This window comes from Esox lucius, chromosome 19, assembly GCF_011004845.1.
Source record: "Esox lucius isolate fEsoLuc1 chromosome 19, fEsoLuc1.pri, whole genome shotgun sequence".
Lineage (NCBI taxonomy): Eukaryota > Metazoa > Chordata > Actinopteri > Esociformes > Esocidae > Esox > Esox lucius.
In genome coordinates, this window is record NC_047587.1 from 21728885 (window position 1) to 22301773 (window position 572889).

At 41.4% G+C, this 572889-nt stretch overlaps 16 protein-coding genes and 3 long non-coding RNA genes across 61 annotated transcripts; 9 read left to right on the forward strand and 10 right to left on the reverse strand.

The window, feature by feature from the left end:
• Window positions 1-21800: 21800 nt before the first annotated feature.
• Window positions 21801-130040, forward strand: frmd4a (FERM domain containing 4A). 17 transcript variants are annotated; one of them, XM_029114899.2, is made up of 25 exons: window positions 57481-58059; window positions 86315-86380; window positions 100044-100138; window positions 101264-101356; window positions 105182-105266; window positions 106289-106345; window positions 106678-106700; window positions 108913-108996; window positions 109080-109145; window positions 109350-109407; window positions 109699-109785; window positions 114667-114743; window positions 115278-115416; window positions 116178-116319; window positions 119221-119354; window positions 119443-119565; window positions 120846-121077; window positions 121328-121384; window positions 121756-121993; window positions 122126-122278; window positions 122800-123138; window positions 123224-123795; window positions 124082-124184; window positions 124697-124768; window positions 125906-126015. In XM_029114899.2, exons 1-24 carry the CDS (start codon window positions 57928-57930, stop codon window positions 124764-124766), a joined length of 3225 nt encoding a protein of 1074 aa, XP_028970732.1. In that variant the 5' UTR covers window positions 57481-57927; the 3' UTR covers window positions 124767-124768; window positions 125906-126015. The 17 variants fall into 17 exon arrangements, 15 of the variants coding, with proteins under 15 accessions (XP_028970728.2, XP_034144038.1, XP_028970727.2 ...); XR_004574778.1 differs by lacking the exon at window positions 124697-124768 and adding an exon at window positions 128130-130040 and having other exon boundaries at window positions 57490-58059; window positions 115275-115416; window positions 120846-121137; window positions 125906-128098; XR_003777444.2 differs by lacking the exon at window positions 124697-124768 and adding an exon at window positions 127913-130040 and having other exon boundaries at window positions 57490-58059; window positions 115275-115416; window positions 120846-121137; window positions 125906-127850.
• A 4211-nt stretch (window positions 130041-134251) lies between these two features.
• Window positions 134252-138406, reverse strand: si:dkey-30c15.13 (uncharacterized protein LOC558731 homolog). 5 transcript variants are annotated; one of them, XM_020056666.2, is made up of 8 exons: window positions 138273-138406; window positions 138020-138058; window positions 137467-137628; window positions 137135-137245; window positions 135943-135999; window positions 135654-135767; window positions 134669-134815; window positions 134252-134504 (listed from the first exon to the last, which is right to left on the reverse strand). In XM_020056666.2, the coding sequence occupies exons 3-8, from the start codon at window positions 137626-137628 to the stop codon at window positions 134451-134453; spliced, it is 645 nt and encodes a 214-aa protein (XP_019912225.1). In that variant the 5' UTR covers window positions 138020-138058; window positions 138273-138406; the 3' UTR covers window positions 134252-134450. The 5 variants fall into 5 exon arrangements, with proteins under 5 accessions (XP_019912225.1, XP_019912224.1, XP_019912223.1 ...); XM_020056665.2 differs by having other exon boundaries at window positions 138020-138101; XM_020056664.2 differs by lacking the exon at window positions 138020-138058 and having other exon boundaries at window positions 137467-137668.
• A 1283-nt stretch (window positions 138407-139689) lies between these two features.
• Window positions 139690-141717, reverse strand: LOC117593428. The gene is made up of 3 exons (XR_004574826.1): window positions 141659-141717; window positions 141369-141571; window positions 139690-139869 (listed from the first exon to the last, which is right to left on the reverse strand). It is a non-coding gene; the product is annotated as an uncharacterized LOC117593428 (long non-coding RNA).
• A 1345-nt stretch (window positions 141718-143062) lies between these two features.
• LOC109616947 lies at window positions 143063-143914 on the reverse strand. Its single transcript, XR_002198238.3, has 3 exons — window positions 143779-143914; window positions 143491-143578; window positions 143063-143283 (listed from the first exon to the last, which is right to left on the reverse strand). It is a non-coding gene; the product is annotated as an uncharacterized LOC109616947 (long non-coding RNA).
• A 515-nt stretch (window positions 143915-144429) lies between these two features.
• terb1 (telomere repeat binding bouquet formation protein 1) lies at window positions 144430-156289 on the reverse strand. Of its 7 annotated transcripts, none has more exons than XM_010901633.4 (22): window positions 156028-156289; window positions 155271-155334; window positions 155086-155196; window positions 154869-154997; window positions 153820-153951; window positions 153558-153618; window positions 152058-152176; window positions 151792-151920; window positions 151260-151412; window positions 151033-151164; window positions 150799-150924; window positions 150579-150703; window positions 149762-150136; window positions 149169-149527; window positions 148926-149002; window positions 148701-148796; window positions 147143-147394; window positions 146786-146893; window positions 145715-145794; window positions 145157-145210; window positions 144899-145054; window positions 144430-144658 (listed from the first exon to the last, which is right to left on the reverse strand). In XM_010901633.4, exons 2-22 carry the CDS (start codon window positions 155314-155316, stop codon window positions 144647-144649), a joined length of 2832 nt encoding a protein of 943 aa, XP_010899935.2. In that variant the 5' UTR covers window positions 155317-155334; window positions 156028-156289; the 3' UTR covers window positions 144430-144646. The 7 variants fall into 7 exon arrangements, 6 of the variants coding, with proteins under 6 accessions (XP_010899935.2, XP_019912206.2, XP_010899936.2 ...); XM_020056647.2 differs by lacking the exon at window positions 156028-156289 and adding an exon at window positions 155565-156002; XM_010901634.4 differs by lacking the exon at window positions 156028-156289 and adding an exon at window positions 155553-156002.
• A 1205-nt stretch (window positions 156290-157494) lies between these two features.
• Window positions 157495-167353, forward strand: pdp2 (putative pyruvate dehydrogenase phosphatase isoenzyme 2). Of its 7 annotated transcripts, none has more exons than XM_013138950.3 (10): window positions 157495-157585; window positions 158716-158873; window positions 158995-159150; window positions 159350-159469; window positions 159796-160082; window positions 160321-160426; window positions 163718-163787; window positions 164590-164756; window positions 165797-166096; window positions 167032-167353. In XM_013138950.3, exons 2-10 carry the CDS (start codon window positions 158805-158807, stop codon window positions 167302-167304), a joined length of 1548 nt encoding a protein of 515 aa, XP_012994404.1. In that variant the 5' UTR covers window positions 157495-157585; window positions 158716-158804; the 3' UTR covers window positions 167305-167353. The 7 variants fall into 7 exon arrangements, with proteins under 7 accessions (XP_012994404.1, XP_012994405.1, XP_012994402.1 ...); XM_013138951.3 differs by lacking the exon at window positions 157495-157585 and adding an exon at window positions 157592-157741; XM_013138948.3 differs by lacking the exon at window positions 157495-157585 and adding an exon at window positions 157592-157720.
• Window positions 167354-172062: 4709 nt separating this feature from the next.
• Window positions 172063-186545, forward strand: neto2b (neuropilin (NRP) and tolloid (TLL)-like 2b). Its single transcript, XM_010901632.3, has 12 exons — window positions 172063-172739; window positions 175258-175314; window positions 175459-175599; window positions 175812-176060; window positions 179223-179270; window positions 179541-179668; window positions 179774-179875; window positions 180111-180237; window positions 181346-181459; window positions 184113-184243; window positions 185252-185344; window positions 185495-186545. Exons 1-12 carry the CDS (start codon window positions 172727-172729, stop codon window positions 185945-185947), a joined length of 1656 nt encoding a protein of 551 aa, XP_010899934.1. The 5' UTR covers window positions 172063-172726; the 3' UTR covers window positions 185948-186545.
• Window positions 186546-191263: 4718 nt separating this feature from the next.
• On the reverse strand, window positions 191264-201649 carry si:dkey-30c15.2 (uncharacterized protein LOC558938 homolog). 5 transcript variants are annotated; one of them, XM_013138891.4, is made up of 12 exons: window positions 201467-201647; window positions 201256-201299; window positions 199781-199844; window positions 199027-199164; window positions 196005-196100; window positions 195864-195913; window positions 195621-195740; window positions 195420-195465; window positions 193648-193719; window positions 192802-192955; window positions 192264-192337; window positions 191264-192084 (listed from the first exon to the last, which is right to left on the reverse strand). In XM_013138891.4, exons 1-12 carry the CDS (start codon window positions 201500-201502, stop codon window positions 191908-191910), a joined length of 1071 nt encoding a protein of 356 aa, XP_012994345.1. In that variant the 5' UTR covers window positions 201503-201647; the 3' UTR covers window positions 191264-191907. The 5 variants fall into 5 exon arrangements, with proteins under 5 accessions (XP_012994345.1, XP_010899933.1, XP_019896133.1 ...); XM_010901631.4 differs by having other exon boundaries at window positions 199027-199161; window positions 201467-201646; XM_020040572.1 differs by having other exon boundaries at window positions 191995-192084; window positions 192214-192337; window positions 201467-201649.
• A 4005-nt stretch (window positions 201650-205654) lies between these two features.
• LOC105028709 (ADP-ribosylation factor 4) lies at window positions 205655-212684 on the forward strand. The gene is made up of 6 exons (XM_010901630.3): window positions 205655-205861; window positions 207280-207360; window positions 209230-209339; window positions 209442-209513; window positions 211151-211276; window positions 211411-212684. Exons 1-6 carry the CDS (start codon window positions 205795-205797, stop codon window positions 211495-211497), a joined length of 543 nt encoding a protein of 180 aa, XP_010899932.1. The 5' UTR covers window positions 205655-205794; the 3' UTR covers window positions 211498-212684.
• A 2118-nt stretch (window positions 212685-214802) lies between these two features.
• LOC105028708 lies at window positions 214803-215914 on the forward strand. The gene is made up of 3 exons (XR_829414.3): window positions 214803-214876; window positions 215110-215156; window positions 215478-215914. It is a non-coding gene; the product is annotated as an uncharacterized LOC105028708 (long non-coding RNA).
• Window positions 215915-218547: 2633 nt separating this feature from the next.
• On the forward strand, window positions 218548-267220 carry pex11a (peroxisomal biogenesis factor 11 alpha). 2 transcript variants are annotated; one of them, XM_034288234.1, is made up of 4 exons: window positions 218548-218659; window positions 218980-219095; window positions 251824-251870; window positions 266657-267220. In XM_034288234.1, the coding sequence occupies exons 1-4, from the start codon at window positions 218604-218606 to the stop codon at window positions 266765-266767; spliced, it is 330 nt and encodes a 109-aa protein (XP_034144125.1). In that variant the 5' UTR covers window positions 218548-218603; the 3' UTR covers window positions 266768-267220. The 2 variants fall into 2 exon arrangements, with proteins under 2 accessions (XP_034144125.1, XP_010899930.2); XM_010901628.3 differs by lacking the exons at window positions 251824-251870; window positions 266657-267220 and adding an exon at window positions 221134-222163.
• On the reverse strand, window positions 228107-277649 carry LOC105028706 (RNA polymerase II elongation factor ELL2). The gene is made up of 12 exons (XM_010901627.3): window positions 277475-277649; window positions 272633-272680; window positions 255146-255273; window positions 252526-252686; window positions 239855-240099; window positions 236483-236607; window positions 235027-235144; window positions 234191-234647; window positions 232414-232477; window positions 231678-231849; window positions 231517-231561; window positions 228107-231302 (listed from the first exon to the last, which is right to left on the reverse strand). The coding sequence occupies exons 1-12, from the start codon at window positions 277610-277612 to the stop codon at window positions 231192-231194; spliced, it is 1812 nt and encodes a 603-aa protein (XP_010899929.2). The 5' UTR covers window positions 277613-277649; the 3' UTR covers window positions 228107-231191.
• A 2039-nt stretch (window positions 277650-279688) lies between these two features.
• Window positions 279689-328486, forward strand: fkbp16 (FKBP prolyl isomerase 16). Its single transcript, XM_010901626.3, has 8 exons — window positions 279689-280550; window positions 281280-281449; window positions 281779-281867; window positions 323325-323542; window positions 325654-325835; window positions 326044-326121; window positions 327934-328068; window positions 328152-328486. The coding sequence occupies exons 1-8, from the start codon at window positions 280121-280123 to the stop codon at window positions 328236-328238; spliced, it is 1389 nt and encodes a 462-aa protein (XP_010899928.2). The 5' UTR covers window positions 279689-280120; the 3' UTR covers window positions 328239-328486.
• Window positions 328487-329141: 655 nt separating this feature from the next.
• On the forward strand, window positions 329142-337687 carry si:ch211-39k3.2 (uncharacterized protein LOC100149345 homolog). The gene is made up of 3 exons (XM_029115276.2): window positions 329142-329247; window positions 333349-333454; window positions 337127-337687. The coding sequence occupies exons 1-3, from the start codon at window positions 329241-329243 to the stop codon at window positions 337197-337199; spliced, it is 186 nt and encodes a 61-aa protein (XP_028971109.1). The 5' UTR covers window positions 329142-329240; the 3' UTR covers window positions 337200-337687.
• Window positions 337688-337755: 68 nt separating this feature from the next.
• Window positions 337756-343951, reverse strand: zgc:162879 (ras and EF-hand domain-containing protein). Of its 2 annotated transcripts, none has more exons than XM_010901624.4 (17): window positions 343312-343941; window positions 343006-343161; window positions 341935-342025; window positions 341518-341613; window positions 341260-341337; window positions 341051-341166; window positions 340858-340926; window positions 340620-340701; window positions 340429-340493; window positions 340152-340347; window positions 339962-340072; window positions 339687-339831; window positions 339519-339600; window positions 339173-339287; window positions 338875-338988; window positions 338717-338793; window positions 337756-338031 (listed from the first exon to the last, which is right to left on the reverse strand). In XM_010901624.4, exons 1-17 carry the CDS (start codon window positions 343617-343619, stop codon window positions 337929-337931), a joined length of 2004 nt encoding a protein of 667 aa, XP_010899926.2. In that variant the 5' UTR covers window positions 343620-343941; the 3' UTR covers window positions 337756-337928. The 2 variants fall into 2 exon arrangements, with proteins under 2 accessions (XP_010899926.2, XP_010899927.2); XM_010901625.4 differs by having other exon boundaries at window positions 337921-338031; window positions 338717-338764; window positions 343312-343951.
• A 3673-nt stretch (window positions 343952-347624) lies between these two features.
• On the reverse strand, window positions 347625-419890 carry sema4ba (sema domain, immunoglobulin domain (Ig), transmembrane domain (TM) and short cytoplasmic domain, (semaphorin) 4Ba). 4 transcript variants are annotated; one of them, XM_010901623.4, is made up of 16 exons: window positions 419745-419890; window positions 414224-414341; window positions 379890-380311; window positions 365114-365274; window positions 363407-363469; window positions 362752-362850; window positions 361848-361959; window positions 359394-359510; window positions 358254-358411; window positions 353795-353976; window positions 353505-353655; window positions 352936-353146; window positions 352718-352833; window positions 352031-352188; window positions 350999-351090; window positions 347625-350276 (listed from the first exon to the last, which is right to left on the reverse strand). In XM_010901623.4, exons 3-16 carry the CDS (start codon window positions 380074-380076, stop codon window positions 349501-349503), a joined length of 2583 nt encoding a protein of 860 aa, XP_010899925.2. In that variant the 5' UTR covers window positions 380077-380311; window positions 414224-414341; window positions 419745-419890; the 3' UTR covers window positions 347625-349500. The 4 variants fall into 4 exon arrangements, with proteins under 4 accessions (XP_010899925.2, XP_019896176.2, XP_010899924.2 ...); XM_020040617.3 differs by lacking the exon at window positions 414224-414341; XM_010901622.4 differs by lacking the exons at window positions 414224-414341; window positions 419745-419890 and adding an exon at window positions 409495-409694.
• A 55281-nt stretch (window positions 419891-475171) lies between these two features.
• Window positions 475172-482922, forward strand: znf710a (zinc finger protein 710a). Of its 2 annotated transcripts, none has more exons than XM_010896514.4 (5): window positions 475172-475278; window positions 477543-478958; window positions 480193-480384; window positions 480470-480644; window positions 481126-482922. In XM_010896514.4, the coding sequence occupies exons 1-5, from the start codon at window positions 475234-475236 to the stop codon at window positions 481290-481292; spliced, it is 1995 nt and encodes a 664-aa protein (XP_010894816.3). In that variant the 5' UTR covers window positions 475172-475233; the 3' UTR covers window positions 481293-482922. The 2 variants fall into 2 exon arrangements, with proteins under 2 accessions (XP_010894816.3, XP_010894815.3); XM_010896513.4 differs by having other exon boundaries at window positions 475174-475278; window positions 477543-479039.
• A 61-nt stretch (window positions 482923-482983) lies between these two features.
• idh2 (isocitrate dehydrogenase (NADP(+)) 2) lies at window positions 482984-497939 on the reverse strand. The gene is given in 11 exon segments (NM_001303972.1): window positions 482984-483358; window positions 483511-483603; window positions 483866-483963; window positions 484266-484378; window positions 484507-484658; window positions 484783-484919; window positions 485385-485528; window positions 485627-485787; window positions 485935-486100; window positions 486967-487058; window positions 497782-497939. Coding segments are annotated over 11 exon segments (1356 nt in total). The 5' UTR covers window positions 497897-497939; the 3' UTR covers window positions 482984-483273.
• Window positions 497940-516663: 18724 nt separating this feature from the next.
• ankrd34c (ankyrin repeat domain 34C) lies at window positions 516664-521518 on the reverse strand. The gene is made up of 2 exons (XM_010896516.5): window positions 521293-521518; window positions 516664-520171 (listed from the first exon to the last, which is right to left on the reverse strand). Exon 2 carries the CDS (start codon window positions 520107-520109, stop codon window positions 518550-518552), a length of 1560 nt encoding a protein of 519 aa, XP_010894818.2. The 5' UTR covers window positions 520110-520171; window positions 521293-521518; the 3' UTR covers window positions 516664-518549.
• Between the last annotated feature and the right edge of the window lie 51371 nt (window positions 521519-572889).

A 572889-nucleotide genomic window follows, 5' to 3' on the forward strand; every position in this document is an offset into this window, starting at 1 on the left:
TTCCCAAGGCTCTGTATCTAGGCCAAGTTGTGAAGACTTTTTCTGACAGTTGACTCATGCACTTGGACATTGATTGTGGCCATTTTTAGTCCCCACCCGGTTAGTAAAACATGAACATACACGGACATACTCTCTCTATCTCTCTCTCTCACACACACACACATATATACACACACACACATATACACACACTCACAAAGGGGGCTAAGCGGATTACAGGCACACAGCTTCATGGCTGTTGGCAGTATACTGAAATACAACAGGAGAAACAGCAACACCCACTCTGACTGACCGATATATCTCAGAAACAAGCTCCTGCTGCATGTTATATGAACTCTGTCTACCCTCCACATAGAGAGATTCATGGTTTCCTTTTCAACACCAGACACACAGTATTAAAACAGTATATTAGGTTATAAAACAGGGCTGATTCAGATGATGATGAGCAGATGTCTCCATCTGATGGAGCTACTGTAAGCTCTTTTCGCTACAAATCAATTTACCCTCCATGACATGATGCATGTTTTGTGTGTTCTACATCTATGAGTGCATTGAGACACCTGAAGTCCCTATAACAATAGTCAAATCTGAAATATAGGTATGCAGAAGATTTATTGGCTGGTACCCTCTAGGAAAAATGCAATTTGAGAGTTTTTTTAAGGCTAGGTTAAGTGTAGGCCCTGAAGTTAGGATATTGATGTTATATTTAGAGGTTAGGGTAAACCCATAATAGCATAACTGACCCAACTCCTAATAAGCAGGCAGCCATTGACTTCAGAACAGCCACAATCATTCTTGGAATGTTGTCACACAAGTCCTGAAGTGTGTAGGGGGATATTGCACCATTCTTCAAGAAGAAAAGCCTCCAGGTCATTGAGGAATGAGGAAGGTGGAAAGAACGTCCTTAAAAAGTTCAATTATGTTTACATCTGGTGATTGGGGAGGCCAGGGAAGGGGTTTGATGTTCAACTTGATGTTGTTCATAAAACCACTCATGAATAAGTTTAGCAGTCAGTATGGGGGCATTTTCATTCTGGAACATCTTGTGGGAAGTGTTGGCATCATATCCTGCACCTGTAGGATTCAGTGGCTGTAACACAAACATGCAGACCAATCATCGGACCTAATGACTACCACGAGACGGCTGCCTAAACTGCTTTTATAGCTGACACATACTGCTAATTGGTACTCAACCTAATGTTGCCCCCTGCAGCTACTTTTGTGATTATGAAATTGTTGCTCCGAAGTAAAAAAAATTTCCATGTGTTATTTCCTTTATTTTGTCCATATATAATAGTAATGGGAAAGAGCAGAGGCAGAGCAGGTGTGTGGAGGTAGGAGGATTTATTAACTGAAAACAAACAGAGATAGGGGAAACACTGGTAATGAGTTCAGGAGCCTCTACCAGTGGCAGGCAGCTCCAGTAGGGAAGAGAGCTGCTCTCCATGGTCCTGAAACTCCAGATGACACGCTGTCTTGTGATGGGGTCTAGAAAACCAAGGAAGGATTGCCCTTCTGGTAACCTCATCTCCAGGCTGTTCTACACTGCTGGACAGGAAGAAAATGGTTCTCTGTACTGGACCTGAGGAGTGGAAGCTAGTAGATAGCCATGGTGGAAGTAGATAAGGAAAAATTCATTATTATCTCCCCTTGAAAGAATGCCACAAGGAAAAACCAGAGCTCCTACGATGTTTCAGAGACTTGGATGAAGCATATCATCTTGAGTTTCTTGCACTCAAATGGGCTGTGGTAGAAAAGTTTCACAATGACGTGCATTGAATTTGATTTACAGTGAGAAAAAACAACAATCCCCTCTCTGACATATTAATCATTACAAAGCTCAAGGACTGTCTCACTGCTCTTTTCATAGTCAACGTCAGAATTCAGAACTGGACAAACAAAACTGATGCTGAGTCTGTCGCATAACCTGTTCTTGAAAGATGAGACAGATTAATGGAAAGCTGTGCCTCCACCTTCTTCCAAAGGCATTCCAGAATGTTTTGCTTTTCCAATACATATGGAGGACCAGAAAGGGAGACAAAAACAGAACGCAATGATATGTAAATAATTTAAACCATAAATTCAATAGAAAATAGTACAAAGACAAAATATAAAACATTGAGAAGTGTTATGGTTTCTTGATAAATATATGCCTGTTTTGAATTTAATGCCAGTAACATGTTTCAAAAAAGCTTGGACAGGGGCAAGAAAGGACTGGGAAAGTTGCGTAATGCAAAAAAAAACGTGTGGAACATCTCATAACTAATGAGGGTTAATTGGCAACAGCTTAGTAACATGATAGGGTATAAAAAGAGCATCCCAAGAGTTTTTCAGAAATAAAGGTGGGGAGGAGTTCACCAATCTGTGAAAGACAAATATATTGTAACAATTTAAGAATGATGTTTCTCTACGTAAAATTGCAAAGACTTTGGGGATCTCATCATCTAAATTGTATCCTATCACTAAAGGATTCAGAGAATCCGGAGAAATCTCTGCACACAAAAGACGAGGACGAAAACCAATATTGGATGGCCGTGATCTTCGGGCCCTCAGTCAGCACTGCATTAAAAACCTCCACTATTCTGTAGTGGAAATCATTGTATGGGCTCAGGAACATTTCCGAAAAACAGTGTCTGTGAACACAGTATGTCGCTACATCCACAAATGCAAGTAAAAACTCTACCACAAGATCCAGAAACGTCACTTTCTCTGGGCCCAAGCTCATTTAATGAGGGTTAATTGCCAAAATTGGAAACTGTCCTGTGGTCTGATTAATCACATTTTTAAATTATTTTTGGGAATCATGAACGCCACGTCCTCCGGACTAAAGATGAGAGGGACCATCCAGCTTGTTATGAGCTCAATGTTCAAAAGCCAGCATCAGTGATGGTATGGGGGTGCATTAGTGCACATCTACGAAGGCACCATTAATTCTGAAAAATTTATACAGGTTGTGGAGCAACATATCCAGCCATCTAGATTGTCTTTTTCAGATTATGTATTACAACAGCATGGCTCCATAGTAAAAGAGTCCAGGTGCTAAACTGGCCTGTCTGTAGTCCAGACCTGTCATCCATTGAAAACATTTGGCACACTTTCAGAACTACAGCAATTGGTCTCCTCAGTTCCCAAATGCTTACAGAGTATTGTTAATAGAAGACATGATGCAACATAATGGTAAACATGCCCCTTTCCCAACTTTTTTGAACGTGTTGCAGGCACAAATTATAAATGTATTTTTCTAAAAACAGTAGAATTTCTCAGTTTCAACATTTGATATGTTGTCTTTATACTATATTCTTTTATATATGGGGATAAATGATTTGCACAACATTGCATTCTGTTTTTATTTGCATTTTATGCAGTGTCCCAACTGTTTTGGAAACAGAGTTGTAAAACAAGACAAACTTAAACAAAATACAGAGCTCATCCACGATTTCAGACAAGAATCAGATAACCAGTAGTGGGCCATCAAAGATTATATTCACTTCCTTTCTCCGGAAAGGTTTTCTGGAATAGCCAATTTATTAATCACTAACAGTCTCTAAACCACATATCAAGTTCTGTCTCCTCACCCTCGAGTCCAACCCCGTTCTTTCAGAAACCATACCTGATGAAGAGCTTGTAAAACTAACAAATCGCTTCCACCTACAGTATGGATCAAGCCATCTCTTTAGGTTCACATTTAGAATCTCCTGACTATACTATTCTATGTTTTTGGCTTGTCTGTGACCTTGATACAGTTTCAGAGACACTGTAGGTTCTTCTGTGTATGTACATAGTACCCATAGGCAACAGATGGTTACAGTGTATTGTCTTTACAACTCCCATCTCTCTCTCTGGCTTCACTCTACAGACGGAAAAGTTTTGCATTTTATTCACCACTATGTAAATTAGGATTTTCCAATTGTTTTCCAATTTGTGTTTTCTAGTGAGTCCCAGATTTCAAAGTAGTACTGTTTCCTTCCTCTAGTATCTGCTTCTTCATTCTCTTGTCATCAGATTTCTTGTTTCTCTCATGAATTCTGAAAGTAGCATCAAACACTAACTGATAGACTTTCACTATTAGTCAGACCTCAACTTGGCAATGTACTGCTAAAACTCTTGATTCTCCTTCCACATCAAGGGACACACCAAAACAGTCCACAGGGAGTCTGACCTTATGCCTGAACATGAGATCCCCAAAATCTTCAGGAAATGCCTGATCCCCAAAATCTTCAGGAGATCTTCAGGAGATCTTTGATCAACCAATTTTCAAAATCATGTCCTCGATCCTAGTGTATTTGTGCAGGAAGTCTGTAGTGGACAATGTCTTTTTCACACTGAACTTCAGTCACTGTGAGTGCTTTTTGGTCCATAGTTGGAAAGCCTCGCACAAAGTGAGTAAAGTGATCAGTTGGCTATTAACTGCAGTGATGTCAGTAGGTTGTGAAAAAGAAATGAGGAAAGAAGATTTCACCAGCAGATTAAGCTTGGGATCACCAGTACCGCTGCCACACCGCTGCCTTAAGACCACACAGGCCTGCAACAAGTGGTTCAGGGTGTTTCTGGGAGCATGTGCCCACTTTAGATATTTCATAGTTTAGCCTTTTTTGTGCGGTGAGCAGTGTGTTTTTGTTGTTATTTGGTTCAGAGCTTATATATGATAATAAGTAGACTCATGCCAAAACAAATTCAGAGTATTGTGACCTTGGATTGTGATTTTATTGCATTCTCTCTAATTCTGTTTTATTTCTTATACGTTGGGCTCTAAACTCTTTCAAATACATAAATATTTTACATTTTTCTGCAACTGTGATTACACTTTGAGAAGATAGACAAAAACATATTTTTCTTTATTATAAACCCTCTAGTCATCCCATTGCTTTCAGTTAGTGTTGTCAGACAATATACTGTATTTAGCACATAGTTCCAACTTACTCATTTACTCATGATCCAGCCTTTTCACTTTAAAATGGAAATATTTTAGGTATTACAGTAATAAACAATATTACTATAGGGCTGGGGTGTTACAGTTAAATATATACTTTTTGCCATTAACCTAAATGCAATACCCTAGAATGACATGAAGTGAAAACATACATTTTTAGAAATGTGTGCCAAATTTACTGTATCTCATTTAGAAAACTACTCAGACCCTTTGCGATGACACTCCAAACTGCATCCTGTGCCATTAAATCATCCGTGAGTTGTATCTAAAACTTGACTGGAGTCCATCTTTATCAAACTAAACTGATTGGACAGTGGGACATGTTTTCTCTGTAAGTAGGGTCAAGATTTAGCATGTTCACCAAGTTGGTCAGTGATAAAGAACAGTGAATATTCTTTTTACGTTTCGGACACCCCTGCAGATTTTGGCTCAGAAAGATAGTCACTTAGCAGATGCTAATCCAGAGAAATTTACAGCAGCAAGGGCATACATTTTCATACCTCTATATTTTTGTCTTTCATTTAACTCAGACCCCAGACACACAGAGCTTCATATTACTTCCAGTAAGTACGAGTGCTCCTACAATACCTAGAAGTATCTGGCTTGGATTACCCTGCAGTGCGGGGCAGCCACTGGCAGAACATTGACAGGGAGGTTACATTCAACCCAATGGCTTTCTCTCTCTGTTCCATTATCTGTTTGTTCATCTCTTTTCTTTTTCTCATCTTTCTCATAATTCTCTCTTTTTGCATGCGATCAACCTTTTTTCTTTTGTTTTCTCCCTGTCTCTGTCTTCATCTGTGTGTGTTTGTTTACAGTAGCTATGTGATGACAAATTGCAGCATTCATACACAAAGAACTAAATAAACCAACCAAATCAAGCAATGAGAATTCAAAAAAGGAAACTGCAGGCTGACACAATTCTCTGGAGTGTTCAACAGAGCGGAGTCCCAGGAGATGCCAGTCTTTGTCTGTCTCTTGGTGATGATATGTAGAATATGGTGCTGTAGACGGGCTTGGGTTTTATTACTGCCGATGTCAGCAATACAGAGCTTTCACTTCCTGCATAATCAATTTCAAAGGAAGCATCTCTGTTTTTAATACTATCCATTACAGCACTTCTCCTAACAAAGAGTTTTTTTGTTTTCTCCATATTAACAGATGTTCATAAAATATTAGAATTGGATAGTGACAGTTCACCATGCAGGCCTTTTTCATGGGGGTGCTTGGCATTGCCTGCACTTTTCGGCATGGCTTAGAATGTCTTAGTATGGCCTGATTCGGCATATCTAGACTGGAGGCGTGGTGAGGAGAGGCTGGGATCATTTCAATACTAAGCAGCTTAGCTCTGTAGCTATTCCTTAAGGGAGAAGAAAGTACCCATAAACACTACTGGTTTAAAATCCTGGTGAAACATAACCGAATCATTAATGCATGTGGTCTGGAAGATTAACGTTATCCTCCTGTCTTTATTGCTGCTTACTTCTATGTGCTTTCAGTTCCCCACTCCTCTATCCAGAAGATTGAGTAGGAAAAGAGGGATATTCTGCTTGTAGTGAATGCTTGACAACGCATTAAGACAATTGTGTGATTTCTCAGAGAGGCGCAACCTACTGTGAGAGGCGTGCAATGTGATGGAGGAACTGATTACAAGCCAGTAATGAGGTCGATGTAATCATGTGGCTGACAGATGTGGTGTCACACAACAAAAACTTCTTACACAGATGTTGTTTGGACTGCAAAGTTCAGATGTCTGGGCTCATATGTCATAGAAATCATTTTATTAGTCGGATGGCTGCTCCACTTTCAAAGGGAATGCACATACTTGTATATCTGCATACAGTCTCTCTCAGAGACAGAGACGAGGCCTACCTACACTCATGATCAGACACGTGAGTGACTCATCCTGGTTGTCATAGCAACTGCTATCTAACAGTGTTCTATTATATTGTTCTATTTTCTGGTCCTACCACCCCCTCCGTCACAGACATTACTTGTAATGGCGTAGCATCCACTAGAGGGAGTCTGAGTTCAACATCTCATGCTAAATTAAGATTTCTTTTCACATTCCTTGGATTTGAAAGGGTGTATTACTGAAAGAAATATGGTGCAAACTCCCATTACATATGGTGTGTACCAATCTACTTCTTTTAGATTTCTAAGAAGTAGGCCAAGTGAACAAATGCACTTTTCTGGAGACAGGAGATATTACTGCAGTGCACTTTTCACTTTTCAGATGGTCTTCATTGTAAAGTCTTCACAGAGGACTTTAAGCTGAAACAGACTCTGTATTAGGTGCCAAATTAATAAGTACTATTAAGGCCTTTGTATTTAGCTAAAGTGAGCTCTAGAAATTATATAATTAACATTTGCAAGTGAATGCGTCGCATTCTTTCAGACTTACCATAAGGCAAAAGAGGCAGAAGATGCTTCAGGTCTCACATCATCAGGGAACTAATAATCAGAATAATCATGTTTTTAATTGTTGTGTACCCACCATTTTAATAAAGTCTGGCTGTTTCTGAATGATTTTAGTTTTTAGACATTTTTCAGCCTTGGATTCCATTACTGTCATTGACGCCGTTTTGGCCATCGTGTACCAATACCAGGCTCCAAAGGCTAAATCAAAGCCTGGAATCATGACAACCCATTGACAGTTATTTTATGCCTAAACAAATTATGTGACGAAACATACTTGACTAACCTAAAACACCTGTCAAGTCAGTTTAACTAAGGCTCACATGTAAAGCAGGAATTTAAAGCAAAACATGTGACGCACAGCATTGCTACTAACTGTAATATTTGCCTAGAAAATTTTAATTCATCTTATTTAGTAGCACTCTCATGCCCCAAGCATCCTCACCAGTTTGCAACACCATAGATTTTGGAAGTGTATTGTGACAGTTTCTTGGAGTGATGCTTTCATAAAAAACATTCTATTCAAAATGTGGATATCCAACGAGCGGAAGACACCACTTGATGAATGTGAGTGCATCCCCTTCTTTATCAATGCCTCTTACCTTTTCCAGACTCTGAAGTCTTGAGGACTTTGAGTCAGGTGTCAGCCAGGCAAGGCCATTTAGATAGGGAATATCAATCTTAGTTTATTTTTTCAACCAATTATTGGTTTGCAAGTTGAGTCTTTTAAGATAAGAGATTTCAGATGGGTGATCATGTGACTACCAGGGCTGCCTCAAATTAGGACTTTAGATTATGTTGTATGGACATATGGATATTTCCCCCGCCTCCCATCTGAGCACAAGCAATCTGATAGAAGACAAGTAAATAACCAACCGAGGTATAACAGTTTGGGAACGTGGCTTTAGCTGGGTGAAATTGGCAACGAACGTCTTGGACATTAACGACGCTAAAAAACGGGTCCTGTTTTACATGCTTTTCAGCAGTAGAGGGCAGTGTCTGGTTATTGCTGAGAGGCAGAGGGATTATACAGTACATACGTGTGTGAGTGTGTGTGAGTGCACAAGATAGAGAAAATCAGTGCAGAAATGGGTCATGCACGCGTAGGTAACTTTAGGCTCTGTGAACCAGTATTCTATGTGTGCCAAGCCAATGCCCTGCATATGACAACATGCTGTACTGACATACGGGGAAGGATACAGGCAACATGATTACTGTGCACAAACACGCATGCACGAAAAGACACACACAACAGATGACTGCTGCTGTTGCAGAGCACAGTGTGTCGTCTGCATAGGCCGGGGGTTGCCCCTGACGACTGTTGCTAGGAGACCAAGCCAAAGTGACTTCATGAAGGAGCACTCAGTCTTTGTATCCCCCCCTCTGTCTGCAACAAAGAGATAAGACAGTGGTCTCTCAGAGCTGTGGTTGGGTTTAGATGTTGAAAGGGCTTTCCCTTCAAGTACCTCCAACCCCAAAGGCCAGTTTTAGAGACCTGTCTATTTGTGTGTGTGTGTGTGTGTGTGTGTTGGGGGGGGGGGGGTTGTTGAGCATTGCTTGCTAATGACCTTTAGATTGGATTTCAGTGCCAGACCCTCTGCTAAGATCTGCCCTGTTGTTTTACTCAGGGCCTAGCAATGGTTACAGGTCTTTAACTCTCAGCCAAGATCCTCAAATATATTCACATGCTTCACTAAACTATGTACGCAGTTTTATTCACACTCATTTCTACATCTATTAATGTATCGCTAGCGGACTCAACTTCCCAGCTCATTTAGTCAGTAAATAACCTGTAAAGTCATGCGTACCACTGTCATCCCTCAGATAAATATTGCTCAGGTTTGTCTTTACAGGCTCTGAAAAGATTACCTAGTTCTCCTCTATCCAACTACCCACGGGGCTCATGCCAGTCATCCTCTGCTTTGCAACTAGTGCTGGGCGATAAAACGAAAATAAATGGTGTATGATAAAAATGCCCAATATTGATGATACATTTTTGGACATAAAGTCCAGTTTTTAAGTAGTTTTGTCCATTTCCCTCAAATAGCTTTCTATATACAACAAGTATAAAATGCAACTTGATTGCAACCTAGGACGAAGAAATTACCTAAGAGATGAAGCACATCTTTGCAAATGCCCCGCATAGTACAAGCTGTCAACAAGTGGCTTTTGGGTACTGGCTGTGGTAGGCCAATAGGAAAGTGATCATTTTGGAGGGGGGAGGGGTGTCAACATGTTATCACTGGTTAGATTATTGAGATACAGTATAATCATAAAACAATGCATGTAAAATTAACATTATCTAATGTTCCATTAAGAATATATATATATATATATATATATATATATATATATATATATATATTTTTTTTTTTTAAATACAAACAGTTACATTGCCATACTGCACCATTAGCGTGTACACCAGCTGTTCTCAATCTAGTTTCTCACACATCATCCTCTATGCATAAATTACAACACAACTGAGGGTAAACGACAGACCCAAGTGGTCCAAATATATTTCTAAAACGGTATACCATGATTTAGGAATGAAATAGTAAAGTTTCTAGTCATGTGGAACTAATCACCATTTAAACCGACGATGTAGCAAATATTTCAGCAAGGTGCAGTACTTTTCCCTTGAATAAATTGCTTTTAATAAGCATAAATTGTGTAAAGTGAACTGAAACATTGCAGGACACCACATTCCCACTTATCGTTAGTGACATGTACCAAACTGAAAATGCTGACCAACACACGTTGTTCACAATCTGTTGCGCTTTTCCGACATACCTCATTAATCCTAAATTATGTTTCCATGCAAGTAGATAGACACGGAGGCGCAATATATGGATTGAGGAAGGAGAAGGGAATTACATTTTAGTCGGCATTCTAAAATGTTTACCTGTCATTTATAATTTGCCTGTCTGTTTTTCATGATTGTCTGTTATCCAACTGCATTGAAATACAGTATATTTCAATACACTACAGTTTGAGTATTGAATTACTGGAAATGTCCATTCCATGTGTATATCGTGATATTAATCAACATATTGTGATAACTTTCATGTCGTATCGACCAGCCCTATTTCGAACACAAATTAACACTCCCCCTCCAGCTTTTGATGGTGGTGCTTTTCAGCATGCCTTATGAGTAAACTACTGGCATTTGTAACCAGAGAACCTGACCAAATAGCTGTTCTATGTGATGGGAGATTTATTTAGCTGTAACAATGTGACAGGGTCACACATATTGACTTGCTGGAACTCCTTTCTTCATATCCTGCCTTACAAAATGACACCACCAATGTAAAAGTAATGTGACTTCTTCCCTCTAATTTCAATTAGCCAACAAGCCATGTGGATAGTGTAAAATGTGTTCTTAACATTGACCTACTGATAGCTACATATTAGCCTAAGTAATACACATGAACATGGCGTCAACATTCTTATAAAGCAATGAAATTGTTCCCTGGACTATTAGTAACTTCAGGGCACCTTCCAACTTCATTAGCCCTACACACAGTGAAAATCAGCTTGTAGTGCAATCTGAATTTTATACAGACAAACATGAAAATATAGATTTAAAGATCAATAACAGTAAAGTTGTTTTTGATGTGAGACATCAATCTATTATGCGTGGTCATAGCTTTAGAGTGAATAGCAATAGTTTTTATGTCCTGAAAAGATATGATTAAACATTCAAACGAAGCAATGCCACAACCTTGTGTAATTGTGCAGATGGATCACCACTAACACATTAAAGAATAGCACATCAGTATACGCTGGACGCAAACCTTCCTGATGTCCCTGCTAGAAACCAAAGCTTGGTAAAAGATTACCACTGTGGGAGAGAAAAGTGTCTATCGCCCAACAGCAGCCTGTTTCTCAGTGACTGAATGTAAGCAGAAAATCCTTTACCCGAACAAAGAAAGATAATTTGCACAGCGTGATGAGTATGTTCAGATCAAAGGCAACCTTCCTTCTCTTGTGCATTTCCACAACTTTATCTCATAGATCTTTTGCAAGTACCTTTCTGCCCATAGTGGATTCTTTGCTTTGAATTGTACTACTAAGCAGTGGAGACATCTGACCAACTGCTTTTATTCTGAACTAATCAAAGCCACTACAACTGATAACAGATGGAAGACAATAGCTTGATTTGTGATATTAACGTAGCTTGGTTATTCCTCAGCAAATTATAATAAGCAAGGTTATCCTAAAAGGGGATTTAACTTTTTTTTAGTTAATTTTCAGACTTTTATATATATTTTTCTTTTCACTTTGATATTGTGGGTCACTGTCTGTAAATAAAGCTGGGAAAAGTTTCAATTTCCGGCTGTACTTACATGTCTTTTCATTTCAGGCTGTAATGTAACAAAAGGTGAACATTTCAAAAGGAGGTGGTGACTTTCTATACCCCCTGTATATTTGTAAACCAGCCCACCTGCATTTGTTAACCTGCTGATCATAAGAACATGCGCAAACATCGATGTTGCCCAAAAAGGTCATGAACTGTTATAATCCTCCCCCAGGGCAGATGGAAGAGAACTGACCACCCCTCAGTCCATCTCCTATCTAGGTGTCTTCATAGGTTCTGACCTTACTAGTGAGTTTTTCCCAGCCACTCTGCACTATCCTCCTAAGACCTGAGCTTTGACAATGTATGCATTTTTATTTTCTCTTAACTATTTGGGATTAGTAGGACCTGATAAGTATAATATCTAAGCACGGCGCAGACAACAGTCCTCTAATAAGGACAGTAGGTTTAAGTTAAGCAGAATGAAGTACATGGTGCAGGAAGCCTAAAACATAGTGTCCTCGTATGCCACTGGTGCTCTCAAGCTTAATTGTTTGCCATGACATCCACCAATATTTGTTCCTGACCTTTCAACCCGGGCGTCCTGTCTTTGGGGTGCACCCGGACCACTTCTCCAAATTCCTATCCCTTCGATTCCAATCTGGTACTCATCATTATAGTAGCCAAAAACATAATTGGTGGCTAATTTATTGGCATTATTTGTGTCAGTGAAAACTCAATTTGTGCCAGTGAGAATTTTTGTGAGTGAAACAAAGTGGTACAAGCTGCAGGTTCCTGGCAGAGTTCTTCATATGTCTTCTTTCGTGTACTTGTTATACTCAGAAAAACACTTCATATGATTTAATCTGTGCAAAATTCTTCTACTTGACAGTAAGAATTGTTTTGATTACCCACAATTATTACGTCTTCTAGAGCTGCTTGATCCTCCAGCACCAACATCTTCCTTGCTACATTAAATACTGTATAGAGTGTTACTCCCTGAGAACACACAGGCCTTAACAACAAAACCTTTAGTTGCATTCATAGATTTTACATTGATATTTTATGATAATGTCATAAACAACAACAACAAAAAATATATAAATAAAATGTATTTAAATTTGTCTTGTGCAAATGTGCATACTCTTCTTATTGAATTATTGAAATCAAAATAGTTTTTGAACAAAACAACATCGCAGGCATGCTTGTCATGTATGTTTCTTACTAAAGAAATGAATTCAGAAGTAAGTGAAATGGTGGATGTTGAAATGTTCTTTTGCTTTTTGAAATGGGACTGCACATAAATCACCTTCTGTCAGACCATGTCAATGACAAGACAGAAACATTGTTTAGAAGGGAAGAAATGCACTTAAACAGGAATTTTCCTTCTCTGACGTCTTCAAAATGATAATCACTGCTATTCATTCCTGTGCACTGTAACTTGTTTAGAAGCAGCTAACTTGGAATCCATTAACATGTCTTCTGTAAAGTGTAATTGCAGTCATTAGTTGAAACAGAAAATTACTATTTTATCACATTTGTCTGTGCTGTGGCTTTTATTCAAGTAGGTGTCTGCACATTCAAGCGCACACATACACAGCTTTGTGATTTATAACAGATATGAAACCAGTGTAGATCACTGCACTTGGGTCAGCATATGCCATTGGTTCCCAGAGAAAAGGAAATGACAGCAGGGGACAGTGAGACTGTAAGAGGTTAAACAACTTACATATCAAATCATAGGCGCCGATTTATGTTTTCCTCCGTGGGTGCTCATAGGCGCACGCCATTTATATATATATTTTTTTTTGTGGGTGCTCGCTATTTTCCGTGGGTGCTCGAGCCCCGGAGCACCCACGGTATCGGCGCCTATGTATCAAATCAATGTGTGCAAAAGTTTGCACCAGTGATAAAACACAAAGTTGAATGAAAGAGTGCATGTACAGGTCTCTGTATTGATGCTGACCAGTATTGCTGTAATAATGGCTGTGCTGTATACTGACACGTGTATTGTTGTACTAATAACTACACTGTGTACTGACACGTGTATTGTTGTACTAATAACTACACTGTATACTGACACGTGTATTGTTGTACTAATAACTACACTGTATACTGACACGTGTATTGTTGTACTAATAACTACACTGTATACTGACACGTGTATTGGTGTACTAATAACTACACTGTATACTGACGCGTGTATTGTTGTACTAATAACTACACTGAATACTGACACGTGTATTGTTATACTAATAACTACACTGTATACTGACACGTGTATTGTTGTACTAATAACTACACTGTATACTGACACGTGTATTGTTGTACTAATAACTACACTGAATACTGACACGTGTATTGTTATACTAATAACTACACTGTATACTGACACGTGTATTGTTGTACTAATAACTACACTGTATACTGACACGTGTATTGTTGTACTAATAACTACACTGTATACTGACACGTGTATTGTTGTACTAATAACTACACTGTATACTGACACGTGTATTGGTGTACTAATAACTACACTGTATACTGACGCGTGTATTGTTGTACTAATAACTACACTGTATATTGACATGTTTATTGTTGTACTAATAACTACACTGTATACTGACACGTTTATTGTTGTACTAATAACTACACTGTATACTGACATGTGTATTGTTGTACTAATAACTACACTGTATACTGACACGTGTATTGTTGTACTAATAACTACACTGTATACTGACACGTGTATTGTTGTACTAATAACTACACTGTATACTGACACGTGTATTGTTGTACTAATAACTACACTGTATACTGACATGTGTATTGTTGTACTAATAACTACACTGTATATTGACATGTTTATTGTTGTACTAATAACTACACTGTATATTGACACGTTTATTGTTGTACTAATAACTACACTGTATATTGACATGTTTATTGTTGTACTAATAACTACACTGTATATTGACACGTTTATTGTTGTACTAATAACTACACTGTATACTGACACGTGTATTGTTGTACTAATAACTACACTGTGTACTGACACGTTTATTGTTGTACTAATAACTACACTGTATATTGACATGTTTATTGTTGTACTAATAACTACACTGTATATTGACACGTTTATTGTTGTACTAATAACTACACTGTATATTGACATGTTTATTGTTGTACTAATAACTACACTGTATATTGACACGTTTATTGTTGTACTAATAACTACACTGTATACTGACACGTGTATTGTTGTACTAATAACTACACTGTATACTGACATGTGTATTGTTGTACTAATAACTACACTGTATATTGACATGTTTATTGTTGTACTAATAACTACACTGTATATTGACACGTTTATTGTTGTACTAATAACTACACTGTATATTGACATGTTTATTGTTGTACTAATAACTACACTGTATATTGACACGTTTATTGTTGTACTAATAACTACACTGTATACTGACACGTGTATTGTTGTACTAATAACTACACTGTGTACTGACACGTTTATTGTTGTACTAATAACTACACTGTATACTGACACGTTTATTGTTGTACTAATAACTACACTGTATACTGACACGTTTATTGTTGTACTAATAACTACACTGTATACTGACACGTGTATTGGTGTACTAATAACTACACTGTATACTGACGCGTGTATTGTTGTACTAATAACTACACTGAATACTGACACGTGTATTGTTATACTAATAACTACACTGTATACTGACACGTGTATTGTTGTACTAATAACTACACTGTATACTGACACGTGTATTGTTGTACTAATAACTACACTGAATACTGACACGTGTATTGTTATACTAATAACTACACTGTATACTGACACGTGTATTGTTGTACTAATAACTACACTGTATACTGACACGTGTATTGTTGTACTAATAACTACACTGTATACTGACACGTGTATTGTTGTACTAATAACTACACTGTATACTGACACGTGTATTGGTGTACTAATAACTACAATGTATACTGACGCGTGTATTGTTGTACTAATAACTACACTGTATATTGACATGTTTATTGTTGTACTAATAACTACACTGTATACTGACACGTTTATTGTTGTACTAATAACTACACTGTATACTGACATGTGTATTGTTGTACTAATAACTACACTGTATACTGACACGTGTATTGTTGTACTAATAACTACACTGTATACTGACACGTGTATTGTTGTACTAATAACTACACTGTATACTGACACGTGTATTGTTGTACTAATAACTACACTGTATACTGACATGTGTATTGTTGTACTAATAACTACACTGTATATTGACATGTTTATTGTTGTACTAATAACTACACTGTATATTGACACGTTTATTGTTGTACTAATAACTACACTGTATATTGACATGTTTATTGTTGTACTAATAACTACACTGTATATTGACACGTTTATTGTTGTACTAATAACTACACTGTATACTGACACGTGTATTGTTGTACTAATAACTACACTGTGTACTGACACGTTTATTGTTGTACTAATAACTACACTGTATACTGACACGTTTATTGTTGTACTAATAACTACACTGTATACTGACACGTTTATTGTTGTACTAATAACTACACTGTATACTGACATGTGTATTGTTGTACTAATAACTACACTGTATATTGACACGTTTATTGTTGTACTAATAACTACACTGTGTACTGACACGCGTATTGTTGTACTAATAACTACACTGTATACTGACACACGTATTGTTGTAATAATAACTACACTGTGTACTGACACCTGCTTCCAGTGTTGCTTTTCTATGAAAACATTATGCTGCATTCAAAATCTAATTTATATTAAAACCACATTACTATGCTCAGAGAGATTTGACATATCATTGTGTGTATGTAATTTTGCACAGCTTAAGTTACGCAATGTGATGGAGTACAGCTGTCAGTCATACTTTGCTAAATAAAATTAAAAAACAGTTAAGGTTAGGATTAGGATAGTGATAGACCAGAAACAATTAGGTAGTTAAGTTTAGATAAGGCAGGGTCAGAGGTCAGAAGTTTAATGAGTAATTTGTTGCAGGTTATGGGGGATTCTCCTCCTCCACAAAGGATCTACTGCTGATGAAAATACATCCAATTAAACTCACACTACCGATATGCGTGTGGGGAATGGAATGGCATGAAAGTGTATGTGTGTGCGCCAGGGGATTGTTATAATAATCTCATGGTCTAATGGACTAGGTTAGTTGGGTGAATTAGCTAGTCTCTACTGGTGAATATGCTGTGGACCGTGTAGTAATTATACTCCATGGTGTAATAATATTTTCCAATTGGCTTTCCCCTGACATCATGTTATGAATATTAACGCGGATTAAAATGGGTCTGCATAATGATATGGTAATTAGCTTTATGATAAAGATGTGTTTACATTCTAGAAATCAGTATGTGTGCATGTGTGAGAGGGTGTATTCACATGTGGGGGTATGTGTGTGTGTGTGAGAGGGTGTATTCACATGTGTGTGTATGTGTGCATGTGTGAGAGGGTGTATTCACATGTGTGTGTATGTGTGCATGTGTGAGAGGGTGTATTCACATGTGTGTGTATGTGTGCATGTGTGAGAGGGTGTATTCACATGTGTGTGTATGTGTGCATGTGTGAGAGGGTGTATTCACATGTGTGTGTATGTGTGCATGTGTGAGAGGGTGTATTCACATGTGTGTGTATGTGTGCATGTGTGAGAGGGTGTATTCACATGTGTGTGTATGTGTGCATGTGTGAGAGGGTGTATTCACATGTGTGTGTATGTGTGCATGTGTGAGAGGGTGTATTCACATGTGAGTGTATGTGTGTGTGTGTGTGTGTGTGTGAGAGGGTGTATTCACATGTGTGTGTATGTGTGTGTGTGTGTGTAGACCACCAATCAAGCCTTGAAAATATACAGTATGTAGATATTTTGCAACTTAATTCCTTCCCGATGGAGTCATGAACATGTGAAAAAGACATAAATGGCATCAAGATCTACAGTAACCCTTAAAGATAAACCCTGCCACATCAACAGAGCTTGTGGAGTAATATATATATATGCATATGGACATGTGTTATTGGCCACGTTTAGATGAGTGTTGCTGCTGAATTGCGGTGGTTTTTGTATTGATTGTCTGGTTATTGTGCAGTGATGTGTGTGTGGTCCCGTGATAAATCCCCGCTGTATCGGCACCCCAGTCGACGGCCTGGTTGTCAGCATGAATCCATTACTGGTCCCACTGCCACTGTACAGACTTGTAGGGATGGAGATGCACACACACACGACAAGCCACTCACGGAAATGGGACACGAATACCAAGATCCAACATTACCTACAATTGTAAACTGGGTTTTTTGAATCCTAAATGCCAATTGGCTGATACCCATGATATGTGTAAGCAATAAGCCACGGGGAGGTGTTAATATACCACGGCTAAGAGCTGTTCTTAGGTATGACGCATTGTGAATTTCCTAAACACAGCACTTAATGCTTTTATAAACCAGTTGCCAACACAATTAGAGCAGTAAGAAGTGATGTGATATCATACCCATGGTATACGGTCTGATCCCATAGCTATTGGCCAATCAGCATTTGGGATTCAAACCACCCGGTTTATAAGTAAGAAATACGGCACCAGGGGGTGTGATTTAGGGCCAATATACCATGGCTAAGAGCTGTTCTTAGGCACAGCACATTGTGAAGTTCCTAAGAACTTAGTCGTGGTATATTGGCCATATATCACCAACACCCGAGATCGAGATGCCTTGTTGGTCTTATAAACTGAATACCAAAACAATTAAAGCAGTAACAATGAATCTGATTTCATATCCATGGTTTACGATCTGTGGTGGTTTAATTCCTGAGTGTCTATTGGCTGATAGCCATGGAATATAAGCTTGTATTGCACATATATGATATCACATCGCTTTTAACTGCTCTATATGTGTTGGTAACCAGTTTATAATAGTTATATTCAGTTTCTTAATATATAAATACAAGAGATAGAGAATATATATGTATTTATATATTAAGAAACTGATCATAACTATTATGAACTGGTAACCAATCACAGCAGGTTATCACGTTTCAGTTCTCTTTTAAGGTTCAATATGGTACAGGTGGTTCATTTGACGTTAATTTCAGATTACCATGTTTTATTAGTTTATATCTAGGTTGTTAAAGGACATTGTTTGACCTTGAGTTAAATGGCACAGGGTGATACTAATGACTAGACCCTCTGTGATAATTCCTCTGGTGTGTGTTAATAAGAGGATCCTCTATGGTAATTCCGGTGGGTTTAATTGAATTCCTAGTGCTGTAAGTGTAACTAGGTCAGTGAGAATCCAGGCTAAACACCCTGCTAATTCATCTCCTTATAGTCTCCGGTACTATAGGGCTGTCTGTCTCTCATCTCAAACCTTAGACTTAACCTTACACAGCTGGAAATCATGTCTACACCTAACTGTCAAAACTCAATGTTTGCCTTAGCAAATAAGAGTTCTAAGTTGTCCTGATTAAGTCCTTCTTTTCAGCCCCCTCTCTCCCTCACTCATTTTCTCGATCTCTCTCTTCAATGAGGAATGTTGTTGCCATGGTACCACTGATATACTACTCAGAGCACTGAGGTGAGGCTGAACCCTGTTGCCCCACTCTACAGACATTTAGAACCACAGACACACATACAGACATTTAGAACCACAGACACACATACAGACATTTAGAACCACAGACACACATACAGACATTTAGAACCACAGACAAACATACAGACATTTAGAACCACAGACACACATACAGACATTTAGAACCACAGACACACATACAGACATTTAGAACCACAGACACACATACAGACATTTAGAACCACAGACACACATACAGACATTTAGAACCACAGACAAACATACAGACATTTAGAACCACAGACACACATACAGACATTTAGAACCACAGACACACATACAGACATTTAGAACCACAGACACACATACAGACATTTAGAACCACAGACAAACATACAGACATTTAGAACCACAGACACACATACAGACATTTAGAACCACAGACACACATACAGACATTTAGAACCACAGACAAACATACAGACATTTTGAACCACAGACACACATACATTTAGAACCGCAGACAAACATAAAGACATTTAGAACCACTGACAAACATACAGACATGCAGAAACACAGACACACATACAGACATGCAGAAACGTAGACAAACATACAGACATATTCTTGTACTTGAATGTTTTTTCTGCACTCCTCTATTTGCACTTCTGGTTACATGCAAACTACATTTCGTTGTACTTTACTTGTACTGTCCAATGGCAAAGTTGAATCTAAACCAAAATCAAAATATATATATATATATATATATATATATATATTGGCAGAGAACAGAGGGGGATCAGGTTGCTGGGCATTTAAGAGCTTCTATTGTCTGGGGGAACAATCAAACTCTGGAGAAGACACCCCCTGCCCAACCCACCACACACACAAACACTATGACCCCAGCCAAGGGTTAGAGCAAAGGGAGGGGGGAGGGGAGGGGGGGAGGGACCAAAGCAAGGACAGTGCACTAATGTGAGAGATATGGACAGAGAGAAGAGAGCAGAGGAGAGAGGGAGAGACAGAAAAGGGGGAGGTAAAGAGGGAGAGATAGATAGAGAGAGAGTGAAAGAGAGAGAGAGAGAGTGGTTGGATAGCTTTACTGTGAGAAAAATACATGTGATCATTTGTCACAGTGAAGGGTACACATGTAGCTGGAGGCAAAGAGAGAGATAGAGAATATATACAGTACAGAAAGAGATAGAGAATATATACAGTACAGAAAGAGAGATAGAGAATATATACAGTACAGAAAGAGAGATAGAGAATATATACAGTACAGAAAGAGAGATAGAGAATATATACAGTACAGAAAGAGATAGAGAATATATACAGTACGGAAAGAGATAGAGAATATATACAGTACAGAAAGAGATAGAGAATATATACAGTACAGAAAGAGATAGAGAATGTATACAGTACAGAAAGAGATAGAGAATATATACAGTACAGAAAGAGATAGAGAATATATACAGTACAGAAAGAGATAGAGAATATATACAGTACAGAAAGAGAGATAGAGAATATATACAGTACAGAAAGAGAGATAGAGAATATTTACAGTACAGAAAGAGATAGAGAATATATACAGTACAGAGAGAGATAGAGAATATATACAGTACAGAAAGAGATGGAGAATATATACAGTACAGAAAGAGATAGAGAATATATACAGTACAGAGAGAGATAGAGAAAATATATGCAATGCAGAGAGATAAAATATATATACAACAGATAGAGAGAATATTTACAGTATATATAGAGTAAATAAATATACTACTGATAGACGGACAATATATACAGCATATATAGAGAAAATAAATATACTACAGATAGAGGGACAATATATAAAGTATATATAGAGAAAATAAATATAATGCAGATGGAGGGACAATATATACAGTATATAGAGAGAAAATAAATATACAACAGATTGAGGGACAATATATACAGTATATATAGAGAAAATAAATATACAACAGATAGAGGGACAATATATAGAGTATATATAGAGAAAATAAATATAATACAGATAGAGGGACAATCTATACAGTATAGAGAGAGTGCCCAGTAGAGAGAGAGAAAATAAATATACAACAGATAGAGGGACAATATATAGAGTATATATAGAGAAAATAAATATAATACAGATAGAGGGACAATATATACAGTATATATAGAGAAAATAAATATACTACAGATAGAGGGACAACATATACAGTATATATAGAGAAAATAAATATACTACAGATAGAGGGACAACATATACAGTATATATAGAGAAAATAAATATACAACAGATAGAGGGACAACATATACAGTACAGAGAGAGAGAGAGATCTTCCACGTCACTGCACACTGAAGCCGCTGTGGAGAGCGACACAGCGAGTTTGTCCTTTCCTTCTATGTACCACTATGTGTGGGTGTGTGTGTGCACCCAAATGAGAGAGGACTCACACACACATTTTCCTTTCAGTCTCCGCTGGTCTCTGGGTGGATTGGGAGCATTGTGGTGGAGATAATGGGAATGATGAGGATGAGACAGCGTTAACACAGCATTAACTAACACAATCCTAACAGGATCTATTTATCCACTTCTGGAATATAATACTCTAACTGACCGGATCACTTCCTGGTCTAACATGGAAGGACTGCTCTCTCCTATGAGAACCAGGGTAGGTGTGTGTGTGTTGTGATTGTTTTGTGCTAGTGTGTGGTTGTATATGTGTGTTAGATGCTCAGGATTATGTTACCATGGTGATGATGAACTTGGAAAATGAGTTTACAGGGTTTGTGTTTCCAAGGCAATTTGGGTTCTCATGCTGCTGTTTCCGTGGTGATGATAGAAGACGGAGGGAAAGTTAATGGTTGTCTGCGTTGCTAGGGGCGATGGGCAGAATGTTGGAGGGAGAAGTCATACTGCTGTGAGAAATCAGAATTACACTGTGTGTGTGTGTCAGTGTGTGTGTGTGTGTGTGTGTGTGTGTGTGTGAAAGTGTGTGTGTGTGTGTGTGTGTGCGTGTGTGTGTACGCACGCGCAAGCTTAGCTTAACAAGGGGAACCTTTGATAGCATGACTCAGTGGCCGTTCACAGCAGTGCCCATCGCTCTACTGTTCCATTTGTTCCACAGAAAAAGATGAAGATAGAGGATTCGTGTGTTAGTATGGGAGTTTGGGTTCTGTGATTTATTATCAATGAACATATCCCCTTGGAATTAGCTCATCAACAAGATCTTATGGTTTCATATTGAACTTTTACATATTGACATTTACTGGTTCACATTAGTTCATTTTTTTTGCTGAGGGAATTAAAGGTCATTGTTGGTCTTTTATTGGGACCTGGTCCCAATGTGTGATGTTGATGTCTACATGACATAGTATATATCCTTGAAGGCACAGGGCAGAGCACTGGGTCATTAGGCAGTAGCAGAGGTTTCTATGCCAGGGAACCATTAAGGTGAAATGTGCTGAGCCGTTAGTCAGCTAGTGGTGGAGGTTTGTATGCTAGGACCCTGAAGATGCAGGGCTGAGTACTGGGCCATTAGTATTAGATGTTTGTTAACTACCCTGAAGGTAGTACTGAGACGTTAGCCCGCTACTCATGCCTGTCATCAGACTCTTGGTAACTGCTTTGTTGTATCTATAATGTCCTGTCCCATCTAAAAGATGTGCCCAAAGTAAACAGTCTGTAGTACAGGTGGTACAGGATAAACATATGCATGTTTGCAGGTGAAACAGTACAAGACAGTAATGGAATTCCACAGAAACAACTCTCATGCACATCAAAGTGTTATTGTATAGAATAGGACTTTTACAGCTGAATTAAAAATAAAAAATAAAAAATGCAACTACATTTGTACAGCGTATGTACTGTACCATTTGTTTTATCAGTTGTGTGGTAAACTGTGTGGCAAACCCGTCATTAAGCAGAACAATAACTCTCTGCATTTGAATGAGGAAAAGGCCTTTACAAACTGCTATTGCGCCTTCTTCACCAAAGTTGTTGTTCTTCAGCGCGCCCGGCAAGTCATTTTAAAGTGAGCTTTTGCAGCACATCACACCACCACCAAAGACTAGCAGTAGCAGTAGTGAGTAAATTACTTCTATATGACAAAACCTCTAGAGTTTTCACCTTTGACTTTCACATCTGGATAAAACATTACATGTCATTTATCATTTTGGTAATATTAATGAAAACCCTTTGTAATACTTCAGTAGCCTGGCAACATAATTTGGCATGCATTTGAAGCTTAGTGAATGAAACATTTTGCAAATAAATATCAGAGAACACATCCACATCCAAATTAAACCAACCAGTTGGATATTTTAACAATCGCCAAGTGGCAATGCATGTACGACCTGCATAACAATATGGCAACTTGAGTTTGGCCAATGCTAATTGATGCTTATTGGAGTTTGGCAAACGCTAAGTTGATTAATTGTTTTGTTACCAGATACAATAACTTCAACCTCATTTATTTGTCTAAGAAAGTAATAGTCATTTGTGTTCTGCCACATCTCAAACTGAAAATTTCCTGTGCTTCAGCCATTTTGATGTAGATTTGCTTGTGTGTTTTGGATGATTGTCTTGCTGGATGACCTTGCTGCACTCCAGCTTTGTCTTGTCTGCATGGTTCGGGTCATTGCTGTGCTTGAACTTGAACATCTGCACCAGTCTGATGTCGTGTGCAAGGACTCTCCTTCTTGGTTTTGCCGGACAGCCAGTTCTAGGAAGAGTCTGGGGGGTTTCAAACCGTTTCACCACGATGGAGCCCAGTGTCATCCTGGAAACCTCCAGTGTTTTTTTGGGGGGTTTTTAGAAACTTCCCCATATCTATGTCTCATCGCATTTCATTGAGGTTTATAGAGTTTCTTGGACTTCATGGCATAGTTTTTGTGGGACCTTATAGTTTATATCGTTTTTAAATCATGTCCAAATAGTATAATGGATAGTAAAGGCTTACCAATGGGTGAAATACTTATTCGTAAAAGAGGGATCTAATTACATCAAATAACATTTGACCTATATCATTATTTTAAAAGGAAAAATATTTGAGAAATGCAAGCATTCCCATACCCTCCTGCTCAGTGATTTACTGCGAGCAGCTGAACAAAAATGAAGGAAAACTACATTTCCGAATGATCTATCATCCTTTCACTCCCTCCCCTTCATCTCTATCTGCTGCTAAAACACGTTCTATTACTCCAAATGTCAGCCTCTTCCTCTAGCAGCAGGTAACTCCGTGCTACCGTCTGTATTCTGAACCATCCACCTCCTTCCCCTTCATTTTCCCTCTCTGCAGAGTACTTTGTCAACCACATTAATAAGAGGGTCCATGACATCAGCACTTCAGCCTATTGAGTCCAGTGGTCTCCTCTATGCGTTACCTTCTTTACCCAAGCTCTGTTTAGATTAAATCCTGAGACAGTGACGTCTGGCCACCCAACAGCCTGACCCCTTGACCCCAGCCCCTCCTAGACCCCTCTAGACCGTCTCTGGAGACCTTCTCCCATTCCCCATTTCCACTCTTTCTGCCACTCAGGTGGTCTGTGTGCCTGGAGGCCACACTGCTTACTACTGCTGGGAAGACGTAAAAACCCTTAGGATCTGTGCTATATGGCCAATGCCAGGGCTAAAGGCTCTGTCCAGGCATTCATTGTCAGCCATATACCATAGCACTCCGGGGTTTATTACTTCAGTTTACAATGGGGATGGGGAAGAGCAGTGCTGCTCTAATGTATAATGCTGCAATAAATATGTATATGGTTATGACCAACGTGCTGACGCTGCTATTGACCAGATAAAACAGTGTTTTCATATTATTTGAGGGGGGGAGGGGCAAAGGAGAAGAGTTGCAGAAGAAGGGGACGAGTGAAGGGGATAGGAAAGCAGGTTTCTGTTCTTTTTCAGTGTACTGGTGATTAATGTTCTTTGTGCAGTAACATACAGTATGTCCTCTCCCTTTCACTCACACACACATGCATACACACACACACATTTCATTAATCTCTGTTGTGCAGGGGCTGTGCAACTTTGATAAATCCTGGGAGCGGAGAGCGGATCATTTAGACCAAATCGCCAGTTCCTCTTCCACCCTCCTTATGCCTCCCTTCAGTGTCCTCACCTCTTCCACCTCCTTATACCTCCCTTCAGTGTCCTCACCTCTTCCACCTCCTTATGCCTCCCTTCGGTGTCTTCACCTCTTCCACCTCCTTATGCCTCCCTTCAGTGTCCTCACCTCTTCCACCTCCTTATGCCTCCCTTCAGTGTCCTCACCTCTTCCACCTCCTTATGCCTCCCTTCAGTGTCCTCACCTCTTCCACCTCCTTATGCCTCCCTTCAGTGTCCACACCTCTTCCACCTCCTTATGCCTCCCTTCAGTGTCCACACCTCTTCCACCTCCTTATGCCTCCCTTCAGTGTCCTCACCTCTTCCACCTCCTTATGCCTCCCTTCAGTGTCCTCACCTCTTCCACCTCCTTATGCCTCCCTTCAGTGTCCTCACCTCTTCCACCTCCTTATGCCTCCCTTCAGTGTCCTCACCTCTTCCACCTCCTTATACCTCCCTTCAGTGTCCTCACCTCTTCCACCTCCTTATGCCTCCCTTCAGTGTCTTCACCTCTTCCACCTCCTTATGCCTCCCTTCTGTGTCCTCACCTCTTCCACCTCCTTATGCCTCCCTTCAGTGTCCTCACCTCTTCCATCCATAGCGTCCCTCCCCCTCTACCGTCCAGTCTATTGCCGCTGGTCTCCAGCCCACTGAGTTGTACAGGTTAGGCTCCAAGCTGTTGGTTATGCTCTGCTAGATGTATATTGAGGGTGTACCCATGTGTACACAACGTATGTGTGTGTGTGTGTGTGTGTGTGTGTCAGGGACTAATCCTGTCTCCTCAAAAGTTTGACCTCTAACCTCTCAATCAGAACAGCGAGCCCAGGTGTGTCTGTGTGAGTTCATGATCAGTTCTGAAAGGGTGATTCCAATCAGATGACCTGATGGTGTGGTCACACTCAGCTGCACTTGTCCCTCTGTCCTCTCCCTTTACTCTTGTTCATCTCTTAAATCAAACCCTCCTCCAACCATCCTTCAAGATTGCCTCTCTCTCTCTCTCTCTCTCTCTCTCTGTCACCCTGCTTTGTTAATATGCGTCTGCAGTCTTTTTATTCTCTAACTGTATCATATGTAAGATGGCTGAGACTGTCCAACGTGTATTTTCTGTATGTGCTTGGTTGATGCTGTTGATGTTATTGTTGCTATATGTTATTGTTGGTGAGATTGTGTGAGGTTGGGGGAGTGTTTTTGTTTAGAGATGTTTGTGATGGGACCTCCGTATTTGAGGGAGGAGAAAAGTTTTGTTGAAATCTTTATTTGCCCAAGCTTAGGAGGAACCGGGTCAGCGGGTTAGGTGTTACAGACGCGGTGTTGTTATTTATGGGGATGGTCTCTGCGCGCCTCAGTGTTGAACTACTTGAGTATGTTTGGGGACTTGGGGGGGCTGTCTGTGTGGTTGGACAAGGGGGCTTTGAGGTCCAATTGTGATTTGGGTTTAAAGTATGTATTTGAATGTGGTGTAAGATGTTTGTGTAGGAGATGTAGCAGCACACCATGTGTTTTTTATGGGGGTTGGGTTGTGTGTTTGCTGTGGGTGGGTGGGGATTTCTTACAAAAATCTAAATCTCTCTCTCTCTCACTCTATCTCTCTCTCTCTCACTCTCTCTCTTTCTTGGCTGTGCATCCTGGTCTTGTAATTTGTAGACGTAGATTTTTGGTGGACCATCTGATGCAATAGATTATTCCAGATCTTTCAGGGATCGGAGCCAAGTGGGGTGGCAGTGGGGGGTTGGTTTGGTAATGGGGGGTTTTGTGGATAACATTGTCCACATAGTCCACCCTAGCCACATCTCCAGGTATCATCCACCAAGCCCTCACGTGTCCATGACATCTCCATCCTAATCAAGCAGACAGTTCCATGGAATCCTTTGACTGGGGTGTCATGGTGACTAATAGAGGTTCTGTGTTTGACGGCGTTCTGCATGTCTGTGGGTTTCTGACAGACTCTTCTCATTTCTGATGGTTATACTTAAACATGTGAGTTCTATGATGTGAGGACATATCACTATAAACACAGAGTCCTTTTAAAGAAAGGCTAGTAGCCATTCCCAAATCTCTGAGAAGAAATCTGCCCGAGACAGCTTTCTTCTTTCTCTGTTTCCTTCTTAGTTTCTGCTTTTTCTTTTGCGGAGACTTTCTCTCACTCATTCTTTCCCTCATGCCCAATCACTAGCCACGGCAGTAATGCTGGCTAGTCAAGCATAACATTGGAATAGAATAAGCATCATTAGACTGTACTTGAATATTTCTGTCTAGTTATGTAGCTTTGCAGAAATCAGAACAACACACACACTTTTTACTCTCTCCCTCACACACACACACACACACAGACGCACACGCGCGCACACGCACACACACATACACACATACAATGTCTGTCCCTTGTGGCACTCTCTGTAGTGTGTAATGTATGCATGTAGGTCAATAGAGCACCAAGAAACACTCAACAGCTTCTGACAGTACTTACACACTGTCTGTATGTGTGGGTGTCTGTGTATGTGTGAGTGTGTGTGTCTGTCTGTCTGTCTGTGTGTCCAGCTGTGTGGTAATTCATACAGATTGAGCTATTACAGGAATGGCCAGATACTGTAAGAATCGCATGTCCACTCCAGCAGCACAGCAGGAACACACATAAAGCCTCCAGCAGTGACAATTGTTCCCCTCAGTGGCTACTACACCTCCCTTCATACTACACCCAGCCAGGAGCCACATGTTTATTACACCTCCCTTCATACTACACCCAGCCAGGAGAAACATGTTTATTACACCTCCCTTCATACTACACCCAGCCAGGAGCCACATGTTTATTACACCTTCCTTCATACTACACCCAGCCAGGAGCCACATGTTTATTACACCTCCCTTCATACTACACCCAGCCAGGAGAAACATGTTTATTATACCTCCCTTCATACTACACCCAGCCAGGAGCCACATGTTTATTACACCTCCCTTCATACTACACCCAGCCAGGAGAAACATGTTTATTACACCTCCCTTCATACTACACCCAGCCAGGAGCCACATGTTTATTACACCTCCCTTCATACTACACCCAGCCAGGAGAAACATGTTTATTACACCTCCCTTCATACTACACCCAGCCAGGAGAAACATGTTTATTATACCTCCCTTCATACTACACCCAGCCAGGAGCCACATGTTTATTACACCTCCCTTCATACTACACCCAGCCAGGAGAAACATGTTTATTACACCTCCCTTCATACTACACCCAGCCAGGAGCCACATGTTTATTGCACCTCCCTTCATACTACACCCAGCCAGGAGCCACATGTTTATTACACCTCCCTTCATACTACACCCAGCCAGGAGAAACATGTTTATTACACCTCCCTTCATACTACACCCAGCCAGGAGAAACATGTTTATTACACCTCCCTTCATACTACACCCAGCCAGGAGAAACATGTTTATTACACCTCCCTTCATACTACACCCAGCCAGGAGCCACATGTTTATTACACCTCCCTTCATACTACACCCAGCCAGGAGAAACATGTTTATTACACCTCCCTTCATACTACACCCAGCCAGGAGAAACATGTTTATTACACCTCCCTTCATACTACACCCAGCCAGGAGAAACATGTTTATTACACCTCCCTTCATACTACACCCAGCCAGGAACAACGTGATGGTTAGTACGCACACTCTTCCTGCTCCATCCTCTCACAGGTTCAGTCTGTCCCTCCCTCCTGTCCCCCAACCCTCCACCTGGGTCATTAGGTGGCAGACAGCAGTCAGGATTGTTCAGGTCAGAGGCAAAGAGACCAGGACCCCCTAGTGCTGCCTGCCTCGCTGCCTGTTGGACTATAATGAGGAGTGAAAGGCAGAGCTAGAGAGGTCTGGCCTTTACAAGATGTGGAGCATCCCTGGAGACATTCACACAAAATGCAGGTAGAGGCAAGAGCACACAGACAGGGCAGACGGCTAGCAGCCATATTGGAAGCAGAGCCAGGAGACTCCATCTCCCAGCTGTCACTGCTGCTGTCAAAGACACCAAGGGCTCGGTAGGTGGGGGCGGTCATCTTTGGCAGGTGGGGGCGGTCATCTATGATATCATTTGTTTTGTTTAAGGGTCAGCCACTCTAGTCCTTAAGCGTCTCTGTGTCTATTGGTTTGTTGTTTGTTCTTTTAAACCAGATTCTGATTGATCTTAGGGAACCAAGTTGCAGGCAACAGAGGTCAGCCTTTGCTTTTATAGCCACTAAGTAATAAACCTGTCTATTTGAGCAATCTGCCTTCTGAAAGTATGATTTTAAACCTAACCCAAATCCCAGTGCCTGTGGGTTCTGACTTTATGGCTATGATTTATAGAATCAAGTGGAAATGGTCAGAGAGAGAGATGAGACAGTGAAGTGTTAGTAGTGTTGATACAAGCTGTGTATCAGTAGGAGGCCATGTAGTCCGACTGATCCTCAGTCTGGTTCTGTTTGATCCTGTCGCTGTGTGTCTCTGACCAGCAGCGCCATCCAGCTTCAAAAGGGCCCAGTAGAGATCAGAGACACATGGCGGTAGCATCAAACAGGAACAGGCTGAGGATGAGCGTGTGCACGCGCATGTGTGTGCGTGTGTGCGTTTGGGACACAAATCGACAAGACAAGTTAACCAATGATGCACTGAATGTTTGAGGTTGGCATCGAATTAGATGTCGGCCAAATGTTGTTTTCACTGGCTGCCATCGTTTCTCAGTTATCTGCATTTGGGGAGGGGCTGGCTGTTGAAGAGGACGTACACACATGTTGGAGGAACAAGAAGTGGGTTTATGTTGTCACCCTGGGTCACAAACCTAAATAGTTGGTAAAGGAAATTACAAACCCATCGTCAGGAAGACATTTATACCTTTCACCGGAAAGCAGCTTCTCCATCTCATCTCATGTCCAATTAATCTCATGTCCAGTTCATCTCATGTCCATCTCATCTCATGTCCAGTTCATCTCATGTCCAGTTCATCTCATGTCCAGTTCATCTCATGTCCAGTTCATCTCATGTCCAGTTCATCTCATGTCCAGTTCATCTCATGTCCAGTTCATCTCATGTCCAGTTCATCTCTTTGCTCCTTCCTTCAACACATATTAAACAGGACCCTGCCCTCGCTTCCTTCCAAGGCCTCTGGACACTACTCCCTCTTCTTAACCGTCCACACTTCCACCAGTTACCCGTTCTCATCTTCCTTCTCTTTATCCTTTTGTCATCAAATCTTCTCTTCCTGTCTCACCCTCTCATCAGTCTCTTCACCATTTCCATCATTGTCTTCCTCAGGGATACGATTGATCCATTTATTCCATAGGACTCCTGGCCAAATGTTATTGGTCTGGTGGAGTGTCAGGGTCAGATAGAACTGTCGGTATGAAAATGGGTGGTCACGCCTATTCCCCCAGTGGTGACATCACATGGTCTCTTCTATCCTCTACTGCAATAATTACTATGCACTGCATTTACAGCAGCTGTTTATATTAAGTGCACACATTATTAATGAATGGTTTACCTGCGCTTATGCCCAAGGAAACAGGAAATCACACTGCAACAATTCATTAATCAGAGTTTATATAGGTATTCATAATTTACACTGTGTTCAGAATGGAGCACACTCTAATTCCTCAAGCATTTCTGATGTGAAGGGTTCTATACATTTAATTGAGATTCAGGTATGTCCCCATAGCTCTGATTGATGTTTTAATAAATGTTAAGCTGCTGTTGCCAGATTGGTGTCTCATTATGTTTCCTCTTCCCATCTGTGGTGCATTTCACTGTATTAGTCGTCAGTACTTCAAAATGACATGAGGGTTGCCAGATTGATGCATATTCCCCCCTCAGAGGAGCAGTTAGGCTGCATGCCTGCAAGTGTCTCTGTGACCCTCTATGCTCTTATTACTGCCACTTAGAACAATTAAATATGACACGTATCGAATGAATGAGTGTGCATTTGCATGTTTAGGCCAGATGTGACATTAGCTGCTGCGTTAACTGCAATACAGAGAAACACAGCAACACATCCACAAAACAAGCACATCGCTGTACACTCAGCCACATTCAATAATTTGTGTGAACACACACTGCAATTGTCAGTTGTCTCCAGATTGTACAATTGTCTCCACATCAGGGCCCAAAGGTTCTTGCATAATTATGTAGCAGTCTGCTGTAATGATGTCACCAGGAACCATTTCTGGAAAGAGAACAAAATGTATCTCTATGTCGTCAGTGAGTTATTTATATGACAAGTATATTTATGATGTGATCTTTCAAATAGTGTATTAATGGGTCCATATGCGCTGCTTTGTCTTTTCCCTTTAGTTATCTTTGCAAGAGCCTACCGCTCCTCAGCAGCAGTTCTGGAGATGACCAATAGAGTGTGCTGTTTGTTGAGAATCCACAGCTCTCTGTATAGTTAGCTCCCACTCTTATGAGCTGTGGCCCTATTGCTCGAGTTTGGCCCAGATGAATACACACACAAACACACACACACACACACACACACACACAGAGACTATCAACTGTCCACATCCTGTCCCTATCCACTAAAAGGATGACCAAGTATATATATATATATATATATATATATATATATATATATATATATATATATATATATATATATATATATATATATATATATATGTGTATATTTGCGTGCATGCACATGTGTCTATGTAACAAGATGGTTCTATTGAATGTTTAATTGATGACCTCCGGCTGTCCCTACAGCTGTCAAATGAAAGCATGTGTTATACACCAGGGAAAGAAGGGGGAGGAGGAGCATATGTTCCGAACAGGTAATATGGGGAATTATAATGAGCTGGTGTGTTAGTGGCAGATTGACAGGCCTCTAACCCCATTTGTCTACTTGTCACCCCATGCCTCCCTACCTCCTCTTTCTCCCTGTTCCTCCTAGCTCTTCCTTACACTTTCAGGGCCTTTAGACCAGCCCCCCATCCCTCTTCCCATGTCCCCCTGTCCTCCATACCCCATGGCGTGGGGAATCCGCCGCCCAGGTTCTGCAGATGAGACAAGACTGGGCCTGGGGTGTGGAGGGTTGCTAGTGTTTTGTTTCACTTGAAAGAGCGATGGAGGCCCCTGCTCGATGGTGGATCAAAGCAAAACCCCAGGTAACGTACAGGTGGCGTTAGGACAACAGTTTTATTCCAGCTGGGTAATATTAGTGGACCTATCTGGACCATAATAACATAGCCAGGGGTTGGGGGAGGGCTCAGCCAGTCAGCAGGGTTGGGGTTCTGTTACCACTGGAGACAAGGGGAGAAGGTAAATGGATAGTTGTAAGGTGAAACAAAGAGATCGCGATGATTCATTTCTGGTCTGAGGAGGGATTCGGGGTGAATCACAGGTGAGTCAGGTACATCAATGAGCATCAGTGAGGCCGGGGCTCGGGTTACACGCATGTCAGTGGTATTCTTTGCATTGCGAGTGGGACTGTTAGATCATAGGGGATTCAAATCCAGGTGTGGGCCGTGTTGTGGAGGGATTCGTAGGCCCAGATGAATTCGATTCTACTGAGCTTAGGGGGATTCTGAGCATCAGCAGCAGGATGTGCTTTAGAAGAGTCATAATGGGTGTAATCGCATTAGGCACAGCCAACAGATTCATAGACAAAGTAGAACGTGTGGAGGAGTGACTGGAATATGGGACCTCTATAAGCGTTAAGCCGAGTGCTCCTGTGTTTCTCTGTAGCAGCAGAAGTTAGCATCATGTTTAGTCCATTTCCTTCAATGATTCTGCCTGTCTACATAAAATATGGATTAAATATCCAATGTTCATCAAACATTTAAACACTGAACATGTTTAAACACACACACACAGCCCAAGTTGGGTTTGGGGGGGCCCCAGGTGTGGGGAGGCAGAGTGTTGTGTTGGTATTATTTGTTCTCTACAGATTTTCAGAGCTGTTACGTTCGTGTTGCACAAATTGGCGTTGTTATGGACATGCAGCCAGTCACCCATAGGCAGAGGGCAAATGACTGGAACTGAATTAGCACTGGAGAAGCAGCCGTGGACTTATTTCACCCAGAAAGTCTGTGTGTATTTGTGAGAGAGTGTATTTGTAAGGAGAAAGTGGGCTAAGTTTACTAGGGCAGAAAATGCAGGAGCGTGACTCACTCTGGTGCCTTTCTACCAGCCTGAGACATATGCCTTCATTGCACTGTTAACTGCCTTACACCCACGTACATACATTTGTCTTTCTATCCTTGTGGGGACCTGAGTTCTAACCCTGAACCACAAATCCATGTTCCTTTTCCCAGGCCCTAAACTTAACCTTTAGCCTAACCCTAACCTTAAACTAACCTCCATAACTTAACTTTTATGCCAATACTAAGGCTCTAAGCTAGAAACTGCACTTTCCTTAGTAGGGACCTGCCCGAAAAACCTTGTAGAGAGAGGCTTTTCAGGTTTTATTATCTTTTGTCAGGTCACCACATGTAAACTTACACACCCAAACAAACAAGAGGATTTGTGCAAAAGAGTCAATTCTGAAAAGCTCTCAGTTATCATTAGAGCAACTACATGTCCGAGTCGATGAATCCTCTGCTGTACACTTGTCTCTGTCTCCATCACAATACCTCCTGCCTTTCTCCTTAACATTTTAGTCTCCCAGTGGTGGCTTCGGTGGCAGAGCGTGGGCAAAGTCCCTGGGGAAGCCAAACCAGGAAATAAGCCATATTACAGCCCCCATAAGCTGTTTTTCACCACCAAAGTATGCCACTGTAAGACAAGAACACAACAGTGTTTGAATAAAGCATTCAAACGTTTGTCACAACAGCACTAGAGAGAAAATATCTGTGGTGAAGCATGTAACAAACTAGCATGTAACAAACTAGCATGTAACAAACTAGCATGTAACAAACTGTTCCATGGGACTTCACCTACACATCATGGACTAGTCCTTTTGGGTCCACTTAACATCTATGCTAATGTTTAAAATTACATAGAGTTATGTAAGTCTTAAAGAAAACTAGGGTCCCTCTGTTATTTCAGCACACCTCACACCTATTAAAAACAATTTGGTTCAAACACCATACTGCTAAGCTATACTATATAACAAAACAGTCTGACTCAAACAGCAGACAGTATCTGATTTCATTTGTGTTGTCCTACCAGATGAGGCTTACCAGCCTAAACGCTCAAGCTAACCGAACCTCCCAAACCAGCCTGCTTTTCTCAGAAGCTATATCTTCATAAAATGTAGTTGATTAGCCTTTTCAGTTTTTATCCAATGCCCCGCCAGGCTCTCGTTTGGACCATAGTTGCCAAGACTCAGCCCAGCAGGACCTGGGCAAAATGAATCCATGACCTTTAGACCCTGAGACACTAACAGGTGCTTAAGAGGCTTTAGACCAAAGACAAGAATAGATCAGGTTCCCTTCCAAACAGTGCCTCCGTACTCTAGGTGCAGAGGAGTAGACATGTATGCTGACACCGATACTGACAACAGCACTCCCACACAGGTCTCCTGGTTTGATTGACAAATCCTCCCTTATTATAGTATTGAAGCTATGGGACACACACTTCTCTCCAGATCTCAGTCAGTTGTTCAGATTTGACTAAACAGTCACTGATCAGACCAGATCAGATTGTTACTGGGCATTACTGACTGGTACAGACCGGTGCTGACTCGTCATTAACATGGCATGATGGAGGCTTTGTGTTGCCTGCCAGAACTGATTAATTCTGAACCAAAGCTTTTAGCTAGTCTGTTGGTGGTGGTCACTGGATTCCTGAAACAGTGGCACTAACAGAGTATTCAGAGACCAGAAATCCACATGTCCACAGAGACCCGGTGGACTGGAGTCTGGTTGACAGTGGTGCTGTCAGGGTCGAGGCTGGATTACTGGTTCCCTCTGGTAGCATGACCCCAACAGTGATTCCTGAATGGGAGGAGAATGGGAAACAGAGACCAATCCGGTAGACTGGCCACATGTTGCTACAACATGTTTCTAATCAAGGTAAGATTTGGAAGCAAATAGATTGGTTTAGTTCTGATGTGGTAACGTTTTAAATCCTGAAGTACTAAGACTCAGCAAGAACAGATATATTTTCTAGCCTGAACACACCGGGAGCAATATAATTGATGACATTGGGTGGTATACATGACATGGCAGTTAACTTTAGACTAGAAGTGATTGGATAACTGATCATCTTGGGTGTCTGCAAGTTCTTCTGGTATAAATGCATTTTCACATTGGGTGTGTGTGTATGTGTTGTTTATGTCTGGTGTGTCTATGTGTTGTTTATGTCTGGTGTGTCTATGTGTTGTTTATGTCTGGTGTGTCTATGTGTTGTTTATGTCTGGTGTGTCTATGTGTTGTTTATGTCTGGTCTGTCTATGTGTTGTTTATGTCTGGTGTGTCTATGTGTTGTTTATGTCTGGTCTGTCTATGTGTTGTTTATGTCTGGTCTGTCTATGTGTTGTTTATGTCTGGTGTGTCTATGTGTTGTTTATGTCCTGTGTGTCTATGTGTTGTTTATGTCCGGTCTGTCTATGTGTTGTTTATGTCCGGTCTGTCTATGTGTTGTTTATGTCCGGTGTGTCTATGTGTTGTTTATGTCTGGTGTGTCTATGTGTTGTTTATGTCCGGTGTGTCTATGTGTTGTGTATTTCTACTGTGTGTCTGTTGTGTCTATGTGTTGTGTATGTCTAGTGTATCTGTGCAATATATTTGTGCAATACAGGTCTGAAGAACATGCTGTGCTCTCTCTTTCTCTCTCGGTACTGTCAGTCCCATTCAGTGGATTACACACAGACCAGACTTAAACCAATCACCAGTCTACGTTGCTGGTCTAAATAGTGTGTTTACGTGTATGTATGTTGGGTTGTGTTTGTGTATGTACACGGCACGACAGGTCGTGTTGTCATGTGTTTGTGCTGCAATAAGGGGCTAAAGCTCTAATCTCTCTGAACTGGCTACCACTTGATAAACCATTAACTGCTTCAGTACAACTATATATGCTGGATGCATGTACAATAAAGACTGGATGTCTCTCTTCTTGTGTTGTTATGAACACTAGTTAGCGAAAAGGAAGTTTCCTGAGATGTTTACACGTCTGGAGAAATGCAAATAACTTGTCTGGGTTGGCCTAAGTAGTTCAGCATCCAGCAGCTTTTCTCCATTAGTCTCATAAGGAGAAACTGTTATACAACATACTAGCGTTGTAATCTGAATCACATCTGTTTGTGGTCGCATCATTAAGAGCACAGTCATGTGTTAGGGTTCTAAAAGAGGTTTGTACCTCTGACCACATGAACCACAACCAACCATAGTATAACAAACTATGTCTGGATGCAGGTCCCTTATTTTATTTTAAGACCTTTCCCTTTTCTCCCTTTGGATATCCACTTACTAAATCCAAATGCGCCATTCACTTCTCGTCCCCCTTTATCTCCGCTTCAATCCTCCTGAGATGTAATGACAATGACCCCTGACCCTAGGTCAGTAGAGCATCAGACTGGGGTCAGTAGCACTGGGGCTTTAAAAAAATCTGTCAGCAGCCGCCTGTCTAGGCCATCGCACACACCTACAAAACACCCACACATTCAAACAAACCAAAATAGGTCTGTCATGTCTTTGTTATATTTCAGGTGTTCATCTCTCAGTTCACTGCTACTCCACTCCAATACCTCTAACTCCACTTCACTGGCCACCATTAATAACTAGGTTTATTTACAACAACCTTTCCAAGAAAAATGACCGTGCAAAGACCATGAACCCAACTATCTGGCAACATTTGTAGCAGGAAGAGATGCAAGGAACAGACAAATAATGCCAGTGTTCTGGGCCCTGGGGGACATTTATTATTAACAGAAGGTGGTAGGTTAAACGTAATCCCAGCACAGCGGGGTACTGCATCCCACTGTATCCACGCTTCTTTGGCCGCTGCCCAGAGATGCATTTCGGGGGTCCCTTTTATCCTCCCCCCTGGTGCGACCCGATTAAGAGCACATGTTCCTCGTCAGAGGGTGGCAGCCAAGTTGCGTTCAAGGGTAGCAGCTGGACTGCAGCTCGGTGCCAGGTGTTTCCTCCTGGGACGCTGGCCTGGGTGCGTTCACACCACACATTTCACTTAAAACTAGCCAGCTAACATTAGCTAGCTTGTTATCTTTGGATGTGTATGAGTGACATAGTTCAGTTAATAATTCAATTTACTTGACAAAACAAACATTGTAATTGTAAATGATGTACTGTATCATGTATTGCATTGTCAATATTGTAAGGCGCAACACATTTGCACGCAGCGTTACAGTATAAGAAAACAGTCAACTGATCGTATTCTCATACAGATGACTTTGGGAATAGATAGATTAATTACCTTTGACAATTGTGTATTATATATTAGCATTGTCCGCATTTTGCAATGTTTCGATTCCATCTTTGTCCAACATTCAACATGCACATGCTCGGCCCCCCCCCCCAACATAAACCTTGTTGGGGGTCGGTCGGTGACCGTAGGACTTAGGGGTTACACGTCATCACGTCTGTTAAGGACTAGCAGTTTTATCATGTGGGCGTATTGCTAAAGTGGGCGTATTGCTGAAGCACATCGTTCTTCCGCAGTGGTGTGCCCTATCCCTGGTAAAGCCTCTGGGTTTAGGGCTGTCTCAGTGTGACTCACATCCTGCTGTTTATCACAGCATCCCCCTATTTATGTCCCTTTAACCCACATACACCCAACCCACACACACACACACACACACCTCCCTCTCTCTCTCTCTCTCTCTCTCTCTCTCTCTCTCTCTCGGTTTTAGATAAGTCAGTGCTGGTTAAAGGCAAATAAACATTTGGGTTTATGACATTCCAGTGACATTCCAGAGATTGCCACCAAACAACGACTTATGCTGAAACCACCACTTTCACCCCCTCTCTGTCATCTTGTTGGGTCCTAGTCCTCCCTCACACACCCTTCACATTCTCCTCCCAGCTCTGGCATCCCTGGCTTATCTCCCCGCATCCCCTCCACCACCGTCTCCCGTCACCCACGTTACATAAGCCTCATGTTACAGACCCAGGACACACACAGAGAAAGCCTCCAGCCATCCCTGTTTGTCTGGGAGTGGTGGTGTCCAGGCCTTAATGAGGGGCCACAAAGGCCCATTGATAGATGTCCAGTGTTAAGGGTGCCCCAGCCAAGAGCGCCCCGGACGGGCATCAACTGCCCCGGGCTCACCCTACACACAAAGACCTGCAGTGTGGATCGTGACCCTGAAAGGAAAGGCACAGATAGAGAGAGAGAGAGAGACAGAGAAAGAAGGAGAGGAACTTTGAGCAAAGAGGGAGGAGAGAGAGAAAAAAGGATAGGCTCATTAAAAGGCTATGAGATGATGTGTGTTTCGTACAGCCTCATTCGTCCTCATCTTCTCTCCTCCCTCTCTTCTTCATCTTCCTCTCCATCTGCTATCTGCAGTGCTGAGTCCCAGTCTGACCCGTGCTCAGTTCTCAGAGGATCCGTAGTGTTGATCAGAGAAGAACATTTAGATGGTACATATCTTTTCTGCCGAGACACAGTCGGGCTGATATGGAGACACTTCTTCATTGGAGAAAGAGCTATTTGTTGAATATCGTTCTCGAGAGTTGAGCTTCTTGTGGACTTGTTCTTTGGATGTAGATGTCTTTGGTATTGCTGCTGAACATTAGGTCTGTATGCTGTATTGAGACATTCTGTGCTGGACATGTATGACATTGAATTAAAATGACTATTATTGATTTGTTTTAAATCTGGTCTCAAAAGTTCCTGTGTTCTATATGAACAGAAACACAAACCCTCTGTATGCCACACGAGCGGTCAAAGTTCTATCAAAAGTTGTTGTGAACGGGTTCTAAAGATTGTAGATCGGAAGAATAATGACCCTGGCAGTCTGTCTGGAGGACCTTGAAGTCACCCTGGAACACATGCTGATGGACGTATTTGTAAGTGGACTCTTCCTTTATCAAACGCCCTCTGCAGTCCCTCTTTTCTCCTCTCTCTTGAATTTGATAATGCTCTTCGCCATCCAGTGGTTTGAATGAATAACTTTTAAAAGTAAAAGCCTGTCACGATCCATCCTTCTCTCTATTACATTTTATCTCTCCTCCGTTCCCTTTTTCCTCTATCTATTCTACTCCTGTACTCTCCAGTGTAACTGTGGTTTGGGGCCAGAGGCCGGCATATGTTCTTGTCCCTGCCAGATGTTTGAACTAATCATCACAGAAAAGAGTGAGGTGATTAAACTAGTGTGCTGAAGTGGTACGGACTGTACAGCATGCACAGAGTTTGGGTTAGGTTCCAGTTCTATAATCCAACATGTACTGTTAGATAAGTTATTAGGGGAACTCAATACAGTTACATTAGTGTTTATTAGAGTTTTTTCATCTCATTACACCGTCCTTCTCCCATCATGGAGAGGATGAAAAATGCAAAAAAAAAAGAATTGCATGTTAGTTATCGGCATGTTGACTGTGTTAGCTAATAATTCAAACAAACTAATTGCATAGACAGGCTACCTTTTGATAAAACATCAACTTTCTTTTTTCACTATTTAGTTGTATATTGTACATGTACACTTTACAGCCTGTTTTCTATCATTCAGTTCTTCAGTGATTTCCAAACCAGTTCTCTTATGGTTCCCTCTTTTACCTCTAAATCATACTTATCTATTCATTCTTCATAGTTTTGTAGTACAGGTAGATAACAGCAGCCCTAGAATACATTAAGATTAGAACGATGATAAACCGTGTTCAGCAAATACACAGAACACAAACAACCAGGGTGATGTAATATGACTGTTCCTGGTAGCTTTGACAGTCTTCAAAATGAGTCGTAAGATTCAATCTCTCCTCCACATGTAGGCTGTAGGCATCTGTAGCAGAATAATAATTTCATATTGCATCAGAACTGTAACAGTTGGTTTTCAGTACAACTTTGAAGTACCTGCAACACTGATGCAAGTAAAACAGGGACATTAGCGCAACATTTATATCGGTATGTTTTTCATGAAATTTGAGGTCAGCTATAATGGAATCTTCTGGATATAATGCAGTCTATCGAGTGTTGGGTTCAATGCTGGCAACAACATTTATGTTAAGGTTGGAAGAAGGAGAGGGAGAGTTAGGAGTGAGACTATTATTCATTCCCTGTATGTGAGGTGGAACTGTGAGACAGGTAGAAAACCCTTTCCTCTACACCCCCACACAGCCTCTTTATTTGAATTGATATTTATGTATTTATTCATCTAATTGCTGCAGGATGCCGGAATGTACAGGTTTATATGGCGGTTGGGCATTTTTAAATTAGAAATATTCACACTGCTCTGAGCCATCTGCACCACAACGACACATCGCCATACACGTTCATACTATGGACCTGCACACACACAAACAAGCATGCGCACATGGTTGTATACACACGCAGGCAGTCAAACCTTCACGGCACTCCCACACACTCACACAAACAGCTGTAAGCACTTTAAGGATAGGAATGTTTTATTCCAACTAGTGGGCCATATCGTATAGAAATCCCTATTATTCTCTCATGCAAGTGGTTGTTTGACTTGTTTCATAGCATGCCATTTATTCTGTTTCAGCCATTGCTATAAGCCTGTCCTTTCTAATTGAGGTATCACCTGCTGCCTTGTGAATTTCCTTATTACTTAAGAGGATAATTTACCATTGGATCTTACAGAGCCCAATATAAACATTGACATACAGGAGATTTTGTTAATATTCCCCTTTGGAATATTAAACAAGAGAAGGCATACGTACCTTGGTTTCAATGACTAGTATAAACAGCTGTGCTCCAACAACACCCTAAGACTTATTATATATATATATATGTGTGTATTTATATACAAATTGTAATGGAGAAAGACTAAGGGGAACAGACACAGAGTGTTCAGAACCCTGACATCTCATTTACTAAACCAGAGGGAGAAGGAGAAGCCTAACAATGAAAACATGGCTGGGGCTAGGTGAGGTGGCGTTGCACAGGCCGGCCTCATGCTGGCCATTTCGGAGGGTTGGGTGTGGGCGCTCGAATACTGTTTCCCCTCTGGGCTTTCTTCCTCCCCGGGACAGAGGGTGGCAGACGGTGAAGAGGTGATGGGCAACGTGGCTGGGGGGTCGCCTTCTGCAGCCTCGGCCCACGAGCTGCTCCTTGGGGTGCACTTAAATACCTCCCCCTGACGAGGGCCTGATATGAGACAGCAGTGTAGGGGCGGGGCTGTCCCTGCTGGCTGCCCCCGGAAGGTTCCGGAACCCACCAGCTTTCTTTGGGGGCGTTCATGTAACGCATATGCAGTAGGCTGGCAGATTATATACAGTATGTGTTGACAGACAGAAGTGTAACTGTCATGTTGAGAGTTAATTGACAGATTTCCCCATAAAGGAATGTCAATAAGCTAGGTGAAACTTTTTCGAAACATTGTGCTTGGTTCACCCCAGTGAGCATTCTGCCCCAGGACCTCGGTCACATTAGAGCGTACTGTAGAAGGTAAAAAGAAAAATGCCCACATCGGATTACTGTTCCATTTCTTCGAAGCCAGACCCCCAACTTTGTGTTGCTCATCTCTAGGTTTGAGGCCAAAAACAAATGCATTGGCTTGGTCGCCACCTTTCCTTTCTGGTACCTTTCATATAGACGTCTTATACCTTTCTTATAGAAGTCTTAATTATTCATCCTTCAGTAAAAGTCTTAAAACACACCCCAGAAGAACACACAATGGGTTTCAGGCTTCTGAAACCAAGATATGATATTATTATTATCATTTCCACAACCTTAATGGATGCTATGTATATCAGAATGCAGAACAAATGAAAGAGAAACCTCGGAGATCAGGTCATCTTGTCATTTATGAAGGCTGCCAGTCACATCAGGCAGGAGATAATGGCAATATTAAAAATGCATTCAACCTTCCTGTAGTCTAAGGTTGTTCCCTCCCCTTGTCTTCTCTCCTAACCCTCCCTCTTCCTCATCTCTCTATTCATGCCCAGAGCCAAACTCCATCTCTCCCCTCCTCTCCCCTCCACTCCCTCCTCTCCCCCCTCTGCCACTGCCTTTGAAACCTATACAATTGTTTTTCAACTTGAATATGGCTACAGGATTTTTGTTATTAAGACATGGGGGGATTGTGTGTGTGTGTGTGTGTGTGCTTGCGGATGTACGTGCTTCATCTCTGCTCTCTTCATCACCTTTCTGTGATGAATAGCAAATTCACATATAAGAACATACACACAGCCAGAGACAGACACACACACACACACACACACACACACACACACGGAGAGGAAGAGAGCAGAGCAATGGTCTCCCTGTCCCCTGTGGTGTGGTGAAGTCATTATGAGAGGTTTAGCCCTTGATTTGGGTTCCTCCTCGCTCCCTCAGCTCATCACCCTCTCTCTTGCATACAGGTTGGTTCGTCATTGACTTAAGACAGTGTGAATTGAGAGAATTATGACAACCATGATTTCCACCCCGTTATAATATTTGTAATTATAATATAAAGGGTATTAGAGAAAGATGTTATTTGAAATAGAGCACAAAATATTTTTTTTATTGTCAGTGCATTCATGCTCATAGAATCTGTGTCTTGTTTCTCTTGTTTATTTTTGTCTGGTGTTTTGTGTTGCCAGTCCCAAAGAAATTAATATAAAGCACTGGATTCAATTCAAATATTGACATAGTTTTCAAGCGATGGGGTCCCTATATAACTATACAAAAAGCATTTGTTCACTCGGATATGGTTACACCATGGTCAGGCCATAAAAAGAGGAATTCAGAACAACACGTTGTTAAACCTTATAATGCCAAGCTACCTAGCTGTTATCATCTTAGCCCCTGAAGGCTAAATACAGGAAGCTCTGTCTGCCCTGCACCACAACCCAAGGACACCTTACAATACAAAAAGTGTTTGTTTACTCGATCATAATTATACAACAGACAGGATATTCTATAAATAATAACGCTAATTCCAAAACAAATGTTATAGGTAGATAGATGTTTCATAGTTAGCTGCTAAGGCTATCTAGAGTTGTAAACACATTGATTATGTTATTCTCCTTGTATACTCTTGATTATTTGCTATAATTGTACCTCTGGCTGAAGATCCATGCATATTGGCCAAGCATTGCCCAGAGTGGGGTTGGCATCGTCAGCAGCTCTTTCCTTGTCTCAACATACTCTAGGGGTGCCTACAAAAGTTAACGGAGGTTGTCAGTCACATGAGCATGTTCTCAGAGGCATTGATGACTTTCCGGTTGGACATGCAGTGTGGAAAAAAAACAGAACGACTTTGCACCATTCCTTACAGTAGAAGGAAGACATGATGTGATCTTTAACTCCCCTGAGCTGGTTGGGATTTATTTGACTGGACAGGGTCGTAGGTACAATTATACCACATTATTTTGTGAGACTGATCTGTGTGGGTGTGCGTCATATTATTCATTTGTGTGTATGTATTTATGGTGCAGAATCTCTTATTCTGGATAGTGTAAGGAACCTTAACTGCAACTCACCGAGTCAGCAGGCTCCTCTTTGTCTGGCAAGAGCAGGGAGTCTGGCTAGAGGATATTTCCATAAACATACATACACAACCACACACATACGCAACACACACACCCCAAATAAGCAACCATGGGGATGAATCAGAGAGCCAGCCGTAGGCATTACTGGCTGGGCTGTCAGTAAATTAAAACAAAATAATGCCAAGACTTTACCTTAGGGAATCATCTCTACAACTCAGATCACCAATTCAATCAAACAAAACACAAACATGCATGCACACCAAATCCATTGTTTTTAAGAAGAAATCTGGTGTAATTAGTAGTAATTACTGTGCTGCTTGTTACATAATTTCTCTCTCTCTCTCTCTCTCTCTCTCTCTCAAACACACACACTTTATCTCACACAATCACACGCATTCAGTTCTTTGTGTCTGGAGCTCACCAGGCTGGTTTTGTGGTGATTAGGTTGTTGGGGGGTTGGGGGGTATCAGGGGAGAGTGGGGGTAAATGTACGTTCAGAGAGAACATTTTTGCAGCACTACCTTCTGTGAATGTATAATATGTGCCTCTTGTGATTGTGTGGATTGTTGTCTCTTATGCATGTTTAACTGAAATAGGTCATTGTGCATCTTGCCTGAGGTATTAAGTGTTGTCTTCTATTAAAGCCCCCATGCAGTCTTTATAGGTACATTTTGAATCTTCACTTTACATCTATGTCTATTTATGTCCTATTTTTTCATAAACCGGGTTGTTTAAATACTGATTGGCTGAAGAAAGCCATGTATACCAGGGCTATCAGCCAATCGGCATTCAAACCACCCGGTCTAGAGACAAGCAATGAGGCCCAGTGGGTGTGATATATAGCTTTGGTCAAAGGCACCCAAACAGAGTAAATATCCCTGCATCGCTTTCCAAGGACCTAATTCATTAAAAGGCGTGTGGTTGTATTGAACAGTTCCCTCCATAGAATGACCACATCTTCTGAACAGTAAACCATTTAGGAGCGCCTATTTCATTATTTACTGGTTAATTATGGACACACTTTTCATTTGTTTTCTTCTTGATAAATGAAAAAAATAATAATGACAAAGTGATTTAATTAATCTTGATTCCCAACGTGAGGGACAGTGAATATGGATCTGTGGCTCCCTAATCTTTCTTCTCTTTTAGTTGGTGTCTTGTGGATGCTGCCAGCACTCAATGGCAGCACACACCAGGGTTATATATAGCCCTGTGATAATTCTCATAAAAGCCACATATACACACACACACACACACTCCTGATGTAGGCCAAAGCATTGAATAAATGATGCTTAGTGGGGGTTACTCGTGCAGATGACTTTCTCCAGTGTGGCTGGCACTCAGTTTAAACCAGGATGTGTGTGTGTGATTATATACCATGTCCAGCAAAGCTGCTATTCAGACACCGCTAATAGCTTGGATTTGGGAGATAATAAAAGTCTTCATCTGACATTTTAGTAATATAGCAGACTCTCTATTCCAAAATGGCTTATAGTTGTGAGGGCATATATTTTCATAGTTTTTTTATAAGCACCCTGTGTGGTAATCAAACCCACAACCCTGACATTGCAAGCCCCCTGCTTTACCAGATGAGCTACTGGTCAGCGGAGCCACTTCATCCAGTCCTGGGAGTTCATCCCCCCTAGCTAATCATCTGCCGGCACAGCATTGACCAGCTGATTGAGTGAAGCTGAGCTGTGCAGAGTGATTATGTCAGTATGTCACAGGGACCAGCTGTGACTCCGCCCGGGCCGAGCCCAGGGCCATCCCCTTCAGCCAGAGGGGACCTCCCACTCCAGGGCTTAGTGCTGCCCTCCTCTCCATCAGGACAGGTGGCCTTTATTTCATCGTTTACCACATGGTGCTGTGGACCATTGATTAGTATGATGACTGTGTTTCACCCATGCTGTCTGTAGACCATGGCCCTTGGTAATCTCATTGGCTAAGTATTCAAGCGTGTGTGCGTGTGGTTGTTTGGGTGTGTGCATGTGGTTGTGCAGTTGTCCAGGTGTGTGTGTGGGTGTGTTTTTGGGGTATCCCTGTCAGAGCCCCATTCCAGACGGAATGGTGAAAGCTGGATGTGGGATTTAAAGATAATCTCATCACCAGATGGCAAAACATCACGTCGTCCTTTTGAGGTTACCATGTGACACATTGTACCATAGTGTGTGTGTGTCAGTGGGGGTGTGTGTGTGTGTGTGTGTGTGAACCCCACCCCCACACTCACACACACATTCACTACTCCTTTGAGGTCACGTGACAAGCATGCGTATGCTAATAACAGTGGTAGCGTCACATTAAACCAGTGACCTGGTTAAGCCCCCTGACTAAAGACGGAGAGACCCCATAGGCTACATTAAGAGAAGGCGGGAGAGAGACTCACAGACTGGAGTGGGAGGGAGAGAGCAGAAACAAAGCACACTTTCCCTCACTCACACATAAACACTGTGTGCCAGAACGGCAGAGTGGAGCGTCGCTACCGTAAGCCGAGGAGAATGAACAGTTCGCCGAGACAGAGAGAGAGAGAGGCAGGGACACACACACTATCCTCAGAGGAATAACAGAGAGAGAGAGAGAGAGAGAGAAGACGGGATTGGAACTACTGACATACCCTCTATTTTTCACAGACACACGCTAGCTCGTGTGAGCTGCTTCCAGGCTGGACGGGACCAGACGCAACACACACTCACACACACACACACACACACAGACCGAGGTCGTTGCCATGGTAGTGCAGGGGGCTGTAACGCCAGGTAGAACCCGGAGACTCATGTTGAAACTACCGGTGGGAACGTTACGGAGGAACAGTGGAGAGAGGGTAAGATACTCTGGAATTATTTCTCTCTCTCTCTCTCTCTCTTTCTCTTTCTCTCTCTCTCTCTCTCTTAACCTCTCTCCTTTTCTCTGGCTCCCCGCATGTCTGTTTTAATCCTTTTCTGCTTCTCTTTCTTTTTCTCTGGCTCTCTCTACAGCTCTGTCTGCCTCTGTCCCTCTGTGCTGTTCTGTGTGGTTGGGATTACAATACGTCTTTGGCTAATCCAGAGAGAGTTGGAAGGCAAAAATAATTTCAAATGAGACTTCACACTTAGTGGACTATGAATTTGTGTGGCCCTCTTGCTGCTTGTTGTCCGTCCATCCTCAATTCATAACCAGTTTGAACGTCACTGAGGACATTTTTCTGCAGTTTGTTTGTGTCCTGTTGGGATGCAAATGTGTTAGCCATTCTGTATAGTGCTGTATATAGCCTAGCATAGCATAGCTAATCACTACCCTCAGTGTCCTATCCCGTTTATTGACATACCCAGAACTCGTTTGAGACAGCTGTGACTGTCACTGGACTTCAAGTCTGTTCCTTTCAGTTTGATGCCGATGTGTTTGTTTTTGGTTCAAGTGGAATGTTTGTCTGTCAGATATCAGAACAGGTTCTGACCTGTCATTCACTAACAGTTCAACCTAGATGTTAACCACAGAAGTGAGTGCTTGTGTGTGTGTGTGTGTGTGTGTGTGTGTGTATGTGTGTGCGTGTGTGTATGTGTGCATGTGTTTGAGCGAATTATAATAACAGTTGAAGTCACTCCAGTTGGGCTCTGGTAAAGATAGGGTAGTCCTGACTCCATGATGGGACAGTGATAATAATGAATCATGTGCGTCCTGTGTGTGAACGTGCTCAAATATGTGACACACCTTTAGAGTGACTCCTTTTTATGCCAGAGAATCTGTTCTTAGCCTGTGGTTCCATGGTAGTGGGCCAACCAGAACTTTGCACTGTGTCCCAAATGGCAGGCCCTCCTGTGGCAGTGACACTGTGCTGTTCCTAGGCCACATTAAACATTTAAAGACTGCATTTGGGTCATAAATGTTAGGAACTGCTTGTGTAATCCAATAGAAGAGGATGTATATGAAATAAAGATAGAAAATCTCCCCCTGTTCAATCCATCACATACTGTATGCTGTCACATGTGGGCAGGGTATACCAGGATGAAATGTCCACTATGGACAACCAGCATCTTTTCCTGGGGTGACCTCCAAAAGAGCCCCCAAGGGAGCCCTGAGATGACAAGGGAAAATCATAAAAGCTATAACTCTTAACTAAATAAATAATCGACATAGCACTTAAAATACAGTGCCATGGAATTGTATTTTGACACCTGACCAATTCTCACATATTACTGAATTACAATAAGTACACTTAAATATTATTCTGTGAGATATTTCATTTTTAAATACTGAAAGTCAAACTCATATATTGTAGGACGACTTTGGTTTTATGTTGGAACTAGTGCTGTCAGACAATTAAAACAAGAATGTGTTAAAATGTGCCCCTAAATAAGCCATTTTCTGTTTAAAAACCAGTGCATTTTGTTAAAGATGTACTATGTTACATTATGAACTATGGACAGTACCTGAAATTAAATAAGTAAAGGAACTGTCTTTTCTAAAGTTGGACCATTAGACCAGGGTGTGTCACAGCCTTTACATTTCTTCCCTCAAATTACCACAATAACAGGCAGCTTCTATTTGTAGCCCGTGATCCAACACTGAATTACACCTAAGCTTTTAAGGGTATCGTCTCATTGATGTTTAGGGTAAAATGTGGTTAGAATGGAGTTCAGGTGGGGGCCGGAAAACATTAGCTTTCCTGATTGATGGTTGGCCACAACCAAAAATTACATCCCACTGAACTTCCAACTTTCCAAACATGTTTGTAGATTTTATTTTTGGACTTTTTTGCGTTGATCACTGACAAAAACTCCAGATTAAATCTTGATTTCACATTGTAACACAACAAAGTCAAAGGGGGTGAATACCCTGAGCAACCACTCTATGAACGTCCTGGGGATGAATAAATAGCCATGATGATACTGGAAATGTAACCAGGACAGCAGAGTTAACAACCCTACTCTTATGATGTGTGGCACTATCTGTTCTCCCATCAAGGCTGAACCTGTTTCACTTTAGGGGCAAAGCAGGAGTGGGGTGTTGGCTGGCACATTTTGTTCCAAACTTCTAAGCATAACTTTAACTTAAATGTAACCCTAAACTTAAACCCAAACCTTAAAACTAACTCAATAGCCTATAAAAGCATTTTGAAAAGACCAGTAGGTCTTTTCAAAAAAGGACCAGGGAGAAAGAGAAAGGAGAAAAGGGTAGAGAGGCAGAGTGAGAAAGAGAGAGAGGAATGTTGTATTATACCCTTGACATGAAAACACAGGAAACATGACCTTGTTGACAGGTCTCATTCCTTCAGGATTATAGAGGGCAGCTCAAACAAGGTATGATCTTTACAATCAACCGTCCAAAAGTCCTTCAGTACAGGGTTAATGATATCAGTTAGCATGCCACTTCTGTCTGTTTTATTACTTCACCAAAAATATGATAAGCTTTACTTACAGTTTCATTGCTAGAATGTGCTTTGTTGTATGGTTCTATCTGAATGGCCTGTGTCAGGAGGTTTAAACAGAGTAATCATTGGCACACAAAGGTAAATTTATATTATCATGCTGTTTTGAAGTACACATGCACACACATACATACATACACACACACACACAAACACACACATACACACACTCCTCCACAGAAGAATAATGTCATCCACATCTTCATTAGATTTAGCAGATTACCCGAAACACATCACATGCAAAGGGCGTCTCTTTCAGATTGTATTCTCAATCAAAATCTATCTTTCCTCAGTAGACAGCTGCATGGAGTCACACCCACACAACACACACACGCATGCCCTGAAACCCAAACACACGCAGAAATTAGGGTTGAGCTTCCATCATTTTGGTTTACTTCTGGTGAAGGCTACTGCTGTCTGCTTTCACCATATAAGGCAGTATGTGTGTGTGTATGTATGTATGTGTGTGCGTAAGGTATTTAAGATATTTTTGTGTGAAAAGCTTTTGCCAAGCTTTTAACTGTAAATCTCAGCTGACACTTTTAGAGGGAATTAAAATATAAGCCTACTGCTGTGTTCTGTTTGAAGACTGTCCTGTTCCCTGACAACAGATCCATCGCCCCAATATTCAATATTCAACAAATCGATATTCCACGGGTGGTGTTGTTGACTCTACTACTTGCGACCACCTCACTACCTGGTCGACTAGAGCTTCAGCCTGGCTTCGTTCACTCTACTCCGTCTGTCAGCTCTCCTGTGCCGACATGTCCTATTGGATAGCTTCCGTAGGCACCCACCTGTCCATTATTTATTATATAATGTCAAGGAGAATCAGTGTAATGACTCCTTAGATCAGACTACTGTAGGTCTTCTATGCAGCTATAATCTGGATGAAATGATTGTGTGTTAGTGTTGCACTGAGAGTTTTAACGTTTTTGTTTGAATGGATAGATCGTTTGGAGGATTGTTAGTTCTAAGCAAAAGTGTCCTGATCACATTGGATCCTGTTCTGCTAATGTTACATGCAGCGTGAGGTTGAGGACTAGTCATATATCCTGTCTTTATGTGGTCACATTCTTATCCCTCTAATAACAGCCAGGTTAAAGAAAAGACGACAGGACGAAACTTGTGAAATCGATTACACCTTGAAAGGTTTGCCTTGTGTCTCATTGTCCATCCAGTGCATCTCTTCCCTTCTCCAGATTTCTAGTTCTGTCAGAGAAAACTAGTGGTGAGGGATGATGGTCATTCTGAGTGACGGTTAATTATGTCTAATGTTACATGGAGAACATGGCCAGTTCACGGTCAATGGTTATATCACAGCCAAACATGCCATGCCTCATTTACCACACAACAATGGGGAGATTTTTCTCGGTATCTCTAGACTCCCTTTCTCCTCTACAATCTGTTGTATTTTCTTTCAGATGGACTATATTTCATCAGCCTCTTCTTTCATCATTTACACTTAAATCTATTTTTGTCTGCCCTTGTCTGCTTTTTCTGTCTTTCTTCTTCTGTTCTTACAGCCACTTTCCAATCACATTTCAACCAAAAATGTAATATATCTCAGGTCGTGATTCAGAATATTGCTTCCTATGTTTGTTACTTCACTACCATGACAAGCTCCTCCGTTAATCCACCTCTACAAAACTGAGAAAAAAGAGAGAGAGGAAAACTGGGGGATATGTGGAATAGAGTCAGTCTCTTAGGAGGGGGGAAAACTGCTACATTTCTAACTGGATAGCGCTTCTCTCCTAGGAGACGTCTCTGTGTCATGAGGGTTCTCACAGGTCCATGGGAGGAGGAGGGCCTGAAACACACAGCATGAGGGGGTAGAATTGCTTGTGTCACACACACTCACACACCCTCACATACTCGCACACACACATAAAAAGACGCGCGCCCACAGTACATCTCGAACAATGCTATCGCTGTCAAAAGTAACCGGTCTCATGGTGAGACACGAATACTAATCACTACTCATTACCTTTAACCCCTACTGTCTCAACCAATCACTGCCTTTAATCATTCTGCCTCCTCCAATCAGAGGGAAGGTGAATGAGGAGCAGGGCAGTCATTCAGCCCGTCCAGGTAATCTCCAGCTAATCTCCGCTGGTGTGTCATTTTGATGAAACTTGAATGGATTGTAGAGTGTGTAGGCTCTTGTGAAAATAGTCACTCTCGCATTTGCCAGTTCTCTTGTCAATGGAAGGATTCATTAGGACCTACAAGAGAATGTACCATTTCAACAGACACCTTCTTGGTGCATTTCTAAATCCAGACACTTTTCTGGCAGACTGAAAGTTAGCTGGCGGTAATGTGGTGGCTGTTGGGCCTGGTTTTCTTTTCCTCCACAGATTCCCAGGGATCCCCTCTCTGGCCCTGGGGGTGCTGGCTTTGAATTAGAGGGAGGCGGGAAGTGGGGTGGGTGGTGGGGGGTGTTACCAAGAATGTTTTTGAGGGAATAGCCCCTCCTTACTCTTCCCCTCTTCTGTTTGTCCCACTTTGATCAGAATAACTGAGTTGCCATGGCCGATCCATGAGAACAGGATTTTGCATCGGCCCAGCTACATTGTATAACGAATACAGATACAAATACATGTCTGCTAACTTTGTGTTGGATTCATAGAAAGAGGTATCAGAGCGGTGATGGTTAAAGGGTCCAGACCCGTTCCCTGTGTATCCACTTCCCCACTCCCACTGTGTCCCAGTCCAGCCCTGTGATCTGCCCTGAGTCAAACCGGCCCAGACTTTATATGCTCAAACTATCATGCTCTGTTTTCAGACATGACTATATGGAACCCTGTCACACACACACACACACACCACACACACCCACACACACACCACACACACCCACACCATTGTCTGTGAGGGTTCAGTATGGGTGCTGGGGACTGGGGAAGTTATATAGCTTCACAACAGGATATGAGACCTCTAAATATCTCCAGATATATGAGGTCTTTGTGAGTAAGAGATAACAGGACTCAATGCGCCTCTTCACTGTGAAACTGGAACAAACTGACTCATGCACATCAAGGGCCTATTCATAGACAGCAAGAAAAAGACTGAAAAACACATAGAAAGAGACAGGGAGAGAGACAGGGAGAGAGAGAGACAGGGAGAGAGACAGGGAGAGAGAGAGAGAGACAGGGAGAGAGAGAGAGAGAGACAGGGAGAGAGAGAGAGACAGGGAGAGAGAGAGAGACAGGGAGAGAGAGAGACAGGGAGAGAGAGAGACAGGGAGAGAGACAGGGAGAGAGAGAGAGAGACAGGGAGAGAGACAGGGAGAGAGAGAGAGAGACAGGGAGAGAGAGAGAGAGACAGGGAGAGAGAGACAGGGAGAGAGAGACAGGGAGAGAGAGAGAGACAGGGAGAGAGAGAGAGACAGGGAGAGAGAGAGGGGGAGAGAGAGAGGGAGAGAGAGAGAGAGAGAGAGAGAGAGAGAGAGAGAGAGGGGGAGAGACAGGAGGTGGGAGCGGATGGTACACGTTCTGCTCTAGTAATTCCTTGACCATGTGTCAAGCCATTAAATCTCGCAGTTTTTGATAATTTTCATTGTGTGAATGTGTTTTTGTGCACACGCACGTACGTGTGTGTGTCTGACTTTAGTGTATAATAGGACAAATCACCCTCTGTTCATCCCCTCCCTCTCCATCAAATTTACTCTTCATCGTTGTTGATAATTTCTCTTCATCACTTCAGTACGATCACCTACATGGTACTGAAGTGTATTCTCTACTGTGTCCACGGGGTATGGGTAATATCAGATATTTTTAGGGGAGGTTTGAAACTTCATTGTACCAATGCCCATTGGTTCTGTGACTCGTATGTTGTCAGTGGATGGTCCTCTGAGCTCGTGGTATAATCACACCAGGGGTGGTCTCCATCAAAGTAAGAATGGGAGTCAACTGGGCTCTAGATAAAACCACAGCAATAACAAAAAAACACTAAAGCATAAATGATCTAGGGACCCACTCCAAGAATGCTTCCAGAGTCAGACATTGGCCATACCTGATTTGATAAATAAAGAAAGGATCTATATATTCTATTTCAAAGGGGGTGTTATGAGCTATCGCCCTAATGTACTCCCACCTAGTGGAAGTTACCTGAATTGCAGTACACCAGTTCACATTAAAACCAACTCTCCCATTAAAGGAAAATGGGGCTCATTTTCTCACTTGACCTGAATGTAACTGAATGCATTCTTGCAAACACAAGCAAAAGTTGCACTCTGTGATATTTCATAGCTTTCAAATCATGACAGGAAGTTATGATTTAGGGTTAGGTTTAGGTTAAGGCATTAGGGAACAAGAAACATTGAAAAGTGAAAATGCAGCTCGTGTTGATGTAACAACTTGCATCAAGACAAATCATATCAGACCTTCATCTACATTTAATAAGATCTTGTAACCAACAGTTTTAAAGTGGAAAACTAATAGGTAAATAATCAATAAACATAAATGATTGATGTCTTGGTGGCATAAGTCAGCCTGAATAGGTGTTTCTGAAGCTGAGTCAAAGGGGATCTCCTGTGCACAGCTCTCTTCATGGCAGTCCACAGATTTTCTATAGGATTGAGGTCCTGCTCTGACTGGCTATTCAAAAGACATTGATCCCCCCCCCATCCATTCCTGGGTTGATTTATTTTGTTGAAAGGTCTTCTTCCTGGCAGAGGGAATCAGGATTGACACCAAAAAAAGCTATACATTTTCCCTTCTATCCTGTCCACTGTCCCCGCTGAAGAAAAGCAACACCAAAGCTCTATACCTTCACCACTTTTCTTTAGTACTTTAGGCGATGGCTTTTCGCCAAACATATTTTGGAATGAAACTTTCTACCCTGTCCTCATCAGACTATAACACATTAGTCCACATGGTTTTTGGGAGATGCTCTTACAAAATGTTTGCAAAATATATAATCGGTTGTTCCTTTTGGTGGGTAATGGCGTCCAGGAATACGCACAAAAATTGTACTACGCAGGGAGTGCCCAGTTCCTGACAGAAATGACTGCAGCTCCTTTAAGGTCACCGTTGGTGCCATCTTGGCTCCACGCCATAATGATGGTGATTGGTTAAATGTAAACACAGTTAAAACCCAATTATAAAGGGTGTACACACTTACACATCCAAGGCATTGACAATATTTTTTCCAGGAAATAATTTATTTGTTTTTCATGATTGGTCTTGATTACATCTGTCACATAAATAAAGCTGCATTTAGACTTTTTATATCCACTGTGGGTTTGAATGGTTAAAAGTGTCTGCATTTGTGTTGGTGGCAGGCCTTGTGTAGCTTTCGTTGAAAGGTATCATCTACTGTATCAATCTGGGGATCAGATGTTTATTTTAGTGCTTGTCTCACTGTCCCGGTTAATGACCAGTAGTAGACAGATGTACAGAACTCACTTTGACACCACTCTGCAAGCAGGAAGAAGAGGGCACTAGTGGAAAGGAATAGTAAAGTCTAAGTGGTTTTATGGTCACCAGACACACACAACAGTCAGGAGTCTACAGGAAGGAGTGTCCATGGGTGGAGATCTGTGTTAGGGTTTCTATATAACTTCAGGCTAGACCCATGTCACATGATGGTTCAGGAGTCTGTTGCCCCTAGCAACAGAGGTGTGATTTTTCCTCTGCATCAAGACAAAGGGGTCAGGCTGAGGTCAGGGGATGGCAGTCTCTGCTTGGATGGATTGTTTCCTCTGTGTCCTTGGGCCACAAAAAGAGTTTGAGAGAGAGCACTTTGAGGAAGTTTTACACATTATGTATCCAATACAATCCAAAGGCTGACAACTAAAGAACATGCATTGCAGTGATTTTCAGAGAACACAGTGTTAATGTCTACATATTCAATGAAAGAATGTTTGAAATGTTGGACTCAGAAGTCCAACATTTCAGCTCACATTTCAAATTATTATTCGAATTTTTCTAGCTCCATGCATAGATATTTGGGATTATCGGGAAAGCTGCCCGAACTGACAGAAGGACCCTTATCTATTTCTCCTCACTCGACACTCAAATGTGCTACCTCATCATCTTCTTTATTCAGGGGCCATGCTAATCTTCTCATCCTTTTGTTAAACTACAGCCATGCTTTCCTTTCAACAAATGTAAAACTCTTTACAAAAGACTGTGAGATGTTGTTGACCTGCCTGTCCATTCCTCCTGGCTCTTATAGGGTCTAGCAAAGTTAGATATGTCAAACTAGTGTCTCTGTTCTATCACTATAGTTACTGTCCTGTGACACTCCGCTGCTCATTATTTACAAGATGAGTATTCCATGACCTTTCCCAGGATTCAACAGGACACAGTGCACACAACGTCCTGGGAACGTGCGCACACACACACACCCACACCCACCCACATACACACACAATCACACACACACACACTACAAATATTTACACCATTCCTAAATTACAGTTAGTGAGAGCTGGCCCTCGGTAGACCTCTGAAACAGTTAGACTCGGCTGTGGAAAAAGTAGAACACCCGCACGTCTGGAATGTTAAACATTCCTGAGAAAAGTTGAGTTCTCAAGACCATTTGACATGAGTTGTCCCGGCTCGAGATTCAAGCTTCTACAGCAGTTTATTCTGCCTCCACACATTTCCACCATTAAAAAAAGTTCTATAACCCAAATTAATAACCCCGAAAAAACTACATTTATGATTTTGGATTAAGACCAGCACCATCTGTGGTAGTGAGTGGGAGAAAGTATCGAGGGACAGAGAGTGACAGAGAGTGACAGAGAGGGACAGAGAGTGACAGAGAGTGACAGAGAGGGACAGAGAGTGACAGAGAGTGACAGAGAGGGACAGAGAGGGACAGAGAGTGACAGAGAGGGACAGAGAGTGACAGAGAGTGACAGAGAGGGACAGAGAGTGACAGAGAGTGACAGAGAGGGACAGAGAGTGACAGAGAGTGACAGAGAGGGACAGAGAGTGACAGAGAGTGACAGAGAGGGACAGAGAGTGACAGAGAGGGACAGAGAGTGACAGAGAGTGACAGAGAGGGACAGAGAGTGACAGAGAGTGACAGAGAGGGACAGAGAGTGACAGAGAGGGACAGAGAGTGAAAGAGAGTGACAGAGAGGGACAGAGAGTGACAGAGAGTGACAGAGAGTGACAGAGAGGGACAGAGAGTGACAGAGAGTTACAGAGAGTGACAGAGAGGGACAGAGAGTGACAGAGAGTGACAGAGAGTGACAGAGAGGGACAGAGAGTGACAGAGAGTTACAGAGATGGGCCGAATGTGTACCATGTGCCCTTCTAAGATGAGTACGATGATCTAACAACAGGGAAAAGGATGGCAGAAAACACATTGACAGAGTTCAGATGTAGATTTATTTTGAATTGTAATTTCTTCTAAATAATAGTATTAGTGTCTGAGAAATACAGCCATTATATAACACCACACACACACACACACACACACACATAGCTGCTGCACTCTTAAAAAGTCACCACTCAGCAGTACAAGGGGTGACCCATTGAGTCCCTGACATTGAACCCTCTACCCCACACTATGACTCAGTGAGTCCAGCCCATTCACTAGGCCCCTACAGTTTGGTGATGAAGTCACACTGCCATATTGATTAGGGCTGAGGATGAGAGTAATCCAATCCACCGACCGTTTTGCCTCCGTGTTTGAGTGCCTAAAAGTTTACAGCAATTATCCCAAAAAGGAAATCCAAAGGAGGACTGTAACACGGTGTGTGTTACATGGAAAACATGTGTTGTTGTGTAAGGAAGGTTTCATGGGTACAGATGAATGGATCGTCTAGTTGTAGAGGTCGCATCAGGTCACACAATTTCCTGGGAATCTAGCCTGACCCCAGAGATGACAGAAACATCATCCCTCTGGAGACAAGACTGCAGTCAGACTCTGCTTGCTTTGTGTGTGTGTGTGTGTGTGTGTGTGTGTGTGTGTGTGTGTGTGTGTGTGTGTGCACTGGCCTTGGCTAAGGTGAGATGAGAGTTGTGGTTTCTGATCTGACCGGTGGCTGAGTGGAGGAGAGCAGCATGTAACCACGTACTCCAGAGAGTCTCACCCTCTGCCTCCATTTCTCCATCTGTCTGTCTGTCTGCCAGCGTCAGACTGGAATGCAACTGAGTGCTGCTTTAAAAACAACAAACAGACTACAAAAAAGAGAGACACAGAGGGAGAGAGAGAGGGAGAGAGAGAGGGGGAGAGTAAAGTAAAGTGAGAAAGGAATCGTCAGTGGGAATGTTTGTGTTTGTGGCAGCCGGACTTCAGCTGCCAAGGTTTCATCGGTTACAGGAGAGGAGAGGAGAGAGGAGAGGAGAAAAGAGAGGAGAAGAGAGGAGAGAGAAGGAGAGAGAGGAGAAGAGAGGAGAGAGAAGGAGAGAGAGAAGAAGGAGAGAGGGGCAGAGCCACATTAGAATCGTCTAGCTGTGCTGGGTACTGCCTCCGTTACTACTCTGTACGGAGTGAGAAGATCCCCGCAAAACAGAGAGCAGATAAGGCATTTTAGCCTGTCGTCTGAAAGGCACCTGTGGAGATGTATCTCTGAGTTGACCAGCAGCGTTGTGGACCTGTGTGTTTCCCTGATGGAGGCGGTCCTACTGGGTCTGGGGGATGTGGTGGAGTCACGTCAGGCTCTGCTGTGGAGCTTTACCTGCTCAGCTCTCAGACACCTCCGTACACGGCACCTTTCTCACACACACAGGCCAGTGTACCAGGTAGGATACACCTCTCTCTCACACACACACACACATACAGAGACACACACACACACATATGATCAGGGTGTGGTCCTGGGATATTTTCGTGGTGAGTGTTTGTTTCTTGCCCATAATAGGGCAGGCAACAACATGCACCCCCGGGAGGCCCCAGGAGCGAGTTTGGGAAACCCTAAAGTAAAGTGTGTCTCAAAGAGTTTATCGGAGGGCAGGTCACAGGTGTAGGCTGAACGCACAAGGGAACGGATAACATTCGGTGTATAACCGGATTTATCGAGGGTATGCGCGCACTCAGAGGAATAAAACGGAGATACGAGCGATGGGTGAGAACGTTGAGTTGTGGTGTGAAGCAGAATAAGCCACATATATGGCTGATCAGCCAGATTATACACAGCTACCCTCATACTGTCACGTCACATAACCTACAGCAGTGCAGATGTCTTTCAGAGTGTGTGCGTGTTTGTCATAGAGAGATAGTCCATGTGGTGTGTTAGAAGGACATCCAGTCTTCTCCATAAAAAAAAAAAGAGAGTGTTTTGCCCAGTTTTGCCTAATGCAGAGACAAAAGCATCTTTTGTAGTCATTGTTCCTGTTTCAGGACATAACGCACACACACACACACACACACACACACACTTTTGTAAACCCCAAATACTCAAGGATTCACAATGTCAGCAGGACATGTTTTTGTGTTTTTCCCAAACTTTCAGTTGCTAGGACCATTTCTAAAAGCTTAACCTGAGGGTTGTGAGAGACTCAAAAGTGGTAGTTTCTTTATACACACACACACACAGACAAGCATTTTTAAGGAAATAAAAGAGGGTGTTTGGTCAAAGCCTGGAAAACACAGATTTACAACCAGGTCACCTTTTCATTCCATCAGTTGTTGGAGAGAGAAAAGCAGAAGAACTACTAAAGCGGCTGTCATAGCAACAGGCAGGAGAGAGACTTACATTCTCACACACACACACACACACTTTCCTTCTTTCTGTCTTAGTGGATTGGCTAGTCTGTTAAAAACTGTTACCGGGGAAGACATTTTACCATCCTAAAGATGTCAAGTTTAAAAGGAGTTATTGACACAACGAGAGCACAAGCCTAGAACACCTCTCGTCTGGCCCTTCCTCTGAAAACACTCCTTAACAAGGCCATCCCCAAAAACACCCCTCAAGAGAACAGCCGATCCCCTGCCCTTGGTAGATTTCTCCTTAGAACCACTTGATCAAGGCCATACCCGCCCTCCCTGGAATGATGATGTCGTTTGATCCGCTGTGGGGCATTCTGAGCGCTGTTCTCAGGTCACGGTCAAACCACGTTGGAGGGAAGGGGGGTCAGTATGTCAGACTGCAGGACAGGGAACATGCACCTACGCAGGCTGGAGGATGGGGATATCCTGCATCCTTAGTAATGATCCAGAGTCTCAGAACTGGCACACTGACTGTAATAACATTCAGCTCATAGACACATGGAAGTATCTCTCCTTCTAATAGTAGACCTGAAATATTATGTCTGGCACAGCACTACTTGTCGTTGGCAAATGGACAGCGAATATGAGAGAGAGAGAAACAGAGAGAGTAGCAGAGAGAGAAAGGAACAGAGAGAGGTAGAGAGGAAAAGAGATAGGGAGAGAGGAACAGAGAGAAGGAGAGAGGAATAGAGATAGGGAGAGAGGAACAGAGAGAAGGAGAGAGGAATAGAGAGAAGGAGAGAGGAATAGAGAGGGAGAGAGGAATAGAGAGAGGGAGAGAGGAATAGAGAGAGGGAGAGAGGGAGAGAGGAATAGAGAGAGGGAGAGAGGGAGAGAGGAATAGAGAGAGGGAGAGAGGAACAGAGAGAGGGAGAGAGGAACAGAGAGAGGGAGAGAGGAATAGAGAGAGGGAGAGAGGAATTGAGAGAGGGAGAGAGGAACAGAGAGAGGGAGAGAGGAACAGAGAGAGGGAGAGAGGAATAGAGAGAAGGAGAGAGGAATAGAGAGAGGGAGAGAGGAATAGAGAGAGGGAGAGAGGAATTGAGAGAGGGAGAGAGGAACATAGAGAGGGAGAGAGGAACAGAGAGAGGGAGAGAGGAATAGAGAGAAGGAGAGAGGAATAGAGAGAGGGAGAGAGGAATAGAGAGAGGGAGAGAGGAATAGAGATAGGGAGAGAGGAACAGAGAGAGGGAGAGAGGAATAGAGAGAGGGAGAGAGGAATAGAGAGAGGGAGAGAGGAACAGAGAGAGGGAGAGAGGAATAGAGAGAGAGGAACAGAGAGAGGGAGAGAGGAATAGAGAGAAGGAGAGAGGAATAGAGAGAGTAGCAGAGGGATGAGCAGAATACCTGACCATTGTGACAGACCCAAAATAAAGAAAAACCTTGACTACACAATCAACCTGAATAAGTTAGGGGATCTCAAAACTAAACAAATGAAGGCAATCAGTTACCTTAATTTTTTCATTTCATAAAATGAAAAAGTAATATGTTTGCAAAACTTCAAGGTTAGTTAAATATATATATTTTAATTGCATTTTTCCTTAATTGTTCAGTAAGCATATACAAATATTTTAGTATTAGCTTAAAATAATTATGCAATATACTACTCCACAACAATATAATTTCCCAGTATGCATTACTCTACCAGCCAGGTATTGCAAAGGGATGGGTCATTCCTACTGGAATGCAGCTTTAGATTTGACAGCATGGAATTTGAATTTAATTGTAACAATCATTTAGTAACGAGTGCATAAACAGATAGTAAATTTAATATAAAATGGTTTAAATTGTACGTGACAAGATGAGATGAATCAATCAAGTCTATTTACACGCAAACCAGTGGATAATAAAAACTATTTAAAAATACCATCTTGCAGTAGAGCATATTGGGAAAATCTTTTAAAAGACTGAGTGAAAGTCAGTGTCACATGAACATTATATGTCGTTAGTAACATTTCACTAACTTTGAGTTAAACTTACCAGAAATATTTAAGTCAAAACTCGAGAGGCGAGAGGCCGCCATTGTGCAAACCTGGCTCTCCAGAGAAGACAATGTGCACATTGCTCACAACATATCAGTGGAAACAGCTGCACTTCCTAACCTCCTGCCAAATGTATGACAGCATTAGAGACACATATTTCTCCTAAAGAATTTCAAATCAAATCCACCATTGAGAAACTGTCCCATTTGTTTAGCGAAATGCTGCAATGTGCAAATCCCAGCAGCAAGATGTGAGACCCATTGCCATTAGGAAAGGGCAATCTAACCCACATTAATGTCTCTATATTCCCTTGTCATTTTCACTTGTAACTATTGCATATTTTTACATCACTGTGCCTATAATATTACATTCAAAATGCCTCTGTTCTTTTTAAAATTCTGTGTCTACTCGGAAAAACTATATTAATTTTGTTTTTTGTAATACATTTTAGCAATTTTGTTTTTCACTTGTCTTGACAATGTTATCAAATGTTTCCCAAGTCAAAAAGTCCTTATAACTAAAATGTCATTGAGAGGAGCACAAATACTGTCAGCTATAAGAATGGAGCGAAGAGAGAGAACAAAGAGAGAAAGAAGAGCAGAGAGGAACAGCAGAGAGTAGAGAGAGATAGAAGAGCAGAGAGGAACAGCAGAGTGTAGAGAAAGATAGAAGAACATAGTAGAGCAGAAAGGAGCAGAGGTATATTTTCCTCAACAATACAAGCCACAACTTCTTTGGAGCTTATTTTCACACTGTAACTTTCCCCATACCCCAATTCTCCTCTTTTCCTCCTCTCCTCTGTCTGCAGCTGCCTCTTGGTTTTGATGCAGAAGGTATTTCCTGAGTAGACACCTCCCTCCCTCGGCTCTGACCCTGTCTGCTCTCTTTTTCCAAGGGAAACACCTTCCATCTCTGCCTCCCACACTCACTCCACAACTATTCTCACCTTCCCACTTTAATAACAATTCATTATCATTATGTAGATGTGTATGTGTGTGTGTGTGTGTGTGTGTGTGTAAGACAGTGAGAGAGAGTCATGATGACACTAGATTTATGTATGTGTAATAATTTCACTGACAAAGACTCCCACAGACACTCACTCACACCAGTGATGAGAAGACACCCATGAGTTCACACAGTCCTGTATCAGGATGGGAATAAAGTCACCTCAACAATATTCAGTCATATATTCTCTCTCTCTCTTAAAGCTACAGGCTGTTCTAGGGCCTGCTGTTGTATAGGCTTGTCTTGCTCTCTTCCTCCCCCTTCCTCCTCCTCCTTCTGCCTGGCACACCTCTGGACAGGTAGGGAGGATAAAACAGTTTGTCTTCTCTTCCCAACTACAACTCCAGTTGACAATCCATACATACCTAACCATGTATATACATGTACAAACATAAATGCATAAATACATTCCACGTAAGTACTACATACAGACATACTACATACTAAACTAGGTACTGAGTCAGACCTATTACATCCTAACACTACACCCGCCCTTAACTGATCCATACCATTCTCCTCTCCATCTTGCTCCAGCTGCCAGTTTTGTTTTCCAGCCAACTCTGTTTTATGAGAGCAAATATTTTCCCAGAACCCAACTGTGAAAGGTTGTCTGCAGGATGATGACAGAGAAAAAACGTGGAATCCATCTGGCCCTTTCATTTTTGGGTTTTCGGATTTGTTTATCACCAGCCAGTGGTGTGTTTTTGTTTTATTTTCAAAGAATGCATTAATGCCAGCTGGGGACTAATGGTTTAAACAATTTACTGTGTGTTCATGTGACATACTGGAGACTACTGGATAAAACCGTTTCCAGTGTGTTCCTATGTTATACATTGGAGACTACTGGATAAAACTGTTCACCGTGTGTTCCTATGTGATACACTGGAGACTACTGGATAAAACCGTTTCCAGTGTGTTCCTATGTGATACACTGGAGACTACTGAATAAAACCGTTTCCAGTGTGTTCCTATGTGATACACTGGAGACTACTGGATAAAACCGTTTCCAGTGTGTTCCTGTGTGATACACTGGAGACTACTGGATAAAACCGTTTCCAGTGTGTTCCTATGTGATACACTGGAGACTACTGGATAAAACCGTTTCCAGTGTCTTCCTATGTGATACACTGGAGACTACTGGGTCAAACTGTTTACCATGTGTTCCTATGTGATACACTGGAGACTACTGGATAAAACCGTTTCCAGTGTGTTCCTATGTGATACACTGGAGACTACTGGATAAAACCGTTTCCAGTGTGTTCCTATGTGATACACTGGAGACTACTGGGTCAAACTGTTCACCGTGTGTTCCTATGTGATACACTGGAGACTACTGGATAAAACCGTTTCCAGTGTGTTCCTATGTGATACACTGGAGACTATTGGATAAAACCGTTTCCAGTGTGTTCCTATGTGATACACTGGAGACTACTGGATAAAACCGTTTCCAGTGTGTTCCTATGTGATACACTGGAGACTACTGGATAAAACCGTTTCCAGTGTGTTCCTATGTGATACACTGGAGACTATTGGATAAAACCGTTTCCAGTGTGTTCCTATGTGATACACTGGAGACTACTGGATAAAACCGTTTCCAGTGTGTTCCTATGTGATACACTGGAGACTATTGGATAAAACCGTTTCCAGTGTGTTCCTATGTGATACACTGGAGACTACTGGATAAAACCGTTTCCAGTGTGTTCCTATGTGATACACTGGAGACTAATGGGTCAAACTGTTCACCGTGTGTTCCCATATGATGTAGTGGAGAGTAATGGGTTGAATCGTTTAGGAGGAAGGGAGCACAACTTGTTTGCATAATGTGCCTGGAAAACATTTACTGCCTATTACCGGGTCTCGTCTGTCTGTGTGTGTGTGTGTGTGTGTGTGTGATCCAGGGTTAGAGTGAAGTAATTTTAGTAATTGTTAGAATTGGTGTGACTTTTAGGTTTGGACACTACAGGTTAGTTTTATGGTTAGGCTTTAGGCTAGGTTAAGTGCAGACGATTCTTAACGATTCCTGACTGTTCTCCACCTGGTCATGCAGTTGACTTGGATTCTTTTCATAGACTCTGGACACAGCCCATATTAATTCATTATAGATATTGTGAATTAATTAATTATTATAATCTTTAATCAGTACACCCCTCAGAATCTGGTTCCTCTCTAGGTTTCTTCTTAATTTCCAACCTGCTAGGGAGTTTTTCCTAGCCATTGTGCTCAGTTGTTGCTTGCTCTTTGGGGATTTCAGGCTGGGTATCTATGAAAGCACTTTGTGACAACTGCTGATGTAAACAGGCTTTTGGAGTTATGAATAGGTTTAAGAGATAGAGAACATGGATTTCAGTTTCCTAGACTCCACAAGAATAGAAAAACAAATGTGAGTGTGTGAATATGTGCGTGAGTCAGAGAATGATACAGGGAGAGAAGAAGAGAAATTGTATGTTTCTATGTGTGGACCTGAGGAAAACATAATGGTTGTACACATTGAGATAAACAGATTGGACAGTTACTGATATGAGACATTCATGTACAGTAGATAAGCACCTTTTAAAGTTCTACTCAGGGGACATTACCTACTACCAGTAATTACACACGCTCACAAAATGGTGTGCTTCAAGAGAGCAAATGTATAAGGTTCAGGTAAAGCTGTTTTTGAATTGGTGCTTTTCCACTGGTCTAAATGATAAAGACAAACAGGCGGTTGGTGTAACCATGGAAGTTTTGATTACTTGTGTTCTTGATGTTGTTTTATAATACAGATAAACTACATGCTGTCACTTCTTCCTGGAATACATTCATGGGCGGCAAGTTCTGCACAATATTCTTTAGGAAGTTTGGATTAATGAGTCCAGAGCTATATGTATGTCTCTAGCCAAGTCTGTTAGGTCTGAAATAATACACATGGTTTGATAAGTGCGATGGTATGAGCCAACAAATATGTTACCAAGGCTGTCCTGAACACAGTAGTAGATCTGTGTGGCCATTTCTGTTTCATATGTTCTAATAGTATAGCGTTGCCAAGTGGTGGTAACAGACATGGGTTGCCAAGTGTGTCTTGTTTAAATCCTGTCTGAGCTGTAAATCATGTTACTCAATCCAGATATTATAGGGTTTGGGTTTCTCCCTGCAGTATAGACTATCTGAATTAGGGCAGAGGTGAGTTTAAATGTAGAATGGTAATTGAAATAAATAATATGACCTATGTATTTAACATGTATGGGGGCTGCAGGCTTCAGATATTGATTACCCATTGGTTGCTTTTGTGGTAGAGTCATGGCAGGGAGGATCATCCTGTGCCATGTTATGACTCATCAATGTCAGTGCACGATGGGAAGCGGAGGGGCTTCTAAGATGTGACCTCATAGTGTCACATCATCATTCCCTGAGACACTGAGCTGCTGGACCACGGGATGTTGTGGAGCTAGTTGGCCCACCAGGCAGCACTCAGTACAGTGACTATATTATCAGTCTGTCCTACAGGGAACGTGATGAGTGAGGGAGTGAGGGAGGGTGGGAGTGAGGGAGGGTGGGAGTGAAGGAGGCTGGGAGTGAGGGAGGGTGGGAGTAAAGGAGGGTGGGAGTGAGGGAGGGTGGGAGTGAAGGAGGCTGGGAGTGAGGGAGGGTGGGAGTGAAGGAGGCTGGGAGTGAGGGAGGGTGGGAGTAAAGGAGGGTGGGAGTGAGGGAGGGTGGGAGTGAAGGAAGGTGGGAGTGAGGGAGGGTGGGAGTGAAGGAAGGTGGGAGTGAGGGAGGGTGGGAGTGAAGGAAGATGGGAGTGAGGGATGGTGGGAGTGAAGGAAGGTGGGAGTGAGGGAGGGTGGGAGTGAAGGAAGGTGGGAGTGAGGGAGGGTGGGAGTGAAGGAAGGTGGGAGTGAGGGAGGGTGGGAGTGAGGGAGGGTGGGAGTGAAGGAGGCTGGGAGTGAGGGAGGGTGGGAGTGAGGGAGGGTGTGAGTGAAGGAGGCTGGGAGTGAGGGGAGGTGGGAGTGAGGGGAGGTGGGAGTGAAAAGAGGAACTGGATGAGATGAGGCGAGGTGAAGGATTGAGTTCAGGGGTGAAACTAAGCCGTTGCATTCCGGCACAGTGTCCCAGGCTAAATAAATAGTGGGAGAAAACTGTGCTGGAAAAATATCAATCATAATAAAAAATATTATATCATCATAAACTCCATCAATGCCATGTCCACCATTGTTGAACATCATTGCATGTCAGGTGCACGAAAAACAGTGAACAGTCTATTGAGTGGAAAACTGGCAGTATACCATCCAAAACGCACTGTGGTTCGATGAAAACTCTGCCAAAGAGGGAGATTATTGGCCGAGACAGAGACGTGTAGACAGCAGTGAATACATCAATTCAGCCCACTGTACGTCATACTTCTAGAGTACATTTTCAGCCAATGTCTGGAGTACAGTGTACTATTTTGGATTCAGGAACTGTTCTGTAGGGTATACAAATATGTGAGGATAGCCAACAAGAACACCAACTGAAATTACTTTCTGACAATCAGATGAAAACATAATGAACATTGTGTTTATGCCTCACTACAAGATAATGATAAAACAAATGACAAATTGGACATGGGCCCACAGAGATCATAGGCTACTAAAGACAGTAGATAACCAGAAAAGCTTGGCCAGCCCGCAATTAGAATTGATGAATGTAGTTGCCCTGACTGGATTTGAACCTGGGTCTCCCACATGAGAGGCTGTGTTTCTTTTTACCACTAGACCACAGAGCTAAACGTTTGCCAGGTGTTGGTATTGTGTCTCGATATTACATATTTTTGTCACAAATTGACTTCACACCAAGACTGAATATTTCGCTAGACACCATTAAGCATTGTGTTTCGTATTAGGTTTACCTCCACCACAAATAGCATCTATGAAATGTATGGCTTTTGCCACTGACATTTTAACAGCTTATTAGCCAGTAATAGGTCTACTAGTATCTACTAACTTACTAATTGGAATAGTCTGAAGAACTGAGAATTACTAGCGAGACTGAAGATGAACTTTACACAGCCAAAGCTATGCCTTTTTCATTTCATGGCACAACAACATTTGTTTTTCTTACATTCGTGAATGACAATAATTATTAATATAGGTGACGATGACTGACTTTTTTGTCAAGTGAAAAGATGAGAGAATCGTGGAAACCCCTACTCTTTTACTGCCCAAGAGGTTGCAATCTAGCCTATATTACCCCACAAATCATGCACAGATGCGTACTTTGAAAATCCACCAGAAATAGTCGCAATATAACCAGAAACAGTTATACTTTAGGCTTACTATAATGTAGTTACTGAAGATTTCAGCCAGCAAAGATTTTGTCTATCCTAACCAAATCCTAATGCATAATTTATTTTGACTGTGGCGAGGCTCAGACATCGGCTCCCTGCTTGGCAGTCTGCATCTCTAACCACTACGCTATTTAACAAGGCTGAGTCAATCAGCCCGTCACTCACTCACTCAGTGAAGAGACATTCGCTCTTCTTGGCCGGCAAAAAGAGAGGGCAGGGAAGATGGATGAGAGATGGAAGATAGTCGGTTGAAAAATCTAATCTAGAAAAGAGAAAGGGAATGTTATAGAAAGGAAGAAGAGGAACATGGGAGGAAGCACACATCTACAGTACAAAGCAATCTCTGGCAGTTATCAGAGGCCATTCTTATTCTCTTTCTTCAATACAATATTTTACATCTTTATGAATGCACATCTGCGAGGAGATGCTTTTGAGGAATATACATAATAAACAGGAAGAAGAAGCCATAGAAATGAGGCCAAGCCTGACCTGGAGTGTATTTTGTATGATGTTTGACTGAAGATGTGTATTTTATTATTGCCCTATTTCTTTCTAGTCCCTACCTACAGTGTCTGGCTCTCTCCCTCAAGCCAGACTGCCAAATGGAAGAGATTCAATATCTTTGTGCTGATGGGATTCCCTCTGGAAGAATGAACACACCCGCCCACACACACACACACACACACACACACACAGACACACACACAATGCAAACATACACATGTGTGCGCACCTATACAAACAACGCACAAACACACACGCTCACTCACTCAAGGACACACACACTTGGCAAGGGCTTTCCCAGTAGATGAGTGGGTTCATTTTTCACTAGCGTGGCTGGGAGGGACAGAGAGGGTAGTAATGGAGAGGACTAGAAGGGAGCCAAAGAGATGATGTACCTCTGCTCTCTGTCTCCCCCACCTGACTGAATCTACTATTGTACAGTATATTACTGACTTAAAGTACTACTCTACAGTACATTACTGTTTGATACTACTACTATACAGTATATTACTGTCTGATACTACTACTATACAGTATATTACTGTCTTATAGTACTACTCTACAGTATATTACTGTTTGATACTACTACTATACAGTATATTACTGTCGGATACTACTACTATACAGTATATTACTGTCGACTAGTAGTACTCTACAGTATATTATTGCCTGATACTACTACTATACAGTATATAACTGTTTGATACTACTACTATAAAGTATATTACTGTCTTATAGTACTACTCTACAGTATATTACTGTTTGATACTACTACTATACAGTACATTACTGTCTGATACTACTACTCTACAATATATTACTGTTGACTAGTTGTACTCTACATTATATTAATGTCTGATACTACTACTATACAGTATATTACTGTCTGATACTACTACTATATAGTATATTACTGTCTGATACTACTACTATACAGTATATTACTGTCTGATATTACTATGCTACAGTATATTAACATCTGATACTACTACTGTGCACTATATTACTGCCAGATACTACTACTATACAGTATATGACTGTCTGATAGTACTACTCTACATTATATTACTGTCTGATACTACTACTATATAGTAAATTAATGTCTGATACTACTACTGCACAGTATATTACTGCATGATGCTACTACTATACAGTATATTACTCTCTGATAGTACTATTATACATCATATGCATGTCTGATACTATTATTATTCAGAATATGACTACCGTCTGAGACTTTTACTATACCATATATTCATCAGAGCAGAAGCGCTGAAACAAGCACAGTAAATTTTCAACTCACCTTTTACCTGTCATGTCTTTGATGAAAGTATGTGTGTGTGTTTCACAGTATAAAACCATTAACACATGCCAGAGTATTGTTAAAGGCACAGATACCACACGCTAACCACTCCCAAACTCTAGGGCAGGGCTGGGATTGCAATATTCTTCCTTCCCAAAAGGCACCACTGTCCTGGTTTGAGAATTCTGGATTTTATGTTTATTCTACATTCATTTTGGATCTTTTCCACCCAGGATTTCTGGAAACCCAGACGATTTTGTAACCTGGGTACCAGTTTTTTTTGTTTTGTGTACCCCGTGTCATCAAGTGCTCCCATGCCCATAATGCATTTCTACAGATTAGATGGGGTGTGATCCCTTAGGTGTTGCCATGGCTACTTTTGTATGTTAGATAGGAAAGTGAAATGGTTGATATTGTGTCTGTTCACGCTCGACACTGTTGGTACTCTTGCCATTATAGGGGCTTATAACTAGGGGATACAGATAATGGAATTCTGGGATAGGGTTAGATTTCAGGTCCCCAGAAAGATAGAAAAACAAACGTGTGCGTGTGTGTGTGTGTGTTTTTGCACATACTGCTATCTAGCTTAGGGGTATGTTTAAGGTAAAACATACCATTTGGCTTAGTGTTACAATTGGATTGAGTTTGTTGGTTTAGGCATTTGGGGTTAGGTTTAGGGTTAAGCATTTTATCTTAAAGGTTATTGAGGTTAAGGTTATGGTTAGGTTTAAGTTAGGGTAAAGGTTAGGGAATAGGAAATGGATGGATAGATTTTCACGATCCATGTTGGATGAAAATGGAAATGTGAGCATTTACATCAATGACTCTTACCCAGTGACTTAGAGTAGCGATTGTAATCAGTGCATAGGTTGACACTGTACAGACTGGCATGAAGTGGGGATCAAATCCACTACACGGGCATCACAAGTACAATGTTCTGTGTCGGTCTCATTGTTCTTTGGCGTGTCTCTCTCTCTGTTACACACACATTGCTGGCAGTATCAGTGAGAAGGGTCTAAACAGATTTATATCAGCTTAAATAATAGATGACAAGAGGATGTGAAGGGAAACTGATATCTTCCCTGTGACACACAGAATCACAAGCAAACACACACATATAAACAGACACACACACAAATGACACACACACCCACCCTCTGATGTTTATGCCATTTGTGGTTCTTTGGGATTGAGACAGTTGTCTATAACCTATTTACTAGGTAATTACATTTGAACTCTGCATTAACACACTCATTTAACACAATTGGTCTATGAAGTTTATAAATCTGAAGAAATGGCGGGACTACCTCCATACATCTGTGTACCACAGTCAATTGAGGTTCCCTAATTTTTTGTTTTAGCTGTGACAGAACATTCTTTTTTCACGTAGATAATTGTTATTTCACAAAGTTCTATGAAACAGCAATATTACCAGATGACCCTGCACTTTCCCTAGCTTGACTGAGGGAGTTGTGTGCCAAGAGAGACAGTCAAACAACTACCTAAAGTGATTTCATGAACTTAGACAAATTGTATATATTCGTTTTTTTTTATTCCCACATCAAGTTATAGTTTACAATACATGGACTTAAAACACCAAGATTGTAGGTACTGCCCCCAACAGACACAGTGTTGGGTGAGTGTTGGAATGTGAACCACGAAGCAAGTGTTACGGTACGATACAAGTAAAACAATAGAAGTATGATACAAGAAAAACATGAAAAAACAATGGAAGTACTTTGACATGTCAAAAGCGGTTCTCAAATCTGAATATTTGTGTTTTTTAAGAGTGTGTTGTGGAAAGCTTTATGGGGGTTTCAGTGAAAGGTAACATCAAAAGCAAAAGAAAAGTTAATGGTTCGATACTTTCCTTTTTTGCATGATGGGCCGGTGCGAAGGCTATAATAAGCAATGGCTGAAATTGGGCTGAGGGTTGCCCTTTTAAGAAATGCAAATGGTCTGTGGCCTAAAACTAAAGTAGATAGATGATAAGAGTCTATAGGTCATATTTTGGAGGGGATTACACCTCCAATTAAATGCTTTATTTAGACATAAATACTATTCACTAAAACAAACAACCCAAATATACTGTAGTTAAGAAAATTAATGAAAGATATTGCAATGGTTTTGTAAATGTAATACGGTGAAAGTAAATCCTGCTGAATATGTTCAAAATGTATGCATATTTTACGAAGCTAACCAAAGATATTCAAGTTATTGGTTTTAACCTCACTAAACTTACTATTGCATCCCCACTTCCAAACAGCTATTTTATGGGATTGCTGTAATAAACCTTTTTCCAACATATCACACAACATTGTATGAACATTTGTAGAAAACAAAGAGTACTTGTATATTAGTATAAAAGTACTTGCTGTCCCATGACTTGCAATGGATCATGATAAACAGACATTCAAAAAAATATCCAGTGGGGAGAACAAGCATTTGATACACTGCCGATTTTACAGGTTTTCCCACGTGCAAAGCATGTACAAGTCTGTAATTTTTATCATAGGTACTCTTCAACTGTGAGTGGATCTAAAACAAAAATCCAGAAAATCCAATTGTATGATTTCTAATTTGCATTTTATTGGATGACATAAGTATTTGATACATCAGAAAAGCAGAACTTAATATTTGATACAGAAACCTTTGTTTGCAATTACAGAGATCATACATTTCCTGTAGTTCTTGACCAGGTTTGCACACACTGCAGCAGGGATTCTGGCCCACTCCTCCATACAGACCTTCTCCAGATCCTTCAGGTTTCGGTGCTGTCACTGGGCAATACGTACTTTCAGCTCCAAAGATTTTCTATTGGGTTCAGGTCTGGAGACTGCCTAGGCCACTCCAGGACCTTGAGATGGTTCTTACAGAGCCACTCCTTAGTTGCCCTGGCTGCGTGTTTCGGGTCGTTGTCATGCTGGAAGACCCTGCCAGGACCCATCTTCAATGCTCTTACTGAGGGAAAGAGATTGTTGGCCAAGATCTCACGAGTCGTCCTGTCCCCTTTGCAGAAAAGCATCCCCAAAGAATGATGTTTCCACCTCCATACTTCACGGTTGGGATGGTGTTGTTGGGGTTGTACTCATCCTTCTTCTTCCTCCAAACACGGCAAGTGGAGTTTAGACCAAAAAGCTAAATTTTAGTCTCATCAGACCACATGACCTTCTCCCATTCCTCCTTTGGATCATCCAGATCGTCATTGGCAAACTTCAGACGGGCCTGGACATGCGCTGGCTTTAGCAGGGGGACCTTGTGTGCGCTGCAGGATTTTAACGGCGTAGTGTGTTCCTAATGGTTTTCTTTGAGACTGTGGTCCCAGCTCTCTTCAGGTCATTGACCAGGTCCTGCCGTGTAGTTCTGGGCTGATCCCTCACCTTCCTCATGATCATTGATGCCCCACAAGGTGAGATCTTGCATGGAGCCCCAGACCAAGGGTGATTGACCGTCATCTTGAACTTCTTCCATTTTCTAATAATTGCACAAACAGTTGTTGCCTTCTCACCAAGCTGCTTGCCTATTGTCATGTAGCCCATCCTAGCCTTGTGCAGGTCTACAATTTTATCCCTGATGTCCTTACACAGCTCTCTGGTCTTGGCCATTGTGGGGAGGTTGGAGTCTGTTTGATTGAGTGTGTGGACAGGTGTCTTTTATACAGGTAACAAGTTCAAACAGGTGCAGTTAATACAGGTAATGAGTGGAGAACAGGAGGCCTTCTTAAAGAAAAACTAACAGGTCTGTGAGAGCCGGTATTCTTACTGGTTGGTAGGTGATCAAATACATATATCATCTAATAAAATTCAAATGAATTATTTAAAAATAATAAAATGATTTTTTTTTTTATTCCGTCTCTCACAGTTGAAGTGTACCTATGATAAAAATTACAGACCTCTACATGCTTTGTAAGTAGGAAAACCTGCAAAATTGGCAGTGTATCAAATACTTGTTCTCCCCACTGTATCACATTTCCAACATTGTCAGAGCCACATACAGTATTCAGTAATCTAAAACATGTACTTAGTTCTGGTGGATTGAACATTGTGCTCAACAACGCTGGCTGAAATAGAGTAAGCTGATAAACAAGCAGATGCACAAATCCATGTTCAACATAACAGCGCTCCAGAAGAAGTAATTTAATTCTGTACTAGACAGGATTTGAAATAAATTAAAGGTTTCATCTCTTTTAAGTTGGTGGCGGCTCAGTTTTTTTTAAAGTTCAATTCACAACTTTGAACGTGGCAACTCCCAGTGGGCTCAGGAGAGTTTAAGCTTGAGACATCCTCCAGTGCACATCACGCCAAGCTGTTCTGATTTAAACACACCGTTCCCACAACTAAGAACTACTTGCCCGTACATATGCGTTTGGAGGAGAACACATTCATCACACAGCAACCACAGTTGAGCAGGCACATGACTTACCACAGAAGACTTGTCAGAGTGTGATGAGACAAAGGCAATCCTATTCCAAATCCAGCCCAATAACCACAGGTGACGCTGAGCCAGTCTGCACCAACCCAAGTGAAACCCTCAGCCACTGTCCTTATGCCACAACCCAAAGAGGTTTTAAGAGTGCAAACAAAATACACAAAATGCTGAACACCGTCACATAAAGCAACACCCAATCACTAGAAACCCACTTATAATTTAAAATATCCTGTAAGATCCTTCTAATTGCCCTAGAGGCAAAAGCTCACCCAGTTGTGACGTATTTAATTAATTATTCCAAATGTGAGCCTCAAAATAACTGAGAAGCCGTTTCACCTGGCTTGTTGGAGATTAGAGGGATCTCCAGAGTTAGCCATCCTCTGAACCATGTCTGATAGCTTGTATTTGTGTATGTCAACAGAGCAGTAAGGTAGTCATTTATTATCTCTCTTTGCTTTATTTATCCACATCACCAGAGGGTTCTGAGATCCATTTAACCCTAACCACCAAGCCATGAGTGGTGGCCTCAGACACACACACACAAATACCAAGCCAGAAGTAGCACGGCCTTTATCAACAAAGCAGCATTCTCCGTTTTAACCCAGAAAAGTTAGGACAGTTAGGACAGTTAGGACAGCGTTTAAATAGCGGGCTGGTGTGTGCCCGTCCGAACGTTGTGTGGATGTATGTGGATGGTTTATTCTCCCAACCGGCTGAGTGGGCTAATCCGTTGGGCCTGGGACTCACCTCTCCAGTAAATAGGGCCGTTGAGGCCAGCAGTCAGAGAGAGAGAGGTGCGGACATCCCATACGGACACACAGACCCAAACAGATAACACACGCTGTGCCCCCATCATGCCACAGAGACAGACCCTTCCTGGCATGACTGTGGCACACACTACTCTGGACGGCGTGGCACACAAACATGTGGCACACATGGATGATCAGCATATGCATGCACACCTAGACAAATGATGCATGCTCACACACACACACACACACACACACACACACTGATGTAGTATCATAACAGGCACAGAAAACTTTTGTATTTTTGGACATGATACAAGGAGACATTTGCTTTGGCCCTGTTCTAAAGCTTGCTGTATTAAATATAACTCCAGGCTGTGTGGATTTGACCCAGTTATTTCAGCTACACAGTTACAGCATTAGCAGAAGAGACCAGGAGAATAGATAGCGAGAGAGAAAGACAAAATCCTTTGATACTAATGTGTTACTGGTTGTCATTCCACTAGTTACAGAGATGTACAAAATATCACCACCCTTATACAGTCTACTGTTTTCTATTACTGATTGCTGTTTACTGGACATAACACATTACATTCTACTGTTTCCTAATTTTCTTGAAATGGGTTTGGAATCCATAAGAAGACAGTCTGTCTTTAATGTGCAAAGTGCTTTGTGTTAATCTGTTGATTTTGTCTGTTTTCATAGTACATGTAGTCTGCATTTATTGTGACTCCCAGATCACTCCTAACTCCATGCTCAGGTGAACTTTGCCTGTTCTTACTTTGCATAATATCTGGAAGTCATGCCATGGAATTTCTGTCCCCAACCCACACCTACACATTACTCAGGGATAATACACTGTCAGTATGAGACTCGGGCATAATACTCTGTCAGTATGAGACTTGGGCATAATACTCTGTCAGTATGAGACTCAGGGATAATTCTCTGTCAGTATGAGACTCAGGGATAATTCTCTGTCAGTATGAGACTCGGGCATAATACTCTGTCAGTATGAGATTCAGGGATAATACTCTGTCAGTATGAGACTCAGGGATCATACTCTGTCAGTATGAGACTCAGGGATAATACTCTGTCAGTATGAGACTCGGGCATAATACTCTGTCATATGAGACTCGGGCATAATACTCTGTCAGTATGAGATTCAGGGATAATACTCTGTCAGTATGAGACTCAGGGATCATACTCTGTCAGTATGAGACTCAGGGATAATACTCTGTCAGTATGAGACTCGGGCATAATACTCTGTCAGTATGAGACTCAGGCATAATACTCTGTCAGTATGAGACTCAGGGATAATACTCTGTCAGTATGAGACTCGGGCATAATACTCTGTCAGTATGAGACTCAGGGATAATACTCTGTCAGTATGAGACTCAGGGATAATACTCTGTCAGTATGAGACTCGGGCATAATACTCTGTCAGTATGAGACTCGGGAATAATACTCTGTCAGTATGAGACTCAGGGATAAAACTGTCAGTAAGAGATTCAAGGACAATACAGTACTCTGTAGCCCTAGCTTGGGCAGACCAGTGACATTTTAGCACATACAGCAACCACAAGTCAATCTCAAGCCCACAATCCAATGGAATAAAGTCCTATACAGTCCTGCCAGCCAATTACAAATAATGGGTAATAGCACTTACCACTCGGTGGTAGGTTTGAGCACATTGCCGGAGATCCATGGGCTTTGCTGCTGGATGCAAACAGCCTGGCTGAGACAGAGAGCGGTTCCACTAATACTGCTCTTCACCGAATCTTATGTTAATCAGCTATTGATCTGTCTCCGTCATGCAGAAATAAGTCAACAATAGCTAATGATGGTGCAGTAACAGCCTGGTCGTCACTTCGACACCAATGACAAGGCTTACTGAATTCATTCGAACTTGTAGGATAACCATGGCAGCATTTGTCACAACAATGACACAAAATAGAAAGAGGGGCAAAGTGCAAAATCAAGGCCAGTTCGCCTATTATTCTGTCCTTCACATTGCAGCACTGCTGCATTCTCTGTGCGTGTCATGACCAATCAAGTGGACAGAAGGCACAAGTCGTGCTCCCTAAAAGCCAAAGAGAAACCTTTCCTCCTGTAATTATTTAGCAAATCTGAACGGTCTCAGTTCAAACCCCTTACATATTGTGAATGAACCAGTTTGCACCTAAAAATTATTAGCCATCTGACATTCTGTTTTGCAATGAAACATGGCAGTCAGTTTGAATTGTAAAGTAGGCCATTAACATGTGCACTGTCCCTCTGGCCAGGGTAAACAATACTGACTCCCATTTACACCCATTTGTCTTTGAGAATGTGTGAATCGGATCCAATCTGATCCCCTCATACAGTAGGGGATTGACTCACCTTGCTCCACAGTGAGTTCAGCTGCTGGAGGTGTGACTGGAAGTTTGGCTCATGATACTTGCTAGCAGCTAGCCCAGTTGTTGCTGCCTGCTCATCATAACCAGCGGTTTTGGCTGTTTCACAGCAGAGATTCAGAAAAGGCAACAAACTGAATACAGAGCTCGACTTTACACCTGTATCAATTTTTTTTAAAAAGTGTCAAAATGGATGGGCGTGTGACTGTAGCAGATTGTGTAGCATTTCAGTAGTCAGTTGCAGTGTGCTAGTTATAGTAACAGTCTTCTATTACTGGTGGGACGAAGCCTGCTTGGGTAACGTGTGAAACGAAAAGGTCTGACAGTTGCGTCGTTTGGGAAAGATCTGGGAATAGTGCTGTATTGGGAAGCTTAGGGAATACAGCTATGTAGTAAAATGAAACCAATGCAGGCTTCAGAATTATCTCTGTGTTTGAAGTGCCGGAGTATGTTTCAGATTTTCAGAACTTAACTAGAAACACATTTCACTCCTACGCTAACTCCCAGGCCATTGAACTGACCCCCCCCCTCAACCCCCTCCCCCCCCCCCACACACACACACACACACTCATGCACGCACATACAGTACACCAATAACAATTAACAGACATCACAAACACACCCTTACTTGTGATCTCTTGAACACAAACACACGCACACACACAACAGATCTCTCCCAGTCAGTGGTTTTCTAGACATTCCTCGCTGCTCTGTGACCCTCCGTGATGATGTCTTACAAAACAAAACAAATACAGAAAACCAAATATAGAGTGTGGCCTGAACCGACAGAATCTCTCCACATCCTTTACAAAGGGAGAAGTCATTTAATATTCCAGAGAGAGAGAGAGAGAGAAATGTGCATATTGACACACCTTTTTGCCATCTGTTGATCGTAGGGGGTAACATGTTCAATCCTAGTTCAAACCTTAATCTCTCTGAATGCATACTTACATTTAACACTAACCCAAACCTTAATGTTCACATTAACCCCATAATACTTCAACTTTCACAGATTTAAGGTAACAAGGGACACCCTGTTAGTAACTTTGATGTTGGAACAGAATAGTTTTCTGTAGATTACTATGTGCACTCACTGGGATGAAATCATATAAAACAACCATTTGTCTATTAACATATGTATAGTGACTAACTTCATTTACTGGGTACTGTATGTTTACTGAATGTGCTTGTTGAGTGCATGTGTGTGTGTATGCTGAGCATGTGTGTGTATGTGGAAAGCAGACCGCAGTGCAGAATCAGCCTTAAAGAGACTCCATCTTGCTTCAATTAACTGTTCGGTACTGTTTATATCACATTCCACCAGTATAACTTACCTTTAACCAAAAGCCTAAACCCATATCTTCCCCCACTACCACAGACCATACAACTTCCCCTATCATCACCCAAGGCCTCCCTAACCTGCCTACCACGATTCTGAGCCGATAGGTCCCCTCCCATTGGGTTTTATTCAGCCTGTATAATGCATGTATACATACCTGTCTAGCCCTTATCCCTGTTTCGCTCTAACGTCTTCCGACACACTTAATTCCCATCAATTCCAATGATAACAGTGAGTTACGGGTGCCTCCATTCAAACATGAACTAGCCCCCTCCTCCTTCACGTCCCCTGTCCCCCTCTCTCTGTTTTACTCCTTACCTCCTCCTTCACTTCCCCTGTCCCCCTCTCTCTGTTTTACTCCTTACCTCCTCCTTCACGTCCCCTGTCCCCCTCTCTCTGTTTTACTCCTTACCTCCTCCTTCACTTCCCCTGTCCCCCTCTCTCTATTTTACTCCTTACCTCCTCCTTCACTTCCCCTGTCCCCCTCTCTCTGTTTTACTCCTTACCTCCTCCTTCACGTCCCCTGTCCCCCTCTCTCTGTTTTACTCCTTACCTCCTCCTTCACTTCCCCTGTCCCCCTCTCTCTGTTTTACTCCTTACCTCCTCCTTCACTTCCACAGTCCCTCTCCCTGTTTTACTCCTTACCTCCTCCTTCACTTCCCCTGTCCCCCTCTCCCTATTTTACTCCTTACCTCCTCCTTCACTTCCCCTGTCCCCCTCTCTCTGTTTTACTCCTTACCTCCTCCTTCACTTCCACAGTCCCTCTCTCTGTTTTACTCCTTACCCCCTCCTTCACTTCCACAGTCCCTCTCCCTGTTTTACTCCTTACCTCCTCCTTCACTTCCCCTGTCCCCCTCTCCCTGTTTTACTCCTTACCTCCTCCTTCACTTCCCCTGTCTCCCTCTCTCTGTTTTACTCCTTACCCTCCTTTGCCCTATTTTACCAAGGCCCTTCCCCTTGCCCTGCTCTCTCCCCCTCCCTTGTCTTAGCCAAACAACGGAATCCTTGTGATAGTAGCTCATGGATAGGTATGTATGAAGGTTAGAGAGATAGAGAGAGATGGAGAGAGAGAGAGAGATGGAGAGAGAGAGAGAGAGAGAGAGAGAGAGAGAGAGAGAAAGAGAGAGAGATGTATCAGACCAAAGTTAGTCATCTGGAGATGTTTAAGTTGGACAGGCTAGTTTCCGGTGTCTGGAACAGGCCAAAAATACACAGAAACAGTGAAACCTAAGAAAAGAAGGATAGGCCAACACTTCTGTCTTTTGTCCTCTCCACTACGATATAACCCTGAACCATCGATGTTTGCATATTCTGCTAATAAAAATCTGGGCATTGATTTACCCACGTTGAAACTGAAGGTTATAAGACATTTGTATTCTAATAAGTATGTTCTTAATAATGTTACTTTGCCAACAGACACACTGTACATCAAAATGGGATGGAGTATGTGTTGTTGTATATATTTGACATGGACACAAATGAAATCAGTGGCTAACTAATACAGTGTACAGTTATTACAAGTAATGACAAAGGTCATATGTGACCTTTGTCATTGCCTCAAAACTCATTTTCTGAGACCTAAATGTGAGTCTGAGTAACTGTTAAGCTGATGGAGTAGTTCTAACAGTTGCTCCAACTTACAGTGAACAGTATGGCTAATTTAGCTCATTCAAAATGAAATGCAGTTAAACGGCTGGAGTTTGAACCACCAGGCATCAACTTTAGTTAAACCAAACGCAAGAGTTTGGAGAATTGTTTCAGAAACCAAGCAGGAAAAGCTAGAGGCAGAAGTCAGAGAGGGAGAGACCTTTCCCAGATATTTTTTGGCTTCTGGTGTGCATATCCAGATGTCTATTAGTTTTTTCTCTGCTGTTCTTACAATAGTACATACACACATTGGACCAGAAAACCAAAAGGCCTGGTATCCTATACTCTAAACCCCAGTCCTAACCCTAACACTAGGTTTAACCTGACCCTAAACTCAATAACCTAACCTTTATGCTTACACTTATCCTAGACCTAACGCCTAACCCATAATACACAATTCTAAAATAAACCCCAACTTTACCCAAAACCTAAACCGGAGGCCGGAATTAGCCATTTCCCCCCCACACATACATATAGATGTTGGTCACCCCCCACCTCTCTCTCACACACACACACACACACACAGCCGTCTGCAGATTCTCATGACTGAGAGCTGCAGAAAGAAAATTCCCCGTTTACTCTCTCCCCGCCCCCACAACCAGCCTCCATTATTCCCGTGTTTTCGAATTAGCAGCATTGCTGACAGAACAAGCAAGAGGATAGAGGGAAATTGAATGAAAATCAAAAATTGTGGATTAATACCTTCGCACAGACAGTTAGTGGCGATTTGCTTCCGTTGTTCTCCGCTGCGTCCCTTCTTTGGTACAGTCTCCCTCTCTATATGTTCATAGCGTTTCTGTTGGGGTCCCGCGTCACTAGGGAAAGAGAAGGGGGTCGGATGGTCTGAATAGCCGGGAAGAAGCCCTCTGTTTCCGTCAGAGTATGAGCTATTGAACTGACGTGTACTGCTGCGCTGCTGGTTGGAAGCAGGCCAGGGTCGCTGTGCTGTGTGTTTCATAGAGCTCGTCCAGAAGGAGATGGGATGTCTTGGCTCGTTGTCAGACCGGTTTAACGGAAACGGGTAACGGAAACGGGGATAGGGTAGCAACGCTTGTCCAGTGAGTCGCACCGGTCACCGTTCCATGGATGCTGATATCGTTCTATGCTAAGGAAAGGAGGATTTTACAAACTGGATTTAATGCCTCTTTTATTAGGATTATTTCGTGCTCGACCATTGTAAAAGTCCGCGAGGAATTTTATGTACGAGCGACCCTGACATTTTTCAAAGGTAAAACGCTGATCTGCGCCTTACTGCTTTATGGCTATCGACCAATATCAAGACGTCGACCTGCTTCTTTATGCAACCGTGTGCATGTGGCATGTTCCATTTATAGTCCTTCTCTGAATGCATGTCTGTGTTTTGACTCATCGCTGGGTAGTCTAAAACAACAGAATAATCTAGCTAAAATAGCCTACAAATAGCATTGTTAGCCAACTAGCTCAGCAAACTAGCCATCATTTCTCTCTTGTCTATGCTTCCCATGTGACCAGTAGAGGCAGCCGTCTTCTGTAGCCTGCACGGGATGCATTCAAACTCACCTTTTAATGGGTCAAAACAAAGTGTCTGCGATTTAATTGTTTTGATTCAGTATAGTTATTGCCTAATTCAAACTCACATTGTTTGCTTACTGGGCTTGCTGTTTCTCTATTTCCCCGTGTGACTATGATATGGTTTGCCGTGTTATTACAGTGGCATAGTGCCCGTTTAAGGACATAGTCACCTGCATACCTAGTTGCTAAGTGGTTCTAGTCACAATAAAACAGTGTTGCAAGAATAGTGCTTCAAATTTCTTGAGACTAATAATGTTTCAATGTCACATTCACAGATGGGCATAGACATAACCAGACAGACCTTGTTCACTTGCTGTAGGAACTGTGATATGGAGTCTAAATATCCGGTCCTCATAACGGCCTTGTGTTTGGAGTAGATTTAACTTAACGGCTGTCATAATGTTTCGGTGCAGTGATAGGCGATGTGATGAGATTTTATAGTCTAGTGTAGTGTCAAAAGTTTGTCAGATGTTGTAGTCCTCTATGCTCAATGAATATTTTAAACATCCTTGAATATTGTCCACCATTAGTGACCTTGTTCTCTTTTGGGAGGGTTATCTGGTCCCTAAGCCAGCTGTAACCCTGCCAATTATTAACCCATGTTGCCTGAGGCCATGCTTCCTTATTCAATGTTGTAGTTGTGTACTGTAACTGACATGTTAATTGTGCTTAAGCTTGTGTGTTTGTGATTGCTTGGCGGGTGTGTATGAGTGTGTGTGTGATTGTTTGAGCATGTCTCTGTGATTCCTTGTGTGCGTGAGACTGAGTGTGTGTGATTGTGCGTGGGATTGTTTGAGCGTGTGTGAATGTATGTGTGTGTCTGTAATTGTTTGTGTGTGCGTGGGATTGTTTGAGCGTGTGTGAATGTATGTGTGTGTCTGTAATTGTTTGTGTGTGCGTGGGATTGTTTGAGCGTGTGTGAATGTATGTGTGTGTCTGTAATTGTTTGTGTGTGCGTGGGATTGTTTGAGCGTGTGTGTGGTTGCCGACGTGTGCTGCTGCAGCCTTATCTGTCTGCACTGCAAGTCTCGGGGTTCAGCAGATGTCTTGCCACTGATCTGTTCTGTAATCTGTCTTCATGCAGACCGGGAGCATGGACTTGGTATTAGGACATCTGTAGAGGAATATTGGGGGAGAATATGCACAAACATACCAGACTAAAGCTGACTGACATCTTAGTTCCACTCAGGTTCTTGATCTGTGGGAGAACTGAACTCCCATAGGGCTGCAAAGTGCACATCACAGCAAGGTTAGCGAGCGCTGCAACTCATATGAAAAGCCATTGACCACAGCGTGACCCCCTCCACAGTCCAGGACCCACAGAGGTCATTCTATTGGAGGAAATCAGCTTGATGAAAAAGGTTCCCCTATTATTAGGTGGTGGGGCATACCACTGGGAGGGGTGGATGGTGTGTGTGGAGGGGTGGATGGTGTGTGTGGAGGGGTGGATGGTGTGTGTGGAGGGGTGGATGGTGTGTGTGGAGGGGTGGATGGTGTGTGTGGAGGGTGGATGGTGTGTGTGGAGGGGTGGATGGTGTGTGTGGAGGGGTGGATGGTGTGTGTGGAGGGGTGGATGGTGTGTGTGGAGGGGTGGATGGTGTGTGTGGAGGGGTGGATGGTGTGTGTGGAGGGTGGATGGTGTGTGTGTGGAGGGGTGGATGGTGTGTGTGGAGGGGTGGATGGTGTGTGTGGAGGGGTGGATGGTGTGTGTGGAGGGGTGGAGGGTGTGTTAATGGAGAGGCAGTGTGTCTGTGTGTGTGTGCAGGTGCAGCCATTCTAAACTGTAAACCGCAGAGTAGGACGCACAACTAAACCCATCAACTGAAGCTGTAGCCTGCAGGCACACACATGCATTCACACATGCATTCACGGGCCCATACACACACGTGTGCACAAATGCATTTACGGAAGTAAACACACACACACATGCATGCACACGTGCATTCATGGACGCATACACACACCCATAACCAAACACACTCTGGCAGAAGCCTTAGGGCTGAGATCACACAGGGGTGTATGTTGAACCATTGACTGTCCCTCTCGGTCCTCAGCCCTCTGTCAAATCTGACCTCCAATCTCTCAGCCCACTGCTAGCAGACCACATGATGTGATTGTCTCCGCCCACTACCCACACAGTGCTAAAGAGGTGCCCTAGCAGCACTGTGCCAGGTGCCGGTCGGATGACTCAGGGTTTTATCAACAGGGTAACAGGCTGACTGTCCACCTGCCCTCAGACCACTACCTTCCTTTGTCTTTGGCTCTCTGTCTCTCCCTCTATCTCTCCCTCTGTCTCTCTCTCTGTCTCTCCCTCTGTCTCTCTCTGTCTCCCTATATCTCTCCCTCTGTCGCTCCCTCTGTCTTCCTCTGTCTCTCACTCTGTCTCTCTCTCTGTCTCCCTCTGTCTGTCTCTCTCTGTCTCCCTCTTTCTCTCTCTGCCTCTCTCTGTCTCCCTCTATCTCTCCCTTTGTCTCTGTCTCTCTCTCTGTCTCCCTCTGTCTCTCTCTGTCTCCCTCTTTCTCTCTCTATCTCTCCCTCTGTCTCTCTCTGTCTCACACTCTGTCTCCCTCTGTCTCACACTCTGTCTCCCTCTGTCTCTCACTCTGTCTCTCCCTCTGTCTCACACTCTGTCTCCCTCTGTCTCTCCCTCTGTCTCTCACTCTGTCTCTCCCTCTGTCTCTCTCTCTGTCTCCCTCTGTGTCACACTCTGTCTCACTTTGTCTCACACTCTGTCTCTCTGTCTCACAGTCTGTCTCCCTCTGTCTCACACTCTGTCTTTCACTCTGTCTCCCTTTCCTTTCCCTCATCAGCACTTTTATTTCCATATTGTATCATTACATCATGTTGTTTGGTACCTAGCAATTCACATCCCTACATTAAAAAACCCCAGATGAATCTGTCCAAGCCTCTCTCCCATTGGGTTTGTCCCGGTCTGACTTTCTGACCAGTAGTGGTTATGTAACGTGTTGCTTCTAAAGTTCTATAATCCTCAGGATTTGAGTTTTATCTATTCAAATTACATCAAGTTAAATCAAACGGTTAGGCGTATTAGTACCCTATATAATGGTAGATAGTTACACAGTTTGCAGCTTTTAACTGTCTATCAAGTATATGTAACGTCAGTCCTTTATATTTCATTTTTCACGCCAAATTATCACTCCATGTGCAGAGCACACACACACCTTCCACAGAACAAAAGGGATAAAATGGGGCAAAGTGTCAATCAGTTATTCAACCCTACTGTGTTACTGTTAATTTGGAACTGTGTTACTGTTGCTGTTTGACTGTTACTTTGTTATTGTTGGTGTGTTAATGTGTTACTATTAGTTAGTTACTTTTAGTGTGACTCTTACTGGTGTGTTACTGTATTACTAATATTGTGTTGATGTGTTACTGTGTTACTGTTAATGTGTTACAGTTATTTTGTTATTGTTAAAGTGTTACTGTTACTTTTTTACTTCTAAGGTGTTACTGTGCTACTATATGCCCAAATATAATTTTCTCAGCTACAGTATATGCCCTAACAGTATTTTTTCAGCTTACAACTATGTGTTGAATTAAACTCTGTTCCATGTGAGCTTCTAAATCACATCAATCATCTCCAGGAGGTTTATTTCCAGAATTGTTTGTTTCAATGTGTTTTTTTTATGAACACTGGTTAATTCTATGGTACATAAACCAAAATAACAGTCTGTTTTCTAAATGAATCCAATCATTTGTGTTACTATAGTTTTTGACTGTGTTAAGTAGTTTTAATCATACAGTAGATCTGCTTTATATATACGTCCTTAATAATCTATTTTCATGTCAGGTCACTCATTTTCAATGGTTGTTGCACCAGGTGACTACAGTTCTATGTGTTGGATATCCTCAGGATTCCAATGGGAATTACGTTGACAGCTGTGATAGGACTCAGATTGTTCCCAACATTTCATCAACAAAAGATGAGGAAATGTTGCCTTACTGTTGCAGCTGGTCACCTTACAGTTGTACCGTGAATAATTTTTTTGTTAGTGTCCCAACTCATTCCATGTTTACGCTAGAACTTGGCAGCATAGCAATTACAGTTTTGGCCAAGACCACCGACACAAACCACACACATTCTCACACACTGAAACATATCACAAACACACACATCCTCATTCACGATAAAATACCAGGCACATCCTCACAGAGACACAAACCGCACACCACACAAAGGTCCTCACACACAGAGACATACCACATGAGGTCTGTCAATCTAATGTTCTGATTGTCCCAAACTGTTGGTGGATTTCCCCTTTAGGAAAGGAATTTCAGATACGTCCAGCAGGAAGACACATTCACTCAAAAACTCACACACACAGGAAATGGATTCTGTGGCCAGTTGTGTTTTTAGCTCAGCTAACCTTGTTAAGTCTAAGATGAGTTTAAACATCCTACTGCAACTGTGTTTATTAGTGTGTGTGTGTGTGTGTGTGTATTGGTGTGTGTGTATAGGTGTGTGATATTGTTGAGGGAACAGAAAACTGAATAACCAGAGTGAAGACCACATGCCCTTTTTCACATGTTAAGTTGTGATTTGTAATTTAAGTAATTGTTTTCACAATTAGATTGTCAGATGACAGGCTGTGGGTTGGAGACCCAGCTAAAATACTAGTTTAGATTATAGACTGTCAGATGAGGGCTGTGGGTTGGAGACCCAGCTAAGATACTAGTTTAGATTATAGACTGTCAGATGAGGGCTGTGGGTTGGAGACCCAGCTAAGATACTAGTTTAGATTATAGACTGTCAGATGACAGGCTGTGGGTTGGAGGCCTAGCTAAAATACTAGTTTAGATTATAGACTGTCAGATGACAGGCTGTGGGTTGGAGACCCAGCTAAAATACTAGTTTAGATTATAGACTGTCAGATGACAGGCTGTGGGTTGGAGACCCAGCTAAAATACTAGTTTAGATAATAGACTGTCAGATGACAGGCTGTGGGTTGGAGACACAGCTAAGATGCTAGTTTAGATTATAGACTGTCAGATGACAGGCTGTGGGTTGGAGGCCTAGCTGCGATGATTCAATACTAATGACTTTCCTCTTATTCTTTTTACTGTCAGATGACGGAGGGCCGGCGATGTCAGGTCCATCTCCTGGATGACAGGAAGTTGGAACTTCTTGTTCAGGTAAATACATACCTACACACAAAACCACACATGAACAGACCTAAGGAGGAGAAGGGATGGATAAGGAGAGTGCAGTGTGTGTCCTCAAGGGATCAATTAATGCTGACTGGGCAAACACTGCTCTGTCTGCCAACCTGATCCATACACACACACTCTCTCAGTCACACACACACCCACACACCCTCTCTCAGACACACACACACACACACTCATACACACACACACACACACTCTCAGACACACACTCTCAGACACACACACACTCTCTCAGACAGACACAGACACACACCCTCTCTCAGACACATGCACACACACACTCTCAGACACATGCACACACACACTCTCAGACACACACACCCTCTCTCAGACACACTCATACACACACACACACACACACACTCTCTCTCTCTCAGACACACACACTCTCTCAGACACACACCCACTCTCAGACACACACCCACTCCCTCTCAGACACACACCCTCTCTCAGACACACACACACCCTCTCTCAGACACACACACCGTGGCGTTAATGACTCTAGTCTGTCTGACTTTCTGATGTATGAAATGGTGAATCTCATGAATCTCAGCTAGGGTCGCAAAGGCAGAGTTCCTTTAAAGTTTACCAGTGAACTACTAGGATCATGTTGTCATGGGTTATGTATAGTGGCCCTTTGGGTAATTTAGGTGTCTTTATTTGACCCCAGCCCTTTACTCTATGTGACCTTGTCAGCAATACAGTATATCGAAAAGATCATTCAATCTAGGTTGACTGATACTTCAATATAATTATGTTTTCCAAAACCAGGTGTATGCACTGGCCATTTCTGGTGCTACAAAAGTGCAGCGAATTATGAAATACCAGAAATGACTAAAGAGGACCCATATTATTGTTATGTTAGGAGCAAGAGTTCAAGACCCGCCCTTTCCAAATTCTGTGTTACACTCCTAAAGTTAAATATTTTTTTAATCTTTCTTAATTTCTAGAAGGCAGTGTGATTTTCAAAAGACGTAGCAAATGTCTTATTTCCATCATTCATCCTCAGCCAGACAGAGGAGGTTTAAAAGAGTAGAGGGGATTGACAGCACACAGAGAAAAACCATTCCATTTTCACTCTCTATATAATTCTTTAAGCAAACCTGGTCTCTTTCCCCTTTCTCACCTCTGTCTTTCTCAGAGGGCGGATGTTCAGTAGGCCGTTTAAGTTTTAATAGGACCATAGAGAATACCAGTGTTATTACTGGTTTTCCAGTAAGATGGATACAGGGGAAGCTCTTTTCCTTTCAGGAATAGAAACAAGGGGAGGGTTGTTGGTATTCAGGTGGACCATCTCTGGAAAAGGCTCAAGCTTTTCAGCATGAGTGGGATTCATTCCAGTGACAATTGAGTCAGACTACTATAGTGAAATATTGATGTGAGTAGGGCTGACCCCATTCAGTAGACTAGTTGACTGTTTGGTCAATGGCCAGTTGGTCAACTAAGATTTTTTCATTCGACCAGTCACATGGCCACGTAAAACCACATTCCCGGATGTACCAGTTCATTGAAGTCCAAATGGTGCATCACTAATAAACATTAATATTATTTTCTAACAAACGCGTTTTACGAATTGGTATTGTGCATTAGGCCTAGGCTAACATCAAAGATCCCTTTCATTTCTCTGCATTCTTTTTTTGCCCACGTCATATATATGAGGCGTTTTCCAACATATAAGCGTATATTCTCGTGGTTTTCGGTCGCTGGCTTCGGTTCTGAAATAATAGTCTCCAGTATACACCATTTAATTGACATGCGCAACTATTGTGAATGTTCAACAATAACCATTAAACATCTGGACAAAATGAGAGGTAACGGCTAAAACTTCGGGAAGACCAGCAGCTGCAGGGATTCAGGTCAGAAACATGTTTCTATACTTCTGGTTATCTTGTCAATGCCTCTCTTTAGTTAGTTATTTGCTTCTCATATAATCTCACAATGCGTTAAAGCATTAATCAACTTTTTATTTACTTGCTAACCTTGGTTTTATTAAAGGGGAATAACATTTGTCTATGTTCATTCATCTTTTGATTTAATTGTTGGCCTTTTTCTCTTTGCACGCAACTCACTCAGGGAGAGCTTGGTCGAGCTAGCATCATCAGGTTATCCCCCTGCTAATGCAATTTTAGAAAACTTTGTCAAATAACGATTGTCTACAAGAAAAACCAGAGGTTCTGTCACAATAAAAATACAACATTGGGGAACCCCCATTAAATTCTGGTATAAACCCTACACATTTTATGTGATAAATGTCCATTGTTGATTTTAACGTAGTAAGACTGAAGATGAAATTTACACTGCCAAAGCTATTTATTTTCATGGCACAACAATATTTGTTTTTCTTTCATTTGTGAATGACTTTGATACATACAATAACTATCCAAATAGGTGTTGATAACTGACTTTTTCGTCAAGTGAATAGACGAGAGAACCATGGAAACCCCTCCTTTTTTTCTGCACAAGGGGTGGTGATCTACTGTGTATCACCCCAAAAAACATGGACATATGCGTACTTTGAATCCACCAGAAATAGTTGCAATATAACCGTAAACAGCTTTATTTTAGGCTTACTAAAACGTAGCTACTCAAGGTTGTAGCCAGGGAAGTTTTTGCCTATCCTGAACAAATCCTAATGCGTTTAATAGTTTTGACTGTGGCGAGGCTCAAAAAGCTTTTCAATTTTGATTAGTCGATTAGTCAGACATCAGTCAAATCTCAGTCGACCTGAAAATATCTTGAACAGGGATATCCCTAGATGGGACACTAAGAGATTGGGCTGGGCGAGATCAACATAAATCTGTAATGCGATAAGTAGACCCAATTATCTCTAACAATATATATCACAGTAACTGTGTTTAAAAAAGGCTGAGTACAGTTGTGCCATATTCTAATGCAGTTTAGACATTCTGCTATTTAAATTAGTGTAATTAACATTAAGAATTACCTCAATAACAATATATATTGTTATCAAAGTAATTGGTTCCACTTATCGCAATACTGATTTTTGTTGATTTCGCCCAGCCCTACTAAGAGGTCTGCATTGTGATGATGCTGTTAATTTCTCAAGCCCATTCATGGTAATCCATAGTATTCCTTCACTTGTTACTACAATATTTCTCTATGATTCCACACAACACAGACTTAGGCGTAGTGCTTTAAATAGGTCACGTAATTCCAATAGCTGCTCTTCTAAAGGGAACTTGGAATTTTCAGGCATTGACACTCGATTTGACTTTAAATCCTGCAAAGTGCTAGAGTTTATACATCTGAAAGTTAGGAGCATGTTTATAAACTGGTTCATATCAATATTTAGGCCACTCATGTGAATCCTGGAATCATGACAGACTCGGATTAATGGAAGCACTATTGACTCTGATATCAGGCTTCATGGTTATAACATGTTTAGAGCTGACAGAAAGGGAAGCGGTGGTGGAGTAGTTTCCTTGTCAAAGATAATCCTCTGCTTCTATGTTGAAATCCACATTCATTCCCAAACAATTTAAATCACTGGCTTTAAGCTTTCCCCCGGAAATAATTCAGTTCTAACTGATTGAAGTCTATTGTACACCTTCTGCAAACCATTCTGCACTGGAGTTGTTTTCCTTCTGCGAATCTGTGCCAGGTTGTTATCCATATGTAGAATCTAAGAACTTTTACTGTATTTCTTATCTGAATTGGTTAACAACAGCCTCTAATAGAATGAAGGATAATCGTAACTTGTTCATAACAAAGCCCACTCTGCCAAATCTAAAACCAACAGCAAAGTTGACCTGACAGGTTTTATTTTGACACGGGCACAGCAGATATTCTGCTTGTTGTTTTTTTCTTTGGATATTAGTGGCCATTGTCCTGTTGTCTGTGACAGAAATGTGAAAATTCCTGGAGCTAATCCTTGGTTCAAAAAGGAGCATTATGTTTTCAATGCTACTGCAGACAAGCCTACCCCTTTCAAAACAGAGGGTAAAAATAGTTCTAAACCCTGGTTGTTTCCTGAATCATCAATTTTACACAAAATAAATGGTGCCTCATCTAAGGCAAGAAAACCAGACTCAGGCCCTGACTGGCTGTCATTTAAGCAACTGATGAATCATGCATAAAACAAATCAGATGTATGATGTTACAAACCTTCGAAATGGGGGCGAACTCACAAAAAGCTTAAATTTGTAAGCAAACCCATGTCCTTATTCTCAATTTCCTGGGTGACACTAGGCATGTGCCCCAATGAACAAAATGGTCAGTCATCCCCATGAAGAGGCCCTCCCTGTGGGCTCAGATCCAGCGCTTTTGTCAAGCTGTGACTGACTGTAGGTAAAGGACTTTGTTGTTATTTTTTCAGACATACTCTGCTGATTCTGCAGTATATAACACTAAACCATAAAATATTAGTCTGGGATTCCTTGACTATGTCACAGAAAACTTTGGTGGCACTGAGGAAATACCTGGTTCAGCCAAAGCCAAATTTATAGTAGGAAGAGGCATCCATGTTGGTTTTTAACTCTTACAGTAATACAACCAACTTTTCAAGTTTTACTTGCCGCAGTTGTCAACAAAATAGCACAAATTGAGATGGACATGGATAGCAGAAGCAAGACCTAAACATCCATATTGTTGAAGCCACATGAAAAGGACGAGAGGATGGTCTTAAACGCTAATCAGTTTGAACGTCTTCCTCTGCTTGTTCTAGCTGGAATTTTTACTCTTTGCCAGAACAGACCTGAAATATAGATCAAGGAAAATTTCACAGTGACTGCCTTCCACATCACGCTCGGCTAAATATACCTAAGTGGACATTTAAGCTGATGCTGAGAAACAGGCGGTGGAGTAAAGTTCCATGAGTTGATTTAGTGCTTGAACGGCCTGAAACCTCCCATTCAGTTTAGATTAAGAGCTGAGAAGTCAACATGGTTAGGACAGGGGCTGTGATTTTATCACATGAAAGGCAGGATTTGCAGGTAAACTCGAGCTCCTGTTGGCCTTGAAATGATCTATTAAATTTTGTATTAAAAGCAAGTGGGAAGAGCCCCATGTGTCCTGAAGTGACCAACCATGAGGCTTTGTTTATTGATCTATCCAAATCTTTTCATAGTTGATCATTACATTGTTCACACTATATGGATATCATTAAATATTGGGGCATTTTAGTTTTTTGTTAAGTATATTTTTATGCTGAGAGTATTAAGTAAAGTATTGCATAATGCGCTTTCTGTCTTTCCTCACAGTCCGATTTTGAAGCATTACAAAAATCCCTCTGATTGTTTAGTAATAAAGTATTTCTATAAAACAAAACACATGCTATTCTCTACAAGGACCCCTAACTCAAATGACCTTGAAATGACTGCCCTGGGTGTATCACAAATGCAACGAGTTCCTTCTTAGAGGTATCTTGGTTTCTGGCTTGACTACCGTATGCATGAATCTACATATGGTAATGTCAATAAACGTCACAGGGATAAAATTATAGTGCAACAAGCAGCTTCTACTCTTAATTCTTTAGATGCTGTATACCAATCTGCACCTTATCTGAAATCACCTGTCAAGGAGTCAAATATTAAATCACAGTACAAAAGCAGAGGATTAGTGTAACGTTTCTGGGTATTTGGACATGGGTGTAGAAGCAATTGCGAGGACACCAGTGAGTCGGAAGATCGGGTAGGTATTTCATGTCCAGACCAATACACCCCGCGTAGGACAGAGAAAGAAAACATGAAGCTAATAAAGACACAATTCCCTGTGATACCCTGGACTGACTGGAAACACTATACTCTAAAACATAAAGCAACCTCTGCCCAACTAGACTGGTGAACAAAACGGGAACCGGAAGGTAGCGTTCATTAAAGTTCCAACATGCAAGCAATGTCACACCAAGAAATAAACGACACGCAACCCAGAAACCACCACCTTACTAAATACCCCACACAATGATAACAACCAACAGTGGCAGAACCGGATGTAGCTAGAATGAAGGAGACGCCGAACACTGCGTTGCTGAGGGAGGATGTTTAGATTACTGCAAGATGGGCCCCAGGTAGCTTTTGAACTAGGTTAAAGTGCCTTCAGTTGAGGCCCAGGATGGTCCAGTGTTTGAAGCGGCTGCCTCCCATGGACAATTATGCAATTATGCCCACTGCTCATTTATCAAAATCTGTCATCTATCTTTCCTCACTTTCTCTATTAAATGGATTCTAAAACATACAGGTGCTGGTCATAAAATTAGAATATCATCAAAAAGTTGATTTATTTCAGGTAATTCCATTCAAAAAGTGAGACTTGTATAATGTATACATTCATTCCACACAGACTGATATATTTCAAGTGTTTATTTCTTTTAATTTTGATGATTATAACCGACAACTATTGAAAACCTCAAATTCAGTATCTCAGAAAATATGAATATTGTGAAAAGGTTCAATATTGAAGACACCTGGTGCCACACACTAATCAGCTAATTAACCCAAAACACCTGCAAAGGCCTTTAAATGCTCTCTCAGTCTAGTTCTGTAGGCAACATAACCATGGGGAAGACTGCTGACTTGACAGCTGTCCAAAAGACGACCATTGACACCTTGCACAAGGAGGGCATGACACAAAAGGTCATTGCTAAAGAGGCTGGCTGTTCACAGAGCTCTCTCTCCAAGCACATTAATAGAGAGGCGAAGGGAAGGAAAAGATGTGGTAGAAAAAAGTCTACAAGCAATAGGGATAACTGCACCCTGGAGAGGATTGTGAAACAAAACCCATTCAAAAATGAGGGGGAGATTCACAAAGAGTGGACTGCAGCTGGAGTCAGTGCTTCAAGAACCACCACGCACAGACGTATGCAAGACATGGGTTTCAGCTGTCACATTCCTTGTGTCAAGCCACTCTTGAACAAGACACAATGTCAGAAGCGTCTCGCCTGGGCTAAAGACAAAAAGGACTGAGTTATGTTCTCTGATGAAAGTACATTTTGCATTTACTTTGGAAATCAAGGTCCCAGAGTCTGGAGGAAAAGAGGAGAGGCCCAGAATCCACATTGCTTGAAGTCCAGTGTAAAGTTTCCATAGTCAGTGATGGTTTGGGGTGCCATGTCATCTGCTGGTGTTGGTCCACTGTGTTTTCTGAGGTCCAAGGTCAACGCAGCCGTCTACCAGGAGGTTTTAGAGCACTTCATGCTTCCTGCTGCTGACCAACTTTATGGAGATGCAGATTTCATTTTCCAACAGGACTTGGCACCTGCACACAGTGCCAAAGCTACCAGTACCTGGTTTAAGGACCATGGTATACCTGTTCTTAATTGGCCAGAAAACTCACCTGACCTTAACCCTATAGAAAATCTATGGGGTATTGTGAAGAGGAAGATGCGATACGCCGGACCCAACAATGCAGATGAGCTGAAGGCCACTATCAGAGCAACCTGGGCTCTCATAACACCTGAGCAGTGCCACAGACTGATCGACTCCATGCTAAGCCGCATTGCTGCAGTAATCCAGGCAAAAGGAGCCCCAACGAAGTATTGAGTGCTGTACATGCTCATACTTTTCATGTTCATAATTTTCAGTTGGCCAACATTTCTAAAAATCATTTTTTTGTATTGGTGTTAAGTAATATTCAAATTTTCATTAGTTGTCAGTTATAATCATCACAATTAAAAGAAATAAACATTTGAAATATATCAGTCTGTGTGTAATGAATTAATATAATATACAAGTTTCACTTTTTGAATGGAATTACTGAAATAAATCAACTTTTTGATGATATTCTAATTTTATAACCACCATATGTAATACACAGTATCTTAATAAATAATTTGTTTGCCCAGCAGAAGCTACAGAATGAGCTCTGGCTTGAATGTCTTGTGGACATTTGTGGAAATTTTTAAGCATTGTTGGAAGTTTCGCTTGAGGACAAATGTGCCTGCTTTTGATGTATGGTTATATTATGCTTGCTTGTTGAAATGTTTCAGTTTGTGTTGGAGTGCATGTATTTGTTCTTGGGTAGGGAGAGTAAATATTTAAACAGGGCACGCTCGCAAAAGAGAATGTGATTTCCCTGAATAAATAAAGGTAAAGAAATATTTAAATGATGACCCTATAGGGACTCCAAACCATCAGACAGCACCAATTGATCTACCTGTGACATGCCCTTGAGAGGCCAGGCCAGAGCGACCATTACCGTCCAGTCAGCCTTCCAGGATGGAGGATGAAAGCCCCAGTGTTGGCTCTCAGTCCTCTTCTCCCTCACCACACTCCCTCCTCACCAAGCCTACTCCTCCTATCTCCTCCTCCGTCTCCCTCCACCCCAGCTGCTCTCTAGACTGTGTAATAACTGGTGGTGTTGATGATGATAACTATTAACACAGGTCTGTCTGCATGTCTGTCTGTCTGCCTGCATGTGTGTCTGTCTACCGGTTTGCCTGTCTGTCTGGTCTAGGGGTTTAATATACTCTGCCTGATAGAGGATGTCTTAAAGGTCTGTCTGTGGTGGTTGTTTCTGTCCTGCGCTATAACACTGCCTGGCTAAAAATGAGCCTTGGGTTGAACATCATCTTAAAAGCAAACAGCCCAGACTACTGAGACCAACAGAAAGAGGTAAAGAAAGATACAGGCTACAGGTCAACAATAGCTGATACTGATGTGTGTTTTTTCCACCGTCTCTATCTCTGTCCTGATGTACAAATGAACATTATTACGTATCACACACCAGGTTATCATTTATAGTGCTAGTGTTTATGATATCTACTCAGACACACGCCAGGTTATCATTTATAGTGCTAGTGTTTATGATAACCTCAGTTCAGGAGAGGATTCTGCTACTGTTAGGCAGCGATGTCTCTCTCTGTCTCTCTATAACTAACTCTGTGTGTTCATGGTTCCTCCCTAGCGGACAGAACTGTGCCCTCTATCTCTACACGTCTCCTCCGATTGGTTATTTATAGCTAGGAGGGTGTGGTCAGTCAAGTCTAATAACTATTGTTGCTGTGGCTACTGGTTAATGAGGAACTGTCTCCATAGGTCTGAGTGGGGACCAAAACACTCATTACTACAATTATATACTGTAGCACATTACAACACTACAGAGAAAAAGACTTAATTTATATTTGATCTATTTTGGCTGGTATTTCTCAACGTGGCTATAACCAAATTATAAACAACCATGGCAGATAGCTCTCTTTCTCTTGCTCTCTCTTTCTCTTGCTCGCTCTCTCTCTCTCCAGAGTCTTTCTGTGTAACAGTATCCTTGTGTAGGCGTTGCTCTTATAGTGGATCTAGGTCAGTGGAGATGGTGTGTGTGTGCGTGTGTGATTGTACGTGTTCATGGTCGAATGACATCCACACCTTTACTTTAAATTGCTTGTGTCGTTATGTCATTTCGCCAGATTTAGCAGGAAGGTACATTGTCGTCTGTAGTGCCAGCAAGTGTGAACCATACAATCGGAGAAGTTGGTTAGGAAAGGCCTATTGAAGGGGTTATGTTTAGGTTAGAGTAAGGTTAGAATTATAGTTAAGGTAAGGAATTGGGATAGGTGTAGGGGTTGGGGTTTGTCGTTGGAAAAAACTATATGGATACATTTCTGTCCCCAAAATGTCCTCAAAATTATGTGTGTGTTGATGTTCTGTCTGTGTAACAGAGATGTGTGTGTTGATGTTTTCTATAGTGTAACAGGGATGTGTGTGTTGATGTTCTGTCTGAGTAACAGAGATGTGTGTGTGTTGATGTTCTGTCAGTATAACAGAGATGTGTGTGTTGATGTTCTCTATAGTGTAACAGGGATGTGTGTTTTGATGTTCTGTCAGTGTAACAGAGATGTGTGTGTTTACGTTTTCTGTAGTGTAACAGGATGTGTGTGTTGATGTTCTGTCCGTGTAACAGAGATGTGTGTGTGTTGATGTTCCATATAGTGTAACAAGGATGTGTGTGTTTATGTTCTGTCAGTGTAACCGATATGTGTGTGTTGATGTTCAATATAGTTTAAAAGGGATGTGTGTGTTGGTGTCCTGTCAGTCTAACAGAGATGTGTGTGTGTGTGTTGATGTTCTCTATAGTGTAAAAGGGATGTGTGTGTTGGTGTCCTGTCAGTCTAACAGAGATGTGTGTGTGTGTTGATGTTCTCTATAGTGTAAAAGGGATGTGTTGGTGTCCTGTCAGTCTAACAGAGATGTGTGTGTGTTGATTTTCTCTATAGTGTAAAAGGGATGTGTGTGTTGATGTTCTCTATAGTGTAACAGAGATGTGTGTGTTGGTGTTCTCTATAGTGTAAAAGGGATGTGTGTGTTGGTGTTCTCTATAGTGTAAAAGGGATGTGTGTGTTGGTGTTCTCTATAGTGTAAAAGGGATGTGTGTGTTGGTGTTCTGTCAGTCTAACAGAGATGTGTGTGTGTTGGTGTTCTCTATAGTGTAAAAGGGGAGTGTGTGTTGGTGTTCTGTCAGTCTAACAGAGATGTGTGTGTGTGTTGGTGTTCTCTATAGTATAAAAGGGATGTGTGTGTTGGTCTCCTGTCAGTCTAACAGAGATGTGTGTGTGTTGATGTTCTCTATAGTGTAAAAGGGATGTGTGTGTTGGTGTTCTGTCAGTGTAGCCAGGCTGAAACACACCCATGGTAAACCTCAGGGTGTGGTTGTCTGTGAATATCCCTACAACACACATTGCAGTTCAATGAGTGCCACTCTACAATATGTCTCCCTCTTTCTCCCTCTCAGTGTTTCAGTTTTTCTCTCACATGCTTTGTCCTAGGCACTCTCGTGCCTCCATCCCTCCGTTCCTGGCCTTATCTTTTTATCAAATGTATTTTTTCTCTGTCCGTCCGTTCCTCTCCCTTTGTTATAGGAAGGGCGCTGACAAAGTCTAAGCCTGCAGTGTTCAGTGATGCATCTTTATCAGTGTTCATTGATGTGTCTTTGTCAGTGTTCAGTAGCTTTGGATGTTTGTGTGATGTAATAGTGACAGAGACTAAACCACAGTCATGTAGCCTAACTGTATCTAAAAGTGTGTCTTATCCCGGCTGGAGTGGGTCCAGACAGAATTATACACCGGCCAAAGCAGACGCACACAAGATCCTTTAATGGAAAAACAAAGCAAAAAAAGAAGATGTTTTTAACACAGTGAGATGCCCCTACTTTGACATTGCAGTGGTACAGTCCTCTACTGGTTCCTGGGGCTCTGCAGTGGGAGTGTACATTTGAGCAGGGGGAGGGGTTTTGCCTGTCTAAAACTGCTGTTTCCTCTGTGCACATTCACATGCACACTCAGACACACCTGCACTGTCAGCATCACTCAGCCTCAGAGGCCCCTCCAACTCCTTCTGTTTTGATCAGTGTCAGTCAAAGAGCTGAGTCACTGCAGTAAATCAATACCTATTAGAATCCAGCAGGTGTGGCAGGTAGCCTAGCTGCTAACAGCACTGGGCCAGAAACGAAAAGGTCGCTGGATTGAATCCAAGAAGTTGACAAGGTGAAAAATCTGTCGTTCAGCCCTTGAGCAAAGCAGTCAACCCTTATTATATGTAGGTCCCTGTCAATAATGAATGATTCCTTGGCTCTGAACCTGCTGTCCAAGAGTGTCTCAGGAAAAGGGAGATATGAATGAGTACACTTTCAATACCCAAATATAATACATTTTGTCTCTAATACATACATACATGTGAAATAAAACAAAGTTAAGTATCCACACATATATATATATATATATAAAATATATTACAGTCACACAGAGCTTAGCACACAACCTGGCATGGGTCATGTTTGGTGGTCTGAAGCTTAATCACTGGGCCCTCAGCTCATCGGTATTACAACCCTGTTTTAAAACAAAAGTCAGGACGTTAAAAACAGGATGCATTGAGGTGAAAATCATTTATCCTTATATTTAATTGAAAATAGTGCAAATACAACATATCAAATGTTGAAACTGAGAAATTTTATTGTTTTTTGAAAAATTCATTTTGAATTTGATGCCAGCAATAAGTTTAATAAAAAAATTGGGACGTGGGCATGTTTACCACTGTGTTGCATCACATCTTTTAACAACACTCTGTAAGCGTTTTGGAACTGATGAAGACAACTGCTGTAGTTTTGAAAGTGAAATGTATTCCCATTCTTGCTTGATATATGATTTCAGCTGCTCAACATTTCGGGTTCTTCTTTGTTGTATATTTCGTTACATAATGCGCCAAAGGTTTTCAATGGGTGACAGGTCTGGACTGCAGGCAGGGCAGTTTAGCACACACTCTTTTACTACAGAGCAATGCTGTTATAATACATGCAGAATGTGAAAAATACTTGTCTTGATGGCAGCATATGTTCTCCCAAAACCTGTATACAGGTAGTCGTAGACTTACGACCTATGCAACTTACATCCACACGGACTTACGACTGTACGCGACCGAAGTAAGAATACAATTAATTAATAAATAATAAATACTGTAGTGTACCACTGAGTGTGGTACTGTAACCAGTCTTAGAAAACGGAGCCGAGCGATCGTAGTAAGAGAAAACACAAACATGGCTACGGGGGACTTACATGCTAAGTTATTATTCCTCTGCCGACTAACGACCAAATCGACTTATCCCGGACATAAGTCAATGACTACCTGTATATATTGTTCCACATGAGTGGTGCCTTCCCAGATGTGCTTGTCACCCATGCCATGTACACTAATGCACCCCCATGCCATCACAGATGCTGGCTTTAACAGATACTGTGCGCTGATAACAAGCTGGATGGTCCCTCTCCTCTTCAGCTCAGGAGGAAGCAACGTTTATGATTCCCAAAAAATAATTTCAAATGTCAATTCCACAGGAAAAAAAATTCACCTCAGTTCATCTTAAATGAGCTTGGGCCCAGAGAAGGCGGCGGTGGTTCTGGATCTTGTTTATATTTGGTTTCATCTTTGCATGGTAGAATTTTAACTTGTTTTTGTGAATGCAGCGACGTACTGTGTTCACAGACAGTGGTTTTCGGGAAGTGTTCCTGAGCCCATGCAGTGATAATTGTGTCTGTTTTTAATGCAGTGCCGCCTGAGAGCCCGAAAAGCACAGCCATCCAATATTGATTTTCGGCCTTGTCCCACGCCTACATGAGATTTCTCCGGATTCTCTGAATCTTTTAACGATTTTATGTCCCATAGATGATGAGATCTCCAAACTCTTTGCAATTTTACGTTGAGAAATGTTATTCTTAAATGGTTGCACTGTATGTCAGCACAGTCTTTCACAGACTGGTAAACCCCTCCCCATCTTTACTTCTGAAAGACTCTCATGCTCTTTTTATACCCAATCATGTTACTGACCAGTTGCCAATAAACCAAATTAGTTGGGATGTTCCACAAGTTTTTTTTTAAATTTGCATTACACAACTTTTCCAGTCTTTTGTTGCCCCTGTCCCAACTTCTTTGAAACGTGTTGCTGGCATCAAATTCAAAGTGGGCCTATATTATTCTAGAAACAAAAACATTTCTCATTTTCAACATTTGATATGTTGTCTTTGTACTATTTTCTGTTGAATATAGGGTTTAAATTTTTAGCACATCATTGCATTCTGTTTTTCTTAAAATGTTTTACAGCGTCCCACCTTTTGGAAACGGGGTTGTACTAAGTGAAACAGGAACACATGGACACCATAGTAACTCAGTCTGTGCTTGGTTTTTTTTTCCAGCCCAAGTTGATGGCCAAGGACCTGTTGGATCTGGTGGCCTCCCACTTTAACCTAAAGGAGAAGGAATACTTTGGTATTTCCTACACAGATGAAACGTAAGTCACTCGGGGGGGTTACTGTTTCTTAAGGCAGCATCAGGCTGGTGTGAACGTCTGTCCACTGTTCATCCACTGTGTGATTACTCGCAGATGGTTCAGCGTGTTTCGGTGACTCCCTGTTCCAATGACTACCTACCGAGTACCTACGGAAGATTCTCTCCCATTCAACGCATTAGCTTGAACGATAGAGATGAGAACGATAGAGAGGCAATGTCAGCCATCCATCCTGGTTATCTGTCATTGTCCGACTAACAGCATCACACAGAGGGGACAAGCCGAAGAAGAAAGACACCCTAATAGTGCCCTGCCCCCTATTGGTTTGGAGTAATTCAACAAGGCTGATACCAGGTGATCTGTGGTATCTCAAAAACAGATACCACATTGACATCCGACACTCAGTTTTGAGTTAAGAACTCTTGGCAGACATGCATTAGTTGTGTTTTCAGCGTTTCACCTGGCTGGTCCTGACCATGGGGAGCTATATTACCTCTGATGGGATGTAACAGCACAAAGCCCTGTTAGTCATGCAGAACAGCATGGATGTTGGAAATGTAAAGATACAGTGCACCTGAGTATGTACTATAACTTTTATTTCCAGTCACAGGTCCCGACTGCTATCCCCAACCTCAGCTCTCTCATTTCATTGCCATTTGTCAGGGATTTCCATAGGGGCGAACAGTCTGCAAGATGGTATGACTGTTTTGGTTTGACTCATCTTTCTCCACGCCCGTTTCATTTCATGCCGCATATCTGCTACTAATGGGTGCCTTTTGTAGAAGACATTAAATGGGACCTGCTGGCGCTCAACTCCATGCAATGTAGATTTGTTATTTCTTTCCGACAGCTGAGATAGCTGAACCCTGACCACTTTGAATGAGGCGAAAGAGGAGTGCATAATGCCCAGGAGGCCATACAGTGTTACAAGGCTGACAAGCTACTTTTTTATCCCTGTCAAAGAGAGGGGAGAGTGGGAAGTTATACTACTATTACATTCCATTGCCGTTACTGAATTCATACTGTATCAAAGCTAATTTGTTTTAAATATTCAGTTGTGTAGTGTACTAACTTCTTATTCATTGGCTGTTCAGTATGCTGACAATTGATTTGTTGTTGTGTCTCCAGGGGACATTTCAGCTGGCTACAGTTGGACCGGAGGGTTTTAGAACATGAATTCCCCAAGAAGTCTGGACCTATTGTCCTCTACTTCTGTGTCAGGTATGGTCACACAAGCACATACTGACCATACAAACATACTGTACATACAAACATACTGTACTTACATACATAGAATTGGTTAGTAAACACTTTGACAATAGCATTAAAATTTGTTTATACATTTAGTGTGTCAAAACAATATGTACTGCACTCGTTGCCAAATGTTGAGCATTGGCTTTTTTTTTTGGTTTTCAACGTGGGATTTTCCGACAGGAATTTATTTTACCTAATCATCGGTCATTATTAGGCATATTTGATTTTCTTTTCGGCTTTTTGCAAACAACAATGATGGATCTCTATTATGCCTAAGTATTTATGTGATGATTCATTCTGAAACATCACCTAGGCTATGCCTACACAAACGAGTCGCATTCTCAACTCATTTGAAAACGTCATTTTTAAGCCGTAGAACAAAGTGTCCACTGAGGCGCTGCAATGATCCATGATCATCCGACATTAAAGAGGAGCGGGGAGAAAAACACGTTAGGCCCCATGTGACATTTCAAGTTGCATGCTTCAATGCTCTCTGCTCTTTCTACAAACTACTGTGGGGGGAAAAAGTATTTGATCCCCTGCTGATTTTGTACGTTTGCAACTTGAAATAATAATAGACTGAAATGATCAGTCTATTATTTTAATGGTAGGTTTATTTGAACAGAGAGACAGAATAACAACAAAAAAATCCAGAAAAACCAATGTCAAAAATGTTATAAATTGATTTGTATTTTAAAGGTGTCTTTTATACAGGTAATGAGCTGAGATTAGGAGCACACTCTTAAACAGAGTGCTCCTAATCTCAGCTTGTTGAATAAAAGACACCTGTCCACAGAAGCAATCAGTCAGTCAGATTCCAAACTGAGGAATCAGCCCAGAACTACACGGGAGGATCTTGTCGATAATCTCAAGGCAGCTGGGACCATAGTCACCAAGAAAACTATTGGTAACACACTAAGCCTTGAAGGACTGAAATCCTGCAGCGCCCGCAAGGTCCCCCTGCTCAAGAAAGCACATCTACAGGCCCGTCTGAGGTTTGCCAATGAACATCTGAATGATTCGGAGGAGAGCTGGGTGAAAGTGTTGAGACAGATGAGACCAAAAATCGAGCTCTTTGGCATCAACTCAACTCGCTGTGTTTGGAGGAGGAGGAATAATGACTATGACCCCAAGAATACCATTCCCACCGTTAAACATGGAGGTGGAAACATTATGCTTTGGGGGTGTTTTTCTGCTAAGAGGACAGGACAACTTCACTGCATCAAAGGGACAATGGACGGGGCCATGTACTGTCAAATCTTGGGTGAGAACCTCCTTCCCTCAGCCAGGGCATTGAAAATGGGTCGTGGGATGGGTATTCCAGCATGACAATGATCCAAAACACACGGCCAAGGCAACAAAGGTGTGGCTCAAGAAAATGCACATTAAGGTCCTGGAGTGACCTAGCCTGTCTCCAGACCTTAATCCCATAGAAACTCTGTGGAGGGAGCTGAAGGTTCGAGTTGCCAAACGTCAGCCTCGAAACCTTAATGACCTGGAGAAGATCTTCAAAAAGGAGTGGGACAAAATCCCTCCTGAAATGTGTGCAAACCTGGTGGCCAACTAAAACAAAACATCTGACCTCTGTGATTGCCAACAAGGGTTTTGCCACCATGTACTAAGTCATGTTTTGCAGAGGGGTCGAATACTTATTTCACTCATTAAAATGCAAATCAATTTATAACATCTTTGACATGCATTTTTCTGTCTCTCACTATTCAAATAAACCTACCATTAAAATTATAGACTGATCATTTCTTTGTCAGCGGGCAAAATCAGCAGAGGATCAAAGACTTTTTACCCTCACCGTACATTGTTCGCCTGCATTATAACAACCACCATTAATGTATGGTAGCTGTATGTTTTCTTAGATAGTTGGATGTATGGTAACATTGACCAAAGCTTTTTTACAGTGGGGCTGTTCTGATCCACAGAAGCAGGGGTATTAAACCAGTCCTCTGGCCTGCCAGTCCCTTTGTTCTGCACTGACAATGGCCGCTCTCTTACATAACACACCTCCTAAGCCTGTGTTTGTGCCCGCATGCGTGTGTACATGTGCATTTACTTCAGTACGTGAGGTCATTGTAGTGGGAATAAAAGGTACAGGATCTGAAGAGAATGTGTCCGGCCTTTCTATGCAGCTAAGTAAAGGTTACGCACAGTGCTGAACAGTGTTTTTCGGCGTTGTTCATTCTTTCATGTCCCCATGACAGAATGCTTTCTGTCTTTGCAAATGTCTTAGACGAGGGCATTTTGCAACGCGTTGTTGGCGGAACAAAGGACAGATCTCTATCAAATACATGAGGTTGTGTTCAGGGTCTTGCCATCGTTGTGCATACAACATAATAATACTGTGGCTATTATTACTGTTATAGCTACTGATGACATACACTGTAATATATCCATATGCCCACCACAAATCTTTATATTGGGATTTATATTGAATTTACACTGAGACCTCTACGTTGTCAAACAATTATCTGTGAAAAGGTTGGCCATTGGAAACGGTTTTAAACATGTAATCTCGCGTATTAGCCACACCCATCTATCAGCCTCTGCTGTTGAGTTTTTCTTTCAAAATCTGTGCATAAGCGGGAAATTACGATACTGACCTAGAATAAGAGAGACAAAATGTCAGAGCTGAATCCTTTATCAGATGTTACTGCCCAGAGCAGCTGTGTATGCAAACGTATCTGAAGTAGCTGCTATAAAACCTCCCAGTCTCTCTTTTCATGGGTTGCTCCTCCATCACTCAGTTGTCATTGGTGGAGTTTTTAAATTCTACAGCTGCTGCAGCAATATTGATGGTCAAAAGTTAAAAGTGGACTAATTCATTTTAACATGAGTGAATTACTGTGGAAGATGGAACACAAGTTCAGGTTTAATCATATGTAAGTATCATGACTAAATGAGTACAAGTACAGAGTTTTAGACTTTTTAGACTTTAGAATCTGTTTCAGCACCCATCAAAGATGTAGAACGCTCTGTAATAATACATCCCTCTTTATATACTACATTCTACTGTTACAGTAACTATAATACCTTCATCTCTTAATACTACATTCTACTGTTACAGTAACTATAATACCTTCATCTCTTTATATTACATTCTACTGTTACAGTAACTATAATACCTTCATCTTTTGATACTACATTATACTGTTACAGTAACTATAATACCTTCATCTCTTTATACTACATTCTACTGTTACAGTAACTATAATAACTTCATCTTTTGATACTACATTCTACTGTTACAGTAACTATAATACCTTCATCTTTTGATACTACATTCTACTGTTACAGTAACTATAATACCTTCATCTTTTGATACTACATTCTACTGTTACAGTAACTATAATTCATTCATCTTTTGATACTACATTCTACTGTTACAGTAACTATAATACCTTCATCTTTTGATACTACATTCTACTGTTACAGTAGCTCCCTATAAGTAGGTTACTGTGTTTCCCAGCCTGTACACTGCTGATGATGCAGCCATCCAGCCAGAAAGCCATTGTATAAAATGCATCATGTGCACATTTGCACTGATTGTGTGTGTTTTCTCTGTGTAATGTGTATCTGTGTTTGTGTGTGTGCTTGCTTTGCTGGATTGTTGCCCTGTATCATATAAAGGGTTTTGGGACTGTGGAGCCAAATGTCTGATGACCTCTAGTGGACAATTTATTCACTGCTGTTCTGCCACAGCCTGAGGGCAGATTGAGTCTATGTAGCACATTGTCATGGTCTATCATACTGAAATGTATTTTATGTTTCCGTTCTTTACAGGTTCTACATAGAGAGCATTTCCTACCTGAAGGACAATGCTACCATCGAACTTTTCTTCCTCAATGCTAAGTCGTGCATATACAAGGTATGTGCATCATGAACAGTACTTTTGTTCATAATTCATCTTCTGGTGATTTCATCATTCTCCCTGTCATCATCATAACGGCACCAGGACTGAGCAGATTTTGTGTGTCGGATCAGTGTGGTGCTTGAAGAAATGTCCCATTCCCCAGGTTAGAAAAAGACAGCATTAGCTTCTGCTAACAGCGCCAGTACCCACACCAGACCAGGTGGACTGTAAAGAGAGGCTGGTCAACACACACTTATGAAGAGTCTCCATTCGCACTTATATTGATCAAAATGTGTTCAGTTTTAAATACATTAGAGTTCTGTTGCAGAGTGATTTTAGTTAGTCATATCCTGTCTCTGCTGATGTAAGTTCAACACTGGACCACACACACAGACACGCTCAGATGTTATATGAACACACCCACTCACGCACGCACACTACTAGGCCTCAACCCAATGGTGAGAGTCCAACTGGGTGGCAGTGTAATCAGTGTTGTGATTCATTCAGAGGTCTCATGTCTTAACCAATTCACTTCCAGGGGCCACATACTGAACATTCCTTACATACCTGACCACTTTGGTCACCACTTAACCCCTAAGACACACACACACACACACACACACAAACTTACGTCTGACCCCTTCCTTGTGAGTAGGCCCAGTTTCAGTATTTCCCATCTCAATAAACAGGATGGGAAAACAAAGAGAGAGAGAGAGAGAGAGGAAATTGTGAGTCACCACTGAATTCCCTCGTTCTGTCTGCCCTATGAGTCCTATGACAGTGTTAATAATGTGAGAGCTGAAGCAGAGCCACAACCCCCCACCAAGAGATCACAAGAGGTCCGCAATGGAAGGATGGGCTGCATGACACAGTGAAGCATCACAGGAAGCAGCCGTTAGGGACAGAATCGTAGGGATGTGTGTAGCTCTGTGTGAATGGGTTTGACTAGAATGTCCATGCAGAAACATAGAATGTCTTTCATCTAATGTTTTCACCCCCCGACTCCGCCTCGCTCCGTCTCTGTCTATCTCTCTCAGGAGCTCATTGAGGTGGAGAGTGAGGTGGTGTTTGAGCTGGCCTCCTATATCCTGCAGGTAAGTCAGTTACACAGCTAGTTTTGAAACACAAACAGAGACACGCACACAACACCATGTCCTATTGTCCTACCTTGGCTCCAGGATTGAGTGTGTTTCTGTCTTTGTGTCTGCAGCATATTTGTGTGTGTGTGTGTGTGTGTGTGTATGTGTGTGTCAAGGACAGATGTGTCAAGGATCTGCTGGCCTTTAAAACGATAACATTTCTGTTTCAACACAGTAGACATAAACATTCTCTGTCAGACTACCTGACCCAGAAACAGCCTCTCTCAATCCCCTCCAGTCTACTGTACAGTATGTTTAAATACCTCTCTTCCTGTCTCTGTCTTTAGGAGGCTAAAGGAGACTTCACCAGGTAAGAACAGCTGTGATGTCTCTCTGGTGTGTGTTTGTGTGGACCTGGCTTTAATATGATCCGAATTTTACAATACATGTTGTGACCAAAAGGGCCCAAAACATAGTAACACCTGACAGTTGGGTGCCCCCAAAGAAAAGGGCTATATTCATCTTAGGAATTAGGTTTAGGGCTTAGGTTAAACTCAAAACTAGGTTTAGTGTTATAACTGGGTAACTGCATCATTCTGTGTCCTGCTCGTGGATTAACCCAGGGGTCTAATGGAGAGCCATGCAGTTGGCCAGCAGGGTCTGGGTTTAGGAGAGAATTGAGGAAACAAAACGAAAAGATGTTATATGTTAGGTTAGAATTAGGGTTAAGTTCAGGGTTAGGGGATAGGAGACATAGGAAATAATCTTTGTCCCTAACAGGATAAGAAGCATTTGTTTGTGTCTGCACTGTCTTTTATGATAACTGTTTTACCCTCCTAGACCTCACTATGTCACAAGAACATAACCTCCCAATATTTTGTCCTTAAAAATAAGGACAAAATATTCTGACGGTGTAATTTAAATGAAAACAACAGTTTTACATGCGTGTCAGGTAGGGTAGTGGAGATCTTTAAATTGAACAATAGTAATAGTCAATTCTGAGCTTCATTGAATAGTAGAAAGGTGTGTGTGCTACTGAGGAACAATAGAACCCGTGTAGGGGGGCTGTCTGTCCTGTCCGGGGCCCTCTGGGGCCCCCAGAGCAGCGAGGCATATCACCGACCCACCCCCTCTCTGTCCTCTCACACAAGCAGCCATTGTGTGCTGATCTCCTCGTTTTGTTTCTCCTGTCCTCCTCTCTCATCTTCTCCCATCCTCCAGTACCCTGATTCACTCACTCCACCCAGCCTTGAAGTGCCCGGCTTAAGATGGGGTCAGTGGGGTGTAGTTCATTGCAGCGTGTGTGCATGTGTGACAGGGCTACACAGTACGTGACGGCTAGCCAATTAAGAGAGAGAGCAGTGTGACCTGGTCAGGTGGCAAGGGAAGGTGTAGTTAAGACCACAGCTGCCTGGTTACGTGATGAGCCTTTAAAAGTGTTTGTCGTCTAAAGTTTCACACTTTGTGACGCATGAAAAGTCATCCACTGCTTCAGTTTGGACAGTAAGCATTGGTTAGTAATATCAGAGTGAAAACGTGGGTTGACAGAATTACGTATTTCGTCAACGTATGGGCAAGTACATAACGTTTTGAGTTTGTTTATTTCCAGTGGTGTTTTTGCATTCCTGTCTTTAATGTGAACATCGGTTGCACAGCCTTTTCACTTAAAAACACACGTCTGTTTTCTGCTCTTCCAAAGGTCCAGGGTAAGGACTCTTCTCAAGTCTGTTAGGCCAGGGTAGAGGAGAAGGTCGAACAGTGTTCACCTTTGACCCCATTTCCTCCTCCTTAGAGGAGACATAAATAACATGGCTTCCCACAGAGCTCTGGAATGTCACACACACACACTCATCAACACACACATAAGAGGAAGACATGGATTGGGTGAAGGCCAGAGACATAGTTTTGTGTAATTTGGTCTCTACAGACATCCCATACCACATAAATATTACCGTATTGTTGGGCCTGTGGCATCCAGATGCAGGGGTGGGGATTGCGGACCATTGCTCTAGATTAAACATTAGCAGAGTGTTACTGTGTATTTCCAGAGTGTTGGCTGTCATGTTTCCAGGGCTTTCCCCCTGTCTCAGTCCCTGGGGGCTCACAGGGTTAGGGGATTACTGAGGGCTTTATGACTATGACGCTTTCTATGTCTGTCGCTCTCTCTCTCTTTCTATCTTTTTCTATCTCTCTCTCTCTCTCTCTCTCTCTGTCTTTCACTCTCAATTCCTCTGTCTGTTTTTCTGTCTGTCTGTCTCTCTCGGCAGCTGTACCGTAGACAACGCCCAACCAGCTGTGTGACTTTCTCATCAGTCCCCCTGAAACACAACAGGGCAGCATTAGCTCCGCCCACTCTGTCAATATATCTGGCCCTAGTGACTCATGAGGAAATCCCTCTGGATTAATGTCAATACATCATTGTGGACGTATCTCCCATTATTACAGCCACCTGTGATGAGGTTAACATCACTAATACCAGTCTGTCTCTAGCACATAGCATTAAAGTGTTTCTGTGTGTTGCAGACTGAACTGTGTGTGTCTGTGCGTTGCAGTACTGAAGTGTGTGTTTCTGTGTGTTGCAGTAATGACGTGACCAGGTCAGACCTTAAGAAACTTCCAGCTCTGCCAACTCAGGCCTTAAAGGAACATCCATCTTTGGCCTACTGGTGAGTCCTGGCCTGTGATTGGTCCAGCAGTGATTGTCTGTGTGACCGGGCCCCTGACATGCTGTGTGATCTGTCTGTTCCAGTGAGGACCGGGTTATAGAACACTACAAAAAGCTAAGTGGACAGTCCAGAGGCCAGGCCATTGTCAAGTAAGGGGGGAGGGGTTTGTGTGTGTGTGTGTGTGTGTATGTGTGTGTGTTCATCTCTTAAATGTTGAGTGTCTATCCACATATCTGTGTGTGTGTGTTTTTTTGATGCTTCCTCCTACAGTAATGCTGTAAAGCTGATCATTGTGAGCTCCTGAGCTCTAACTAATATCTCTCTCTGTCTCCCCTTCTATCTGTCCCCTATAGTTATATGAGCATTGTAGAGTCACTGCCTACATATGGAGTACATTACTACGCTGTGAAGGTACAGCTTTATCACTTACTGCTGTTCACTCTCTCTGGGGCTTGTGGGATTTATGGGGAAGTCAGGGGTGTTTGGGATGAGTGAGTGGGTGAGTTTTTTTGGGGGGGTGAGTGGGTGGTGAGGGGGTGTTTGGGATGAGTGAGTGGGTGGTTGAGGGGGTGTTTGGGATGAGTGAGTGGGTGAGTTTTTTGGGGGGGTGAGTGAGTGGTGAGGGGGTGTTTGGGATGAGTGGGTGGGTGAAGGAGTACACATATATCACCCTCTGATAGGTTTTTCCTCTCTGTGTGCCAGGATAAGCAGGGCATCCCATGGTGGCTGGGCCTGAGTTATAAAGGAATCTTCCAGTATGACTACCAGGACAAAGTGAAACCCAGGAAGGTAAGAGCCCGACTCTGATCTCTCTCATGTCAATGACAGTGGATAGAAGTGGAGACTGTCTGTCTCTGCCCTCCCTCCCTTTCATAACCTCCTGTGTGCTGCTGTGACACAGATTAAACACCCTGTCTTCCCATCTGTCTGCTGGTAGTTTGTAACATTTCACCTCTCACCTTCGACCTTACTAACGTACCAGGTTTTCTGCTGTATGAAAAGTCGTTTCGACTGGCAGCTCTGGGAAAAAGGAAGAGACCACTGCACCTTTGAAAAGGAATGTTTTGAATGAGGAACAGAAAGGTTAAAATTAAGAGACCACTGCAAATTGAAATTCCTCACTCAAAGCCTTCCTTTTCAACTTTTTTGGAAAGGAAATAAATAGGTGCGGTGGTCTCTTAATTTTTTCCGGAGCTGTACGTTCAAACAAACACACCCAAACGCACACACTGACCCTTCAGTCCGGATACAGACTGCGTGCGTGCGTGTTTGTGTGTGTGTTTTTGTTGTGTGTGTACTGTATGTGACTGTCTTCACATTCCTTTCAAAATGTTTCATTTGAGTAACTGGAGTTAGATTCTAATGTTAGTATCAGATTGAAAGCACTCTTTGGAAACCAGGGCCTTCTTGGATCATTCGTATTTGTAGATGTTCAGCACACACACAGGCGGGCAGCGGGCAGCGTGGCAGCGTGGCATGCCAGGATGAATGCGGTGGGTGCTACAATAGAGTGATTGTGCTCAGAGGGGAAGTCGAAATAAGGGAGGTTCAGGACTTGATGTTCTGACTTCTCCACTCTATTGTTGTTTAGGCCAGAGCAGTGCAGGCAAAGCCATAAGAAAAGCCCTTTATAAATTACTATTCTTCTGTTTTTTATGTTTCATGTTTTGATTGAACATGGAGACCCAGTAAAAGGCTATGTAGAGGCTGTGTTTTAGCTGTGTTTATTGCTAAGCTGTAAGCTGCTAATCAGATTGTCCTACCAGAAGATTTCTTGGATGCGATGCATCATGTGAGAAAACAAAGGTCAAAGAAACGATCCACAAACTTGCACATATACACACTATTCTATTAAATAGCAGCTTGTGTGTGTATGTTTGAGAGTTTCACCTCAGGAACATGTTTTCTGTGGAAGCTGCATTTCTGTTGGTATAGTTTTACTAGGGGACATCCTATAGGGTAGACCGCCACTCTGAGGCTGTCTGACTGTTTAATCACTAGCCCTTACTTCCTCTACCACACACAGTCATCAGTAGGGAGGGACAGAGAGAAACCACAGCCGGTAAATAAGTCTTGTTAGTGAGTTCAGTTATCCAGAGATTATGGTTTTCCAGTGACTACGGCAGTGCTGATGATTTAGTAACAGGGGAAGCTCCAGCAGTGAAAAAAGTGTCCTGCTGACTGAGGAATTTATTTGAATTGAAAGAATGGAGGTTTTCTCAGGAGGGATTCACCCTATGTGTATCTCTTCTAGCTAGTGTGTTGATCGGTGGATCTGGTATATATCACATTACCAAACAGCAAGGAGCAAAGAGTGTGTTTTAATGAGTTCATTCTCCTTTTTACCTCACACACACACATAAAAAAAACATTTTGAGGCGAGGGCCCCGTGTATACCAGCGACCCAGGGTTAAGAACAGATATTTTGTGTGGCTGCGGACCCCCTGCAGTTCCTGATCTGTAGACCCCATCTTGATACCACCGGATTGGAGAACAGGCCTGGTGATATTCGACAACCCCACCTTAACAACCCTCCAGCTTTTCTAGGAATGGTGAGAGGAACCGGGAACCGCTGCTAAGTTAGTCTGCTGAGAATGTAGGTTCGTCTATTCCAGGTCTGTACTGGAATAGACCTTGGCTTCACTCCAGCATTACTGAGCCATTTTAGTCCATTCTATTCTCCGTACAAACACATTGGGATCCCCTAGGGGCGTCAAACTCTCTAGGGCATGACCTTTTCTTTGTACACAATCACACACGTTTTGGCGTTCTTAGTGCTGTGTCGAAGGAGAGATTCAGCATGTCCGTCTGATATTACTGTTCAGATTATTCTATACGTTTCTCTAATGCTGTTTACTAAAAATACACTTCTATAACTCCTCACATAAACCCAGCCTGTTTACTGAAGCTTGTTTTATATCAAAATCGGTTTCATTTGTCATTGTGTTGTTATTTTCATAAGCCTTTCTCTAAAACGGGAGTATGGACTGCGTTCATCGTCTGCAACTATGGATAGTAGCCTGCCCCTGGAGCTCACGGTCCAGAAGCCTTTCACCTCAACCTGGACCAAGGCCTCTCGTTAACAACCACTGTTAGTCTGTTGTTAAACTATTTCTTAGAAAGGTGGTATTACATTTTAATATTTATAGCTACGTTTTTATTGAATCACTGTAGTCAGTCAACTAGTGGAGTACATTAGTATCACGTCACATTGTTCATTAAGATGTTTATCAGTGGTACTCGGTCACATGGTGTGTGTTTACAAGCTGGCCAAAGAACACTTAAGCTTTCACTTTCCTTCCATAGGAAGTTGCTAGTTCGGACTGCAAAGCGTAACATTTGTTCTTGTGTAATTATTGTGTAATGCCTGAACTGCTGCTCTTAACCTCTTAGCGTGAATAAGACCTCCAGTGAAAAACAGAATGAAGTACAGAGTTATGTTGACTTATTCTGACTAATTGTTTTGAGGGCTAAATGTTGTTGCCGTTAGCTAACAAACCAAGCCAAGATAACTGCTTCACTAAAATAAATCAAAACTTTATGGCCTTGATCACACCTACAGTGCCATTGCCCAAAATGTCACCCATGCCTCACCTGGCTACGTGCTGTATGTGTGGAGTGGATCTTTAACATATACCTTTTGCCACCGTTTTGGTCTAGCTGGCTATGCATAGCATTTGATTGACATGTTGGACACAGCTGGTGTACCACACGTAACACCCAGGAGGCCGACACGGGGTTCTGCTGGAGGTGAATGTCCTTCTGGGGACACTTACTGTGGTGTAGCGGGCAGGCTAGTTACAGCATGGAAATCGATCAGTCTAATGGGTTTCATAAAGCCCGTTCAACATCAATAGCTTTCGCAGAGTGCTTACACCTAGGGACAGAACCTGGGAAGAAACCTAGGAGCCCTGTCTCTGAGGGGTGACCAGTCCTATTCAGGCTGTGTCGTTTGGAGATGATAAGAGTAGCTACGTTACCTTTTCATTCATCAGTATATTTCCACATCTGGTCTGTAAGTGTATCCAGAGTCTCCAGACAGAAGCCAGATCATCAACCCAACCAGGTAAACGTGGAACCGGGCCTAGGAGATAAGAGGCCAGGTATTCCTGAGACATGGTCCAAAGGCTTAGATCCTTAAATGACCCAACAGGGCTAGAGAGATTAGAGGCGGCCCTGCTTTAGTTCCAGCAGGATCCCTCAGCATATAGCTCAGACAAATGCAACATTCACCTCTTTCCTGGACAGTTTTATTTTGGCTTGGTGTAGCACTAGCAAACCGGGTTCCAGTAGTCCTCCTTGGATGTACTGCTGTCAGTTAATTTGACGCTAGTGTCATCGTGTTGAGTTGGTAAGATGGGGCCCACCCACCCCTCAACCTGTTTTTTGGAGAGTTTGTGTGGGTCAAACACTCTGGTGCTAGAAAGCAGTTCCACTCTCCCTATCAGTAATCACACACACCTTATCTCCCTGCTATTTTTAGCACCACGCTACATTAGGTCTTCATACTCCATTGACTGTACACTACCCCGAGTGTGATAACTGATTCTCTCACATGCAAACACACACACACACACACGTATGCATGCTCACCCAGTCTTAGTCCCAACTCTGTTTATACATATTTTTCTTCATCTTCTCCCCCTTTTCTCCTCTCCATTGTTTTCCCAGGCTGTTAAAATTCCTGGACTGTGCCCCCCCTCACCCTCCCTTCCGCCGTCCCCCCGCCCCCTCCCTTCTCCACTCTGTCCTCTGATAGGTTGGTCCTGTTGTCGTACAGTTTGTGTGTGTTTACCGTTCCCTCAACCATCTCTGTGGATGTAAATATCTAGCAGCATTATGGTTGGGGTGTGCATTAAAGTGGAACACTATCAGACTCTGCTCTCAGTCTGTGTAACGAGAAACAGACTCAGATCGTGTGTGTGTGTGTGTGTGTGTAAAGAGGGGGACTGGCTGACTAAACAAAGCAAAAGTTCTCAGTATGGTGGGGCCACCCTCTCCCCCATACCCTCCCTCCCTCCCAGCCACAGAGCCCTGAGCAGGAAGCAGATTCCCTGAGGGAGGCAGGAGGGGTCAGGGGGAGGGAGAGAGGGGAGGGTCTTAGCCTGGCTACAGGAGAGAAGGAAACATTACTGGACACACACTTGCCTATGGATGGTGAACACCCGCCGACTCAGAACTTCTGCGCCTGGGACGATTTAACACACGTATATAAATAACATATATATATACATAGGAACCTTTCTTGCCTGCAGGATTTTATTTAAAGACGATCTGATGGTTCATAAAGAAGATGGAAAAAAAGGGAAGATAAAAGGCAAGCTGATGAGGGATAACCTCTCGCTCTTAGGGTTGAGTTCATTCAGAGGGGAGAAGAGTTATGGACGAGACCGCTGGGTCTGGATCTGATCAGAGACCCTTACCTCAGGTCCTCCTTCTCTCCTCCCTCTCTCGTCTTCACCTCCTCTCTGTCTACTCTTCTTTTCTTTCTGTTTTTGGTGTGTTGTGAAACCAGGCTTGGCTTAGTATGGGTTTAGGGAGTCTGTTTCTGCATTCTCAAGCCTGTATTGTCATTGATCTTGAGTTTGCATTTCTGGATGATGGCATGTTCCTTGAGTGTTTCTCAGTTGAAAGGTATGTCTGTATGTTTTTGTGCGTGTGTCTCATCAGGTGTTCCAATGGCGTCAGCTGGAGAACCTGTACTTCAGAGAGAAGAAGTTCTCCGTGGAAGTTCACGACCCCAGAAGGTAAATATATAACACACATCTAAGTACACGTGTGTGGGATCTGTTTTTAACCATCCTTGTGTTGACATTTCTCCAGTAATAGGGGTTACATTTAGTGTGAGTTATATTTGGGGTTAGAATGATCAGGGGTTAAAGTCACAGACATGCACAGGGAGAGTGTCTGCTTCACCGCATCGTGGCATTAGAAAAAACATTCAGAGGCTGACACAGAAATAGTATAACCACCAATAGTAACACACTGTTGTTTATTTAACATTTCAGAGAGTGAGAGAGTAGAAGATGGATGCAGGAATTAACGTGGGCTGTAGATAGAGATGTATTTCTATCTAAACAGTGTACAGTAAATCACATCATGATGACAGGCAACTTGTGTGGGACTGCGGACCATCACTCTGCTAGGCTGTTGTTAAAGGATGGCTGGTCCTGCTGTAGGTTGTGGGGTACCTGTAGTTTGTGTATCTGTTCGTTCATTTCATGTGTTGTGTGTGTTTATTCAGTGTGTATAAGGAGGCCTTGTGTCCGTTTTTACTGTAGGGCGTCGGTGACCAGAAGGACGTTTGGCCACAGTGGTATAGCTGTCCACACCTGGTACGCCTGTCCTGCACTCATCAAGTCCATTTGGGCCATGGCCATTAGCCAACACCAGTTCTACCTGGACCGCAAACAGAGCAAGGTAACAAACGGAACCGGTGAGGGGTTTTAGAAGGAGTCTGCTGAGGTTCTAGAATAACAGTGAGGTTGAAGAGTGAAAATGGGGTTCTGGAAAGTGTGGGAGATTTTAAGATGGAATGGGGTTCTAAATTAGAATGTGCGTGGGTTTCTAGAATGGGAGTTTTTTAAATAGATATTAAGTTCTATACTAGAACAGTTTTGTACACTGTTTTTGGCAAATGTTTAATGGGAAGATCTTTGATTACATTTGTAATTTTTTTTTACAGTTAGCATTATGTTAATGCAATATATAACAATGAATAATTCTACAATGATTAAGAAAAGAGTATCCCTTTCACATTGCAGTGAAAATGAATTGGCCAATTTTAAAAGATCCTCTTTCTAACGCAGGAAGATGTTTCTCCCATTCTAACCCTTGCAAAGTCTGTCAAGATTAGCTAGCACTGATACATTTCGGTGGACTCCTCTCAATATTAACTAGCTAGTTATCATTATACTGCATCAAAAATATGTTTTGTGACATCAAAATGATGATAAGAGGTTTAGATAATAAATAGTTGCCTTCTTTGGAAGTTGTATTTTGTTGTCAAGCCTTAGTAAGGCACTTTAGACCAAATCTTCTTCAGCTTCGTTTAAGGATGCATTGAGTAGAATTCACAGTTGGACATAACCCCATAAAGGAACTAGCAAAATGTATCAGTAGAATCTAGCAGAAATACTGTGTTGTATAATTATTTAACATCTGTGTTTATGTATTTCCAGTCTAAGATCCATGCAGCTCGTAGTCTCAGTGAGATAGCCATTGACCTCACAGAAACTGGCACTCTGAAGACATCTAAACTGGCAAACATGGGAAGCAAGGGCAAGATCATCAGTGGTAGCTCTGGCAGTCTGCTCTCCTCAGGTAAGTGTCACTGCACACCACTACCACTCATGCCCATACAGCCCTACCAGACTACCACTCAACCCCATAGAGCCCTACCACACTACCACTCAACCCCATAGAGCCCTACCAAGCTACCACTCAACCCCATAGAGCCCTAACACACCACCACTCATGCCAATAGAGCCCTACCACACTAACACTCAACCCCATAGAGCCCTACCACACTACCACTCATGCCCATAGAGCCCTACCACACTACCACTCAACCCCATAGAGCCCTACCACACTAACACTCATGGCCATAGAGCCCTACCACACTACCACTCAACCCCATTGAGCGCTACCACTCAACCCCATGGAGCCCTACCACACTATTACTCATGCCCTTAGAGTATTACCACACTACCACTCAACCCCTTAGAGCCCTACCACACTACCACTCAACCCCATAGAGCCCTACCACACTACCACTCATGCCCATAGAGCCCTACCACACTACCACTCAACCCCATAGAGCCCTACCACTCAACCCCATGGAGCCCTACCACACTATTACTCATGCCCTTAGAGTATTACCACACTACCACTCAACCCCTTAGAGCCCAACCACACTACCACTCAATCATAGAGCCCAACCACACTACCACTCAATCATAGAGCATTTCCTCACTATCATCAACCCCACTGTGCATTACCACCCTACTACTCAAACCCATAGAGCCCTACCACTCTACCACCAGGATATTACCCCACCTACTATTCCACCATATACAACATTAACCCATTTCCACCCCACCCCATTAAGCATTACCTCACTACCACCACACCCCACAGAGAATTTGAGGTGATTGGATGCATTATTGATGTTTCATTTATTGGGCAAGAGTTTTGGGGAGACTGAACCCATATGTTATAAATTCCCCAAACAATTTATTTTTGTAAATCTTACATTAAATTGTTGTCTGCTTAAAGCAGTGTTTTCCAATCCTGGTCCTTGGGACCCAAAGGGGTGAAAATGTGTTTTTCCCCTAGCACTCACACACTTGTTTCAAATGTTACCCTACCACTAACACACTTGATTGACATAATCAACCTATCATCAAGTCATTTGAATCTAGTGTGTGAGTGCTTTGGCGAAATCAAAAACATGCACCCCTTTGGGTCCCAAGGACCAAGATTGGGAAACACTGGCTTAAAGTATTTGTCATTTCACTGAACACAAGAATTGTTGTTTTCCATTATTACTGTAGAAGGGATCATTTAATGTTGTTGGATCTTAAATGGACTGAAATAGACATATTGTATATTGTAAATCTATTGTGCAAAGTATAAGAATACACTATAAGGTATACAAATAACTGCATTTCAGTATATAGTTTCCAAGATAATCTGAACAAAAACACATTGCTAGGATATTAGCATTTAATTTGATAAAAGTCTTAAGAATGCATCCCAGAACAAGCACACGATGTGCTGAGTTTGCAAGCTGCTGAAGATATGATACATTTCTATCTACCACATTTCATGTTGGCTGTTATCTTCAGGAGACTGTGGGACAACACGCAAATAAAACGCAAAGCATTTAAGTTTGGAAGGTATTTGCTCCAGATCAAGTCCCCTTGGAGTAGAAAAAAGAAGCCCTTTCAGATACTGGAAAAGGATTCACTTAAATGCTTTATTTTACACTTGGCCTTGCACCCTGCTGTATGTCCAAAATGTGTGTGGTTTCCAACGTACCCTGGTCATTCAAAGGCAGTACCCTAAAATACAGACAGTAATGAACTTGGTTTCAGTTCGAATGTATACATTGTAGCTTTGGATGCTTAGGGTGAGCGTGTCCTGGAATTGCCCACAGAGATCTCTGATAGGACACGGTAGTAACTCCACCCTCTATCTAGGTTAGGGGACTGTGGGAACACAGAGTGCAGAGCTCTTAATCTACACTTCAACTTCAGGGTGGAATCCCATTTTTGCCACGTGATAGATGTTTTTCCAAATGCTATGTCCACCCACATTGGAGGTGTCATAATGTTTGTATTAAATGTTCTACAAGTTTTGAGTGAGTGAGCGCACAATTTGGGCCAGCCTTGCCTGTCTGTCGTTCCCAGGCCAGCTATTTCCACACACGGCTGACGCCTTATGGAATCAATGAGTATGGTTAGAGGGAGTGGTCTCCACTACATTGTATCACCCCTCTAAGGGCTCTCTCTTGTTATCGATTCTCCGTATTTCTGCCCCTCGGATATCTTCACGTACCTCCTTCTCTTTCTCCCTTTACCTTCAGTTTTTTTTCACTAACACAAACTCACATATTATTTTTCATCGGTGTGATATTCTGTAGGCCTTCTTCCCCAGTGCAGTTCGATAGTAGGCCGCTGGTCCACAAACAAACCCCAAACCATGGACCAGGCAGTGAAAGAGTGCCATTGGGTGTACAGGCTTTAGCTCCAGCCCAGCACTGATACTTCAGACTTAATTTAGCACGTTGTCGTTACTGGAAGCCTGTCAGTGTGTAGTAGAACCGTGACACGAAGGGTGTGTGCACACGTGCGTTTGTGAGGATGGCACAATGTTACCCACATACACACTCACACACGCACACACACTCATAGTCATAGACCTCCTTATCAACACATTCCACTCACTTCCCTGTAAACATCCTGAGGGGTCAGCAGGTGCCCTCAGTTCTGCCTGACCCTCTCCCCCGTTCGTTCTCTCTCCCCCTCCGGAGGCTGGGCTCAGACAATGGCATTGTCTTGGCTGTATTTGGGTGTGCGAGTATAAGTACAGTAAAGTAACCGTAAGAAGACATACTTTTTGGTCCAGGTATAGTGCTAAGTTCTTTGTACGTGTTTGTGTGTGTGTGTGTGTGTGTGTGTGTGTGTGTGCACGTGTGTGTGTTTGTGCACGTGTGTGTAGGTTCCCAGGAGTCTGACAGTTCTCAGACAGCTAAGAAGGACATGCTGGCCGCCCTGAGGGCCAGGCAAGAGGCTCTGGAGGAGACACTCAAACAGAGACTAGAGGAACTCAAGAACATCTGCATCAGAGAGGCTGTAAGAGGCATACTCAAAGACACACATAAATACACTTACACACAAATGAATGATTATTGATCCTTTGTGTGTGTTCCTCTCTCTCTAGGAGTTGACAGGGAAGCTTCCTAAGGAGTATCCACTAGATCCAGGGGAGGAGCCTCCAACAGTCCGGAGGAAGATTGGCACTGCCTTTAAACTGGACCAACACAAGATCCAGCCCAAAGGAGAGGTCAGGAAATACAGTAAAACATTGCCAACAGTCTCCATGTGAGACAGCTGTCACTTCTGGAGATAAGTAATGGATAGGTTTAAGACATTGTGGGCAACCGATCCTAGATGATTGGTTTAAGCCTGGAGGTTGAGTAATAATCCTATATGATTGGTTTAAGACTGGGGTGAAGAAGAACTGATCCTAGATTATAAGTTTAGGACTGGGTGGAGAACAATTCCTAAATAATTGGGTCATTGGGTCACTCAATTCCTCCTGTATAGAGTTCCATTTCTGAATCGTTGCCTCCTACAATTGGGAACGAAGTAGATGTTCCAGTGCTACTAGGCAGACTTAAAATAGACTGTTCCTTACCACAGGAAGTGGTGATAGTGGGAGAGAGAAAGAAAGTGCGTGTGTCTTAGGTTATATGCATTCTAACAAATCCAGTGGCTCACTATGATAAACCACCAGGCAAGCAAAAATATCTCAGGTTTTATACTGCCTACGTCAAACCATGTTACCTCAGAAAACACACACACACTCTGGGGTTATTCTGGCAGTGGGATGTAGTGATTATTTTTGAGGGGGATTCCTCCAGAGTGAGGTCGTCTGGGGAGATGTTGCTTCAGTACATTACCGCTCACTCCTTAGGAAAGTGTCTTCGTGTGTGGGATGTGGCTTTGTTTTACTTTGTTAACCTAGGATACGATAGTACAACAGTAAAACAAGGAAAATAACTTGAAGTAAGGGCACTAGGGAAAATGTTATTTCCAGCTAAGGGTTTGGGTTTGGGGTAAAACACTTTGGCATTGTTGTTAGAAATGGGGTACCTTTGGGTTAAACATTAAGAGTTTGGGTTAGATGTTAGGGGCAGATTACGTTTAGGCATAAATATTACAATATTAAGGTTAAAGTTTTGGGCTTGGGAAGAGGGAACATGGATAGAAAAACAAACGTGCGTGGATGTCGGCACTTGTGTCTTTGCGTGGATGCGTGTCTCTTTGACTTTCACAAAGATAGTAAAAGAAAGTAAAACATTTTTGGACTAAGTTAAGTTTGGACTAGGTACTAGGTCTAGGTCAGGTCTCAGGTCTCCCCACAAGGATAGAAAGACATGTGTGTGTGTGTGTGTGTGTGTGTGGGTTGTCTCTCAGTTACTACAGAACTCAAAACAACACTACAGATGCATTACTGTCCTGACAACACTGCAGCCTTAATGGCCCCATAGTGAAATGCTTTCTTAAGAACACTAGTGTGTTGAGGGGAACAAATCAGGAGGATTTTTCCTGTGTAATTAGGAGGAGGAGCTGGAGCGTCTGGAGAGAGAGTTTGCTATCCAGTCCCAGATCACGGAGGCAGCGAGGCGACTGGCCAGCGATCCACACGTGAGCAGTAAGAAGCTGAAGAAGCAGAGGAAGACGTCGTACCTGAATGCTTTGAAGAAGCTTCAGGAGATCGAGAACTCCATCAATGAACACCGTGTCCGCTCTGGGAAGAAACCTACCCAACGTGCTTCGCTAATCATAGAGGGTGAGACAACACACATGCTGAGAGAATCGCTAAACAGAACCACATCGCTTAATAAAGAGGGTGAGACCAGACACACACACACACACACAACCACAAATTTCCCACACTCACACACACCATTGCAGACGCAAATTCATACAGTACATACACACAGAAACAGTGAGAAGTGCAGATAACATGCATTTAAACACAAGCACCTACCAACCTATGGTGTTGTGGAATTGTTTTACTCTGTTCTTTTCTCTTACAGAAGCCAATATCGGCTCAGAGGACAGCTCTCTATCTGACGCTCTGGTTCTAGACGATGGTACATACCTCTTTTTCCCTGTCTTTGTCTATTTCCCTGTCTCTGTTTCTGTCTGTCTCTTTCCCTGTCTCTCTCTCTTTCCCTGTCTCTGTCTGTCTCTTTCCCTGTCTCTGTCTGTCTCTTTCCCTGTCTCTGTCTGTCTCTTTCCCTGTCTCTGTGTGTCTCTTTCCCTGTCTCTCTCTCTTTCCCTGTCTGTCTTACTCTTTCTTGGTGTCTTTCTCGCTCTTTCCCTGACTCTTTTGCTGTTTCACACTTCCTGTTTCTCTCTCCATCTCTCTAATTTGCTCTGTAAACTTAACACTGGAATAAATCCGAAGGTCATCTGTAGGAAGGGTGATCTAACTAATCCCTTTTCCTTCTCTCTCCATCAGATGACCCCCAGGTGACAGGGACACCCACCTTTTCTCCAGCAGCTTCCCCGCACAAAGGCCTCCCTCCCCGGCCCCCCTCCCACAGCCGTCCCCCTCCCCCCCAGTCTCTGGAGGGCCTCAGACACCTGCACTACTCCCGCTCTGAATACGACAAGTCCCCCATCAAACCCAAGATGTGGAGTGAGTCCTCACTGGACGAACCCTACGAGAAGGTCAAGAAACGCTCTTCACACTCCAGGTAAAAGGTCAACTGTTTGGGTGTGACAATATATCTATTCTGGGATTGTGGGACATGTGATGGTTAATCAGATGGTTTTAACAGTACTGTTGAGGTTTTCTAAGTGCTCTCCTTCGCCCTGGCCAATCACAGACGGTTTCAGAGCTCTGGTAGTGCAGAGGCAGGAGGCAGTAACTCTCTGCAGAGTAGCCCCATCAGGAGCCTTCCTCACTGGAGCTCCCAGTCCAGCATGCCCTCCACCCCAGACCTGAGGACCAGGACCCCTCACTACGTACACTCCACCAGGTATCCACTACTCAACATGTACACAACCTTTAAGTAACTTTTATATAACCTCTACCTGAGGACCAATAATCCTCACTTGGTACACTAAACAACATTTACACAACCTTTAAGTGACCTTTATATAATCTTTACCCGAGGACCAATAATCCTCACTTGGTATACTAAACAAAATGTACACAACCTTTAAGTAATCCTTATTTAACCTATACCCGAGGACCAATAATCCTCTCTTGGAACACTAAACAACATGTACACAACCTTTAAGTGACCTTTATATAACCTTTATCCAAGGACCAATAATCCTCTCTTGGTACACATAACAACATGTACACAACCTTTAAGTGACCTTTATATAACCTTTACGCGAGGAACAATAATCTTCACTTGGAACACTAAACAACATGTACACAACCTTTAAGTGACCTTTATATAACCTTTACGCGAGGAACAATAATCTTCACTTGGAACACTAAACAACATGTACACAACCTTTAAGTGACCTTTATATAACCCCCCCCCAGGTCTGTGGACATCAGTCCCACTCGTCTTCACAGTCTGGCTCAGCACTTTAGGAACCGCAGCTCCAGCCTGGAATCTCAGGGCAAGCTGCTGACCTCCGACCCTGACGCAAACACTCACACACACACCCTGGGAGCCCTGGGCAGCCCGGACTTCTTCCTGGTCCCGGGGACCCGCAGCTCCAACGGCTCGGACCCACTGGATGACTGTTCATCATGTACCTCTCAGAGCAGCTCAGAACACTACTACCCTGGAGGAGCTCCAGGATCAAACCCCAACTACTCCACCCTGGGAGAGGACTCCCCCTCCAAAGCCAGACAGAGACAAAGACAGAGACACAGGTCAGCAAAGCTTCATGTCCATGGACCTCCGTTGGGCCCCGTCAACCCTCCTCGTCGTAGGCTAACCTCTCCTCTCTGTCCGCAGGTCGGCAGGTCACCTCGGTTCCTCCAACTCTGGCTCCATGCCCAACCTGGCGGCCAAGAACGGCTCAGGGGGCGGTGGGACGGGTGGAGGGGTGACGGGCTCGGGACACCACGGGGTCTATCTCCACAGCCAGAGCCAGCCGTCGTCCCAGTACCGGATCAAAGAGTACCCCCTGTACGTGGAGGGCAGCCCCAACCCCGTGGTGGTCCGCAGCTTGGAGAGTGACCAGGAGGGTCACTACAGCGTCAAGGCCCAGTTCAAGACCTCCAGCTCCTACACCGCCGGAGGGCTCTACAAGGAGACCTGGGGGGGCGAGGAGGGGGGAGAGGGCAGCGGCAGACTCACCCCGTCCCGCTCTCAGATCGTACGGACTCCCTCGCTGGGGAGGGACGGGGGAGGAGGGGGGAGGGCGGTGGTGTCGGACGAACTGAGGTGTTGGTACCAGCGCTCGTCGGGCAGCCTGAAGGACAGGAGCCACTCGGCCTCCAACGCGTCGGACGGCGGCTCTCTGCAAGGCACCCTGGGACACGGACGAGGCAGCAGGGTCGGGACGCTGGTCAAGGGATCACCTGGTGAGTGGCGCCACACACGCAGACACGGCCTGGGAGGATAGTCCCAGCTGTGACCGTGTTAAGACACACGGCCTGGGAGAGTAGTCCCAGCTGTGACCGTGTTAAGACACGGCCTGTCGTCCGGTCAGTTCGTTAGAGGAAGAAAACACTCTCTAGGCTTCAGACTGAGAGGAACCCAGAGGCTGTGTGTGTACAGGAGAGGCCTACGTTTAGAACAGTGGATGTGAACAACACAGTCCCTACCGCCAATTGACCTGTTGAGTGTGTTCTGTGTGTGTGTGTACAGCGGCATCTCCTCACAGTCAGAGGAGCGGGACTCCCTCCAGTGAACAGGCTGCCTCCCCCACGCCCCCCTGCAGCCCCCAGCACATCCTTAACTGGCAAAGCGGGTAAGACGTGCTCATACACACACACACACACACAGTGAGACAGAGATACACACACACACACACAACATACAAACTAAAGGAACATTTCCTTATATTTGAGGAGTAATAACCCTGGGTTAACCATGGGTTCAAAGGTAAAGGTTAGAGGTTCAGTCTGCTGTATCACAGTACACACAACAGGATCTGCAACCTCTCAAAACCTCTCTTACATCTCTGCTTCTCTTCATAACACCTCTAACCAACCGCTGCCTAACCAGCCTCCAACCTTCACACAACCTTTGTCCTTCCACAGCCCGGGACTTAGTGTATCTACTGTTCACAGCGCTGTCAACCACTGGACGTAGTTGTAACCCTCCCGCTTAAAAACTAAAAACACTGATGTTTTCTCTTTCCTGTCTTTCTCTTTCAGTCTTCACATTCCCGCCCTCTCCTTGTCACTCTCTCACTACCTCCCCCTGTCTCTCCCCCTGTACTAACTTCTCTGCTGTCTGTCTGTGTGTTTCCTGGTTTAGCGGTACAGCAGACAACTCTCCTACTGAAGACGTGTGTCAGTCTCCCCCTCAGCCCAGCTCTGATGCATAGAGGTACTGTCTGTCTCCCTGGACACACCTAGAACCACAATCTAGAAACATACAGCCAAACTTGCCTGGACATTCGCCTATAGAATGAGCCATGACACCTCAAACAGACACATAGAAACCCACCCTGACCTGAATCAGGGGCATACCAAACCAATTCCCTGTCCACATTCTTAATTCTGTATCAACCTTTATGTTAATTAGGGTCCTTCCATTCCATTCTAACAGCAGGCTTGGGAATGGTGTCTGTTCTATCTGCTTCTATGGCTGTACCTGAGCTCTGCATGTCTGTGGCTACCCTCTACAGTCGTAACTTTCAATACTCTTCTGTTTTCTACTGTGTACCAGCTCAGTTAGAACCTGAACTCAGTAGTGTTTTTACTTGTTGACCTCTACCAGATACGTGCTCTCATTTAGTCCCCTTCAATAATTGTAAATATGTAGCCAACAGGAAATTATAATAACAGGAAGTGAACAACTGCATACTGGGTAGAGGTCCATGTTGAGAGAGGAGATTGGAGCTGGAGCAAAGAGCATCACAGCTCTCTCTTTAAATAATGACAAACAAGTCTCTGGGCCAAAGGACCCCTACCTTTCCCAAAGGGTGAAAGATGCCAACGCAAGCAAACTCTTTACATTTGAGTCATTTAGCAGACATAACGTGACTGTTGTGTCTACAGCACCATTTCTATTTGCGTAGTAACTTTGTGACAAATGCTGTAAAATGGGCTTTGTGAAAGAAATTAGTTTGATTGATTGATTACGCAGGAGTGAGTGTTCACATCGGAGTAAAGCTGGAAAAGCTGGATTATCTACATTGTTTTGACAAAATCTTTAGGTCTTTGCAAAGTAGCCATCAGAGCAGTGGAAGTCTCAAGTGAACACAACACAAACCAATCAATTTCATTGGCAGACCTCTCTGCCCTGAACAAGTGCCCAGCATTTTACTAAGTGAAAAAAACGATCACTCCTGCACAATACTTCAGTCCTCCATCATTCCTGGCTCATAAAAAAATCATGTCCTCTCTCTCCTTACCTCTTTCCTTTTCACGCTCTCTCTCCCCTCTCTTTGTCTTTCTTTCTCCCTCTATTACTCCTTCCCTCTTGTTCCCCGTCTCTGTTTCTCTCTGTCCCCTTCTGCAGGTCATTCAATGATAGCTGTTTCCTCAGCAGTCCTCTGTGTTCGGAGCTGGCAGATGTCCAGTGGTATGGACACGACAAGGCCAAACCTGGAACCCTGGTCTGACCTACTGACTACCAACCAACGCCTAGTGACCCTCAATGCCCCCCCCCCCCCACCATCACTGGTCCTTACCATCCTGCAACCCCACCAACAACCTGTCAGCCTGACTAGATTGGCCTTAAAAAGGGCAGAACCCCCCCCCCCCCTTTGGACCTCAGCTTGACTGACTTGGTTCTGGGTTTTACACGGCCGTCTTGGTAAGACACAGCCTCTGAGTGATTCTGAACTTTAAGCCTGCTCCAGTCTGAGCCCTAGAGGAACCCTGAGTATTCCCCGGAGGAGGAGCCAGCGCACGCACCGCCCCCCAGATCAGACTGCACTCCTCTGCCCTGCCCCTGACCTGGTCCAGTGTCTTGCCAGGCAGTCAGAGGATACCTGAGGGATTTAAGCCCTTCCTGTGTGTTTCGGCTCGTGTTCTGGAAATGTCTTTGAATGTGTCCTCTAGATCTGCTAGGTTCCATCCGATGTCCATGTTCTTGTCTAGTTCTCTGGTGATTTTGTTTAAAAAAGAAAATTATGAAAACTTCACTGGAGAGGTTCACATTCATCTTTTTTCTGAAAACCAGAATATTATTCACCTTTTCAGAAAACTGGGGAATTCAAAACTATTATCAGTCTAAAGAAGAAACTAAATTCCCCTCAATTCTAATGCCAGTCTCACCTCCCATCTACCACAACCAAAGATCCACCTGACTGACCAATGACACTAGTTCTACGGACCCCCTAGGAACACTGCTTTATCATTACTGGGAATCCTCATTAGAACTGAACGACTGCACCTACTGGGATGTTAGAGAGCTGAACTGGAAGTGTACTCATCTCTGGTACTGGGACTATAAGCCCTGCCGCTGAGCGGCCCTGGGCCGGGCCGTTTTCCTGATGACTGGGGTGACTCTGCTCTGACGTGGGGCTCGGCGCTGCCAGACCAGAGACAGACTGGGACAGAGGCGGCGGAGTCTTATTCAGGGTTGCTGATAATATCTCGCCATTGTTTGGAGTTTGTGATGGGTGAGACTGAAGCTATATGTGTAGCAGTTTTGAGTTGAATTGGAAGACCACTTACATTATATCTGCAGGCGCTCTCTGGTCCATTTCATCTGGCTGCAGCCATTATGTTGACTTCCTGGTGAGGAATGAAAAGCTATTATTAGGGTTGTGTGTACATTTCACTCCTGTCTCTCTCGGTCTCTGGTGATCATGGCTGAATGCTGTGGAGGTGCTGTCCGTCACACAGCTGTGGCTTGAACCTCCAGAGAGCGATCTTCATGATAGTTAAGCAGAGCGTTGAATTGGTGAGATGCTGAATACTTGTCTAGTCATTGTAGTAGGTGTTGGGATATCTGATATCTGACTGTCTGTGCAGCCCTGGGTTAAAAAATGGGACACAACCCATGTTTAAGGACCTGTCTGTGTGTTTGTGTGTGTGTGTGTGCGTTATGTCTCACTGTTTGTCCAACCCAATCATTGGTCATTGTCTTAGACAGCAGTGTAGAATATATTGTGGTGTATTTGGGATCAGGCATGAAGTCTGTAAAACCTTTCCAGGGTCCTTGTTTGTATAGGTCACTATCTCAGGCTATACTGTCTCTGCCTAACATCTCTCCTAGAACTGGTCGATACACACAAACACACACACACACACACAGCTTGTGTGGAGACACACTCTTTCTACTCTGCTGTGCCATTTTTGTTGGTGCTTAAATTATGTACTGTAATCTAGCACTGAAAACAGCCACTCACTAAAGCAACACGCTATGTGTTAGAACCACAGGCCCTTGTCTTGTTGAGGAACTGTCTGCTGTATAAAGAACCTGTTTCCCAGAGCCAATAGAACAGCAGGGAGAGGTCTATACACCAATCAGAACAGCAGGGAGAGGTCTATACACCAATCACAACAGCAGGGAGAGGTCTATACACCAATCAGAACAGCAGGGAGAGGTCTATACACCAATCACAACAGCAGGGAGAGGTCTATACACCAATCACAACAGCAGGGAGAGGTCTATACACCAATCAGAACAGCAGGGAGAGGTCTATACACCAATCACAACAGCAGGGAGAGGTCTATACACCAATCACAACAGCAGGGAGAGGTCTATACACCAATCACAACAGCAGGGAGAGGTCTATACACCGTTGTTTCTTAATCCTGGTCCTCGGGACTCAAAGGGGTGAACATTTTAGTTTTTGCCCTAACACTCACACACTTGTTTCAAATGTTGCCCTACCACTTACACACCTGGTTGACGTAATCAACCGATCATCAAGACTGTAGTTTGAATCAGGTGTGTGAGTGCCTGGGCAAAAATTAAAACTTGCACTTTGGGTCCCGAGGACCAGGATTAAGAAACACTGCTAAACACCAATCAGACAGCTGGATCAACTGTGAGTTTTTGACTACCAGAACACACAGATCAACAGTGACATACAAGGTACAAAGACAGAAGCCTGACATCTAGTTCTGCCCCTGACGTGTTGAAACACACAGCAAAGGGAATCACGATCATCTGCATAAAAACACAGAATGACAGTAATAGACATGATAGCAATGAAAACCCACACACACATCTGGCATAGAAATAATGTCACCCCACAACCAAACAGGGTGTCTATATAATAGTGCTTCTATTTCTGTAGATGTGTTCATCAACAAACTGAATTATGACCTTGGCTTCATCATGGATGCCGTCAGTGTATCCCACGGTAACAGGGCTGTGACACAGAGAGAATGTGAAGCCATACCCATGAACCATCTCGTTTATGGTGAAATGGATACTATAGATTTCATATACATCGCGCTTACATAAACCAACTTAACTTACCATCTCTTACCACAAACAATTTCTTAAACAGGTATTTTAAAGCACACCTGGTTTTGTACCGGGAAAATAAAACTCTGCCTAATGTCGCTGTAATACTGTAGGCCTTTGCGTGGACAGTATTGTGTGTATGAAAAAATAAGCAAATAATGGCAGTCCCCTCTCACGTCTTGTCTGTGCTTTGTACAGGCTCATATCCTCTCTAGATTTAAAAAAAAAAAAAGATCTAAAAACACTGTGTAAAGTTGAACTTGCACTGATCAGCAGGTTGGACAGTTATCTTCTTGGTTATGGCCCCAACACTGTCTGGTCCTCTAAATGATTCCCCTCTGCTAGACCTCTGCTGGCTTACAACATTCCATGCATGCTCTGTGGTTCCTTAAACAAACATTAGCAGACCAACCCGAAACGTGACCAGTCCAGCTGTAAGCACCTCTCCTCCCTTACCTTCACTTTCTAGACAGAGAAGCGTCCCTGTATCCATGACAAAACCTCCCCAACCTCCACTTTGACCTTTGTCCTGACCCCTGTGGTAATCTCTGACCTCTGAGCCCAATGTGACGCAATGTGTTTTACCCCTTCTCTGTAACCATCTTACACCCATGCTGTCTGTCCATAGAAACAGAATACATTTTTATAGTTAAACAAGATTAACTCTTTTATCAAGCTCTTTCCTGTACGTTACTGTCCGGAGGGACACTGTAAGCCTATGTGGGGTTTTTAACATTCACTGCTGTTTTAACCACATTCCTTTTTCTATGAACCAGTATTAGTTGTCTCTTTGGTTTTTCTAAGTTCCCGACATAGCAACAGTCATTGCAGGTGCTACACAATGACCAGTTGCTGCTTTGTCGCTGATAGGTTCTCCTCATTGTTGTCAATAGTTTCAATACCAGTTGCAGTGCAGAGCAAAAAGCGTTTGCACCAGTTCAGTAGGTCACCCCTCCACCAAACCATAGAGCATGTTACATGATTTCATTGGTTCTCTTCAACTGTAACCTGACACTGAAGGGGTTGTAGAGAAAACAATGTGGAATTGACAAAAAAAAATGTTACATTTCACAGTTAATTTATTCTTTTTTTTCTATTAAGAATTTGTATAGTAACTTTACATTTTTCCAAAACGTGTTGTTGGCAACTGATGATGAATTTTCCAGATGAAAAGACATGTTGGTTCTTGAGATTATGAAAATAAATTATTGCTGAATGTTCTCAAGATGGAGTCCTGTCTCTTGTCTGTGTAGTCTTTTGTACGTTACTAAGGGTTTAGGCATGTCTCTCTTACATTTCATAAACACAAAGTGACATCCTACGCCTCTCTACTTCCCGTCCTGTGCTTTCTTGAATGTGGATTGTCTCAAGTAAACACCTGTCTAGTTATGTGCATCTCACACAACAGTATTCGAGTGGAGAGTTAAAAAGAGCCCTGATGTGCTTCTTACTACCCTGGTGTGCTTCTTACTACCCTGGTGGTCTTTCAGTGCAGGGCCTTTCAGTGGGACTCAGTTGAGACGGTCTCATCCAGCAGCTGGCATCACTGACTCATCACTTCCCCAATCCCAGACACACTCTGCCTGGTCATACATCCGGACCTCTTCTGCCCCTCATTCACTTCCCACACAACAAATGGCCTGCAATACAGAGGCAACATCCTGTGGCGGGGGACATTCCTTAAGACAATGGGCTTCTGTCGCTACCCGGCCACGACGGAACAGGTACACCTAAAGATCTCAGCTGCTGAAAAGTCTGTTTTAACTGCTGACTATTTTGACAGGTCTCATAATGTATTCTGGCCTTATGAGTTGCCAAGTATAATTTTTAACCATGTATGTCCTGATTAGTCTTTTAGGGGGTTGGATTAAAGGGTGTTTCTGTTTGATCTTTTGGGGGGCTGGAGTAAAGGGTATGTTTGTTTGGTAGTTTAGGGGGCTGGAGTAAAGGGTGTGTCTGGTAGTTTAGGGGGCTGGAGTAAAGGATGTGTCTGTTTGGTAGTTTAGGGGGCTGGAGTAAAGGGTGTGTCTGTTTGGTAGTTTAGGGGGCTGGAGTAAAGGGTGTGTCTGTTTGGTAGTTTAGGGGGCTGGAGTAAAGGGTATGTTTGTTTGGTAGTTTAGGGGGCTGGAGTAAAGGGTGTGTCTGGTAGTTTAGGGGGCTGGAGTAAAGGATGTGTCTGTTTGGTAGTTTAGGGGGCTGGAGTAAAGGGTGTGTCTGTTTGGTAGTTTAGGGGGCTGGAGTAAAGGGTGTGTCTGTTTGGTAGTTTAGGGGGCTGGAGTAAAGGGTGTGTCTGTTTGGTAGTTTAGGGGGCTGGAGTAAAGGGTGTGTCTGTTTGGTAGTTTAGGGGGCTGGAGTAAAGGGTGTGTCTGTTTGGTAGTTTAGAGGGCTGGAGTAAAGGGTGTGTCTGTTTGGTAGTTTAGAGGGCTGGAGTAAAGGGTGTGTCAGTTTGGTAGTTTAGGGGGCTGGAGTAAAGGGTGTGTTTGTTTGGTAGTATAGGGGGCTGGAGTAAAGGATGTGTCTGTTTGGTAGTTTAGGGGGCTGGAGTAAAGGGTGTGTCTGGTAGTTTAGAGGGCTGGAGTAAAGGGTGTGTCTGTTTGGTAGTTTAGGGGGCTGGAGTAAAGGGTGTGTTTGTTTGGTAGTTTAGGGGGCTGGAGTAAAGGATGTGTCTGTTTGGTAGTTTAGGGGGCTGGAGTAAAGGATGTGTCTGTTTGGTCTTTTGGAGGTTTGGAGTAAAGGGTGTGTCTGTTTGGTCTTTTGTAGGGTTGAAGTAAAGGGTGTGTCTGTTTGGTCTTTTGTAGGGTTGGAGTAAAGGGTGTGTCTGTTTGGTCGTTTGTAGGGTTGGAGTAAAGGGTGTGTCTCCCCTACAATACATTCTACATCTCCTCCACCATAAACTCTATGCCCCCCTCCACAATACACTCTAACTCTAACAATAAACATTTTCCTTACATCAATACACTCTGTCCTCCCCAACTATACTCCCTCTCTCTGCTCATGAAATGATTTTCCTTCCTGCTGGTGTTCCGATAGCAGTGTTGTTAGCCCTGAGACAGCTGGAAGCTGTTAGCTCGGCATGCCGTGAGAACCTGGTGCCTCTCCCGCACTTTATTTAGGAAAACTTTAGGAATGGTGTGTGTCTGTGTGTGTGTGCGTGTAGCGCATTTGTGTGAATTACCTGGGGACCCTCTATCACCACACAAATGGACCAGAACCTCCTTCACTTTCTGCATCCCACTGTGTGTGTGTGGTGTGTGCGTGTGTGTTTGTGTGTAACCCTGAGTGTCTCTCCCAGAAGCAACCAGACTGTTTAATCTCAGGGTCATGACCTCTGCTGTTTATGTGAACTGATGAGGACAGCAGTGTGTGTGTTCTTGAGGTGCATTACTGGTTGGGACCACGATTCCTCAAATCTCTAACCTAGTCATATAAACCAGGGAAAATACTGACACGGACCTCACTTCTAGAAAGGTTATTTTGGTCTTAGGGTATATAATGTGTAGGGTTGGAATTAGTGGGTTGGGTTACTGTTAGATCATTGAGACAATCCTGAGCTGCAATCAAAAGCATCACCACTCTAAACCAAGGCTCAGTTGATGCAGTGTGGTCTGACTGTTACTCCATGAGTCAAAGATTAAACGTCACATTCCTACAATTGCTGACATATTGCTGTTTTGGCCTATTTGTTTAATGATGTAAGGCTTTTCATTTCATTTTAAAACTAAGCCTACCGATGATGATATTAGCCATCATGATGATGAATTTCACCCCACCAAAAAAGCAAACGGTCAAGATGAAGGACAGAACAGAGCGTCATTTTAAACAGTGTAAACTGTGCTGAATAAATAATCAACACTTGGATAAAATCTGTTTGAATGAAAGTTATTATTGAAATCTTTATGACGACATTGGAAATTCTAAAACATGTCATCTGTGAAATTGTTATATAATATGAATATGTGTAGGCATTAGGTAGTTGGATCTCATGAAATTAACATTTATAAACAGTGAACAGAAGAAGCAACAGCATTTATCTCTGAAGATGGAAAGCCTATGGATGTTTTAGGATCCACAACAGATGTTTATTATATTGAAGTTTGGATGCAATGAGTTTTGATAATTGCAAGTAATAGGTTTAGCTGAAATTGCAAGATTTGAGAAAACAAATGTCTTAATACTTGCACAGGTTAAGTATGAAATGCTAAAATGTTATTTTACCATTTAAGTAACACGTCATATGAAGGTCTCTTAATAAAACATTTTCAACCAATTCGTAAACGGTTTACCACTTAATAATCCTTGTTCCTACATTTGTAAGTGTTCATTAAAAACTTGTTAGTACTTTCTTTTTTTCCATAATTAGCTCTCTTAGAAGTCCTCTTGCCTAATGTAGTCCCCTTGGTGGCTTGTTGTGTAGGCTTCAAAAATACTTAAAATTTGCTTTGTCAAATTAATATAATTTTAGTCAAATCATCCATATTGAAATCTGTGTTCACCTACAATATGCAGTTTCTTAAAGTATTTTAGTGGCAATTAGAAGAACAAAGGAGGAAATTGCCGAACAGAGACAAACTCCCACCACATCTATCTTCTAACAGCTCCCCTGTTCCCCTGTGTGTCCTTAACTCGAACCGACATGTTCCTAAAAGCTAAAATATTCTGTTGAGAGTAAGATAAGTACAACATATGCAAAAAAAAACATTTAATCAAAAGTTTTTATTTTGTCAGTCACTCCATTAGCTGACACATTTTGCACATTCTTTGATTAGTAGTCAGCATAGCTATCAACCTAAATGTCATGTAATCATGGCAAAATGATGAACAGGCACACATAGCACAGACCTCCAGGGGGCCATGCAAATGCTTATTCCATTCTTATCTACAAGGACATGTTTTTATATAGCCATTGCTGTAAATCAGGGTTGTCAAACCGATTCCACAGAGGCCTAGTGTCTGCAGGTTTTTGGTTTTTCCTATAGATTGGTTCCCAGTTCAGACCTAAACAACCAAGTGAGGGTAGAAACTAACCAATTAGTGACCTAATTAATCAATCACGACAAGGTGAGAGCGAAAACCTGCAGACACTCGGCCCTCCATGGAACCGGTTTGACACCCCTGCTGTATATAATCAAAATCGATTTCAAAATACCAGGAATATGAATCTGGAAGTATGACAGAATCCTCTTATAGACTGAGCCCAATGTGCCCAAACAGCCGTCTTTATGAAGGGAATCATTCTAAAGCAACAGTCAGTAGGTTGCAAAGATCCAGTATTCAAACCCTCCTTAACCAATGCACAGAAGTGTGCATAATAACAGTTTAATTGTACAATAAATTACACAAAAAATTAAGGAAATGTACTGCTCTTGGAAACATATACTATGTATTCTGTGTCTGCCCTGTATATAAGTGGATTGATATGTACCTATTTCCAATTAATTCATATCGATCTTGATGATAGAAATCAATTAATGTGAATTTTTTTCAAGATTCTACTTATTGTTGTCTAATAAATCTAATCTAATAAAATACAAAGCAGGGTTCTTCATTGTGAATTTTCTTATATTTTCTCATAAAATGTAAACCACACACTATTAAATAATCAAACACACACACCTAGACAAACAAATATGTCGGTTTAGAGGCTGAATTGTCCTGTTTCCATTAGGGGCTCTGTTTGTTCATCCTGGCCCTGTGAAAATGAAGCAATGTTTGTTGGTTCAGTTGGAGTCCAGGTCTGCTCAATGTTTGCTTGGTAGTTTCTCCGGTGCAGCTAAAAATGTGACCTTGTCAATATGTATTTGATTGTGTTGATTTGCATTTGTGCATGCGTGTAGGTGTGCTCACGACTCTTGCCTCTGCTAGACGGGTGTAGGTCTGACTGTGAGGGCCACCGTAGCGTCGTAGACCTCTCCAAGAGAGGAAGAGAGTGTAGACCGAGGCCAGCAGACACTGTACTGTGAACAGGATGGAGCTGCCCTTCGCCATGTACACACCCACAAGCTGGTAGAGAACGAAGGCAGGGGGGAAATGTAGAAGGGATGCTGATAGAATGTACGTCAATTGAGAAAATCAGCATCATTTTACATGTTCACATCGTTTAGCAGACAAAAATTACGGGTTTGGGGGGGGGGTTGTTCAGTTATTTTCGGGAAAATGGACAGTGACTCATCTGTCTCAAATTCAACGGGGAGATTGTTCAACCGTTGGTGTCCATTGCACTCTGGGAGGGGAGCATTGTGGAGGCATCCACCATTAAAGAGAGGTTGTGAAGTGAACATGCATTCTCATGGAGGAAGAGTAGCTCTGTGTTGTCAAGGTTGAGCTTGAGGTGAGTCAGATATATGTGTTGATGAGGGAACTGAGGGATCGGAGATCGAGGGATTATCTGTTGAAGGGACCTTAAGGTGGTGCTTCAAGTAGAAAGCCCTAACTAGCAAGATAGACAACAGTATCAACAAAATGAGGCCAAAGCTGTTCTTCTTAAATGAACATTGTAAAACATGAGCATGTATGTCTGCATGTCAGTCTGTCCATTATTATTGTGTGAGTGTGCCAATTTGAAGGCGTAGGCCTTGCACCAAAATGTTCTCCAAATATTTCAGGAGCGGATATTTCAGCCTGTGTTAAAGGTCTTAAAGATGGCTCTATATGTCCTGGAATAGACTGTACTACCTCCTACTCAGAAATACTGTCTATTGCCTTATAAAATGTGGAGTCTTCCAAGATTTGGATAAGCATTTGCTTTTTGAGACCAGAATAAATCTTTAGGAAAAATACTGCAAATCCGTTATTAATACGGAGGTGGGGGTTAAACACTGACACCAACGCACACACATACCTGTTGGTCAGTATAGAGGCCTTTAGCCTGTGTAGTTATGAGGCTGTAGACCAGTAGAGAACAGGACCCCAGCAGAAAGCTAAAGATGTTCAAGCCAATCAGCATATTCACCTGCTCAACACAAAATCAGAACAGTAATCCTAAACATAAATGTTTAAAATAAGGAACAATAATCTAGAAAACTGTAAACAGATGCAATAAATGTACAAGCTCATTCTAAACACTGGCAAATCAAGTGTTTAGATTATGAACAAAGTGATGAAGTACTTGTATGATACAATACACTCACTTTGAGTTTGTTGGGTTTCCTCTGAGCCTCCATTGCTACACCTCCAGTAGTCAGATACTGCAATAACACACAATATTCTTATTGATGTATTCAGAGGTCTTTACGCCATAATTTGTAAATAATGTTAATGTAAAAACCAAAAAGGGAATCAGGCAAGCCTAGTTCAGCCGGCCCACAGTTAAAAGTGATTATGGTCATTGCCCTCACTAGATTCAAACCCAGGTCTCCCACATGACAGGCTACATCTTTAACTACTACGCCACAGTGCTACACATTTGCCCAATGTCAGTGTAGCATTTCAACATCAGATAATTTTGTCACACATGAACACCACACCAAGTTTGAATATTTTGCCACACACCATAAAGTATTGTGTTAAACTGACTAACGTTTCTTATTAAGTTTATCTCCACCAAAAATTGCATCTATGAACTGTATGGCTTTTGCCACTGGCAGTTTTAACAGCTTACTAGCCAGTAATAGTCCTAACTTACTACTTGGAATAGTCTTAAGAATTGAGCAATTGCTAGTGAGACTGTAGATTAATTTTACACTGCCAAAGCTATTTCATGGCACAAAAACTTTCATCTTTCATTTGTGAATAACATTGATACAATAACTATCAATATAGGTTACGATAACTGACTTTTTCGTCAAGTGAAAAGATGAGAGAATCGTGGAAACCCCTACTCTTTTTCTGCCCAAGGGGTTTTTATCTAGCCTATATTACCCCAAAAAGCATGCACAGATCTGTACTACAGAAATCCACCATCCATCACTATATAACCTTAAACAGTTTTATTTCAGACTATAACACAGCTACTGAAGGTTGTAGCCAGCAACGTTTTTGCTTATCCAGAACAAATCCTAATGCCTAATTTGATCTGCGATGAGATTCAAACACGGGACCCATTGTTTGCAGGGCCGTGTCTCTAACCACTACGCTATTTAACAAGGGGCTGTCAGTCACTCAGCCATTCACTCACTCACTCGGTCGGTGAGAGACATTCACTCTTCTTGGCTGGCTCCGCTTACGCGGTCCGGCAAAATCTGAGATCGGTGGTGTAACACTCTTGGTTATTGTTTTACTTAAAGATTGCAGCTTTCAGTAGGCCCATAACGGGAGAGGATATTCAGAGAGGACAATAAAATCTTGTACCAGACAGACAGTGATCATCAGGGATGGACTCACAAACAGGTCAGCCAAGACTGGTGTAGTCATGGAGACGGAACAGTTAAAGCTCACACAAGCGTAGGTTACCGTGGTGAGTACAGAGGCCAGGGCACCAAAGACCTGTAAAAGCTTTGAATGACCGAGAAAGAGAATGAAGGAGATCGAGAGACAATTAGAGAGATGATCATTGGAGAGAGCAGGACAAAAAGAGAGTGAGAAAAACTTTCATTTCATGGTACATGAATAACTAGGTAATTACTACAAAACAAAAGCCCACGTAACACAGACAAATGATAATAACCCATTTATGATGGATGAATTACAATGTATTTTTGTTTCCATCATCTCACCCCGGTGACAAGGAGGCGGGTGTTAACCACTGTCCCAAACCAGCGTCCGATGCGCACATTTTGGAATCCTTCCTGGTTGGTGGTTACAGTTTGTTGGTTGCTTGAGGGGTGGTCCTTAAAGAAAACATGATACAGCCCCTCCTGGAACATGTTCTGAGTCATCTGAGAGAGTCAGACAGTCCAAACATGATGCGGTCTGATGCTGAAAACGTAATGGCTACAGCTGAAGGTATTAGAGAAATGTATCTCAAATAATAGATGAGGTGAAGCGGTCAATAAAACTGTTAATGGTACATGAAAGGATACGATTGTGAATCTCCTTATTGCAGTCTGCCCAGAATTAGAATACTGTTTTTATGTACATTCTGTATTTTGCTGAGGTAAATTAAACAGGTATGTTATGCTTGCATGCCAGCCAACACCAATATGTGTTCATTTCATTTTACAGCAGCTAGAAACAACATTTACTACAACCCCAGATTTCTGTTTGTTAGCTATGCTACCACATAGCATATTATGAATGGGAGATAGCATGTAGCAATAAATTCCTTACCTGAAAATGAAAATGTTGTAATGTTCTGAAGCAAAACTGCTACATATATATAAAGTCAGACTTGAGGAGTTACTTTGAAGGCCTGTTACAGTAAATAAAAACTATTTGACAAATATTTTTGACGGTGTGTGAATGACACCAGCCTTCTTCTGTCCCCAACAGTCGGTATTCCATTGATTTCTTTACTGCATTTGTGTGTATATATGGCACACACAGTCAAACACACTTAGCACAGCTTTTCTCTCTGTCTTACCTTCAGCAGCAATGGGTCATTTCCATATATTACAGAACTGGCCTTACTGGAGAAAATTGAAGTCAGTCAGTCAGTCATAGCGTCTCACTTCTCGGCTGTCTCCACCCAAGAATAACAAGTTCAAAGTTCTCTTGATGCATAGTTTTCTCCCGGACTGATAAAACCATCTGAAAGTAAGTGATACTGTTTACTAATTGGTCAGAGATCTATGATGTCTGTGTGTGTGTGAAAGAGAACGAGCATAGTTATATCTGACCATCAGTCTGATCAGATGGAAGTGGATCTGTGCATTGTATTGAGATAACTGTGTATACATACTGTATGTAATTATAAGTATTCATCAACAGTAAAATATAAAACAGCAACACCCAACATAATTATATGAGCAGGCACTAGGGCTCATCATTCTACAACAAAAATATGTCTCGATTTCATGCTTCTCTTAGGTGTCTAGTAGCTTCTTTGCTTCTTTTGTTGTTTCATCTAACCCGAGGAATGGAAATAACAGCAGTTCTTGAAATATATATTTTTTTTTTCACGACCAGATTTGATTCAAATTCATCACAGCAATTTGAATGCAATTTCTTTACTTAGAATATTGATCCTGGTAGGAGGTGTAAATTGTAAGTTTGTTTCAGTATCCAAGACCATTTGACATTGGAAATAGAGTACTGCATTAATACTGCAATGTGTTTGACTGAAATCAACACTGAGTCCTCCTGTGTGGCGCCCAGGGATGTGACTGTACGTGAAGTAACCACGGCAGCCATGAAAGCATGGCCATACAGTTTGGCCACGACAGAGACCATTGGGATTCTGGGAGGGGTTTTGGCTTAACTCTGTAAGTGACAATGGATTGTTTTCTGTGTCAGACATTATGTGCTGTTAGCGCAGGAGTTGTTAAAGGGAACTCTAACACTCATGTTTAGTTAAATGTCCGATCTCCCTGTGTTGCTGCTGAGGATTGTAGTTAGGAATAATGCACCACTAAAGGAATAAGTCTTATGACAAGGAGAAGAGGACAACCTGGTAAGAGAAGAGCAGAAGAGACGAAGGGTGTCTTAAAGTCTTAAACATGTATTTAAATATCTCTAACATGTTTGCATACATGTATATAATTTCTTGCTGTATTAGGAATGCACATGGATGTGGTTTCTACACTCAGTGCCACCCTTTATTGACCCATGCCCACTGACTAACATGAGACAAGTTCCTAGAAAATGTTCTCCTCAAGGCTCAGAATAAGGTTAGTTACTATAGAGATACGACAGAGCTATATGATGTTCGAAACAATGTTGGTCGAGCTGATGTATGATGATGTATGATGGATCAGAATCAGAACTAAGAAGCATTAATATTGAAAACATAATTTAAGTTTCCCAGTACTTTCACAGCATTTAGTTGGCTACATTTACAGTTTAATGTATTATGTTTGAGAAATGTTATGTTTGGTACAATTTATTTTATTATTATTGGTGGTGAAGTTCCTGTGTTCTCCCCGCAGTTCCACAGTAAAGTGAGGGTCCTGTATTCTCCCTGTAGCTCCACAGTAAGGTGAGGGTCCTGTATTCTCCCTGTAGCTCCACAATGAAGGGTCCTGGTCAGGTAGACCAAGAAAGATTTTAGCCAAAACTGCCAGAAGAATTGTTAGGCATACAAAGAAAAACCCACAGGTAAACACAGGAGAAATACAGGCTGCTCTGGAAAAAGACAGTGTGGTTGTTTCAAGGAGCACAATATGACGATACTTGAACAAAAATGAGCTGCATGGGGAAGTTGCCAGAAAGAAACCTTTACTGCACCAATGCCACAAAAAAACCCGGTTACAATACACCCAACACCTTGACACACCACACTGCTTTTGGCTCACAGCCTCTGGCACACTGTAATTTGGAGTGACGAGACCAAAATAGAGCTTTATGGTCACAACCATAAGCACTATGTTTGGAGAGGGGTCAACAACGCCTATACAGAACAGAATACCATCCCCACTGTGAAGCTTGGTGGTGAATTCGGGTCCTCAGACATTTTGTTTGAATATACCAGTCATATTTTCAAAATCAATGTCAGAATTTCACACTTTCTGCCAGGGTAAGCAAACTTATGAGCACCATTGAATGAGCGCAATAAGCTTATGAATGCTGGCCCAGCACACTCCAACTACATAATGAGAATTAAGAAGAACAATTACACACTGTAAAAATATAACAAGAGGATAAAGCAGTAATATACATAAACTAGCATACATTTTGAAAGAGTAGGATGCAGAGTATGAACAGTATGGTAGAGGTATTGAGTATTATAGATACATATGAGTGTAATATGCTTATGAATGGTACATGCAAAGAAATATTCTAATGTCCATTAAAAGTACCAGAAAGGACATCAGAGCATCTGGAATGTGCATGTGTGATCAGTATGATCATGGATCAATGTCGCTGGTTGAGGTGCTTTATGGCCTGAGGTAAAAAAAACTGTTGTGGTCATTTCACAAAAATGTGTTTTTTTATTAATCACATTTTGGTAATTTTGACATATGTAAATGGGAAATGCAGTATTAGATTGGTCACCAAAAAGCAGAAACCAAAAACAGCAAAATTCAGAAGGCAAATTGGGCAGAAGCTTGGAAGGAAGTATTAGCGGACTACTCAAAAACATTACACAATGTTCTACAATATCGCTATTCTTTGGAAGGCCACACAAAATACTGACTTCATACACTGACTTCATACTTCATAGAGTGGTTTTTGATACTTTTAACATTTATCAATGCCTTTTTGTGTTTACTTCACTTCTATACAGCGTTTAACGATTTTAAATAAATAAACACTTACCACACAGATACACAGTTCAATAAAAGGCTAAATAAAATATGAAAAGGGAAGAAATCCATTGTGTCAGAGATGCTGTAAAAGGACAGAGTTCCAGCTCTATGATCCAGATACACTCCTATTCTGGAGGAGCAGGGGACATTAATAATAACTTCAAATTCACTGAACTTGAAAGAACTAGAGTGTGAGCAGAACAAACCAAAGGACTGGTCATTCTTTCCAAACCTAGCGATGCCCAACCATGGGCTTCCTTTCCAGCTTATACCTTTATAGGAGACTGCTATAGTCACATCCTTTCCACTCCATTCTGCTTCACAGTAGCAGGCTCCAGACAGACCCTCCCTACACAGCACCTGGGATGGAGAAGATAGGGCTGGGCCCTGTAAACCTGGCTCACATTCGTGTTCCCTTCAGATAGACGTAGATATTTGTTAGCTGTGTTAAGATCCAATGTGAGTGGTACAGAATCTGTGAAAATAAAAAAACAAAGCTAAACATTCTTTCATTATATTGTATTTGTGCATAGGAACACACAATTCTGTGTTTGTAACTCACATTTCAAGAACTCTTCTCTGGTCCTAGGTTCAGGGGCTGAAACTTTTTGAAGATATTTTACTACAGAAAATCAAGCGAATAAAATATTGTAATAGCATTCAGGTCATCATAGCCATGCACTCAAGTCATCATATTCACCTATGGTTGTGTACAAGACTTTGGAAACCTACACGGATGGACTAGGTAGTGTTCATTATCCTGCAGAATCTCATAAAAAGATGCTTTCACCCCAGGTCCTCCTGAGTGTCGAGCTTGGTACAGCAGCTTAATTTATTCTTGACTGGGCCTGGCATCCCGGATTGTATTGCACATTTCTTTATGAAGCATGTCCCTCCGGAGCAGATCATCTGCTATACGCATCACCATGGTGACATTTTGAATGAGCTCAGCCCTTTGCTCATCCACAAACTGGACAGCTTTGATTAGAGAGCGAGAGGGGAGGTTATCAAGACAATAATATTTAAATGTACTGAAATGATTGTTTTCCCCTTACTACCAAAGAATATGTAAAATAAAATCATAGTAATCATGAAGATTGCTTCAACCCAAATTCCAGGGGAATTTAATGTTGGTCTCAAAATCCCATGCCACATTACCATATTCCTCTGACCTCATGGTAGATGGCAGCAGAGCTACATGGGCAAAGGACAGAGAGAGATTTAGATGGTGAAATGAACGGGCGGAATTTCAATCAATCAATCAAATGTATTTATAAAGCCCTTTTTACATCAGCAGTTGTCACAAAGTGTTTTTAGAGTGGCAGCTGAAATCGTCAGGTATCGTCTTGTTCTGCAAACACAACCAGGAGGACTTTGGACAGGGACAGCAACGAGTCTTTTGAGCCTGGTACTCAGCAGGTGTGGGCCAAGACCTCATGTCCTCCAAGTATATTATTCGCAAAAGCAGATGAAGACTGCCCCAAAACAGCCCCATCTCTCAGCCTTTTACCGAAGCAATTAGATTTACTGTTCATAATATGGTATGGTACAAATGCATGACCTACTCTTGCATAATAAAGATACACAATCCTCAATTACGATATAACATTTCCAAAGACCTTTCCCAGTTATCTTTGCCATTTCTTCATTAAATATAACCTCCAGTCACTGTTTTAGTTCAGATATCAATTTTATTATTTCCCAAACGACTGTTGTTGGTTGGCAGTAGTGCTGGGTAAGGACTCAGATCCAGGAGAAATATAAAGCGACTGAAAACTCTCCTGAGAAATATCAGGACACAAGAAAAAAGATGACTTAGCTCATCACAGGGGTTTCCAGTTGTCTACATAGATTAGCCAGACGACTATCTACTTTGACTATTTATTAGTGCCAGTCAGCAGTTGGCCCCCTGGTGACATTTCTACTTTAGTTTTTCTCTCCTACCTTTGGGCGGGGGGGGGGGGGGGGGGGTCCAGTGAAACTGCAGTACGCCAAAGGCTCAGCGTCACTCCTCCGCAGCTCAGAAACATTCTGCCCTAGTTGTTTCAGGATTCTCTCTGCACGATTCACTTCAGCCATCTCCTGGGCACCGATCAGCTCCTTCACCTCAGAGCGACTTTTCTCAATGTGGCGGATCAGCTCAGTAAAGATCCTCTCACTTTCCTCAACTGCTGTTTGTGCAAAGCGCTAATAGAACATGGCATAATCATTCAGCGCCCACCAGCATGCCTGACTGCCTGTTCACCAGTGGGGATTAGCGGGACTTGAATATATGTATTTATTTTAACAAGAACACTGCGAAAACTCATTAACAGTCTTCACACTGGCTCGTTTCCTTTGGGGTTAATAAATCACTGCAAATAGGATAATCTGCCAAGAAATAATTTAACCAACCTTGAGTGACTTCAAAGCCTGTCTCACCTCCTGCATCTCTTTCTCTCTCCAGGATTATCTGATTGGTCTGGTTCACATTTAACAGCTTCTAAAACCAGACAAATGTGACCAAAACTGAAATATAATTGAAATTAGCAGCCTTTCACAGCCAGCATGTTTTTCACACATTCAGACACCTTAGTACCATTTTATAGAGATTATTCTACACAACATTTTTCATTGATATATATGGCAATCTTGCAATATACAGTAACCAAGGGATGCCAGTTAATCATTTTAAATCCTTACCTGTCTCTCAGGCCTTTCTACTGCAGCAGAGACAGTATCGTGGTCTTTATGTTCATCCAGTTTACACTGATAACAAATACGCTGCTGATCCGTGCGACAGTAAAACCCCTAACGGTTGATCATGACAAGAGCAGATCTCCTGTAGTTGTGCAGACCAGCGTGTGCTTCTATAAGACAGGACATTCATAGTGAGGCTGGAGGTGAGACTCAGAAACAGACCATACACTTGAGAAAGGACTTGACAGCTCAGCACTTTTTTCCAGTCATTTCTGTTAAATCAAATTCCCTGTGTCTTCTCAGATGTGCTTGTAACTGGATTTGAAACACTTCCTAGTTTTGAGTGAATTGTGTAAGACGTGTTGCAATACATCATGAACAGTATTGTCAGGAACTAGATTACTGGCCGCTGTAAAAATCTGGCAAGTGTTAGCAAAGTTGGGCAGAGAAACAGGCCCTATCCAGACTCTCAGATTTTACTGGTCCAACTGCTGCTACCCAAGTCGATAATGATACACAACAATCCAAACCTTGTATTCAAATCAATACCTATCCAGTCCTCAGTGTCTGTGGGCTTTAACCCGCTGTTGGCTGAAACCATACTGGAGTTGTGAGGGTGTTTGAGTATTGCACTGACACTGACACACTGCAGCATACAGAAAACCTTGTGTTTAATTCAAATGAAACAAGTTGAAGAGTGACTAACAATCTCAGTCTCGATACATACAATAACAGTGAACAAAACGAAAACATCAAGTGTAAATGATTACATTAATTACTTCGTCCTATTCCAAACACTACGGAACATTAAATGCATGTGCGAGAATCAGGTTGTTCTTCTAGGATCTGATGGAGAAACTGAATCCATTCCCTAGGCTTTAAACTGGCGGAGAGGAAACAAAACAGAGAATGAGTGAAGGTTCAGTCAGCCTAATACACACCAATTTAAAGTGAACTGGTTGACATGATTAGAAAGAACAATAACAACACGTGTACAAATTATTTCACACATTATCTATATGTTAGAAAACTAATAGAAACAAAACCAATACATTAAGCCATTACCTACCGGCCACATAGACTTTAAATACAATGTTTGGAAAACCCTTTCTGATGCCATTACCTGCATGCGTTTGTATTTCTTGGCCAGATCTACATTGGTGCGTCCAGGCTTGAAGGGATATGCCCATAGGATAGCATTCCAAGATGGACCAAACCTCTGTACACCATGACACAGATAACTCTCCTCATCAGAGCTGAAGTTCCTCCTCTCTCTCCTCTGTAGATGCAGTGTGGTAAGGATTAGAAAGAATGTAAACAAGGCCAAGAACAATGAGAAAGAAACAAATGATAGACAGAAAATTAGAGAAAACGCACAAACCTCATCATTGGTCATCTCACTTTCCTTGGTTTTGGAATTGCTCAGCTCAGTTTGCTGCAAGAGAAAGGTCATGACCGACATACCTCTTGGGTGCCTGTCCCCTACCACACACACACACACACACACACACACACACACACACACACACACACACACACACACACACACACACACACACACACACACACACACACACACACACACACACACACACACACACACACACACACACACACACACACACACACGGGTTTTATCCTGGTGGGGACAGGAAACCCAAAAATCCATGTTCCCTATTCCTGAGTCGTAAGCCTAAGCCAACATCTACCTAACCTAAATCCCATTCGCCTTATGGGGACCTGCCAAAACCCTTGCAGGGACTGATTTGTATATTGTTTCTGGGGATATGTGGTCCCAGGATCATACACAGTTGCCTCTGCAGTCACAGCGAGAGGTTACTAGAAAACCAGCCATTCTACACAGTCCATCCACCATAGATGAACATCCACAGACTGTTACAACCAGAACGGGACACAGAACACAGACACTCTCTCTTACAGTCGAACAGGGGTTTCCCATGGATACGGTCTTCTGCTGATCATCAGTGACATCATCTTCCCTGTGAGGGGTTCTACTGTCTGTGTGTGAAAGAGGGGGAACAGAGTCTATGACCGAACTCTGACAACTCTGACAGCGCATTGAACTAAAATCGAATAGAAAATGTGTTAATGACAAACCACTCTTGTTGCCTCTATTCCTGACTACCATAACAATAGAAGACAGATGAGAGATTGACTGATCAGAGAAAGAGGAAGGAAAAGACCAATATTCTGCAAAGAGAAAAAAGACAAACAAGGAAAGACGGTTAAAAAAAGTTATATTTCAGAAAAGGCGTGAATGACGAGGAACAATTGGCCATCGAAAGAGAGAGAAATATGTAGCAATATTTATATATATTTCAATAACAAAACACTCAAAAACTCTGAAAAAAAGTCTGAAAATAAATGGAATATGTATAAATTATAATGACGATTAATACATTTTCTCCTCTGTAATTGCACATTTCACAATGCCTGGATACAAATGTAGTAAATAAGGTATTAAAAAAAAAATTATAACAATAAAACAATACGACAAAGATGAGGGAGTCTGACATCCCACGCCTCGACCCACATGACACGTGGTTGAACAGCAATGTGGGGAAAAGGCAGAATGACTTGGAGTAGATGCCTGAGAAAAGCCTTCAACAATCTTCAACAGGGAATAATCCGTTAGGATTTCTTGCAATGAGACAGGGCCACATAACCATTGCATTTAATATGATGAGATTGGTTAGCGGAAAAAGCTAAATAAGTGTAATACACAAAAAACAGATGAACCAATGTCTGTGATATTTTGACACTGAACTTTCGGTAGAGGACCTTAAAGGATTTAGAGGATAATTTACTAACAAACACTTCTTGGATTTGACATCTTTGATGCTCAATATTTGAGAACTATGTGCAGATACTTCCTTCTCATAAAGGTCTCGAGATGATACATTTGAAACAAAAAGCAGAGTAAAATAGCGCTAAGAGTCGTAATGTGTTCTTGCAGATGAGCATACTGTAGTGTCTGAACATGCTGTACCTCTCTCCTGCCCCCTGCTGGTCACACGTGACAAACCACCACCACACAGAGGAGTCAGGCTGATGCCTGCATTCGGACCAGACTTCCTCAGAGGGGTGAGACTCACATCTGACAAAGAGCGAAGGATGTAGAGGGAGAAAAAGAATTAGATAATAGATTTTAGTTTTCTTAAAATACGGAGAATAGAAAGATTTTGTTGAGAACCTGAGATGGTGAGTATGGCGCCCTCTGTTGGTTGAGAAGCCCTTCAACAGGTCAGACTGGCCCAGGTTACATCAAGACACACACCCCATCTCAGATCACAAAAGGCCGGTGTGTGTGCGCGCGCGCGCGTGTTCAGTGCCTCAAGATACTCACCACTGCATTGATACCGAGGCCTCTTTCCTTCTCCCTGCGTCTCTCCCTTCCTGAGCCCCAGGGTGAGAGTGTGTGGCCGGGTGTCTCTCTGTTCTGCTGCGCACGCGTCTCTCCTCCTGTGGTCGCGGAGGCGCTGTGTGTGTGCGTGTGTGACCTGCTGGAGCACCCGGTGCAGGTCACAGCTGTGGGGACAGGACCTCTGGAGGACAGGGAACCACCAGCTGGTCACCTCCCCAAAGCGCAACACACAGCCTGGGAAGAGGGAATGGGGTGAACACGACCACTCCAGTTCCCTTGGTACAACCCATCAGGTCTGAGGACCCCCAATGAGACACATTTAAGAGAAACTGAAACGAGATCTGTAGGACCAGGCGACGCGTTTCCACTCAAGTCCAGTTCGGAGATCGTGCTCCACCAGAGCCACTGTTTAGATAACGTCGTTAGGTAGATTGATTTGGTTTTGTTTTAATAACAGTTAGTAGATTTGATGTCAGTGTGTTATTTTACTGTGCCTGTTTTAACATAGAATGAGTATAAAATCTGTAGTTTGCTTTGAATCATGAACTGAGATTATGCTGTATCGTGTGTCTTTCCTGGTTTCCCTGGCCTGGTGAGCTTCCCAACTTTATGGCTTGAGAGGGAGATGAGGTGCTAGAGTCTGGAGAATGTTTCTTCGAAGCCTAACTGTGAAGGGGGTGTCCGTGATTAAGGGAGGAGGGAATATATCTATTGTATAAGGAATTCCAACGCTCTGGTAACTTGGCCTTTTACCCATCACACTTCATAGTAAACAACTTGAAACTTCAACCCTTTCATATAATCATTTGTTGGCTGCATATTAAGATATTCATCTTTCATCAGACTGAACCCTGGTGTACTTGTCTACCGCAACAGCCTGGGACACAGCCATCCATGTTAATGAACAGGACTGTGAATACTTAAAGATGCACTTCCATTTTTGACCACCACTTCTGAAAGTGGCACAAAAAAGGCCCCAGTAAATCAGGGCCGCTCAATCCTGTTCCTGGAGAGCTACCGCCCTGTAGGTTTTCCCTCCAACTCTTATTTTGCACAACTGATTCTAAAAAGGCGCAGGATGGAAAGCTAAGTCAGGTTAGTCACAGCGGGGGTTGGAGAGAAAACCTCCAACCAACTAACCAATTAATAAATCATTCACATTTTCTTGTAAATACCTATCCAATTGGGCCCGATTGCTAAAACTTCATCGGATGGTAGATCAGGATTGATCTAGGATCAGATTTGATCTAGGATCAGGATTGATCTAGGATCAGGATTGAGCATCCCTGATGTAAATTGTGTACTAGGTTGTGTCACACACTTGCCAACTCTTGCCCTGTCATCAAAACCACTCACTCTCAGACTTGTAATGTAATGGCTTAACTGAGATATGATAAAGACTGTCATGATAGACAATGCTGGTAATCACATAGCCAGTTAAAAATGTGTAAAAAATGTGACGTTTAAAACAATTATTCTGTTCATTGCTTCAGTCCCTGACTGCATCTCTACCATGCACAACCACACATTCCAAACACACCTGAGCACCTGGAGGTTGGGTTACGTGTGGTGGCTGAGGTCTCCAAGATCGTACTGATCTCACTGTCAAGCAGCTCTGAACACACGAACAAGGCATCTGAGAGTCCAAGAAGTAACAGGAAAAAGGTCACAGGAGGGATTTGGTTAGAGACCGTTTAGCTGTGTCCAGAGTCATCATTGCAAAAGAGGTTTGTAGTTGTCACTTCAAACCATTAACAAACCGTACCCTCATCATCCAACAGTGTCTTCGGCCTGCTCATGCCTGGCTGGACGGAAATAGGGGCTGGACACTTGAACACTTGGCTGAACCACAAAGCACCAGAAAGAGAAAAAGTGGTCACACAGAACACCAACACCAACTAAACCATTCATTACATAACACCAACAGGACCCGTTTGAATGTGTCGTGTGATCCATATTCCAGAACTTTGGGTGTTATTCTGGGGGGGGTGTCAGACACACAGAACACCTGTCACCGCCGGGCTGAATCAGGGCACCCTCCATCGTTGACAGGGCCGGCCGTTTCCCCTGGCAACGCCCGGACAGCGTGTGGGCCTGCTCTCCCATCCCAGGGGGCGGGTCTGCACAGCTTTCCGTCTGTGCGTGTGCATGCGTGCCCTCCGCTGTGGTTTTAGCGTTTCCTCGGAGGGCGTTTCCCCTCTTAGCTACCCAGTCCCCGTCTGTTTCCGGGTCGGCTCGTATGTTTCTGTACCCAGCCCTGTGGCTCTCCTCTCTGGGGTTTCTCCTCTCCTCCCCTCTCCCCATCCTGCTGGGGCTGGGTTTCTGAGCCTCCTCACCGGCTTGGAATATCCGTCTCCTTACTCGCTCCTGGTTAAAACGAAAACCCATTTTTAAAGGACCATATAACACATTTGATATATTCCAGATATCACACGATTCAGTTGCTCAAACACTGATGTAAATTGTAAGGCAGTCTCCTGGGTTAGACAGTTCCTGGCAGAAATAGCCCATCAGAGAGGAGATACCAGATCATTTCAGATGGACATGCAGTCTAGACAGGGGTGGGTGTTCTGCAGTAGCAGGGCTGTGGTACCGTCTCACCCTCAGGTCCGGTTCTTTATACGTGGAAAGGTCCTCCTCTTGGTCCTCCACCTGGTTCCTCTGTCCTCTCTCACAACCTCTAACCCTCCGTGTTAATTGTGTCAGAGCGGGGCTCTCTGGGTCTCCGTACATCACCCGCTCCTGTCCCCCTGGAACCTCCCGGAGCGGGGTGCGTTCACAGGAAATCCCCACCCCTTCGCCTCCCTCCTCTCCTCTCTCATGGTCTCGCTCTCCCGTCCATCTCCGGTCTGCCACACCTCTCCTGTCCCAGCAGGGTGCTGAGAAGGGGCAAGGGGGAAGGAGTGAGGACGGGGAGGGAGGTAGGGGTGACTGGAGCGGCTGCCCTGGGGCATTAAGGGTGTCCTCCACGGCTCCCTGTCAAACAACACGGTCACATGTCACATTTCAGTGGGTTAGCGGTCACCGACACCCCACGGGCCCCTTCATGTAGTAACCCCACACTCACCAGAGGGAACAGGGGCCTCTGCCCCTTCATGTTAGTAAACCCACACTCACCAGAGGGAACAGGGGCCTCGGCCCCTTCATGTTAGTAACCCCACACTCACCAGAGGGAACAGGGGCCTCGGCCCCTTCATGTTAGTAACCCCACACTCACCAGAGGGAACAGGGGCCTCGGCCCCTTCATGTTAGTAACCCAACACTCACCAGAGGGAACAGGGGCCTCGGCCCCTTCATGTTAGTAACCCAACACTCAGAGGGAACAGGGGCCTCGGCCCCTTCATGTTAGTAACCCCACACTCACCAGAGGGAACAGGGGCCTCTGCTACATCGCAGCCGTATGGAGAGGGAACAGTACCTGAGCCTGGTGTCTCTCCAGCTGCTTGATCCTGCGCAGCATGTCTCTGGCTGACTGCCGGTAGCCCTCCACGTCCCCACCCTGACCCGGAGACTCCACGTGGGCCGCTCCACGCAGACAGCCCGCTGGGGAAGGACCAAGCAGGGCCGTCAGCAAGGGGCCACTCATGTGGAGTCCCCGTAAGGCTCGCAGGAGTCAACACAGAGCCATGGTTACTCACCAGCCTGCCGGCAGCTGTGCAGGACGAAGGCCGCAGCCTTACTGAGCTCCGGGCTGCCAGACTGGGTCAGGAGGGTGATGATGACAGACAGACCGCCACACTCTAACAACTGGGACTGGTGCTCCTCTGGAGGAGGTTGGGACACAACACTCATTATTCCACTCTTAACAGTCATGCTGGCTTGGGCACTGCCTTGTGTGTTATGGTCATCATGTTCGGCCAGGAGAACCGTACCGGACGCCTCGGTGCAGTGTCCCAGGGCCAGGATGACAACCAGCCTGTCTCGGGGATCCAGGAGGGGGCTGGACAGCAAGGAGTGGAGGTGAGGAACCAAACCATAGCCTGCCAGGCTTGATGCCAACATGGCTACAGAGAGGAGAAAAGGACCTGGTTACCTCAGGAGAGCAGCTCTGATAGAGTAGGGGTGGGGTAGGGTAGAGCCGTTGCTTTGGGTCACTCACGGTTGTCACTGATGCAGGCTGACAGAGTCTTGGTCAGGGTGACGGACAGCTGACAGGCCGGTGGGCTATGGGTGACATCTGAGGCTAAGCGAATCAGAGTACAGGTCAGAGTTTTGAGCCCACCGACTGCGGAAAAACTCTCCTGAACACAATCTGAGAAAAAGAGGTGGTGAGAGGCAAACCAAGAGGGAGACAGGAGGGAGGGACGGGGGACAGACAGGGACAGGACAGAAACAATTATTTGAACACTTCGACCAAGGTTGTATAAACCCAAACACTTCAGGACACTGTAACCTTTAGAGACCGAAGGTCTGCGTCTATCTTTGAGCTCTGTCGGGCCCATAAGGAAATCCAAACAATATTACACACATACAAATGATCTAAACAAAGTACTCATAGCAATGCCAATGGCTGTCACTCTGCAACATGTCACTACGACAGACATTGCACAGAAATCTCTGAAAAATGTTAACAAAACTTCAATCACAAGATACGGAAACAAGTGTCAGCGCATCACCCCATTTATACTCACAGTTGTTGGCGACGGTCATGGCTATGAAGGAGCAGATGGGCTGAACCATCTCTGCGCGGGGGTGAGAAAGCTGCTGCAGCCAGGCTTTGACGAAGGGGAAGGCCGACGCACAGATACGCTGGCTCTCCTCTAAGGAACCAAAGGCCATGTCAGATTAAACTCTCTCTGCTACCGGTCCCTCTCAAAAACATTTGACTACTGCAAGATGCACACACAACGCATTTTATTTCCATCCAGATGCACAGAACAGGGTACAAAGACGTCACCATTCTGGGGGTTGTTAACGCAGCCACACAGAGCACTGGACACAGAGCTCCAGACCTGGAACAGCTGTGTGACGTTAGCAGTTTTCACGGCGGCCTCGTCAGAGAGAGGGAAACTAGTCCTGGCAACAGAAATGCTATTATCAGTCAACCTGAACTGACAAACTTAGTTTTTCCTGGAGGTTTTAATACTACGTATTTCTTAGTATCAAGTTCACCTCGTCAGCAAGGATCCGGTTTCTCAAAAGCACCTTAAACCGATATTCAATGTTGGAGGGTATCATAGGAGCCTTGTTACGTCACATCACTGCGCTATAAAACACCTATTTAATGACTACCACTAAGCGTGTCGATAGATGCTTTTTTGGCTTCCACATCACGATCTCTGCAAAACGAAGAATCAGGATGTTTTTCCTCTGTGAGCAGGGATAAGTAAAAATAATTGACAGTGACAATTTCTTTTCTTCTTTCTTTGAGTTCAAAGCATAGATTTTCAGCTTTTTTTGTGCGGAATTCATATTAGTTCCACCATTTAGAAACGACATCAGTTGTGGCCTATTGCTGCAGCTGTATGAATCAGGCCCACTGCTCTCTAAGCAAACTCTTTCCTCCATATGTTCTGTCTTCCCTGTCTAATAAAGGAGAAAAATGCCTGAACAATATTACCAGACGCTGTTATCTAGTCAAATGTACTGTTTCTCTTTACAAGGGGATGGGAGAGGAGTGAGCATAGGAAGCTGGGGACAACTAGGTAGTCATGAAGATGGGCGAGATGAGAAAAATAAAGGAAAGATCCAGCTCTAGTCATTATTCTGGTGTCTGCAGTCTCCCTACATAACAGAGTACACTGAGGTGTTTCAGCCATTATCACGCACCACAGACACATTTTACATTTGTGCCCCAAAGATTCATTGGTTGATGGAGGCTGCTGGGTGATCTGAAAACGAATGGAGTAGCGATGTTTTAGCAATTCTTTTTGCCTTTCACTGACAGCTCGATCACACTAGTGACAGGATAGATATGGTTGTTCTTGTTCAATAGAGCGATTGGAGTCAATGTTCCTATCGGCCACCCATTGAAGGATATTCAGCTTGACTCTTTTTTTGGGAAGTCCTACCCTCGAAGGTAGACTTCAAAATACAGGCCATACTCGTTTTTACAGATTTTATAGAGCTCGCTAGCTACCTAGTCTTTTTGAGATTGAGATACAATGGTTGCTTCCGATTCCAAATACAGTATTTAGGTCAATAAAATAGGGGTGATATTTAACTTTGAGTTCCATATGTTGCTTAGTGACCACAGTCACTTCTAACCCTTTTAATGTCCCAATGCGAAAACATGCAGCAAAACGTTCTGTGTGGCGTTTTGGGAAACAAGTAACACAATGGCCGTTGTAGGTTAAATGCATTGTTAAAACTCGTAAACCTAAAATGTATCATTACTGGACCAAAGATTTTAGTGCATGCCCGACGGAAACCAAATGTGGTGCTTTTTATTGATTACCTGAACAAATCCAGCAAAATGTCCAGACAGCCTGATGTCTGAGCAAACGCCTGGCCGGACCCTAAACCAGCACACACCAATATTTATTATACTTCTATACACACACATCAAAGCGTTTCACGGCCCCACAGCCCAGACAACAAAGACGAAGCAGTAGCACAAAGCCAAGGAAAAACTCCTTGGAAGGAAGAAACCTTGACTTGCTGTCTGAAATCAACTGTCAACCGTCAACATCAGCAGGACTGAAGGTGTTTGATCTTACTGTTGTTGGCAACCAGGACAGAGAGCAAATAGACAGCGACTCTCCTCTGGGTCAGCGGGCTACCCTGCTGCACAAGACACTCTGCCAGGTCCCTGAACGTCTCCCTCCGACACAGGGCCTGTTTACAGTACACTACAAACAAAAACAAACAAACAATCAACTTTAACTATTAAGTAAGTGTCCATAACTAAAATGAATTATTGGAGTAATGACTCAACTACTGGAGAGCATAACAGGACAGAATACACTAAATCTACACTAAATTTAAATTGACATAATATTATGTGTAACGGGTGGTAGCATTAAATATTGGAATGTTGAGTATATCTTTACACATGGAGAGGAGAGTTTACAGTGCAGTATAGAGAAGCTATGGCAGAGCCATGGTGTGGGCATAGTCTTATGTAGAAAAGATGTCTGGTTACTGAGGGCAAGACCATGGCGAGAGAAAAATAAAATAAATGTTCAAGTGGCGGGGGTTCAGGTCATTACGAACGTTAACTGCCCACCTGCCAGAAGATCATTTTTGGAGCAGTGGGTGACCACTGACCAGACTGGTCCTGGAAGGAGGGCACATGGCAGACAGTGACTGTGGACTGGACAATGCATTGACCTTTACCCCTAGAGCGGCCAGCCGCAGACCAAAACCAGTCTGTGATGAGGACACGTGGATGCATGATACCACTGTGTAAAGTCAAACTGCCAGGTGTGCCTTCTTGGTGACTGGTGATGTTGTCCCCCTAACTGAGACTGAGGGTGACAAATGAGCTCCAGAAGGGTTTACAATTCAGCCAAACGAACATCTGAGTCCTCAGTCTCAAGAAGGGAGGTGGGGGGTGTTTTCTGAAGTCAATCCCCACATTTTGACTGTGTTAAGGAAAAGGATCACATTGACTGCACCAGGTCACCAGCCTATTGACCTCTCCACGGTACATGCACGGACTCATCTCAGTCAGTGATTGCATCGTCCAGAGTGGTGTCATCTGCAAACCTTCCCAGCTGGACACATGCATTGTTAGTGCTACAGTAGTCCACCAACACACACATACCATTGACCTCTGCCAGCATTCCTAGCGTGAAGAGAGCAGTCTCCCTGACTTCTGAGTGACAACTGGATTTGGACAGGTTATACACAAACACCACCCCTCCCATCTCTCTAAAAGAGTCCACATTCTCCTCTAAGAGAAAGAGAATCAGTGTCATTATAACATGTTGATTAATTTGAAAATCAAATATTCAGTGTGTGAAAAAAGTAGATAGTTAGACCTCTCTGTTGACATATAGAGTAGATGGTGAGAAGTGCTTGTTTCTGTGAATCGGGACATTTCATCTGGTACTTCAGACACTCCAGCAACAAACACAGATCTGTCTTTGTGGCTGTCAAATAAAAGAAAAACACATTGAAATACAGCACAATACCGATACTGAGTGAGAATTTGAATAATGCTCACCATTATAATCATTTCCTTTGTGTATACTGGAAACATCAATTTCCATCGTCAATGATTTGAAGAGCTGCCAGAGAAAGAAATTAACATGTTTAATTGTTTTAAATAATTATGATGGTAAGCCAGGTGTTCTTGTCAACACAACATGTGTCTGGAGCAAATGAGAAGAAAACAACTGATTGCCGTCGTCACCGTGGTAAACGAGCCTACATTGGATTATCAGCTAGCTAGCTAAAGTACGGTGTACAGCACTGAATTTACAGTTAAATTAGTTGAGTCACTCACCTCACGACTGACCTTGAACTGACCACATATTCGCTCACATATACTTTTCTGAACAATTACTCGATTTGAAAGTACTCAACAGAGAAAAGCAATTGTGCATACAACGTGGACTAGTAATGATCCGCAAACAGACCAACGAACGAACGGCTATTTTTGACCGGCTCTTTTTGGTGACCTTTGGGAAACAAATCGCGTCTGTGAAAGGAACTATCCAGTTGTCTCCCTGATTTGCATAATTGTTAAATGAAAACAACAATGTAATGTTATCAACTTTACTAAAGTGAGTGGAGTGTATGATCAGACCTCGCACATTTTCCCGTTTGGGTTGCGTTAGAAAAGAAATGTCTCGTTTAGCATTAAGACATGCAAGATGTAACCTATACGTGTATTTCACTTGGATTTTGCAGACAGATTTGACATTTTTTCATTTGTAATCAGTTTGGGAGACAAATTGGTAAACGGAACCACAAATTACCTCAACGAGAGGTGGAAGACTCGCCGGAATGCCCGCTGTGAACAGAGGAATATGATGTTTCAAATGTACGCTGTAAAAACGATCGTTTCTGATTGGCCACAAAAATGGCGCGTTGGATTTGTTCGGATGAATAAACCAAACGTTAGACTACTCTCAATGGACCTTATTCGTGAAACGTACGATCAAATTTGATTTTAAAAATTATAGTACGATAATTTCACGGATAGAGCTGGTATTCATCAATATTATCTTTGTCGCAAACTTACGATCAAACTCACGTCTGTTCGGAGACCGTGTAAAACAACATAAAAAATAAGATCATGCTTGATTCGCGCAGTAACACCATCATTATCACGAATATCAACAATCAGTACAACAACCACAATTATAATTAGAATGGATAGGTCTAATATAAAATACGAGGACGATGAATATGATACATATAAACGTACCACAATATGAAATATTGTATCACTGCCAGGCTATTATTGTATAATTTATTTCACTTTATTCTGCATTTTCTCTCTTATTTGTGTTGTTCATGCTTTTGTAAGCTTTGAAATGCCTTTGTGTGTGTAATGCACTAGACAAATAAACGTGCTTTTCCTATGTCACTCAGGCCGTATCGACATATTTAGAGATCAGAAATTGTAGTTATAATTTCGATGTCTGATATCTTAATTACCTAACAGGTCTTAAATTGACTAGTGAGAGGATAAATAAACCACTGGTTCTGGATAGAGCAGTTACCACAAGGATGACAGCGCTTTCCCTTTTAATAAAGGACTTCGGCTCTGGACTAGATTGCTAATTATATATTGCCTTCATATAGTTCAATGATGGCTTTTATTTTGAAAATACGCCGTTTCAGGCAATCATTTATGTTGAAAACTGTCAATTCATAGATTGCTGATCGCCACACACGGGTGTGTCATATGTAAATAAGGACAGGTGCAGCCCGTTCTTGCGTCCATGGATTTATCCGATTTACCTATCTGCGATGACATCAACGCTTATTTCAAACAGGTGCGACAGTTTCATGAATTACACTTAGAGATGATCCTATAAGTCTCTCCCAACGTTCGAATCTGAGGAGGTTTCATAAATGAGGGCATATTAGGTCTTCTGTTGTACTTTTTCACTTGCCCTGATATATTGTGTATTAGCTTTTTAAGAATAAGAAAATATAGGTTGTGGTACGTGTAATAACTTTTTAATATGGTCCATTGTGATATGTAAAATAAAGCAAGGCTTGGCCTTTGAACAGGAATGCGTGACTGCTCTTCATTTGTTTGGATGCTTGCGTGGGACCGGAACGTCGCCAAGCGTGGTCTGTGTGGGACCACCTGGATGTGGCTCCGCGCCGTAAACGCACTCCTTGTCACATGTAGCTGTCCCTCATTGCTTCAATTAATTGTACTATAAATTAAAGTTTAATAAGTTGATGCTGTGTGTATTCAGTAGAGGGCAGTATACTGATCTGAGAAGAACGTTCCAGAGAATGTTTCAGCAGGATGTTGCTATAATGTCGAATCGGCAGCGTTTCGAAACTTGAAAGGTGCATTCGAGCTACTCCCGTTTCAAACCTTCCATCACTAGTAGAGGCGACACTGACTACTGAGCAAACTATAGAGCCGTTATTATGAATGCCAGTAGCTAACAAGACGGTTTAATTCACATTTCGTCAGTGTTGGTAGGTATAACTTCTTATTAGGTACGTCCGTATCATTAATCTAATACATATCTAAATAAGTCTAATGTCACTAGCATTCCTCTCGCAATAAAGTAGATAAATGTTGAACCCGTTTCAGAATTTCTGGGAGGTTAGTAACCTAAACCGTGCCATCTGGCTATTTGCTACTGTAACATTGAGAACTCTGCGAGCAGCATTAACGATGACGTGACACCGTTAAAAATAAAAGCCATCATGTCAATGCCTTGGTTTGTGTATAATTCAGTAGTTCTCGGATACCATGTTCCACTTCACATAGTTTAGTGTTCTCGGTATAAGGTAACTTGCATAGATCAGTGGTTTCCAACTCTGCTCCTCGAGTACTCCCATCAGCACACTTGTAGTTGACCAAGCAAACCCAATTTAAGTTAACGACGGCCTGATAATCCCCTAGATAAATACAATCCGCTGTGTTTGGCTGGGTCTCAGTGTTTTGTTGGGGTTACTGCAGCACCGCAGTTGGGAATCACTGGCATAAAACTCTTGATAGTGTATTGTACTGGGAACAATGGATTGGGCGGGTTAGAACGTTGTGCATTTGTTTGAGACACCTTGATGATTGCCTTTGGTGCAACTCACTATCAATTTAATATACTTTACTGACATAGAAAGTTAGGTTACTTGCATTATATGTTTATAATTATTCAGATTGCAATGCAGTGAAATTAGAGCTTTTATTTTGACAGACTCAAAGCTGCGTTCGTGCTGCCATCACAATATCCTGCAGAACTATAATCTATTTACTAAATGTTGCGAAAGCTGTTGCTACATTAGTTCGGTTATATTGACTAGCTACTTCTGCTCACTGTAGCTAGCTGCCGTTGGGCTTTCACAGTATTTCTACAAAGTCAACTTAAATGTAACTAAAACGTTAGCTAGTTCAATCTAATTTTAGCGTTAGTTGCACCAGAATGTTTAGTCAAGTGATTGATGTTCTTTCCCTTTCTCTCGTGCAGCTGACTATTACAGACTTGATCACCCTCTTCAGGTGTTGGTGTGAGGCCCAGCAGAGCCTCTCATCCTCAACCACTAGGTCAGGACAAAGATGTCTAGACATGTGTGTGGCCTCCTACTGCGAACTGCCTGCAGCACCCATTACCCTATCTCTCCCCAGGTAGGGGCTGTCAGAAAGATCAGTAACACCGACACTCGTCTTAGGAAAAAAGTTAATATATTCAGCCATATTAATACTGTCTTCTTTCTGTCTTCTCCAACATGCCCCCCTCCCCCCTTAGTGGCCCAATCTGACCCAACGAGCCCGCCTCTCCTTGAACAGTTCTGGGTCTAGGTGTAAATCTGGGGTCACCGTGCGTTTCCTCTCCACTCGAGAGGACCTGGACTTCCAGCTCAGCCGGACCCAGGTCAACAGCATCCTGCGAGCCAACGAGCAGGTGCACAAACAATTGTGATAACCACTTAATCATAAAGCAGGGTTTTGGATTGGCATGGTCAATTCTCAGGAGACTGGTATTGCAACCTGCAGAGGAACTGCCTTACAGGACCCAGTTACGCACCCTTAACCTACCTGTTTAAAATAGCATTTATTCTCTGATTGTTTAAATCTAACCCTCATCTTTCTCTCTATACCAGTCTGTGAGTGTCCCTGAGTTTGATGGCCGTGGTCTAAGTACTGTGAGGAAGTTTGAGAGCAACCAGGTGGCAGCCAACACCCCCAATGAGGACCGCCGCAGTGCTGCCACCTGCTTACAGGTGTGTGTTTGTGTTGTTACAAACATATGCTGTTTCTTTTTGTCTCGCCATCACATGCTCACACAGACTTTCCCTCCCAGACTAAGGGCATGTTATTCAGGGGATTTGACGGTCTCTCTCTCTCTCCCAGATTAAGGGCATGTTATTCAGGGGATTTGACGGTCTCTCTCTCCCAGATTAACGGCATGTTGTTTGGGCTGTTTGACGGTCTCTCTCTCCCTCCCAAATTAAGGGCATGTTGTTTGGGCTGTTTGACGGTCTCTCTCTCCATCCCAGATTAAGGGCATGTTGTTTGGGGTGTTTGACGGTCTCTCTCTCCCCCCCAGACTAAGGGCATGTTGTTCGGGGTGTTTGATGGCCATGGTGGCTGGGCATGTGCTCAGGCGGTCAGTGAGCGCCTGCTTTACTACGTGGCAGTGGCCATGTTGTCCCAGAGAGGGCTGGAGGAGCTGGAGCTGTGCATGGAGCGGAGCCGACCCCTCCCACCAATCCTACAGTGGTACAAAAGTCGTGGAGATTACAGCTACAGTGAATCAGCCTCACTCTATGTAGAACACCTCCGTGTCTTCTGGCAGGAGCTGTTGGACAGTCAGGAGCACTGTGAAGGAATGAGGTGAGCGCCTGACACTTTCTCAGAGTTGGGAGCAATATTAGCATACAGTTATGTGAACAAGCAAGTTCACCTCCTGGAAAGTTGTCTTTTTTATATATTTTATGTTTTGATAGAAGCAGCTCCAAATATTCACATCTGTCAAACCTCCCGTGGGTTTTTCTAAATAACCTGGGATACCATATTGCCCTAGTCGTTTGTGTCAGCTCTTTGACCACCGTGTTTCTGTCTCCCACCTTAGTCCTCCTGATGCTCTGGAGTATGCATTTAAGCGCCTGGACACAGACATTTCTCTGGAGGCCCAGGTTCCACACTCCAGCGGCCTTATGAGGGGCACAGCTATACAGGTAGGTGTTTGTGCCATCCTGGTGCCGATTCATCCATCCATCCATCTTCTACCGCTTATCCGGGGCCGGGTCGCGGGGGCAGCAGTCTAAGCAGGGATGCCCAGACTTCCCTCTCCCCAGACACTTCCTCTAGCTCTTCCGGGGGGACACCGAGGCGTTCCCAGGCCAGCCGGGAGACATAGTCCCTCCAGCGTGTCCTAGGTCTTCCCCGGGGTCTCCTCCCGGTGGGATGGGACCGGAACACCTTCCCAGGAAGGCGTTCCGGAGGCATCCGAAAAAGATGCCCAAGCCACCTCAGCTGACCCCTCTCGATGTGGAGGAGCAACGGCTCTACTCTGAGCTCCTCCCGGGTGACCGAGCTTCTCACCCTATCTCTAAGGGATCGCCCAGCCACCCTGCGGAGAAAACTCATTTCGGCCGCCTGTATCCGGGATCTTGTCCTTTCGGTCATGACCCAAAGCTCATGACCATAGGTGAGAGTAGGAACGTAGATTGACTGGTAAATCGAGAGCTTCGCCTTGCGGCTCAGCTCTTTCTTCACCACGACAGACCGATACATCGACTGCATTACTGCAGAAGCTGCACCGATCCGTCTGTCAATCTCCCGTTCCATCCTTCCCTCACTCGTGAACAAGACCCCTAGATACTTAAACTCCTCCACTTGAGGCAGGCACTCTCCACCAACCTGAAGTGGGCAAGCCACCCTTTTCCGACTGAGGACCATGGCCTCGGATTTGGAGGTACTGATTTTCATCCCCACCGCTTCACACTCGGCTGCAAACCGTCCCAGTGCATGCTGAAGGTCCTGGTTAGAAGGGGCCAACACGACAACATCATCTGCAAAGAGCAGAGACGAAATCGTGTGGTCCCCAAACCTGACACCCTCCGGCCCCTGGCTGCGCCTAGAAATTCTGTCCATAAAAATTACAAACAGAACCGGTGACAAAGGGCAGCCCTGCCGGAGTCCAACATGCACTGGGAACAAGTCTGACTTACTCCCGGCAATGCGGACCAAGCTCCTGCTTCGGTTGTATAGGGACCTGACAGCCCTTAGCAAAGGACCCAGGACCCCATATTCCCCAAGCACCCTCCACAAGATGCCGCGAGGGACACAGTCGAATGCCTTCTCCAAATCCACAAAACACATGTGGATTGGTTGGGCAAACTCCCATGAACCCTCCAACACCCCGTAGAGGGTATAGAGCTGGTCCAGTGTTCCACGGCCCGGACGAAAACCACACTGTTCCTCCTGAATCCGAGGTTCTACTATCGGCCGTATTCTCCTCTCCAGAACCCTGGCATAGACTTTCCCGGGGAGGCTGAGAAGTGTGATCCCCCTATAGTTGGAACACACCCTCCGGTCCCCCTTCTTAAAAAGAGGGACCACCACCCCGGTCTGCCATCCCAGAGGCACTGTCCCCGACCGCCACGCGATGTTGCACAGGCGTGTCAACCAAGACAGCCCCACAACATCCAGAGACTTGAGGTACTCAGGGCGGATCTCATCCACCCCCGGTGCCTTGCCACCGAGGAGTTTCTTGACCACCTCTGTGACTTCAGCCCGGGTAATGGACGAGTCCACCACTGAGCCCTCATCCTCTGCTTCCTCAATGGAAGACATGTCAGCGGGATTGAGGAGATCCTCGAAGTACTCCTTCCACCGCCCGACGACATCCTCAGTTGAGGTCAACAGCTGCCCACCTCTACTGTAAACAGCGTTGGTAGGGCACTGTTTCCCTCTCCTGAGGCGCCGGATGGTTTGCCAGAATCTCTTCGAGGCCAGCCGATAGTCCTTCTCCATGGCCTCACCGAACTCCTCCCAGGCCCGAGTTTTTGCCTCCACAACCACCCGGGCTGCAGCCCGCTTGGCCTGTCGGTACCCGTCAGCTGCCTCAGGAGTCCCACAAGCCAACCAGGCCTGATAGGACTCCTTCTTCAGCTTGACGGCATCCCTTACTTCCGGTGTCCACCACCGGGTTCGGGGATTGCCGCCTCGACAGGCCCCGGAGACCTTACGGCCACAGCTCCGAGCGGCCGCTTCGACAATGGCGGTGGAGAACATGGTCCACTCGGACTCAATATCTCCAACCTCCCTCGGGATCCAGTCGAAGCTCTGCCGGAGGTGGGAGTTAAAGATCTCTCTGACAGGAGACTCGGCCAGACGTTCCCAGCAGACCCTTACAGTACGCTTGGGCCTGCCGAGTCTGTCCAGCTTCCTCCCCCACCATCGGATCCAACTCACCACCAGGTGGTGATCAGTTGACAGCTCCGCCCCTCTCTTCACCCGAGTGTCCAAGACATACGGCCGCAGGTCAGATGAGACGACAACAAAGTCGATCATCGACCTGCGGCCTAGGGTGTCCTGGTGCCACGTGCACTGATGGACACCCTTATGCTTGAACATGGTGTTCGTTATGGACAAACTGTGACTAGCACAGAAGTCCAATAACTGAACACCACTCGGGTTCAGATCAGGGGGGCCGTTCCTCCCAATCACGCCCCTCCAGGTGTCACTGTCGTTGCCCACGTGGGCGTTGAAGTCCCCCAGTAGAACAATAGAGTCCCCAGTCGGAGCACTTTCCAGCACCCCTCCCAGAGACTCCAAGAAGGTCGGGTACTCTGCACTGCGGTTCGGCCCGTAGGCACAAACAACAGTGAGAGACCTATCCCCGACCCGTAGGCGCAGGGAAACGACCCTCTCGTTCACCGGGGTAAACTCCAACACATGGCGGCAGAGCTGGGGAGCTATGAGCAAACCCACACCAGCCCGCCGCCTCTCACCATGGGCAACTCCAGAGTGGTGAAGAGTCCATCCTCTCTCAAGGAGTGTGGTTCCAGAGCCCAAGCCGTGCGTAGAGGTGATCCCGACTACCTCTAATCGGAACCTCTCAACCTCACGCACTAACTCAGGCTCCTTCCCCGCCAGCGAGGTGACATTCCACGTCCCTAGAGCCAGTTTCTGTGTCCAGAGATCGGGTTGTCTAGGCCCCTGCCTTCGACTGCCGCCCGATCCTCTTTGCACCGGCCCCTTATGGTCCCTCCTGTGGGTGGTGAGCCCACGGGAGGGCGGTGCCGATTCAATAGCAGAATTATTCCTTAAGAGGTGATCAAATCGGAACTTCCTGATTCATTTTACAATTCCTACATGGTGCCGATTCAATATGTAGGAATTGTAAAATGAATCAGGAAGTTCCGATTTGATCACCTCTTAAGGAATAATTCTGCTTCAGTCTTTAATCTTTGGTCTGGCCTCCCTGTGACATTTTGGTTTTCTTACGGATATCCAACTAGGTGGCGTTCGCTGGTTCCACAGCCTGTGTGGCCCATGTAGGCACTGAGGGGATCTATGTGGCGAATGCAGGTGGGTGGGTGTGTGTGTGTGTGTGTGTTTACAGGCAGATGATTACAGCCCAATAAATAGAGACCTAGCACCTAGGATGCTAGTTGAAATTTAGGGGGGAAAATACCTGTTATGTTTCCAAGTTTTGGGAGAATGTTAAGTTTACAATGTCAATCTAGAAAATGAAGACAAGATTGCAGGAGGTGAAACTGGGTTGAATTTTTTTCGTCCAGGATCACTTCCAAGAAATGCTTAATGTAGTAACTAATGATCTTTCTACTGGCAGTTTGGCCCACTTAAGAAGCTAACTGTTCAGATTGACCTGGTTTTGGATGCGATTCAGGTCTGTTCTCTCCATTGGCCACCAGAGCAGTCCAGTGTTTCTACTTGCGGCAGTCCAAAATTACTTTGACTTGTGTAGAAAGCTGTTCTCTTAATTTGTTCATTATTAAGCATAGGAATACCCCAGATCTAAAGAATACACTGTAGTGTATAAGACAGGGATACTGTTGTATTTCATGAAATTGGGAAGTCAAAGAAAAAACAACACAGATAATCATCATGTTACCTGAATAACACCATGCATAACCAATGTGTGCGCATAAAGGACATTCCACCGCCATTCTCTTGTAATAGCTTCTACCAAAACATAAAGCTCCCACAATGTAGAACAAAGTAATTTTGTCCACATAAATATTTTACTAACGTCCTGTTTCCATCATACCGGTTGGGAGAATCTTTTCATATGTGATATTACTTAAACAGTGTGTCCGGAGGTGTGCTTTCGGCTGCTGGGTAAAGTGCCGTTGTGGTGTGAACGCAGGTGACTGCCGCGCAGTGCTGGGGGTGCAGGAGGAGGACGGGTCGTGGAGTGCCCTGCCCCTGTCCCAAGACCACACTGCCCAAAATCAGGCTGAGCTGGAGAGGCTGCGAGCCCAGCACCCCCCGTCGGAGAGGGACACTGTGGTCATGGAAGATAGGCTGCTAGGGGTGAGAACTCCGCGTCACCACAGGGTTCGGTTAGAACTTCAGTAGGCTTCAGATCAGGGAGGTAGTGGGGTGTAAAGAAGAGACTCTATTTACATTGCAAACATCTAGGTAAAAAGCCAGACAGGGATAAAGGAGATAGGCACTGGTCTTTTATTTTGGTAAACCATAAAGTGTATATGTCTTAATAAGCTAATTGAATAATGTCTTTGTGGCTTGACTTTAGATTGAGATGCATTTCTAATCATCATCCATCCTGGGGTCTCTAGATACTGATGCCTTTCTAATCATCATCCATCCTGGGGTCTCTAGATTCTAATATCTTTCTAATCATCATCCATCCTGGGGTCTCTAGATACTGATGCCTTTCTAATCATCATCCATCCTGGGGTCTCTAGATACTGATGCCTTTCTAATCATCATCCATCCTGGGGTCTCTAGATACTGATGCCTTTCTAATCATCATCCTTCCTGGGGTCTCTAGATTCTAATATCTTTCTAATCATCATCCATCCTGGGGTCTCTAGATACTGATGCCTTTCTAATCATCATCCATCCTGGGGTCTCTAGATACTGATGCCTTTCTAATCATCATCCATCCTGGGGTCTCTAGATTCTAATATCTTTCTAATCATCATCCATCCTGGGGTCTCTAGATACTGATGCCTTTCTAATCATCATCCATCCTGGGGTCTCTAGATACTGATGCCTTTCTAATCATCATCCTTCCTGGGGTCTCTAGATTCTAATATCTTTCTAATCATCATCCATCCTGGGGTCTCTAGATACTGATGCCTTTCTAATCATCATCCATCCTGGGGTCTCTAGATACTGATGCCTTTCTAATCATCATCCATCCTGGGGTCTCTAGATACTGATGCCTTTTTAATCATCATCCATCCTGGGGTCTCTAGATACTGATGCCTTTCTAATCATCATCCATCCTGGGGTCTCTAGATACTGATGCCTTTCTAATCATCATCCATCCTGGGGTCTCTAGATACTGATGCCTTTCTAATCATCATCCATCCTGGGGTCTCTAGATACTGATGCCTCTGCGTTCATTCGGAGACGTGAGATTTAAGTGGAGCCGTGAGCTGCAGCAGAGTGTTCTGGAAAGCCTTGAGTCTGGAGTTGACCTGGACACACTTAACCTGTACCAATACACCCCGCCCAACTATCTGACCCCACCCTACCTGGACGTTGTGCCCCAGCTGACCTACCACAGGCTACGACCAAAGGACCGCTTCCTTCTCCTGGCTTCTGATGGGCTGTGGGATGAGATGACATCAGAGGAGGCGGTACGGCTGGTGGGAGAACATCTCAGTGGGATTCACTTTCAGGTAGGGATCAGGGTTTTTCTGCCATTGATACTCGGAAGTATTAAAACCCAGCATTGCAGATAAAATTACTCCATCAGAAATTAGAGAAATGTATTGAATTTCAAGTAATTGTTTAACATTTTCTTCAAGATAGGAAGGTGCCTCTAAAATTATGTGCTGTGATATGCAGATATTGTCTATGGCTACACTTCTGGCCACGCCCACCACATATCCCCTGATTGATCATGACAAAACCCTTGACGTTTGTGTATATTAACAGAACATCTAAAGGTTGGTGTGTGGCGACTAATTGGACAAAATGGTTACGGATATCAGGCTTTTTCCAGATAAAATTACGATTATTTTATGTACATTTCTATGTGGCATAGTTGGTCAATGTTATCTTTGTCTATTCAGTGGCTGATATTTTTGTTCCATTGAGATAATCAGCTAACCCCTGCATTCTGCTATTAATATCACAGGCATTTCCAACATGTTATTAGAAGATAAATTACAAATGTTGATTGTACAAATGTTGTGACATTGGCTAGGAGTTAGAAGAGAAATGTTTTGCTCTCTTGAATGTAAATCATGTGCATGCATGATTTATCATGTTTTGTTAATAGAAGTGTACTATATGGAATTGAAGTTAATATTCCAGCTAGCTACAAATAATTAGTTGGCTAATTTTGAGCAGTGGTGTTCATTCTTAAACTATGAACAATTTGTGAGTGAAAGAATTGCACTGATAAGAGAGAGAGGCTATATATCGCCATTTGAAACACATCTCCGGGTTTTCCAATCATGACTACTGTATATCCCATCCGATTATGGAGAGCTCAGTACAATCCTACCTGAAGGTTTTGTGTTGTCCTTGTGCATATATTACATTATCATATATCACATTACAACTGATAATGTAATATATGATAATGTAGTAAATTGTCACCCTGCAGGCTCCCATCTCCCCCAGTGAGAGACAGTTTAACCTGGGCCAAATGCAGGAGCTTCTGCTGAAGCGGCGTGCCCGCGCCATGCCCAGCCTGGACCCCAATGCTGCAACTCACCTCATCAGACACGCCCTGGGCACCGGGGATTACAGAGAGCTATGCCAAGAGAGACTATCATCAATGTTGGCTCTGCCTGAGGACCTGGCACGCATGTACAGAGACGATATCACTGCTACTGTTGTGTACTTGAACTCTGACCTGGTCAGACAACACAGCTAATACAGATGGACCTACACAAAGAGACCATAACCTCTGGGGTTTATCTTAACAACACAGCTAAAACAGATGTATCTACACAAACAGACCATAACCTCTGGGGTTTATCTTAACAACACAGCTAACACAGGTGGACCTAAACAGACAGACCGTAACCTCTGGGGTGGGTTTATCTTCACAATGCAGTTAACACAGGCTACAGAGAGGCTGTGCACACTCACACACACTTTCACAAAATGGTTTGTCATGGTGGTCTACCTCAGTGTGCATACAGTGGTTAGAAAATATTTCCCCATCCCATTCTACTCCCTGCACATTCAATACAAAGATTCAATGCTGTTTTCCCCTACAGATTTACAGAGCCCCTCCCCATTTTCTAAATTAAACTATGGTTTCTTTTTCAGGACAGTTAACCTAGTGTGAAAATGTTGTGTACATGGACCAGAAGAACAAATACTGTTTCCAGAAAGTCTCTGTGGTATTGAATTCTAATGTTTCAGCTTGACACCCATACATGTAGGTTAATTAACTGTTGTACGGCATCAGCCTATTCATCATGGCCCCGGGTTTACACCATCTGAGCGTGTCAGACTGATTTGGTGCCACATACTCAACCATAATTTAAGTTTAAAAAAAAAAATGTTTTTTTTTTTAATGAAAACTACAGGACTAACTGTTGGTTAAAGTCCATGGTATTTTCCTGTTTAAGAAGATGGGTTGTTACTGTTGACACGCTTCCCATTTCTGAAAATCTGAAGAAATTCTAAAAACATTAAATCAACATGTTTTTGTAGATGTCCTGTCGGTCAGATTATTAAAACAACAATCTTTAAAAAAAAAAAAAATGACAAGTAGATGGCAGCTACATACTGTACTGCAGTTCCCTCAGGAATGTCTAATTTACATTGTGAAATGTCCTAGAATAACAACTGAAATATGTAAGGTGGATATTAAAAAACAAAATGAATACACAATTTGAAGGGTAAACCATTCATGAAATAAGGAATTAAGACGGAAGAGTATGAATACCTGAACATCAGGCTTGTTCAGATTGATACAATTTAGTAAAATGTTTCCCCCTTACCCAGTAGAGGGCAGTGGAGAGTCAGAAATCTGAATCCTTTAGCTGTTTTAAAATGTTGCTAGTGGTCTGAAAGCTCATTCTCTTGAATCATCTCCAATGGGCTTTGCGGAAAGGGTAGGAACATTATCAGACAGCTATTGCCTCTGGTTTGTTAGTGCAAAACTGAATTTATATTTTGTCGAAAGAATAATTTAGGCAAATGTTGATTCCCCCTGTATTTCCAACTCTTGTCTCTCTTATTCCTAAAGCTGCCTATTGCTGTTTCTCAACACTCTTCAGCTTTTTAATTATTCTTGCTAAACCCCCACCAGAAGTGCTTAGGCTTTGATTGTAAAGCTTTATTTTAGACCAACATTTTTTAGGGGAAAACCCTTTCTAGGCAAAAGAGTATTTCCGCCAGAAGAAACGCTTATAGTTTAAAGTTAAGCTGCCAGTGAGCAATCATGCCACTGGGAGATTGAGGAGTTTTCATCTGTTCTGCAGTTCAATCAGTTTTTCGTTCTTTCCAAACTGCTTCCGACTTTCACTTAAACGTTCCAGTGCAGTCGCTTTCTACCAGAAGAGATACTGTAGATTGCAACACAACATTGCACCACTTTTTGACATCAAAACATATTTAAAACATTTATATTTGGATTATTTTCTCACTTTTTAGGATCCCACATGTTAGCCAACAATGTTTAAGGACTCTGCTGGGGAACTCTCTTCCCCTCATATGATACTCTTCTGTCTTCCTGTTCTGTTTTTCTCCATTATTGTTCATTCTCTAACTCTCTGTCATAGTTTGAAATATGTCTTTCTGGTACACACCACTAAGTCATGGATGTTTAACCGGGGTCACCCTAGTTATAGAACGAGAATGATTTTTGATTGACCACATGGTAGGCCAACTTAGTGTTCTGCAGCCTAGTAATGAGATGATCACACTGCTGGATGTACACGTGACAGGCATATGCTCAACAGACACAGTGACCAAATTCAATGAGGAGTTCTGGGAGGAGCAGGAGTGATGATGATCTGCTGATTAAGTGGAGGAGGATGGATTTATTTTATTCCCACAGTGTGGGTGTGTGTTTACTTTTTAGGTTATTAATCTCTTGACTTTGTAGTGAAATGGAAATCCTCCTTTGGGGGCTTCTGTTTTGTCCAGACCGGAGAAGTTACGTCACTGATTAATGCACAGCGTCGTACATCATTTATCTGATTATCAGTCTGCTTATCTAACATTGAGGTCCTTGTCATGGACACGTGGAGTACCGGGAGTGAAACACAAGCTAAAGGGGCTTAGACTCATCAAGTGTTGATCACCACTTCTGTCATATGATGTTGTATTGTGTGTGTGTGTGTGTGTGTGTGTGTGCGTGTGTGATCTTTGACTGAAAATTGTTTTATAAATTCTTCAATAGAATAACAAAATCTATTCGGTGTCTCTCCTGTCTGAGTGGCTTGTATGCTCACACCTGCCACACACAGACATCATTTCTTTGCCTGCCAAACAATCCACAACCCCTGTTTCCAAAAATGTTAGGATGCTGTGTTCAAAATTTAAAGAAAAACAGAATGCAATGTGCAAATAATTGAAACCCTGTATTCAATACGAGAACAAGATCCAGAAACGCTGCCACCTTCTCTGGGCCCAAGCTCATTTAAGATGGACTGAGGCGAAGTGGAAAACAAATCAAAATTTGCCATTATCTTTGGGCATCATGGACATCATGTCCTTCGGGCAAAAGAGGAGAGGGACCATCCGGTTTGTTATCAGCGCAGTTTTAAAACAAGCATCTGCGATGGCATGGGGGTGCATTCGTGTACATGGCATGGGTGACTTGCACATCTGTGAAGGCACCATTAATGTTGAGCAATAAATTCAGCATTTAGAGTAATATATGCTGCCATCCAGATTACATATTTTTCAGGGAAGGCCTTGCTTAGTTCAGCAAGACAATGCTGAACCACATTCTGCACGTATTACAGCTGAAATCCTATATGAAGCAAGAATGAAAATACATTTTTACTTTCAAAACTACAGCAGTAGTTTTCCTCATTTCCCAAATGTTTACAGAGTATTGTTTAAAGAAGAGGTGATGCAACACAGTGGTAAACATGCCCCTGTCTCAACTTTTTTGAAATATGTTGCTGGCATCAAATTCAAAATGGGCATGTATTTCTCCAAGAACAATAACATTTCTTAGTTTCAATGTTTGATATGTCTTTGTACTATTTTCAATTAAATATAGGGATAAGTGATTTGCACATCATTGCATTCATTTTTTATTTGCATTTTATGCAACTTTTTTTGGAAACAGTTGTAGATCAAGAACTATGTAGTGTTAACATTGGAGTGGGCCGCAGTATGTGATTAATTGAAACGGCAACAGCATGGAGATGGAAGATGACTGAGGGAGTAGATGGGGTGGGTGAGAGGTTGCCTTCTGAGCTAACTCATTAAAAGGTTTTGGCGGGTGGATTAAGAAACAGGGAAATTAAATTGTAAACCGACAAGCTGCTACTCTTAGATGGCAGATTTTCTTTTTTCTTTTTTTTTTTTTTACCTTTATTTTTATAGGGAAATCAAGCTGAGGCCAAGGTCTCTTCAACATTTCAGTGGGGTCATGCATTACAGCAATATTTTTATAGATGAAATGCAAACACATGGATATGCAACACACTCATTAAGAAAGGCATTTACAATAGACAACAAAAATCCAAACTTTGAACCACTTTATAGGCACCAAGGCTCCTAACTTCAGGTTATTATGCAAAGCATTCCATAACTTTGGGTTATGATATATGAAAACAGTTAAGAATACTATTAGTGTTGAAATAAATAACAATAAAAAGTGAAATACATACAGTATGTATTTTTTTGGTTTGCGGTTAAATAAAAATAAAAATGAACCTTCAACAAGTAATATAAATACTATTTTTATTTCAAGCAGTTGGTTCTTCATTATTTTGGAACTGAATTCACTCGTGGTTATTTGTAGATACCTGTAATTGGAAATCACTAATTCAAGAAGTTTCAATAGAGAAAAGCTTGTTTTATGTCACTGTGTGCATCACAATGAGTTGGGGGAAAACTAGAGATTTGTCTGGTATTGCATATCGGCTGACATTGTGTAGGGACAGCGAGGGTCTCCACTACACTCTTGTTTCTGATGTAAATCTTATTGAAAACCTAAGGGAGAAATCGGAAAAATGCTTTTGGGAGGCGCCCTTCAAATCTGGGAGAACGGAAGCAGTATGTTTTTATTTATTTTCGGATTTAAATGATTTATTTGGTTTTGAATAAAAGAAACAAAGGGTTGGTAATATTTCAAGTGAAATAAAGAATTATGGAGATCTTGGGTACATTTTATAAATCTTCTAGAGACTACCTGAGGTAGTTGAAGGAAGGGCAAGCGTGCCAATATCTTTGGCCGAGATTGTATGCATAGTAACAGCAACCACCATGGAGTAAATATGTCCTTGTACAAGCAGTGTGTGTGTTTGTTCAGGTCTGGTGCCAGGACGAAGTGACTGAGGGGGCAGTTAAACATTTTCTATAGGGTATTTACAACTTAAATTGGGGATAGGTGGCGTCGGGCCTGGTGTTTGTGCGTGTGTGTTGTTTGTCAGAGACAAGAATGACCGATATCCTGAAACAAAAATGTAATTATGAAAATATACATTGTAAATGAAATAATACAACCGACAATTACTCTTATCAATCAAGTCTTCATTTCAACTAAAACAAATGAGCCTAACCAGTAGCTCGCCAAAAGATTCGGAAGCATGGGTGTGCATGCGGGATTAGTGACTGCACTTCACTAGCCACCAATCGAGCTGGTTCAGTCCATCACGGGGGCGAGCTAGTGACCGATAGTCATTCTCTTTCTGTAAACGGGGGAAAGGTACAATTGAAATAACCTTTTTGATCTAGTCTGTCTCAAAACAGGGCGAACCATCGTTTTGTTCAAGATATTCAATCTTAGGTTACCCCACTTGTATTCTTATTTTAGTTTTCATTCTGATAAAGTTTTTTTATTCTTTGAGATGAGATTTCGACTTTAATCTACTGGACATTCACACGAAGGCCTATTTTTGATACCTTTCCCTAAGACCTTTTGTATAAACCAGCATCTCATCTGCAATCTAACGGTGATATTTGCCCGAATTGTGTTGTGCGGAAAAGAAATGGATAAACCTTTGATTTCGAAAAACCTATCATTAAGTTTTACTTTGATTACCTATGCATAAAAAATATTTTCTGGACCAGAGGATGCAGGCTAAGAAAGAATGGAAGAAAAAACGTTTGTAGCCTAATAAACAGCAAGCCACACAGGACCCTGAGCTGAAGAGATGATATACAGATGTAAGTTTGTACGCGTGTGCTCTTGTATGTAAAGTATGTGCGTGCGTGTTTGAAATATTTATTGCAACATTTGAAATATATATGTTATAGACCAAAGTATCAGCTACAACAAAATATAAAGAGATCCTCTAACTGGATTAGTGTAAACTTGCAATATTGACACATAGTATAACACCGGTTTAATTACCTTTATTGTTTCATTTTAACCGAATTTATTCAAATCGCAAATATAAATGCAAAAAACCTTGTTTTAGTTTCAAGTTTTATTTGTCATCTCACTATAGTCCAAAAATAGAAGTAATATAGTAAATTAAGTGGGTGTATGGAAATGCTTAAATTGTGCAGTATATAGGCTAGTGATAGTGTTACTTATAGTACAAATAAGTCTGGTGTCAGCAGTGTGTGATCCTGGTTTTACTATACATGTGTGGACCAGAAATCCACATAAAGTTTCTAAAACTTGATTTGGTCCCAACATTATCTCTTAGCTAATTTGTTAAGTTTAGCGTAAAACATACAATTGCTGTTTGTGTTTGAATTCAGGGTATTTTTTAGATAAAGGCCTGAGGGCTTTGATCTTGGCGATATATGTAGGCATAAAGTTTAGGTTAGGGTAAGGGTTAGGATGCTGACCTGCTCTCTTTAACCCATGTTGATGTGGATCACGTCGTATTCCTAAAGTTAATAATCATCTCCTTTTTCTGATGTTGTACAATGTTACTCAGTTGCTTTAGTTGACTCTAACCCTGCTTATTCTGGATTTATACAGGGTTTTATTTCCAAACTGACAGTGTTGACTGAATGTTCACAGAGAGAATTCCGTAGAAATATTTAACCTTATAAAAGTAACCTAACGGTCATGTTTAAGATCTAACAATGTAACACAATCCTCTTTTTACTACACTGAAAAAAATATTTATATGCAACATGCAACACATTTTTTTTTTTGCTGATTTACAGTTCATATACAGGAAGGAGTAATGCTCACTAAAAGGGATGTAAACACATTTTTGCAAACACCTGAAAGAAATTAGCTATATAGAATATTGTGTGGTCCTTTTATTTTAGCTCATTAAACACTTTAAAGCATTTATATTTTCATTCAGTTAAGTCACTTTTTTAAAGAATACACTACTGGACATGTTTTGTCCCACATTTTGACAATCCCTGATTAATATTTACTTCACTCCAAGAGAATGGATGTTCAGTTCAAAGACTGTAGCTGGAGGCTACAGGCGTGATGTTCACACATCGCATTGTAGTGAGTGAGCAATCACAAAAACATTTATCTTATTGTTTTCTTTTCTATTTGTATGGAATTTACTGACAGACGTTATAGTAAAATACAAAAATCTCCCGTTGGCAGAGTTCCCAGATACAGCTGACCAAATCAGAGAACATTTAATTTCTTTGTTTCAGAGATTAGCAAGTGACAGCTCTTGTATCACACTGTCTGATGGCACAGTCCGTAAGCACCAGTAGCAGCTGTGTTGCTGAAATGCTCAGGCTTCAGTATATTTGTGTGTGTGTGTGTAAAACAATGCAGTAGCTTTCAGTGTAATCCCGTAACACCGAATATGAGAAAGAGTGTGTCCTTGTTATTAATTACTTAACCGGGGTGAACTCACGTTGATATTGTTAACTATATTTTAATGTAGGTTCATTATCAGCTATTTCATTTTCCCCTAAGCCTCTTTGCGATTTTAGTGACCCCTAATGGGCCATAAAAACAAACAAATTACCTCCGTACTGTTTCAATACGGCAAGAAATTATAGTGCCTCTGGTAGAAGATACGATTGTTAGCAGCTTAAAAGCAAATTTCCTGCAGTACTACACATTGTGAGATTCCAAAGGATCTATTAGACTAACGTCAGTGAGATTCTAGAGGATCCATTAGACTAACGTCAGTGAGATTCTAAAGGATCCATTAGACTAACGTCAGTGAGATTCTAAAGGATCCATTAGACTAACGTCAGTGAGATTCTAAAGGATCCATTAGACTAACGTCAGTGAGATTCTAAAGGATCCATTAGACAAACGTCAGTGAGATTCTAAAGGATCCATTAGACTAACGTCAGCGAGATTCTAAAGGATCTATTAGACTAAAGTCAGTGAGATTCTAAAGGATCTATTAGACTAACGTCAGTGAGATTCTAAAGGATCTATTAGACTAACAGCATTTTTTTTTTTACCCAATTCTTCTACCCTCACAATTATGCAATGTTCATTATGTTGTTATGTCCTTTCGTTGTTGCTAGTCCACTGCAAGTTTGGTAGAGTTGAAGACTGAAACTTGTCCGCTGATGCACATGTGATCCACATCTCGCCTAGCTGTTCTGCTTCCTTTCTCAATGCTCGCTTAACCAGAAACATTTCTCTGACAAATATCTGCTGGAGAAGAAAGCATCCCCCTGCCAAAAAACACAATTGAGCTTGCAGGGGCCTGACTTACCACTGTCTTTCCCTCAAGCAGTCTTCACCTCATTCTCCTATTGTGTCTGTCTCTCTCTCTTACAGTCTGGATAGTCCCCCTTCTGATAAAGGAAGTCTTTGCACTTGCACAGAAAGCCAAAGGTCGGAGTGATTATCTTTGTATTGTTTCTATACGTAAGTAATAATTGTGGCATAACTGTACTAATACATGTTTACTTCTTGGTGTGGGGTGACTGGTGTTTACTTCTTGGTGTGGGGTGACTGGTGTTGCCATGGCATCTGTAGACACTAAGAATGTGGGCAAGATTTCTCCGAAATCCCAGCAGTGTGGCACCTGGATCAAAAACATTGATGGCGGCCAGTTTAGTTCTCCAAACTACCCGAAAACCTACCCTCCCAATAAGGAGTGCATCTACATATTGGAAGGTAACATGCACAAATATATTTCTTTGCTTATATTTCGGGGAACCTGAAACTGAGAAATCCATGTTCCCTATTCCTAGCCCTAAACTATCACTATGTACCTGTGGGTCCCCACACATACAAATAGACCTGGATCACACACATATACACACAGTGATTAAAACTTTTGCAATTCTATCTTGAAAAGGTGACACATCCTCTCCTTTCCCTCTCAGCCCTGCCCCGTCAGAGAATTGAACTTCTATTTGACGACAACTTCTACATTGAGCTCTCTTTTGAGTGTCGTTTTGACCACATCGAGGTGAGAGATGGTCCGTTCAGTTTCTCCCCTCTCATCAACCGCTACTGTGGCTCCTCCAGCCCAGGCCTGGTTCTTTCCAGTGGACGATTCATCTGGATTCGCTTCTCCAGTGATGAGGAGCTGGAGGGACTGGGCTTTAGCGTCCAGTACACTTTTACTCCAGGTAACAACAATTGAACCACAACATGCCTTGATAGAGCAAAATACTTTAGTAGTTTGGAACAAGAAATTACTGTAACTGCCCTGCAACGATCATATAGGAGTTTAGATAGCGAAAAATGTTCCCCATCCCTTTGCCCAAGGTTATAGGTACGCGCCAGAAGTGGGGGACCGACATTTGGCGGCAATGAAAATGTTCTCATCTCATCAAGATAACACCAGTATTATGCCAGCTATCCAACCTCGGTAGGGCTGCTTTTATTTCGCCGGCAGTTGCCACAATCCAGAGGACTGCCATCTGTGGTATAGGCTAGCCATAGTCATGAATACATTGGAAAGCTCAAATTCAATCTGCAAAAAATTTAAATCAGCTGAAAGGGATTTAACAATGTTCATTTTGAAAATCCTCTTTCTCTTCATGGACAAAGAATGGGTCAGTGGAGAGGGAAAAACATGGTGGTTGTATTCAACCCCAATGCTGTGGGAGCTGTTAGTTTACACAGTTGAAAGAAATTGCCCCCAACTGTAACCAAATAAAGTTAATGTCACATTCTCTGGATAAATCGAAGAAAAGGTACAGTATATTTGTCAGGCTGAGAAAATGACGACCAAAGAAAATTCTACTGAAGTTATAAAATAATACAAATGCTTAGATTAGTAAAGGGTACAGAATAAAAACTGTTTGGATATCAGTGGTGATATCACCATAACAATCAGGAAGCGGAAGTTCCAGCACATCACCAAGGCCCTGCCAAAAAACAGGCTATCCCCCAAATTTCAGTGTGCAGAAGAGCAAGGAGACTTGCTGAAGCCTCTACAGGTTCAGTGGCTGGTACTGGTGAAATGGAGCACCTGTCAACTATCAAGACCCCTGGGTGGCAAGAAATGAGCTGTTACTTAAGAAACCATATCAAGACCCCTGGATGGCAAGAAATAAGTTGTTACTTAAGAAACCATATCAAGACCCCTGGGTGGCAAGAAATACGCTGTTACTTAAGAAACCATATCAAGACCCCTGGGTGGCAAGAAATAAGCTGTTACTTAAGAAACCATATCAAGACCCCTGGATGGCAAGAAATAAGTTGTTACTTAAGAAACCATATCAAGACCCCTGGATGGCAAGAAATATGCTATTACTTAAGAAATACCATTTGAAAGCCTGAGTGAACCATCTGCAATGTGGGAATAGTGCCACTGTATGTGAGGCTCAAATCTAACATTGTAAATCCCTTTAGACACAGAACACTTACAGTGAAGTAAGGTGATGGTAGTATCATGCTGTGTGGATACTTCTCATCAGTAGGGTCTGGGAATCTTGTGAATATTTTAGGAAGAATAGATTTGAGCAAATTAAAGGGAAATACTACAAGATATCTTGCTTCAGTCCAAGGAAAAACTGAAGAAACTGAAGAAATACCTTTCAGCAGGACAATGATCGTGAGCACAATACTAAAGCAAGTGGCTCAAGAAGAAACAGGTAAATGTTCTACATTGGCCCGCTCAAAGTCCTCATCTCAGCATTGTTATGAATCTGTGGCATTATTTGAATATTGGCACTGATTTACAATGAGGCACCTGTCTAACTCCCTGACCATCAGCACCGGCTCCCCTCAAGGCTGCGTCATGTCCCCCTTACTCTTCTCCATGTACACCAACAGCTGCACCTCCAATCACCACTCTGTCAAGCTTCTGAAGTTTGCGGATGACACCACCCTCATCTGACTTATCTCTGATGGAGACGAGTACGCCTACAGGTGGGAGATTGACCAACTGGTGTCCTGGTGCAGTCAGAACAACTTGGAGCTCAAAGCCCTAAAAACAGTGGAGATGATAGTGGACTTCAGGAGAAGCCCAGCTGCCATTCCACCCGTCTCCATGGGTGACTCCTTAGTCAACTCTGTGGAGTCCTTTCGCTTTCTGGGCACCATCATCACCCCGGACCTCAAGTGGGAGCTGAACATCACCTCTCTAACAAAGAAAGCTCAGCAGAGGATGTACTTCCTGAGGCAGCTGAAAAAGTTCAACCTGCCAGTTCAACTATGATGGTGCATTTCTACACTGCCACCATTCGGACCACCTCCATCACCATCTGGTATGCTGCAGCCACTGCCAAAGCCAAGGGCAAGTTGCAGCACATCATCCACTCTGCAGAGAGGGTGATTGGCTGCAATCTGCCGTCTCTACACGACCTACAGTACACACCTCTTAATTCTGTGTTCAGTATTACCTGGAGTTATAAAAAAGGCAGTAAAAATACACAGTAGTTATCAGATAAAGCGACATCAACAGTAAAGGATGTAAGTAGAAAGCCCCTGGGTCGTGATCAGGTCCACAGTATTGCCATGATATTTAACGAGTATAGGCAGCTCTGTATCTGCCTTTGTTGTTATTCCACCCAAACAATGGAATAACCACAACATTTTTAACATTACACCACGCTTTCTGGATGTCACTGGAAGCTGAACTGCAGTTACACTGCAAAACTACTGCAGTAATTGAACACTCAAACTGCATTATTTTATTGAAGGGTTTCCTGTGGCATGCATAGTATCCAGAAATTCTGTACAATATTTCTTAATATTTCTCAGCAGCGGTGTTATATGAGCTGACTTGAGCAAATATGATAGCTTGCTGTAGTTTTCAAACAGTGATAGCAGGCTGCTTGTAAATATCCATCACACATGCACCAGGGAAGTAATGAACCTTGATGGGTACGATGGGCAGGGAAACATCCCTGATGATGGAGCGTCCATCCAACAGTGTCCCTGCTGTGAGTGAGCAGAGATGGTCAGGTGGTGATGAGGGGCTCAAAGCTTAAAACAGTTGGACAACCACAGCTCAGGGAGTGATTGCAATGCTTTCATTAAACCTAACATTCCATCTTGCACCTAGCTTGTGTATTATTTACAAAAACACAGGTTCGTATGACAATTGATGTTTGCAACTTTGAACTCTGCAACAATGTTGAATTTTTTGCATATTTAGTGTTTTTCAAAGAACTGAAAGCTTCTATATAAAAAAAACCCAAAAATGTTTTTCCAAAGAGTGAAAAATGACCTAGCACACTTAGGCACCAGGGATCAGGGTCCAGTACCCCTTCGCCACGACTGTACTTGTACTTGTCCGATTGCATTTGAAAACTTTTTGGCTTTTTTGTCCTTTTCAGACCCAGAGTTTCACCTCCACGTGGGAGGAATATTAAATCCTATTTCAGGTAACTAATCTGCTGCCACACTTCCAACACCTTCAACAAGAGATACCAATACTAGTAACACGTATGAGTGTGTTCAGGGATTTTTGGCCACTGGTTGTAAAAGTTGCATCATCAAGCCAAGACCGGAACATTGTGTACTTGGGCTCCATGTCATTAAACCCACTCACTTTCAAACCTGAGGTATGATAGTGATTCTCAAAGGTCCTGAAATGCATCTTTTGTTGAACAGTATATAAAATGTGCCCTTCTCATCATGTGTTTCCCTATCAGACTGTCAGTTTGAGCTGGGTGGAGCTGATGGTATGATCCGGTCCAGCCAGGTGGAGGAGGAGGAGAAAGTCAAACCTGACCAGGCGGTGGACTGCATCTGGACTATACGAGCTCCGCCCAACTTCAAGGTCTTTTACACGTCCATGAGATGCCCAAGTTGTCTATAGTAGCTATCAGGTCTACATCGGGTATTCTCTGTTATCTTACCCCCCACTGTCTTTTTTCTCTGTCAGATCTACCTCCGTTTCCTGGAGTATCAGTTGGAGAATTCCAATGAGTGTAAGAAGAACTTTGTGGCCGTGTATGACGGCAGCAGCGCCATTGAGAACCTAAAGGTGGGCACTGAGGACTCACTTTCTCACGACTCACACTACTGTGCAGTATTGTCCATAATGTCCACATTATCCGGATTAATAAGACCATAGCCGAGTTAATGCTAATTCACCAACTTACTGGAAAAAAGCTTGACCAGTGAGATAAGATAATGACTTGGTGTCCTATGTCTTGTTTATGTTGGACTCTTCTCTTTTGAAATAAAAATTATTTGCTGTGACATCATGGTTGCTACAGGCCAAGTTCTGCAGTACCGTTGCTACTGATGTAATGCTTGAAAACGAGGTGGGCGTGGTCAGGATGTGGGCAGATGAAGGCAGCAGACTGAGCCGCTTCCGAATGCTTTTTACGTCCTTCGCTGAACGTGAGATCTCTTACTATTTCTTACCTGTTTGTCTGCCATGAGTTTTACACTTGCTTTTGTGACTTAACAATCATTCTCAATCTTTCTCAGTCAAAGGCTCACAATTTTTTTTTTTTACTCTTTCCCTTTCTTTCTTTCCTGCTCTCTCTTTACCCTCCTTTTTGGTCAATAACATGTACTATTTCTTTGGCACCTACTCCACTTTTTCTATTTAATTGTTTTTAATATGTCTAATGTTCTGATTCAATATCTTCCTTTTTGGCTTAGAAGAGATGGATTTATATTAAAGAGAAAAAAATATTAAATCAGGATTTTTCTTTGGTGATAACATGGTATAATATCTGTCAAGTCCTTCAGAATCTAGCTGATACCATGGATATAGTGACTAATTTTTTAACATTGCCTTTTTGGAGATTAACTTTTCAGAAGAGGTTACATTTCAAATGATTGTCATCGAGTGCAGTGTTTTCCAGCAGACTTACTATAAGCTACATTTGAAAGCATTAGTTATGAACTTTGGATCACTGACTGTGTATGCTGAACTGAAAAAAGGTGTTTGGCATGGCTTGGCCATTTCAATTTGTATTGAGGCTATACTGCTTTATTACATCTGAATGCCTTTTCTTTTTTTAAGTGTTTGTGACTACTGTCTTTCTGTGGACCGTGTTAGTTCTGTTTTATAAAACGTGGACATCCAACAGGGAGTGTACATATATAACAGTTGCTGTCACTTCAGGACTCTAGCTGTCACATCCTTTGATATGCCCATGACTTTTGTGGCTATTGAAATTAGTGATGGAGTCGGAGCTGTTCTTTCTCACTGACTCTCAAACCTCAGAACTGTTTTATTTATCTATGAAATCTTCCAAAACAATTGATTATTTTGCATTAGAGCAGGATATGATGTCAGCTGCATAAAGTAAATTAGTGACTCTATTACTTTTTATGTTTTATTAAGTTTGATTGAACATTCTTTCCCCCTAGGTCCAATAGCCTTGGTCTGCCATCTGGGTTTATCAACCATGACCTCGCCATAAAAGACTAGATGAACCACTCATCGTATGCCTGAATAAAAATCGGATGTTGTCTCTGTGCGTGTGTGTTGCAGCTCCATGTAAAGGCGATATGTTCTTCTGTCACAGTAGCATGTGCATAAACAACTCTGTGGTGTGTAACGGTATTCAGAACTGTGTCTTTCCCTGGGATGAGAGTAACTGTAAAGGTGAGACACATCCTTATTATATTGTTTTATCCTGTCATTATTCTTCATATTCCACCTCACGATTGGGAAAACATGTGGTCGAAATATTCCAGTCATTGGTGGTGAATGGACTGTAAAACCAGAAGAATCTAATCTAGGATGTCTGGAAAACCTGGGGATTTTGTGTTAGGTATCAGAGCTGTGCAATTCTTGAACTTAACCCTTGATGTCCCTTTGTCTTATTAGTTTACACTAGCGTTTTAACCCACGTGACACAGAGGATGGAACACTCAAACACAATACAAAAAAAAGGTCCTTTGCCCATTTATCTCTGGATTATTCCTTTGAGTACAGAAACACATTTTCTTTTCACGACTCTGAGTTTACATTCTACGAAGTTACGGTAAAAAAAAAAAAAGACTCTTTAAATCCAGCAAAATCAAGATACCTCAGCGTAGTATCTGTGAATGTTTTGACCTGTCTCTAAAGTAATAACATTGGGTGACATTTGATTTTGGTATCTGGATTGCGTGTCTTGATTGCTTTTGGTGGGGAATGACAAAATGCATTTGCATGTGATGGTGCACATGAGCACATGCACGGCTTGTTTAGCTCCATATTTAGGGCGGGACTCAGTGCATGCCATGGTAATTACCTTTAGAATCAAGCCTTAAGGAACCTAACCTTTTCACACAACAATATTGAAAGGATCCTACTTTCCCTTCTACCTATTCCAATATCCCCCCCAAAAAGTAGGCTATTCAGAGCTTGCCTTAACCTGCCTGCCATCCAAACATGGTCCTGGGTCCTTTGCTAAGGGCTGTCAGGTCCCTATACAACCGAAGCAGGAGCTTGGTCCGCATTGCCGGCAGTAAGTCAGACTTGTTCCCAGTGCATGTTGGACTCCGGCAGGGCTGCCCTTTGTCACCGGTTCTGTTTGTAATTTTTATGGACAGAATTTCTAGGCGCAGCCAGGGGCCGGAGGGTGTCAGGTTTGGGGACCACACGATTTCGTCTCTGCTCTTTGCAGATGATGTTGTCGTGTTGGCCCCTTCTAACCAGGACCTTCAGCATGCACTGGGACGGTTTGCAGCCGAGTGTGAAGCGGTGGGGATGAAAATCAGTACCTCCAAATCCGAGGCCATGGTCCTCAGTCGGAAAAGGGTGGCTTGCCCACTTCAGGTTGGTGGAGAGTGCCTGCCTCAAGTGGAGGAGTTTAAGTATCTAGGGGTCTTGTTCACGAGTGAGGGAAGGATGGAACGGGAGATTGACAGACGGATCGGTGCAGCTTCTGCAGTAATGCAGTCGATGTATCGGTCTGTCGTGGTGAAGAAAGAGCTGAGCCGCAAGGCGAAGCTCTCGATTTACCAGTCAATCTACGTTCCTACTCTCACCTATGGTCATGAGCTTTGGGTCATGACCGAAAGGACAAGATCCCGGATACAGGCGGCCGAAATGAGTTTTCTCCGCAGGGTGGCTGGGCGATCCCTTAGAGATAGGGTGAGAAGCTCGGTCACCCGGGAGGAGCTCAGAGTAGAGCCACTGCTCCTCCACATCGAGAGGGTTCAGCTGAGGTGGCTTGGGCATCTTTTTCGGATGCCTCCGGAACGCCTTCCTGGGAAGGTGTTCCGGTCCCGTCCCACCGGGAGGAGACCCCGGGGAAGACCTAGGACACGCTGGAGGGACTATGTCTCCCGGCTGGCCTGGGAACGCCTCGGTGTCCCCCCGGAAGAGCTAGAGGAAGTGTATGGGGAGAGGGAAGTCTGGGCATCCCTGCTTAGACTGCTGCCCCCGCGACCTGGCCCCGGATAAGCGGAAGAAGATGGATGGATGGATGTACAGGCAGTTGACCAGCCCCTTAACAGAGATGTTTTCATAGGATACATAAGGTAGCCTATATAAAATACTGTCAATTTAGCTACACAAAGCCAAATAATAACAGTAAGCTACTTGCAATTTTCTTCACCTCCAACTCAATCACCCTCAGTATCTAAACCATGTTATATTATAGTCCGTTGAAAGAATTCGGGAGTTTTACTGATTCAAACATGTCATGGAGGCCGAAATGAATGTGATTGGTTGACTCAGTGGAGATTGCATAGCTTACATAGCAACTTTGAAATCACTCAATTTAAGTTTAATTGTAAAACGGTTTGATTAAGGGTTAATGTTTGGGTTAAGTAAGAATTAAGGTTAAAGGTTTGGGTAAGGGGGTAAGGACAAACACTTACATTGGTCCAATATCAACTTAGAATATTCAGCCTGTTTTAAATGTAAGACTCTCCCTCTCCAATGAGCCAGCCAATCATATTCATTCCTGCCTTCAGGGCATATCTGCCCTAAACAGATGCTTGATTAAGTGAAAATCAGATGTGCTGTTGAACATTAATTTCATGAACTGACTTAATGTTACAGTATTGTGGATTTCATTTGGAGACATATATTTTGGAGAAATATTTTCCAGCTTGATTGATAAGCTGTGATTTGAATAAAGAACATTTTGGGATCCTTTAGAACACTAACATGCACAAACATGGATACAAGTGTATACCATGAAAGAATGATTCTTTGATACTTTTATAATATATGATATCGGAAAGAGGACCTAAGTCTCTCTCGTACCATTTCTCTGTCTTTTCCCTCCCCCTTTCTACCTGTGTTTTTGTCTCTGTAGAGAAGAAACCAAAAGGTATATTTCATCACATTTCTAAGACCCACGGGACAGTTATAGGTGTGTCTACAGGCCTCGTCGTCCTTCTGCTCGTTATCTCCATACTTGTGCAAATCAAACAGCCACGTAAGAAGGTGTGTAGCAACCAAATATTTTACATATTCTAAATAGTTTTGGACTGCCAGTTAAATGATACGGCGTGATGCACATTTGTTTGTAATGTAGATTTGTTAGTCATGTAATGTGTATTTGTGGGAAAGAAAAGAACAGCTGTTAAAACATTCATAGGTCCATAATTACTTTTTTGAATTTTTGAATTACCCAACACTACCCCAAAAAACTAGACAAAACTTGCCTAAAGAACAGCAATGCCTGCCCCCCAAAGAGGTATCGAAAGGTATTGAGAAGTACCAAAATGAACCCAAAAGTACTTAAAATAAAGTTTTTTTCTATTACAAGGGTTGTCTGCCTCTGGGGGCCTTTGGTGCTGCCACTGGAGCCCCAATGAAGTAATGCATCCCCTGCATTCAGGAATGCATGATTTTGTTCTAGTGGCCCTCACACTAATATTTTATCTAGTGGAAGTAGAGAGGGCTAATTTGCTGCTATAACTATGTATGCTGGTTGCTTATTCTATTGGCAACAGGGCTGCATAGTTTCCTCGCTTTTTATTCCTCTGCCAATATTATACATCCAATTTCTTCCTTATTATTTTCCTAGCAATGATATTGTACTTCTGAGACAAAGTCAACCTATAAATTATTCAGGAAACTTTCACACTGTTTGCTGGGAAATGTGTAAAGCTGCCTAGACCATTTCTTACACTTGTTTTTAGTGTTGCATACTCCAAAAGCCTGGGCTGATCTTTTCTGCCCAGTTTGTTTTTGCAAGCTGAGACACAGAGGGTATTTGCAAATGCAAATTAACTTAACTTAGTGTTTGTGTCTTTCCTGGAAGCTTAATTGTGAGGAATGTTTCTATTATTTTCCAATGGGTTTGTACTTTCAGATAATTGTATTGGCTTTTGGGTAACTGTTTTGAGTTATTTTGGGTACCTTTATGAAGAACTCTTGGGTTCTCTTCTGCTATCCCAAAACAAAAAAATGTCTATTATTGTACTCCATACCTTTGTTTGTTTTCAGGTGTTGGCGCGAAAGAGTGCCGTTTTCAATCGAGCCGATTTCCAGGAAGTGTTTCAGCCCCCACACTATGAACACTTTTCACTCAAAGAGAAGGTGGGTTCTCTCTAAACACCAATAATTAGCATATACCTATGCCATTCACTATACTATGTTTAATACTACATAGTTTTCACTTTGTTAATAAATTAGTGATGATCACGATCACTGTATGAAGATGGCTACCATAATCCTTGTCATTCTAAGGATTCGTCTGCGGACCTAGACCTACCAGACGAACTCCCATCTATCCATGCTCCAAGACGTTCCTCTGCCAATTCCCGCTGCATCCATGAGCACCACTGTGGCTCCCAGGCCTCCCTCACCGCCAAGCCCTGCCGTCAAGCTTCCTCTCTGGGCATGGGATCTGTGGAGCTGCCCCCCTTCAGGGGGGAGTTCACTCGAAGTCAGCCAGGCCCCTTGCCCCCATTGAGATGCGTCAACAGCAACTTGAGGAAGAAAAGCTGGCCTAGTATGAAACAGTCAGGAACGTTGGTGGGTGATGACCTGGGGGCCTGGGATAGGGGGAGGGAGGACAGGGTGACAGAAGAGGAGGCTGAGGAAGATGGAGGGAGGCGTGATGTGTATGTACGCAGAGGGATGAGCATGAGAGACATCTGTGAGATGTCTCAGCACAGATCAATGTCAATGGACTTCTGAGGTCGGACGAGGAGGAGAGGAAGGTCACAGAAACAAGCACGAGATAGAGGAAGGAGGGAGTACAGTCAGTGTCCTAATTTAAACACTCCATCTCTGAAGCCTTCAATGCATCCTTCTGGACTGGATTAAAGGCCTAATCCGTAACTTCAGACATGGGTAAAATGTGTTGCCCTGATGTTTTACGACTGAAGGGCCTTTTATGAAAACCGCAAGTAGGACGACTGAAAAGGAAGAAGAACAGGAATATTCACGAGTGTTTTGTTTCAAGATTATTATGTTATTATTCCATGTTTTTGCCCCAGGGACAGACCATTTAAAGATAGGCATGTAACTGCTGTTTGTGGAGATATAGGCTATACTGTATATTGTATATCCATCATCTACTTGTATCTGAACCTTTCCGCCAACGTAGTTTCTTCCGCACCTTTTTTCCCGTCATTTGTTTGTTTTGTATTCCTAGATGCAAGGAGGAAGGGTGACAATGAATTGTTACTGTTATCACAAAATGTTGATAATGATGATGATGAAGATCATTGTATTGTTCTTTGGATCATTTAAGTTAATTGTTTCATGTATTAAAGTATGTAGGTCTTGATTACTAGTGTGAATTGAGTGGATAATATCAGAGTTGGTCGTGTTTTAGGTCGTGTTTTAGGTTGTTTCTTATAAACAGTGTAACAACTCATAGAGAAGAAAACTCTAGAACCCCTGACTCATACAACCAATATAATATAAACTACAAACATGATCACCTGTTGGTGATCAAATATATGACCTGCATTTATAACGTTGATTTGGAAACCATCCTCTTTCATTTTCAATCTCTCCCAATTTAAAGTACTGTGCTATGCAAATGTGAAGGTGAAGACTAGACTCAAACTCACGGTCCTCTGCTTCGTACCTGAACACCTTTATGACAACCTTCCAATTGTTTAAGCTAATACAAAAGGTTACCTTAGATGGGACAATTGCCATAGGGTACCTTTTGTACAGCTCGTTGTCAACGTGGTGTTGCTTAACAGTTATGCTTACTCTAAGTCCGCCCACCATGCAGCTCCCCCTTTCTTCCACTGAAAACACTGGGCCTCGGTCCATGGTACTCTAAGCAACTGAGCAGTCAGGATTGCACTAGAATAGAATAAGGTAATGCTGCACATGTTTACTAAATATACTATACAAAATGTAATCTTGTAAATAAATCTTGCATTAGCAGCAGCCATTTATTATAGTTTAGATATGTTGGATATCGTCTACTAGCTAATGTAATGCAATCACCAATAATGCAATCAACTTCGCTGACCTTGGCTGAATCTGAGTAGACAATTTATCCCTATACACTTCAGAATTCATCCGGCTGCTTCTGTCTTCTGTCATAATCAATAAACACTAGTGACCCAGTGCCACTGGAAGCCATGCATGCCCATTCCATCACACTGCCTCCACCGTGTTTTACAGATGATGTGGTATGCTTCAGTTCATGAGCCGTTCCAAGCCTTCTCCACATTTTTTTCTTCCCATCATTCTGTTACAGGTTGGTCTTAGTTTCATCTGTCCAAAGAATGCTGTTCCAAAACTGGACTGGCTTTTTTAGATGGTTTTTGGCAAAGTCGAATCTGGTCTTTCTATTCTTGAGACTTATGAATGGTTTGCACCTTGTGCTGAACCCTCTGTATTTGCTCTTGTGAAGTTTTCTCTTTATGGTAGAAAGCAAGCAGGTTTATTTATATAGCACAATTCATACATCGATGCAATTCAATGTGCTTTACAAAGAAAATAAAAAATATATATAAAAATACATTAACATAAAAACAAATATCAATAAATCAATCAAATGTATTTATAAAGCCCTTTAGCAGATGTCAAAAAGTGCTTTTACAAAACACCTGGCCTTAAACCCCAAGGAAAATTATTTTATCAAACCTCTTGCAAGGAAAAAGTTAAACATCTTCTTTAGGGCAAACATTTTTATGTTTGTGTAATATGTGTAATATGCCCTGATTTGGTAAATCAACCTCAGTAATTACAAAGGATTCCATTACATAGACGGGGCCAGTATATCTGTTGCAATTTGAGACACAGACAGGATTCAATTGTGATCAGATTGTGTTTTCTAAGAGCCAACCACCATACTTTTTCTTGGTCAAACACTAACTTCAACCTCTGTTCAGTATATACAGTAGTACCTTCCTTGGGCCTCTCTGGTTAACATTTAACAGTGAAGTGCCATATAGAGTGAACTCTCAACCTGAACCACTGTTGTGTCTAGAGGGGGGTGCTTTAATAAGGATAGGCTGGGAATGCAAGGCAGGGGGATTAAGGAAGTTAGAGAACTGGTATGGCTAATCATTAAGGAGTGAGTGGGGGTAATCGGCATGGGAGCAGTGTAATAGTATGCCTATGGCAGAAACACCTGCAACAGGTGAATTTAAAATCAAACAGGCAGTCTGGGGGACGGGGGACGGGTGGGGAAAGGAGTGGAGGGGGTCAGAGGTCTGGACATAATCTAGCCTAAAGTGGAAACACCTCAACCTTTTAATGCCTCATCGCGTCTCTCATCATAAACTCTCAGGTATAAACACTGACTGGGCATGACACTGCATCTTGGCCACCAGACGAGTCAGCACTCCTGTGTCTTAACTCTTATCTTAAGTCATCACACTACATGGTGTATGACGGGTGTTGCCTTGTCTGTGTTTTTTCTGGATAATTGGTCTACTTTGAAAACAACGTCGCGAGTCACAATTAATTGGTCGCAGGTGGAGAGTCTTGGGGCTATTCCTAAAAAGAACCACTGCCGCTACATTTTTTTTAATAAAAGTGGGGTACACTGTTTGTCGCTTCTGAGTAAGTGGTGCGCAGTGAATGAGACAGCTGTTGTGTGTATGTGTATTTGTGCAAGAGAGAGCAAGCAGGCTCAATCAGCCGTGCCAAGTCGCCTGCACACTCTCCTGGCTCGCACGTCATGACAATTGACATAATACTGTCGGAGAGCACAACAAATACTAGAAGGAAGAATGAAAGTAGCTAGATAAGTAGTTGTTGTTTCCACCATTTGTTGACGTATTCAGATTTAGATCTTTGGAAAACTTACAAAAAAAAAAAAAAAGACTTAAGGAGTTAACATTAGAAGACTGCTCTGGATATGAATGAAAAGCAGGGTGAATAACTCAGTTATTCTCAAATTCACAGTCCACAAACCACACAACAATCAGTAACCTTACTTTTAATCCTAAACTTAACCTAGTCAAACCGGTAATGACTAAAACTGAAAGTAATCTTTTTTAAACTCTTTTTTTTTTTTTAACTCTGTTGCATATAAAAGCAAATTGGGGTAGTTTTCAGACTTTAAGGCTAGTTTTGAGCAGTCATTGTATTGGATTTTTTATGTGGATCTGGCAACCCAGCATATGACTAAACAATTTAGTTCTAAGGTCACCATAAAATAAACTGGGAGACTGTCAGGAGGGAAATGGGTTAGAGGACATTTATTGCAGAAATAAAACATCATAAGAACATAAACATACAGGGAACATCTTTAGTGATTTTACTTAATAAATGTCCTAAAACAGAGCACAGTATTCGTAATGATAAAAAATATGAACAGTAAATAAGGACCTATTCACATTTAGAGGAGTTATCAGGACAAAAATTCAATTTAATTATAATTTAAATAATATGTAGATACACTTTTCTATTCACATTTAGAAAAACATTTTCGACAATTGTGACTTTGTTGCTACAGTAGTGAACACATACGCTAGCGGACAAAAAAAGTCTGCGATAAACTGTCAGTGTTAACTGTTTGGCTTACAAATTAGTGACAGATTAAGTATCATGCAAATCTAATTTTTTTTATCAAATCCATTAACAATACAGGTGAACAATAATTATCCATGAATTATTTAGCGACATGTAAGAAAGTATAAAGCTAATTACATGGGAGGTAGTAATGTACCCCACAGTTCATACCTTACTTGGAAAGCTTGCATTTTACCTCAGAATATATATTTTCTCATTAACATTATTAAAAATTTGTATTTCCGATACAAATTTCACTAAAACAACATTTTATCTCAATAAAACTCCCAGTGTGAATAATCCGTAAGACCTTGAATGCATTTTATTCAAGGGGGCAATTCCCAAAGCCTTAAGGAAGTGCATCGTAAACCCTTGTCAATCCATTACACAATGGTCTTTGTCAAGTCGTAAATTGTTCTTTGGCCTATTTGGCACTACTACTACAGATAATTATATATAATAATAATAATCTCATTTTACAGAAATAACATTCATTCATTCATTCATCTTCTTCCGCTTCATCCGGGGCCGGGTCGTGGGGGCAGCAGTCTAAGCAGAGATGCCCAGACTTCCCTCTCCCCAGACACTTCCTCCAGCTCTTCCAGGGGGACACCGAGGCGTTCCCAGGCCAGCCGGGAGACATAGTCCCTCCAGCTTGTCCTAGGTCTTCCCCGGGGTCTCCTCCCGGTGGGACGGGACCGGAACCCCTTCCCAGGAAGGCGTTCCGGAGGCATCCGAAACAGATGCCCAAGCCACCTCAGCTGACCCCTCTCGATGTGGAGGAGCAGCGGCTCTACTCCAAGCTCCTCCCGGGTGACCGAGCTTCTCACCCTATCTCTAAGGGATCGCCCAGCCACCCTGCGGAGAAAGCTCATTTCGGCCGCCTATATCCGGGATCTTGTCCTTTCGGTCATGACCCAAAGCTCATGACCATAGGTGAGAGTAGGAACGTAGATTGATCGGTAAATCGAGAGCTTCGCCTTGAGGCTCAGCTCTTTCTTCACCACGACAGACCGATACATCGACCGCATTACTGCAGAAGCTGCACCGATCCGTCTGTCAATCTCCCGTTCCATCCTTCCCTCACTCGTGAACAAGATCCCTAGATCTTGTTCACGATCTAGGGAAGCACGATCCACTTGAGGCAAGCACTCTCCACCAACCTGAAGTGGGCAAGCCACCCTTTTCCGACTGAGGACCATGGCCTCGGATTTGGAGGTACTGATTCTCATCCCCACCGCTTCACACTCGGCTGCAAACCGTCCCAGTGCATGCTGAAGGTCCTGGTTTGAAGGGGCCAACACGACAACATCATCCGCAAAGAGCAAAGACGAAATCGTGTAGTCCCCAAACCTGACACCCTCCGGCCCCTGGCTGCGCCTAGAAATTCTGTCCATAAAAATTATGAACAGAACCGGTGACAAAGGGCAGCCCTGCCGGAGTCCAACATGCACTGGGAACAAGTCTGACTTACTGCCGGCAATGCGGACCAAATAATAACATGAAATAACATGCCACTAAAAACATCAAATTGTTGATCTTTTTCATAATAAATAACACAAAAAATAAGAAAAAACACAAAACATTTGTATCCACCTCAGATCCAAGATAATTCTGAATTGCAAATGATATTTTGTGACATAGCCGTAGCCCTGGACATTATAGGCAGATCGTTGTGGGTTGAGCTAGTAGTACAATCCAGCGTTATTGCAACAATGGGGAATGAAAACGAATCACTTGTAGCCTCTTGTTGCGCCTGATTCTTAAGACCATCCCAGCTGCCTTAATGTCAGGTTGCAGAACAAGCAGACATCTTTGCTCAGTTGTGTACACAGTAATGCACACACATGCAGTTTCAAACAAAACCTGAAATCTAGCTTCTGAAAGTGGATCAAAACAGGGCTACTCCAAAAAGACCCAGCTCTAACAGCACTAGAACATAATGTACCAGTTTATCGTTGTGCTCCATTTCCATAATATACTACATGGTCTCGGCTCAGGACAACCATCCCAGTAGTGACAGTGGAATGAAGCAATCCCTTGACATTACTCTAAGGTCTCTACGTTGTATTGCTTCTCTCAATGGTAAAGTATTGTCTCTGAGGATGTTTAACTGTTTTAGATCTGTTTCGAGGGAATAAATCCCAGCAGCGTTTCTTAGCTCAGGGATTAGAGTTCAGGGGTCCAAGTGGGGCCCTCAGTGACTCCTCAAAGAAGGGCAGAGGACTGTCCTGGCTGAGCAGAGGCATCCTCTCTCCAAGCACAGCCTCTCTGAAGTTTGGTCGTCGCCAAGCATAGACCACGCTGTTCAGACAGCCCTGCAGAGACACAGTCACTGCCTGCACAGACAGAAGGACGGAGGATAGTGGATAAGGATAATGCACTGTATATGCTTACCTTTGTGTCATCCATTTTACCTAACCGAAGAAGGCTTTTAGAAAATGTACATTTATTCTGGATAATGTTACCTTGTCAGGACTACGTCTGTAGTCATCAGTGATATCTGAGCTATACGAACCTGTAAAATATAGAGAGGGAAGAGCTTCTCTTGAGGAATGTTTGGTATCACAGATAGGACAACAAGGACCAGAGCTGGGGATTGAGAGAAAACAGATTTTTAGTTTGTGGTTGGAAGTGTTTTGGAGGAGGTTTCCACTTGCAGTGCAGCCTTTCTAGCTCAGGGTGCACAATTCATGAACTTGGACAACGCTAGTAATGCTAATTCCAGGCTGAGAACCAGGTGAATAATAAATTGCTGTAATAAATGACTCCATGGGCCTTCAAGAACAACTCAAGGTTATTTCACCCAAATAGGAATCTATGTTGAACTATTTCTTTAAATTTAGGGTTAGAATTAGGCTGGGACTTGGCATTAAGATTTATTTTAGGCATTGAGGATTAGGTATAGGAGTCAGGTTTAGGTTAAGTTTAGGTATAAAGGTAAGGTTATTGAGGAAAAGTTTAGGGTTATAGTTAATACAATGGGTCCCATATATATTTAATGGTAGTAATTTGCCAGTCCTCTCATTCATAGTAAAACCAATGTGTATATGTACCTGGCGTCCAGCAGAAGATGATAACCAGAATCATGTTGCGAGCAGTGGAGAACACACTCTTCAGTCGTCTCCTTGAGCGTGCATCTCCCTCGACAGGAAATAGTCCCTCTTCCTCGTACCTGCGATACCAGCTGCCCACCTTGTAGTAAACCACCTGTAGAGGTACATCACAATCATCTTCAACAAAGTCACATTTCATCATTCTAATTCATTTTGTTGAACTCAAGACCAGGACCTGGACATAACTCATACTCAAATTAGTGCATTGACCCAAACTCGACCAGACTAGCACTCTGCCAGCTGTCACAAAGTTTGCTGTATGGAAAAGGTTTGCTCTCCTCAAAGTGTGTAGATACTGGAATTTACATTCTGGTTTTGCGAGCAGGGTGAAAAGAACTTGGTTTAAGTATTCAGGACTCTGAACAAGTCTCAAACACGAATGGTATGGGATACTACTAGGGACTTGATTAATTCTAAACTCTTACAAAGAATGGTACAGAATCAATGAACAACATGTTGAGAGCTACTAGAATTTTAAAAGCTCAATGATCTGGCTTGTCATGTTTGAGAGTGTTGTGGATTAAGATATTGCTGTCTCAAGTCTTTTGCACATTACAACCTGCCACAGGCTAAGTGACTAAAGACTTTTGGAGATACCAGTATACATCAGAAAACAGGTTATGGTACGATGTGATACAATCCTCCAAAAGTCATAGAGGTAGCACGTAGAGGTAACATGAAGCAAGGGATAAGCCTTACTGGTTTCATTTAGGCTATACAAACATTCTATATGATTATAAGATGACTATAGTGTGTGATATATGCTAGATAAAGATATATCCTTACTGTACAGAACACCAACACTGATATCAGGATGAAGAAGAGGAAGCATCGTATAAAGATGTCGTGGATCAGTTCCTGAAAAAATTTAAAACAATGTCTCATTTAATATGCAATTCAGTTCCTTAATTACAGAGTTAGAGAAACAACACTGATGGTACACAGTTTGGTCCAGAAATATTTGGACACTAACACAATTTTCATAATCTTGGCCACCACAATGGATTTGAAATTAAACAACCAAGATGCAATTGAAGTGCAGACTTTCAGCTTTAATTCAAGGGGTTGAACAAAAATATTGTGTGAAATTTTTAGGAATTGCAACCATTTTCATACACAGTCCCCTTCAGGGGCACAAATGTAATTGGACAAATGAACACAATCATAAATAGAATGTTTATTTTTAATACTTTGTCGAGAATCCTTTGCAGGCAATGACTGCTTGAAATCTGGAATGCATGGACATCACCAAACGATGGGTTTGCTCCTTTGTGATGCTTTGCCAGGCCTTTACTGTAGCTGTCTTCAGTTATTGTTGGTTCGTGGGTCTTTCTGCCTTAAGTTTTATCTGCAGCAAGTAAAATGCATGCTCAATCGGGTTGAGATCAGGAGATTGACTCGGCCATTGCAGAATATTCCACTTCTTTGCCTTAAAAAACTCCTGGGTTGCTTTTGCAGTATGTTTTGGGTCATTGTCCATCTGTAAAGTGAAGCAGCATCCAATCAACTTTGTTGTATTTGGCTGAATCTGAGCCTATAATATATCCCTATACACTTCAGAATTAATGTGGTTGCTTGTCTTCTGTCATATCATCAATATACACTAGTGACCCAGTGCCACTGAAAGCTATGCATGGCCATGTCATCACACTGCCTCCACCGTGTTTTACAGATGGATCACGAGACGTTCCAAGCCTTCTGCATACTTTTTTATTCCCATCATTCTGGTACAGGTTGATCTTAGTTTCATCTGTCCAAAGAATGCTGTTCCAGAACTGGACTGGCTTTTTTAGATGGGAATGGCCTTCCTATTCTTGAGGATTATGAATGGTTTGCACCTTGTGGTGAACCCTCTGTATTTGCTCTTGTGAAGTCTTCTCTTTTTGGTCGACCTGGATAATGATATGCCAACCTCCTGGAGAGTTTTCTTCACTTGGCTGGATGTTGTGAAGGGGTTTTTCTTTACCATGGAAAGGATCCTATGATCATCCACCCCTGTTGTCTTCCATGGACGTCCAGGCCTTTTTGTGTTGCTGAGCTCACCAGTGTGTTTTTTTTTCTTCTCAGAATGTAGCAAACTGTTGATTTGGCCACTCCTCATATTCTTGCTATCTGTCTGAATATTGTTTTTTGTGCAGCCTAAGGCTGGCCTGTTTCACTTGCATTGTGAGCTACTTTGACCGCATGTTGTGGGTTCACAGCAACAGCTTCCAAAAGTGAATGCCACACCTGGAATCAACTCCTTTTTACCTGCTTAATTGAAGAAGAAATAATGAAGGAATAGCCCACACCTGTCCGTGAAACTGCTTTTGAGTCAACTGTCCAATTACTTTTGGTCCCTTGAAAAAGAGGGGGTTACATATAAAAGAGCTTTAAACTCTTCCTCCATTTGGATATGGATGTGAATACCCTCAAATTAAAGCTGGGAGACTGCAGTTTAAGTGCATATTCATTATTTAACTGTAACTTGAATATATTTTAATAAATAGACAAAATAACAAAACTTGTGTCAGTGTCCAATTATTTCAATTATATCTAACTATGTTGCATATACGCACCATATCTGAGCAGTGGTCCCTCCAGATATGCAAGAAGAGGATACAACTACGAGAAAACAATCACATAGACATGTGAGACAAAGAAACCATTTTATTCATTACCTAAATGCTTACTAGTGTATTTGCTTCTTCTATCAATGATGTCAAAATAATTTACAAAATGGCCAGGTCAAACCCAGTCCTGCACACACACACACACACCTGGTACAGTATACGCTAGCTTCAGCATTATTTGCCATGTCGTTGCAAGGCGGTACTATATCTGCTGTGGTCAGAAATGAAGTCATCATAAACACTAAGTACATCACCCAAGGTGTAGACCTGTAGGGCAACACACACACAGAACATGATTTGGAACAGGTTGCTTTTAAGACACTTTACAGGTTCAATCATTTCAGTTAAAAGCACAAAAATGTTTTTGGAAACCATGTAAATTTGACTCACCACACAAAAGTATACACAGACAAAACCATCCCACTGCGTCTACACTGGGGCTAAGGGAAGACAAGGATATTTAATGTTAGCATTAACTGAACAATGTGTGTGTGTAGGTGTGTGTGTGTGTGTGTAAGGTTGTGTCCTCACCTGAGCCTCTCTTGATCTCTCCCTCCATCCTTCAACGGCACGATTTGACTCCCAGGCATACACTACCACCAGCAGGAATGACACAAAGTAAAATGTCTGAAACAGACACACACATACAGACCATGTAAATTAATGTACATACAGTTGAAGTCGGAAGTTTACATACATTTAAGTTGAAGTAATTAAAATTCATTTTTCAACCACCACAGATTTTATTTTAAAAAACTGTCTTGGCAAGTCGGTTAGGACATCTGCATTGTGCATGACAAGTAATTGTGCATGACAAGTAAAACAATTGTTTACAGATTATTTGTCTTTAAAATTCACTATATTACAATTCCTGTGGGTCAGATGTTTACATACACTAAGCTGACTGTGCCGTTAAACAGCATGGAAAAAGATGTATCCTGTCTCCTACTCCTAGAGATGAATGTATTTGGTGTGAAAAGTGCAAATTAATCCCAGAACAATAGCAAAGGACCTTGTAAAGAAGCAGTAGGAAACAGGTACAAAAGTATCTACACTCACCTAAAGGATTATTAGGAACACCATACTAATACTGTGTTTGACCCACTTTCGCCTTCAGAACTGCCTTCAGAACTGCCTTAATTCTGCGTGGCATTGATTCAACAAGGTGCTGAAAGCATTCTTTAGAAATGTTGGCCCATATTAATAGGATAGTATCTTGCAGTTGATGGAGATTTGTGGGATGCACATCCAGGGCACGAAGATCCCGTTCCAGCACATCCCAAAAGATGCTCTATTGGGTTGAGATCTAGTGACTGTGGGGGCCATTTCAGTACAGTGAACTCATTGTCATGTTCAAGAAACCAATTTGAAATGATTCTAGCTTTGTGAAATGGTGCATTATCCTGCTGGAAGTAGCCATCAGAGGATGGGTACATGGTGGTCATAAAGGGATGGACATGGTCAGAAACAATGCTCAGGTAGGCCGTGGCATTTAAACGATGCCCAATTGGCACTAAGAGGCCTAAAGTGTGCCAAGAAAACATCCCCCACACCATTACACCACCACCACCAGCCTGCACAGTGGTAACAAGGCATGATGGATCCATGTTCTCATTCTGTTTACGCCAAATTCTGACTACCATCTGAATGTCTCAACAGAAATCAAGACTCCAGTCTTCAACTGTCCAATTTTGGTGAGCTTGTGCAAATTGTAGCCTCTTTTCCTATTTGTAGTGGAGATGAGTGGTACCCGGTGGGGTTTTCTGCTGATGTAGCCCATCCGCCTCAAGGTTGTGCGTGTTGTGGCTTCACAAATGCTTTGCTGCATACCTCGGTTGTAACGAGTGGTTATTTCAGTCAAAGTTGCTCTTCTATCAGCTTGAATCAGTCGGCCCATTCTCCTCTGACCTCTAGCATCAACAAGGCATTTTCGCCCAAAGGACTGCCGCATACTGGATTTTTTCCCTTTTCACACCATTCTTTGTAAACCCTAGAAATTGTTGTGCGTGAAAATCCCAGTAACTGAGCAGATTGTGAAATACTCAGACCGGCCCGTCTGGCACCAACAACCATGCCACGCTCAAAATTGCTTAAATCACCTTTCTTTCCCATTCTGACAATCAGTTTGGAGTTCAGGAGATTGTCTTGACCAGGACCACACCCCTAAATGCATTGAAGCAACTGCCATGTGATTGGTTGATTAGATAATTGCATTAATGAGAAATTGAACAGGTGTTCCTAATAATACTTTAGGTGAGTGTATATCCACAGTAAAACATTCTATATCGACCTTAAAGGCCGCTCAGCAAGTAAGAAGCCACTGCTCCAAAACCGCCATAAAAAAGCCAGACTATGGTTTGCAACTGCACATGGTGACAAAGATCGTACTTTTTGGAGAAATGTCCTCTGGTCTGACAGTTAAAAACTGTAACTGTTTGGCCATAATGACTGTCATTGTCATGTTTGGAGGGAAAAGGGGGAGGCTTACAAGATATAGAACACCATCCCAACCGTGAAGCATGGGGGTGGCAGCATCATGTTGTATAATGAGGAAGGAAACTTATGTGGATATATTGAACCACCATCTCAAGACATCAGTCAGGATGTTAAAGCTCGGCTGCAAATGGGTCTTCCAAATGGCCAATGACCCGAGCATTCTTCCAAAGTTGTGGCAAAATGGCTTGAGGACAACAAAGTCAAGGTATTGGAGTGGCCAACACAAAGCCCTGACCTCCATCCTATAGAAAGTTTGTGGGCTGAACTAAAAAAACTTGTGTGAGCAAGTAGGCCTAGGAACCTGACTCAGTTACACCAGTTCTGTCAGGAGGAATGGGCCAAAATTCAGCCAAATTATTGTGGGAAGCTTGTGGAAGGCTACCCAAAACGTTTCACCCAAGTTAAACAATTTAAAGACAATGCTATCAAATACTAATTAAGTGTATGTAAACTTCTGACCCATTGGTAATGTGATAAAAGAAATAAAAGCTTAAATCAAGAATTCTCTCTACTATTATTCTGACATTTCACATTCTTAAAATAAAGTGGTAATCCTATACAACCTAAGACACAGAATGTTTACTAGGATTAAACGTCAGGAATAGTGAACAACCGAGTTTAAATGTATTTGGCTGTAAATGTAAATGTCTGACTTCAACTGTATATATGTAGATGTAGAAAACAATAAGCAGAACAAGCACTTCAATGTCTGTAATAGAAAGAACAAGCTATAAAACTCGTCACACTGTAACACACTGTGACATGGCATAATGTAATGACTCAACACAACAGTACAGAACAGGTCCTCCACCCCACATGTGCTGTATAGTGTACTGTGTCCTTCATTGTGAAAAGAAAATACATATTACAATGCAATAACTCATGCTGTTGCTCTTAAAGACAGACTGTACAACTATACATTATCGATAACCTAGTCGATGGGGGAACAATTTACGGACAATTTTATTTTGTATACAGAACGTAAATTTCAACTACGCTGTCCCTACAAATAGGAATAATATTTTGAAGCTGGAAGGACAACATTAAACTGTCTCACCAGTGATAGAGGCAGTAGGTGCTCACAGACTGACACACTGTGGATGAAGCTGTGTGTCCCATTCATTGAACTGGTGAACATCAGGGTGGCTGCTGCCAAAAGATCAGCCAGAGCCAACTGGACCAGGGGCTGCACCTGCTGACACACAATTATTACAGTGCTGGAAAACAAAAACACAATAACAAGATTTATCAATGGCCACATAATATACACACACGCACCCTGCAATATGTACTTGACCGAGCTGGGGATTATGCTTATCATTCATAGCCTTGGTGTTATCGCTTCTGTAAAAGGTAACAGAGAGTAGTGCCAAACTAACAGGTGTGGGTCACTGTTTGTTTAAGCTGCAAGGCAATTCACTTGTTACAGGTACTGTTTGCTCCCTGTTCTGTAGTTCCGATATCATTGTATCTTCATCTTGTCCATGTAACTACAAAAGGCATACCTCTTTTGACTTTAGCTAGAATAGATAGGGCATGCAATCCTATAGTACTGAATTAGTGATGGAGTATAGACCTCATAAGGCACAGGCAGACAGAGAAGTAGTATCCCAGGCCATGTACAGTAGGCAAAGTCAGGAACATATTGATTATGTAATTTTTTCTGCTTCTTTTTAACATGTACTTTAGTAGATAAAACATGTCAGATCCATTAACGATTACGTTCAGGCTGGTCCATTGCAATGACTGCAGCCCTGGTAGACAGGTTTTACTAAGAGACAGAAAATGTCATCTTCCTTTAATCCACTGACCTGCTCTTGTAGGTGCCTCCTCCTTACAATGGATACTACCAGCACTGAAAAACTCCCAATCAAACTGTAAACCGAAAGTAAAATGCATCCATAAAAGTAGCACCTTTACATAACATTTGAACACATCAGTCACCATTAACAAATACAATCCAAATACAATATAAAGCCTTGGAATGCAATAAAGAAATCAAATCTAACATAATGTAATGTAGACCAACATTATGTCCTATAAACCATTAGAATAATAACTAGCAGGTAATACAGCTAAAGGATAGATATTATTCAAAAACTACCCATGATTGATTTTTTTGTAAAACAGATAATCTCTTTCTGAACAACTCAATAATCCTCAATCATCTTCTCTTTCAATAATGTCTATACATTTCACAGTGCATCCCTTTAAATATAAGCAATTAAGAAAAAGAACAAGGTTGGCAAATATAGTGTTGGTTCCGGATAACAGAGGAGGTTCAACACATTCATTTCTGTAAAGCAAAGCAACGAACTCCTAACATGCTATGCAATCTTTACAGACAGCAGAGTTAGACACAGCCAACTATTCTTTTTATGGCATATGTCTTGGAATACGAGGAGTTATTTATAATCAGCATTGTTTTAGTCACATGCACGTCAGCTCGCTCAACCAGCCTGACTGGTAACATTAAATAGATGTAAAGCTGAAAAAATGCCAACTATATCATTATGATTTAACACATGAGTAAAGTCAACTTTTCTGTTGTGTATACAGCTAGCATATTTGATTCCTTGGTAGTTTATATGGTTTTCGATGTGTGCCGTTTCACACGGTTGTGGTAACAAAGCAATACATTTTCTGAAAAAAATTGAAACATTCTGGGAAATATAAGTTCAAATGTGACTAGTTCCAAACATTTATATTTTAGCCTGCAGAGAAGTGTAGCCAATGTAACACAAGACTAGCGCACGATTGGCCGAAACATTTATTAGAAAGAGTTTTCTTAAATCTTAAGTCATTTTCAATTTCAATGCATACGTTACATCCAGGTATGATGAAGAAATGTAATTGTTTCCTAAATGTAATTGTTTTAATTTTGGTCAACAAACAGCACAGTCGTTCTACTGCGACGTATTAAGTCCCATAGCCCGAGTCTAACTGGTATGTTCCGGAGAATGCAGATTTTAGAAGTGTTAAGTTACAATACAGAATGCATACAATCAAATCCTTATAGGTAAACAACCATAATATATACGGACGATACGAATCGCTCTGATGCCACTTTGCGCAAATGACAGCGAGTTTATTAGCGCGCTCCGGAATCCGACCCCAGCTCAGAAGAACCCAACTAAAGGGGGCCAAAGCGCCATACATTGTAAAAACTACTACCCCTAACCATTTTGATGATTGTGATCACCCGAACCAAAAGGAATGCAAAAGGCCTGCCTACTAATGAATGTATCCATGTGTCACAGAATGTCTGTGTATAAGATGCAGTTACCTTAAAGACAGAGATACTTGGTACAAAGTGGAGAGACCGGAGATCTAAATGAAGAAATTATTCACAGTGTTTGAAAATTGTGGATCATAACGGAGTCCGGCTTAAAATGCTCTTTGTGGTTTTAAAATAGGGCTAGCAATAACAAAAATGTAAATAATCTATTTTATACCTCAAATGATTTGCAATTCATATGGAAAAAAAAAGGACTTACCTGACCACTACTTAAAGTTCCATTCGAAGGATACATATTGAATGAGAGGCACAGTGTCAGCTACAGAAAGCTATCCAAAGGGCCCTATTCTGAACCTGAAATAAAAAGAGACATCCATGAAGTCCACAGAAAAAAATATCATTCTTATGATAAACTGGAGTGTGGTATTAACAGACAGCCCGCGCATGACATGAAGAAGTTTACTCCTTGAACCCATCTATCACATGTCGACTTACCTGTTCTGTGAAAAGAAAACACAGGCCAGGTCTAGGAAAGTCCCCTCTGGAATGTTGTACATGGCTATCTTAAGTCATTAAAATCAGATATATTACAGGATTGGGAATTCAAAGAAAAGTCCACAGAAGGACTTTTTAACCTTTATTTCACAGATTTCACAAATATTTTTTTTTCGAGAGAGACTGGCTCTAAAAGATGAGTAGATTAACCATAGAAAATATGGGGCCATAGGTTTATCTCTTACAAGCTTTTTTTAATAGACATACATTGCAGAGGATCAAATGCATTTGCATGAGGTGAAGAGAGAAGACTTCAGGAATCAAAGAAAGGCAAGTTAAACAAGAACCAATTCCTGAAACCGAAATAAAGCCCCTACAATACTGAATGTGTAAGTAATATGGTGACAAATCCCCTGAGCCATGCAGAGGGCATCAGTAGTTCATCAATCCAAGTTCATGATTATTATTGAACTTTAATTATTATTAAGGAATTTTATTTAATATTTTACGACTTCGTAAAAAACATATGTAAAATGGCTGATAGGATTGTCCTTCCAAAAACACTTCAGACTGTTCTGAAGTGCAGGTCTGATATTTTAGTGCTGTTCTTATCTCAGTATGAATATAGGAATCCCAATAGACACAAAAATATACACGTACCACTTACCACTATTTGTGCAATAACTAAGTTCAATACTAGAGGAACAGTGGTAAACTTGCCTGGTACGGGATACAAGTGCTGCCTTCCCACAAACACAGTAGGGAAGATAGTTTGGCAGGCAAAGAATCCAAGGGTTATACTGTTGGAGAGTTAAGTCCGGGAGGTCCCAGAGTTGGTTAGTACAATTCTAACAAAAATTGCGGCATAAAGACAAAGGAACTTTCAAAGCAAATCTGAAATAAGGTTAATCATAAACACCCATCACAGGAAGGATATAAAAACGTTTCCCTGAACCTCAGTATAGTTCATTATTAAGAAATAAATAGATGGCACAACCGTGAATATGCCTAGAAAGGCTATCCTCAAACACTGAGTGTCTGGGTGAGAAGGGCACTTGTCTGGTATGCCAACAAGAAGCCGATGGCAACTCTAAAGGAGTAACAGTCTTCCACGGCAGAGCTGGGAGACACTATGAATACTGCAACAATAGCCCAGGTGCTTTACAAAAGTGGCCTTCATGAGAGAATGGCCAAAAGAAAACAACTCACATCAACTCTCCCATAGAGTTTGCCAGAAAGCATGTGGTAGACATTGACACCTAGTGGAAGAAGTTTCTATGGTCTGATGAGATCAAATAGAGCTTCTGGCCTAAATGCTAAACGCTATGTTTGGCGCTAGCCTAACAACAAACATCATCCTGAGAACACAATCCCTGCTTTTGAGAGCTACTGTATATACACAATCCTAAGAGGTTCTATAGGTGTATTTAACCTAAAATAATTTGAAACAGATGGATCCATTCAACTTATTCTGAACATTCTAAAGACAATTGGTTGTGCTACAACTAAGTCTGGTGTGTCATTACAAATGGGGTGAATATGTTTTATATTTGTAATTTTGTTTTTCTCTTTCACATTATGGACTTTTTGTATTGATCAGTTGCAAAAACACCTTATTAAATGTAATTGGATTTCATGCTGTAACATAATAAAATATGGGAAAGTCTCAAGCGGGTGAATACTTTTAAGAGCCAGTATATAAAAAACATTGATTTCTGATTATTTTCCATTATTTGTTTGTCACCTGTTGTTTAGGAAAGGGCTCAATCCACTTACAGTAAATAGAGTATACATTGCAGAACGGTGTATAGACCTCTACAACAAACTACAACTTAAGAAGTCATCAATGCTCTATTTAGTCTTTTATTAAATTATTTATTTTACCCCCCTTCTTATCCCCTCAGTTGTCGTGATGGTATATAATATATGATATCGCCCCAGGGATGTCAGGTTGGTGACAAGTTTAGAGGGAACACTGTTGTTGAATAAGTATGGCTGCTGAGAAAGTACCAAGACATTCCCTTGTGGAACTCAATCAATCAATCATATATTTATAAAGCCCTTTTTACATCAGAAAGCTGTCACAAAGTGCTTTTACAAAACACCCGGCCTTAGACCCCAATGAGCAAACAACAGTAGTGTTGAATTTCAGTGGCTAGGAAAAACTCCCTAAGAATGCTGAAATTTAGGAAGAAACCTGGAGAGGACCCAGGCTCAGAGGAGTGAACATATTAAGAGTACAAATTGTAATAATTAATAAATGCATGTGGGCTGAGTCCAGTATCTATTTAAACTTTGTCCAGGTCGGACCAGATGGACAAGGACAGGGGTCAGCACACTGGTTTGCATTATTGCCCCAACCAGCAACATATTACCACAGAGTGAGGTATCTCACTGGTTATTTTTCTAGCAGTAGGGGTCTCTGGTCTGCTTACTGCCGCCAACCAGAACAGACGTAATCAGTCTACTTTTAGTAGAGAACTGGTGGTTCACTATTGCCACCTGGTGGATTTTTCTTTTTACAATACTCCTGCATATGCATTTCAGCCATACTTTAGACTTGACTGGTTAATTGTATTTTGATACAAAATTTTTACCATTTTACCTATAGTTCCAGCATGATTCCAAAGGTTTTCTGGAGATGTTATCTGATTAAAAGCTGTCTTCAGTTATCATACAATCAATGCCTAAGTGGTGGATGTGTTTTATGGTTGTATCACCTAAACCAGGGGATTTTCAAGCAGAATGTTGTTAAAACAAACATTTTGTGCACAATACTAATTTGACATTGTCAGAAACCGAAATGTTTTAAGCAATTCAGAAAAGGAGAGACTGCCGCTTTCAAGCATGTAGGGGTTGATTGTAACAGTAGTTGTCAAAGTTCCAATTACAGAGCTATTTATTGTTGCCCCTGGCAAAACAAATTAGCAGAATATTAATCAAAAGTGTTTTTTTCATTTAGAATGACAGAAAGTGTGAACCCAATTCAAAAGCCACTAAATTGTTATGGTTAAAAGAGGAAAAGCAAACAAAAAAACTATGTCGACAAGTTTTGTTTAAGGTTTCAGCACTTTAGGAGAATGCTGCATCACAAAATGTTTAATAAAATGCTATAGTTTTCATTAAAATGTTGTTGTGTCTTTATTCATAAATATATATCAAGATTATATCAGCTAACCCCAAGGAGCAAACAACAGTAGTGTTGGATTTTAGTGGCTAGGAAAAACTCCCTAAGAAGGCCGAATTTAAGGAAGAAGAGGACCCAGGCTCAGAGGGGTGACCAGTCCTCTTCTGGCTGTGCCGGGTGAGATATTAAGAATCCAAATGGAATAATTTATACATTTCTCTGGGCTAAATCCAGAGTCTATTTGATTTTAGACTAGGTCCAAAGTATGACCAGGTGGACAAGGACAGGGACAGCAGCGGGCCCCCCAAACCAGGTACTCTGCAGGTGTGGACCAGGACCTCATCTCCTCCTAAAATGTAAAACTGGAGGAGACTGAGAAAGTGCATATCCCCCAGCACAATAATATAGCAGCGTAACACCTTGGAACTGAGACAGGGGGGTCCGGTGACACTGTGGCCCTACCCGGGGGAGGCCCCGGACAGGGCCCAACAGGCAGGAAATCGATCAGTTTAGCAGCACAAAGAATATCAGAATATCAACACTCTCCTTTTTAACTGCTAATTCTCAGCTCCCTGAGAGTCAGTCAATCTAGGCTAGGCTGGTTGTTGCTATCACTATTGCCAGATGTGGTGAATTTCGTTTATTTCCAATTTAAAGACAATAAAAAAAAAGCTATGGAATGTTTTTGTACAGGTTTATAGTGGAGCCGGCGACATTTTGACAATGACTGAACTGCATACGGTCAATACAATCTGGTAACTCAGGTTGCTATTGTCTATCGCCCAGTTGCTAATAAAGTTGCGTTAAATTGGTGACGTCGCGAGTTCCACGTTGGCCCGGACGTGGCAGCATCCGAGGACAGAAACGATTCGTTCCTCAGGACTCACAAACATTAACGCCTCTTGTCTTAACAACGTCACATTTAGAAAAGTTTTCCTTAAAATTAAGAATCGGATAAGCACAAAATGGGACTTCTAATCTCATCCGTTTTTACTAGACTGTTCGGCAAAAAACAGATGAGAATACTTATGGGTAAGTGTCGCCAGGTAACTTTGCTAACTAGTTGAGGTTAGCTAACGATTTCTAAGTTAGGTTTTCAAATGTAAATTCTCCGGCTCACGAGAGACCTTTGTTTAGCTAGTCTTATAACAAAAAGGTTTGTCCCTGAAAACGAATACTAATGGTAATTTAACGGTCCTTAGTCCAATGTAATTCTTTCCACCTAGCTCATAAAGTTACGCTAAAGTTGTCTTTTCATGTTTCATGTAAAAAAACTAAAAAAACTCGCATAAAGGTTATAATGTAGTTAATTGTTTAACTAGCTAATGTCACCGTTGACATGCTAAAATATACTGAATATGTTTTGTATATTGTAGCTACAATTTGAGTGTTATACTTTTTTTTTATATATACAATGCTGGCTAGTACCACATACCCCTGTAGAACAGGTATGACCTCAGAAATGTAACTGTTCAAATTGTCGTGGGACAATCAATGGACGCTCCAGTAAAATGTGCTGTTTTGTTACACAACACAACGCCACATTCTGTGTTCTGGACAGTTGCACTCCTGAAGAATTTCTGTCACAATCTGTCTTAGGGAAGCTCATTGTTTGTTGTTCCCACTAAGGTTGACCTGACTGAAGTTTGGTGAATGTTTACCTTCAATGGTTGCTGGCATGTTGAAAAAGTGTGCTTTTCACAGATGCTTTCAACTGTACCAGGCAGATGGCAGAAAGTGTGTATGGTGTTGCTAACAGAGTTTGGTCAGGTGTAAACTACCGACAACAAATACAGTTGCATTTTATCTATGGCAAGTTGAACTGAGATATGGTGACAAGGTCCTGAGGGCCTTCTGTCGTGCCATTGCTCTGCCGTGCCCAGGTGTTTTGGCATGATGATGCACTGCCCCATGTCACAAGGTTCTGGACTTGTTTTCTGGAAGCTGAAAATGTCCCAAGTCTTCCATGTCCGACATACTCCGATCAGATGTCAGCTATTGAGCATTTTTGGAAAGCTCTGGGTGTGTAAAAGACAGTGTCCCCATTCCTGACAATATCCAGCAGGCTATAGCCATTGAGCAAGTGGGACAACATTCTACCGGCCACAATAAACAGCCTGATCAACTGTGAGTTTCTAGTGATGCATGAGGTAAATGGTGATCAAACCAGATACCAACTTGTTTTCTTAATTTAATCCTTACCTCAACCTTTTATTTTCTAGTCTGTCCAACCAATTTACATTATCTGACCAACAATGTGTATTCCCGGTTAGGCTATATAAACTCCATAGAGTAGGGTCTAATATCCTTATTTCATTTGGTGGTTAAGGCCCAATTACTTAATTTCAATGTGGGCATCTATTCATTTTTGAATACATTCTCCTACTTGTATTTCTGATAATTGGCCTAGAAGTATTTATTTTGTTCATTAATATTGTTTGTTTTCTCAGTGGGTTTGGATGCTGCGGGGAAAACAACTATTTTGTATAAACTAAAGCTTGGGGAAATAGTTACCACCATTCCAACTATCGGTAAGTGACACACACACACACACACACACACACCATGTTTTCAGGACAATCATTTTGTTCATTCAAAAAACAGTTTTCCCAAATGTCTAACCCAAGCTTTGACATAACCCTTACCTCCTTACCTCAATATCCTGTTTTTATGCCTAAATCCAATCCATAACACAAACTAGACCAGAGAAGTGTGCTCCAAGATAGAATGTTGTTCAATTATTGTTTCTGGTAAAAACATCCATCAAAAAATACAAGACTATGCATTTCACCTAATTTCCTATTGCTTTCATGTACTGCTTTTCATTACCGAAGTATTTCTGAAATGATAAGCAGGTTTCTGAAATGAAAATCCATATTTCAGTAATGAGAACTATGGAAAATGTAAGGAAAATTGCTTCATTAGTCATAATCCTACAAAAGTCACTACTAAACATATGCATTTTTCTAGTAGGGTAGAGTAAAAAAAATAAAACAGCAAGTAAGGTAAGATATAAGCTATTTGAATGTGCATTCCATTCACATAATTCTAGCCTACTGTTTTGCATTTACATTGGAGATTTGCACGGTTCTGGGGTTATTTTTATGAGCTGGCTTTTTCAGCTGAACAGAGCTAGATGAGTCGACTTACCCAACTGATTCAGAATGCCCATCACTACCTGTATGTCATTGGTCACTAGCTAGTACCACTAGGCTGTTCCTCCTAAGCGACTGGTCATTGGCTGACTTTGTTCTTCACAGATTTAAGCTCCCTCTTTCTGCCATGGGATTACCATACTCTCACATTTTCGCAGCATATCAAATGGAGTGATGTTATTTGAAAAGCCAGATTTTAATGCTTACAGGGGTATTTTACCCAAAATATATTTCCATGTTTTTCTTTTCAATATGACATTGAAATATCATAATGTAGTGTACAGTTCCATTATATCTATGAAATGTTTTGATGTAATTAAAATGTTCACTGACTGTGCTATTAGTAATTCCAATCAACAAACATGAGTCAGTTTACTCAATCTTTGTTCATTTCATCAGTACCCTAGGGCAGATGCCCTAGTACTCAGTCAGCATTTTCTTTTTTCTTCAATGTTCCACTTTTCAAAATGCTTTTGGAGATGTACACTGAGTACTAGGGCATGTTTTATCGAATAGCGCTGCACGATTTATCGAATTATAATCAAAATTGCAATATTGACATGTGCAATATCCATATCGCCAACTTATGCAATTTTCATCTTTAAAAAGGTGAATGAGATGCGCCTCACGCAAGGCAACGGGCACGCATCCTACCTCCGTAATGGTTTTTCTTGCGGGTGCTGTAGGTATTTTTGTCACTTAAATACCTGGACTAATTTTGTTTGAATAGTTGATGTTTAAATGTTAGCTTTGAGTTAACCCTGCAACTGCTAGCGGAGGCGTCTGCTTCAAGCTAGCGATCGGCGCCAAGATATTGTCCCACATACACAACAGCATGGTTATTAATAGTTTTGTTTATTAAAAATGTTGCCTAACCAGCTATGACAACAGCACAAACATGGCCAACGCCGCCGTATAACAAATGGTTAAACACAGGCTGCACCTTCAAATTGGTAGGAAGTGTAAAATAGGAAACATTGAACTTGAACTCGATTTTTATTCTGTTTAATAGCACATTATATAGACTATGATCTGTATTTTTGAGTGTTATTATCTACGCTGTTTACACCCATGTTTGAAAATCGCATAACCGTAATTGCAGTATTTGTCCAATATTTTATCCAAATTGTGCAGCCCTAGTCTTTAGGAAATACTTAGCTTACCACAGATCGTTTCCAATGTGATAATGCTTTGCAGTGGTTTTGGATGTGTGTGTATTTACTGTGCCTCCGTTGTGTATTTCAGGCTTTAATGTGGAGACAGTTGAGTATAAGAACATCTGCTTCACGGTTTGGGATGTTGGTGGTCAGGACAAAATCAGACCCCTCTGGAGACACTACTTCCAGAACACACAGGTAAGCTCACACACCATAAGGCTGTTTAACCCATACAATTCCTTAGGGAATCCTCTTTGATTGTCCCTGCCCTCTGACTAATCTAACCCCCCCCCCCCACAGGGTTTGATCTTCGTAGTAGACAGCAATGATCGAGAGAGAGTGGCTGAGTCAGCAGAAGAACTGTCCAAAATGGTAAATATTTTTGCTATATGTATGTTAACAGGGTGGGAAATGCCAGGGACCTAATGAAACCACAATTTGTAGGTTCTGATTAAGCATAATTGCGTATTTGTGGCCTTTCAGCTTGAAAATGTCTGGCTGTTTTCCTATGACCTGTTTCAATTACAATTCTTTTGTCCTGCAGAAGTGCCTGTAACCGGACTCTTGTTTTGTTAACCCTAGCTCTGTAAAGTCTCAGGGGTACTCAACTTTTACCCTACATGGTCTAGAGCCTACTTGTTTTCTGCTCAATCTCATCATTCATTTCACCCACCTAGCGTCCCAGGTCTTAAGTCCCTGATTAGAAGGTTGCAGTGATAAAATGGAGTGGAACTGACTTTGAGGTCTGGAGCTGAGTTTGAAGGCTCTAGAGACTGCTGTGTGTGGTAATCCCAGGTGGTCAGCTCTTTCTGAGATGCTTGAATGATCATGTCTTGCGCCAACTCTCGTACCATAGTCAGTCACTTAGTCGCAACAACTGAACCTCTTGACCATGTCTGCATGCTTTCTATGTTGAGCTGCAGCCGCATGCTTGTCTGTTTGACTGTGTTCATTAAGGAGCAGTTGTACCTAATGAGGGTGTAAATAGATTTAGGGACGATTTCTAGGAGAACTCCATTGAGCTTATTTTTTTTAGTCCTAGTCTAGGTTTAATCTGTGTCTGTGAAACCAGCCCATAGTTTCTTTGCCTAGTCTGTTTGAAATCAACGTAGCTCAACATTAAACCTTTAATCTTACTTGGGAATGGTTGTTTTACATCATAGCCAGACCAGGGTTTGAGTCCTGCTTGCGGATTATCCCTGCAGAGGGCAATGCAGTTGGCCAGCGCTGTCTGGGTTTGGTTGCCTTGCCTGATTGTGCTGTAGCGACACCTTGAGTGCCGTGAGTTGAGTTAAAATGCTGGGGTGTGTCTTTCAGTATGTGAGGATTCCAGTTGTTACCGGATTGCATGTTCTTGGGTCGATGCATATCTTTGTATTGAATGTCCCAATTCCACTGGGGGTTGCTGCAATTAAACAGAGGCCCTAATCAGGAATTGGATCTCAATAAATTGTATTCATAATAATAAAAACAGCTCTGAGCATGAGTACAGTATAACTGTGAGTGGGGATTTTGTGTTGTCATTAATCAAAAGTTTTCATGAATCATTAAACAAGTAAAAATAAATGTTAATTATTAACAAGGACAAAATTAGTGAAGCTTTAACAGTAACCTCACACAAGTGCACCCTCAACGCAATACATTTGAACATTCATGTTAAAAAGAGAGCTGTCTTCCGGACCAGCTGTTAGCCTTGTTGAGTTAGTATGTTTTGGTTGAAAGTCAAATGTTTTGTAGACTTATCTTTTTTATACCTTTTTGTAATTAGAAATGTGATGATAGAAATATACAATATTTGTTTAGGTTTCATATCCAGGATTAGATTCAACTTTATTGTAATTGAACAGTACAACGAAATGCCATTTTCTAACCAGAAGTGCAATTAGAAGGCAGGCAATTATTAAGTATATGTAAATTACAAGTGGAATGTGCAGATGTGCAGTGAAGGCAAATGCAGTACAAATGGCAACAGTAAATGTAAACTTTGTGATATTTCCTGTTCTTTTTAGCTACAGGAGGATGAGTTGAGAGAAGCAGTGTTGCTGGTGTTTGCTAACAAGCAGGACCTTCCTAACGCCATGTCTGTCAGTGACCTCACAGACAAACTTGGATTGCAGAGCCTCCGCAGCAGATTGGTGAGTCTTTCACTTGCTGTTTCTAACAAGTGTATAAGTGCGTGCACACACACACACACACACACACACACACACACACACACACACACAGACTCAGTCCTGTGACTAGCTGATGTCTTTGTGTCTCCTTTCAGTGGCATGTGCAGGCGACCTGTGCCACCCAAGGCACAGGCCTGTATGAAGGACTGGACTGGCTTTCCAACGAGCTGTCCAAGCAGTAACAACGGACATGACTAGAGAGGAAGAGAGAACACTTTGGAGAAATAGATAACTGACACCTTTAATAAAGACAAGTTAGGTCTTGAAGAACCTTTGACCCCTACAATGGACAGAAATTGTGGACAATGCGATCAATACCTTTTTTTTTTTCTTCATACTTTCAGACACCTGTCATAACGCCCCCCCCCCCCCCCCCCCCCATGTCTTGCAGCAGATTAACTGATGCTTTCAGTTGCATGTATAGCAAATGGCTGCTCTAAAACATCTTGGGAGATGCCCCTCCCCTTTCCTCAGCACTTTTTAACAGGGTTCAAATTGCCCTCCCACTCTTCCTGGTTCAGATGTTTTTGTCTATGGTTCGAATTAGGATTGGCTGTTGGAATATAATCTAAGATTATTGGTTAAGGGCAATTTCTACCTCAAACTGTACAGCTCCACTAGACTTCCTGGATATCCCTGAAAGGACCCTGCCCCTTTGACCTCATCTTGGTAAAGGTAAAAGGCTTATTGAATGAGATGAAGAATAAATTGATAATCTTAACTCCAGATGTTTGAGGAAGTCTATCTGTACTGGAAATTCCCTGTGTTAGGAACCACTGGAAATCATTGTCTCATTATACTTCTCTAAGTTATTGTACGATATATTTTCTCTGGGCTCTCCACATGACTTGTCTTATAAAACGTGCCACAATTATGCAATAACCTTTTTTCTTTGATGCTTGGATGTAATCTGGATAACTGAAAGTAGTAGGTAGAAGTTGCCTCTAAACATCAAAACATTTGTTGAATACTTTTCATCCCCCTAATGGTTCAGGTTATAATAACTTGGCCCAGAATCAGTGATTTGTTACAACTTCTACATATGTTCCCAAACCAGTCAAGTTGAATAGCTTTGGCTTAAAACAATATAGTGTAAACCAGAAGGAAAGAGGAGTGTGATGAATGTATTATTATTTTTTTCTTCAAAGCATTTGAACAGGATCAATATGTGTTCAGTGCTTGAGGCTGCATGCATGCTTCTGATATTTGATTGCGGATGTTGCGCTTAATCTGATCCTTCCACTTCGCTTGTCCATCTCCCTGAGCTGAGCATACATTCCAACTGACCCATGATTTTGGAAACTGCACAGAGCTGCTACACAACTTTGAATTTATCTTTTTAAACAATAAATTCACCTGTTCAATTTTCTTTTTAATGATTTAATTTATAATGTCTTAGTATTCATGAGTAATTCTCAGGCTTCCTGATTGGCAGCAGAAAGCTGTAGGTCTTTTTGGAAGAGGTGAATAACTTCATCTGTTATTCTTTAAGCCATCACTAGGAAATCATCAGAGGTGACTGTAAACACTGCTCCCTTACCGCTGGCCTGACTGAGTGGCAGGAATGATGTACCACACAACTAAAAACATGTATGCCTAATCTCCTGGATCTCATAAACCAGCAGAGAAACGCCAGAGGAGTCTTCTTAATTTGGGGTGTGAAAGATAACGTTTAAAGTGACTGTTTAGGGACTCTTCAGACATTTTGTATTTAGTATGAATCAATCTAATCAGTTGTGATTAACAGGGCTGCCGGGAAAATAGGTGGAAGATCACATGATCAGATGTTTTATTTAGGATTTCACTTCAAATCCAAGGTCATTATTTAATAGAAAGTTTAGTTCTGTATTTGCGCAGTACATGTGCTGAGTTCAGGTCAGTATCTCAAAACACTGTTGAAGGGGATTTAGCATTTTTGCTTTTTATGGTTGAAAATGGAAATAAAACATTTAGAGAGAGGAAAGACAGTTTTTTTTCAAGCTGTTTCTGATTTTACCAGCCATTTGGTAACTATCGTAATTAGCGTTGGGCTGGTTGGATGTTGTCTCCATCTGAGACTCCTGTGTACTGTTCATTTCTAATTGGTTTGTCAGCATACTGCTCTGTCACAAAAGAGCTGGTTACAGACATATATGTTCAGAAAGTGTATAGAAACTATAGAATACTCAATGCTGAACCAGGAGGACATAGGATACCCTTCATCAACTCCTGGATACTGTGGACTTCCCACTCTGGTTGCTGTATAAGGTATGTTACACCCACGTGTCTGTGTTGGTAAACAAACAAACAATTGTGGGCAAAAAATATGTATGGAGTTAAAATGAGTCTAAACACTAAATTGTAGGTCCAGATTTGCCTTCTTGACTGGTTGTGACTTTGTCCTGCATTGGGATGAAAATCCTGCAGCCAAGGGCAGATCACTGGGTACTTGACTGTCTTGGGAGGTGTGAAGAGATTATTTTCTCTCGTAGGGATTGGCTCTGCATGACCTCTTCGGACCTGGTCAGTTGTGCCTGGTGGGAGAGCCAGGACCTGCAGTTCACCTACAGCTGCCTGGACAAACCAACAAACCCATGCACCATACATCCTAAGAAACCTGAAATTACTAGATTAATCTTGTCCAAATCTTACCTAATAGCAATGTAATCTAGAATGCCAAAAGATTAAAAAAAAATATTACATGGGTTATTAATTGATGCCTCGTTGCCTCTTTTTGTGGGGTGTAACAATACAATCAATAAGGTCCCTAATGTATTATAAATCACACCCAAGCTACTGGAAACATCTTTAAAATTATACTTGATGCTAAATCAGTCTCACTGAATTATTTTATTTTGTACTGTATTATGTCTATTTTGATTAGTGGCACAAAACTAGCCCTTCATTGCTGGTTGGCTGCTAGGCCTATTTTTTTTGAGAAGTTGAGATTAAATTTCAGCAAATGAAAAGTAATATTATAAATTGAGTCAGTATCCTCTGGGGATGAATTGTGTATTCAGTTCTACAGCATTCAAATCATGTATTTAATAAAGCATGTATTGTAAAGATGTTTTATGGAAATCAAAAAGCTGTAAGTAAAAAAAAAAGATATATATATATTCACCTGAGAAAGTACCAATGACTAAGTCGTTTAGACCTTGCTCTGTTAATTTAATGCTTCCTTGAATGTACACATATATGTAAACACCCAGAGCAGAGCTTTTAGTTTTGGGTCAGAAGTGTTTGTTCAGCACCTAGGAACAAAGACCCACCCTATCTTAGAAAACGAAAGTTAGAATAGACCTGAAACCAGAATAGAGAAACAAACACATAGTGCCAGCTCTAGCCTTTTGGGGGCCCTAAGCAGAATTTAATTTGGGTCCCCCTCTCCCCTATCAGTTGGTGGCTACCTAGCGGTCTGGGGCCCTAAGCGACTGCTTATGCCTGAAGCCGGCCCTGCACGCCCAGAGTGCCAGGAAGAGGAGGGCTTTAAGGGGAGCGGAGTCTCAGGGTTTATAAGGAACGCGGAACAATTCAACGGTCTTTTCTATCCTGCGGATGCGTCTGCTGAAGGATTCAAGGGTAAGATTGAGCTATATAATGACGAAAGTGTACTGGGAACCTTAGTTCTGTTATTTGTAAATGTAATGTTATGTAAAGGCATTATCAGTTGAAGTCTAGGTGAAAAAGAAAAAAATCTAATGATTTGACAAATTATCTTGTTGCAATGTGTTTAGTTCAGTCAGAAGACAAGCTATTTGTGAGTTATGTAGTTATTTACTGTCACCTAACAATGTTCGTCCTTTTTGTTTCAGGACTGGTGAACCTTTCACAGGTCCTCTTTGGCCTGCTTATGAATTATGTAATTATCTTTGTATCTCAATATATTACAAGAATAGTATAATATAATTTAGAAATAAGCAGAATAGATTGTATCCTACATTTAAATGGAATTCTGTCACGGTACAAATAAGTAAACAAACCTCTTTCTTTTTATTGCTGTAAATCAAGCATGTTTTTTAGCCTTATTGTAACGTTTTAATAATGAATCATTAAGTGTGAGTTGTGACAATTCTTAAAGATGCATGTCAAGACTACTCTTGCTGTAGTCTTCCTGTAATATGAGCTTATTGTTGCTGTCGATAAAGTTTCTGAAGTGTTGTATTAAACACTCTTCCCACAGTGAATGGAGGAGAAATAGAAATCCTGGGCTGGACTAAGGGCGGGTCATGCCGCCCCCTGGATGGTGTCATCATGAGGACACGACAGATTGGACTTGGCCTTCACTATGGAGTAACACTGTTGGTGCTTGCCTATGGGGGTGCTAGGCGGATGTGTCCTGTTTCCATGCTGAGTCAGCAGGGGGCGACGTGTGCAGAACCAGGGCTGCAGAAATGCAGTGTCCTCGAAATCACTAACTGAACTACAGACTACCGAAGCAAACCACAAAAAGCCAAACTATTTTCCACTTCCCCTTTCCCCTTGGCTTCTGGTGGTCTGCATGCTTGGTTTGGTGGGCTCGAGGGAGTGGCCTGCTGACATTATAATTCAATAATTCAATAAACAAGGCATAATTTCTTGAAAAAAACCATAAAACTGTAACAATAAAAACTGTAAAAACATGGAATTTTGTCAGTTGTGTTTGTGTTATTATGGTTTACGGGCCAACCAGGGATTAGACTGATTATTTTCTTTTTAATTGGGCAAACAAACTACATGCCATGAGCAACTTCGTCAAAAAGAATGACATAAATTGGCTGTTATAAGCAGCACTCATAGCAAGCAAGCAAGTTTATTTATATAGCACAATTCATACATTGACGCAATTCAATGTGCTTTAAAAAGAAAAATATATGAAAGTACAATAACATGAAAACAAATACTCAAAGAAAAACATCAATACAAATGAATACATCATGATAATAATAAATACAATAAGAAAACATATAAGATTAAAAAAGGGGGTAAAAACATAAGAAGCTATAAGGCTAAACAGTGTGGTTAAGTTTAAGTGCTCAGTCATAGGCAAGTGAGAAGAAGTGTTTTTAACCTGGATTTAAAAATGGATACGTTTGGGGCACGTCTAAGATCTTCTGGTAGTTATTTCCAGTTTTGTACAGCATACGTGCTAAACGCAGTTTATAAGCAGTTTCAGTTAAACCCTCATGTCTTCCTGTGGAATTCACCCTCAGGGTTTTATTAGCAACACATGATCATGGGAGACACTCAGTCAAGTGGATAGAGATCAGTTTGAGATTCACAAATTGTTTTCAGTGCTAGGCATTGTAGTATAGAGAAATGCTAATACAGACGCATTCAGTGGATAGTGTTTTGTAAGGAATAATCCATAACCTTCAGCACATTACCTTAAATAATAATGGATGGTGCAAAGGGATGAGGTGTTACCCACTTATACCTCAGTATAGAAACCACAAGATAAGAAAATATTTACTAGTAGAAATTGTTTTAATTTATGTATATTTTACTAATTATTTAATGTTTTGTAATATTGTGGTGGCTACAAAATGGCCTGACTCCAGTGTTATTATGTCTTTCAATTTGGGTACTTTTATTTTGAAGGTGAAGCACTATTTCCACATCTGACTAATCCTTATAACTTCCTATTTGTGGAATTCCTCTGCTAATAATAATAATTTTAAAAAAACTTTAAACCCTACCTTTTTAAAAAGGTTACAACCTAAACCTCCGCATAATTGTAAGTTGCTCAATTATGATGTCATTTGCATTTGGTTAACTAAGTCTATCACATTTGGGAAAATAATTGAGAGATTGTAGCTACTAGCTATAATTTTATGTTAGCATAGTTTGTGAAATGGATGTCTTTAGTGCATTCAGAAAGTATTCAGTCCCCTTCTCTTTCTCTTATAATGTCTTACCCTTTTATTCCTTTTTCTTTTATTATCAGTCTACACAAAATAACCCATAATGACAAAGCGAAAACATGTTTTTATTGAAAATGAAGAAACTGATGAGTCTGCATGTACAGGTGTTGGACAAAATAACGGAAACTCCTAACAATATATCAATATCAATTACCTAATAAGAAGTAGGTCCACCCTTTGCCTTCAGAAAAGCTCCAAGCCTTTTTGCAATGCTGTCATACAAGTCCTGAACTGTCTAGTGGGATACTGCACATTCTTCAAGAGCCTTCAGTTCCTTGAGGTATGAAGAAGGTGGGAAAAAAAAAAACTCTGGGCTGAAGAACCTCCAATACAGGTTCAATGATGTTCAGAATGTGGAAGGCGTTTGATGTCATCTTGGTGTTCATAAAACCACTTTTGAATTAGTTTGTGTATGGGGCCATCCATTATCCATATGGAATACATCATGAAAGAACAGTGTTTGCACCATAGGGTGCACTTGTCCCTGTAAAATGGCCTCATTGTCCTTGGCTGTTGTATGATCACGCAAAGCAATCATTAGACCCAGTGACTTCCACGAAATGTCTACCAATACCATTATGGACCTCCTACTCATGTTTGGCATTTGGCAACAAACATGTATTGTGGGCTGAAAGTGTCCTTTGACTTTCTCTAAATGTAAACACTTCAGGATGTTGGAAATAGGGTGGAAAGATAACTCATGAGACAATTTTACTTTCCCCCATTGCTCATGCGTCCAGGTTCTGTTCTCCTTACACAAAGTAATGTGACTTTTTGGGTTGGGCTTGGATGCAAGCATTTTCTGAAAGGCAACCCGCCATAAATTCCAGCTTTGTGAGGCTGTGCTTTTGGGTCATTGAGCAACTACCCTGTTGAATGTCTGTCGATCCCCATAAGACGTCTTTTGGTCCTACCTGACAAAATGAATAATATTAGAGTTTATTAGTTTTGTATTATAATTCCCATCTGTTTATATAATCCTGCATCGAGTATTGTGTGGAATTACAATGTTACTAGTGCAGAAGAAACTCGTAACAAACAAAGTGTTGGGGGAAAATGCCCCACTACTAGTTCCAGAGATATTTTCAGTAACCTGTATTTATTAATACAGAGATAATTGCTGTGTAACATTAACAGGAATTCATATTTATTCATATATTAAGGTGACATTTCCGTTACAATCTTTCAGCAACACTGCAGTTGCCCTTCAGATACTTTTCAACAGGATGCTCGGAATGCAAAGCTATTGATTTTGTGCGTTTTTCGGCAAACTGTTATTCAAAGACAACATTCGAGAACCGGAAGTCCAAATGTTGCTGCTGGTAGATTAATGCTGCTTCTGTGACGTTGATTAATAACACAGTAGTAGTTATTTACTGTTTGAAACCACCAACCACGGGTCGAAAATGGAGTCCTTTATTAAGTTCACAAATCAAAGTCAAGGAAGGGATCGTATTTTTAGGTATGTCATTGGTCTTGGCTAAGTGGGATAGTTTGGTAAATTGGCTTAATTTAAGTTAGTTGTTTGTAGCTAGTAAGCTAGTTAGCGAAGTTAATTAACTAATTACTTTTCTTTAGCTAGCGAACTAAGGCAAAAGACAACGATGCAGCTAATTACATAATTTCAGTCTTATCTAGCTAACTCTAGGTAACTAGCTAAAATGCCAGTTTTTCCACTTTCTGTAACCCAGTTTCTTTGCTAACTTAGCTTGTTGGCAAATCATATTTTGTCCTGCTGAGCGTATATAATATAACTGTTATTATGTCTGATTTGTATTTCAGGACAACCCAGTATGCGTGTGCCTTGTCGAAGTATTTGCTTCGCAATAATTCTGCAAGGAAAGGGCTTGTTTTGAAACTGCAGAGTCTGGAGTCCAACATGAGTTCTGGAAGGAAATGTGAGTTTTTACATGTTCACTAATTAAACTCCCCTGAGACCTTCTGTTGTTTTTGGGCTTCACACATCATCGTTAACTTTGCCAAATTGCAGAATGAATCATTATTACAGAAACGTCCGTTTATTATTGTAATTCAGAAAAACAAATGGTGTGGTTTAAAGTAATTGCACTCCATAATATTCGATTGTCTAAAATTACTACAGTTAAAAAGCTGTAACTATCAGAAACCTTCTTGCACTTTTGTACTGGCAATTTGGCACACAGTTAAGCTGCAAACCGCTCCAGTTTTGTAATGCGGATCATTGGTATTCTGTGGGATTCTGTGGTATCAGTTTGTTTGTTTTTAATGAAAATGCACTATTTTGTTTTGAGATTTTTGTACCTATTTAAGCTTTTTGTGACAAATCAAAGCACCAATAAAGCCCACTTTTCCCCCCTCTCTTTAGATATACTGAAATCCAAATACAGATTCCTAAATGGAGTCCGGTAGAGAGAGGCATGAGTTGTCCTTTTATTTATGGTTGTATGCGTCTAGTTGGTACAAGCTTCTCTCTCTGGTATCATTGAAAGTATTTCTCATATATAAAAGAGCAGGCATGGCCAACAGTTTACTCCCTAGAAAGAGATGAGGTTGCTATGATTCTATGCACGATCGTGTTACTCTGCATTTTGTTTATATCACACAGACCAGAAACCTGTGTGCTTCTTCACAGCATCCTGACTCCACCTCTTGTCTTGTCCTCAACCACAACAACCTTATCAACATATTTCACTGTCAGAATGTTCCCTTTCTATGCTGGCAGATTGCAGATGCTTGAGAAACACAAGTACAGCTGTAGAAATATACAGAGACAATAGAATGGAAAAGTATGGACAGTATGATTCACATCACCACTCTCAACATATCTGAAGTGGGGAATAGCAAGGGTATGAATATTTTTGGCCACATCTGTATTGCTGCCTTGCCTAAACATCAGATTTACCATGGTGCCATGAATAAGCCTTTGTAAGGACAATTCTCTCTTTAAGCCAGGATGTTGAATATATATGTAAATGTACTCAATATAAATATGTAAAGGTACTCTAGTTCATCTTGTTGTAATACTGCAGTAATTCAGGTATTGTAATCAGTCAATATATTGCTTTTCTGGAGTATTATCCAATTTCCAGATGTGGCTAAATATGGAAACAATTTAGCTGAAGTCAACCGACAAAGAAAGCTTTCTCCCAATCAGCGGGAAGTATCTAAGGATTGTTTTTACTTTGCAATTATTTTGAAAGTACAAATTGGAAATATAAACAGCAGAACCATATATACCAGAATGATATAATACTATGTGAGATGGAGGTGCTAGGGAGGTAACTTTGGTCAACTCTGGGTTCAAACTTGGACAGGTACATTTCTGTGGCAACATATTCACTTGAAGGTTAATTCATGGCTAAATACATTCACCCTGCATTAAATGACTGAGGTGCTAGTTGAGGAACAATGAAATCAGAATCCCTACCTCATAATGGTTTCGTCATTGTCCTACAGTACTCCATAGGGGACACGCAGGAGAAATGGAGTCAAGGGAATAAATATATGAATGCTTCTTTTTTGTTTGTGTTAAACATGTTAATGGTTAAATACCTGAGAATTTGCAGATTTAGTAAAGCAAGAAGAATGCATTTGAAAGGTAACAGTAAAACGTTTGTATGACTGCATATTTTATTCATACAAATCGGGAAAAATATGCTTGTCATTTATAATATCAGTAGGACAATATCAAAGACAACATTAATGATGGGTATTAAAATAGCACTGCAAATCGCACACTATTGCCTACTGTATAAGAGAGAAATCTTCCTTCATTTACAGTTTGGCAGACATGAAAACATGGCGCTGTGAATTTACATTAACTGCATTTACCCAGCAATGTCATTGGATTTCTGTAGGTTTATTCCTAGAAATGAAGTTCTGTGCTGATATTTGATTCCACTGTCTGTATGTGATGACTGCCATGAGCTTGTGCTGAGTTTTGTTCTTGTGTTTTAGTGTTTAGACTGGGGAACACTGTGAATTCCATTGATGCTGCCAAGCGGACCCTGAAGCTCTCTGACCCTGTATTGCGCCTCTGCCTGACTGTGGCCAACCTCAACCGGGCCTGTTACTTTATCTGTGACAATTTACTCTGGGCCAGCAATGTTGGTCTTGTCCATGGAATCGACAAGGAGCGTTGGAGCTTGAATGCCTCTCGTTGCTACTTCCTTTTCCTGGTTATGAATCTGACCAGAGATGTGTACGTTATCACTCAGATTATGGTTCAGAGAACCAGAGAGAGGGAGTTTCGACAGAAAATGGATCTGCATCTCAATGACAACCCTGATGTGGCTACCGTTATCGTTCCTCAACTCGATGCTTTTCTCTTCCTGCTTATTGAGAGCCTTAAAAGCCAACCTTCAGTTGCTATAGACACAATCAAAAACATTTGTGATCTTTTCATTCCACTGGACAGACTGGGCATGTACCAGTCAAACCCAGGGGTAGTGGGCTTTTGTGGTCTGATCTCCTCTCTCTTGGGGATTGTTTCAGTCTTGCATCCCGGTTTGAAAATGAAACCATAACCAAGAGTTAAAGGGAAATGAAAGAGACTTCCACTTTCCCTCTTATCAGGGACTGATCATTAACTGAGACACCAGATGGGTACAATTAATCCTTAGGTGGAAGTGAAAACCAGCTTGCTTTTGACCTCGTAGGGTAAGAGTTGACTACCCCTGTGACAGAGTTATTTTAAAATAGCCTCACAAAGTGCAGTGGATAGCAACTCGCTAAGATTTATTGTCAAATACTGATGAGCCATAATTTTGCAGGGGTTAGTCAAACACTGATGAGTCACAACTTTGCAGGGTGCACTTGGGAGCAAACCTTTCAGATAGTTAAAGATGCATTGTGGGATTTTGGGCCGCCAAAACAGGTCACTGAAACGGTGTGCTATTTCATGTGCAGTTGGGTCAGGAAATATTTGGACACTGACACATTTTCATAATTTTGTCTCTGTATGCCACCACAATGGATTTGACATGAAACAACCAAGATGCAATTGAAGTGCAGACTTTCAGCTTTAATTCAAGGGGTTGAACAAAAATATCGTATTACATTTTTAGGAATTGCAACCATTTTCATACACACAGTCCCCTTGTTTCAGGGGCTCAAATGTAATTGTACAAATGAACACAATCATAAATTAAATGTTTATTTTGAATACTTTGTCAAGAATTTGCAAGCAATGACTGCTTGAAGTCTGGAACGCATGGACATCACCAAACACTGGGTTTCCTCTTTTGTGATGCTTTGCCAGCCCTTTACTGCAGCTGTCTTCAGTTTGTTCGTGGGTCTTTCTGCCTTATGTTTTGTCTTTAGCAAGTGAAATGCATGCTCAATCGGGTTAAGGTCAGGTGATTGACTCGGCCATTGCAGAATATTCCACTTCTTCATCTCGCAGTTTTTCTTGATTGCTAAGACACATTTCTTGAAAGCTGCTCTCCTTTTCTCTAAACTGTGAACACACAACCCAATTTTCAAGCTACATTCACAAAACCTCAGACTCAAAACTCAAAACAGTCCAATCTGTGCTCAAAACTGAACTATGTTGTCAAATCGTGGCCCGGGTCAATAAAAATTAAAAACACTACTGAACAGTCACTAAACACTACGTAGAAAAATAGAAAACACAATGCTCAGGACATGAAGCTGGAGAAATAAGTGTTTATTGTTCACTGTAGGGTAAATGCATGTTGCAAAACAAAACAAAAAACTGTGCATTTACTCGTAGCACTTGTAAATACAAACAGAAATCTTATGCGTTTGCCACTTGTGTAGAGTAAGCCCATGTAAAAAATAAAGTACAAAAATATACAAATAAGTGCATTACTCAGCCACAGCATCATGTCTCCGTACTGGGTCAGGCCACAGGACTTCATCCACATCACAGGCCACATTTTGTCTGGACACGCAACGGGGGAGAAAACCCCTGGCATGCCGTATCCAGGCTTGGCATGCCTCCACACCTATGTCACCACAGGCAAGTCCCATGGCTTGCAGGAGATTTACCCTGGTTTAAGGTTGGCGTTCATATACCTTCCACCGCCATGAGGAGAATTCCTCAATGGGGTTTAGTAAAGGGGAGTACGGTGGAAGGCAAAGATTGATGAAACCTTGGTTCATATTGAACCACTCTCTAACCTGGTGACTTTACAGATGGTCTATCACCCAAAACATACTGCGAAAGCAAACCAGGAGTTTACAGTTTCTCTCAATTGCTAAAACACCAAACCCTATTGTCTGAACCAAATGGTGAGTGTTGTAGGGCCCCAGGTTGGCATGATGGTGGACAACCCCATGATTGCTGATGGCAGCACATAATGTGACATTGCCACCACGCTGCCCAGGAACACCAACAATGGCCTGATGGCTAATCACATTACAGCCTCTCCTTCTCCTTTTGGTGAGATTAAACCCAGCTTCATCCATGTAGATGTTTTCATGGGGTCTTTCATTGCATCCAGTTGAAAAACCCTCTGTAGAAATATAGTTTTGTAAGTGATAAGGAAAAAGTGATTTAGGCCACTACAGTAAATCACTACTTAGAGTAATCAACATTGAATGTGTCTGGATATATGCCAACCTGTACATACTGGAATCTTTGCTCTTTGACTCTGTCGGAGTTGCGATCAAAGGGCACTCTGTATAGCTGTTTAATACACAGTCTGTTGCGCTTGAGGACACGATCAACAGTAGAGAGGCTGACACTGTTGATACCCTCAATTTACATGGTCCTCAATGATCTTCTGCTGAATGTCACTCAGTTTAATGGCATTGTTCTCACGGACCATATCAACAATTAGGGTCTCTTGGTGTGGGGAGAACATACCTGTCCTCCCACCCCCATGTGGCAGTCTTTCAATTCTACAAAAAGAGAACATGGAGTTACAAAAAATATACATGGAATACTAGGCCTACAAACAGTTAGACCAACCCTCCATTACATTACTACAGTACATTGGTACAGTGATGTACTGAAACATATTTACTTACAGTATACTGTGGTACAGTATGTAGTATGTCAAACAGTAATTGCTGTCAACATTTACATACTGTACTATAATGTCAAAAAAAGGTAATTACCTGTTCTCTTCTCTAAATCTTGGGATTATGGTGGACACAGTGAATCTACTGGTGTTTGGTTGGACCCTTTGTCCAGCCTCCCTCATGCTCATACCATGGACAAGAACATGGTCAATCACAGTAGCTCTGATTTCATCAGATATTACTGTTCTTTGTCTTCGCTGACCACCTCTCACACAAACTCTTCCTCTCAGATTTCTATCCATTGTAGGGCCTCACAAACCAGTGCTCTGTGAACTGGCTTACTGTATATGTTCCCTCACATTATTAGCCACAAGTGTGATCAATTTTGAGTTGTGTTCAAGTGGTGACACCTGTGCTTTAATTGTGTTTGACTTTTGTCACCTGTGCTCACCATTATGCAGCACGGGTGCATCACAATGAAAATGTGTTGGCAAGTTGTCTGAACAGGTGAAAAGTGCGTATGGTTTTGCCAAAAGAGTGATTGATTCAATCAGTGGGTTCAGGCAACTGAGCATTTGGTTCAGACAATAGGGTTTGGCGTTTTAGCAATTGAGAGAAACTGTAAACTCCTGGTTTGCTTTCGCAGTATGTTTTTGGTGATAGACCATCTGTAAAGTTAAGTGCCATCCAATCAACTTCACTGAATTTGGCTGAACCTGAGCAGACAATATGTCCCTATACACTTCAGAATCCATCCGGCTTCTGTCACATCATTAATAAACCCTAGTGACCCAGTGCCATTAGAAGCCATGCATGCCCATGCCATCACACTGCTTCCACAGTGTTTTACAGTTGATGTGGTATGCTTTGGATCATGAGCTGTTCCAAGTCTTCTCCATACTTTTTTCTTTCCATCATTCTGGTACAGGTTGATCTTGGTTTCATCTGTCTAAAGAATGCTGTTCCAGAACTGGGTTGGATTTTTTTAGATGGTTTTTGGCTAAGTCTAATCTGGTCTTTCTATTCTTGTGGCTTATGAATGGTTTGCATGGTTCACCTTGTGCTGAACCCTCTGTATTTGCTCTTGGTGAAGTCTTCTCTTCATGGTAGACTTGGATAATGATATGCCTACCTCCTGGAGAGTGTTCTTTACTTGGCTGGATGTTGAAGGGGTTATTCTTTACCATGGAAAGGATCCTAGGATCATCCACCACTGTTGTCTTCCATGGACGTCCAGTCCTTTTTGTGTTGCAGAGCTCTCCAGTGCTTTCTTTTTTTCTCAGAATGTACCAATCTGTAGGTTTGGCCACTCCTAATGTCCCTGCTATCGCTCTGATGGATTTTAATTTTCTAGCCTGAGGATGGCCTGTTTCACTTGCTCCATTGAGAGCTCCTTTGACCGCATATTGTGGGTTCACAGCAACAGCTTCCAAATGCCACACCTGGAATCTCCAGACCTTTTACCTGCTTAATTGATGAAGAAATAATGAAGGAATAGCCCACACCTGTCCATGAAACTGCTTTTAAGTCAACTGTCCAATTACTTTTGGTCCCTTGAAAAAGAGAGGGTTACATATTAAAGAGCTGTAATTCTTAAACCCTTCCTCCAATTTGGATGTGAATATCCTCAAATTAAAGCTGCACTTTAAGCCCCTTTTCATTATAACTGTAACTTTAATATATTTTGGTAAACAGCCAAAATAACAAAACTTGTCAGTGTACAATTATTTCCGAACTTTATTTGCTGTTATGTGCCCCAAATCACTTTGTTGTATTATTACTATTTGAACCAGCAACAAGTTCCATAAATGGGTGGACATGGAACTTTTAGAAATGCTTCTAATTAATATATTTTAAATACTTAAAAATATATGAATTAGAAGCAGTAGTTAGAGAATTGCAGATAGAACATACTAGATGGAATACTTTGAAATTGTTATTATACTGTTGTATGGTGGAAGGTAAGAGGGTGTCAATGTTTTAACAAAATAACTTGATAGATTATTATTATTGATAAATATTGACCTTCCTAGAATCTGAAAGCGCTTAATGAGCAAAAAACAAACCAGCAATATACCATAACATGGCATCATTATTATCTTGCATCATGGTTTACATTAACTAGCACTGCCACACCAAGCCAAGCCCATCAGCTAAGATGGATCTCTTGATTTCATGGCCTCTTTGGATAACTATTATGTGAATTTGCACAGGTTCTATTCGATCATAAAAGGCAGAATGCACTTTGGAAATAAGACCCGTAAGACGTACTCTAGCCTAACTGGTTGGAATTTCATGTTTACCACCCAATGTATAACACTGACATTTTTGCATTGTCGTGTGTTCTGTACTTATGTTGTCGACCACTAGAAGCACCATTGTAACACATTTGGAGTGTGTGTTAAAGTTTTGTACTTAGCAGTCAATGTTAATTCTAAAATTAAGCATATATACTGAAAATGTATACGAGTGTCTGCAAAATGTTTACTGGGGATTGTGACCAATGGGAGCATATGCCAAATGGTTTGGCTAATTTTCCATTCATGTAGCTACTGTGTTCTAATTGTATTATTTTCCTTGTGAATACCTAAAACACAGAAACCTTTTTAGTTTCATTCATCTTTCTCTTAATAGCTGCGGTTCAGCGTAGAGTTTCAAAGTTTGTAAATGATTGTAGATTTGTCTACTATCATGTGGAAAAAAGGTACAAAATGTCTATGCGAATAATGTAATCCATAATGGAAGAGCCTCATTTACAAAGTATGTCTATGCATCATTTAATGTAGGTAACAAAATGTTTTGGATCTGATTAAAAAAAACATCATTCACAATGCTTGTGTGATGTACTAAATACTTAATGCCCTTCAGAATTATTGTCCCTTTGGGAACATAAACAAAAGTCACATACATTGAGGCCAAAGGTTCTTGGCCTTTGTAAATGAGTTAATGGCTGTGAACAGTTATAATTATGGAACAGATGTTTTACCTTTTGTACCTGCTCAGAAGAGGATGCAAGTATATTTTGCCTGCATGCAGTGAGGATGGTTTAAAAAGGTAAAAAATCTAAAAGGGTCCCCACGTCTGCAAACTACAATTGGTCACCACTTCCATGCCAACAACTATTTGCTCATTTCGCTGGGAGAGACATTTGTCACCATGATGTAAACCGCAGCGCCTGGAGTTTTCTAAACTTAATTGGAAATTTGATTGGCCATATGAGAACCTTTTGCCTACAAACACCCAAGGTGGCTTTGGCAAAAAAGAGCCATGGTCATGTATAAAAAAGAAATATCCACTGTGTAGTATGGTGGTGCTATGTGATGTTTTGGGGCTGTTTTTCTGTACTGTAGGCCCTGGCTACCTAGTTAGGAAACATGGCATCATAGTCTGCTTCTGCCAAGAGGTTAAAACTGTCCTCCAGCAGGACAATGAATCAAAGTATTCCCCCAGACCCCATTAAACAACTGTGGGGTTGGTTGTAGAGGAGAATCCACCAGTAAGGACTGAATGAATGGTGTCTAATATCTCAAATGACTTTGTATGGAGCCCACCACTGTTCCCTATCTGCCAGTTAGGAAACAAAAAAAAGTTACACACAATCCTAACTCCCACGTGATCTGACTGAGGAAAAGATCCAAAAGAAGGTCGATTCAATTATGATCATATGATCATGATAAAAAAACCTATGTTTTTTATGAAATGAGCATACACAGTGACAAATTAGATGGACAGTAATGATTGCAAAATAAAATTGCAATGATTGCTTTAGTTGATTATATAATGTTGTGCATTTTTCCTGATATTGAGAAAAGTAGAGATGTAATGCACCTTCACCATTCACTATGATGTAGGTGGTCTATAAATAATATCAGTTTGTGGTGCAAGACATTTTTATAAAAATGCTGCAACATCAATTTAAGGAAATATATTGCTATAAAAATATTTTTGATAAACAGCTTTATTCTTTATTTTTAGAGACAATTTTACAGTTGTAGGCTGTTTCTAGTGGAAGAGCTGGTGATAAAGCATTCCCTGCTAAAGAAAAATATATTTTCCTTTTCACCAAGTAGAGGCTTCTTGTCTGCCTTGAATAGACAGGAGATGTGCAAAGGAGGAACTAACAAAAAAGGAAACATGGAAAGCAATAAATAGTTACATAAATGTGTTCTCATGTAGACAAACTGCAGGGATTTATACCGGACAAGAGATTCCATTTCACATTTGAGACATTTAATTGAGCATCAACAAAGTAAACCAGCAAAAGCAACACAATTACCTTAGAATCCGAGAGTTGTTTGATTTGCAAGCAGTATGCACATTGTGGGTGTCTTAACCAGGACTTTTAGCCTCAGCTATAGGACAACACATGAAAAATACAATTACGGGACCAGTCATTTTGTGCATTTTGTTTCAGTTGCAGGTCAGGCAAGTGAATTATGAAAATGTATGTAAAAGCCAATGTGACTCAGCTGTTCGAAGGCACCTTCCTAACTCCTGCATATCTCACAATAAGCACGTATTCAGGTGAACAGCCTCTATATAATGCACAGTGAAATCCTGTTCATACCTTGCTGTTTGCATGCGCCCTTCATACCCAGCGTGTCCTGATCTCACCCTGTTGTAATCTTTTTAAGCGCATAACAGCTGATCCCAATTAGACAGCAAAATGTATTTGAATTATTTCCACAAAAGATGTGGGCACAATCCGGATATGGAAAGGTCAGGACCAAGCCTGCATTTTGAAACAAGATATAAACAGGGTAGGAGACACTGGTGTGTGCTAGTCTTATATGCTTTCCACAATACCACAGTAGCAAACAATAAACCAACACGTGACAGGATAAAGACCTCTTCTGTGTGTACGTGTCCAGGATGAGTCGAGCACTTCGGAAAGACCTTTCAGACACTTATATAACGTAGCTCTAGAACCAGGTGATTTGGGGTTGGATGAGAAAAGGTCCTTAACATAGTCAGTTATTTTTCTACTCTGTTCATGATTATCAAACATGTATCCACAGACCACTCTTAAGAATGCGGGGAAATAAACAGAAAAGTAACCGATGACAAACACAAAAGAATTAAATCTCATGGTAGAGGAGAAATACACCAACATTTTTATGTAACACTTAAAAGATGCTCAGACATAACTCACTGTACTGCAAACATCTATTAACTTAAATTCAGCATTTCCTTCAACCTAAAAATAAACCAACTAAAATACATAATCCTGAAACATTTAATTAAACTGTGCAGATTGGAAAAAAGAGATTATGTAAATATCATTGACATGAAAATGTATGATGGGTACGTTAAGGCAAAATGAACTTCCTGTTTACACCCATCTTAAGACACGAATTAAGTAGCAAGATAGTGTATTGACAGTCACATTGATCGCAATACTGTATCTTCAACCCACAGATTGAAGAGAACTATGTAAAATCCCAGGTACATCCAGAGAAGTTAAGTTAATATGGTCCAGTTTTGTTTAAAGGCATCTACTGCACACCAACACATCCAGTAGCCCAATGTTGGAATGGAACATTCACTATTTCAAAATGAAAATACAAAATAATGGTCCCATTTTGGCAATCACTGTTCGCAGGGGTGAAATCTACTGAACTGCTACTGCAACTCCATGAAATACAATGTTACCACCAGTTATCACAGACATCTCCTACAATGCATTGTCAACAGCAAATCAGGAAATAAATCTAAAGAGATCTCATTTGAATTATTATTCATCTGTGATGTACAACACAGAATCTTATTTCTGAGCCCTAAAACCATGTTGAGCCAACACCAGAAGCTTTTAAGCATTGCACTTCATGACTGCATGGAAGCAATCCTAGGTTTTTTTGTTGCACTGAGAATACATTTATACAAGCTTCGAAATTGCTTATGCATTTCACCCAGTCTCACAAAAGTAATAGACTATTGAGCAAAGTAATACAATGAATTAATAATGTATGATTTTTAAATGTTAGAAAATACTGGCTTAACTAGTGAGAATAATGTATCCAGGAGAAGTAGGTAATAGAATGCCAATCTCTAAATATCTATTACACGAAATGTGCTTTTGGGGTTTGATATTTTTAGATTAGCGTTCTTTCAATAATGTAGTGGTTTAAACAGAATCACAGAAATATACTATATAACAATGATGGCACGTTCCTCTAACCTACAAATGTCAAATTCTCTAAGATTTTCTGGACCAGACGGGGCAGTTGTTTCCATTCCAATGGCCCTAACTTGATGAAGCATAATTCCTCAATTATTTCAAATAGGATTATAGACATTGTAACATTTGGGTCAGATTCAGACGTACAGGATGTTTGATTGGGGTGTCCAAATCATTGCACTGACTGTCATTAAGTTTAGCGATGATTGTGTCATTTAGTGTTACTCCTTTTTGTTGAGGTTGAAAATATTTCCACAGAACACTAATTATCCTCAGTCTTTCCCTAATCTTAATCCAGTGATTACAACCCTTTTCTATAGGAATCGAGATCTTGTTAGTTTACATCTATACATTCAGTGAAACAGCAAACCACAAATTGTACTGGTTACTTATATATACTGTTGCATGGTTAGAAGACTGGGTCTGAAGAGCATTTATTCTCATCTGTCCATATGATTGTACCGTCAAACTACTATTTCCCTGTAGTTATGGCAATAGGCCTAACCTTAAAAGCATTGGGCAGAAAAGTTCATGTACATTTAGCATTATGGGTAGAAAATTATTTGGCTTAAACCATGTCATTTCACCATTTATACGGCACAATTTCCAGCCATTACAATGCTTGTCCTCAAAAATGAAAATATTAAAGGGCATTATTTGATCACAAGTCAGTGGTCTTTGCCCACCTCATATAAGAGAACTTGGCTCCTCTCTTCCATCAACATTGGGAGGAGTAAAGTGAATGTGTGATTCATTATGTGATTCCAGGTCCTTAACACCCAGGCTTGGTTGGCCGGTTGTTTGGTCCACTGACAGTGTCCCCCTGGGGCAGAGTGCAGGCCCTTCACTATGAAGGGGTCTGTGTATGGTCATAGTCCAGTATCAGACCTTTGATGTGGGACAGTTTTTGATGCAGGTACTCGCATCGCTTCTTCTCTTCCCGGTAACCAGGGAACTTCTGCAAAGACAAGGCAGAAAGCTGCCATTATGGAACCACAAAGTCTGTCATGTATTGATTATTGTAGGAGATCACCTTAATAACATTGATACTATTGCTAAGGTCACATGACTTTGTGACATCATTCTGTCCAGGCTAAACACGGAGTTCAAAACAACCAATGAATAAGCCAAGTAAGTTTACGACAGAACTGCCTGTAGCAGTCATTACTTACTTTCTTATACTTTCTGTATTTCTCCAGGATTTGCTCCTCCATGACCTGTGAGAGTAGAAACATTCCATACATTCAGTTAGTCGAAGTACATCGGGTCTTCTCATGTTTAACCAAAATGTATTTAGTGGTGTGTGGAAGTGATGTCAGCTCCTCGCACACACCTTGTATTCCTGTGTACCGGGGGACAGAGTGTTGATCTTGGAGCCTAGCTGAACAAACATCTCTGTGATAGTACCAATCCGATCATGCAGAGCTCTGTACTCATCATACTCTGCACAGAAATCCTCCTTGTACTGCTGCCGCTGCTCTGACGCTGTGATAGTGTTGTACTTTCTGGAATGAGAACAACATATCGTGAGCTGTCACTTTAACAACAACAGGTCTCTGGCAATCCATCCGGTATATTCTGTCAGAGAGGTGACGTGCAACGGCCGCATTCGTTCATTGGTTGTTCTCTCCAGCAGGTGGCACTGCAGATCAGCAGTGAAAGTTGCCTTTTACAAAGATGTGCTCTCAAGATGTAGAAGTGCAAGACATTAGATCACTTGTTTTTCTAAGTCATTCTCAGTGAAGCTGTGTTATTACTGAACATGTGACAGACTATTTCAACTTTCACATTTTCCAATATTTACGGGAATGTTTTTAAGATGAACCGAACCCTTTTGGAACTAATCTCTTTCCCTTCACAACAAGAGAGGTTCAGGTAGTCTTACATTTCAACAAAAACACTGAAGCAACAGATGGTAGCAAGAGTAACTGAGACTTTGAAAGGCCACATCGGCTTCAGTTCTCCAATGTTTACAGTGTGCAGGGCTTCCAGTAACCCAGCAGGACAACTCAACAAGCCAGTACTAGGGTTTGGAGCAGGTCTGAATGAAGCAGTGTGTTTGAACTTACATTAAATAGTCAGGTAACTCCTCCGGTGAGGTTCGAGTGACAGGTGTTTTAGCCCCTTCGTGGTCTAAAGATAAACACACACAGAGGAAAAATATTAACCTGCCAATGCAAACGTGATAAAGCTGATTTTATACCAGGGCTGTCGTTTATCACTGCTGCAGATAAGAGACCTGCTTCAGTGCAGACTGTGACGCTAGCGTCGCCCCACACTGGGAGGCAGAGCAGCATGTTGACTCGATGGACTGTTGGTCACCCAGCTGTTCCACAGTAAATCATCTACATATTAGCCAGAGAAAAGGGTGATGGGTGCTAACAAGAAGATACATATACAACACCCTTTTCACTGATGTGGTGTTCACTGCCATATAGACAGATAAAGTCTGTAACCAAATCTATTGGGAACTGTTCCAAAGGAGTTTTTATCTTTCTGAATATAGGTAATAAAGACAGGCATTTTGACTGATCTTTGAAGCAAAGTACACTCACCTAAAGGATTATTAGGAACACCATACTAATACTGTGTTTGACCCCCTTTCGCCTTCAGAACTGCCTTAATTCTACGTGGCATTGATTCAACAAGGTGCTGAAAGCATTCTTTAGAAATGTTGGCCCATATTGATAGGATAGCATCTTGCAGTTGATGGAGATTTGTGGGATGCACATCCAGGGCACGAAGCTCCCGTTCCACCACATCCCAAAGATGCTCTATTGGGTTGAGATCTGGTGACTGTGGGGGCCATTACAGTACAGTGAACTCATTGTCATGTTCAAGAAACCAATTTGAAATGATTCGAGCTTTGTGACATGGTGCATTATCCTGCTGGAAGTAGCCATCAGAGGATGGGTACATGGTGGTCATAAAGGGATGGACATGGTCAGAAACAATGCTCAGGTAGGCCGTGGCATTTAAACGATGCCCAATTGGCACTAAGGGGCCTAAAGTGTGCCAAGAAAACATCCCCCACACCATTACACCACCACCACCAGCCTGCACAGTGGTAACAAGGAATGATGGATCCATGTTCTCATTCTGTTTACGCCAAATTCTGACTACCATCTGAATGTCTCAACAGAAATCGAGACTCATCAGACCAGGCAACATTCTTCCAGTCTTCAACTGTCCAATTTGGTGAGTTTGTGCAAATTGTAGCCTATTTTTCCTATTTTTAGTGGAGATGAGTGGTACCCGGTGGGTTCTTCTGCTGTTGTAGCCCATCCGCCTCAAAGTTGTGCGTGTTGTGGCTTCACAAATGCTTTGCTGAATACCTCGGTTGTAACAAGGGGTTATTTCAGTCAAAGTTGCTCTTCTATCAGCTTGAATCAGTCGGCCCATTCTCCTCTAACCTCTAGCATCAACAAGGCATTTTCGCCCAAAGGACTGCCGCATACTGGATGTTTTTCCCTTTTCACACCATTCTTTGCAAACCCTAGAAATGGTTGTGCGTGAAAATCCCAGTAACTGAGCAGATTGTGAAATACTCAGACCGGCCAGTCTAATAATCCTTTAGGTGAGTGTAGATATGGGAAGTGTTTATGACAAGCGTCTTAAATGGAATGTGTTTATTCATACAAATACAAATACTGGACAGTCTTGCCAGTAGATCTTTTTGGCTCAAGTAAGCTGATTAGGGGGCTTTTGTTTAAAAATGGCTTGTTATTTTTAGACATAAGCCAGGTGCACTGTTATTGCCATTATAATAATCTATTCAATTCATCTTCTATCCTTCCCATCATTAAAAACATATACTTTAAAGATCTGAGTGGTAACTTTTCTTACCATTGAGATTTTCCTGGTTCTGCTTCAAGTCGGGACTGGTCTCTATCCAGTCTTGTTTTAAGCGCTCCCGTTCTTTGTCTTTGTGCTTTTTGGACTTCTTCTTTTTGTGCTGGCCACTGGCTAGCTGCTTTTCAGTGCACATGGATGGCTCAATCAGTGGGGCCTTGGGGCTTGGTACTACTGGTACCAGTTCGGTCCTATCCTGTTGGGGAATATTGGAGGAGCCTCCCAGTTTGTGTCGTGTGTAGAGACCATTAGGGCTTCCCTGGACGTGATTGTTGGTTCTCTCAAACTCGGTTTTTGTCTGTACGCTGGTGCTGCCTGGACCAGATGAGCTGCGAGGTAAAGTGGGACCGAGATGTCCATTGGAAGGAGACTGCAGAGGTAAACTATGATCTAATAGTCTTTGCTTCTTTGGGGTCTGACAGTCAGATTGGTCAGAGGGCATGGTGCGTTTCTAGAAGAAAGAAAAGAGAGGTTTTACCTGAAAGAAGTCCTAGATTTTAGAGTAATGGGTCAGCGGCTACATTAAAAATCCTAACTGGCTCCTGAAAAAGCCAGTGACTAAACTGCCTCCAGCACTCCCATAAATAAAAAGCAGACGCTGGCACACTAAGAAAATGTTGCTCTGATTCCTCCTCTTCACAATATTATTCTGCAGGAGGCCTACATCTTGTCAAAGACAACACTGATCCACTAGATCACCACTTTGAAATTCATCTCTGCATTCTCTTTTGTTTCTAATCAACCTTCAATGGATCAGAAAATAAATAGTGAAGAAGGGCAGGATGCATGGAGTTATTTGATACTTTATTTGAAGTTAGGTGAGTATTTACCACAGAAGGAGTCTTGACCGGGCTGAGTTGTGACGGAGAATCCCCTTGGGTTTTGTGGAATGAATGGTTTGACTGGAAACTCTTCAACTGGCTACTGCTGCTCAGTGGCTGCAGTTTCCTGGAATATTACAAGGGGAAGACATATTTAACTTGCTATTCTGTTTATGTTAGGGCAAATAACTAAAGCTTTAAACTTCATTTTGGACAGATTTATTTGTAAAAGAAAGCTAAACTTTATTTGCAATTGCATGGTTTCTAGTAAATTGAGCGGAGGAACCTTGGTAACAGAGGAAAGCATTAGTGTACCATTACTGTTCCATTGTAACTTCAGGATCAAGGTACATACATTACATCAAAGTCTGGCTTGACTTCACAGTTTACATGAATATTGGTTAAGAACAATAAGAACCAGCAAAGACAGGGCGGCGTCCAGGCGCTAAGGCGCAGGGCGGCGTCCAGGCGCTAAGGCGCAGGGCGGCGTCCAGGCGCTAAGGCGCAGGGCGGCGTCCAGGCGCTAAGGCGCAGGGCGGCGTCCAGGCGCTAAGGCGCAGGGCGGCGTCCAGGCGCTAAGGCGCAGGGCGGCGTCCAGGCGCTAAGGCGCAGGGCGGCGTCCAGGCGCTAAGGCGCAGGGCGGCGTCCAGGCGCTAAGGCGCAGGGCGGCGTCCAGGCGCTAAGGCGCAGGGCGGCGTCCAGGCGCTAAGGCGCAGGGCGGCGTCCAGGCGCTAAGGCGCAGGGCGGCGTCCAGGCGCTAAGGCGCAGGGCGGCGTCCAGGCACTTCAGTGAGCAGAACAATGGTGCCAGATAAAGACTTGGTTAGGCCAAACACTCCTCTGTCCACTGGCAATCTGTTTCCTCCAGCTCCTTCCTTACAGAAACCTCGCTGAAATAAGAGTTCAATCATACCTCTCACAGGAGCCACATGACCTTTTCAACTAGCTGATCAATGGAATATGCTGGCTTTCAGGACATTCCGACTGATCCACTGATAGAATAGGCTGGTAGCAGGATGCATTCTGATACTAATCACATCGTAATAAGGTTGCTTTCTGGGAAAAGGCTCTTTGTTGTTTTTCAAGAACAGTCATTTAGTGATGAGACAAGTAAACAGCAGCCGCATCCTGCACATGCAGCAGAACAACCGGTCCACTCCCATTCACTGCTCTATTTAGAACATCTGCAGTGTAACTGGGCAAAACAGGCAGTTGCACAATAAGGCAGCAGGTGACGGACACATGCAAATGCTTATTAGTACGTCAACGCCCCCCCCCCCCCCCAACTGACGAGAGGTAATTGTCCAATTACCAGAGCTAATATACTTAAAATAACTAGAAACTACAGACGAGGGGAAACTTCCACCTAACACTCGTTGATAGAAGTTAAGACAGAAATAGTGAATGGTGTGAAGGACAGTATCATGTAGAGAAGACAGGAGAGGAGAAGTACAAGCCACACTCACCTAGACAGGAGTCTTTGGATGAGCTGCTTCTCCTCCTCTAGGTAGCCGGGCCAATCCTTCTGTATGTGTCTGTAAAACTCATCCTTCAGAGTAAAGCTGTGGTCTTTAAGGTTCAGTTTAGCAACCTGGAAATCAATGACAAACACTTAACACCCTACCTCTTTGGTACTGATAAACATTTGACAAATATTAAGAGAAGTTCAACTAGCAATCTGTCACAGTTGAATAATACATTGTTCATCATTAACAAGTAACAGATAATGAACTGAATAATTATTTCAGCACTGTGCGCAGTTGGTCTCCAATACAGTACCAAATACAGAATACTTCAAATTCCTCTGACAGACCACACCTACAGTGATCTCAGAATAGATTTGGACAGTGAAGCATTCTTCTTTCGTTTATACACTCCAAAAGTTTGGATTTTAAAATCAATGTATTACTAAATGTAGATTCTCATCTTTTATTTGAATGTGTTTGTGCACATATTGGTTGCACTATTTAGAAATTACAACACTTATGTATATATAGCACAGTCCATAATTATTTGGACAATGACAGTTTTGTTGGGTTGTTTTGTCTCTATAATCCAGCACATTGGATGAACACTGCACACTGAAATTAAACAATTACTGAGAGGTTTAAGGGCAGACAGTCAGTTGTAATTTGTGGGTATTTACATCTGCAAATTCTGAACCATGTAGGAATCACAGCTCTTTTTGTACATATTTTTATACATTTAAGAGGACCAAAAGGAACAGACAATTTGCTGCTCCACAGTTTCTTGACCAGATGTATGTTGTTGCGTCAATAGTTCATTCATAAGAGATTTAACATGTCTAGAGGTGATTCTAGCTGCGGCATTTGCATTTGGAGTTGGTTTCAGCTGTCTCTCAGCATGAGGAATAAAGTATTAATGCCAGTAAAGAAGGCCATCATGAAACTGAAAATCAGACTAAATATATCAGAAACATAGCCAAAACAACTATTTAGTACATTGTTAAGACGCAAAACCGAGCAGGTGAGGTCAGCAACAGCTAAGGACCTGGTAGAACACTGTAGTACAGGACCGAAGAATGCTTGCAATTTGTGAAGAAAAAAAAACATTAAGCTGATGAAGACCCTCTAGGATGTTGGCAATGATGTGTTAAAGAGGACCATGAAGAGAATATTAAAGTATTACATCAAAGGGTGCAAACCTCTAGTAAGTCACAAGAAAAGAACATTCAGTTTGTTTAAAAGTACATAAGCCAGTAGAGATGAAGATGAACCAGCACAACCTCATCTATTAAACATGGTGGAGGTCTTATGGCATGGGCATATATGGCTGGAAATTGGAAATTGCTTACTTGTCTTTATTGATAGTGTGACTGCTGACAGGAGCTGTAGGATGAATTCTGAAGTGTACAGAAACATCCCTGCTCAGATCCAACCAAATGCCTCAAAACTAATTTGATAGCACTTCACCTCGAAGATGGACAATGACGTCAGACATACCATGAATGCAGCCAAGGATTTTTTAAGGGCCAAAGGTAAAATGTTCTTGACTGGCCAAGTCAATCATTGGCCTGAATCCAAGTGAGAGCTTCTGTTTCACTTATTGAAGATGAGACTGAAACAAAAATGCCCTGAAACAAACAAACTTAAAATGGCTGCAGTACAGGCCTGCCAGAGTATCCCCATGGAAAGTACCTAACGTCGGGTGATGTCTATGGGTCGCAGACTTCAGGTAGTCATCTTCAGCATTGATTGTAATTCAAATGTGGAGATTGACAGGACAAGTCAAGAATATTCCACTTTGTGGCCCTGAAAAACTCGCCAAAATAATGTGGCTCATTAACTTGCTTTCCAATATGTTTGCAGGCATTTGCTTGTACGTTTCAAACACTGTACACTTACGAATGAATTCTGCTGCAGTTCCAGTGGCAGCCATAACACAGTGCCTCACCATAATTCAAAGATGAGGTGAAATGACGTAAATCTTGGGCAGTCCTTTTTTCCCTCCACATTTTACTCTTGCCATCACTCTGGTACATGTTAATGTTCATCTCATCTCTCCATAAGACCTCATTCCAGTTCTATGCAGGCAATTTTAGATACTGTAACCTGGTCAGACTGTGTTTAAAGCTAACCAGTGTTTTGCACCTTCCAGTGTAGCCACTGTAATTCTGATGTTGACGTCTTTTGTGGATAGTAATGGCTGACACATCTATGTCTACCCCCTGGAAAGAAGTATCTGATCTGTCTGAATGTGTTCTTGTAGTTTTCTCCATTATGGGAAGCATTCCAGTTATATTATTTTGTTTCAGGTCGTATTTGATTACTGACCTGATCTGTGCTTGTTTTTTGCAAGCTTAAGGTTCTGGCTATCTTTCTCATTATTATTTCTTATGAATTGTTAGACTCATGATAGCTTCCTTGACTTTCATCGACATGGTTTGGGTCCTCATGTTGAGAGGCACAAATAGCTGACTACAAAGGCAAACGGAAAGCCTAGAATCAAGACTTAACATTATCAGCACTCTTATGCCTTCAGAAACACACCTGTCTACCCAGAAACACCTGTCAAGAAGGTAATTTGAGAGAATAACTAAGGCCAGGAGACACTCCACTTTCCCAGTGAAAACCCTATCTTCTCCACCACACATAGAATCACAGCTATAATTATAGCTATATGCAGAGGCAGCAATGACACAATCTCATCTTGATGACCACAATGGTGCTCCCAAACATGCTCAAAATTCTATTGTAAAGGGTGCCATTTGCATTAGCTTATGAGTGGCTGATCAACAGGTGTTTCCATTTGGTGCCCCTAGAGGGCTTTAGAACTTTCCAGAGGCACTTTTAGAATGGCAATATGTAAAATGTTTACTGTACTTGTAGCATAAATTACCAGAAGACATCTGCAGTTAATGTTTAAAATTAATGTTCAATATTATATTTTCCTACAAAATAGATTTGAGTGCCTGAGATACTTTCTTGCCAGTCTGTCCATCAGTTTGCATTGACTTTTTATCTCCTTATACTCGCTTCAGTCACTCACAGTACTATTCTTCCCACCCTAAAACACCCTGGACTAGCGAATACTATTCTGGTCCCGTTCGGTAAGGGAAGATGAGAAGTTGTGTTATTGATTAGAGGCAGGATTCTACACAGTGCCCCTTTAAAGACCCAGGCAATTCTATCAACAATTCTATCAAAGTTGCTGTAATGTTTTTAATGTGTTTCAATAACTCAAATTAAAATGGTTCATTCATCCCAAATGCATTTAAATCGGATCACAGTATGCACAAGTTGCATGTTATTTAGTTTTAGGCCCACTCAGTGAAACCAGTCCCCTTGTCATGCCAGAGTACAGTTTAGAAGAGTCACCTCATCCAGTACGGTTCCCAAGTCAGTCTTGTCCTTTGGACTGGCCCTCTCCCGCTCTAGCCACAACAATAGCTCAGGCTTCCTATAGGGCTTTAAGGCTAGGACGTGGATTATGCGGTCTTTCAGGGGCCTTAGGGCCACTGAGCTGGGAGCCCCGCTCCTCTTGTTGCTGGGGGAGTGCTTGTTGCTGCTGCTGTCCATGCCTGACGACAGACTCTGCTTCCTTTGAATCTTCACACATTTACCTGACAGAGAAAAAGAAGAACAAGCAGAGGCGCCATCATCAGAACAATTGGTGTTTTAGTCACAAAAATTACTGTCTTACACATCTAAGCTTCAGGCACAGTCAGTGAAAGTTTCAGCAATTACCATAGTTATCACTTGGATAATCAAGGCCAAGCAATGCCCTGGAAATGTGACAAGCAAAGACAGGAAGATTCTGTTTGTTCTAACTGCCTCTGAACAGGATTCTAAATACACTGACAATTCTCTGAATAGCCCAGCCACACATCACCTTGCCAATTATGCAAAAAAAGGCCTGGTTCTAAAGTGAGAGACAAGGGCCAGAGGCAAAACCTGCTGTGCTTTGTCTTGACAGATGATCTGTCATATTCAACATGCAAACACTACACACAGGAATGGCATCTTGCGTCCCTAGCAGGAAACAGCGCCTGAACAAACACCTGGCCACATCTCAAACAGCCTCCTCCATACACATTTAAGTGCTGGTGCGCAGCGCCAGAATTGGAGTACAGTGAATGGGTTGACAGCAAAGTTAGTCGCCTCCTGTGCAAACAGAGGGCCGTGGAAACTGAAACAGCTCATTTGGTCTCTCACACAACACAGAGGCCTTTTCTTTCCGTCTCAACATTAATTCACCTGGCTCCAAGCCAGCAGGACATGGCGGTTCTTATAGATATAGTATCTCCCAACCCTAATCTCATTCAAAGTTTAAGCTTTGAAGGTTGCCATAGGACAAAAGCACTACCACTTCATAACAACTATCATATACTGTACTAAATTATGTGAAACTAAAACTTAGTTGGATTGTATATGAAGTAGCTGACTCTACAATGGACATACTAAACATAATTTACATACTCCATAAAGTACCATTTATCTCCTAAAAGGCCAAAGTTGTTGCACAAATGGAATTAAATAATTTTAAAGATACTGGTTAACAAGTCATCAGAATCTCTGCATCCTTTGAAGTACAGTTCTGGAAAAAGTGACCACTGCAAAATTATCAGTTTCTATGGTTTTACTATTCATCGGTGTGTGTTTGAGTAAAATGAACAGTTTGGTTTTATTCTATAAACTACTGATAACATTACTCCCAAACTTTAAATAAAAATATTTATTTATAATAACAACAACTGATCAAAATAACCAAAAAAATATGCATTGTTTTCAGACCTCAAATAAATTAATATTCAATTTTCAACAACAAAATACTAATGTTTTAATTTAGAAATAACCCAGATTTTTTTTATCACAGCTTTCATGTGTCTCTGTCTGTTACATTGCTGTTGGGTGACTTTATGCCTCTCCTGGCACAGAAATTCAAGTAGCTTGGCTTTGTTTGATGTCTTGTGACCATCCATCTTCCTCTTGATCAAATTCCATCATCTTCTTCCGCTTATCTGGGGCCGGGTCGCGGGGGCAGACTTCCCTCTCCCTAGACACTTCCTCTAGCTCTTCCGGGGGGACACAGAGGCGTTCCCAGGCCAGCCGGGAGACATAGTCCCTCCAGCGTTTCCTAGGTCTTCCTCAGGGTCTCCTCCCGGTGGGGCGGGCCCGGAACACCTTCCCGGGAAGGCGTTCAGGAGGCATCCGGAACAGATGCCCAAGCCACTTCAGCTGACCCCTCTCGATGTAGAGGAGCAACGGCTCTACTCTGAGCTCCTCCCGGGTGACCGAGCTTCTCACCCTATCTCTAAGGGATCGCCCAGCCACCCTGCGGAGAAAGCTCATTTCGGCCGCCTGTATCCAGGATCTTGTCCTTTCGGTCATGACCCAAAGCTCATGACCATAGGTGAGAGTAGGAACGCCTTTGAGGCTCAGCTCTTTCTTCACCACGACAGACCGATACATTGACCGCATTACTGCAGAAGCTGCACCGATCCGTCTGTCAATCTCCCGTTCCATCCTTCCCTCACTTGTGAACAAGACCCCTAGATACTTAAATTCCTCCACTTGAGGCAAGAACTCTCCACCAACCTGAAGTGGGCAAGCCACCCTTTTCCGACTGAGGACCATGGCCTCGGATTTGGAGGTACTGATTTTCATCCCAACCGCTTCACACTCGGCTGCAAACCGTCCCAGCGCATGCTGAAGGTCCTGGTTTGAAGGGGCCAACACGACAACATCATCCGCAAAGAGCAGAGACGAAATCGTGTGGTCCCCAAACCTGACACCCCCCGGCCCCTGGCTGCGCCTAGAAATTCTGTCCATAAAAATTACGAACAGAACCGGCGACAAAGGGCAGCCCTGCCGGAGTCCAACATGCACTGGGAACATGTCTGACTTACTGCCGGCAATGCGAACCAAGCTCCTGCTTCGGTCGTACAGAGACCTGACAGCCCTTAGGACCCAGGACCCCATACTCCCGAAGCACCCTCCACAGGATGCCGCGAGGGACACAGTCGAATGCCTTCTCCAAATCCACAAAACACATGTGGATTGGTTGGGCAAACTCCCAAAACTCCCATCACCCTGTAGAGGGTATAGAGCTGGTCCAGTGTTCCACAGCCCGGATGAAAACCACACTGTTCCTCCTGAATCTGAGGTTCTACTATCGGCCGTATTTTCCTCTCCATTACCCTGGCATAGACTTTCCCGGGGAGGCTGTAGTTGGAACACATCCTCCGGTCCCCCTTCTTAAAAAGAGGGACCACCACCCCGGTCTGCCATCCCAGAGGCACTGTCCCCGACCGCCACGCAATGCTGCAGAGGCGTGTCAACCAAGACAGCCCCACAACATCCAGAGACTTGAGGTACTTAGGGCGGATCTCATCCACCCCTGGTGCCTTGCCACAGAGGGGTTTCTTCACTACCTCAGTGACTTCAGCCCGGGTGATGGATGAGTCCACCTCTGAGCCCTCAGCCTCTGCTTCCTCAATGGAAGATGCGACGGCAGGATTGAGGAGATCCTTGAAGTACTCCTTCCACCGCCCGACGACATCCCCAGTTGAGGTCAACAGCTGCCCACCTCCACTGTAAACAGCATTGGTAGGGCACTGTTTCCCTCTCCTGAGGTGCCGGACAGTTTGCCAGAATCTCTTCGAGGCCAGACGATAGTCCTTCTCCATGGCCTCACCAAACTCCTCCCAGGCCAGAGTTTTTGTCTCCACAACCACCCGGGCTGCAGTCCGCTTGGCTGTCCGCTCCTGCCTCAGGAGTCCCACATGCCAACCAGGCCTGATAGGACTCCTCCTTCAGCTTGACTGAATCCCTTACTTCCGGTGTCCACCACCGGGTTCGGGGATTGCCGCCTCGACAGGCACCGGAGACCTTACGGCCACAGCTCTGAGCGGCCGCTTTGACAGTGGAGGTGGAGAACATGGTCCCTCGGACTCAATATCTCCAGCCTCCCTCGGGATCCAGTCGAAATTCTGCCGGAGGTGGGAGTTAAAGATCTGTCTGACAGGAGACTCAGCCAGACCCTTGGGTCATGGGTCTGCCGAGTCTGTCCAGCTTCCTCCCCTGCCCTCGGATCCAACTCACCATCAGGTGGTGATCAGTTGACAGCTCCGCCCCTCTCTTTACCCGAGTGTCCAAGACATACGGCCGCAGGTCAGATGAAATGACAACAAAGTCGATCATCGACCTATGGCCTAGGGTGTCCTGGTACCACGTGCACTGATCGACACTTTTATGCTTGAACATGGTGTTCGTTATGGACAAACTGTGACTAGCACAGAAGTCCAATAACTGAACACCGCTCGGGTTCAGATCAGGGGGGCCGTTCCTCCGAATCATGGCCCTCCAGGTGTCACTGTCGTTGCTTACGTGGGCGTTGAAGTCCCCCAGTAGAACAATGGAGTCCCCAGTTGGAGCACTTTCCAGCACCCCTCCCAGAGACTCCAAGAAGGCCCATAGGCACAAACAACAGTGAGAGACCTATCCCGACCCGTAGACGCAGGGAAACAACCCTCTCATTCACCGGGGTAAACTCCAACACATGGCGGCAGAGCTGGGGGGCTATAAGCAAACCCACACCAGCCCGCCGCCTCTCACCATGGGCAACTCCAGAGTGGTGAAGAGCCCATCCTCTCTCAAGGAGTGTGGTTCCAGAGCCCAAGCCGTGCGTAGAGTTGATCCCGACTATCTCTAGTCGGAACCTCTCAACCTCACGCACAATCTCAGGCTCCTTCCCCGCCAGCGAGGTGACGTTCCACGTCCCTAGAAGTAGTTTCCAGGGTGGGGCCCCGGCTGCGCCATACCGGGCGACGTCACGGTCCTCAAAATTGTTTCCATCATTAAAGGGTTTTTGAACCGCTCTTAGTCTGACCCGTTGCCCAGGACCTGTTTGCCTTGGGAGACCCTACCAGTGGCATATAGCCTCAGACAACATAGCTCCTAGGGTCACTTGGGTACTCAACCTCCACCACGTTAAGGTGGCAGTTCATGGAGGTCTTTAATGGGGTTCAGGTCTGGAGATTAGGCTAGCTATGACAGGGTCTTGATCTGGTGGTCCTCCATCCATGCCTTTACTGACCTGGCTGTGTGGCATGGAGCATTGTCCTGCTGGAAAAAACAATTCTCAGAGTTGGGCAACATTGTTAGAGCAGAATGAAGCATGTATTCTTCCAGGATAACCTTGTACTTTCATGCGTCCTTCACAAAGACAAATCTGCCTGATTCCAGCCTTGCTGAAGCATGCCCAGCTCATCACCGATCCTCCACCAAATTTCACAGTGCGTGCGAGACACTGTGGCTTGTAGGCCTCTCCAGGTCTCCGTCTAACCATTAGATGACCAAGTAATGGGCAATGCTGAAATTTGACTCGTCAGAGAAGATGACCTTACTCCATTCCTCTACGATCCAATCCTTATGGTCTTTTGCAACTTCAGCCTGGCTCTTCTTTGCTTCTCATTGATGAATGGCTTTTTTCTACCTTTGCATAACTTCAGCCCTGCCCCTAGGAGCCTGTTTCGAACAGTCCTCACCATGCACTTCACCCCAGCTGCTGTTTTCCATTCTTTTTGTAGGTCACTTGATGTCATCCTACAGTTGTTGAGTGACATTCGAATGAGTTGACGGTCATCTTGGACAGTGGACAGTTGTTTTCGCCCTCTGCCAGTCTGTAGCTTTGTTGTCCCCAATGTCTGTTGCTTGACCTTGTTCTTATGAACCGCAGTCTTTGAAATTTTCAGGATGGAAGCAACCTGACGCTCACTGTATCCCTCTGCCAGTAAAGCCAGAATTGAACCCTTCTTTTCCTCACTCAAAGCTTTTCTTTTCAACTGCTTTGTCATGCTGAATAGATTTTTTTTAATTAAAATTACCTTTGAGGTACTGCTTGCACTGTTTTTGCCATCCAGCTGGTCCTATTGCAAGAGGATAGTGATGACCACAGCAGTGGTTTTTATACTTTTTCTCGTAAAATTAGATTTGGTTCAGGTATTCACCTAATCAGTACCTCATTAAGTAAAGGTGTGCCTGTGTTCGAATTTAACAGCACTGAAATGGATTGGCTGCCATACATGTAGAGATGCTGAATTAAGAGAACTTAATTGAAAAAAACAGTCTTGTAAGATAACACTGGTGCAGAGAAATACCCTAACTACGACAAAAAAAGTCCCCATCTCCGGTGTCCCCTAAATTATGTTCACAGGCTCCTAAGAAGATAAATCTCAGACCAAACCCAACCCTGACTGGACTTAGCAGGCCTAACCCTACTTAACCTGAGTACCAGCAGACCGGTGGTGGGAGATAGGACTGTCAATGTTTTTTCAGATATAGCGTTACAATAATTACATTACCAATAAAACACAATATTTCCTTTTGTAAGACAGTTGTCTACAGTTATGTGACTGATATTTCTGTAAAATGCCTACATAATGTTTAAAACATATTTGTCTGGAAAAATAATTGAAACATACATTAAAGCAAAATCATATACATTTTCTTAGCCTGCAAACAATCAGTGTGAATTGATATTCAGAAATATTTTAGAGATGAGCGTTACTGCACAACCTACACACAACAGTCCAACGGCCACCACAAGATTTTTGGGTACAGTAGATAAATCCTTAAACGTACTACATATTAGTTGAACCTTACTGTCCTGTCCTTCCTGTAGGAAAGTCCAGCTTAAAACCGAGAAAAAACTATGTCTGTGTTCTCAGTAGATTTTTCCATTTTCTCTTGTTTAACATTCATGTAAAATGTATATTCCGAATTATTTCTTTGTTGTGCATTCATTAACTAGAGACATTACACAACAATTGAACACACATACACAACTTTTACAAAAATAAATATTATATATACACAGTATGTGATGACTAGGCCACCTGCTGCCTCTTCCCTCCCTGTTTCGGGCAGTCTTCGACGATCAGCTTCACGGGCTTTCTGACACCATTCATCAACCACTCATGTCTTGTCAATCACTCCCACCTGATTCCTGTCATGTCATTATCCCAGACTGTGTGTTACCTCTGCTCCCCTTTGTGTGTAAGTGTTTCCTGTTGGAGCTATGTGTGCTTCTTATTTATATACTGGGTCTGCCCCATTGTTGTTTTCCTCAAGACCATTACTGTTTGGTCATTATATTTACCTTGTACCCGTGAGGCTAAATTAAATTTCTCCTTCGTTTTGACTCCTCTGCTCGACTCCTTCAATCGAAGCATCACAATATAGCTGTCCCCTCACTGTATCCCCAAACAAATGGAACATAGATACATGAAAAAGTAAATATTTATGGAAATTGCTTTAATTTCCTGGTTAAATTAATGTGACAAGGTACTGTACAAACCGCTATGAAATATAATTTCTATAATTAAAAATATTATATTTTACTATCGTTTACAAAAACGACAGTAAGACAAGGTACAATTTGTATAATCCCGGAACACAGACTTTTCTCCAATGCTGAACTCACACTAATAAAATTACCTGGATTACCAGTAAAAATGTCAATGTTAATGCTTCCAACTATTTAATACCTCCCAACTGGTGAATTCCCACCTCGCACATGGTTATGTTATTAAAAAATAGGAAAACCAGCTGCCAGCTAATTGGCTACAAGTCAAACTTCTTGGTTTTCATTACCATCTAATCAAACTCTTGTATTTGTTTCATCACTCCTTCATTGAAGGTCTAATCCTTCCAAACCACACAATGTTTATGATTTACACTGTTAGGTAAAGGAAATCATGAGAGAAAAATAAGTTGTGATAATATTTAGAATTGTGTTGTTATGATGAGTTAGTAAGCAGGTACATTTTTACCTCAGCTGCTAGCCACCTTGAAAATGTATTTACACACTAAAACAAAAGACATCATCAGAATGTGAATTAGTTTAATAGCTGTATAAGCACGTCAAACTAACATTTCAGTCATTTAGTAAAAACTCCAGACCGACCAGGTGATTAAACCAGGTGGGATAATCCCAAAACCGAGGAGAGATATTAATCAGTGCTCTGTGTACTATGAGGAAGTACAAAGTAAATATTATATACACTCACCTAAAGGATTATTAGGAACACCTGTTCAATTTCTCATTAATGCAATTATCTAATCAACCAATCACATGGCATTTGCTTCAATGCCTTTAGGGGTGTGGTCCTGGTCAAGACAATCTCCTGAACTCCAAACTGAATGTCAGAATTGGAAAGAAAGGTGATTTAAGCAATTTTGAGCGTGGCATGGTTGTTGGTGCCAGACGGGCCGGTCTGAGTATTTCACAATCTGCTCAGTTACTGGGATTTTCACACACAACCATTTCTAGGGTTTACAAAGAATGATGTGAAAAGGGAAAAACATCCAGTATGCGGCAGTCCTGTGGGCGAATATGCCTTGTTGATGCTAGAGATCAGAGGAGAATGGGCCGACTGATTCAAGCTGATAGAAGAGCAACTTTGACTGAAATAACCACTCGTTACAACCGAGGTATGCAGCAAAGCATTTGTGAAGCCACAACACGCACAACCTTGAGGCGAATGGGCTACAACAGCAGAAGACCCCACCGGGTATCACTCATCTCCACTACAAATAGGAAAAATAGGCTACAATTTGCACAAGCTCACCAAAATTGGACAGTTGAAGACTGGAAGAATGTTGCCTGGTCTGATGAGTCTCGATTTCTGTTGAGACATTCAGATGGTAGTCAGAATTTGGCGTAAACAGAATGAGAACATGGATCCATCATGCCTTGTGACCACTGTGCAGGCTGGTGGTGGTGGTGTAATGGTGTGGGGGATGTTTTCTTGGCACAGTTTAGGCCCCTTAGTGCCAATTGGGCATTGTTTAAATGCCACGGCCTACCTGAGCATTGTTTCTGACCATGTCCATCCCTTTATGACCACCATGTACCCATCCTCTGATGGCTACTTCCAGCAGGATAATGCACCATGTCACAAAGCTCGAATCATTTCAAATTGGTTTCTTGAACATGACAATGAGTTCACTGTACTGAAATGGCCCCCACAGTCACCAGATCTAAACCCAATAGAGCATCTTTGGGATGTGGTGGAACGGGAGCTTCGTGCCCTGGATGTGCATCCCACAAATCTCCATCAACTGCAAGATGCTATCCTATCAATATGGGCCAACATTTCTAAAGAATGCTTTCAGCACCTTGTTGAATAAATGCCACGTAGAATTGAAGTTATGCATTCTTATTGCAGATACTGTAGTCATAACATGCAGAGGAACACCACTCAGTGGCCGGTTTTCACCACCTTGTTCACAAAATGTGATTGCTCTACGGACACTGAGTGTCTTGCTATAAAAAGCAGGCAGATAGGCATTAAGGCATTCAGTTTCTGTTTAATGGAATGTTAGATTGGGCCAAACAAAGGACCTAATGACATGGTGTGCCAATTGTAATATTTTAGAAAGAGCAGTCCAGCGTTTACTTAATCAGCAAAAGAGCAATTTAAAAAATTGTGACAATAACTGACTTAGATACAGAAGAACAAACTAAGAACGTTGAACACTTTGGTTAAATGAAACGGGACCAGTTAGAAATTACTTCTGTGATTAAAGTCTTGACTAAAGTTACTGGACATGAGGTTTTTGGAAAGAGAGCTTTTCAGGGCGATCAGCACCACTGTTATTATCTTATTACATAAAATGCATGCATATCCGTAGCATTGGGTGCATGACTTGATTACAGACATTAAGTTGTTATATTTATACTCTGTGGCTATTAGAAGGTGTGTTACAGCAACATCCTCAACACTTGCCTGTGCTCATGGTTCTATCAGGTACACTGAAAATGTATGTAGCCTACTCTAGTTCATCATGTGGCTCTTCTGTCAAAACCTGCATGAGCAAAGCAAGCATGGGAATTAAATTAGAGGATGACTTTCAAAATGTGTCAATTCTACTATTGGTTTATCTTAGATTTCAGAGGATAATGTTTTTCGCAACAAAAAACTGGTCAATTTTCTTCCCTGTTACTGATATATGTTTACTATAGGCTAATGCGTTTGATTCGACTGAAATATTAAGGTATTTTGTTAACCTGTGAGTGAAAACAACTTGATGAGAGAGGTCAATGGAGAATGACAAGAATCTGGCAAGCTCATACAGGCAAATAAATGCACAGGGCCACAGACAGGCAACATAAAAGTGCAGTACAACAGCGTTTTGCAGAAAGGAATCCCGGAATGCTCATCAGCCTTTGTCATGGATGGGCTATTATAAAAGACAACAAACCTGTGTTCCTCTCCTATCAGCTAGAAACTAGTAAATACATCTGAGGTGTGTAAAACCATGGACTTGTCCAAACAAATACAGTGAATGTGGTTTACTTCAGTATGGTCCCCAGACCTCAAACAAACCAAGCATATCTGGAATGAGATGGAACGGGCTGTTCACAGCATGAATGTACTGTTGTTCAATCTGCGTGATGCCATAACCTCAGTATGGACCATCCAACAGAATCTCAGTATGGAACAACCTTACAGAATCCATGACACAAACAATTCTGGAGACAAAAGTGTTAGACCGGACACTCAATGGGCTCCCTGATAAAATGGCCATTGATCTCATATGGCCTTAAGTTGAGGGTAGCAGAGTTAGAAGCCTGGTTTAAAATGCAACTGTCAGGCAGAATAGGACAAAACAGCTTCAGCACCACCAGGGAGAAGTTATACACTTGAGAAACAATTGCAACCTACTGTTCCTTTATGGGGTATTTTAGGGTGGGAATATACAGTGGGGAGAACAAGTATTTGATACACTGCCGATTTTGCAGGTTTTCCCACTTACAAAGCATGTAGAATTATTATTATATTTTTTTATTTTGCATTTGCATTTTATTGCATGACATAAGTATTTGATACATCAGAAAAGCAGAACTTAATATTTGGTACAGAAACCTTTGTTTGCAATTACAAAGATCATACGTTTCTTGTAGTTCTTGGTTTGCACACACTGCAACAGGGATTTTGGCCCACTCCTCCTTACAGAACTTCTCCAGATCCTTCAGGTTTTGGGGCTGTCACTGGGCAATACAGACTTTCAGCTCCCTCCAAAAATGTTCTATTGGGTTCAGGTCTGGAGACTGGCTAGGCCACTCCAGGACCTTGAGATGGTTCTTACGGACCCACTCCTTAGTTGCCCTGGCTGTGTGTTTCGGGTCATTGTCATGCTGGAAGACCCAGCCACGACCCATCTTCAATGCTCTTACTGAGGGAAGGAGGTTGTTGGCCAAGATCTCTCAATACATGGCCCCATCCTCCCCTCAATACGGTGCAGTCGTCCTGTCCCCTTTGCAGAAAAGCATCCCCAAAGAATGATGTTTCCACCTCCATGCTTCATGGTTGGGATTGGGATTCTTGGGGTTGTACTCATCCTTCTTCTTCCTCCAAACACAGCGACCAGAGTTTCGACCAAAAAGCTCTATTTTTGTCTCATCAGAATCCCACATGACCTCCCATTCCTCCTCTGGATCATCCAGATGATCATTGGCAAACTTCAGACGGGCCTGGACATGCGCTAGCTTCAGCAGGGGGACCTTGCGTGCGCTGCAGGATTTTAATCCTATTAAGGCGTAGTGTGTTACTAATGGTTTTCTTTGAGACTGTGGTCACAGCTCTCTTCAGGTTATTGACCAGGTCCTGCCGTGTAGTTCTGGGCTGACCCCTCACCTTCTTCATGATCATTGATGCCCCACGAGGTGAGATCTTGCATGGAGCCCCAGACCGAGGTAGATTGACCATCATCTTGAACTTCTTCCATTTTCTAATAATTGCGCCAACAGTTGTTGCCTTCTCACCAAGCTGCTTTCCTATTGTCCTGTAGCCCATCCCAGCCTTGTGCAGGTCTACAATTTCATCCCTTACACAGCTCTCTGGTCTTGGCCATTGGAGTCTATTTGATTGAGTGTGTGGACAGGTGTCTTTTATACAGGTAACGAGTACAAACAGGTGCAGTTAATACAGGTAATGAGTGGAGAACAGGAGGGCTTCTTAAAGAAAAAGTAACAGGTCTGTGAGAGACGGAATTCTTACTGATAGGTTGATAGGTGATCAAATACTTATGTCATGCAATAAAAAAATGCAAATTTATTATAAAACAATCATACAATGTGATCTTCTGGATTTTTGATTCAGTCTCTCACAGTTGAAGTGTACCTATGATAAAAAATTACAGACCTCTACATGCTTTGTAAGTAGGAAAACCTGCAACACCGGCAGTGTATCAAATACTTGTTCTCCCCACTGTATCTGTAAATAGTTTTTACAGAATAAGAAACAAACATGAGCCATTATCTTGCTTAATGCCTACAGGTACCCAGCTAGCTGTCCATCGACCTTTTGCTGAATCAGAAGACATGGTAGGCAGCAACCGATAGGCGATGCATGGCACATGCAAACAAGGGCAGAGGATGAAGTGTAAACCAAGAACATCATTGGAGGCCATTTCACACCATTTCATTTTAATTCACAATGGGGTACCAACAGACATTATTTTGATTCTGATCTTCGTCAAATCCTAAGCACTTATAGTGAATTATGGCCTTTGTGTCAAAGAATCTGCATATATTATTCACTATTTCAGCAGATCAAAACTAATTGAATCGCAGCCACTGTAATTAAACTCTTAGGCAAAACTTCATCCACTCAGCATGAGACTTGTTAGTACATACTTCTGGCAAACTCAATCACATTAATGGAGCTGGCAGGCAGGTTGGCAACGTTCCTGAGCATTCTGGTCAAAATGGAGGGAAAGAGAGAAGAAAAGAGGCATCCCCTCTCGCATGAATAATTACAACCCAGTACTTTGATCAATTATGTGATAACTTCCACACCATATGGCAATTATCAGCAGCACAACATGGTAGAAGGCGATGGATTAGAAGCTTTCCGAGAACATTACACACCTCCACTATTTTGCCCCTGATCCCCAGACGTTAATGGGGCCCGGTGGGAAGCCAGGTTGGACGTAGCTCAGGCAGCAGAGGTAAACGATGCCTATGGGCGCAGACTTACCATGAGTGGAGCCTGGCTTGATCTCGATGGCTGACCTGCTCATGATGTCCTTCTCCACCTGAGACATGCGCTCCCGGGTCATCTGGTATGAGTCATCAGTGGCACAAACAGTGATCTTGTCCTGAATACTCCCCTGGCCCTCCAGGTGCTCCCTGCCCTCCCTGAGGAGGGGAAACAACAGAAGATTAGAGAAGGGCAGATAGGTCTCACGTAGCAGCAACAGGTAATGCAAAAACGTACACACTATGTTAATGAATAGAGCATTAACGTGTGTTTCGGCATGCATGTGACATGTCTCACTCCCATGACCGGTTCGATGACTTCTGTCCTCATGCTCATTCCTCACATCCTATGCTAAGGCATTAAGATGGAGAACAAGTGAGGTATTGTAAAGCCACAAGACTTCTTTCAGCTGCAGGGCAAACAGAGTGCCACAGCTCTACACCTCCAACTAACCCTTTGACCCCTTCTGGCCCCAAACACTGTGAGCTCACCGTTCCCAGTCATGTTTAGGTCAAATGTCTTGAAACAAACAGTTGAATCAGTTTCTGGTGCTTATTGCTTAGTTCCAATGTAACGTATTTAGACTTTAACCACATTGTTTTTCACTCAAAAATGTATTCCAAGAAGAACCTTTTATCCATGTCAAGTGAAATTACTGGGGAAAAAAATGTGCTGATGTAAATGATGCCATAATTTTGGATATTAATGTCTTTCTCCATGTTTTTCCTGAGAGGTTCTTCCCTGTTGGGCCCTGTCTGGGGTTATCTTCAGACAGGGCCATAGTTTCTCCGGACTAAGTTTTATGATGCAATAGTTCATGTTCGGGTGGACTAGGGTTAGTCTGTCCTGTCTCCGTCCCAAGTGTTTAGTTGCATTAGTTCATGTGCCAAGGGACTACGGCCTGTCTGGATTACATGCTGCTATAAGCATGGATCCAAGGAATGCTCTCTTTTTATCTGGTGTCCTGTTGAATCTTAGGAGAATATGAGCCCTTGGTCCAGGATTCAGGTTACAATAAACGGAAACAGTGTAGGTGGATGGTGTCATGGCAGGTGTCAGTAAGAGCTGGGAGAGGTGACATGACTCGAGGGAGAGAAAAAGAGAGAGAGAAAAAAAAAGAGAGAGAGAGAGAGAGTGAATGAAAACCGTTATGAGCTTAACATTGCAGTATGCCAGTGGAGAAGACAGAAGCCGTTGACCCAGGTGGTCTGTGGCTTAGATGATTTCCCATTGTCAATCAGAAGTCTTTACAATGGCCGAAATGGATTCTGTGCACAGGAAACTCTGGCTGAACTAATTCTGGGTTATTCTATGGAGGATGCCAGGTGACAGAGTGCTTGTCTAGAGTCGCTCATCAGTGAGAAGTGAAAAAGTACACTTGATTATGCCAAGACAATCAACAGATGGATTTAGAAGACATCTCAGGGTAATTGTCACAGCAAAAAGGCCTTCGTGGGGACACTGCCTGGGTGGAGCCAAAGCCTATATAAAGACAAGCGTTTGCACTGTGAAATAAGAAGTTTTGGTTTCCCGACACACCCATTTGATATGTTGCACATCTCAAAAATCTGTTGAGTGTTTTTGGTGATGAACACCTTAAATTATCTTGTTAAGAGGTATTTTTACCAGGACCCCACACACAGCTCAAACAGTTCATACTGGAGAAGGATGTCAGTCCAACAATGCCAGTCTACATAGTACGGAACAGATGGTGATCACGGTTACGTGCTGTGGAGTTGCTGGCAGAGCATGTCAACGTCTTTTCTGATTTGGAACTGCCGGTCTAGTGTGTCAAGGATTTTAGCACCAGCTATAGGAACTTCCAAGGAGAGGCAAATCAGCTCAGCTCATGTCCAGAAAAAAAACAAAAAAAAAAACAGGTGGGTGTTTTTTTTTTTGTCATGAGTCTGTTTTTGCATTTTAAAAATGCTGCACATTCTGAAAGGGCCCTTCTGAATTGAGGGACTTCAGAGTTAAGTTGTAAGGTCCCAAGGAAATATGACTCATCTTGAAGTCTATCAATCATGTCATTTCCGCCTTCATGGAAGATCAGCCTCCAGAACAGGATTAACGTGGAAAAAGGCAAACCTTCATGTCAATAGGCTAAACTGATGCCAGACAGATGAGAGCAGTGGACTGGTGGGCAGTGAAGAAAGACAGACCACTAACTCTGGTCAACGTTGCTGGTCTTCACTTGTGGCTCCCAACCACAATGGATGTTGAGAAACTTTTTTTTAACCTATTAATTATACCAAATTTAACCTTACACCAAATTGTATTTGCTCCTTCAAACTTCACACTTTAGTGCTCATGGGTACCTTGAAATACTAATTGCCTACAGTAACTCAAAGGACAAACAAGAGCTCAACAAAAAGTGCTCAGCTGAAAAGGACAGAGTTTATGACTAGTTCTAAAATAAGACTGTAATATGCCACGCTAAGGAAAACAGTCTGAGGATAAGATGTCATTTGTTTCAAGCAGGAACACGGCGACAAGGGTTACTTGTGTGTGTGTGTGTGAGTGTGTGAGAGAGAGCAGTGTCTCAGGAATGCTGCAGTCCCAATCTGACTGAAGTGGCTGTGTGTGCTAGACAGTGAAAACATGAGTGCGTGCTTACCCTGAGACATACTGGTGGATGCAGTCAAAGCTGGCCTGAGGTTTGTCCTTGCTGTCACTGGACAGGTAGAAGGAGAAGACTCGCAGTGCCTCCGGGGCCTCTGGGGACGAGCCAGGTATCTTGATGTACTGTTGCCATGGGACACAGAGAGTCTTCAATTACTAAGGAGACCATGTGTGTAAAAATGTTCACGCTGATCATTTCCGCCATTTTCATTCCAGCCGTCAGCCTAAATATCTTACCTGACAAACGACATGCGATACAGTCGAAGGGTTTGGGCGACTAGAGCATAAAGGATGGCAAACGGCGAGCGTTACGCATGTCATCAATAATTAGAGTGCAAATGTGCATCGATAAACTCATTCATTGACATTAAGTCTGCTCAGAGCAGCAGCTAGGACACCTCTGGCTTCATGGGATTTCAAATGAAGCCCTAACTGAACCATATGGAATTGAATGAGGCATATCATATCATTTCTACAATACATTTCCAAACAACACCAGCACACATCTGGAAAGTTGTGCCGTGGCTCTGCTCTCCTAAGGTAACACACTTTCCCTTTGTTGTTGCTTGCTAAATGCTTGTCCTCGCAGAGCTATTCACTTCAATTGTAACTTGCTGCTCCTAGCCCTGTCCTGGCAGAGAAAAGGGTGTACTGTAGCTTCAACCAAAAAAAGGAATTCTACATGCTTGTACAGTTAAGTGGGAAGTTTAAAACTGTGTGAATGTGTGTACATAGAACAAGTTTTTCTCAAAATTCTTTGCTATTCACAAACAACCCAAGATAGTTCTCTAGGTACTGTTCACAAAAACACCAGGCAAAATGTAAATAGTGTCCATGTGTGGACCTGTTAATCATCTACATGTTACACCTCGTGACACAATCTAGGAGCATTGCTGTTTTGTTGTTATAGCCTTGAAACTATATACAGTAAGATAATACATCCATTTTATCCTCCCAGGGTTTGATTGGAGTAAATGTAATTGGACCAAAGTCTTTCAGTGTCTTTCAGTCATTTCTTAATTACATTTTACATCAAACAACGCCGCTGTAATGGTATCGTTGTAATTGTGCAGTTGCATCCTTGGATTGAACAAACCTTGCTACATAGTAGAAATAATTGTAAAAAAAAAATTACAATATAGTATATGCCAAATGTCTTTCTTGAAAATTTTCAAAAAAGATGTCATTAATCAATTATTTTACTGGAGTTTAACCATAATATTTAATTTTTTTCTGGGGATAGAATTTAAATTGTACCCGGCTTTAAATTGCTTGTTTGAGAGATTGGTACTTAGTACAAGGATTCGTTAACAATAAACTGAAAAAGAGGAAGTAGTAATCTGTATAAAGGCAAAATATGTAATGTCAAACAAGTCACCAGGACTAATCAGCTCCATAACTAGTAAAGTAAACTGAGATATGACAAATTAATCATGGTAATATTTCCACAAATAGAATAGTATTTACCTTCCATAGCTGCAGGACATTGCCTGTTTTAGCTAATTGTGAAACTCATTATGGAGAAGTCACTTGTGAGACAAAATCCCAAGTATGTCTACTTCACTGTCTTTTCGATTTTAGTGTGAGCTACTGGGTGATATAAATATTTTGTCTTTTAAGAGGTACATAACAAAACAATACATAAAAGGGTAATCTTATATATAATTTTAGTCCAGAGGGGTTAGAAGTTAGTATATTGACATGAGAGCCAACTTGACCTGCCCAATTTCAAGCCATTAAATGCACAAAAATAAGCTGTTGGTTAAGCCAATAACACAGGCCCTGAGGGACATCCGAGGTCAGAAAATCAACTCTAGCCTGGCCTAAACATAGGGACTCAGTCGTCTACATGGATAATACTGGCAAGTGTCCTTTTGTACTGGACAGAAATCCCCATGGCAAACAACAGACCCACATAAAAAATTGTAAAGAAAATGTAGGTTCACTGTACATGCACCAAAATATTTATATATAATATATAATTTTTCTTTTATAGCTTGTTTTAAAAAATTTAAAGATGTGCCGAGAATGTTTTAAAGATGCACCAGGAGAGATCAACATTTCTGGTTGTTTTCGCTCTCCTTTCGATCTGCAGCAGACATCTGGTTGGCAATATGTTTGGAATGATGAATCACAATAGAATTCCAATATTGAATACATATAAAATAGTGAAACAAACATATAAATAAAATATATAAATAAGTGTACTGATAACATCGGATTATAAGATCCCTGGCATTGTCCCCAGCCGTAGGAGCTAAGGGAACAAAACCAGTTAGATAAAATGGCCTAAAAACCTACTTTGACTGAAAAGGCCATATGCACACTGTAAGTAATTAACTAAGAGGTACGAATATGACGTCCAGGGAAAGAAACGTGCTGTCCTTTTATTACAGCTGAAACAGACGGTTTTGTTGATGTAGAGCCTGTGCCCTAGATTCAGAGAACGAGATGAAAGAAGCAGAGCGATGGGCCACAGAATGATTAGCATTTATTTTGACCCGACATGATAGACTAAGAACTGACAGACTGACTGTTCAATGCCATACAAGGCTCAAAATGACTGCCAAATCATCTGAAAATAAGTTGCTTTCGCTTCCTTAGTGGTATCAGACTAGGCTGACATGGCTACCAATATAAAGGAAAACATTTACTGTGTGATACTTTTCTTAGACAAACAGAGGACAGTGAGTAGGCCTTGAAAAAGCCTCTTTAGTTATCTGTGGGAAGTGACTGATTCCAGGCTGGCTGGCAGAAAGCTCAGTGCCTGGGGCAGATATGGCACGCAGGACTCTAGCTGTCACAAATGCCCAGCCATGCAGTAGAGCCATAAGCAGTTTCTGTAGCATGTAGCCAATAAACAGCTCCTCTTTCAACACCCCCCCCCTCTCCGCGAACCCCACAGCAAGCACCCTGCCCCCATCCGCCGGCCTCAGCTCTCTATATAGCACACACCACACAAGCCACCCTTTGCAACACAAAGCGCAAGGCAGTCCACAAAGCAGCGCACAAAGCCATGGACAGATATCAAACTGACCATTAGTTATGTTGACCTATATCTGTCCAGCCCTTCACGTGATTTGGCAGGGAAAATGTTTACACAAATGACCGCTTCAGCTTTATGCTAATTAACTGCCATCAATGTAAAATGCGTCAAAGTAAATAGGAGCAATAGAACAGACATATCTTCAGGACCTATTACCTTAAGACGCTGTCTAAAGTGGCAGCTGTCTTCACCAAAATTACAAGCAACAAGTCATAGAAAGATAGGCTCCAGAAGTAGGTCAAAGCATAGCAATGCAGAATGATTTGTTTCAAATGGAGATGTTGATAAACAAAAGCCTGCCTGCCTATCCCCACGGGCGAGAGCACAGCTCAGGATTTACAGTCTTAGCTTTGCACTACACCCCCCGCAGAACCCCCTACCCCCATACCTACCCCATGCTGCCAACACATCCTCCCCAGTCACTATGCCCTGGTGTGCAGAGAGCCCCCCCCCCCCCTCCAGCCAACCGTTAGATTCGCCCGTCTACCCCTTCCCCGCCACCGTGCACACACTTCACATTCTAATTCTAATCAATGTCACTCAGGTCAGTCTGTTCGGAGGTCTCCCCCATTTTAATCACAGCTTCCTTCTCCATCTTCATAACCATATGTCATTTAACCCATTAGTTCTCAGCTCTGCACTCCTGGGGGAAAGCCCATCTCCCCTGGCTGCTGTTAGCCTGTACAGTCCCTGAAGATGGCCCCAAAACATGGGACACTCAAGTTAAAAGCTCTGTATGAGGACACCAGGGCCATCCTTGACTTGTTACCTGCCACTTATTTTCACCTGTCTTTAGATTACATTTCCCAGGACAGTTATTCACGGTAGAGGGTTTCTTACAAACACTAAAAATTTAAAAGGCTTAGGCACACATTTCTTAATGCTTTTGTGTGTCATTAAAAATGTCTATAAAAATGTTAATTGTAAAACTTGTGAAAGAAAACAAATTATAAAAACAAATTGTAAAACTTAGTTGAAGAATCAGTATAATTTCCAATGGAACATTTCTAAAGGAAATCTACCATGACTTACCCCCTTTCGGTTCCCAAACCACTAGTGGTGGCTCCACACACACTGACCGGTTAGACCACTACCAGTGACTGCAAGAGCTGTGTATTTCCATAGAGCTGACTTGCAGGGAAGGAAAGTTGGACCATGAAGGTGTGGTTGCCGTGAGCCCCTAGGGCCCCTGTCTGCCCCAGGCAGTGTTAACCTGCCCTTTCAGTCTCGAGTTAAGCTGACTGAAGCCCTAAACTCACGCAGGTCACATGGAAGGCTGAGGTCAAATGTCTCCTAAGCTCCGCTGCAGCTGATGCCGCGCTTCAACATCAGTTTGACCCAGATGGGAAAGCAACCGCTATTTAGCATTAACTAGTTACAGGAATTAAGCTTCACGCTTCAGCTAGTAATAATCTGATCATTCCTAAAGGGATATGTTTCACAAAATACATCATGTTCACTGTACAATATCTCAAGACCTAAGTCCTTTAGGATTAATGGATAACACATTTTTCAAAAAAGAAACCCTTTCTCAGTAGAACAGGTCCATTTAGCTCAGCTAGTAGAGGATGTCCTTGCACCGCCACTGTTTTTGGTTTGATTACCACAGGAGGCCAATATTAAAATGCACCCACTTACTGTAGTGCTGAATGACCTGAATGTCAACCTTCGGAGGGGTTTGGCGTCAGTGAGCATTGCCCACTGGTGTCTGTCCTGTGAGCTAAACATGGCGGTTGGACAGTTAGTGTCATCCCAGCCAAATGGCATCAGACTGACAATCCTCAGCACCTTGTCATTGGAGCCTCTCAACAGGGCGCCGGGGCAGATACAATGACCTCCTCTGTGGGCCGGTCCCAGACACATCTGCTGCAGCCTGCGCCCAGCCAGCCCTGTGTGTTTGGAGATGTCAAATACTTTCAGGCTGTTGTAAGGTGTGAACTGGACCGGAACGGAACAACTTGGCGGGGGCTTTGCCGTTAGAGCAGGACAAAGGGCAGCTTCACTGGTGTCAATGGAAAACTCCCCCTCAAACAACGTATCATCTCTGATCATGTTCAACTGTGCTGCTCTTCCTCCGCCTCCACATTTGGTGGCAGATGAGAAAATGATTCTACCACACATCTGCCTAAAAAGGTGATGGGTTTTTTCCCTTCTACTTGAGTCTGTGGACAATAGTGAACAGGCCAAGATCCCAGCTGCGGTATTTTAGCATGGGAGCAGGCGACTAGATAAACAAACGTGATTCACTCGGTGCCTCATGCCCCTGTCTATACTCAAACTACTGGCTATTGTCCTCTCATCCCAGTCTGCACAGTCACAGAGAGCCGCCTGTCTTTTGTTCTTCCATCTTCCCCCCACAGAGCTGAGTGCTCTGGCCCGTCGGGCCGCCTGGATTATTCATGAACAGCAGGGACGTGGGGCCGGGGAGCGAGGGGGACACCGCTGTCACGCCCTGGCTCCCAGATCGTGTTGTGCAGGCGGGATAGCAACACACACTCTCCCATTTCCCCCCCCATCTCTCTGGAATGGAGTCAACGGTAAAACATCCCGAGGAGGAGCAGGGCTGAGGCACTCATGGAAATCTGGATGGCGGCTATCAGTCGGCGTAGCAGCCGTTTGAATGGTGGCAAATCTATTGTTTCCAAACAGACACATTTTCTACCGGTCTGTTCCAGAGTGCATGTGGACGGGGTCGTTTGATAGGCCGCTGAAGGGTGTCACCACGCCTTGCTTGATTCACCCATGGATCATCATTCTAATTCCTAAATGAATTGCTTCAGCGAGGGACACTTGGTTTCATCTTGCCATAGAGTCCTACTTTATAGTACCTGGCTGTCCAGTCTTCAGTCAGTTGTTTGTCTCCCACACAGAAAAGCACATTATACACCACTGTCAGTGCCATGGTACGGTAACCATGCCAGCCCTAACAAGGGGACAAACTGAAAAAACGATTACTCGTGGAAGAGGAAGGGGATGGATTAGTGCCATGCTTTATCTCCTCACAGATTCCCGTTCACTATGACGAAACGCTACTAAGACTTTCACAAAGCAAGGCAACACTTTTCTTTGGGTGCTCTACACTGGTCAAAGAGGAAATGAAAGCCGACAAGTGGCATTTAAAAGGGAGGCATTATTCCAGTGACACATTCAGACAAGCACAGATGGAAACACAGGCAGGCGATGCTTCAGGAAAATCCGTGCTCATATTTATTCCTGCTCTGACTGTTTATGTATGATCAATGACTCTGATGACTCATAGATTGTGAATACAATGCGTGAGACCATCCCTCCTTCTACCATTACAGATACAGTCTCAGACTTCCACATTTGTCCCGAAGTCCCAATTTGGCCTGGATGTGTAATGTTATGTCTATAATCTAATAATAATCAATAGCATGCCTCAATTAGCCATGAAATTCCAAGTTGAAGAGCAAGTGGTTCTGATGACACAGGGCACCAATCAGCCCACATGACATGGTACAACGTCCGGAGATCGCTTTTGGCTCAACAGTGTGGCTTTTAAAACCGGAGGCCGTAAATTCTACAGTGCGTCCTTAAGAGCGTTTTTACACTGACAATTTTATCTTGATAAAACGGAACTTGTCGCAAGATTTCATTCACCGTGGTTACTGAGGTCTAACCAAGCGACTGTGTTGCTAATCTGAAATGTAGGCTAACGATCCAGACACAAACAGATTGCTTCATAGAGTTGCAATCATATACCTCAAAATGACTGAATATCAGTCTGCTTGCCCATCAGCAGTTTTCTCAACAACAGGTCCCTTTGCTGGCGATAGGGGAATTTGTGAAAAGTTATGTTATCTAACTCCGCAGACACTAGTTAGCTAGCTAGCTTTTGGTGGAGCATATATATTGAATGTGATGTGCTGCACAGGAAGATATTCAACGGTGTCTGCTGTACTAGTTATCCTAAACTATATTTCTTTAGTTTACTATTAAGTTGGACTGGCTGACTCTGCTACATTGTTTGCAAGCTACTCTCCATGACGGTGAAACTATATTTTTTATATATATACACCGTATTTCCCGCACTATAAGGCGCACTTAAAAGCCTTTTATTTTCTCAAAAAACGACAGTGCGCCTTATAATCCGGAGCGCCTTATATATGGATCAATTGGTTAATTGGCTGATCCATACTGGTTGTACACGGCGCTCAAGGCGCTCTGTCAAAATGCTTCAGTATGAAAAACCAACAAACCAATTTAATAATAATAAAATGTTTCAGTACGACTGGTAAACTACAAAGCCGCACCGCTTGCAGCATTACAGCTACCGTAGTCAGTAAACACCGGTATTGTGCTTACTCACAGTCCCACACCACTTGTGTGTGTATAAAGACCCCAACATGGCTCCTTTCAAGAGACACGCTTACGACGCAGAGTTCAAGCTCAAGGCTGTCGGTCACGCAGTAGAATATGGGAATAGAGCAGCAGCGAGCAAATTCAACATGATGAATCAATGGTACGGAAGTGCAGGAAGCAAGAAGATGACCTGCGCCAAGTAAAGAAGACTGAACGGAGTTTCTGAGGGAACAAAGCGAGATGGCCACAGTTAGAGGACAAACTCGAACAGTGGGTTGTTGAACAGAGAGCAGCAAGTAGAAGCGTCTTTACAGTCACTATTCGAATGAAGGCAACAGCGCTAGCACGGGACATGAACATAGATGAACTTCGAGGCGGTCTCGAAATTCTGCAGTATCGTCTATTCTATGCGCCTTATAATCCGGTGCGCCCTATTTATGGAAACAGTTCTAAAATATTCATTGAAGGTGCGCCTTATAATCTGGTGCGCCTTATAGTGCGGAAAATGCGGTATATATATATTATATATATATACATACACACTCACCTAAAGGATTATTAGGAACACCATCCTAATACTGTGTTTGACCCCCTTTCGCCTTCAGAACTGCCTTAATTCTACGTGGCATTGATTCAACAAGGTGCTGAGAGCATTCTTTAGAAATGTTGGCCCATATTGATAGGATAGCATCTTGCCGTTGATGGATATTTGTGGGATACACATCCAGGGCACGAAGCTCCCATTCCACCACATCCCAAAGATGCTCTATTGTGTTGCGATCTGGTGACTGTGGGGGCATTTTCAGTACAGTGAACTCATTGTCATGTTCAAGAAACCAATTTGAAATGATTCGAGCTTTGTGACATGGTGCATTATCCTGCTGGAAGTAGCCATCATAGGATGGGTAAATGGTGGTCATAAAGGGATGGACATGGTCAGAAACAATGCTCAGGTAGGCCGTGGCATTTAAACGATGCCCGGTTGGCACTAAGGGGCCTAAAGTGTGCCAAGAAAACAGCCCCCACCCCATTACACCACCACCACCAGCCTGCACAGTGGTAACAAGGCATGATGGATCCATGTTCTCATTCTGTTTACGCCAAATTCTGACTCTACCATCTGAATGTCTCAACAGAAATCAAAACCAGGCAACATTCTTCCAGTCTTCAACTGTCCAATTTTGGTGAGCTCGTGCAAATTATAGCCTCTTTTTCCTTTTGTAGTGGAGATGAGTGGTGCCCGATGGGGTCTTCTGCGGTTTTAGCCCATCCGCCTCAAGGTTGTGCGTGTTATGGCTTCACAAATGCTTTGCTGCATACCTCGGTTGTAACGAGTGGTTATTTCAGTCAAAGTTGCTCTTCTATCAGCTTGGTCAAGATTGTCTTTAACTAAGAGTATCTGTAGTTTTTATAATATCATTCTAAGTAATTAATTTGCATTTCATGGTACCGAAACCTTTGTTTGCAATTACAGAGATCGTACGTTTCCTGTAGTTCTTGACTAGGTTTGCACACACTGCAGCAGGGATTCTGGCCCACTCCTCCATACAGAACTTCTCCAGATCGTCCAGGTTTCGGGGCTGTCGCTGGGCAATACGGATTTTCAGCTCCCTCCAAAAATGTTCTATTGGTTTCAGGTCTGGAGACTGGCTAGGCCACTCCAGGATCTTGAGATGCTTCTTACGGAGCCACTCCTTAGTTGCCCTGGCTTTGTGTTTCGGGTCGTTGTCATTCTGGAAGACCCAGCCATGACCCATCTTCAATGCTCTTACTGAGGGAAGGAGGTTGTTGGCCAAGATCTCGTGATACATGGCCCCATCCATCCTCCCCTCAATATGGTGCAGGCGTCCTGTTCCCTTTGCAGAAAAGCATCCCCAAAGAATGATGTTTCCACCGCCATGCTTCACGGTTGGGATGGTGTTCTTGGGGTTGTACTCATCCTTCTTCTTCCTCCAAACACGGCGAGTGGAGTTCAGACCAAAAAGCTCTATTTTTGTCTGATCAGACCACATGACCTCCCATTCCTCCTCTGGATCATCCAGATGGTCATTGGCAAACTTCAGACGGGCCTGGACATGCGCTGGCTTGAGCAGGGGGACCTTGCGTGCGCTGCAGGATTTTAATCCATGACGGCGTAGTGTGTTACTAATGGTTTTCTTTGACTGTGGTCCCAGCTCTCTTTAGGTCATTGACCAGGTCCTGCCATGTAGTTCTGGGCTGATCCCTCACCTTCCTCATGATCATTGATGCCCCACGAGGTGAGATCTTGCATGGAGCCCCAGACCGAGGGAGATTGACCATCATCTTGAACTTCTTCCATTTTCTAATAATTGCGCCAACAGTTGTTGCCTTCTCACCAAGCTGCTTGCCAATTGTCCTGTAGCCAATCCCAGCCTTGTGCAGGTCTACAATTTTATCCCTGATGTCCTTACACAGCTCTCTGGTCTTGGCCATTGGAGTCTGTTTGATTGAGTGTGTGGACAGGTGTCTTTTATACAGGTAACGAGTTCAAACAGGTGCAGTTAATACAGGTAATGAGTGGAGAACAGGAGGGCTTCTTAAAGAAAAACTAACAGGACTGTGAGAGACGGAATTCTTACTGGTTGGTAGGTGATCAAATACTTATGTCATGCAATAAAATGCAAATTAATTATTTAAAAATCATACAATATGATTTTCTGGATTTTTTTAAGTGTACCTATGATAAAAATTACATACCTCTCCATGCTTTTTTAAGTAGGAAAATCTGCAGTGTATCAAATACTTGTTCTCCCCACTGTGTGTGTGTGTGTGTGTGTATACACACACACACACACACACACACACACACACACACACACACACACACACACACACACACACACACACACACACACACACACACACACACACACACACACACACACACACACACACACACACACACACATATATATAACACATACAATATATATCCATAGAAAATGTTACATATTATTGTACATATTATGTAAATGGCATTTAAATTAAATTGTTGTCAAAACAATTGTTGTAGTCTGAATAGGCCCTAAATCATGCTTTTTGTTCCTGTGAAGTCAGCCCTTCCGTTGAGGGGGTTGCTAGAGAGACAGAAACATGAGGGGTGGGAGTTTGAAGGGGGTTGTGTGGGGAGTAAGGGGTGGGCAATTGTCGTGGCTACAACATCCCCCAAGGTATTACCTTTTATGCCAAGCAAAATGTGCCTTCTCCAAGAGAGGCTGGGCTAATCTGTCAACCTCAGCAAACACATGGGTCACCAACTCCTCCCACCCCTCCTCACTACCCCCTTCCTCTCAGCAGCGATCCTGTCTGAGTGGATACACAGATAGGGGGATGGAGAACACTAATGGCAGGCTTCATAGGCAGCCCATTTCAACATTACACGCAGCCACTTTTCTACTGGTTACTATAGTGACGGTGTTTGGGATTATGTATGACCACGTCTCTACCTAAGGCTGGGGGTGAATGGATGTGGACGGACCCATGTGCTGTGATGTCATGTTTTTATCATCAATTGTTTAATTACAGTGATCATGACTAACTTGAAGAATTATCCAAATAACCCTTTAACTGCCCTTGTTTCCATGCAGTCGGTAATCCTCTAACACTTCCCAGATTGTAACATGGGAAAGTCTGTCCAAACCAGATTCATTTACACAGAGCCTACAAACAAGAGTGATCTGAAACACGCACTGAGCTGTGACGTGGAGAACCAGGGTACACAGGGTGACCTGATAAGGCCTGCCCGTTGTATAACAACCAGTTATGCACCACACACACACACACACACACACCTCAGCGTACGTCAAAGTCCTCTGTGCACAGTGTATGTCTCTTAGGCCAGTCTCATGGATACAGATTAAGCCTAGTCTAGAAGAAAAAAAAACGTTTAAGGTCAATGGAGAACTCCTTTGCGCCTGATTTTTTTCATTGTAGACTAGGCTTAATCTGTGTCCTTACAGTATATCGGTAAAGGATTATGGAAGGTTACTATCCCTATTCAGTGTTAAACTATAGCTCTTTCCCACAGTATACTGATTTCAGCCCTAAAGACCATTACATACTGCAGAGAGAAACTCCACATGACCGATTCACTTCCTTAACCATGTTTGTTTACAGGGGCAGTGGTCCTTGTATCCTGTTGTGCTACATTTTTACATGCCGGAAAACAATGGATGTGGGAAGAGATCAGGAAAACCAACCACTGCTGACAGCCAAACAACTGACTAGACCAACAGAAAGACAGGAGAAAGGAGGGTTTCTCTTTCTTACATCACATAATGGTTTGTGGTCTCATTGGTGGTTATTTCCTTATATCACATACTGGTTTTTGGTTTCATTGGTGGTTATTTTCTTTCATCACATACTGTTTTTTTTTTTACCTCCATTGATGGCAGTTTGGTTGCATTTGTGATTTCGGTGAAAATATAGTGATGTTGTTTTATTACCCTAGTAATGTCATTTGGGTAAGGGCTTACTGCTTCACAGCACAGTGAGGCATATTCCATGCCCAGGAGCAGATCCAACAGTACCTCCTTGGTCAAGGTTATTCCTGAGACATGATAAAAATAACTAAAATAATATTTATATCACAGTTGTAAGGTACGTAAGGAGAACGCTGAATGCGCTGGAATATACAGTATAAACAAGTGAGCAAGGAATTTTTAATAAATCTTTCTATTCGATTTTTGACCGGAGTTGATGAACAATATGGTTGACCTAATATATGAGAAGAGCTACAACATCCTGGAACCATTAGTCACCCTGGTGAGGAGATGCACACACACACACTCTGAGGGAGTACCAGCTATCATCGCTACTGGGAATCAGTCCAATAAACCAAACAATCAAGATGTCAGAACTCTGTACCTCCAGTTCCATACACTGTAAATGTTGAAGTGATTAGGCATTTACAAATTTTTAACATATTGTATTTCAAATATCACATATAAACTGAATAGCATGATTTGTTTTAAACTATTTTAAGACTACATACCTACTAAAGGGGCCTGTCAACATACCACAGCTACTTAATGTACAAATTGCTAACGTTTGCAATGACATGTGCAAAGAAGCCATGGAAGACCACAAAAAGCTGTCTGCATCTGATAAACAGAACTTTAATTTCACTTCCTTAATGGACAGTGAAGTGCATGCTCACAATCTGATCGAGTCATTTGGCACTGAAGTACTAACACCGACTGTGAGAAATCTTAAAAGAAAATGTCCATCTTTGACTGATTGAAAAAACACTAGGCAAAGACAATTAAGACCTACTTGGAGCAGTAGTTTTTAGATGGAACACATACAGTACTAGATTGGTGACCTCAGAGCTCTCAACTCAATCTATCTGAAGCAGTGTGGGATCACTTGGGACAGGGCAAAGAACAGAAAGCAGACAAAGTAAAAAGAAGAGTTGAGGCAAATCCTGCAACAAGCTTGGAAAAGATTGGTAATCTTGGCAGTCTGGAGAGTTTCTGTATTGAGGAATGGTCTCAAATCCCTTCCAACATTTACTTCAAAAAGTAAAGTACACGCCCTGGAAAGTTTCTCTTTTTTCTTTTAAACATTTGGACACATGGATATTTCAAATAAATTCCAACCACATTCATTGATAAAGGTAACTCGATTGAAAAAAATCACACAGAAAATTACTTAACAGTTTTATGAAATTAAAGTGCAATTTCCAGAAATGCAGAAGAGGTTAGTACACCCCTACATTTACCATAAAATAAAATGGCTAAAATTAGGTGGAATTTTTTATTTAAGAGTAACTTGGGAAGGTCCAATCTTCAATAAAGATTAGAAACTTGCTCTGGTTTGGTCTAAAGTATATGGGTGTGTTGTAACAGATTATGCCAAGAACAAAAGAGGTCCTCAGAAGAAAGATTATTGAGGCCCATGAGTCTGGGAGGGGTTACAAATGTTTTTTAATTAAATAATTGTTTCTTGATTTTCTTTCTTTAAAAATGTTCACTCAATTAAAAGGTAAAAATGTTTTATTTTATTTAAGATCAAGCTGTTACATGGGCATTTCTGTTACATGGGGTGCCAACAATTCTGCAGGGCACAGTGTGTATGTATGTAACGGGAGATGTGTCATTAGGCTTGTGAAAACAGGGATCCTTAGAAGCACAGGGCATGTAGGGCCTTTAGTCGAGTCTGACACATCTGGATGAAAAGAGAGGCGTGTGTCCTTTCAGGCACATGTGGGGGGGACCCCCCCACCTCTCTCTTCCTCATATTGTTATTCTAATTAGCTTACCAAAGACAAAAAAAAACAACAGTGCGGGCATACAGAAACACAAGCACGCGTGCAGAAACACGCACGGAGCTCATCTGTAGCAAGAGGCTCAGCATTCGAGCTGGGGTTGGATTCAGGGCAGCAGTGTGTGAGAGGGAGATCCTGAGGTCTTCTGATGCTTCAGTCAAGACACAGGGTGAAACAGGTCTTCCGAGGCTTCAGCTAAGACACAGGGTGAAACAGGTCTTCCGAGGCTTCAGTCAAGACACAGGGTGAAACAGGTCTTCCAAGGCTTCAGCTAAGACACAGGGTGAAACAGGTCGTCCAAGGCTTCAGCTAAGACACAGGGTGAAACAGGTCGTCCAAGGCTTCAGCTAAGACACAGGGTGAAACAGGTCGTCCAAGGCTTCAGCTAAGACACAGGGTGAAACAGGTCGTCCAAGACTTCAGCTAAGACACAGGGTGAAACAGGTCGTCCAAAACTTCAGCTAAGACACAGGGTGAAACAGGTCGTCCAAGGCTTCAGCTAAGACACAGGGTGAAACAGGTCTCCTGAGGCATCAGTCAAGACACAGGGTGAAACAGGTCTTCCAAGGCTTCAGCTAAGACACAGGGTGAAACAGGTCGTCCAAGGCTTCAGCTAAGACACAGGGTGAAACAGGTCGTCCAAGGCTTCAGCTAAGACACAGGGTGAAACAGGTCGTCCAAGGCTTCAGCTAAGACACAGGGTGAAACAGGTCGTCCAAGGCTTCAGCTAAGACACAGGGTGAAACAGGTCGTCCAAGGCTTCAGCTAAGACACAGGGTGAAACAGTCCAATAATCTGGGGGACAGGAGAGAGGCTGGAGGAGCCTTCACACACTGTTGCCATGAGAAGATCTCTGGGAAGAATTCTCCCTTACCTCTCCTCCCAGCACAAGCCAGCCTTTAGTTACACTAGTTGCTGGGCAGACCTACATCCAGACATTAGCTGTGTATATCAAGTCTACCCAGGGTATTCCCCATAAATGGAGGGGGTGACACCATTAGCGTGACACACAACACAGAAATAACCTGCTCTGTTATGTTCAGCCAAGACAGATTGTTGAGTGTACATGTTTTTAAAACGGTGGCATTTCTGGCTAGAGCAGAGATTGTACTGAGGGCAAACACTCCGAGCAAAACTACACCTAAACCAGACCTTTTTTCTAGTTCTTATTTGGGAAGCTGAGTGGGAAGGAAAAACAGGAATCCCAACATTTACAGAAATAGTTCTAGAGGAAAACTGATAAGTGATCAGACTACAAGATTATGTGACAGTGCCAAGCTAACTCAAAAACAACACCATCCAATTTCACCAATATCAATAATCCCTACAATGAATGAAATTGCACCATATGACACAGTTGTTACAATAGGTGTGAAATACTACTGTTCATATGAACATCCAACTGTTGGATAATGTTAAATGCTGTGAAAAAGTAAAAACATTAAACTGCAGATGCCTACACTCAGAAGCCAAATAAGCAAGCTTAGAGACAATAAGAGATTCAATTTCTTGAAACATGCCAGCTAACAGATTGTTTTGCCAGCACTAAAGGAAAATAAGCATTAAGATGTGAAATTCCAGTCCATGAGAAGTACCCAAACCTACACAGAATAAATTCCTAAATCCCTGTTGACAATTTCAGACTAATTCACAACCGAACTCCTTTCATACTGAGAACTTTTGTAAAATGGGAAAAGAATGTCACATTACCCTCCTGCCTTCACATTTATTTCTTTACAGTTGCATCACCAGCTCCTCTTTAATTTGTTAACTTACATGACAAGGTTTTGTGATTTCTCTAACCACTGCAAGGGAAAGTTTATCACTGATCTGGGTTTTTCCATTTAATGTCTTTCCATATCATTAGGAATGAAAAAAGGCTTCCTACTAGCTCATTGTTATGACCAAACTGTTCCGTCCTTATCACAGAGGGGACAACGTGGGTCCTTGTCAGGCTCGAGCGCCTACACATCCCCAGGTGATAGAGAGCTGGCTGCGCAGCCAGGGGAAAGCGGTGTGTCAACCACAGCATGGTCTTTCTTGATAGCGGGACTAAACCTTCACAACACAGATGCCTGGAGATGGGCCAGCAGAGTGGTTATGGGAATTCCCACTGTTTAGTGGCACTAGAAATGGAAATGTGACCAGAGCTGACAAGAAGGAACAATTTGAACAGGTAGGGCAAATCTGATAGGATGCAGCCACCTGCCACTGGACAAACGCGTCACACTCGCTCAACCCTTTCGACTCAGGTAAAGAGATGTGCTCTCAGATGGGTGAAGACGGTGTTTTCCGTAACTGTACCGCTGTCACCTTTGTGGCCCACTCTTTCGGGTGTATTCCCGTCCGCCACATTCAGCAGCATCCTCCCCCCAGGAACAGCTTAATCTGCTCTCTCCCTCTAACGGCTGCAGATAGCTCATTAATGCCCCATCGGCCAGTGCAAGGGGCCTCTGTTGGGGGGGGGGGGAGGGGGGCTCTGCATGAATTCCGTCAAAGCAATTTGAATATGTAATGTGCCAACAAAGATATAATCGCAAAATCCAATTCAGTGATTAAAGCATACTTAAATTGCACACACTTAAAATTGCTAAACAGACCAGCGTGCCCTATCCCTATTCATCTCTTGCATGTTTTTGCTTATGCTCAATCACTGACTTACATATGCCTTACATATGTCTGTTTTTACCAAAGTACTTCTAAAACGATGGAGCAGGCAGACGATGCCAGCAGATAGCATCCCCCCTTCCTCATCTCAACTCTTTCATGTCTACACAGAGACAACAGGCGTGGAGACATGAGGCTCCCCAACCACCTCCCCCTCTCCAAACAAAGCCTTCCCAGTTGCCAGCCTGACCCAGTAACCTGGCTAGCAGCCTGGGGGGTGTGGGGGGGGTATGGTGTACCCTCTCTTAGGGCCGTGCGAGCACACAGGCCAGCATTTGTGTACGGTGCAAAGTCACTTTTGTCGATGCAATCGGCTCTGGCAGGGATTAGAACAGCTCCTTTTAGACAGGGCCGATTGTGTGGTAAATATGCAATAGGATAGCAGGCAGCGCTGAGGAGGGTGCTCGAGTGCCCCGGCTAATCTGGTTGGACACAGGCATTTTTACTGGTGCTTCACAGGAATGTCTTCTCCCTTTTACTGCCAAGCGTTTCTGTGGATTATGTACTGGGTCTAACTACACTCAGCGTCAAGGATAATATGACACAGTGACATTCAAGCAAACCCGCCTTTCCGCATTTATGCCTTTACGCATTAACATACCTGAAAAGAAATCAGCTGGTTGTGAAATACTGTGAAAATACCAGGTATGCTTCCAGTTTTCAAAATAACTGTCAGTTCTGCAGTTGTGGGAATAAAGTCTGTATGAACAATGCATCAGCCGGACTGATTCAATCTGGTCCTAAATGTAACATGGAAAGAGCTAAATATCTGAAACAAAAAAACAAACAAAAATGCAGAGATCACATTAAATACTGATAGTCCCTTGACGAGGCAGTCAAGCTTTTAATGTATTTATAATGACAAACATTAGAACAGCTCCATTCTACTGTACATTCTTGTAAGGCAACATTACCATCAGCTGAAGAATAGAACAACAGCCTCACAACATGTGCAATCTAATCAGGCAGGCCTTCAGGGTTTAGTCAGTAGATGCTTGCAACTGAACGGGCCCTATTGTTTTATCCCTTGGTTTTCGATGTCATAAAAAATGCAGTGGAGAAATGGTTACAAGTGCTGTCTGTACAGGAAATCAGAACTAATTAAAATATGTCATTTGTGAAACATTTGAAAGGGTGAATAAAACACATCATCTTACCCCCTGGCTCCCCTTGAAGCAAATTGCTGGCTGATTTGGTAAGGATCCCTGGGGAGAGACAAAAATGGGTAAAAATAGTTATCATGTGATGTGGCACTGCAAGGTAAAACCACATTTGATTTGCTGTAAAATTAATCACCTAACTCTCAACATAAAAAAACAAAACTATTGTTATTCCATATGAAAGATACATATCTGGTTAAAACGAGTGATTGTACTCCCATTGATGCCAATTCTGCACACAGCAATCATTCTTTGTTGTTCAAGCTGACAATGTTTTAAAACAGTACTACTTCGCTAAATGAAAGCAGTGGGACAAATAACACCCATTATATTGACAATAACATAGGTTATTAAAAGGGGGATTTCACCATAAATCAATGTTCACAAGTATTAGGCAACCCTTACAAACATATTCAGAGTACATTACTGCAGTATGCAGTTCTTGCAATTACTGTCTCCAAAATAACACTTCCATTTAGTAGTTAAACTAATGGAAGTTCAGTTCAACTGCAGTACACTGCAATTACCGTGTCCAAAATATAATTGTTGATTAAAGTGTGTGTATTTTTAGTGAACTACAGATATTTCTTTGAACTACTCAATGCCCATGCATACAGTCTTTGAACTACTCAATGCCCATGCATACAGTCTTTGAACTACTCAATGCCCATGCATACAGTCTTTGAACTACTCAATGCCCATGCATACAGTCTTTGAACTACTCAATGCCCATGCATACAGTCTTTGAACTACTCAATGCCCATGCATACAGTCTTTGAACTACTCAATGCCCATGCATACAGTCTTTGAACTACTCAATGCCCATGCATACAGTCTTTGAACTACTCAATGCCCATGCATACAGTCTTTGAACTACTCAATGCCCATGCATACAGTCTTTGAACTACTCAATGCCCATGCATACAGTCTTTGAACTACTCAATGCCCATGCATACAGTCTTTGAACTACTCAATGCCCATGCATACAGTCTTTGAACTACTCAATGCCCATGCATACAGTCTTTGAACTACTCAATGCCCATGCATACAGTCTTTGAACTACTCAATGCTTATTAAGTTGATATCAGTTCACTTATTTATAAAGATGAATGTCTGCAATCAATGTATTTACTTAAATGCACTAGAAGCTTCTGTTACAATTCCAGTGATGACCGCAAAAGCAGAAACATTCTCAAACAAACATAGTCCTGTTCTCAAATTCCTGATCAGAGCATTTCCCAAATATTAAAGCTAACAAGAGCGTTAGTACTTCCCTCATGGTACTGCAGAACATTTGGGATACTGTTCCCAGGTGTTCTGCAGCTGGCACACACTCTGGATTGACAAACACAAGTAGACTGTATAACTGTGATATAAAATAAACGACTATTACATACACTTTTCTCATATAGGCTCCCACCCCACGATTTCAAAAAGGTTGTAGCAGAACTGTATTAGCTACTCGATGACATGTTAGCGATAAAGCTGCCCAGAGAGGGAAGCAACCTGTCTGCAACTTGGCAAGAAACACTGGTGCCCTGTCATGTGGTCATCTGCCCCGGATTATCTTCAGGCATCTAGAGGGCGGTAACGTAACCTATTATAAAACCCGCTATAATGTTAATAACTGTGAGATCCAGATGGTTCAATATTACAAATGCTAACGCCCACTTGGTGTTGTCGGCTAGCCATGACCATATACACCCTACACATTCCACAATACACACAGCCTACTAAACAGTCCACTCATTTAGAGAGAGTGAGAATTCTGGGAACTGTAGGAACCAACAAAACAGGATATTTGGAACATCAAAACTGATCAGGACAACCCAAGGCAAAGATCTAGACACTTTCAAATGCTATCATTTTGTGAACATGTCTATTATAGATCACTGAAAACACTGGATTACGCACAGGTAGAATGACACTTTAAGGCGTTGTGGGGTCATGTCCATGGCTCTTGCCAATGTCATTGTTCTAAATGCCCAAGCACACAGATGAAGGGGCTTCAACACTAATCTGCATTGGAATGTGTCAATTTATCAATCTGGAGCACAGAAACCTTGTTTCATTCATATTCAAGTGGAAATTGGGGACAGAGGACTGGTGAGATATAGAAAGAGAGGGAGCCAGTGGGGAGAAGAAGAGAGAGGGGGCAGACCAACAGAAGTAAAAAGGGGGAAAAAATACCATTGTACTTTTCAAAGTATTGTGGTGACAACCCTGGCAGGAAAATACCATGATACTGGGATTTATTTTATTTTACTGGTGGTGCATCATTTTGTCATTGTACTCATATGGAATTGTTTTCCATCCTACTACATAGGCTATATAACAAACTGGAAATATTTGGGTCTGGCACAACTATTTCTCTGAGATTTTCACATTATCAATTTGGGGATTTGAGCCAGCACCCCTTCACTCCTTCATTTACTGACCAAATGGCCTTAATCGCTAGGCTAACTGGCAGCCACATGACAGAGCAGTTTGGTGTTTCAATGAATGTCAGAACTATCTTGCCACAAAGCTAAAGCCATGTTACATTTCCAAGATGTTGATCTACTGCTGATCTAAAGGATGCTAGCAATATGGTTATTTGTAGGCACAATGACAGTACCATGATTGCCATGGTAAAGAATTATTGTTGGGCAAACTGACAGCCATTCACTTAAAAAAATAAAAAGGTATGGTTTCCTGTAATTTTTCATGCAGTTCGCTATGAAGATGAACAAAAAAACATGATGGTTGTTTATGATTCTATAAATGTATGCAGTATAATGGTATAAATGAAAGAACCATTGCTTTCTAGGGTTCATTTACATAAAGGATGGGATTATTTAGATGAATGACAATACCATCACACTTCAATGCTAAAGCCATGATATATGTCTAAATTCAGATTTACAGCATGGTATAAATTGTTTCTTTATGTACAATTACATAACCATGTAAAATACCATCATACTTCAAGGTGAAAACCACAGTACATTTTCATGATTCAGACAATACCATGATATAAGTGGAAGTACCATAGTAGTACAATGGCAAATTTTTGTAAGACAGGGAGGGTAAAAGGCGTATTATGGGTAAAGTGTCTTCACAAAGCTTTTACCGTAAAATCCCTAATGATTTCTTCAATATGACTAGCGCTAGAGCAGACAGGAGAGATAATTGAACCTTTGTTTATTAGTGGATTACAAATGTTCCTTAATAGTGCAAAAGGACCAGTACATACATGTTACATGCTGTTCTCTCTATGGTACTCCTGGCAATGATACAGAGTGAAAAGATAAGATCCACTATCAGACAGGTACAGCTGCAGCCATGGTCAACTGGCCTGTTATTCTACTGTACACTGTCATCATTCTGCTCCCTTTCCATTTGGTAATTGTTCAATAGGTCTGCAACTCATGTTGTATTTTAAAAGGTATGCTCATTAGGGATCAATTTGTTTTCATGGGTCAGAGTTGCAGGATAAACATTACAAGCTGGTACTTTGCTCCTTAAGTCTGTGAGTGAAATCCACAAAAACTAATAAAAACCTGCTTTGACCACCTTGTGAGGCAGCAATATGAGGATCTAAAGCCTGCACTCTGGCAAATCACAATATATACTTATTTGGTTAATACTGTTTCAAAAAAGCCAATTAAAAAAGCAGCCTAAAGCAGATAAGGAAGTTGCCAAGCATGTATTTTCATTTGGGAAAACAACCAATAATGTTACACCACCTAATGGACCAATGAGCTCCTGAATTGGGCGGGCTTCCAAACGTTTAAAGGGCAAAACAATGCTCACAGCAAAAAACAGCCATTCCTCCACCCAATAAGCAACAGGGACTCAAGGGTTAGTGAAACTGGCTAAATCCCCTTCCAGACTCTGTCAAAACGTGCTATTGAGCAATAGATTGTAGAGGAATACAAGGTGTCCCTACTTTTCAAAGCTTACAACAAGTGTAAAAAAGGTCTCAGCATAAACATAGCCTATACCCTACTAAATTAGTAGGCTTACATTAGAAATGCTTACTGCAATTTTACAGTACCTGACACAAAGGGCAATATTGCTTTAAGGCAACATATTAAACGCATTGTATTACCACCAACCTTAACAGCTCACGTAGGACATTGCTTTGGAAAGTAAAGGGTTTCTAGAGAGATAAGGCACATAGCTTACTTTCGATGGACTACCTAAGCTAAAAGTTGCACTACTGACTTATTCTTAATCTAAATAAACACCTTATGTTGAGAGTCTAATTATGGTGGCTATCTCTTAGTAGCCTATGTCGCTATCCTTCTCAAATACTATTCTAATGTAACTAACCTACAAAAGTTATTAAGTGATATGGCAAGGTGAATTATTCGAAACTATCGCCTCAGTAATTCGAAATCCAAGCTTTAATAAATGACAGTTGCTCAAGTATGTAGATATAAAAATACGTTTACTTTGAAACATTATTCATCTATTTGCTTATATGCTTTTATTATATACAATAAACAGGAACAAAACAAATTAAAGTTCAAATATGTTTCAGTGTAATCGGTGTTATTTTTCTGAACTATCTAAACAACCTTAAACGTTGTGTTGGATGTTGTGGCATTATTTTTGATTTATATACGATCACCAAGGAAGCAAAGCGTACTAAAACACCATCCCATCAATAAACCATTCAGGAGACAGCAATACAACCAACAGGCCTACAGCTCTCTCACAAGTGTAGCCTACAAGCGCAACAACTTTTTACCCCGGTGGTATACTTCTTTTCCATTGAGATTAGTATATTAGTCGGAGTATCCAATCAAACAAACACACCAACGAAAGCAAATAAAATAAGATGGGACGTACCTTTAGATTCTGATAAGCTTCTAACGTTCGAATTGCGGTATCTGTTAACTTGACGTGATATAGAGTTTTATTTGGAACGTTTTTGTTGATTTTTCCACAAGAGAGCCCATACCGATGCTCCTGTCTGAGTGCTGCCATGTCTACAACTGAGGTGAATTGGCGACATTCTCCGTGAAACGTCACTTGGACCTAGGCGGAGTTACATTGCACGCGTTGCCGTGATCACGTCAGACACACACACATATACTTATACACAAACACACACACACACAAATAAAATACAGTTCCAATGTCATACATACAGTTGATTAACTTATAAAATATAGAATGACTCTATTTGGCCAAAACCAATTGAAGGATTGTTAATATGATTAATGATAATAAATAATAATCACATTGTTATGACTATATTGCCTGTGATGTGCTTACTATATCCTCTCCCTGTTGTGTAAAACAGAAAAAACAAATCCAGAATGCTATTTATTCTACAGCACAGAAATTATATTAATCACCAGATTAAAAACCATTGAAAAAAAAAAGAAGAAAAAAAAAGAAAAACAATTGTATTCCGGAGTAGATTAAAAAACAAATAGATTTGATTGATCGGGTTGGCCAATCCCATGCTCCCAAACCAGATGAGGTGAAACAGACAGTAATGAAAAACTAGGGAATTTGGGTTAATTAAAGGAGTAATCCCTAACAGACAAGATGCTTGGGCCATGGATTAAGGAGTCCTCTCACACAGTCTCTAATGGAGTCTTTACTTGCCATATGTCTGTCTGAGACTATCTCTATGTCTATCCAAACCCGCCAATATCAACAAAACATGCATCACACCAAACCCAGTCTAGTGTGTTGTGCATTATGTTGTCTGTTGACAATAACGTGTGAGGAGATAATGCATTCTGACCCCAGAGATCAGCACCATGAATGTTCTTGTCAGTAGGAAGCTATTACATGGAACAATATTCCTCAGGAGATTTAACAACCCAAATCTAAACCCTCAAGTGATGGTATTAGGCAATAATATAATGTAAGTGTGTTCAGAGTCCTTCAGTGAATCACTGTAAGCTGTTTGCTATTCACCAGTATGAAAGGGGTGGCAGATAAAACAAAGAGGGTCTTAAAAAAAAAAAAGGACAACTAAAAGACAGAGCCCAGGTTGATGTTCTATATGTTCATTCAAAATACATAGCTTATAGACACGTTTTTTAGCATCTGAATACACTTGTATACAGCAAAATGTAGATACTCATCTTTGGAATGTTTATTCTTTAATGTGATTTATTTAAGATTACCGTTTCCCATTGAAGTCTAATTTCAGTAATCCATGTAACATTATTTTCAAAATGTTTATTCAGGTACTGTCATCCTTTTTAATCAGTGTAAACTCTAAACCCAGTTGATAAACAGGATGCCAGGCTTCAGGTGTAAGTCTGTCTATCTCTATGCTATGTCAATACACAATGCCATTATAAAACGACAGCATTCAATGCAAGGCTAGTTTTCCATTCTGTCAAATGGGACAGTTTTGGTTCATTTTCTTGCTGTGACATGACCAGAAACAGCAATGACATGAACAGCAGCGTTTAACAGTACAGTATACAGTGATTCCAAATGTTTAATATCAGAATATATAACAAATACCTGAAATAAAATCCCAGATAGTTAAAAATTATAATTATGTGGTTTTTGATAATATATACTTATATATGTGGGTAAAGGTTGCCATGCCATACTTTATTAAGCTTGTCTTGAAAATGTTGCTCTCAGGTCCTTCTTCTACACAAAGAATGTAGGAAGCCTAGAAAATCCAGTTCTGTTAAGAAATGTATTATGTCGTTTTTGCCACTCAAATGTTAGGGATGAATTATGGTTCCCTCCACCAGTTTAAGAGAATGACACGTGAGAATGTGCATTCATTGCTGCTGCTGATTAATACTTAATATACTGAATAAAGCAAAATCACCTCAACTGAATAATCTTGCACCCAATTTCTCACACTGATCAGGACCATTTTAAGATCCCTGGGTTCCCTTTTAAAAGTTAATTACTTAAAAAGATCTTGCACCACATAATAAGACAAAAGTTAGTCCAAGACAGTAGTCTTCGAGATCTTACTGGTGGAAACATTCATGGAAACGGCAGTATAGGTCAGCGTGATGAAGTCATTAAGAAGCTTACAGACGTTCTGCTAGATTAGATTTTGCTCTTCAAATCCTACAGATTACAGCCGCGCCAGCCTGCTGACTGAATGTGCTTCGTTGTGTTGTACAATTTCTATCCATTGATCATTTCTTGTTGGTCCTAACTCTATGGAATATTTAGGCAGATAAGGACTAGCAAAATTCAGCGGAGGTTGAGGTGAAACTAGTTGATAAAGTTCTGGTTAAAACTATTGACTCATCGCGGATTTAGACCGTTTATGGATGTTTTCAAGTCGGATTTAACTGGGTTTATGTGGATGTTTTCGGTTTTCATAAACACTAAAGGTTGTCGTTAATGGATGAAGGCACTTCCCATCCGTAACTAGATTGAGTAACAGAACCAACCAGTCAACCAAGCAAAGTGGGGAGAGATAGCCCGAAGGAGGATCATCTCTTTGGGAAGGTTTTACAGAGGGTGTCTCTTGCTTCCTGTAGTAAGATGGAGACAGAATCCTGTCCCGGAAAGAAGGAGAATTGTTTAAATGTGGAGCCAGAGTTAAAGGACATCTTTACAGGCCCTGTCGACAAGCACAGTGAAGAGAAAGAACTGTCCCAAGGGCCTCAGCAGGAAGACAAGGAGCCCCATGGGAAAGGAGACACCAGGTTAGACAGTCAAGGTGAAGGGAACAGGGCCGCTAAGTTAAACCCCGTGCCTATCTCTAAACCCGACGGGACCGAGATTCCCTGTGTGGAAGAAAGCAAGCTGAAAAAAACCCCTAGTTTTACGAAAACAGTACGGTTTAGTGAGACAGAATCCGCGGAGGACCGGGAGTGCTCAGAGGAAAGCCTCTTCCCAGACTATAAGATGCCCTGGACCTCCTCCTGCTTCGAGGAACTGTTCCTTGCTGAGGACTGGGAGGACATCACAGGTATGTTACCATAGATCACTCCCTAACCTCTCCTATTCCACCTGCAACCTGCCCTCTGGTAGAAATGCTACTGGTCACTCCAAAAGCCTACACTTCCTTTGGTACTTATTCATTTTAGCTACTGCCATTGACCAGAGCAAACTGACCATACCTTTAACAGTAACACTTTAATCACACCTCACTCCTTGAAAAACAAAAAAACAAGCTGATATCTGATCCATGCACCTGCTGATGCTGTCAAACCTATATGTAAATGTATCTCACTGTATTTAGTTTAATTTCCTGATTATTTTTGTTTATTTGTATTTATATATAGTGTATACACCATGTGTAGTATGTGGTCCTGTATTGTTAAGCCTCTTGCATTTGAATGCCTTTGGCCAGGTCATCATTAAAAAAAAATTCTCAGCTGACTTACCTGGTTAAATAAATAATATAATTTTAGAACCATGACCTTGGAAGATTTAACTGGGTGTTGAATCTTTTGTTCTCATTGCAAAACAAATTCTAGAGATATTGAAAGTCAAGTGGAGTTGTCGTTGTCGGGTATATCTAGTGTATTACATTGCATTTCGTCATACACCGCATGGAACAGCTTCTGAATTACACAACATTATGCCCTATCGTAGAAGTTGTTTTGTCTCTAACTGATTTACCCCCGTCCCCCTATTCTCCCCTGTCCTCCTACCTCTCTCACCTCGGTCTGTCCATCCGTTGCTCCTTTCCCAGATGACCGGATGTTGAGAAAGAAGGTTCTGGAGCCCGGCCCCAAGCAAGCTGAGCACCCAGCCTGGGGTCAGGAGGTCACAGTCAAAATGCAGGGATTGCTGGAGGACGGGACTGTAGTAGAGAAGGACCCTAAACTGGTGTTTATCATCGGAGAGGGAGATGTCAACCAGGTGAGCCCTTCAGGCATTCCACTATCAGGACTAGTTCCAATACATACGGAGCCTGTCACATACACCTGAACCTATTGAACTAATCCTTCACAAAATGTGCATTTAAGAGATATAGGTCTCAGTGTGGCCACAACAAACGAAAACTGTACGTTGTATATTGTTATTCTATGTCCATATGTGGCTATAGAGTTTCTTATGCCATTGTAAGTGCTCAATTCATCTGAGGAATATTAATCAATTTGAATTAATCCATTTTCATAGTAATTTACTAATGTGCCAACATAAAGCATTAGCAGTGAGGGAGTAACTTAGTGCTGTTTGATACACAGGCCCTGGAGGAGTGTGTGTTAACCATGCAGAAGGACGAGATTGTGTTACTGCTGGCAGATTCACAGTACACCTATGGACTTCTGGGAAGGTAAAACATTTCAGGACATGTTTGTTTATTCCATGAGCCAAACTAAAGCACACAATTAAAATATATATTTTGTTAAAACAAGTAAATATTTGGCTATGTTATAATATAGGTTATATTAATATTAAAAATGGCTATTGATTGATTACTGCCCCTTTGATTACTGCTCTATTTGGAGAGGATGTACAAACCCAAACCCAGATTGGGTTAATGTGACATCTAGCACAGTCCCATTGTACCTGTTGATGATAGGGCAGCCTGCCTGTCCTCGGTAGCATGACTAATGAACCATAAACTGGAGCAGATGGCGTCCTTCAAACACCATTCACACGGCCAAAGGCCTCTACCCTCCCAGCGTCCTGTGGGAGGTCACCACTCAAATGACGGCCCGTGGCCTGAGTTTACAACCCATGCCCAATATGGAGGCATTGAAATGAATGCACTGACACCTGTGGATCTGACCCAAACTCACTTGACTCTTTACATCCAATGTTTACCTCAATGTGCAGTTGGAATCTGATCATAATCATTTTTGAAATATTTTTTTAATAATTAATGAGCATTTTATTGCATGACATAAGTATTTGATCACCTACCAACCAGTAATAACTCCGTCTCTCACAGACCTGTTAGTTTTTCTTTAAGAAGCCCTCCTGTTCTTCACTCATTACCTGTATTAACTACACTTGTTTGAACTCGTTACATGTATAAAAGACACCTGTCCACACACTCAATCAAACAGAATCCAACCTCTCCACAATGGCCAAGACCAGAGAGCTGTGTAAAGACATCAGGGATAAAATTGTAGACCTGCACAAGGCTGGGATGGGCTACATGACAATTGGCAAGCAGCTTGGTGAGAAGGCAACAACTGTTGGCGCAATTATTAGAAAATGGAAGAAGTTCATGATGACGGTCAATCTCCCTTGGTCTGGGGCTCCATGCAAGATCTCACCTCGTGAGATCTTGCATGGATTATTTAAGCCATAAACATCTGTTTCTATAAAGAGCAATGTTTTCATTTAAAAGCTCTATTAATGCCAGAATATATTTTTTTATAGCACTCTTTTATAGTGTTATGAGGTAAATAGCAATGTTTTACATATTCGCTCTTCACACTTCTCATACACAATGGGGGTATCTCATATATATCAAGGTAAATGGCTTTAATGGCCTTTTATTAAGATTCATTAAAGCATCTGAATTCTAGATTGACTTGAGCTCTTACTGGCCTAGAAAGTTCTGATTACATTTAATGATCAGGTTGTGTACCTGGTGAGAGGGTGTACCCAATATGTGTCTCATCTCAGTTGATCCTTCACGGAACCAACATAAAATGTGTTATAGACATAGGTTAGGTTTTCCATCAGAGGTCAATCTTCTCCACTGTGGACTGAATCTCTTCATCATTAGGAGGGGCTGTTTTTTGTTTAAAGCACTGGAAAATTGCTAATTAAATTACAAGTAATTTGAAAATACACACATTTATACACAAAAGAACAACATTTTCGGCATTTAAGCAGAAGCCTTTTTCAGGAGCAGTTTACAGTACGTGTAACAGTAGAGTAAACTGATTTCCTAGATCTCTAACGTTACAAGCAATCATTAAAAATCAAGAGACAATGAAAGATGCCATTACAGTAGAGTAAGATACAACTTTTAGTATAAGAAAAATAAGTGTTTTCCCCTCCTTAAACAACGTAAAAAACAAAACATTCTGCTTCATGTACGCCCTTACACTACAATCAATTCCTTTTAGATTTTTTTTATAATTCTTCATAATTCATATTGTAAAACATTTTATTTGAAATAGTGCACACTCCACAGACATTGAAAACTCAGTAATAAACAAGAAAATGACCAGGCAAGCCTAGTTCAGCCTGCCCACGATTAGAAGGATTGAATGTTGTGGCCCTCACTGGAATCGAACCGGTATCTCCTATGCAACAGGCTGTGTCTGTTACCACCACACTACAAAGCTATATGTGTTCTGCATTGTTAAACCAAAAACTCCACGGTTCTTTAAACTAGTTCCCTACATTAGCTAACATCCAAACCAACAACAGGTAAAACAGGGGTGATACCAGTGTTTCCTCTGGAAAATGTTCTTGCTGTGGGTTGAATGTTCTTGTGGTGGGAGGTCGGGGGGGTTGGGCAAAAATGAAAAAGCTGCTATTAACTGTTCTAAAATGTATGTAGGTATCTTTTTTCTAAATATTACAATGTTTTAGTGTTCAAAATACATAAATTGATAGCTAAATATAAACTCTCCAATTAACAATTATTTTTAAGTATTACAAAAAATATACTGGCCAAAGAAACATTGAAACAGGATTCCATGGGTGGTGTTAGATGTTACAGAACCCCCTTAGCTCCCTGACATGGATTGCAAACTATGTTCTTCACTCTCAAGACTCAAGATTTAGAAAAAGTTTAATTCATACACTTCTTCTAAAAAACAGAGCATAAACCTTTGCAGATGCAACTAATAATTTTCTCCTAGTTAGTAAGGCTGTTCAGGTTCAAGTAAATACATCATTAAATTCAGACTGTCATCTGTTTAGCTAAGTTACCTGATACTCTTGATCCTGCCCCCCTTTCTCATTTGCTGCAATGGTTTAAAATATTTCAACAAACTTCTCTGAAGGAAGAAAAATCACATTGTTTCTTAATATATCTCAATATTACTGGGGATACAAGTGTGACAGCAATAGCTACATCTAAATTAGATGAGAATTATTAGTTTTTTAACTGTATGGTTTACTAATTAAGCAAAAAATGACTGGTACCTTTATCCTGCGTTCCTCGGGTGACTCCTTCCCGCTGAAGAGGAAACAGTATAGCTGATACACTACATTCAATGCGTTAAATTACAAAGAGATTATGGTAGGGATCGATTTGGACATACTACCTCCTCATAAAATTTTGTCTTGACATTAGATCATTTTGTCACGCATTTTAACAGATTATTTGCCAGTAATAGGTCTACTAGTATGTACATAGGCTTACTACTTGGAATAGTGATAAGAATTTAGCAATTGCTAGCAAGACTGAAAGTGAAATGTACACTGCCAAAGCTATTTAATTTCATAGCACAACAACGTTTGTTTTTCTTTCATTCATGAATGACATTGGTATGTCATTCATGAATAACTATCAAATATCAATACAGATGACGATAAACAACTTTCTTTCATCAAGCGAGAAGATGAGAGAATCGTGGAAACCCATCCTATTTTACTGCGCAAGGGGTTGTGATCTATACCACCCCAACAAGGGAGTTGTATAGCTTGCTAGCTAACGTCACTAGCAAGCAAGCAAGTAAATTTACTAGTACTAGTGCTAATTGCTCTGTTCTTCTGTCCGATAATGTCTTTCAGTGAGCAATATCTGATAGTATAATTTGCAGCATACTTACCGTATGGTAATTTGCACCGAGCACCAAAGCATCTTCTTTTGGGTTACTGGTCAGAGGTCACGAGGAAAGCAAAGCTTACCATGGTGGACCCAACTGGATGTGTCATGTGATTTACTTGCATCTTGCCAAAAACTATGATTGACTATATTTAGTAGTCCTATTTAGTCTGGTGATGAATATTTCAAATACACAAAATACAATCCCACAAAGTATTTTGTTACAAATGACATACATATTAGAGAATACATATTACAAAATATTCCTTCCTGTTCCTTGTAGGTAAATTGTCAGCCAATAAAGTATCTTACCTTGTTTTATATGTTGAAGAAAACCAAGCTTTGAAAACGTTTCATTATGGCAGGTGTTAATGCAACAGGATGGTAATCATTGAGGGCCCTGGGTTAACAGTTAACAATTTACAGTTTGGAGGCAGCTTTGAAGCTTGTTTATAAAATAAATGTGACAGAAGTACAGATTTGTATTTTGCACCCTTTTCTAAGTTTTGCATGTTTATTTTTTGCACATTACACAGTAGTTTAAATTCCGGAACATATATGGCTGTTTCTAAAGATCCAAGGGTGTCAAGATACTTTGTCACATGTCTGTGCTCTTGCCAGAACCTGTTGCACTGTAGTGTGGGTGCAGAGCAGGCCTCTGTTAAATGTAGGCCTATGGGAGAGGTCTGCTTTGTATTTGTGAGTTTGTGGAGCTTGACAGAAGAGAGTTGTTCAGTTTTGTTCCACCAGGGAGACACAGAGTAGAATGTTTTCCTCTGTCTGTTCGTGAGGTGAGTCCCCTGGTCTGCAGGTAGACAGACAGAGATGGAGAGGCCATGCAGGCCGGCAGACAGGCTGGAGCTCAGTTAATGATTGTTTTGATGCAGCTGATTAAGGCTGTGTGCTGTGGAGTCAACTGTAGCCCTTCCCCTGTGGTAGTCCTCCCCTGGGCACTGTGCCAGCTCCTAAAAGGTAGGTGACAAAGCTGTTTGAGTAACTTCTCCCTGTTGTGATGGCCAACAATGAAAGACAGCTAGTCCTGCCTCAGAGAAGTTGAGAAGCTTGAATGAGATCTTCCTAGAATATGCAACATGCAACGATAATTAGTTAAAACCTTGTTATTTAAGCAATAAGGCATGAGGGGTTGTGGTATATGGCCAGTATGCCACTTCTTAGAAATTGCACATTGCAAAGTGCCTGAATACAGCACTTAGCTGTGGTATAGCAATATACAACAAACTCCCAAAAAGCTTTATTGTTAATATGAACCAGTTACCAATGCAATTAGAACAGTACAAGGTTATATGATGTCATATCTGTGGTATATGGTTTTTCAGCCTGTATTGTTCAAACCATTGGTTTGTAATGCTTTTTATATCACGGAGTAAATCAGAGTTAAAGTATGGTAAAATAATAGAAACGTCATCTCAATTCAACTTTTTTTGAAATGCATTGTGGTGTAATTCTATTGAAAGACAAAATGTGACAGGCAGTTTCAGTGTGTCCAAGGCAATAAAGGGAGGTTAAGAGGGAGAATGTCAGTATCCTCTCCCCCATCGTCTGATGGAAACATTGATTGGACCCTCTCGTTCACCTGTTGCAGGCAGCGGCACCGTCTCTGTTCAAAGCCCTTGAGAGTTATTTGTCTGAACAGTCCCCTGACAGGCTGATTTGCTGGTAGGGATGCACAGTGGTGTATTGTGTGGGTGTCGCTGCCTAGACGTGGTTGGTTAGGATTATTGCTGATGATTTGACTGGATATGTTGATGTGACCAATGAAACCCTGGGAACCATGCGTCTTCATAAGCTACAATTGTCCTGACTGGATAAAACAGATGGGTTGGTGAGAGGTTTATTATGGAGTAAATTGAGTGTGAAGCACATTGACATGAACGCTGCCAGATCTGTCGGGATTAAACCATAGAACAATGAAAGAAATCATGGAAGCTGGTTGGGTTAAAAATGGAAGTCAAATTTTGATTAGACCTTGTGTTCTATGCCATCTTGAATATACATCATAAGCATCCTGAAACAGGGTGAGAGCAACGACTGTCACCATATAACGACGGTCACCATATCATAGTCAGAAATGAATGGAGAGCATCTGTTGATGTCAAGGCCAAAACCAACAATGTTAAAAAGTGCTGGAGGGGCACAGTGATCCAAGTCTCTGCCTCGCAGTACAGCTGCATCATTGCAGTAAGGAGTCAAAATTCTGGTTACAGCATATTGACAATGCTTGGGGGACCACGGAGAGAGGTCTGGGGTAGAATGGTGGGAAGGTGACCTCTTATAATCTTGCTTTAGGGACTCCTTATAGTAGATTTAGCAACTGCAAGCTCAATCATGGTTGTTTGTCAGATAATGTTGACTCATTCAAGCATGTGGACTTGGAAGGACTTTCTGGTGTGAGTGTAATTACAAGAAGAACTGCTTGGCAAGATGTGCATTGGAGGAAAGTTGCCCATTTTCACATGAGGTCCAACCAAGAATTGGTTTTGCATTTAACTCAGTCCAAATGGGAGAGATGTGGGGAGGCTACCACAACGAATGCTCTGGGAGTAATTACCGCTAGATTCAATTATAATTTTTTGTAATAATATTATTCTAGTTGGTAGTAATTTCATCTACCTTTTTGGTCAGATTCTCTAACCACTAGGTCCCCTGTTGCTGATTCACCTGTCTCAATCATTGACTGTCCAAAACTGACAGGTAGTTGTTGAAAGACCATAACTGTGAATAATAATATTGATTTTGAAAAAAAAAAGTGTCCTGTGGGCATAAGTATCCCACAGACCTAACATCAACAATGTTAAACATTTGCATTTGTGTATTCATAGCTTTGATTCATTTTGTAATAAGAAAATGGGATGCAATGTATAGGAATTCAACAGAATCCTAAGTCCCAGAAGGAACGATATTACTCTAGTATCATTTTTGGCAGAGGATTGTATTCTTGGCTGAAATGAACGCCATGTCAATGATAAATGTCAAACACTCTAATGAACATACCTCAGAGGGCTTGATGTAGTCAACACTGAATAAACCCACTGTTGAACTCCCTCAATAGTCCAAGAGTGATGAATACTATTTATTTAACTCATGCAGATGAATTAACACATGCAAAACCCAAGTCCTGCCAAGAAAAAATATATCAAATGTTGAGGCTTAACCGATTGCGATTATGATCAGTTTTTGGCTTAGATTAATGCAAACAAGTTTTTCTAAAAGAGGTGGTGAAAAATAACTCATTCACTGATCCACTGCAGCCCAGTGACTACAACAGCACTGAGTTGGGGCTTTCTTCATATGAGAACATACCTTAAGGCATTGGTTAAATAGCATGGACTTGTCAGTCAATTCATTTTTTAATTAAATATATACAATTCCCTGGGATTGTACATGGGTGATTCTACAGATGTGCTGTGAATTGTAGTCATACCCCAAAAACGTCTAAAAACAGTTAAGAATTTAAACGTAGGACATTATATATTAACAAACCTATTGTTAATTTAATTTTGTAATACAAACCTGATTCCAAAAAAGTTGGGACACTGTACAAATTGTGAATAAAAAAGGAATGGAATAATATACAAATCTCAGAAACTTATATTTAATTCACTATAGAATATAGATAACATATCGAATGTTGAAAGTGAGACATTTTGTAATGTCATGCCAAATATTGGCTCATTTTGGATTTCATGAGAGCTACACATTCTAAAAAAGTTGGGACAGGTAGCAATAAGAGGCCGGGAAAGTTAAATGTACAGATAAAGAACAGCTGGAGGACCAATTTGCAACTTATTATGTCAATTGGCAACATGATTGGGTATAAAAAGAGCCTCTCAGAGTGGCAGTGTCTCTCAGAAGTCAAGATGGGCAGAGGATCACCAATTCCCTCAATGCTGCAGCAAAAAATTGTGGAGCAATATCAGAAAGGAGTTTCTCAGAGAAAAATTGCAAAGAGTTTGAAGTTATCATCATCTACAGTGCATAATATCATCCAAAGATTCAGAGAATCTGGAACAATCTCTGTGCGTAAGGGTCAAGGCCGGAAAACCATACTGGATACCCATGATCTTCGGGCCCTCAGACGGCACTGCATCACATACAGGAATGATACTGTAATGGAAATCACAACATGGGCTCAGGAATACTTCCAGAAAACATTGTCGGTGAACACAATCCACGTGCCATTCGCCGTTGCCGGCTAAAACTCTATAGGTCAAAAAAGAAGCCGTATCTAAACAGGATCCAGAAGCGCAGGCGTTTTCTCTGGGCCAAGGATCATTTAAAATGGACTGTGTCAAAGTGGAAAAGTGTTCTGTGGTCAGACAAATCAAAATTTGAAGTTCATTTTGGAAAACTGGGACGCCATGTCATCCGGACTAAAGAGGACAAGGACAACCCAAGTTGTTATCAGCACTCAGTTCAGAAGCCTGCATCTCTGATGGTATGGGGTTGCATGAGTGTGTGTGGCATGGGCAGCCTACACATCTGGAAAGGTACCATCAATGCTGACAGTTATATCCAAGTTCTAGAACAACATATGCTCCCATCCAGACGTCGTCTCTTTCAGGGAAGACCTTGCATTTTCCAACATGACAATGCCAGACCACATACTGCATCAATTACAATATCATGGCTGCATAGAAGACGGATCCGGGTACTGAAATGGCCAGCCTGCAGTCCATACCTTTCACCCATAGAAAACATTTGGCGCATCATAAAGAGGAAGGTGCGACAAAGAAGACCTAAGACAGTTGAGCAACTAGAAGCCTGTATTAGTCAAGAATGGGACAACATTCCTACTCATAAACTTGAGCAACTTGTCTCCTCAGTCCCCAGACGTTTGCAGTCTGTTATAAAAAAGAAGAGGAGATGCCACACAGTGATAAACATGGCCTTGTCCCAACTTTTTTGAGATGTGTTGATGCCATGAAATTTAAAATCAACTTATTTTTCCCTTAAAGTGATAGATTTTCTGAATTTAAACATTTTATATGTCATCTATATTGTATTCTGAATAAAATATTGAAATTTGACACTTCCACATCTTTGCATTCTGGTTTTATTCACAATTGTACAGTGTCCCAACTTTTTTGGAATCGGGTTTGTATTAATTGTTAGTACATCTACTATATTTATTTTTCATGGTGGCTGTCATAATTCCAAAAGTGCATCTTTAAAAAATACAGCAATTAATTATGAATAAATTATAACACTTATTTCAATGGAACATCATTCTATAGTTATATTTAAACATGATACTGATAAACATGATACATGATACTGATTTACATGTTTAAAAAAATTCACAGGAAATGCTATCCTGCCATATAATGTCACTACCAACAGTCTGCACACATTAAATCCACATCCTACAAAATATCCCCGGTGACGGGAATTTTTGGCTCTCTGCATGGTGAGTAGTCTGAAAACAACATGGACAGTAGCTGTCCAGGAGCAGGGTTGGAGACATCCTGATCTAGACCAAAAACACTGTAATTTATATATCTAAAATATATTTGCATAATTTATTTATCCATGTCTGAGTTGTTGGCCAAAGGTTCTATCTTAGCTAACAGGTTGCAACAGGTCTAACATAAAATGACATTATTATCATTTTGATATTGTCATAGTGTTACAACCATAAAGTATTGAAATATTGTCTGTTTCATTGTGTTTTGTAAATTAGTTATTTTCTATGTTGCCTTTGTCAGAGGCAGAATACATTTTTTTGTTATATTTTGCTGCGTTTTAGCAGTAATGAAAACTGAAGTTATAAGGAACAGAAAGACGATTGATTTTTGACATGCAATTTGTTTATTTCCAATTTCAGCCTAATTAATAAAATATAATTTCACTATGTTGATTGTAGTTGGTTGTAGTCAAAGATGAACAATTGGACCAACGTGCACTACAATACATAGATAATCATGTACCATTCATGTACTCTCAAAACACAATTGCCGTGCAGCATTTTAGGGGTTTAATGGGTAACAACCGAGGTCATCCATGGGTCTCTTTGTCTTAGAGGATGTGCTGTTGCTGGCGCTCTCACTGGTCTGGCACATTGCTGGATGAGGCCTGGCTGGGCAGGATGACTCGTGGATGCACTTATAGGAGGGCTGGGCATATTCAGGGCTTTTGATGTTCTTGGGGCTGGAGCTTTGGAGGTTCTCATGCTGATTGCGCCCCATAACTTCTAGGCTCAGAGTGCTTCCCTGGGCTGGGCCACTGGGGCTCTAGCCTGACTAACCTTGGAAACTATGATTCTAGTCTTGGAAAGTGAAACCAGAGTTCTGTTGTGGGAAACTAGGTTTCTATCTGGAGAAACTAAGTTTCTTGCTTGGGAAACTAAGGTTCTACTGTGGGAATCTAAGGCTGTGGTGTGGGAGTCAAGGGCTCTAGCCTGTGAGCCTAGGTCTGTAGTCTGAGAACCCAGGCCTGTATCTGGAGAAAGTAGTTTCTTGCATAGGAAACCTATACTGTAACTTGGGAAACTAGTGCTCTAGCCTGGAAAAGTAATGGTCTTGCCTGGGAAACTAAGGCCCTATCCTGGGCTACTGGGGCCCTAACCTGCCTATCCAGGTCCTCAGCCTGGTCTCGCTCAGACATCCAACAGGGGCATGGTTCCTGGCCACTGGGGCTCTACTATGTCAGGAGGTGATGGGGGACGTCTGAGCTGGATGAAGGAGGCAGTGTCATCATCACAGTCAAAGTCAGACTCATAGCCAGAGTCATAGTCCGAGTCAAACTCCTCCTGGTCAGGAATAAAGTTCAGAACACAGGAACCAAAATAAATGCCACTGGCATTGTATCAAGTCCAAAGCTATTCAGTGTATCTAAAGAATGACCTCTTCTCAGAAAGGTTAAGTCGTAAAATGATTAACAATTTTATAACATCTAAAGCGATTTTCTTGACAGAATCTAAAAGTGGTTGAAAAAGCAAACTTGAACACATTTAACACATATTTGCTCAATGATTACTACTGCTGTTTCTAATGGTTTGAATTCCCTGTCTGTCTTTGTCCTTGGTGCAACACTACAGAACAATAATGTCACCAATAATCTGTTGTTTAGGATGTACAGTACTGTGCAAAAGTCTTAGGCCACACAATACATTTGTTTAAAGCAATTTATCTGGGCATTAAGTGTTTATTTGCCTGCAAAACATTACATAACATTAGAAGAAATACATAATGCAAATGAATAAAAAATATTGTAAGGTAATTGATATCTTATGAAATGGGTAGATGAAATGCCATGGAGTCATTTGAGGACACTGGGCAAGTTGAAGAAAGAAAGCGCAGTGAAAGCCAAAAAAAGCGTTAAAGCAAATCCTGCAAAAAATGACCACAGGAATACTTACAAAATGACACAACAATCTAGCAAAGCGAATAGCTTCAGTTCTGAGTTCTGAGGGAGGCCACAAAAAATACATATTTGTTTTTGCTAGTTTTCATTGTGTTAATGTTTCTTTGTGTTTATTGAAATATTGTATATTGTAAAATCGAAAAAATAAAGAGTAACTTTAATTCATAGTAAATAACATTAATTCATAGTATATATATATATATATATATATATATATATATATGTAAAAATGTATTTTGTGTTCGATTACTTGTCAGTCTATTCTTGTTCTGAGAAATGAAGGCTATTATGTGAGAAATTACCAAGAAACTGATGATCTTGTACAATATGTACTACTACCCTCACAGAACAGTGCAAACTGGCTCTAACCAGAGTAGAAAGACTAGTATGAGGCCCCAGTGCACAACTGAGCAAGAGAACAAATCCATTAGAGTGTCTAGTTTGAAAAACAGGTGCCTCAAAGGTCGTCATCTGGGAGTTTCATTAAACTGTACCCACAAAACACCGGTCTCAACGTCAACAGTGAAGAGGCCACTCCGGGATGCTGGCCTCCTAGGCAGAGTTGCAAAGAAAAAGACATATCTCAGACTGGCCAATAAAAAGTAAAGATTAAGATGGGCCAAAGAACAGAGACACTGGAAAGAGGAAGATTGGAAAAAAAGTGATATGGATAAAATAATTTAGATTTAAGGTTTGGATCACAAAGAATGTTTGTGAGATGCAGACCAAATGAAAATATGCTGGAGGAGTGCTTGATACCATCTGTCAAGCACAGTGGAGGTGATGTGGTGGGGGTGCTTTGGTGCTGATAAAGTGGGAGATATGTACAGGTTAGGAGGGAGACTATCACTCAATTTTGCAACTCCATGCCTTAGCATGTGGACAGCGTTTGATTGGCGCCAGTTTCCTCCTCCAACAGGACAATGACCCAAAGCAAAGCTCCAAACTATGCAAGAACTATTCAGGAATGAAGCAGTCAGCTAGTATACTGTCTATATTGGAATGGCCAGCACAGTCACCAGATCTCAACCCTATTGAGCTGTTGTGGTTGTGGCTTGACCATATGGTATGTAGGAAGTGCCCATCAAGACCGTCCAACTTGTGGGAGCTGCTTCAGGAAGCATGGGGTGAAATCTCTTCCGATTACCTCAACAAATTGACAACTAGAATCCAAAGGTCAGCAAGGCTGTAATTGCTGCAATTGGAGGATTCTTTGATGAAAGCAAAGTTTGAGGGACACAATTATTATTTCAATTAAAAATCATTATTTCTAACCTTGTCAATTATTGTATATCCTATTGACTTTGCTATATTTCATATTTAAACTAATTTAGTGTATGTTTTCATAGAAAACAAGTAAATATCTAAGTGCCCCCAACCTTTTGAGAATGTGACTTGGTCCCAGCTGATCATTGCCTGCTACCAGCTCTGATCATTAAGTCTTGAGACAGCCTGGAGAGTGAGGTTGTCTATAGTGATCAGCAAACCCTCAACATTCTGGCCTGTGCTATTTACACTGTTACAAACCAAGAAACCAAACCACCATCATGTGAGAGGGTGTGAATCCCAGGCTTGGACACATGGCTTGTCTGATTAGTGAACACATACTGTATGTAGGTTCTGCTATTCTCCATAAAAAAAATTATAATCTGGTATGAGATATGACACATAACCAACAGACCCACACATAAAGACACAGAGAGACACACAGAAAAACTCTGGAGGGTAATCTGCAACAGGGATATGAATCAACATGTCCAGCCCTGTAGTCTCTCATCCTTTGCCAAGCTTTGAGGAAGACCCAAATGACAAAAAAGAACTGGCTGCAGCTTGTTCTCTGGCATTAATAATAATAGACTCAACCATCCAAATTGGTTCAGACCCAACATCTAAATAGTAGTAGTATTTTATATCCACAGTCGCTGAATCAGCCAGTAACAGTTACACAGGAAAGACAAACCTTTGTTTTGGTAAAATAAAAATTTATTTGAAACAGCCTCTTACCTCTGGTACTTGTATTTCTGAGTTTGATCTTTTATTATTGTTTATGGTAGTTTTGGAGTATGGGGTGTTTTGTAGGATCCTCCCCAAAGGGCCCCCAAACTGGTAATCAAAAGTATCAACAAAAATCCCCGAAAAAATAAATAAAACAGATAGCTACGTTTTCTGTTATCTTAATAGGGTGTGAGCTGAACTCTGGTCCTGCGAGCGACAGGCAGGCTGGTGGGGCAGAGAACCAGGAGCACTAGGCCTAGAATCCTGGAGGTTGATCTGGAAGTCATGCAGCCCCAGACAGGGTGAGGCAGGAGAGCGGGACAGATAGTAGGGGAGAGTTCACCAGGTCAGGGTAGAACAGGTATGCCGCAAGAAGAGCAATGGGAGTAACACTGTTCCTCAGGAGGGGACAGTTGATTGTCTCTGTGAGGTACCTTGGGGTGGTTTGGCGTTCTTTTGCATCCTTCTTGGGGTGGTTTTGGGTACATTTGGGTACATTTGGGTACTTGTTTGAGGTACTTTTGGGAGGCTCCTACACAACTACCTGTACCAGAGATCTGGACTCTAGTCACATGACTTGGACTCAAGTGGGACTGCTTAGATATCCAAGAAAATTGTCTTGTGGTTTTGACCCACAGGGCCGCATGAAGCTGACCTCTGCTGTAGATCTGGAGTGGTTCCTTTTTTCTCCAACCTTTGCTCTTGCCATTACTCTATGTTAATATTTATCTCATCTGCCACAACACCTTTTGGTGACTCTGCATGCTCTTCAAAGTGCTTTTCAGCTAATTGTAACCTTTCAATCCTGTTTTTTAGGGAACAAGTGGTTTACAATGTATTAGCCTCTGTAGGGGAACTGCTGGTGAAGTGTTCTGTGGATGGCTTCCTGATCTGTAGAAAAGTTCTTTGTTTATTTATTCACTGTCATTACGGTGAGTCTTTGGTGCACTTGATGGTTTTCCCTGGCTTACTAGGCCGTTCAGATTTTCTGAACTCAGTACTTAACTTATTTGTAATTATATATATAATTATATTTGTAGCCACATAATTGCTTCCTAGACTTTATTTGACACGTTTAGCAGACCCCAAAGACAAACCAAAAATTTTGAATTAGGACTAAAAATCGACTCTTCTCTAATGTCCACACAAATAATGACACACCTCACTATTCAGGCATCTGTCAAGCCAGTTGTCCCAATACTTTTGGAGCACTGGAATAATGGCATTATACATAAGGACTTTTCATTTCTAAATGGTGAAACCATTATGTGACTAAGAACTTTGAACAAACGTTGATAATCTGTACTTTAAATCAAATAGTAATATTTCCAATCCAAATGCTTGGAGAACAGATCCAGATTTATATTTATCACTAATTATTACAGCCCCATTTTAAAACGATACTGTCTGGAACCCTGTTAGAGGATTGTATTATTTATTGTATTATTTTGAGTGTTGTATTACGGGGAATCTTTTATTGAAAGGGTTCCCTTTATAAACATGTGTCCATGTAAGTGTTTATGTATCTGTGCTTTTATTATGCTTTTTGTGTACATCTTTGTGTCTGTGTGTGTGCCTGCATGTGTGTGTCTGGCTGGCTGAAAGACCCATTAGTGGAAACAAGCTGCTGTGACGCATCTCAGAGATGTGTAAGCAGGGCTGTCTACTTAGGGGAACGTATAATCGAGGTGATTTCTCTGAATCCAGGGTAGAGTGTGACTCACACTCCATCATGACATCAACAACTACACTAACAAGGTGAAAATCAAACCCTTATTCCCACGGAGCCAGTGTGGATTACAACAAATAATGTTTCATAAACCAGTTTTACAACAGAATGAAACGTGCTCAAAATGGTCAGTGAGGGTAATGACTAAAGATTAGGATGCATAAATCTCTGACGGATTTTTTTTTAAGAGGTATGCTTGTTCGTTGACAAACAAAAATTGTTTTTGCATGATTTTCAACAAACCTGAAATAGACCTTGTGTGTTATGACTGAGAAGTTCACATTTCAGGACTGTTTTTGTAGATATCCTGGCACTCTAGAAGCAGGTTGACAAAAAGTCACACCCAGCTCTCACGCAACAGGAGCATGCAATAGCACAGACAACTATAACACATTGAAGATTCCATATTTGCAGTCTTCACAACAACAGAAGCACTAAAATATAACAATAGGCTGAGGGTGGAGAATACTGAAAGAAGAATATTATGTACTTTAGAATTTAGTGAATATACAACAGATTTCACAGCTCTGATCACATTTGTTTTTATTCAATACTAGTTGTTTGGTTGACCTGCATGCATTGCAACAACATTCTGCTGTCAGGCAGAGTGTGTGACCGGAGCTCACTGGATGTTTACCTTTTAAACTTCTTGCTAGCAGCATGCCCACACACTTATCGCTCCCATCGGCACAACCCTCATTGTAATACAACACTGCCTTGGAACTAGTCTACTTTGGATTTTATTTGTGAATTATATGGTGACTGGATATTTACAAAGATAATAAACATCAGTGACAGAACGTCAATGTTAAAAAAACATTCTACACCTGTTCAGGTTTCACAGTATTCTGACCAAAAATAATTCATGCATTAATGCCATGCATTAACAATATCATTTTTTTTTTTATTTATAATAAAATATATTAATACATTGATGATTTCCTTAGATAATGCTGATTAGCCATGATGTTATAATAATATGAGCTGAAATATTTTTCTATTGAATTTCACATGAATCATTGGTAGTTCCATTAAAAGAGTGGCTCCTTCATCATGCTGCACTGTTTACAACAGTGCAGCATGTTCCAAAGAAGAGTAACTATTTTGTCTGGGTGGGTGGCTGTTCAAAGACATAGACAGTCTGCTGCTATCCTGATGACCCACTCCATGCTTAAAACAGAACACCCTCACTAATTTATTCACAGCCCCATAGCCAGTTGAAGATACAGCATAAAAATAAGCTGTTAGGACATAAGCGTAAAGAAAGAAGGGATAAAAACATTTAGCTTGGTCAGAGGTCATTTGTTGTCCTTTTTGGTTCATTTTGGCATTTGCCCGATCAAGTTGGCACTACACGGCCATATGGTCATATGTGATTACATACCCAAATAACAAAAATTCGTCCCCACAATATTAGAAAAAGTTCTATTAAGAGATCCCTTAAGAAAATTAAAGGGCCTTTCCCAAGCTGTTGCCACAAAGTTGGAAGCACCCAATTGTCTAAAATCTCTTTGTATCCTGTAGCATTAAGATGACCCTTTACTAGAACTAGTCCAAACCCTGAAACACAGCCCCAGGGCATTATCCCTCCTCCACCAAACTCCACAGTAGGCACTATGCATTCTGGTAGGTAGCGTGTTCCTGGCATCTGCCACACCCAGAACTGGCCAGTTCATGAAGTGTGATTCATCACTCCAGAGGAAACGTGCCCTCTGCTCCAGAGTACTTCATACCATTCCAGCTGAGGTCTGGCACTGCACGTGTTGATGTGAGGCTTGCGTACAGCTGCTCGGACACGGAAACCCATTTCGTGAAGCTCCCAGTGCACAGTTCTTGTGCTGATGTTGCTTCCAGAGGCAGTTTGGTACTGTGGTGAGTGATGCAACAGATGATAGGCAATTTTTATGTGCTACGCACCTCAAAATGCCGTGGCCCTGCTTCTTCACCCTATAGTTGTTAGCTGAGAAGGAAGCAGACTGGGGAGCACAAAACAGGTAACACAACTCTTGTCAAACCTCTTTTTAAAGCTACCTGCTCCCCTTAGCATCTCTGTGCCACCACATCCTTCAGGCCTGCTGTGCACAGCACACAGCCAATAAGGGAAGAAGATTACTGACACATGGCAGAGAATAGAGAAGCACACAAAGCTCCAGGATCAAATCTGCCACATCCACAGGAACCTGATGTCCTCTTCAGGCACATATTATTATGTGTCAGGACACCAGACACACTCCAGTATGGTTGAGGCTGGGGAGGTCTGGGTTCTGGGAATTCATATATAATTTTATAAACATGAGGGTAGTATTGTAGTTATGTTTCTTATTTTCATCCCTGATTACTAATTAACTGTTTGCAAAAAACACCTATAGTGTTCCATTACAGGAATAAGTAGGCTCCACACAGACTAATTAGTCCGGAAAGTGCTACACAATGTTGCCACAGGTGGGTACAGAGGCAGGTAACCCACCAGCAGGGTTGGGAAGGTTACTTTTTAAATATAATCCGTTACATTTACAAGTTACCTGTCCACATTTGTAATCAGAAACTTAACGTTTTGATTACTCAAACACAGTAACGTAATCTGATTATTTTAATATTAAGTGGCGTTAGAAGACAAATAGGACTAGCCTGTAACCAATTGAACACCTTTTGCTGGATCTATCAATGTTAATGTTTATATAGCTAATGTTTACATTTTACCTTATGGGTTATGTACCATACATTTGGAAACGATTTCAAAACCATAGCGTTCTACTTCAATATGATTGAGCTACAAAGGTCTGTCAGATATTCAGTCATTCCAATTAATCCAATAACCTTTGATCTTCCAGAATCTGACTTTTTATCTGAACATAACCCAAAATCTAAGGATGAGATAGCCTATTCTGTTATTTGTGTTTTATTTGTGTTTTTTTATTGCTTCAAAACATCATTGAAAAGGTCAATTTCTATCAAGATATCCATAGCATTTCGCGCATACACTAAATCTTAAGGAGTCTGATGTTTTGCTCCACAACCAACAACCTCAAAATGTTGCAGAAACCCCAGGCACGCGAATGCACGTTCGCAATAGTGAACAAACACCTGCACACAAATAAGTTTTACCTGTGCTAACGTAACCTGCGATTATTAGCAGCAATAGACATTCAAAACGCAAATTAAAGAAATAAACTGTGATTATACATTTGCACTCTTAGCTTAAAGTAAATGTTGTCAGCAGCCAATGGCAAATAATGAACGCAATTTTCTGAAATTCAAAGCAAGCAGAATCAAATATTTAGAAATCGCAAAAGAAATGTGAGAACAAAACTTATATTTAAAAACAAAACTCACTACCAACCACACACCATTTCTGGTAGACCTCCACCTTTGCTTGCAGTTCTTATTTTTATTTTTTTTATTGAAACACTAGTTCTTCGTTTGCACTTTAACCCCACATCTGTGGGGTAGCGGGCTTTCGAGGGAGGTGTGGATGATGCTTTTCCATTGGGTGTACATTTTTTGTCAGTTGGGCTACAACCAGTACTGTTCAGCCTTGCTTCAGTAGTTTTGGAAGATTATTAATATGCAATTTATGGAATCTTATTTAAATTAAATATCTTCTTTCAAAATGTGTACAAGCTCGGATGCTCTTTTTTTTTTTTTTTTATTGCTTCCGTCTTACCACCCTAATCAACAGCTCAGACTTAAGGAAAACTGTATGCAGGCAGTGCCCAGTTACAGACAGAAATTCCTGCAGCCCCTTTAAGGTTGCCTTTGGCCTGTTGGTAGCCTCCCTGATGTGCTTTCTCCTTGCTGTGTCAACAGTTTTGGAGGTTAACCCTAACCCTTGCCCTCACTTCTTAATTATGGTCTTCAAAGTGTTCCATGATATATGTAATGCTTTCAAAATTGTTTTATATCCCTGGCTGGATCCGTACTTTAGAAAAAATTATATCCCATACATTTCTTGCTAGATCCTTGTGGCCCACGGATATTTTTCAGACAAATTATCCATTTGCTTTTCAAATCTTATTGAAGGTCAACATTTGTATTTTATTTCAGTCATTACATAAAAAGTTGCATTTTCATTAAGCATGTGTGGACTTTTAATATCCAATCCACCTTCAAAGAATATAGTCTTTACTAGTGTGTACTGTTTATCTTCCAAGATCTTATTTGGATATGTTTTTAGAAAACCTCATGTCTCATTTACAAGGTCTGAGACCCCCTAGTTCTTTCTGTAATTTGCCGTCTGATGATATATGAGAGAACATGCATGCTCTTCTATTCTTCTATTTCCACAGCTGGTTTTAATCTACTTTGTTATTTTCCATATACAGTAAGTGTTTAACAAACTCTGTTTCTTGTATAGATTCTCCAGAACACTGTCTTTTCATAATCTGACCTGAGCCAGACCCTTTTGGGATAACCAAGAAATGGACAAGTAGTTGCTGGGAAACTCATAAACACACCCACTACGTTTCTTTTCAGTTTGTGGAACCATTAATGGAAGGCAATGGGAGTGTGTGACCAGCTGTTGTTAGCTCAAGGGAGCAACAAATAGGAACACACACAAAGCAAAAATGGTTCAGGAATGGTTCAAGGTGTTGACTTGGCCTCCAAATTCCCCAGATCTCAATCCAATCGAGCATCTGTGGGATGTACTGGACAAACAAGTCTGATCCCTGGAGGCCCCATCTTGCAACTTACATGACTGCTGCTAACGTCTTGGTGCCAGATACCACAGCACACAGCACACCTTCAGAGGTCTAGTGGAGTCCATGCCTCGATGGGTCAGGGCTGCTTTGGTGGCAAAAGGGGGACCTACACAATATTAGGCAGGTGGTCATAATGTTATGGTTGATCAGTATACACTCACCTAAAGGATTATTAGGAACACCATACTAATACTGTGTTTGACCCCCTTTCGCCTTCAGAAATGCCTTAATTCTACGTGGCATTGATTCAACAAGGTGCTGAAAGCATTCTTTAGAAATGTTGGCCCATATTGATAGGATAGCATCTTGCAGTTGATGGAGATTTGTGGGATGCACATCCAGGGCACAAAGCTCCCGTTCCACCACATCCCAAAGATGCTCTATTGGGTTGAGATCTGGTGACTGTGGGGGCCATTTCAGTACAGTGAACTCATTGTCATGTTCAAGAAACCAATTTGAAATTATTCGAGCTTTGTGACATGGTGCATTATCCTGCTGGAAGTAGCCATCAGAGGATGGGTACATGGTGGTCATAAAGGGATGGACATGGTCAGAAACAATGCTCAGGTAGGCCGTGGCATTTAAACAATGCCCAATTGGCACTAAGAGGCCTAAAGTGTGCCAAGAAAACATCCCCCACACCATTACACCACCACCACCAGCCTGCACAGTGGTAACAAGGCATGATGGATCCATGTTCTCATTCTGTTTACGCCAAATTCTGACTACCATCTGAATGTCTCAACAGAAATCGAGACCAGGCAACATTCTTCCAGTCTTCAACTGTCCAATTTTGGTGAGCTTGTGCAAATTGTAGCCTCTTTTACCTATTTGTAGTGGAGATGAGTGGTACCCAGTGGGGTCTTCTGCTGTTGTAGCCCATCTGCCTCAAGGTTGTGCGTGTTGTGGCTTCACAAATGCTTTGCTGCATACCTCGGTGGTAACGAGTGGTTATTTCAGTCAAAGTTGCTCTTCTATCAGCTTGAATCAGTCGGCCCATTCTCCTCTGATCTCTAGCATCAACAAGGCATTTTCGCCCACAGGACTGCCGCATACTGGATGTTTTTCCCTTTTCACATCATTCTTTGTAAACCCTAGAAATGGTTGTGTGTGAAAATCCCAGTAACTGAGCAGATTGTGAAATATTCAGACCGGCCCGTCTGGCACCAACAACCATGCCACGCTCAAAATTGCTTAAATCACCTTTCTTTCCCGTTCTGACATTCAGTTTGGAGTTCAGGAGATTGTCTTGACCAGGACCACACCCTTAAATGCATTGAAGCAACTGCCATGTGATTGGTTGATTAGATAATTGCATTAATGAATAATTGAACAGGTGTTCCTAATAATCCTTTAGGTGAGTGTATGTTCCCTCTTCTCTTGCCCTAAACAAAATCCTAACCCTAACCTCAATCTAACCTTAACCATAACCTGAATAATAAAATTCATTTTTTGGGGTGCCCTAACACCCCAAATGTAACCACCCAATTCTATAATTATGGCCAATTAAAAGTGTTTCACTAAATGTAAACCCCTAATCTAACCCTAATCCCTGGCAGAAAACTTTGTGAGGACTTATTTTTCAGGCTTTGTGTACCACACACACACACACACACACACACACAGGCAATCTAAGTTCAGTCAAGCTGAAGGCTTAACTGAATGAAAAACAATGACAAAATGCTAAATTACTTTTAACTGGCCTGTCTGAGATATGGATTTTTCTTTGCTACTCAGCCTAGAAGGCCAGCTTCCCGAAGTCACCTCTTCACTGTTGATGTTGCGACTGGTGTTTTGCGGGTACTGTTTAATGAAGCTTCCAGTTGAGGACCTGGGAGGTCTGTTTCTCAAACTAGACACTGTAATGTATTTGTCCTCTTGCTTAGTTGTGCACCGGGGCCTCCCATTCCCCTTTCTATTCTGTTAGAGCCAGTTTGTGCTGTTCTGTGAGGGGAGTACTACACATCATTGTACGAGATCTTCAGTTTCTTGGCAATTTCTAACAGGAAATAGCCTTCATTGCTCAGAACAAGAATAGACTGATGAGTTTGAGAAGAAAGTTATTTGTTTCTGGTCATTTTGAGCCTGTAATCAAACCCACAAATGCTGATGCTCTATATACGGAACTAGTCTAAAGACGTCCGGTTTTACAGTTTTCAGCTGTGCTAACATATACACAAAATGGTTTTCTAATGATCAATTAGCCTTTTAAAATGATCAACTTGGATTAGTATACACAACATGCCAATGGAACACATGAGTAATTGTTGCGGATAATGGGCCTCTGCCTATGTCGATATTCCATTGAAAATGATCTGTTTCCAGCTACAATAGTCATTTGCAACATTAACAATGTCTATACTGTATTACATATAAAAGGATGTAGACATCTTTATTTAAAGAACAAGGACATTTCTAAGTGACCCTGAACTCATGAACGGGATTGTAAGTTGATGAAAATAACTCAATTTTCTAATAGCCTAAAGAAAATGTGAACTTTCTAACTGCTGCACAAAAGCAACAGATAATATTTTGACACGGAAAGGTGCATGTTTTAACTATCACCTTTTAAGTGTGACCTTTTCTGGTTGCAAGTGTAAATAGAAATGTGTATGTACATATTATGTCAATGTTATTTAAACACAAATATGTAAACAGGCTGATATTCATAGTAAAGTAGACAATCCACTGAGACTGAATTACATTGCAATTTACATTAAGGCCTATGGTTGAGTGCTGGCCCTCTGGTCTGTATTTAAGAGCTACAGCGTTTTGACCGCGTAACACACTAGTCTATATGCAGACAATGACCGAGTGATGTGAGCTGTCTATGTGTCTGTGGCAGTAGAGGGCTACATTGTGGAGCAGGAGGCTGGGAGCCAGGAAGGCAGACTCGTGGCAGAGCATGCAATGAAATGGGGGGCCCCCTCCATCCGTGAGGACGTGGAGGGGGGGTGACTCATCATGCAAGATGTCAGCGCTTCATCATTAGCCATCTGCATCAGCACAGCAGTCCATCACGGAAGCTCTGTGTTCACATTAACATATCGTATCTCTTTAAGGCTTTCTGTTTAATGTTAATTAGTCACCTCATACTAATTAATCACTGGTAGAATACTTAATACGGACTCGATAGAGTCTCATTTTAAAACAACTGATGTTTTTAGAATTTCTCAATCAGTTCAGGTAGTTCTTCGTTATTACCACCAAACTTATGTTTACAATAGAAATGGGTTAATAAAGCGTTGATTCCAGTATTAACCAGCACGGGGCAGGATATATATATGTATATATATATATATATATATATATATATATGTATATATATATATATATATATATATTTATGTTTTGTGAAATACCTGAGTGAATATGTTAAGAGGACTCTTTTGTACGCTCAGCTAAATGTGTGGTCACACATTTCTCTTAATTTGCTGTGAGGCTGTTATTCTCTAATGAGTGGAACCATTGTCGTTGCTGATGGCACTGGTCAAATAAAGTCAGGTGGTTACTCCTCAGACATGTGGATGCGTGTCTAATGAGTGGTGCTCAGGGTCTCACCCCTCCTCATTGGGATGATCTGAGGGAGAGAGTGAAAAGGGCTATACTAATAGCACTGCTATATTTAGCCCCCCTAGATGTGTATAGCTCCACCATGACAACCTAAGACACAACTGCCTAATTAGTAGGAATGTGTGCTGCACTGGGCCCAATGTCCACAGACACTGTCTGTCCGGGGAGGAACAAGAAGCCTCATGATCCTTTTAGATGAGTTCATGCAAACTAACATTCTGAATGCTGATGTGGTGCAATGAAAATGACTGTGTAAATAATTTTCTTCTGATTTCGTCTCTAATGCATTTCTTGATTTGGAAGTCAAGAATGGCTTGAGGAAACAAAGCCAAAGATTCGGCAAGGATAACACGTTTTGCTAATATCAACTATTCAACTACACATTCGAACAGTGTTAAACCTCCTTAGTTGATTTCTTAAAATGTATACTTTACCCATTTGAACAGAAAATCTGTTTGTCTTGGTGTGTAAGCCCCCTGGTGAGATTTGTGATAATATTGTAGACATGGTGACATTTCGCTGATCACCATTTTCTCTCTGGTTCTTATCTTTTTTTTTAATACACACACCGTCAGTGAGTCTTTGAAAGAACAAAAAATATATTTTTGATGAATATCTTATTTCGTGACATTTATTCTATTCTCAGAATGTCACACAGAAATTACTGCTTGTGGTCACAAATAAATCTGCTTGTGGTCACAAACATTTCCATCATCAGCACTAACCAAAATCTGTTAGCAATGGGTGGAATATTGAGTGTCTCCCACATATAATAAAAGGGTGTGGCTGTAGTCGGGAGGTAATGTGAAACATTGTTGGACGAGGATTATCTATTTAAATCAATTATGCACTTTAGAAAATGTTTCACTCACTCCACGTATTCAGGTGTAACACTAAATGGCATGGAGTTCCCCGGAAATGGCGGCGGCAGTCTAAGACGATAAATGGTTCATATATCTGAAAGGAGCCAACATCCCTGCTTGGACAGTGTGACAAACCTTTTAAACAGCCATCTCCTTTTATTACTCGCTTCAATCCTGCCAATATGTAAAAAAATTTCTTGTTAGTTGGCCTAACTAGTCACCAGTGTAATCTGCAGAAAACAACATTGTACGGCTTCCAGGTCTTGGGCTGTTTTCTTGGTCTACCAACCAGGTTGCTTTAGCACTATCTGGTTTGAAGGAGGAATAGTCAGACAGGGTTGCCAAGTCATGTCACATTCTTGGATGTGCTTTGTATTACATGTTTTGTTTTGTTTGAATCTCCCAAGCCTGCAGTGAGACCACAAAAATGGAGGAGAAAAAAACCCAACATATTGTGAACTTAAAGAGCAATGAAAATGTAATTATTGAGTTTCAAAGATAGTTTCGGCTTTAATCTGGGTTTAAATATGTCATGACATAAAAATCTTTGAAGTTCACCACTGTGAAATGGTCTCTGCATGTAAAGTTGGACACAGTGTCTGTGCAGAGAAAGAGCAGAGCTGTCATTGCTGTTTAACTGTGAATTTGCCATTTGCCTCAATACAAAATCCAATGACCCAAATGGTCCCTGGGGCTGAGAGTGAAATTCCACTTGCAGTTCATGCAAACTAAGATGCGTGCCTATTGAAAGTAAAATCTAGTCCTAATGAAACAAGTACTAGAATCAATACTGCAAGGTTGTGGAATTTTGTAGATCTCTGATCTCTGAGGGCTTTCCCCCAGTTAAAATCTGGCCAGCATGTGACTAATACATTTCAATTAATTACTGTAGCTCCCCCCTTTGGCCTTTTTCTGAAATGTTGTGAACACCAGATCTCTATAGCAAGGAGCCTCATTTATTCAAGTTTTGTTAAAATATGTGCTGTAGTGCCCGAGATAAAACATTTTGACTACATACAAACCAACCGAGTGTACACCCTCATTTCACTGTGTGGAACAACAACACAGCCATGAGTCATAAACAATCCATATGTGTCTGCCTCATCCACAGGAGCTTTTGGGGTTCAACATGACTCAGAGGAAGACAAAGAGGTTTATGTGATCATCAATGCACCGCACAATCCATTGAATTCAACGATCTGAGATGAAATCCTCAGGTCTCCTCATGTCTTAAAATAGTGCCCTAGTCCCAGTGTGTTGACCCACGTATTCCTAAACTCCAGATATAGGAGTCATGGTATAGCAGTGTGCTTCCACTCTCTCTCTTCAGATGGCCCAGCACACAAAGGAACTCCCTATAAAAAGCTACTGTAAGAACTGCAGCTACTGAAGCGCCAGGCCTAAGATTGGATACATTGTAAGAGGCTGAGGAGGCCTGCTCCAGATTATATGAGGACTTTTGAGGAGCTCATCCCTGGGCAGAGGCAAAGACATACCCAATCCCTGCTGTTTTCTCCATCAGTGGATTTTGTGGTTGTTGGAATAAAAATAAACTATGAACAGTCAGAGGCAACAGGCCAGTTAGAGGTACTCGACAGTACAAATGTTGGCTTGTCTTTGTGTCATAGACAGTAATATCTAACTGGCAGTCAATTAACCGCTAAGGCAGTAGAGGCAGAAAAACAGCTGTGACGTTTCACTGAGGGCAGGATTACAGTTAAGCTCCTTTGTGTGGTTGTTTTGGTGTTGAGTTCATAGCACTCTAAAAGTCTCTCTCTCTAAAAAGCAAAACAGAAACAAATGAATTTCGACCAATCCAATTCATGTGTTTATCTCAACATTTAAGTGACCATCCTCATAAATCCTCCACCAGTTTGTTTTACCTTACGATAAGTATGACACATCTATTTTTATTACCAGTGTGACGACAGTAGGTTATCTCCATAGCAACCACAGTCAGGCATTTTCTGGACATCTCTGCCATTTAAATACACATACAAATATTGTGCATGACGTCAAAGAGACGTCTGTTTTTCCCCCACCGAGGTAGTTTTCCTTCATTCAGAGTGAAATGGTATCTGCCTGACAGACAACAGTGAGTCAGCTGTACCATGAGCCATAAACATTACAGCGGAAGTTTGCACTGCAACACTAAACCAATCAGTCACGAATGCATTCAAGCCATAGAAAAAACATGGGGATTGAAGGAAACTGAACAAAGCATAAATGAGCAAGGACCATTACAAAAAAAACACTTTGGGGTGTCAGTGGACACACACATTATATTGCCATGACTTCTGTTTATGAAATGCATCAGGAGATTACTCTGTCTTGATTGAAGTACCTGTCACATATACTCAATAGTTCCTTTTAGGTGATGGGTTTTATATACAGTACTAAAACTACTGTACATGTTGTTGATCCATACACGAATTAACTTCACCTTTAATGGAGAGAGAAGAGTCTGTCAGTGTGATTCCTTCAACCAGTCTCTGTTTCTCAGCCCCAACAGCAGACCTGCTGCTTCACAAAACTTGTCACTTGACTGTTATCCAGTTCCATCTGGCCCACCAGAACTCCAGTCATCTAAGTCATATCGCTCAGGGTCAGATGGTGGTCGACAGGACAGGGTCAGACCTAAAGGTGAGCTTTACCTGATTGGTGAAACTCATCTAGAGCTTTGAGCTACTGTGTTACTACTCTGCTGCTTTGCTCTTTATCGCCCTATCACATCTAAAGGCTTAACAACTCCTAGCAGCGAGTAGGATGGTTGTAGGCTATGCGACCTGCATTCTCGGGATTCCGTTTTCAATGCCCAGTGTCACACAAATTAGATTTGCTGTGGCTACATGCGATTGGCTTACTTACTCAATGCATTAGACAACATTTAACGTTCTTTCTGTTAGACAACCAAATGGTGTCTGTATGTTAGAACACTGATGGGTTATGTTCCAGGCACGGCTTGGCCCAGCCTCAGAGGTCGGTTTATTGTCGCCATCACCCCAGCTGGACAGCCTTCGTGCGTCTTAGTTTCCAGGATCAGATGTGAATTAGTAGTAGTATCAGATGAGTTTGCCCTCTGACAAATGTGCGTGTCCTCTTCGTACTTTCCATGACCTGAGGGATCATTTACTGATTTCTTCACAACAGTGGCCGGCTACAGGGATAATAACTCGGGGCCTGGTGAGACTCTAAACCTAGAGGATTTTGAACCATGTTGAGCCCTCTCTGCCAGTTAGCCCTGAAGACAGTACATGCAGTTCATGGTCAAAAATATTTGGGCTGAGAAAAGATGAAACCTGAGTAGTCAGCAAAAGGCCACACAATAGGTAGTAGTGGTTTAGTAGTGGTTTAGATATACTGTTTGGTGGGGATTATTTTGTTGTCTATATATATTCTGATACGCCGTGCATACGTACATTCAGTTTGTACCACTGAGTGAATGCTAGCATGGTGTTAGGAGGAAAACCTTTGCCAACACATTTTGTTCCAAATGTCACCTGTTGAATCCTGCAAGAGGATGATATCCCTTTTTCTGGGAATCTCTTTGAAACCGCCTTTGGTTTAAATACCCCCATTTGGGCCCTGGTGATTTTCCTTTGACAGGGTGTATCTGCCCAGTGAGGCTGAGGGGAGACAGCTACCTGCACTGATTAAAAATGACTCATCCTTCAACAAAGTGGTTGTATTAGCTTTCACTATTAAAAAAGAAATATCTGTCACCTTCTCTGGTATCGTGATGGCAAAGGAGGTCTATTTTTTCAATGATTCACAGTTCAGACTCCATTAAAGTCAATCTGTGTGCCTTTGGGTGAGCCTGTTAAACACTGTGACCTGATATGACTTACTTCCCCCTCTAAATGTCAGCAGATACATAATGAGGCTGTACTGTGGCTGAGATTGGCCTGCTGATTATGTTGTTGTGATTGGATTGTTTAAAGGCTCTTGATCTTGATCCTTGCACAATAAAACAGATGTCCCCCTTAATGCACTGTAAGCTTCCTTCCAAGGTTTGATCTCAAGTTTTTTATTCAAATCTAAATACAGACCTGACCGCCTGCTGCAGCTGCAGCATTTAAACAACGTGTCATTGCAAGTTCCCCATTTCGTTAAAAGAGAAAGCAGGACAGAGATTGTGGGCTAATTGATTTCAAGCCTGTGATACACTTTTGATAGCAATACAGCTAATTGAAATTATAGAAAAATGTTTTGGTGTGCATCTTTACGACTTGACTCTGCTATTGTGTTGATTGAATTTTCTCTCTGGTGAAAAGCAGTATGAAGAAAAGCAGTTTACATATAATAGGTTATTTGTACATTTTATTTGTACATTTATAATAATGTAAGTTCCTCCGACAACTTGTTTCAAGATGATGGGGATGCAGTCAAAAGCATTAATTCAGACTCTGTTCTTGTATTGGGTGGAATTCTCCTTGTGATCCAGGGCGTTGTACTTATCATACCAAGCAGTGATGTCAAGATGCTCTCAGTGGCGCAGATGTGGAACTGTTTGAGGATCTATAGGAATGCTGAATCTTTCCAGACTGCTAACGCCTGATGGCCACCAGATCCATAATTCTTTGTTTATTGCTATTTCTCTAGTCTGCATTTTCCTCCACATATGCTTAGAGACTGTAGAATGGGTTACAAAGATGAGAAGAGCATTTGAGCGTTCCCTTGGTTCCCTGTCCGATTTGATCAAAGCAAACTAATACCAGGACATCTGTGTTAATGTAGGATTTGCTACCGGGTCAGATATCTGGCTTGATTTTATTTTTTATTTTTTTGATATGACTTGAAATAGTGAGTAGATAATCAAATTAATTGCAATGGTGAACCTTTTTTTAACTAGCTAACTGTAGTTTATTTATTCTATGAACTTCTGGTTGTACCACTGCAACATAGTGCCACGAAATGGCTTGACATTAAAACTTGTTACATACCATGTGGTCAAACTGCTCCCACGAAAGCTCAATAGGGTTGAGATCCAGTTACTGTGCTTGTCACTCCATTATAGACAGAATACCAGCTGACTGTTTCTACCCTAAATCGTTTTTGTGTAGTTTGAAGTTGTGTTTTGGGTCAATGTCCTTCATGGCATTATAAAATGGAGTGATAGCCTTCCTTCTAACCCTAACCTCAGTTGGACAGCATCTCACAAATGTTCTTTGTGTTCTGAGCACCTCAAACTTAAATGTTTCTGTCCATAACTCTTTTTTTCCAATCTTCCTCTGTCCAGTGTCTGTGTTGTTTTGTCCATCTTAATCTTTTATTTTTATTGGCCAGTCTGAGATATGCCATTCTTACTTTGCAACTCTGCCTAGGTGGCCAGAATCCCAGAGTTGCCACTTCACTGTTGACGTTGAGACTGGAGTTTTGTGGGTACTATTTAATGAAGCTGTCATTTGAGGACCTGTGAAGCATCTGTTTCTCAAACTAGACACTCTAATGTGTTTGTCCTCTTGCTGAGTTGTACACGGGGGCCTCCCACTCCATTTTCTAATCTGGTTAGAGCCAGTTTCTCACATGGAATTTCTCAGAACAACAATAGGCTGACGAGTTATAGAGGTTTCTGGCCATTTTGAGCCTGTAATTGAAGTTTTATTGCTTCTTTAAACAACACAACAGTATTCAGCTGTGCTAACAAAGGGTTTTCAAATGATCAAGTTAAAGGGTTTTCTAATGATCAACTTGGATTAACAAACACAACATGCCATTGGAACACAGGAATGATGGTTGCTGATAATGGGCTTTTGAACACCTATGTAGATATTCCATTGAAAATCATCTGTTTCCAGCTACATCAGTCATTTACAACATTAACAATGTCTACACCATTTCTGATCAATATCATATTATATTAATGGACTTTTCTTTTGAAAACAAGGACATTTCTAAGTGACCCCAAACTTGTACCTAGACTGTTTCATTTCAATCAGTAATCATGTCTAACAGCGTTGTGTCATCAGCAAAGTTGGAGTTGTGCATTAAAATACAGTTGTGGGTGAACAAGTTATACAGGAGAGGCTAAGCATGTACGCCTGAGGGGCTCCCATGTTTATGGTGAGTGTGGTGGATGTGTTGCTGTGAATGGCTTGGATATGTGGAAAGGGTTTTTATTCTGTACCAGTGTATTCTACGTTACATTGTGATTGATGTTTTGAGTGGAAACTTAGCTGCTGCTTTTTGGTATCCTAATAATATCCTAATGAAATCACAACATCAACATTTGAACCTATCTGGTGATGTTCCTACTCTCCTAGCTGTGCTTTTAAAGAATTTGAGGAAGCTCACAGATTTTTTTTTTGGTTTGGTACAAACACAGCCCTTCATTGCCCTTTCACAATTATTGTTGTTGTTTACCATGTCCAAAAATATAATTCTGTTTAGAGAAATCCAGGGTATGATGACATGTCTTCTTCTAACTGTACAATTAAAATTCCTAGTGCTTTTAATATATAGAATTTCTCTCACATGTCTTCTTCTAACTGTACAATTAAAATTCCTAGTGCTTTTAATATATAGAATTTCTCTCACATGTCTTCTTCTAACTGTACAATTAAAATTCCTAGTGCTTTAAATGTATAGAATTTCTCTTACTATAAAACATTTTCAAAGTTGCCCAATTAGCTGGAGGTTTGGAGATGTAACTACTGTGAAATGTCTAGTCAGTTACCACCGGTCGGCGCAGATAACATTTCAATAAATTACGTCACTCGCTCTGAGACGTAGAAATAGTTGTGCTGTGTCTTTTTTGGTGCGATGGTAAGGGACCTTTGTGTGCAACAGATTCGCTGTGTCAAGCCCCGCATTGCTGTGGTCAAAGCAAAACTTCTACAGGGGCACAGTATTTTTGCTTGAAGTACTCATTTTCAGTGTCCAATTTGACTATTTTCCACCTGTATTCAGACAATGCATTCAGACCACTTCAGTTTGTCCAAACTTTGTTGAAATATTATGTACATAATGATTCTGACCCTTTATTCACTACTTTGTAGAAGTGCCTTTGGCAATGATCTCAACACTGAGTCTTCTTGGGCCACTCAGGATTGCCTTGGCTGTGTGCTTCGGGTGTTTATCGTTATGTAAGATGAATCTGATGTCCTGTGTGCTGAAGGACCTCTACGTATTTTGCTCCTTTGATCATTCCCTCCATTCTCCCAGTCCGTGCAACTGAGAAGCATCCCCATAACTTGATTTTCCCACCAACTTACCTCACTGTAGGAATGGGATTAGGCAGGTGATTAGCACCTTGCTTTCGCCAGATGTAGAGTGTGGCATTCAGGCCTAATAGGTTGATTTTGAACCAGAGAACATTTTCCTCGTTCCATGTTACAGTTAGGGTTGTTGTTTTTTTTTATTCCCTGCTGATTTTTTACGATTTCCCACTGACAAAGAAATTATCAGTCTATAATTTCAAAGGTAGGTTTATTTGAACAGTGAGAGACAGAATAAAAACAAAACAATCCAGAAAAACACAATTTTATACAATTCTATACATTTATTAGCATTTCAATGAGTGAAATAAGTATTTGACCCCTCTGCAAAACATGAAATAGTACTTGGTGGAAAAACCCTTGTTGGCAATCACAGAGGTCAGACGTTTCTCGTAGTTGGCCAACAGCTTTGCACACATCTCAGGAGAGATTTTGTCCCACTCCTCTTTGCAGTTCTTCTCCAAGTCATTACGGTTTTGAGGCTGACATTGGGCAATTCGAACTTTCAGCTCCCTCCACAGATTTTCTATGGGATTAAGGTCCGGACACTGGCTAGGTCACTACAGGACCTTAATGTGCTTCTTCTTGAGCCACTCCTTTGTTGCCTTGGCCGTGTGTTTTGGGTAATTGTTATGCTGGAATACCCATCCACGACCCATTTTGAATGCCCTGGCTGAGAAAAGGAGGTTCTCAACCAAGATTTGACGGTACATGGCCCCATGCATCGTCCCTTTGATGCAGTGAATTTGTCCTGTACCCTTAGCAGAAAAACACCCCCAAAGCATAATGTTTCCACTTTCATGTTTGACTGTGGGTATGGTGTTCTTGGGGTCATAGGCAGCATTCATCCTCCTCCTTCAAACACGGCGAGTTGAGTTGATGCCAAAGAGCTCGATTTTGGTCTCATCTGACCACAACACTTTCACCCAGCTCTCGTCTGAATCATTCAGATGTTCATTGGCAAGCTTCAGACGGGCCTCTACATGTGCTTTCTTGAGCAGGGGGACCTTGGTGGCACTGCAGGATTTCAGTCCTTCATGGCGTTGTTTTCTTAGTGACTATGGTCCCAGCTGCCTTGAGATCATTGACAATATCCTCCCGTGTAGTTTTGGGCTGATTCCTCACCGTTTTCATGTTCATTGCAACTCCACGAGGTGAGATCTTGCATGGAGCCCCAGACCAAGGGAGATTGACAGTTCTTTTGTTTCTTCCATTTGTGAATAACTGCACCAACTGCTGTCACCTTCTCACCAAGCTGCTTGGCGATGATCTTGTTGCCCATTCCAGCCTTGTGTAGGTCTACAATCTTGTCCCTGACATCCTTGGACAGCTCTTTGGTCTTGGCCATGGTGGAGAGTTTGAAATCTGATATATTGATTGCTTCTGTAGACAGGTGTCTTTTATGCAGGTAACAAGTTCAGATTAGGAGCATTCCCTTTAAGAGATGTATAAAAGACACTTGAGACCCAGAAATCTTTCTGATTGAGAGGGGATCTAATACTTTCACTCACTAAAATGCAAATCAATTTATAACATTTTTGACATGTGTTTTTCTGGATTTTTTTGTTGTTATTCTGTCTCTCACTGTTCAAATAAACCTACCATTAAAATTATAGACTGATAATTTCTTTGTCAATGGGCAAACATAAAAGATCAGCAGGGGATCAAATAGTTTATTCCTTCACTGTATGTCTTTTACTCAGGAATGGCTTCCATCTAGCCACTCTGCAATAAAGACCTGATTAATGGAGAGCTGCAGAGGTGGTTGTTGTTCTGGCAGGTCCTCCCATCTCCGCAAAGAAACACTGAAGCTCTGTTAGAGTGGTGACCTTCTTGGTCACCGCTTTGACCATGGCCTACCTTGCAAAGTTACAGGACTTATTTTGGCTCAATAAGCTCTAGGAAGAGTCTTTGTGTTTTCAAACATCTACAATGTCAACATGGAGCCCACTTTCCTCTGGGACTTTCCCGGGAATTATCTGGGATCTGTGGAGAGTTCCTTGGACTTGATGGCTTGTTGTTTGCTCTGATATGCACTGTGAAGTGTAAGACCTTGCATAGACAGTTGTTTGACTTTTTAGATGATTTCCAATCAATTTGACTTTGCCACACATGGTTTCCAACCAAGTTCTAGAGTCATCTCAAAGATGATCAAAGGACACAATAATTTGGTGCATCATGGCAAAGAGGCAAAATTATTATGTACATGAGATATTTCAGTTTTTATTTTAAATAGATAGGCACAAATACATATTTATAAAACAAATATTTTTGCTTTGTCATTATGGAGTATTGTATGTAGATTCATGGAAAACAAATATTTAATCAATTATAAATTAAGTCTATAAACCAACATATTGTAGGGATAAAATAGTTTAATAGTCTGAATACTTTCCAAAGGCACTGTAGAATGCTGTATAATGCTTACTTAGTTGAGATTACACAGTGAAGTTGAAGTGGGGCTATAGACTCAATGAACACAAAATAGTACATATTTTCAACATCTGTAAATGAAGTTTTCCACATTCATTAGGAACGATGGGTCACAGAGAATCAAACACTGTTGTAGTTTATTTATTTGCCCTTTAATACATATCTTGGCCAATAAAATGACATAATTTGTTACCATAATAAAAAAAGAATAATTTGTCTCATATTAATATGGAATGCCATTGCATGTGTTGTTGAGCTGTTTAATAAATAAATCAAGAATTTGATTCACATTTCCATTTGTTTACCAGATAATTATTATAAATGAATAATCTAATTTCAGTGAGAATATGGGGGTGGACAGATTTATGGCAGATCATGAGAGCATACATCCTGTGTAGTATGTTCCAAGAAGGACAAACAACAATTTGTCCAAGCCATTTGGGATTTATTATAGTTTCCAGTAATATTGAGAAGGGTCAATAAACGTTTAAGGTTTGAAAATCACAGGCAGTAAATAAACACATTAACTTTGTAGACACGTTCCATTATACATCTGTGCCGATGGATTCTTGCCAGTACAGTGAAGTAGGGATTGACTGTTAGGTGGGTCTTGTCCGGTTATGAACAGCCGTGTGAGACTAGGCTCTCTGGATACAAATACATTTACATGCTAAATCAGAATATTCTCCCAGCTGGTCACATTGTAAAGGGTCACCATCACTAATTGTGCTGTTCCATATCTAATGTTATTTCTTCTTCTGTCGACTCATTCAACATTGGTGGCCCCTATTTCTTCCACTTCAGCGAAGGGATCCATCTCATGTTTCCTAGGCCATAGCTCATCTGCCACATCCTCCTGTATCAACTAACTCTGGAAGAGGTGAAAACTCTGGAAGAGGTGAAAGGGTGACCTGATTCCACCTGCTGACACAGCCACACAGTGACTGGAGATATAATCATTCTGTTACACAGACCTGCATTGTGTTATTGACACAACAATCTTTAATCGTGTATGATCCAACACGCCACAGTGCTATCACTTAGACACACAAGCACAGGGCCTTGCAAAAGCAACTAGACTTAACAGAATCAGACTTAGTTTTGTATCTTGACTTCGTAGAGCTGAGTTTCTAATACAATCAACTTTCAAATTTTTAAGTGAAATATGCAAGCGCCTGGTGGCCGGGCCTTTCCCCACGGGGTCCGACCGGGCTCAGCCCGAAGGAGCGACGTGGGGCCCCCTTCCCGTGGGCTCACCACCTGCAGGAGGGACCATAAGGGGTTGGTGCGTAGAGGATCGGGCGGCAGTCGAAGGCGGGGGCCTCGAAAACCAGATCCCTGGACACGGAAACTAGTTCGAGGGACGTGGAACATCACCTCGCTGGCGGGGAAGGAGCCTGAGATCGTGCGTGAGGTTGAGAGGTTCCGACTAGAGATAGTCGGGATCACCTCCACGCACGTCTTGGGCTCTGGAACCACACTCCTTGAGAGAGGATGGACTCTTCACCACTCTGGAGTTGCCCATGGTGAGAGGCGGCGGGCTGGTGTGGGTTTGCTTATAGCTCCCCAGCTCTGCTACCATGTGTTGGAGTTTACCTCGGTGAACGAGAGGGTTGTTTCCCTGCGCCTACGGGTCGGGGATAAGTCTCTCACTGTTGTTTGTGCCTACGGGCTGAACGGCAGTGCAGAGTACCCGACCTTCTTGGAGTCTCTGGGAGGGGTGCTGGAAAGTGCTCCGACTGGGGACTCCATCGTTCTACTGGGGGACTTCAACGCCCACGTGGGCAATGACAGTGACACCTGCAAGGGCATGAATGGGAGGAACGGCCCCCCTGATTTGAATCCGAGCAGTGTTCAGTTATTGGACTTCTGCGCTAGTCACAGTTTGTCCATAATGAACACCATGTTCAAGCATAAGGGTGTCCATCAGTGCATGTGGCACCAGGATACCCTAGGCCGTAGGTCAATGATCGACTTTGTTGTCGTTTCATCTGACCTGTGGCCGTATGTCTTGGAGGGGCGGAGCTGTCAACTGATCACCACCTGGTGGTGAGTTGGATCCGATGGCGGGGGAGGAAGCTGGACAGACTCGGCAGACCCAAGCGTACTGTAAGGGTTTGCTGGGAACGTCTGTCCGAGTCTCCTGTCAGAGAGATCTTTAACTCCCACCTCCAGCAGAACTTCGACTGGATCCTGAGGGAGGCTGGAGATATTGAGTCCGAGGGGACCATGTTCTCCACCGCCATTGTCGAAGCGGCCGCTCAGAGCTGTGGCCGTAAGGTCTCCGGTGCCTGTCGAGACGGCAATCCCCGAACCCGGTGGTGGACACCGGAAGTAAGGGATGCCGTCAAGCTGAAGAAGGAGCCCTATCAGGCCTGTTTGGCTTGTGGGACTCCTGAGGCAGCTGACGGGTACAGGCAGGCCAAGCGGACTGCAGCCCGGGTGGTTGTGGAGGCAAAAACTCTGGCCTGGGAGGAGTTTGGTGAGGCCATGGAGAAGGACTATCGGCTGGCCTCGAAGAGATTCTGGGAAACCGTCCGGCGCCTCAGGAGAGGGAAACAGTGCCCTACCAACGCTGTTTACAGTAGAGGTGGGCAGCTGTTGACCTCAACTGGAGATGTTGTCGTGCGGTGGAAGGAGTACTTCAAGGATCTCCTCAATCCCGCCGTCACTTCTTCCATTGAGGAAGCAGAGGATGAGGGCTCAGAGGTGGACTCGTCCATCACCCGGGCTTAAGTCACTGAGGTAGTCAAGAAACTTCTCAGTGACAAGGCACCGGGGGTGGATGAGATCCGCCCTGAGTACCTCAAGTCTCTGGATGTTGTGGGGCTGTCTTGGTTGACACGCCTGTGCAACATCACGTGGCGGTCGGGGACAGTGCCTCTGGGATGGCAGACCGGGGTGGTGGTCCCTCTTTTTAAGAAAGGGGACCGGAGGGTGTGTTTCAACTATAGGGGGATCACACTTCTCAGCCTCCCCGGGAAAGTCAATGCCAGGGTTCTGGAGAGGAGAATACGGCCGATAGTAGAACCTCGGATTCAGGAAGAACAGTGTGGTTTTCGTCCGGGCCGTGGAACACTGGACCAGCTCTATACCCTCTACGGGGTGTTGGAGGGTTCATGGGAGTTTGCCCAACCAATCCACATGTGTTTTGTGGATTTGGAGAAGGCATTTGACTGTGTCCCTCGCGGCATCTTGTGAAGGGTGCTTCGGGAATATGGGGTCCTGGGTCCTTTGCTAAGGGCTGTCAGGTCCCTGTACGACCGAAGCAGGAGCTTGGTCCGCATTGCCGGCAGTAAGTCAGACTTGTTCCAAGTGCATGTTGGACTCTGGCAGGGCTGCCCTTTGTCCGGCAGGGCTGCCCTTTGTCGACATTATGTTGTCGTGTTGGCCCCTTCAAACCAGGACCTTCAGCATGCACTGGGACAGTTTGCAGCCGAGTGTGAAGCGGTGGGGATGAAAATCAGTACCTCCTTTTCCTCAGTCGGAAAAGGGTGGCTTGCCCACTTCAGGTTGGTAGAGAGTGCCTGCCTCAAGAGGAGGAGTTTAAGTATCTAGGGGTCTTGTTCACGAGTGAGGGAAGGATGGAACGGGAGATTGACAGACGGATCGGTTGAGCTTCTGCAGTAATGCGGTCGATGTATCGGTCTGTCGTGGTGAAGAAAGAGCTGAGCCGCAAGGCCAAGCTCTCGATTTACCGGTCAATCTACATTCCTACTCTCACCTATGGTCATGAGCTTTGGCTCATGACCGAAAGGAAAAGATCCCGGATACAGGCGGCCGGAATGAGCTTTCTCCGCAGGGTGGCTGGGCGATCCCTTAGAGATAGGGTGAAAAGCTTGGTCACCCGGGAGGAGCTCAGAGTAGAGCCGCTGCTCCTCCACATCGAGAGGGGTCAGCTAAGGTGGCTTGGGCATCTGTTCCGGATGCCTCCTGAACGCCTTCCCGGGAAGGTGTTCCGTGCCCGTCCCACCGGGAGGAGACCCCAGGGAAGACCTAGGACACGCTGGAGGGACTAAGTCTCCCTGCTAGCCTGGGAACGCCTTGGTGTGTCCCCGGAAGAGCTGGAGGAAGTGTCCAGGGAGAGGGAAGTCTTTGCATCTCTGATGGAGTTTCATTTGTATATTTTTGCAAAGGACCTTGATATAGTTACTATGCTACAAGCTTGACGAATCTAGGCGTTATGAATCAGAATTGCATCCACCAATTATGTCTGATGGATAAATGAATAATGTATAATAATTAGGGTTACCACTTGCAGTATAATTAAGCATAATTGGTTCCCTGTAGCTCCCGGATGTTCCCGTAGGGTAGATGCATCATTTCAACTGTAAGTCACGACAACCAGTGAGAACCATCCCTCTTTGGAATCAAAGTTGTCACCCAGTAACTTACAGTATCTCACAAAAGTGAGCACTCCCCTCACAGTTTTGCAAATAATTGATTATATCTTTTCATGTGACAATACTGAAGAAATGACACTTTGCTACAATTAAAGTAATGAGTGTACAGCTTGTATAACAGTATAAATTTGCTGTCCCCTCAAAATAACGCAACACACAGCCATCAATGTACAAACCACAGGCAACAAAAAATGAATACAACCCTAAATGAAAATGTCCAAATTGGGCCCAATTTGCCATTTTCCCTCCCCGGTTTCATGTGACTTGTTAGTGTTACAAGGTCACAGATGTGAATGGGGAGCAGGTGTGTTAAATTTTGTGTTATCGCTCACACTCCCTCATACTGGTCACTGAAAGTTCAACATGGCACCTCATGGCAAAGAACTCTCTGGGGATCTGAAAAAAAGAATTGTTGCTCTACAAAAATGGCCTAGGCTATAAGAAGATTGCCGCAGTTTGCTGAAGACAAGCAGACCAAGGACATGGATTACTGGAACCATGTCCTATGGTCTGATGAGACTAAGATTAACTAATTTGATTCAGATGGTGTCAAGTGTGTGTGGCGGAAACTAGGTGAGGGGTACAAAGACAAGTGTGTCTTGTCTACAGTCAAGCATGGTGGTGGGAGTGTCATGGTCTGGGGCTGCATGAGTGCTGCCGGCACTGGGGAGCTACAGTTCATTGAGAGAACCATGAATGCTAACATGTACTATGACATAATGAAGCAGAGTATGATCCCTTCCCTTCGGAGACTGGCCCACAGGGCAGTATTCCAAAATCATAACGACCCCAAACACACCTTCAAGACAACCACTGCCTTGCTAAAGAAGCTGAGGGTATAGGTGATGGACTGGCCAAGCATGTCTCCAGACCAAAAACCCATTGAGCATCTGTGGGGCATCCTCAAACGGAAAGTGGAGGAGCGCAAGTTCTCTAACTTCCACCAGCTCATTGATGTCATCATGGAGGAGTGCAAGAGGACTCCAGTGGGAACCTGTGAAGGTCTGGTGAACTCCATGTCCAAGATGGTTAAGGCAGTGCTGGAAAGTAATGGTGGCCACAAAAAATATTGACAGTTTGGGCCCAATTTGGACATTTTCACTTAGGGGTGTACTCACTTTTGTTGCCAGCGGTTTAGACATTAATGGCTGTGAGTTATTTTGAGGGGACAGCAAATTTACACTGTTATAAAAGTTTTACACTCACTATTTTACATTGTAGCAAAGTGTCATTTCTTAAGTGTTCTCACGTATCACAAAAGATATAATCAAATATTTGCAAAATATACAGAGATACTGTATAATACTCCATTGTGTGCTATGCTAACTCAATTCATTTTCCTTCTGAGTGACTCCTGACTAATGTGAAGCCATCAGTAACGTACAGGCATAACTCAAAGGTGGACAAGGTTGAATTTCTTGTCTGTTTGGAGGGATTCGATTACACTCACATGATCACAAACCCTAGGGCTTGTGCTGACTATTAGACTTTAATACAATGTAGCAACACTGCCTTGGGAGAGAACAGCTGTCAAAACAGATGTGAAAATATTTTGAAAATGTAACACACAGTATGAGTTCCCCATTGACAAGATAGCAGACATTGGTTGTTTACTACAACACATTGCTGGTAAATTTGCCACTCAGTGTGCACTCAAATCAGTCAAGGAAACAACTATAAGAAAGGTTATATTAGCAAACACCTAGCATATCAATACTAACTTGAAAACAAACAAGAATCTGAGGCCCCAGCCTCATCAAGAAAACCTGATGAAGTCTATGTTTGATCTTAGGCAAAATTAATGGCCATCTAAACCAGTGAAGTCTTCCTTGAGCTCAGTTTGTACTGAGCACAAATCAAAAACAATCAAAAATATGTGAATGAGTGAGTGAGTGGCAGTGAACCGTTCATTGAACAGGAAAAAGCAATAAGGGAGACGTGGCCTTCTGAAATTTAACAAACATCTTTGGTTATGCAATGTTGTCAACATTGCTTAGCAAAAGTCAGCATTGCCTAATCCCTCCTGTAAATGCTTTATCATTCAAATTATGTTATTTATATATATTTCTCATGTTTTCATTTCTTTAAAATTAACAGTATCTTGAATTTTAACCCAAATGGACATTTTAAAACGGTGTAGCAAGATCCTAAATGATTGGTTTGAAAAGCCATCAGTCTAGCTTGCTGACTAGCCTGCATTGTTTCAATAAGAATTCTAGAAGTTGAGGAGAAGCCAGAGGAAAGCAAAAGTGTGCAGGATAGCAGAGACAACAATCACACACCAACTGAATACCTGAATGCCTGTCAGACTGCTTTATTTAGCAAGCCATGTCCACATTACTCAACGCCTATATGAGTATTGAATGTTTGTGAATCGGATTGTACCTAATAAACTGGCCACTGCTTTTATGTATTTACTGAATAAATAATTGGAGGTGCTATTCTAAAGTCACTGTCCACCATTAGAATACTCTTATAAGTTACATCCTCTGCATGGGTACATGCAATCAGTTGTTTGAATATAGATTTTTTTCATTTTAATTGCAAAATGATTGGCTGCCGTTCAGGTCATATTTTGAAAAAAGCATGCATTTGAGTGTCCATAATGTAAATTAATTTGAAATTAAAATATATGTTCAGTTTTTTAGTAAATGTATAGTTGGAGAAGTTAGGCTAATGATGCATGATCCCTTTACTATGTTTTCAATATTGCCGATCAATTAAACAAGAATTTGCCCAAGAAATATTTACACCCCTGTTTTGGGACACTGCATAAAATGTAAAAAAAAACAGAATGCAGTGATGTTCAAATCATTGGAACCGTATATTAAATAGAAAATGGGACAAAGACAACACATCAAATGTTAAAACTGAGAAATGTTATTGTTTCTTGAAAAATGTATGCCCACTTTGAATTTGATGCATTAGCGTACATGGCATGGGTGATTTGCACATCCGCGAAGGCACAATTACAGCTGAACAATATTTACAGGTTTTGGAGCAACATATGCTTATGTATTTTTCAGTGAAGGACTTGCTTATTTCAGCAAGACAAAGCCAAACCACGTTCTGCACGTATTACAACAGCATGGCTCTGTAGTAAAACAGTCTGGGCTAAACTGGCCTGTCTGCAGTCCAGACTTGTCCCTTATTGAACACATTTGGTGCATTTTGAAAATAAAATATGACAAAGGAGACCCCCAATTATTGAGCAGCTGAAATTGTATTTCAAGCAAGAATGGAAATACATATTACCTTCAAAACTATTGCAACTGGTCTCCTCATTTCCCAAACGCTATATGAGTATTATTAAAAGAGATGTGATGTAAACACAATGGTAAACATGCCCCTTTACCAACTTTTATGAAATGTGTGCTGGAATCAAATTCAAAATGGGCATGTATTTTTCCAAAAACAATAACATTTCTCAGTTTTAACATTTGAGATGTTGTCTTTGTAATATTTTGAATTAAATACAGGGATGAATGATTTGCAGATTATTGCATTCTGTTTTTAATTGCATTTTATGCAGCGCCCCAACTTATTTCAAAACAGTGTTGTAATATCAATAAATTAAAAACAAATCCAGTAAACCAACAGCAAGAGCTTTTTCACTGAAGGTGTCCTTTATTTAGCCTCACAATGATGTAGCCTCACAAGTAGAAAATAACATATTTGTGAGTTATATAGACAAGTCTCAATGAAAACATAGGTCTGCCAAAACAATAACCTGATATTTGTCTTCGGCAGGGAGCCTGATATTCCCGCCTGGGCCCCTTTGCTCTACCAGTTGCAACTCCTAGAAATCAGAGAGAAGCCCAACTCCCTAGTTCTCCCAGTCTCGGACCGAATCCGCATCGGCAACCAGAAACGAGAGAAGGGGAACTTCCACTTCCAGAGGGAGGAGTACAGCATGGCTGCCAGGTCCTATCTGATGGCTCTGGATGTCCTTACAACTCGCACTCTAGGTAACATTTGCCTTCATCACGTGCATGATGCTATGAATGCAAGCAAGGACACACATACACACATTTTTGATAACTAGCTTAGATTCAGAAAAAATGACGTTTCCTCTTTACCAGCACCCCATTATCTGCTAGTTCTCCATCTCTGCACTAATCATGCTATCATATTGTAGAAGCACATCCAGCACAAGTGGTTATGAGAAATTAATCAAACCTAATGAATGTTCATGTTAATTCAAAGTCTTTCGTCGTTTTAATTGCTGGGAAGGCAGGGTGAACCCAATAAAGATATTTAAAAGACATTAGTCAGTGAGGAGAAGAGCATGAGCTGTCTGAGTGAATGTTAGGCCAATGGCTACATTTCCTCTGCAATTAACAAGAAATGACTGTATTTGATACAACAGGACTTTGAATTTACCAAATGGGTGAGATAATGCTGACAAATATCCAGAAATGGTCTATGTGGCATAAAACTCCATAATAGGTGGCATGAAGCTAAAACTAAAATTGCATTCAAATGATCATTGCATATCCCAAGAGATGCAAGCGTCTTCTCTCCCCTCTGTAGAAGTATATAGCAGTTAAATCAAAAGTCATCATTCTGGAATGGTATTGTGCTTCACAATTTGGATTGTGTAATCACTGTGTTTCTATATAAAATAACACATACAGCATACATATGTCTAATATATATTTAAATATAAATAAAATACAACATATAAATATGAATAAAAAGCTGATTTACAAGTTGTATACTGTACACAACAACACACCTAGACAATGTGCCATAGGTAGGGTAATGATGAACGAATAAGAACTTCTTCCACCCAGCTGTGGGCTGTAACAGAGAGATTTCCAGAACTCAAAGGAGTGTCAGCACTTCCATAATGACATTTATGGTGGATTTTTATAACTGAGGCAAACAAACAGATTTTGTTTAAGTACAAAACACAATACCCAGATTATTTTCTTCCTTCAGTTCCTTTGTTAACGTAAAATTCTTCCTGATACCCAGAAAGACATATTTCGCCTTTTTAAAACAGGGAATCATTTTATAAATGCCCTGTGTCACAAAAAAGAATTACAACATGTAATCAATGAATGCAAGGCTCAGACAAAAATGATATGATCAACAGAAATTATTGATTCCCATTGTGGATAGCTCCATTGGTAGAGCAGGGTGCTCACAATGCCATGTTTATGAGATTCGTACAGTCTGCTTAATTTCTTAAATTTAATTGTAATGTTAGCCATCCCTATAATCACTGTAGGTCTGGTGTCTTGTCTGTAAGTTAACCATTAAGTAAACCATATTAAGAAAAAAAGAGTATTGCGGTAATTTTTTTAAATATATGATGCAATGATATGTACTGTACTGAAGTGCGCTATTGCAAAATGCATCTTACAGTTTCACTGTATTGCCACCTGCATATACATTATGTGCACAAAAGGGCTTTGCTCTACAAAATTGGTAATACCACTTATTTAAAAGTAGATGTGGACAACAGAGACATTACATAAACATATATACAGTATGATTCACATCATATTCATACTCATCAAACCATTCAGTAATCCCTCGTGCCCTGTGGATGGGGGCATTGGAATTCTAGAAAGGACCCAATAATGAACCCTCTTCCTAAGTTACTAATATCCTTTCCTCTTGCCACCTTCATCAATTATCGTGGTCAACTGTGCCAGCGTAGCATTTTTATCCATGCAACTGAGCATGATAAGATGTTAATTTCTTAATTGTATCATGCAGTACACCTGTATGAAAGCATCTGCATTTGTTATGTTCCTTGACACATTTATTCAGCTTTTTCCTTTATTTATCACCCATCTGTGTTTACCAATTGTTTATACAGACAGTAAGAAGCAGTGTTGGAGGACTCTCTTGGTAACCCTTAAGTAATATGAAGGTAACCATGACCCACCATCATAAGGGGCCAGGGTTGTATAATTAGGGGGGATGGGGGGGGTCAAGACCCCCCAAATAGTACAGACAGGTCAATGTGACCCCCCCGGCAAAGAGTCAAAATCCTGAAATTAATAACAGTTCATAACAGTAGCCCAGAAGTGAGAGGCTGTGTGGCCTGTTTCCCCCTTTGTAGAGAGTGGCTGTGTGCTGTTGGAGGGGGAGGAGGAGGAGGTTCAGGACTATCGAGTGAAGTGTCTGAACAACCTGGCAGCGGCTCAGCTGAAATTAGAGCAGTATGACGACGCGCTACACACCAGCCGAGATGTTCTGTCCCTGGACCCACAAAACGTCAAAGCCCTATTCAGGACGGGAAAGGTGAGGCACACAATGTAACATCTCATTAGCTCCCCTCTAATCCATTGACAGTAGTGGTGTAGGGCGCCAAAGGAATTATATTTCATAACCCTATTTGGACGTTTCAGATTGGTGTAATGTACTGCAATTAAACATGATTACTGAAACAGTATACTACTATAGGATGATGTTGATTTAGCTGTTCAGAGACATTACAATCTGTTTGCAGCTTCTCTCTGATAAGAACGAGTATCAGGAGGCCATGGAGTTACTGAAGAAGGCCCTAAAACTGGAGCCATCCACCAAGGTGAGACAGACAATCTGTATGAGCATGACCTGTACGTTCTCAGCAACTCTCTCTGACCTCTAGCCCACTAATAAAAAATACCTTCTGCTAATCAAACAGGGATCAATGTCCACTACAGGTCCCTGAAATCATGTACTGTAGTGTATGTCTTAGTTATCACCAGGCCAGGGATTATCCTGATATTTTCATAATATATATATTTTTATCAGCATGCAATTCAAGCTATTAAATCATATCTCAAGTATTGGACTCATAAGTCAATCCTAAATTTACAGAGATGTGTACTTTTCCGATACTGCCCAAATCAAAGTACTGCCAACAATAAAATTACCCAGTGCAAGTAGTTATTGCTGTACTTCGTAATACAGTATGCTTACAGTACAATAACACGCACTGAAAAACTTAGAATATGCATGAGCAGTTATGGAAAAAGTATAAAACAAAAAAAAACTATTATGGTAAATTCTGTGTTTTTGGTTCAAACTAAAATACAGTGGGGCAAAAAAGTATTTAGTCAGCCACCAATTGTACAAGTTCTCCCACTTAAAAAGATGATTTTCTCATAAATTGGGGCAAAAACAAAATAAATTGGGGCAAAAACAAGTGTTGCATTTATAATTTTGTTCAGTATATATATATATAATTTATAACACAGAACACAAACATAGGGAAATATAACATAGTTCAGCAAAGCAAAAGCCAACCAAAGACATTTGAGCCTAGACGCTTTTTAAAGATCATTGTACTGCTGCTTCTATAATCACAGTAAAGACCTGTTCTGTCTTGCTCTTAGTGCAGCCTGCTAAATTCCCTTCTCAGATAAGAGTCGTCTGGAGAAAAAGCCAATTGCATTTTCATTATTTTAACACATTAAAAGCCTCTAATTATGATGCTGCAGTTTGTTCAAAATATTGTATTATAACTTACAAAAAAAACTCCAATGCAAACCAAATTACCACGTGCAAAAAACACAATTTAGAAATGTTTGTCCATGTGGTTATTGTGTGTTTGTTCATTTTTTTTAAACACAGGCTCTGATTTTTTTTGTGACCTCACCCCACTTGGCTTGACCTGCAGTGTGCAGCACTGTGGTGGCAGTCTTGTCTAGACGAAACTAAAATATCTGCAGCCTTGGTAATTGCACCCTTGTCTAGTTGGTGGATAAAATAATATCTCCCTTCAGAGACCTCATTTCACTGCAAGGGTAAAGATTTGAAATACAGAAACATGATTCTGAATCCATATTATCAATAAAAATCATTTGGCACAATCAACACTGCCTATGAGACATTCCATTATTATCTAGCAATCACTCAGTATGGTATGAAAGGACATCAGTCTTCAATCTGACCAGCTTTGTTATCAAATGTCATTATTAATGTAAGTCCAATAAAATGTAATGTTGTGCAATCAGTATTAAGACCCTACCTAATATAAAGTAATGCAAAACTGTGTTCTATACAAAACAAAGAATTTGGTTAGGAGGGGTTAACAGGAAACAATATATTATGCTTGTTGTGTTATATGAAAGGCAGTTTCTTACTAGAAACATAAATACAGTTTCATTTGTCAAACTTAGGGGTGCTGTTTCACACTGATGTTCTCCACCTATAGTTGGAGGTTATGTTCCAATTACCAGTGTGATCTATGCTGTCATCTGCTGGACAACTCTTTTACTACAACATTCTCTATGATAATCCACTTAGCATGTACTACTAAAACGTAACACGAAATTCCTCTTTTCATAAAACATACCAATATTTAACAGGTATTTTAAAGTGAGGTAATTAAGATGTCTCTTTTCCTGCCCAGGCAATACATGCTGAGCTGTCCAAGCTAGTGAAAAGGCAGTCTGGAGGCAAAGATACACAGAAGTGGCAAACCAAACCTGCCCAAATCCTTGGAGAAAATATCGACCCATTCATGACATCTAAAAAGAAGCCACCTGTAAGCAACTAAATACTTTACCTGAGTAAAATGTTTACATTTAAATCAGTTCACAAGAGAAACATAACATTTAACTGTTTCAGGGAATTTCATGGAAGTTCCTGGTTGGTGCTCTGGTGGTGGCCTTGGGCAGTTTAGTGACATCAGTGGTTCTCACTGCAAGAAACTGACATCCTCTACAAAAACGAACGGCCTGCTACAAGTCCAGCTCATGTATACTGAGCTGATTTATGTACTGTGAATAAAATAAAATGTGCACTGACAGATGGGAAAAAAATATTTATCAGTGTTCACTGACATACAGTAGCTGTGTTTATTTGAGTGTAACAGAGTAAGTTAATGGCACATCTTCCAAAGAATGTATGTAATGGCTTTCATTTTGTGAGCACTGCATTTTCATAAAGTCTAATACATGTGGTTGTTGTGGATTTATTTCTTCATTAATTTAGGAGGAGTTACGGAGGGTTTTGAGATAAGACAGGCTTAGTTGTTCAAAGGTTTTCATGATGATCAAGGTGAGTGCTATTGGTTGGTAGTTGTTCAGACTTGACCTTTTTTGAGGACTGGAACAATCTAATAGGCAGAAACCATGCACTTTTGTTTGTGTAGATGGGTGACCTAGTGATTAAGAGGCTTTGTAAATCAGAAGTAAGAACTTAGGGGTGCTGTTTCACACTGATGTTCTCCACCTATAGTTGGAGGTTATGTTCAATTTACCAGTGTGATCTATGCTGTCATCTGCTGGACAACTCTTTTACTACAACATACTCTATGATAATTCACTTGAAAAAAAGAATGGTAACATTGTGTGGTTCTTGTGAGAGTTACATGGGGGCGTCTTGCCACATGTTACCCTACCTGTTCACGTCACTGCAGTGTGAAAACATTGAATAATCGCCCATGTATATTCTAAGTCAAAGTAGGGTTCGAGGTTTAGAAATTAATCACTCCCTTTCACCTTTTGTTGCCTTACAACCTGAAATTAAAAAATAAAAAATGTGACATTTTTCAGGCTTTGTTTACAAACCGTACCCTTTAAAAAATTACTCTGGAAAAACAGTATACCAAGTCTCGCGACATTTCATATCAACACGTTTAATTGTGGTGACGTATCCTGTACAGCTGGCAGGCAGAAACAGCGTACTGTATCTACCTAGCTAAAACCAACAAAAATGACTAGTGAGTATTAATTTACATCGGATTAATATTATGCTATGATTTATTACTTGGCAAGTGTTGTGTTTCTACGTAGTTATGCTATTTTGCTGTTTATTGCGGCGTGTCAAGTATTTCAATTAAATCAATATGCCAGTGCTAGTTGGCTAGCTTGCTAAAGTAACGTTTGAACTTGAAGTAAAAAGGCTAGCTAGTTAATCTGGGTAGGTTTTAAAGTTGACAGTTCCTATACACGATTTATTAGTGCCATTAACTAAACTTTTTCAGTGTTGTATTTACTGGGAACGAGACTCTGATAGCTAGGTGGCTAAGCTAACTAACAGGCAAGGAATGTTAGCTGCCTAGGCCCGGTTACGGCACGCAAGATCATAAAACAAATGTAAATCTCTCTGACTGAGATAAAACCAACATTCTAATTGTATCTAACCAGCGATATTAATTATTATTATATTAATTATTATTAGTTACCTAAATAATGTTAGATATCCACGGGGGTGTTGGTAGGAGACACTGATCCTCGGAGTGGCAAAGTAGATCAAGTGTGTCGTGATTTCAGCATCAGTGTAGCGATCGAAAGGTTGCTAACATTAAATCTCCGAGCAGACTCGCGGGTGAAGTCTGCCGTTCTGTCCCTGTTGAAGGCAGTTACCCCTATTGTTCCCGGGTCGTTGCTGACCATAATATTGTACTTAGTTGCCTGGTAAATAATAAAAAAAAAACTACTGGGCATTGGTAGACCGATCTTCGGTACTCAGTAAACTAATATTCTTTTCCCTTTCAGTTTTGCAAGTTTTATGTCAAAATAAGTGGATTATAGTAATTGACATGAAAATGATAAAATTATAATAAAATGTTCTGTAACTAAACTAGCATAGACCCACACACTATAGTCGCATCCAAAGGAAGGACGTTCAGCCGAGTGAGGAATGTTAGCATATTCTAACGTGTTTATGTTAGGAAATGTATATTAACTGGGTGTGTGCATTAGCTCTGTGTCCTGCACTCCTAAACAAAGCACACACATTTAAAAACAGTATTAGGTTTGGAAACAGTAAGCTATTTTGAGATTAGATGTTTAATTTATGAGAATTTACTCAATGTTTGGATAGTTCCATTTCTACATCACACTTCAGTATGTACTTCATGTGTCATCATGGTTGTAGGTTCAGGCAATGCAATTGTCTCACAACAATAGGAATCCAGATTAACTAAAATCAAGATCACCCTAGATAAATGCAGATATTTGCAGACAGGGTCCTGCATGGGCCATCTAAATATTTGCAGACAGGGTCCTGTGTGCTGTCCCCCCTAGATAACAACATTGTGTACTGGACTAAGAACAGTCCTTAGCCAGGTGTGTTTGCCATGTAGCCTACTGCAAACCCCTGAGTTGACTTACTGTTGTTATATAAGGCTGCATGTGTTTAAATAATATAACCATTAAACAACTTTCAGCAAATCAGCATTACTGGAGAGAAATATCATTTAAACACCTGCAGCCTTATCTTGCTGGAGCATGCATGCAGCACGGCGATAACCTGCTTATTGTAGTCTGTTTTGTTGGATCATACCCCAGCTTTTTTACTGAACTTTGTCACCTGGTACTTTTTAAAATGCAGGTGAGATGTCTATAGATAGAAGTAAACTTGGTCTTTTTCTCAGTTAACTACAAAGAAGCCTTATAGCAAACAGCAATCACCTGTGCACTACAGAATCCATGCTAACCAATAATATCAAAATAAAAACAAGCTTTATTTGCAGTAAATGTTTTTGTGCGATATTGCCCGGTCTACTTTACTCGACTTTCGTTGAGCTATTCTTTCTTTACTGCTTTTATGGCAAGCATTTCCTTCCAAAAAAGCTCTTTAGAAAATGTACAAGGAACAGAAACATTTCTGGAAATACTCTACTTGCTATTGTTTTTATTGACTAAGCAAATTTTTGCCAAATCCATCTCTTACGTACCTCAATTTAATGAATTATTGCTGTGCACAGATTGTCTGATCCAGCAGCATTATCTTCAGACAGTAATGAAGAGACCGAACTCTGAGGCACACCCCCATTCCTTTTCTGCATAGGTGGTGTCGCAGAGCAAAACATCTAATTGTTTTAACATTTCTTGAAGGTGTAGAAGATGTGGGGTGGATTTGGCGCATGAAAACAAAACAATCGAGAAAAGGTTTTCCTTTTTCCCTACATACCAGGCATTAATGCAGTGTGTTAAACAAAGCTAATTTGAATGTAATGGTGAGTGAAGAACATATTTTGACATTAGAGCTTGCAGAGCTGTGGGTAGTAGCTACTTAATCCAGATAATAGTTCAGGTAGCCACTAGCTAATTGGGCTTGCTTATTTAATGATTGCAATTAAGAGCTTAGCAATGGCTGGATCTTTCAAATCTATCGACCAATTTGGAATGAACATCACGGTTACATCACTAAAGTTTGGTGGTGGCAAAAAACTGTGGGAACAAGTGCAGGGAAACAGGCAAGATACTTGGACTACAGAAAAAGCCTTGTCGTGCCGTTGGATGTCAGAATAGGAATGCAAAAAAAACATGGCCTTCATTTTTATAGAATACCGTTGTCGAAGCCACCCTTTGAAACTAAATGCAGACGTTTATGGTTGCAAGCCAAAACACAGACTGGACACTGCAAACAAACCAACTTGCTCATACTTAGAGTTTAGCTTACATCACTCAGTATTTATGCAAGCGTTTAATGAATGAATGGGATATACACTCACCTAAAGGATTATTAGGAACACCTGTTCAATTTCTCATTAATGCAATTATCTAATCAACCAATCACATGGCAGTTGCTTCAATGCATTTAGGGGTGTGGTCCTGGTCAAGACAATCTCCTGAACTCCAAACTGAATGTCAGAATGGGAAAGAAAGGTGCTTTAAGCAATTTTGAGCGTGGCATGGTTGTTGGTGCCAGACGGGCTGGTCTGAGTATTTCTCAATCTGCTCAGTTACTGGGATTTTCACGCAATACCATTTCTAGGGTTTACAAAGAATGATGTGAAAAGGGAAAAACATCCAGTATGCGGCAGTCCTGTGGGCGAAAATGCCTTGTTGATGCTAGAGGTCAGAGGAGAATGGGCCGACTGATTCAAGCTGATAGAAGAGCAACTTTGACTGAAATAACCACTCGTTACAACCGAGGTATGCAGCAAAGCATTTGTGAAGCCACAACATGCACAACCTTGAGGCGGATGGGCTACAACAGCAGAAGTCCCCACCGGGTACCACTCATCTGCATTACAAATAGGAAAAAGAGGCTACAATTTGCACAAGCTCACTAAAATTGGACAGTTGAAGACTGAAAGAATGTTGCCTGGTCTGATGAGTCTCAATTTCTGTTGAGACATTCAGATGGTAGTCAGAATTTGGCGTAAACAGAATGAGAACATGGATCCATCATGCCTTGTTACCACTGTGCAGGCTGGTGGTGGTGGTGTAATGGTGTGGGGAATGTTTTCTTGGCACACTTTAGGCCCCTTAGTGCCAATTGGGCATCGTTTAAATGCCATGGCCTACCTGAGCATTGTTTCTGACATCCCTTTATGACCACCATGTACCCATCCTCTGATGGCTACTTCCAGCTGGATAATGCACCATGTCACAAAGCTCGAATAATTTCAAATTGGTTTCTTGAACATGACAATGAGTTCACTGTACTGAAATGGCCCCCACAGTCACCAGATCGCAACCCAGTAGAGCATCTTTGGGATGTGGTGGAACGGGAGCTTCGTGCCCTGGATGTGCGTCCTACAAATATCCATCACCTGCAAGATGCTATCCTATCAATATGGGCCAACATTCTAAAGAATGCTTTCAGCACATAGTTGAATCAATGTAGAATTAAGGCAGTTCTGAAGGCGAAAGGGGGTCAAACACAGTATTAGTATGGTGTTCCTAATAATCCTTTAGGTGAGTGTACAGTAATATTATGTCATGACATTTACTTTAAGGCGTACATATGATCAATATTCCTATATGTTGTAAAGAGGTTACTTTCAGATTTTGGCACCCGTTCGGCTCCGCCCACAAAATGTTATCGCTGTTTACTAACACAAAAAGTATCTATTGCTTCACAGGGGGAAATCAGCGCGAACTTGCACGTGCTAAAAATGCCAAAAAGCAAGGAAATGACAAGGGAAAGAAGGCTGACGATGGCATGTCTGCAGCTGCGAGGAAACTAAGGTAAGTTGTTTGTAGTAAACAACCAACAATATATCAATTAGAAATTAGTCCATGAAGATGTAATAAAATAATGTGGAACAATGTTCTTCAGTCCAGCTGCCTCAATCACTTCAACTTGTTTCCCAAAACTGTATTTGTCTGTATGCAACAGGCGTGCATGTTTTCCAGCGTTATTGTCCCTCTTCTGCATATTTAAATGTAGACATGAAACTGTTGTGTTGTGCGTTATTGTCCCACCATGTCTTATTTGGTGCGTTTTTAAAGTATGTCCGATTGATACATGTCTAGTCATCGTTAGTAGGCCTAGTGTTGTTCACTTCGCAAACATTTCTGTTTTTGTTTAAAACCTTAATTTTCACCTTAAAGCCACATTGAAGTGAACAGCAACTCGAGACTGTTTATTACATACACTATTTTTCAGTCAAGGATTTAGACACCATGCTAGTTATGCCATGACCCATTTCTGTTTTACACGTTAAGCAAGTTGGAATGTCTAGCAGAATGAATCAGTAGGTCTGGATTAGGGCTGCTGTAGATGTGGCCTACACCCATTTTCTTCTGTGGTAAGTATCAACAGCCCAATTTTGTCTGTTGTAACATACCACAGAAGAAAATGGTGACTGTTTTTTTCACACTGGATTGTTATTTGAAGTATAAACAAAATAAGGCTACTTATACTTATGGAAAATGTCCATTAGTCATATTAGTGTTGTTTACCAACCAGGTATGCTGGGTCTTATGGGGTCCACCATTGATCTTCTTAATCAATCTCACTCATGTCATAACGTGTAAGTCAATGACAATATGTGGAATTGCAGGAGATCTAATTAAAATAATTATATATTAGAACTTCATGATATGGTTATATATACTAGTTGTATTGTAAAATGTTCTCTTTGCCCCACAATGAAATGTATACAATTGCAGGAAATAAACTTTCAAATGTACATCTTGTGATACTTAAAAATGAAATATACACAAATGCTGAATTCAGGATAGCCGGGTTGAGTTTGTCCCTCTATGTCAAGCATCAGTAAACTTGAAGAAAATAAAAACTAATGGGAAAGAATTCCCACCCTGTTTCCAAAAACGTTGGGATGCAAATAAAAATAGAATGCATGGCATCTTCTTCCGCTTATCCGGGGCCGGGTCGCGGGGGCAGCAGTCTAAGCAGGGATGCCCAGACTTCCCTCTCCCCAGACACTTCCTCCAGCTCTTCCGGGGGGACACCGAGGCGTTCCCAGGCCAGCCGGGAGACATAGTCCCTCCAGCGTGTCCTAGGTCTTCCCCGGGGTCTCCTCCCGGTGGGACGGGACCGGAACACCTTCCCAGGAAGGCGTTCCGGAGGCATCCGAAACAAATGCCCAAGCCACCTCAGCTGACCCCTCTCGATGTGGAGGAGCAGTGGCTCTACTCTGAACTCCTCCCGGGTGACCGAGCTTCTCACCCTATCTCTAAGGGATCGCCCAGCCACCCTGCTGAGAAAGCTCATTTTGGCCGCCTGTATCCGGGATCTTGTCCTTTCGGTCATGACCCAAAGCTCATGACCATAGGTGAGAGTAGGAACGTAGATTGACCGGTAAATCGAGAGCTTCGCCTTGTGGCTCAGCTCTTTCTTCACCACGACAGACCGATACATCAACCGCATTACTGCAGAAGCTGCACCGATCCGTCTGTCAATCTCCCGTTCCTTCCTTCCCTCACTCGTGAACAGGACCCCTAGATACTTAAACTCCTCCACTTGAGGCAGGCACTCTCCACCAACCTGAAGTGGGCAAGCCACCCTTTTCCGACTGAGAATGCAATTATGTGCAAATTATTTACCCCTATATTTAATAGAAAATGGTACAAAGACACTATCAAATGTATAAAAAATTGTATTTGATGCCAGCAACATGTTTCAAAGAGGTTGGGACAGAGGCCTGTTTACCACTGTGTTGCATCACCTCTTTTAACAACACTCGTTTGGGAACTGTGACCAATTGGAAACTGAGACCAATTGAAACATGTCGTGACCATGCACACTTGGTGGGCCAAACACAGTCTTCCATTTCCCACCATCGACAACTTTTACTAGTTTTACTACACTGAACAACATTATAAATGCCACACTTTTGTTTTTGCCCCCATTTATCATGAGCTGAACTCAAAGATCTAAGACTTTCTCTATGTACAATGGGGAGAACAAGTATTTGATAACCCGCAAAATCGGCAGTGTATCAAATACTTGTTCTCCCCACTGTACACAAAAGGCCTATTTATCTCATATTGTTCACAAATCTGTCTAAATGTGTTAGTGAACACTTTGCCGAGATAATCCATCCACCTCACAGATGTGGCATATCAAGATGCACAAGTGTGCCTTAGGCTGGCCACAATAAAAGGCCAATGTAAAATGTGCAGTTCCATCACACAGCTCAATGCCACAGATGTTTTTGAGGCTGACGTTTGGCAACTCAAACTTTTTATTCTTGCTTGTTGTAGCCTTGTTTTCTTCCATATTCTTTTTTCTCCAAATGGCACAACTGATGGGAGAATGTTACAGAAAAATACATTTAAATGTAAACTACTTCAAAATGTAGTTTGAAGTAGTCTTCAACATCCCTCATCGCCCGTCCGCCCGGCTCAACGTCATTCGTTGCTCGTTTTCCGTCCTGCTAAACATCCATTCGAGGGCTCCCCTTAGCAAGGACGTCCATGTGACTGTGGTGGATGTCCGAGTCGCTCTGAGGGATGTAGCCGCTACTGTCAGGTTTTGGGGCTCTATTGGCGTGGAGGCGGGGCTTTATCTGGGCATTGAATTCTCGCACCCGGTTATCCATGAATCACACCATTATAAGATGAAAATCATAACCTTTCCATGCACTGCTTTCCCAATGCAATCTGTGGAGATGTTTAAGAATGTATAAGGTAGGCTTAATATGTACATTTTAACAGATAAACATGACTCGAACGAAGGTGGGAAGAAATTGTAATCGTAAGATGAACCGAACGTGGAACAAACGTGTTTGAACTATGACATTTTAAGATTATACGAGAAATTCCATTTATTGATTTTAGCATACACTTTCCACGCTTGAATACATTTTGATACAATTGAATTTAGTTTTCATCTCCTCTTCATCCGCTTATCCGGTATCGGGTCGTGGGGGCAGCAGCTCCAGCAGGAGACCCCAAACTTCCATTTCCCGAGCCACATTTGCCAGCTCTGACTGGGGGATCCCAAGGCGTTCCCAGGCCAGTGTCGAAATCTAATCTCTCCACCTAGTCCTGGGCCTACCCCGAGGTCTCCTCCCAGCTGGACGTGCCTGGACCACCTCCCTAGGGAGACGTCCTGGGGGCATCCTTACCAGATGCCCAAACCACCTCAACTGGCTCCTTTCGATGCAAGGAGTTTAGTTTTCATACTATGAAATATTTCAGTTACGTTTTTCTTTTCTTACAATATTCTTTCTATAACTTCGAGCATTCTAGAATGCTGCATTCATTCCGCCAAAAAAGTTATTACAGCATTATTTTAACCGGCAAAAAATCGAACTACTTTTAATTTCCAAACAAATGTGTTCTTACTGGAAGGTAGACTGTTTAATCACGACCACTTTTTAGCATGTATTTCTTTTTAACTGCAATCATTAGTATTTTGTTTTTACTAATATTTTTTATCTTCTTTAGGGATGCAGAGATAATGCAACAGAAGCAGAAAAAAGCCAGTGACCCTAAGCAGGCTGATGAGAAGGCCAAATAGCAGCAGGATCCAGAAGCCAATCACAACTATTCAATTACCAAGATGTTACCTATTATTAAAGGATTGACCAGTTCTTTTGTCCCATGCTCTGGGTACACAACCAGTTTGTAATCTTTAGTGGTGGAGGTTGTACTGTACTGTTTGGGAATTGTTTTTGAACAGGGACTAATGCTTAAGCCAATTTGTAATGTTAAACAGTATTTACAATGTATAAAAAAGCAGGAATTTCAAACTCCACTACTTAGAATTACTAAACAGTCTTGTATTTTTGTATTACCTCATCTAGATTTTCAATATCTCAACTAGAGCTTTTGTTTATGGTTGCCTACACCATGTTTATTCTTTTATATTGAGGATGGGCATGTACAGTTGTATTATGATAATCAATAAATGAAAGGAATCAATCTGGGGTATTTATCAGACAATAATTCAGATGCCTGTACAGAGTTTAATGAATTAAAATCACAATGAGCTGACAAATAGTAAAATGTGGTTGAGTAATTTCTGCATGTTTCTAACATCAGATAATTGCACACAAATAAAGCTTTAAAAACATGAAAATATATTTACAATTTTGATAACTTTACAATACTATTTGATAATGCTGTACATTCAGCTACAAGGAGCAGAAGCATTACACAAGTGCAGAGGATAGACTGCATCCTGGCTAGTTTCCAGTCAGTAGATGCATTTCTGAGTTCCTTCTGGTGATGTGATGGGCCATGGTAGTTATATTCTGCAGCACTGGGTCATAGCTTGCTTTGAACTGCTCAAAATCAACTTCACCTGTGACTCTGATTGCCGTCTCAGCTTCACATTTTTCTTCACTTCTCTATTAGGAAAATAAGGTAAGATAATGGGTTTTCATTTATTAACATGGAAGAGGGGAAATTGTATGGGAAGGGGCTCTAGAATTTGTCAACCTATTTTTAGAAGAATACGTGACATGTACATGAGACACTTGTTTGGTTTGTAACATTACAATGTATTGTTTCAAATTTGCAGAAACCTATCATGTTACTAAAACAAATCTATAAAAACCTACAAGTTATGAATTATATTTGAGGTCAAGTATCACAGTAATGGGGTTATGGGTTAATGTAACAACAAAAATCACCTCTACAGGGTTTTGAACTTGCAAACCATCAGAGTTGAAGGTCAGGGTTGTTTTTATGGTCCTCGATCACAACATCCTTGCAAACTTTAAATGTGCACTTTAAATGTGCTCACTTTTGCCCCTAGTGGCTAATTATATGAATTAATTTCTTCCGGAGCTGTATATATAAATATTTAAAGAGACCACTGCAACCTTTCCAAAAAGGTTTAAAAGGGAAACATTTTGTGAGGAACAGAAGCGTTCAACTTGCAGTGGTCTCTTAATTTAAACTTTTCTGGTCCTCACTCAAAACCTTCCTTCTCAACTTTTTTGGAAAGAAAAGAAAAAGGTGCAGTGGTCTCTTCATTTCATCCGGAGCTGTAATATCTTCAGTATTGCACTGAACACCCAGGATTCTTACCTTGCAAGGTGTAGTACTGCCTCCACTACGTTAGTTCCCTCTTTGGCACTAGTTTCACAGAATAGGGCATTGTATGTCTGAAATACAAATTCTGATAAAGAATTCGTTCATTGACCTGTGAACTTCTAGCCATTTTGACTAGTAAAAAAAGGCCTTACCCTAGCCAGCCTTTCACCATCGACAGAGCTTACACAACTTCCCTCTGGCCACTCTTCTCTCAGGTCCACTTTATTCCCAATCAAACACATTGGTACTTTCTCAACTGTGGATTCCTAAAATAACCAGGACAAGTTGTTCTTTAGAGAATTTCTTAATAACGCATATGCATAATGATCAAAGACCATAATGGCTTCAAACATAGTAACTTCTTAAAACATCTGCATAGAAGACATTAGTCTAGCGATTCATTTGGTGTTCCATTTGAAGACCATAAAGCTCCTCAACCCTAACTGCTACCTGAATCTGGTCCATCCACTCTCTGATATTGAGAAAGCTGCGCTCAGAAGTCACATCATACAGCAGTAAGACTCCATGGGCTTTACGGAAGTAAGTCCTGGCAATACTGCGGAAGCTGCAATAAGAGAGAAATCTGATTCTGTTTGTGTCATAACATGATTATTTGGAATCTGTCCAATATATCAGATTAACAGCTAAGGCTTTTACTTTGTTATTATGAAAGCAACAACACTTTCCTTCCCATCAACTAAAAGATAGGACTAGTAAATCTGTACAGAATTGTATGTTTAGTGCAACATCACAAGAACATTTCATGACCATGACGTGTTCAAGTACATGAACCCACCGCTCTTGTCCAGCAGTATCCCATATCTGGAGGTTGGTTTTTTCTCCATCCACCAGCATCTTCTTTATTTGGAAATCAACTCCTGTGAACAACATTGTAAGTGTAATGGCCACACATCTGAATGTATTCTACCACTACTAAATAAATGGTTGCTGTACATCTACTAACCCAATGTTGTCTGAATATCTCCCTTGAACTCATTGAGACTCAACCTCAATAGAAAGCTGGACTTCCCTGATCCTGCATCTCCTGCAAGAACTATCCGGTACATGGGAGCAGGGCCACCCGTGTTAAAAATGTCTGCTTCCGTTTGCTGAAGACCAAATAGCATCACAGTTATGTAGAATAATGCAGAAACTGTCTGCGGCATATCTCAAATAAGTCTTCCTTCACAAATTCCTTATGCTTTCCATCAAAAACTGCATTCCGGCTCAATGCCTTACCTTAGCGGGAAAAGCAGACAAGCGTCTCCGGATGGAAGATGCAATGGAACTAGCTTTGCTGGGAGCTTCCGGTAGTTTTCTCTGACTTCCTTCAGATTTCTGGTCTGATGTCTGGTGCAGGATATTAATTCACATATTAGCATGTGAAACTATGAACACTGCAGTTGGCCAACGTTTCCGTTACCCTTACCTCAATGTCTGAGGGCACATATGAATAACTGCGGTGTTCCGTTTCTGTAGATTCATCACTGTCAGACTCACTGCCTGTGCTTTCAGTAACATCTATTGGCAGGGACACTCCACTGTCCAGGTATCGGTCAGCCCAGCCGGCAACTTGGTGGTTTGTAATGTTATTAGAGCCTACATCCGTGTGCTCTGGGTCTGAACTTGAGAAAAGTACACATGAAAAATTAAACATGAGTTAAGTCGTCAATTCACGTTAGGTTTTAGGATACTAGTTGCTTTACTTTATAAACGTGCTTTGTCGAACTGGCTTCATTCTTCGAGACTGTATTTCAGTGTTGGAGGATGGCTGTGGGGAGAAGGATTTGTAGCACTGTGTAAACAAAGCCACTTAAACAATGAAGAGAGGACTTAGGTGTTTTATGCTCTAATCATTCAAATATAATTGTCTTGAATTAAAACAAAAAGGACTCACCCTTTTCTTACTTGATGCCACATCATTGACTAAAGCAGAGCGCAATCCATCATTGCTGTCATACAGCTTTTGGTTCATGGCCCTAATAATAATAATAATAATAATAATAGTAATTATTATTAAAGTACTCCGTAGTGTTTTACCAGTCTGTCACCTTTCAGACTAGAGTTATCGTTCATACATCATACATTGCTCATGAAAGGAAACACTAACCAACAATCAGGTCGGACAGACTTACTGAAGAATGTCAATGTGACTGGAGTAAGACTGGTATTCTATAACCAGCTTCTTGAGGTCATCACTTTCTCTGTAAAACAGAAATAATTTTAAAACATTTGGGCACATATCAGCCAGCCACATATCAAATCCAGCAATAAATATGTATTTATTTCTGGATTTGGTGGACCTATGCATGAAGTTGGAGCTCTTACCTCTCATGTTGAAGTTTCTGGTCTGCATACATGTTCTTCAGTTTGTCCAACTCTACTTGCAGAATGGAGAGGCTTGTCTGAGCTTGGAACAGAGAACTCCGCAGCTGCTCATTTTCCTGAGGAAAGAGAGAATTCAATTAAATATAAATGTAAAGAGGACTCAAGATACATTTAGTACAGTTTATCCACCTTCAGTTTATCCAACGTACCAGAGTTCGTTCACTCATTTGGTGGTGAAGTTTGTCAACATCTTGCCTGGAATTGTTGTGTTCAGATTCCTCTTGGCACTACAATGACATGTTCAAATTATTTGAAATTTTAAGCATTGTCTATACTTATATTCACACTTAAAGACTGCCTAAAACCTGGTATGTAAAGCAGTGTAAATTAATATGGCAATTCTCAGGAAAAATCTAATAACTTTAACACCAATAACAATATGCCTGTTTCACAGGGAGCACGTCTACCTTCAACAACCTGTCCACAGCAGTGTGAAGGTCTGCCACCTCATTCTCATGCCTTTTCTGGAGTGTTGCCATGACTCCCTCCATTCTTTTACGCTCCTACAGAATGAAACCCAAGAAGAGACAACTTGGCTTATATTGGCTCTCGACTGAAAAAGGGTCTTTCATAGAGCTTTATAGAGGAGCCTTTTTAAGAGTTTCAGCTAGCTGCTTGTCCTCTAATAGTTAATGCAGCACATGAATAAACACCGGTGTCAAGTGCTGCACGGAAGTGTCCCTGGTTTCGCTCCACACTTCATGCCCCACTTATAAGACCACATTACTTGACTCTCTCGGTTTTCAATGAAATCGACGAAAGCCTGAGCTGAATGTTTAATTTCTGGAAGGATTTGTACTACACTGACATCGGTCAGTCCTCACCTCTTCCCTCACCCTTTCCTCTACACGGGCGAGCTGCTGCTGCATGTCCTCTTCCAGCTCCAGCAGCTGACTGCTGTTCAGCTCGTCTGTTCTGTCAGCACACAGAGGTACACACTGCTCACGTGTTTCATGTCTGTTCAAAACTGCCCCAAAACATTTTGGGTCCAAACATACATGGTCTATGTATTTTCTTCTAGTGGTAGCCTTTGAGGGCGGGCCTCTACACTACCCAGTTGGACATCATACACAACTTTTGTATGAGCTTTGTATGAATGTAGAATGCAGTGTTTGGTTTTCGCTAGACATGGCAGGTTCCATTTTACCCAGAAAGGTCCACTTTTGACTCATCTCCCTACAGAACATTGTTCCAGAACTCGGGGATCATCTTGGTGCTTTTTGGTTTCCAATATTCTTTGCCATGAATTCCATTTAGCCTAGTACCTTTCTGATGGTGGGTCATTAACACTGACCTTAGCTGAGGCAAGAGAGGCCTGTAAATGTTCTAGGGTGCTTTGTGACTCCTGTGTGATGTTACGCTTTGTTCTTGGACGTTTTTGACAGGATGTCCTTTCCTGGGAAATGTCACTAATGTCCCACATTTTTTAAAGCAGGGCAAAGTTTTTGCATCACTGTGTGTGTGTGTAACACACATGCACAATAGGAGTGTAATCATGACACCCATTTTTCTCAATTAATGAACACTGATAGAGAATATTTTGCTCTTAACGTATTGTTCTAAATTAATCAAAAACATGGATATTAAGACAAACCCTTTTTGAATAAATCCTGATCTGACACAGTATCACCAAATTAATGGTTGAACATTTTCCTGCTATGCTTATAAATCTTAGCATGCTCTATATGAAATCTAAGATTAAGGTGTGCTATCAACTATGCTCAGTCCAAATAAAAAAGCAGGATTGAGGTAACATGGCAACATTGATTGGAACCCAGTAAGAGGGCGAAGAGAAAATTTTCCCACAATATTTGATTGATTATTTATTTCTGAAGAGAATTCCTCCCCACACCCCTTAATATCTGAGCCTATCAATGTCTTGACAACACCCTTACCTTCTCAGAGTGGTTTCAAGCTGCTCACTTTCAAGTCTGTGGTCCTTGTTCTCACAGACAAGAACTTCAACAAGTTCCTCAAATTGTTGCAACATACCGGTAGGTTCTAAAGTGGAGTAAATGGCTTCATACAGCGCAGCCAACTGATCGCGAAGCCTGAAAGAAAGTCGAGAGAACATGGAAAACCGTTTTTCTATGAAGTAAAAATCAGAGGAATTGATAAACATTTACAAAATACACCAACGTAATCGACTTTTATATTATAGGATTTCTGTCAACAGCATTTACGATCACAACCAGACTCACTTTTCTGAGAGACCTGTTGTATCGTCCAATCTGCTCTGAAACTCGTCCCATTGACTCCATTCGTTTTGAGGAGTGGCTCCAAAAGAGGCTAAGTCCAATGTTTCTGAAACCTCTTGAAACCTTGAAGAAAAGTTGCTGTAATCGATACGTCCATCTGCACTGGCTCCGAATTTATTGAATAACATTTTGATTTCTTCCTCAGGCACATTGAGCTCTCGACAAACAACTGTGAAGTCGTCATACTCAATCATACCAGATTTATTAATGTCACAGGCTGAAAACAGTCTCTGGAGATTGGGTTTTTCCATAGCTTTGTGTTTTGACAAATGTGGCTAGATCAAGTACTCTGGAAATAACACCTTGTGTAAAAAAAAAAATCGATAGATGGGCAATTAGCTTATTAACACCATTTGATCCCGACACTTTTTTATCTTATCCTACAGCAGTAGGCTACTCGGAATTTGCTTACGGGCATCCGCTGCTCAGGTGTCCAGAAGTGACTGGGAAAGCAAAGAAGGCGGTAATCGTTTTCGCATGCAAATTTAGAAGTTCTATTACGCTGGACAGAGGAACAATGGGCTATATTGCTCGCCACGTCATCGGACGAAAGTGAGATGGAGCACCCTTCCCGAATCAAACGTTATGTGTGTCACTCAAATACAATGAACGTAAACTCGATTTGGCATGATTACGCCAGCTGCCAAGGCATAACCGCCTCATTGAACAAAACAGTGGTGCGTCCTTGGGTGATGGGCTACATTCAGAAACATACAACATCTATTTTCAGTAAAAAATATGCTTACATTTTACGTTTTAATTAGAAAGTCAGACCCGCGCTATAATCCAAAAGCAATCTGCTTGACTCCACGTGCTAATTATTTTTGTTTACAACCGATTTCGCCGGTGTGTGGGTTTTCCACGACGTACCCGGCTCGTGCGGTGTTGGGAATGTAATCAGCATTCACTCAGTGCAAAACACACCTCCTAGTGCGACCGGGACAGGTAATACAACGCCAATAAGGTGAGGGTGGCGTTAAAGTCTGTTACGGGCAGACTGATTTACAACCATCTGGACTAGCCTATTTCTTGTCAATATATAAAATGGTGTATTTGATGTATGAATAGGCCTATCTTTTCACATCCATAGTTATGACGTGACACGGATCGTACCAATTTCCAGAAAAAGTTATTTGACAGGCCTAATTGTTTTAAAAATATATATATTTCCTTTGCTTACGTTTTTTATGGTAGTTTAGAATTATGTCCCCATTTTCCACGTCATTGTTACCAGAAAATGCGTAGCAATATGGACTGAGAAGTTTCAAAATAACCAAAATGTACAAGCAAACATGAAAAACCCGTACGGAAAATAAATACATTTTGAATATATTTTTTTTAATCATTTTTGGGATACATTTAAAAAGAACACAAAATGGCCAATTAATGTATTTAAGTAAATGTATTTACGAATATATTACCAAATGCATGTAAAATGTATCAGAAAATGTTGTAGATGCATTTGAAAATGTATTAAAAAATACATACTAAACATATTGTTTAATACATGTGGAAAATATTTCTTCAAATGCATTTAATTTATACAATGTACAGTGATGTTTAGAAGGCCATGTCTCAAACCCAGGATGTAGGCTTTCAATGTCAAGTGCGCTAACTACTGCACCAAACAGGGATAACAGGAAATTATGTTATTATGGGGCTACTTACCTATTTTGAATTAATACAATAATTTGCCCATGTATTTTGCCATTCATATGGATGCATTGGTCTTTACGGGTACTTTGTAATTTTGTACTTCAGCCCATCCCTGCCTATGACACCAACGTTTGTATTGTCCTTTCAGGTGTGGACTCCCCTCTTAATCAAGATTACTGGCCTGCCTGCCATTGTTGCGCTGTGTGCACGGCATAGTCTTTCGTTCGCCCCACCCTACCCCGTCATATCTTGAGCCATACCTACAAGTATACTGCCCTTCACTAGCGTGACATAAACGCTATGAAAAATCTAGCACTTGACTGGACTTATTTGTTCATGGTGATAATGCAAGAATGAGCCTGGTGGAATTCGTCAGCAAACAGTGCTCCACCTTAAAGTGACATGGTGTGTTGACAGAGGACACAATGACTGTTCATTTTTCGCTGGTCAAAGAATAGAAGAGATAAAATGTCTTGTATATTTTGACATTGAGATGCTGTACAAGAAAATAACAATTGTATACATTCCTACTTTTATAGTACAATAACATCTTAGGAAACTGTCGATGGACTCCCAAGTCGCGCAGAGGTCTAATGAACAACATTGTAGTATTCAGGGGCCATAACAGCCCTGGTTCAATACCAAGGTGTGCCGCCGCTGGTCATGCCCGGGAGTCTGCGATGGGAAGTCCATATTGGCCTCTGGGTATACTTGCTCTGGCAAGACCGTGCGTACAATCGCATCGTAGTTGTTGGCTAAAGGAATGTTCTCTAAGGTTTTGGTACCTAATAACTTGAGTGAGCAATGTGGGAAGAAACAGAACGTGTGGGTGGATGTGTCCCAGAGGTCTCGATGTCCCAATGTTTGAATCTCCCAATCACTATAACATAGGCTGCAATTACATAGGGTTGTAACAATTATTTGGGCATCACAAATATATATATATAAAAAAAGCTATTAATATGATTGTGACCTCAAATTGGCAGCGTTAGATCAGAATTGAGCATGTCTAATATCTTGATCCCTTTAGTAGGGAACTCTTTATGATACAAAATTATAATGTTCTATATTCTATTGGTCTGCCACAGCATTATAAACAAGATCAATGTAATAAGCCATATGTCCTTTTTTACTATGAGATTAATCTCCATGTCATTGCATAATTCTTGATAATCTATCAAATTCATGAACAAAGTGAATCCAATTATCTTTATTTGAAAAATAAAATAAAGTGCTTTTATGTACAGAACAATAAAAACAACTGAAATAGTAGTGATTTATAATACAAAACATAAAGTTAACAGGTTTTTACATTGGCAGCTCAATAAAAAAAAATATGTTTACATAAAAACTTGATAGGCGGTCACAAATCAAAAGCATGACTTAAGTAGTTAATCAACAGAGGTACCTTTTTACTGCAAGTTGCAGCTTATAACTGCAGTTTCAAAAACCTTATGTAAGTATAATTAAATTGGAGCAGCGGAAAAACAAAAGAGCCTTGTAGTCTGTCTTTCTGAACAAGCCTATTATGATAGATACTCTCACAGGTCCCGATTTGGGTAATGTCTAATTGTTTTGAGTTTAGACCATTAAACTCAACAGATCAGCTGCCATTTCTTTACTTGCAATGTTTGTCACAAAATAAAAAATATGTTTGGTTTTCAAGACTGTTACAACTTCCAACCCTTCAATGACTCTTGCAACAGAGTCTTTGAAACCCTGATGGAGCTTACAAGAGTTTGAGACAATTATTAGTATTAGACAATGCCAGTAGGATATTTCTATACAGGCTGAGAATATATAATTGAAAATACAGTGGTTCAAATAAGTGTCACTCAAATGACACAATGTTATTTGCACTGATACTGGTCATAATCTAAAGGCATTTCCTCAGTGTTGTAATAGTATTGTTGGACATGCCCAGTATAGGACAGTGAATGTTATACTTTTCATACAGATGATGCTGCCAGCTGGTTTTCTATGTGATTGAGTAATGTCACAAGGTCAGGAGCGGACAACTGGTATTCCAAGAGGCACCACTCATGATTCTTGAATATAGCTTGAAGGCATGAAAAATGAGTAGAAAACATAATACACCATTCTTAACAAAATCCCCATTTGTGCTTTGAACTAAAGCTTTCCAACATTCTGTGCAAAAACAATGCCTGGTTAGTGAAGGTGTTTGCTGGTTCTTTGACCACAATAATTATACTTTCACCAGTCCTCTCAAATACAATAAAAATGTACATTATATACACCGATGTGGCAGTCCTTTAACACTATGAGTTTTGCACATTTACTTTGTCAAAACATTGAGGAATTGTATGTCCCTTGTAAAAAATTAAGTTAAATAACATCCAACATTGTTCTAGTTAAGTTATTGTTTTGGAAAATCTGTATCACTACATTCCATAATGTAATCTGGTACAGTCCATATTTACCACATTTTGCACTGAAATAAATCTTTGGAATATGTAATTGCAAATTAAGAATTATTATTTATTTTACTCATGGACAGTTTAAATGTAAACCTATTATTAGATATTGCAATGCCTAAACGAAAGCCCTTGCTTTTGGATTATTGATAATCAAAACGTTAAAAAAAAAAAAAGTTCCAAAACACTAGTTCACAATTGTTGTGTTTGCCTTGGCTCCATGTTAGTAAAGCCCAGTTTACAGTCGTTAATGTCACTGAACCAGTGGCAATGGTGGTGCATATGGCCGAATTCATATGCACTCAATGGTTACACTGTGAATGACTTAAGCATTTATTCCTTGATGGTGAATCAGTCAGGCCCAATAAACATAGCGCATTTATTTGCCATTACGGTTGTGTTTCTTAGGAAAGAAACCTTCTAAGAAATGTTTTTTGGCACAAAATAATGACTTTGTTTACATAAATCAAGGAAGTTAAACTGCCCCCACCCCCCACTCACCAGGACTGGGGATCAATAAAAATACACAAAAACAACGCAGTATCTTCTGTGTCCCAATCAACGTAACCAAGAGTTCTGCAGGCTGACACTATATTGTGTTCTGACACTCCAGCTGTTTTAGTAACCACTGCTGTTCACTGGCTTCTGAATGACAGGGCCAGGGCAGGGCCTTCAAAGCAACTGATTCAACGGGTTTCACTGCCCAACTTGATGCCGGAAGTGATACACATTTGGACTGAAGGAATCAGTACCCAACTGGCACTATCTTACATATCACCAGGACCCCAGCAAAGCTAAAACGACTCCAGGCATAGAGTCTCTTTCTCTTCCCCAGCCTTAGACACAGAAATGGCTCACGATCACTTGCATACGTAATTCTATTTAAGTATAATGCCTCTGATTCTCAGTAATCCAGATTGTGTTGACACCTTTGTGCTTGCACAGTCTCAAGGTGAGATTCTCTTTTGGTGTGACATTTCTGCCCACATCACATTATGTGCATTGCATAGTCTGTCTGCTCCATAATGAACAATATGGTAATACCCGGTCTAGGGTCTTTTGTCATTTCAGGGGTAGAATTCAACCCTGTGAATTTCAATCGTACACATAACTTAGGCACCATACAGTATCTTCCAAAACCTTGAGGCGTACGAATCCTATCTGTGCAACTCTCCATTCGATTTGCCCACTCTCCATCATCCTTAACAAGACATGAATCACTGAGTCCGTACTTAATCCTGTAATGTCCTCATAAAGCAGAGCAGAGGGTCTAGAAGACAATACCTTTCTGTTCTTAAATGTACAGTATGCTATTCTCTAGCGTGGTCTTTTCCACTCAGCTCATTCCAGGTGGTCCCTCCCTCTTTCCATCCTTCCTCATCGGTTCCTCTCCTTGTCTCTCTGGGATGGCCAGCGTGTCTTTTGGCCTGTAGGTTTCATTCTAATGTCTGCTCGGTTATGTGGAGATGAAGACCAGCCACAGTATTAAACTGTATTTGAGCACTAGTATAAAAGGTCCTCAGAAAAAAGCCTACTCTACTATTCTGTGATCTGTGGTAGAGGTTGTTATCGAGTATTTATTGTGTCAGTGAAGGGATCAGTGAAGGGATAAGCCCATGCTAACGGTTGATGTAGATGTGAGAGTAGTTGGTCAGTGGTGAACCGACGGCAACACTCTGCTTTTCAATATAATGACAACATCATTTGGACGGATTAAGTGCCACAAATGTGACAAAACCACGACGACTGTTTTAAGGACAGCATCCACGACGTGCCCAATGCCCACCGAGAGCATCACCGCGCAGTTGTAATAGTCTGATGGCAGTTTGTATAACAAGGAAATGAGAGTCGACTACAGAAACTACATGAAAAAGATAAAAGTGCAACATCGGCGTAATGAGACGCCCCACCCCTGTGAAGAATTCCCAGTGTACCCTCCTTTTTAGTCTTTCTTCCACCACGTCTCTTTTTCTTTACAGTTAAAGTTAGTCACTCAATGTTCGCGGTACCATCTTGTGCTTCAAATCACCTACAGTTGTCCTCACACAATGGAGTCTTTAATCTCGGAGCCCAGTCTCACCCGGGGCCGCGGGCATGTGGGGGAAATCTCTACTGTGCTCTCCTTTAAGTTCAGAGGCCTCTTCTCCGACTCTGAGAAGCTCTTGCTATTTTCCGGCGATGAACATTCATGTGGGGACGTGCTGCAGATGTAGTTGTCATTGAGGGCCTGATAACCCTTGTGGTCCGACACAGATGCTGGAACTGCACTGTTGCCATTCAGAGGCAAGTTTTCTGTCGGCTTGCCCACTATTCTGGGCTTTTTCGGCTGAATGTTGGGACACTCCCCCTCCTTCAGCATGGACTTCATGCGCTCACGGTTCCTGTACACCACAAACAAGGAGAAGACCACCAGGGAGAACCCCAGCAATGCACACACCACAATGAGCTCGTTCCAGTAGGTCTTGGTGTTGACCTGCGGCGACCGCGTCTCTCCCGGGAGGATAATCGTCTCTTCCTTTGGAACCAGAGGGGTACGTGAGCGGCCGTTCAAGGTGGTGCTCTCCTGCCTGGCTTCCCCCTTCACGCAGTAGTTGGCCAGCAGCTGCCTGAAGCCCTCCTCCACTGACCAGCACTCATATGTCTCCTGCCTGTCAGCCTGGGCCACCACCACCAGTCCTCCATCTGGGCCTGGGTACAGAAAGTGACTTGCGCCCTCACTGTACTCCCACCTCCTTTCCGCCAGGTTGGAGCGCAGCTTACAGGGTAGCACTTTGAACGTATTGGCCGGTATCATTATCAACTGGCACAAAGATAACGCTGTGGGCAAAAAAAAAAGAAAACAACATTATTCTTTTGTGAAGTCCCCGACACGTTATTAAAATGGACTGCATTAGTACAGTATGGCCACTCTGATAGCTGAGTGGGACTCATGAGAATTAACCAAACACATTAGCTGGGTACAAACGATGATAGTATGGAACAGCCTAAAAAAGGGATTCATTATCAAATGTTTTCGATTTAAACATCTTCTAGAATATAAACATGGGTATAAACAGACTAAGCAGACTATAAGTACATAGTATAAGTAATAATGGATAGTTGAAATGTTACTGCTAGTCTGTAGATAGCCTGTAGAGCATCTATAGTACAAGATAGACTTTTCTCCAGATTAAATGTTATCCTTGACACTTGTTGCATAATGCAACTTATCTAAATCCTATTATTAACTGATTTCAACCAGTGTGGATAAACTGCACCTAATGTTTTTGGCATGTTGGCAGAACATAAAAAAAGAACTATTCCTCCCAAACTGTCTGACTATTTAGCTAACAAACATACAGTCCAGCTACATTTTCAAATGAATAATTTGACAAAATATCTCCTCATAGCACTTGGAAACCATGGTTGACCAACTCTCTGACCAAATTAGCTGACCTTTCATCCCACCACCAGAAGGTTCATGTTCATTCTAGTATTGTGAATACTGATTCAGCATGTCATTGGTGTGGTTACAGTATTGAGCGGGGTCCAGAACTCACATGTTGGTGGGGATTTAGAGAACCGAGGGATGGGTTGTGTCTTGTCGCAGATACCGGAAGTGTCTGCCTCGTCCACGTCCTGCTGCCAGTGGCTAAGACACAGACACAAGGCTGAATGAGACACACTTGTCTCAGAACCACACACCCAGTCAACAGACTACAGGGTCTACCAATATAACATGTACGAAGGCCTGGGCAGCACAGCTGGCGGAACATTGAACCTACAATGCCAAGGTTGTGCGTTTGATTCCCACCAGCAACCTCAACAAAATGTATGAGAAAACATGTCCTCCCTATAAAATGTTGCCCTTGATAGGGATAGGCACATCTGCGACTGTAGTTGTGATTTCCTGATTGCTAAAAGTCAGTTCCCTCATTTTTGTTTTCTCTCAAAGCAAGAAAACAAGGACTAAATAGCGTAAGGAATCACCAGGCATCTAAATCACCTTTTAATAGAATGAATGGTACAAATGCTGGTCAAACAAAAGAGAAACGGTGTATTGAGTGAGTTAAACAAAGAGTTGATTTGAATGCAAACTGTTATATTATATTGTTGTAATTCAGCTAACTTCCACAAGGCGGAAGCAAATTAATATACATGTACATGTAAAACAACTCATTCTCCTGAATTGTCACTTTTTTATGTTGATTTGTACAGAGCCCTGGAGGTGACATTACATTTTTTATAAAACAAGCTCTCGTTTTTTAAAGTGTGCTCTTGTTTTTTAAAACGTGGTCTCATTTTCTAAAACATGCTCTCGTTTTATAAAAAGTGCCCGTGTTCTTTCAGAAAAACTAGAGCACTTTAAAAAAAAATGAGAGCACGTTTTATAAAACAAGAGCACATTTTATATAAAAAAACAAACATTAAATGTCACCTCCAGGGCTCCGTAGATTTGTCCTAATATTCTGGAAAGTTAAATGAGTCATTATGAAAGTTAAAGGGTTTGCCTGGTCATGCCCCAACCCCCTTCTTCTGCGTCACTCATGGATTTATAAAGAATGGTTGCTGGTGGTCTGGGGGGAACGTACATTTCTGGTGAATTCAGTCTGACATCCAGGCACTGCTTCCCTGCCCAGGCACAGTAAGGGTCCCTGGACAGGATACACTCTCCACAGCTCTGGTAGTTGGAGCAGTTAGCCACAGCGACCTCTACCAGGCCAGAGTAAGAGGATACAAACAGCAGGCCCTGTAGATGAGATACAACCAGACAGACATTCAGAAATGTAGAGACCTGGACCATGTATTCACTGTGACAGAGTCACAGCCCTGAGTCCAAACACAGAGTCACAGCCCATAGAGTAACAGCCCAGAGTCCTAACAGAGTCAGAGCCCATAGTTCTAACACAGAGTCAGAGCCCATAGTCCTAACACAGAGTCACAGCCCATAGTCCTAACACAGGGTCACAGCCCATTGTCCTAACACATAGTCCTAACACATAGTCCTAACACAGAGTCCTAACACAGGGTCACAGCCCAGAGTCCTAACACAGAGTCCTGCAGGACATGATTCACAATGTGTCACAATGTTTAAAACCCATCTGTTTTCAGTTCCCCGGAGAGGAAGTTGCAAGCAATTATCTCAATGACTGTGAGACTTTAGGCTCTGGCTCTACTCACGTCTCAGGGGCCCCCTAAGCTGCCAGTGCCGACATTTAGTGAGCTCATTATTAACCCCACTAAAGGGACACGCTCCAGAACTCTGCACCATACTGTACCTTCTCAGAGTCCAGTTCAATGTGTTGGACAGGCTGCAGGTCCGTGAAAAGTACCATCTCCTCAATGATGTGCATTTTGTTATTGATGTTGATGGCTTTGTGAAGCCTCCCGTCATCTGCCAGAGAATTCGATAAGAGTTGAGTGGTTAATTAATGACAGCTATCGCCCCTCATACCATATAGGGAAGAGTCTACCCAGCAGAGTATTTTCATGGTACCTGTTCCGATAAAGAGGACGTTGTGGTGCTTGTGGAGGGCCTGGACCCTGTGGACAGCTATCTGCGTGTAGCGGACGCTGCGTTTCAGCAGGAGGGGCTGGCTGCGGATCACGGTGTCCATCAGGAAGTGGTCCTTGACAAAGTTCAGTACCTTGTCAGGCATGTGCAGAGAGGAGGGGATGCCTTGGTCCCGAGCCGAATTAGTGATGCACTGCAGTGGGAGCACAGGAAGTCTCACACTGGGCAACAAGACACACTAGACAACCACGCTACTCCCCGCTGCCGAGCCCCCATCAATCTGTGTTTGTATCTTTCAGCTGATTTCAGCTGTGATAAGGCTGCCAGGAAATGAAGGCAGCAACAGCAGCTCTGATAACATCAGGCCTTCAGGGAGAAGGACTGCCAGTGACAGAGGAGGGACATATAGCTGCTCAGGCACCGATGTTTAGTTCAGATTGGAGACGTGACTGAGGGGCAGGCTGGAATGAGGGCCTGCGTACACATGTCTGACTTGGCACGTAACCAAGATTACTGTGTCAGTTGCCCAGCAGAGGGCAGTGATAACTCACCGCTCCCGGCCGTGGATCTGGGATCGGGTGGTTGTAGGCGTACCACTGCTGGTTCTCCCGGTTGACCTCCCGGTAACGGCCATTGAAGGCCCCGTTCACCTGGTCCATGGTGAAGGCACACACCGCTGAGCTGCCAGAGGCCCCTTTATACCTGGGATAACGCCACATCACAGGAGTTAGGCCACACTGTCTTCTAGGCTATAGTGTCGTCCTCTTCCCCCTCTCTTTCTCCACACCCACAGGGGAGCTGATCTAATGTTAACGGTATTTGATCAAAATGTTTTTCTCACCACTGTGAGGTGAAGACCCCATAGAACACAGTGCTCCTCCAGTCTTCTGGGCTGGGCGTCAACACAAACATGTCCTGGATGATGTTGAAGGGGAAGCCATCATCAGGAAGCGAACACAGGAGCTGGGCTTTCAGGAAGGTGGTCCATTTCTTCTGCAGCACCCTCTCTCCGCCTTTGTCGCCCTGTCATACAATGAAAACATCATGTTATAACAGCAGCCCAGTGTCCAGTAGAGGGCGCAAATATTATATCTAGGTTTGAATTTAATAGTATTGATCTAAATATTGGTCTGAATGATGGCATGTCAGTTAACATGCATAAATAAATTTGTTTTTTTTTTGCTTGTTTACCTGTTCACATTACCTGTCCTCAAATATGTATATCTCATATATCAGAAATATAAACAGGTAAACATCATACAATTAATATACTATATATATATATATATATATATATATATATATAATTGTATGATGTCTGAAATGATTCACCCTAGCTGTTAACCTTGAAACAAAGCACACAATATACACAAACACGGCACAGTTTGACTTAAATGAGAGACAATAATCCCATAGTGAAAGCAGCAGACTGAGTGCCACAGATCCGGACCATAACCCACATCCCTCCCAGGGCAATGGAGTTCTAGGTCAAGAAAACAATACAAGACAACCCAACTGGATGGGATAAGAACACTGGGGGAACTAGAGAGGCCAAATGCTTTTCGATGAGAACGAGAAAAATGCCACTGCTCATGCCCAATGCTTCTCAACTGACACAACCGATGTGAACCTGTGTCGGTGGCACCCCAATGCCTGACGGGCTGCGTGCATCTGGGGGAGCGCCGGGCATGGTGGGCTGGACACGCAAACAGAGCAACCAAACCTTTCTTTTAAGAAGACTCTCTAAATCTAATTTGCTTAGACCCTCTACAACCTCCGCATGAAGGTAATGAGCTGTCAGCCCAACAGCTTCAGTAGGAACGCTGTTTCTTCAACGTGTAACAGATGGGCTAACTTCATGGATTGGTTGCGGACATAGCATTGAAAAAAGGGTTATAATTGTCTGTTTAACATTAATTTGAGTCTGCGGCTCAGAGTGCGGCAATTATTCCAATTCTTGTCTGGGACTCGTAGATCTGAAGAGAATCAAACGGCTGAAGGAGGAACGGTACATCATTTTCACAGAACCGCCTTCCAGAGGAGTAAGGAAAAACAAAAACAAGTCTTGGTCTTCATAACCCAGAGCCTTGTAATGTGTGCCTTCATATGAGTCCCCCTCAGCCCAACATTAATCAGGGAAAATGACATCGCTGAATAGGAAAGGGAAATGACACGTGACTAATGTAACTTTCTGAAGCAATTACTTGGTGTACTAACCCAGGCAGATAATGAGGAACATATATTTCCTGCTCTGCTCCTCCTGGCTCTACCTAGTTATTATTTAATACCAGAGAGAGTTTGTATCTAAACTCTCTCCTCCTCATTATTGGATAGAAAATACTCAATTAATTAACTCATTACATACTCTAAGTCTTCCTTTCTAACACTGAGGTAGTCAGCGTTTTAGTAACACCAAAGCATGTTGTCTTTTCAGTCTTCTGCACAGCTGTATATTTTCATTAGCTGGTCTGTCCGGGGGGAAAGGTCTACTGTAAACACCTGAGCAGAACAACAGGGAAGTAACTCCGGCTAACAGAGAGACTTACAGTAAGACAGAAAGGAGGACTATAACTTTTGACTGATGTTAGTGAGGAGGCATTGTTTGTGCAGGAAAGGAAGTATATGCCCAATGGTACAGCGAGTAATTCACCCTAACAAAAGTAATATAACCAATAAGGCACAAGGGATGTTGTGTATGCTGTATCTATTACAATAAATATTGACCATATACCACAAACCCATGTGACATCTTATTGCTATTAAATACTGGTTACCAACAGAATTAGAGCAGTAATAAGTGTGTCCTTGCATTGCAGGTTATTGTTCTGAAACACAGGTTCACTCCTCTCCTGGTGTCTGGTGTTAAGAAGACTAAGACACGTTTTTCAAAAAGCTCCCTAGTCTTTGTAGTTGAGTTAGAAGTTCAATACTTGTCTGAAGGACCTTGCAGTTGTAGGTGAGAGGGACAGAGGATTTTAAAAAGAATGTCAACCACTATTATTTCACACAGAAAGATTCCATGTAACGTACCATGGGATTTCTTAAGTCAATAATTTTTGTTTGTCTGTAGAGGGCGAATACTTATGTGACCACAGTGTTGTTTAATTGTTATTAGTTTGTCAAGCGTGTACAACCGCCTTTTCACATAATGAACCATTTGACCAGTTTCACCAACACATTGCACCACCCCAACCATAAGCTTTTTAAGGGCACCTCCGTGACAGACACTACAATGATCTGGATGGTGGGATGTAGGAAGGAGCAGGTGCTGTGGGCAAGATGCTCTGTACTCTGAGTTCAAACCTAACCACTGATTGAAAGCTTGCCTCTTCACCATCATCCTGTGTTTTATTTCAGGGGGAAATGAAGGGTGTGTCCTTTAGCCTCATTCTGACAGTGGCAAACACGCTAGTATCCATTTAACTGCCATTCAGCGTCAGGACACACCTGCAGACAGCCCCTGTATATAATCATTCTTTTCTTGCAGCTGGCTAAGTCGGGGACGGATGGCCAGTCAACATTATATTACAGTAGCTGTTTGAAACCCGTTTGAAAAATACAAACAAAAAGAAAAAAGAAAAATAATCCTCCATTGGAAGTGTAATGGAAAACATGCCTATCCCTACTAAGGGTAGAAGGCTTAAAGGGGTTTAGCATGTGTGTGGCTGAGGAGGAAATTAAATTAGAAAGACACAGACCCAATTGAAAATGACTTGTGAGGCTGCCCAAAAGCAGAGCTCATTTTCATCATGGTTAATATTTTCTAATTAACTTTGATAATGGGCTTTGGCGGAATCATCATGTTTGTTTGCTATGTATGGAAGGGTGAGGTGCTGTCCACTGGAGCCTTGGACTCAAAAACACAACTGCATGTGCCTAATTATGTCAGAGGCCCAATAGTACTGTTGATCTCCTATCAAAAATAAATGCTAAGACATCTAATATGAAAACAATACATACAGTGGATATAAAAAGTCTACACACCCCTTTGAAAGTGCCTGGTTTTTGAGATGTAAAAGAATGAGACAACTTTTTCCACTTTTAATGTGACCTATAATGTGAACAATCCAATTGAAAAACAAACTGAAATCTTTGAGGGGGAAAAAAGAAAAAGAAAAACCTTACAATAACCTGGTTGCATAAGTGTGCACACCCTCTTATAAATGGGGATGTGGCTGTGTTCAGAATTAACCAATCACATTCAAACTCATGTTAAATAGAAGTCATTACACACCTGCCATCATATAAAGTGACTCTGATAGATCACAAATAAAGTTCAGCTGTTCATTTTCTTAGTTGCATCTCAGAGCAAAAGCCATGGTCCACAGAGTTTCCAAAGCATCAGAGGGATCTCATTGTTGAAAGATTTCAGTCAGGAGAAGGGTGCAAAATAATTTCCAAAGCATTAGATATACCATGGAACAGAGTGAAAACAGTCATCATCAAGTGGAGAAAATATGGCACAGCAGAGACATTACCAAGAACTGGACGTCCCTCCAAAATTGATGAAAAGATGAGAAGAATACTGGTCAGGGAGGCTTCCAAGAGGCCAACAGCAACATTAATGGAACTGTAGGAAATTCTGGCAAGTACTGGCTGTGTGCTACATGTGACAACAATCTCCCGTACTCTTCATATGAATATGGGGTAGGGTGGCAAGATGGAAGCCTTTTCTTACAAAGAAAAACATCCAAGCCTGGCTGAAGATTGCAAAAACAAACATCAAGTCCCCCAAAAGCACGTGAGAAAATGTGTTATGGTCTGATGAAACCAAGGTTGAACTTTCTGGCCATAATTCCAAAAGGTATGTTTGGCACAAAAACTTTTGCGCCAAACGTACAGTGAAGAACACCATACACACAGTGAAGCATGGTGGTGGCAGCACCATGATTCAAATACTGAAAACTGAAATAAAGGGGTCCAAGTTCTACAGTACACATTTTAGTATGCAAACACCCATGTCTCCTAGTTTGTGTAGAAAACCATTTTAGCTCTGCTGTGAATCATGACTGAAAGCTAATATTTGCTGAAATGTGACATCAGTTGAGTTGATTACTGAACAAAGGGACATGGAGAGGATGATCTGAACAAGGACTGTTTTTCTACAACACGAGCCCCTGTATGCCTTCCAGACAAGCCTGTGAACCCAACCCCTCCCAACCTTAAAACCTTACCTCACACACACTTAAACTCACACAACCTCCTCCTTCTCTGATTCTAATAAAGTGAGTGGGCCATGGGGTTCGCTCAAAGGGAAAGATGTTCTTTAGATAGGCCATCGCCGCTGAAGCGTCACTTACCTTACACACGCGAGCGATGCGGGACACAATGGTGTTGTCAAAGAAATCAAACTCCTTTCCCGCTTCGCTGAAGAAGAAGTAAATCTTATCGTCATCTCCCACTGGGTTGCCTTTGGGCAGGCTTTCCTGGATGTAGGCAGAGCCCACAAAAGTTGGGTCTGAAGTAACAAAAAAAGAAAGAACAGGGTGAAACTTCAACCTGGAATCATGACATCCAAGACAGAAATATATCCTGAAAAAGGCTTCTGGTGATTTACTGATTTTGCATCAAGAATTCTTGTCAGTGTTGATTTCACAACATTCCACTGAAATGCCTACAATTCTTGAGAGCTATGCAAAGTGTGAATAACACTGTGACATCTGAGGCTTGTCTCTATTGTGTTCATGCAAGATTTTCTTTCTTATGGGCCTATAGTTAAGATTTGTCATTTAACCCTCAAAGTCAACAACATTTTAGCATGGACAAAACATTCATGATGTTTTCATCTGAATGTCTATCATATTTTAAAAAAAATGCATCTAAACAGACAAAGTCGTTTTGTTTCCAGACTCAGAACAAACTACAATTTGTTCTTCTGATCAACTGTTTTTACTGAGTCTTGATTCATGGCACTAGTTAATTTCCGTTGTTCTTTTGATCTGCTGGCCAAAAGGAACTCTATAGCAGGATTTATACACAGTCCTCTGGCTCTGTGACACAGGAAATGTGCTTCGACCAGCAACTGTCCATGAGGCAACATAGAGCCATGATATGGTGCAAGAATTTAAAAAACATGTGTTATGTTTTAACATTATCGATGAACACAGCTTTGAGGAACCAAAACATACACGACCAACCTCTCTGCTGGACACCTGGATGAATTAGGCCTATTGCTGCAGTATGTGATATTGATACACTGTAGACCTTGCCTTATGGCAGGGAAAAAGTTGACAAGTGGAGCCAGCTATGCAGAAATAAAGAGGGTTTAAACCATGGCAGAATAGTTCACTATTTGTAGGCTTTTTAGCATTTACCAATGTATATGTTTAGGGGGAAACTGTTTATGCAGGAATGTCTATAGTTTCTACTTGTAAAAAAAGGAAAAGTAGAACATGACCTGAAGCAGATAACAGAAATGCTGCCTGAAGATCTGAACTTACCTTGCAGCCAATTCAAGGAGTTTTCTGTTTTTAAGGCAGCACCTTGGCCAAGGCTCTTGTAAATGATGGGTTCATTTCCTTGGAAATTACTGGTTGTACCAGCATACAGCTCTCCATCTATAAAGTAAGGAAGGATAAGATGAAATTGTGTTTGCATACAGATTGGAAATGTATGCAATCACTACTGTACGTCCGTCTGGATAAGGGCGTCAACTAAATTACTAATATTTAATGGAGACAAACCATATCTAGACCAAGAGAGATCCTAACAACCCCTAGAATCTAGAATGTTCTCACCTAACAGCTTGTTAACATTGTGAAACACACAGAAATATGAAGGTATTTTCAGCCATACTGGATGAACCATTTAAAAATGGCTGTACACTTTGCAAATAGTTCCAAAAAAATTTAATGACAGTTGGCTTTGCAGGTATTTCCTGTCATTCTTATTTGAAAGACACAGTGAGGGCTAAAAGTATTTGACCCCCGTTGATTTTGTATGTTAGCCCACTGACAAAGAAATGATCAGTCTTTAATTTTAATGGTAGGTTTATTTGAACAGTAAGAGACAGAATATCAACAAAATAATACAGAAAAAAACACATCTTGTTATAAATTAATTAGCATTTTTAATGAGTGAAATAAGTATTCGACCCCTCTGCAAAACATGACTTAGTACTTGGTGGCAAAACCCTTGTTGGCAATCAGAGGTCAGACGTTTCTTGTAGTTGGCCACCAGGTTTGCACACATCTCTGGAGGGATTTTGTCCCACTCCTCTTTGCAGATCTCCTCCAAGCCATTACGGTTTCGAGGCTGACATTTGGCAACTCGAACCTTCAGCTCCCTTCACAGATTTTCAATGGGATTAAGGTCTGGACACTGGCTAGGCCACTCCAGGACCTTAATGTGCTTCTTCTTGAGCCACTCCTTTGTTGCCTTGGCCGTGTGTTTTGGGTCATTGTCATACTGGAATACCAACCCACGACCCATTTTCAATGCCCTGGCTGAGGGAAGGAGGTTCTCACCCAAGATGTGATGGTAAATGGCCCCGTCCATCGTCCCTGATGCAGTGAAGTTGTCCTGTCCCCTTAGCAGAAAAACACCCCCAAAGCATAATGTTTCCACTTTCATGTTTGACGGTGGGGATGGTGTTCTTGAGGTCATAGGCAGCATTCATCCTCCTCCAAACACGGCGAGTTGAGTTGATGCCAAAGAGCTCGATTTTGGTCTCATCTGACCACAACACTTTCACCCAGTTCTCCTCTGAATCACTCAGATGTTCATTGGCAAGCTTCAGACGGGCCTCTACATGTGCTTTCTTGAGCAGGGGGACCTTGCAGGCGCTGCAGGATTTCAGTCCTTCACGGTGTTGTGTGTTACCAATTGTTTTCTTGGTGACTATGGTCCCCGCTGTCTTGAGATCATTGACAAGATCCTCCCGTGTAGTTCAGGGCTGATTCTTCACCGTTCTCATGATCATTGCAACTCCACGAGGTGAGATCTTGCATGGAGCCCCAGACCGAGGGAGATTATTTTGTGTTTCTTCCATTTGCGAAAAATGGCACCAAATGTTGTCACCTTCTCACCAAGCTGCTTGGTGATGGTCTTGTAGCCCATTCCAGCCTTGTGTAGGTCTACAATCTTGCCCCTGACATCCTTGGACAGCTCTTTGGTCTTGGGCATGGTGGAGAATTTGGAATCTTATTGACTGATTGCTTCTGTGGACAGGTGTCTTTTATACAGGTAACAAGCTGAGATTAGGAGCACTCCCTTTAAGAGTGTGCTCCTAATCTCAGCTCGTTACCTGTATAAAAGACATCCGGGAGCCAGAAAACTTTCTGATTGAGAGGGGATCAAATACTTATTTCACTCATTAAAATGCAAATCAATTTATAACTTTTTAGACATGCGTTTTTGTTACTGTGTCTCTCACTGTTCAAATAAACCTACCATTAAAATTATAGACTGATCATTTCTTTGTCAGTGGGCAAACGTACAAAATCAGCAGGGGATCAAATACTTTTTTCCCTCACTGTATCCATGAAATGGCAGAGTGTAACGCCGTGGGACTTAAGCGTCTGCGGAAAGTTTTGATCAATAAAATCAAAAGCTGCACTGAAGTCAAACAGTGCAGCTTCAATCATCTTTGTATTGTTATGCCTTTAGGTCAATCATTAACTATATGTCAGCGCCAAGTAGGTTAAGTGCCGTTCCCTAAGGAGTGGTCAATTGTTTTCTGTGAAACAGTATTGTATTTAGTCATCCAGAATTATGGGGGCAGGTCTTGGGTCAGATACTTTCCTGTAAGCTTAGATTGAAGATATTGTGAACAGCAATATAGTCTGGCACCAAACTCTGTAGGTCACCATCCAGGCTGTCAGCGTTACTTTAGGTTTAGTTTTATGGACGGCCAGAACATTTTCTGGACAGTAAGTGACCCATAGTGAACGTACCACAGATAATGGCGGTGGACTTGTACTCAGGGTTGAACGGGCAACGACTGCGTCCGTCTTCTGTCACAATCTCCCCAGTCTGCGTCCTCACCAGGGTAAAGTCGGCTGTGTTCTGTAAACAACGGGGGGGGGGGGGGGGGGAGAAAGCCTTGATAAGAGAGAAAGCCTTGATAAGACCTACAATAGGGTTCTCATTATACTGAAACTTTATTGTGTTCCCTACTACGGCGCTGTGGTCCGGAGCCAAATGGTTGTTCACAGTCTGTCCCATTGGGGTTGTTCAAAATTAAGGTTGTTTTGAAACTTTGTTTGGTGACAATATGGTTAGTAAAAAAGATCTAACAATCTGGGACCTACAGCCATACAGATTTTCAGCCTGATATCAATGTTATTATGTGGTTCCAAGTCCTGTGCTGACGGAAAGGATGAGGACATGACGTGTCTCTGTGTGCGTGGGCTGAAATAGTAGATGGGCTGAGACAGACACAACTGAGGGGAGGAGGAGATGCTCAGGAATATACTGGTCCGCAATCTGAAGTTCAGCCAACCGACTTCCTCGCTCCTCACGGCCCCTCTGTACTACATCAGGACAAACATTTGAGATGTTTTTGACCGTCAATATTTGCTCCATAGGTGGAATCCATTTAAAGATGCACTTCCTCTCAAATCTGTGTGCTGTGAAACGTCTTTATAAAACCCAGAGGCACTCATGCTCACTAAGCATCTGTGAGGGGTTACACTGGAACACACTGATACTGAGGAGGGGAAAATCACATACTGAAGAAAAGCTGCACTTTGATTGACAGAGTGAATTACATGGCTAATTACATCTCTCTACAGCACACAGGCATGTTGGAGCTCCATGCTATTTACAGTGCCAGAGTAAGAAATCAAACACACTTACTATGTATGCACAGATGGGACTGAAGGCGTACGTCCCACACACATATAAATGTGTACTGTTCACACGCAGTAATATCTTGATGTAATTGAAGCAATCAGTCTGCATTAAGGACATGAGAAGAGAGAGGATTGTTAATTTGATTCATAGCTTCCAACATTCTGGAGGGAGAGTTCCTCAGGTTGAGTGGAGAAGCTCATTGGGCGACCCTCCAAGCATATTTCCACATTACTTGGCTTTAATTAATTGCTTTCAAATAGCCTGGGAGGACCTTTGGCAGCAGTGTGACAAACGTCTGAGTGACTATCTCACAGAGAACGCTGATTAGAGGGTCTTCATCAAGATCCCGGTCTGAGCTCCAACCAATAAATCAAACCAAAAATGGTTTATACAATATGGCCTTCTAATAATATACTTCCCACAGTATCAGGGTTTGACTACAATCACAGGGGTTGGTTAGAGGGGATGTTTAGCAATATGTCTGCAATGTAAAAGTAAAGGAAAACCATGAGCAAATTAAAAAGGACCACTTACATGGAACGTCCAGTGCTACTGACTGAATTCACTTTCAGACTATGGCAAACAATCAACCTGGAATCTGGCATAGGCATGTCAATACTATCACTAGAGTTCTACACATACAGTACAGTGTACTCACCTGTAAGTCTTTGCCTTTGAAACTGCACTCATCTCTCTTCCTCTTAGGAGTGCTCCAGGTAAGCTAGAGAAGAGGAGCGTACAGATGTCAGACAGCTGTAAATAGCACAGTATAAAGCAGTAACATTGTGAAGATGTAAGGAACACTATAGAGCTCTTCGTAACAGGATTGAGTCTCAAGTATCACAGTGTAGAGCTCGAATAAGTGTCACAGTATAGAGCACTAACAATACGGAGAAGTAAGGAACACTGTTTAGAGCTCTACGTAACCGCACCGAGCCTTAAATATCACAGTATAGAGCGATAACATTATGGAGATGTAAGCAACACAATTTAGAGCTCTATGTAACTGCACCGAGCCTTAAGTAGCTTCTTAATAAGTGTCACAGTATAGAGCCATAATTAACACAGCTGTAAGTAACTTTTTAGACCTGTGTCCATAATACAGTATGTCATTACTTCCTTACCCCTGGATGGCAGATGATGCATACACACACACACACACACACACCCACAATACAGTGCTGTGGTGATGTACAGTGCTTTTGGAAAGTATTCAGAGAGTATTCAGACCCCTTAACTTTGCACATATTTAGTTCATTTATAATCGATTAAATACTGTATACATTTTCTGCCATCAATTTGGACACAATATTCCATATTGACGAAGTGAAAACATGTTTTCACAAATGTGTGCAAATTTAGCAAAAATAAAAACTGAAGAATTGCATGCACAAGTAATCAGACCCTTTGCCATGACACTCCAAATTGCCTCAGAGATTTGTGAAGGCATAGTCCTGGGAAAGGTTGTACAGAAACCTAAAGCATTGAAAGTTTCCGGGAGCACAGAGGACTCCCATCCTAGTGAAACTGAAGAAGTTTGGAACCAGTGAGACTTCCCAGAGCTGGCCGTCAAGTCAAAGAAACCTGGCAAGAAGGGCCTTGTTCACTGTGGTGCCGCCTGAAGGACTCTGAGAGTATGAGGGAAAATATCCTCTGGCCTGATGAGAATTGAACTATTTGGACTGAATGCCTATCGCTACATCTGGCAAAAACAAGGAAACACTCATCACCTTACTAATACCCCCCCAAATGGTGAGCATCATACTATGGGGATGCTTCTCAGCGGAAGGGCCGGGTCAGGACTGAGGTTGGATAAATGGAGAGAATTACAGAGAGGTCCTTGAAAATAACCTGCTATAGACCACACCGGACCTCAGACTGGGAAGAACATTCATCTTTAGCACGACCAAGACCCAAAGCACATAACCAAGACAATGTTGGAGTGGCTTTGGGACAAGTATGTGGATGTCTTTGAGTTGCCCAGCCAAAGCCAGTACTTGAATCCCACTGAACATCTCCGGCGAGATCTGAACATTACGGTTCACTGCTGCTCCCCATCCAGTCTGACAGAGCTTGAGAGGTTCTACAATGAAGAATGGGAGAAACTGAAGGAGTCCTGGGGTGCAAAGCTGGTAGAGGCAAACCCAAGAAGACTCAAAGGCATTTCTATAAAGACTTAAATCATGTTTTTCTTGGTCATTATTGGTTATTGTGTGTTGAGTGATGGTAAGAAATTTTAAATAAGTTCTGTCTATAAAACAAAAAATATATATTTTAGTTAAGGGGTCTGAGCAGAAATATTACCACCTCCAGAAAAACAAATGTGTTTAATGATTCATATAAACAAGATAGTGAGCCTACATACATTCCTTTGTAGCTTGACACTGCTGATATCTGAGAGGTTGAGAGCAAAAAGCTCTTCTCGTGCCCCAACATAGAGCATGTTATCTTCTTTACTGAGGAGCAGAGAGGTGTAATTGAAGACACCATCCACTGAGAACATTTTGGCTGACCTCTCTTTAGCATCTGGGGAGACAAAAACAAGAAGAGCAGGAGAAATATTAACAAAGCGAACGGACTACTGCAATAGGAGCCAGCAGAGATCATGCGAAGAGTTGCCTGGACAAGAATTAACTAGAATGAAACGTTTGTTTATGGGTACCTACTATGTGTGTGTGTGTGTGTGTGTGTGTGTGTGTGTGTTTGTGTGTGTGTTAGATCCATGTCTATGTGTACATAAAGAAATCAAAACCTGAAAGAAGGTTTTTCAGCAGGTCCCCACTAGGCCATCTGTGTTTGTTGACATGGCCTATCTGTTGCTACAGGTCAGCTACAGCAGAAGGACAGACTCTTCCACCTTGTGATGATTATACCTACAGACTAAGAGTAACAGCTGGAGGACTGTGTGTGTATGTGAGTGCGTGCTCAGTCAACAGTGTGTGTGTGTGTTAGCAGTGTGTTGTCACAGAGGCAAATAGACACAGACAGAGAGAGGCAGCCAGCGAGTCTCACTGCCCTGACACTGAAGCTGTCACTCTGCCAGTAGCCACGTGTGAATTCATTGGCTCCCTTCATGAGCTTTTAGCCCGGGTGTTATGGCTCCACGTTCAGCACACCGCTGCTGAGTGGATGTCTTCTGGCACTTAGTCTTAACTCCAGTCCAACATACACAATACAGAGAAATGCTGTCGTGCAGACAGACTTTATTGCATATGAAACATTACTAAGTGGTCCTCAAATTAAATTACCGTCTTGTGGATTATGCCAACTTTGTATTTTCATTTCTTTTCAATCAATTTACAGTATGAACATGAACTTCAATGTATGCTACACACACCATCATCGGAGAGCCTGCAGTAAGCTTATGTCTGCATCTCATCACAGGGACACATTTTAGTATTTAAACATTTTCTCCCACAGAAGATTCCATGTCTCTTAAATGGGTTGTGTACGCAAGGTTCCCAACTGCCTGAAAACACCACCACAGGGGGCAGAAGGTGCATGGAGAGTGTTCAGCTTCCCCAGTGAAAACAGCAAACTAATAGCAGTGCATCTCTTCAGCAACAGGGGGCCTTGTTACTGCAAAATCCTGCTTTAAAACCACAAGATGATCCTCTCCAGTCAACACAGAAGAGACCAAGCCCACCGGGACTGCTCTCTGTCTGTGATTACAGGAAGAGGCAGCACTGCTTAGCTCTCCTCTTCCCTCTCTCCTCCCCTCCCCTGGAGCTTTAGGCAGGTTTAAGATTTACCCAGGCAAAGACAAAGGCTGGAGCCTGAATCCAAAACAAGGGCTTAGAGGGCTGTCTACAGAGGAGGATATCTAAACAGTTTCTCTCTTGAGTCAGATCACCACTGTCATATTCTCCCAGCTCTGCTGAGGGAGACACGATGAAGCGGTTAATTGTGTACCATTAAGGGAATCCATGTGGGTTTTAAATAGTCTGACGGTATTTTAGCTATCATTTCTGCCAGTCATTAGTTAAATTTTTTATTTAATCAGGATAGTCTTACACATCTATAATTGTGAAAGCATTTTCTACATTTGTTAATGTTAGGCCATGGATTATCCTAAAAATTTGATTCTATAGCACTTCCTTATTCTTTCCTATTTGGCGCATGGAGATATATAGAGAGCACACTAAACTGTGCACCAGTTTGGAAAGAACAACAAAGAGTGATAGAATAATTGCACAACAAAGACATCCAGCAATTGCTAAAAACCATGTGCTACCTTCAACTTCCTTGAAACACGTAGGACATACAAATGGAATAGTTGATTTTGTCCATTTAAAGATTCTGCTCTAAGTGCTATTACAACTGCATCATTTAGTAGCAAAATATATTGCAACCAGATTGCTGAACTCAACTGGACAAACATAACTTTGCAATAAAATACAATCTAGCCCTGGGACTACATTCTGCAACAGTCAAGGGTGACAGCTGTGAAGGGCTCAGTCAGACAGTCAGTCACCGATCCACCAATGGCCCTGTGTGTGTGTCCTCTATGCTCCCGCTGTGCTCCGGTGGCGTACAAAGACACGGACACACAGACACCATATTATCCGTCTCACAGGCACCGCTGTAGTAGCTGACATTTCTGAGGTTGACTCCCAATCCTGGCAGCCACGGCAACGCTGTGCCGTAGCGTACTCTGGGAAGAGAAGGGCTACGTCGGCCCGTCGGGTCTTTTCGAGGAAGCTGGACAGGCTGTTAGGAAAGGCCAGCGAGTGGGTGCCGTGTCATGACTGAAGAGGCACGACATATCGTCTCATGGGTTTGGCCATGCCCTGTTCTGCCCCCACTTCCCACCCTGTGTCCTGCCCTCAGAGCTCCACAGTACTTTCATCAAAGGGACATGTCCTTTTTGAGGCCCACAATATCATTTACAAACAAAAGAAACTAAGATAATAGAGGAAGGGTTCAAATAGCAAAACGCTGTAATGACATGACATGCTAGGCTAACAGCCATGCCTGTGTGTGTAGGAAACTGCATTCACTGGATTCTCTTTTACATTTGTTTATTTGGAGGTCTCAGTACAGAGTTGACATTTGGCCATTCAAATCTGCTGGTCTCTGTTTCACAGATGGACTGAAATGGAACAGACTCATCACACTTTTAAAAGATGCAGATGTTTTTCAGTTGTGTAATTGGTGCTCATAAGCCAAAATCGGTTCCAGTTTTTGTGTACTACATTTATCCATTTCCTATGATATGGTATTACCAAAAGAAATCCCACTCTAAATGTACAGTATATGACCGCCACACACCAAACCACACCACCACACAAGTGGTGCATGCACTGATGGAGCATGGCTGAACCACAGGCAGCTGTAAGCAATATGAGATTATTACCATAATTATGTTATTAAATGTCATTTTTGCAAATGACACAGCTAACTGTATTGTAATATCCACCCAGCCTTGTTCACTAATCCATTTAGGGGCAAATTAATGTTGTGGGCTTTAGGGATCCCTAGTCTACATTTTGTTTCTGTGGATTTCCCAGTGGCACTGAGTTCCAACATTACAACGTTGATTAGAAGCTCAGAACATCCCATCTGAAAGGCAAACGTGAAGTAATCTGCCCCGTAGTCTAATTTTCCTTAGTCATTTTGCAGGGTATCCGACTACGGCAGTGGCCTGATTCGCTGAATGGTTTCTCTTATGAAGGGTATCAGCTTTCACAGCTGTGGGTGGAGGGCTTTGAAGTTCGCATTCCACATTAGAGACACATTGTTCTTGTTTACTTCGGTGATGCAGAACTTTTGAGAAACTGTGATGGGCACTGGCAGGACAAATCACTAGGTGGGTGACTGAACTGCATTTAGATATGTCCAGATTTAACAACAAAACCAGAATCTTAACTGGGGCCTTTCTTGGTGAAAAGGGACAAAAAAGTATTTCAACTGATGAACTCTCTTTCCATTCCTCAAGCCCTCTATTCCTCCTCCTCTTCAGAACCTGTGTTATTTCAGCAACTGAAATAAATAATTCACAGCTCCCTATTGCTGCCATAAGACCCACTGTATGTTCAGTCTTCCATTTGGTGCCTGTCATACCAGCAGATGACCTGGAAACTATTGAAGGTCTTGTCACTGAGAACAATAGCACGCTATACAGTAGAACCCTGTTGGTGCATCTTTAAGGGGACGTCTGAGGCCCCATTTCCAGCCGTCTGTATAAGCATGGCCTAGATTCTCCTGTGAAGAGAAACAAGAACAGACTTCTGTGGCAAAAGGGCAAAACGGACAAAGGCCTGCGCTTGCAGCCCGAACACACAGGAGCTCAGGTCTCGGCAGCACTCAACATTCAGTACTGTAGAGCTAAATTAACTGACAGGGCCTCCACAACGTGTGGTTGTTAAGTTAACCCAAAAAATGTATATGTCCATGTCCTGCTCTTGGGAAGTTGCTCAGTAAGGAGTAACCACTCTAAACACATCAGGCTATTTCCAATGTACATACATGTGGCCCTAACTGTGAATCCTCCCCCTCATTTGAGGAAGTAGACAGAGGAGTTATTTTGTTTGTCAGCATGTTTAATATTAAAACCAGTAACACCCTGCTAATTCAGTAACGACAACATGTATTTACTTCATTTACAGTAAAACATTTGCATGACTATACAATTATTTTATTTTCTGATTTTAGCGAAGGAATAGATGCTGTGCCTTGAGAAGCACACCACATCATAGAGATGATTACCGACAGGTGACATTGAGGGAGGCAACAGACAGACACTATCCACCATTAAGGGACGGGGGAGACCGGAGCAGGAATATGAAGCTAATTCAAGCTGGCTAGCTTTAGAAAACCCAGAGTGTATGACGATTCCTTCATATTACCCTCTTCTGAACTGGAAAACACTATCATTTGGGTGGGGTCTATTGAAGGAGTATATTGAATAAGTAGGGATAATTGAGCATTAGGCTAAGCTTTGAAGATGGAAATCCTGATGGGGTCTATAAACAGGTGGTCGAGAAAAGAGGTTGGTGAATGGCAGTAATATTTTACCGAAGCCAGACAAAGCACAGTGTATCATAGATTGACATCTGAGTTCTTTAGCTGACACTCTTATTCAGAGTTACTAACCTACAATAATGATTTCTCATCAATTTCAATGAAGGCATTCAGTTACTTTTGAAGTTACAGGGGGTGGAGAAGGGATGAATAAGCCTGTTTGAAGATAGTGAGGATTAGTTGACTATGATGTTATTAGGGTCAGTTCGGAAATGTGTTTTGGACACTGGAGTTATCACCCATTCTTTTATGATAAGCGCCATGGGACCTTTACTGATCCCAGAGTTAGGACACCCGTGCACGGCAATGTCCCCTTTTGCCCTGGGAAGTTGGGATTTGAGATATGGCCGGGTGGTGAGTTTTCCACCTCCACCTGCCCTTTTATCTCACATCTCCACACATATCATATGATTCTATCAGCACGAACATACACAGTCTGTCATCACCCCACCTGTTCTTACGGGATCCTCTGTTCTACAGGTCATTTTTTAGTTGTGAGCGTAGGCCTACAACTGTGACGCAGTGCAGAAGAACTTACAAAGAACATTAAATGACCCAACATGTTGTTTGGCTCACAGAGGAAGTGGTAGATATCCAACCGGTGGGAAACTGTACCAGGAACCCCTACCACAATTGAAACATTTTCCCAATGGGGACAGATGGAGTAAGGGGCAATGTCAGGTCACAACTTCCCCACAGTCCCATCTAATCCTATTCTCTCTGGACAAACTGCAGGAAGAGAAACCCACATCAGACCCTGTTCATTATGAAGTCCAACACCCAGTGCTCCGGGACATGGCAGCTCAAATTCGGGGAATTTGTACAATACTGGGTGGCAGGCCATGGAGGAGAAAAGGCAGCATGAACTATGAGCCATAGAGTGATTCTGGGCTGTGGCATGAAGAGCATTAAGACATCAGATGTACAGTACCTGATGATTAATCAGACAAGTTGTGACTCCGCTGTTCGTTTAGGAAAAGGCTTGAGTCTCGGCTGTCAGGAAATGATGGTATGAAGGGATGGCTTGTTGTAATCAGAAGATGAAAATGTTGGCTGAGCCAAATGGAGATGCACAAAATCTTGGCATGAGCATTTAGTATCATAGGGCTCAATAGAATAATATAATTTAGCCTAATAGATAGCTTGTCATTTACTAGGCAAGGAGGGGCAGAACAGGTTTCCTAGAATCATAATAACATCTAATGTGAAAAATAATCAAATTAAACTGCAAATTTAAACAGGGAATCTGTTTCCAAAAGCCATAAAGCCTGCAATTTACTCATGCCAGCTATAATTAAACTAATTCCTAAAGGAAAATAAGGGTGTCCCGCCATGATCTAGGACCAGGTGTGCTGGTCACAACCGTGCGTGCTACTGCTGAGTTCTGCTGACCCTGCCCCTCCTCAGTACGCTGCTCCACTACCAGCCGGGGCCTCAGGCTGCCGGGGTCATGACCCCGTCATGACCCCAGCCGTCCCGGAAAGGCTGAGCATCTGCACCGTGTCACAACCTCATAACTACAGTTATTAAGATCGGTGCTCCACTTTATAGTGTTACCAACTGGGGAAGAAATGGCCTACCGACCAGGGGTCTGGCACGAGAAGCAACTGGGACAGACAGGACTGTCTGCAGCTGGAACATAAATTATGTACACAAATTGACCATGAATCAGCCCAAAAAGAGATGGTATTTAAAATAATTACAATAATCTCATCCCTCGATTATATTACATATCATGTTATTTGTGGGATTATTTGGGATGAGATATACAAAATATTTTTTTTTTTTTACAAAAATGATTAGTGACTGTCCTGTCTGACCCTAAATTCTTTCAAATATAAAAGACTATCTTTTACAGATTGGATTTGGACATTGGGCAACCTGTTGCCAACCCCTGGCTAAGATCTTTTGGAAACAGCATGCAAGAACAATCTCTAATAAAAATTGGAAAACATCAACCATACACACTGTATCTCATTTGTCATGGGTGACATAATGAACAATCTGATAAGCAATGTGCAATGGGCTAACAGTGTTCTTTTGAGAAGTATGATGTATATCTACACAGAAGCTCAGCTAGCTCTCCATGCAGCTGGCCTTAAATGGGCAGTATGCATGTTCCTGCCAAGGCGTTGCGGTCTAGTGGAGCATGTCTAAGCGCACTGCCAGACCTCTCCCATAGCCACACAGAACCACAACTATGGATGGCCATTTCATGCATACATACAGGAGAGAATGGTGTAGTAGTAACATTGTTCAGCCACATACTGCACATGCTCAGTAGAATCCTTATCTCGCTTCACAAGGCTGCCATCATCAGTTCAATGTGAGTGGCTCAACAGGCCTGAACACTATCCTATAGTAAGTGCTTTCAAATGAACAATGCTTTTAATTATTAGTGCTGTGGTGCTCTATAACCTGACTGGATGCACGGTGTTTAGCTAACAGAGGGGTGAAGTGATCCACAGCCCTAGAGAAAGAGCCAACATAAACCGCTTATAGGTGTCCCTTTAAATAGCATTCTATCACACTAAGCTCTCCGGGCGGTTCTGCATTAAAGCCAGGAACAAAAGAGAAGAGAAAAGCAGATGTAGGCTCTCCTCCCTGAACCCGTGATCCGTCCTGATAGCCACATAATGAGAACCAGACCAATGTTCACACCATAACACACACAAATCCCCATTCATTATTCATGGCAGATTAGCCTCTTTATTAAGGCTGGGGGTGGGGCACTGGGATGGATGGATGGATGGAGGGGGAGGGTAGAGAAGAGAAGGCTGTCCAGGAAAATGCTGCTGCTGGGCTGAGGAGTGACTGTGTAGGGCCTGGTCTGACCACACCACAGGCCTAAGGGATGCCGGCTCACATATTACCAGACAGGAGGACTGAGGGCCGGGGTTTGGGCTCTGTAAGTACCTAAGCCTCAAGCAAGGGCCTCAAGCACAGAGAGTTGCGTTCATACAGTAAACACAGGATGACACAGCCCTTCTGCAGCCATCATGAAACATGTCATCTCACCAGCACTGACGTTAGTAAGAAGACAGCCAGCTTTCACTTAGTCATGAAATGGATTTTCTCATCAGAAGGGGGTTTGCTTAACCAATGTTGTGCCTATCCCCAAGTGCCTACAGCAGTTAGCCAACTCCAAAGCTTGTGTCGGTTGTTAATATTAATGGGCGTCTCCATTTACAGGTCAAGTTTTCAGTGCTGCAGCTGGTAAACGCATATACCCTTATTACTGTAACTGGGTCAATTTTAACTTGGTGGTGGTAAATTACATCCATTGACACCATTTAAAAGACTTTCAGATGACTTAAGGATGACTGAAAAGGCATTTCCAGTTTTATTTAAATGCTAATTAATGAGAAAGGCCTTTGAACTGCTAAACACGGGCGTGTATCCACTGCAGAAAGAAGTCATCAACAGTAGCACATTAGTGAGTGTAGAAATGTCTACCATGTAAAATAGCAGATCGTAAAGAAAAGTGCTGAATCTATTGGACAGATGAATAAAAACAAAGAAACCTATTCAAGTAGCTTTTTATCTTACTAGTATTGTCCGTCAGCATTGTGTAATTCGGGTTACCGCCTTTACAACCACAGATTATAGATACAATGACATTGAGCATTCTCTCCCCGTAGTAGACTGTTATCAGGGAAGGTTCAGTACTACAGAAAAGTATTAGCTAATCACAACATTTTAGTACACATTTTAGTCCATTATGAGCTTGTTGTGTCTTAATTATGTTGTCACTTGGAGATAGCTAATGAAGGTACAATAATATTGTAAACAAAATGATTAATCACCACTTGAGTAAACTATTATTAGATTTTGAGTGGCTTTCTTTTACCTCAAATGTCTAACTGGTGAATACATTTTCTTACATACAGCTGTGTTACTTTGTATCTTGTTAGCGCAATGTTACCTTGTGATATACCCATGTACATTTCAATCAAAAATAATTTTGGCAAATAAGTTCACTTGTTCCAAAAGCCATGCATAAATGTCACTGTAATTCTGGAATTACCCATATGTAACTATATGAAGAGCAGAAGACTAGTTTTGATCTTTTAATACTGGTCTTGTAGTTAAAGACGTAGTTGGACTGTTTGCTAAATGTGTTGACTAAAGGCATGGCTCTTCAGTATAATAATGGTAAGACTGATTATGGCTACAGATACGAGATATTTCTAACCCACCAAATGGTCCTATATCGTGAACCTGAAAAAAATGCAGGCATGTTGATATTATTGACTAGTTATGTGCCATTTTGGGCCTATATATTTTATGGTCTGCATTCAGGATTAGTGATTCATCCAAAAATGAAAAATATTTTTTCAGTCCAAGCAGACTGTGAAGTGTGAAACGGCTGAAAGGGTCTTTTCAGGTTCTGATTGATGATGGGTACTGTTGTGAAACACTCCATCAGGGCTGTGCTGAGGGCTCTGTGCACATTGGCAGGTGAGAAAGATTACCTGCGACTATAGAGGTCCTAAAGCCAGCCAGGACGCAGGCTGAGACAGGCACGACAGGTAGGCAGGGATTCAAGCTGAAGGCTATGTGACCCATTTCAATTCTCTCCTATCCTTTAGAAGAACACACACTGGCTTAATCTAATGGAGGTGTAGACATTATGACAAAACAATCTGAACACACTGTCTCTATGCCAGTATGTGCTTAAAGAATATAGCTGATCCTAATAGGTGAGTCACTGGGATCAACAGAAAACTAACCCCACATTCCTGTGTTTGTGGTCTGGGATTACAACCACTCCACACCATGTGTCCTGAAGTCTATGTTCTTCTATGAAAACTAAAACCATAAAAACAACAAAACAAAGAAGTATACCCTCCAGCTCAACTTGTAGTGCTGCCTTGCACAGAGCTGTATCTACTGCATCTAAAATGGCCAGCTGGATGTACTACCCCCCAAACAGCCCGCTGGATCTACTACCCCCCAAACGGCCCGCTGGATCTACTACCCCCTAAACGGCCTGCTGGATCTACTACCCCCCAAATGGTCCGCTGGATCTACTACCCCCCCATACAGCCCACTGGATCTACTACCCCAAACAGCCCTCTGGATCTACTACCCCCCAAACGGCCCGCTGGATCTACTACCCCCTAAACGGCCCGCTGGATCTACTACCCCCCAAATGGTCCGCTGGATCTACTACCCCCCCATACAGCCCACTGGATCTACTACCCCAAACGGCCCTCTGGATCTACTAACCCCCAAACGGCCTGCGGGATCTACTACCATGAATGGCCAACTAGACCTGAGACCATGTGCACCATGAGGAATTGGGTGGTAAATCAAAATTATCAATGGTTCACACCAAAGGCAACGGCAACCATCTACAGCTTCAGCATTATATGCACTCTGCAAACCTGGCAAATCACTGGGACGTTTATGCAGACTGAGTTGACATTACAATTGTTTTGTCTCCTTCCAAAATTACAAATCAAGAAGAATATTTACATTTGAGCACAAAGACATTCAAACCATGATGACTGTTTTCCTGCACTAACAGGAAATGGTTTTAACATGGATGGTGTGAGTATTATTTCTTGTGTTTAAACCAAGTGCACAGGTGTAAGTGGGAGCCGACAGAAGAGCTCTGTATTGATGAACACTGTCTGTCACATTAGTCCATGTCACACAGAGTGCAATGATCAGATTCATGTAGTAACTACCTCTGACCTGACCTGAGAGACCCACCTGATGGAGCTGCCAGGGACGGTCTGGAATTTAGATGGATGCACTGATATGGTTACACTGATACCGATACCAGAATCGGGTATTGGGCCGATACTGGGCTCATGTACTCATAGAAATATGCCGATACCACATCATGGAAACATTAAGTGAAACTCGATGTATAGAATATAGAACTAACATAGCTAACCTTCCCAACTCAATGGCAACAAAGGATTAACGTCATGAAGGCATAGAGATTCGGCAGCAAAAATAAGACATCCGGTTTTCGTAATTTGCCTTCAAAATAAAAGCCTGCGATGGCTTGCGTGTACTGTTTATATTTTCAAATAAAAAATAATGTTAAAATATAAATGAACCAAATTTCTATTTAAATAATACATTAAATAAGGATAAGAATATTATAAGGTGGAGCATATTGAGAAATGGTTAGACCCTAAGTTAACTTAGAGAACTGTCTTTCTTATATAAATAAAATCCGATTTTTTATGTTATTGTTGTTAATTTGCTTTTGGTCATTCATTTTGGAAAGGGATAGTGTTATAAATCTAGGAGGGGATTCATGAACAGTTTCAGTGAATGATTAATTGAGGGGGAGTACTTAGGTTAGTAGGGAATTATGTTAAATAAGTATCAGTTGAAAAGGAAGAGTGACTGATGTAAAGGGATTATATTATTGCAATACATAAAAAACATGTTGGTAACATCCCATAGAACAAGAAACCAGGCAAGCCTAGTTCAGCCGACCTGCAATAAAAACTGATATTTGAAGCCCAAGTGAGAGGCAGTGTCGTTAACCACTACACCACGGAGCTTTACATTGGGCAGCTGTCAGTATAGCCTCATGTGTTTATCTTGAACAAAACCTCTTTTGCCACTGGCCGTTAACAGTTAATTGGCCATTTGTGAATGACATTGATACAGTTAAACTGACTAACGTTTCTTACTAAGTTAACCTCAGCCGTTTTAACAGCGTATTAGCCAGTAATAAGCTTTATTGGTATCTACTAACTTACTGGAATAGTCATAAGAAGTGAGCAATTGCTAGCGAGTCTGCCAACGCTGTTTCATTTCATGGGATTAGAACGTATTTATTTCTTTCATGGCATAAGAACATACTTTTTTTTAAATTAATTAATACAATTAATACAATAACCATCAATAAAGGTGCCGATAACTAACTTTGTGAAAAGTGAAAAGACGACAGAATCGTGGAATCCACCAGAAATAAATGATGTGGCTCTCAACAGATTTGAACTTAGGTCTTCCACATGAGAGGCACTGTCCTTAACCACTACGCCACGGCATTACATGGTTCAGGAGTCGCTAGACTCCTTTGAGGAGTGTGTTAAACTGACTAACATTTCTTATTAAGTTCACTTCTAACACAGCGTCTATGGACAGTATTGCTTTTGCCACTGTCCGTTTTAACAGCTTATTAGCCAATAATAGGCTTACTAGTATCTACTAACTTCCTAGGAATAATCATAAGAATTGTGCAATTCTTAGCGAGACTGAAGATGAACCTTTCCATGAAGGTTTCAAAGAAGGATGGTCAGATGGCGTGATGGTTGGTCAGATGGCGTGATGGTTGGTCAGATGGCGTGATGGTTGGTCAGATGGCGTGATGGTTGGTCAGATGGCGTGATGGTTGGTCAGATGGCATGATGGTTGGTCAGATGGCGTAATGGTTGGTCAGATGGCGTGATGGTTGTTCAGATGGCGTGATGGTTGGTCAGATGGCGTGATGTTTGGTCAGATGGCGTGATGGTTGGTCAGATGGCGTGATGGGCTTTAATGTCTGTCATTCTCCTAGGATTTTCATTAAAGTCTATTGGATTCGCAAGTTCCTGAGTTGAAGTGCTTTTTTTTTTTAGTCATTGTGGACTTGGTTTTCCACAACACAGGTTACAGAACAGTATCTACGAAGTAACAATGTATCACTAAGACCTCGCAGAACTCACTCTGTCCTTCTCTTTAAACAGGAGACCATTCATGGTGTGAGGCGCTGTCCAGAAATATCAACAACTTTCCAGAATCCCAGCCATTATGGAAATGTTGCCACTGAGAACACACTGAGCTGGTTAGGGCTCGGAGAGGAACAGTATGTTTATCAACAGAGTGCCAAGCATTACTGTCCCTGAGCCCCAGGCCCTGACCAAAGCTCAGCTCTTCGCAGCAATTCCACTCAAACCCCACACTGTTCCCTGCTGCTATTTTAGAGATGAGCCACAGCTCTGAGAGGGTAACAGGCTAAGGCTCCTTTACACGCTTTCCATTAAATGGATGACCTACTCTCTGGGGTCACTGGGGTGGGCACGGCACGAGGGAAAACACTGTGGCCTCTCTCTCTCCCTCTCTCTGTCTATCTCTCTTACATTTTGTTTCCCCAAAATGTAAGGACCGCTTGTGTTTCCCACAGTGAGGTATGACTGGTTCTTGGTATAGAGAGGTGCATCAGGCAGGCTCCAACAGAGACCTTTTTCAGGCTGAGGGCGCGAGCGGACAGTGACACATACAACTAACGGAGGGAAATCATAGTCCGATTTTTTGTAAATCTGATTTTACAAAGGAGGGTCTTTAACATTCATTCCTATACTCCCCACAGTTTGGGCAATGGTTGTGTTAATGCAGGGCAGTGGAGGATGCCTGTGATTTGCCACTGCAAGGTGAGCTGATTAATGATAACAGTACATCTTAAATTATATATATATACAGTATAATAAAGGCATGTAAACTTGTTTTTGTTAGAGTGGGATATTTTGGAGTTCAAGTTAATTTCACTCTTCTCTACAAAAACCTCTGAATGAATCCACTAGGCCTATAATTTATTGAATACAAAGACCAATTAAATGTCTCTTTTTATTTCACCAGGTTAATACTTTTTATTTCACCTTTTTTATCCGGATCGGTTTTAATTGAGATTAAAATGTAATAATAACTTATTCAATAGTATTCTATTATTAAAGCAGTAAGATCAACTGCAGGCTAACTACAGACATAAACAAAACCAGACGCCAGGTATAAACACAATGACTGTTTGTACAAAACAATTAATAGAAAAACCAGAGCCTGACTTTAGATTCTTGGCTATAATTAATGACACTATTCAATGTTCATGCTTTTATACAGTCAATTGTTTAAAATAACCACATGCCAACATAAAAACCTCTGAATCTGCGATGTATCTCCAGCTACTGTCTGTCTGTCAGCCCACAATATGAATACAGCCGTTACGTATAGTGGTTACTTTTGTAAATAACATACCCGTCGAGCCAATTCATTGTTTATTGAATAGTATTGCAGTAAGCATAGTTCTTCTTGGCTGTTGTACTCGTCTCAGTTAGGAAAGGGTAATATAAACTCATTTATACAGGAGGTGTAACTACCCAGAATTCAACAAAGAACTATAAGCCCATTGGCTAATTACAGTCGCAAGCTTTGACAGAGTGTGATTTCCTGTGAACGTGACTTCCTGTGAATGAACACATGTTCTGTTGTTATCTAAATACATTTAACATAACAAATCAAACATTCACATTACCTACATTAATAACAAAATTATATATTTTCTTGTTATGTTCTGATATGTGCCCATGAGGTATCATGGTGGTTCTACTCACATATGCACATACAAACAACATAGACATCCAGCCCAAAATGGGAACTTTAAAAATAGTTATACTGGAGAAGTCCCGGCTCTTTAGTAAAAGGGATCCAATGTTGTAGTTCAGTTGGTTAAACATGACTCTTGCAACACCAGGATGTGGGTATGATTAGGAAAATATACTCACTACAGTAGGTCACTCAGGATGAGCTGAATGACATGAATGGAAATGCCTTCAATTCTGCCTTTAAAGGGAATATCTATTCAATGTTTGCAAATAGTTGAATAGGGAATAACTATTCAACTAGTTGCAATGTCTGTTCAAGCTCAGTAATTAATTACAAGTGAACTAATTAAATACAAGTGAACTAATTAATTACAAGTGAACTAATAAATTACAAGTCACTCGAGCTCATAGGCATACATCAATTTACTGACCGTGAATAAAACGCTGTTCTAAAATCATCAAACACCCAACACGAAAAAAGACTGTGACTACACTAAACCTTCTAGGCACCCAATAATTATTGATTATCCTACAAGGCACGCTTCAGGTGGCACAACAAGTGACCTGCGTGGCTACACACTAAATTCACTCCGCCACTGTGGTCTGGTGCAGGACCAGGTCCTGCGTTAGTGGATGGGAGTCAGTATGAAAAACAATAGGAGGGAGTGGGATGAAGAATCAGACCCATGCAGATCTATCTGGTAAGCACAGCGAATGTGAGGAGGGTCTGAGAGATAAAGTCGCCCAACTGTCTTAAGGGTCAGGAAGGAAGGAAGGAACTCTTACTGTAAGTGAAGCTGAGTCTTGGAGTGACATCGTCCTCGGTGGCAGCAGCTTGGACCAAGGCATAGACCAGTAGGATGGTGAAGGCCGGGAGACAGAGCTGGTCTATGCTTATTGTCCCCATGACTCCTCTACTTACGACTGCCGGCCAACTCGCTCTGTTCGTCTTTCGAGGTTTCGTGGAATTCATGAAGTGTCTTTATCTCCCCTGCATTTATTTCCTCCCCCTCTCTTCCTGTGGGTCCGGGGCCCTGAATGGGAGACCTGGGCTCTGTTGTCAACGTAGAGTTGCAGACAAACGGGGGCTGCAGACAATTTTGGACTCGGAGTGATGACCATTGATCTCAAAACGGGCCTACCAGGACGGACGGCCTCCTCCGGTCGACCTCCATGCGCTCACACCACCCCAGGGCCTCTGCGGAGATCTGCGCACATGGACAAAAGAACATTCACATTGGTGTACAGCGCAACACAGCTCACAGGGTTCCTCTCTTTCTCACGACACATTGGTTAGTGAAAACCCTCCTCTCTCACACACATCTTAGTACTGGCAATGGCTTTAGCCATAAGGCTGCTACAAAATTATATACATATAGCTACTTCAGGCTGAATTCAATTGCATGTGTTTGTGTTTTTTTTGAACATAACTGTCTTAACTTATATTAATGTCATAGCCTGCAGCCATGTGCATGTTTTTCAGATGGGCAGACTGCTTTCTTTACCTGGACCAAAACAAACACGTCATCCCTCCCTAAATGAGCACTGCCCTAAGACATGTATTTCATCAGGTAAGGAGTAACTTCAATTAAAATTGATTTTGTCACCTCCTGACAAAACGCCCTCCAGTGCCAACACAGCTATCTCCATACATACTGTATTAAGGCTGGATGTCCTTGGTGGTAGAAACATGCAACCGGAGTAACCTGTTTGTGGGTCCTAGTACAAGACAAAGAAAAGACTTGTCCCTATTAGATAACAGCTCGTATTGCTATGAAGGTCAGAGGCACTGTCCTCCTGAGGCAATCTCAGTCCCAATGTAGAGATATAATCTCATCATATCAGAAATGTACTTTCCAGCAATAAGAGAATCCTGGGCCTAAAACATCTCTTACAACCCTGTTTCCAAAAAAAGTACCAGTTTCCAAAAAAACTTCCCAAATCAGAACCTACGTTACTCTTTATAAAGTGCATCGTAAATTCTACGTTACGTCCATTTGGAATGGAATTAGGCCATGCTTGGTGTTTGGAATGGTATGTAGACTATTGCATGTAGATAGAGCTTGATTACTTATCAGATGCGTATTATATCGCTGGCAATGTATTCTACTACTACTTAGGCAATAGGAAAATGTAAAACTCGAAAAAGTTGTGAAATGTAGTGTGGACAAAACATTATATCCAACTAATGGGATGGACTTCAGCCAATCAAAATCATATCTCCGGAAATCGACCATGACATCAAATTATCAGTTCCTCTGGTAGCTATATAGAATACTTAATTACTATAATACTAGAAATACTTAAATCACATAGCAATCAACAAATTATAGGTTAAATGGGAATATAAAGCACAGTTGGAAAGAGAAATCAAGCATTCAGAGCTGAAGAAATCAATGTTATTCTTTACGGGGTAGAGGCACCAGCACCTATCTATAAAATATAGTAGCCCATGCGGGTGTTTAAACACGTGAAAGATCATTTTGAACACTTTTTCTTAATTATTTACTCGTTTTAGGGACGTTTTTCTTCATTCTCTGTTGACAACTGCATTCAATTAAATTCTGTGTCCACTCACGCACGTATTATAGAATTTGTCTAGACTGAATAAATTGGTCTAAATTAAAACCATTTTGATATTTTTTCTATTGCCTTAATATTGTTTGCAATCACTCCTCTCAGGGAGGCGCTATTTCACAAAACCAGTAAAATGCCTGTTTACGTGCATCTTACAATCATCTTAGTGCTTTGGGAAACCAGGCCCTAATTAGTTACACAACATTTCCATATTTTTTTGGCCTCTGTCACAACTTTTTTGGGACGTGTTGATGTCATCAAATTCAAAGTGGCTGTTTATTTTCAAGAAACCATACAATGTCATAGTTTCAATATTTCATATTTTTGCTTTGTACTATTTTCTATTGAATATAAGGTTTCAATGATTTGCACATCTGTTTTTATTTACATTTTATGCAGCATCCCAACCTTTTGGGAAAAGGGGTCATGTATTATTGCAAGCAAGTAAGCAAGCCAGTTCATTAATATAGCACAATTCATACATAATCAATGTACTTTACAATGAAAAAAAATGCAATAGAAATAAAACAGTCTGATTGTTACAATTCTCTAACTCAGCTGTCTCCAGGGGACTGTACATGAACTTCAACACTCCGGTATCTCAATCCTCGCATCCCAGTGCTAGGATGAACCCGTCAGTCCCTTTATGAGATACTCTTTTCATCAATGGCTTACTTGGCTCTCTCCAGGGGGACATTTATGCCATGTCTGTACATGCATTTTATATTCATCCTCAATGAATTCCAGTTACCATAACTGTTTACTGTATCACCCCGGCATCTCAATCCTCGATGTTTAAACAGCATTGTTCATTATTGTTCAATTTGCATCAGAGATTCAAGCCCAATAGCAGTAGTCAGAAAAGAACAGTTTGGACTTGTGTTTATCTAAACTGATCATAGGATGTTTGGGTTTTCTTTGTACATAAAATACTTGCAGTTTTTATGATGTCCTCTTAGAACCTGGATTAGATGGATTTGGAACAGGTCTGTAGACTTGTGTGGTGGGTATTGGTGTGTATTGATAAAAATGTAAAGACCAATCCCCACAGGAGAAGCCTTTGTGATTAAACATGGTTGGACACAGGGTAGGAAATGTACATTGTGGTTCCTTTTTTAGCCACTGTGGTTGGTGGACGCCCACATTTTACCAGCCACTCAACATTTCTACCAGAGACATTTTCAACTTACAATAATTGACCAATGATAGAAAAAAACACGGATGTTTTTGAAAATCTTCAAACAAGGTATATTGAACATGTGTTTCAAAGAACAACAAACATGATATTTTTGTTGTTCTTTGACAGCATCGGACAAACATTTAATATATAAAACTAGTTACAATGAGGGAAAAAATTATTTGATCCCCTGCTGATTTTTCATGTCTGCCCACTGAAATTATAGACTGAAATTATCAGTCCATAATTTAGGTATAATGTAGGTTTATTTGAACAGTGAGAGACAGAAAAACAAAACAAAAAATGGGATTTAGGTCTGGAGATTGGCTAGGCCACTCCAGGACCTTAATGTGCTTTTTCTTGAGCCACTCCTTTTTTGCCTTGGCAGTGTGTTTTGGGTTATTGTCATGCTGGAATAGTTTTCTTTTCTTCTGGTCCCAGCTGCTTTGAGATCATTGACAAGATCCTCCCGTGTAGTTCTGGGCTGATTCCTCACCGTTCTCATGATCATTGCAACTCCACAAGGTGAGATCTTGCATGGAGCCCCAGACCGAGGGAGATTGACAGTTCTATTGTGTTTCTTCCATTTGCGAATAATCGCACCAACTGTTGTCACCTTCCCCACCAAGCTGGTTGGCCATGGCCAAATAAATTTATATAATTTCTTTGTCAGTGGGCATATGTACAAAATCAGCAGGGGATAAAATAAATTTTTCCCTCACTGTATACATACTATGAATAAATAAATAAATATATATATATATATATATATATATATATATATATGTATATGTGTGTGTGTGTATATATATGTATATAATAGTGTACAGTGTATATATATATATATATATATATATATATATATATATGTCTGTGTACATATAATTATAGACCTCAAGTGTAACTAAATCTCCCTGAGTCTTGGAATTATTTAACAGGCTGCCCCCTGAAGTGTAATAGAGACTGCTTCAGTGTACTGTGTAAGCCACTGGACCTAATGGGGATGTCTGGATCAGGTTACAGTATGATACTAGAAAAGCCTTGCCCTTTGCCACTCTGTCAATTTCACTGGTTCAAGTCATGTTTATAATGCTCTTATGAAGCTGCTTTTTGGTTTTGTCCTTGTGTTAACATGTCGTATTGTCTAAATGGTGACACAAGTTATCCACTATTGCTCTTGGCAAGTACATTAAATATTGAATAGCCTATCATTGATCCAAGTAGTGGAGGCAGTGTTTTAGCTGTGTCCAACCAGGGTAGGAAATGAACACCCGCTAACTGCCGAATGCGGGTAATGTTTTGCTTTGGCGCGTAGATTTTGGAGCTAAACTACCCCGCCACTGTGGCGGATAGACATTAGCCAAAAAGACGATTCAGAAAATACCTCCCAACACGTGTTTATCCTTAAAAAACACAAATCAACTCCAATTAATCTGTCCAGATTCTCCATGTCTCTCTCTGATTGGACATTCAACCACATATATAATGAACGCATCGCTTGGTTTGTTCGCAAGTGTACTGGCTCAAAATCTATTGGTGCATTGCAAGAAAATTGGTATTGCGGTGAGCGATTATAGCTACTTATACAGGGCGGATATATAAATTTTGCTTTCATTCTAGCTAGCTTGATAGCAGAAAAGTAATGCCATATTGCTGGGATTAAAAAGGCCAGCAGCAGTAAAATTAACATCAGACAAAGAAAACTCAAACCCTATCAAAGCAAAGAACGTTTATTTTCTCAAAAGTGGCGACAGGACGACTCCGGATGAACCATCAGAACAAATGTAGCCTACGGTTCACACTTTCGCCAGCATTCATTGTACAAACACCAGACAAATCCAATAATTATGGTAACCGCAGTGAGGGAAAAAACTATTTGATCCCTTGCTGATTTTGTACGTTTGCCCACTTTCAAAGAAATGAACAGTCTGTTATTCTATTGGTAGGTTTGTTTGAACAGCGAGAGACAGAAAAACAACAAAAAAATCTAGAAAAATGCATGTCAAAAATATTATAAATTGATTTGCATGAGTGAAATAAGTACTTGATCCCAGGCTCCCAGGTGTCTTTTATACAGGTAATGAGCTGAGATTAGGAGCACACTCTTAAAGGGAGTGTTCCTAATCTCAGCTTGTTCCCTGCATAAAAGACATCTGTCCACAGAAGCAATCAATCAATCAGATTCCAAACTCTCCACCATGGCCAAAACCAAAGAGGTACCCAAGGATATCAGGGACAAGATTGTAGACCTACACAAGGCTGGAATGGGCTACAAGACCATCACCAAGCAGCTTGGTGAGAAGGTGACAGTTGGAGCGAATATTTGCAAATGGAAGAAACACAATAGAACTGTCAATCTCCCTCGGTCTGGGGCTCCATGTAAGATCTCATCTTGTGGAGTTGCAATGATCATGAGAATGGTGAGGAATCAGCCCAGAGCTACTGGGGGAAAAGGATGTGGTCAGATGAGACCAAAATCGAGCTCTTTGGCATCAACTCAACTCGCCGTGTTTTGAGGAGGAGGAATGCTGCCTATGACCCCAAGAACACCATACCCACAGTCAAACATGGAGGTGGAATCATTATGCTTTGGGGGTGTTTTTCTGCTAAGGGGAAAGGGCAACTTCACCGCATCAAAGGGACAATGGACGGGGCCATGTACCGTCAAATCTTTCCTCAGCCATGGCATTGAAAATGGGTTGTGGATGGGTATTCCAGCATGACAATGATCCAAAACACATGGCCAAGGCAACAATGGTGTGGCTCAAGAAAAAGCACATTAAGGTCCTGGAGTGACCTAGCCAGTCTCCAGACCTTAATCCCATAGAAACTCTGTGGAGGGAGCTGAAGGTTTGAGTTGCCAAACGTCAGCCTTGAAACCTTAATGACTTGGAGAAGATCTCCAAAGAGGAGTGGGACAAAATCCCTCCTTAGATGTGTGCAAACCTGGTGGCCATCTAAAAGAAATGTCTGACCTCTGTGATTGCCAACAAGGATTTTGCCACTAAGTACTAAGTCATGTTTTGCAGAGGGGTCGAATACTTATTTTCCTCATTAAAATGCAAATCAATCTATAACATTTTTGACATGCGTTTTTCTGTCTCTCACTGTTCAAATAAACCTACCATTAAAATTATAGACTGATCATTTCTTTGTCAGTGGGCAAACGTACAAAATCAGCAGGGGATCCAATCATTATTTCCCTCACTGTACATGGTATAGCTATATTTAGTGTTTGTTTCCTATGAATATATGCAATACTTCCGTGGACAATGTCTGAAGCCCGAGGAGGCTGAACCCTGAGACAAAGTTGAATCAGGAGAGTGATGCAAAAATAGGATCCTTTCACTAGATTAACATGATCACACACTGGAGAGTCCTTCCCAGGGTGTTAGTTTGGAACCCATTAAGAAAGATATTACTTGAATCGCAAAGAACAATATTTTCAGAATAGCCCTCACAGAAGAAAGAGGAGCAAATCATGTCATCAGATTGCTTTTTTATTCGCCATTGCGTTTATTGTGTTCAGGCCAAACTGTTTTTACTACAATTGTTGAGCAGCGCTGTTTATAATGTAACTGGTGCTGAAAAAACTTTTATAAATATGTATCAACGTAAGAAAGCCCCCCAGCTAAGGAATGACCCCCACTCACCCCCCATGAATCCCTACACGGATCAGCAGACAGCCTCATACTCACTACAATGAATAATACAGCATCTGGATGAGACAGGAAACCTGTTTTACCCAACACTATGGAAGGTTTCCAGTCCCCTGTTTCAAACTGATATCCAACTGAATCACTCTACTGTAAAATATTCAAATAAGGCCAAGTTAACCATTTGCAAATCTCCAACCTGGCTGTATTTGTTTCTAATCTCATGCAGAATTCTAAAGGCTATCAGAAGAGAGATCATTGAACTCTGGAAGACAGAGCACAAACAGAGAGGCACCAGAGAGTCGGGACCGTCTGCTTGGACACACTGAGAATACGGCTACAGCCAAGCGGCCCTGTCCTTTGTGTGGGCGGTTGCGTGCCGTTAACTGGGCCTCGGCCAGCAGGAGAGGCAGCCACAAGCATCATTAGCCTTCTTTGTTAAGAGCAAATTGGAGTCAAGTCCCACCTGACCAATGAGAAGCCACTGCATTAATCCTTCTGTTGTGTGACGAGCAGAGGCAGAGTCCTGCACATTATGTACTGTGTTAAGCTTAGGCACGCTAACAATTGAACTCAATGGGAGTAAGTACTACTCTATCCAGTAAGGTTTATTTAAAGGTACTGATTTATCCCAGTATCTCACTATCATCTGTTTCACACAAAACACTTAGTTATCACAAAGAAAAATATGACACATCTGAAAAAAGGATGTCATTCATATAAATGCTGCTCTACACAATCTGGTTTTAGTCCCTTTTCTTTAAAATACAATCAGTTTGAAGCAAACCTTTCTGATATTGTAGGTCAAGGTTGTGGAAAAGTGCTGTGTGTAAGTTTCCCATGTATACAGAGGGAAAATAATATATCTCTGAGAAAATGAAAAGAGCAGACACAAAACACTCAAACACTTCAATTTCCAAAGGAACAAAAACATGAATTATCCTGTCTATGTAAATGATACCATCATTCATTGTTGAGGCCTAAACTTTTTTCTATCCAAATACATGACCATTCACACAGAGCATATGGCCTGGCACAACATCCCTTCCATACAGGTTGGCCTCAGAGTGACCATGGCATTTCATTGGAGTGAACTTGCTGAGTTAAGTACTTGTCATCTGATTTAAACCAAGCAAAATGCTGTGAGACAGGGCCCTGATTGGCACAATGTGACTGCCTCAGTGTACAGCTCCATCATTGCTTTCAGGATTTTGAATGGAAAGTGGATTGGAATTGTAGATGGGGTAAAGATTGCCTTGTTTCGTCACGCTCTGTCAACTTCTTATGGGAGGCCTGCAAGCCCAATTGTAGTTGTTGGCTGGGGAATGGACTCTTCTCCTGTGATAATGTGCCAGCAAATACTTCCGATCTGAGCATAATGAGATAAGCAGAAATGACGCAGAAATGAACACCTTCCCATTACATCCAGCCTAGCCTGAGCCAAGCATTATAAACAAGACATGCTAACTAGTTAGTAACTTACAACACTAAATGCATTGTTCTTTCAGTAAGCTAGCTGGCTAATGTTGAAACATTCCTTTCATCACAATTAACAACTCATAATTCGCCAGTAGTTACTGCCATATTTTGCCATGAGTCAGTTCAGTATTGAGACAGCTCAGCTGCGGGCTTCTGTCTACAAGTTTTAGTTTTTTAACTTCCTTATTGGCTAACAAATTGTTTCAACAGACCTTCCCTGCTATTAGGCAGAAGTCATAAAGATTATCTTTATTAGACTGAGACTGGTCATCAGATTTTTGGAGGGGAGATGGTCTATTAAATGAGCAATGCTTTCTCACTCAGTCCACTGGGAGAAACCAGAACATGCAAGAACTGATGCAGCCTGTGACAAAAGGGACCTAGCAGCAATCCAATAGTGTTGGGTGGTAATAGAGACGCTCTGCTGCATCATACAATGACGTGTCACTATCAGAGGCATACGCCATGGAGTTTTTTACTGGAAATGTTTATAGTGTTTTCCATTTCACTATTATAACCCGTATAAAATGCAAATAATTACAGAATGCAATGATATGAAAATCATCTATCCCTATATTTATTTGAAAATAGTAGAAAGACAACATATCAAATGTTGAAACTGAGAAATGTTGTTGTTTTTGGAAAAATACATGCTTGGTTTAAATTTGATGCCAGCAACACGTTTCAAAAAGATGGTACAGGGGCATATTTACCACTGTGTTGCATCATCTCTTCTTTTAACAATACTCTGTACGCATGTGAACTGAGGAGACCAATTGCTGTAGTTTTGAAAGGGAAATGTATTCCCATTCTTGTTTGATATAGGATTTCAGCTGCTCAACAGTTCGGGGTTTCCTTTGTCGTATTTTTCATTTCATAATGCGCCAAATGTTTTCAATGAGTGACAGCTCTGGACTGCAGGCAGGGCAGTTTAGTACCCAGACTCTTTTATGATGGAGCCATGCTGTTGTAATACATGCAGAATGTGGTTTGCTGAAATAAGCAAGGCCTTCTGTGAAAAAGAAGATTTTTGGATGGTTGCATAAGTTGCTCCAAAACCTGTATATATTGTTCAGCATTAATGGTGCCTTCACAGATGTGCAAGTCACCCATGCAATGTGCACTAATGCACCCCCATACCATTATGGATGCTGGCTTATGCACTGTGCTCTGAAGCCGGATGGTCCCTCTCCATTTTAGTCCGGAGGATGCGACGTCCATGATTCCCAAAAATTTTGATTTGTCAGACCACAGGACAGTTTTACACTTTGCCTCAGTACATCTTAAATGAGCTTGGGCCCAGAGAAGGCGGTGGTGGTTCTGGATCATGTTAATATATAATTTCTTCTTTGCATGGCACTGCATTTTTTTTGCATTTGTGGATGCAGCGACGTACTTTGTTCACAGACAATGGTGTTCCCAAGTGTTCCTGAGCCCACAAAAGAAACGTGTCTGTTTTTAATGCAGCCCCGCCCGAAAATCATGGCCATCCATTACTGGTGTTCGCCCTTGTCCCGAAAGTACAGAGATTTCTTCGGATTCTCTGAATCTTTTAATGCTATTATATACCATTGATGACCTCTATTTGTAATTTTACATTGAGAAAGCTTATTCTTAAATTGTTGCACTATTTCCCTGTGCTGTCTTTCACAGAGTGGTGAACTCCTTCCCATCTCCCCATCTTTACTACGGACAGACTCACCTATCATGTTACTGACTTGTTGCCAATTGACCTAATTAGTTGTGTGATATTCCACAAGGTTTAGCTTTTTAGCATTACACAATTTTTCCAGTTGTTTGATGCCTCTGTCCCAACTTCTCTGAAACGTGTTGTTGACATAAAATGTTGAGATGCTGCAACCAATAGTGGTTGAATGAAAGGAATCTATTCCGAGCAGACCAAAACTGTCCAGCATAGACACACTACATGATATTTTCAGGATCTAGTGACTCTATCTAATCTGAGAACCTCTCACATTTAATGATTTTGTCAAGCCAAATTATACTGTTATTAAAGGGGTTGCCATGTTTGCCATAAACCCACAAAATTGGCCAAATATTCAGACCTTTCCGACAGATTTTCAATGGTCATTCGGGCTAGAAATTCCACTCAAATCTGTCAATCCGGCAATGCTTTCAGACTAGCATTGCCACAGCAGGTAAACAAATATTTGAGTTAGAATTTTTTTTTTCTAATTACTTGTAGGTTGTTTAAGAGATTTTACAATAATTAAACATCTTCACATGCTAATAACTTTGATATCATGGTGTATATACGTTTCCATGCTACCATCCCGCTGAGTTAAACATGCACCTAACCAGCCAGCCTGTCTAGAGAGAGCTTTGCAGCATGTGTGTTGTCGGTTGCTATCCTAATATACAGACAGAATGTAGATACATTTTAAATGTATTTTCAGATATTGGCATTATTTAACAATGGAAATAATAGCAATGTGTGGTTTGGGGAGGATTACCCCTTTTAACTTGTAACCATAATACACACCTCTGCATTATTACAATTAGATTACCAAGCCATGATCTGTTTGTTTGCTGGACATGTGTAATAAAGAAAGAACTGGTTGCCAAGGAACTGGCTGCAGCCCTGTATGTAAATTGCTTGTAAATTATGAAGACCAGCCAGAGATGTACAATGGTGTATGTATAATAACATTTATATTTAAGTTGAATCAAGGTTTTTGCAGATGTTCTACATAGTTTATTAGTAAGCTATTCTGCATAGCAAATGTAGTATAACAGCACAGTTTAAAATGTGCTATACTGTTAAATCAGGGTCCTTGTGACATTTTAGGATGACGCTGAATGATCCTGTTTTTCTTTATTATGGAGTCAGGACTCGATTGTTCACCACTAGTGTGTGCTATGTTTAGAAAATTAATTACAGGTTTAGCACCTGCTCTAAAACAGTAGACTATTAATTTAATTGAGGAACAATGTGATCAGAATCTGTATGTGAGTAGCCATGGCCCATTTGTAACATTGCTGGCTCTGTGTGTGCCTTGCTCCTAGAAACCAAAGTTGAACACCAGTCACAACCAATAACGACAAAACATCTCCTAATTACACGAGAGGGTTTTATGGTCTCCTTTAAATAAATGCATGATCTTATAAACTGCCTAGAAATCATCATCATTTGGCATGCAGATGAAACTTGGAAGTTTGAAATATAAAGAAATGATGGTCCAATGAAGATGGCCCAATTTGTAACAAGGTAAGCCTAATATGGTGTTTTCGGATTAAAGAAGATATTTGTAATTGCAGCCCTTTAACGTCTAAAAGGGGCATAGTAAACAACACGTTTACAACTCTAGCCTTAGTAGCTAAACAGGATAACAGCTAGTTAACTCGGCAATCTATCGTTATAAAACGTTATACAGTTTGTGGTTTGGAATTCCTATTTTTATATCCTATTCTGTGTAGTGTAACTGAGTAAGCAAACACTTTTGGTATACAGTATGTATTTCATCTGTGAAGGAGAAATTTGGCTAACCAAGCACACTTTTCAGGGATTAATGGGGGGTGATGTATAACACACGGACCAAAATACAGTTTGGTCCAACTGTTATAACCTGTTAGTACTGACGATATAGGTTTGTTAAATCCAATGTTTTTCAAACAAACGCTCTACTGCTCAAAACATTGTTGAAACCATGACCTCTATATTTTGGATGGTCAGACCTTGAAAACTCTGTCCAAGTCTAATAATTTGAATTAAACTTTTAATATACAATAGTCCAGCCAACCAGCTAGACCGTGTGTGTTCAACTTAGAGAAGTAGGTCAATCGTTTTTGTAGCTGACTGGCTGAAGGTGTCACACCCCATAATTGTTCACACTTGACAATATTGGCCTTTTTTTTATCGTATTTAATAATCTTTCAAACTCGACAAGTTTCTTTTTTAAATTGTATTTGGTAACACAAACACAAGACAACATTAATAACAAGAACAAAAAAGACTAGATACTGTTTAAAAAAGCTGGTGTATATAATATAGCTGGTGTACGAAATTGAAATTGATTATTTGGTGATCACGATTTTTTGAGGAAGGTAAAATATTGGACCAGATCAAGGCCAAGTTAATGATATTATTTGGAAGTGATAGATCCCTACACCATTTGGTGTTCATGAATAGAGGTTTGTTTACAGCTGTCAGTTGATAAGTGTATGACATGGTGTATGGTTACCTCTGTTCCCCATGAACAGGGTTGGGTAGGTTATTGCCCAACAATTTGCATTTTAACTCATGGGTTTTGTACAGCGCCTTTGGGAAGGGTTTCTAAACCATTGCTTTATACTTCAATATGATTGGGCTACATCTCTACATTACACGCTAAAGGTCTGTCAGATATTCAGTCGTTCCAATTAATCCAATAACCCCCGATCTTCCAGAATCTGGCTGTTTATCTGAACATGACCCAAAATCGAAGGATGTGTTAACCTTTTCTGTTATTTGTTTTATTCATGTTTATTGCTTCAAAACACTGTTGAAAAATAAATGGCAATTTCTCAAAACGGTTATTGATATTGTTGCATATAAAATTAAGATATACGTAGCTTTTCACGCGTACAATAATACAGTAGTCTGATGTTTTGCTCCACAACCACCAACATTGTGAAAACGGTGCAGAAAGGCACGTGAACACCCGCACACAAATACCTTTACCCGCGCGAACGTAACATGATTATTAGGGCCACCAGTAATTGATTTTCAAATCGCAAATTATAGAAATAAACTGTAATTATACACCTGCACTCTTAGTTTAAAGTCAGTCTCGTCAGCAGCCAATGATAACCAATGGACGCAATATTCTGAGATGCAAAGCAAGCAGAATCATGTGGCCTACCTGTATGGACGGAGTTGAGGTGGTTGCGTCAAATGCATATCGTCATCCTTCGTCAGAGTGCTTCCCAACACAAATTTTCTCCTTAAATATCGTGATTAATTCCATATAATGTTTTATCTTGAAGGCAGCCCATGTTACAGCTATTTAACAAATAGTTGCCTAACTTCAAAAACATTTCCTGTCGAGTTTTTCAGTGCAATTCTTCTCGGCTGTGTTGTTCGGTGCATTTGACAAATTTGAAACTTATATAACACTTGAATATATTACACGAGGAAGGCCTATCACCTATCATTGTTCTGAGAAAGATGCGTCGAGTACAGCAAAATCACCTTTAAATGAGTCGGCTAATATAGATACATATTGTTTTTACCAATTAAACTATCGCTTCATCAGTCACTAAACTGCTTATGTGCGTCCACATTTTCGCGCATGGTGATCACACCCTCAACAACTATGTTTTTAATACATTAAATAAAAAGAACAAGCGTGCAGCCTGTCATAATTATTTCGCTCACCTATTTTCCGTTGAAGTAATCCAAAAGTAATTATATGTTTTTGTAATTCGATTACAATATTTTAGTACTCCCGTTACTCCCCAGCTTTTCCCATGAAGCACCATATTCAACATGTTTTAAATGCATTGGGAAGCTGTAAGTGCCACAGTAGCCTTCACCTGCAAATAGTGTATGTAAACTTCCTGGACTGTGGAATTAGTTTTACTGTGAGTTTGCTACATTTTCATATGTTTTGGAATGGACTTTCCTATGAATTAAAGGAGTTCACCGTAAGATCGCCCATAGATCTGGCAAAAACATGTAGTGTCAGCCTGATCTAATGAAACAATTACAGATATTAAGATGATCAACACTTCAGCTGTATCCGCACATAAGGGCATTATCAAATACAGCATATAGAGGGACTTGAGCAAAAGAGAAAGTGGAATTTGTATTTAATCATATCAGGGAAATTCCCTAAAGAGTCATTTCCTGTTATACAGTTTATGTTGTAAATTCTAGTGTATCCTTGAATTGCAAAGTCCAGGAAGCTCTAGATATAAACTTGTGTGACTCATATAAATAGCCATGCTGAAACAGGTGGTATGACTATCAGGTTTGCTACTCGAGCTGAGCTGGAAGGTTCAAGGCTTCCAGAATTCCACTTTGGAAACTGTTGACTGGAAAAGCTTTGACTGATAAATAGCACGGCTGTGATCTATAAACCGAGACACACCTGTAAACACAAGCACTGGCCACCTGCGTCTCACACACATACCATCTGGCCATTGGTCACACGCTCCCAGATGTGTACTGAGTTCTAGGGTGTGTTGGAGCCTCCCCTCCAGTACTCGGTTGTGGTGAAGCAGCGTCAGATGTCTGAAGAAGCAGATGTGTGACGGGGGAGGATGTGTCATCTGTCAGGAGGGGCTTTACTTGGAGACACATATATAGACCCTGGGCCTGATGCCTGGGCCAGCTGACTAGAAGGCAAGGGGGGAAACGCTGTTGACACTGTCCTACATTAACCTCTCCAGTTATTTCACAACCAGTCATTCACAAAGATACCACCACTGAGGAAGATATGAGCGCCAACATCGATGCTTTAGTGACTAACTGACAAAGCAATTCATGAACTTCAACAGAGTAGGGGTCACATCGTCCCGTGGACACCAATCACATTCCGCTGCGGCCGGATGGGAACTGCTGTCCATCTGTGTGAGGAGGTGACCCCAGGGGTCCGGAAAGACAACGGCACTCTGCTCGTTTAAAACTGCACTTCCGGGCTCAGAGTAATTAATGGCTAATTCATTCATGAGCGAACCATCCAGCAGTAATTATGACCATATGCTATTCCAAAGATCTTTAATTGCCTAATTAAAAACTTCTGATCAGAGATGGGAGACATTTTGAACTTCAGGTTTAGAGAGTGTAAAATGAATTAAGCTGTCTTACTACAGGGACTCTAGATACATGGTCTGTAGTTTAATCACAACTGCTGACTTAGATGAAATGGCTCCTATGTGAGGATATGAGCTGCTGTCTGCAAGCTCATTGATAGATTAATGTAATATATGGCTGTGAAAGTGGATAAGAATATTTCATCACCGATGACTATCAAACTGCTTAAATCAACCAGCTCTCAGAAGTGGAAATATTTTAAATGGTATTCCATTTCATTCTTTTTGTCCTCAGTGCTAAATGTCCATAACAGATGTAGAGCCTCCAGGAGCATCTAGCTGGCTGATTGAATGGAAAATAATCAATTTCTCTGTCTGTCGGTCTGTCTGTCTGTTTCTCTGTCTGTCGGTCTGTCTGTCTGTTTCTCTGTCTGTCGGTCTGTCTGTCCGTCCGTGTGTCAATCTGTCTTTCTGTTGGTCTGTCTGTCGGCCTGTCTGTCCGTCCGTCTGTCAGTCTGTCTTTCTGTTGGTTTGTCTGTCGGTCTGTCTGTCGGCCTGTCGGTCTCTGCCCAGCCATACAGCACATCATTGTTCTTTGTGGCAGAAGGGAACAACTACAATTAATTTACCTGGTAGGTGAAAAAGTTGGTAGGTAAAAATGTATTTGATGAAGGAAATAAAAAAAAGGATTGACAAAATGTCTCAGGATTCTGATACTCTCGGTAAAGGACCTTAATGAGTTGAGAGAAGCATTTTCTAACAAACAATTCTGCGATCTCAGATGTGAAAACTTTAATGCTGAAAGTCTCAGAAACATACTTTTTGCCCAGAACCTTCTAGTCCCAAGCCGCCGATAAAGAGTGTGATATTTCTGTCTGCTTTGCTGGCCTAACTGAGTGAGGCTCTCACACCTACTTCCCTCCTGCAGCCAGGCAAGACTGCAGCCAGCCATGGCTTTTTTCTTGGTAGTGTGGCCAAATCTTCTTGTCAAAACACATCAGGCAGGGTCTCAACCAGGCAAATTAAAAGCTCTTGTGTGTTGTCATGAAGAAAGTTTCATAACCCCTTTGAATTCAGAGGGATTGACAAAAACTTGAAAAGCCAAGGGGACGTCCTTCAAATACACCTGAAAAACTTCAGCAAGCTGATCTACCCTTGGGATGTACCCTGATGGTTCAATAGAAGTGGCCTGATTTTTTTACTACAATATGTTTTGATCTTGTCAGACCTTGTGTTGTAAACCTATACTTCCCCTTCACTAAATAAGTATCTGGGACCATTGGATATTTGATATACAGCCACTGTATTCCCTTAGTACGAGGAACAATACCGTGGGACTTCCGGAACGTGATTCTGAAAGCATATAGTGGGCGTATAATCCTAATTAAGATTCCCCTGGGTGAGTTTAACATGGGAACAGTCCTTTGCTCCAAATCCATCCACAATAGATGTATGCCCACCAGTGCATGCACATCAGCAACAAATTAGATCTCTCACTGAAACACCTAACCCTTGCTCTGTCCACTGATTCCACTCTAATTGTATATTATTATTCACCCACTTTGTTTCACTCTGTTCCCTGATTTGTCCAATTGAATATAAGGACCTGTCTCACCGAAACAACTCCCAACATATTCGAGAGAGTTTAAGAAAGCTACAAGATTAGGCAACCAAGCCATTATGCATTTTCCCCTCACTACTACTCCAAACAGAAATTCCCACAGTGGAACATGTGTGAATGCACTCTCACGCATCTGACAACCTCAATAAGCTTTTTAAGGAGCCCGAGACATCTGAAGAAGTCGATAGACCACGACAGGACAAGGAAGTCCCTGCTGAAGACACATCCCCACTCCTTGGGGGATGGTGAGCTATTCACAACCCGGGGGGGCTGTGGGTGAAAGGCTTCCTATACAGCCTGGGTAAATATTTTATGCTGACATTTGTTTGGAAACACAATAAGGAGAATGTTAACATCTTTGAAACTCCAGGTGGGTTTGATACTGGGGAGTTATGAATGTCTGGGTGAGCATATAAAGTATATCTGGTGCAGGGACATTTCACTGTAGAATGACTTACAGTCTATATTAGAGCCCCTCATATGATTACAGGCACTTCCAATAGACCCCCTTGACCATATCACCTTCAATTTAATATTGGAATTTAGACTTTTATTAGAATCCACATTTAATCAGGAGGGAAACAGAACTATAAAGACATTAAAAGTATTACAATGCACAATAAGACATTATTAACAACTACACTTTACAGCTATTTAAAACGAATAAATAGCAAAAAATATAAATAACAAATTCAAACAATTCTTCCTCTGTGGATTTTCACCAGGAGAATAGTGCAGTAAGGCATCAGTTTAATTATACAATCCAATCTGTGCTCAACCACTGCAGAATGTCCTTGAGAAAAGTCTGAGGAGGCATTTTCAGATGTCAAGGTGTGTTTTGTTTATGAGGGGTCACAGCATCAGGGAGACAGCGGAGGAGTGGCTCTAAGTAGGTCAGAGCAGACCTGTCCAAATGCTTACCGTTCCTGCTCTAAACGCTTTCTTTGGAATTGTTTATCTGTATCCTTCTTACTGCATTTTCTGCAGGGCAAATATTGACCCTGATACGCTAAACCACTGATACGTTTGTTACCAGCAGCACAACTCTGTACTATCTATCTTGCTTTAGTTCTGACTGCAGGTGGTAGAGTGGTTACTAATGCAAGTGCCTGCATGAGTACTAATGCAAAACATGACACTATATGTGAATGCTTCATAGCATTAATGCTATTATTAACATTTTGGTCAACTGTTTATTATATGGTCATTCAATAGTCACTCTAACAATCCATAGTTACTGATCACCAGATCAAGCCTGAGTTGATATATATATATTTTTTAATTCTCACAAAAATCCCTCTGGAAAAATGTGGAATAAAGGCTTTGCAAATATAATATATAGTGTATATAATAAGAGAGGTGAGCAAAGAGGGTTGTGGAGAGGGGTGCAGGGAGGGGTGCAGGGAGGGGTGCAGGAAGGGGTGCAGGGAGGGGTGCAGGGAGGGTGCAGGAGGGGTGCAGAGAGGGGTGCAGAAAAGGGGTCCAGAGAGGGGTGCAGAGAGGGGTGCAGAGAGGGGTGCAGAGAGGGGTGCAGGGAGGGGTGCAAGGAGGGGTACAGGGAGGGGTGCAGGGAGGGGTGCAGAGAGGGGTGCAGGGAGGGGTGCAGAGAGGGGTGCAGGGAGGGGTGCAGGGAGGGGTGCAGAGAGGGGTGCAGGGAGGGGTGCAGGGAGGGGTGCAGGGAGGGTACAGGGAGGGGTTACAGGGAGTGGTGCAGGTCCCCAGTACTCTATTCCAATCTCTATTTAGAATCATGAACTGGGTTCCAACCAACTGGAAAATGTATTCAGATTTGTGTCTGCTTTAAAAATCGATTAAGATGGTGTGAATTGTTGAACTGCTGTAAACAATGGTGTGTGGTTATCCCCTCATCATGTCAATAGAGAGAGCGCACACATTCCAGGAGCTACCCAGTGCATGGCACTTTGCTCAGACCATCCATCACTGTTTGAGACTGATAAACGGCTCAAATACAAACACTCATCCCCACCTCCTCCTCCTCCTCTTCTTCCTCCTCTTTTTCCTCCTCCTCCTCTACCTTCTCCTCCTCCACCACCCATCTTTCCCTTTCTCATCACTCTCTCGTCTCAGTGTGCTCCTCTTCTGTACGCTGAGCACAGCATTGCCTTCAATATCAATCAAGAGCTTCAAACATCTAATGTCCTGTGGCTCAATAAATGTTTAGAGAGGCAGTAGTGTTGTCTGTCAGTATTACCTGCTGCCATTAACTACTTGTAGGTTACACAGGTTCAGTTCATAGCAAACCCTGTTAACATCCCTGTTAACAGATTGTCAGAAGAGCAGAGAAAGCAACTGACCTCAACTCAACATGCACTATGCACAATATTACAAAGCAGATCACACTGATTATTTAGACTAACTTACTGAGAGATATGCTGAATGTTTACTTCGTTAGTGATATCATTGACTTGTGCAGGAGCTGTCTGGAGCGCAATACTGGCACTGTTTTTTTTCTCTGCAACAGCGCACCAGTGACTTTTATGGCGCCTGACTTGTGATGGAACTTTCCAGAGCACATCACAAGTGTCTTTTTTTTTGCAATGGTGAGTAGGCATTCAGGTCGTGCATCACTCGCCACTTGTCTGTGAATCCTGCCTAACCGTGCATTATTACACATCCGTAAGGACATAGGATGCTATGTTCCGAGGAATATCTCTTCTGGGGTCCACCATCCCTGTCTCCCTCCAAAAAACCAGTGAATTAGAAGGCCAGTGGTGCCTCCTCAAACTCTGAACCTGTTCTCCAACTGATCCTGAGACGCTGTGTGTGAGCAAATCCATCTGCTATGATCACCTTACTTGCAGCAAGGTAAGTTATCATTATTTAATGTTATTTTTGTTACCTAAGCTAAGCATTAATGTCGCTGCCAGTCGCATTTCCACCCAAACATATTTTAATAGGGGAATTAACAAAACAACTTCCATGCTGTGCATAAATTACAGATCTCCATTGATGACTGTTTGTGGGTAAACATCGTTAGCGACCTTGCCTTCCTATGTCATTAAATAAAGACATTTGGCTGTGGTCAACCATCCATCAAGAAATCTCCTGTTTTCCGGCTCCCATCTGAACCCCATTCGAACCATATTTTAGCCTAACAATCAAAGGACAACATTAGATTTCTTGAGGTTTGGATAAATGTTTAAGTTAGGGTCAGGGATAGGAGATAATTAAAACGTTACCGATAGTCAGTAATCTACAGATACACATTTGATACTCACAAAAAGTGTTATGCTAATGCTTTCTCAACATATTCCTCAAAATTAAAAATAGTTGAGCTCTGTCTTTAACAGGTTGCCACTTGTGTGCGTTAGACCGGAAAATGAAACACTTAATGGTGATTACAGTCAACCTTGCAATCTTAGCAAGCATGTAGGCTAGCGCATTTGCATACTGCAGAAATTCCATAATGATTATTACAGCAGTAGTGCTGTACTAAATAGAGTGGGGAGAACAAGTATTTGATATGCTGCCGATTTTGCAGGTTTTTCCTACTTACAAAGCATGTAGAGGTCTGTAATTTTTATCATAGGTACACAAAAATCCAGATAATCACATTGAATGATTTTTAAATAATTAATTTCATTTTATTGCATGACATAAGTATTTGATCACCTACCAACCAGTAAGAATTCCGTCTCTCACAGACCTGTTAGTTTTTTTTTTTAAGAATCCCTCCTGTTCTCCACTCATTACCTATCAAACAGACTCCAACCTCTCCACAATGGCCAAGACCAGAGAGCTGTGTAAGGACATCAGGGATAAAATTGGAGACCTGCACAAGGCTGGAATGGGCTACAGGACAATAGGAGTTCAAGATGACAATCAGTCTCCCTCAATCTGGGGCTCCATGCAAGATCTCACCTCGTGGGGCATCAATGATCATGAGGAAGATGAGGGATCAGCCCAGAACTACACAGCAGGACCTGGTCAATGACCTGAAGAGAGCTGGGACCACAGTTTCAAAGAAAACCATTAGTAACACACTATGCCGTCATGGATTAAAATCCTGCAGCGCACGTAAGATCCCCCTGCTCAAGCCAGCACATGTCCCATCTGAAGTTTTCCAATGACCATCTTCCAGCATGACACGACCCGAAAAAAACAGCCAGGACAACTAAGGAGTAAGAAGCATCTCAAGGTCCTGGAGTGGCCTAGCCAGTCTCCCAGACCCTGTACCCCAATAGAAAACTCTTTGGAGGGAGCTGAAAGTCCGTATTGCTCAGCGACAGCCCCGAAACCTGAAGAATCTGGAGAAGGTCTGTATGGAAAATCCCTGCTGCAGTCGTGTGCAAACCTGGTAAAGAACTACAGGAAACGTATGATCTCTGTAATTGCAAACAAAGGTTTCTTGTCCCAAATATTAAGTTCTGCTTTTCTGATGTATCAAATCCCTTATGTCATGCCAATAAAATGCAAATGAATTACTTAAAAACCATACAATGTGATTTTCTGGGTTTTTGTTTTAGATTCCGGTCACTCACAGTTGAAGAGTCCCTACGATAAAAATTACAGACTTCTACATGCTTTGTAAGTGGGAAAACCTGCAAAATCCCCACTGTATCAAATACTGTTCTCCTCCACTGTATTATATTTCTGCAAGTTTCAAACTGAATGCAGTTGTTGTTGTAATATGCAGACTGTTCAGTCCTGCCTTTGTAGTCAGCCTTGGCTCAGAATGATGAGCAGAGTCCCTCTGCGTCTGCAGACAGGAGAAAATGTACTCAATACATTCAGAGGTGGAATTCTAAACTCAGTTACAGTGCACAGATTGCTTGTCTGATAATATTTTTCCAATCAGTTTAATAAAATCAGTTGTACAAGATATGCAAATCATGGGGGCAACAGTAGCAGTAGTATACAGTGTGACATGCTGATGTCTGTGGTTTCCTCCAGTTCCTCTGCTTGTGTCTCTGCTCTGGATCATGATTGTAGGAATACGGAGCCCCTGTTTGCCTTTATCTAGGTTTATCTATCAGTCCTTGTTTTAACTATTGTTATGTGTGGGGGTGTTGGCCCCATATATACATTGACCTCACGTAGGACGGGTGTTACTCATTCCTAAAGAGTCACCATGACTGGTATCCCAGTCATTCCCAGCCATGTCATCAATCTTTTTCAACACAGATATTTAGGGTACATTCCACTCAACAACAGAGAGAGCTTCCTTTGACCCCAAGTTGCCTAGTTGACAATCTGGAGGAGACACGGCCATGTCACTCAGGCATAAACCAGATAGACAGGGAATGCTAAAGTCGACCTCCTGTTTAATACTGAAGGTCATCATATCAAATATAATTACGTATCGGAGAGATCCCTGGGTTGGATGCTTGAACTGAAAATGCATTCTGGCTGACTGCCCACCTTCACTGGACCAGCATAATAAGGAGATTAACCACCAGCCTATCAGATTACACTATTCAGTTCAGCTGGTTGCAGGTACATACGGGAAGATCTCTTATATCACAAGGGTTCACTCAACCAGCACTCCAGTGTGCAGCAGTAGATGGTAAATGGCTTAAAGAAACTTGATAGGGTACACCAAACTATAAAAAATACAACCTCCACAGTGTCACTGCTTGCAAGTTTTTGAGTTTTGTTTGGCAACATTTTGTTTAGATATTTCGTAAGCCATGAATTTGGAATAAATAAAAAGAAAGGCGTAGATACATATATGCCATAATAACCAATTAAATAGCAAATGGTGACAATTATCATTCAACAATTCAATAATTATAGAACTGCAATAATACTATGTAAACACAAACGCGTTTGGTACATAGAAAACAATTTGTCATAACCACTAACAAAAAATGGAACACATCTTTGAAAACAATTCTTAGACGAATGAATTCTTCAAAACCTACAGTTTATGAGAGAGGGTAAGATAAAACAAAAGTATAGCTCAAGCAGAGACACATTAGGCCTAAACCATGACATTCAAAATCATCTAATAACTTCAACCTCTAGGAAGGATGTTATTTTCAAAAACCGACTTTTATTCACTTACGATTAATACTAATATCAACTTAAATATCAACTATCACAGTACATACCATTATTGCAATGGAGGTTATAATGTGGCACGGAGAAAAGGGCACTTTAAAAGGACCCTTGACGTTCCTATGGCATTGAAGGGCCCAGCCTTAGAGTCCAGTGTGTGATGCCTGTGAGTTCAAACTGGAGACCCAACGTGTCGACAAAGCTCAGCTCTGTTTAGGCCCTGGGGCTGCAGACGTGGAGGTGGGAGCTGATGGCCTGGTGAGATGGCACTCAAATGATCTGCTACGAGAAAGCTGAGGCTTTTTCAATTTCCTAAATTATTTTCACCTACTTTCCAGTGAAACATAGGTGGTCAGGACATTTTGAACCATAGGACAGGCCCCATGGTGCCATCTCCTTTCCAGACATGAGCACAGCTAGACAGGTGCTGCTTTAGTTTCAGCATGAAATAATTAAGAAGCACAGTGTGTAGCCATGAGACAAGAAAGATGGTGGGCAAAACCAAGATATTGAGAGGCAAATGTCTGTTGTTATTTTAAATGGGTTGCACTGTCAATCTTTCAGGTAGTTACTGTAATGAATAGCAGGTTTAATTGTCTTTGCTTGAACTCAGAGCTGGGTCTGAACAAACAAAATGTATTCCTTTTTTGACTGAATCCTAAGGGAGCAGGAAGACAAATAGTCATTTTTAAGAAGACCCCATTTAAATGAATGAGCAGACAATATATCTTAGAGCCATATAAGGCCATCTACCAAAATAACCTGCAACTTCAAGGTGAACTGTGACAAAACTAGTGAAAAACTAGAAAAAACTAGTCTTTACTGCTTTGTTATTGCTAACACATGCATTTAGCTCTTTCTTTTGGGCAACCCCAAAACAACAAATAATACAGCATCCTCCGAATAAAGCACACCTATGTTTTTTTAAAGAACAAAGCAAAGCTGATTAGAGACCACATCAAGCTGTGTGACCTGAACCAGTTAGACCAGTAGCTGACTTCTATGTCCCACTGACTATGTTGACATTTGTGGGGAAAAGATCTTCAACGCATCAAAAGTGTTAGCTCCTTCATATAAGAGACTGCTTGTATGCTAAGTAGCTAAATTTCCCCAGATGTCTAAAAGCCATGCTTGGACCCCAGTCAGAAGCAGCATATCTGTAACAGTCTCCCAGACCAGACCAGCCAGACAGTGATGTGGAAAGGTGCCAGGATGGAGGGAGGAAATGACAGAGATCTGAACACTGCAGTCACTCACACTAGAAGAAAGTGCCAGGATGAGATGTTAGCCTCTTTTAAAAGGCCACTGGATGCCTTGCCCTAAGTTTTAATACACCACATTTTCGATCCAATTGCATTAATTATTCAGACTACACTGTGCCTACTGTAGCTCCCACTTCAAACAGCAGCACTGCCTGTCTGCCCTGGGTTACAGTGCTACCATGTGAAGAAGCTTTTAGAGTAACACTGTCTACTTTCAGCTGCCCAGTAAAGCTTCCTTCTCATATTATGTGTAGTGCTAAAGAGGTATGGGCTTTGCAACATAGATTCAGAACAGAAAATATAATGTTGCTGAATGATCATGCAGTAAAAGAGGTACATCTTACGAAGGAAGATAACGCTCTGTGTAAAGTTTTGTTAAGTGGGTCATGAGCGATGATATGCTGACCAAACTCAAGGCTAACTACAGTCAGGGCTTGGCGGCATTAACATAAGAAAGGCCGAGCTGACAGAGCCTTTGACTCTGGGCAAGGGGCTGTGAAGCGTTGGAGCTGTGGCGTGCATCATGCCCATACAGCAAGACATAAGGAAAGGAATGCAGCAGTGCGGGTCTTCTTTCATGCACATAGCTATAGAAATGTCAACTAGGGGGTCAAACCACGATACAAGTCTCAGTCAATCATTTGTTTGTGGATTCCAGCTATGTATGAAACGGCCAAAGACAGTACCAGACCGTTCTCTGATCTCCTCTACTCCTCAAGAATGAAGAATTAGTGTACAGTGGAATGCTTGTTAGTTTTTATCTTATTTACGATGATTTCTAGGCCCGCTATCAAAAGAAATTCCTGACTGGATAACATGTGAACAACATTCCCAATTGGGCCCTTGTAGGATTCTTCAGACAGAACCGTAATAAACATGTTACTTCTTAGCCAGGCCTGAGCTAAATATTCAGTTGGCCTTCAAATAATTGGATAATTGATAGAAATAAACACATGATTGCAAGTAAGGAGGTCTATTACTGGCTAATAGTAGAAAAGCATTATAAAAGATGTATATGATCAGTGGTCTCCAATTGGAATTTCTGGGAGGGTCAGTAGTGCCATTAGTGGAGTAAAGGGCACCACCTGGAATGCTGGAAGATATCGACTCACTCTGGCGGGGGAGGGGAGGCTCCCATTGGCCAAAGCTGATTCCATTCAACAAACACAGCAGCTCTCATACTGATGTCTGAGAGGACCAACACATCTCACACTGACAAACACATCAGATGTTTGGAGGACGCTGTGGCTGGTAACACATCAGATGTTGGAGGATGTTGTGGCTGGTAACACATCAGATGTTTGGAGGATGCTGTGGCTGGTAACACACCAGATGTTTGGAGGATGCTGTGGCTGGTAACACACCAGATGTTTGGAAGACGCTGTGTCTGATAACACATCAGATGTTTGGAGGAGCCTGTGTCTGGTAACACATCAGTTGTTTAGAGGATGCTGAGGCTGGTAACACATCAGATGTTGGAGGATGCTGTGGCTGGTAACACATTAAATGTTGGAGGATGCTTTGCCTGGTAACACATCAGATGTTTGGAGGATGCTGTGGCTGGTAACACATCTAGCTTCCCTGCAGGTCCAGCATTATATATACTCATATGCTCAAGCTCAAAATAGAACTGTACAATGTGTGTAAAACAGATATGCACAAAGAACAGGTGTGAATGTATGGTTGATGGCCAGCGTGCCATGAAAAAAAGGGAAAATCTTGCAATTCTCGCACTAACTCATGAAAAATGCTGACCCACTTGTCAACATTTTTCTTTTTTCTTTTTTTTACCTATATTCAGTTTTTAAGTTGAAATAATGGAACTGGTGAGGTGATGTGAAACCCTGAGGTACCTTACAGTAGACATGCAAGTGTGTTTCTGATTAAAGGCTGATCTGAGGTTCTTAAAGACAGCAGAGCAAACATAGGGTTCTGGCTAGTATCCCAGGTCCACAGTCATTTCCCATGTCATGCCACTGTGACTGCACTGCTCCAGACTGAGAAAAACACATGAGGCTGTTTGCTGTGCTCCCTAAATGCCTGTTAGAAAAGTTCCCATCAGTAAGCACACATTAATAGGAGTCCCTAAAGGCCCAAGTTTAACCTTCAGGCTACAAATGTCTGACCACTCTAGTCCATCCCCTCTATTATCTGCCTGCTATTAAGACAAACCAACATGTAGCACCATCACGTAGCACCACCACATAGCACCACCACATAGCACCACCACGTAACACCATTGTGTAAAAACACCACCAAGTAGCACCACCATGTAGCACCACCATCATGTAACACCACCACGTAACACCACCATGTAACACCACCACCAAGTAGCACCACCACATAGCACCACCATGTAGCACCACCAACAAGTAGCACCACCAAGTAGCACCACCAAGTAGCACCACCACCAAGTAGCACCACCAAGTAGCACCACCACCAAGTAGCACCACCATGTACCACCACCGTGTAGCAACACCACCATAGTAACACCCCCATCATGTAACACCACCACCATGTAACACAACCATGTAGCACCACCACCATGTAGCACAACCACATATCAGCTCCATGTAGCACCACCATGTAGCACCACCACGTAGCACCAGCACAGCAGAATATCAGATCACCAGAAACCCTGCTGGGTTTGCCAGACGCCAAGTGGGGCAGCCAGATGTCATTGGTTGATGCGTCCTCAGGCATAAACTGATTGAGTCTAATCACATTAATTAACATGGTTCTTCATTGAGCTGAACAGACGAACGGCTATTGCAAAAGGTGTATGGGTTTGGTGAGGATTTAGGGTTTATTTATGTAAATTCCTTGTTTTTACGCCTTTCATTACCTAATATGGGATCGAATTCAAACACACACACACACACACACACACGTGTACAAGACTTGTGCACACCCAGAGCCACATAAACATGCAAACATACAAATTAACACACACCCGCACACAGTCACAGTGCCTCAGCAAACAAAAGAAGAAAAGAAAAGATCCTCTGGTTATAATGAGGGTAATTGGAAGCATGTGCTAAAGCAAGCCAGGGAAGGGTTGTACTAGATTGGGGCCAGAGAAGGGTTGTACTAGATTGGGGCCAGAGAACGGTTGTACTAGATTGGGGCCTTAGAAGGGTTGTACTAGATTGGGGCCAGAGAAGGGTTGTACCAGATTGGGCCAGGGAAAGGTTCTGCTAGAGAAGACCAGGGAAGGGTTCTGCTAGAGAAGGCTAAGGAAGGGTTCTGCTAGAGAAGGCCAGGGAAGGGTTCTGCTAGAGAAGGCTAAGGAAGGGTTCTGCTAGAGAAGGCCAGGGAAGGGTTCTGCTAGAGAAGGCCAGGGAAGGGTTCTGCTAGAGAAGGCCAGGGAAGGGTTCTGCCAGAGAAGGCCAGGGAAGGGTTCTGCTAGAGAAGGCTAAGGCAGGGTTCTGCTAGAGAAGGCCAGGGAAGGGTTCTGCTAGAGAAGGCTAAGGAAGGGTTCTGCTAGAGAAGGCCAGGGAAGGGTTCTGCTAGAGAAGGCCAGGGAAGGGTTCTGCTAGAGAAGGCCAGGGAAGGGTTCTGCCAGAGAAGGCCAGGGAAGGGTTTCAAAGAGAATAGAATGTGATATATATCTTCTTTTCTTCTTTTCTGAGCCGAATCATTAATCTGTTACAGGTTATACATTGCAATCACATGGTGAAGCTTCAGTGCACTTCAGTGCACAGTTTTTCTTATTTTGCTTTGTGCCCCTTTCAGCTGCTGGAACAGCAAATTAAAAGATGAATTCAATTGTTCATGGAGAGAGTTGGGCATTCTGCTGATTGTGACTGTAGCTAAAAACAACCAAGAAATGCTATTCATTGTGTTAACAATATCACATTTACATTCAGTGCCACGATCCTCAAAACCAATAAATGTTTGACAATGAACTTTGTTATAGAAACTACATTTCTAGTTTTATAAGTTTATTAACAGTATCTTACAATGAAAGGTCCATCCTACATCAGTTAGTAGCTGGAGTGTAGATTTGAAATATTGACATAACAGGCACTGTCCTATACCAACAAGCCAAACTCTTTGTGACAGCAGCATTATACAGGCAGCTCATTGTCAAGGCTTCTGTATGCAGAATGCTGTTGCTAGCTGTTTTCTTTACGGATCAGACCAAAAGAAAACACCGGGGCAAGGTCATCAACACAGACAGGCTTTTCTTTTCCTTGCAAATGTGCATCGGACAGGGACATCAACGTGTTTCCAAATGAACAAGGAAACAGAATTCCCGGTTCTATCCATCCTTCTGTCCTTTCATTTTGAGAGGAACTCCCTGTGGCTGTTTGTTGTAGAAAGCTTCAATATCCCTACTGTCGTTCTAAAGTTACTGTTTTTATCTTCTATACCAAGCCCGGTTGGGATAAGTGTCCCATGTACATAACTGGACAACACCACTAGGCTAAAATGAATTGGCCTTTGAGGGATATTTCTCATTCCACAGTGGTTCAGAGTTCACTTGGTTATTCTGTATCTAGCTATGCTAGGTAGTGATGAGTAGATTAATACATTGACATCTTATTGTGTCAGAAAAGTAAGCTCTGGTCAATGTGAAGCAGTCACATCCTGGTCAATGTGAAGCAGTCACATCCTGGTCAATGTGAAGCAGTCACATCCTGGTCAATGTGAAGCTGTCACATCCTGGTCAATGTAAAGCAGTCACATCAAGACTGTCTCAAAATTAACCACAACTATTAAGTAATGTATAATATTATTAATATAATATTATTATTATTAATACTATTAAATAATAAGTAATGTATTGTGCACTGTAGCTTGAATAATGTATTGCACAAGTAATGCATTGTTCCCTATCCAAAGAAAAACAAGGTAACATGCACTTTACTTCTTCACATCTCCCTAGACTGGATACAGTTTCTGTTTAATGAACACACCTCTGCTTCACAACTCTGATAACAGCAGAGTGAGAGCCAGGGGTTTTCTCACGCAATAACACCTGCAGGCTGTGGATGCCTTGGCAGACCCACAGCATCAACCCCTGACTGGCATCACAAACCACCCGCATAGTCCCGCTGCACAGCACAGCCCTCATACACTACGGGAGGAAAGGCATAATCACGCCAACACACTTTCAAATGAGACCTCATGTCGCTTTTTTTGTTCTTTCCCCTCATTTACAAAGCCAACTTTACCACACGCCACAGAGTTCACGGAAAGTTCCTGTGCAGGGAGAGGATTTGAGTGCACTGGCTGCCACATTCACTCACTCCTATATGTAGGGAGAGGCCCTATTCCCCGTCACACGCTCTCTGGGCTGTAGTCATCCTCTGGCTTAAGGAGCTGTAGACACTGAGCCAGTTACAATACAAAACAACATTGCCTTACTGTGGACACTCATGCACAGGCCAACAGCCCTTTATATGGGAACACAACCAGGTAAATAGTAATGTTTTAAAGTGAGAAAAATACTGAGTCAAATCCCAACATCTCTTTAAACAGGAGGATCTAAACACCCAAATGTATAGCAACCCAGGCAGAGACAGCTCTTTAACAACCCCTCTGTTCTGCTATCACCTTGTGATAAATAAATACAACTTACTGGAGAGAGGCTGTCTCATGTCAGCACACACTCACTCTATTCTTGTGTACTTAAGAGGGAGTGCCAAAAAACAGGCAGGCAGCAAGAGAGAGCCATAAAGTAGTCCATAACACAGGAATAGGGAGGAGATAGAAAGCAGAGAATGTCATCGTTTCACAAGGTAACCCAGACCCCAGGAGACACATCAATGATTAACAGAGGCTAGCACAGTTAATGAACACCGGGCTGCCAGTATAGTGTCAGGCTTGTACTTACATTCTTAGACTCTGTACCCAGACGTCCTCAGATTTGTTTTAAAGGTTTCTTTTAGGTTGAATCCTTCAGGGAAAGGCTAAAACAACAGCCTGCAAGTTATCCAACGCGGGGCAGCTGTAGAGCCAGTGGTTAAAGGGCTCCGGCTGCCTGATCCCAGTCTGCTTCTGTCTCCCTCTAACCGTGTGACACGCTGTCGTAGTACAGGCTGCCTCCCTCCACTGGCCACTCGCCACTATAGCCCCTCCCTAGATACACTTCTGTCAGAGATGGAGGGAGTGGAAAGGGAAGGGAAGGAGGGAAGGAGGGAAGGGGAGGGCGTTCGGATACATTGAATCTATATGAGAGGTTGAAGGAAGAGGACAGAATGTTATTCTCTTAGTTTTGATCCAAGAATCAGACTCAACTAGAATTACCACTTTAAACAATGGATCCATTAAGAACGGGTTTGGGAAAAGGAAAAGAAAAAACCTAAGCCTGATAGATTCAATTAAAAACGTTCCTTTGTATTTGTCGTGTTACGTAGTATCTGTGTCACTGTAAATTCAATAGACTACATGTCATAAATCCCCTAACCCTTCAATAGACACAGACAACTAGGCCTATTATAATAGTCAGGCTTTGGGTTACATCCGTTTAAAAAAGACTGTTGACTATATCTAGAAAATTCTGTGGGAAAGAAATATCTTGCACAATTTGTTTAGAGTATCAGAGTATACAATGAAAGCAGTGAACTGGTTAAAAGGAACCACTTGTGTGTATTCTTCATTAATCAGAGGAGCCAGTGGCAGTATATGGGGCTGTCCCTGACAAGGCGGTGTCATGAAGCACTACTAAAATAATCCACAAACTGCCAAGGACAATCTTAAAGGCCAAGACACTGAGTTCTACAGAATTGGTGACTCTAACAAGTCTCAGTGGGAATTTCATTCAGAACCAAGAGACCATTTCATACACTGAAAAGAGGCCACTGTGTTCTAGTGAAACCGTATACTCCCCATGCTAAACAGACACAGCTTGGATTTGGCTCTCGGTTGAATAGCATTAGGGAACGCTGCTATTCCTGCATGAGTGCTTCAGAAAATTCTGAAATTGAATTGAAAATGGACAAATCATATCACTCAACCATCACGTTTTTCTTTTGCTTTATCAACGAAAACAACCATGTGTGCTTGGTAGAAAACAGGTGCATTTAATGCTCCTAATTTTAGAAATGGACTCAGTCCAATTTCACACTTACTGTAGGAAATACTGTATACGTCGTGCAGTCTCTGATGCATGAAATGACTTTTGAAACTATAAAAAGCCATCCATGTGAACACACAGAGGTGTAAGACAGGCTGTTGAGGGAGACACCGGCTTCTAAACTAGCGGGTGTTAATTATACTTGGGCTGCAGTGCTAAGCAGGCAGACGGAATGCCAGGTTTAGAGCTATTCGGAATGGGAATGCCAGCTCTGGGAATCTCGGTGAGGAGGTAATAGGCTGAGATTCCTTGTTGGTCACTTGAGAACTACTAGGACTTCTATGGCAAGGCTAGCCTGTTTATCAGACGTCATACTTCCAGTCACTCGGCACCGTCAGTCCTGAAAGAGACTACAGCACATGCTGGAGACAGGCAGTCAGTTTAACTATAGATTGTGTGTAGGACAGTTGAGGTAGACCACCTGTCCTTGCCTAAACATTCCACTGTGCAAAAGACACCCCTCGCTGAGGGGCAGCAGACGTCTAAACATGTAGATCAAACTGGTCAAACAAAAGGAGACAGAGTTGAACATTAGTTTTTCTGTTGGTGTCTGGGATCACATTAATAGATTAGAACAGTTCTCTCTTGACTTCCTCAGAAGTCACTCCGATCCTCACATACTATTGTATGGACAGAACTCAGGCTAACTGAAAGACTCTACTGAAAGGTTATTTACGGCTGCAATACTGTATTCTAAGCTTGAAGGACCAATCACAAATGTCTTTTGCATGCAGACAAGTTTGGGCTGTCAGTGAGATGAACCCTTGATTGCTCCTATATTAAAGGGCAATAGTTCATTCAATGAACATAATATCTTCTTGGAAGGAGGGGAAGTGGTTGACCAAGGAGTATCATCTTAAGAGAATTGGAGTTACGTACATAACCTTCAATTCTCTTTCAAATCTAAATTAGATCTAAATTTATTACAAATTGCAATGACTTGCGTTGAATTATATTAAATTACAGTATTAGAAGACATGCTCTAATCTTAGGCAACCTCTTTGAGGGACTGAAACAGAGGACAGAATGCACCAGAGATGTCAGTGCCCAGGCATCCTGCAGAGGGCAGTGCAAAATGCTGAGCTCTGACCGGGGTTGAAAGGTGGAATGCTGGAAGATTGGCTTGTCTCATACTGCTCTAGAAACTCATTTTGGGGGGCTGTTAGTCTGCAAGCTCAATCGTGGTAGAATGCAATCTCTTCCATGTTCATAGATTCTGTCGAATGCTTCCTGGTGGAGTGGTTCAATGAGAAGCAGAACGACCTCGGAATATTAGAGGACACAACAACTCCTAATGGATGGAGGGGAGATAAAGATTAAGGCAAGCGTGTGTGATGGTAATTCCATGGATAGGAACTGTTCAAGAATTTCCATAACACGTGCCTCGTAGGTATTCATATTAAGCAATTCTTCATGTTTACACACTTCTTTTCCAATCAGGACGGGGGCATGCCGATGACCTTAGTTAGCTTTGCAGGTGCCCAAGCCACCTGAGGATGCCGCTTGAGCATAATGAAACCATGCCCCATTGAAGAGGCCTGCCCAAACCCTGGGCAATGCTAGCCAATTTGTTATGTCTGTGGTGCTTTCCAACCATTCATAAGCTAGTTAGGCCCTGAACCTAAACACTCCAGTGGCTTCCAATTGAAGCTTGCATCCACTATATGACCATGGAGGTAGCCTATGGAGCATCAAGAGGAAATGCCACTGCCTACACTCCCTACGGGGGATCCCTATCTTAAAATGAATGTTAATTGTAAGTGTAAATATGAGTGTCTGCTAACAGACTCAAATTTTAATCTTGCTTGTGGAGGTCAACAACCGCACCAAACGGCAGACCCTTCAACTCCTTGCTATTGTCTTATACATGGCTGTATCCATGGGTGCTTGTTTTCTATGCTCTAATTAAGCTATACTATGTATGTATGCACCCAGCTGATATAGCAACACGGTGGAATGAGACTTTTCCTCATGCAGAATATCCTATAGACCTCAGAAACTGAACATTGGTGAGGAATTTATTTTTGGTCACATCACTTCTGAAAGATGTGTGGAAGGTCACTGAGAAGTGAGCTGCATCCAGATGTAGTCTTTCAGGGTCCATAGAGCAATGGTTTCCAAGTATGGGTGGAAGATTCTCACATTTGCCTGGGACAGGAGATTCCTTTTAAGCAGTAATTGCCAAGATAATTGTCTCACTATCCAGATTGTCCCTTCCCAGAGCTTACCAAGATGAGGGATGCGCCTTCTGTCTTTACTCTGGCTAGAGTCTCCATTGGGAGTTGTTGTGCCAATAAGAATATGATTCCTGGTGCAATAGCCATTGGCTTAATTAGCTTAGTTTACTAACCAATCTCCCAGAACACATTCTGCCACGTCTTTTGCATCCAAGCACCAATCGCTACATTGTAAATTTGTTGGGGACAGCTGAGCAGCAGAGCTTTCTCAAAGATATTGCACCGAGCCTGGAATAGGAACTGCTTCATTAAAACAAGTTAATTAAGAGAAACAATAGTATAAAATACTATCTGAAAAAAAGACTATACTCAGTAAGCTCACTCTTAAAATGAAATGGTCCCTCTTACTAAGGTCACCTTTAAAGCCTACCCACAGGCTCATGGTGTAGGCCCCAAGCCTTGGACGAACCGAGGTTAGGTCTGTGATGACACAGATCTCATCTCAGAGATTCTGGTTTGAGATGCCAACCTGACATCTGTGTCAACTCAGCCCGGTAGTGTAATGCAGTGACATCACATTAAAGTTTTTTACTGAAAAGCAATTTTCTCCAAACCTTGTAGTGCTTTCGCTATGAGAGAAGAGGTCTTGGATTTAAAGAGATTAGCATTGCCGTCAGGGCCTGGACACAGGGATCGATTAGAGACACCCACTTACTACCTCAGACCTTGCTGAAGATGCAATGGAGGCAAACCACTGGTTCCCCGGAGAGAGAGTAGTACTCTGACTGAAAGTCCTTTGGTACACTCTGACTTGAGGAATTTGAACAGACAAGGCACGGTAGTGGATGCATTATCCTGGTTGATTGCAGCTTGCGCGTGGTCAACATCCAGACAAGCAGTGCACAGGGTATGTGTGTCTGGCTTAGCCAGGGGAGACCAACGTTTGCACAGGTATGAATGGGCCTTGTTTGGTTCCCCTTGAAAAGGTTACGCTTCCTCCATGGCACAGTGAAAAATGTATCTAGCATGAAGTCCAGTAGCTGCAGACCATGGTAGTTACCACAGTTTTAGTGGAGAAAAATGCAACAGTCTCCATAGATCCAAAAAACATAGCTATGGGACGATGGGAAGCTAGTGGAAGCTAGCTGTAAGTCATGGCCAAAAATTGCTTTCCTCTCTGTTGCGATCACGTAGACATTCTCCCTCCAAAGGTTGAATAGAAATAGATGCTAAACCCAGTTAACAGAATGTGTAGCTAAAGCATCTGCTAACCTACAACCACTGGCATCAAACACTGAAGGAACGCTCACCTTAAAGTCAATGAAAGCTGCTATACAGTCTGCATTGAATCGTGTCCTTTGGCAGCATCCAAGCTCAAGAAAGACCAAGTTTTGATTCTTGATAGATGACACATGCTTTCATTCTATCCTGTGAATTGAAATAAAAAGGAAAATACAGTTACTTTTGGTTGGTTTCTGGTGTAGGAAGTACAAGATCACACTGGCACAATAGAGGGCAGCATTGTCTAGTGGTCAAGAACGGTCGGCACGTTTCTTTCGAGCCTTCTTCATCTTCACCCGCTTATCCAGTATTGGGTCGCGGGGGCAGCAGCTCCAGCAGGGGACCCCAAACTTCCCTTTCCCGAGCCAGCTCTGACTGGGGGATCCCAAAGGTGTTCCCAGGCCAGTGTCGAAATATAATCTCTCCACCTAGTCCTGGGCCTAACCCGAGGTCTCCTCCCAGCTGGACGTGCCTGGAACACCTCCCTTGGGAGACGTCCTGGGGGCATCAACCAGATGCCCAAACCACCTCAACTGGCTCCTTTCGACGCAAAGGAGCAGCGGCTCAACTCCGAGTTCCTCACGGATGGCTGAGCTTCTCACCCTATCCCTAAGGGAGAAGCCAGCCACCCTTCTGAGAAAACCCATTTCAGCCGCTTGTACTTGCGATCTTGTTCTTTCGGTCATGACCCAGTCTTTCGAGCCAACAAGGTAAAATAAAAAATAAAACGGATAATAATTATTTATAATAATTATTATGTGGCTAACAAGATCAAGGAGATGAGAGATAACTACACAGCAGTTGTTATTACCACTTTGCTCAGGTATGAAAACCATCACGTGCTCAGGACAAGGCTGAGGATGCACCTCCAACCACAAGGTGTCAACGTCGAAACTCTTTGCACCTCCAGTGAGACATACGCAGATATTTAGATCTGGAGAAACACTGGTGACTGATGTGGCGTGAACATGATCCAGGCAGATCTCAGTCGCGTCCTCCCTCCCTCTCTGTCTCACCTTGCAGTCACACATTATCATCATAGTGTGAGGTTCACTACACCAGCTTGAGCAATTTGGAGCAAGGAATGCTATTGAATGCTCCTTTAAAAAATAGAAGGTGCATACTCTGTCATTCTGACTTCTATAGACAAAGGACAGGTACTACAAATTACATGGAATACCATTGAACCACTTGACCTCCCCTCAATATCAACTCTGAAAAGAAAACCATAACGAGACATTGCACATAATGGTAATGATTCGTGCTAATATGTCAGCACTATGTTAATTGAGTTTTTATACTAATTCTAGAAACCTATGGGATTTTCTTTAAATCTCTCTCTTCTCTCTGTTCTAAGGTAAACTATCGTATTACTGGAGTTAATCTGCTCCAAATCACTGTAGGATTAAAACTCTAAAGCATTTACATCATTATTTGAATTACTACAAAGGCTTATTACAGCGTAGCCTTAATTAGAATTAAACAATTAAACTAGGCTACGGTCCTTCTCACACAGGACACCGATAATAATGTGACATATTTTCGATACCTGGAGATCTACAGGCTGGAATGCCAGTGCATAACAACTCTGGGGGTAAAGGAATCATCTTAACCTGAGAACAGCCAGTCACGTCAGTGGCCTTCTTAGATGTCTGATGAGGAACGTTAAACCCAGCTCACTATAGGTTAATTTTTGGATGATACGTTGTATATACAGGACCGCTGAATGACTGAGCTACGTTGGATTTTTTCATTCAGATTCACCAAATAGAGCTGTACATTATCAACCTAAAAACTGTGAGTCCCGGGGGAGGTATAGTTTGGGCTGTGATACGTGCTTTCCGGCAGGACGTCAAGCTACTCCGTCCCAGCCTGGGTAGAGTAATCTGTGTGACTCACTACATGACATTGTTCTTATATTAGAGGACTAGTCCATGCAGGTTTCGCTGTTTCACAACTCACTGTGTCACTCCCATTGTGTTTCAATCATTAAAAGCTCCTTCTCGTCTGGCATGTGATCACTTTATCAGCTGTGCATCAGCCCTGTTTCATTCTAACTCTCCACAACTTTCACACATCTCTATCACCCCCTCTCTCATTTCCTAAAAAGTAGCACAATGCTTGATATAATAAGTAATTTGTAGTGTAGAATGAAATAATCACAAGGGGAAAATAATATTAATTGTGCTGTAACTCACTCAGATCTCTCTGTCTCTACTGATCTATCCTCTAGCTTCACAGGAACAAGCACCTGTTCAGTCCTTAGATGGGGTACTGAGAAGAGAAACCCCTGTGCTCCTCAGGTGGCCTCCATGTCCAAATCAAAGGACGCCACGGCTCCCTTTCATGTCTCCTCTACTTCATTCCCTTTGATGGGAGAACATTGCTTTTCCTACTCCAATAGAGTGATAAATCAATTAGGAAAATTGATCGCCACTTTCACAGCCAGTGATCTGATGCTGTTTCAGAGTACAGCCTACAGTTTAAACTGGCCACATTTCTTGACTAATATGACTAATAGCCCATTGTTATGTATTATTAATTTAAAATCAACTCTGATCTATTGATCAACCAACTTTTCCTTGGCTGTGGGTAGTGTGGGGTTGCTGTGGTGCCCCTCTCTGATTCAGGACCACCAGAGGTCTGTTGGGGAACTGGGGAGCTCAAAGGGGAGTGCCATGGAGCCATGTTGCTCACTAGGGTCAATTCAGTAATGTATGCGTTTATTACCATAAGTCCCTCCAAATAAGTCTGCTAAATTACTTAAATGTAAAAATAAGTGACTCGTAAATTTGAAGGGAGAACCCAAGCTGCGTCAAAACAAACATAAGTCTCTAAAAAAGAAAGACTATCTGCTGCTAAGCCAAAACCTAATGGGTATCAACATAAACATATAATAACATTTAGAGGAAAGTCTTTAATGCAAGACAGGTCTTTGGGTGCTTAAAATAATACACTAATTAACTCAGACTAATGAAATAATGACTAACTTCCCCTATTTAGCACAAAGACTTCGAATGTGTCGTGTGAGATAAAAAGACATCAAAACACAGTCCTAAAGAGACCTAATGAAATTAGGAAATATCTGTACAGAATAAGTACAGCAGATTGATTCTAATGCTGGCATTTGCTTATAAAATATTAATTAGATTGTGAATTGGATTAATAGTCTTGAGAAACCAATGTTTCATTTTCCAAAGCTCTTTAATAATGTTCAGACATATCAACTCTATGAATGTTGAACTAGTTTGCACAGATGATAGGCCTAAAACACACAGTACATTAAACGTTATATTATATATTTACAATAATCTCAGTATAAAAAGTGACTGCTCTATAAAACCAACTACCAACATTGAATTTTGGTAAGTCCACATCCCACACCTCAGGGCCTTCCTCCGAGGACTAAGGTATTAGTGGGTAGAAGGATCTGAAACAGTAATCCAGGCAGCAGGTAGACTAGTGGCAGGTGTCTTAGCAATTAGGAGCTTTGGATAAAAACTACGGGTTCGCTAGATTCAAATGAAGAGTTGAACAAGGTCAACAAATCAAATGTGTTGTTTTGCCCTTGAGCAAGGCATAGTTACACATTTAATGGCCCCATGGGACCCAATGAGCCAGCACTCTACATATTTCCAACCGAGCTGAAGTACAATCTTTGGTTGGACCTTGCATGATAATTGACAACTAAACTAATGGAGTTCTTATTATTTAGCCCTGAGAAAGGTATTCTCCTTGTATTGTCTTAATAAAAAAAAGCCACTTCCATAGCAAATTCTATTTGTCGTTTCATTTCCCAGGAGCTGTTTTACACCAAAACACCTGCAGCTCGTAGTTCTATATTCAGCTAACACATTATAATGAGCAAAGCCATTCATTTACAGAATCCCTTTCTTGGAAGAGATATACTGGTGCATTGAGTTTTTCAGTTAAAGAGATCATGGGCTTGTATTGTGGGCTGTTGAGTTGTATGATATAACACATTAATACTTTGATAATGGTCATTTGGTCAGAAAATAAAACTGAAGGTCAAAATGACAGATGGAAGCTTGAATTTCATTTCTGTCCTCAACAGTATATCACACATACTGAGGATAGCCTGCTGACTCCAAGTATAACAACAAATGACATTTGGAAATGTAAAACTGAATATAGGTTGGATGTTTATGTTGTGTATGGTGTGGCAGCCAATTATATTCATTATGAACCTGACTTCTTCCCATGGGGAAATCATAGGATGACCCCGAACAACCCACATGATGTTCCCTGACCAATCAAAGCATAGGATTCTTCTCAACAGGAGGTTACCTCTCTGCACAAAGGATCCCCAAATATTCACACCTTTTTGTGTTTTTCTAGAAATGAATGTTTTAAATAAAATTATATAAAAATCTAAAATAACATCTGCAATGTTTAAAGTTTTTTAGTATATTGGGCAAAATGACAAGCAGCACAATGAGATAGTGCTTATACTGTCCTTAATTACAGAGTGGAGAGTGGGCAGACATGGGTGTAGGTATTCTCCTCTGACAGTAGAGGAGGAAAATCCTCTGGATGAATTAGTTATGACCACATCCACATGTGGGACAGACAAGATATGAAATATTAACATTGCATCAGACAAAGTACCAGAGTTTAGCCTTGGCAACCACAAAATGAACTTGCTGCATTCAAACTAGCAAATCTACGGAAGCATTCGCAACAGAAACACAAGCAGAGTTTTTTTTTTTTTTTTTGGACTAGGTGATCACGTAATCATGATGCATAAAACCTGCACGTCATCAGATTGTCTCCACTTTTAAAACAATCATTGACCTTAATTAATGAAAGACACCCGGCATTCATGCACAGAACTCCAACTGTATCACTCATGCAGACCATTGTCCAAAAACACACCCACATATTAACACAAGCTGAGAAAATAGTATTCCACTTCCAACCTAACAATCTAAAAACGTATTGTTCTATCATTTTTAACAGAACAGTCACCCTGTACCCTTGTTCTTTTTATAAACATTTTCACATCTGTAATTTAGAAGACAATAAATCTTACTGTATTTCTCCAGAAATATGACTAGGAAACAGGAATCCCCTTTCCAAAGGTACAGTAGCTCTCCTCTAGACATGCTGAATTTGCTCTGAGCCAGCACGAAAATCCAGCCCATCTAAAATTTAACCATGGTAACCAACACCTTACAAAACGTATAGAGAGAGAGAGGCAAAGAGAGAGAGAGAGAGAGAGAGAGAGTGGGGGAGAGAGAGGCAGAGAAAGAGAGAGTGGGGGAGAGAGAGGCAGAGAAAGAGAGAGAGTGGGGGAGAGAGAGCCAGAGAGTGGGGGGTGCGACAGCAGAACCCACAGGGAGCTGAAGTCAATCTATTGCCATGGCAGCCAGCATTACAGCGACAAGAAGCTTTTCGCCGCACAGACCGATTCATTCAGCAGTTCACTGGACACCAAGCCAGGTTTCTACTGTGTTCCTCTACCCAGCTGTCTCTCTCCCTTCCATTCTCTTTAAAACCTCGTCCTTGGAGGTGCGCCAGAGGAATTACCTTGAGCAATAGAGGACAAGGTCCTGCGGTGGTCCGTACCAGTAGCTCCCAGTCAGGCGGTGACAGAGGAACAGAAGCTCCGCAGGGGTCCCCAGAGATGCCCAGGGCTGCGGCTGAACTCAACCCGTGCGTGGCTCCCAGACCGAGCTACTACCACTACTGTGAGCAGCCTCGGCAGCAGCCGAATAGAAAGGGGAGGGGAACACATCCAGAGCAGGAGAAGGGATCGCTCTGTCAGTGGCAGCCGCATTACATCATAGGCTGTTCCTGTGGACGGGAGGGAGAGGGGAGAGGTACTGCCCCCCCCCAAACAGCAGTGCTCCCTGTCACTGGTGGCCTCTTCAGCACACACGCACCACAGGGAACGCACCGTTAATTGCCTGAGGTCATTGACTCCCGGTGCCCTAATGTTACCAATACCAATTATCGGAGTGTTTCTTTAGGGTGCGTTCCGTGTGTGTCTGCTTTTACGGGCGAACAGGTGTTTGCGTTGTGTGCGCTGGTGGTATTCCGTTGTGCTTGTGTGTTTGTGTGCATGCTTAGGTGCCAGCAGGTTGATATTCAGTGCAGGTTGATACTCCACTGGTACAGAAAGGTGCTTTTACATTCCTTACAGGAATGCCTTTCAAAGTGGAAAGGTGCATTTGCTGCTAGTAGACCTCGGCTCAAGCTGATGATTTCCAAAATATTTTGAGGACTGCCCTCATCTTGCAACATGTCTCAATGACAGGGCCTTGTAAGGTAACAATATACTTCTCCAAATATACTGAAGAATTTCAGAGCCGATACATTTTGTAGTATATTGTAGAAAGAGCGCACTCTCCAGAATCTACAGAACCTAAGCCACCAGAATTCTATCCAGTTTAAAGGGCTGGATGCAGATTGCATGTTATGTATGAGTCACGTGGCTGCATCGCATCCTGGAACAAATGTTGTTCATCTCTACATTTTCTTTAAAGATGGCAGACAAGGTTGCTTGTATTCAATCAGATATGGATTTTTATTTGCTATTTGGAGTTAACACATCCCTGGAATCAGTATAAGGACAATGAAGTCACATTCAAAGGAGGTATGAGGAGAACTTGAAATGTAGGCGACAATGCAAAGCTGATGGGCACAACACAGCATGTGAAAACACTGCCTTGCCATAAGAAAAACACACATTTCTATACACTGAGAAAAAATGCAGAGATATGACAAAATTATATGCTGTGGCATTATTCTGCATGTTGCAGTTTTAATATGTTAACAAGCAACACATCACTTGTTAAGACTCATGTTGACTACAAAGCCCACACTACAATCCATCCATCCATCATCTTCCGCTTATCCGGGGCCGGGTCGCGGGGGCAGCAGTCTAAGCAGGGATGCCCAGACTTCCCTCTCCACAGACACTTCCTCCACCTCTTCCGGGGGGACACCGAGGTGTTCCCAGGCCAGCCGGGAGACATAGTCCCTCCAGCGTGTCCTAGGTCTTCCCCGGAGTCTCCTCCCGGTGGGACGGGACTGGAACACCTTCCCAGGAAGGCGTTCCGGAGGCATCCGAAACAGATGCCCAAGCCACCTCAGCTGACCCCTCTCGATGTGGAGGAGCAGCGGCTCTACTCTGAGCTCCTCCCGGGTGACCGAGCTTCTCACCCTATCTCTAAGGGATCGCCCAGCCACCCTGCGGAGAAAGCTCATTTCGGCCGCCTGTACCCGGGATCTTGTCCTTTCGGTCATGACCCAAACTACAATGATCTCTCGTTTTTTACCTGAGAGGCTTGGTACCTAGAGAACATCTATACAATAATACCAAAGTTATTATCAGCATGATTTTTTTATGTGACTGAGATAGCAAGCTAGTAATTGAAAAGCCTGCATTGCAACCACTTTTGATAGTACAGACAACCAGTCTTTTTACATAGTAACTATACAAAAATAACTAACTCGTTCTCAACTGTCCCTCTTTCAAGCTGAACAATACCATTTACCTGTGACTGCCTTCAGGAAGTATTCTGGATGCCCCTTGAGCCCTATCGTTTTAATAGAAGACATGCTTTCCCCAACTTCATAAAAGTTTCATAATTTTGAATCAAATGGATATTTTCAAAATCAGCAAATAATTCACAGCATGGTCAAATTCACTGGATTTAGGTTTCGTATAAAATTGGTGTTATTAATTGGCTCTGGGATCCAATCCAGCAACCTTTGGTTTAGGTCAGATGTTCTCATCACTAGACTACCTGCTGCTCATATGTTGTTCATGTAGTGGTTGTAATGCAACATTGACTGGACTTCGTTACAGGGATAACTGCAGTTGTATTCAGTTCATAGATATATCTGCTTAGATTTAACTTCAAAGTTACTTTTCCTTCAGAAGGCTAACAAGGGACATTTCTGTAGAAAGCTTTACCAGGGCCAAGCCAGCAAACACATGGATTGTAGCTGAAAAACAAGGACCTTAAACAAAGAACATGGATCAAGTCAATAGTGAATACATATTAAAATAATCTTCAAGGGCCTGTGTCAAGATTCAAAATACATTTCAAATATTCTTGAATGGTTTGTATATGACACGCGGAAAGTGTTAACATACTGTACGTCTCTGAAAATCCTAATATTAAGAAACAATTCCAGGGAGACTAAACCAAAGCATGTATTCCTGTCATACTTGTTCTGTTCAGACTGTTTAAAGGATAAGGATGCCAGTGTACTGTTTTGAAAATTGTGTGAACTATGCCTTTGACAAAATGTACATACCATAACGATATTAAGTATTTTCATCACTAGACCCATGATAAGATTTGACAATGGCAGAGAGAACAGTTCATTCTACGGGGAGCTGGGTGAGATTCTTTGCATATAACATGCCTCTGTTTGAGAGTAGGTGAGAATCAAGCGTGATTGAGGCAGAGGAGCAAGTAGCATACTGCTATTATTCAGCATTGTGTAGCGAAATATAATAGATTTTTGTTACCTCATCTTGCCTATGGAGAGTGTGGATACTGGTAACAGGCCGATGAAGCAGCTAAAGACACATATCCCTCAATACATGGTACATACCACTGTAAATGCCATATACATGCAAGTAAGAGTCTTCTGTAAAATAAGACACGTTTCCCTTTTGTTTACGCAAACGATAAAATGGCTAAAACAGTCTGTCACAAAGGCAGAAATGATGGTGGTCCTTCCTACTGTAGTACTCAGCTGTTCATCCCCCCACCAACAGACCCGCCACATGTCCTAAAACTGTTCAACTATGTAGCCTTATCCTATATGTTTTAATTTAGAAATGGTTCACCCGATATGGATGTATATTACCTTCACTTAAAGTTGACAGTCTGCACTTTAACCCTATGGTTAAATGTAACATTGCAAATGTAAAATGCAAGGAATATATGTCCAAACCCAATTTAATTTAAGTGTATATAATTTTTTACATATACTATCGGTCAAAGGTTTTAAAACACCTTTTCAGGTTTTATTGAAATTCACGTCTTAATGCAATAATGTCTTTAAGCACTCTGAAATTAAAGCATAGAATAAATAAACAATGGGAGACAAAAATGAATTATGGAATCGCTTGGTTTAACAAAATGCAATCTACAAACCCGATTCCAAAAAAGTTGGGACACTGTAAAAATTGTGAGTAAAAAAGGAATAGAATCATTTACAAATCTCATAAACTTATATTTAATTTACAATAGAATATAGATAACATATCGAATGTGGAAAGTGAGACATTTTGTAATGTCATGCCAAATATTGGCTCATTTTGGATTTCATGAGAGCTACACATTCCAAAAAAGTTGGGACAGGTAGCAATAAGAGGCCGGGAAAGTTAAATGTACAGATAAGAAACAGCTGGAGGACCAATTTGCTACTTATTATGTCAATTGGCAACATGATTGGGTATAAAAAGAGCCTCTCAGAGTGGCAGTGTCTCTCAGAAGTCAAGATGGGCAGAGGATCACCAATTCCCCCAATGCTGCGGCGAAAAATAATGGAGCAATATCAGAAAGGAGTTTCTCATAGAAAAATTGCAAAGATTTTGAAGTTATCATCATCTACAGTGCATAATATCATCCAAAGATTCAGAGAATCTGGAACAATCTCTGTGCGTAAGGGTCAAGGCCGGAAAACCATACTGGATGCCATGATCTTCGGGCCCTCAGACGGCACTGCATCACATACAGGAGTGATACTGTAATGGAAATCACAACATGGGCTCAGGAATACTTCCAGAAAACATTGTCGGTGAACACAATCCACCGTGCCATTCGCCGTTGCCGGCTAAAACTCTATAGGTCAAAAAAGAAGCTGTATCTAAACAGGATCCAGAAGCACAGGCGTTTTCTCTGGGCCAAGGATCATTTAAAATGGACTGTGGCAAAATGGAAAAGTGTTCTGTGGTCAGACAATTCAAAATTTGAAGTTAATTTTGGAAAACTGGGATGCCATGTCATCTGGACTAAAGAGGACAAGGACAACCCAAATTGTTATCAGTGCCCAGTTCAGAAGCCTGCATCTCTGATGGTATGGGGTTGCATGAGTGTGTGTAGCATGGGCAGCCTACACATCTGGAAAGGCACCATCAATGCTGACAGTTATATCCAAGTTCTAGAACAACATATGCTCCCATCCAGATGTCGTCTCTTTCAGGGAAGACCTTTTCCAACATGATAATGCCAGACCACATACTGCATCAATCACAATGTCATGGCTGCATAGAAAAAGGATCTGGCCAGCCTCCAGTCCAGATCTTTCACCCATAGAAAACATTTGGCGTATCATAAAGAGTAAGGTGCGACAAAGAAGACCTAAGACAGTTGAGCAACTAGAAGCCTGTATTAGACAAGAATGGGACAACATTCCTATTCATAAACTTGAGCAAGTTGTCTCCTCAGTCCCCAGACATTTGCAGTCTGTTATAAAAAGAAGAGGGGATGCCACACAGTGATAAACATGGCCTTGTCCCAACTTTTGTGAGATGTGTTGATGCCATGAAATTTAAAACAAACTTATTTTTTCCTTAAAGTGATACATTTTCTCAGTTTAAACATTTGATATGTCATCTATGTTGTATTCTGAATAAAATATAGAAATTTTAAACTTCCACATCATTGCATTCTGTTTTTATTCATTGTACAGTGTCCCATAGTTTTTGAATCAGGTTTGTACATTTTTGACTCATCAAAGTAGCCACCTTTTCAAAGTAGCCGAATTCACTCGTGGCTTTCTTACTTCAATGGATATCAAACATTGTTCGTAAAATTTATTCAACAACAAGTTTCCACAAATGTGTTACCCTTCTGCCCAGTGTATCCCAAACCAACTTGATGCGGTTTAAGTCTGGTAGACTGCGCTGGCCATTCCATGATTTTCAGCCTACCGTCTTGTAATTTTCTTCTAAGATAGCTCTGATATAGCCTGATGGTATGTTTTGGGTCATTGTCTTGCACACCCTGACCAACTACGCTTACACCAGAGGTATTGCATGTCGCTTCAAAATACTGTGGTAGCCGTTTTGGCTCAGGGTGCCACTCTGGGCAAGTTGTCGACTCTGGATTCATCAAAAGAGCCCCAGACCATCACGCTACCTCCTCCATGTTTGACAGTTGGTGACACACACTAAGGAAAAAATTGGTCACATACTCAAAGGCGTACAAAAAACATGCGTGATGAATTGGTCCATAAGACCTTTTTCTATTCTTCAGCAGTCCACTGGCAGTGCTTCATGGCCCAGGCCATCCTCATATTAATTGTTTAATCTTAGCAATTACTTTCTTAGTGCCACTTGACCTGTCAAACCTACAGCTCGAATTCTTCTCTTCACAGTTGAAACTGAAACTTGCTTACTTTGACCAGTGTTATCCTGTGCTTTAATCTGTTGTCCTGTATCTAAGTGGCTTTTGATGGTGTAGGAAACTGTACTCACAGACACCTTGGCTTTTTTTGCAATTTCTCTAAAGGAAAGACCTATACTTTCAATGGTTAAAATGGTCTGTCTGTTTTCCTTTGTTAATTGCCTTTTTCTTGCCATTATGATTGCAATAAATATTATTTCCTACAGTACAATAATGTCCAAATAATGTCCAAATAAAGCTGTTCCAACACAGCTTTTATATAGACAGAGGGTTTGTACTGTAAGTAATCAACAAAAGTCGGGACATCTTTAGGAATTGTTAGCATCAACTTTCAAGGCTAAATGTACTTAAATTGCTGTAGAACAGCTGTAAGTTAACTTGTTTCCTGAAAAGGGCTTATTTTTATAACTGTACATATTTTTCTGTTTTTGGTAACCTTTAACCTTTGTTTAACTTCCAGCAGTTAACTGCTCACTTTTGTGCCATTTCAGGTCATTGATTGGACTGGACTTGTGCTGCTTGAATTTCAATAAAACATAAGAAATGGGGCTGTTCTAAAACTTTGACTGAAACTGTATATATTTTCTAACACTGAACCCTAACTGACCCTTAACTAAATTACCCTTAACCTATATTTTCCCTAACCCTAAATCTTGACACTTACAATACCCACTAATGCTTGTTGTTTTAATATCCTTGTCTGGATTTTTGGTCCCCACAAGTAAAATCTGAGCACATACAGACAGACACACACAAACTACTGGCATCCTGTCCCCACACCCAGCCTGTTAGATGAGCCAGTCAGCAGGTGTGTTCAAGAGGTCCTGAATGAGCACACTGAGTCCAACAGCAAAAATAATCTGCCTTCTCCCAAGCTGAATCCATATGCACTCCACAGCTCCTCAGACACCCAGCTATTACCTATAAATTAAGGGAAGCATTGACACCTTTGATTTTTATCCATATAGATCCATAAACAGAACTAAAACAAGCCATATTGGCTGACGATTTAGAATGAAGACCACGAACAGAAATGGGGACCTAGTGTGAACAATCCAACCCTGTACCCCTCTCACTGCCCCCGCCTCACTCATCTTCAAACAGAGACAAATGGTATGCCTCCCGACTGTGTCATCATGTTATTGGGCACTCTGTTTACACAGCTAGCATTCCAAGTTAAGACCTGTCCAGTAGGAAACATTATTTTCCTTGCAGCCACACTGCCTGCAGTGTGCAGTTTCCTATAAGATTACTCATACAGTAATTAGTGTCCCCATCTGGCCAATTGTTGTTGATAGATAACCGATAGCAGAGCTACCTTCACATTTTGTGCCTTTCCCAGCATTGTAGCACTGCCTAAAAACAAATACTACTGCTCAACATCAATAAACACAGGCTGTTTAAACTTAGTGAACCCTAGAGACAATTCTATGAGACAGATGTCCTGTGTTAGATTTAATGACATGTTTTCAGTACAGCCTGTCACATCCTGGAAAACAGGTCAGAGGCATAAGGATGTCCGGGGGACCTTGGTGATACGCCCTTTGGATTTCGTGTACGTCCTAAAGACTACCTTTCATATTCAGGGGTGTCTTTGCAGAAAGACTAAGGTGAATTGGGTGAAATGCAGTGCTGGTGACATGAAAACCAAGCTCACTTTTCAGAGTGTGTGTCAATAATTAAGGGCTACTTGAATAATATTGAAGCTGAACTTCCACTGATTACCACAACTAACAGAGATTTCCCATTATACACATACAGGTATTGATTTCAAATAAAATAATTTACTTAACTGTAGCTTTCTGAAAAAGCTAAATACTGTAGGTCCAGCACTGCATCATGCAGTTGTGACTTTCACTTCCCAACAATATAGCACATCTCTACAGTAATACATCCAAACAGAATGAGAAAATAAAGAACCATTGTGTGTGCAGTGTAAAACTTAATTAGCATGACTGACAAGGGAGCAAATCAATCAAACCTCTATTCTTTAATCCGGCAAGTCATTTGTAATATTCTGTCTCTTTTACAAGGCAAAGAATGACATTCCCAACATGCTAGATACAGTTCGTTGTGTGGAATGTAAAACAGAAGAGACTTGGCAAGGGACAGACAGACTGCATGATGTCCACTGTGTGTCTGTGTGACAATATTGAAGAGAACATGGCCTGGGGAAGGCCAGAATGTAAGCAACAATCCAGATGGAGATGACCCTGCCACCAAAATGGTTGAAGACTTACAACCGCAGGGGACAGCAGTAGTGAAATAGTATTTCTCAACACACAGCTTTCTCTTTTCCTTCCAAAAAAAAATTCATTTTTCCAAAGAATTGAGTGGCTACAAAGTTGCATAAAGATTCAAGTATGCAGCTAAGGAAAACAATGACACTATACAAGTTGAGGGCATGACCTGACAAGGCATCCAAACAGAGGAAGATTATACAATTTTTATAAAAGCCATCTTACTAATAAAGTAGGATATGAATACAATTTGAGTGAAGTACAATTGTGGAATGTTAATCAAACAGAAAACAATTGTGGATGGTGTAGCCAAAAAAATTAAGAATCATGCAAATTGGAATTTTTATTGAAGAACGTTGTAATATAAATAGCATCATGAAACCATGGAGAATGAAACACCAGTGGAGATGCTATTAGATCATTATAGGAGCTATGTCATAATCCCTTAAAGTTCCAGAATGAGAGGCGTTTTGAGAAGGGAGAAATACAAACCAGTCTATTTTGAAGAAATGTCAGTAGAGATGCTTTCCCTGATGTTTCTAAGGAAAATATAAGTAACAGGTTTTGCATCAAACAGTCTGCAACTGGTAAATTAAACAATGTCATAAATTATGTATACTTCCAACAAGTTCCATAAAAATATATGTAAAAATAAAATGAATACAGAATTAGTGTTTTTTTTAGAAAGCTCTTGCTAATTAGCTGTGCAAATATACTGTATATTACAGATTTCAGTAATCCCTTTTTTGAAAAACAACAGGAAAGGCCTACCTTCTTTTGGCTCCTAATAAGCTTGTGTACATCACAGAAAATACATTCTATGGAAGTTATTGTATCCCAAATGGTTTGGTCAAGTTGGTTCTCAGAAATTCCTATATAAAAAGCTATCTTGTAGGTTGCTGTCATATGCTCACGTTGTTTAACAAATTGTTTTACAAACAATTTAGTGAAGATTGTCTTCTGAAATTTCTCCCTTTCATAAAACACAGAGATTTGCCTACTCTTGAGTGCAATGCGCTTGATACAGGCTTCTGTAATGTGTCAGTCATAGTGAAAAGAACAAGAAGCTTCTATCATCAGCACTGGAAAGAGCTACAGTGCTGCTTGAATGGTTTGGAACATTACAGGGATGGTCATAATTTTTTTATAAAATATACAAATAAACTCTTGTTTATTGTAGTTAGGTTTGGACCTAAATGTTGTAGTTCCAGTATAGTTTTGTGTAACAGAAATCTATCATGTCTTTTTTTTGTTTAGGAAATTTTAAAAAATTGGCCTTGTCCCTTGCATACGGAATTCTCAGAATCTTTTAATGATACTATGTACGTAGATGATAAGATCTCAAATTTTACATTGAGAAAAATGCAGTCTTTCACAGAGTGTTGAACCCCTCTGCATCTTCACTTCTGACAGATCCATCCTCTCTGGAATGATCTTTGAATACCCAATCATGTTACTGACCTGTTGCCAATTGACAGAATTAGTTGAGTGATATTCCAGCAGGTTTAGTTTGTTAGCATTACACAACTTTTCCAGTCTTTTGTTGCCTCTGTCCCAACATTTTTGAAATGTGTTGCTGGCACCAAATAAAAGTGGGCATATATTTTTCAAGATCTAATAAAATGTCTCAGTTTCAACATTTGATATGTTCTATTTCCTATTGAATATAGGGTATAAATGATTTGCACATCATTGCATTCTGTTTTTATTGACATTTTATGCAGCATACCAACTTTTTTGAAAACAGGTTTGTACATCAAACTATTTTGTCATCTTACTTCTGATGAGAAATGCTCCAGGGATGTAACACTTCCTTTGATGTAGTCTGAGCGAACCCACATGCAGTGTGAGCTGACCATGTGCTGCTGTCAGTAAGAGACAGAGGCACAGCAGGTGCAGAATTGTCAGGCCTTGGAACGCTTTCCGTAGTTCCTGGCAAAATCTGAGGATTAAACCATCAAGCCCCACCCCTGGCATCATGTCTGAATGCCCCATTGGTCCCCAGCCCTGTACCCCCTATTAGGGAGAAATGTGCTCTTTTGGGGTTGGGGACGATTGTTTCACCCCTGTATCCTTAGAGCACATATATTCTCTGTAAGACTGTGGGACAGCTACTGTAAAAGAGCTTTTAAATGTATGATATTCTTCTGGCAAAGCTTCTGAAACAACCAATGTGATATGGTCAATCAAAATTGTGTTAAAATTGTGTTACTGAACTACAGATATATATACAGTAAGCAACTTATGCATATCTCCCACTCTCTCTCTCGCTCCATCTTTTTAATATCTAAAATGTCCCATGATGCAAAGCTCAGAATGGCTTGCAATGTACTTGAACAAGGCTTGCTTATCATTGTACTGAATGTGTTCTCATTTTCAGAGAGATAATAATTCATTGATTACATCCCCTTAAACATACAATATGCATAACAATTCACTTTTACAATCTGGCAAGAATAAAAGCCATTCATCTCAATCAAACTGCCACACCAAAGCTTTCACTATATTCCCAGGCACCCTGAAGTCATATAAATCGTTTTTTCCAGATACCTGCAGAATACTTTGCACTATATCAATGTCTTCGCTTGAAAGTCACACACACACAGCGCCTTTGGAAAGTATTCAAACCCCTTCACCGTCTCCACATTTTGTTGTGATTTTGAATTAATTTATAGTTGAGTGCACGTTTTTCCATTAATCTACAAACAATGCTACAAAAATGACAAAATGTTTTTTTTTTTTTTAATGTTCAGATCTACTCACAGATTTTAAAAGGGGTTCACATCCAGGCTTTGGGTATGGCCAATGAAGGAGATAATCAGAATGTTTCCGATGCCACTCCAGCGTTGTATTGGTCGTATGATCTTGATCATTGTTGTGCTGAAAGATTCATATTCTTGATTAGGTTTTCATCAAGAACAACAATTTTGCTCTGATCACCCTTCCCTGAATCCTGTCCAGTCTCCCGTCCTTGCTGTTGAGGAGCATCCCCATAGCATGTTGCTCTCACCACCATGCTTCACCTAAGAGTTGGTATAAGATTGGTGATGAGTGGTACATCATTTTGCCTTTTTTTTTTATAGAAGTGTGAACTTCTATAGACAAGTGTGTGCCTTTTAAATAAGTGGAGAAGGCAAGAGGAATGCACAACTGTGCCATTACACCATAAATGACACGTTCACTGTGCTGTTTGACATACTTGATCCATTCAATCAGCAAACAACATGACTGTGATTGAAAAACCGAAGGTAAAAGACCAAAATAGCAGTAGCCCACACCATGCAATGCTGTGTTGCTTCAGGGGGTTACTCCTGTTACACTACTAGTACCTGTCCAGCTCTCATACCTACTCTCTCTGCAGTGTCCTGTTCCCTGTTGCCTAGGCAACACAGCAGTTATGTTCTCCTCTCCATTCACACAGCACTCTCGTCCCCCTAAGAAACATTCTAGTTGTCAGCACACTGACAGAACAAAAAAGACCCATCCACATGGCAATTTGAGAAACGCTGACAGTTTCACTACAACAAGGGGAAAAGCCCCTTTACACTGTGGGATATTTTTAGCTGTGATGTGTTAAAGAAGTATTTGCCCTCCTTTTCTCTTGATTTCCAATTTGTACTAAGCTAAAATATGGAATTGTTTTAAGATAGTCATAACAAGGATCATTCAGCATTTACATTTTTCTGTGTTTTTATTAAACACCCAGAAGGGCAGAAACAGGGCGTTCTCCACAAAATGTGATAATTAGTAGCTTAAATGGTTGAGGAATTACAGATATCTTGACTTCTGTCTTTTTTTAAACCTTTTACTATGATTAAACAGAGCAATTTGATGATATGACACTGTCTCACTGGAGAGACATTTGACTAGAGAGATATATTATGATCAACCCAAAGCAGTTTATTCCCATGTCTCAAGGAAAGGGAGGTGGAACAGATGTTTTACTATGCTGTTTTTCCAGCATGCTGCTGTTGCTGTTTCTTTATCTATTGAATACGGTATGTAACAGTTGTCCCTATTCTCTTATCTCTTCATTGGACAGCTGCTGAAATGTACTGTTCTAATGATAACCAGGTCAAACAGAGGAACACTGTTACAGTGGTGAAAACCCCTTCTAAACATTACATTAAGTTCCTACAGCTCTCTATACCAAATGATTGATCACAAGAGTTACTGTATCTTCCAAATTACAGACCGGCGGCCTATGTGTACTGGTTCACATTTTGTGATTATAGCTGTGTGAGCTCATCGGTAGAGAGCATGAATGATGTATAATCATGCATCATTTTAAATACCACTATAGATTCCACAATAACAAAAATGAAGGCTGTGTTTCTACGGGTTGCCCATAAATCTGAAGGAGCTGAGTGAATACTATTTTATGTATTTTGTGCAGGGCTTTCATTGCTCCGTTTTAGATATACTGTCTGGCTACAGCCTCCATACTGATGAGAATGTGGAATTAAGAGTAGTCAGAGTTTTTCTTGACATCAGGGCGGTGGGGAGTGCTACTCTATTCTGATGGCGTACTTCTCCATCTCTCGCCAGATTATGGGCCAACAATATTAGATGAGTGCAGCTGTTCCCCCGGCTAGATTAAACATTTTCATTTAGCATTCCAAGCCTGTCCTCGTTGTACACTTCTCCACTGACACCTCCCAAACCACACATTATTTCGGTTTCCCCCTCCAGCCCCAGAAAGGAGGACCGTTTGAGCAGTGGTAATTTGAGGGCTGGAGTTAAAGAGCAGGTACAGTGGGCATGTCAGGGTGCGCAGGGGCCGTGCACACATCACCAGCCTGCTCATCACGCCTGTCTGACTGCTGCCCGTCTAATGACAGAGGCTGCACTTTCAATAAAGCAACACATCAGACCCCTGCTTGTGACCTAGTGCAGGAGAGTGCTCATCACACTGGGTTACACTCTATGTGATTAGGGCAAAAAAGATGTTACAGAGTGAGCCACTATGTCTGTCTGTCAGACCATCCATCTGTCTTTCTGTTGGTCGTCCTGTCACTTCTCTCTGTCTACCTAACTACCTGTCTATCTGCCTGAGTAATTGCTGGTCTCTACCTGCCTAGCTGCCGCTTTTCTGCCTGCCCGCCTGTCTCTCTGCCCATCCGTCCCTTGGAGAACAGAGAGCAGGGCTTCGTTACTCTCTCCTCCATGCACTGAGCTCTGATATGCAGAGTGACATCCCTCAGCGCGGTGCTCAAACAGTAAGGCAATCAGTTTGGGATGTCATTACAGTTTTCACAGACAATGCGCTCTATTAACGAGTGGTGACAAACTGACAACAACATATTTTATTTCATGCATATAAGTCCCCGTTTCGTCCATTTCAAGAGGGCAAACTAGGCCAAAGAGTGACGCTTTAAACAAGCCCTAAAAAAATGAAGACAAGCATACCATGACAGGATCTAACTTCTACAATTACTTGTTCAAAACTGCTGCATTAGGTTAACACAGGGTTTCACAGTAATATTTCTCATAAGGAGTAGTTTCGTCATCGGCCCATCATAAAATATTAAGCATATGACGCACTCCAACAGCGTGGGCACCTGGCCCAGTCAGTCAGCATTATTGTGTCAAACTTGGGAAAGCAGCGGTTGACTTGAGAATATATTTTGCATTACTGGGTCCTGGTGAGCTGTTCAGTTCCATGCTGTGCTTTCATGATTCAAACCACGCTTTCATGATTTAAACCATGTAAGGAAATGTTGACATTTGTATTAAGCTTTATGAAGCATTCATAACTATGTGAGCTCAATGGGGGAGTAAAAAAAATATTTAGACATACATCCAAGATAGCGCACTCTACATTGAATGGTGGGAAATAATTGTAACAAAAAAGCCAGGTCTAGTTTACCTAATCCCATTAACACAACTGATATGCTGCTTGGCTTTCACATGCACTTGTAAAATGCATGAGCTTGGATGTGAGAGTCACAATCTACACTCCCCAAGCCATTATTTTTATACTAATGACAGAAAAAAATGGGTCCACTGAAGTGTACTTAGTTAAATTTAAATAGTACTTAAACACTATTCCAATCTGGACAGAAAACACCACTTATTATTTCCACCATTTATTGGAGACGTGCACATCAATATTTTGTGTCTTGGCGTTAGGTTCTGCTCCTCTCAGGTAACTCATTGCCGTCACATGATCATGTATACAATACTACTAATAACAATATCAACACAATTTCAGCAATCCCCATAGGCAATGAGCAAGGTACACTGTACAGATCCTCCCCATGAAAGGAAACAGAACCAAACAGGTGGATGCAATGGTGGTGGGTGGGTTTGCACCTGCTAGTAAGACCAGCACACATCAGACTGAGTGAGTAACCTGACGATTAAATAGGCAGGGTGAAATCTGATGTTGTGAGGAATTCCAGGCGTCAGTTGATACATCGCTGACCAATGAGCACTCAGGTTTCCTTTCTGAACTGGCTGTACTAATGAATAATTAGTGTATTAAAGTACAACATACATGGTTCCAAATTAATACACTCTAAGTATACTTCATCTGCTTGTCTTATTCAAGTATTTCACTCAGTTTCCCTAAATTGTCTGTACCCATGTTGGCTATAGTTTGTCATTGAAAAGCTAGGATGCTTGTTTTGTCCGCCTGAATGAATGTCATCTTTCCTACACATAACACATTTCTCCAACCCTCTCAGTATCTAACCCACAGCAGCTGGATGCTATAGCTGTGTGTCCCACAACACACCTGTGAAGCCCAGAGAAACCAGACAGATGTGATGTTAACGCTCCAGAAGGAACAATTAGACGGCACATCCAGCCATTAACCACCACCTCACCCTCCTCATTGCTTACACAACAACAAACAATAGCAGCAAATTCATGGACCATTACTACCTAGCCGAACACCAGAGTATAACAGGATGTGCTACCATAGAAAAATGAATAACCCTTTCAAAGAGTCTATCTCAAGGAGTTTTGTTTGCCAGTTGGTGAATTTATTTTTGTCATACAGTGAGATGACCCTGAAGTCAGGCTGTCAAATAGGCAGTCTAAGAGCAATAGTAGCCCTCGGTATGCTGAAGCTCTCACTGCAAAGGAGCTGAATATGTGGTGTGTAATAACTCAATACATTGCTCTTTACTCCCATGCCAGTCCTAAAAATACAATGACCGGAGCATGCACCCCGGTTACAGCTACACACACACAGGCCTCGTTCTCTGGACCTTGCCACACCCAGAAATCCTTCCCAGGTCACCCCTCCCTCTCGGCAGACCTCTAAACTTAGCTCAGCCCAGAAACAGAATGGATTAGATCAGCGAACGACGGCCTGTGGTCCTTCTGCCAGGGCGCGTGGCAATCCCTCAAAGGGTACAAAGTTATGTGACAACTGCCAGCATTCCTGGGCAACACTGTGAACAGCATGGGACCTTAACAACCGCTTTAATCACAAAGACTTTGAACTGTAACATACACATCTATCACAGTTGGTCAAAAGTGAATCTCAGAGACAGAATCCCTTGGCATGTGGACTGAGGATGTCTGAGCAGACGAAGGACAGCCTTGAACACCGACTGGGTGCCCGAGTATTGATTGTGTCATGGTGATTAATGAGAAGTCATCAGTCTAACTGCCGGTAGGGCATGTTATTGACATGAGTGTGTACAGGTTTTACTATACTCGAGACCCCAAAATCCATTCAGCAAAACTCCAGGAGGGAAAAGGCTATAGCTAAGGGGTTAGGTTTTTGGATGAAATTAGCAATTGGGGTTACCATTAAAATCAGGTTTAGGGGTTCATTTAAGGGGTTATGTTTTTTTTTGTTAAAGTTAGAATGAATTAAAATTTGACCCACAAGGTAAGTGACACAGAGTCAGATTTTACACTTTAAAATGTTTTAAAGCAAATCCAATGATAACAAAGTTAAACAGAGCATTCCAATTTAAATCCAAGGACGCCTTCAACTAGTGTTACAAAACATTTTCTGTGGTTATTGTTAAACATCTTCTTGCGTAAAGAGTTCCATGGTATGTTTAACTTTAACAGCAGTCATTGGTTTGTGTGTCATACATTTTCAAGTGAAAAACGTGAGTTTCAGCGTCACTACTACAGCGGAAATGGTGCCCTGAAGTAAAACCTTGCCTAAAGTACAGCCATTTCACCCAGGGTGGATTCTGAAATTTGGTTTGGTGTCAAAGTAATAATCTTACATTCAGAAATGCATTACTGTGACCTCAGCGCTGATGGGGAGGAGGATATATTCTTAACGTGAGAGCAACCTATGAGATGTTGTCATTAAGTGCACTCACACTTCCTGTACAGTGATAACACCGCTTGAAGGAAACTCACAACCAGGAAACTAGTGAGTTAAGTGACAATGCGGGGGATGTGGCACAAGGAAATGAATGAAAGATTCCTGTCACGGTTAGTTAGGCAACATTCTGTAGTAATCAATAGGATTATAGATAGGAAATGCAATAACATATATTCCATGGATAGAACATAATCGTTTCATTCACTTAACTGAAACCGCTGACAACGCTCTTGGCAGAATAATACTGTACCTGCTCTTGCACATACTTTATGTAGTTGCAGGAAAACATGTTGAGACCTGAGGCAGATCTTTTTCAACGGTTTAGAAGTAAAGACATTCACTTAAGGACAGATGTTGGTTTGCAACAAATTAGGCTAGAAAGGAGTTGAAAGGTCATTAGAGTGTACCAGCCAAGCATCACAATAACATTGACTACGACAAACCTATGAGGAGACACAAGGACGGAAGCTCTGCTTGGAGAAACCTAATCATAAATACAATAACTAGTCTTTATTTGGTTTTGACTTTTGGGGATAGCAGTTTGGGAGAACATTGTGATAAAACTGATCACAAATGAATCCCCAATAAATCCAGAGTATATCGAGAACCGGCTGGGTCCTCCAAATCCAGACCAACATAACACTTCTCTTATCAGGTCTGTTAACTAACTGTAACAATACTGTGGACTGTAATCATGCCTCTGATGGGACACGCAGACATCTAAACACCACGCCAACATCCGACATACGGCAAATTATAACGCTAAGATGATGACTCATCAGATAAAAGGCCCTTTGACACATAGAGAAACGTGTCAAAGTGTTGCCTTGGCAGGTGTTGTGCGGTTCTGGTTCTCGTCCCACTGACAGACACTGACCTTGTGTCCTACCATCAGCTTCTCCTTTCACAGCCTCCTTCCTCTGTGTTTAATGGCTCAATGAGGCATCATCTGGCCACATGTATTTTGACAACGCAGGACTCAACCTGCTGGGATTATCTCTGAAATCAGTCATGGGGAGCCTGCTGAGAGGATTTCTCTTTCTGATGCTCCCCCATTTTCACGCTCCCTTGGTCATACAGGTCCAATAATACTGCAGAACGGCATAATTACACATCCATGCATGGACGCCTACAGCATGCAAATCATAATAGCCTTGTTGTTCTGGGCTAGAGTGGATATAAAAGGTCTATACACCCCTGTTAAAATGGCAGGTTTTTGTGATGTAAAAGAATGAGACAAAGATAAATCATGTCAGAACTTTGTCCACTTTTAATATGACCTATAATGTGAACAATTCAATTGAAAAACAAACTGAAATCTTCGAGGGGGAAAAATGAAAATCTTACAATAACCTGGTTGCATAAGTATGCACACCCTTTTATAACTGGGGATGTGGCTGTCTTCAGAATTAACCTATCACGTTCAAACTCATGTTAAATAGAAGTCATTACACACCTGCCATCAATCTGTTTAATCACAAAAAAAGTTCAGCTGTTGTTGTAGGATTTTCCTGACATTTTCTTAGTTGCATCTCAGAGCAAAAGCCATGGTCCGTAGAGGGCTTCCAAAGCATCAGAGGGATCTTATTGTTGAAAGATATCAGTCTGGAGAAGGGTACAACATAATTTCCAAAGCATTATATATACCATGGAACACAGTGAAGACAGTCATCATCAAGTAGAGAAAATATGGCACAACAGAGACATTACCAAGAACTGGACGTTGCTCCAAAGTTGATTAAAAGACGAGAAGAAAACTGGTCAGGGAGGCTTCCAAGAGGCCTACAACATTAAAGGAACTGCAGGAATTTCTGGCAGGTACTGGCTGTGTGTTACATGTGACAACAATTTCCCATATTCTTCATATGAATTGGCTATGGGGTAGGGTGGCAGGATGGAAGCCTTTTCTTGCATAAACAAACATCAAGTCCCCCAAAAGCACGTGGGAAAATGTGTTATGGTCTGATGAAACCAAGGTTTAACTTTTTGGCCATAGTACCAAAAGGTATGTTTGGCCAAAAACACTGCACATCACCCAAAGAACACCATACCAAGAACACCATACCCACAGTGAAGCATGGTGGTGGCAGCATCATGCTTTGGGGCTGTTTTTATTCAGCTGGAACCGGGGCCTTAGTCAGGGTGGAGGGAATTATGAACAGTTCCAAATACCAGGCAATTTTGGCACAAAACCTTCAGGCGTCTGTCAGAAATCTGAAGATGAAGTTCACCTTTCAGCATGATAGCGACCCAAAGCACACATCCAAATCCACAAAAGCATGGCTTCACCAGAAGAAGATTAATGTTTTGGAATGGCCAAGCCAGAGCCCAGACCTGAATCCAATTGAACATCTGTGGGGTGATCTGAAGACGGCTGTGCACAGGAGATGTCCTCACAATCTGACAGATTTGGAGTGCTATTGCAAAGAAGGGTGGGCAAATATTGCCACATCAAGATGTGCCATGCTAATAGACTCCTACCCAAAAAGACTGAACGCTGTAATAAAATCACAAGGTGCTTCAACAAAGTTTTAGCTTAGGGGTGTGCACACTTATGCAACCAGGTTATTGTGAGTTTTTTATTTTTCCCCCTCAAAGATTTCAGTTTGTTTTTCAATTGAATTGTTCATGTTATAGGTCACATTAAAGGTGTAAAAAGTTCTGACATGATTTATCTTCGTCTCATTCTTTTACATCACAAGAACCTGGCATTTTAACAGGGGTATGTAAACTTTTTATATCCACTGTAAATATGCCTTCCTTCTCCCAGTACAGCCATTTTAATATGACACAGAAGACCCTCTACACTCCTCTCCTTACAACAAACTTTACACAGTCCAGAGAGATGGAAAACAGATCAATGTTTATATGTATTTCTAGTTATGCAGCAGCACTGCAAGGGTGTTGCATACCCTCATTCTACCAAAAGAACAGAACAAAAATCTAACACAAAACATGTGTTTAAAATAATTAAATTGTTACTTGCACTGCAACATTTATTCCAGCTGCAAGTGGGACTTCAAATGGAATGTATTACAGTCTGTTTTCTTTTGGGGAAGGGGAGCACGGCCCATGGGTGTGTCCTTCTTTGGTACCTTTCTACACACTAGAACAAATTAGAGCTCAGCAAAAAACATGTGATTTTCCACATGAATTGTCTTTTCAAACAACGTCCTTCTAACATCTTCTTATCATGACCACTATAGTAACATTAGACTGTAAACAACAATACACAGAAGAAATTCATCATGCGTTTCAGAAACCATAAATCACACAAAAACCGCTAGCTGCCAGTGACTCAGACAGGGCTACAGTATAATCAGAGTATATGGAGAATTTCCTACAAAATTAACAGTGGCGCAAATGGGCCATCTAGCCTTCAAAATCATTTGAACATTCCAGGTTTCAGAGTATGCAGAAGACATTGGTGTGACTTTATTGGAGAAGTCAGTGGTGAGACCAGGAAGGAGGTCCCAGTAGGACCTCTGTTAACAAAAAAATAAATCCAGACTGAGATAACATTGGATTTTGGTCACACTCATCAAATGAATACTTCTATACAGTGGTGTCGTTAGGCCTGGGCGTCTGGGGCTATAGCCCCGGATCTTTTATGAATAGCCCCGGATCTCAAGTTGACAAAAAATAAATAATAATAAATATCCCCTGATCTATTCATCTACAATTTCGATCGCGCATTATGACAATGTAGACGTGTAGCCCGCTAGCGTGTACATTGGATACATCGCATGTACATTCAAAACCCAGAACTTTCTGTCCCGGCGGGGCGGGAGGGTGGGCTAAGCCCTGAATGTATTATGATCCTAGCAACGCCTCTGCTTCTATATTTAAGCACAAAGTTAAGCTTGACATGTTGTTACTGAGAAAATGCGCTTTATCTCTCGTACTCATCTAGATATTGTGTTTCTAGTCTGTACCTTTTGCCCATATCTCTAAGTAGGCATATGGGGTATTACTAACTTACTAGAAAAGCTTTGATGGAACCACATCAAGGGCTGAGACAGCCATCATGTTGACAGGTCCATAATGGTAAACTGCCACCAAGGCCATAGCAAAATCTCTGGTGATCCACTGCATGCACTGGTAACAATAGGGGTTAAAAGACAACCCGTGGTTTTAAACAACAGGCTAAGAAATGACAAAGACATCCTATACAGCATGTTGCTACCACTATTCAGGTGCCTGTTCTGTTTAATGCAGAACAGCAGGTGTGAAAACATCTGAAGTTCACGTCGATGTTTGATGGTGTTTTCCAACATCATAATCTGGGAAAGTTCAGATAATCAAAGGCAGTGACTACATGACAGAAGTAAAATTGGCAGCAAAATCCAAAAACCCACATGTGTAACCGAATATCACCCATCAATATCAGAAATAGGAGCATACAACTTCTAGAAAGCTTCTTTGGGTACTTCAAAGGTGAAAAGCCTTACAAAAAAAATTCCCTGCTACTTGCAACTACTTAGCAACAACAAATATAGCCTGCAAACACCTGCACCAGGTGAGTCAGTACACAGATGAAACACAAGCCTACCTCAGATATCAGATACACGTCTATGACCTGCAGGCAACCTCAGGCTAAACCGAACAAAGAAAAATCAAGAAGGATAGATCCCTGAGTTAACAGTAGAGAAAGACAGTAACCACATGAGTTAAGAGGCATGGTCCACTGCTGCCTGGTGTTAATAAATATAAACTGGCAGACCAATGAAGGCAGATGTCGTCCCCTGCAATATCGTCCGACTAGGATCTTTAGACATCTGGTTATTGCCTGTTGATATGCACACCACAAAAGCCTTTTCAGTATTGCCTATGAGAACCTAATGGGAGTTTGGACGTGTGAATGATTCCAGTTCTTTCCATACCGTGTGGCGTATTTCCTGAAGACCAAAAAATAAAGCCAGCTGTGCTACTGTTACATGTGAAAAACAATGAATGTACAAGTTCTTACAAGATTTCTGATCCCTTAAGCATCTTGAGGACGTTTTTGGCCCATCCAAAAAGAGACATGGACCATTGCAGCTGTGGCACCGCAAATCCTTATCCAGAGCTCATCACTCTCATCCGCTCATAATAAAAACAGGCATGAAAATCCTCCTGAAAATGTAAACAGCATCCCTGCCCCGACATATCCTGTTGACGGGATCGTTTTTCCGCCACTGCCAGCACACAGTTTCTGAATGTGTGCTTCATCTTCTCAAAAGAATAAACACACTCCCACCATTGACCGAACCCCGGATTTCTTCACAAAATGTAATATTGTACCCCAAACCATTATCTGGCATTCAAATGAAACACTTAATATTCAAACAAAACACCAAATACAATCACAGTGCTGAACACCCATTGCACACTGTTGTGAGACATTGAAAACACTTTTATAAAAAGGTACTAACATATGCATAAACATAAGGTGTTCCAGAATCCCCCTCAAACATTTTGCACTTTGAATAATATGATAGACTGTAAATTACATCCAGAGAGTATGCCGAAGTGTACAGATAATACTAAAATACCTTAAATGTTCATTTTGTTTGGAGGGTTGCGCTGTAATTCACCAACACTTGCTATTAAGCCCAAGAAGCAAAGAGAAAAAAAAGGAGTGTTTTAGACAGATATAGGTTTATAGTCATAAAAATACATGTTTACTCTGCCTAAGCATCTATCAGACCAGTGCAAGAGATTTTCTCCTATTTCTCATGCAGACTTAATCTTCACTGGATTGCTCTAAAGGTTGTTTGCATGGGACAGAGATCTGTGTGAAAGCAGGTGTGTAGTCCTTATGTGTTGAGGTGAATAGTCTTCCTTCTGGAATTTAGCAACGTTGTTTTCTATGTGTTGTACATAGAACCGGTCTGAGTGTGCTGACGATTAAAAAGAAAACTGTAATACTGCTGAAACACCTGTTTTAAAGAGCACTTAACCCTGGTTAGAGCTTAAAGCTGAAAAGGGGACCTCTTCCGGGAGAGTACATTGAGGCCCCAGAGGACCACTTCTGGGCTGAGGGAGCAGGAGAAGCAAAGGAAAATACTGCAGGGAAGAGAAGAAGCCTGAGTGTGACACCAGACTTATGCTGCCATCAAAGCTGTTCTACAACGTTGGAGCTGTCCAGGCTTCAAAGACAACACTGCCATCCCTAGAGAGTGGTTTGCCTTCTGAGTTTGATTTTCTGTTAATAAAATGCCCTACAAGGCCCTGAACACTTGTGATGTGTTAGTTCCCTGTGTCTCTTCTGTTAAAGTACATACAGTACATACACTAGTGAACACTTTCTAAGATACTTAGGTACATGTTTGTTAATGCAAAAAGTCTAACTAATCATGTGGCTGCAACACGTAACATGTATAATGCGTGAGTGTGCCGTCGCGTCAAGAGGACTAGCTGTTATTTGACCAAAATGATAACAGAGAAGACGTTTGACCTAAGCAACTTTGACCGTGGTATAATTGTTGGGGCTAGACATGCTGGTTTCATGTTCTTCGAAAGAGCTGGTATCTCCTGGGATTTCCACAAACTACGGTCTCTAGGACTTGACGTAATAGAAAACTTAGCAGTCGAAAAAAGCCCTCAGGGAACTCCCCATGGACCTCTGGGAGGTGGAGTATCAGGCCCAAACGTCAGAAAGGGGGTAATTGAGTAGCCACAAGTAGAGGCCATCCGCTCTGGGTCCAACCCTGTCACTGTCCCTCAGGGAGTTGCCAAGCCTCAAAGACCCATGTCAGCATGGAGGTCTATGAAGACAGTGTAAAAGACGGGGATAGCACCACAAGGTCGCGGGTTGGGTATATGGCTGACCGGTGTCCTTCCACTAGCCTACATCGGTGCACCTGCCACCTGTCCCACTTTGTTTTCATTTGGTTGCCCGACCAACCATTCACAATTGCTTTTTTCCAGAATTTTCTGTCTCGTTACAATCAACATTTTTTATCGCCATTGGCAGATTTATTTTGTTATTTTGTGCAATCTTTTTCTAGTATTTTTCTTTAATAAAAATTCTTCAGGAAGCATTGTTTTAAGGAAGCATTGTTTTAAATATTACCTAAAAGAGGTCCGCAGCTTTTTGCAAGTATTTCCATCTTGCTAATTTCATGTAGCATACCGTACATAATGCTTGTAATTTGCTTCACTTATCCAACATTACAATATTTACAAATCCACATTCCTGGGTAAACACTCAAACAAGTCTTCTTTAGAAACACACAACAATTCATTCCTATTTACAGTTTGTTGATTCTGTAAGACATTAAAGTAGCAAATTCTGTTGCAAATTTCATTTCCATTACACAGGAATTGTCCAAGTCTGAGTGAAACAAAGGTCTACCAGAAATTTAAACAGTGAATTAGAATTCCACAAGGTTTGAGGAAACGTTTCTATTAAAGTTATATTCACAGCATTTGTAAAAAAAAAATTACTAAAAATAAAAGTTTGACTTGGGCAACTGGGGGAAGACAAAGGTAAGACTATCCATATTTTGAACTCTGATCAAGAACCATGCTAGTGCTAGTTGCCAATTTCAAAGGCTATGGTGTTTACAAAGATCAGTGGGAAAATGAATGTCAAAGCAAATGAAAACAGAAAATTAACTTGCAGAACTTGCAGCAGAGCAGAAGTAGATGAGAAAGGGCCTGTTGAGTATCACTGACCTTTAGGGTCTTTGCAAGAGTTTCGGTCACAAACACAGTAAGACAGTTCAGATATAGTCTCAGCTTATTAAGAGCATACTATCTGGTTTCCCGGGTAATAAAGATACTGTCAGGGCTGCATTCACTTCAAACAGAAAAGGTTCTTCCCAGTCTCTGACCAGACCTCCGGCAGTTTCAGCCTGGCTTCAGTCTGGAAGGAATACATTAGAAACCTGAGACCCCATCACAGGTGGACTGCCTGGAACATTGCACCAAAAAGACACTGTCTCCTTCAAAAACAACACTAACAACAAAGACAACACATGAGAACAGCATGGTGGCGTGACACTAGTGCTGAAGATGCCATTTCTTGCACTTTATTGTTTTACTATGTACTTTCTAAAACATTTCTAAAAAAAATTAACAATGTAACCTCCGTCCCACTGACCAGGCCGATCTTTACAAGTTATCAACTGGTAAAAAGTACAATAGTTTCCAAAGATTTTTGGACACTGCCTAAAATGCTATTAAAAAGAATGAAAATGTGCAAATCATCTATCCCTGTATTTTTATTGAAAATAGTACTAAGACAACATATCAAATGTTGTAATGGAGAAATGGCATTGTTCATGGAAAAATACATGCCCTTTTTGAATTTAATGCCAGCAACATGTTTCAAAAAGGTTGGGACAGGGGCATGTTTACCACTGTGTTACATCACCTCTTCTTTTAACAATGATCTGTAAGCATTTGGGAACTGAGGAGACCAACTGCAGTCGTTTTGAAAGGTAAATGTATTCCCATTCTTGCTTGACATAGGTTTGCAGCTGCTCAACAGTTCGGTGTCTCCTTTGTCGTATTTTTCATTTCATAATGTGCCAAATGTTTTCAATAGTGGACAGATCTGGACTGCAAGCAGGACAGTTTAGCACCCAGACTCCTTTACTATGGAACCATGCTGTTGTAATACAGTACGTGCAGAATATGGTTTGGCCTTGTCGTGCTGAAATAAGCAAGGATTTGCACATCATTGCATTTTGTTTTTCTTCAAATTTTACACAGCATCCCAAAATAATATCTGCCCTAGCGCTCCGGATCTGACGGTAAACACTTTTCATATGTTGACCCTAAACGTAATCACGAGTCGTTAAGTATCAATAGCACTGGGATATGTTGATAATGAACATAAGAGCAGTGCTGAAATGGTCATACTGAACATAATCGCGTTTTCCATAATAGTTACATATGCACATAATTTCTGAGATTTGATTATTGGTACATCAACTGAGATTTCTGAAACAGAGTATTACAATGCATGTTTGTTTGCATCTTATTCTTGTAAACATTTAGTTAAATCCTTGTGGTGATCAGAACAGTAAGATAAACATTTAAACCCTAAGTGATTTAATTGACTTCATTGACTGGCTTACCTCCGCATCGGTAAGGGAATAAGTTACGGCGTTACATCATTGAGATTTCTCAAAAGAGAGTGCTATTCTTTTGGACAGGGCTGTGAAGAAACAGTTGAACCTAACTCTAACAACACGGTAAACATACTAGAAACATGATGTCTCTGCTAAATTACAAGCATACAGTAATTGGGATTTCATAGGGTAGCTCAAAAAAAAATTATATTGAAAAGATACAGTGGAATTCTTAGCAGAATATTCTGATTACTCCAGTAACTCCATTACTCCTAGCTCCCAAACTCATCTAACTGAATATTTATTTGTGACAGGGGTTAGTAAAAAGCAAAAAAAACTTTTTTGTAAGTTTAATTTATAATTACTGATTCTAAGTATAGCTAAAAATGATCTAAGAGACATTATTTCAAATAAAAGCTTACTATCTTAATAAATGTATTTAGTTAGAATTTCAGGTGGCTCAGACTTTTGCACAGTAGTATTTTCAAATAGAATTTCTGTTTGGGCAAAGTTGAGGTCAATTTGTCAGGTACACATTATATTTCATAAAAACTCCAGTGTGTTCCAATGTTCCAGACCCCAACAATCCAATCTGACAAAATACTGTTCCAAGGCTGAATTACTCTACTGTAGTAGCTACTTACAGTACACCTGGTGCAGGTGATCACAACAAAGGATTTTTGTATACCTCGTGAAACTGGACCATTCAGATTTAAAAGGAGGTACCAGTGCTACTGAGGTCGTGTTCCTTCTGTTTCAGGTGTTTAGATGCTGTCTAAGGACAGTAAAAACAGTAACCTTTCAGACCCCACTTGTTAGGATACTGCTATCGAGAGTATGATATCCAGCTAATTGCTGCTTACTTTTCCATTATTTGTATACATCATTCTAAATATTTCTGGAATAAAAAGCTATTGAGCTTGGTAAGAAATATGTACCCAAATATCTAATTTTGTTGTTTAAAGCAGGTATTTTGAGTTTCAACCTTTAAGAGGACATTAAATCCCATAGGAATCTTAAAAAATAAGATACATTTGGTTATCCCAACATAATATGATTTCACAAGGTACATTCTATTAGTTGAAGCCTAAAATTCCCAGAGACGCCATATTTGCTAGCTCTGCTAGTGTTTCACCATTTTTTATTCAAGACAACAAAATCTATGGTTGACACAATCACAAAACGAATTGTCAAGATACAGTTGCATTCAGGATCAGTCTGAAAAAATGTATCCGTCTGAAATGAATATTTAACCAGTCAGTAACAATTTTGTGGACATTGTGACATGATACAAATTCCTCACCTTCTAACTAATCTCGTACTGACAGTTTTCTAACCTTGTCTCAAAACAACCCCTCTACGGTTGATGAGGTATTACTATATTAATCCCAGAAGTCTTTAGCAAAAACACACAACGTTTAAAAATGTTAAGTCCAGGGCACACAAGAGTACAAATTGTAATAAGGGTTATTGAAAGATTTGAATCAACATGAACATAACTAATGAAGCATTACAAATGACATGGCATGCTTCGATTTTCCATCCCAAGGTTTATAAAAGAGAAACCCTATTAATTTCCTGAAGCCTGCGCCATTTTCCGTTGAAAAGGTAATGAAATGCCAGCTTGCTGGATAGACAGCAGCTTAGAAATCCTTTCTTTTCTAAAGGAAAAACCAGCCCCAAGTCAACAATCTCATCATATGGGAAAATGGGTAGGTAAATTGGTACAGCCCAGACAGACCGTCCTTAGACTTCTTTGTTTGTCTAGGTTCCTCCACGATAATCACTTGACATTTCCCTTCATGAAAGACTGAACTTTCAATTGGCATTTCAATGCAAACTTCTTTTTGAAAATAACTTAAATGTGAACATATGAGGGTTCAATTTGGGATTCAGTACATTGAGTTTAACTCCTTGCAGGCTGGCAGTAACCTCTGAGCCTATTAAGACTACACTGAATCCAAAAGGCTGATAAGTTACGATTACAAGTTATGATAAGACCAAATGGTCTGGTATTATATTATCATCCTTGGAGAAGCAGATCTCCCTTACTTTTTACAATTAACGAATACACATAACTGGTTGAAAAGTATTGCCCAACCGTATATAGCTAGAAAACATGTTAATGTGTGTTATGTTATGTGCAATTCCTTTACCAAAAACTTGTCATTATGAATTACAATTAAGGTTAGGGTTAAACTTACAAAAAAGCTTATAAAAACAAATAAAGAATAAAGGCAATAATATTGACTGTCGATGGTTGCTACCACCATTGGAGTGAAGGTTGTTTGTGTATCCAAGTGATATTGTTGGAAGGTGTGCATGTTTGCTGTAGTTCTTTCTCATTTCAATTGTGAATAGAAAACTGTATTTACATATTAAATGTATTATGTATGTGTTTTCAATTAGGGCTGAAGTTGCGTAAAACAGGACTACACAAGCATTTCTAAATGTTTTAATTTGCTGTATCACAGGGCTTAGCTGTAAAAGTGACCTATTGTAGGCCTGACTATATAAATAAAGGTTAAATGAAAAAACAAACATTGCAGATTCATGCGCAACGTGTTATTTTTATTCCATTTGGCTATGGCAGGGTGGCAAGATGCATTTCTTTCTACTAAATATGTTGGTAAGTCATGGTACAAATAAACAGTAATGTATCTTTTTAGAGAGTGGTCTCTAGACCCAGGCAGCAGATAGGTAGGCTGTGCAAAAAAACATTTTTGATAGACAGTTATGGTCACTTATGGATGTTAGTCTTGCTTCAGATGCAGCATTTCTTTATAAACTATGAAAATGCCAGTACAGTGGTTGTTCAAAATCATCTCCAGAGAAGGTTTTGTGATGCCATTTGAGAAGCCATAGTGTATCCCTACAGATACAATTATACAAAAACCAAACAAAGCACTTCTGAGGTGGCATTGTCCATAAGTCTGAGATGGGTATCGGACACATCTGCATTTGACCAGCCTACATACCACATTCATTTTCTCCCTTGGGCACATGAGTTCAAAGGCAATATCCAGTTATGGGAATAACCTTCCCAAAATTCTGCTAATATTATTAACAAAAGGGAATAACAAATAGTTAGTGTGTGTGCTGCAATGATTTAGCAATGAGATCTGCAGTGGTGTTATTTTATAAAGACAGGTGCTGTCAGTCAGTCCATTGGTCCTTCAGAAATGCCATGTCCATTAAATCATTATAGAAACCTCTCAGAAAACATTTAAATGAGCATCCTCAAATCTACACAATCCCTGAGGGCAGAGATTTTTTTAATACTGCCTTTTGACAGAAGGCTTCTACAAACGCTGATGTTAGAATATTAAATGTGTGCTGTGGGTATAAAAAGTGGTGAGTGTCGATTAAATATGCATGATATGTCCTCAACAGTATTTTTTTGTGCTATATTTATTCAAGAATCTTCCACTAGCCTATATGCTTTTTTTTTTTTTTTTTTTTACCTGAGAACTGACACTGGAGCATGCGGGTTAACTGCAAATTTTGGGATTCCATTAGACAGGGCAAAGTTTTGATTGCAGAAACAACCAGCACACGCGCAACTCATCAGCGTGGGTAGCAGTGAGCAAGCAGTGTGATAAGAACCATAACGTCATCGGATATGCTCTCGTGGACACATCTTGACAACTCTCTGAAATCCGCGGTGAATTTTTGCGATGAAGCTGGGATATATTAATTGATCATGATTGGAGACAAATGGGTAAAACGTAGAAATAGTTCCATAATTTTACTTTATATTGTTCAGATATAAGTGTCAAAAGGATTGGCACCCCGATTTCTTCCTATTAATAAAAAACATAAACAATTAACATGCATCAACATACTTTTTAAAAATTCATTTGAATCTAAAGTCGCGGGCACACATAGGCACTTGGTTTACACTCATACGCGTGTAATTACCACCTTGTCCTGATTAACAATTGTCACATTCACTCGGACTACTTGTCAGGAGAGAACAATCAGTTTTACAGAAATTCTTCTCACTCTTATTGACTTTTACTAGTGATTTTTTCTCCCGTTTTCTGATTGTCACAAAGACGGCGTGTAGCGATTAGCGATCCAGAGGAGACGCTAAGAGCTGGAAGCTAGCGGTGGTTGGTCAACAAAACACAGCATGGGTGAGTTACCCGCCTCTCCCCTTCACAAATAAGCGGCATGCGGTGGTCGAAAGTGGAAGCACTCGATTGCTAGCCAATCAAAAATGGCTTCCCGCCCCGCTCTTCGCTGTGGGACTGCAGCGCTCGTCATGACGGTACTGCAGACAGGAAAAATAGAGCAGTTCTATTTTTTTTTATTCTCCGTTGCGGAAAAAACAGCGAAAAACCAATAGGAAACCTTGTAGGGGGTACTGTTACTACGAGTGGTTACTACAACAGCAACTACTTCGTTTTAACGAACTGGGATTACTTTACTACTCTGTTTTGTTTATGTTCGGCCCGCCTTTTCCCCCCTTGAACGCAATTTTCCCCTACTTTTCGAAACTTAAAGTAAGTAACTGATTGGTCAAAACATCAAAGTCAGGAAGATTTCAGCTACCTATCGCTGTCACTAGCGGAACGGAAAGCGATTTCACCGATTATGTGTGAATGAGGAGTTAGCGATCGGTGGATAAGCACCAAGTGGTCGCAAGTGGTCTACAAGCACTGCAGTAATCCATGACCATTAAAGAACTGCATGAATTACATTTTCACTGCGGTATAAACATTCTTAATTCGTAAGCCATAATCTTTTGTTACAATTTACCCCTTAACCTGTAGGTCAGGCAAATATTTACCAGAAATGCTACAAATCTGCATTTACCCCTTATTACTATAAGGGCTATAAATAAGAAGTTCAAACCCAGTGGAACAGTGGTAAAACTGCCTGGTAGAGGATAAAGGTAAATATTGCCACCACACACAGGGAGGAAGATGGTCCAGGAGGCAAAGAAGAATACAAGAACACAAAATTACCAAAACTTGGATGTATTTCTGGTCAGCAAGTCTCCAAACCTAAAATGAGATTGGAACTGGTTGCTGTGGTCAGATTAAAGGAGGAGGAGGAGGGGTGGGGGTCTGAATCAAAAGTGAGATGCATGAACTTGTCTGCTAGTGGATGTTCCAGCAAGTAAATGGCCACAAGAACATCAAACATCAAAATCCACAAAAGCAGTATATTACAATGGCCTTGAATCCTATGAAAATCCTGTGGTTAGAATTGAAGAGGGCAGCCCATAAACACAGAGAAAAGGATTTTAAAGATCTGAAAATATTCTCTATGGAAAAATGGTCTGAGATCCCTTTCAGAAAACTTCTAGTAAATCGAACTGTAAAAAACAAAACAATTACCATCAAGGTCAAACCTCTGACAATTGATTGTCTGTGAATGTGTGTTGTTCTTCAGACCGCCCGTCTCACCTCAGTAGCTGCCAGGTTGCAAAGGCTGTCATGTCTAACGATGTACAAGTCCTTACACGAGTGGCAACAATTAACAACATGTCCAAAAGTCTCCATTACATTTTATCAAGGGTGTAACATGTTGAATGGATCGTGGCTCGCGCTGTAAACAATCAGTGGATTGTACTTGTTGGTACCTGTAACCTTGTCTTAATGGTAAAGGGGACAATGTCCTCACCAACAGCGGCATTCTGATCCATGGAATGGAAGACAGAGTGGTCAGCAGCGTGTTGCCCTGCAGCCTGAGCTCGGTCCGGTGTGATGTAGGACGACATGTTCCATAATAATACAAGCTTAACCGGATATATTTTCATGTTCTGTAGACAATATAGGGACAGTGATATCCAGATAAGCATATCCACATATGTTAGGGAGGGATAGCGGAGCCGTCCAGGTGTGATGACAAGAGCTGTTCTCACACAGGGAAAGGGGCTGCAGGGAGGGCACTGCAGCAGACACAGATGCAGGCCTGAACAGACTTCCAGCCACATAAAGAAACCAGACCAAGTCTACACAGAGTTCTTCCACTGCTCATATTCCTCGCACAAATCAAGAGATATCCAGGTTTGTGTACATATTGGGACCTGATATCCCCACAATGATAGTAAAATCTGACAGAGCGGCAACAAATGGACAAAGTGTTAGAATCGGGGTTAGTTTTAAGCTTAGTCATTACGGGTAAGAGTTAGGCGTTAGGGCTAGGTTAAGTTCAGGCATAAAAGATAGGTTATTGCAGTTATGGTTAGGTCAAGATTAGGGTAAGGGTTAGGTGTTAGGGCTGACTTACATTCAGGCATAAAGGTTAGGATATTGCAGTTATGGTTAGGTTAAGATTAGAGTAAGGGTTAAGGGGATTGGGATTTCTGCGTTTCCAGTTGCCACAAGGATAGAAAACCAAATGTGTGTGTGTGTGTGTGTCCCTGCGTTGGAGACTTCATCCTGAAGACTGTACAGTGTGGAACTTGCTGCCTGCCTCTAATTTGAACCTTGGAGATAAATCAACATTAAAGTCATTGCCAGGACATGTCTGCATCAGCCCAGCTCGGAGGCAATTTATGATATCACATGGAGCTGCAAGCTATATAGCCTGGCAACTCTTACAAACATACAGAAGATATTCACACACATAACACATAGAGATCCAAGACTATAGCTAGTCAATTCAGTAACGAATGAGCGGGCCTATAAAAAAATCTAACTTAGTAAACTATAAAATAGGTGTTGTGACACATAGGACCTAACAGAACATTTGAAACCTTTTTGTGTCCTGGCCTATTGAGGTGTAGTAGTAGAAGAGGTGAGAGCCTTTATTTCCCAAACCCTTAACTCTCTCCTCTGTTCAATGTCAGTCATGACAGTGTGTAATGTACGCCAAAACCTACTCAGAAACATTCATGATGGAGCACACAGATCTCTTTTTTTACTGGGAAACTTTGTAGATTCTGCCAAAGCAAATGATCCAAGCATAACAATTCCCTCACCTCAGTTTCTGGTTAAATCGATTGGGATGTTGCAGGTGTGGACCGCATGCTTTGAACTAAAGGTTGTCTTTTTTCTTTTGGGGCAGGGATGTTTATATGTCTTTTTTTTTTTATCAAGGTACTGTGTTAGGGTACTGTTTTTCTGTGACCAAATCGTAACAACAATTATAGATGGAACCTCTCTAGATCTCCAATAGGTTTACAAGCAATCAGAACACACATAATTCAGATTGTCACTCATTTCCAGATAAATCCACAAGAACGTACTTAGAGGAATAGCAGATAGGCAGCGGAGAGGCCAGGCGCATCACTACAAAAGTCCAGAAATGAGACAAGAAACTCAAACAGCCCCCTCTATTGATCGTGTTAAGGAATAATGCAATTATCCTACTTAGACCAATCTACAACACCACAAGACAATTAATAATTGTATAATTGTTTTCAAATTGTTGATTGACATTTACATTTAAGCTATTTAGCAATTCCTTAATCAAGTCAACTTTCAGCAGTGAATGCATTCATTTTCATATTAGGCTGTACACTGAAATCCCTCTAGATCGGAAAGCTGCGGCTTTCAATCAACTCTTTAAAGGGTGGCAACAATCTAAACCAAAATTGTTATACTTTAGACCGATTTCTATCCTACCATAGCTATCTAAAGTTGTTAAATGTGGTTAACAACGAACAGTTAACCCACTACTTTGAGGCTTATTGTGTTCTCTCTGTGGTGTAGACAGATTTCAGAGTTGGCCAACGGTGGACTTCAGCAACACTGAAGGCATTTCTTCTATGCAGAGACAAAGTGAGTGCTACAGCTAGCTAGCTAGGAGACTTTACAAGATATAGCTAATTAACTAGCTTAATAGTTGATCTCTTGACAAGGTTGCTACTGTTACATGTAGTTGCCTACGTAGTGAGCTGCATTTGACATTGGAACCTAATGTGGATCTTATAGATCAAACGTTGTCATCAGGCACTGCAGGCGTCAAAGTAGATCAAGCTGTAAATGTCAAATTCTGTACTGCATGTTAGCAGGATCTGATGCTGACTGTGACAGGGTTCCTATCACAGCAGGATCAGACAGCCAGGGAGGAAAGGTCAAACGTGGAGCTGAGGTGAAATGTCGATGCATAGCAGTAGTCTATAAAAGTGGATAACTTAAACAAAATACCATACCATACCATCTTCTTCCGCTTATCCGGGGCCGGGTCGCGGGGGCAGCAGTCTAAGCAGGGATGCCCAGACTTCCCTCTCCCCAGACACTTCCTCCAGCTCTTCCGGGGGGACACCGAGGCGTTCCCAGGCCAGCCGGGAGACATAGTCCCTCCAGCGTGTCCTAGGTCTTCCCCGGGGTCTCCTCCCGGTGGGACGGGACCGGAACACCTTCCCAGGAAGGCGTTCCGGAGGCATCCGAAAAAGATGATTTATGTTATTATGTGTAGCCCATATCTTGAATGTTTATATTTATTAGCAGAACCAGAAGGATGTCGAGCCAACCAATGTAGTCATGCCAGAGGGTTGGTGTGGAGCTTGGGAGGTGAGGTTGTGAAATTCAAGTACAGTACTGGCAAAATGTACATGTAGACCACATTATGTCACCCACACACAGTGAAATACAGAGGTCTGTAGTAGCTCATCACTAAGAGCACACATCACAGACGATATTTTAACTAAGTAATATTAAATGAAATGGCTGAAGGCTGTATTTGTCATGTTTATTCTAGAAGAATCAAAGAGATGTTGTGTCCACCAGGGCACATACAGCCTGCGCTTGACATTAACTTTTTTGTTCACCAGCCACTGGGGCTAGTGGTTTTCCAAAGTTACCAGCCACTCAGCATTTTCACTAGCCACCATTTTGTTGTTGGGAAATTACATTTTATTTTATAAAATGTGACTATGGTGTGCTACATGTAAGCTTGTACGTAGCTCGTAGTGTCATTGTCATTAAAATGAGATTACAATTTTAATACATATATACATACAAGGGTTTTACTTGCTCAAATTAGGTAAATGTGGTACCCCACTCTACCGGACACCCCTCTGTGAAATACTTTATATAATGTGGCTACACACTTGGAAAAGACAACTATTATAGTGTTGAATCTGCCCTGTTGTCCAAGTCCACTTGAGCAGCCAATGCACGCTACAATGTCCTCCCTAATATCAACCAAAATATGCAAGCAATATATTTATTCTTAACATAACCTAGAACTATTGACATGTTATAAAAAAAAAAAATGAAATCACTCATCTTTATAACGATCACAGTGAATATGATCGTTTATTTTTGTTGTGCTATGTTCTTGTTAATATAGACTAATAGTTATTTTTCCCCATCCTTGCCTTGACACCACAACCTTTATATCCCAAGACTTCCTTCAGCTGTACTAGATTCTGCTGCTGTAGCTGACCAAGCCTCTTCACGTTCATATATTTATTCTGATAGTGACTTAAATATGTGAATTATATATTTGTATACTCTATATGTTGCATATATAGCCTGATGTTGATGGTGATAGTACGTACCCTAATCTCATGCTTGGGTGTAAAAGAAAACTAGGATCCACTTGTTTTTCTGACATTACTCATTACTGGTTGTTTGCAAATAAATATTTGTCCCCCTCACGTTTGAAATCAAACCTACGCCTCTTTATACAACTGACTTCGTAAGTGTGTTACAAAGCATCTATAACTGTTTTTTATGCTTTATAAAGTTATGCCCATAAATGTGGCATAACTGCATGACAATCAATGTCAAATGTGACATAACCGGCTATGTTGAATAAGATATAGATCTGTATTTTGTAAAGGGTGGCAAAAGTTTATAAATCCTATAAAATGAAGTCTTCAGAAAGCATTTACATGACTTTTCAAATTTTTTGGAAAGGAAAGAAAAAGGTGCAGTGGTCTCTTAATTTTTTCCGGAGCTTTATTTTATAGCCTAATAACGGTATTTCACTAAACTCATCAACTCTAACCTAGTTAACCTGCATGTCTTGAATGGAGCGCCTCTGCCACCTGCTGGTGGTTTCATTTCACTACAAATAATGAAGTTGGAAAACAGGACAAGATAGTGAATTAATGTCCGTGTTCGGGAAGATCAAAATTGCAATGTGTTATATGTAAATATTGACTGATTGACTGATAAACAATATTACTGGCCAGATTTCGAGAATATTAAACCCACTGCATATGACTGCCAACATCCTGATCTACGACGTCAACTGAAACGTAGATAGATAAGTCTACCATAATACATTTAAGAAATAATACAGCGAGTGAGGTATATGGCCAATATTCCACGGGGCAAGGGTTTATTTTTAGGGACAAGGCAAGTCGGTATTGGCCATTTACCATATTCCAAGGGGCCGTAATGCTATTAACCGGTTACCAACACAATAAGAACAGAACAAATACAAGTTTTATCTTACGTGGTATACTTCAACTACGACTTTCAGATCAAATCAGCATTTAAGATTTGAACCACCCAGATTGTACAATGGTTTTATCCTCTGAACACGGCCATTGTGTGTTATGTATTATGCCTACCAGTGTTGAAATGAATATCAGTCAGTTGGCTTTTGTTTTGATCTTCTTGAAAACGACTAACATCTGCGATGCTCATCCTAGCAAAGTAAGTTTACCATTAATATTACCGAATTCCGTCAAAATGAAGTAATAGCTACATGCCTAAAATAAAATATTCTTAATATGCTGTAGACAGTACTTGATTTAGTCTAATAGTTAAACGACTTAACTCAACCCGGGCTGCGTTCAGTAGTGTTTACGTTTTGTGCAGAACGATGAGGATGGGTAACCTTGGAATTACATATACAGTTCCGGAAAAAATTAAAAGATCACTGCACCTTTTTCTTTCCTTTCCAAAAAAGTTGAAAAGGAAAGTTTTGAGTGAGGAGCAGAAGCGTTCAATTTCCAGTGGTCTCTTAATTTTAACCCTTCTGTTCCTCACTCAAAACCTTCCTTTTCAACTTTTTTGGAAAGGAAATAAAAAGGTGCAGTAGTCTCTTAATTTTTTCCAGAGATGTAACACCACTCACTTAAAGCCACATCTTGCAACGAAACAGCAAACAAAGTTACTTTTAAAACACACATAATAATGTTTTGTGTAAACGTATTGTTCAGTACACAAACCATTCTGTCACCTGCAAACGTTAAAGAAAACTGAACTCGCCACCTCAAGACAGTGTGTATCATTGTCAGATATATTACATAGGATTTTCAAATCGCCTTTGGGACTGTTTTGCTAATGGTTTACATACAACTACTACTTGCCTTTTTTCACCCATATACATATAGTGAGTACAGACCCTCTTGAAACACAGCGGTCAAATTCTGAAGAAAAGCCAAACACACAATACTTCAAGACTAACGAAAAAACTTTCCCACAGGCACGGTCAGCAAGTGAGTGATTTGTTCTTTCCTAAACATCCATTTGCCAACAATATTGAAAGCAGTGCTGGCTCTAGCCTTTTGGGGCCCTAAGCAAATTGTAATTTTCATGTAGTCCATTTTCCTTAATCAGGGATGCAAACCTGGTCTCTGTCATTAAACATTTTGGCCAGAATGCGTGACAGGAGTAGGCCAATGTCACGGTCGTGGGATGAAGAGGACACAGGCGCAGAGTAGAGGTAGGTAAGGTAATCCATTTAATACAAAATAAAGAATGCAGGACTCCAACAAAACAAAAAGCAGCAACCAGTGACGTGGGTATTCCTTACACAGGATAAACAAAACCAAAATGAACCACGCCTTGGGGCCTACAAACTAAACTTAAATAGGGTCCCCAATTGGAGGCAATGACTAACACCTGCCTCCAATTGGGGAAACCAAAAAAAGGAGTAGAGGTGGCTAAAGGCCACCTCCTGTCCTGTCCTGGCTATGCCCCGAGCCCAGCGCAGAGATGGCTAGGGGCACAGCCAGGACGTGACAGCCAAGAAGAGAGAATGTCTCTGACTGACTGACTGACTACCCATTGTTAAATAGCGTTGTGATTAGAGATGCAGACTGTCATGCAGAGGACTGGGATTGTAATCCTTGCCATTGAGCAAACAAAGTTGTCATTAGGATTTGTCCGGGATAGACCAAAACTTTGCTGGCTACAAGCTTCTGTAGCTATGATATACAGTTGTGCTCATAAGTTTGCATACTCTGGCAGAAATTGTGAATTTTTTTAATTGATTTTGAAAATATGTCTGATCATGCAAAAAATATTATATTTAAGGACAGTGATCATTTGAAGCCATTTCTTATTACATAGATATTTGGCTCCTTTTTAAATCATCATGAAAACAGAAATTACCCAAAGGGCCCTGATCAAAAGTTTACATATCCTTGAATGTTTGGCCTTGTTACAGAAACACAAGGTGACACACAGGAGAAAATGGCAATTAATAATTTCCCACACATGTGACTTTAAATTTAAATTGCAGTTAGTGTCTGTGTATAAATAGTCAATGAGTTTGTTAGCTCTCAGGGGGATGCACTGAGCAGGCTAGTTACCGAGCCAGGGGAGTAGAAAATAACTGTCAAAAGACCTGCGTAACAAGGTAATGGAACTTTATAAAAATGGAAAAGTATATAAAAATATATCCTAAGCCTTGCAAATGCCAGTCAGTACTGTTTAATCACTTATTAAGAAGTGGAAAATTCAGGGAACCCTTGATTCCAACGTCAGGTAGACCAAGAAAGATTCCAGCCAAAACTGCCAGAGGAATTGTTTGGTATACAAAGAAAAACTCACAGGTAACCTCAGGAGAAATACAGGCTGCTCTGGAAAAAGATGGTGTGGTTGTTTCAAGGAGCACAATAGGATGATACTTCAAGAAATATGAGCTGTATGATTGAGTTGCCAGAAAGAAGCCTTTACTGTGCCAATGCCACAAAAAAGCCTGGTTACAATAAAAAAAAAAAGCCTCTGGCACACTGTAATTTGGAGTGATGAGACCAAAATAGAGCTTGATGGTCACAACTATAAGCGCTATGTTTGGAGAGGGGTCAACAAAGCCTATAGTGAACAGAATACCATCCCCACTGTGAAGAATGGTGGTGGCTCACTGATGTTTTGGGGGGGTGTGAGCTCTAAAGGCACAGGGAATCTTGTGGAAATTGATGGCAAGATAAATGCAGCATGTTATCAGAAAATACTGGCAGACAATTTGCATTCTTCTGCATGTAATCTGCGCATTGGACGCTCTTGGACTTTCCAGCACAACAACGACCTTAGGCACAAGGCCAAGTTGGCACTCCAGTGGCAACCAGCAGAAAAAGGTGAAGGTTCTGGAGTGGCCATCACAGTCTCCTAACCTTAATATCATCGAGCCACTCTGGGGAGATCTCAAACGTGCGGTTCATGCAAGACAACCAAAGACTTAGCATGACCTGAAGGCCTTTTGCCAAGACGAATGGGCAGCTATACCACCTGCAAGAATTCGGGGCCTAATAAACAACTATTACAAAAGACTGCATGCTGTCATTGATACTTAAGGTGGCAATACACAGTATTAAGAACAAAGGGTATGCAGACTTTTGAACAGGGGTCAGTTCATTTAATCTCTTTCTAATTTAACATTCAATGTAGTGTTTCAACCCTGTTATACCTGTTGTTGGTTTGGATGTTAATGTTTGTTTCGAGAACCGTTGAGTTTTGACTAATTGGTTTAACAATGCAGAACACTGCACATGTTTAGCTTTGTGGAGCAGAGGTTAAAGACACAGTCTCTCACATAGGAGACCCCAGTTCGAGTCCAGCGGGAGCAACAACGTTGATTTCTTCTGATGAACGTTGAAGAAACTATAACTATAGTAATTATACCTGGTATCCCTTGAGTTTCAGTTTGGATAGTCCTGCACCTGTGTAGTCCACTTTAGTCCACTCGGTTGGAATACGTCTCAGTTTCCTATGGAGTTATGAGATAACTCATACTCATTAATCACATTATGTTCATCTGTATGTTGTAATAATAACGAACATTCAGCATTATGTGCATGGTCACTCGAAGAAATCCTGCAGACTAAATTCAAGGTTCATACAGATTTTTGAAATCCTTGAAAATCCTTTCATTTTTATGTGGTATATTCATGGTTGTGAAGGTGCCTTAATATTACATAAGCTGCTTGAAATTGCTTAGATTTTGTTAATGTAACTTACCTAAAATAACTAATTACTGTCAATATAATATCAACATTCTGATTGAATGAATTTGCTTTACAGAGAAAGCAAATGGATATCAGCCAGGTCTGGAAGATTCATGTTTTCACACTATGGGCAAGTCACACTAATGGTAAGTTGTGGAACATTTTCCATAACGTCTAGATGTTAACCAGGTAGCACAAACATATTTTCCTTATATGGCCTTAAGTATCCAATGGACTTTTTCCAAACGCAGCAAATAATCTGGTATAATGTTTGCTCTTAGCCTATATTTGATGGTATTTTGTCAATTTGACCCCCTATGGACCTAATGTCACTAGGTATGTGTATGTTCTGTACCAGGGGCTTCACCAGTCCCAGCTCGAGAGGCTATAGCCTCAATAGTTTTTTGTTTCCACATTTGGCCGTTGAATGCACATGCACACATTTTTTATATTTGCATTTTAATTCCAAGTCGCTAATGTTTTAATTCAAACCAAAGTTACTGTGTACTAATTTTTGACTGATCACTTACATTTGCCTGAACGAGTTAAAACATAACAAAATGATACATCTATGTGACAGGCTCTCACATTATTGTGTGTGTAAAAATGAATAAAAGAAGAATTATTCTAAAATAGCAGAACATCTACTCGTGTTCACATACATTGATTTGTGGTGGCTGCTATCTGCTTCACAGAATCTATAATGCCAGCACACTTGGAGTACATGTACAATGTTGACGCTTTATTTAGCTATTCTTTTTGTTAATTTGTACTTTGTTCGCTCAAGATGTTCATTGTTTATTCGCACTACTATCTTCAACTGAATTGTGTCCCTATTACTATTATTTAGTAGATTTTTTATTAAATTACTTTATTAACTGACAAGTATTTGATTGAATGGTCCATACCATGTGTATCCTGTTTATTAATTAAAATTAAATACTGAAATTTTGTGTTTACAGTAGCCCAGCATGTGTTGTAATAAAGTCTTGCAAAAAAGTAGAAAGCGTACATCCAGAATGCCTGACTGGCTACCCAACTGTGATGGGCTACTGATTGAAATGGGGTAAAATGTAAGCAAGTTGAAGAACAAGGGATGTAATTTACAAACCACACAATGTCAATTTTTTTTTTTACTTTGTTAATGGTCTGTTACCAATTTATCACCTCATGATCTCACATGTGCCATAAGTGTTATTTTTGAAAACAAGGCAATGAACTGGGGATTTTGCAATTAGAGGTCAATCAGCATCACTCACATCTCCACTCAACTGAATGAAGAGATTACTAACAGCTGTTTTTATCTGTGCTCTCAAGTTTGAATTATGCTTTAGAACATCTAAATATCTAACTAGGTCAGAAAAAATTGAAAGACAAAATAACTAGTAAGTTTCTCTTTCAATTTTCCTTCTGCATTCTTAGTTTCATTTAGCCTATTGCATGTAATGAAGGATAACATTTTTCAGATAGCATTAATCAGGAAGAGTTGTCACACAAGTGATTCATAGAGGACTTCCCTATTTGGCTTAATTTGGAGTGGCTCTGGCTCGAACTTTTGTCATGACAGACTGTGGCGATTGTAGTCCTTTCGACCACTTGGATCTCGTCTTACCTCTGATCGCTAACTCACCTCATAATGTGTTTTGTTGACCACCCACGGCTAGCGTCTAGCTCTTAATGTCTTTTTGAATTGCTAGTCGCTAGATGCCAGCTCTGAGCCAATCAGAAAACAGGAGACAAAATGCCTATGTGTGTCCAAGCCCTTAGTTTTCCACACAAAACATCATGAGCTTCCAGGAGCTTTTGCAAACATGCAGATTCATATGTTTATATTCTCTACACTGTGAATTAATGGTGCTTGTTTAATTAAAGTGGATAAAAGCAGAATAAATGTTTGCAATGGTTTCAACAGATCAAATGGATACTGTAAAGAACGGTGCTACTTGGATGTTTACCTGTAAAAGCTAAATAATTATCATTCACAATGTAATGTAGTGTTGTTTTAGTTTTATAGCAACAACATATTTACTGCGCATTTAGATTTGATCCTGTTATTTTGAATACTGTGATTATTGTATATCTTGTAGTCATTAGCTTGTTGTCTACAAGCAGAACAGAGACTGTACGCAGAGTAGAGAATTGATCTTGTTGAACTGCTAGGATTTAAAACATTGCCTTCTTTAAACGATAAGAAGTTTAGTTTAACTGTATGAAATGGTGTGTAAGGAAAATGAAAGTGGTGTAAAAAAACAATGCCAATTCTTAAAAACCCTAAGGCATTGTCTACTATTGGGATAAGATTCTCCCAGGAGCTGGAAAAAATGCCCCTTTCCTAAAAAATACATTTGATTAAATACAAATGTATCTGTCAACTGTAGCCATTTATTTTACATTATAATCCATTCCCCTAAGCATAGCCATCTTCAACATACAAAAAAATCACTAAACTTTTCTTTTTTGTTTCAGTAAATAGACATTGATGTTTGGGGGGGGGGGGGGGGGGGGGTCTTGCCCCAGGACTCACACTTTAAGATTCCACTCTTCACAGTGCCTGTCAGAGCAAAATCCAAGCCATGAAGTCTAGGAACTCTCTAGATCAGAGGTGTCAAACCGGTTCCATGGAGGGCCGAGTGTCTGCAGGTTTTTGCTCTCACCTTGTATTTGATTGATTAATTAGGTTAATTAGTTTCTACCCTCACCTGGTTGTTTAGGTCTGAACTGGGAACCAATTTATAGGAAAAAACTAAAACCTGCGGACACTCGGCCTTCCATGGAACCGTTTTGACACCCCTGCTCTAGATTTTGGAGATGGACCAACAACCCAAAAACAATCAAATCGAGGATCTAAACACTGCGAAATACTTTAGATACGGTTGCACCACTAAAAACAAAAGAAATACACAACAAGATACTTTCTCCCTGGTACACAGACAATACTAGAGCACTCAAGCAAGCCTCCAGAAAATTGGAGCGAAAGTGGCGCTCCACCAAGTTGGAAGTATTCAGACTAGCCTGGATAGACAGTACACTACAATACCGAAAATCACTCACATTTGCTCGATCAGCTTATTTCTCCAACCTGATAGAGGCGAACAAAAACAATCCAAAATGTCTCTTCGATACAGTTGCAAAGTTAACAAAAAAGCAACGCTCAACAAGTGAAGTGTGTCTTTACTTTAGTTGTAATGAATACATGAACTTCTTTGATGAAAAGATCACCACCATTAGAAAACAAATAACTGACTCCTCCTTAAATAGTTATAGTCCCCAAAATCTCAGTTGTTCTGAGAATGTCCTGAACTTCCCTGACCAGGTGTCAATGGGGACACTTGGATTTTTTGATACCGTATCGCTCAACACATTCACTAAATTTGTAATGAGTTCTAAACCCACAAACTGTCAGCTAGACCCGATTCCAACAAAAATACTTAAGGAGCTATTTCCTGTGCTAGGTCTGCCAATGTTGAACATAATAAATTGCTCCCTTTCCTCCGGTTGTGTACCAAACTTACTGAAAATAGCAGAAATGAAGCCTCTTCTAAAAAAAATAATATCTGGATCCAGACATATGAAACAATTATAGGCCAATATCGAACCTCCAGTTCCTCTCTAAAATCTTAGAAAAATGTATTTCCCAACAGCTGAATGCCTTCCTGAAGACAAATAACATTTCTGAAATGCTCCAGTCTGGTTTCAGACCCCATCATAGTACTGAGACTGCACTCATGAAGGTAACAAATGACCTTCTAATGGCCTCAGACAAAGGTTCCGCATCCGTTCTGTTGCTTCTTGATCTTAGTGCTGCTTTTGACACGATTGATCACTCACTTCTGTTAGACTGGAAACCCATATTGGGCTACGTGGACATGTTCTAGCCTGGTTTAAATCTTATTTATCTGAAAGATATCAATTTGTTGGTGTGAATGGCATATCCTCTGACAAGTCAAAGGTAGGTTTTGGTGTTCCTCAAGGCTCGGTTCTGGGCCCATTGTTGTTCTCACTATATATGCTGCCTCTGGGTGATGTAATCCGGAATCACAATGTAAACTTTCACTGTTACGCTGATGACACACACATATATTTCAATGAAACCTGGAGAAGCCCCAAAATTATCTATTTTGGAAGCATGCGTTTCAGATATTAGGAAGTGGATGACAGAAAATGTCTTGCTTTTAAACTCAAGAAAAACAGAAATGCTCATTTTAGCACCCAAGTAACAAAGAGCTTTGTTAGCAGATCTCACTGTGAACCTCGACAGCTGCATGGTCGTATCCCAAAAAACTGTAAGATACCTTGGGGTTACCCTCGACTCTGACCTCTCCTTTGAAGAACATATAAAAAATGTCTCAAGAGTTGCATATTTTCGTCTTCAAAACCTTGCAAATATCAGAAACTTTTTATCAAAAACTGATGCAGAAAAACTAATCCATGCTTTTGTTACTTGTAGACTAGATTGCTGCAATGCTCTTCTTTCCAGTTACCCTGACAAATCAATAAATAAATGTAAATTAGTGCTGCACACGGCTGCTAGAATCCTAACTAGAACAAAAAAACTTGAACACATTACTCCTGTACTAGCCTCTTTACACTGGCTGCCTGTTAGGGTTAGGGCTGGTTTTAAGGTTTTACTCTTAACCTATAAATCAATACATGGACTTGCTCCTACTTACCTCGCTGAAATGATCCAGCCATACATACCTACACGTAACCTACGATCGCAAGATGCAGGCCTTTTAAATGTATCTAGAATTTCTAAACAAACCGCCGGAGGCAGTGCCTTTTCTCTTAGAGCTCCACTACTGTGGAATGACTTGCCAGTTAAGGTTAAAAATGCAAACTCTACTAAAGTGTCTACTAAAGACTAATCTCTACAGCACGGTCTATGATTAGGTGTAGCCTGGCCCAGGGGTGTGAACTTGACCAGAAAAGCTTGATACTGTCCACCCTTGCTGTCTTGCCAGGTGGGCTTTCATCGCCAGTGGGACGCCCTCCCTCCAATGCCTCTTGGGGGCAGAGTCACTGGCTTGTTGTTGTCTCTCTTTTGTGCACTTACGCAATTGGGCTGTACTCTGCTGGCAATACTCGGCCCTCATTCAGGGTGGTTGCGGTTGGTGGATGTCCCTTTGGTTGATGCTTGGAAATGTGAGTGGATTGATTTCCTGCCTGTTCGGCCCTGTCTGGGGCCTCCCCCAGATAAGGCCACAGTGTCGCCGGACCCCCCAGTCTCAGTCCCAAGGTCTTACGCAGCTATATTATTGTGCTGGGGGAGTAGGGTCAGTTCTGCTTCTCCACTAAGTTCTCCTGCTTCACTATAACTCCTTGTTGATATGAGGAATGCATTTCCTGAATTTTCCCAGTTTCCTCCCGTTTTGAACTGGTCACCCCTCTGAGCCTGGGTCCTCTCTAGGTTTCTTCCTAAATGTTGGCATTCTTAAGGAGTTTTTCCTAGCCACTGAAATTCAACACTACTGTTGTTTGCTCCTTCGGGTTTAAGGCCAGGTGTTTTGTACAAGCACTTTGTGACATCTGCTGATGTAAAAAGGGCTTTATAAAAAAAAAAATATTGATTGATTGAGCTTCACAGTTCGGCTGCAGAGATGCTGAAAGCACAACCTTCCATGCTTATATGGTAGTGTGGCTAGACCGAAGCCACTCCTGAGTAAAATCTAATAACATGCACCCCTGAAGGCCTCTGACAACATGAGGAAAAATATTCTCTGATCTAATGACACAAACATCTAACCGAAGCATGGGGGTGGCTGCATCATGCTATGGGGATGCTTCTCTACAGCAGTGTCTGGGAGACTGGTCAGGATTAAAGGAAGGATGAACACAGCAAAATCCAGAGAGGTTGTTGAAGAAAACATGATCCAGAGTGCACAAGACCACAGACTGGGGCTAAGATTAATCTTTCAGCTTGACATAGCACACAGTCGAGACAATGCTGGAGTGACTTAGGCACAAGTCTGTGTATGTCCTTGGGTGGTCCAGCCCAAGGTCCAGACTTGAACCCCATTGTAGATCTGTGGGTAAACCTAAAGATTGCTGTTCACAAATGCTTCCCATCCTAGCTGACACAGCTTAGGATCAAAGCTTAAGATCTGCAAGTAGAAATGGGAGAAACTACCCAAATCCAGGTGTGCAAAGCTGGTAGAGCCATACACAAGAAGATTCAAAGCTGTGATTGCTGCCAAAAGTGTTTCTGCAAAGCACTGAATAAAGGGTCTGAATATGTATGTACATTACATATATTACTTTTTTCTTTCAATAAATTGGCTATCAGTTTTATGTAATCAATTTTAAATTAGTCTAAGACAAGAAAATGTGGAGAAAGTGAAGCAGTGTGAATTCTTTCCAAAGGCAATATGTAGGTTTAATTGCAGTCAAGGCAATGTATTAACATAGGTGGCTGACAGACCGATTTGTGTAGCTCTAAGTTAGTCCTTAGTCTGATCTTTTTAGACAGGATTGGGGATATTTTGGTTGAAGGAGTGGATGCGGATGAATATTTTGTTTAAATTACAAGTCTAGCTCTTTCCTCTTGTCATTACACCATCCTTCATATTGGCCAACACTCTTATTGTTCATCACGTGCATCTTTGCCAGAGCAGAACTGGAAGGTCAGTGTTTTCAATTACAGATTGCATTGCTGATATCCGGTATCAGATTTTTGATCATAACATCATTTGTGCCTGTGGGTAGATTTAACCTGGTGGAGGCCACACACACAGATAAGTGAATAGTGTTACTATCACTGTCATGTGCAGAGAGGATGGATTGGTGTGTTTGCTCACATGGTAATCCATCAGACAAAATGTTTCCCTTTACATTTTGTGAATTACGATTTTAACACATATTTTTGTGTAATTTAATCAGTTACAGATGTTTTTAATTCTTAAAAATACCCTAATGTTCTCCAGGGAAAAGTGCAGTTGTCTTTTTTGTATACAGTCGTCACTTTGAAATACTGTATAATAATATGTCTATGAGTATTATTACTTTGTATCAGGAGCTATTTATCCTAAATTAATAAGGTGATCTTCAGTTTTTGTACAATAGAGTAAAGCAATGAATTTTTCACAGCAACATCATCCCTATAACTGTGTATTTCCTCTCACTTTAATATGATCTATGGAAAATTTGAAAAATCGATATTGAAACTTGTGTTCTTGGACGGGAAATACACTATGTTCTATCCAATTGAAAACACGTAAGCCATTCATGACTAATGGACTCTTACAGTAGTCCTGAAAAACCATTGGCAGATAAAACCCTTTATGGCTTCGGCAGCAACCTCGGAATATCTTTCCGATTAAATAGTATGAATTAATTTATATGATTTGGTAAAGGTAACATTAGCTGCAATTACAGCCATTAGTCTATTTGAATTAGTCTCTACCAGCTTTACACATCTGGACATAGCAATTTTTTCCCTTTCTTTGCAAAATTGCTCAAGCTCTGTCAAGTTGGATGGGGACATTTGGTGAACAGTAATTTTCCACTCTTTCTACATCTTCTCAATTGGATTGTGGTCCGGACTTTGACCACTCAAGGACATTCACAGACTTGTCCCGAAGACACACCAGTGTTGTCTTGGCTGTGTGCTTTAGGTCTTTGTCATGCTGAAAGATGAATCTTCACCACAGTCTCAGGTCCTGTGCACTAAGGATAAAAAAAATGTCTAGGCCCTCTTAGTATTTTTCTCTTTTCATTCTTCCCTCAATGCTGACCATTCTCCCAACCTGTCGCTGAGAAGCATCCCCATTTCCTCATGTTGCAAAAACCAGCCTGCTTCAAGATTGGGAAGCTGTTCTCAGAATGATGTGAGGTGTTAGGCTTGCACCAAATACAATGCTTAAAAAAGCTCTATTTTGGGGTCATCAGACCATATAATTTTGTTCCATTTCTCATAGTCACCCACAAAAACTAGCCTAGATTTTATGTGAGAAATTTTCTATTTCTTTTTGCCACTTCTTTTTGCCTATTGGCCCATGAAAGGGCCACATTTTACGTTATAGACTTTTTTGAGTCAATCTGTGGCAAAAAAATCCTAATTAAATTCATTATGATTTAATGTGGTCACACATTAAAATATGGAAAGGTCCAAGGGGTTGAATACTTTTGAGAGGCACTGTATACCAAAACTGAAATGTATCTAAAATATGGGGGAATGCATTTCAATATTTCTTATGAAGCGTTATGGATGTTACATTGCCCATTCCAGTCACCCCTTATCTTTTCCATGCTTTAGTGTTGACCAAATTCTAAGAGTGTATAAACAACCACTGAGAACCCTTTTAACCTCATGAAATGTGATAGATTGAAAAATATGTTTTTGAAAAATTGCCTTATACGAAATAGCAAATTGACATGCATTTTTTATAGTATATCTTTTCTAGTAACTTCTGAATAACAAAATACATTTTTTAATGAAAGGATAATTATGAATATTGCTACATTTGCAAATCTCAAAATTTATGTGGGCATGCGCATGTTGATTTTCCCACAGTCGCCCATCTATTCCTGAAGAAATCCTTTGTAATGGGTTCCTTCCTTCATTTTTCTCCTTCAAAATGCATTTCCACTAAAACATGTATTTCTATTCGAACATTCAATACTTTTTATTTTTGTCTATGCTTTTCTATGTCTCTTTTTCAATCTCCCCTCCTTCCTTCTGTCCTTCTTTCTTTTCTTTCTTTCTTTGGCTTCCTTTCATTCCTGCTTTCTTTCATTGTTTTTTCTTTTTTCCCTCGCCTTGGGACCCAATTTTTTTTTCTCTTCCTCTATTCAGGTTTTCTTTATTCTCTTTTCTGAATAGTTGTGGTACTTTAAGGGGAAGGAGAGGGAGAGGGGAGGGAGGTTAGTTTCAGTCAAAGCTGCAGCACAAAACTTCCTCCCACACCACATGCAGTGTCTCTTGGAATGAGTTTGTCACTCACTAGCAGGCATCACACTCCTCTTTCATGTATACCACCATCACGCTGACAGACCTACTGTATTGGTTCCATGGCTCTAGCCCTACACAGTCTCAACTATTTTTACATGCAGTATGCAATGTGTTGGTGAATGTTCTTTCCAGCACCGACATGGCATGTTGCAAAGAGTGTTCCATTCCCTGGCCCTAGCCGAGTGGTGTGTTGGCTTCAGTGTCACATGGTGACACTTGATGGGGTGGTGTGTTAAACTGCCACAACTGGTGTGAATGTTGTTATCTCCCAACAGAGCAATGGACAGCGAGGGAGACATGATTTGCGCTACGCAAGAATATCTTCATCAGTGCAGAGAGATGACAGGCTACAGGAGGTGCTGCCATGTAGTGTAGCAGTACTACAGTACACTCCCAGGCCTCAGTGGGGATCCACTCAGATAGGCACATCTGGGGCTGTACTCCGTCTCTACTTAACTACCAATACAAACAGCATGACTGAATAAACTGCACTATGTTAATGTGTTGCTTCAACAGTTCTTGGTTTTAGGCACCATCTAAAATGACAGTGAAAAGGTGGATAGAGGAATCTCTGTCAATGATTGTTTCTCAGAATAAATTATTTTAAATCAACTGGTCAATCCAAGGATATCATTCTCTATATATACTACATTCATATATACATATATATATATATATATATATATATATATATATATATATATATATATATATATATATATATATATATATGTAGCCTAACCAATCACCTGTGGTCTCTATCTCAGTCTCACATTAGTTCTTGGGCAATAATTGACAGCATAGAAAAACCTCACGGAAGTGGAAAGTGTGTTGGATGAATTGGAAATGATTAAAAATGCAGAATTGACAGGGACGCAGATAAAACTTTCTCTCCATAAGTAAGAATCCAAACCAGCATGATGGAATGGCAGGCTTGAAGGGGAGAGAAAGGTGAAAGACAGATGAAAGTGAAGAGAGATAAAAGCCGGAGAGGAGGGTGTGGGATAAAGCAGGAGGAAGGGAGGCAGAGATGAAAGCAAAATGAGAAAGATAAGAACAGAGGGAGAGAGACAGAGAGGGAAACGGAGGAAGAGATAGTGTACAGAGCAGAGAGAGGGGTAACCATGGAAACAGGAGGAAGGTACAAAGAAGAGATAGACAAAGGGTTTTGATTTAAAAGAATGAAACTTGGACGAAGGAAAAGTAATTCGGACTGAAATTTGTTACCGGGAGGTGAAGGAATATTACAAAAAAAAAGGAAGGAAAGACCATATAGGGACAACAGCAGCTCTGTGTGACTGTTTCTAAGACCATGTGAATGTGGTGGGCCCAACACTAGGCACTCCAGAGACCTCTAGTGTTAATAGGCATCTCTGGCTCATTGTGGGCCTCACCTTGAGCAAATCTGGAGGCTGGGTAGTAATGTAGGACATTGGCCTCACTTTACCTCCCTGATCAGTGTGCAGTGTCAGGGCCTGTCTGCAATAATGACTGGATGAAACTTGATGGACCTATACCCCTGTTGAGAGATACCTACCTTTACATTTCCTGTGTAGTGGGAAGAGGTTTGAAGCTCAGTCCTTGGGAATGAGCTATCTGGGTAGATCAATCACAAATAGTATTGAAATGAAGCTGTAGGCTATATATGATAGGAAAATATGCCTCCTTCATACACGGTGTCACTTTGTCTTTAGTGTGACTGATTCAATGTATTTGAGGTCCACGAGAATGTTGCACTGTGCTCTTCTCCTCTGCCATATATGCATACAGAGTATCTATATATTAAAATTCATATTTGTATATCTATATAGAGTTACAGGCAGACACAGGATTTTTATTCGGTGGTTTTTGAGTCTCTTGTGACTCTCTTTCTCCCTTCCCCCTCTCTGTTTTTCTCTTCTCTGTCTTTCTCTCTCGTCCTCTGTCTCTGTTTCTCACTCACTCCCCCACCCTCCCTCCTCCCTCTCTCCCCCCCCCTTCTCTCTCCTTCTCTTGATCTCTCCTCACTCTCCATTCCCGCTCTCACTCACTCTCTCCTGCTCTCCCATGCCCCCCTCTTTCTTTCGCTCTCTTATGCTCTCTCTCCTCTTTCTCTTTCCTTCCATAGCTCTCTGTCTCACTCCCTCGCCCCCCCTTTCTGTTCCTTTTATATCCTCCTTGCTGAATGCTCTTCTCCTCTCCTCCCTCAACTCTGTCTTTTCTCCTTTATATTCAGTCTTTTTTCCAGCTCTCCCCGCACTCCTTTCTCCAGTGTTGTCTCCTAGCAGAGCTATTTCATTCCTAATATTCTGTCTTTCCATTTAGTTGCCCCGTGCTGAATGAGGGGAGTAATCTTTTATTTAGGATTTTGGCTCTGCCCATCTCTGCATCCTGTCTCTCTGTGTCTGTAAGACTGATTTGTTTGAAGAATCTAAGAGCGGAAAAAAAGACTTCAGAAATCACTGTTGTTCACTCGGTAATGCTGCATTTGCTGCAGATACGTGTTTGTTTGCTGTAGTAAGTGTTGTCAGGGCAAGTCATCCACAGGCCAACTTGGTCTGCTTGTGGATCATCCCTGTCTGACCTTAAAGTGACTGCACAGTATGTAGTCTACTCAGTGTGGACATGAGCCCCTGTCACTGCATCTGGCCAACATATCATATCACATTTTGTATTATTTATTGTTGTATTAGATTATTTATTTCTGGTGTTACATGACATATTTTGCACAATTTGATATTTCTGAATAATACAAGTTCTAAATATGTTTCAAGGTTGTGCATGACACGAGAAAACTAGTATAGCGACGCATTCTAGATGGTTTGACTGGTCTTTCTTCATTCTGATTGTTTTATATCAGATTAGGACAGAGCTTACAGTCTTGTCAGAGTTTAGCACTGTATAAGAGTACTGTATAGCCAGCGTTTCTAAGTCATTGTAGCTGTATACACATTCTCAAAGAGCGGATAGGGCCCAGCTCTGTCAGAGGCCCATCTGTCCATGTGTTCTCTGTCAGGGTTCACCTGATAGCTGAGAACTGGGAGATGCAGTAGGGTGTGGCACCTATCATGCACATTATAATATTCCACGTGTCATACTCATGTTCATGCTGTGCAGTTGTCTGCTCATTGTTTTGGGAGAAGTTTCATTGCGGCAGCTAATCATGGCTCTGGGACTGGGCCAGACTGTTTCCTGATGCAGGTTAAAGATGGGAAGCCACTTGACCACAAACAACATTAACCCACAGGACTAGTTACCACAAACAACAACCCACAGGACTAGTTACCACAAACAACATTAACCCACAGGACTAGTTACTACCAGACAACATTAACCCACAGGATTAGTTACCACCAGACAACATCAACCCACAGGACTAGTTACTACAAATAATATCAACCCACAGGACCAGTTACCACCAGACAACATTAACTCACAGGACTAGTTACCACCAGACAACATTAACTCACAGGACTAGTTACTACAAATAACCTCAACCCACAGGACCAGTTACCACCAGACAACATTAACTCACAGGACCAGTTACCACCAGACAACATTAACACACAGGACCAGTTACCACCAGACAACATTAACTCACAGGACCAGTTACCACAAGACAACATTAACTCACAGGACTAGTTACCACTAGACAACATTAACTCACAGGACTAGTTACCTCTAGACAACATTAACTCACAGGACCAGTTACCACCAGACAACATTAACTCACAGGACTAGTTACCACCAGACAATATTAATCCACAGGACTAGTTACCACCAGACCACATTAATCCACAGGACTAGTTACCACAAGATATCATTAACCCACAAGAAGGGGCCACAAACATTATTAAGACACAGGACTAGTGACTCCAAAAACATTAGCCAACTGGACTAGTAACTACAAAACACACAGGACTAGTGACCACTAAAACATTTATCAACTGGTCTAGCGACCACAAGCCCAGGTTGAAACCCAGAGAACAAAGTCATTTCTTTAAAAAAAAAAAGAACTCTCACGTTGTTTACTGGAAAAACATCGATCAGAAATACTTTCTCTACCTCCCCTGAAATGAAATGTATGTCTTCCATCTGTATGGCAGATGCTTATTAGCAGGCCTGGTCGAGGTGGAGAGTCCATGTCCAAAGCCTGGCATTACCCTGAGCCCCCATCACCAGCTCCTATCTCTGTCACTATGATGAATCAAGATGTCTCTGAAGCACCGGTAATGTCAGCTCAATACACCAGGGAGAGTGGGGAGCATATGGAGGAGTAACTGGAGGGGGGGGGGGGGTGGGGGTGGGTGTGTGTGTTTGTGTCTATTTCATGTACAGTCAATAAGTGTCCCAGGTGTAATTCCTCGTCACTGTAAGTCCCTCCCATCAGTGATTCCTGGTTGTGCTTCTCTCTTTCTCTAAGTCAGAAACTGTGTTTCTGAGCAGCAGGGTGGTGGAAGGAACTGAAAGTGTGTGTTGGTGTCAGTGTGTGCCGGTCCCATTCCCTGGCGCACTCACACGCACACACACACACACACACACACACACAAACACACAGTGGAAACCCCATCTGAGGGTTAGTAGGTACACCAGTGAGATGTAGGGCCATGGCTCACTTCCTTCTGTTTCTCTCAGTACCCTAACGCATGTGGAAACCTGTGGAAACAGAAAGGGGTGACATGAGCAGGCTCTCATTATTCATTGTCTGTTTCTCTCTCTCTCTGTCGTTCATATACAGTACATTAGTGTTGATTTCCAGCAGCAACCCCAGATATACAGGCAAATGGGCACTTGGACAGGTTCTGGTGTTGTGATGATGTGGGCCTGGACTGGAGCCAGTATGTTCTTCCCCAAACTTTTGTTGTCTCAGTGTTTCTCCTTTTCCCTATAGGCTGGTTCTGTGTTGTTTTATGTACACGTCCCTTGTTGTTTCTTCCATGTGGTTTCTTTGTCTTTCAGACTCTTATCTCTTTGTTTCTTCCCTCGCTCTCTTTCTATTTTCTCTTCCATTCTCTCTCTCGACTTCCTGATATCTCTCCCCCTCGCTCACACCCTCACTCAATTTCTCCCCTCCCTCCTCCCTCCCTCACTCTCACTCCCTATCTCCTTCGCTCCTCTCTCTATCTCTCTCTCATTCTCGCAGCACTCCCAACCGCTGATGATTGATCAAGGTTTTCAAGGTTTGCCCTTTCCTGTTATTTAGTGGGGGATATTTAGGCACAGTCTGCCTCTATCTAATCAGGATTGGCATGTGTTCATATAGGCTGTGTGTGTGCTGAGTGTGTGCGCTGTGTGTATGTGCGTGCATATGTGTGTGTGTGTGTGTGTGTGTGTGTGTGTGTGTGTTGTGACAGTAAAACTCTGTCAGGGATATTGATCTGTTGATTTTTGAGTTAAAGAAGCACGGTCATAATAGTGTAACTGTCTCATTACCAAGATCAGCAGCACCACTGTCTACCTAGACACACACACACACGCGCGCTCAGCCCGCAGGTACTTTGCCGCACTGTTTCTGAACACAGCCTGAAAGAAATCTGGAAGTTCAATAGTTAATGTCTTCCCTTGCTGTTTTTCCTTTCCTCAATCTCTCTCCCTCCCTCTATCTCCTTTCCTCTCTCTCCACCCCCCCCCCCATTCTGCTCTCCCCCTCTCTTGCTGATGGACTCTTCTTTTTATTTTCACACTCCACCATCCCCCCTTTTTTTCTTCATTTCTCTCTCCTTCTTTCCTCTAGCCCTCCCTCCCCTTCTCCCTTTTTCACTGCATTTTCTTTCACCCCTCCCTCTCTCTATCTCCCTTCCCCATCCCCACCCCCTCGCAAGCGCCCCCCTTTCTTTTCTCTTTTATTCTTTCTCTTTCTTTCTCTTTCTTTTACCACATCCTTTCTTATGCTTCTGCTCTCCCTCCCCCAGTCTCTCCTTTCTCCTCTTTCTCCTTTTTTGCTGCATTCTGTTCTTCCCTCCCCCTCCCCCATCTCTCTTTCCTCTTTCTTTTTCTTTCGGTCTCTGTCCCCCCCACCCCCCCACCCCCCCCCCCCCTCTGCCTCACTCCCCCTCCTGCTTTCTTCCTTATTCTATCTCCCCCACGTCTGTCTCCCTCCCTCCCTCTCTTTCCTAACTGCTTTTCTCTCCTTTCTTTCTCATTCTCTTTCTTTTGTCAGTCATTTTTCTACTGAGTTTCAGACATGGTACACTTCAACCTCTCACTTTTAATGAATTTCATTTAAGGAGTAAAGCTAATAAACCACATGTTCTCTTTTAGCATATCTCAGACACTATCTCTCCCTGACTGTTAGATACTGACAGACACACCTCCACCCATACACTCTGTCTGTCTGTCTGTCCGCCTGTCTGTCTGTCCGTCTGTCTGTCTGTCTGTCTGTCTGTCCGTCTGTGTACGTGCACACACACAGAGGAACTACACATTCGATTTTATAATTGTTTGTGTGTTTTGAGTATGCTTGCAAAAGGAAATGCAAAGTATGACTGTGATAAAGAGAAGATAAGCTAGAGCTTGTGTTTGTGTGCCTTAGAGAAATGTGTGTTGAAGGGTCATGCTGAATTGTGTGTGCTGAGAAAGAAAGATAAAATGAGTGTGTTCAGTCTGTGTGTGTGTGTGTGTGCGCGCGTGTTTGTTTCTGTGTTTGTGTGTGTGTTTAAGAGAGGGAGAGAGAGAGAGAGAGAGAGAGTGTCTGACTGAAAGAGAAACTAGAGAGAGAAAAAGGAGAGGGGAGACAGATAAAGAGAAGTGAGATGGAAGGAAGGAAGGGAAAGAGAGAGAAAGAAAGAAATGGGGTGATAGTGTGTGTCTGTGTGTGCGTGTGTGTGTGCGTGTGTGTCTGTCTGTGTGTGTGTGCGTGTGTGCTGGGGGGTGGGGTGGGGGGGGTGGCAGGCACAGTCAGTTCTGATAACAGCAACAGTAGGAGGAGGATGAGTCGGGGGACCGCCCCACTCTCCTTCAGATATAAATAGGAGCTGGATTTTTTTACTCCACTCAGTTCTCCTGAAGGATGAGATCCCTGAAACACCTCAAACATCACACCAGGAACAATGTGGTGAGTTGTCTCGCCTCGGCTGAGAATGCGATTACAGTGCTGGTTCAGATGGCAGGGCAGTTGCATGTTGTTTTAAAAGTGGTTAGGCTGTCTCTCTCTGTGTAAGTCAACGGAGATTACTTTTCTGCCTCCATAGAGAACTAGAGCAAGAACATCTTTCCCAGATAAGAGTAGACTACTTACTAACTGTTGTTCTGACTGTTGGTCTGTCTGTGACACCTCTACTAGGCTATTATTCATTTTGGTGGGATTCTTTGACGTTTTGTCTTAAACCTTCTTTCACATGCAACTTCTAATGTATAAGTATGGACTCCTGCAATTACTATGTTGCCTTTCTGTCCCTCTGTCATTTGTCTTTCATTGTGCCTGCCTTTCATTTTGTCGTGTTTTTCTTCTTCCTTCCCCCTCTCTACCTCCCCTCCTTTCTGTCTTTCTCTCTCACACTCACTCTGTCTTTCTCACTCCCCCCACACCCCTCCCTCTTCTTTTCCTTTCTCCCCTTCTCTCTCACATGCTCACTCAATCTCTCCCCTCCCTCCCCTCCTCTTTCTTTATCTTTCAGCCCCTCCATCTCATTGCTCACCCTCCCTCCCTCACTCCACTCCTCCCCCGCCCACATCTCCTTCTCTTTCTCCCTCTCTTTCTCTTTCAGTGACAGACACACACGCGCGCACACACACACACGCGCACACACACACACATCCACACCTCACTCACTCTGTGTTCCTCTCTCACAAACACACAGTCTGTCTCTGTCTGACTACTTTAAAAGCAGTAATTATAAATGACGTGGTTATCAGGGCATCCAGGTCTACCCCCACCGTTCCCTCTGTCCCTCCCTCCTCTTTCCTCTTTCTACATCTCCTCTCTGTCTCTTTGCTCAGTATTGTGTTATGAGAAGTAGCAGCTCATGATCTGTGCTAGGTTTTGTCCTAGACTAAGGTGCATAAAGGAACCAAGGTCCTTCCCTTCACCGCGCCAGGTTTGTAGGTAGGACCAGAAAGTATCACAGCACACTGGGAAACTCTCAGGACGCTGAGGCTTGGTAATACAAGAACGAAGCTTTTCTCCGGCTCCAGTTGGTTTAGCCTTTACAGATATCTCTAGTCTATTACTGCATTTCAGTTTATACTATTACACATACTCATACGAATAACTCAAATACCAAAATGAAGTTCTATTTCGGTCATGGTTTTAACTAAGTGTTTCATGCATCACCTTGTTAAGTAGCCCTGCGGTGGCTTGGTGAACTGTGAGAGGAGATCATGGGGTAGGTGTTAGCCTTGTGTGAGCCCCGTTAGTCCTGCCCCTCATCAATGGGATTGGTATCCTCCCCAGCTTCCAGATTAGAGACGAAGAGTCCAGCATGGTCTTTCTGGCTAGGGCCACTCAGATCTCCACAGGAAGCTCTCTGGACAGGGCACGGAAGTCCACTTCCTGGTTGGACCTCCATCCCATTTGTGTTCCTTATTATTTTAAAGGCTGTAAAGGAAGGAAGTGGGGCTCAGGCACATATCTGCCTTATCCCCTCTATCTAACGTTCCCTGCTGGAATCAGAGCAAATAAGCAAGGCATTGTCACAACGCTGCAGACTGTCTTGAGCTGGTTATCACTGTCTGGAATAGAATTTCGGGACGGAACAGTTGTATGAAAGGACAGTCGCATAAGAAACGTCTCAGACCACTTCAGGGATATTAAGGACTATACTTAATCAATATTCCCACCACACACACAACATTGATTTCTCAGGAATCCCTATCACTTTGAGAGATCTTTTGGTCGGTCCTGGTGTAAGCAGTGTCTTACACATGAAGGATCTTCATCTGAGCCAGTTTGCTACGGCCGGGAAATTATTCCTGCAGCAATAGAGATCTGAATTATTGTGTGTGTTATAAAGAATGCACCTTTTGTAGGGGTCGATGTATTTATTATGTGTGTTATAAAGAATGTACCTTTTGTAGGGGTCGATGTATTTATTATGTGTGTTATAAAGAATGTACATTTTGTAGGGGTCGATGTATTTTCGGGAATATCAAGTTGAATGTTTTTCAGTGGAAATTAAAACGTTCAGCCTTAGTACCTTAAATCCACTAAAAGTTTGACATTTCTTTTCGTTGCGGTAAAAGTTTGCATTCAACAGGACAACCGAATTGAGATCCGTGTACAATGGCGGTACATTAGAAAGCAGTCTCACCCAGCTAAACGTTAGAATTCTTTTCTTCAATGTGCTGACCTGATCAGGGCTGTGTGTTTGTTGTCGTCAGGAGGAGAGTGGCCGTCTGGTGCGGTGCTACCCCAAGGTGACGGAGGGCCAGATGGATGCCGGGACACAGACTGACCCTGTGGTGGTGCTGTCTCTGGCCCAGGCTGCTGTCCTGGGCCTCATCTCCCAGAATGAGATCTTCGGAGCCACCATCGCCCCCAATGGTTTCTACATGGGTGAGCCCAGGGAGCACGGCCGGACCCCCCCACCTCCGGAGGGCGTGGAGTATGAGTACGCTGACCAGCTGATCGGAGCCAACGGAGACTACCTGGCTGAGCCCGCGGGGCAGACGGAGCCCCACGGCAGTGAGAGGAGGCGCCCAGGTCCCAGAGGGAGGACCAGGAGGCCCAGGAGTGAAGGAGGTGCGCCAGGGGAGCCCCCTCACAGAGTCCCCAGCGTACAGGCTCAGGTGAAAGGGGAGCGGACAGAGACTGACACCCCTCCCTCCTGCATCCACATGGTGAAGAGCCACAGCAGCCCAGGCAAGACAGAGGAGCCAGCCACTCACAGGGGGCACCTGAAAGAGGAGCAGAGCTGTGCTAACTGCCCGGTGTGTGTGAGGGCGACGTCCAGCCAGGCCCAGGCAGGCACGCGTCCAGACCAGGGCACAGAGGAGAGGAGCGAGAGAGGAGGAGAGAGGCAAGAAGAGGAGCTCGCCGAGGAGGACGGGGTGTTGAACCTTAAGACTGGGGGAAACCGGTCGGACAGTACCAGTCCCGTCGCGAACCGTTACTTCGAGTCCAGCGAGGTGGCCTACGAGTCTGCCGACACGGCCGCCGGGGAGTACGAGGACAGCGGCCAAGGCATGCTGTGGGCCGCCGACGCGGAGGGCATAGCCAGGCGCATGCAGATCGACCGGCTGGACATCAACGTGCAGATCGACGAGTCCTACTGCGTGGACGTGGGCGAGGGCCTGAAGAGGTGGAAGTGCCGCATGTGTGAGAAGTCCTACACCTCCAAGTACAACCTGGTCACGCACATCCTGGGCCACAACGGCATCAAGCCCCACGAGTGCCTGCACTGCGGCAAGCTGTTCAAGCAGCCCAGCCACCTCCAGACCCACCTGCTCACCCACCAGGGCACGCGGCCCCACAAGTGCACCGTCTGCAAAAAGGCCTTCACGCAGACCAGCCACCTGAAGAGGCACATGCTGCAGCACTCGGACGTCAAGCCCTACAGCTGCCGTTTCTGCGGCCGGGGCTTCGCCTACCCGAGCGAGCTCCGGTCGCACGAGAACAAGCACGAGAACGGCCACTGCCACGTGTGCTCCCAGTGCGGCATGGAGTTCCCCACCTACGCCCACCTGAAGCGCCACCAGACCAGCCACCAGGGCCCCACCACCTACCAGTGCACCGAGTGCAACAAGTCCTTCGCGTACCGCAGCCAGCTGCAGAACCACCTCATGAAGCACCAGAACGTAAGGCCCTTCGTCTGCCCCGAGTGTGGCATGGAGTTTGTCCAGATCCACCACCTCAAGCAGCATGCCCTCACTCACAAGGTACTGACCCCGCAGGCCCTCGCCGACCAGGTACTGAAACCTCACTGACCGTGACGTTCCCTGTGTGACATCATGTTCCACCTCTCCGTGCTCGGGTTTCCCACTGCAGTCACAGAGCCAGAGTAGGCCGGCCTGTCAGAGGGGTCACCCAGAGGTCAGAGCAGCATTAGTGGTATATCATGGAGCTTTGGCTTCTAATGAATCAAATCCCTTGTGCAATAAGGTGCACAGTGTCTTGTATTCACATATAGTTTTTTTTTTAGAAGTTCCTCTTTAACCAGGCAAGTCAGTTAAGAACCATACATTATGAACTGTTCCTACACATTCACAGTGAACTTAATAAACAAGCTGAGACAGACAGGGTTTGGCTAACTCAGAGATGCATCCAGACATAAAGGCCGTGGTTCCTTTTGCACAAACCAGTTGTAATGTAAACATAGCCTTCAAAGCAGGACCCATTGTGTTTGGTCTGACCTCTTCCTTCATGTGATTTATGCCGTGAGGTGTGTCAAAGCAACACATACCTTCTTTATGTCTGATCCTAGAGTCTAGCGCCTGTGTGATCCCTCCCTCCTGCATGACACATCCCAGACAGAGAGCCGTGCTCTGAGTCATCACTGTCACATTAACAGTCATTACTGAAATATTGGTGTGCACTTTATCTTTAATATTTTAGTAATTTAGCAGATACTCTTATCCCTTTCCTGCAGGAGCAATTATGCCTGGCTCAAGGAGAGAGTGACAGATTTTTCACCTTACTGGTTTAGGATGTTTAATATAGCCAACTTTTAGCTACAGGACAGAGGTTTTAACTACTTATGGCACAAACAGTTACATTTGATTTTAAATGTTCATCAGCACGTGATTTTGTTTTTAACATGTCGTCCATTACTTAATATCACCTCCTCACTGTGAGTGGGATCTGCTCAGAGAGCCAACACTTGGAGCTAACGTGTGTTAAGTTGCGTCCAGTATGCAAGGATTTCACACCAACCCCCAAGCAGTTACCTGTAGTCACCCATGGTTGGTGTTTCTGTATGTTTGTGCATAATAACAACCCACCTCTGTTACTGTCATTGCGTCTGCGAAGCCATAGCGTGATGTTCACCCACAAGGAAATAACTGACATTTCCAACCCCCTCTGTTTTTCCAGGGTATGAAGGAATTCAAATGTGACGTGTGTGCCCGGGAGTTCACCCTCTCTGCCAACCTCAAAAGGCACATGCTGATCCACGCCAGCATTAGGCCCTTTCAGTGTCACGTCTGCTTCAAGACCTTCGTCCAGAAGCAGACCCTCAAAACGCACATGATTGTACACCTGCCTGTCAAGCCTTTCAAGTGCAAGGTAAGCGCCGACGCCCTCCGCGCGGGGTTGGGTTCCGCTGTCCCGGGGTTCACCGAGTGTTGAGGGTTGTTCCTCTGTGTTCCAGGTGTGTGGCAAGTCTTTCAACAGAATGTACAACCTGCTGGGGCACATGCACCTCCACGCCGGCAGCAAGCCCTTCAAGTGTCCTTACTGCTCCAGCAAGTTCAACCTGAAGGGCAATTTGAGCCGACACATGAAGGTCAAACATGGCATACTGGAGGCTTCGCCAGATGGACAAGGTGACTAACATTAGTAGCATAGAATTAACTGATACCATCTAGCGGGTTTGAACCTAATTTCATTGCTGCACCCCAGGGCAGCTGTGATTTGGTTTTGAATGAACAAACACAGTTCCGTGATTCTTTTGGTTTCTTGATACGGAATGCTAACGTCTCAGAGACGTAGGTCGTTTCATTGGGCTCTGTCGCGTTGTGTAGTCACTAACTCAGTCTGCCCACAAGGGACTTTGACTCAGCATTTACTATAATCTAGTGGTCAAGTGTTAAGGTGCTTCTCTGCGCTTCCCCTCCCTCTGTTTTGTAAATATAGAAGTGATTGGATTAGACATGCCTGTCTCTATCAGTAGGGAGTGATAGGGAGGCAGAGGAGAGGACTGAACTGTGCTCTGAAACTGGGAGGAGCTGTGTGTGTGTGTGTGTGTGTGTAAGGACAGGATGGGCTCATGTGTGTGTGTGTGTGTCTGTTCATTTCCTTCCTCAGAAGCCCCCCCTGACATAGAGGGCCAGGAGGACTACGACGAAGAGAACTTTGAATTCAGTGAACGAGAAAACCTGGCCAGTAACAACACACCAGACATCGCTAAACTGTCTGAAATGGAGTATTATAGCAGCTACTCCAAGGGTGCAGGGAGCTACAACACTGCATGAATGATTAAAAAAGAGCCCACATGGAGTAGAAGTGTAAACTAAATGGGAGTTAGTGCCGCTTGCAGCTGAAGGTCCTGCAATGAGCTTTTACTCTCTTTAACGGCATGATTTAAAGTGGTGGAATCTGCCCATTTGTATGCACTGGAATCTCAGTTCTCTTGCTCTGATATTCTTCAGGAGTCAGAGACGGGTCATTTGGGATTGTACATTTCTCATTGGCCCTTCTGTTTTGTACTGAAGCGAGACTTCACCTCTAGGTGCCACAACATTGTGATTGATAAATGTGGTGTTCATGTGAAAAGGGGGTCATATCTGAAAATACATCTATTCTAAACCTCTGGGAGAGTCATACTCAACATCCATTCCCAGAGGTGGCCTCACTCTGGAAGCACACACTGTAGGAAAACAAACATATAGTACAGACGTGATCATGAAATTAACTTCCACATTTACAATCCCAGAAATGTCTGTGCAGGTACATCAAAATATGGCTGAGCGTTATTGCTGTGATTACCAAGTAAAGCAATGAATACATGCCAGTCAAATGATTGTCCTGTCTATGTTACTTACCAAAGCTGATACTGTTCAAGCAGTTCTCTTAACATTTGGTTACCAAGTAATTTTTCTTGTTTCATTTCTGTAAAAAAATTATACTGTGAGTAGTTTCAAATACAGTTCTAGGTTTCCAAACCAGTTTAGAAAATCGGTTTATTTTTTGTTTTATTTTAATTGCACAAAAAATAATTTGCCCATTCACACTCCTGAGTCAGCTGGTTCTGCTTATGCCATCACTTTGTGGCCCCATGGGACAAGCCTGATTTGATGTTCCTGCATTGGCAGACATTATTTTTGTTATTGATCCCTGGTACCAAAGAATCGGACCAATGTTTAGCAATTTTTCAAACACTTAAACAGAAGTTTAGTGGCACCCTCTCTGCGCTTATTCGAGCTGGGACATTCAATTTCACATGGCAGACTTAATGTAATTACATGTTGGGCGTTTTCCTCCCCCTGGTAGATTTCTCCAAAAGATTACAATAAAGAACACACTACTGCGGTTTCCTTTTCAGGATACTTCACAATTTATGCAGCATGCAAGCCTTCATAGACTGAAACATTTCTCAAAAGCAAGCGCAGCTCCTGCATACTCACAGCGGTTTTAGTTTTCATGGATGAATCTCAACAGGAACTGTCCTAAAAACTTTCGACAGAAATATTAAGTGCCCCTGTGTGTCTCCAGGAGTGTGCCATCCATCATGCTGTACACTGGTCTGAAGTGATGAACGACAACCTCCCAACATGTGACAGGGCCACAAACCCAGCAGAAAATGATTTGGGGAAATTCACTATATATTGTTTCCCTGTGCTTAGCTTTACAAACATATTACCTGCAAACTAGGTATCCATACACAATGTTGTTCTAGTGTGTTTAATATACAAAATGCTCATTTCTGTCTGTGGGGGGTGGGGGGATGGCATCTAGCTACAGTGATGAAATGGGGAAAACATAAGATCTGGAACTTGAATGGCTTTCTGTGTTACACATTGATGTGGAAATATGCTGTTGATAGAAATGTAAAATGTTGTGTACCAGACAATACTGTAAAATAATAAATTTATTTACCTTTAAGTCAGTGTGCTCCTTTTATCTTACAAAATGACAATAGAAGCAAAATAAAAACGCAGGTTCAAACAAGGAAGATTTATTAGCAAATATTGACATGGCCTTCAAGTTGATTCTTCCAAGATATCTGAATACAGTACTTCACATTACAAAAATAGAACCTTGGAGACAAGAGGATAGAAGGGTGAAGGACAGCTCTCCATTATAGAATTACCAAACCTGGCACACTACATAGCTAATTCCCTACATATTCATTCTTCCTACAGACAATTTGCATGTGGTTTTCTTGACCTAAGTTAAAAATGAGGTAAAAAAACTGAAGGACAAAGATCTAGCTGTACTTGTACTTTAAGTCCTTCACTTGCCCAAAGCTTTGTCAAGGTTTTTCTTGATGGCATCCAGAAAGTCTTCAGTGTTGACATAATGCTCATTTAGCTTGCACCTGCAGATGCAGGACAAAACAGAAGTTATTCAATATGTACAGTCACTTACATAACTTGGCAAAAATGCTGCAACAAATTATCACACCAAATTATATTTGCAGTAATAAACATTAAAGCAATAATTTGATCTATTCAATAGTAATGAGCTCACTTAGAAAGTCCATGAATACAGCCGGCAAGGTCCTTAGTCATGACACCACTCTCAACAGTCTCTACGCACACCCTCTCCAGAGTCAGAGCAAACCTGCAGATTAGCATCACAACACTTAGTAATTGCCAGAAGAATTGGCCAGTGCACATAAAGACACTCACTTGACTACGAACAGTAACTGAATAGGACAAATTCAGAACAACTGCTGTTTGTATGACAGAAAATGAATTTCCTGCATAGTTTGTGGGGGCTATGTTCAGTTAGCACCAAACATGGCAATCTGTAAATTAACAAATCTACCGGAAATATACTGTAGGTTTAAAAGAAACTGAATGAAGCTGAATTAATTTCTTACTTGATCAGGTCGGGGTTGCCATCAAGTTTACCCCGATGCTCAAGCCCTCTGGTCCAAGCAAAGATGCTGGCAATGGGGTTGGTGCTAGTTGGGTTTCCCTGGTGGATGCAGAACGGTTGTGTTTTAACACTGGAAATATACATACTGATTGTGTAAAAGTGGCTACAACATGACTCATATCATCTGCCGATGGATATTTATGGTTTTCATTCTCCATCCAATGAAATGATTCAGCCATTATATTAACCACCACAAGATGGCCCTGTTCATGCACAAATCAAAACAGGCAGACCGACATTCATCCTTGGGCCACTAATTTCACTCCTTGACCGGCATCGTGCAGAAGGATTTATATTTCTTTAAATATAGCTCTAAGGTTGAAATGGAGGATGATTCTAACCTTCTGGTGCTCACGGTAGTGTCTAGTCACTGTGCCGTGCGCAGCCTCGGCCTCAATGGTCTTTCCATCGGGACACACCAGCACCGACGTCATCAGGCCCAAAGAGCCAAAACCTGTAAAGAATCCATACAGTAAGTTAGCCACCCATAGTCCAACACGTTACAGGATTACTTTCATCCCGGCAGCAAACAACTCTCATAACTGATGTCATTTCAATGGTGTAGATGTCCTAATCCCTCACCCTGAGCCAGGATGTCAGACTGGACGTCCCCATCGTAGTTCTTGCAGGCCCACACAAAGGCGCCATCAGACTTCAACACCTGGGCAACCATGTCATCAATGAGCCTGTGCTCATACCAGATCTTCAGCTTGTCAAACTCTGGCTTATAGTTCCTATGGTAACAAACAATACAGTAGTGTGGGTGCAGTGCAGAGTTACCAGAAGGAAACATGAACAATATTTGACTCCCTAATTCCGGTGTCAGGCTAAAGAAACCAGAAAGAGACAAATACTAACGCCTGAAAGATTTCCTCAAAGATGTCCTTGAATCTGCCATCATAGGCTTTGAGAATGGTGTTCTTGGTGCTCAGGTATAGGGGCCACTTCTTTCCAATGGCATACTGAAAGCAGCTGTGTGCAAAGCCTGAAATAGACTGGGGGAGTAGAAAGTGTACATAAGATACCACTAGTGTAGGTCATATAAACTGCAATACAAGGGTTAACAACCTTCTAGTTGTTAACCCCTGATTGTCCCCACTTCACACTTGTAGGTCCACTGGACAAGTTGAAAGTCCACCATGTCACCTCTGGTGTTGTCAAATCAAACTGACCCCAGCTCTTGATAGTAAACAAACAATGGTAAGCCATGTTTACAGTAGGTGAACTCAATCCTTGCAACACAGATCTCATGTAGAATAAAACATAATAAAACAATATTTAAGAGATTTAAAAAAAGTATCATTCAATGACAATAATCCAGTTTTTGCTTTACACTGAAAGTGCTAAAAAGCTGCTGTCATGTGGACATTTTGAGATTTGTAATATCAGAAATAAAAAATAAAAATACATCTAGGTTTGTAAACTATCCCATCAAGTGGGGGATGCACCGCTGAACTCACTTCATCTGTGTTGTACATTCCCATTCCACAGCCACCACCGGGGAAGTTGTAGACCTCCCACTCCTGGCCTTTGCTCCCATCAGTGGGGGAGAAGACCATCTTGAATGTGCCTGGTTGGTTGACAACGAAGTCGGTTGCTCTATACTGGAAAACAATACCTCATTCCTTATCACACATTGAAGATAAAGGAAACAAAAATAATGATTTCAACAGCTAGCATTTCTAACTGAGAAGAAGCAGACCTGATCACCAAAAGCGTGTCTGCCGATTGTGATGGGCTGCGTCCAACCTGGAACAAGCCTGGGAATGTTCTTGCAGATGATGGGCTCACGGAAGACTGTGCCACCCAGGATGTTCCTGATGGTTCCGTTCGGGCTCTTCCACATCTTCTTCAGTTTGAACTCTGATTACAGAAACATAGCTCTTCCAACAACAGTCATACAGCAACACTTAAACTGTAGCCAAATGACCCATGAGAAGGCTTAGGACAAGGATTTAGCTTCCCCCGCAGAAAGAATTATAAACAACATTGCTGAAGGTATTGAAATACCTTCTACTCTGGCTTCATCTGGAGTGATGGTAGCACATTTAACAGCTACATGGTACTTCTGGGTAGCCAGGGCTGAGTCGATGGTGACCTGATCATTAGTTTGGTCACGGTATGGCAGACCCAGATCGTAGTACTTCAGCTCCACATCTACATTGGACAGGATCAGCTACAGGAGAAGAGTAACAGAGGAATCAGAGCTAATTCTGTATTTCCATTGTTCTGCTCTAAATGTACTGTACATTGTCAAGGAAACTAACAAGCTGCCTCACAAAAAAGTTAACCTCAAGTATGCTGGAGACCAGACGACTACAGAAACTGTACACGTCTAGGATTCAAGACCTTCGGTATAGATACTCAACTAAATAAAGAAATCAAAGAAATATATTGTCTACCTTCATAAATTGAGCAAAAGTGACTATACTATAATGTCAACACAATTTCTGTAACACTACATTGAGTATTGTCTTTTTCTGCAAAAAGTAGGTTTTATGGAATTTTTTTGTCCCAATAACTCCTTCTTGGTCATAGTTGTAAGTATGGAAGAGAAGAAAATAACCAATACAACAGCTCAATACTGAAAACAACCTCTATAAACCGAAACAATGAATGAATATGACAAATAGCCTGACTTCTAATGATCGGTAATAATCTGCATTCAGGCATGGTGTGATATCATTGTTTTTAGAAGGGACAATAGGCCAACATATTAAACATGATGTTTATTGTCAGAAAACAGAATTTTTCTCCCATGACTCTATGAAGGCTGAGCCAACAAAACACCATCTGCTCTCTCTGGAGGCAAGCAAACAGTGAGAATGAGTGAAACCTCACAAAAACCCCTCCCCCAGATCACCCAGACACATACACACTCTTACTCACTCACTCCTTTCTCACCCTCCCTCCCAATGTGTATGTCAGTCAGATGTGTAAAAATAGACTAGTCAGAGAGCGAGCCTGTCCTCCCCCGAGGCCGACAGACTGAAACCAATGTAGTCCCCCTCCCCCACTCCCAGACAGTCTCCAGAGCCCAACCTTCTCTTTGATGAACTCCCAGATGATCCTGGTCATCTCATCTCCGTCCATCTCCACTACGGGCTGGGACACCTTGATGCGCTTGTCTCCATCTATCCAAAATAAAAACACAGTACACATACATTTATGGATAAGGCTTTTTTAATCCCAGAGGAACAAGCCTGGTTATCCAATCATGGCCTATTGTATTTACAAACATTGGTAAGGAACCTTAGCCACTGTCTTAATGGCTTATTACCCACATGTAGTCACATTGTCTTTAATATGGTGTCTACATCCACGTTGAACATTCTCTGAATAGGCTTTGGGGGAAAGTCACTTCATCCTTCAAAGAGCCTGCAATCTAATTTGTAGTCCATGGATTCATATCACCAACTAGTTACATATTCAGTACTCTTAATGCCCATCAATAAATAACATTGACAACAGTTTTATTTCTCTTCATCTGTAGCTGCAATGCCCTCTACTTCACCAGACTAGTGATTCACAATAAAAAAAAAAGGCTACCACCTTGCCTTTGAGAAGCCTTGGGAGGAGACGTCCTCACCCACTCTCCCAGCTAAAGCCTTCCATGGAGGGCGAGTGGAAAGGGGGAGGTGCAAAGAATCAAGTGACTTTCTGGCGTTCCTGCCAAGTCTATGCTTCCACTGCTAACCAGGACATCTAAGAATAGTGTTTATTCGTATGGATAAACTAGGTCTGTGACAGAAAATGAAAAACATGAGACTGGTAGATGGTTGAATGACCAACTAACAGACGAAAAACGTTGTGACAAAACAGTTTCAATATATTAATTAGAAAATAGTTAATTTCTATGTAGAATTCTTTCCATCAAGGGGTAAGTGGACAATCCAAAGCGATAAGTGACATGCAGTCTCTGGTCAGAGGGTGCTGACTGGCTACAACAGGGGGCTCTGCAATAACCCTATTTCCTGCGGCTTTGGAACGGTCACAGATGCAGTTTGGTTCACCAAAGAACAGTTCTAAAAAAATCATTGTTTGCCGGAAGACCCATCACCACCGCAGTCATTATTGCTTTGCTAAAATCCGTTGGCATTGGCAATTACGTTCTTAAAGATAAAATAAGAGAGATGGCTGACTACATACTAAACGGAGAAAAGGCTTTTACAATATGATTAAAATAGTGCGTAACCTAGGGTTGCAGGCTACTTCCTGAACAAGCAAATCCACACACACAGCCCTAAAAATAGTAGTTAGCTAATCAAAGCCAAGTCAACACCCTTAGAAAATACACCGATCAGCCGTAACATTATGACCACTGACAGGTGAAGTGAATAACACTGATAATCTCGTTATCATGGCACCTGTCAGTGGGTGGGATATATTAGGCAGCAAGAGAACATTCTGTCCTCAAAGTTGATGTGTTAGAAGCAGGAAAAATGGGCAAGCATAAGGATCTGAGTGACTTTGACCAAATTGTGATGATGACTGAGCCAAATTGTGATGACGACTGGGTCAGAGCATCTCCAAAACTGCAGCCCTTGTGGGGTGTTCCCAATCTGGTAAGTACCTATCAAAAGTGGTCCAAGGAAACAAAAGTGGTGAACCGGCGACAGGGTCATGGTTGGCCTAGGCTCATTGATGCACATGGGGAGCAAAGGCTGGCCCGTGTGGTCCGATCCAACAAACGAGCTACTGTAGCTCAAATTGTTGAAGAGGTTAGTGCTGGTACTGATAGAAAGGTGTCAGAACAAAGAGTGCATCGCAGTTTGTTGCGTATGGGATTGCGTAGCCGCAGGCCATTCAGGGTGCCCACGCTGACTGCTGTCCACTGCCGAAAGCACCTACAATGAGCATGTGAGCATCAGAACTGGACCACGGAGAAATGGAAGAAGGTGGCCTGTTCTGATGAAACATGTTTTCTTTTACATCACGTGGCAGGCCGGGTGCGTGTGTGTCGCTTACCTGGAGAACACATGGCACCAGGATGCACTATGCGAAGGAGGTAAGCCAGCGGAGGCAGTTTGATGCTTTGGGCAATGTTCTGCTGGGAAACCTTGGGTCCTGCTATTTATGTGGATGTTATTTTGACATGTACCACCTACCGCACCCTGCCTCAAAGCAAAAATGGTTTAGGAATGGTTTGAGGAACACAACAACAAGGTGTTGACTTGGCCTCCAAATTACCTAGATCTCAATCCAATTTAGCATCTGTGGGATGTGCTGGACAAACAGGTCTGATCCATGAAGGCCCCACCTCGCAACTTACAGCACTTAAAGGATCTGCTGTTAACGTCTTGGTGCCAGATACCACAGCACACCTTCAGAGGTCTAGTGGAGTCCATGCCTCGATGGGTCAGGGCTGTTTTGGTGCCAAAAGGGGGACCTACACAATATTAGGCAGGTGGTCATAATGTTATGGCTGATCAGTGAATTTATCCATTCCTTAAAATATATACACTGCTCAAAAAAATTAAGGGAGCTCTTAAAACACATTGTGTAATTCGTTGAGTACAAAATTACGTAACTACAGTCAACGGAAACCAAAATCAAAGATTGAGGACTGGATTGAAACTCACATCGAAAATCAAAGCAAACTATTGAAATCACAGGCTATTCAAACTCATAATGTGACTCAGCAGTGTGTATGGTCCCCACATGCCTGTATGCACTCCCAGAAGTTGTCTGGGCATCAGGTGCACCAGGAGACAATGTCTGGGCCTGCTCCTGATGAGATGGCAGATGGTGTCCTAGGGGATCTCCTCTCAGACCTGCATCAGGGCATAAGTGAGCTCCAGGACAATCTGGGGCGCTACTTAACAGCATTGGATGCACCGATATATAATGCCCCAGAGGTTCTCAATTGGATTCAGGTCTGGGGAACGTGAGGGCAAGTCAGTGGCATCAATGCTTTCGTCATCCAGGAACTGCCTACACACTCCTGCCACATGAGGCCGGGGATTGTCCTGCACCAGGAGGAACCCAGGGCCCACTGCACCAGCGTAGGGTCTAACAATGGGTCGGAGGATTTCATCCCGGTACCTAACAGCAGTCAGGGTACCGTTGGCTAGCACGTGGAGGTCTGTGCAACCCTCCAAGTATATATCTCCCCAGACCATCACTGACCCACAGCCTTAACCGGTGATGCTGGATGATGTTGCAGTGTGAACCAGCTCTCATCTGTGAAGAGAACTGGGGGCCAATGGCAGACTTGCCAATTCTGGTGTTCTCTGGCAAATGCCAATTGAGCTGCACGGCGCTGGGCTGTGAGCACAGGTCCCACTAGAGGATGTTGGGCCCTCATGCCACACTCATGGTGTCTGTTTCTGACAGTTTGGTGAGAAACATGAACACTAGTAGCCCACTGGAGGTCATTTTGCTGGTGCCTCTCCAGTGTACCTGTTGTCACTTTCATTTGCCCCACAATCACTAACGCTTCCTAACTGGACAGATTGATATCCCTGAAGTTTAATTGACTTGGTGTTATACTGTAATGATTACATGTTCCCTTAATTCTTTTGACCAGTGTATATTTTAAAAAGGTAGGCCTACACTTGGCTTCCAAAAAGTAATACACGCACTACTGCACAAGGGCAGTGGAAAAAACATGGAAAGAAGAGTTGCAGAAAGTTTGTCCAATTTTGACCATCGCTGGTTTGTGACATTACCTGAATATTTGAATAAACTCATCAGACAGTTGTGTACATAGATTTATTGCACGGATATCATCGTAATTAAAAATATGAACCACTAATCCTGTGTCAATACAGCAAAGCAAATAATCAGTAAGATATTTGTAAGTAAATGGGCTACCACAATAAAATGCATCAATAAGAGCAGTGCTGCAGAGCTGGTTGTCCTTCTGGAAGCGTCTCCCATCTCCACACACGCCCTCTGGAGGCATACATCTCTCTGACTAAGACAATAAGAGCAGTGCTGCAGAGCTGGTTGTCCTTCTGGAAGTGTCTCCCATCTCCACACACGCCCTCTGGAGGCATACATCTCTCTGACTGAGGCTTTCTCTCCCTATTGCACAGTTTGACCAGGCAGCCAGCTCTAAAAGGAGTGTTGTTGGTTCCAAACTTCTTCCATTTAAGAATGATGAAGGCCACTGTGTTCTTGGGGCCCTTTAATGTGGCAGACATTTTTTGGTATACTTCCCCAGATCTGAGGGGAAGAGACAATCATGTCTTTGAGCTACACAGACAAATCCTTCAACCTCATGCCTTGTTTTTTTCTGACATTCTCTGTCAGCTGTGGGACCTCTTACAGAGAGGTGTGTGCCTTTCCAAATCATGTCCAATCAACTTGCAGCAACAACCCAAGGCTGATGAATAGAAACAGGATGCATCTGAGCTCAATTTCAAGTGTCATAACAAAGGGACTGAAGACTGTATGTATATCTCATATTCCAGTTTACATTTTTTCAATCAGTTTTTTGCTGTCATTATGGGGTACTGTGTAGACAGATTATAATTTTTTTAATCCATTTTAGAAAAAGGCTGTGGGGTCTGAATACTTTTAAACAGCTGATGACCAGGAGAGATGACTCTGGAATGACCTGTTCACTGCTTTCTCTTTCATGCCCTAGTTAAACATGTTCTACTACCCCACTGGGATTCTACACACCTTATGTGAATTACTTGAACACCGCTACATAATTTACGTAAGCTCTCTACACAACTCTCTCACTCGGGGAGCGCAGTGTAATCTGGTTATTGCTCTCCCCCCACTAAGGCGATTTGATAGAACATAGTGAAATAATGATTGTCTACATGATAAATGAAACAAATACCAAATTGGGGAACCGCAATTAATTCTGGTATATACAGTTAAGCCCAAGAATATTCATACCCATGCCAAATCTTGAACTATAGTGAATTTGTATTTGACCAATAGGTATCCTCTGGCCAGAAATGACATAAACAAGTGACAAAACACAGTAAGACATTGTGCTGGAGACACAAATGACAAAAAAAAATATGGTTTTAGCCATTACTTGCAGTTGACTGACTGACTAGAGAACTACTGCTGTTCAGCTGTTCTCAATTTATAGGTGATTAGAATGCTCTCTCATGGGGGAAATTACAAGACCATCGTAAATGGTATAGAAACCTGCATTTTCTCAGAAAATTGCAATAATTTCAAGGGGCATGAATAATGTTGGACATGGCATTTTTTGTAACAATGTGGGAAAATAGAAATACAGCTCCGGAAAGAAATTAAGAACTGTAGTTACGTTGTACATTTGTATCTCCAGCACAATGTCTTACCATGTTTTGTCACTTGTTTGTCATTTCCAGCCAGAAGAAACCTATTGGTCAAACAAAAATTCACAATAGAAAACAGCTGTTGAATATTAAAAAAATATTTTAAAAAATAAGAGCTGTGAAAAACAACACTAAAACATCATTGAAATCTCCAATAACCTCCAGAACACTTGGGCTGCAGAATTAAAAAAAGCTCCAGTGCAAGATGCAAACCTCTGATTAGCCCCAAAAACGAAATGGCCAGATTAGAATTTGCCTAAAAGTAGTGTTTTGGAACAGATGTTTATGTACAGGTAACACAAAGGTGAACATACAAGTAAATGCCTCCAGAGTCATTGGACGGCTCTACAGCACAATGACCCATAACTCACTGCCAATGCAACCAAAGAGTTAAAAAATGTGGAACGTTTTTGACTTTCCAAGTCAATCCCCTGATTTCAATACAACTAAGCATGCTTTTCACTTGCTGAAGAGGAAAACAAGGAAAACAGGAAAATAAAACAAGCAACAGCTCTTAATGGCTGCAGCAAAGGCTTGGCAAAGCATCTGAAAGGATGATATCAAGAGTTTGATGATGTGGGTCAATGGGTTGCAGACTCACTGCTGTTTTTGCATACAAGGGATTTATGACAAAATACTAGCTTTCATGCTTCTTACATTTACATTAAGTTGAATTGGCTCAATTCTTATGTTTGCATGAAATAAGGGGCTAAAACTCTGACAGTGCTTTTATTGTTACATGGTAAAACGGGTTGAAACAGCCATGAATAAAAGGTGACAGTCTCTACTGCCTCATATTCCATTTAAAATCGTATTTTCCATATGCCATGGGCATACAGCAAAAAAGCTATTTTGGACTTCACCATCTCAAAACTTATGGGGGCACTGTATTTGAGTTTGTGGTTGTTCTTTCCCCTGAACCATCCACAATACAGAATTGCAATATGTCAAATCGGCCTTTAAATATTGTGATAACACTGTACTGCAAAGTCCATTGCAATTCCAAGCACTAGTATATGGCTGTTTCACCTATTGCTTTCGGCTGCATGTCGGTTAGCTTCAACCCTACATTCCTTGGTCAAAAGTCAATAAAGATGTTTAGCAGTAGTTCTGACTGAATGCAGTAAAACAGATCACAAACACAAAGAAAGACTCACACAGACCATAAAGAAAACAGAAATCCAATTTGTCCAGCTGTTGGAAACTCATACTCTTGCACCCGCTCTCTCCTGTCAGCAAGATCAGGAGAGTTGAAGATCGAGTGGAGTCTCCGCCAAACCACATATTACTAAGTTGCTCTGCTTCTTATCACACTGTTCAGATAAGCAGGAAGTATTCACCAATACATACTTCACTAGACCATTCTCGAGCCATCAACCACAATTGAGAATCCAGGTGCCCGACTTACCACAAGACATCCCTGTCCAACATCTTACCCAGTGTTGCAGAGAATTAAAAAAGATATCCCACAAAGAACTAAGGTTGGATGAACCACCTACAACCAATTCACACTTTTCCCCATTACTATCATGGTTTCTGGGTCAAAGAGGACTCAGCAAAACCTTTTATCTGAATGAGATTCCCCAGATTTACCCCATCTGTTATTTTAGTTGCAGTCTGAACTGTGTCTCAGTACAATGCATCATGGGTACGACATGTGAGTAAAAAGCTGATAATTGGTTGTATTACAGAATCCCCTAAATCTGTCTGGCCAAGAAGGAAAGGTCAAATACAATCCAGAGTGTCTAGGGCTGGGGGTAGTTAAAGGTCATTATTTAAGTAACGGATTTGAAGATGCTTTTACTAACTGGGATCTGTAGATGGCTTAAAGAAGAATTCTGCTATTTTTGCCCACTGGTTGAGAAAGTTGTGCTGTGATGCAAAAACATGCCAACAACAATCACGCACTGTTATGTGCAGTCAGTTGCCTTAGATCATCAATTTGATCACCATTTGCTTTCAAACATGGAAATTCATGGCTAACTGAGGTGCAATAGTGATTTTATTTATAGAGTATGCAAAGAATGTTATACATACAACCTCAAAACATTTAATGGGACGAACATTATTTAATGAACAAACAACTATAAGGTCTTATCTGAAAATAAAGTCTGTAACACAATGCATGCTTTAATAACACACAAAGAAATTTGAGTAGTCAAGGACTGCTTAGCTTTTAAAGGTCAACAACGCTTTGCTATGCAAGCAGGTTTAAAATTAAATTAAAATGGAGTCGCAGCAATGTACCTTGCTTTTCCTTTAGCTACTTTACAAGCAGTCTACACAGTGACTGAGTGAGGCGCGTCCACGCTTGGGCCAATTCTTCAGATTGTCTGGGTAGTAAAGCCACAAAATGTCTACTGATATGATGACCGTGATCTATCCCATGGTACAGTACATATTGCAGTATGAGGATCATGATTTAGTATGTTTTCGAAAAGCGCAAAAACGTACTGTGAACTATTACTGAAGATCGGTTCTTAGCTCATTTCACAAAAGATATAGTACATTTGCTAATCCAGGAAAATTATATTATAATGCCTAATGAAAGCACAATGTAAAATAAAGTGTAATATGTAAACATAGCATGATTTCTAAAAGCTGTTTGAATGCACTGGAAAGATTAGGTTTTGTTGTTTCTTTGTGTTTACATGTTGCTCCGGGGATACTGATACTGGGTGATGTTGGCGAAGACGTGCCCACTAGTGATGGAAAGTTTAAGTCCCCTTACAGACTCAGATCTGTGCAAAAAGAACTCTGATGGTTGTGCATTGTCCATCCATCCATCACAAATGTGTACTTCACTATGCGTAGGCTACTTGTGCCGAGCAGTGGCGACATACAGTATTTTTTTTATCTTGGGGCGCACCGATATGAAAATTCTGGGTCGATAACGATCTTCATAACAATCTCCTGATTTTAAAACCTATGTTTTCAGATTTCCACAAGAAAGACGTGGATGACTACTTGCTGTAGAGCTAGACCTCAAGCAAGTCCCTAGCAACTACATCAGGCATCTGCGACAAGTCGATCACAAGCTACGCTGCCAACTCTTGTGTAGCTGACCAAAGAATTCGTTATTATAAAAAAAAAACTCAAAATCATGAATTGTATACTTTAGCAACGCTTTTAAATTACTGTATAAAATATACAGCCCTATTAAAAATAATGAACATTATAACGAAATGCACAGGCAAATAAATCCTAGTCTTTCAGAATGTACCATTGTAGCTTACCATTTGGTGCAAACATTTTTAATGCTAGCTAGCAAATTAGCAAAACTTGCAGTATCCGAACGCGTTTTCAACAACAGACAAATTCAGTCTCAACAACTGCCCAAGTAACCATCCAAAAACACTGGAGGCATGTTGGAAGTAATGTTCAGACAAAAAGTTTGGAACGCCCTGTATACTGCAGATTAGTTAGAGCTTAAGTTAGTTAAGTGTTGTTTACAACCCCCTCTTGAAAAAGTTTCCATCCATCACTATTAAACTTTAACAGAAGTGTGGCCGGTGATTGCTTTAATCAGCCATTTATGTTCATGACTGTTATTACAACTAAAAGGTTATCTAACAGGGTGACAGTCTTCAATAAATATAGATCAGGGCTTTCAAAGAGGTCACTACCAGTAGCTCGCCAACCATCGATGAAAAGCTCCCTTAAAAACTCTGAAGGTAGCCTACACTCAATTTTCATATGTTCTGCCACAAACTTTCATAAACCCATCTCACAACAACTAACACTCAGATGCTGCATGTTCCCAGCAACTACCAACGCAACAATGACATTGCTGTACCTGGCCGAGTAGGGCACCTATTGAGTAGGTTACGTATAAAGCATTATGGTACCCATTAAGACCAGTCCAGACGTTTCACATATTTTATATAATATCTTTACCCAATAGGGAAAAAACTATAAACTTCAAATCACATCGCCAGATATGAAGTTGTATTGGACTACCAAATAAGACTTTGGTTTAAAACATGCCTTAACATATCCCGTTCCATAAGGTTTTCTTCGGTTCAGACAGCAGGGGAAAATGTTTGATTTGAAACAGATATGAGGTAAAAATCAGGTATGAGTCACCGTAAGCTTCCAGAGTAAAGACTTAAATACACAATTTTATGGCCCAGATGCACTATTAAAAGGGTAATTACACTTAAAAAAATCTCATCTTTCTCTCTCACTTTAATAATTGCAATTTGCATAAGAGAACATTAATGAACTTAAAAAAGTAATTCTAGACAACTAGAAATCAAAACTAGAATTTAAAATAATTGGGGGATCAAAAATGATTTTGTTTGACTCACTAATGATTTCAGAGTTGTTTATGAACACATGTTGCCATGAAGCCTATATTGAATGTGAAGATTGGGCTGTAGTATCAAGTGAAAAGTTGCAGGGAAGAAAAGAAGAATATGCCGATATTCAAGCTAAAAATAATTAGTACCTGGCTTTAAGCTCTCTTTATGGTAGCTCTCATTCCCAAAAATATTGGAGATTGAATTACAGCCCCGATTTCATTTATTCCTTACAAAACCCTATCAGTGACAGCTAAATGACCCAATCAGGCTTCAGAGACAGCTGTTCAAAATGTGCACGTGTACAGCCAGAACAGCAAGTAGAATACCCTTGAATTGACCTGGGGGCCTGGTATTATAGGCCCTACAGTAACAGTGTAAACACAATCAACATTTGGATTTTAAGTCATTGGGGCATATGGAAAGTTATTTGGGAGGTCAAAAGAGGAAGCAAATTAGTTTTTCAACACAAGTTAAACATTCAAGAGGATTTCTAGATACACTGATTAAACCAGTTAGCCATGTTATAAGCAGCTGCAGAAAAGGGCACTTATTAGAGGTAAATGTAAAGCTTGTGGCAGCCATTTCTGACTGTTTCAGAGCCTTATCCCAGGCTGACCTTGGGAAAAGTTTATTTGCAAAAGAAAATACAGTAGTTCATAATTAGAGAACAGAGATGTGCACTTTTCTAAACAGCTGTCTCAGTGAATATTCAGTATTTCTTTGAGTAACATGTTTATACTTTCACCCACTTTCCACCCCCCCCAATATATATATATATATATATATATATATATATATATATATATATATATATATATATATATATATATATATATATATATATATATATATATATAATAAGCATATATTACATAAAAGTAAAGCCCTACTGCATTGCTTGTGTGTCAAATCTAACAAATTTAACATTTTATTATTTGGAGCAGATATACTAGGCCATTTAACTAATCTCAGTTATTAGGTTTAACGGCAGATTAACTCTATACGCCAACATTTATGTATCCACAATGTAGACCAACAGACAAAGAAATTTGCCGACCATCCCTAATTTCATAAAATACCGGTTTCTACATGACTCGTGAGGCAGAAAACTGGCTTCGCAAAAAAAGTAAATTCTATGATAGTTAGTTTCATTTACTGAACATATGTGGGTCTTTCTATTAATTTACTGTAATAGGTTAGCTAGCCAATTGATTAATATGGTATATTATCATAGAAACCGTTATTACATTTAACCATCAAACAAAACAAGTACCACTCACAGTTCCTCTGCTGCAAACTCGGGCATGTTGAAACTGGCGCGAGCACGGCAGGGCTTTTGGAGAAAGTGGCTGCCGACCTAGAAAGAGAGCTGAGGACCTTCAAGTATCCAGCCATGGCTTGCCCAATATACTAGCTAGCAGCTGATATCCGAGAAACTCTGAGCGAAAAGGGGAGAAATAAACTGCCGCGCATAGCAATATACAAAGCACCTCCCCGGACAACACGCTCGACTCTACGTCAAAAGTGAGGGAGTTACATCAGAGACCTTATATAAAAAAGGAGATAGGAATGACAGGATAATTAAAATAATGACAACAAAACGCTCCTGCCCTGCACATGGATGACCAATCGCATTCAGGTTGTCATGATATGCCACATAGTTGCTAAGTTATTCGTCACGAAAAGCCTTGTAGAGAGATAGGATATTAGTCTAAAAACTGTAAATTTCCTTCAACAGGACATCATTTCACAATGACAAAAATGAGCTGATATTATAAACTATAACGGTGAGCTTTTTATGGACTCCATTATTGCTAATGTTGGGTTTATCAGCTAGCACCTAATCGACTCCCATTAGCTTATTGAATAAGTTCAATGCATCTATGGTTAAACGCTTGTTCCACAATTACCCATAATGCACTGCGCTTTACATTGGCGAATGTTCATTGTGTGATTCGAATCATGTGTTTCTAACCTCCCCCAAAGTGTCTCTGGTCTATTAAACAGAGCCAGCGGAGAAACCAAGACAGCCCACTCGAAGACACGCCCCCTTCATTATTTTATCCGGACCCTCGCTAAAAAAAATGGAGGGTGTCCTCCATGGTCACGTTTTGCTGTGTAACTACGAGGGTGACTTTTAGACTGGCGAGTGGAGACATGGCTTTATGAATCAATTTCAGCAAACACTGAAATTAAATTATGATATTCATGTTTTAAATGCAAGTGCAGCTTAGATTCAAGTAAACAAATCCTTCGTGTCATTTAAAAACATCACAGTGACATTAAATGTAGGATTTATTTGTACATGTGTTACTTGTAATCTGACATAAACAAATGCACGTGCCATATATTTAGACACGCCTCTACTTTATAGGGTTGTAATCTAAATAACATAGTGCTTCATGCGATTAAAATTTGTTCACGGAGCCTTGTTGCACACTCGCAGAAAAGGGCCACTGGAGGGTCATTGCATATCCCAAATGAATTTCTCCTTCCTCCAGTCCACCCCGATCCTCCATTTGCGCGTTCACGCACGCCTCCGCCATTTGCCCAAAGTGTCCGAAAGCTCAGAGAGCGAAAATAGGCCCATTTGCGGCCCATTTCTTCGAGTATGCAACGAAGCAGAATTCATGAACTTAGTGGCATCTCATAAGCCATTATTTTTATAATTTTTTGTTACATTATTTTCATTATTTCACGTACAATTGTGTGTATATATATACCTCCAAAATAAATGTTAAAATGTTAATGAGGTTTATTTCTTCGAAAACGATAGGAGGGATTACATTTGAATTGCATGTTTCTTAATTAATGAAAAGTGGACCATGAAATGCATTGGCCAAATCAAATCAGGAATGTCTCCATAAAAGTATGTTTATTAAAGTCCTAGCTACGGCTTCGATACTCACAACGAAGGGCACTCTGAGCAAGTGAGTAGGAGATAGCGGTCGGTTTGAGATTGAAGGTGGTACTCCATCTTGATTCGGGAGGGTGTGGAAGTAAGGATTTCCATTGGGGGAAATAGGCGAAGGGGATAAAGAAATAACGCACGAAATATAAAAACGTATATGTTTTTTAAAATTATTATTTAACCAAGTTTACTGTGAACATAGTCTAATTTACCGCAGCAACCTGGGGATTCCCCCGATTTCATTTGGAATGCAAATAATGTAGAGCATTCCCCGGACCTTTTATGTTCAAGCTGAAACTGGAAAACAAAATGTTTTTACTAAGATTTTACATTTCCCCAACTGAAAACAACCAATCACTTTTTGACTATTAAAATCTTAGGGTAATTGTAGTTAGTTTTGCTCATTAGTGTCATTTTATTGATTTAATCGTTCTGGATATTTTCTTTACATAAACTGTCTGATCATTCTTAAAATATTTTCTTCTAGATAAAAAATAAATAAATAATCGAGTGAATAGTCATGCAGCGAGGTATGATTGAATATATGATAGAGTTAATAGATCAGTATGTTTTTGGTAGACAATTTATTCTATGCATTAAGAGCAAAGACATTATGCTGGTTGTTCCAATTCATTGTGGTATAGGTTTACAGGCTTAGATGGGTGGTGATGTATAGCTTCCCCACCAATGGCTAATTTTAGCTGGGGGAGGTTACCATACTGGGAGAAAGAATGAGAAGTGTGCAGTCATCATGGGAGAGACAAAGCTTGGATGTGAGCCAGCATATTAAAATCCTTGAGCTGAGAGCAGGCAGGTCACCTTCCAAGTCTTCATAAATGGAAAGAGGGCGTTAGAGGACAAACAAAGGTAGGTTTACAAAGGCAGCCAAGTAAGCCCGATTCAGGTATTTTGTTCACTAGTTTTTCTTAACAATACGATCAATAAAAAAAGGTATGTAAAATGTGTAAAAAGACAGGAATTTGGCTGCCTATGTAAATGTCATAGAGAGAAAATTTTAAATGGACTCTGTAACCTTCCCTTCTGCCCTCCATTTGCATGTTCACTCCCACTTCCACAATTTGCACTAATGTTCCAAAGATGAGGCAGAGTAAATCACCAAGGGTGTAGGGCCTAATTAGACCTCCATGAGCAAGTGGAATCCCATAAGGGGAATTATATTTTTTTTAGTATGAAATTAGGACTAATTCGTTGTGTTGTGGTAATTGATCACAGATGTGACCAACACCTTCACGAGAGAGGAAGAGAAGATGTGACTGTATTAGCTCTAGCATGAATCTGTCCAGAATAAGCTAAGTGTTTTTCTATGGGCTTATTAAGAATTCCTAAGCTTTTCACCTGCAAGGACAATGACTTCCATTGTTACCACAATAACATGAGGATCATATAACATTTTTCCATAGAGAAGGTTAGAGGATGCAACCCATTATATTTCCCATTACAGAGTCTGTGAAGGCATGAGTCTCTGTTTTGTGAAAGTTGTCACCTTTATGTTGTTACATAAATTCTAAGTGAGAGGAATCACAAGGCTGCACTACTGCAATCAATCTAGCTGTGTGAGTAAATGCCTGTGTTTATAAGATGGTTTATTGTGCCTGCACAGTTAACCCTAATTTGCATCACTGTGTTACGTGGTATAGCTTTTAGAGATCCCACAAGGTTGTTGACAACTAAAACAAACGTTACTGCAGTTATTTAACATCACAACCAACCCCTTTCCCGTAGTCTCAAAATTATTAAAATTTTTGTTTCTGGCTAAAATAAAAACAGGCTAAATTGCAAACTTTGTTATGCTGTGCTTTCCTGATATTTCACTAGGCCCTAAACAACTTTACATTTGTAAAATTGGAAACCTCCATACATAATTTGAAAATGATTTTCTTACAATCAATGTAGTCATAAGCCCCTTGGGTATTGCAATGCTGGGGCTGCACCTTATGTAGTTCCTTAATGAAATTGTGTGGAATAACGTTGGATTTCACCATTCAGTGGTGATTAAGGAGTGGTTTTGGGCCAATCCCCTATTCCTGACCCCCGACCTGGCCCTAGACCTGGTCCTATAATATTTTTTTCATTATAGAGGTGGAAGGTCTATGACCACCCTCCCCAAAAGCATGTCATCCTCTTTCAGCCCATGGATAAGCCATGTCATGACATCACTAGTGACCAATGTCAGCTTTGGATTCTCCATGCCAAAAAACTGTTCCCGCAGTGGACGACAAATGAAGAGGTCCGTTGTGTTGTAAGAAATCACAAATCAGTTGCTGACATCCGAAATCAGTATGTGACATCCGAAATCAGCAGCTGACAAGTGAGTCTGCTGTAACATAATGTTGCTGCAGGTGTTGCAGCAACAGCAGGAAGCTGACTTAGTGAAATGTCATAATAATATTATCTAGCAAATACTTATCAGTAGTAGCTAGCTAGAAGGAATTCACTTAATTCACTTGCTAGCCCAATCCCTTTGCTATAAATTAAGTAGCTTTAACTGGCTAACTGGCTGACTTAGCTACTGTAAGCAGCAAGATTAGCAAATCATTCTAGCAGTGGCGTAGGTTTCATTGTACTTGAGTGGTGTTGTGGAAATTTCTATGCACAATGTATTCTAACTGATTAAAGAACTAAGTCCCACTGTTAAGATAGGTACAGGAATGTGTGGGACCTGGTATTTGCATAGGGGACATCTATTGTCTGTCCAGATGGAGATCAATGGGTTTTAGGACAGGATAGGAGAAGATACAACAGGGGGCAGTAAGGTCAGTTGGCCCCTTTGGGTAAACACTACAGTAAACATTATGGCAGGAAGGATAAGTTGGGGGAAGATAGCATTTGATAGAACAAAGGGAAGGTGTTTGATTGACATGAAACAGATGGCAGCATCTTACCACACCCCTTTTTCCTATGTGATATATACGGTTGAATGAGCTATATTAGTTAGAGGCTCCTCAGACGATTATGTTTGCGTAAGCGGTTGACGCGTCTCTCATAATAGTCTCTGTGCATAATAATTAATAAAACGGTTATGATGTACAAAGAGAACTTTGTCTCTGTGTCCCTTACTCCGAGTGTCGATACATGGAATTACCATCACAGTGGGACATATCGCCCCACTTTTTGAAAATGGCGTTTTGTTTCCCCTACTTTTTCTCAACAGAACTGTATTATAAGACAAGCTCAAGCGCTGTGCTTTAGAACGGTGCAGAGGCAGGACGATAATTCCTGCATGTTGGAACAGCCTGTGATTTCAACACTTTCGGTGTGAGTTTGAATCCAGCCCTCAATCGAATGGTGATTTTGGTTTCCATTGATCGTTGTTATGTCATTTTGTTCTCAGTGAATTACACAATGTACAGTAAAGATTTTGATCTTTAATCTATTTCCTTCATTGAGACCCGATGTGTGATTTAAGTGTTCCCTTCATTTTTTTGAGCTGTGTATATAAAGTCTATTTACAGGTGTTGAAGCCATTAGCCACAGCAATTAGAGCAGTCACATATTTCGATACATTTTAATCTATGTGTAATTATGTTTGAATGAATTTAATTGCATTATTTGGTATGATTTAATAGATATTATTAACAAAGAAAATTAACTTCATTACATGGAACAAAATGTTTTCTATTTTTGAGACTACAGGAAAGAGGTTGACTGATTAAACAACTGCAGCAATGCTTGTTTTGGATGCGAACAGTATGTGGCTGTAGTTGCAATATGAATGTAAAGCATGGATCAATAAATGCGATCCCAGGTGGCACAGACAAGTGAGCAAGGAGAAAATGGGCCAGTGCTATGGCGGAGGGCGGTTTTGATCCTCTCAAACACATCCATTACAAGAAGGAAGACCACCCACTCAAAGACACACCTGCACACACACACACACATATATATATATATATATATATATATACACACACCGAAAAGCCATAACATAATAACCACTGACAGGTGAAGTGAATAACACTGATAATCTCATTATCATAGCACCTGTGGGTGGGATATATTATGCGGCAAGTGAACATTCTGTCCTCAAAGTTGATGTGTTAGAAGCAGAAAAAATGGGCAAGTGTAAGGATCTGAGCGACTTTGACAAGGGCCAAATTTGACTAGACGACTGGTTCAGAGCATCTCCAAAACTGCAGCCCTTCTGGGTAATTCCTGGTCTACAGTGGTCAGTACCTATCAAAAGTGGTCCAAGGAAGGAAAAGCGGTGAACCAGCAACTGGGTCATGTTTTGATCCAACAAATAGCTGAAAAAGTTAATGCTGGTACTGATAGAAAGGTGTCAGAACAAAGAGTGCATCACAGTTTGCTGCATATGGGGCTTCGTAGCTACAGACCAGTCAGGGTACCCATGCTGACCCCTGTCCCCTGCCAAAAGTGCCTACAATGGGCATGTGATCAACAGAAATGGACCATGGAGCAATGGAAGAAGGTGGCCTGGTCTGATGAACGACGTTTTCTTTTATATCACATAAACGGCCGGGTGCGTGTGTGCCACTTACCTGGAGAACACATGGCACCAGGATGCACTATGGTATGGGAAGGAGGCATGCCAGTGGAGGCAGTGTGATGCTTTGGGCAATGTTCTGCTGGGAAACCATGGGTCCTGCCATTCATGTGGATGTTACTTTGACACGTACCACCTACCTGAGAATTGTTGCAGACCATGTGCACTCTTTCATGGCATTGGCCTCTTTCAGCTGTGCCCTGCCACAAAGCAAAAATTGTTGGTTTGAAGAACACAACAACAAGTTCAAGGTGTTGACTTGGCCTCCAAATTCCCCAGATCTCAATCCAATCGGGCATCTTTGGAATGTGCTGGACAAACAGGTTTGATCCATGGAGGCTCCACCTTGCAACTTACAGGACTTAAAGGATCTGCTGCCAACGTCTTGGTGCCAGATACCACAGCACACCTTCAGAGGTCTAGTGGAGTCCATGCCTCAGCAGGTTAGGGCTGTTTTGGCATCAGAAAAGGGACCTACACAATAAAAGGCTGGTGGTCATAGTTATGGCTGATTGGTGTATATCATTATGTACACATTTGAGATTAAAATTTGAATAGTATTAAGAAAAATAATGTTCAGGTCTATTTATTTAAACAAAAAAAATACCTCAATGTAAAAATAAATGGGGGGGGGGGGGGGGGGGGGGGGCTAAATGAATACACATACACAAGTAATTGAATTCTGACCAAACTGTTTTTATTTTAATATTTGACTAACCGTGCCCATCCCTAGTTTATAGATTAAAAATATGCTCCAAAATGAAATAAACCTTTGGATATGCTGGTAATAGAAGTGAAATTAGAGTATACAATTAGTCATTTTTGGAACAATACATCTTGATTGACAAGGAGGCACAGATTCCGTTGGTGGCTGACAGAAATGGTGCCTCTTTGTTTATTATTTGAAAATGTTATCCAGAATTATATATTCCTGTTGAATGTGTTGGTGTGAGAGAGACAAAATAGCAGTATACATTGTAATTTTGGGAGAAATCTATCCTGATTGACAGGGTGGCACAGATTCCATTAGTTGCTGACTGAAATGATGTCCCATTGTTTATAAAAATAAATGAAATAAAACTATAGAATATGTTGGTGAGAAAGAGATCAAATAACAGTATGCATTTAATAATTTCTGAAACAATCCTTCAGATTTTACTGTTGGTTGACTGAAATGGTGTTTTTATTTGTTGAAACTCCAAAATGAAATAAACCTATTGAATGTGTTGGTGAGAGAAAAATAAAATAATGTTTTGGGAAAAAATCTGTCTTGATTGATAGGAGAAACAGATTCCGAAAGTGGCTGACAGCAGTGGTGCCCCCCTTGTTTATAGATTGAAATTCTGCTCCACAAAAATGTAAACCTATAAAATGTGTTGGTTAGAGAGAGACAAAAACAGTATATCTTTAGTAATTTTAAGAACAATCCTTTTCAAGTGACAAGGGGGCTCAGTTTCCGTTGGTGGCTGACAGAAATGATGCCCACTTGTTCATTTAAAAAAAATGAAATGTAGAAAAACATACAACTATTAATTGGGGACATCAGAGAAACAGTCCTTAACACAAATGTTGCAGGTGGTTGACAGAAATGGTGCCCTCTAGTTTATTATTTCTAAATCTACTCCAGAATAAATTAAACCCATTGAATGTGTTGGTGACAGAGAGACAAAATAACAGCACATGTTTTGTCATTTTTGGAATAATCCATCTTGATTGAAGTGGAGCAGATATTCCACCAGTGGCTGACAGATACGGTGCCCCTTGTTCATTTACTAAAATGATATGTAGAGTAAAATATTGGTATTCAGTGTGCAGGTCAGAGAGACACTAAAAGTCTGAATTTAGCACATTTTAGAACAATACTTCTTGATTGACAGGGGAGAACAGATTTACAGGTGGCTGACTGAAACGTGTATTTTATGAAATTTGAAATTGATATGAATACTCTATTTAATAATGGATATACTCATGTGTAGATAATAATTTGATCAATTCACAATATGAGACACATATGATATAAAATTATTTCCTAAACTATTTTACAATTCTTTGACTCAAAAGTGCAATACTCCCATGTGCATCTGAGCTGTGTGGCCCTCTGGCATTCTACTGCTTATTTTACTGCTTAGAATTCACATATTGTGAATTTTATACAGTCAGTTGTTTGTTCAAATGTGTTTGATTGACTTCCAGCATTGGTTGTAGGCCTACAAATGAAGTGTCAAGGGATTAATCAGCTTCACCTTGTGGACAAAAATATTAAGGCTATATTTTGAATGGTTATAGAGCGACCTCTGCTGGGTGGCTGTTGAAAGTAAAGCAGCAGTCAACCAAGCCTATGATTGGTCCCAAAACCATTTTTCATTCAAGGTAGCCCACAAATGGTTCCTAGGCAGAGGGCTTTGAACCTTTAGGAGGGGCCAGAGCCATGCAAAAGTTAGGGAGATCCCAGTGGAAACTACTCAGATGTATCAATGAGAAATTCTGCAGAACGCCGACCCAGTTTCTACAAATTCCATCTGCATCCACTGACCGACCATGGGGCTTCCTCTCCATGTTAGGAGTGAAAATGACCCAGCTTCCTTTTTCTTTGTAGTGTGTGGATGGGATGGACCTTGGGACTGGTGGATGGGATGGGTGGGACATTGGGACTGGTAGGTGGGATGGGAGGGACCTTGGAACTGGTGGATGGGATGGGAGGGACCTTGGAACTGGTGGATGGGAGGGACCTTGGTACTGGTGGATAGGATGAGAGGGACAACTGGGTGGGATCTTATAAAGGGAAAGGGTCCATGTGGTCAATATTCTTTGCTAACATAAAATGTTTACAAATGTTATTGAGATGTATTTCTTCTTAAAGTGTAGGAGGGATTTATTTATGTTTCATTCACATTACTAGTCTGTTTTGAAGTTTCATTTATTAAACCTCTAGCCACTCTGTTAAAGTCACCCTCTGAGTATTGCCAACAACATGTGACCACAGAGGGCAGTCTGAGCAAGTGCATAGGGGATATGAGCTGGTTTGAGATTCACGGTATGTTTGACCCTCTTGTGATGTCATTGCAGATAGTTCAGATAGTTGCATAAATGTCACTGTTACCATGGCTACACCAGGCCTAAGCAGTCTGAATTAAGTTGCCAGAGAAAATATGTAATTGTCTTGACAATATTGAATATATTTATATTCGCACATACTTTACCAGTTGGCCATCCTCTCTTTCATTTGGCCAGTAGGAATTGAAGATAAAATGTCCACAACATAGTGGTAGTAACCAAAAAATGTTGAGCGCCAGTATATTATTCTCTCAGTGTATAACTTATAAACTACAGACCAGTGTTCTTCAAAATTGGATCCATAGCCTACTCCCCTGCAGATCTCCGATTACCTCCTACATAAAGACAACATCTGCAGGAAACAGTATATTTAAATAAAGTTTATTCAACACCGTTTTATGTTCCGAGACTTTTCTTTAATAGTTTATGTACATGTTAGAGCCAAGATTAGTCTTACATTTTCAGAGGGCCTGATAAGACATGGGTAAAAAGACCAGTGGAACTCAAAAAAGTGGAAAGAGTTTCCATGTGTGTTTCATTACATTCAGGTAAAAAGCTGTGTTTAAATATTTTTATGAATGTCATCCTTAACACATAACCCTGCTATCAAAAAGTTTGGACGCTGTATAATATGTGAAGAAATTCAGAATGCAATGACGTGCAAATCATTTAAACCCTACATTCAATAGAAAATAGTACCAAGACAAAATATCAAATGTTGAAACTCAGATGTAATTGTTTCTTGAAAAATGTATGCCCTTTGAATGTGATGTCAGCAACAAGTTTCAAAAAAGCTGGGACAGGTGCAACAAAAGACTGGAAAAGTTAACAGAAATGTTAAAAAAAGATGCTAAAAGAACTGGTGGAATATCTCACAACTAATTAGGCTAATTGGCAACAGGTCAGTAATATGATTGGGTATGAAAAGAGCATCCCAGAGAGGATTCTTTCAGAAGCAAATACGGGGAAGGGTTCATCAATCTGTGAAAGACTGCGTAGGCAAATAGTGCAACATTTTAAGAATAACGTTCCTCAAAGTAAAATTACGAAGAGTTTGGGCATCTCATCATCTACAGTACATAATATCATTTAAAGATTCAGAGAATCTAGAAAAATCTCTGTACACATCATGGATTAAACTAAAAATACGATAAAGGAGACCTCGTACTGTTGAGCAGATGAAATCCTATATCAAGCAAGAATGGGAAAACATTTCACTTTCAAAACTACAGCAACTGGTCTCCTCAGTTCCAAAACACAGAGTATTGTTAAAAGAAGAGGTGATGCAACACTGTTAAACATGCCCATGTCCCAATGTTTTTGAAACATGTTGCTGGCATCAAATTCATAATGGGCATGTATTTTCCCCAAAACAAGACTCAGTTTCAACATTTGATATATTGTCTTTGTACTATTTTCTATTGAATATAGGTTGAAATGATTTGCACATTATTGCATACTGTTTTTCTTTACATTTTAAACAGTGTCCCAACTTTTTTGGAAACGGGATTGTAATGTATCAATCAACTACATTAGCTACATTATAGTTTAATTAATATGACTGGATTTTAGCTATGCTACAGTGTATACATTAGAAAGTGTTTAGCAGTCACTTCAAAAACTGACAACTTGTAAATGTTATGCAGTGAAAACAGCCCAATATATCAACATCAGACCTGGTGCTCCTACTGGCCATTTTTGGCATGTTACAATAAATAAACCATGATAGATTTGATTAATCGTAAGGCAACAATTTTGTACTTGTGTAAAACATTTCTTTGTCCTACAAAATACCCAGTGTGAAATGGGAACATCATTTAGGCTTTTTAAAATAGTGTGTTTTATTGTTCATGAAAGGCTGATCCCTCCTACAGGGCCACCAGAAGTCCCACCTAATTTTCTAAAAAGGGTTGATTCCTGTTGCCTTGTCATGCTACCCAAAGTACTTGCTCCACACAAACACTACGCTATGCCCATGGACTGTTTGTTCTCTGCAATGAATCTGAAGATTTTGAGATGCCAGAAGGTGTCTATTAGTTCTGATTGGTCCCACTAAGTGGGCCCAGAGCTGGAACATGCATGGGTGAAGCAGCAATTATAATAATTTTTTGGCTTTGATACTCTGGTTAAAAATAATTAAATCAATAATTACTGATTTGTACAAAACCTTACATTTTGTAGCAAAAATAGCAAACAACAATTTCTGGTAGAGTTGTCATGCCACCCTTTCTTCCAATGGACCTTCCAACCGCTCTCTTTTGCAATCCGGTTGTATCTATAATAGCACTTTGTGAAAATTGCTGAAGTAAAAATGGCCTTACAAAACACACTTGATTTATTTCATAGTTTGATCAACTGGAACTGTGGGGGCTGCCCTTGCGAACATGTGGGACTGTTTTTGCAGAATAACGGAGAGGCAATGAGGAAGAGAGTCAATGTGGAACACAAATGGAGAGAAAGACAATGTAGAGAACACAGAGCAGACAGAGACGGCAACATCAAAGGGAGAAAACGGCACAGTTGAGCGTGATACCTGATGCTAGACCAAGCCAGCAAGTGAGCGTCCCAGAAGTGCTGCGGTACTGAGAGCAAGGAAGCTGATCCTTCCACACATTGGGCTAGTAGGTTGCCATCTGTCTATTACTCGGACAAACCTTGATTAAATCTTTACGTGTGTGTGTGTGTGTGTGTGTGTGTGTGGGCATATAATGCTCTAAGGATATAATGCCGGCTGTGGGTCCTGGCTAGAGGCAATACATGTTTTTGTTGTGATACGTTATTAGTTTTACTCTGCATGCGGTTTTATATTTTAGCATAGTTTTAGTCAGCAGGTGTTTTTAAATTGGGCTTTCAGTTATTTATCCTTTGGCTATACCTCAGGAGTGTTTGCAGTGAACACAACACTGGTCCTGTGTTCCCTGTGTTTACATTTATTCGGGAGCTGTCTGATAGCAGTTCCCGCTCAGCCTATCAGGACTGAAAGTACATGGACGCCACATTGTGGACTGAGACAGACCTGTGATGTAATACCATTTCCTGTACTGCATTCCTCCAGAGGATAAGCCAACCTGGCCACGATTTTATGGACATTTCGAATAAGGCCATTTTATCATTGTATACTCGCTGAGATAAATTAACATACCTACCGCCAGTATTGATGTTCCCACAGAATGAGATTAGGCGCGTTGTAAAACATCATATGTGTTGTTGTTTGGATTGGTTTAAAATGATCCAATAGCCTGCAGAATAACTTTTCCCAACAGCCATTGTCAATGCCCATTCCAAACATTTAGAGCGCGTGGATTTCCAGACTGATGTGTGGAGTGAAACAGAATGTGATCTTACGAGATCAGGATGGTTGGATGAGGCTATCCATTTGTAGAAGTTACAGCCTTGCTGACCTTTGGCATTCTAGTTGTCAATTTGTTGAGGTAATCGGAAGAGATTTCAACCCATGCTTCCTGAAGCAGCTCCCACAAGTTGGATTGGCTTGATGGGTATTTCATACGTACCATACGGTCAAGCTGCTCCCGCCACAATAGGATTGAGATCCAGTGACTGCTGGCCACTCCATTATAGACAGAATATCAGCTGACTGCTTCTTTCCGAAATAGTTCTTGCATAGTTTGGAGCTGTGCTTTGGGTCATTGTCCTGTTGTAGGAGGAAATGGGCTCCAATCAAGCGCTGTCCACAGGGTATTGCATGGCGTTGCAAAAAGGAGTGATAGCCTTAATTCTTTAAGATCCCTTTTACCCTGCACAAATCTCCCACTTAACCACCACCAAAGCACCCCCAGACCATCACATCGCCTCCACCATACTTGAAATATCTTTTTATTAGGTCCCCCAACATTTTCATTTTGTCTGCATCTTTGTGATCCAAACACCTCAAACCTAGATCCATCTGTCCATAACCCTTTTCCCCCCAATCTTCCTCTGTCTCTGTTCTTTTGCCATCTTTATATTGGCCAATCTGATATATGTCTTTGTCTTTGCAACTCTGCCCAGAAGACCAGCATCCTGGAGTTGCCTCTTCACTGTTGAAGCTGAGACTGGTGTTTTGCTTGTACTATTTACAGTAATGTAACTGCCAGTTGAGGGCATGCGAGATTTCGGTTTCTCAAACTAGACACTAATGTATTTGTCCTCTTGTTCAGTTGTACACCATGGCCTCCCACTCTATTCTGGTTAGAGCCAGTTTGCGCTGTTCTGTGAAGGGAGTAGTACACATCGTTGTAAGAGATCTTCAGTATATTGGCAATTTCTCGCATGGAATAGCCTTCAATTCTCAGAACAAGAATAGACTGAAGAGTTTCAGAAGATAGTTCTTTGTTTCTGGCCATTTTGCGCCAGATACTCAACTAGTCGAAAGAAGGCCAGTTTAATTGCTTCTTTAATCAGCACAACAGTTTTCAGCTGTGCTAACAAAATTGCAAAAGGGTTTTCTAATGATCAATTAGCCTTTTAAAATTACTTGGATTAGCAAACACAACGTTCCATTGGAACACAGAACGGATGGTTGCGGATAATGGGCCTCTGTACACCTATATAGATGTTCCATTAAAAATCAGCCGTTTCCAGCTACTCAAGTAATTTACAACATGTCTACATGTATTTCTGATCAATTCTATGTTGTTCTAATGGATGAAAAAAATTGCTTTTCTTTTGAAACCAAGGATATTTCTAAGTGACCCCAACATTTTGAAGTGTTCTGCTTCAGCCTCAGCCTTCTTTTAATAGTTATGCTGCTTTCCACTCAAATGAAAATAACCTAGATATTAGTATTTATATATTTGAGTTCCTAAGGTTTATATTACCTGGGTTGTCTCTGTCATCAATTTACCTGCTGTCACTGACAGAATGTTCCCCCAATACTTACGTGTAGGCAGTCCCTGTCACATTACATGTCCTGGTCTCAGTAGAGGGCAGGTAGATTGCATGTCATTTCCTTCTTCTCGTCTGAGGAGCTCAGCAGCAGGTTCAACATACAAACCAATAATCTAAGGGCATACCTCTCAACAGTTTGATTGTATGGGTCAACTTGCTGCCAAACCTTGTACTTATCGTTCAATGGCCCAATATTCTCCCGATCTTCCAGCAGCTTCGGCTGCTCCTGTCCCACTGAATAATGCTTTTCTTTGAAAAATATTTTGATTTATATCTAATGGGTGGGGGTAAATCACTGGTGGGAAGCATGTTTTTGAGCAATACCTGGGAAACATTTATCACACTGGGATTGAGAATAAGACTCCAGTCGGATTGGTTTGCTTGGGTGAGTGTCGGTATGTTTAAATTGGATAGTTGAGATTGAAGTGTTATGTCTGGTTGAGGGACACTCCATCACTGAAGGTTAGGTCAAGTAGAGAGACACACCACCATTGGAGGTAAGGTCAGGTTGAGGGACACTCCCCCACTGGAGGTTAGGTCAGGTTGAGGGACACTCCAGCACTGGAGGTTAGGTCAGGTAGAGAGACGCTCCACCACTGGAGGTTAGGTCAGGTAGAGAGACGCTCCACCACTGGAGGTTAGGTCAGGTAGAGAGACGCTCCACCACTGGAGGTTAGGTCTGGTCGAGAGATACTCCACCACTGGAGTTAGGTCAGTAAGAGGGACACTGCCCCACTGGAGGTTAGGTCAGGTTGAGGGACACTCCCCCACTGGAGGTTAGGTCAGGTTGAGGGACACTCCCCCACTGGAGGTTAGGTCAGGTAGAGAGACGCTCCACCACTGGAGGTTAGGTCAGGTTGAGGGACACTCCCCCACTGGAGGTTAGGTCAGGTAGAGAGACGCTCCACCACTGGAGGTTAGGTCAGGTTGAGGGACACTCCCCCACTGGAGGTTAGGTCAGGTAGAGAGACGCTCCACCACTGTAGGTTTGGTCAGGTAGTGGGACACTCCACCACTGTAGGTTTGGTCAGGTAGAGGGACACTCCACCACTGTAGGTTTGGTCAGGTAGAGGGACACTCCACCACTGTAGGTTTGGTCAGGTAGTGGGACACTCCACCACTGTAGGTTTGGTCAGGTAGTGGGACACTCCACCACTGTAGGTTTGGTCAGGTAGAGGGACACTCCACCACTGTAGGTTTGGTCAGGTAGAGGGACACTCCACCACTGTAGGTTTGGTCAGGTAGTGGGACACTCCACCACTGTAGGTTTGGTCAGGTAGAGGGACACTCCACCACTGTAGATTTGGTCAGGTAGTGGGACACTCCACCACTGTAGGTTTGGTCAGGTAGAGGGACACTCCACCACTGTAGGTTTGGTCAGGTAGAGGGACATTCCACTTCTAGAAGTTAGGTTAGGTAGAGGGACGGTCCTTCACTGGAGGCCAGTGTGACTGTTGATTGAGATGGATCTCATAATTTAGGTGTTTAATGACATGCATCTGGGGTTGGCAAGCTAAGGTCTTATTTATGCAGAAATAATTATTTTGAAATTAAGAATTATTATGGACCACATGTGGTGGCCTGAATTTCTAAATCCCAATTTTTGCCCAACCATGACATAGTAAATGGACAAAAGTAATCCCAATGCTGTATGTTCAAAGAGTAAACTTTAGTTTATTCTCTCTCTCTGTTTATTATCATGTGCAGTAAAAATTGAAGATTTTGAGATGCAGTTTGGTATGGTATCAACTACTTGGAAAACCTCTTGCTCACTAAACTTTGAGCTCCTGAATCTTTAGGTCCCCAGATGAAATTTGTTCCAAGTCTTCAGTTTAGCTCATGAAACAGTATACATTACTTGATGATTATTTAAACAGAATCCATCAAGTCTGTGATTTCATGTGCAACATTGTAATGTGAATTTATGTTTTGACATTATCTCTGGGACTCGTTCTGGATAGGGTAGCACTTTTGTAATAAAAAAAATTAAATATATATATATATATATATATACACTCACCTAAAGGATTATTAGGAACACCATACTAATACTGTGTTTGACACCCTTTCGCCTTCAGAACTGCCTTAATTCTACGTGGCATTGATTCAACAAGGTGCTGAAAGCATTCTTTAGAAATGTTGGCCCATATTGATAGGATAGCATCTTGCAGTTGATGGAGATTTGTGGGATGCACATCCAGGGCACAAAGCTCCCTTTCCACCACGTCCCAAAGATGCTCTATTGGGTTGAGATCTGGTGACTGTGGGGGCCATTTCAGTACAGTGAACTCATTGTCATGTTCAAGAAACCAATTTGAAATGATTCGAGCTTTGTGACATGGTGCATTATCCTGCTGGAAGTAACCATCAGAGGATGGGTACATGGTGGTCATAAAGGGATGGACATGGTCAGAAACAATGCTCAGGTAGGCCGTGGCATTTAAACGATGCCCAATTGGCACTAAGGGGCCTAAAGTGTGCCAACAAAACATCCCCCACACCATTACACCACCACCACCAGCCTGCACAGTGGTAACAAGGCATGATGGATCCATGTTCTCATTCTATTTATGCCAAATTCTGACTCTACCATCTGAATGTCTCAACAGAAATCAAGACTCATCAGACCAGGCAACATTCTTCCAGTCTTCAACTGTCCAATTTTGGTGAGCTTGTGCAAATTGTAGCTTCTTTTTCCTATTTGTAGTGGAGATGAGTGGTACCCGGTGGGGTCTTCTGCTGTTGTTGTGCGTGTTGTGGCTTCACAAATGCTTTGCTGCATACCTCGGTTGTAACGAGTGGTTATTTCAGTCAAAGTTGCTCTTCTATCAGCTTGAATCAGTCGGCTCATTCTCCTCTGATCTCTAGCATCAACAAGGCATCTTCGCCCACAGGACTGCCGCATACTGGATGTTTTTCCCTTTTCACACCATTCTTTGTAAACCCTAGAAATGGTTGTGCATGAAAATCCCAGTAACTGAGCAGATTGTGAAATACTCAGACCGGCCCGTCTGGCACCAACAACCATACCACGCTCAAAATTGCTTAAATCACCTTTCTTTCCCATTCTGACATTCAGTTTGGAGTTCAGGAGATTGTCTTGACCAGGACCACAACCCTAAATGCATTGAAGCAACGGCCATGTGATTGGTTGATTAGATAATTGCATTAATGAGAAATTGAACAGGTGTTCCTAATAATCCTTTAGGTGAGTTTATATATATATATATATATATATATATATATATATATATATATATATTTGGGTGAAATAACACTTCAATGGAAAAGAGACAACTAAAATCCTTGAATGTTTTTGGCTTAAAGGGATAGTTTGTCCTACTGTAGATTGATAGTTGAAATAACACTTACCTTGAGTTGTTCTTGAAGGTCCATGGAATCATTTTTCACAACAAGCCATTATTCAACTCTGTCCCAGCCTAGATGTAGAATTATTAGCATGGTTCAAATTCAAGAATTGAACCTGTGCATCCCGAGAAAGAAAAACTGCATTGCAAGCGGTTACATACTTCCAACTAAGACTAATGGTGTTGTTTATCTCCAGGAACCTGTCTGTGTTGTATTCCTCAAAATAATGTTTTCATTTTCGCTGTGTGAATCTAATTTTCAACTGAACTGATACTTCTTATGTTTACCGGTCAGTTTTGTTCACAAAAGTATCAATCCATGTTTTTTCAAGTTTCCTGTTAATAATGCTAATTCCAGGCTGGGACTGAGGTGAATAATGGTTTGCTGTGAAAAATAACTCCATGGGCCTTCAAGAACAACTCAAGGTAAGTGTTATTTCACCCAAATATGAATCTAGGACAAACTATGGCTTTAATTCACCCACAGGGCTCAGTCCATCACAGAGCTCAGTCCATCCCAGAGCTCAGTCCATCCCAGAGCGCAGTCCATCACAAAGCTCAGTCCATCACAGAGCTGAGACCATCACTGGGCTCAGACCATCACAGAGCTCAGACCATCATTGGGCTCAGTCCATCACAGAGCTCAGACCATCATTGGGCTCAGTCCATCCCAGAGCTCAGTCCATCCCAGAGCTCAGTCCATCACAAAGCTCAGTCCATCACAGAGCTGAGACCATCACTGGGCTCAGACCATCACAGAGCTCAGACCATCATTGGGCTCAGTCCATCACAGAGCTCAGACCATCATTGGGCTCAGTCCATCACAGAGCTCAGACCATCACAGAGCTCAGACCATCATTGGGCTCAGACCATCAACCCCAAGTCAAAAGAGGTATACTTATAAGTATTTAAAAATACTATTATTTTGGAACCATTTCTGTCATACTTTAGATCAATAAATAGTATTCCATGTAAGTATTATATAAATAGTAATAAATAGACTTTTTTCCAACTTTAGTATACTTATAATACATGATTGTAAATGGCATGTTAGTATGCTTGAATTGTTCAGTGAATCTATTTCATATTTGAAATGAATTAAGAGCATATTTTCAATGTACTAAAATGCTTTATACTTCTTACAGTTTAAATAGTAGTCGTTGTTAATTTGCAGTTAATCTACATAATTAATACACTCACAGTATACATTAAAACTTACAATGAAACTACTGAAGTAAATTTCAGTGTCAGTGTGTCCAATTTACTTAGTATGTTTTTGGAATAAATTTTTTCAGTCATTCCTACAGTAACAGTGCCCCAAAATCAGTGGACCCTCAGGGCCTGGATGATTCAGCTTCCAAAAATGTATGGGCCATGAGTACCTGCATGGTTGGTTTGGCATGATGTATCTGACATCCACCAGGTCTTCTCTAGTCTTTGCAAGACTTCGATACGCCTTCTATACACAGTAGTTGACAAATTACCATCTGATGAGGAAGAACACGGTAAGTGAAAACTGTCAAAAACGCATTGCATTCTTGGAGAAATTATTAAATGACCATTGCTTTAGAGACATTTATTTCGACTATACAGCAAACTACATACAAAAATATTATGCATCAAAATATGTAACTGTGAACCTTTTAAGCAGAGGGAATGTCTCACAGTTAAGATATGTGGAAGCTGTATGAACTTTAACTTTTAACTGCTTTATGTGTAAATTCTATTCTAGAGGTACAAGAATCACTGTAATTTAAACTGTTATTAAATTTTGAAGCATACACACAGTACTATGTTCTCTTAGAACTGATGAATGGAAACACATCAGTATCTACAGTATCTACAAAACATTTGGAGAGCCAACATTTATTTTTCTCTCAGGTAATTTAAAATGTAGGATAATAAAGTGCTGATTTCAATCTCTTATGGAATATAATCCATACATGATCTGTGTGTATTCTGAGCCTTCAACATTGGGTATGAAACCAACAGGACTAAAACCTTTTGGTTGAAATTACCCTTTTCCCTATTATTTGTCTTGAAGGCACTGTATACAAGTTTGCTACAAAACAATATCCTTCAAGAGCTACAATATACAGAAAACAATGTTTTTGTATTTTTAGTAATCCCATCTGCGTGTTGCATTAATAACAAGTTAACAACATTATAAACAACCAGATGGCTTGTTGGCTTCACACATAATGTACTTCCTACTGTAGGTATTCTCACGATGGAACATTTCATTTGCCAAAGAGGACTATTTGTATACTTACATTCAAATAATTGTTAAGATTTACAAATGCAGTGGCGAAAATCTGATATGAAGTTTGGAGTGGACAATTACCTTAAATTTTCTCAAGAGCAAAAAAGTAGTGATGTAATACTGTTTTAGTTTGCACCATCGGTTTGCTTGCTACCAACACAAAACAAACTGACTGGATCAACCCCATGTTAGCTACGTGCATTGAGTGCTTTTCAGAAGGTAGACACGAAAACTGTCACCTTGCCATCTACAGAACATTACATACACTGCATTGCAAGCATCTCCCATTGACTAGAATTCAAACAGCTGCATGAGCTGGTTGATGTTACTGTAGCTTGTTAGCAAACATTAGCTAACCGCTAGCTAAAATAATGATTGACCTGTAATTCAATGCAGAGAAGCTGAAGACTGGTGACAATTAGAAATGTTTTTTTTTTATAGTATTGAGTGGTAGAAGTAAAGAAATGTCTAACATATCCTTTGTTTGAACTACTTACTGAAAGTCAACCACCAACGACAGACTGTCAGATTCCCACACATGCACCTACCTGCACAATGTGTCACTGCTGAGTGTTGGGGGGCAGTGGATCAAACCACTGGGAGGGCGGGGGTGTCGCAATTTTTAACCTGCTATGAAGTGTCTATATTCAGCACAAGAGCTTTCATTGCTTTTATTACTAATATTGAAATTACATAGTTATGTTTGCATTTATATATTTGGGGGGGATAAATCAAAGGTCATGTCCCCCCTGTCCCCCCTGGGATTTCCGCCTATGTACAAATGTCTGTAAAATGTAATGCTTTCTAATCTCCCAGCCATTAATAGTTTCCTGTAGAGGTTGTTTGAGTCTAACTTGTAATGTTAAATAGGTGCTGCTGATATTCTATGAGCGTTACATGTACAACTGTATGAAGTCACATGTTTGTTCCACTAGTTTTCTAAGAGAAAGGGCTGAAATAAAATGTTTGCTTAAATATCAGGACAATTCTTTAGAAACATCACCCTTTTTTGTTGCTACATCTACAAAAAATGAATCCCACTACAGCTCCTCAAAAACAGACAGTTGTTTCATTTGCTCCACTTGCATAGAGTGCCTCCTTATAAGTTTCTTCTTTGACTTAAGTTGGCCTCTCTTTGGTGAGTTTGGTGCTACTGGAGCTATTGATCTGAAACCTGAGGCAAGAGGGGATGAGGGCTTGCTGCTGGCTCCAATGTCAGGGATAGGAGGGTTGGGGTTGACATTGAGTGGGGGCAGATGGCCAGGTCGGGTATGGGAAATGTAGTCCAGCAGCAGAGTCCCAGAGCCTCGCCTCTCCAGGAGGCCTGGTGCACGGTGGCGTGCTGCGCTGGGAGATGACGTGCTGTTGTTGCTGTCTAGGGACTCCCTGGAGCTGGTAAGCATGGCTAACGGTGATGTGTTGAGTTTCCTTCTCTCTAGGGGAACCTTGGGAGAGTCTAGCGTGCCAGAGTCTGAGTACAGCTGTGAGTCTGAGTCATAGTGGTCAGTGCCCAGTCGTCTCCTGTACACCGTCTCTCTCAGGCTGGCCGGCCCACTGTTGCTGCCGCCGTCCTGCTCTGAAGGAACAGTGCTCCGCCGGGCCAGTGGCTGGTGCTGACACAAAGACCTCTCATACGCACATTTGGAAGTTGGAGGGACAGAGAACGAGGACATTTGTGGGAACAACACATCCTTGCCATCCACACTGTTCTGTCGCGATAGGGTCGATCTTTTGGCGAGAGAGAGCCCGTCTACACCCGTTACGACGTCCTCATCGGACGTGACCCTCTTACTGTCCTCGTGGGCTGCAGCCAAGACTGAGGGAGCTATGAGCCCCCAGGGCTCTGACTGCAGTCGCTTTAGCTGAGGTAAACGAGCACGCTTGGGGTTGGTGGCTCGCCGCGTGGGAGAGCTTGACCCATTGGGGAGCTTCGCCGCTGTGATGAACGAGCTTTTCAACTTTGTCTGGAAATTGAAGACAGTGTTTTGCTCGTCCTGTAAGTTGGGTGAGGGAGATGTGTTAAGCTCGATCTCAGAGGGAGTGGTGCAGAATGCAGGGGAGCTCCTTTCCTCTAGCTCTGGGGAAGGGGGAACATTAAGGTATTGCTTGGTGGTTTTAGTGCCAGAGGGTGACTTGTCTGTGGTTATAATGATGACCTCTTTACCCTTGGCTTTGCATGCATCTAAAAGCACCTTAAGGGTCTCCTTATCATCTGTGTTGACGGCATAAACCAGAGCTGAGGCCCCACTCCTGTCTTCCAGACTAGGATCTGCCCCATTGGTCAGCAGGTGGGACACCACTTCATGTCCTGCTCTCTGGCTGCAGGCATGCATCAGGGCTGTCCGGCCAGCTTTGTCCTGGATATTGGGGTCAGCTTTGTTATCCAACAAGTACTTGACCAGCTTTGCTTTGCTAACGCTTTGCGGGTCACTGTGTTTGGACATACAGGCCACCATGAGTGGGGTCTCCCCGCGGTCGTTGCTCTCATTGATGTAGGCACCCCCCTCCAGCAGGAGTCTGGTTAGCCGCAGGCGTCGAAGCCACACCGCCTTTAGGAGCGAGTTCCCGTCTGTCCGCAGCTCCAGTATGTCAGCCATCATCGCCAAGACAACCACAGATAGCGCTCTCCCTCAGTGATTAAAGGTAATCACAACCTGCAGCCCTTCAAACAAAACATTGATTTGTCGCATTATATTTTGCTCAGTCTTAAGGTCTGATTACTTACTCATCAAGTTTTAGTCAGTACTTTTAAGCCTCACTCAAACCTACCACCAGGAGGCAGTCTGTTTTCAGTAAAAATAACTTTTGAAGGAGCGTTGCAAGTGTGGGTGGAACTTTTTTCCATATTTAGGGTGCTTTGTTGTCAAAACAGGAATGTGACAAAGACACTATGACAATGTTTTTGAATAGAGGCCTAACTTTGTAAATCTCCGTCTCTCTCAGTAAATAAGTCACTAGATGGATCAATGTGCATTTCATCCTATATATAGACTAAACGTGCTGGATTTTAATTAAGCCAGATATCTTGAATGAACGCAAGTTAAATGAAGATGGACACATTTATCATTGTTTTTTTAAAATTTTTAATGTATTTATTTGGGTTCTCTGTCATTGAATAAGCATACAAATTAAACAGTAGTTTTAGATCATACAGTACTAATAATATACACCGTGATGGAGATAATCATGGTTGTATAAGAAATCGTCCATTAGCGTTAACATCCTATAGGCTATATTTTAAGCTCACATGCTTAAAATCTACTTTAAATATTATTACATTAATACATCTTATCATCATCCACCTGCGATCGCCTATAGTGCGTCGCTTTCCAGGGCGCTCATTTTGGATAACTTGATAAACGCTTGGTAGAAAATGTTTCGGTCTAAAATTCCTTATCTTTTGCACATTGTTATCTTTTTATACACATGCAATATTTATTATGATCCCTGCATGTCATTAAAATAACAGTTACATTACAGAATTAACCCAATTGGACTACAATAAATAGTTGAATAAGATCTTCTCTTTGAACGCATCACATTTCATATTCTCATTCGCTTAGTAACTAAGGCAATTAGGCTATTGAGTCATAGTAGGGTAGGCTACTCAAAAAGTGTATATATATATATATATATATATATATATATATATACATACATACATACAATATGGAAAATAAATATGGAAGTACATGATTATTCGAAAACAAACTGCATGCATACATATGCCTTTAAGTGCAACACATTAAGAGGATGTAACTGCCGTCTGACCACTTATCTTACCTGATGCAGGCTTGTCATATTCAAAGATGCCCCGGTGTTTTGTCATTAGCAACCTTCAAACATAATTAAAATAAATACTAATAAAAGTTTTCGAATGGTTCTTCGTTTTTAATCACAGAATGTATTCAGAGCTTCTCAAATACTGCCCTAGTTCAGCTTCAGAGCAGTGGCACCATAGCGCATCATGCTCCTCGCTTTTGTTATGGAAACGCGTAGATCAGTCCAATAGGCGGCATTCCTTTCACTGCGCACTCAAGAATCACAACCTCAAGATACTGAGGTTATAAATAACTTTTTTTTTGCCTGGTGAATGAAACGTGCAGTTTCTTGACGTCAGAGACGACAAAAATAAAGATTGCGTCTGGTAAGAACCTCTGTCACATTTTTCATGTCTGCAGTACACAAACAAACCAGTTCTACCTTCCAATAAAACAGATGTTTCAAGTATTTTGACTGGAATAACAACCATTTTTGTATTACTTTTTTCCCCTATATCCCACAAGGTATGGAGAATCAAGATTTAGTTAATGTGAAGAAATGAATACCTAATTTAATCTGCATTTTAAACTCTTTCAAGAACATGTCATATCTCTCTTTAGATAGAAAGAAGTGAAGTTAAATGCTGATGGTCTCAGTAGCCTAACATCAGAGTTTTCAAATGTCCAAGACATCAACATTTATTGCAATATTTAGCCCTTCTGAAGTCAAGAAGACATGTCAAGATCATGTTTATTAATAAACACATTGTTTTTCATTATGCTTGTCAAAATAATAAAGGTTAAATCATCTTTAAAATAAGACATATTTGCAGCACAATTAAAGAGGCCAAAACTTGTTCCAGCCATCACAGCCATACAGCCTAATAGGGACATTTCTATTTTTAGGTTGCTATGAGACAGCAGAGAAGCAGTTCCTGATGAGAAGGATGGAGTTCTCAGCTTTGAAAGAAACAGGTAATAAAAAAAATTACATTGCATTAAGAAACAGAAGGGATCTTGTTTAATATAACCAAATGTATTTGTAATTTTAGCATTGTAACAAAAAATCCCGAAACCCATTTGATCTTTTGTCTTCATGAATGCAACTCTCCTCAGTAGAAACAGACTAATTGCTTTAATACACCCAAACACTATGATGTCACAGGACTTCAGCAGTTAATGATGCCAGTGATTTCCTTCCTAGTGATTGCTTGACAGACTATTGCAAATATTGTTGAAGGCATAAAGTAGTGTTGTTTCTGAACAGCAGGTAGTTATCTACTTCCATATTTGTGTTTATCACAGGAATAAACAAAGTAATTATATTTATCTGGCTTTTCTGTGTAGGGACATACTGCATTGTTCTTGCTATAGAAACCACAAAGGTAATCAAAAGGCAGAGTGTTGCATACGAATGTACAGTATCTCACAAAAGTGAGTACACCCCTCACATTTTTGTAAATATTTGATTATATCTTTTGATGTGCCAACACTGAAGAAATGACACTTTGCAACAATATGAAGTAGTGAGTGTACAGCTTGTATGACAGTGTAAATTGGCTGTCCCCTCAAAATAACACAACACACAGCCATTAATGTCTAAACCGCTGGCAACAAAAGTGAGTACACCCCTAAGTGAAAATGTCAAATTGGGCCCCAAAGAGTCAATATTTTGTGTGGCCACCATTATTTTCCAGCACTGCCTTAACCCTCTTGGGCATGGAGTTCACCAGAGCTTCAAAGGTTGCCACTGGAGTCCTCTTCCACTCCTTCATGACGACATCACGGAGCTGGTGGATGTTAGAGACCTTGCGCTCCTCCACCTTCCATTTGAGGATGCCACACAGATGCTCAATAGGGTTTTGGTCTGAGTCATGCTTGGCCAGTCCATCACCTTTACCCTCAGCTTCTTTAGCAAGGCAGTGGTCGTCTTGGAGGTGTGTTTGGGGTTGTTATCATGTTGGAATACTGCCCTGCGGCCCAGTCTCAGAAGGGAGGGGATCTTGCTCTGCTTCAGTATGTCACAGTACATGTTGGCATTCATGGTTCCCTCAATGAACTGTAGCTCCCCAGTACTGGCAGCACTCATGCAGCCCCAGACCATGACACTTCCACCACCATGCTTGACTGTAGGCAAGACACACTTTGTCTTTGTACTCATCACCTGGTTGCCGCCACACATGCTTGACACCATCTGAACTAAATAGGTTTATCTTGGTCTCATCAGACCACAGGAAATGGTTCCAGTAATCCATGTACTGTGGTCTGCTTGTCTTCAGCAAACTGTTTGTGGGCTTTCTTGTGCATAATCTTTAGAAGCTTCCTTCTGAGACAACAGCCATGCAGACCAATTTGATGCAGTGTGCCGTGTATGGTCTGAGCACTGACAGGCTGACTCCCCACCCCTTCAACCTCTGCTTTAATGCTGGTAGCACATATATATCCCAAAGACAACGTCTGGATATGATGCTGAGCATGTGCACTCAACTTCTTTGGTCGACCATGGCGAGGCCTGTTCTGAGTGGAACTTGTCCTGTTAAACCGTTGTATGGTCTTGGCCACCGTGCTGCAGCTCAGTTTCAGGGTCTTTGCAATCTTCTTATAGCCTAGGCCATCTTTATGTAGAGCAACAATTCTGTTTTTCAGATCTTCAGAGAGTTCTTTGCCATGAGGTGCCATGTTGAACTTCCAGTGACCAGTATGAGGGAGTGTGAGAACAATAACACCAAATTTAACACACCTGCTCCCCGTTCACACCTGAGACCTTGTAACACTAACAAGTCACATGACACAGGGGAGAGAAAATGGCTAATTGGACCCAATTTGGACATTTTCACTTAGGGGTGTACTCTCTTTTGTTGCCAGCAGTTTGGACTATGATGGCTGTGTGTTGAGTTATTTTGAGGAGACAGCAAACTTACACTGTTATACAAGCTGTACACTCACTACTTTACATTGTAGCAAAGTGTCATTTCTTCATTGTTGTCACATGAAAATAAATAGTCAAATATTTGCAAAAATGTGAGGGGTGTACTCACTTTTGTGAGATATTGTATATGTCTGAGGGAAAAAAATAGATTGGTAAAATGTAATGGAGTTCTGCCCTTGTGATGAGCGTTGTCAAGCAACAAGGAATGAGCTTTGTTAGTGGGTGTAAGCAGGGACGCTGTAAGGAATGCTTTGTTTTCATCCATATTTCTATTTGTAATATCTATATGGTGTTATCTCAGTTTATATAAGCAGGTGACCTGGAATATGTTACTTCAATATGTAATAATATAACACATTTTGGGGGTACATTTATAATTATTGGATGGATTACTACAAGAAATACTGCAATTTAAAGCCAAAATAGCATAGTTTATGGGTGGATTTAAGAAAATCATGTTTATTGCAGTCCCACCCCCAAAACACAATACATAGTATGTGTACATTCAGTTCCTTGCAAAAGTATTTAAACCCCTGACAAATTCTCACATATTAACAAATTACAAATGTTACATTTAAATTTTGATAGTATGAAATTTCATTAAAAAAACACTGACACTTTAAATCAGTTATTGTATGGTGACATTTTTGCCAGTTTTCATGCTCCCAGTGGGATTGAGATCAGGACTTGTTACAATCTTCCTCTCATGATTCAGTTTTTTAGCATACTGAAGCAGGTTTTCTGGTAGTGTTTCCATGTATTTTGCACCATCCCTTCTTCTTCTTCAATTGTAACAAAATGTCCTAAAATATCCCCAGAGCATGATGCGGCCACCATCATATTTCACATTAGGGATGATGTGTTGAGGTATTGGCAGTCCTCACATAAGGCTTTGAGTTTGTGCCAAAAAGCTCTATCTAGGTCTCATTTGACCACACAACCTTTTCCTACATCACACATGGGTCACTCTAATGCTTTTAGATGGTACCATTTGAGTAATGGCCACCATCCAATACAGGCCAGTTTTTGAAGAGTTGTTGATATGATTGATCTGTCATAACTTTTTTCTCTAGCTTTTGTAGAATGTGGTTGGTCTTCATTTTACTTCAGATTAACAGCCTGACCTCAACAGTGATGTTAATCTCCTGAAAATGTGACAGCAACTTTAAATGTTTACAGGAGCAAATGAGTGTTAAGGTTTGTGTCCTCATTAGGGCAAATTCTTCCACTAGTGTAAACTCAGAGCCCACCCAGCACATGGGTTGAATAATTGTTTTTACAACATAAAACATAAAATGTCCCCATACAATATTTTACTTAGAGTGTCCTAAATAAAATATCAAACAGATTGAAATGTCAATGTCAAACCATTCATAATTCAGCAGTATGAGAATACTTTTGCTGTTAAAGTATTGCTGGCACACGTCGGAAAACGTGCAAAGTTTTTGGAACAACTGGGCCAAAATTATAAATACAATTCCAACTCCCAATTTGCATCACGCCTGTTCTGTAGAATGATGCATATACCTACAATTTGAATGGGAATAATGTAGATGCTTAAATAAGACAATCTGTTGTGAGGTGCTGGGCAAGTCTAGTGCCACTGCAGGAAGGCGTTAGCAGACTGCATACATGTATGATCTTTGCCCCAATGCTGCTGTCATCGGCAGCTTAAAGGGGAAATAAATAATTAAAGCAGAGAGCATAAGCACTGTTACCCAAGGGAGCAGTTTCCATTTTCAGATATCTTACATCGCACCTGCTCCCCTGCCTCCTTCTAAATATAACCTTTTTCTCTCCCATCTCTGATACTGTGCAATCCTTCTTGATGGGCTAGTGTACAGTAAAGGGGGTTATTTCTAGATCACAGCTATGAAAAGTTCAACCTGGTTATAAATAGAAGATCTATCGAAAGATGGACATTTTAGAGTTTCTTTTGTTTTTAATTAGCAAGCCTGCAATATGCAGTATGAATTCCCAAGATATTGTACATAGATGATCTGTCAAGATGGCACCTCATCAAATGCTAAGAAACTGTGAGGCGTATCCTAAAGTTACAATGTACGTTAGATGTCTGTGCTTGTACATGGTATTTTTCATAATAAACTGAGATCAACATAAGTGAAATCTGTTTCGATGCCATGCCATTTGACATAGGTAAAGATATTTTGCAGTAAATGTGCTTGTTGGCCTCTGTTGCGAGTCAAAAGCAGGGAAAGGTTTACAGAAAAGGTTCTGGAGAAGAACAGCAATTATGCTGCTCGTTAAGAATTTGGCGTGATATTATAACTACAATGATGCATATGCTAAGACTTTCTTTAGTCCTCACTACAGTATTATTAATGTAATTTCCCATAACATGTTGAAGAAAATCATGTTTTATGTGTTTTTGTAAAGATGGACGTTGTGGTGGCTCTGAGCCTATTGTCTTTTTAAAAAGTGAGTCTGACATTCTCGTGGCATTTGGTGTCTCAGCGATTGTATCAACTGAATGTGTGGGCTGTGACAGCAGTGAACTGACACGAACCCGGCTGCAGCCTGGTCTTGGCTCTGGATCTTCTTCACTCTTTCTGGTCGGGAAACATTTCCTGTACGTTTTGCAAATCCCTTATCCCCTGCTTATACTATTGAGATGTAAGAAGATAATTTGGGGATTTCAGCTTCCATTTATTTCGATTATTTCCCTTGAAGCATAAGCCACTACATGTTGTCCTTTGATATTAAGATGTGCTGTACTGACATACTGGATGCCTTGAAATGGTTTCCATATTTCTTCACATCTGCTGAGATCCTCTTAGATCTCAATGCAGACCAACATCTTCTTAGATCTCAATGCAGACCAACATCCAGGTTGTTCCATGAAATTAGTAATTTTATTTTTTCAAGTAAAAATTGTGCACCCATATTTAATTTTAGCAATATTTAATTCAAGTTCCCTTTAATAGAACCATATGCATAATAAAATAAACTCTTTTTTCTTTATATGTGTTAAGTATATAAGTGTAATTTTCAATTTTTTATTTAATGTGATTAGCGATTAATTTATGTCTGTCCGGAATTGTGTTAGCATGGTAAAACTTTTTGTTTCTCAAAATCGAATAACATTGTGTAAAAACAGCTGCAAGGTTGAATATATGTCAACTCTGCCACATAAACAGACAGGTTTTAAAGCTTACTTTAAATTGTTACAAATGGCTTTACGGCTCTTCGAATGTGAAGTCTACAACCTTTAATAGACACATAATACAGTATTTATCTTATTTATCTCTTGAGATTACATTGAACATTTGGTTTTTAAAACATTACAATTGAGTAAAACCAACAAAAAAAATATTTAGCAAGCATTTATCAAGTTACAAAGTGACGGGTTTCAGTATATAATATGAACTGATCAGGAACAAAAGCTCACTTTGACAGTGTGCCATGAAATTCAGTTCAGTGATGTTCTGTGTTCAGGATTTTGTGAATAGCACAACAAGATACTCTTACCTGAGCTAACCCCCTATGGGAAGCATAGGTGTAATGCATAGTACCAACTGCAATATATGAGGAAAATGTATAGCTGCAGATAATTTAACTGAACATACACAAAACAAGTGACCAGAAGATCCAGATTTTAAACCTTGCCTCTAGTTTCTGAGAAGCGGATGCTTGAAGTAATTAGCAGCATTCTACAGTCAGCAGTGATGATTATTATATGACTGATGTTTGGAAGCATTTACTCTTCTTTTAAGATTGTGTTAAGGTACGTTTTGGGCTGTTAATTTACTGTATTATGTTATATGTTGTGTTTTGTGTGGACCCCAGAATCTTAGTAAAACTCGAATAAAAACTCAAAATCCACCTAATCGGTGGATTGACCCACCTTCCCTGTTCATGGCTAACTGTTTGTATAAGATAATTATTCAAGGGCATTATACAGGCAACAATTTTGCTTGCTGATTATTGTGTGTGGCGGCCGTATCCTAGGAGATTGGTGAATATCTAATAAGGAGTTTGTTACTCATTTTGTTGAGTGGGTGCTTTGATGTCCTCTGTGTTGAATGTTCAGTTTCTCCTTAATATCCTTCCTAACGAAGCAGCAACCCTGTATGTTTAGCATTGGCTGCTTATTATTAACAGTGAAGTCCACATATCAGTAGGTAATGTCCAGATTTTAATCAGGTGTCCAAGTCTCAAGAGTGCTGGGACTCTATTGTGATAGTTAGGATTAGTATTGTTAGTAATACGACTTTTATCATTTTTTACATGTTTGGTGGGCTGTTGCTTTTAAACTTGTTCCCAGGCTATTGTGCACAGCACATTTGAACCTGGACAAACAATCATGTAAAATTAGCCTTTTGGGATTGATCTTATCATTTTACAGGTGTGACCTCACTGAGTAAAGCATTTGTCATAATCTGATTTGAGTTAAAGTACTGCCAGGTGTAGCATCCAATTGACTAGTATTTATGATGTTTGATCATGTAGCCTGAGCCGACCACATAGTACAGAAAAAGAAACAGAAAATACTGGGTGGTCACAAAGCATCTCAAATCTGTGACTATGTTGCAAGTCTGCCAAACGGAATTCTTGGCAAACCTGAACATACAGTAACTACAGAGTTGTCCCAATTGCGGGGTAAAATATGTGATGGGGAGGATTTTATCATTTGCATGTCTTGAGGTGCTGGTACACTAAAAAAACATAGCTACAACTGCGGCGTGTAACCAAGGGCTGAGTAGCTTGAGGTGTCCAGGGGGTGGGTCATCCCATACGTCTGGGTTTAGCCATCTTTCAGCCAGGTCGGCTAGTCCTGGACAGCTTTTTTAGCACCAGGAACGTTTGCAAATACAATGCCTGTCTTCAGGAATGTGTATGTTGCCTGTCTCCTCCGAGGCACAGGATGAACCCTGAACCCAACACAGTAGAGAGCCTCTCTTCTGGCCATTGAGAATGGTGCTGTCAGGGTACTGCTTACAGTTCACTGTTCATCTCTTAACCTTTGCAGCCATAATCATAACCCCAGAGGGTTGTTAGGCCTTCTACCTGTTTCACAAGTATCCTTGTTCTGCTGTGTGTTTGAGATTAGACCAGTGGTTGTGTCTCTGTTGGCGTCAGATTCCAAGGTCCTCGGCTACAGCACACTATTGACTGCAGGAGGAATTACTTAACAAATAGATGTGTTCGAACAGCCAGTCATGCCCCTGTCCACACTAGTAAATCACAGGCCTCCAACCTGGCTGCACTCTGCGGACAGAAGTGGTGTCAGACTAGCTTATGAATCTCTAAGTTCCTTAGTTCACATTAACACATGATCTAGCTTTACTCTATGAAGAGCAGCAGACATAACATTATGGATACTCCTTAGTTACTTTATTAACAGGCAGTTAGATTTTGCACAGGTGAATAAGGCAAAATGTAAATTATGTACGCATCATTTACAAAGTGTTTACTCCCGATATTGAATGTACAATAGTACAAAGACAATATATGAAATGTTAAAAGTGAGAAGGTATACTGTTTTTGGAAAAATACATGCCCATTTTGAATTTGATGCAAGCAACATGTTTCAAAATTTGGGACAGAGGCATGTTTACCACTGTGTTGCATCACCTCTTCTTTTAACAATTCTCTGTAAAACATTGGGAACTGAGGAGACTAATTGCTGTAGTTTTGAAATTGAAATATTTTCCCATTCTTGCTTGATATAGGATTTCAGCTTCTCAACTGTTTGGGCTCTCCTTTGTCATATTTTTCATTTCATAAAGCGCCAAATGTTTTCAAAGGGTGACAGATCTGGACTGCAGGCAGGCCAGTTTAGCACCTGGATATTTTTACTATGGAACCATGCTGTTTTTAATTAACAGAAGACCTTGTTTTAAAAGAAGGGTTAAAATTAAGAGACCACTGTGAAATTAATGCTTCTGTTCCTCACTCAGAAATGTCCTTTTCAACTTTTTTGGAAAGGATAGAAAAAGGTGCAGTGGTCTCTTGATTTTTTCCAGAGCTGTATATTGCTCCACAACCTGTATATATTGTTCAGCATTTAAGTTACCTTCACAGAAGTACAATTCACCAATGCCATGTGCAGTAATGCACCCCCATGACATCCCATTTGTTGGCTTTTGCACTGTCTGCTGATAATGTGACAAACACAAATATAATATACATATCATTTTGAATTATTAGAAAATATGTTACTTTCGTGGGTTGTTTTACTGCAGTGTCGAAGATTTGGGGATAAAATAATTTTCATTCTAAAGTTACTATTGGTACAATAGGTAACATTAGTGATGTCCCAATTGGAAACTAATTCTCAAATGTGCTAAGTGGTTAGCCAAAAATATAATTAGGTTTCTAAAGCATTTTTTACTTGTTAAAACAATATGCTGTAGATGTAAAAGTGTTTATGTTAAATTGAATATGTTAATAGACAATCAATGTAAAGTGGTCAGATTAGCTGTATTTTGTTGTTTCTCCTTGAGAACAAGCACCCCCACATTTGTTTCATTAAACATAAAAACGTTTAATGAAACAATGTACTGTTTAAAATATGTACATATATATAATTATGTATTGCACTTGTTTATAATTCTTTATAATTTTCTATTTTTTATTTTTATTAGTGGGAACCCATTCTAAAGTATTGATAATGAAATAGAATTGAAAGCTATGCTGTAACAAAGCACAAATACTATAGCAAAAAAGTAGATTGGATTTCATGTTTTATGGTGGTGTTGATTTACAAATTTCTGGTGGATGGAGATAATATCTTCCAAAACTACACAATTGATGCTGTTAGAAGTTTTGCCCTCAATACCATTCATGTTGGTTTTTGAGATACAATGTACATCTTGTGTTTGTCATGCTTCTGCCTGTAATCCCAATTTGAAAGCTACTGATTTTAAATACTACTGACATGGAGCAAAAACATCCTAACACCAACAGTGCACCACATCATTTTGAATCTAATCTAATCTAAACATAGTTATACATTCCTTGGTTTGATCAGAGCATTTGAGGAGCTGTCTGTCTGAAGTGTTATAAAGTGTGTGTGTGTGTGTGTGTGTGTGTGTGCATGCGTGTGTTTTTCTGACAACTCGTTTAGAGAGCTTCTCTCCGCCTGTGGTTCACACCCCTGGGACCGTGACGTCTTCAACACCATGAGACACTTAGCGAAATACACCTCCTCTGCAGAGAGAGAGAGAGAGAGGTGGGAAATGAGAGTATTTTTTGTTGTTGTTGTGGTGACGTCAAACCGATCACTCATGTCTGTCCTCCTGGATGTCAGGGCTTGTCTGCACGATAGGACAAGACCAGGCACATTGTCTCTGCAGAGTGAACCCTCTGGAGGTGTCAGAGCTCACAAGAGACCAAGCCATCAGTACCTGACTCTCATACAGTACAGCCGTGCTAATTGTTACAAGCTAAACCCCATTTCACGTCAATGTTCATGTTCATGCATTACTTTAAATCACTTTTGAAAAACAGCATAGATATTGTACAAGTGCAAAATGATTCTTGGGTGGTATTACGCATGTTCCAGCTATAATAGGTGCAGAGGGCGTTCAATCAGCGAAAAGTTTCTTCAGACAATCAAGGACCGTTGAATGAGCCTTTTTTGGTGCGAGATGATTGTTCATTGGGATACAAGGATATTAGAATGTGAGAGTGGAGTGGATGAAAGCAGCGTAGTGCAGCTGTGTCTAATCAGCTGTGTTAGGGGGTGGGCAGTGCTGCCAGGTACCAGAGGAGAATGACAAGTCAGTAATTATTGCTCTGTGCTGTAAGACAGAGACTGTGTGGCCACACAATGAAAGACATCACACTGCGTAGAACTCTGCCAGGAGGATCCCCCCTCTCACGTACAGGATCAGAGGGATGTTCATGCCAAATGAGGTGACTATGACAATAGAAAAAAATATCTGGAGTAATGGTATGAAATGAGACATCAGTCAGCCCCCTCGTTCCTCAAATTGAAAGAAAAGCACTCTGTTGGAAAAATAGATTGTTTTCACTTTATGTTATATAGCCAAATCTGCTAAAGTACTGGGATAAGGGGATTCTGGAAAATAATTGTGGTTGTTCATAATGATTAATTGAGGTTGTTAATAATGACCACTTTAATCTGTGGGATTGGAGAATACATATTGACTGTGCTATTTGTGTCCTGCTACTCTACCCAGCAGGCAGAGACTGGAATGGTATCAGAGACACCAGCAGGGGGCAGTGTGAGAGACTGTTCGCCGCTTGAATTTAAACAGTCTTGGTTTTAATCCAACTGAATGTAATTGTGCAACACCATATTACAAGCCACCACAAAGGTAATTTCATTGCTGGCTTGTTTGGACAGAGACCAGCATACTAAGGGGGATAATTCCAACCTGAATGAATTCTGACATTTACTAAATTCCTTCATGTTTCCAGCACATTCATACACAATGAAATAATGAATAAGGCAAAGTGACCATGTATTCTATTTTTCATCTATGAACACCATTTTTCATATTCTATATATTCATATATTTAGGGGGCTTTCTAAATGATCTAGCAAATTTTAAAGAAATGTGTTAATTTGGAAAGCTTGACAGTTAACATCCCCATGATCTACCCCAGGGCTGCCCAACCCTGTTCCTGGAGATCTACTGTCCTGTAGGTTCTCTCTTCAACCCCATTTGTGACTAACCTGATTTAGCTTTTCATCCACCTAATTATAAGAATCAGGTGTGCTAAATTACAATTTGAGGGAAAACCTACAGGACAGTAGATCTCCAGGAACAAGGTTGGGCAGCCCTGATACCCATATCAATCCCTGCATTTACCAGTATCTACTTACCTACGGTTATTGTCAAAAAGATTCACCTGAATCTGGATTTTGTAAATATAATTTCTCGTTCAGGAGACATGTGATCAATTTCTTTCCCTAAGTGCACCCAACACTGCCTCAGTTAGAACAAATATATATTCTCTCTCACACACACATCGGTAAAGTGTGGCAGTTTTACAAAGACATGCACATACACACAAAGGAACGGGACAACACTGTTATCAGGTTTTGATAGATAGCCTACCCTAGTTATCTCTACACAGAGAACAGTGCAATAGTGTATAAACTTTCTGCAATAATGAACACATTCTTCCCTGCCCCTCTGTCTCCGTCAGTTATGTTGAAGTTGGAAAATTAAAGTTTTGTGAAGATCTGTTTTAGTATCGGTTGTTTACTTACATAGAAATGTGTTTGTATTTAGGATGTGTAACATTCAAATAATGCATGTTTGAGATTGACAATTCACTGAATAGTGCATTCAGATTTACATTCAGATTTTGTTTATGAGGTTCTGCTCCATGCTTACCAAAGACCTTGCTCACATTTACCATAATCAGAAGTTAAACATGTCACCTACGTTTTTAATCCATAAGATCGTAATGTGAACATTGTTCACATTATTCAAGTTCGCTGACAGGTCCCAAGGCCATTTTTATTTTTGGCAAATTTAACATATGTATTTGTTTTAAGATGTAAGGTTTTGTAGGACCTATGTGGCTGTCCCCAAAAATAATGGAAACATATAAAAGATTACAAGGAAAGGGCCTGTTATACTGAATGTATTTATTATTATTATGATTCTTATCATCAACTGTTAATTGTTATAGAAAGTGCAGGTAATATGGAGCCCAGTGATGTGGAGACGATGCGCCCTTTAACCATCTACTCCTAACTTACCTTTTGTTTGATAGCACGCCGAGTGGGCGTCTTACAGCAAAAAAGACATCTACGTCTTAGACTGCTGATTCTGACCAGGTTAGCTAGGTATGAGTTTGTGGCCATTTGATCATGGCTATTGTTTATGTGACGACACAACCACCGCTGACGACTCCGGGCGAATTTGACTACATCTACCGCTGTGTGCGTCTAATGGAAATGGTGATTATCGATCTTATTTTTACAGACTTGTTTGTGATTTCTCTCTTTTCCGTGCACTCTACCACAGTAAAACAGCAAACCGTATCCTGGTAATGCATTTACTGTAATGGCTGATATTGGCTGATTCGCAAAGTTCTGAACACAGTAAAAAAGACATGGCACGTTTAGAAAAAGCACTGCAGAAATGAAGCACTGCAGTAAATTGGCCACATTCTAATCACGCCACCACAATGGATTTTAAATGAAACAACTGAGATGCACATATAGGCTGTATAAAAAGCCTGGGCCGAAAATGTGGAGGCACTTGCTATACAAAAAGATTGAAGATATTCTAGATTAAAGAACTAAACGCAAATATTATTTGGCATTATGGTATATGATTACGTGAGACAATAGGATTGGATAATGTTATATGCTTCTTGAGTGACACTGACTACGCAATACCTGACTACGTAATTATACGACGACCCGTTAAATCTTGAAATTTGTGACCAACAAGTGAATATTGAATCAAAGGACAGCAAGTAACTAAGCAACGTAACTGCACTTTAAGCACATTTTCATTATTTAACTGTAACTTGAATATATTTTGGTAAACAGACAAAATAATAAAACTTGTGTCAGTGTCAAATTATTGCTGTACCTAACTGTAGGCCTACTGTATGTACATTGTGCATTCACCACTACCCATCACTCTGGTGAAGAGCTTCTGCTAAATGACTAAATAATAACAAATAATAATAGATTAAACATAACAACAACCTATTGCAAAATGTTCTGATCATTCCTGTGAGCGAATGATCAGAGCGAATTTGACTGATGATAATGAGCATTCACTTTAACTTAGTTAACATTTCCAAGCCTTATAAGCAAAAGTCCAGATAGAGATTCAGTTAAGGCAAAAAATTGACGCTGATGGATTTTATGGGGTCCAGCAGTGAAATGTCTGTAAAGCAATCCCCTGGACAAGGAGCACATCTATCTAGCCTGGCAGATTGAGATAAGAACATCCACCCAGCATTCTACACCCCAGATGGATACACCTCACCTGTGTTCCTGATCACAGTCCCTTTTAAGTTCCGTCTTTCCTTATCCGTCTTTGTCAGTCATTATTTGATTTTCATTATTTAATTATTTAGATTTCATTCCTTTGTAACGTTATGATTTAATGTTCCCAAGTTCTGTTATGTTTTAGTTCTGTTATTAACGCCCTTAGTTCTCCTACTTACAACTGTTTAATGGACATGAATAGGGATATGGACTTAAACAGGGGCATTTAAATGAAAAAGTAATATGGATGTTGGGTCATATGGATGCTGTGTCGTGGCTGTGCCTTGTCCTGCATCAGTGTCACACCATCTGCCCTTTAAGGCCAGGAGAAACAGGGCCACAGAGAGCGCAGTCATAAAGAGGGAACAGCTACAGAGAGCAGAGGCCGTTGAATGCAACAAAGCTGGCAGCTCCTGAATGGGCACATCTGCATCTACTTCAGCCTCATCAGAGACTGCCTGGAAGTGCTGCTGTCCCACAATATGGGAGATAATAGTTGGGGGGAACGAATGTGTTGCCTGACATCAGCACCTGTTTGTTTCTCTGCACAAATATATTTTTCCATAAATTTGATTTGGTCCAATGGATAGGTCTGCTTGTTGATAGTATTTAGTTAGAATGCAGGGTTTGCATACCACATCAAGAAGAGCGAATGTGAGGTGAGTGACTGACTGACTGAGCAATTGCTAGCGAGACTGAAACCTTCAGGATCTACATTATCGTAAGCCTGAAATAAAACGGTTTACCATTATATTGCGACTGTTCCTGGTGAATTTTTTGAAGTACGCATCCATGCATGCGTTTTGGGTCAGGATAGACAAACACATTTGCTGGCTACAACATTAGTTGCGTTATAGTAAGCCTTAACTTAAACTGTATACCGTTATATTGTGACTGTTTCTGGCATGGAAAAGTGAATCTTCAGTCTCGCTAGCAATATCTCAATTCTTATGATTATTCCTAGGAAGTTAGTAGATACTAGTAAGCCTATTACTGGCTAATAAGCTGTTATAATGGCCAGTGGGAAAAGCAATACAGTTCATAGACGCTATGGTGGAGGTAAACTTAATAAAAAACGTTAATCAGTTCAACACAATCCTCAATGGAGTCTAGCGACTGCTGAACCATGTAATGCCGTGGCGTAGTGGTTAAAGACAGTACCTCTCATGTGGATGCCCTAAGTTTAAATGTGTTGAGAGCAACAACATTTATAAATTTTTTCTGGTAGATTCCACGATTCTCTCGTATTTTCACTTGTTGAAAAAGTTAGTTATCGTCGCCTTTATTGAAAGTTATTGTATAAATGTCATTCAAGAATGAAAGAAAAAAGTACGTTCTTATGGCATGAAATGAAATAGCTTTGGCAGACTCGCTAGCAATTGTTCAATTCTTATGACTATTCCAGTAAGTTAGTAGATACCGGTAAAGCTTATTACTGGCTAATACGCTGTTTAAACGACGGAGGTTAACTTAGTAAGAAACTTTAGTCAGTTTAACTGTATCAATGTCATTCATGAATGGCCAATTAACTATTAAAACGGCCAGTGGCAGAATAGGATTTGTTCAGGATAGACACAAGATGCTATAATGACACCTCAAGTCTCTGGTGTAGTGGTTAACAACACAGTCTTTCACGTCAGTGACCGGGGTTTGAACCTCGAGATGGCATTGCCTTCTCTTGCAGGCCGGCAGAACTAGGCTCGCCTGGTTTCTTGTTTTCGGATCCATTGCATTAGTTCTGTGTAGGATGATATAGATGAGTCATAGGATATACTTAAAACAAACTATTTGAACACCAATAAAAGGTTTGGTTTCAACTAAAAAACATTTCTAAACTTTAACATGATACAGTCGTATGTCTATGCCTGTTACTTCTTTAAAGTCCATGACATTACCTGCTGCGCCATCGCTGAAGTAGCATAAACGGAAAATGGTAATGGTGTCCAATACAGGATGTTTGAAAGCAACAGTTTGGAAATGCGTGTCATCAAACAAAGCGTCGGTCAACGTTGATTATGTGCCATTGCCAGTTTGAAACAAGCGTTGGTACAATTCTGGTGAACCAGTGGTGAAAACTGAATGGTGCGTCAAAGCTCCCGTTTCAGTGGTCTAATCCCTTCCAATAACCATCTCTACCCATCTCCAAACCGTCACCTTAGGAACCCCAGGGTTTGCTGCCTCACCTTCCCAGCAGTTCCGCCTTTACGTCTCGGTTATTTTCTAATAAACTCCCTCCAGGGCACAACCAACTTCCGCGTCGGTTCCCTGTGTTCTCCCCATCACAACATGAACAGGAATATGGACAGGAACAGGGATTGATGTAAAGACAATCCCCTATTGGATCAGATTAACAGCATCATCCGTCATCGCACAATGTGTTCGCTCATTTATAATGGAAGGCTTTTCAAAGAGGTGGAGATATGCATGACAAACACAAAGCAGCCCTGGAAACTGGTGTGTGGCACAGTTGTCGTGTCTGTATCACGAAGAGATGACTCACCATCATTGCTATCAGTTCCCTTGTAAAGCCCCTTCTAAGCATGAGCTTTGAAAAACATTGGCATGGCAATATACAACATCTCACTTAAAAAAAAACATCTATTAAGTGAATATTTTGTCATACTGTAAAAAGATTCTTGTGATTTCATAAGGGGTTCTCTTTTACAATATTTAATCAAGTGTGTTCTATTGAATAGGATTCCTACAATGGAGGGTGAATCCGAATCCATTAGCACTAATCAAAGGTTGGACCATGCAAGGGCTGGTCCAAGTGCTCCTGGATTCAGTGACAACCAAACATGATCTGTGGTAGATGTACTACTAGACATAAGTACTGTAGTAATGTGACACATCCTACTCTAGTAGTACTGTTATGGAGTAAATATTGAGACGGGTGAAGAAGGCCTACACGCTGGTGTCCGAGGGGCTACGGCACTTCGACATACAAAGGCGCAGTTCCAACCTGGTTCATGTCTTTGTTGTGTTACAGTCAGCCTTGTCTTAGACTTGCAAACCAGACGGCTACTTCTGCACTCTTCAAAAGGGTTCCAGCTAAGGCGTCTGTGCAACTTGGTCTGAAAAGGCGCACACATGGGGAGCTGTGGGAAATGAAACCCACAGAGGACTGTGACGTCTCACTCGACCCCCTTTTAATTGAGGCAACTGAGGCTTGTCATGAACTGAGTAAACTACTGCTCCAAATAATTAAGGGAACACTTAAATCACACATCAGGTCTCGATGAACGAAATATATTAAAGATCAAAATCTGTACTGTACATTGTGTAATTCGTTGAGGTCAAAATGACTTAATGAAGGTCAGTGGGAACCAAAATCGCCAACCGATTGAGGGTGGGATTCAAAACTTGAGAAGAATCTGTTAGGAAGCATAAATAGAAAGCAATTGTCTGTGGCCACCACATGCAAAACAAATCCCTTTTTGGAGGTTGTCTTGCTGTTGCCTCTCCAGTACACCTGTTGTCACTCTCATTTGCTCCAAACAGGTGACATTGATTCACAATCTCTCATGCAACCTAGCTGGATTGGATTGACTTCCCTGAAGTTCAATTGACTTGGTGTTGTACTGTTATGATTACGTGTTCCCTTAATTATTTTTAGCAGTATACTTGTATTACCATACATTTTTAGGTATTCATTTATTTATTCATAGATTTTCATTTCACTTTGACGTTCAGGTACTGTATGTTGTGGAGATCTGTGACCAACAATGAATCCATCTATTCAACACTTTATAGAAATCCATGTGCAAGTAAATAGCTTTTTATGTGGTACGCTAAATTCTTCATAACATCTATTTTGTCATTAATCCTCATGGAGTGAGACTATGTTCAAATAGAGCATTGGGTTCATGACTGAATTGTACTCAGGGAGTAAAGATAACATTTTTGGGAAACACTTTCCAATGAGGGTACTTGAACTACCATTAACGAATGGTAGCTAACATGAACGAATGATGAACAAAGACATTTACGAATGGTTAATAACGATAACCCTTTCTTCATTAATGATTTACAAAATGATTTTCATGAACCCTTAACAGAAAGTGTTACCCAATTTTTGTGCTCCAAACTTGTGCAACAATCGTGGCACGCGTGGTTTGGTTAGAAAGAATTATTTCTTGATGACAGATTTTTTTTTCTCAGTCTAAATGTACAATAAAAGGTTCAAACCCTTTTTTTCTCATCTAGGGGTGCCAATGATTGTGGAGGGCACTGTGTGTGCCTTGCTATTGTTTTAGTGTCTTCTTTGGTAGCAGCTCAGAAGGAGGGGATATGTCCTAGTTGTGTCCTAAATAAATAAACTGTTCATGCTGAGCCCCCGGTTCTCCTGCTGCTCCTCCTGATGTTGGGGATTTAACTGCTCTTTTAAATCCAGTGCCATGGGAAAGTGGGCTGGTTATTAAGCTACAGAGTAGAGACAGCTGACCTGACTATTTCCAAAAACGTCTGTCAACAGCTGATGCCTCACTCTCTCATTGGAATATTCATATTTACAGCTCTAATTTCCAACTTTCCAGTCACTTACCCTATTTGGCATTGTCTCGATTTGCTAGTCCAGGCCCTTGCAAAGAAAAATGACTGTCATTTCCCAAGCCAGGACAATACACTAGAGAACAGATTCCATGGTGGACTCTACATTTTCAAAATGTAAAAAAAGGACTGTGAAATTGCTGATCGTGTGAAAAAGGAAATGGCAGCTGGCTGGCTCGTTTACCCTTTATTATATTTCTTAGAATGTCACATCCTTTTAACAGATTTTTCGCTTCATTGTTTTTAGTTCATTTTTTTTTAGTTATATCATACAGTATGGTTGGCTAAATTATATATTTCAATTATTTGTTATTTCAACATATTGAAGAAAAAAGATTTACTCTAATGGTGATTATTGTAACTAAGTAAGATGTGTTTTTATGGTATATTTATTGATTGATTATGTTCGTTAGTGTTATTGTTAAGTTTGTACACTAGTGGTGTGTGGTCTGGTCAAGCTCAATCTTATTATGCACCTAACCTGCACAGCCAGGTGTGTAGGAAAGCTCAGTGAGGTACAGGGACAGGATTTATAAATAGACCAAATGAAGCAAGATGCCATCACTGACCCTTGAGATGTGACTTTACAGGGAGTGAGGCGAAAAGGCAGACCTTTATCCTGAAGAAACTAATCAAGCTCTGTCTGTCACCCTGAGAGGTGAGTCAGTCAAGAGCAGCATCATTAGAGAGAGCCAGAGCTCTGATCATCTCTCTCTCTCTCTCTCTCACTGGGGAGAGGACCATCGCAGATAGCCAACCAGGAAACAAGCATTCCTAAGCCACACCCGTGATGTCACTACAATCACCAGACAGACGCTATGCGCATGCAGGAGCCAAAGATAGCAGAACCATCCAGGATTTAGGTTCATTGTCTATTATTGATATGGAAACTCAATTAAAAAAAAGCTGTTATGCATCAAAATCACTACACGCATAAATATTACAACTTTCTGGATATGATTGTATCACCTTTGGTTCTGATCTCTTTTGCTATTTTACATGATCCAATTCAGCGTGTGTGTATAGTGGTGTTGGCTACGCTGAAGAGAGGGTTAGTCCGACAAAGTCACAAGGCTGCTCTGAATGTGGCTGCCGAATGTGGAGTGCCGGGTCCATCAGTGCCGAGGCGGTCGGGCCCGCCCCCAAGGAGCTCACCTGCGGAAACTATTTGAACGTTGGCTCCAGCCAGGCCACCTCTCCCCTAAACAGATCCGATGAACGGCATCTGTCTCCCAGCCGAGGATAGGAAGGCCGTGGGTTAGGGGGCGCCGACAACACTCCGCAAGATGGTGGACCTCATGGAGGTGTTTGAGGCGCCCTTGACCCTCGAGGAGAAACCCCCCTGCCAGATAAGCAGGGTGATTACCACCAGTGCTACGCTCCGCAGGCCAGGGCACCCACCGCAGCCCCTGTGGAACAGGGCCGAAAGCCACTTCCCAGTGGAGTCATCAAAACCGCTTGCTGTCGGAAATGAATAACTAATTGAGGTAGGATCGTAACGTACTTCTAGTTATGAAAACAAATGAACATGATATTAAACATTCAGCGTAAATTGTGAGGATGAATTTCTTTTTTTATTGTTAGGAGAAGTCCCAGACTGTATCTTTAAGTCAGCACAGAGTCTCATCTACATCTCCTTAATGATCCTAACTAAATTACGAGACTGTGAACATAATTCATGATAACCCGCTAGTTAGATAGAAGTGCTAAACAATAAAATGTATGTCAGTTCAATCAAGTTACCAGAGTAATATGTCAATTTGTCCGTGCTCACAAGCCTTCTTGGATAAGTATTAAGCTTGTGCAACTCTATGGCAACACCAAATGTTTCCTGGCCCCAGTGGTTTCTCCCAGAATCTGCTGCAGTGTTGTGATTGACATTACCCTGAGCCAATTACATTCAAACATACAATATATGTATGCTATTTGCATTCTCTGGCTGCCCCTCTGCCACAAAAATCAGTGAGCAAAGGCTGATATAACTGTTTTTAAGCTGCCATAGCATCTGAAAAAATAAATAAATAAAATGAACCAAAACAATAATGCAACACAAGAGATTAAATATAATGCTTCATTAATATAATGCTTCATTAATTAGCAAGGTTCCTTGCGCTATGATATTATATAATATTGTGAAAATTATATTAGAATGACATGCATGCGTGCACCAGCAGGGGGGGCTGTGCACCATGTGCCCTGCCACCCTAAGACAGGTCATGATGAACAGCAGAACATATCCACCCTACTCACCAGTTAAAGCATCTTCAGCTGGAGAATTATTTGTTGTTCTAAAACTGTTAGCCTGTAAGTCTACAAATAACAGTTCTAATCTACATTTCGCGTTATATATCTTACATAAAATGTGTGTATGAGTTTACATGTTAACTTCCATGTCAGAAAAACTCACTAATGCAGATGTTTATAGCAGACATATAGACATCATCATTATCAGCAGAAATAGAAACAATGTTCCATATTCATATCTTGCCTCAGCTAATTGTTGCTGTAATGTTTACCATTTTTTGAGGCCTCAGTTCATTTTCCAGTGGAAATCTAGTCATGTTTAGAAGTTGTCCTGTGAGCTGAAGTGTGTCAGAGTCTACAACCGCAGACTTAACCAGAAGTGAATGATGACACATCCTGCCTTGTTAAGGACACTTCTGATGTCTTAAAGACGAGCTGTTTACTGAGATCATGACGCTCATTTGAATTACATGGACGTCATCTAAGCGCCTTCTTGATGAAACACATCAGATTTGTTTCATTGAGGAAGATGCGTCAGTTCCTTTATACAAGATGAAAGCCAGTGGGCTCAGCAGCACTGTCTACATTTATAGCTGGTTAATGTGAAGATGGGAGAGTGAGGGAGGTGATCTATCCATCCTCATGTTTACACTCCTCCCACAGAGCTGCTCAACACCTCTGATCTGCAATTTACAAAATGACCTCAGCCTTCATACATTTTCATCTCACAACTTAGTACTCAGGGCGAGTTTGCTTGCAGCCTTAATTATCCTCTTCAACCGATTCTGCGGTGCATAACAAAGACCAGCAACACAATATCGTATGAAGGAAACATGTCCCCTGTTAAAAATGGCCGTAATGTTACGATCTAGGAGCCTCAAGAAATAAGATAAGGATTATATAGACGTATGGCACTGACTTCCCTGACATTTTGAAGCAATCTAGAGTAGATCATACAATACTGCTAAATACATAACATTAGGATAGACCGATTATTACAATTTCAATAAGATAACACCTAGCTTCAAATACACACATTCCGTTGCTGGGTTTATTATATTTTGAAGACATTTTCCCGTCTTGATGACTCTCAGAAATAATAAACGATCTGCTATTATCTCAGCTCCCTATATACTGTCTGTATAATATCTACCCAGACCAACCTCATAATACTAGCTTGACAAGCTTTAGGACTGCCAAATACTTTATAATCATAATGTCAGATTATTGTGAGTTTTGACATTTATTTCCACAGGCCCACCACTCCAACGTAGATTTGTGTCTATCGGTTCTCCATTTCATTTGAAATGTTGTTGTCCTCACTCTTCTCTGTAGAGATGCCTTCCACTTTGGTAAATATGAATCTCCCTATCCATTGTCTTACTTACACAGTTAAAAGGTCCATTGCTTTGTGCTTTTGGGTAAAAGGTCAGTAAGACAGCTGGTTGAAGCTGACACTCATCCACAGGAGGTTGGGAAGATGTACTTTGTCTTCCCTGCTCGTTTCATATGCACTCACTGAGTACAGGGTTCTTTCATTAAAAGCATTTTGAACACTATGCTGGCCCAGTGTCGTTCATTCCTGACCACAGATATGAAACCGGTCTCTGACCTAAACAGCGGGTCATCAGTACGGAGCATGTACTGCTAACATAACCCGGCATGACGTCACCACGCCACCCCAGCGGAGGGATGAGAGTCTACAGACACTATGTGGGAAGCAGGTATATGACTGTCTTGAAGTGAAAACACAATTTGATGTGAACAAGTTTGTACCCTCTTCCCTCGCCGCCTGCCTTGTTCAGCTCATCTGGTTGGTGAAAGATGAACATGGGGAGCTGGGAAATGTGGCTGAGAGTCTGCACGTCATCTCATTAGCATGCAGGGCCATTTTAGGCGCAGAAGACGTGAAGATTTTGTTTAGATAGTCAGTCAGGGTCTCAGTGATAGTTAGGTTAGTAGAATACACAATGTACAATATCATCAGCAGCAGTTACGTTCTTTTTCTGTCAGTTAAAGACAGTTCCACAATTAACCCATTTCAGAGTTTACAGAGTCCTGCAGTAATTAAGTTAGTCTTGCAGGCAGTATGAACATGTCTTACTGTACCCCTTATTATTGTCAAATCACTGGTCAGGCTGTAGGATGCCTCTAGTGCCCAAAGGGTACTTTTAGCTTTAAAACTTAAGTTAAGGCCTTCAAACATTTTAATGAAGTTAAATGGATGGTACTTCCAGAAACATTGCACTTGCCTGGCTGATCAGCCAGTAGAGTTGAAAGTCCAAGTACAGACTTGGCTGCTTTAAAACTTATGATCTGAGTTGGCATGGTAACCCATTGTGACCCAAGTGTGTAGGGCCAGTAGACCAAAAGTGAGGTCCTGTCATTCTGTCCCTAAGCAAGAGGTTTATAATGGGAAAATATAGTATATAGGAATGCATACTCTATAAGGCCCTGATTTGCATTATTTTGGTCACAATCATCCAACATTGTTAAATAGCAAATTCGTTTTTAATATGCAGCATTCTTTTTCCCAAAAACCAACTGTTTATTCATTAATGGGAAAAACACTGGTGAGCTCACTATAGTGGATATCAAGAGAAATCACTACAGTGGATGACAGAGAATACTTTCAGTGGAAAACAATAACTACCAGGAATCTGACAGATCAAGAACACTCTACAGGAGGTTGGCACAGATATGTTAAAAACATGAACAGCAGAACTTCAGAGACTGTACTACAAAATACAAATCATTAGTAAAGTTTTACGAACCTGTAGCAGAGTAAAGGGAAGAGAAAATATGAAGTGTTAATATAATTTGGCCCAAATTAATGTTGTCAGTCTGCACTTTAGATCCACAGTTATTGCATAATTTCAAATCGAAAGTCCTGGAATACCGAGCCAAATAATAATAATGTGTCACTGTTGAAATACATTTGGAATTCACTGCACATGCTGTCGGAGATGGTGATGGACAGAACAAATCTTAACAGACAAAACAGCCCTGGTCATTTGTAAGCACTCATGTAGTGTGCTTCATTGTGGAAGGAAAGTTATGTTTCATACAAAAATCGGTTTCATCCAAAGTCAGAGAGCATGAGTCTGATGTCAGTGGTAATTAGAACAACCACTGACCCAATCCTGACAAACCATAGTATCTTCCAGGTACATTAATACTGTGAATAGCCTCAGTAACGAAATGTGCATGGCGTTTTGATGAGTTGATCAAGTCTTTAGGCCTGTTACAGCAGTCAGACATTTGAGTGCCTGATGTGAGCTTTGTCCTTTTACAACTATTACATTGGTTCAGTGGCACTAGGCGATTCTAATCAAGTGCAGCCTATTTATCTGAAAGGAAACCAATTTAAAACCAGGTCTGGTTCTAAACATTATGACCTGGTTTAGGATAGCTTCCAGGGAGTCAGTGTGTCTCAGACAGAGGCCCAGTGATGTGCTGGTTGGTTTAAGGTGGCATGCTGCTTGATGTGGTGGATTGTGTGAGGGAGAGGGGAACCTGCCAGCTGATCTCTTAGCATTGGAGCAGATGGTGCCGAGATGCCGCAAGCACCAGTTGGTAGTCTTCTATTAGCTCGTTGTAATGAATACAGTAGATGATCCAAGTGCAGAGCAGAACCTTTTACACTGCATAAAAAGGCTTGATTCAGAGTGTGTCTGTATAAGTAAAAGTCGTTGTAATGATATGTAAAAGGTCAGTACTGAGAAGTTGTGATATAAAAATATTGTATCCAGTTGTAACAAGTCAGCTCTGGACATTTCTGGAAAGTCCTGGATCTTTGCACATAGAAATGAGCTCTTAACGCTTGTCTTTTATCCTATTTCAACAGTTACAGTCCGCAGGCAACTGAAAGAAAAAAAGTAGTATACTGAAAGTGTATTATCTTGGAACTGTGTATGTTGTACTATAGTACACTAAATAGTAGTGAGCCCAGATTAAGCTTCCTGGCAGAGGCAGTCAGGTTTTGATATAATATCTGTTGGTACTTAAGTGTTCCTAATCACACAGGTGAACTTAGAACATAAAATACAAATGGGAATATACTTCAGTTATTTTATTTTTAAGTACTTCTATGTATACCAATAGGTTTGGCATACAGGTTTTGGAGACAATTATTTATTTAACCTTTTTAAAATAAATATTTATTACTAAATATTTAATACTTATTTTAAAGGTTACATTTTTGTGAATATTTTTAATGAAAGACCAAGAGGATAAACAATAGGCATTGTGGCTAATCTGGGGACATCCAGAGTGAAGCAGGGAATGCAGTGAGCAGTGGAATATTGAGCTTGGGAAAAATACCTCTTAACAATTAACTCAAGTAGAATCTCCTCTACTGGAGTTTTGTTTCTGCCTGGAGAAACTGATTTTGGAGATCTTGATTGAAATTTTGAAGACTCATGGACAATGCTGATCTGGACAACCAAAGAGTTTTGGTTTTGACAGGAGGAACTGATATTGAACATCTGCTTGTTTTCCTGCCCAGAGTGGACTAAGGAACAACGTGCATCTCCTCAAATGGAGTTTTGGTTCTGCCAGGCGGAACAGATGTTTGAGATCTTGATTAAGTTTCAGATGACTCAAGGAGATTGCTGATTTCCTCAACTAAAGTTTTGGTTTGGCCAGGAGGAACTGATGATTGATATTTGGTTGTTTCCCTTATTATCCACATTTAAGATAGTGAGCTCTGGGATGAGCAGTTGCAAGGTTGTGAGCAGAGTGAGGTTGAAGTTGTGTCTGGGTAAATCAGGAAAGGCATTTTGCAGCAGCACATTTGAGGCTGGGAGAAAGACAGACCTGTTAGCATCAGACTCAGGTAGAATGCTGATCTCCTTGACTGGAGTTCTCTTTCCGCCAGAAAGAACTGATATTCAAGATCTGTTGTTTTTCTGTTGATGTATTTTTCATGGTCCGCTATCTGAGCTCGCATGGTCCAGTCTGGTTGTTTTTTTCTGTTCCACCTAGCTTGACCTACCAGTGGAAACAGGTGATGTCACTCTGCTATGCTTCCCAAATAGATTTTCAATTCCTGAGTTTGAGCTATCTTTTCCATTTTTTCCACAACTGACCCCACAATAGGTAAGCATTAGAACAAGCTGGAAGGCAGCCCAAATCGGATGGGTCTTCATGTATACCCTAACACCTTCCTTAATTTGTTCAGGTTGGCCTTTGGAGGCAGTTGGGCTCTGAACTTTACCCGTCTGTGCTCATGTCAAGTCTGACTATCTTATATTGATCTAGAGTTATTTTTAATCAAACTAAATTTATAGACAAAATCTACTTAGGTGCTCTCTGAAGAAATGTGTAGCAAATTGAGGATAGCATTCAGGTGACACGTTTTTATAAAGAGGAATCCATTGTGATGCTTGTAGTTTCCATAGCAACCAGTAGTGCAGTAATGTAACTTAACTTTATGAAATCACACTGTGATGCATTCAAGTTCCGTGAGCATTGATGGAGCAGTAAGGACTGATGATATCCCAATAGGCTTGTTTTCCCATTAGGTAAAAGCAAAGATCTGACAATTTGTTAGATTTTCTGCTACGCTAGATATGACAAACGCCAACATAGAAAAATCTCATATAACAGAATCAATTATTTTACCCAAAGCCTTACATTAATCTTGACTCCTCCTCCATCTTCACAATTTTCCCAAATACTGTTTCCAAAAGGGCTGTCTCACCTTCGCAGGGAGACAGGTTTGAGCAGTAGGTGGCAGTATATGCACATTTCAATTGGATGGGATTATGCCAAAAAATGAACAGAAAAAGAAGACAAACTCTGATTGCCTAAATTGGTGTTAAACAGTACTACGACGGTGATAAGATGTTTAACTTAATTAGAGTTTGTGCGCATTCGCCTAAAAGGGGCACGTTCGGCGAGGCAGGCTGAGTTTTTGCACAATGGCTCGTGCTCTTCTTCCCAGGAAGAATGCACGTTTATAATGTCTGGATATGAGGAGTTTAAATAAAGGTTAACGGCTAAATCTAACACTGTGGTGGCCAACATAGCTAGAGGGGCCAGTTGACAGTGTACTGCTGACTGAGTAAATTCCTAAGAGAAGTGTTCTTGTCGTATGTCCTCTATTTTGTCTATCAGACCCTCATTTGTAGTATGATTGAGATGTAAGGCCAAGTAAAATAGTCTATTTAAATATGTGAAAACAATTAAGATTATTCAATTATGGTCTACACATGGGCTACATCTCTGAAATTGACCCATTACGATCTACTCCATGAAGCACCTAGTTTGTAGGGGAAACTGTACAAATGTAATGATCAAATACCTGAATATTAATGCTGTGAAATGACTTCCTATTCACGTAACCCCCCTCATGTTCTTCCAGGGGCGCGCTAGTGGGGATATGTGTACAGTGAATCGCACCAATTACCCCTTCAGGATTCCAATGGGAAAAAAAACATGTATATAGCCTAGGCCCAGCCTATGCATATTTAAAATAGACCAAATATTTTTTTGTGAATTACTTGCGATCGTATAAAAAGCACATTTGATCTTTAGAACGCTTAAATGGCCAGGGAACACAACAAATGCATCAAGCAGTTTAGTGAGAAAGTACCAGATATTGAAGGAAGTTTAACTGTTCTGGTGACTAAAGTTACCACCCCAACAACGGCAAAAAAAATTACATTAAGAACTGCATTAAATGAAAATGTATAATTAAATAGTTAAATAAACCATAGTACACAACACACAGACTGTGCATTGATAGGCCTGACGGGCCGTGAGTCTGCCAAGTTTTGATCTACTCCTGTCACCCTTAACCTGGGTGGAGATTATGTTAATGGGTACATGCCCATAGATATAAAGAATAGATGGGACATATAGGTCTACGCAGGGGCGTAGATTTGATTTCAAATATGAGGGGGCAACCACTAGTGTAGCGTAGTGATGCCGGGCCGGGGTTCAAGCTGTCCTTACATGGACCCCCCCCACCCCCCGGATGAAAGATTATGATGCGGTATATACGCATGGAAAGCAGATCCTGAGGTCTGACTATGATAACCACATAGAAACACACAATATAAAATAAAATATGTTTTTGCAAACGCCCATGTTTTGGAATGGTCAACAAGCTGGCCTATGAGATGGTCGGGTGTCCACATACTTTTGGCCATATGCTGTATGTGCACTGATGGACCCAACATCTCATTGATTCTGCTACAACAAACACACAAAATACAGCCTTCAGCAATTTCTTTTAATATTACTTAGTTAACAGATTTTCTAAGATGTTTGCTCTTAGTGATGCACATTTGAAAAATGCTAGCTGGAAAGGCAAGAAAAATGTGAAATACAATCCTCACATTCTAATTCCCCTTCACAGTGCACCACGAAGTCCAGTAGGATATTGTGTAAAGTACGTTTTTATAAACGTGACATTTATTCCTGACAAGCAGTGAGTTCAAAAGCCTCGAGGCAATGAACCGTTTTCTGCCAAATTTGCTGAAAGCCTCGAATGCCGACCTCTTACCCAACCTGAAAAACTTTTCAGGAAGGTGGCTTCACCGGCTACACCCCGTACTAAACAGTACGACCATCACCTGTAGTGGTACGCGATTTGACATTCAGCCCTTATAGCTCTCGTTAGCTCTGAGGAAAAAAAGCGATTTCCGGGTTATGGTTTATATTTTGCGGCGTCGGGGAGACGCTGTGAAAATGCGGGAGTCTCCCGGGAGAGTTGGGATTTCCCATCACTACATAAGAGACATGGGTAAACTGAGGACTTTAAGAAGTGCAATGTCTGGTGGATTCAATATTCTGGTGATGAGGGACGTGGTCTGGTTGGCTGGTCGTTTTGAGAATCGATAGAGGGCATGACACCAGTATGGCTGCAGAGGTTGCTTACATTTATTTATGGTGCTCTTGCGTTCTCTCTTGATTTTCGATTCTTGAACTTACTAAACAAGAATGATAAGGTCTAATCTTATCATTCATGTTTTGTACAATAATTTATTATTGTAGATTATTTACTGTGGGCAGAATATTTCACTGCTAGACGCAAACTGCATCAAACAAGGAGAGGATTGTGGCTGATTATGTCAACACAAATCAATGGAAATGTCAACTGAATTACTTCAGGCTCCATTTTACAGATTGTTTTCACCTCAAAAATGAATATGAAACCAAGCTGTGTCTGCTTACAGCTCCTGAGATATCCAATCACCCATTTTCCTTTTCCTTTATCTTATCAGTGTCGTCATGGTGACAGGTTTTCATCCTTTCGTCTTTTAATTAAAGAGAGAATGCTGTGGCTTTCTGGCCTATGAGATCACATCCCAATAATATATCCACCACATGATATCACTGCCACGTCAGAAAATGTAGGCATTATCTCAGTGTATCACCAAATCCCTCTTCATCTATAGACAGGCATCATATAGGCTAGGAAGACTGGAAGCATATCTATACAACATGCAGTAGAGCTCTCCAAAAATGTATACACTCTTTAGATTTTAAGGCTTCATTTCACTTCTAAGGACACTGAAATGGTCATTCACTTACATAGTACATTCAGCTCACCATGTTGTTATCTCCTTAAAAAGTATCAATCCTGATAGGCTAGGCATATTTTAAGACAGCGGACAGAGGGCAAGTGTTTTCTCAACAGGTGCAACCTTTCCACTGCCTTGTTGAGGGCACCAAAAACTCTCAATTACTGTCCCCTTTCAATATGGTTTCTATGGTTACCATACGAAAAATAAGAAAGGATGTACCAAAGCTTCCAATTTGAGCTTGTCTTTTTCACATCATACTTTTGATAATGTTGGCCTGTGTGAACCAGTTTTTCAAACTGGTATACAGGTGTGATTAAGGTTCCCCTACAATGATGTGGTGTATTTTATGTATTGATCTGGTGTTCATATACAACTTAATGTACAGCTCTGTCACCTGATTTTGATCAGGCTTATTCAAGGGCACACGTAAAGAGCCCTTCATTTAGCTGACTACTGACTTGATTTAAGTACGTGTATTTTAGAAAATCTGTCCAACTAGTGACAGCATTGACTGACCTTGTGTATTTGAGATGGTCTATAAACATGTTATATGGATCGAAACATGTTATATAGATCGAAACATGTTATATGGATCAAAACATTATAGAACATCATTATTATCTATGTTGATCCCATTCTCTTTAAGAGGATCCTCATTGTAGTAAGTGTATTATTTTTTATTATTATTAATGTACTGCGTTGGTACTGCATGTCTTTGTATTGTATCAGTTTGGGGAAAGGAAAATCCATATCTTATGAAACAATACCCTCTTGTGTTTACAGAAGCAGCTGCAATCTAGCACCTTGATTTAAAACTAGCTCTAGTGTGTATATATACACTTGTTCAGCCATTGGCCTGTTTAGCACCTCTGCTTGATACAAACATGTTGACACTAACTACAGTACCTAAAAAGCATATAAATATAAACAATATACTCAACATGGCCCAGTGCAGTAAAAGAAAAATGTGATTTCCTTGATGATATTTTACACTATAATGTAGAAGAATCCTGGAATTTAAGCCTGTTAAAGTGAGATGGAACTTCATGCCTCTAGGCTAATATGCTGCTATATAGTTTGCAAATTATTAATTTGGGTTTGTCTCATGATAATGGATATTGAGTTAACGTTTTCTCCACCTAGCTGACTACTTCAAAATAATGGAAGCCTTAAAGGTGAACACCAGTCACCAGTTCCCCACATTGAAATTGCTAAGCATATTTTATACAATCTCATAAACCATTGATTGGTTTGCAAGCTCAGTGTCATCATATGGATGATTAAAGAGGTTTTTCATAAAATCACGTCATTTCACATAAACCTGATGAGTAGACAGAACAATCATATATATCAAATTGTCTGAGGTTTGGCATATGGTTGTTCTGCAGACCAGAATGGCTTTATGACCTCAATAAAGTCTACTATTGAATTCAAAAACTCCTGAGTTGTTTAAACTTTTTGACAGTCTGAAAAGGGAAGATTTTCCACAACATTATCAATTGACCAAACTGGCTCTTTAAGTGGCAATGTCTACTAAAACGACTTATATCGTTGTGACTGACACTTGACACTTAAACACTGTTTTCCAGTTAGTATACATATCTATGTCTGCCCAAGGTCACCAATGTAGAATGCGAAGTGATTTGTCATCTTGCAGATGTGTTTAAAATGCATCCATTTAAAAGTTCTACTGCGTACTTACTGTCATTTTCCCAAAATACAGATGCAATGCAGTTTACATTCTTATTTACATGCAAAAGCTATTCCAATCAGCAAATTTGATTTCACATTTTTCACAAAACAATAGTGATTATAAATTTTTTCTCTTTTTAATATAAATATTTAGAATATTAGGTTTTACTATTTTGTTGAATCGGCAGGGGATTTAACTAGAATTTATTTACTGAAATTATATTTCTACTACTACAAGGTCAAAATGTTACTGAAACTGAATTAATGCCCTTTTCTATCCTAACATTTCTTATTCTGTTTCTTGCTTGTTCAGGTAGGATGGACATTTTGGCACACTTTATTATGTAACAAATGTGATCTGATAGTAATAGACCCCTCAAATTCCACTCTGGACCTCAAAACTAGTTCCAATCCATTTTTTCATTGCCAACATCTAATCAGGGACTTTAGGAAAGGGACAGCAGGTGGGTGCAATTAATGATAAGGTAGAACAGAAAACAATCCCAAGCTTAATCAAGTAAATACATGATCTAACATTTATGTTGAAGGATTCTCCTTAAACAACTACACACAATTATTTACTAGACATACATTGATGATTTAAAAAATGTATTTCAAATGCTGCATGTGAACATTAATTACAAGTATGGCTTTACTAATAATATCACAATTCAGGCAGTTCATATATAGTTTATATAGTCATTATACCATTACACAGAAAATGAAAGGCTTGCCTTTATCTTAATTTGTCAGCATATCACACATTTTTCACATATTTACCCGAAAACTACTAAGCATCTTTTAATCTTTTACTAATGTTTAGTCAAGACACTCATCCATCATTGCAGTTCATTGTAAAAAACATAGATATCATTATTTGATTGGTGATTTGGAATTTGATGGAAATCCTTTTGTGTGTGCCCTGGGGCTATATGAATGCCAAATCTGATTGTCTATGTGCTGCTCTGCAATTATGCCTGCCACTACAGTCTCAGGAATGCCACCTCTCACAGGAACCATCACAGGCTGGGAGTCTACTTGTGCAGTGAACTATGAATTAAAAGCCCATGTTGTCTTCAACCTGTCACTATACAGGTCCTGTTTAGACCCACAAGGCTAAATCCAAACTTTTAAACTATATAAAAATATGAAAAACATTTGCAATCTATTTTCTGGATGAGCAAATTAGACACGTTAATGTACAAAAGTGCAGTCAAAAACCTAATTGCCCTGTTCTGTTGATGGATTTTATACACTGCAACGTCCAAACAACGGTCAAATTTAGAAAATGGTGAGAATTTGAAATTGTGTAAGAGCTCTTTATAACAATGCCTGTAATTTCTGGCTGAGGAAGGAACTTTTAGCCTACTTTGTGATGTCACAAACTTAATCTGATTGTAACTGATTTTGTTTCTCGTGGGCTGTATAAATACAAATCTGGAATTTGTTACCTTACATCCACACAATCAGTCCCAAAGATGGTCACCTAAATAAATAATACTTTTCATTTTTTCTAAATATGAAAACACAGCGATTAATTAAACATACAATGACGATTTCGGAAATCAAATTTAAAAGCATGCATGGAAGGAGATCATGTATATAACAGCAAATCTTAACCACTTAAATTACCAGAGGATGTGGACTGTTATTTTTTAAATGAAATAAAATGGTATAATCATTACGCATACATAGAAGATATCTCTTTACAGAAATATTGCGATGTCAAAGCTACACCAGTATGAGTCACCACAGTTTGCAGACAAGAACAAATCCTGATGGTACATGATTCCAAAGGACTGCTTCCAAGGGTTTTCTGAAAAAAAGATACCTGACAAAAAGAAGCAATATGTTGTAGCACATTGAGTCCAAGTAGTAGACAGAAGTTCAGTAACCCAGGTGGCCCAACTAATGAGTTCTGTAATGCTGCTGCTGGACTGGAGAGAGGTTTTCGGTGTAGTACCATATTATGTCCAGTTTTGTCTCTATCATTGGCGGAAAGTGTCAGACACATGCCCTTATCAGTTCTCCGTCCAACGGATACAGAATGGATAGCTGGGCTGGAAAAGTGATAAGGAGATGTGGTCGACAACATTGCAGTCTAAGATAAAGGGAATGTCCTGTACATCCAATGTCCCACCCGAAACACATCGGAGTTTTTAGCAAACCTCTATGGACGTCTCACGCTCTCAGTTGTAATACTTTCTGTCTTCACAATTACCTTTACTGTGGTGGTCATTCAGTTTGGGGTCCAGGAGATCCAACCAGTGATGCCAAACAGCTGGAAAGTAGATGTACTGACAGGGAGAATGTCTTTGACCTGAGTTTCACCATCTCCAAAATGCAATCAACCTCTGTTAGTGAGTCTGTTTCAGGAAAGGAACTCTCATTTGTGGTATTGACCAGTCATGGAAGTATCCATTAAATACTCATCCAAATTCCAAAAGCAAAGTCATTTTGAGGACACACCTCAGTGAAGAGTTTTATTACACTATGGCCCCACCTTTCTCCTGGTGCTATCCTATCTCCTATTGGCTCTCAGTCAGGTCTCAATATATCTGCACAGTCACTGATCTCTGCTTTGTCTGTCACTGAAAGATTGGCCAATAGTGTAGAGGGGGTGTGGTCTGGTCTCAGGAATGGCAAGACATGATTTCCACAGGTGTGGCTCAGCTGTGCATTCCAGCACACACATACCTGTCAACTCTCCCTCCACTTTGCATCAGTAGAGAAAGCATTCTCGACGTGAAAGGGCTTACCAAATGCACAGGTTTGAACATGGATGTTCACTTGATTTGAATTATCTTGCTTACACAAACCATGTGCTAAAAATGACGCTTAAAGGCCTGTTGTCCATAGGATGATGATAGGGAGGCCACCATTAGGCCAACAGCAAACTTAAAGGAGCTTCAGGATTCTAGCAGGAACTGGCAACTCCCTGCATATTACAACCATTGCCTGCATTCTCCAAAAGTAGGAGTGGAGGGCTAGTGTGGAAAGACAGAATCCCTTTCTCACAAAGAACATCCAAGCCTGAACACATTTTGCAAGAAGACACATTCAATCTCAAAAACCATGAGGGAAAATGTGCCATAATGTGTTAATATGTCTGATGAGACCAAATTAGAACTTTTTGCTCTTAATACCATAAGATATGTTAAGTGCAAAGCCAACACAGCTCAACACCCAAAGTAAACAGGACCTGCTCTCTCAAGCATATAGGTGGCAGCATTATGCTACGGGTCTGTTTCTTTTCAGCAGGAACAGGGGCTCTGGTCAGAATAGAAGGGACAATGAATAGTTGCCTGAAAGATGACTTTTACATTTCAGAATCACAACGATCCAAGTCAAATCAACCAGGAAATTACTTACAAAAAAAGAGAAATGTCCTTGAATGGCCCAGTCAGAGTCTGGATTTACATACCATAAAAAAATCTGTGGACTGATCTAGAGGGCTCTGCACGAAAGTTCCCATTGCAATTTGAACTCTTTTGCAAAGAATAGTGGGTAACACTATTGTAAGAAAAACAGTTGTGCTAGGTTGAATGAGACCTATCCAAAGAGACATGCTGCTGTTATCCTCGCAACAGTGCTTCCACAAAGTATTAGTTGAGGGATGTGCACACTTAAGTAACCAAGGCATTGAAATTATCCAATGTTTTTTCACTTATGCATTGTTGATTAAAATATCTCATTAGAGATGAAAATGCCATGATTTTATATGATTTTTCAGGTTTATATCCTTTAAATGAAAATGCTGTATATTTAATGAGGGTGTGTAGACATTTGAAATCCACTGTTAGTTTGGTTAGAAATAGGTTAGAAAATAAAATGTTTGAAAATGTTTGATAAAAAAATTGTAATTGATAAAAATAGTAAATTCAGTAAAGATGTCCCATACATCTATTATATACATATATTATGTTTCCTTAATTACCTTTTTTATATGTCACTGGGTAACTGTCAAACTGTCACCTCCAATCTTGTCTGGCCTTCTTGGAAGTCTGACTCTCATCTGCAAGATTTGTATTGGATGTTAGCTTTCAAAAAACCTCCACTCACAGGCTTGTTGAAGGCGGTTTTATATGATAGCAAAAATTCACTTACCTACAGTAGCCCTCCAACTGATAATTACTGGGTGGGAACCTATTTCATCCTTGAGCTTCCACTTCTCCCACATGATGTCCTCTGATGTCATTGTCCAAGGAAATTAATTTGGTAACAGTTAATACAGCAACAAAGTGTTATTGATTAAAAAGCAATCTGTCAGTACTGTTTTTGAACACTATGTGTTCAAAGCAAATGTATTAATTCAACTGGTGTTCACAAGTACTAGCTCCTACCTCCAATTGGTTATGAATGTTGCATTAAACACTTGCAAGTTTAAAGAGGTGCTTAACAGACTGATTTGACTTTGTTTCAAACTTTCAGGAAATGTCTTTAAATTTGATTTGCTTTAAGGAGGCGTTCTAAAATGCCTGTCTATTCTGTATGTGTTCATAAAAGGTATGCACATTGGTTAGTTACGCTAATTAGTGATGTCAACAACACGCACTGTTATTTGGAAAATAAATCACATGGCGACTTCCACAGACGTTGTCAGCAGTGAATCCATGTGCAGGGCAAAACATGGAAGAACCTTAAGTAGCCTTTTCCCCAAATCAGAGCTGTACTAGCGAACGTATTTTCATCATAATTTCATGTTGTAGCTAATGCAAGCTAACATTACATTCTTGTTTAGCAGCCCTGAAGTCACAAGCTAGCACTTATAGTGACTTCAATGCACGTTACTTGTTAGTCAGCTATGCAAAAAGACAAATACATATACCTGCCAAAGTTAGATGGAGAGATGCTACAGCTTGATGTACAACTAATGTCAATCTGCCTAAGAGATGAACATTTGTGAAACTCTCAGGAAAGAACTGGTTGCTGAACACTCATCTCCTGATGTAAAAATGTTTACGTGCTTGCCCTGTCTCTCTGCAAACATAATCAATTTCTGCCTGACTCATGTTTTTTTTGTGGAAGACTAATAAACGTGACAACGATGGTAAGATACATATCAACTGACTTTCTGGCATGATGTACAGTACAGATAATTCGCATTGGAAGGAGAATTCAATGAGCATAAACATTTTATTTGTGAGCAAAACTGATTTGTAGAAATACGTTTTGACCCCACCAAAAACTCTCAGAAATTGAACAGAAGGGAAATGCTTGGAACAACTTTTTTCTAAATATCAATGCACGTTTGTGATTACATTTGTGTGGTGATTATCGTACCCAAAGTACTGAAATAACAGATTTTTAAAAGGATTGTAAAATTAGTTTAACCACCCCTTAAAATGCATTCTGCATTTGTTTATGCATTTCTACAACGTATTCTTGGTTTGAGGTTGTCTAGTCATTATTTGGAAGTCAGTAGGCTATTGTACTTGTACTTTTGCACAGCATATACAATGCCTTTCAAAGGTGTTCTAACCCCTGAAAAATTCAAATGAGTTACAAATGGTCAGTTTCTGTTAGATATAAAATTTTAAAACAGAGAAAATCAAAATCAATACTCATATAAGGTGACATTGGTTTAATGCTAATGGAATACCTGTAACAATATAAGAAGTATATTTGCTTGCATAAGTACTCAACCCGAACACATTCATATTTGGTATTGCAGTACTTGAGCTGCTGCAATAATGGCTTAATGAAGTCTACATCAGTGTTTCCCAAACCTTTTCAGCTGAATTTTGCTTTGCCTAATGTACTCAAGAAGTACACTATCGCATGCATTTTACTGGTAAGCCTAGTCTTGTGAGTCTTCTCAAATGTCCTTGGCTGTCCTAGTACTGGTTGGGTACCACTGACTATAGGATGGATGATGGGGGATATTACGTTTAAACCCCTAGAGATTTTAAAATAAAATACTATGTTTGTGAAATTAACATTTAGAAGTTGTAGGTACAATAAGGAGGCCTGCATTTTGTCATATTAGCGTTAGTATAGGTATGTACACACACACACACTTTGCAGGATGCACTTGGGATATGATAACTAGTGTAGCCAGTAGGGTTTTAGCCAGGTTTCAAATGGGCCAATGATATCAAGTTTACCAAATTGTTTTATTTTGCTCGACTTAGATTGAGTCATAGTCTCAATAGAGAGAACTATGCTAACTACTCTGACAATACTATTGACAGATTCCACTATGCTAGCAGACTGGCTAACAGCCTGCTCCCTGACTTGCCTATCTCATGGTGAGGCTACAGGATTGAGGCCCCTGTCTATGTTCTTAGATAAAAGAAGAGCAACACCAGCTTGGATGGAATTCATCGCTTTTTAGCAAGTCAGGCTTGGCTCTTTTATCTGCGAGTCCCAAAAAGAGAGACAGTTATCTATAAGCAGAATTCAGTTTTCCGCAAGTGATTGAGTTGTGTGAATCTGCTGTAGATCTCATCACTACCCCTTCCTGGGACGGGGCCAGAGACAATTACACGATGCCGACACATCTTTCTAGCAAATGTACATGCTGACGCTGTCTTCTACTTTGTAAGCTCTGACTGTTTCATCCTGACGTAGTTGATGCCAGCGTGAATAACAATATCTCTGTACTCTCTGTACTTGCCAGTTTTAGAATTTGCTAGCACCAACCCCTGTTAAAATGGACAAAGTTCCAATGATGTTTACAAAACTCCAAATCCTGGTGTTTCTGTTTTGCTGAGAGTAGAGGCATCTACATAGTTTTTTGGCAAGAATATGGTGTCTAATTGGTGTTATGTGGACCCCAAGATTCAATCAACCTAGGCAATTCTCCAAATATGACACATTTTGCCTCTCAAACCATCCTCCACACTGTGTGTAGAGAAAGAATACCCTTTGGTCCTTTTCCAGACAGGTACATCACAAAAGTTGATTAAAACTCTTTTTTTTTATTGCCCTAATAGTGGAGATTGATATTTCTGGGTATTTTCAGTCATGTTGCTATTTACAGGATCATTGTATTAAATTCCTTGTCAACTTGATGGTAACTTTAGGGGGAATTTCTGAATTAGACATTCTAAATGTCGTTAACAACAGTTTAGTAAATATAGGATGCACATTCCAAAAATATTTAACTACAAAGACTTTTCTTGAAAAATATATTTAGTAATCCAAAAAAACTAAAACATGTGTGCAAGCTGTGATTAGATTGTAGTGGGAGTATGGTTAGCTGTTTTGGAATAGGTGTGTTAAACATTAAAACTGAATGATGGAAACTTTTTAATAGCGTTAAACTAGATAAAGGGTGTGGCAGAGCACCTCTCCTGCTGTCTGGTGATGTGCTCCTGATATCTAGTGACGCCTTAGCATGCCATTGTCAGGGGATGGACAGGAGCCGTCTATGTGTGTTTTGTTGCTGGTTATCCTATCTGAGTTCCTCCTCTCTGTGCGAAAGTTCTCAGCTAAATAAACAGGGGTGGCTTGCTCTTTATCCAGTTCCGGATTTCTTCTCCACACTAGCCGCCAGCAGCACTCACACGGATGACAGGAGATCTGCTAAAGCATCTCCTCTGCAGTGCAGCACTCTCCTCTGGGATTAGCCCGGCTGCATTCCCACCGTCAGCACCACTGAGTCCTCAGTCTACACACTAAACACAGGGGTTAGACGGTCTACACACACAAAGACACACACACGAACGCACATGCATGCACGCACTATGACGTACACACTCACACGCATGCACAGGCACACAGACACACACATACATATACAAGCTTACACACACAATACTAATCACTCGATGCACAACTCTTTCTAATCCTATGTATTGATTCTAAGTATTTTTACTTTTTGCAAGTATGGCCTCCAGGAATGTTAGGTATTGGAACACTCCTGTTACACAATAGAGAGTACACATTTTCATGATAGTTTTCCTGAATACATGGATATGTGATTCAAACAGTTTCTACATATCCATGTAAACATGGCTGTGTGCAACCTCTGTTTAATTAAAAACTAGAAAAGATTTATGGTGCAAACAGATCATGAAAATGTCCATCAGTGCATTTCTCTCAACCCATTTTGGAGAGGATGGAAATCCTGTCCTCTTCACGCATGCCAGAGGACTAAGGGTCCAATTGTATGGGCAGGGGTCAGTGAACAACTTATTAGAGTAGGGCTGCTGGAAAATGCCTTTGAGCAATAATTCTTTACATTTCACTGAGCGTGGCATTTCTGGGTAACAGCTAGAATTTCCCACCCAGAACACAAGAAAACCGCCTTTGGAGGGATGCACTGATACAATATGCAGCAGAACCATTGTCACATTGTGAATCATATTGTCATAAATTCAACCAAAAACAGTATAAATTAGTTATTGTGCATATTTACAAACTGGATAGTCTTTACTAAATAATTAATCAGACATACTACCTGTAAATTGGTGTCAAAAAGCCTTTAGGTTAATTGTGAACACGGGGGTCCCAAAGAGGTAGTGATCTGCTCCACTGCTGTGTCCCTAAGGACCATTAAGTCTTCTCCATTGTCAATATTCATTTCCCCTGAGCTCTGCTCTGCTGTCTGGTAAAAGCCAGCCAGGCCTCTAGAGAGAAAGGCCCAGAGAGAGGTTCTAAAACATCCTACTCACAGACCTCACTGCAGACCTCATTGTCTCCCAGGTCACATTCTCTAATTGTTGAATAATGAGAGATGATTGTGTTTAGACAGGAGGGATTTCCACCACTCTTTTTCTTGAAACTAAGATGTGCTCAATCAAGTGAAGGCTTGATTAGGCTTTCCAGGGGAACCCAGGAAATGCTCTGTAATGATGCCATGAGAGAGAGTGAAGTAGAGAGAGATAAATATAGATAGAAAGATGTAGATAAATCGGTATAGAGTGAGGGCGAGAACGATTAAGATAGAACCTGGCTGAATTGTTGACTGGCTGACTTGTTGACTGGCTTACTGGCTGCAGGATAGTTCATGTGGCTGCGTAGTAGTAGAAGTAGTGAAACAAGGGATATATCTACTTCATATAACTACATAAACTCTGAGTCAAAAGGAGAACTATATTGTCTTTTAGAGCACTATATACATTTACATTTCATATTTTACAAATGGACAAGTTTACCCCATAATGAATGTAAAATATTAAAGATACTGATCAAGCAGTAAAAAAGTGGAATACAGGGGAATTCAGGTGCCATGTAATCTAAAACCTTAGGAAATAACACAATTGTTTTAATTACTAAGTAGATCATAAAGAATATTCTTGCTTCCAGAAGACTCCCATCATGCCCTCCATTGTCTAATAGATAGCCTCACACATTTAGCTGCACACCATGCACGTCTGTGTCGTGAAATATCTTCCAGTAGAGGGCATCATAAATCATATCTATTTATAACATTTGACTATTATTTCCTAAGAGAATTAAATACTTTTTGATGATGCCTTAGCCCAATTTAATTCAAAAGTGCTCCTTTCCTCCTTGACCAGACACTGGGGCTCGTAGTAATACATGTTTTAATATCTGACAATTAACAAACTGTATCCACAAACTATACTACTACACGTTATGCAGCTAGAGTATACACTCACCTAAAGGATTATTAGGAACACCTGTTCAATTTCTCATTAATGCAATTATCTGATCAGCCAATCACATGGCAGTTGCTTCAATGCATTTAGGGGTGTCTCCTGAACTCCAAACTGAATGTCAGAATGGGAAAGAAAGGTGATTTAAGCAATTTTGAGCGTGGCATGGTTGTTGGTGCCAGACGGGCCGGTCTGAGTATTTCACAATCTGCTCAGTTACTGGGATTTTCACGTACTACCATTTCTAGGGTTTACAAAGAATGGTGTGAAAAGGGAAAAACATCCAGTATGCGGCAGTCCTGTGGGGGCGAAAATGCCTTGTTGATGCTAGAGGTCAGAGGAGAATGGGCCGACTGATTCAAGCTGATAGAAGAGCAATTTTGACTGAAATAACCACTCGTTACAACCGAGGTATGCAGCCAAGCATTTGTGAAGCCACAACACGCACAACCTTGAGGCGGATGGGCTACAACAGCAGAAGACCCCACCGGGTACCACTCATCTCCACTAAAAATAGGAAAAAGAAGCTACAATTTGCACAAGCTCACCAAAATTGGACAGTTGAAGACTGGAAGAATGTTGCCTGGTCTGATGAGTCTTGATTTCTGTTGAGACATTCAGATGGTAGAGTCAGAATTTGGCATAAATAGAATGAGAACATGGATCCATCATGCCTTGTTACCACTGTGCAGGCTGGTGGTGGTGGTGTAATGGTGTGGGGGATGTTTTGTTGGCACACTTTAGGCCCCTTAGTGCCAATTGGGCATCGTTTAAATGCCACGGCCTACCTGAGCATTGTTTCTGACCATGTCCATCCCTTTATGACCACCATGTACCCATCCTCTGATGGTTACTTCCAGCAGGATAATGCACCATGTCACAAAGCTCGAATCATTTCAAATTGGTTTCTTGAACATGACAATGAGTTCACTGTACTGAAATGGCCCCCACAGTCACCAGATCTCAACCCAATAGAGCATCTTTGGGATGTGGTGGAACGGGAGCTTCGTGCCCTGGATGTGCATCCCACAAATCTCCATCAACTGCAAGATGCTATCCTATCAATATGGGCCAACATTTCTAAAGAATGCTTTCAGCACCTTGTTGAATCAATGCCACGTAGAATTAAGGCAGTTCTGAAGGCGAAAGGGGGTCAAACACAGTATTAGTATGGTGTTCCTAATAATCCTTTAGGTGAGTCTATAATGCATTTTGAAGTGTTTTAAAAGCTTACAGTGCCCCAGTGTGAAAATGTCTCCTTGTATGAGTCTTGTGCTGTCTCTGATCTGGTATTGTTAAATGTGTGGTCTCTGATTTGGTATTGTTAAATGTGTGGTCTCTGATCTGGTATTGTTAAATGTGTGGTCTCTGATCTGGTATTGATAAATGTGTGGTCTCTGATCTGGTATTGTTAAATGTGTGGTCTCTGATCTGGTATTGTTAAATGTGTGGTCTCTGATCTGGTATTGTTAAATGTGCGGTCTCTGATCTGGTATTGTTAAATGTGTGATCTCTGATCTGGTATTGCTAAATGTGTGGTCTCTGATCAGGTATTGTTAAATGTATGGTCTCTGATCTGGTATTGTCAAATGTGTGGTCTCTGATCTGGTATTGTTAAATGTGTGGTCTCTGATCTGGTATTGTTAAATGTGTGGTCTCTGATCTGGTATTGTTAAATGTGTGGTCTCTGATCTGGTATTGTTAAATGTGTTGCCTCTGATCTGGTATTATTAAATCTAATCACTCTTGTCATGCCTTTGACATTGTGCCTCACAGGCTTCTTACTTCTTTACTCACGAGGCACCAAGCATCTAGCACGAGTAACATATCACACTGCTCTTTAAGACTTTCGCCTAAACCATTTTTGGCAGCGCTGAACTGCACTCTGTTGCTATGGACACTGATCATGTGTTTTCTTTTTCTTTTTTCCCTTTTTGAAAACTGTGGCCATGACAACAAAGCAGCTGTTAAAGAACACCTACAATGATATGCATTTTAAGTTGCTGCAAGGAAATAGAAAAACAACCGTCACAATTATGGCATTTTGAGTAATTTTTCCTGTTATCTATTTTTCATAATGTGGCCTAGATATGCTCCCATTCTCAGAAGGAGGAGGCATGGCTGTAAACCATCAACATGGTTAGTTGTTAAGGCCAACCAGAGAAGAGACATAGACATTGTGGTGCTCATTACCACTCCTTAATGTACTGTGTCCTTCAAGCCCATGTAAATCCAATCAATTAGTATTAAATTCATTCCTTATTGATTTCCATCTTGGCAGTGAATTACCCACAATGCAACATCACACTTCCTGCATTTATGGTGTGTGACAGGTGCACTGTGTTGTATTCAATAGATCAAGTAGAATGGCACCCCCTCTTTTAATAAAATAACACCCAATCCTTTAGTAGAATAACACCCTGTATTTTAGTAGAATAACACCCCATCTTTCAGTTGAATAACACCCTGTCCTGTAGTAGAATAACACCCAATCTTTTAGTAGAATAACAGCCCCTCTTTTAATAGAATAACACCCAATCCTTTAGTAGAATTACACCCAGTATTTTAGTAGAATAACACCACATCTTTTAGTTGAATAACACCCTGTCCTTTAGTAGAATAACACCCCATCTTTTAGTAGAATAACACCCTGTCTTTTAATAGAATAACACCCCATCTTTTAGTAGACCGGCACCTTATAATTTAGTAGAATTAAATTACAACATATAGTAGAATAACATTACACATTGTAGTATAATTTAATTTCCAACTTATAGTAGAAAAACACTCCAACTTTTAGTAGAAAAAAATCCTGTGTGGTAATAGAAAAATACCTGTCTTTTTCTGTGACACTAATTGTTTCTTGGGTATGAAGAGATAATAATATTGACTTAAATGATGAATGGTGTCCAAAGGGGCATTTCAGTAGCTGTTGTCCTCCGTTCAGTAAACAAGGAAACACTGCCTGGCTCACAGGCTGCATACAATGAACAATGCTCTATTGTATTACTATGAACTACTGTTTTTCTCCACTGTGTCTATGTGATATTAAGTGTTCTCTGTGTCAATCAAAGAAATTAAGATATCAGATTTAAAGGTCCACGAATGACTCACATTTTAGGAAAATGCACAACTGAAAAAATGTTAGACACATGCAGAGTTACTCATCATGGTCACAAACCATCAACCCTAAATGACACCAGACAGGTTTGTTTGGATAAAGCCACCAACCCTAAGCGCCACCAACCCTGAGGGACACCAACACTGAGGACTTTCCCAGGGTAACATCCTAGTAGACACATTGACACTGTCTGGCTCTCTGACCCCTGGCAAGGACAAGCTAGCGTTGGGATCTGATGTACTGGTTGTCATGATGATACTCCGAGCTGGTAGAAGTGTGTTTGAATTAACTGTGAAATAAGCTGTAGAGCATTATCTGGGTGTGTCTCTCCATAACGTGCAGGACTTTACTTCCCTCATCTACACCAGTCATGTTACTGACTGGACACATTAGCAGGACGAGGTTGTGCACAGCAGAGTATTGACATTACTTTTTCATGGAAGCACTTGTGAATGCGAATGCTGCTATTGGAAATCTTTGCTCCTCTCATACGTCCACTAGATGGCGATCTCATGTAGACCATGGCTGAGACGGATGTCTGCATGCTCATCAGGATCCTCATTAAGGCATATGATGAGGCTGCACTTCCTGTAAAATGCAGCTGACTTGGCTAGCAACATGACAGGCTGACAGAAAATAACAGTTCTTTGGACGGCTTCCCCACACACCCTATGGTCTGAAACTCTTTGCTGTAGCTAAAACATCCTTCTGTATCCTCCTTTCTATGGAGATGTGTTACTGTTTTACCATACTTATTTTACTTATTTTGTTGGGTCATTTAAAGTTTTGTACACACAGTTCAAGTGCTGTTCAGTCACCCAGGATTGCAGGTGCTTGGAGAGGAATCATTGCAACCTACAGCCCAAAGAAATCAAAGGCATATTCTACAAAGGCATATTTCCTTGTATTTCTTCAGCTATCAACAGCTTGCCCCTTTCATAGCAGTCTTTCTACCATAACACCAGGATATGGGAGGTGGAAGAAACGGTGCATTTCTAAGTAACACTGCGGGGAAAATGGGGGTGTTAAAGATCACAACCTCAAATATCAGCTCTGCACAATGTTGCCAAGTCCTGTTGCTATGGAGATGGCATCCTACTGCAGGTGTGAGTAACGACAGAGGAAGTCAACTGTGCTTCCTGCCCATGTGTGTCTTTCTCCGTCCTTTAATTAAATCTTTCCTAGTTTAATTTCTTATCACTCTCCCAACTGTAAGTTCACAGATCCACATTAAAACAGTTTTCCCAGCAGACAGATTTGTGTGTCTCCGACCCAGACATCCCGCCAAAGAAGAGCCATGCAGCTGAGCGTCACTGACAGCGCCACTGGATGTCGGTTTGAACATTGTGTAACGTGATGATATGATCATGCCCGTTCGTACGTATTCAGTGGGAATTCTTTTAAGCAGAATTATGACAGTGGTGTTTGAGATTAAGGTTGTGTCTACCTAACCACTGGGAAGGGACACATTCTCCAAGTGTAATCATCCCTTAGGCAAACATCGGCACAGTGTGAACATATCCAAGATGAAAAGAGAAAGATCTGACCTGGCAATGACCGCAGCATGGACTGTATTCATCACATCAACAAATGTCAAGAACAGAGCCATATGTTTGTTGTCAGTTTTACTGCAATGAGGGATGTATATGCTCCGTTTTGTTACGTGATGAAAATAAATGCAATGTTTTTCTCTCTGTATTATTAACTATAGTAAGACAATAGGATAGCTAACTTTCCAACCACAGTCTGCAAACTTGTCTGTGTCCTTGGCGGAAGGTTTGTCTGATTTCAGGCTGCAGTGAGTCACTTTGCATTAAGCAACATTAGCATCAGCCACAGTCCCTCATTGCGGAAGCATGCAGAGTCCCAGGGCTACTGTTGCTGTACCATTCTCTGTATTTGGGGTGTTTTACACTTGAGATGCATTTCCAGTAAGATCTTCCTCTTTAAAACATGCTGCTTCTGATTGTGCAATAGCCCCACAAGGGGATTTTTAAAAGGGAACTCATGGAATCACTCAAACTGACCCCTATCCCCTACACACTTGCTTGGAGTGCCCTCCATGGTCTCAGGGGGTGACTTCCATGGAGTGGATAAGGGTTTAGTAAATGCATCAGCTAAATGGGACGAAACTTGACTTGAGATCATGCAATTAATGGCCCACTGTTACTCAATAAAACAAACGTGAAATTCAAATGTACAAATCCCTCCTGTCGTTGAAGAAAATAAACCTCATGGAAAACTGAACATTTCATTTAGGACAGATTAACAAATGCACGACATACCTTAATGCAAGCCTATCCATTATTTTTGGGGGAAATTGCACAAGCTCCAACATAATTCAGTGCCTTATGGGATTCCACTTGGTTGCTTCTTGCCAGCAGAGCCTGCATCGGTGCATTCACATGAAGCCAGTATAGAATGTATTTATTGGGGGTTTTCTTTCTGGATTACTGTACTGATCAGGAATTTCACCATAGCTCACATACTTAATGTACCAATTACCAATGTTAGCAATGGCAGATTTGTGTGATAAAAAATGCAAGATCTCCACTACACAATCTATAATCGTTATCCTCTGTATTTCCTGTTCATTAGTCATAGCAAACGTAGATACCTCCTCCTTAACAAAATGGAAGTCAGAGAATACGATAATAAAGGTGATGAAAATGACACTTCTTGAACCAATAGTTTTGGAACATCAACATTGATCATGTGTATGTGGTGTTAGTCTGAGGATAGTTTGTGCAATTTAGTTTGTTTTTAAAAATGAACCTCTGCTAATCTAAGCGTGGTCAGATGCCTGGGCTCTTTTAAAAGTTGGTTTCATGTTAACTCATACCCAAACAGATTTCTTGAACCAGCGTCCTCATAGTCATTCAAAGAGCGTTTCCCAATGCACCTTCTCCTCTGCTGCTGATTATTCATGGGTTGTACTGTCTATTTCTGATTTGAAAACATATGTACTGTAAAAGTAAATACGCAAATTGTTGACACCACAACAGAATATTCACCTACAAATTATCCAAACTGTTGATCAATTTCAATTTTGTTAATCACAGTTAATTGTCGGAGGCGCTCACCTATTGTTACAGTGCTAAACAACTGAGAATAAAGGCGTTAACTTGGCGGCCATACTGAAACTGGTCATACTGTTAAAATATGGTTGTAGGCATCTGCTGTCCAATCAACAATGAACTTGCATTCATATTTTCTGTGATTGGTAGACACCCACGCCATTCTGTTATTGTGAGATGCGTACTATATAAACACAGAAAAGCTGCTTTTTTATCATATGAGTCAAAATGGGAAGGAAAATAATTTAACTTACAATTAATTGTTTGTTAGAGGTCATATTTTATAGTCATCTGGAAACAGTGACTTTAATAGTTTGTTATGTAGTCATAGTTCATACAATATGAAGTGGGTTCTGATTTACTGGACATAGTAATAATTTCCTTCATATTATAATGCTTTAAATATTCCGACAAGTAGAAACACCAAAACGGTCAGCTGGCAATCGGGTAATCAAAAAGTAAGAAAGCTGTCACGCTGTTTTTTTTTAATATAAACTGGGAAGGGATGAGGCTGTAGAAATGTAACTATCAATGACTATACAGTATTTAAATAATTTGAAAAATACAACAAATAGTTACCAATTCCAGATAGAATTTTGCACTAGAATTTTGCACTAGAATTTTGCACTGACATTTTTGAGAAGTTATGCACAGTTAGCTGGCTGCTGTTTGGGTTTCCTGTGGCTTTGAGACTAAACCAAGGCAGAATAAGGGAGTCTTGTTAATCGCTGCTTCACATCACAGATCCATTCTTAAGGCTATTGACAGGAAAAATGCGTCTAGCCACAAATAGATTCCTACAAGTAGATCATCTAAATATATAAACCACAGAGACATGAATATCCACACATAACAGTAGATTGTTTCCTGAAGGGAGAGGGAATTATGCATGAATACGAGCTGACATAGTTCATCGTTCATGGTTCTATGTGTATAAGCATAAACGTGGGTGTTTTATGTATGTATTGCTTGTATAATGGACAAACAGGGTCACAATTTACTCATCTCTGTGCAAATTCTAGTATAGGAAAAATTAACACATAGGATGGATTAGAATGACTGAAATGGTGGGCAATGGTGTGACAATCAGCTGCCAGCCGCAGGCCTGAAGGTAACATTTGATGAACAGAGCGTCCATTGATCAGGGGACCATTAAAAGTGGCAGGCTAAAGGAGCACAGGGTTGATAAAGACATGCTAATCAGTAGGGGTGAGGGACTGACTGAGGACCAAGCTATTTCAACTCAGTGTGTGAGTTTGGTGTCAACCAGCAGTGAAATCACCAAGGCCGTCCATGATCATGACTTGTCATTTAGCAACAATATATTCCACTTAAGGAAGATGTCCCCACAAGGGAATTAATGGTGTAGAACTCCAGGAGAAAAGCAAAAGCGAATGAACGGCATCTGCCCTGTAGCTGATCTACGTGTCACACAGTAAAGTCAGAAGAGCGATGACTTAGGAGCCTGGTGTTTGGGGGGACTGTTGATGCGTCGCATTAGCAGAGATAATAGCATTTTTATTGAGAGTGCTAGTCAACAGTGGCGTAACCGTGCCTGGCCTGTTGAGCTCATAGCTGTAGTGTGATGGGTCTCTGCCAGGATCTGACCATTAAGACTCATTATTCCCCACTGATTGCCTGGATGCACTGATGGGCACTCCGAAAGCAAGAGGCACAAGAAAAGGTCAGCGTATGGATCTTGATTTGACCCTGCTAACCCATCTCTGATCGGCAGCATCTGTCATACTTAGATGTTACTGAACAGTGATTGAGTGCAGTAGAGCACAGATTGGTAATAGCCTCTCCGCAGCCCATCTCATTGCCCTGGCTCTGCCAGATGGAATCCGCATCCACAATCATAATGGTACATTGTCCTCTATGCCCACTTGATCTATGTTGCCAGTGCAAGGAATGTGTTGCCAATGCCCTGTCCAAATCTGTTAAAACAGTAGCTGTTGCTTTGTGACACATTCCTGTTTATAAACCGGACGGTTCAAGCCCTGAATGCTGACTGGCTGGAAGCCATGGTACATCCTTTTAAGTGTTCTAATTGCCTAAAGTAAAGACTTCATAAAAACAATAAGACGCCGTGAATGTTTGTGATATACGGTCAATACCATGGCTAAGTGTTCAGCCTTGCCTGGGACTAAAATCGCTACTTTAATGTTGTTATCACAGCACCTTAAATGATCCATTATTCAGTGATGGGATGCACTGCACTTCTTTTCATTGAACAAAGCAAGACCTGCCGGTGAATCCAATGGGAGGAGGTGTCCATGTACAGTGGAACATGTCCAACTATCACACATTCCCAGGAGGGACGGGAGTACGTGTGAGCCAACCAACATCAAGCATTCCATCTTCCCCCACTCCACGTCTCTCCAGCCAGCAGATAGAAGACACAACCAGGGATGGAGCGATAAAGAGGATGAAGGGAGGAGTATGGGCCTGGTTACATAATGGAGGGACTTGTTTGCGTGTCCCCTCTGAGTTCACATTAGCTGATGGAGGAGTCTCTCCGTACTTGGGCTCTGCCACACTGCATTAATGTCTTCATTCACAGTCACTGATAATTGGCCTACTTTTAGGGGTTTGTTTGTTTGCATCTGTCTGCTGTAGAGCTGTACATCATAGAACTGCAACATGCAAACTGCTTTCTCCTGTTCTTTGCATGGTGATGGTGCAAAAGTAATGAGAAGCAGAAAGAGTGAGAATGTAAATCCAAAAACAACCTCACTACATTGCTAGAGAGCTACTGGAGGCTAGATTATTTAATGCATCAGGAAATGTTCTGCGTACGGTCTTCAAATCATGGTGCATAGTTTTATTGGCTTACCATTGCAGATGATGTTAATTATCTAGAATCATAAAATAAAACATTACATGATAAGAGTTGTATGCATGATTGCAATCAATATTTCATCACTGAATATGATGCAAGAAAACTAAGATACTGTACAAATAACTGTGATGCTGCCTTTTGCTCTGCCAAATGAATTTCTTCTGTCTAAACGTCAGGGAACACAAGAGGAGAAATGTTCAGGATATCAGACACTTTAAATGGAACTGTTTGGACAAAATAAGACATGTGCTGAGAGAGGCAATGACAGTCCTTCCCAATAGCAAATGTGTTTCCCTAGAGCTTCAGCGCACAGTACTGTTATGTCTGGGACCTTGCTTCGAAGGTTTTCTTTCCCACTGTGTCGCGTCATCCTAAATAACATACTGTTTTAGCTGTGGGATGACAGATATAAGACAGTAAAGAATCAAAGGACCTTGAAAGCTTAGAAAGAGCTATTAATGTTGCATTTCTAGTAAAATCACCTTCTAAGATGCAACCCAGAGTTTTTATAATATTGTAGCCAGTAGTTGTGAAAATGGTAGTTGCAGCCAGTAGTTGTGAAAATGGACCCTTTTTTTCTGCACTACTTCATCTAGTTCTGCACAATTTTAATATGTCACTAATCCAATTCAAAAAGTATTGTACACATTTGATGTGCTTAAGGTCCCTGAAAACGTATAAATACACATTCAAAATTACACTATTTTGCACATACAAAACATCATTAGTATTTAACAAACTACTATACTTTCATGATACATCAGATAGTTGCTGATCACTTAGTCACAGTGCCATTAGTAAGTATCCATTATAATAATAACTCTTGGGCATATATCAGTTGAAAACCTTGCAGAATTAACAGCTAAGTGGACTGTGTGACGTGTGTGAAATTCAATTACAGCCCCGCTGCGGAGACACTCTGTGCAACACTGGCTGATTGGACGAAGCACCAGCCAGGTGGCGACCCTGTGGGCAGTATCTAACACAACAGAAAACCAGAGCTGGGGCCCTGCCACCTCACAGTCTACCAACACCACCACTCACAACTCACCACACAAACACTAGGGCAAGGACATGGTCACTAGTCAGGGACATGCAAATCTCTACAGATGGTTCTTCTAGCTGCCTTCATGCGCTAAAGTCACTAGGAAGGGAAAGCACATTGTTTGGCACTTTCCTGTATAATTCATGTCCTCCTCCTGAAATAGCATGTTCTGATAGTGCTCACAATTTCATATCCACACACTCACAAAGGTGAATAACCCTGCGGTCTGAGAATTACACAGCCTTCTGACATCATGGAATCATTTAGATTTTGAGCATGCAAAGTGTTTCTTTGTGGTTTTGTATTTGGGGTTATGTATCTCAGATGTACAGTATTGGGTGAGTTGAAAAACATGGTGACTCTGTCTGATTCTCGCATTGTAAGAGCTTGCTAAAAGAGTAAGTGGCTGGGCTGATGTGAGATTAAAGGGAAACTATATCAAAGGTCTTTCTGGTTGGTGAGGGCCTACCCAGGCAGACATGACATCTGCATGTTGTGCACACACCCACATTTCCAACATGTGTAGATTTAGAGTAACCAGACGAAGAATATAAAATACTTATTATGACATCAACATTGTGTATTCTTACTGTGTCAGTACTGTAGATGTTATAGTAACAGGCAAGAGTAACAAGAAAATCAGGCCACCATTTCCTGCGTCCTCACACTCCCTCAACCATCACCATCATCTATGACTGGCAGGCCCACTAATGGGTCCTGACAGAGGAGAAGCAGCCTGAGTTGAGAGGGAGCAGCGTGGGAGCAATGCCTCCCTGCCACAATGTGTTGGGATATCAGCAAGAACCACCATACAATACCATACTCCCATTGAGAAAGCCAGTCAGCACCTGTAACAGGCTTTATAGACCCAGATTAATAAATTCATTTTGGGAGGGATCTCAAAAGTTACTTTCCAATGACAGGAGAGTTTTAGCTTTAAACAGTGAGGAGTATAACTTTAGTCCTCAGATAGGTTCTTCTTTTTAAGGAAATCTTATATTGACCCTCGATCTTCCAGATCCTGGACTTTCCTATGTATAAATCTAATAACATTCTAA

Excerpts from the sequence above, each read along its gene's own strand:
- frmd4a (XM_029114885.2), top strand. The coding sequence starts at position 57,928 with ATGGAGGCGGTCCTACTGGGTCTGGGGGATGTGGTGGAGTCACGTCAG. Across the intron at positions 108,997-109,079 it reads CATCCATCTTTGGCCTACTG|TGAGGACCGGGTTATAGAAC; the intron begins GTGAGTCCTGGC and ends TGTCTGTTCCAG. Across the intron at positions 121,138-121,327 it reads CACATCGCTTAATAAAGAGG|AAGCCAATATCGGCTCAGAG; the intron begins GTGAGACCAGAC and ends TTTCTCTTACAG.
- si:dkey-30c15.13 (XM_020056664.2), bottom strand. The coding sequence starts at position 137,628 with ATGACTCAGAACATGTTCCAGGAGGGGCTGTATCATGTTTTCTTTAAG. Across the intron at positions 137,246-137,466 it reads CCCGCCTCCTTGTCACCGGG|CTTTTACAGGTCTTTGGTGC; the intron begins GTGAGATGATGG and ends GGTCATTCAAAG. Across the intron at positions 135,768-135,942 it reads GGAAACCCAACAAACTCAAA|CAGGTGAATATGCTGATTGG; the intron begins GTGAGTGTATTG and ends TTTTGTGTTGAG.
- terb1 (XM_010901633.4), bottom strand. The coding sequence starts at position 155,316 with ATGGAAATTGATGTTTCCAGTATACACAAAGGAAATGATTATAATG. Across the intron at positions 151,413-151,791 it reads CATGACCGTCGCCAACAACT|ATTGTGTTCAGGAGAGTTTT; the intron begins GTGAGTATAAAT and ends TCTTTTTCTCAG. Across the intron at positions 150,137-150,578 it reads TGGAGAGACACCAGGCTCAG|GGAGCCGTGGAGGACACCCT; the intron begins GTACTGTTCCCT and ends GTTGTTTGACAG.
- pdp2 (XM_013138950.3), top strand. The coding sequence starts at position 158,805 with ATGTCTAGACATGTGTGTGGCCTCCTACTGCGAACTGCCTGCAGCACC. Across the intron at positions 164,757-165,796 it reads TGGAAGATAGGCTGCTAGGG|ATACTGATGCCTCTGCGTTC; the intron begins GTGAGAACTCCG and ends TGGGGTCTCTAG. Across the intron at positions 166,097-167,031 it reads TCAGTGGGATTCACTTTCAG|GCTCCCATCTCCCCCAGTGA; the intron begins GTAGGGATCAGG and ends GTCACCCTGCAG.
- neto2b (XM_010901632.3), top strand. Across the intron at positions 179,876-180,110 it reads GCGCCATTGAGAACCTAAAG|GCCAAGTTCTGCAGTACCGT; the intron begins GTGGGCACTGAG and ends TGGTTGCTACAG. Across the intron at positions 184,244-185,251 it reads TCAAACAGCCACGTAAGAAG|GTGTTGGCGCGAAAGAGTGC; the intron begins GTGTGTAGCAAC and ends GTTTGTTTTCAG.
- si:dkey-30c15.2 (XM_013138891.4), bottom strand. The coding sequence starts at position 201,502 with ATGTATCCTTCGAATGGAACTTTAAGTAGTGGTCAG. Across the intron at positions 195,914-196,004 it reads AGAGATCAAGAGAGGCTCAG|CCCCAGTGTAGACGCAGTGG; the intron begins GTGAGGACACAA and ends GTCTTCCCTTAG. Across the intron at positions 195,741-195,863 it reads TCTGTGTATACTTTTGTGTG|GTCTACACCTTGGGTGATGT; the intron begins GTGAGTCAAATT and ends GTTGCCCTACAG.
- LOC105028709 (XM_010901630.3), top strand. The coding sequence starts at position 205,795 with ATGGGACTTCTAATCTCATCCGTTTTTACTAGACTGTTCGGCAAAAAA. Across the intron at positions 205,862-207,279 it reads ACAGATGAGAATACTTATGG|TGGGTTTGGATGCTGCGGGG; the intron begins GTAAGTGTCGCC and ends TTGTTTTCTCAG. Across the intron at positions 211,277-211,410 it reads AGAGCCTCCGCAGCAGATTG|TGGCATGTGCAGGCGACCTG; the intron begins GTGAGTCTTTCA and ends GTCTCCTTTCAG.
- pex11a (XM_010901628.3), top strand. The coding sequence starts at position 218,604 with ATGGAGTCCTTTATTAAGTTCACAAATCAAAGTCAAGGAAGGGATCGT. Across the intron at positions 218,660-218,979 it reads GGAAGGGATCGTATTTTTAG|GACAACCCAGTATGCGTGTG; the intron begins GTATGTCATTGG and ends TTTGTATTTCAG. Across the intron at positions 219,096-221,133 it reads CATGAGTTCTGGAAGGAAAT|TGTTTAGACTGGGGAACACT; the intron begins GTGAGTTTTTAC and ends CTTGTGTTTTAG.
- LOC105028706 (XM_010901627.3), bottom strand. The coding sequence starts at position 277,612 with ATGGCAGCACTCAGACAGGAGCATCGGTATGGGCTCTCTTGTGGAAAA. Across the intron at positions 272,681-277,474 it reads AAGCTTATCAGAATCTAAAG|GGATCCTTACCAAATCAGCC; the intron begins GTACGTCCCATC and ends GTCTCTCCCCAG. Across the intron at positions 240,100-252,525 it reads CAAGCCAGGCTCCACTCATG|GTAAATGTGTGAAGATTCAA; the intron begins GTAAGTCTGCGC and ends TTTCTCTGTCAG.
- fkbp16 (XM_010901626.3), top strand. The coding sequence starts at position 280,121 with ATGGAGACAGAATCCTGTCCCGGAAAGAAGGAGAATTGTTTAAATGTG. Across the intron at positions 280,551-281,279 it reads GGACTGGGAGGACATCACAG|ATGACCGGATGTTGAGAAAG; the intron begins GTATGTTACCAT and ends CTCCTTTCCCAG. Across the intron at positions 326,122-327,933 it reads AACTGGAGCCATCCACCAAG|GCAATACATGCTGAGCTGTC; the intron begins GTGAGACAGACA and ends TTTCCTGCCCAG.
- si:ch211-39k3.2 (XM_029115276.2), top strand. Across the intron at positions 333,455-337,126 it reads GCAGCTGCGAGGAAACTAAG|GGATGCAGAGATAATGCAAC; the intron begins GTAAGTTGTTTG and ends TATCTTCTTTAG.
- zgc:162879 (XM_010901624.4), bottom strand. The coding sequence starts at position 343,619 with ATGGAAAAACCCAATCTCCAGAGACTGTTTTCAGCCTGTGACATTAAT. Across the intron at positions 339,832-339,961 it reads TGTCTGCTTTTCCCGCTAAG|CAAACGGAAGCAGACATTTT; the intron begins GTAAGGCATTGA and ends TTTGGTCTTCAG. Across the intron at positions 338,794-338,874 it reads ATGGTGAAAGGCTGGCTAGG|ACATACAATGCCCTATTCTG; the intron begins GTAAGGCCTTTT and ends TTTGTATTTCAG.
- sema4ba (XM_020040617.3), bottom strand. The coding sequence starts at position 380,076 with ATGAATTCCACGAAACCTCGAAAGACGAACAGAGCGAGTTGGCCGGCA. Across the intron at positions 362,851-363,406 it reads TCAAAGGCAAAGACTTACAG|ACTGATTGCTTCAATTACAT; the intron begins GTGAGTACACTG and ends TCCTTAATGCAG. Across the intron at positions 358,412-359,393 it reads CTCCTTGAATTGGCTGCAAG|ACCCAACTTTTGTGGGCTCT; the intron begins GTAAGTTCAGAT and ends TTGTTACTTCAG.
- znf710a (XM_010896513.4), top strand. The coding sequence starts at position 475,234 with ATGAGATCCCTGAAACACCTCAAACATCACACCAGGAACAATGTG. Across the intron at positions 475,279-477,542 it reads ATCACACCAGGAACAATGTG|GAGGAGAGTGGCCGTCTGGT; the intron begins GTGAGTTGTCTC and ends TGTTGTCGTCAG. Across the intron at positions 480,645-481,125 it reads GGCTTCGCCAGATGGACAAG|AAGCCCCCCCTGACATAGAG; the intron begins GTGACTAACATT and ends TTCCTTCCTCAG.
- ankrd34c (XM_010896516.5), bottom strand. The coding sequence starts at position 520,109 with ATGATGGCTGACATACTGGAGCTGCGGACAGACGGGAACTCGCTCCTA.